At 47.5% G+C, this 534,176-nt stretch overlaps 3 protein-coding genes and 3 long non-coding RNA genes across 14 annotated transcripts; 4 read left to right on the top strand and 2 right to left on the bottom strand.

Moving 5' to 3' along the window:
- Positions 1–85,229: 85,229 nt before the first annotated feature.
- Positions 85,230–190,330, top strand: TXNRD1 (thioredoxin reductase 1). Of its 5 annotated transcripts, none has more exons than XM_025926656.2 (15): positions 85,230–85,436; positions 86,874–86,982; positions 108,105–108,227; positions 110,330–110,402; positions 112,865–112,984; positions 118,284–118,426; positions 118,841–118,956; positions 119,953–120,178; positions 124,927–125,019; positions 127,005–127,081; positions 128,632–128,788; positions 135,571–135,678; positions 138,550–138,645; positions 142,743–142,877; positions 155,447–157,402. In XM_025926656.2, exons 3-15 carry the CDS (start codon positions 108,141–108,143, stop codon positions 155,507–155,509), a joined length of 1,494 nt encoding a protein of 497 aa, XP_025782441.1. In that variant the 5' UTR covers positions 85,230–85,436; positions 86,874–86,982; positions 108,105–108,140; the 3' UTR covers positions 155,510–157,402. The 5 variants fall into 5 exon arrangements, 4 of the variants coding, with proteins under 4 accessions (XP_025782441.1, XP_086568619.1, XP_086568617.1 ...); XM_086712493.1 differs by lacking the exon at positions 85,230–85,436 and adding an exon at positions 85,536–85,554; XR_015253384.1 differs by lacking the exons at positions 85,230–85,436; positions 155,447–157,402 and adding exons at positions 188,116–188,285; positions 188,518–190,330 and having other exon boundaries at positions 86,960–86,982.
- Positions 98,272–99,683, top strand: EID3 (EP300 interacting inhibitor of differentiation 3). Its single transcript, XM_025926657.2, has one exon. It carries the CDS (start codon positions 98,296–98,298, stop codon positions 99,406–99,408), a length of 1,113 nt encoding a protein of 370 aa, XP_025782442.2. The 5' UTR covers positions 98,272–98,295; the 3' UTR covers positions 99,409–99,683.
- A 49,852-nt stretch (positions 190,331–240,182) lies between the features above and the next one.
- On the bottom strand, positions 240,183–253,403 carry LOC147578939 (uncharacterized). Its single transcript, XR_015253383.1, has 2 exons — positions 252,931–253,403; positions 240,183–240,901 (listed from the first exon to the last, which is right to left on the bottom strand). It is a non-coding gene; the product is annotated as an uncharacterized LOC147578939 (long non-coding RNA).
- Positions 247,596–512,498, top strand: CHST11 (carbohydrate sulfotransferase 11). Of its 4 annotated transcripts, none has more exons than XM_086712488.1 (3): positions 247,596–248,219; positions 373,694–373,779; positions 511,335–512,498. In XM_086712488.1, the coding sequence occupies exons 1-3, from the start codon at positions 248,117–248,119 to the stop codon at positions 512,187–512,189; spliced, it is 1,044 nt and encodes a 347-aa protein (XP_086568614.1). In that variant the 5' UTR covers positions 247,596–248,116; the 3' UTR covers positions 512,190–512,498. The 4 variants fall into 4 exon arrangements, with proteins under 4 accessions (XP_086568614.1, XP_086568613.1, XP_086568616.1 ...); XM_086712487.1 differs by having other exon boundaries at positions 247,596–248,234; XM_086712490.1 differs by lacking the exon at positions 247,596–248,219 and adding an exon at positions 306,141–307,804.
- Positions 339,064–340,206, bottom strand: LOC147578938 (uncharacterized). 2 transcript variants are annotated; one of them, XR_015253381.1, is made up of 2 exons: positions 340,081–340,206; positions 339,064–339,582 (listed from the first exon to the last, which is right to left on the bottom strand). It is a non-coding gene; the product is annotated as an uncharacterized LOC147578938 (long non-coding RNA). The 2 variants fall into 2 exon arrangements; XR_015253382.1 differs by lacking the exon at positions 340,081–340,206 and adding an exon at positions 339,917–339,941.
- Positions 463,006–466,800, top strand: LOC147578937 (uncharacterized). Its single transcript, XR_015253380.1, has 2 exons — positions 463,006–463,099; positions 463,131–466,800. It is a non-coding gene; the product is annotated as an uncharacterized LOC147578937 (long non-coding RNA).
- Positions 512,499–534,176: the final 21,678 nt, after the last annotated feature.

Raw genomic sequence — 534,176 nt, 5'->3', positions numbered from 1 at the left:
CTCCGCTTTTTGTTGTCCTTATTTCTAACGGGAATGCTCCTGCCTCAGGCCCTTTGCACTTGCTGTTCTACCTGCCTGGTACATTCTCTTCCCTCGGATATCCACATAGCTCGCTCTCTCAGCTCCTTCCATTTCTCAATGAGGCTGATCAACTTATGTAAAAGTTGTGATTCCAGCTCCTGATCCCCACTCTCCCTTCATTGCTTTATTTTTCAATGACAATTATCACCTTCTAACAAACTGTAGAGTTTCCTTATTTATTTTGTTTATGGCTTATTGTCTGTATCTTCCCATTAGAATGTAAGCTCTATGAGGACAAGGGTTTTTGCTTGTTTTGTTCACCAATGCATCCCGAGCATATAGTAGGTGCTCAATAAATATTTGCTGAATGAATAGATTGTTAACATTTCACCTTATTAGGATATGAACTCTTTGAGTGCAAAGACCCTGTGTTCACCACTGTATGCTCAGTGCCTGGAACAGTGCCCAGCACATAATGTTGCTCTATAGGTATGTGGTGGCATTGAATGCCTGAGCAGGCATTGGAGACAGCTATATTTTAACTGATAATATAAATGCCCCTGAAATTACTAGAGCCTTATAGGTTATCTCTCTCCAGAGAAACAGAGTTAATAAACACATTTAAAGTCCTTCAAGTTATTATGAAGTGTTAATCAAAATATTCAAAATGTATTCAGCACGATTTCCCCATGGATTAGTGAGTTATTAATTAATTAATTAGTTAGCTAATTAACTCACTAATCCATGGGGAAACAGAGCAAATACCTTTGATTTACCTGAAAAAGCCACCGGATCACTTCTTTCCAGGGCTGCTCAGGCTGTGGACGGGAGAAAAACCCGTCTGTAGTAGGAAAGGCCAGAAAACATACTTTTCTCCTTTCGTTTGCTTTTTGCTTAAACTACTGGGTCTTCTCTGAATTGATGCCCCTGTCTGCAGTCTCTCTTTAATCTATTTAATATAATAACATGGCCAGATTAATCTTCCTGAAACACAGCTCTTACCATGTAACCTTTTACAAATCATGAAAATAGCTTCCGTTGCTTGCATGGGTGCCGTGTAGCAGGTACTTTGCTAAATTCTACATGTGTATTTTCTCATTTCAGCCACACAATGACGTCATGTTATTCTTATCCCTATTTAAAAGACTTGAAAACAGGCTAAGAGTTTAAGAAACCCGGAAATCACACAGCTAGAGGTTGGGGGAACCACGTCTCAAACCTGCTCTGTTTTAGTCTTGCCCCACTGCAGGTTCATTCTGGCCCCAACCCGTCTGATAAAAATTCCTACCCATTCACAGGATCTGAACACACATGTCTCTAAGAAGACATACAGATGACCAATAAGCACATGAAAAGGTGCTCAGCACCAGTAACCCTAAGGGAAATCCAAATGAAAGCCACAAGAAGATACTTCTTCGTATTCACTAGTTTGGCTGTAATAAAAAAGATAAAAAATGACAAGTGTTATTGAGGATGTGGAGAAATCAGAACCCACGTTGAGTGCTGGCGGGAATGTAGTATGCTACAGCCATTGTGGAGAACGGTCTGGCAGTTTCTCAAACAGTTAACCCTAGAGCTGCTATTTCATCCAACAATTCCCCTTCCTAGGTCTACACCCAAGAAAATTTAAAAAATATATCCACCCAAAGACTCTTACATGAAGGCTCCGAGCAGTATTGTTCGTATAACCAAAAAGTGGCAATCACTCAAATGTCCATCCACTGACGGCATCCCCATACAACGAAACCTTATTCAGCCATAAAAAGGGAGGAAGTTCCGATACGTGCTACGACGTGGATAAACCTCGAAAACATTAAAAAGGCGAAGGAAGCCAGAGTATATGATTTCATTTATGTTAAATGCCTAAAATAGGCAAATCCTTTGAGACAGGAAGTTAAGCAGCGGTTCCTTAGGGCTGGAAGAAAGGATGAGAGAGTAAGGAGTGGTAGCTATAAGGCACAGGGTTTCATTCTGAGGTGATGAAAATGTCCTAAAATTGATTTGTTGCACAAATACGTCAATGCACTAAAAAACGTTGAATTGTACACGTTGAATGGGTGAATAGCATAGTATGTAAGTGATATCCCAATGAAATCGTTACCCGAAAAATACCCCACCCATTGTTAATATCTGTATCTGAAAAGCACATGCAAATTGATAAGAGAACCACTACATCTCCGATAGAAAAATAAGTATGGACACAAAATAGAAAACTCCTAAGAGGAAAAATATGAATGGCCAATAAACATGGTGGGAGGAAAGGTTTGCCCTCAAATGCAAGTCAGAAGAAAAGAGAGATCTTTCAAATAAGCGAAGAATTTTACAACAAAGATGATGATGAAGCGATGGTGAGATGGGTGTTCCCATACACTGATGACTAGAAGCTTTCTAGAAAGCAATTATTAGTCAGTGTGCATTGGCAGCCTTTACGATGTTGTCATCCTTCTAGTCAATAAATGTATCATAAGGAAATAATTTGCCATGCAGGTAATAAGATATTCAGAAGAACGTTGTTAGCAGTAGAAAAAATTGGGGGAAAACTATATGGTAGGCAGACTAAAATGGCCCCCAATTATCCCCACCTCCCGGTATTCACACTTTTGTGTAATCCTCTCCCCTAGTTCGTGGGCTGGACTTATCCACTCATTCCTAATGAATAGACTAGAACAGGCACAATTAGATTATAAAAAGACTCTGAATTCTGTCTTGAGTACCCTTTCTCGTTTTCTCTTTAGATAGATGATAGAGAGGTGCGTGGGTGGCTCAGTCAGTTAAGCATCTGACTTCGGCTCGGGTCATGATCTCACCATTCATGGGTTCGAGCCCCGCATTGAGCTCTGGGCTGACAGCTCAGAGCCTGGAGCCTGCTTCGGATTCTGTGTCTCCCCTGCTCTCTGCCCATTCCCTGCTCGCATTCTGTCTCTCTCTTTCTCAAAAATAAATAAAAGATTAAAAAAATTAGATGATAGATAAGTAGATATTTGTAGATATCTACCCATCTACCCACCTATCTATAGACCGTGGGAGAAAGGAACTGATTCCACCAACCAGCAGCCAGCAAGGAACTGAATTCTGCCAATAGCCAAGTAAGCTTGGAAGCGGGTCTTCCCCCATTTGAACTTTGAAATGACTGCAGCCCATGCAATATCTTGGTTGCATCCTTGAGAAGTCCTGAGCCACAGCCATTCCCAGACTTCTTGCCCCACAGAAACTGTGAGGTAATAAACATTGGTTGTTTTAAGTCATCGAGTTTTGGGGTAATTTGTTACACAGAAACAGATAACTAATACAATCTAATTGTTTAACAATTTGAAAATTATTAATGTCATGAAATAGAATAGTAGATTACTATTTAAAAATTGGGGGGGGGGCACTTGGGTGGTTCAGTCAGTTGAACATCCAGCTCTTGGTTTTGGCTCAGGTCATGATCTCACGGTTTGTGGGTTCGAGACCTGTGTCAGGCTCTGTGCTGACAGCACGAAGCCTGCTTGGGATTCTCTCTCCCTCTCTCTCTGCCCCTTTCCTTCTCTCTCTCTCTCTCTCTCTCTCTCTCAATAATAAACATTTATAAAAAAATTTCTAAAGAAATTTTAATAACATGGGGGGATGTTCAGAATACACTATTGAGAATAAAGCAAACTATAGGAAGATATACAATACAATCCCAGTTTTGTAAGTCTGTATATAAACCCAAGAGAAAACCTGCAAGTAAAAACTTTGAAAGCAAACAATTTTCTCTGAAAAACAGAATCGGTGCTCAATGCATACTTGTTGATTTCAGTTAGGAAATCTGCCCATCTTTACTGAGTGTCTGCAATGTGTCAGCCAGCCCTGGGGAGACAGTGGGGCACAAGACCAAGTCCCTGATCTGGTGAAACGTATTTCTTGATGAGATCTTCTCATCCTTATGGTGGCTGGAGATAGAGAGGTGGAGAGTAGTGGATAGACTGGCAATACATTTTAGAGGTAGAACATTTTTAAAAAATTTTTTAATGTTTATTTATTTTTGAGAGAGAGAGAGAGAGAGAGAGAGAGATGGACAGACAGACCATGAGTGGGGTAAGGGCAGAGAGAAAGGGAGACACAGAATCTGAAGCAGGCTCCAGGTTCCATGCTGTCGGCACAGAGCTTGATGTGGGGTTCGAACTCATGAACCACAAGATCGTGACCTGAGCCCAAGTCGGATGCTTAACCGACTGAGCCACCCAGGCGCCCCCAGGTAGAACATTTTTGTGCCAAAAAGGAATAGTGAAGAAATAGGGTTTACTCTTGAGGGATTGGCTTGGCTAACTTGAATGGAGGATTCTAGAGCTAGACTCCTTCATATGAAATCCTGATGCGGTCGACTACTGGTGAGTGACCTCGTGTAAATGGGCTACGTGACCTCTGCATGCCTCAGTCTCCTTATCTGCAAAGTGATGCCTCTCCTCATCCATTTTGGAGATAACAACCTAACTCGGAGTGGTGGGGAGGTGGTGAGTTAGGAGAAAGAGCCTGGAAGAGTTCCTGGCACATTGAAAAATGGCCAAAATTGTTAGTCACTGTTACCGTTGCTAGAATTATTGAGATGGGGACAACTGAAAAAAAAAAAATCAGAACTAAGAAAGACTGAGTACTGAAGAAGTGTAACAGCTATTAGTATGTCTTTATTACAGTGGCATCCTGCCATCTTTAAAGATTATCTAGTTTATCCAGTTATGGGAGTAATTTATATGCTATGTCATCATTAACACCATCATCACTGTGGATTAGAGGAGCCTGGGGAAGGAATAAAAGGGCAGTACATTTTAATAGGGACTCCAGGGAATGGTCCTAGCAGGGGAGGGGTGATGAGGCAGACTGAGCCCTGCAGAAGGAACTGAGGAAGGTACCTGGTGGGGAGGAAACAGAGACCACAGACCTCCCTCCCACCTCCAGATCCAGACGGCTCTTGTAGTAGCTCTAAACACCAAAAGGATTATGATGCCATGCCTCCCATATATAATTCAAAATAGAAAGGATGCTTCAGTGCAAAATACATGGATGAAAGTTCTGAAAAGTTCCAGCTTTCTCCAAAACGGGCACCTCGATATGTTTTGCAATATCAAATTCTTCCTCCCAAATATTTTCCCCTCATTTTTTTAATCTCTTTCTCTCTATTTTTTTAAAATTTTTTTAACGTTTTTTATTTATTTTTGAGACAGAGAGAGACAGAGCATGAACGGGGGAGGGGCAGAGAGAGAGGGAGACACAGAATCTGAAACAGGCTCCAGGCTCTGAGCTGTCAGCCCAGAGCCCGACGCGGGGCTCGAACTCACGGACCTCGAGATCGTGACCGGAGCTGAAGTCGGACGCTTAACCGACTGAGCCACCCAGGCGCCCCTCTCTCTCTGTCTTTAAATATTCCTGCTTTATCGGTACCTAAGCACATTCTTGGTTTGGATGGTAGGTAATTCCGAACCCTGGAAAGTTTTGGCCACTGACAAGCACCTGGACAAAGTTATCTGGCCAGCTCTGTGGAGCTTACGATCACCTGTCTCCAGGATCCTTACGCCTCCCCTATCTCAGGATCAGAGACCATTGCACCCCCACACTTTTGACTTGACACCGATTGAGTCCGATGAGAACCCAATCCAATCAAAGGATACAAAATTACGAGCACAGACGGAATTCACATGACTGAATTTTCTGAGCCTAGAGCGATAGTTTGTTTTTTTTTAAGGCATTTATGACCTCGCCCTAAGAAGTCTCGGAGAAAGATGCCTCTCCCAACTTGGCACATGCCCCGCCTTAACTATCCTTCTGAAACAGCATTTTCCTGCCTGGAAAGGCCCCTTCCACCTTTGCTTCCAGTCAATGTCACGGATTCATTTGCTGAATTGCTAAGAAGTTCTTGAGATCTTTGAGCTCCAAGGTTATAAACTCCTACCTAGCCAGTGTGGGCTTTGGAGGCAGCACACATTTTCATTTGACCCGTACAAGCTTTGGAGTGGGGAGGGAGGAATTTAAGTTGTTTGGGAGTGATGGCTTCTTTCACTTGCCCCAGGCCCCAATGCTGATGCTGGTTTTGACCTCCAACTCCCCCACGTAAAAAGCCCTTCCTTACCCAGGACCGTAAAGCTGACACCAAGGACAGCGGGTGTTGGTCTGTCTCTGGTGTCAAAGCCGGGAGGAGCTGGCCTGTGGGCTGTCGCCTGGCTGGCCACCAGCCCTGTGGAGAAAGCCAACACACAGGGAGAAGCGGAGAGGAGGAACAGAGGAGAGACTCCATTTCTGGTTCTCCACGCTGTCTAAGCTAGTCCTTGCTGGGTCTTCCTCCCTTGAAATTGAGCCCTGAGGAACGCGTCCCGTGTCTAGTGCGGTCCCAGGAATAATAATCGCAAAGGGGAAGTTAATTCTGCCCGTTGTGACCTGCTTGTCATCTCCTTTCGTCTGAATTAGTATATATACTCACCTCTCCACCACCATTGTGGGTGATGTGCCCTGCAAAAGAAATCATTACAGAGCGTATCATGAGGGAAACAAGGCTGGCTAGTATCCAAGGGACCGCCAAGATGCTCCTAGTACCCAGCAGCGCCCAGAGAGTGAGAGATGCACTAAAGAGGGTCAAGAAAGGGAGACACTGAGTTCTGCTTTCATTTTAAACATTTGCTGGTCATAGCTATGGTTACCCAGGAGGCAAGCGTTCTCGCCATCTTTTTTTATTTTATTTTTTTTTATTTATTTTTTTCAACGTTTATTTATTTTTGGGACAGAGAGAGACAGAGCATGAACGGGGGAGGGGCAGAGAGAGAGGGAGGCACAGAATCGGAAACAGGCTCCAGGCTCTGAGCCATCAGCCCAGAGCCCGACGCGGGGCTCGAACTCACGGACCGCGAGATCGTGACCTGGCTGAAGTCGGACGCTTAACCGACTGCGCCACCCAGGCGCCCCCACACGGATTCTTTCTAACACATCCATGGGAATGAGCCGAATCTACTGGCTCATTCGTTCCCGGTTCTCTGAAAGGTGTCCAGCTGCGTATCTGTCGGAAGCCAGACTGGGGAAAGGCCTGTTCAAATAGACACATCAAGGCTATCTGGAGGCAAAATAATGAAAAAATTCCTACGTGTCCTGGGCAGGGGTTGGCAGACTAGTGCCTGCAGGCCGGCTGCCTGGTTTTACGAATAAAGTTGTGTTTGGAACACAGCCACACGATTCGTTTATGTATTACGGACGGATGGCTGCTTCCCCACTACCATGGCCATTGAGTAGTTGTGTTGCAAAACTTTAAAATACTTACCAGCCGTCCCTTTAAGAAAAAGTTTGTGGACTCTGGCCCAAGGCGATGCTTAAACCCTACAGAAGTCCTCCGGAAACTGCACAACAGTTTTTAGGTCACTTCTGCCCCAAGCCGAACTGTCCCTTGGATCTGCCCATCAGGGAACATCCCGGTGCTCAGGACAGCAAATGTTATCACATCTAAATCAGCCTGACATCTCATTCCCCACCCCCACCTTCCCTGCCTCACGCCTTCAGATTTCTTTTGATTTTCCACATCCATAGTCCACCCATAAATCTCACCTCTTCCTCCTACTCCCTAAATCCCATATTCGCTTCTGCCCAGGCCTGTTTCTACCACATTCTTCCAACTGTGGAACTCAAGCTCACTCTTGAGTTTGGCCAACGGGGGAGGTACTTACAGGAGATCAAAGGCGGGAAGAGAGTGGAGCTGGGATATTTATTTCCCCAGTTACTTTCCTGCTAGAAGCTGTGGGTTTGCTGCCTTCCCATACCGAAGTACACAGTCCTGTCAGTACAGCCCCTTCCAGTCAGCTACCCTCCATAGATTCTGGAACTATTCCATCCCCTTGCACCCTCAGGCGTACGGGTGTTAATGGTTTCCTGATGTTGCAAACCCAGGGGAACTGCATTGTCTCCTATTGGTTTTCCTAAACCCTGCTCACATCACATCTTCGGTCATCTGTATTATCTTCTTTGGAGAAATGTCTTTGTCCATTTTTTAAGTTGGGTTACTTACCCTTTTTTTACTGAGTGGTAGGAATTTTTTTATAAATTCTGGATATAAGTCCACTATCAGATATGAGATTTGCAAATACCTTCGTCCACTCTATGGGTTGTTTTTTTCACTTTCTTTCTTCTTTGCTTTTTTTAAGTTTATTTATTTTTGAGGGAGAGAGAGTGGAGGAGGAGCAGAGAGAGGAGAGAGAGAATCCCAAGCAGGCTCTGCTCTGATAGGGTGGAGCCCAACACGGGGTTCGATCCCAGGACCCTGGTATCGTGACCTGAGCCAAAATCAAGAGTCGGCAGCTGAACTGACTGAGCCACCCAGGCACCCCTTTCTTTTGTCTCTCATGCTTCTGCTGTCGTATCTAAGAAGAACTTGCCTAATCCAAGGTTTCAAAATTTGCTTGCATAGTTCCTTCTAAGAATAGCTTTTACATTTAGGTCAGTTTCGAGTTTATTTTTGTGCACAGTATAAGGAGGGATTCAGCTTCATTCTTTTACATGTGAATATCCAGTTGTTCAGCACCGTTTGTTGAAAAGAGTACTATTTCCCCATTAAATTGTCTTGGCACCCTCGCTGAAAATCAATTAGCCATAAACATGAGGGTTTATTCCTGGACTCTCAATTCTGTTCCATTAATCTATATGACTTTCTTTATGCCAGTATCACACTGACTTAGTAATACATTTTTAATGTATTTTTGCAAAGGTATCAATTCACAATGGATTGAAAAAGAGAAACCCCACTGTGTGGGGGTTTTTTTCAACACCAACAAGCAATTCTCCGACATCGGCTGGGTGTCCTATAATTCAACTCAATTCTGACACTACCTGCCGGTAATGTCCGACCCTCAGGTTGAAGGCTCAGTGCCGCAAGACTGTCTTTCCTCCCTTCAAGTTGCCAGTCAGAAATTCCGTTGCCACTTGTGCTTCTGACCATGGGCTATAGACTGGAGATTTCCATGACCCCCTCTTTGGGTTCACTTAGTTTGCTAGGGCAGCTCACAGAACTCAGAGAAACATTTGCTTACGTTTACCAGTTTATTATAAAGGATATTATAAAGGAAACAGATGAATCGTCAGATCGAAGAGAAGCATAGGGCAAGCTACGAGGGAAGGGGCACAGAGCTTCCGGGCCCTCTCTAGGGGCGCCACTCTCCCAGCACCTCCAAATGTTCACCAAACCAGAAGCCCCCCAAGCCCAGTCCTTTTGGGATTTGATGAGGCTTCATTACATAGGCATGATTGATGAAGGCATGGGCTGTTGGTGATTGAACTCAATCTCCAGCCCCTCCTCTCTGGACGTGGGGAAGGGGATGCTGAGAGTTCCAAGTCTCTGATCACCTGGTTGGGTCCCCTGGCAACCAGCCCCCATCCTTAGGGGTTTTCCAAAAGTCACTCAATGCTATAAACTCAGATGTGTTGGAAAAGGGGTTTGTTCTCCTCTCATTACCTAAAAAATTCTAAGGGTTTTAGGAAGACCAAATGAATATCTCTTATGGTAAATCAAAATGTGGCAAAAAACCAACAGGCTCCTCACCACAAATAGCCTGAGACACCCCGGCCAGGTAAGTTCTCCCTGCCCCCTCCTAGCCGGATCTGGGCGTCAGCACGAGTGACGTGACGGCCCACAGCGCGCGAGGCAGTGCCTGCTTGCTCTCTCTCAGCGTCTTTCAGTTCAATTGCTTAGCCTTCTGTCTTCCTATCTTGACCATGGATTCTTGGAAGTCTAGGGCATCTTTCGTTATTCCCAGCATACGAACCATTGTAGACACTCCACAAATGTTGGTTGAGTGAATATACAAATGACTAAATAAGTAAATAAAACGCTTTTTTCCCTATGGGCAGACTGAGAAAACAGCCCTCCGATGTGGAGTTGAGGGGTGTGAATAGAGCTTGGTTTACGCACACGGAGATGCCCTGGTAGAGTCTCTTCAGTGTCTGTAGAAATGTTATGTTACCCAAAAAGGGAGGGGAGGGGGAAGCCTATGCTCAAATAGGATTGGAAATTTTGAGTTCAAAACTAAGTGTAAAAAAATTATTTTCATTGCAGGACTTGTTAGCGCCTGTACTTAGAGCGTCATGAATGGATATATGCTTGCAGCGGTTTGCTTTTCCGGAAAAACATTTCTCTAGGACAACTAGTCTGTTGGGCCACACTTTAGGAAATGCTTATCTTATCTCTAGATTTGAATTTGAAAGAAGATGAAACCCTCCTTTGAATTCATTCCAGGTCAACAAACATTTACTGAGGACCTACCCTGTGCCCTCGGGGACAGGTGGTGCACTGCACCACGGCCAGGGAGCAGCCAGGGAGCAGCATCCACATAGCCTCCAACAAATAGCATCCCCGGCAGTTGGGCAACACGGTGGCTCACCCCATTTCACACACCTGTCCTGCCTTGCGCTCCACCTTAACTCATCCCCTACCACTCCGGTACCACCACCACGCTCAGAAAACCCTTGCCTGGCACACTCTGGACTCTTTCACATCCCAAGAACCATAGGGAACTTAATTCGCGTACCAACCCTCTTTCGGCTGGAAGGATGCAAAGAGCAACATCGATATTTACAAAATGCAATACGGCTTTGGCGTTTTTCTTGTTTTTCTCCTCGGTGACATGAGGCTGTGTTTCTGACTCGGAGTCTTATTTGCTTGGGTCATCTTAAAGTTTCCTAACCTAGATAAGGATTGAACAGGCCAACGGTTGAATTCCACAGATGTCTTAAGGATATAAGGGCCTGTGGGATATTTGGGGCCCATGAACATATTTGGGACCTTGCAAAAAAACACATTGCCTTAAAATACAAAGAAAAAAAATCTCAAAAAGTTAATAAATGTTGGGGCGCCTGGGTGGCTCAGTCGGTTAAGTGTCTGACTTCGGCTCAGGTCATGATCTCCCGGCTCGTGGGTTCGAGCCCCACGTCAGGCTCTGTGCTGACGGCTCGGATCCTGGAGCCCACTTTGGATTCTGTGCCTCCCTCTCTCTCTCTCTCTCTTCCCCGCTCATGCTCTGTCTCTCTCTCACTCTCAAAAATAAATAAACACTAAAAAATTTTTTTAAGTTAATAAATGTTAAATGCGCGTGAAGTATCATATTTGTCAAGTTCACTAATTGTTCAAACTAGTGTTCATAAAAATGTCCCAGATACACTGGAAAATAATTTGTAGATTAACATAGTGGTTAAGAGCATGGACTGTGAAGCCAAATTGCATTCAAATCCTGACTCCTCCATTTACTGGGACTTCCAGCAAGTCGTTTAATCTCTCTGAGGTTCAGTTTCCTCATCTTCTGTAATCCTGTGTAAAAAATGGAATCATTATACCACCAACCTGAAAAACGGTTGACAAGACTTAAACGAGCAAAACACTTAGCTAGGCACACTCCAAGTACTGGCTGTGTACTAATTGTTATTACCATGATTTTCCCACTTGGAAAGGATTCTGAAATATGGCCTTTTTCTAACAAATCACAACCAAATTAAATGAGTTACTCATACTTAAGTAATTTTAAAAGCAAAATTAGAAGAGGTCCTTCCAAAGGATTTCTTAAAATGTCTTATCAGTGAAATTTTCAAGCAAACACAAATGTAAAGAAAATAGTATATAACGAACCCCAGTACCTTTCACTCAGCTTTAGTAATTATCAGCTCACAACTACTCTTGTTTCTTTTATACCCTCTACCTCTTCCCCTGGCCGTCAACCCAGGATTGTTTTGGGGGGTAGGAGGATAGCCAGATGCCCTGTCATTTCATTTGTAATTATTTCAACATTTCTAAAAGATAAGAACTCCTTTATTTTTTTTTTATTTTTTTTTTCAACGTTTATTTATTTTTGGGACAGAGAGAGACAGAACATGAACGGGGGAGGGGCAGAGAGAGAGGGAGACACAGAATCGGAAACAGGCTCCAGGCTCCGGGCCATCAGCCCAGAGCCTGACGCGGGGCTCGAGCTCACGGACCGCAAGATCGTGACCTGGCTGAAGTCGGACGCTTAACCGACTGCGCCACCCAGGCGCCCCAAGAACTCCTTTAAAAAAGATAATTACAAAGGGGCGCCTGGGTGGCTCGGTCGGTTAAGCGTCCGACTTAGGCTCAGGTCATGATCTCAGGTTTGTGAGTTCGAGCCCTGCATCGGGCTCTGTGCTGACAGCTCGGAGCCTGGAGTCTGCCTCAGATTCTGTGGCTCCCTCTCTCTCTGCCCCTCCCCTGCTTGCTCTCTGTCTCTCAAAAATAAATAAATGTAAAAAACAAATTAGAAAAAAATACACATAACCACAAAAACCCAAAGACAACATAAAATATTAATACCATCAAATACCTAGCCAGTGTTAATGTTTTTGTGCTTGTTAGAGAATAGATTTTTTTTTAATTTTTTTTTTTTTTAATTTTTTTTTTCAACGTTTTTTTATTTATTTTTGGGACAGAGAGAGACAGAGCATGAACGGGGGAGGGGCAGAGAGAGAGGGAGACACAGAATCGGAAGCAGGCTCCAGGCTCCGAGCCATCAGCCCAGAGCCTGACGCGGGGCTCGAACTCACGGACCGCGAGATCGTGACCTGGCTGAAGTCGGACGCTCAACCGACTGTGCCACCCAGGCGCCCCTTTTTAAATTTTTTTTAATGTTTATTTATTTTTGAGACAGAGACAGAGCATGAACGGGGGAGGGTCAGAGAGAGGGAGACACAGAATCCGAAACAGGCTCCAGGCTCTGAGCTGTCAGCACAGAGCCTGACGCGGGGCTCGAACTCACGGACCGCGAGATCATGACCTGAGCCAAAGTCGGCCGCTTAACCGACTGAGCCACCCAGGCGCCCCGAGAATAGATTTTTTTTTTAATAGTTTGTTTGAAGCAGGATCCAAATGAAGTCAATTCATTACAAATGAATGTTTCATATACTTTTTTTAAGATTTTACTTTTAAGTAATCTTTACACCCAATGTGGGTTCGACCCACAGCCCCAAGATCAAGAGTTTCAAGGTCCACCGACTGAACCAGCCAGGCGCTCCTCAAAAATACTAGTAAAACCTTGGTTTGCGAGCATAATTCATTCTGGAAACGTGCTTGTAATCCAAAGCACTTGTATGTCAAAGCGAATTTCAAGAACCGTTGGCTCAGTTGTGATTATGGGACATTCAGTGTCGCGTACTACACATATTGCAAGACTTCGCTCGTTTATCAAGTTAACATTTATTAGAAATGCTTGCTTGCCTTGTGGAACATTCACAGAACAAGTTACTCACAATCCAAGGTCTTACTGTACTTTCAGTCTATAGATTTTCCCCTTCATTTCTCTTCTTTTCACTTACAATTTTTATTGTTGAATAAACCAGGTTGCTTGTCTTGAGGACTTTACCACAGTGTGGATTCTGCTACTTTGCACCTCACAGTGCCATTTAACGTGTCCTTTCCTCCGTATTTCCTCTGAGGGGTAGTCAGTCTAGTTACTTGATTAGATTCAGATGCAGTTGCTTTTGGAAGCCTCCTCAGAGGTACCTCCATCCATCAGGGCCACACAGTGTCTGTGAGATATTTGCAACCATTGGTGATCTTTGCCTAGAGCCACTTTTAATGATAAAAGTTGTAAAATGCTGATATTCTAATTTCATCATTCCTTTAATAGTTGGGATGCTATAAGAGGAAATACCCCCTCATCGATTATTTCGTTCCCCTGAAGTAGAGTTTGTAGAGGAAAGAAAAGAGAAATGTTTGATTCTTTTATTTACTGGTTTTCAAAAGCATGAGTTGGTTCTCTGAAACCCTCGAATGGTGCCCCACGAGTGCTGACTGTGATCTTGGTCTTAGTTCTTCACAATGTGGCTAATGCTGGATCTTGAACACACAGTTACCTTCTTTTTGTTCCTTTTTAAAAATTTAACTTGCAGTATTAGATATCGCTTAAAATTTTTTTTTAATGTTTATTTTTGAAAGAGACAAAGGCAGAGAGCGAGGAGGGGAGGAGCAGAGAGAGAGGGAGACACAGAATCCCAAGCAGGCTCCAGGTTCTGAGCTGTCAGCACAGGGCCCCGTGTGGGGCTCAAACTCCCCAACTGTGAGATCACGACCTGAGCGGAAGTCGGACACTTAACCGACTGAGCCCCCCAGGCACCCCTCGATATTGCTTTGTTTTATCATTTGATTTTATTTTTTACAACCATATAAAATATTGCATGATTCCTTGAATCTACAAAACAAGGTATACTCGAAGAAGTCTAGATTTTATTTCTGTTCTAATTAGTTTCTTCCCTTCTTCTACAGATGACTGTTCTTTTTAATGGTGTGTTCTTCCATTATCCTTTTCTCTTCCAAATAAGTAAACATACATATAAATTTGTATTTCCCTCTTTTTATGTAAACACTGGCATAATATACTCACTGTTCTCCATTTTGATCGAGTAACATTTACAGCGAAACCCTAAAAGTGCATTTAACGTGTGATGTGGCTGGGTGCTATTTTAATTTTGCCATGATAGGTAGGCAGGCCTCCAACAGCTCGGAACAAGTCAAGCCAGCTGCTTTTATCTTCCCACCCAGACAAAATCCATCTCTAAGCCGGGCCAGTTTGAGGTCGATAGAGCGATTGAAATCAGCTGGCTGAACGTGGGACGCATCCCGGAACGGCGAGCAAGTGCAGTTCTTGCCAGAAGCAGCTCCTGTGAGGATCAGGGTGCAGAGCTGGGTCTTCAGCATCCGACTTTTGTGATGGGTTTAGGATCTCTCCAAGAAGATCTCTCAGAAGGTAAGGTGGAGGCTCACCTTAGGCAAACCACATTGGCTGTTTCGCTCTAACAATAAATAGCCGCAGGTGAGAATGAATACTTCCTGGCAGTTTTGTTCTGCTTTGTTTGGGGCGGGGGGTGTTGTTGGTTTTGGTTTGTTTGCTTGTTTACAGACTCAAAAGAACCCCATATACAGTGATGAGGGCCCGGACTATCTCTTCCAGAGGTCCGTGTTCCAGGAAGGGAGCAGGGGGCGGGGCCGGGGGGGTCTGAACGTGTTGGAGGCGGGGCCCCGCGGGTGGTGGGGGGCGGGAGACCGAGCTGGAGGCCGAGCAGGTCGCTGTGCCTCCTGACCTCTTCCTGCTGGACGCTTCTTCCCGCTAAGCCACCTCACGCCCCACCTCCCCCGGGGCCCCTAGAACCTGGCACACCAGAGGAGGCTAGGTCGACGGAGTGGAGCATCAATGAAGAAAAGAGGAGAGGGTAGGAGGAGGCTCCCGTGGCTGGAATAGTCTGGAATATCCCTGCTCCTCACATAGTCTCAGGTTGCCTCTTTGCGACCAGGCCTTGCTGGGAGATCTTGCTGGGAGATCTGCCTTCTTTTGTTCTTAAGGCTGGTTTATGTGCTCAGACTGCCTTTGGTGTTCATTTAAAAGTATATTTCCCTTGCCTTCAACGTGGCCCCACTTGCAATGGAAAGAGGAAGAACACAGTAATTTGACCTCTAGGGAAGGCTCTGCCAGTGGGTCTCTCCTCCTGTCTTTTGATGCAGAAAAAGGGTACAAGATAAGTGGTCAGGATAAAAGCACAGTGATTAGGGCACATCCCTATATAGAATTCTATGTGGCCATGAAAAACATGAAGGAAGATCTCTATGTACTGATGTGGAAGGATGTACATAGTATATATATTGATGACTACAAAATAAATCAAGTTGCAAAATGAGATGTATGTTGGTAAATGTATTGGAAACGTTCAGAGTAAACTGTTCTCAGAAGTTCTTTCTGGGAAGTGGGTTCGGAGGGTGATTTGTATCAGTAGCAATGCTTCCTGCCGCAAGTAAAGAAAACCCCAACTCAGTGGCTCACACAATAAGGAAACGTATTATCTTGTAAAACGAGAAGTCCATGGGGAGAGGGACTCTGGGGTTCATTAAGTCAGCAACTCAGGACATCACTGGGGACCCAGGTTCTTTCCATCTTTCTGCTTTGCCATCGTCAGTGAGTAGGCTTTGTTCTCAGGCAGCGCACCTCTTGGGAGACAGGTGCAGTCAGTAGTTTCAGGAGAAACATTCAAACTTCACATCGGCAGCTGAGGAGGTCAGAGTCTCCTGCCAGAGGAGTCCCAGGTCACCCGGCCACGCTCCAGCACAGCTGGACGCAGCAGCTGGGAAACTTGGTTCCAATGCCCAGGCGGTGCAGTGGCCATCATTCGGTTCGGGCTCCTGCGGCTGCTGATCTGAGAGGACATCCTCGGGACAGTCACAAGCTTTCTGTCTTTTGAAGAACAAATGGGCAGCTGACGCCCCCTATGTGTTACGTGTGTCACATGTCCTTGTCCCTACCAAGACCACTATAATTGACTTAAAAATAGACCAATCGGGGGCTCCCGGGTGGCCCAGTTGGCTTAGCATCCAACTTGGGCTCCGGTCTCGAGTTCACAGTCCGTGGGTTCGAGTCCGGTGCTGGGCTCTGTGCTGACAGCTTGGAGCCTGGAGCCTGCTTCGGATTCTGTCTGTCTTTGTCTCTCTCTCTCTCTCTCTCTCTCTCTGTCTCTCCCCTGCTCATGTTCTGTCTTTCTCAAAATAAATAAACATTAAAAAAAATTAAAAATAGACAAATCAGAACCACACCTCCAACTCAGCTAGCGCCCACCTCCGTGGAATCATTTGGTTCTTGGGGGGAGGATAAGAAACTGGGAAAAAAATCCAGGTGCTCTTAGGAAGAAGGAAGTGGGGAATGAAAGTCAGGTAAGTAACCAACAGGGCTTCCTACGGTGAGAGGGGGACCTTTTAGTCTGTATATTTCTCTTGTAGTTTGGGTTTTTATGAGCTTGTGTTACTTGTATAATAATAGTTATTTTACTTAGGGCAGTGAGAGAATGAGCCTTGGCATCAGAAAGAAAAATATTTGATTCCGTCTCTCTGATTTGTAATGTGTAATTTTGGGCAAGTAATTTAACATCTTCAAGTCTTTATTATTAAAAAGTTGAAAGTAGTTTTCAAGCTGGAAAAAAAAAAAGGACAGAAAACATTTAAGAGAAATGGGTTTCTTTTATGTCCTGGGAAACAAATGATTTCCTATCTGTAAAGACTTAGAAACATATGTGTTAGATTACACCACCTCAGGTTTGTTATTTTAATATTTCAAAGAACTAGAATAATGCAGTCCTTCTATAAGCACATTAAAGAAAGTCACAATGATTTATTTTTAACAAGTTGAGTAAAATGTTCTTCTGTTTCCTCTCAACTAGTCTGTTGTCTGGAATTGATAAAATAATATATTTCCCAAGAAGTTATGAGGTTTGGTTATGAGGTTGTGTGGCTATTTTCAAAATGATGAGTTCAGTTCTATTTATTCCTACACTTATATCTAATCTTGGTTCTTAATCATTTAAAATTGAATAGAAGTCCACGATCCCAATAACACTTTGAGTTGCCTGCTAAGAAAACTAGAAAGTTGGCGAGCCATCGTTAAGTAGTAGATTAAGGTTTGGGTATTTTCTAAGAGATATTGGAAGTTGCAGAGAAGAATTGGGCCTTAGAGTCTAAGACGTGATGTCAAGAATTTAGGTCTACCCCCAAATTGTTGTGAGACCTTAGGACAGTCGTTTCACTTTGCTGCTTTTAAGTTTCCTTGTTTATAAAACAAAAATAATTAAGCTGTTTGAAGATTACACCCTATCAGTTATCTATTGCTGCATAAAAAGAACTACCCTAAAATGCAGTGGCTGAAAACAGCAATCCCTTAATTTACTCAGTGTTGGTCCTTCGGACTGCACTCAGCTAGTTAGCTATTCTGAGCTAGGGAGCTTTTTTGCTGGTTTCATCTGGGGTCACTCGTGTGGTGATAGTTTCTAGGCTGGCTGAGAGTCGATGGATCTAGGACGCCATGCCGGAATCCTCATCTCTGCTCCTTCATTTCCAGTAAAACAGCTCAGGCGTCTTCACTTGTCGTTCTCCCGCAGCGAGAGAGGGCAAGCCCAATGCTGGAGCACCACGCCATGTCTCCTAATGTCCCATTGGTCAAAGCAAGTCACATGGCCACAACATCAGTGTGGGAGGGGTCTACACAAGAGGTTGGGAAGAGGAAAGCCTCACCCAGTGGGAGCCACTGTTGTTACCACAGGCACATCGGGTAACTCAATCACCCTATATGAAGAATTATATTGTAAATTTAAAAAAAATTTTTTTTTCAACGTTTATTTATTTTTGGGACAGAGAGATACAGAGCATGAACGGAGGAGGGGCAGAGAGAGAGGGAGACACAGAATCGGAAACAGGCTCCAGACTCTGAGCCATCAGCCCAGAGCCTGACGCGGGGCTCGAACTCACGGACCGCGAGATCGTGACCTGGCTGAAGTCGGACGCTTAACCGACTGCGCCACCCAGGCGCCCCTGTAAATTTTAAAATAACAAGTGAGGGGCTCCTGGCTGGCTCAGTTGGTAGAGTATGCGAGTCTTGATATCAGGGTCATGAGTTCAAGTCCCAGGTTGGGTGTGGTGCCTACTTAAAAATAAAAATAGGGGCGCCTGGGTGGCGCAGTCGGTTAAGCGTCCGAGCCCCGCGTCAGGCTCTGGGCTGATGGCTCAGAGCCTGGAGCCTGTTTCCGATTCTGTGTCTCCCTCTCTCTCTGCCCCTCCCCCGTTCATGCTCTGTCTCTCTCTGTCCCAAAAATAAATAAATGTTGAAAAAAAAAATTAAAAAAAAAAAAAAAATAAAATACAACAAAGTGAGTTATAGTCATAAACCCTTGAAGGCAAAACAAGTGTTGTTACTCAGAGTGTATTTGAAACCACAAGATACTTGGGGAGAGAGATATGTGAACTCAAAATGAGGTTTATCAATGTATCAATATTTTTGTTATTTCAGAAATGTCCACCCCAGATGAAGGAGATGTGAACGGTCCCACCCAGAACCCAACTTCATCTTGACCCCTATTCTGGGAGGTCTCCTGCTCCCTATCTCTTCATTTCTTCTCATTGGACCCGGAATCGATTGCCTCCATACACAGTTAGTAGATTTTAATTCTCCACGCATTTGTTTGTTGTCCTTCTCCCCCTGGAGGGTATATAGAAAGCGCCATGATGACGGGACCCATGTGTGTTTCATTCCCCAGCTTATACCCAGCATGCAGCACTGGAGCTGGCACAGAACAGGAGCCTGATAAATATTTGCAGAGAAGTGGGGCGCCTGGGTGGCGCAGTCGGTTAAGCGTCCGACTTCAGCCAGGTCACGATCTCGCGGTCCGTGAGTTCGAGCCCCGCGTCAGGCTCTGGGCTGATGGCTCGGAGCCTGGAGCCTGCTTCTGATTCTGTGTCTCCCTCTCTCTCTGCCCCTCCCCCGTTCATGCTCTGTCTCTCTCTGTCCCAAAAATAAATTAAAAACGTTGAAAAAAAATAAAAACAATTGCTGGCCAAATGGCTATCTTTAAAAAAAAAAAAAAATATTTGCAGAGAAGTGAATGAAATGAAAAGCTACACTTACACAACAAGTACCTCCTGATGTTGTTTCCTGGTGACAGGCAGCTTCTGTTCTGAGAATACAATGGACTTTGTCTCTTATGGATGATTTATTCTGTCAATAATTTGCCAGGGGAGGGCAGTAGCTCCTTGCTTCCAACTCTTGGTCTCCACATTCCTCTTCTGTAAATCAATCCTTCCCCGAACTGTAGCGGAACCAAATCCCATGGATTCTACCTGAGCTCTGCCTCTGGACCCCCAACCCTTCCTTCTGCCGCGGCCTTTCGGGGTCTTTGTCACTTCTTGCCCGGATTCCCACCCTAGATTCCTAATTGGGTTCCTTGGCAACAGTCTTGCCCAATCCTGCCTCACCTCCCCCTCAGCTGCCGAGACGTCATCATCAAAATATTTGAAAAACGAATTCTAGGGTTAAAGACCTCCCCTGCTCTCTCGAACCTAGAGATAAGATCAAGTGCAAACATTTCGGCATGAGGTTCAATAAGCCTTCCAATCTGCCCTGGGGTCCTTCTCCTAGCTCCTCTCCCATAGGCCCCCCTTTCCCACCATGCAGCCTCTGCCCAGTCACAGTATTGAATGAATGTGACTCCCCAGCTGCAAAGCCGTGACGTGATGCGGGCCATCTTCTTTGCCTGGCCTGCCTTGTCTCCCCTGCGGCAGCCAACAGTGTTCCTCCTGACTCGTTCTTGGGAAGCCTGCTCAGTCTCTGTTGTTCCTATCTCTATTAAAATCTTCATTTTAATGTGTCTTAAGTCTGCAGTCGCAGCTGCTGCTCCCGCTGTTTTTCAGCGAGGAAGGCGCATTGTTGGAAGACACGAAGGAAGGGAGGAGGAAAGGAAAAAATTGGAAGGGAAAGAAATTGTCCCATAGCTAGCACCCCATCCCCGACTTACTTCCTCCTGCCCGCTATTCCACTAAGTTACTCTGAAAGGCCTTTTGTGAGAATGATCTGTTGCGTTTTCCAGCCTGACGTCTCTTCCCTCCTCTTCCCTATGGGAAAAGCTGCCCTGTCTGGTTTGAGTGGCTTGGGTCATAGCCACGTCCTTGGACCTCATGCATGGGAGAATTGGGCTCATGACCCAAATGATACCATTCAAAATCTTCCTTAAGACTTTTTTTTGCCAAAGAAACATCCCCTCCTTCCTCTGAGGATGCTAAGCTGGTATGTACTTCCATTGATCATTATGATCTCCAGTAGAGAAAGCCTGTGTAAGAGATCAGGAATCCTGGGGAGCCTGGGTGGCTCAGTTGGTTAAGCGTCCGACTTCGGCTTAGATCATGATCTCGCGGTTTGTGGGTTCGAGGCCCGTGTCGGGCTCTGTGCTGACAGCTCAGAGCCCGGAGCCTGTTCTGGATTCTGTCTCCCTTTCTCTCCGCCCCTCCCCTGCTCACACTCTGTCTCTGTCTCTCTCAAAAATAAACATTAAAAAAAAATTTAAGAGATCAGGAGTCCTGATGACATCATTTGAGCTCCTGTATCAAGCTGTGCCTGAAGCTGACATTCCTTTCCTTAAACCAATAAATTGTCTCTTATTTAATCCAGCTGGTTTGGAGTTTCTGCCAGTTGCATCTGAAGGAGTCCCCAACTACTATACCTTTAAAACAAAAAAATGCTTCACTATTATTTCAGGTTTACTCAGAGGAGGTGTGGATGAGACGTGAAAAGGAAGGCCCTGGCCTCATGGCATGGGGTAGGAAACATGACTGAGGCAGAATCTTTGGGTGAGGAAACCATGTATCTCTCTAGCCCTTCTTTTTTTTTTTTTTTTTTTTTTTTCAACGTTTATTTATTTTTGGGACAGAGAGAGACAGAGCATGAACGGGGGAGGGGCAGAGAGAGAGGGAGACACAGAATCGGAAGCAGGCTCCAGGCTCTGAGCCATCAGCCCAGAGCCCGACGCGGGGCTCGAACTCACGGACCGCGAGATCGTGACCTGGCTGAAGTCGGACGCTTAACCGACTGCGCCACCCAGGCGCCCCTCTCTAGCCCTTCTTGAGTCAGTGTCTCACAGAGCCGCTTCCTTCTTGTCTGGATATGTAGCAAGGAAGTTGCCAGAATTTGGGCAAACCCGTTTCCAGATATAAATACCAAAGTGCATTCCTTTGCCCAAGATAAGCTCTTTGGTTTATTTCTCTTTTGTGTTACTAACACCTTAATTATTATTATGGTTACAAACGCTATCTGTATAGCTGTTTTAAAAGGGCTGGATTAAGAAACTGGGTGCTCATCTTCCAAGTACCAAAGCCAGGGGCAATTCCACTCTCCCCTCCCCCCAATAATTTCAGTGAAACATTGAGGTCATTTTGATTTATTCTCGGAAAAATCTAAAAATGAACACTTACTCCTAGATCTTTCCGCCGAAGCCCATCTCAAGCACAAAAGGAGTTTTGTGGCTACCGAATAGAAATAAAACGGAGCTTGAGAAAAACTTCACACATTGTGGGGAGCCAGTTGGTACTTAAGGAAGATAAAAGGAGAGAAGCCCAAGAAATGATGGCACTTTAAGATCTCTTTATATATATAGGACTTCAAAAGACATTTTTCTTAAAGTGGAGAAAGTCTCTATTTAGAGGTTTTTAGGGCAGAGAAAAATTATGGGCAATTTTGGGAAAAGGAAACTGGTAAAAAGGCAAGATTGACAAGAAAAAACTGGCAGGAAAAAAAAATCGGCTTTTAAACCATTATTGGCCGTTCAAAACAGGCCAGCGAACCCATACAGTGCTGTTGAGGCGCATGGGTGAAATGTGGGTAAAATGTCAGAATAAAGTCAGTTGGGACCTCTCGCTGAGAACCAACTTCAGGACAAGTTAATAAACTCAGGCCATCTTGTCTAAAAGGGTTGAGAGAAGCACTCATGAGAGAGACGTGTCCAGAAGGCCTGGAGAAAGACAAGCCCCATGCAGCTTCCTCACTGACCTTCCTTTCTTTTGCTCTGTAGCACCTTTGATGTCGTTGCCGAACCCAGGTAAACGGAACATTGATTTCGTCGTACGTTCACTTACTCATTTGAGAAATGTTTACTGAGCAGCTACTACAGGCGAGGCACTGCCGAGTGATCTGTGTGACCCGGTGGGGGGCAGAAGGCACTAGATTGTAGGACTCCTGTCCCCACTCTGCACTCCTTACCTCTCCTAACCTGGACTATTCAGCAAATATTTAGGATACAGGTGTATTTTGTGCCAGGCACTGGGAAACTATAGAACCAGTCATTCCCCTTTGTAGTCGGGGGAGCAGTTAGACAGGGGGTGAGCCCTAAGGAAGCCCTATTAGGATCCCCAAGACAATGTTGCAGGAAAAGGCTAAAATATGGTAATAGCGTTAAAGTGAGGTCATGCACAGGGAGTCGCCGAAGTCTGCATCACAACAAAGGGTCTGGGGAGTCCGGAAGTGGGCACCATTGTCCTTTGGTTACAGGGTGGAGTGGGTATACTTTCTCTTTCAGATCAGGAACCACCGACACGCGCCCTCAGCATCTTAGGATCAGTGTCCAAACTGACGTGCAGGCTGGGCTGCTTATACCCTGCTGGTCACATGGGAGATTCCTGCTCTGTAACCATCCCGAAGGCAGAGCCCAAGGGGGTTTCACTGAGACAAGGCACACATCACTAGTCTCACAGGTGACAATGAACAACACTGACAGGCTGGCAGTGACAAGCTTCCCTGAAACTTGCCTTGGCTCCGTGGTTACAAAGCAGCGCTATTAGAACATTATGATGTCTTGAACAGAGGTCAGTGCTGCGCAGGCACATCTCTCACTTTAGCAACTCATCCAGGCCCACAGGAGTTAACCCTGGAGCCCCTCGGATCCATTCTCTATGCTGCATCCAGTGAGTTTTAAGAAAATATAATAAAACCTAGTCTGAAGAAAACAGAAAATAACAATGCTGGCGAGGATGTGGAGAAATTACAACCCTGGTGCACTGTTGGTGGGAACGCAAAATAGTGTGACCACTTGGGGAGACAGTCTGGGGGCTCTCAAAAAATTCTGAATAGATCCAGCCATCCCGTTTCTGCTGTTACCAGAAGACAGGAGGCCTGGATGTCGGCAAAGTCCACAAGTCCACACATACTGCTAGGACAGTGGCTGGTCCAAACTAGGTTTTCTATCATTTTAATTTTTCTTCTTTTTCTTCTTTCCCTGCCCTGGTTTCCTTCCCTTCTCCTGACTCCAACCTTTCACGTACATCTTTGCGAAATAAACCTTCCTCTGCCACCTGGTCCACAAAGACTAGTTACCACAATGTCTCCCATAACCTGAAGCCCTGTAGGAAAGTTCCATGTCAACCACGGCACCTTGAATCCTGAGGGCCGACTGTTTCTCCCTGACTCCAGGCCACACCCACCTCCCCTTTCAAACACATCACTAATATGAGCCCGGCTTGGATGGTAATGGCCGGCCGGCGTGTCAGGTGAATTTGCACACTTCTTCAGCCCCACATACCTAGACCATCCTCTCCCTTCTTTGTAGGTCCAACTTTTCCCCTCGATATCAACAATAATGCCAAATTCGTGGTATTATTTTTTGTCTACCCTGTCTTCCCTTCCTCCTATCTCTGTCCCTACTCACCAGGACTTTACTCTCGCTGCAACTTTTTTTTTTTTTTTTAGGTTTCTTCCTCATTATTAATATTCTTTGCAATCATATGGTCCAAAATTCAAAAGGTACCAAAAGATACATGTAGCAAAAGTTACTCCCATCTGTCTCAAGTTTCCTAGTCCCTTAACAGAGGTGACTACTGTTACTAATTTGTAAATTCTTACAGAGATATTATCTGTATTCATGAGCATGTACATGTATAGATTCTTCTCCTCTTTCCTTTACTTTTTTTTTTTTTTTTTTAAACGAAATGGTAGTATGCCATGCACACGGCTATGTGCCGTGCTCTGGCTTTATTGTATTTAAAGACTATTTTGGAGAACGTGCATATCAGTACATTAGAGCTTGCTCATTCTTGTTATGGGGTCTTAGCATTGCATTTTTTTTTTTTTTATTTTATTTTTGGGACAGAGAGAAACAGAGCATGAACGGGGGAGGGGCAGAGAGAGAGGGAGATACAGCATCGGAAACAGGCTCCAAGCTCCGAGCCATCAGCCCAGAGCCCGACGCGGGGCTCGAGCTCATGGACCGTGAGATCGTGACCTGGCTGAAGTCGGACACTTAACCGACTGCGCCACCCAGGCGCCCCTAGCATTGCATTTTATGGATGTATCATAATTTACGTAACCAGTCCCCTCTTGCTGGATGCCATAACACTGAATGTCTGTGTACCTCCCCTAAACTCACATGTTAAATCCTCCTGCTCATGTGATGGTATCGGGAGGTGGTTAGGTCATGAGGGTGAAGCCCTTATGAATGGCTTCAGTGCCCTTATAAAAGAGGTCCCAGAGAGATGCCTCACCTCTCTCTCTATCCCTCTCCCCTGTTCTCTCTCTCTAAAAAATAAAATCAAATAAATACATAAAGAGAAAGAAACCTTAAAAAGGTGATAGCTGGAGTAAAGTCCTGGTGAGTGGGGACAGAGAGAGAAGAAAGGGACGACAGAAAAGCAACTGTTACATGAATTTGGTATTATTGTTGATATCCAGGAGGGAAAGTTGTTTATTTTATTTTTATTTTTTTTTAAAGAGAGTGCAAGCTGGGGAGGGGCAGAGAGAGGGGGACAGAGGATCTGAAGCAGGCTCTTCACTGACAGGCTGACAGCAGCGAGCCCGACCACGGGCTTGAACCCACAAACCGTGAGATCTTGACCTGAGTCAGACGCTCTACGGACTGAGCCACCCAGGCCCCCGGGGAAAGTTGTTTATCTAACCTAAGTGTCTGGCAAAACGGACCTGGCTGAGTGCACCTCGTGTACTTAATGTACATTTCAGGATACAGCCCTGAAATGGAAGATCATGTAGCCATCAAAAACTCAGTTTTCAGGGGTGCCTGGGTGGCTCAGTCGATTGAGCGCTGACTTCGGCTCAGGTCACGATCTCACAGTTTTTGGATCTGAGCCCCGTGTCGGGCTCCGTGCTGACAGCTCAGAGCCTGGAGCCTGCTTCAGATTCTGTGTCTCTCTCTCTCTCTGCCCCTCCCCTGCTCCCACTCTGTCTCTCTCAAAAATAAATAAAAACATTAAAAAAATGAAAATAAATAGGGGCGCCTGGGTGGCTCAGATGGTTAAACGCTCAACTTCGGCTCAGGTCACGATCTCACAGTTTGTGAGTTCGAGCCCCACATTGAGCTCTGTGCTGACAGCTTAGAGCCTGGAGCCTGTTTCAGATTCTGTGTCTCCCTCTCTCTCTGCCCTCCCCCACTCATGCTCTGTCTCTGTCTCTCTCTCTCTCAATAATAAATAAACACTAAAAAAAAATTTTTTTAAACTGCAGTTTTCAAAAAAATTGACAGCTTCGGTTTATCAGCTAGGATTGGTTGCTTGTAAGCAACAGAAACTGTCTTTGGCCTACTTAAGCAAAAGGGGACTTGTGGAAAGATATTGGGGGCTGAGGCCACCCAAAAGCAAAGTGAGGCTGGAGGCCCCGGTGGCAAGTGGGCAGGAAAAAGGTGGTTCCAGATTCATGGGCAGCAGGGACCTCTCCGCCCATTAATCTGGTAACAGGAACTGCTCCTGAGAGCACTGAAGTGGCAAAAGGAATGAGCCGTGAGAATTCCCTCCCCACTTGCCTCATGCGTCCGTGGGGTGCCTCCAGCCTGCACCCAAAGACACCATATTGCTATTAGTACTTGTCTTTGGAAGGTGGATTATGGGTGTTTTATCTTCTTTCTACTTTTCCGCATTTTCTACTTTTTTTCTAATATGCCAAATCCCTATTTATTTTAAAAATACCTGTGTGAAAAGTTTAAGTGCACTGCTTCTGGGGGAAAGCACAACTTAGAACTGGCACTAGGTTAACACCACCGGGAGGCTCTTTGGAAAGAACCCTCCCTTCTTCTTCCTCAGATTCCTCGTCCTCAGGCAACCAAAGACTTCACCTTTTTCTCCACTGACTTGCCCCTTTCTCCCTAGCAAAGCCTGCTCTCAAAAAAAGGAGATGATGTCGGTTACCCTCCGGAAATGCAATAGGACTAATACTTACGATAACAAGAAAACCAGCTAGTAGTTACTGCTAAGGACTGAATTGTGTGTCCTCCCCACTCCCTGCAATTCATATGTTGAAACCCCAACCCCTCAAGTGACTGGATGGGGTCTTAATCTGACAGCATTGGTGGCCTTGTAAGAAAAGGAAGTGAGATCTCTCCCTTTCTCTCTCCCCTCCTCTCCCCATCTCCTTTCTCCTCCCTCGCCCTCCCCCCATCTCCTCCCTCCCCCAACACGGTCTCCTGCCCCTCCCTTCCCCCTCCCCTGCCCTCCATCCCTCCTTTTCTCTCTCTCTCTCTCTTTCTCTCTTTCTCTCTCTCCTCACACACACCCAGAGAAATGGCCCTGGGTGGTCCTGTGCAAGCCAGGAGGACGGCTGTCACCAGAATCCAGCCCTATCTGCAGCCCGATCTCAGACTTCCAGCCTCCAGACCTGTGCGAAGGTAAATTTCTATTGTCTAAGTTCCCCATTGTATGCTTTTTATTTATGGCAGCCCAAGCAGACTGTATATGCTTCCTCTATTCTCAGTGTCTTACGTGTATTAACTTATGCAGTCTCATAAACACCCTAGGAAGTAAGCACTATTATTATCGTCCCGTTCTTCACAAACGAGGAAGATTGAAGCCCAGAGATACTACAGAACTCACCTCAAGTCAACACAGCCAATCCGTGCTGACACAGGCCTGGAGACCTGAAGCCAGAAGGGCTGGCGTATCTGTGCCTACGTGCACTGAGCATACGCTTTCTGCATTTATGTGTTTTACCTTAATTTTTCCAAGCTTCTGTTTGCTCAAGTGGTGGCGTATGTGACTGGTGAGGTCTGGGTTTCCTTGAGCTTTACGCTGTGGGTTCCTCCACCAAAAAGAAGGATTCCGTTTTCAGAAGGGAGGGGAAGGGGGTGCAGGGCAGTCAGATGTGTCCAGATGTCTGTTGCCCACACCAGTCTGGTTTCAGCAAGCGTCAAGGTGAACAGACTGCAACGGAGACGTGCCCTTTGTCTTGTCCGAATTTGTGTTAGAGGAGTCTCAGCCGTGTTTTTCATTTTCAAAACTTTTTAAACGTGTATTTACTTTTGAGGGAGAGAGAGAGAGTGGGGCAGGGGTGGAGAAGGTGGGGGAGAGAGAATCCGAAGCAGGCTCCGTGCCGACAGCAGCAGGCCCGATGGGCTTGAACCCACAAACTGTGAGATCACGACCTGAGCCAAAGTCAGCTGCTCAACCAATGGAGCCACCTAGGCGCCTCTCATTTTCAATTCTTAAAAATTGTGGTAAAATACACGTAACAGACTTTGCTACTTTTATCATTTTTAAAAAATATTTATTTACTTTAGAGAGAGAGAGTGCACAGATGGGGGAGGAACAGAAAGAGGCACAGAATCCGAAGCAGGCTGCAGGCTCTGAGCTGTCAGCGCTTAGCCGGACACGGGGCTTGAACCCAGGAACTGTGAGATCATGACCTGAACCAAAGTCCGCCCAGTGCCCCAAACCATTTTTTTTTAACGTTTATTTATTTTTGAGACAGAGAGAGACAAAGCATGAACGGGGGAGGGGCAGAGAGAGAGGGAGACACAGAATCGGAAGCAGGCTCCAGGCTCTGAGCCATCAGCCCAGAGCCGGACGCGGGGCTCGAACTCACGGACCGCGAGATCGTGACCTGAGCTGAAGTCAGCCGCTTAACCGACTGAGCCACCCAGGCGCCCCTCCCCAAACCATTTTTAAGTGTGCATTTCAGTGGCGTTAAGCACGTTCAGATTGTTCTACAACCATCACTGGCATCCGTCCACAGAACTTTTCCTCTTCCCAAACTGAAATTCTGTATCCACTGAACAGTACCTCCCCGTTTCTCCCTCCCTTCAGCCCTAGTCACCACCATTCTACTCTGTATCCCTATGAATCTGTCTACTTTAGATACTTCCTATGGGTGGAATCATACTGGATTTGTCCTTCTACGACTGGCTGATTTCACTTGTCATAATGTCCTCAAGGTTCATCCGTGTTGTACCATGTGTCAGAATTTTCTTTCTTTTTTTAAAACATTTTTAAACATGTTTATTTCGTTTTGAGAGAGTGAGAGAGAGTTGGGATGGGCAGAGAGAACGGATCCAAAGCAGGCTCTGCACTGACAGCAGAGAGCCGGATGTGGGCTGGACCTCACGAACCATGAGATCATGACCTGAGCCAAGGTCAGCCACGTAAACTGACTGAGCCGCCCAGACGCCCTGAATTTTCTTTCTTTTTAAGGCTGAGTAATATTCCGCTGTATGCGTGTACCCCGTGTTGTTTATCCAGCCCTCCAGGGATGGACACGGGCTGGCTCCGCCTCTGGGCTCCTGTGAATGGTGTTGCTGTGAATGTGGGTGCCGTCCCAGCATTTCGTGAGTAATTCACTTGATTCCGGCACTTAGATGCTGGGCTCCCAGACCTGTAGCCATGTCGGGGGAAAAGCACACAGGCAGGAGATAAGGGCTTAGGTCCTCTCTCTGCCACGTATGAGCCACATGCCATTGGGAAAAATCTCTTCACTTCTCTGCGCCTTGGGGTTTCTGGGGGGCTCGGATGAAATCATGCAAATGAAGTGGCTGGAAAGAGATAAAGAGGGAAGCACAAATAACAATTGTGTGGTTGCTTAACTCGTTTTCCCAGCTCCCGGCTTACTCTGTACAGGAAGATTCCTCAGGACAGCATTTTTCAGAGGGCACACAATAGCGTTTTTATGTAGAAGCTAGTCACAGGTGCATCCTTCCGTGGGACTTTCTAGAAGCTCCGAGGTGAAAGACCACTTTAATGAAATAAAAATCCAATCTGTTCCCCAAATGGTCGGCCTTTGGTTACCTTAATTCTCAGTATTCTTTCAGACTAATAGGATTTTGTTCCCCTCAGCACTTGATTGATTTGCAATACCATGGACACTAATTTGCCTGATACAGGAAAAGGCCTCGATTCCCCCCTTACAGCTGTGCCATGATTATAAATGCAAAGATTCTTTCTGGAAGGATCCACAAGAACCTAACAGTTGCCTCTAGGCAGGGAGGTTTGGGGCTTGAAGTAAGGTGGGAGAGAGCGTATTTTTTAGTGTAAATACTTCTGTATTTTTTCAGGGGGAAATGTTATGTTGAGTTTTACTGAAAAAAAAAAAAACATTATTCTTGAAGGAAGAAGAAATAGTAACCCTGTGTTCATTCGCCTCTGAGTCATTGGTTAAAAAAAAAAAGATTAAAATGGCAGAGGAAACAGTTCTTGAATCAGAAGACAAAGCCAGCCCAAAGAAAATTATAAACCAGATGAAGTTGCTTTAATTTTTTTTTTTAACGTTTATTTATCTTTGAGACAGAGAGACACAGAGCATGAACGGGGGAGGATCAGAGAGAGAGGGAGACACAGAATCTGAAACAGGCTCCAGCTCTGAGCAGTCAGCACAGAACCTGACACGGGGCTCGAACTCACAGACCGCGAGATCATGACCTGAGCCGAAGTCAGACACTTAACCGACTGAGCCACCCAGGCGCCCCTGAAGTTGCTTTAGAGGCAACAGTGTGTAAGATCTGTCGACAAACAGGGCACCGGCGTGACTCAATCGGTTGGGTGTCCGACTTCCACTCAGGTCACGATCTCACAGTTCGTGGGTTCGAGCCCCGCGTCGGGCTCTGTGCTGACAGCTCAGAGCCTGGAGCCTCCTTTGGATTCTGTGTCCCCCTCTCTCTCTGCCCCTCCCCGCTCATGCTCTGTCTCTGTCTCTCTCTCTCTCTTAAAAATAAATGAACGCCTGGGGCGCCTGGGTGGCTCAGTCGGTTGAGCGGCCGACTTCAGCTCAGGTCACGATCTCATGGTCCGTGCGTTCGAGCCCCACGTCGGGCTCTGGGCTGATGGCTCAGAGCCTGGAGCCTGCTTCTGATTCGGTGTCTCCCTCTCTCTCTGTCCCTCCCCCGTTCATGCTCTGTCTCTCTCTGTCTCAAAAATAAATAAAAACGTTAAAAAAAAATTAAAAAAAAAAATAAATGAACGCCAAAAAAAAAAAAAAAGAATCTGTCAACAAACAATGTGGGAGTCGCATAGAATTGGGAGCAAATTCTAGTTTTGCCACTTTTTTTTTTCTTTGGAGAGAAAGAGAGAGTGAGGTTGGAGCAGAGGTAGAGAAAGAGAGAGAGAGAGAGAGGGAGAGAGAATCCTAAGCAGGCACCGTGCCCAGCGAGGAGCCAGTGCGGGGCTCCATCCCACCACCGTGAGACCATGACCTGAGCCAAAATCAAGAGTTGGCTGCTCGACCCACTGAGCCACCCGGGCGCCCCTGCTTTTGCCACTTGGTAGGAACCTAACACCTTCACGTTTCAGTTTCCTCACTTGAAAAATGGGGATAATAATGCCCAGCCGTTACTCGGGGTGTTGTAAGGGCATTTGGTGTTTTTCTCAGGGGAACTTTGAAGCGCACAGCTCCCCAAGGAAGACGTGGGAAGAGCTAGGAGATTTCCCTTGCTCTGTGTCTGCTGTGTGCCACTTGTCACACTGAGTGTTTACCTGTCTTTTATTTCATCCTCCTAGTTATCATGCCATGTAGATACTCTATAGAGAGGGTGGAAGCTCGGAGAAGTTCAGGAACTTGCTCAAAATCACACAGCTGAGAGCGAGGGAAGCAGGGTTTGAATGGGGGTCTGGGGCCACACAGCCGGGTTCTCCACCCTCCTCGCCTGGACTTCAATCCCCAGGACGGGCACTGTGGGAAGTCTCCGAGGCCAGGAGCAGCCCTGTCTGGAATGCTTCAGGAAGAGCGGTTGGTCGCTCCATTTCCCCACGACCTGCCCCAGCTACTTCTGGAGCCCACGTTTCCATCCGTAGCAAAACCGGCGTTCATTTTTACCTTGCCTGGCATTTATCTGGCCTGGCATACTTGGTTAATTGTCTTGGGCCAACAGACAACAGACAGTCCTACAAGTGGGTGACGCAGTGTTACAATCACCTTTAAAATGGACCGTGGAGTTTGCGTGTGACTCAAGCAGAAAGTTCTAATAGTAGAGAACTTCAATTTAGGAAGATTGCTTTAAAATGTAAATTCCATGGCAAACCCAAATAACTGGAAAGCTCAAAAAAAAAAAAATGTTTTTCAATGTATGATTGATGGTGGGTGTTGTGTTATATTATTTTCACGTTAATTCTCTTTGGACACTGAGCCAGGTGCTGGGGACACAAAGGTGAATTAGACACAGACCTGCCCTTGAGAACTTCACTATGGTGGAGGGAAAATGGTGGGGGTGCGGCCGGGTGACCGAGGCACCAGAGGGAGGGCTGGAAGCAGCAGATGAATCCAGAGATTTAGCAGGTAGAGGGAGGAGCAGCTGGTGGGCTAGGGACCTGGCCATGGGACCAGGGACAGGTGGAAGCAGGACAACCCGGGCAAGCCACACAGAGTTAACTAGAAAAGGGAACTCCTCTTCTGGATGAGGAGAAACGTACCATACCTGGATTGCCAACACTTAGAGATTAAATTCATCAAATACTTGCAAAGCCTTAATCGTTAGGACTTTAAGACTTTGTTCATGAATTCCATTTATGGGGGCCCCTGGGTGGCTCAGTTGGTTGGGCATCCGACTCTTGATTTTGGCTCAGGTCACGATCTCACAGTTCGTGAGTTCGAGCCCCGCGTGGGGCCCTGGGCTGATGGAGGGCAGCCTGTTTGGGATCCTCTCTCTGCCCCTCCCCTGCTCACACTCCCTCTCTCAAAATAAATAAACTTAAACAAATAATAAGAAATAAAACAAATTCCATTTATGGAGTGGCCCTCTGAGGTGGACTGGATGATTTAATGTAAATGAGATGTTCTGACCACGGCTTTGACATCAATCATCCCATAGAAAATCACAAAGACGGTAGCGGTGGGGGGTGGGGTGGGCATCCATAAACTCTTGTCCCGTAGTGGTGCCCTGCACACAGCAAGGGCTCCATAAGTATTTTCTGTGGGGATGGATGAATGCCGCTCCAAGATCACCAACGAGTAATCTCGTTGATTCTCCTTCTTTCTTTCAGCAAATAGTTAGCGGTGGCCTTTCTGGTGTCAGATGCTGCTCTGGGTACCAAACAAAACAGACAGCAATTCCTGCCCAAATCCGAAGTGGGCTCCATGTTGACAGTGGAGCTCCATGTTGACAGTGAGCCAGATGCAGGGCTCAAACTCACGAACCCTGAGATCATGACCTAGGCCAAAGCCAGATGCTCAACCAACTGAGCCACCCAGCTCTATGGTGATCATCTCTAAGGAGAAAATTGAAGCCCAGAAGAGGGAAAGGAGGTGTTGGGGTCAGCAGCAGAGCAAGGGGTGCAAGAGAAAAGAAGAGCGGCCAGGGAAATCTTCCTCGAGAAGCTGCATTTTGAATGAAGATCTGAGGAAGGCAAGGGAGTGAGCCACATGGGTACATGAGGGGATCGTGGTTCCAGCAGGAGGGACAGCCAGGGGAGGGGCGCCTGGGTGGCTCAGTCGGTTAAGCATCTGGCTTTGGCTCGAGTCATGATCTCACGGTTCGGTTCGTGAGTTCCAGACCTGCCTCTGTGCTGACGGCTCAGAGCCTGGAGCCTGCTTGGGATTCTGTGTCTCCCTCTCTCTCTGCTTCTCTCCTGTTTGTGCTCTCTTTCTCTCTGTCTCTCAAAAATAAATAAACATTAAAAAAATTAAAAAAAAAGAAGGAACAGTCAGTGGAAAGACTTCAGATGGGATGTGCTTGGTGTGTTTCAGGGAAAGAAGAAAATCAGTGTGGCTGGACAGAGTGAACAAAGAGGAGAAAAGGAGAGAAGGTCAGAGAGAGTCGGGCTGGGGATGCCTCACATAGGACCTTTTAGGCTACTGGATTCACTCCTAGGAGATGGGGAGCCATGGCAGTTTCTAAGCAGAGGCGTGACATGATTTTAACAGGATGCTTCTGGTTGACCTGTTGTAATAGCAGAAGTGGGGGGGTGGTGGGCGCTGCAGAGCAGAGCAGCCATTAGGAGGCTGTTGTGATAATCCAGATGAGAGGTACTCCGTTTTTGGATGTTGAAAAATCTTAAGAACTTTTTTATTACGGAAAATGTCAAACATACAAATTAGAGAGAATGTGGAGGGAACCCCCCCGTTCCCATCAGCCAGCTTCAACAATTCACACCGGGCCAATGTTATTTTATCTGTATTTCTACCCAATACATGGGATTATTTTAAAGAAAATCCCAGACATATAATTTTAGTTGTAAATACTTCAAAGTGTATCTCTAAAAGATAAGAACTGTAACATTAAAACACTAGCAATATATAAATATGCAGTCCGCATTTTACACCCGTAAAATGTTTTTACAATTGATTTGTTCAAATCAGGATCCAAAGTCCACACGCTGCCTTGTACTAACATATGTACAACATGAGAATTTTACCACTTGGAGCATTTTATTTTGATCTCGATTATTTTTTTCATGTTTATTTTGAGAAACAGAGAGACAGAGAGACAGAGAGAGAAAGCATGAACAGAGGAGGGGCAGAGAGAGAGGGAGAGAAAGAAAGGGTCCCAAGCAGGCTCCGCACTGTCAGTGCAGAGCCCGATAAGGGGCTCAAACTCAGAAACTGTGACATCGTGACCTGAGCAGAAATCGAGAGCTGGACGCTTAAGCAACTGAGCCACTCAGGCACCGCCCCCCCTCCCCCCCCCCCCCCCCCCCAATCTGGAGCATTTTAAAGTCTACAGTTTGGTGGCATTAAGTACATTCACATTGTTATGCAACCACCACCACCACTATCCTTGTCTGGAACTTTATCATCTTCCCAAACCGAACTCTGTCTCCATTAAACACTAACTCCCTCTGACCCCTTCTCCCAGCCCCTGGCAACTGCTACTCTACTTTCTGTGTCTATGAATTTGACTCCCCTTAGATACCTCATATATCTTAAGTGTCTCTGAAATGAGAGGCTCCCACTTCTTTTTCTTTTCTCCTCTTGTCAGTATTCGTTGATGAAATCGGTACATTCTGGATATTGCTGATCACATACCTATGTGTTGTTTAACTTGTTCCTTTGTCCTCTGTTTCCTATACGCTGGTAGTTAGAGGGATTTTGCTTGTTTGTTTATTTTTATTCATTTAAAAATATCGTTTGAAGGTAGCATGGACAGGATTTTCTGGCAAACTGAATGCGGGGTATATGAGAGAGGGGTCGAGGAGAACTCCAAGGTGTTCTGTCTGAACACCTGGAAGAATGGAGTTGCCTTTTTTCTGGGCAGGGGAAGACCTAGGAAGGTACAGGTTTGGGGAGGGGACAATCTATTTGGACCCTCTAGGTTTGCACAGTTTATTGGACACTCAGGTGCAGATGATGGTTAAGGCAAGAGATGTGAGTTTGGCAGATGGCACAGAAAGCTTTGAGACCGGATGAAGTCACCGAGGGAGCGAATGCAGATTGAGATGGGGGTGGGAGGGAAGGGCAGGGAAAGTTTAAGGATTGAGCCCTGGGGCATCTAAATATTAAGTGCCAGGGAGATTGGGAAGGAACCAGCAAAGGAGACTGAGAGGGGCAGCCTGCAAGATGGAAGGAAATGGGAGAGTGTGGTATCCTGGAAGGCAACTGTTCCAAGGAGGAGAGAATGAAAAATGGAGGTGCCATGCTCTGGACAGGCCAAGTAAGCCGAGGACTGAACATTCACTCTTATCGGACCAAACAGAGCCCTCTTTTTTGATGTGCTTTACACAGATCATGTATAATTAAATCATCCCTCGAAAACATTTCCCAAAGAGTCCTTTCATGTTCTAGGGATTAGTGGATTGCGATACTGCATTCATTACATAAGTTAGTGCTTAAGAGCAGAAGCCCTGGAATAAGGAGACCTGGATTTGCATAGTAGGCCTGTGTATCTGGGCAATTAACCCAGAAGCCTCAGGCTTCTCACTGTAAAATAGGAACAATAACAGGCCCTACCACATAGGACTCTTGTGTAGACAACATGAGATGATGTGAGAAAAACAGTAAGCAGGGTGCTTGGCTCATCTTGAGTGTCCAACAAATCGCTAGTATATGGTAAGATGACTCAGGCAAGCACATGACTGTCAGCTACTTTTGCGTAGGTATTTAAAAAAAAAAAAAAGGAAAAGCCATCATTTGAGTGAAATGTGTGCTTTAAATAGAGAAAAAGAAAAGACAACCACAACTGGAATTTTGCTGACAAAATATGTAGTAATTTTAGCATACGTTGAGAAGCATGTTTTGGGCTGCCTGGGTGGCTCAGTAGGTAAGCGCCCCACTTTGGCTCAGGTCACGATCTTGCAGTCCTTGAGTTCGAGCCCCATGTCAGGCTCTGGGTTGACAGCTCAGAGCCTGGAGCCTGCTTCACATTCTGTGTCCCTGCCTCTCTCTCCCTGCCCCTCCCCTGCTCATGCTCTGTATCTCTCTCTCTCTTTCTCTTTCTCAAAAATAAAAAAATAAAAAAAAAACAAACATTAAAAAAAAAAGAAAACCATGTTAAAAAAGATCTCTGAAATAATAATTCCAACCGAACAAAGGAATTATAGACCTGGCTCACGGAGGGAGGGAACTTCTCTTTGCCTTTAAAAGTCCCCTGCTTAGTTATATTACTTACCATCATAACAGAGTGTAAGCACCTGGATGAGATTGTTCAGCCTCACTTTGGCTTTGTGCAGTGTCTGTTTTTAAAAGGTTTGGGTTCAGCTTTTGTTTTGTGTATTTAAGCAAATAAGCACCCAATGTTTTCCAAGAGCATTTTGACTCTGGGTTGCTCCCAAGAGGAGCAGGAAATAAGCTTGCCCACAAACCCAGATGAGAACAAAGGGCCTCACCATCGCCACACATCTGGTGACCAGACAAGCTCACTAAATCTCAGCTGGGATGGATGTTCCTTAAGAGCAGGCAACTTGGTTTTAGACATCCAGTAACCCTAGGACAAAGCCGGATATGGGTTGGATGCTTAACGTATGTTAATTCATTGAAAGAAGGAAAAAACAAGCACTGTGCTGATTGAGAACAGTGACCCCATCTGATGTGGCCCAATGTGGCTTCCATGTTAAAAATCACTCTCAGGTAGTATGGAACTGTTATTCCTTACTCCTAGGAGTATAAAGGGAGACCACCATTCTGGAAGGCCATGTGGCAATGTGCAAGGAGAGCCTGCAAGCTCTAAACACAAAGATGTTCACTGCAGTCTTAGGCATAGTATTTAACATAAGAAACAAATTAAATATCTATCAATAGAGGACTAGGTAAGCCTAGTACAGTAGCTCTATTGGGAGGGCTTTTATATTGGTAGTTATTAAAGATAATGTTTCCTCTCTTCTTCCTTTCAATATTGAATTCCTACCATGTCCCAGGCACAGTTCTAAGCTTTTGGGATACATGAAACGAAAGAAAAAAAATGCTAAGATGCTATTCTGGTAAGGGGAGGGAAGTGTGAGTAGGAGAGAGAACAGAGCGAAAGTTAGAAGACTGTCATTTGCTATAAAAAACGGAAGAGTAGGGTAAATTGTGCCCGTCGAGGTGAGGATGGGGTGAGCAGGCTTCTGTTTAAAATAGGGGCGCCTGGGTGGCACAGTCGGTTAAGCGTCCGACTTCAGCCAGGTCACGATCTCGCGGTCCGTGAGTTCGAGCCCCGCGTCAGGCTCTGGGCTGATGGCTCAGAGCCTGGAGCCTGTTTCCGATTCTGTGTCTCCCTCTCTCTCTGCCCCTCCCCCGTTCATGCTCTGTCTCTCTCTGTCCCAAAAATAAATAAACGTTGAAAAAAAAATTTTTTTTAAATAAAATGGTCAGTGTCCGTCTCATCCGTTGAAAAAGCCTGAGGCGAGGGTGGAAGTCAAGAAGTTATCTGGGTGGCTTACCATACTATGTGATCGTATGGAAAACGCTAGTAGTAAGTGAAAACCTGCGAGCAAAACTATGTATTGAGGGTAAAAAAAACTGGAAAGAAATAGTAAACGCGGCAACAGTCATCTGACAGATAAGATCTGTGATGATACCTTTCCCCTCCTTTCCACGTTGCATTTTCCTACTTTAGTCAGCGTATCTTCATGTGAAAAAAATCCACGAGTTTATTAGGAGAGGAGGCGTGGGCACCAGGGTGTCTCCGCCCGTCGCCCCGCTCCCGTCAGCCCCGCCCACCACCGGCAGCCCCGCCCATCGCCGGCAGGGGGCGCGCGGCCCCCGCTCTGTTGCCCTCAGCCCTGCGTTCCCACAGGGCCCCGCGCGCGATGGGCTGCGGGAAGAGCAAGGGGCGCAGGGCGGCTGCACGGCCCCAGTCGGGGGCGCACGGCCGGGGCGGCCGGGGCCGCCGGGGCCGCGATTCGTCAGGTATGAGTGTGGGCGAGGCGCGGGCTGGGGAAGCGCCCCCCCAGACTGCCCGCGCCGCCCCGCGCCCCGCCGGGAAGTGGAGAAGCGCCCGGGGCAACACCGCCGGCGCCGAACGGCCTTCCCCAGTTTGCGCCCAGAAGGGGCGGCCCGGCCGGTGGCCTTCCCGGAGGTAGGAGGCGGAAGGAGCACTGTGCCGGCCGCAGGACCTGCCCGAAGACGGCTCACGAGCGAGCAAAAAGGCGGTTACTAGCCCGCTTTTGGTCGCGTGCTGTTGCTGCGCCCCTGTTCCAAAGCACCGTGTTTCAAAGGGGAATCCCCTTCACCTCTCGAGATGCCAGGACCCTGGGGGCAGGGTGTCAGGGGCCCAGGTCTAAGGAGCTTAAGCGCCGAAGGGAAATTTAGGCCTTTGTCAGGGGTGTCTGAGCTGGGAGCAGCTGATAAAACCATTGTGGAGACAATGCGGGTACAGATCCTGCTGGAATTGAGAATGGGAGAATGAAAGGGAGAATGGGAGAAAAGGCTGGATGAACGTAGTTCCTGCTCAAGGTCGCCGCTAATTTGTGGCAATCACTGAGTTTCTTCTCATGTACACAATGGAATTGGAGTCTGTGTGTTCCAAATTTAGTTTTCCTTTTCCAGAGTTAGGATTTTTCCAGGATCCATGCGCTACCATTAATTTCACTAACTACATTCACCTTTTAAAAACACTTTTGGATTGAAATACATTGGACATACAGAAAAGAGCAGTCATCATAATACAGCTTACAAACTGACCATCCCCATGCAGCCAGCACCCAGCTAAAGAAACATTTTCTGTACCCCAGAAACCCCCATCAGGCCTCTGACTTCCATACCAAGGGCCACCACTATGATCTCTAATAACATACAAGTTTCACCTGTTCTATATTTACTTTCTCAAATAAATTTAGCATTGTTTTAAGCATTAATCTATGCAAGCACTCCTTTGTTCTAGATCTTTTCTACACACATACATACATGCATCCTATTGAAATTTAAAATGTCTTTGCATACGTCACCTATAAACATTCTAGAAGCTGTCTTCTGAATGATCTACACACCAATGATCTACACAACCAAATTTAGTGACATGCTGGACCACATGTTCTCCAAGTTCCCTCCAAATGTGAAATTATATGGCTAGTTTTCAAGGAACTGACTTCTTAAGAGAGCAACCAGACTCTAACGTGAAGTCTCTCACAATTGGGGCCAAGTTGTAATGATGAAGACCATCTTGATTGAATGACTCTTCAACCAAGCATTTATTATTTATCAGGCACTAAGAACTCAGGAGTGAACAAGGCATGATCTCAGCCCTGGAGCATACAGTCTAGTGGAGAGGAATGGCATGGAAAATGCTGTGTCATCATGCATAATCATAAAGATAGATGGGCGCAAGATGCTCTGGAGAATGTTAGAGGGACTTAACTTCTGAGTGCGTGGAGTTTAATTTGTATTCCTGCTATGACACATACTCCATTCTATTTTAACTAACTTGTAAACATTAATTTTTCCTGCTTGATATTTGAGGGTGAGGAATACGTTTTGTTCATTATTATATCGGCCATAGTCCTTTGGCACAGCTCCTTACGGATGGTTGAGACTCAGTAAATGTAGCCGTAGAGTCCACGTGGCAAAGGGTAACTTTTTGTGAGGAATTTTGGAAAAGCCGATGTTACTAACGTTGACCAGTGTCATGGGCAAGCAGTTTCAGGCTTCCAAACTCCATGACATTTCACCACATAATTGCCTTGGCTTCTTATCCGGCACACAAAGCAGAACATAAGACAAGTCATACAACAAATGGGATAACAGAGGGTGTGGGAAGTTAACAAACCAAACATGAAGTCGGTCTGTGGCAAACAGTTAGGATAAGGCCTCAGTCTGGTGCAGGTCAGCTCTCAGCACTTCCTGCTTATCACGTTCAAGCGGTGAAGGATCTCAGCTCTGTTCCGAGATGCGTCGGGCAGAGCCTGTAGCGACAGCTGCCTTTTTAATATTTTTAAAATATTTTTGAGGGGGGGAGAGAGAGACGGGGAGCGAGTAGGGGAGGGGCAGAGAGCGAGGAAGACACAGAGTCTGAAGCAGGCTCCAGGCTCTGAGCTGTCAGCACCAAGCTCGACCCGGCTTGAACTCACAAACTGGGAGATCATGACCTGAGCTGAAGTTGGACGTTTAACCGACTGAGTCACCCAGGCGCCCCGGCAGCTGCCTTTTTAAAGTGGTCAGATATAGAGGGGTCAGTGTCTGAGGAGTTTGACAGTTTGCTGCAAAAAATCCTCCCTTTTTAGGCCCCTGCAGACCTCTTCTGCTTCTGCCTGTTATCAGTTGTGGTGAGTCAGCTGATGCTGGTCTCGGCGATACCTTGTAGCTGCAGTACCTTTAACCGCTTGCGTCATTGCTAGTCACAGGCCCCTGCTTGACACGAGTGACTCCATCTTGTTCTCTACAACCAGCTCTCCAGTAAGGCAAGGAGACCGTGTTTGTCAAAGTGTGTCCTAAGACCACCTGCAAGAGAATTGATCACATAAAGGGTGGGGACGTGCAAGGTAAAAACTCCGTCTTCCTGGCCTCTATCCCAGACCTACTAAATCAAGTCTCAGGGTATTATTGGGCCAGGAATCGCCATGTTTGGAGCCTCAGGTGATTCTGTTTGACCCAAAGTCTGATAACATGGGAGTGAGGTGTTTGAGCCGGAGTGAACCCACCTTTTCCTGGGGAGAGGCTCTTGTCCTCAGCGGTGGGGTTGAGGCTCGGGTGGAAGATGTAACCACAGGGAATTGAAAGCCGTGGTGTAGAAATTAAGATCATCCTGACTGACATGCTAGGAATCTGCAGTCAGACGTTAATATTGCATAATTTACTAGGTAATTTGAGAGAAAACTTGATCTTAGCGCACGTTAGCTAGGTAATTTAAAATTAAAATCTCTGTCCATTGTTTGGAGCTTCACACTAGAATGTTCACCTCTTTCTACTCATGTTTTCTGAGTAGTTAAAGCTTTTAAATTTGTCTTTTTAAAAAAGTATATTTTGGATTTACAGTTGGATTAAACCCTTGAAAGAAGGGATTACTCTGTTAGTGTTTTTAACCTTCATACATCATTGAATATTTCATGAATGTTCCCTATCTCCTGTTTCTAAGCTCTGAGCTCTACTGTGCTGGCACAAACTAGTCTACATGTGTACAGCTGTAAATCACCATCACAAATCTATTTGGTTGAAGAACAATTTGTTGGGGCGCCTGGGTGGCGCAGTCGGTTAAGCGTCCGACTTCAGCCAGGTCACGATCTCGCGGTCCGTGAGTTCGAGCCCCGCGTCAGGTTCTGGGCTGATGGCTCGGAGCCTGGAGCCTGTTTCAGATTCTGTGTCTCCCTCTCTCTCTGCCCCTCGCCCGTTCATGCTCTGTCTCTCTCTGTCCCAAAAATAAATAAACGTTGGAAAAAAAAAAATTAAAAAAAAAAAAAAAAAAAAGAACAATTTGTTGGCCTATTGGCTTAAATTGGACAGTGCAATGGTTTTCAGCTTTCAACTGTCAGATGTGTTAAGAATGCCTTAAATATGTGCTACCAAGTTTTGATCAATATTTAAAAGTTATTTTATGTCACCATTGAATGTGTGTGTGTATAAGGTATGTATACACACACAGACACACATACATCAGATGTGGTGTCTGTTAGATGAAAAACTGAGCTGAGCAGGTGGTGGAAAGTGGGAGAGATTGAGAAACAGCTTGTTATGAGAAGAATTAAGAGGCCATAGTTGAGGGATTAAAAGTTAAATTAACTGCAAGGACAGGCGGGTGACAGTGGCGGTGGAGACTGGGATGAACGAGGGACGGAATGCTCTAAAAGGGACTCAGCTGTCCTTTCTTGGGTGGGAAGATGACTCTATTGTTGCCAGACCTTCTGATTTTTTTCAAGAGAAACTAGAAATCTGTATTTATTGTTGTTGTGACTGCTTCCAGTTTGGAAATGTCAGCAATAATTCAATTAAATAAACCACTTAAGGCCAAGCAAGGTACGATCAGGCCATTGACAGGCCATTTTGGCTTGTCAATGTGTTAGCGTCAAGCTGGTGCACATTAAGAAAGAAAAGATGGTGCCTTTTGAGAAGTGGCCGGGGCAGAAGACAGTTTTTTGTAGATAGCAGCACAATGCAGAGAAATGGCTGAATGAACAATACAATGACTAAAGTATGGCTTTCAAAAAGTTAAAAACATGATGCTTGTACAAAAATAAGATGAACATGTATAAAAGTTTATTAAATTCAACGTATAAAGGAATCACTAGGTGCTAAAGTTGCTGATTTGAAGGAGAATCCAAGGAGTAGAGCCTTAATCAGTCAAAGGATTGCAGAATTGAATTTGTTAGTAGTAACAAAACTGGTTAATGTCCTCCAGCGCAATAAACTGTAACCTTTGGTATTACTGGACAAACACGCACAAGTTAGCATAAAACTTCAACGTCTCGTGGGCGCCTCGCTGGCTTGGTGGAGCACGTGACTCTTGCTTTTGGGGTTGTGAGTTCAAGCCCCACTTTGGGTGTAGAGATTACTTAAAATCTTAAAAAAAATACAACAAAACTTCGTGTCTGGACGCTGATAAAATATTACATAACGGAGTCAAGAACAGGTACATTCCCGAGAGGACTGAATGATCCTTCAATGGGCTTGTTAAACACTGCCCCAGTATGGTGCTGAAATGGCATCGTTACCCTCTTACTTTATTTTCAAGTTTTGGATACTTTTTCTTAAGATCGTGGCCATTATACCACAGTTATGATTACCTTGGAGTTATTGCTCACTTATTTAGGGGTATTTTAAGCTGTCTATTCCTCTCTCCCCAATGTGCTGCCCCAATTCGACTACTTTTTTCAGTTATGTGCAGCAGCCTGCAAAAGGTTTAAAACCACTATGACCATTTTGAAGACTTGCTCCCCTCTACGTCCAGTTAATGATTGTTTCACTGAATGCTTTATCACGAAGATTTATTTTGAAGTGGATACAGTGCTCTTGGCCGTCATGTTTGTTTTAGGTTTCTGGAAGTAATTGTGCGTGTTTGAGCAACAGCTAGTTGTTTTTTCTTTATCGTATGCAGTGAGATCAAAGAAGAGGTGGGTGGAGTAGAAGGAACTGGAACTTGGTAAGCAGCTCTCCACCCCCATCAGTTTTTGTCAGAAATGTAATACTGAGGCAAACAATCTTTATGTTGGAGGAGCAGGAAGTAAGGTTTCCTTGTACCTGTTTGCAGTAGGATTCCGTGATATCTCTCTGGCTGTGATTGATCAGCTAGGCTGGTAATACAACCCTCAGGGTTTGGTTGGGCTGATCTGGCTGGGCAAGAGGGATTGTCCGGGCCACAGTAGAATGAAAAGAAAGCTGAACTGGGACTTGGTCCTCAGTCAAGCACAGGGAATAGTGGTAACAGCTCTCTGGTATCACTAACAAGCAGCTGGGGGTAGGGATTGGCAAGGAGGGAGGCGAAAACCACGAGCAAGCGCATATCTGGCAGCTTGTTTTAGGGCACAACAGCCAGAACAGACTTGCTAAGGAGTGCTAGTTGTATTTATTAAAACAACACAACAAAACAAAGTCAAATCAACATCTTTGGCTCCAGATGTGGGCAGAGTAGTATGGGAAAGGGAGGGGGTAGATTTTATAGAGAACTGTATGTCAGATCTTTTCTTTTTGCTTAGGCACCGATTAATAAACATTCATATGAGATTAGATCGATGCTGGAAGTCATAGTGAAGTTTCCTTTAAGAACAAAGAAATTTTGACAGGTTTAGGCCTCTCTTTGAGCTCTTCTCTCTCGTATTTGGCACACTTTTATTTATTTTTTCTCCTGTTCCCTAACCCTGCCAACCTCCCTCATTCATCTATTCTTGAATGTTTGTTTTTTTTTTCTGCCTGAAATACTCTTCCTTCTTCTCTTTGCTGTGCAGACTCTCCTTACTCATAAAGACCCATTCCAAATGACAGTTTTGTGATTCCCCAAATAGAGTTAGTATTGCCCTTTGGGGACAACGATGGCCCTTTCCATTTCTGCTATAGACATAGAGTGCATTGGGTAGTGTGCCCTACTAGGCTGACTTCCCAGGGCAAGGATGTCTTGCTCAGAGTTGAATTTCCTGTTTGGGATGCTGTACTGTAGCACATGGTAGATGCTCAATAAATGCTTGAATGAAGTGAGTCAAGTTACTCCCTTGTGTCTGATTTTTCTGTCCCAGTGACAGTCAACCCAGGAAACTTTGCCAAGGGGAACGTTTGGAAACTTCTTCTTTTATCTAATTCTCTTTCCCCAACTCTTTGGAATCCTACAAATGGGACACCACAGGCAGGTAAAGCTGCCCTTGTCCTGAGGGAGAGGGAATGGTATTTCCAACACCACATGTGGAATGTTGTAGTTCCCAGTAAAATAGTTTCTTAAAGACGGGGTAACTCCGAAGGCAGTCTTGTAAATTAGGCTACATTTACTCATTCAACACTTAAACTAACCACCTTATAGATGCTATTCATGGTTGTACATGCTGGGGTTATGGGTGAACATGTCTTTCTGGGGTTGTTCTCAAGAGTAATGTATAACTTTTGAGACTTAATGAAAAATTGTAATATTTATTGAATGCTCATTGTGATCCGGGTATTGTGCCTACATGTATTAACTCATTTAACCAATGGAACAACCAGATTCGGCAAATGAGGCACAGGGAAGTCAAGGGCATATAACCAGTCAGGAGTGGAGCCTGAATCCTGACCCAGGAACTAATGCTCTTAATTCCCGTGCCACACTGACTCACTTAATCCCTGACTCAATAGACCCATTAGCCATTTCTAATGTAATGAGAACCTGCAGCCTTCTGTCCCCTCAGAAGACTCGGAGATAAAATGTTGTGTCGTCACGAGAACCAGCAGTTGAATTAAAATACAACTTTTTGGAGGATTGCCGGTACCTGGAAATAGTGGGAAAAGAAGCATATTCCAGACAGTTTAACTTTATATTTAGGGACAAGTAGAATAAAAATTAGTCATAGAAATCCTGAATAGCCCAAAATATTCAGTTTAGGTGGTGAACGCTTAATGTTGTGGGCTCGCTGACCTGTCTGCAAAGCAGAGTAGAATCTCCTTTATCACTTCGTGTCCACAAGATCAGTTGTGTCCCTGGAAAATAGCCTTACACTGACTGGAAGAACTTGACATATAAGAACTCAGCTTCCAAGGTAGGTCCCCAATGTGGTCCCCAACGTTACAGACAGCTCCTTATTTAGAGCATGACTCCACAGGTCACTTGAGGGGCAAGGGCCAAAGAATTAGAGTTAAGAAAACAAGTTTCAGTTCTTGCTGTGCCATCCATTAGCTCTCTGATCTTGGACAAGTTCCATAGCACTTTTGGGCCTTGGTTTCCTTGGCAAAATAAAGTGAACAGATAAACATTAAATCCTTTCCGGCTCTAAAATTCTGTGGATCTGTCTCCTAGAAAAATTAAACCTCGAGTCCCCAGTGCGTAGGAAATGTAATAATTCCAAATAAAAATACCTAGCATTTTATAGGATTCCATCATACACAAGGTAATTTCACTTGTATTGTCTAAGACATGTCTTTTTTCCAGTCTTGGCTACTGAAATGCGTGCCTGAATAACTACTGAGGTTTTAACTCATTCATTTCATTTTATGTGGACAAGTCAGTAACTTCTGACATAGCAAGAAAGAACTTGCTTTAAAGTAATAAATATAAAGATCCAAACAATGTCTTACTTGCATTTGAAAAAGATTTGAGTAGAGGAGTGTGCATAAATTCAAGTGTATTTCTGGAACACATTCTCTGAAAGGAATGATCCTTAAATGCACGTCCCGCTTCTCCATATAAGATCTCTTTTGCAGTCTTGTTTTATATTTTATAACAACTGCATGGGAAATGAGTATATCTTTTTAAATTTCATGTTTTAATTTAACATATAAGTAAAATTGACATTTTTGGTGTTAGTTTTAACACATGTGTACAGAATCAGGATGCATAACAGCCCCATAGCCCTCAAAAACACTCCCTCATGCTGTCCTTTTGTGGACACAACCAACCCCCCACTTCTAACTTCTGGGAACCACTGTTCTCCATCAATATAGTTTTTAATTTTCAGGACTGTCATATAACCTTTTGAGACTGGTTTCTTTCACACAGTGCAATGCCTTAGAGGTTCATCCAATTTTCTGTGTGTAACTATAGTTTATTCTATTTTATGACATTATGTGGATGTACCATAATTTATCTACCTTTCATTCACTGAATGATATTTGGATTTATTATTATTATTATTATTATTATTATTATTATTATTATAAATAGAGCTGCTATAAACACTTGTTTAGGGGTTTTAAAAAATTGAGATATAACTAACATACCATAAAAATTACCATCTAAAAGTGCCTAGTTTAGTGTGCCACCATCACCACCATGGAATTTTAGAAACTTTTCATTACCCTTAAAAGAAACCTTGAACCCATTAGCAGTAAATACTACCTGCCCCACACTCTGTCAACCACCAGTCTACTTTCTGTCTCTATAGATTTACCTATTCTGGATATTTCATAGAAATGGGATGATAAATTATCTGTTCTTTTGTGACTGGCTTTTTTCACTTAGTATGTTTTCAAGGTTCATACATGTTGTTGATGAATCAATGCTTCATTTTCTTTTATTGCTGAATAATGTTCCATTGTATAGATGTACCACATTTTATTTATTCATCTATTGATGGACATTTGGGTTGTTCCTACTTTTTCGCTCTTATGTATAATGCTGCTGTGAACATTAGTGTGCAACTCTGGTGGGGGCACATTTTCCTTTTGCTTGGGTATATACTTAGAAGTTGAATTGCTGGATCATAGGATAATAGCGTTTGACGTTTTGAGGAATTGCTGAACTGTTTTCCAAAGGGTCCACACCATTTTACATTCCCACCAGCACTGTATGGAGTTCCAATTTCTACACATCCTTGCCAACACTTGTTATTGTCTATCTTTTTTATTTTAGCCACCTAGTGGTTGTCAAGTGGCATCTCATTGTGGTTGTGATCTGAATTTCCCTAATGACTAATGATGTTGAGCATCTTTTCATGTACTTATTATTTATATGTCTTTTTTTGTCTCTCTCTCTATATATATACATATAGATATATATTTATTTATTTAATTTTTAAATTTACATCCAAGTTAGCATATAGTGCAACAATGATTTCAGGAGTAGATTTCTTAAATTATTTACCTATCTTCTTTGGAAAAACATCTGTTTGTTCTCCATATTTAAGAGTCTCTTATGTTTTGATCCCCTCCCTGTTTTTATATTATTTTTGCTTCCCTTCCCTTATGCTCATCTGTTTTGTGTCTTAAACTCCTCATATGAGTGAAGTCCTATGATATTTGTCTTTCTCTGACTGAGTAATTTCACTTAGCATAATATCCTCCAGTTCTATCCATGTAGCTGCAAATGGCAAGATTTCATTCTTTTTGATTGCTGAGTAATACTCCATTGTATATATACCACATCTTCTTTATCCATTCATCCATTGATGGACATTTGGTCTCTTTCCATACTTTGCCTATTGTTGATAGTGCTGCTATAAACATTGGGGTGCATGTGCCCCTTCGAAACAGCATACCTGTATCCTTTGGATAAATACCTAGTAGTGCAATTGCTGGGTTTTCCAGAGTGGCTGCACCAGCTTCATTCCCACCAACAATGCAAAAGAGATCCTCTTTCTCTGCATCCTTGCCAACATCTGTTGTTGTCTGAGTTGTTAATGTTAGTCGTCTGACAGGTGTGAGGTGGTATCTCATTTACATCCAAGTTAGTTAGCATATAGTGCAACAATGATTTCAGGAGTAGATTCCTTTAATTATTTATATATCTTCTTTGGAAAAACATCCGTTCAAACCCTTTTCCCGTTTTGTGATTGGGCTATTTGTCTTTTTATTGCTGAATTAAAAGAGTTTTTAAAAATATGTTCTAGATACAAGTGTCTTATCAGATATATGATTTGTAAATATTTTCTATCATTCTATGCATTGTTTTTAAACTTCACTCATGGTGTCTTTTGAAGCATTAAACTTTAAAAATTTTTATGAATTCAATGTATTGTTTTCTTTGGTTGCTTGAGCTTTTGATATTGTATCTAAAACTATCCAAGGCCACAAAGATTTACTACTATTTTTTTCTAAGAATTTTATAGTTTTAATTCTTATATGTAGGTGTGTGATGTATCTTGAGTTAATTCTTATGTATGGTGTGAGGAAAGGGTCCAATTTCATTCTTTTGCATGTGGCTATCCAATTATGTCAGCACCATTTGTTAAAAGACATTTCTTTTCTCATTGAATTGTCTTGACACTTTGTCAAAGATCAACATAACAGTTTATTTCTGGAGTCTCAATTCTATTGCATCGATCTGTATGTCTGTCCATATGCTAGTACTACACTATCTTGATAACTATTAATTTGGAGTGAGTCTTAAAATTAGGAAGTGTGAGTACTCCTACTTTGTTCCTCTTGTTCAAGGTTGTTTTGGCATTTCTGGGTCCCTTGTCTTTTCACATGAATTTTATGATCAGCTTGTCAGTTTCTGCAAAAAAGACAACTGGGATTTTGGTAGAACTACATTGAATCTGTGGATTAATTTGGGAGAATATTGCCATCTTAACAATAATAAGTCTTACAGTCAGTGAACTTGAGTTGTGTTTCCGTTTATTTGATTCTTTAATTTCTTTCAGTGATGTTTTGTAGTTTTCAATGTGTAGGTCTGTACTCTTGTTAAACTTTTTCCCAAGTAGTTTATCCTTTTTGAGGTTATTGTAAGTGGAAATGCTTGCCTAATTTCATTTTCAGATTGTTCATATATAGGGATATAATTGATTTTTCTATTTTAATCTTGTATCTTACAACCTTGCTGAACTTGCTCACTCATTCTAAAAGGTGTGTGTGTGTGTGTGTGTGTGTGTGTGTGTGTGTGTGTGTGTGTTTTCCTGAGAACTTTCTACACAGAAGATCATGTTATCTGTGAATATAGTCTTATTCTTTCTTTTCAACTTGGATACCTTTTAATTCTTTGTCTAATTTCTCTGGCTATAACTTCCAGTACAGTGTTGAATAGAAGTGGCAAGAGCAGACATCTTTATCTTGTTCCTGATCTTAGGAGGGAAGTAGTCCATCTTTCACCATTAAGTATGATGTTAGCTGTAGTTTTTCATAGATGGCCTTTATCAGGTTGAAGAAGTTTCCCTCCATTCCTAGTTTGTTGAGTGTTTTTTGTTTTTTTTTTATCATGAAAGGGTATTAGATTTTGTCAAATGTTTTTTCTGTAGCTATTGAGATGATCACATGGTTTTTGTTTTTCATTCTATTATTAAAAGATTACATCGGGGGCGCCTGGGTGGCTCAGTTGGTTGAGCGTCCGACTTCAGCTCAGGTCACGATCTCGTGGCCCGTGAGTTCGAGCCCCGCGTCGGGCTCTGGGCTGATGGCTCAGAGCCTGGAGCCTGCTTCCGATTCTGTGTCTCCCTCTCTCTCTGCCTCTGCTCATGCTCTGTCTCCTCTCTCTCTCTCTCTCAAAAATAAATAAACATTAAAAATTTTTTAAAAAATAAATAAATATAATGTTCTCATCTGGGTTTCAGGGTAATAGTGGTCTCATAAATTGAGTTGGGAAATATTCCCTCCTTTTCTGTTTTTTGGAAGAGTTTGTGAAGAATTGGTGTTAACTCTGCATGAGATGATTGGTAGAATTCACTAATGAAGGCATCTGAGCCTGGGCTTTTTTTCTTTGTGGGAAGTTTTTTTGATTACTAATTCAACTCTTCATTTGTTATAGATCCATTTAGATTTTCATATCTTCTTGAGTCAGTTTGGGTAGCATACCTTTCTAGGAATTTGTCCATTTGGTGTAGGGTGTCTAATATGTTGGGATACTGTTGATTTTTTTTAGACTGTTAATATGGTAGATTATATTGATTGAGTTTTGAATATTGAACCAGCCTTATGCCCCCAGGATTAACACCATTAGCTCATGGTATATTACTTTTTTATATATTGCTAGACTTTTTTTTTTAAGTTTATTTATTTTGAGAGAGAGAGTGGAGGAGAGAAGGAGAGAGAGAATCCCAGGAAGGCTCCATGCTGTCAGCGTGGAGCCTGATGCAGGGATCGAACTTGCAAACCATGAGGTTATGACCTGAGCTGAAACCAAGAGTCAGATGCTTAACCGACTGAGCCCCCCAGGAGTCCCTATATATTGCTGGACTTAGTTTGCCATTACTCTGCTGAGTAATTTTATATCTTTGTTTATGAGAAACGCTGGTCAATATTTTTCTTACCTTGTAATATCTTTGTCTAGTTTGGGTGTCGCAGTAATGTTGGCCTCATAAAATGAGTTGGAAGATAATTCCTCCTCTTGTATTTTCTAGACAAGATTATGTAGATTGGTAGAGGGTTTGTTTGTTTGTTTGTTTGTGTTTTTGCTTTTTGAAGTAGGCTTCATGTTCAGTACGCAGGGCTTGAACTCAGGACCCTGAGATCAAGACCTGAGCTGAGATCAAGAGTCAGATGCCTAACTGACTGAGCCACCCAGGAACCCCAGTAGAGTATTTTTTATTAAGTTTTTTTTTTTTCTTCTGGTATTCTGTGTGTGTGTGTGTGTGTGTGTGTGTGTGTGTGTGTGTGTGAAAATTTTGCTGAATCAGAGGGACTTCTAAATGTACCTGGTTTCTCTAGTTTTGTCTTAAGCCCTGGGGTTAAGAAAAAATCTGTTCCAATAGAATGCAACGTTATATTTTGTTTCTTTTAAGAGGGAATGGAAAGATTGAAACAGTTTATTTAAAAATTTTTTAACTGTTTATTTACTTTTGAGAGAGAGAGAGAGAGAGAGAGAATAGGAGCCGGTGGGTGGAGGCGCAGAGAGAGGGCGAGAGAGAATCCCAAGCAGGCGCTGAGCTGTCAGCACAGAGCCTGAAGTGGGGCTCAGAATCACCAACTGTGAGATCGTGACCTGAACTGAAATCAACAGTCAGATGCTTAACCCACTGAGCCACCCAGGTGCCCTGAGACTGTTTAAAACCCTAACGTTGGTCACATTGTCTAGATGTTTAGCATACTATGATTACTCTACTCATTGGCTATTCTTGACACTCATTAGGTAACATAAAGAATATGAAAAATGCAAAATATTTTCTGTATATATGTTTGAAGCATGCTTATTGAAATTATGAGAATTAATGGTCTAGTATAGGCGAGAGTTTTTAGTTAGCTCTGTAATGGTATTTAGTGCATGTGTGTGTGTGTGCCCATGTGCATGTGTGTGAGGGATCGGTTCAGTCATTTTCCATAGATTCTTACTGTATTTTAATGACTGTATTCAGGTTTTATAGTGGCTATGTTATACAATCAAAGGTAGCATCTACATTTTCTTCTATGTATATACTTTATGTTCACAAAGGGCATATTTGCATAAGTTTTACATGTATCTGGACCAACTCATATCACAGATGAAGAATTGAAGTCCAGAAGGCATTTAAACAATTTTTTTAATGTTCATTTATTTTTGAGAGACTAGAAAGAGACAGAGCAAAAGCGGGGGAGGGGCAGAGAAAGAGGGAGACAGAATCCGAAGCAGGGTCCAAGTTCTGAGCTGTCAGCACAGAGCCTTATGTGGGGCTCGAACCCACAAACCATGAGATCATGGCCTGAGCTGTAGTCGGACACTTAACTGGCTGAGCCACCCAGGTGCCCTGAGAAGGCATTATTAAATCAAAGATACATCTCTCAAGTCATTGAAAGTCATTTTTATCTTATTTTTTTAAGTTTATTTTTTAAGTTGACTTTGAGAGAGAAAGAGGGTATAAGTGGGGAAGGGGCAGAGAGAGAGGGAGAGTGAATCCCAAGCAGGCTCCATGCTGACAGCATGGAGCCTGCTGCGGGGCTCAATCCCACAAACCATGAGGTCATGATCTGAGCTAAAATCAAGAGTCGGAGGCTTAATTGACTGAGCCACCCAGGTGCCCCGAAAGCCATTTTTAAAGATGACGTACTATGGAAAACTTTTCAATTTTATTCTTTCATGTAACATCTTTTATGTTTTTACACTTCTGATCTTAAGAAGTTCTATGGGACACCTGGGTGGCCCAGTCAGTTAAGTGTCAGACTTCAGCTCAGGTCATGATCTCGCAGTTCGTGGGTTCAAGCCCCACATTGGGATCTGTGCTGACAGCTCAGAGCCTGGAGCCTGCTTCAGATTCTGTGTCTCCCTCTCTCTCTGCCCTTCCCCTGCTGTGCTCTGTGTCTCTGTCTCTCTTTCAAGAATAAATAAACATTAAAAAAAAGTTCTATAGTATTTCTTTTAAAATGATTTTCATACTAACAGCATCAATACAAGAAGAGCTCTGCCCAGGACATTGTAGGCCTGTTGGTAGCAGCTTGCCTGGAACACAGTAAGCGCTTTATGTGACAGGTTCTTTGTAAGAACTAAAAATCCCTTTGAGGTTAAAAAAAAAAGTGTCCTAGAGTTTTCTTTTAATTTGTCAAATAAATGGCGCTAAAAACTAAGATACATTTATTATGTCTCGCGTCAGAGAAGTCATCATCACGTCCTATTAAGAAGTCTTTAGTCTTCCTTCTTATGTTCTTATGTTTTCTTTTTCTAGCATGTCTCATACCCTATAGACTTCAAAAAGCAGGCATAATTATCTGGTCTTCTTCACTTTATAGATCATGTCATGCTCCCCATTAAAGCTTCCCCACTCTTAGTTTTTTTATGGAATAACTCGTTATTTCACGGAGTCTTGTTAGACCCGTGTGTGATAATATTCTGTGTGTCTTTTTTTTTTATTTTTTTACATTTATTTATTTTTTGAGAGACAGAGACAGAGAACAAGCAAGAGATGGGCAGAGAAAAGGAGACACAGAATCTGAAGCAGGCTCCAGGGTCTGAGATGTCCGCACAGAGCCCGATGCGGGGCTTGAACTCACAAACCGTGAGATCGACCCAAGTGGAGGTCGGATGCTTAACCGACTGAGCCACCCAGGCGCCCCAATATTCTGTGTGTCATGTGGATTGAATAAAATACTATTCAAATTATTAATTTGCTAAAAGAAATCTGGGAGCAGTGGTATGTTTGCAAAACTCTTGAGCCGAATTAAAAAAAAAAATGTGTTTAAGAGCTATAGGATTTGCAGAAGTCCTTGATTTCTTCTGCCATTTTACAGTCCAGAGATGTTTTAACCGCAGGCAACAGGGTAAAAACATGCATGTGACAAGCCTCCAAACGAGAAAGTGATGGCAACAGGCAGAGTGGAGTGCTATAAAATTTTCATCATCACATTTGAAGTGATCCTGCTGCTTATTAATGGCAGAAATTCAAGTTCTAACAAGTGCCAGTTTTAGGCTGTTTAACTTTGTTATTTTGCTTTCTTTTGTTGGGTGCTTCTTTGCTTTCCCCCTTGTTTCCCTGCTCTGAAATTTACCAGTTACTTCTCTAATCTTTTGACCTGGTGCTCTCAGAAGTCTGATCAGTCGACTCTAATAATGATCTGCCATGGCTTTTTGTCCTCACGACCAACTGCAGCATAGAAACACAGGCCTTTGTAGGTTCATGTGATGTGTTAAGGATCAAGAAAAGAGGAAATGTTGGTGAATCGATTTTTTAGTTGGAATCAAGCTGTTTCTTCTCCCCCCTTCCCCTCCCCCTCCCCCTCCTCCTCCTCCTTCTGTTGCTACATTTTGTTTTAAATGGCACAGAATTAGAATTCACAACAACAGAAGCAATTTTTTTTTTTTTTTAATTTGTAAAGAGAGGTCTAGATTGAAGGACTGCCCCATTCTAATTAGTTTTGGGGACTTTGGAAGAGAAGCCAAGTTGTGTTCACTTTACTTAGGGTTTTGTTTTGTTTGTTTGTTTTCTTTTTAAGCAGGCCTTGCACCCAACACAGAGCCCAACGTGGGGCTTGAACTCATGACCCCAAGATCAAGACCTTAGCTGAGATCAAGAGTTGGATGCTTAATCAACTGAGCCACCCAGATGCCCCTCACTTTACTTAGTTTTAAGAGAAGAACTTTTTTCAATCCTAGTTAAAAAAAAATTTAGCTCCTATGGAAACTGTACTTTCCATGTTTTCTTATTTTCAAATTTTTAAAAATATCAAGGTTGTTGTTTTTCAAACTTTTGGTCTTAGTACCCCTTGACTCTGCAACATTGATAAGGACCCTGACAGTGAAAGAGGCAAATACATCTTATTATTATGAAAATAGTTTTGACCTCAGGGATCTCCAGAGTCATGCCTACCACATCTTGATGGTCACTGGCGTAGGAGATGTCTCCTGAAGAAAGGAAATCAAGTAATCAGTCCTAGAGATTCCTTACTAGTACAGATTGATTGACCCAAAGTGGGCTGACTTACAGCTTCCTGAGTTTTTCAAACTCCAACCAGCCATATGCAGAGACATGACTGAAGGTGATGGAGTCAAGATGAATGAGCCAGACTTTTACCACAAATGTCAACAGGGATATACTCTTATGGGCTCTATTGAAAAACTTTGAAGGCCATTATCCCAGCAATTCTAGCAATTCCCCCAGTCAACAGAAAGATTGAAAGGCTAATATAATGAGTACCCATATTCCCTTCTTAAGATTCCCATTTTGCTACAGTTGTTTCATTTTTCTTCCTTATATCCTCTTTTCTCTTCCAATATCTCTCCCCCTCCCCCCCCACGCACACTTTTATCCTGAACAACTTGAAGTAAGTTATAGATATTATGACTTTCAGCCCTGAGAACTTTAGCATGTGTCTCCTAAGAACAAGTACTCTTCCACATAAACCTGGTGGACTTAAGACAATAATATCATCTGATGTAAGTTCATATTATAATTTACTCAGTTGTGGGGCACCTGGCTGGCTCAGTCTGTGGAGCCTGCAATTCTTGATCTTGGGGTTGTGAGTTTGAGCCCCATGATGGATGGAGAGATTACTTAGAAATTCTCACAGTTTGTGAGTTCAAGCCCCACATCAGGCTCTGCGCTGACAACTCGGAGCCTAGAGCCTGCTTTGGATTCTGTGTCTCCCTCTCTCTCTCTGCCCCTTCCCAGCTCATGCTCTGTCGCTCTCTATCTCAAAAATAAACAAACATTAAAAAAATTAAAAAATAATAAAGTCTTAAAAAAATAGAATACAATAAAAAAATAAGATTTACTCAGTTGTATCCCCAGTTTATTTGGATCAAAGATCTAATTAAGGACCATATATTGCAATTTGTGGCCAATTATTATGTCTTGCGAAAAAAATTTTTTTAAGTTTGAGAAATACAAGAAAGGAAAAGCCATGTATAATTCTATTGTGCCAGTAAAACTTCTATGACCCTATTGCATATCCCTTTTCAGGATTCCTAGATGCAAGATTTCACATAATTGTAAAACTATGGCACATAGGATTTGGTATTCTGTTTCTTTGCAATTAACATTATGTCAAACTACTTCCATATTGTTTTGAATCTTGCATAGTATAGAACCATTAAAATTATTGAAAAACAAGTCAGCTGCCATATTTTAGCCATCCTCTTAATGTTGGACATGTGCTGTTTTCCAATTTTTTACTATAACCAATGATGCTGTAATTCAACTATTGGTAATATGTAGATAAAAAGAGTGGACTGAGGTTGGGAATAGAAAGGGGTGAAGGAGCCGAAAGAGCAGGTATAGAAGTTGTTTGTCTTTTAGCCTTTGGAGAGGGAAAGGCAGGTGACATAAATAGAACTTTGTTCCTGTCCTTACAAAGGAGGATACACATGTGCAGGAGGTAGGGATGGAGAGTATTGTCAGGTCAGTGGCTTATTTTGTTCTGTCGGAGTTTACAGGAGGTTAACATGATTACTCCTAAAGCTATAGCGCTCAGATCGAAAATTGAGAAATTTTCCCGTTAACTAGGTGGTGCTAATTGTATTAATAGAAATTACTAAAAGGTTTTCCTGTGAGAAGACTAGGAGGTGAGGGTCATTTTTATGAATGTTATGTCTTTGTTAGTTTAAATTTTTAAAAAGTTTTAAAGGTAAATTCCTGTAAGTAAAAATGCTCGGTTAAAAGGTATGGCTATTTCAGTGGTTTTTGGTCCATACTGTCAAATTGCTTTCCAAAAGAATAGTAACAGCTTATATTATATTATATACCCCCTGATGTCACTTCAGTATACATTTACCAGCACTGGGAGTTTCCATTTTTAACATAGAAGAAATGATACTCCATTCCTTTAATTTGCATTTCTGATTTTGAAAGAAAAGTAAAATAAATAGACTTTTTCTTCTAGGTTTGCTCTTTTCTTTCTAATAAATTGGTTGTTCCTGTTCTTCATTCACTTTATCATTTGTGGTCTTGCTGTTCCTTCACCAATTTGCTTGAGTTCTTTTTGTTCTTTTGTTTTTTCTTTATGTAAGTATTTTCCCTAGGCTGCTCTTTTGCCTAAAAAAATTAATATTATTTTGCAATATAGTCTGTTACTCTTTCCCTTTGTTCTCTCTTTTTTTTCTTTTTTTTACAATTTTTAATGTTTATTTGTTTTTGAGAGAGACAGAGACAGAATGTGAGTGGGGGAGGGGCAGAGAGAAAGGGAGACACAGAATCTGAAGCAGGCTCCAGACCCTGAGTTGTCAGCACAGAGCCCAACACGGGGTTCGAACTCACGAACTTCGGGATCACGACCTGAGCTGAAGTTGGATGCTTAACCGACTGAGCCACCTGGGCGCCCCTGTTCTCTCTCTCTTTTTTAATGTTTATTTATTTTTGAGGGGGGGCAAAAAGAGATGGGGACAGAGGGTTTGAAGAGGGCTCTCCACTGTCAATGGGACACAGGGCTTGAACCCATAAACGAGATCACAACCTGAGCTGAAGGTGGATGCTCAACCAACTGAGCCATCTAGGCGCCTCTCTTTGTGTTTACTTCTAAGTTTAGGAAGTTATCATTAGAGATCCGGTAAATATTCCATTTAAAATGCTTTGTTACATAATAAGTAAGTAGGGGCACCTGATTGGCTCAGTTGGCTAAGTGTCCCACTTTAGCTCAGGTCATGATCTCACGGTTCGTGAGTTTGAGCCCTGAATTGGGCTCTGTGCTGACAGCTCAGAGCCTGGAGCCTGCTTCAGATTCTGTGTCTACCTCTCTCTCTGCCCCTCCCCTGCTTGCACTCTCTCTCCCTCTCAAAAATAAATAAACATTAAAAAACATTTATAATAGATAAGTGAAAAAACTTTTTTCTAAATTATCAAGCCATCATTACCATACTATTTTTAAAAATACATTTTTCTTTATTGTCTTGTGATATCTTTTTAACATAAGTTGTTCTGTATTTGTCTATTATTGAGCTATCTGATCTTTTTTATTGACATACATAATTTTTGTAAATTATGTAAATGGAGCACTTTTATTATTATCTTTTGTTTGAGTTTTTACAAATAGGACAGTAAGTACTTCATGGATCCAGATATTAGGAACTGATCTTAGGCAGAAGAGTTGAGGTGAAATAAGAAACTCATAATTACAATTTTATCTGAGTTTTTCTGGTCACATGGTTCTGTGCTGTTCTTGCTGCATTTACTTAATATATTTCTTTGAGTGCTGCTTCAAGTTTTATTTCAAAACAAGGGAAAATATTTAAAAACAAAATTTGCCTTTTTGTTAGAGGCAGAATTGAAGGAAAAATTCCAATGATTTTGATGAGTTGGCAATCTCTATCTATTTATCTATTCATTTGTTTGTTTTATGTTTATTTTGGGTGAAGTCTTTACCCAGTAAGGTTGCAGCTTTTTTGGTTACAGAAGATATCCCTTTCCTTGTGCTGGCCCTGATTTCTGTGTTCTGCGTATTGGCAAGTATCTGAGCTTCATAGGTGGGTGGTGACCTTAGCATAGATGTTATGTAAGGAATTGTCACCTTCTTTTAGAGTCAGTCATCCCATAAAGTCAGAGGAGTCAGTAAGGCATAATGAAATCAAAAGGCTTGTGTGGCAGCCGTGACTCTGACACCAATTAATTACCTGTCTGGACCTCAGTTTCCTCATTAGTAGAACGAATAGGTTGGCCTATGACCTCCAGTGTCTTTCCCATGCTGACATTTTGTGATTTTCTTTCCATGAGATGTTACCACTAAGAATCCTTATTTCCATGTTGCCTTCCAAAAAAAGCAACGTGGGAAAGAGAATATGAAAACCAGAGTTTAATATAAAAATTTTGAAGTGTCATTGGTGAGGCTGGAGGGCATTGGTGGAGCTTATAGATGGTAGATACTAAAGGTATGGTCTGGTCTGGAATATTCTGCAACAAGTACAAAGCCCTATTGCTCTTTTGGGATCCTATAATTAATTGGCATAGATTCTATTTTTTCTTTAGGAAGCACACATTCCTCATATTAGATATGGGGATTTATATATCCTTTTTTATTTTTATATCTATATTTCAGGTATTAGTAATATTTGAATGTTTGGTATATAAAAAAGCTGTCGCTTAGTTTTTGACCCTGTCTTGACAGTGTATAGTAGGGGTTATTTTTAAAATTTATAACTAGCTTTCAAAAAACTTTTTATGAGAATAATACATATTTATGGTTTAAAAACACATACTACAAAAGATTATATGATGAAAAGTGAAATTCAAGCTTAGAGATAACCACTGTCAATTTTCTTGGGATTAGCACATTTTGTTAACACTTTGTTTAAATATCAGTTTGGGTGCTGTGACAGTATAGCATACTGGTTAAAAGCAAGGGCTCTACCCTTACATTCATGGTCAATTTATTTTTGACAGAGTTGCTAAGACATTTCAATGGGAAAAGAATAATATTTTCAACAAATGGTGCTGGGACAACTGGATATCTCTGTGCCAAAGAGTGAAGTTGGACTCCTTCCTCACACCATACACAAAGATTAACCTAAAATGGATCATAGAACTAAATGTAAGAGCTAAAAGTATAAAACTCTTAGAAGAAAATCATAGGAGTGAATCTTTATGATTTTGGATTAGACAACAATTTCTTAGATATGACATCAACAGCTTAAGAAAAAAGAAAAAAATCAAGAAATCAGACTTTATCAAAATTAAAAAATGTCTGTGCTTCAAAGGACACCAAAAAAAGTAAAAAAAAAAAAAAAAAACCAACCCATAGAATGGGAGAAAATACTCACAAATCATATATCTGATAAGGGATTTGTATCCAGAATATATAAAGAATTCTTACAACTTAGGAGTGCCTGGCTGGCTCAACCAGTAGAGCATGTGACTCTTGATCTCAGGGTTATGAGTTCAAGTCCCACTATGGGTGTGGAGCCTACTTAAAATTAAAAAAAAAAAAACAAAAACAATAAAAAACCTCTTACAACTCAGCAATAAAGAGATGAATAGGCTAATTAGAAAATGGGAAAAGGATTTGAACAGACATTTTTCCAAAGAAGATATATATGCAAATAATCAATAAGGACATGAAAAGTTGCTCAGCAGTATTAGCCATCAGAGAAATGCAAATCAAACTGCAATGAGACACCATTTAACACCCACTAGAATGGCTACAATCAGAAAGCAGATAATAAGCATTGGCAAGGATACGGAGAAATAGGGGCCTTCATATGTTGCTGGTGGGAATGTAAAATGGAATTGCTGCTCTGGAAAACAGTTTGGTGGTTCCTCGGAAGATTTAACATTACCCAATTCTACTACAAGGTATTTACTCAAAAGAGTTGAAAAATGGAATTCAAAACAAAAACCTGTGCGTGAATGTTCATAGCAGCTCTATTCACGATAGCCAGAACAATCCAGATGTCCACCAACTGATGAATAGATTAAAAATATGGTATATTCATACAATGAAATACTATTTGTCAGCATAGGTGAACCTTAAACAACATTATGCTAAGTGAAAGAAGTCAGTTACAAAAGACTACATATTGTATAACTCCACAGAGTAGGGTGGTGGTTGCCTAAAGGTGGGGAAAGGGGGAGGGCTGGCTGGGGGAAAGTGGGGAGCAACTTCTAATGGGTACAGGGCTTCTTTCTGGGGTGATGAAAATGTTTCAAAATTGGTTCTCGTGATGGTTACACAGCTCTGACCAAAAATCATCGAATTGTATACTTTCAGTTGGTGAATTCTACGGTATATGAATTATATGTCAATAAAGCTGTTTTTGAAAGATGCATGGGTTCTAGAGAATTATAACGTACATTGGAATCCCAACTCCATCACTTCTTGTAAGCTGTGCAAACTTGGGGAATTTGCTTAGCGTCTCTGGGTCTGTTTCCTTATTTGCAAAATAGGGATGATGGTAGAAATGCCTGTCTAATGATATCCCTGTAAAGATTAAATTAGGTGATGCATACAACTATTAACCCCCTGTCTAGTTCTGGGTAAACATTAATATCAACTATGAAGATGATGAGGAGAGTGAAGAAGAATGGATAGGTCTTAGATAAGCAGAAATGAGAGGAAATAACTTGCAGAGCAGGTCACAAGGGTAGGATTGAGCTTAGTTTGTTTGTGGGCCCTGGAGAAGATAGCTAGTTTAAAATATTTACAAGCCAGAGGTAGCAATCTCTCAGTGGTTTTGGCCGGTGGTGATGCCCAGGATGACAGTGGTGTCATGTGGGGTAACATACCACTAAGCTGGGTCATGTTTGTTATGGTGTCCGATTGGACTGCAGCAAAATCCTGGGCAGGAAAGCGAAGAATCTGAAGAAAGTACTTTTTTTTTTTTTTAATCTTGCTGTGCCTGTGGCCTGAAGATCCTGTGTCTGCTTGTCCAGGCGTTAGCTGGAGAAAAAGGAGTAAGCCTTGGTTTGAGTTGCCTAATCCTGTGCCTCTGAGCAGGGTTATGTGAGAAAGGGCCACAATCTCTGATCTTTGGCTTCCTTGCCTTTAAACCAGTGGGTAGGGTGGGGGTGGGGTAATAAGTGGCCCTCAGTGTCTAGAACCTGTTACTTACTCTCTTACCTCGGGGAGGTTCCAGACTCTTGCTGCCTTTTGTCAGGGTCCCCTGAGAACTAACCTCGAGTGTGGCAAACCAAATTGGAAATCTTGGGTGAGTTGCCAGAAGGCTCCAGTCAGGTGACAGGACTAGACGTGTAATCCATTTTAGAGTCCTTCCTCAGACTCCTTCTTTTGGTGGTTGGGGCTAAAATTGTAAGGCTTTGAGACTGAACCTAATATTAGGAAATGCATCATCATGTTTTCCTTTCTGATAATTACCATCTTTGCTTCCATTGCTTCTAGTTAAGGTTCATCCCCCCAGTCCACCTTTGCCAGAACACCCAGCCACTGGTGCGAGTGGCCCCTCAGGGTCCACCAGCAAGAGGGTCTTGGACCCCAGAGCCCGGCTTAGGGCCTGTATAAACAGCCACCCTGTCGTCACCCTTAGCAAGTCCACATGCGAGCGCTGTGCTGAGGTAAGGCTTCAACTTCTAGGAGGGGCCACAAACTGTTGCCTTCTAGAAATTTGACAGACTTTTGGGCTCAGCTGTAAACAATTGGATTTCACCTTAGGAAGTGGTTTGTGTGGATGTTTCTTCAGAGTCCCTGGAGAGTGAAGATTTGAGAACAAAAAGTTGCTTGAGTCATCTTTTCCTGAGCTTTTGCAAAATACTGGATGTCTTCAGGTACTCAAAGTCAGGGAAAGTTGGGGTGGGGGAGTTCCCAAACCAGGTGATTTGCTCCTCCTTAGGCTCGTCTACAGAAAATATTTCCTAAGATGCTGTTACTTAAGGTACTTCCAAATTTTAAGTATCTCTTCATGCTCATTATGGGGGAAAATGACTTCCCAAAGAATAAACTGTGCTTCCTACTTGGTTCTCAACCTTAGGTTATCTGAGAGAAAAGGTCAGCAATCGCAGCCATAGGGAGCATTGGTTTAATCCGGCCTGATTTAACCACAGAATGATGTCGAGAATTGAAAGACCCGACTGAGTGCTTTATAGGAAGGTTGAGGACATTCAAAGGTCACTGAAGCTTAGCTTTAAATTATACTCTGGATAGTTCCAGGACGAGACACAGTGGATTCTTAAGTGAACATAGCGGCCTTCTGTCCAGGTTCACTTGTAATTTATAAAGTTCAATTTTTCTCTCAGCTTGTCTATCTCTTGACTTATTTCCCATCTCTCAGGGAGGCTGAATTCAGAAGCCTTTTTATTCTGGAAGTCTTACACAGAGATGGGCTTCTTGGACTCTGTGTGTGTGTGTGTGTGTGTGTGTGTGTGTGTGTGTGTGTTCTCTTGTTCTAAATAAGGAAGAAGGGAAGGTGGGCAAGCAGTGGAAACACTGAAAGGCAGAACCTTCCATCTCAGTTTCTTACCCATACATAGTCTGCTTCATTGTCACCTGAAGCGTCATCCCTATTAACGCCATCGTGGAGCGTTTTGTGTAGGACATCATATTGGGAACAGGGTTGCAAAGACATAGGAGGCACAAGTTCCATCCCGAGGGGGTTTAGTCAAACTGAGAAGGCAGATCCTAGGCTTAAAGAGGAAAATGATCTAAGGTATCCCAGGATCTAAGGTAATTTTAAATGATTAGCATAGGCGGTAAACAGAGAATTTGGTAGAGGGCTGGGTATTAGAAATCTGCCACATAATTCTCGGCCTCTGGGAGCTTCCTCATATAGCACTGGTGGTCTTTTTAGGCTCATCTTCGTTGTTTGTGTAATCTGTGAAATGAAGGGCTTGGATTAGCTGACAACTGAGATTCCTTTTAGTTCTGAACTTATGTGGTTGTATAATCTTTTCTGTTTCCAAATAATGATGAAGAGCCTGAACTCTAAAGTCAGAATTTGGATCTTGGCTCTGTGACTTACTAGCCATGTGACCTTGGCTTTTTTTCCTCCCCTACCTGTTGTGCCTCAGATTCCTCATCTGTAAAATGTGGGTAATGATAGTACCCATCTCATAAGTTTGTCATGAGGATCAAATTAGCTAATATTTATAGAAGCCATAGAACATGCCTGGCAAATAATAAATGCCCAAATAATGGTTTTTGTTTTTATTTTTATTAAAAAAAACAGCCAACCTTAATGTTTATTTATTTTTTAGAGAGAAAGAGAGACAGAGTGTGAGCAGGGGAGGGGCAGAGAGAGAGGGAGACACAGAATCCTAGGCACGCTCCAGGCTCTGAGCCGTCGGTGCAGAGCCTGACACGGGGCTCGAACTCATAAACCGCGAGATCATGACCTGAGCTGAAGTTGGATGCTTCACTGACTGAGCCACCCAGTCAGTTTATATATATATAATATAATGTTTTTAAGAACTATTTTCCCTCCTGTTTTTCTATCAAGACTTCAAATCTTGGATGGTGATCTTCCTTCACCAATATTGAGGCTCAGTTAAGTGGAAATCAACAAATATCTAACTCTGTTCCAAGTACAGTTACTCCTATTATAAAGTGGTTGTTTTTTCTAAACTAACCTCTCCCTCCAAAACTCTATGCACATGGTGGTGTAGTTGAAGGAACACTGTAGTTGAAAGATATCAGTTCTCATTCTGTAAATCAGTTTCCTCAACAATAAGGTTGACAATGCCACCTTATCTACTATACTTGTTAAATACACAGCTTTATTCTGAGGACCAAATAATTTCAAATCTATGTGAAAGCACTTGAAAGCCTATAGCATACACTTAGTATTAGTAGTCACCATTGAATGCCTACAGTATTTTGTCATTGAATGCCAGGCAGTATTTTGTCATTCTACTTATATTTTAAAACACTAGTAAGGACTTGGAAAATTGCAGTCTTGACTCTGCTCTAGTTCTGCATTGAGGATACAGGATTGCTAGTAATGATGGGCAGTTTCTTTCCATGTTCCCTGACATCTCAGAGCTCTTTGATCTATAATTACACTTATTTCTACTATCTTTTCCCTGAATTCTACTAACTTCTTCATCTCCTAGCTCTCCTCCTTGACTTTGGAAAGGCAAAGTCTTCTCTTTTTTTCAGTTTTCCTCAATTAAATGTACTCTGGGAATGATGGACATTTCCCAAATAAAAGTTGGGAAATAAATAAAATAAAATTTGGGAATAAATTTCCCAAATAAAATTTGTGGCAGATATTTGCATATTTATTTATTTATTTGGGAAATAAATAAAATTTGGGAATAAATTTCCCAAATAAAATTTGTGGCAGATATTTGCATATTTATTGTATTGAAATATATAGTAATTCTTACAACTTTATTTAATGCCATTATCTGAATCATTCCTGGATATGCCAGATCTTTTGGACAAATAATCCTCTGGTTTTACCTTAACCAGTACTAGTTCCTTAGCTTTTCTGAATGCATCATAGATAAGCTATTTTCAGATTTGTGCCAACTAATATGGAAATTAATTTTCAATGTCTTTGGTTGTGAAGGATGGTTAGGTGTCTCTTCTAGTAAAAAATAGTGATTTTCTTCTGTGAGGATACAACTTATGTACTGACTGTTGGCATGCCTTTTTAATTTTTGTTTTATTTTAATTTTTTATTATATTACTTTTAAAAATTACCTTGACACAGAATTTGCCCAGGTTATTTTCTTTCAGTTTTGATTTTATCATCTAGCAGTTGTGATGTAAGTAAATCAGAATTGGAGAAACTGCATTTTTAAATTGGTACTTGACCTGATGAATTTATATTTCTCTCTGGGATGAGTAAGGCAATTTGCATTAATTCAAGTTGGGAAATGCCCACAGAGAAATGAAATTCTACATCAGTTAGTTTCCTGCTTGTTGCATAACACATTACTGCGTGTGCTTTGCATACATCCTACTGCGAAGACTGGGCTTTATAGTGCAGAGATAACTCTCTCCTTTTTCAGAAAATGTGGTATCTGTTTCTTATGGATATTTCAGTGGCAGATTAAAAGTGTGAAGTTGGAATTAGCAAATGAGGTCTCATTACAGCTCATCTACTGCTTGACACCCAGATCCACTGCCGTTTCTCCAGAGTGCGTCTATTTTACAGGCAAAGTTGACCATCCCCTACTTTTATCGAATAGAATATCCTGGAAACCGGTGCTAATGGTATTCAATACAGACCTTTAATCTTAGGCTGTGAATCAGTGCTAAAGTTTAGTCAGAGTTAAAGTAACCGACCTAATGGTTTCTTGAAGTAGGGTCATGTGTACCCCAGAACCGAGAGCATATATTTTCTACATTTCACGTACTGTCAAATTTTGATACTTTTAGGAGCCGCTTTCAGGATTACTCTGTAAATATGGAAAACTTGTTTCTTGTAGCAAACTGCAAATGGTTTATTTCTAAAATTAAGTCGCTAAGGAAGTCTGAAGAATCCATGATTTTATGTGTGTGTGAACTTTTTATTTTTAGTCTTAGAAAATGAGCACTGGAATATGAATTGACTTTTGTCCAGATGGTCTCCCAGCTGTAGCTTTCCTTGCTCTTTCCTTAAAGTTCTTCTTTTCTCACCCCATCACTCTTCTAGAGGATTCTTCTGTTTTTAACTGTACATTCAGCTCCCAGGGGGAGCTCAATCCATACTGGGGCACAGAGGCTGTCCAGAGGAGTTTAAGAGGAAGGCCACTGGGGCGCCTGGGTGGCGCAGTCGGTTAAGCGTCCGACTTCAGCCAGGTCACGATCTCGCGGTCCGTGAGTTCGAGCCCCGCGTCGGGCTCTGGGCTGATGGCTCAGAGCCTGGAGCCTGTTTCCGATTCTGTGTCTCCCTCTCTCTCTGCCCCTCCCCCGTTCATGCTTTGTCTCTCTCTGTTCCAAAAATAAATAAAAAACGTTGAAAAAAAATTTAAAAAAAAAAGAGGAAGGCCACTGAGGCTGTGTGAATGAACTTGTTTTCTCATTTTTATCAAAATGTTGTATTGGGTCCTACAAAAATGATAGAAATCTTTCAGCCTACTGTTTTTGTAGTTAAATTAGAATGAGACAAGAGTACCTTCTCTCTAGTGGTCATTTCTATAAACTCCAGGCCATAGTACTGGCCTTTGCCATTTGATTGTAGAAGCTGGAGGAAATGTAGTTCTTTCCTAAAGCATTAATGATAGGCTATTGTGTCTTAAATATAAATGTCATTTTAAAGTCTCTTTCCTCAGTGATTTAAATGTCATTTAGTGGAGCAGATTTGGCAAAACTAACTCTTATCCTTCCAATAAAATTTTTTTACCATTACAATTTGTGTAATCTTGAGCATGTGACTTTTGTAATTGATTTGTTGGTTGAGGTTTACTTGGCCAAAAAATAAATAATACTTTGACTATTGTAGGATGTGTTTTTTTTTCTTCAGGGTTGCATGTATGTTTTGGAAATATGTTTTTTTTAATGTTTATTTATTTTGAGAGAGAGGGATAAAGAGTTCGTGAGCATGCACAAGCCGGGTGACGGGCAGAGAGGAGAGAGAGAATCCCAAGCAGGGTTTAATCCCATGGAAATGTGAGGTCATGACCTGAGCTGAAATCAAGAGTTCATGCTTAACCCACTGAGCCCCTCAGACGCCCCTGTTTTGGAAATATTTAGTATTCCAGTGTATTTTTAAACATGGTTAGTATTAAACCCATTTTATAATGGGGTAGATGGAGTCACTCCACATGTAAAATGTATTTTATGAAGCCATACAGGTGAATCATTGAGCATAGAGTAGAGTCAACAGACTTCAAATACCCATTAAGTATCGTTACTGTCAACAGGGAGAATCTTGTGGGTTGCATAAAAATGGGCTGGTAAATTTGCAAAGGAGAGGGCTGATTAAGAGGAAAGTAAAAAGCTGGATAAAAGCCTTTTTTTTCCTTTACCTTATTCTCCCTCTTGTTTTTCCAGGTAAAGAAGTTATTTAAGTCCACGTGTGTTCCTTATTTTTTGCTCGAACTTGATCAAGCAGGTAAGATTCTGCTTAACATGTAAATTATATCTGCTGTCTATATATTTTATTTAATCTGTTTTGTCTGGCTTTTATTTTTCTCCTTTGAGGTTTGTATTGTTTAGTGAGCTCTCACCTGTTGATTCCTCTTTTTGACCATTTAGCTAAGCCACTCCCTGGGACTACTCGTATTTGCCTGTAGTCTACCTAGGTTGTAACCTTGGTATGAGTTTCCTGTTGTTGAAATCATTCTTCCTATTAACCTTGAGTTTACTTACAGGTACAGTATGTACTGGTTTCATGGTAACTTTATTATTTTTACAAATTTGCCACCTTTCAAATACCAAATAGTATTTGAAAATAAAAGAGACTCCGCTAGAGAGAGAGAGAGAGAGAGAGAGAGAGAGACATGGTAATTGAGATAGAAAGCTCATTTCTGGGTCGGGAGGAAGGAGGTAGTTGTGGGGCAGGTAACTATTCTTTGATCCTTCTAAAGACAGATTCCCCGACACAGAGAGCGTCCCACCCACTGAGTGCCTGTGCTTCATGGGGACTATTCTGGGCTTGTATTCAAATTCATTAATCCTCACAAGAACTCTGCAAGGAACATATCCACATTTTACAGATGAGGAAATTGAGTTCCAGGGAAGTCAAACAACTTCCCTAAAGTCATGTAAGTAGTGGAGCTATGATTTGGACACAGCCTTGTTTAATTTCAAAGTCTGTGTTCTTCCCATAATACCGTGTTGTCTGTCTCCCCTCATATGATAGCATTTCTGTTCCAGAAGAACAAGGAAAGTTCTTGCCCCTAATACTCCATAGTCTATAGAAGGAAATCCCAATAATTAAAATTTCATCTGGGTCAAAAAGTAGCCTTTTAAAAATGTAAGTTTTCCTGGGAGAGTTAAGTCAACTTGCAACTTGGTGTGAATCGGGAAACCTACAACAAACTAACCAAACTAACAAGATAAAACAAATGAACATGTCTGTTAAGGATGGGGAAAGTACGGGAGGTAACAGTGGAGGACGATGGGTATGACAGAGGTACCAGGTGCCCCAAAGGGGGCATGAGTCGGACGGCACAGAGTATGACAAAGGTGCCACGGGTGGATGGCAAGTCAGTAAAGGCATTTTAATTCTGGCAACACTAATCAGACAGGAAGCTCTTTCCCCTTACCGAGGAAGTGTCGGTGGATCTACGGATCACAGCTGGGCGCTCCCACTCACCCCTCGGTAAAGTCCCGCCTTAAGAAAACCTGAAGTATATGAGTCGGGACAGGTTTGGCCTGAACCAGCTTCTGTAGTCGAAGGACAGGAGCCTCGTGCTGGGTGAGGGAATTGGTGATCTCTGGGTTTTCGCTTACCGCTTCATCACACGTAAGAAGCTGTCTTCCTTTTCGTGCTGACTTACTGGCTGCACAGCTTGCGGGAACAGATCAGGATTTACGGAGCCAGGCAGCATTTCTCAAAATGTCTGCACACCCCTGGGGATGCCTGTGATCTTTTGGAGGTCCTCAAGGTCAAAACTGTTTTCTAATAACGTTTAAGATGTTATTTACTGTTTTACCGTTTTGACAGTTTCGTTGACGGTGCAAAAGCAGTTGTGGGTAAGACTGCTGAAGTTTAACATGAACCAAACTTCGCAAGTACCGCCAGATGGTACTAGTTTACATTATAGTCTTTGCCACCATACTCATAATAAAAGAAAATGGCCATTTTACCTAAGATTGTTCTCGATGAGGTAGGGAAAATCATTGCCTTTATTGAACCTCAACCGTTTGAGCAGACATCTTTTCATATTCTGTGTGATGAGGAAAGTACGCATAAAGTGATTTTGCTGCCATGAAGCATGATGGTTGTCTCCAGGAGAAGCACTTGTGCACCTCGTAGTTTGCACTGCAAACTGAACTGGCTGCTTTTCTCAGGGAACACCAGGTGTACCTTAAAGACTGACTGACAATCAAATTATTCAAATTATTTGGATCATTCATACCAGGGTATTTAGGAAACATCTCTCCCCAAATGAACAAGGCAAGCCAGTCACTTCAGGGAGAACTACTGATCATATTTGTTGCCCATGATAAAATTTGGGCTTTCAGATGAAAATCAGAATCTTAGAAGTTGTACCTGGTGTGTGAGCTCAAAAGCTTTTCGGGACTTAAAGATTTTTCTGATGAAGTTCGATGTAACATTCACGAATCTAATTATTTTGATATTGTGTATTGAAATATGTCAGCATTTAGAAAATCTGTATACATTAGTGAATGACTGTTTTCTGAATGATCAGTGTTTGATCTTACAAAGTTGTTCGTGGGTGAAAGAGCCATTCAGAGTTCAAGATACTCCAATGGTTTTTAATGTGACAGAGTAGGAAACCTCATGCATCTGCTTTCGGATTCCACGTTGCAACTTACCTTTAATCAACTATTACTTGTTGAGTTTTGGTGTAGTATCAAGGAATATCTGCAATTATCTGAAAAATCTATTAAATATTTCTCCTTTTTTTCCAACTCGTTGTCTTTGCGAGAGTGGTTTTTTTTTCGTATGCTTCTACTGAAACAATATATTGCAATATATTGAATGCAGAAGCAGATAGGAGACTATAGCTGTCTTCAATTAAACCAGATAGACAAAAGTTTGCAAAAATGTAAAATAATGCCAACCTTCTCAATATTTTTTTGTTTTGGAAAATATAGTTATTTTAAAAGTATGTTATTTAAGTTAACATGTAATGGGTTTATGAATATTTTAAGAGAATAAATAAATACTTTTAAAATATGTCAGTTTTCATTTCTAATGTGGTAAGTATTGATAGCTATAACCCATATAAACAGAAATTCTTTGGAGTCCTCGATAATTATTTAAGAGTATAAAGGGCAGGGCGCCCAGCCGGCTTAGTCTGTAGAGCATGGGACTCTTGGTCGTGCAGTTATGAGTGTGAGCCCCGCGTTGGGTGTGGAGCCTACTGTAAAAAAAAAAAAAAAAAGAACTTATATATATATAAAAAAAAAAAGAGTATAAAGGCATACTGACACCAAAAGTTTGACATCTTGAGTACTAAGGCAAGTAGGACATATGAGTGTTAATCTAAGAACTTTGGATTCTATGCGATTTACTTGTCCTCGGCATAGGAAGAACCCTGCTCAGCATGTGCTGGGCCTCAGAACCAGCCACACAGGAGAGATACGCGGTCAGGTCCGTGTCTTTAAGAAGCTGGGGATTGCAAAGCTGGACTGGGCTCGTGTGGTCTCTAAGTGCTGGTTTTGTGAAGCAATCGCTTCCATGAGGAACCCTCCACAGGCGTTATTTTCTCACCCGTGTTGGCTACCTAATCACAGTGCCTGGAGCACAACAGGTTCTCAAAGAGCCAGGGGGTCAATTGGTGGGCAGGGGTATTCAGTATAGAATCAGGCGGGTGCTTTTCTTCATCCAGCGTGTTTATTGAGGACTTGCTGTGTACTCAGCGCTGGAAGTGGAGTAGGGAACTGTGCTCTTGCAAAATTAGACTCGCTTTGTGCCCCCCCCCTCCCCCCCCCCAGCAAGCCTCCTCCGCTGCTTGTAGAGCTGATGTCTGTGGCAGTCGGCGCAGGGTCCCGCCTAACGGGACTGGCACTGGAGCGGCTCTGCGGAGGTCCTGATGGCAGTGGTATCATCTGTCAAGGAAAATCGGGAAGGAAAGCTGTGCTGCCAGGAACCTGCCCTGCCACCCTGACAGTTCCTTCTTCCCTCTTCTGGGGTGTCTTTCGGACCAGTCTATACAAATTAAGGTTATTATTTGAGAACAGCTGTCCAGATCCACTCAGATCTCCCAAGATCGGTGTTGGAGAGAGAAGAGCTCAGCACCCCGGAGGCACGTGTTAGTATTTGTGTGTGGGCAGTGGTAATGGTCAAAAATGCCATCCTCCCTGTGCCAGAGGCTTATGCGTGTCCTCCTACTTAATCTTCCAAATGCCATCCGTGAGGTCCGTGGTGATATCACCTTCTTATGATGAGGAAACGAGGCTTGGAAAAGTACTCACATAGAGGAGAGTTGGCTTGCTGGTGAACCCACTGGTAATTCCTGGTGCCTCCCTTCGGTTTCCTCTGACTGCCTCCTCAGAGCCCTTCATGACTCACCCTCCCTCCTTATGTATGATGTTCGTGGTATTGATACTATGATCCGTGTTCCTGGATGTGACGGTGGCTGGTTTAACCAGAGGTTGTGCAAGCTGCCCCCGTGACGGTTGCGCCTCAGCTGCCCCGTGGACGAGCTGCCACTCACCGGGCTTGGTGCTCTATGAAGCCTTGTATCGTGGCTTGGATATCTGCCCGGGGGCTTTGATCTGAGGAACAGACATCGGTGTCATCATCTTCACGTGGTCTGGTAGCTGCTGCCATGTTCTTCACCCGTCGGCGTGGGAAACAGATAGAAGGTTTGAGAGGACTTGTGTGACAGTCTGCCACAAGTGAGTATCTGGACGTCACATGTCACTCACTGGCTCAGAGGTTCCAATGTGTATCATCCTTGCCCCCGGCTGCCTATAGAGGGCACGGCTTTAATGCCTTCGCCGAGAGGGAAAGGAACAAACATTCGAGTTATATTGATGAACTTTTTAAAATTTTTTATCTTTTTTTTTTTTCTTTTTCTTGATGAACTTTTTTTTTTAATGCCCGTGTTTCACATCTCTCTTACTTAATCCTCACAGTGACCTTGTGAGGTGGCTGGATTTAACTCTGCTTTATGAGTGAGGAAGCAGATACTCAGCATTTTAGTAACTTGCTCAGTGTTGCTGCGTCAAGCCCAGGCCTGTCTGATTCCCCAGCTGCCTCTCCAGGGGTTGCTGTTTTTAAACAAATAAAAACCCCTTCAGAGGCACCATAAGGGACATGGTACCCTAGACTAGCTCAGACCATAGGGAACCCCTTCAGGGGTACCCTAGGCTAGCTCAGACCTTACCACTTTGGTATTGATGTTTATTCATTCAACAGATGTGTTTGGGCACCTATGTATGTACTAAGCACCGATGGAGAAAAAAGATGAGGAAGGCACAGTCTCATTTTTTCAGGTCATTCTATTTGTTCCCATCTGCCTCCCCTCTAATTTCAGTGTGATCCAGTGTCTGGAAAGGCTGCAGGATCACAGAGTGCTTGTGACAGCATGTTGGACAGGTGTTTTCCTGGTGGGAAAAAAGTGGCGAGTGAGGAATTCATAGCTGTAAACAAAACAAATGAGAAAACATCATGGCTTGTTTATTTAGACTGAATCTAGTAAGGAGTGCCTGGCAGAGAGAATGATGAGAGATAAAAGTGGGAAAGTAAAGAGGCTTTGTGCTGTAGGGAGTGGGGATCCATAGAAGGTTGTTCTGTTTATTTTATGGGTGCGGCTTAAAATGTTCTTTAAGCATTTTGATTTTGCCTGTAAAAATGTTCATTTTAGAGAATTTGCAGAATGCAGTAAAATGAAACGCAAAGGGCACATGTAGTTATATCCAGAGAGAACCACTGTTATTGTATATGTTTTATGTATCCTATGTTCTGTTTTATTACTTAACAATATTTTTGCATGTTATTGAAAGTTATTAATAATTTTCTCAGTTGCTATAAAATATTCCATACAATACTTTTATTTAGCCATTCCACTATGGTTGGATAAATAGTCTGTTGCCAGTTTTATTTGCTATTATGGAATAATAGGTTAGAAATATTTTTCTCTGTACCTAAAGTTTTTGTTGTATTTAGAATTCTTTTCATAAGACAGATTACCAGAATGGATATCTGAGTCAGAGTATTAACATTTCTAAATTTCTAGAGCCTTTTAAATGATGTGTGCTAATTGATAATTGCACGAATTCAATCAGTTTTCCCCATAGTTAGTTAAGAAATGTTAAGAAATGATAAGAACTTTTTTTTAAATATTCTTTTTAAAAAAAGTTATTTATTTATTTTGAGAGGGAGAGAAAGAGAGAATGCTGGAGAGGCAGAGAGAGAGGGAGAGAGAGAATTCCAAGCAGGCTCCACACCATCAGCATGGAGCCCCATGCAAGAGCTCGAACTCCTAGACCTGGGAGGAAATGGAGAGTTGGATGCTTAGCTGACTGAGCCACCCCAGTGCCACATGATAAGAGCTTTTTCAAACTTATTGTTTGCCAATTTGAGAAGTAAAAAAAAAATGTGGCTTTATTTTAATTTGTATTTCTTTGATATTAATGAGGCAGTTTTTAAAAGATCTGAGTTGTATTTCCTTTATTGTACTCAGTTATCTGAATTGTCTGTCCATGTTCCTTATGGAATAATAATAATAATAGCAAGAAACCCTTTTATGGCAATATCGATGAGCCACTGCCCTAAGCACTTCAAATGTTAACTATTTTAATCAGAGTTCTATGAAGCAGATATTGCTATCTCCATTTCACAGATGAGGAAACGAAGGCACAAAGAGACCAGGTAACTCGCTCATGGTCATACAAGCAGTAAGTGAGACAGCTGGAACTTGAATTCCAGGGAATCCAGGTCCAAAGGCTAGGCTCTTAATGCTGAACCGTGCTTTGATCTAAACTGTGCTTATGGTCTTGTAGGTCACGGTGTTCCTCACTAACTTCTGTACATACACCCCCCGCCTCCAACCAGACTGCTTTTTACACCTGTTTTAGTGCTATTTGTGGAAATAACCACTGTGCTGATTGAACCAATTGTGTATGATTTGCCCTTATGTGATGGATCAAGAGGATGGAGACCAGTGGTTATGTAGCAGTCACATAAGAATTTGTACACATACACCTCTATTCAAGTAAATTTCTGTTTTGGAATGAATGCAAGATAGGTGGGGGAAGCTGAGTATCTGTTTAAGAAAACAACTCACACATGTTATGAAAGGATTTCTCTTAAATTTTTTTTTTACATTTATTCATTTTTGAGAGACAGAGAGAGACAGAGCACAAGTGGGGAGACACAGAGAGAGGGAGACACAGAATCTGAAACAGGCTCCAGGCCCTGAGCTGTCAGCACAGAGCCCGACGTGAGGCTTGAACTCACAAAACCGCAAGATCATGACCTGAGCTGAAGTCGGACACTTAACCGACTGAGCTACCCAGGCGCCCGTGAAAGGATTCCTCTTAAATAAGAAGTAGAAAATATATTTTTGTGTCACACAGACCTGGGTTCAAATCTGCGCCAGGTCAGATGGGATAGTGTTGTTCCTCTGTTTGCGTTGTAAGGATTAAATAGGATAATGTTGGGATGCCCAGGTGGCTCAGTCAGTGAAGTGTCCGACTGTGGCTCAGGTCTTGATTTCATTGTTCTGCAAGATAAAACTCTCTTTAATTGCCAGATATACATTCTAGTCAAGTGTTGATTCTTTTCATTCTTTGAACAAATATTTGAGGGCCTGCTCTCACACATAAATGACATGAGTTCTGTCTTTCATGGGCCCATTATCTATTGTGCATCATTGGTCGTAGTCACCACAAGTAGAGGGCTTTTTGCTCCTCTGGGTCTTTGTTTCCTCATCTGTAAAGTGGGGATTCAATGAGAATGTATGTAAAATGCCTAGCACTGTTCTTGATATACAGTCAGTGCTTAGGGGAAGCTGCTAACTCATGTAATATTATGCAGCCATTAAAAAAATGACTCACATAGAGTTTTTAATAGCATGGGGGAATTTTCTGTACCATAATGTTTAATGAAAAAAGCCAAGAGTTTAAACTCGATTTTACAGAATAGTTCTGTCTTGCTTTTAACAGTATAGGAAAAGGACTAGAAAGAAATACACAAAATATGAATAATCCCTCAAATATTTTTGCGCATCTGTCTTGCCAGTGTAATAGACACTGAAGAAATACAGGCGAATAAAATCTGGTTCTTCGTCAGGGAAAAGTTTTGATAAGGGAGACATTCACAACCCAGTGTGGGATGAAGTGGAGGGAGAAGTCAAACCCGCCGCTTTGATTTCTGCAATGAAGATTGGAGGACGGTGGTAGCATTCGTTAAGAGAAGAGACAGGATTTAGGGGCGCCTGGGTGGCGCAGTCGGTTAAGCGTCCGACTACAGCCAGGTCACGATCTCGCGGTCCGTGAGTTCGAGCCCCGCGTCGGGCTCTGGGCTGATGGCTCGGAGCCTGGAGCCTGTTTCCGATTCTGTGTCTCCCTCTCTCTCTGCCCCTCCCCCGTTCATGCTCTGTCTCTCTCTGTCCCAAAAATAAATAAACGTTGAAAAAAAAAAATTAAAAAAAAAAAAAAGAGAAGAGACAGGATTTAGACCAGGGAAGATGGTGAATTTGGTGTTGGACATGTGATGATTGTCCAATATGGATAATAGGTATGTAGGTCCGGGCGAACGGAAGGTGTAGATTTGGGAGGGTTTGAACTATAGGTGAGGTGAAGAAGAACATTCAGGGAAAGTCTGTGGAGTGGAACGGGAGCCTTAGATCTTGACTGCATCTGGATGGTGAGATTTGGAATGGCTTTTCTTCTTCCTTTGCTTTCTTTCTTTCTTTCTTCTTAAAATTTCCTATAGGGACACCTGGGTGGCTCAGTCGGCTGAAATGTCCGACTTCGGCTCACGTCATGATATCACGGTTTGTGAGTTCGAGCCCCACATTGGGCTCTATGCTAATAGCTCGGAGCCTGGAGCCTGCTTTGGATTCTGTGTCTCCCTTTCTCTCTGCCCTCCCACTGCTCATGCTCTGTCTCCCTCTCTCTCAAAAATAAATAAACATTAAAAAAAGTTTTAAAAATCCTATAATGTGAATGTGTTTCCTACAATGTAACATAAGTGTCTTAATTAGGATTACGTTTGGCCACATGTGACAGGAGACCCAAAATGACAGTGGCTGATACTAGACATAAGCTCATTTCTCCCTCACTTAAAAGAAATCGAGATAGAGGTAGTCTGTCCAGGGCTTGCATGGTACTCCACAGTGCTGAATCCAATGTTGAGTCTACCTGTGTTCATGGTCCACAGTCCTCAGCAGTTGTCTTCCATTTTGTGTTCCAAGATGGGGGGTCCAAATTTTGGCCATCGCTTGAAAGAAGAGCTGAAGGAGGGCATGTCCTTTCCACTCAAGAACATATCCTGAAAGTTGCACTTGATATTTTGCTTGTGTTGTATTGGCCAGAATTTGGTCACTTAGTCATATATGTGTGCTGAAAGGAGACAGGGAAATGAAACCTTTATTTTGGGAGTCAAGTGCACAGTGAAAAACCAAGAGTCCAGTTAGTGATGCTAATAACATCTTGGGATTGCCTACAGAATAGCTGAGATTGGTTCATCTGAAGATAATGATAATCATTTCCATATAAACCATGCATTTGTCTCCTATTCATTTATTTTTTTATTTTGTAAGTGTTTTATTTATTTTTGAGAGAGAGAGAGAGAGAGAGTGTGGGGGGGAGGGGCAGAGAGCTAGGGGGACAGGATCTGAAGCGGGCTCTGCACTGATAGCAGTGAGCCTGATGCGGGGCTCAAACTCACAAGCTGTGAGATCATGCCCTGGGCTGAAATCAGGCGCTCAACCGACTCAGCCACCCGGGTGCCCCTTTCTCCTAGTTAAATCATAAGTATAGAGGCACCATACTATGGTTATTGTATAATGGTAGTGAGCTGGCAAATACTTTGCTGTCTTAGAAAGACCAGTGACTGAACAGTGACTGAACAATGACTGAACTAGAGGCCTAGTCAACTAACGTAATGGTTAACATTGAACCTTATCAAGGGGAGTAGGAGGTAGTCCAGCCTTACCCATTGCAATACAGCATCGAAAGAGTTTCTGAGATTATTGAAAGATTATTACAGATATTGTAGATCTGTAGATTAAGAAGTTCAGAAACATTTTGGTGGAGAACTACAATGTTCTCATTTATCTTTACAGTGGAAAAGTTGGTCTTAATACATCTACAGTGGTAAATGAGACATAGATCACTCTCAGTTCAAATCAGGGTCTGGAGTACGGGTTGCCAACCGGCAAGATCCGAGGCCACTTCATGAGGTGACTGTAGCCCTCCACCAATGACTTGTAGTCATCAACTGTCTTGGGATTCTGGAATTTTGGCACTTGGGGAAATTAGAGAGGGATCTTCTTCTTGGTATCAACTACCTAATAGGGTTTAACATTTAGAAACTAACAATGGTAATAAACTGTATGGCTGTTCTTTCATAGGATCCAAAAGCTATGGATCACTATTAATGAGTACTCACACAACCCCTTGGCTGGCGGTAAGGGTGGCTGATCTCCAGTTTTTTCAGACGAGACATCCGAGAGTTGATTGCAACTCTTCTTTAGAGCCTGTATCTCCTGAGGTTCTGCTGGCCAGTGGTTTTTGACATTAAAAACATTTTCTTTCCTCTAGAATTGAAATAAGATACCAAGAGACCTAAAACAAGTAGAGCACGGAAAGAGAATATTTCTGCATGTTCTAGTATATGTACATTATGTGTATACGTACATACAATACAAAATGCACGTGCTCATGTTTTTTAGAAGTTCTCATGTCCTTTCCATTTCTTTTAGCAAGTTGTTTAAGGAAATTACATTTTTCTTCCGGCAGATAAAGCACAAGTTTTGAGTAATGGGGATAGATAACTACGGAAAAAGGTGTGCTTAGCCACAGACTGCTAATTAAAAGAAAAATGAATAGGTTGCCCCCTTGAATTAAGCTTTTAATGGCATCTAGTGTAACACATTGTTGCCAGTGAATAAGTAATTTGTCAAAGGAGAAAATCCAAACTCTTAGCCGCTCTGTGGTCTTCCTAGATTTACACCATGCATAAGGACATAATGATGATAATAACTTGGATATTGAGTACATACCGCATTCTGAGCCCTTTATATCTACTTACTCATCTGATTTCCACTGCCACCACATGAGGTGTAGTCACTATATTTATCACCATTTATAGCTGAGTGAATTGAGGCAGAGAGATAACAGAGCTCGCCTAAAGGCATGCATCTTGTCTGCGGCCAAGCCACGCTATGTGACTTCAGAGGAGATTCTCATGACTATTGGGCCATACTGCTTGTCAGTAGAAAGCTGGATGAGGCTGTGGGGTCGGTCAGATGTTTACAAAAGAGTAGACCTGGGCGTGTTTGAAGGCAGAAGGGCTTGAATAGTCCTGGATATAAATAAGATAGGGAGAGGATGTTTAAGGGATGTGGGGTCTCCTAACACCACTTGGAATTGGAATAGGTTGTGGGACTCTGGTAAAGGTGTGCTGTAGCAGAGGTAGAACAATCCTTATCCTTCTGAAGTTGCAGTCAAGTCCAAGAATAGAGAAGTGCAGTGAAGAGGAAATGTAGGAGGGGAAGGAGCTTGTACCTGATGACCTTGAGCTTCAGGGGGTGTGTTGGAGCTGCTGCTACCGGCTCAAGACAGCCGTAGTTAAACATTGAGGAATTTTGCAAGCAGGTTGATAGCTTGAAATCAGCCAAAGCGGGAGTACTTGTATCACAGAAATTGACAAATTCAGACTCCCCCCACCTCTCCTGCCCAAGCTGGTTTACAAGAACACCTTTGACTCTCTTCTCCGCTTGCATTTGAAAGCCTGCTCCAGTGCCAGCCTACCATGGGAAAGGCACTGTGTGAAGAATATTGTAGTGGAGAGAGAAGACTATGAGACGGCAATCCTGTTCTAGCTGTCAGACCCGGCTTGGGTCACTCACTTAACCTTGGTTTACTCATCTGCAAATGGAAATGGTAATACATATCCCAGAGCATTACTGCATTGATTAACCAAAGAACATAAAGGTCCTGGCACAGAGGTGCTCAATAAATGAGTGTTCTACGCATGGCAGACACATAAACAGACAGTTGTGATGTAGCTTGATGTGAGAAATAAAGGAGTGACTAGTTCCATGTTTGGTTAAAGAAGGTGTCGCAGAGATCATGGTCCTCCACGCAGGATTTCGAAGTTTTCAGGGTGGATGTTTCATGGATGAAGTCTACCCTGGTCTTTGTCAGAAAGCCAGTGTGTCTTTTGGTGTGTGTCCCTATAGCATGATGCTTTCGCCTCTTTCTGGCTCCTACCTCACTATATATTATTACTGAATTGTGAGGCAAACAATGGATTTATATCCTTACTCCAACACAGCTCTTTTGTGACCTTTGGCAAGATTCGTAACTTCCTGAAATTTCAGTTTTTCATATGGTGTAACCTTAAGGTGATTTCGGAGGATTAACTGAGAATGTAGGGAAATGAACCAGACACTTAGCTTCATTGTGAACCTAAAGTGAATTCAACATATATTGATAGTTTCATCTCCGCTTATGCTTCTGCATCTCATGCAGAAACCATTTCTTTCCTACAGCTGTGCCTTTATACGTATTGCTCCCTCTGCCTAGAAAAAATTCTGTTCAAGACATAGAACAGCATTGTGGTAATTGCCAAGGACCGGGTGTCAGTCTCAGCTCTGCCGATTGTTAGTTAGGTGGCCATGGACAAGATAATTATCTTTCTATACCTGAGGGTTTTTTCAGCAAGCACAGAAACATTCTCAGGTATTTCTCCCACTCCCATTACTTTTACCTTCATTATTCCTCAGATCACTTGCTTTGTGAGGCCTTCCCCAATTGTCCCACATCATTATTTGCTTTCCCTATTTGAAGTTGATGGCCCACCACATTTGACCACCTACTATGTTTCAGGCATGCTCCTAGCCATATTACAGATATTATTTCATTCAGGCCACCCAAAGAGTTCTCATTCATTATCCCCGCTACTCTCTGGGATGGATCAAACTAAAAGGGCAAATTCATCTTTGTAGGAGGGCTGAGAACCCCTGAGAGTTGCCATGTAAAGTCTTTTTTCCTTTCCTCCGAAAAAGATGGAATCCACAAATTAACTAGTATTATCTCCATTTTACAGACTGAGTCTTCCAAGAAATATTTATTGAGCTATTACTATGTGTGGGCACTGTTGTTGTTGTTGTTGTGTGTGTGGACACTGTTTTAAGTACTGAGAACATTGTGGTGAGCATAAGTCATCCTGGACCCTGCCTACATGTGGCTACTTACATTTAAACAGATTAAACCTAGGGGCGCCTGGGTGGCGCAGTCGGTTAAGCGTCCGACTTCAGCCAGGTCACGATCTCGCGGTCCGTGAGTTCGAGCCCCGCGTCGGGCTCTGGGCTGATGGCTCGGAGCCTGGAGCCTGTTTCCGATTCTGTGTCTCCCTCTCTCTCTGCCCCTCCCCCGTTCATGCTCTGTCTCTCTCTGTCCCAAAAATAAGTAAACGTTGAAAAAAAATTTTTTTAAACAGATTAAACCTAAATAAAATAAAAACTTAAGATTTGCAGTTGCACCAGCCACATTTTAAGTGCTCAGTAATCACATGTGGGTTGGACAGTGCTGATATAGAACATTTCATCATCACAGAAAATTCTGTTGAGCTGTGCTGTTCTAGGGGGAGGCCGACATTGATCAAATAATCGTCTATAAAAATGTAACTGCAGTTGTGATAAATAGCAGGCAGAAAGAATGCATGGTAACACAGGAGCACCTCATTGGGGGATTTGACCTATGTGGTAGTTTCCTCGGGGAAGGCATGCTTGTTCTCAGACCTGATGAACGACTGGGAGTTAGCAAAGACCTGTGGTTAGGTAATTAAAGAGACTGAAAAAGGGCTAATGGCTGGGCTGTAGAGACGGAGGGCAGATTTGGGTGAGATAAAGAGGTAGAAGGACCAAAGAGGGTCTTGTAGAAAGAGGATAAGGAAGCCTAAGAGAGGCGGAGTAACTGGACAGTCTAGTCACTGATCGAGCCTGGGTTTGACTGAAGTCGACGCTGTGCAATGGATGCACATTCACAGGACTTTGCCTCTGTCATGACCTCCTCTTGCTCCTTTCCTCTTTGAAAATTGCCAAATTTCGCTCTACTAGATTGGTTTCTCAGCATAAAAACGTGCTATGATAATTTCCTTCTTAGATAAAACTAAACAAAACACCCTCCTTGATCCTATGTTGCTCTTCAGCTACTTTCCCTCTTTTGTGTTTTTATACCAAAACTCCTTCAAAGAGTTGGCAGTCCTCACTACCTTCGTGTCCTTTTTTCTGTTTCTGGTTGAGCGTCCTCTAATTAGGCTTTGTTTCCTCCATCGTTTTCATAAAAATCAACAACAACTGACTTCCATGACTCGGTTTGTATCTTGTCGTTATTTCTCATCTAGTTGGTCTTCCTCCTTCGGGGAGCATTTCTTCACTGGCCTCTGAGACACCACATTCTCTTGGTTTCTCTCCCACCTCCCTCCAGTTTCTTCTCAGGCTCCTTTGCTGGCCCCTTCTCCTCCTTTGCACTTTGCGTTCCTGGACCATCTTCATTTCCTTAAATATATTAACTCCCTGGGTAACTTCATCTTGTCCCACCTGTGAAGGTTAATTTTATGGTGCCCCGTCGTTTGACCAAACACCAGTGTAGACGGTTGCTGTGAACGTACTCTCTGATGTGATTAACTCTGAAAACAGTAGACTTTGAGTGAAGCAGATTATCCTTCATAACATGAGTGGGCTTCATCCAATCAGTTGAATGGAAAAGACCTTCAGAGAAGGTCAGAGAAAAGACCGAGGCCTCCTGCAGAGAAAGGAAGTGAGATTGCCTTTGGACTCAACACTGCAACATTAGGACCACTGGCCTTCCCAGCCTGTTGGCCTGTCCAGTAGGTTTAGGACTTGCTAGTCCCCACAATCCTGAGAGCCAGTTTGTTTCTCTCTGTCTCTCTATTTATATATTCTATTGGTCCCGTTTCTCTGGAGAACTAACATATACGGCATTAAATGTCTTTTATATTTGACTCCGAGATTCTTATTTCTTGCTCTGACTTCTCCCGTGAACTCCAGATTTGCATACTGAGCATCTCCATTCAGATGACAACAGGTCTCTCAAACCAGTGTGGGATCTGTCCCGAACTACTGCTTTCCACCTGCCCCACTCCTACCTTTCCTCCCCCTCCCTGGGTGTTCCCCCTTTCCATTCCACAGAGCCCCCATTCACCCAGTTGCGAAGGCTAAAACTCCTTAGTCATCATCGATTGTTCTCCTTCTTTTACCTTCCTTATTCCACCCACCTGCAACATTTATGAGCTTTACTTTCAAATATCTCTTCTCACCTCCTAATCCAAGCCTTCATTGTCTCTGGCTCGGACCACAACAGCAACCTCCCAGCTGGTCTGTGTTTCTCCTAAGTCCCTACCCACCCTAGTCGATACCACACACAGCAGAGCAATCCTTCTAAGATACAAACTAGCTGATTTCCATCTCCTTGCTTGTGACACTTTGGCTTCTTATTACATTTACAACGAGATCCAAAGTCCTAAGGCCTTTGGGTTCTGACCTCTGGCTACGCCTCTGGCTTCACTACCTACCACTTTCTTCCTTGTTCACTGAGCTTTAGACACACTGCTTGCTTCACAGTTCTTCGGACAAGTCAAGCAGGCGTCCAGCTTAGGGCTTTAGTACTTCTTGTTTGCTTCTTCTCCTCCTTCTCCTCCTTCTCCTCTTCTTCTCTTCCTTCTCTTCTTCTTCCTCCCCCTCCTCCTCCTTTTTAAAAGATTCTTATTTTTAAGAACTCTCTACGCCCAACATTGGGGCTTGAATTTACAACCTGAGATTGAGTCCCATGCTTCACCCACTGAGCAAGCCAGGGCCCCCTAGTACTTCCTGTTCCTCTGCTTAGAAAGATTTCCCCCTTCATAAATCTTGCTCCCTCCTTTCATTCTGGTCTCAGCTCAAGTGCCATATTCTTAGATCTTTCTTGACCTCCCTACCCTACTTTCTTCTTCTTCAGGGTACAAAGAATTCTTTCAAAGCTGTTTTTTTTCCCCCCTGTGAAGGGGAACAATGAAATGGGGTAGTAACTATGATGGTTGGGTCCAGGGGATCATGGGAGACTTTTTTTTTAAATGTGAAAACTACCATGTGTATGATGTGGGGAATTACCGGGTAGAGAAGAAGAAACTGATGATGCCAGAGAGGGAGGCTAATTTCAGGAATGAAGTTATTGAAGATTGAGAAGGCAAGAAGAGATGAGAATCTGTACACAAGTGGAGTACGCTTCATTAAATGAGGGTGAAGGCAGGGAGTATGGCAGCTTGGTGGTTGAGTTCTGACTGATTCTGTTTTCTTAAAGAAGAAAGCAAGCAAGTCATGAGTTAACGGCAAGGTGTAGGTATATTAGAGGTTTGACAAAAGGGGAAGAAGCATGAAATATTTACTTGGGAAACTAGGAAAACAAGTATACCAGAGATGTAAAGGACTGCTGGGAAGCTTTGGGGACACATTGAAGTTTGTGGTCTTGACCTTAAAGTGAAATCACTTTTAAGTTCTGTTTTCTCCAGTGGTGTTTTGCTATGTAAGTAGGGTACAGAATATGTGGACAGCTGGGTTTAACAAGGGTGGGCCTTGCCAAGTCAGTACAATCGAGGAGTCTGGACTTTATTTTGAGGGTCCTATAGAGTGACAAGGTTTGAGCGGAGAAGAGTTGAGTGTCAGAAAGATTGTTCTAGCTCAATGTGGTGGTGTGTGTGTGAGAAACTTATTGTAGGAGGAACAATAGTTTAGTGCAATAGGACCCTTGATCTAATACCCCTAATAGATCTGTTTATAGTGTGCTTAGATGACAGTTCAGGAATGGAGAGGGTCTTTTCCAGCATTTTCTGAGTACTTACTATATGTAGCAGGTTCTGGAGGTTCTGGGAAGACAAGATAAATCAAACAAGGGTTTGCCTTCCTAAAGCCCTCGTGGATATACATGATTTATAATGATTTTTTAGGTATTTGGGATCTCAGAATAGGGACAGAGCTATCAACACTGGGTGGGAATCAGGGAAGCCCTCCCAGAGGAGATGACATTTCAGATGAGCTTTGAAGGAATCGGCCTTAGGGAGGGTAGATTATTTTAGGCAGGGGAATAACATGAGCTCAGTCAAGAGATGTAAGACATATGTCTGAAACAAATGCTGCGCGATGAGAAATGGTGGGAGATGAGGCACTTCTTACACTGCCCGGAAACTAAATATAACTAAGGAGTTGGAGTTCTCTGTATTTTGTGACAAGGGTAAGGCATCTGGCCCCTTAATTGCAGCAAGAAAGGTTTGGAAGAAACATGAAGGTTTTTTTTTTTTTTTAAGTGGCAATTTGTTTAACTTAAAAAAAAAAAAAACAACTACATGGAGCTACTCTACGTATTTGTGCTATAATTTGCTCACTTAAGAACAGTGTGAAGTTAAAATGCCTTATCTAGCCTTCTCTGGTATGCTGTTAGAAGATACTAACTATGGCAACGCTGACCTGTCATATAAGGATCATAAAAATCAATCCTTATCGCTTGCGTTTAGTACATTATTTCAAGTGAAATGATTTTAAAGTCCATCTCTATCTTGACCTTTGAAAGAAGCTGTAGGTTCTACACATCACAGGAATGAGGAGTTTATGTGCCTGGTTCATGGGACATTATCGTGTCGATTAACTGAGCTAAGGCATATAAGACAGTTAACAGAGGTGGGCACAGCAGCCAGGAGGAAATGTTGTTTTCCACCTGGGAGTCCTGGCTTCTTTCCCTCTCCTTTGCCTCTTGTTTCCTGGACACCTGTGCTAGATCCATACTCTGTTCTAAGGACCCCAGAACAGGTGAGGCACACACTTAGGCAAACAACTACCATGCAAGGAGAGTACCTCCATTCATGTGCGTCGTGAGTGTGTGTATGTGTGTTTGCACAAGTGCGTGTGTGTTCACCAAGACTCCAACCGTGCCTTGGAATGAACTCAAAGGAGCAAACTGTGGTTGCCTGCCACCTCAGAGACGGTGTGGTTTCTCGCAGCCTTCAAAAACCAACAACCCTTTCACCCCTGTGTGCTTCAGTTGGCCAATATCCAAAGCGGTGGGAGAGACATTCATTCATTCATTTATTTATTCAGCAAATATTCCTACTTCCCTACTGATCCAAGGTGCTAAGAATAGGAGTAAGAGCAGGAAGTATGAGAGAGCATGGCTCACTTGGGCAGCTGCAGGTGGCTTGGCATGACTGGAGTTAAATATGCTGTTTTCCCTAAAACAAACGTGACAACCCAAAACCTGAGTGGGTTAAGGAGGAAGGACGACGTAAGGGGAAGTTATGTGTTGGTGAGAATTTGTCACTTTTCAGGATTAGTCAGAATGGACTAGATGTTTCTTTTAAAAGCCTGGTAATTTCCTTTAGAGTACTGCTAGACTGACAAGTCCATTACGCTAGGGCAAAGGGTCCCAAACTTTGCAGTTCACTAGAATCACCCAGGGAGTTAAAAACAAAAACAAAAACCCCTCGGATTTCCGCCCAGGTCACACCTAATACCCATTCACCCAGAATGTCTGGGGGTGGGAGTGAGGCGTCGGTGTTCTTCAAGATCCTCTCGTGGTCACAATGGGCAGCAAAGTTCCCGAGTCACTGCCTTAGGGCACGGTCCAGTTTTGCTTAACTAAAACACACTTGTCTCTGCGTTCTGGTTCCAAACATTCTTACGTTGTTTTTGCTCTTTCCTTGGGTTGGGGGCGCTCTGAGCAGGAAGAGGATGTGGTGTCACCCAATTAGGAGGTCTCGCTTCGCTAAGCCCGTTGGCGTAGTCGCCAGCGCTGTACCGGAGTGGATTTCTGCTTTGTCATTCTGACTCTGGCGGCCCGGCCGCCCGCTCCGAGCAGGGCGTGGCTTCTCGTGGCGGCGGGGAGCCCTCCACCCTTCCCCTCGGTTCGCAGCAGTCCCTCGCAGTGTCTCCGCAGTGCCTCCGAGCGGAAGGTGGGGGGCCGCCCTCCAGAAGAGCCCGGTGGCCCGGCGCTCCCCTTCACGTAAGCGGTGGGGACCCAGAAACCCGGGTAGGGCTGCGAGCCTCTGGGGCTGCGAGGCTGGGGACGTGGGCAGCCGTCTGTCGGGTGCGCTTCGAACCCCGGAAAGGGATGTTTTAAGGTGTGTCTGAGTAGGGGGTGAAGCTTGGTGTAAGGCGGTGTTCTTGCGGGCCGCGTTCATTGTGTCGCGTGGGTCGGTGGAAGCCGAGCCTGGGCTGGGGAGAGACCGGCAGGCCCTTGTCGGCTGGTGGCTTCCTTCCGCTCGCTCTCTGTAGAGACAGTGTGCAGAAACGTGAGAAAATGGGTGTTTGTATCGTTTCCTACTGTACGAGTGTCGGAATGTAGATGACAATGTGACGCATAGATCGACAGATCCTCCACAGCACTAAAGGAGTATAATAAAGATGTCTCTTAAGAAATTGTCGCACCATTTAATCCCCGGAAATCCCGAGTTGGCAAAATGTCCGTACCTCCCTATTTACAGTTGGGGAAACCGAGGCTCAGAATCACGTGACTTGCCCCAGGCTCTTCAACGCGACAGCTGCGAGTGGGACCCCGGGCTGGTCTCGCTGTATCGGGCGTACAGGGTTACAGGCGTGCACTGCACTGCCTGGGTTTGAACCCTGGCTCTGCTCTGACGACCTAGCTGCTTTGAACTCGGGCACGTTAGCTTTTCCGTGCCGGCTCTGCCTGTGGGTGAGACGGGCCGGACGGGACCTACTTGCAAAGAGTAGTTGTGAAGATTGAGTGTTGGTAATGTGCAAAGCATCGCAGAAGTGCTAGCTGCCATTGTTGTTGTCAAAGCAGCAGCGCTTCTGAGTTGGTGTGAGTTTTGTGTCATGAATGGGCCGGATGATGTTAGAGTAACTGGAGTCTATTTTTAATTCTATCATTGACTCACTGCCTACCTGAGTTCACCCGTTTGTAAAATTGGGCCATTAGCTCCCGGTCTGACAAGCAGGGTGTTGCTGTGTGGCTTCAAGGTTCTGAAATGAAAGAAAGCACCCTAAGAGGGCAGAGTGTTCCTAATTTTGCCTCGTGGTTTCAAATTTCAAAGAAACCTGGGAAGTTGGCTTTTGGCATTCTATATAAATGCAGAGTTCAAAGGCAGATTAAATTGGGAGGCGTTTTATAGAAGTGGAGATGACTGTCTTAAGCCTCCTTTGCGAGGCTTCTCTGCAGTGGGGATTTACCGGGATTCGGGGTGTCTGGTCCGGCGAGGCCGCCAGGATTTGAGCGCGGCGGGACCTCGGGTGCGGAAGCCGGCCGCGGACCCTGCGGCCGGCGCGCGCAGGTGTGCGGGGAGAGGGGCCCGGGCCCCGGGCGGAGGCAGGGGGCGGCGCGGTCGGGGACGCGGAAGCCCCGCCCCCGCCGTGCACTTCCCGCCGCGGCCCGGGGCGGCGAGACTGACCCGCGCCCCTCCCTGCTTTTGTGCCGCAGAGGACGCCAGGGGCCTGGAGAGAGCGCTCTCGGAGCTGACCTCGGAAACCGACGTGCCGGTGGTGTTTGTGAAGCGGCGAAAGATAGGAGGCATGGTCCAACCCTGAAGGTAGGGCGGGGGGGCGCGGGGGACATTAACGTTCTCTACCCGCCGGTCCCGGGAGGGAGCTCCTGGAGCCCACCGTGCTCGCGGCCCTCCTTTCGGGGCCAGGGTGGATGTGTGAACGAACCTCCAAACGGAGCGCGTCCTTAAAAACGACAAAGAAACAGTAGGGGCCAGCTCACGTGTTAATGGAAGTTGATGAGACGGCGGGTAAATTCAGAACTGGGGAGCTTGCAAGGGAATATGTAACTTTTCGTCTTCTAAAATACGCGTTCAGAAAAATTTTCCTTCCCGACTTTCCCTGCCTTTGCCCCTTCTAATCAATCTAAATAACTTAAATTTTAGCAGCAGTGTAAACTGCTGAAAGTGAGCTGTTTGGAGAAGTACTGAGCAAAGGGGATCAGGAAACGCATATCTTCGTCGGTCCCTATCCTCTTTCTCTTTAATTCACTGGGAGGGAAACCCAGAAGCCCCAGGCTCTGGGGAGAGTAACCTGCAAGCTCCTGGAGTGAGTTCATTTCCCTTCTGGTATCTCTTGTAGCCCAGAGTTAACTATTGGGTGGAGGGAAGAAAGGGAGAAAAATCTTTCCTTTGACCAGTGGCAGGCGCGGTGGCAGTCCTCCCTTAGGACCCCGCACCGTGGGGTGGGTGGGTCGGTCATGGCTGTGGTCCCCGTGCATGTTGTAGAGGAATACCCGTCGTGCGTGATGTTCTCCATTGAGTGTAGTTGGTTACCCGGTTAGAAAGTCTCATAATCTCATCACCTCGATACATCTGTCTGCTTTAAGTTTTGCTGATTATCTTTTTGTCCTTGTCTGTTTGTATCCGTATAGTTCTTAAGAAATGGAACTCGTGCTTGAACATTGCCTTCTTAGAAGTAAACCTGAGGCCTCAGGTTAAATGTAAAAAGTCTACTTAGATGCCTGCACATTTAGGAAGAATATTAACAATTAATTTGCATTTTTATTTACTACCTTTTCTTCTAAAAGAATCTTGTTTACCATTTTTGAAGAATGGGTGATGAAATAGGAAACACAGATAGACTTCAAAGACAAATGGAAAATTCATGGAAAATAATTAAAGGATAAAAAGGCTTTTAGCTTGATTGAAAGTATTAGTCAGATCTTTAGTTTGCAAGTAAAATGAGACAAAGGTCTATTAATATTACTTTCTGTCTGGATTGTTCTGTTTTCTCCACCTGTGTCATAAATTTGCACTTAAAAAGTTACATGGGTATTTGACCTTTATATAAATTCTACAAATGGTTCTGGTTTTAGCATCGTTGGGAGTAAAAAGAATCACTCTTCTTATAAGCTTTGAACCCACTTTATTGGTATGTTCTGATGTTTTCAATCCATTAATCATAGTTAATTTCAGACATTTAATGAGGTGCGGTGCCAAGGTTGAAAAGTATACCACCAAGTCATAATTAAAATTAAAAAAAGTTATTTAGCACAGTTTTTAAAGTAAGCTTACCACTGTACTTTGTATTATTTATTTTTAGTTTCTAATGAGTCTTAAGACACAACAAAGTAAGGACCACTGGTTTGAAATGTTTGTGAATTTCCAGCCAACTGCTGTCCCAACTTGGGGTTAAGTGGTAGGTTCTGAAAATCTTTACGGAACATTGGGTTTGAGTGGAGAAAAACATTTATTTAGTGGAGAATTGATTTTATAGGAGTAGTGTTATGATCCTAAAGTTCACACCTTAAAAAAAAAAAAAGGTTAAGATTTTATACTTTAATTGCAAGGTAAATAGGGGAGAGGGAGCTCTTTAAAATGCCTGCTTTTCTTTTCTCCTCTTTTCTTTCTTCCTTTGTCTCTCTTTCCCCTAAATAAACACAGCAGCAGCAGCAGCAAACTCTACCTAGCTGTCACAGTGTCCTATAGAAGACAGGGAGTGAGAATCCTGCTTGAAGGCACTTATAAGTCTAGATGACTACCTATAGGAAGCTGAAAGCTTTAAGGAAGTTTGTTTCAGAAATCTAGTCTATGGGCCACCTGCACGGAATGTCTGGAGTGCTTGTTGAATGTGCATGCCTAGGCTTTACCTGAGGTCTTCTTAAGTGAACTTTCTGGAAGGGGCTAGGATCTGCCTTTTAATTTATTTTAAGCAAGTCCCCTCAAGTAATTATTAGGATAAATCTCACATTTGAGACTTACTTTAATGTAGAAGGTAGTTTGGTCAGGGTTGGTTGCTAAATAATTACAATCGGGGAAAACCAAACAAAGTACTACATTTTTTTTTTTTTTATGTTTTATTTATTTTGAGGGAGAGCGGGTGCGTGCAAGAGCATGAGCAGGGGAGGGAGAGAAGGAGAGAGAGAGAAACCCAAGTAGGCTCCGCACCAGCAGTGCAGAGCCTGTTGTAGGGCTCAAACCCACAATCTGTGAGATCATAACTTGAGCCAAAATCAGAGTCTGACTCCACCTAACTAACAGTGCCACCCAGGTGCCCCCAAAGTACTGCTGTTTAATACCCAAAGGATATGCATTAGAAGATAGCAAATGGTGGTAACTCACCAGGCCACTAACCCTTTATACCTGAATAGAAAAATAGAGAAATATGCTGTCTGTGGCCAGGACTTGAATGTGCAGGTGTGAAATTGGAACTAAGGAGCCTACTGAATTCTAAGAACTATGAAAAAATTCCTATGCTCAAAGTCATCTGGCTTTCATAAACATTTTAGTTCCTTTTTTTCTTCCTTTTTTTTAATGTTTAAAAAAATTTTTTTTTAATGTTTATTTATTTTCGAGAGAGAGAGACAGAGCATGAACAAGGGAGGGACAGAGAGAGAAGGAGACACAGAATCTGAAGCAGGCCCCAGGCTCCTAACTGTCAGCACGGAGCTCAGTGCGGGACTCGAACCCACGAGCTATGAGATCATGACCTGAGTCGAAGTCGGACGCCTAACCAACTGAGCCACCAAGGTGCCCCTTAAAGGACTGTTTTGATGCTGGGTCTTGAATTGTCTTATTTTTGAAATCTTTGTTTTCATGGATAGTTTTCCCACAGGCAGGGGACACTTAACCCTAGTCTGAGCCACTTAACCGACTGAGCCACCCAGGCGCCCCAATGTTTGTTTATTTTTGAGAGAGAGAGAGAGGGAGAGAGAGGGAGACAGAAGAGCCGAAGCCGGCTCTGCGCTGACAGCAGAGAGCCTGATGTCGGCCATGCCAGCTAAACCCACTGAACCATGAGATCATGACTTGAGCTGAAGTCGGACGCTTAACCAAATGAGCCACCCAGGCGCCTCATAAACATTTTAGTTCCTAAGGGCAAGATTGCAAGTATTCTTGCAGGGAGCCTTTCTTGTACGTGAGTCAGTGTCTCCAGGATCGCAGAGTTTTGAAACCACTTGTATAAATGCTTGGTGGTGGTATAGAGAGGAAAAGCAAAGTGCATGAAAAAGTGTTTATGGGGATACTAAGTGCAGGACAGAATTAAGACAGGTAGTTTGAGACCATAGTCTTGGGAGAGAAGACTAACACTGGCAACACAGGACTTCATTTCTTCAAGGCCATAGTAGGAGAGATGCCAGACGTAAGGCAGTGCCCGGTTAACAGGGAGGTGAATTATGGAGGCAGTTGTAGGAGCAGCTCAGGCCCGTGCAGAGGTTCGGGCCCCGCGGTCCAGGCTCTACGGGTAGACACTAAGAGGCAGGTTTCCTCCTTTGAAGCCTAACTTCTAACGTTACCAGGAACCAGATTCTTAACTGAGTAGACATCAGGAAATGAGTGGTAATTTAATAACTCCCCAACCATCCCCTTTCTATCTTAATACTCTACCAGAATTGGCAGAGAACTTCATTTCCTTGGATTCTTTACTCTGACCTGATCCTTCTGGGGAGACTAGTGGTGTACCTGCTGTGGCCGAGTGGAGCTTGAGGCCCAAGGAGAGGGGAAGGGCACCGACTGGCTGACACGAAGAAGGTCGCGGGGGAAAGGACTAACAAGATTCAAAAGAGGCCTGGATTGTTAGGACCACAAATAAATTTATCTGGGGCTGAATTACGTAGTAAACTTTTTACCAGTGAATCCACGTTGAGACCCTGTCTCGCTTCCTTCCACTTGGACTGACAGCACGAACCTCTTTCTTGCTGTTCGTTTTCCTTCCACAGCAGTGCTGCTGCTCTGGCCTCTCCTGGCTCCTCATGTGCCAGGGCCTGACTGCTTCCCACATACGTGCCCACTGCCTGTAACAGAGGCTTCTGCCCCGGCCTCCCACTTTGGTCTCCCTCCCCTTCTTGTCCCTGGGCTGTTGGGAGTCCTCTTCCGATTGCTGCTTCGCTGCCCCTGGGTCTGCATCCAGGGTAGAGGGCACACTCCTTAGCTTGGCCTTCTGTGTGGCAGGGCCTGGCCCCCACCTGCTTCTCTGGTTATCTCTTGCTCTGCTCCCTTACCTATCTGCAGTGGGGCTACCGTTGCAGCCAGAGTCCCTAAAATTTCTCTCCTCTGTTCTTCATTTCAGTTTCTGGTTTATCTTCCTGTTCTAAGACACTTTTCCAACCGCCTCCCTGTGTTACAGTACAAGGCCAGATTTGCCCATTCTTTCCCTCCGTGCTCCCACAGCACCCCCGAGAATCTGCTCTCTGGAAGAGGAAGAATCCTGCCAATTATAATTTTTTGGCTTACATATCAGCAATGGAGAGTTAGTCTTCTTTGTGCCTAGACTCCCAGGTCTATATTAGAGTTCAAAAACTATTTAAATGAACATGCCTATTAATGATAATAGCTACCATTTATTGAATGCCTACTCTAAATGCTCTATTGCCTCATTGATTAAATTCTCACAGTAGTCCTCTGCAGAAGGAGGTGGTTTTATCTAGGTTTACAGAGGAGAAAATGGAGGCCCTGGGAATTTAAGGAACATGCCCACATTACACAGCTAGTTTAAGTGGCAGAACCAGGAATGGAATCCAGGCCTGTCTGTGAAATTCACTGTGTGGTACTCATACTTCCCGGCACTTGACTTTGTGTTACAGCTATTGGGATACATGCCTGAGCTCCCCAGTGTGGTTGTGTGCTCATGATTCAGAGCTGAGCCCATGCATATCTCAGTATTTCTAGCATAGCTCTGGCAAATTGGCATTCATTCATTAAATGCTTGCAGAGTGGAACTGCATTCCTCCGTGCCTACTAAATTTACATTCCTTTAGAACAAAAATGACTTATTTTTGTACCTTCTCTGTGTGTGTGTGTGTGTGTGTGTGTGTGTGTGTGTGTGTGTGTGTAACACTTGGTATGCATTCAATAAATAATTTGTTGAATGACTGGATGATGGCAGGGGCCAGAGGAGACTAACTTCAAGTGAGGTTATTTAGTTACAAGATGTCTGATTTTATGAAGGTGGACTGTCTCTATCTGAGACCAAGACTTAAGATATCCTGGAGAGATTCTAGGCAGCATATAAATGGTTCAGAATTTTAAAGAGCTGTATAACAGCAGCAGCGGCTACCTTCATTGTTTTATGCAGGTGTGTCAAGGTCAGTTGAGAAGGAAGTCCCATTACATTTATTTAGCTACAGGTACTTTTGAGTACCTGTGTTCTCCACCTTGGGCTAGGCACTGTTTTTGCTATCTGTAACAGAAATCTGTGGGGCAAATGTATATATTTAAAAATATGTTTGTCAACAAATATTTGTATGTGATTATAGAGTGACAGCCAATCTGGGTTGACATCCAATAGACTCACTTTACAAATGAGGAAACTCAGACTCTGAGGAGAATAAGTGGAAACTAATACAGCACTAGTTCTGACTGGAGCCCAGACCTCCAGCGTGAACTCCTTCAAGGCTGCCTTCTTAGAAACCACATACCCTGTGCTTTCCTGCCCGTCGTCTATCAAAATGATGCTCCCGGTCATTGCTGACTTCTGAGGTGTGTCCCGAGAGGGTTGGTAATTGCTCTCATAACCTGAAAGGTTCTATTCTCAACTCACACCCTTGTTTACGTTTGCTCTTGAGGCTTGGAAAGTCAGCCAGCACTGGGTTTGCTGGTGTCCGCGAAGCGTGTGCCTTCTGACTACAGAGCGAGGGCGGAGGTTTTGTGTACTCTTACTTCACCAACAATAAATCACATGTTATTTGAATAGAACAGTTATTCAGAGCTTCTTTTGGATACTTTTTTTTTTTTAAGAATCTGCTGAAATCCAAGGAACCACTCATGAGAAAAATATACCCGATAATTTTGCATATAAATCTCAGACTCTTTTTTTTTTAATTTTTTTTTAACGTTTATTTATTTTTGAGACAGAGAGAGACAGAGCATGAATGGGGGAGGGGCAGAGAGAGAGGGAGACACAGAATCCGAAGCAGGCTCCAGGCGCTGAGCCATCAGCCCAGAGCCCGACGCGGGGCTCGAACTCACGGACAGCGAGATCATGACCCGAGCCGAAGTCGGCCGCTTAACCGACTGAGCCACCCAGGCGCCCCAATCGCAGACTCTTAATAGACTGGCTTCAGAATATTTAGTACAGAGGTTTATCTCTTCAAAGTACTATATGCACTCCATTAGTTGAAGACTTCCTAGGTTTTTAAATTGCATTATGTGGCAAGTGCCTTTTCACTGGTATTAGTTACAGTGGGGATATATTCTTGTATGCCTCCTTGTGGATTTAACCTTTAAAATATTTTTCTTTTCCTAAAACAACATGCAGGAGTGAAGCTACTGGTTTGTATACTTCTTTTTTTCCATTTAGTTTATAATGTTTATTAAACATTTACTATTTTTGGGATGATTGAAGACTTACTAATTACCTACTAAGTATTTGAAAATATTATCCGATCTGTCACATAATTCTCGTTCAAAACTTATAGTAGCTTATGGTGTTTAAGTAGTACTATCTCTACCTTACAAATGAGGAAACCAGACACTGAGCAGTTAAGCAACCTACCTAAGAGAAACCTAATAACTAATAATAAGTTAAGATTGGAACCCAGGTTTGCCTCCTTCCACTGTCCATGGTTATTTAAAAAATATGTACCTACCTTGATCATGGCAAAGTTTACCTGAAATACTAAAACACCAACTAAAGCAAAAACGTATGCACACAAACATAACCTTGAAGGAAATTAAGATGAAAGAGAAAATATACCTCATGTCCTGCTATTCTGACAAATCAAACTAGTACTTTGATCAGTAAGACTCGTCTCATCTAGGGAGCCTGGGTGGCTCAGTCGGTTAAGCATCCGACTTCAGCTTAAGTCGTGATCTCACGGCTTGTGAGTTCGAGCCCCGCGTCAGGCTTTGTGCTGTCAGCTTGGAGCCTGGAGCCTATTTTAGATCCTGTGTCTTTCTCTCTCTCTGCCCTTCCCCTGCTTGTGCTCTGTCTCTCTCAAAAATAAAACAACAACAACAAATTAAAAAAAGAAAAGACTCTTCTTATCTAAGTATTGAATAGTCACCGTGGCAGGATCAGGGCAGAGAAAGGGCTGGGAAAGAAGGAACAGAAAAGTTCAGGGAGCTAGCTGGTAGCATTAGAAGCATACGTGCTGGATGGCGACCCAGACCTGATTGGCTCCTGGCTTCGGCTCAGAGGTTTCTCATACGCCCATTTGTTATAGATTAATCCTGCAGTAGAACCCCCACTGACCCTCTGGGAGTTCTTTTTTTATTTGGCCATAGAGAGACCTGTAATCTGTGCCATCCATCCCATCACGTTTGTGTTGACCACCAGGGGTTGCGGGAGACCGCTTAAGAGCTGGGACTCGAATGAGTCCGAACTCCTAGCAAGGGACTGGAAAATAGGAAAAAACTGGAGGAAAGAAGAAAGGAAATCTAAGGCCATGTTGAGCTCTTGCCAGCAACTCCTGAAAGAGGAAGAAAGGGGGAGGAGAAGAGCTGAATTAATTTGGAGGCCAGGCTGTATGTCATGGTTGCCTGAACTTGTCACCTTACTGAACGAAGAAGGCAAACTTGAGTGATTTCTTCGAAGCACTAGTGTGCTTGTGCTGTTACAATTCATAGAGAAGGTTCCCAGTATAACTGAACGTATGCATTGCGTTCTTCTTTTTAAGCTGCGTTTATATACTTATTACGAGTAATTGGACCTTAGGGTAGAAAATCGCTATTTAGTGATTTCAGGATTCGCAAGTGTAGAAATCCCATTCTTTAAAAGATTAAGGAAAATTGTTACACTTGAGATTTTTGCTCTGTAGCGACATTCAAAACTTGTACTCTAAAGGCAGAGTTGAAAAGGCAAAATATAATGCAAGTATGACTTTTTTTTTTTAAGTTTATTCATTTATTCATGTAAGTCATCTCTACACCCAATGTGGGGCTGGAACTCAAGACCCCGAGATGAAGAGTCACATGTTCTCCCGAGCGAGCCAGCCAGGTGCCCCACAAGTATGGCTTTCTGAGGATGATCTGAGTTACAGGTTCCCAAGGTTCTTAAGGACAGGGATCCAGCACAGAATTCAGCACTGGAAATCACTACTTAATAATACGATGCTTGTCTTGATGCGTTCTGTTGCTCTGGGCAAGTTGTGTGGGCTGTTATCTCCTGAGAAATCCCTGTAAATGGTATTAATAATGCTTTAGAAGTAGGTTGGGAGAATTATTTTTCTTTAATTTTTTTTTTTTCAACGTTTATTTATTTTTTGGGACAGAGAGAGACAGAGCATGAACGGGGGAGGGGCAGAGAGAGAGGGAGACACAGAATCGGAAACAGGCTCCAGGCTCTGAGCCATCAGCCCAGAGCCTGACGCGGGGCTCGAACTCACGGACCGCGAGATCGTGACCTGGCTGAAGTCGGACGCTCAACCGACTGCGCCACCCAGGCGCCCCGGGAGAATTATTTTTCTAAACCGTTTTGGAATTCTTAGATGAAAGGCTGTGTGTGGAGCACATTGGTGTCAGCCTGTTTTCCCTTCTCTGAGACGGGAGAAGAGGCACCTTGGGGTGGGAAGGTTGGCCTTTGTTTTGGAGTTCTTTTCATAAATTGCTTTCACTGGATTTCACAGAAGCTCCCAAGAATATGGTTAACTGTAAAAGGAAACATTTTTGTATTTGGAACTTGGGATTAATTATATGTTTTCATCTAAGATTTAGAACAGATTTAAATAGTTTGTAGTTGGCCAAACTTGGGGAAGAAAATATGGCCCTTTGATGAAACTGGGGTCCACCTTTGTTTTTCTCTTGCTTTTACTGTACTTCAGAGAAGACTTAAACCTGACTTTCTGAAAAGCAGTCAAGTTTTCTTTTCAGTGTGTTGGATCTGTGTTTTCCCACTGATCTGTGAAATTAATATTTTGCTGCCAAATAACTTGCAGTAGGGGCTGGAACAAAGTTTTCATCTACATTCATTTATACATTCAAACATGCATATTCCAATGTATCCATGTGAACACACAGCTTTGCTTGGAAGATTTAAAATCAGATTCTTGCTTTAGAGAAGTTCAGTCTAATAGAGCAGGATAATATATATGCATCAGTAACTATAACGCCTGGTGCTTTTGAAAAATGCACGTTTTCCCCCCTGAATTACCTCTACTTAAAATAATGGGGGATGAAGAGTAATGTAAATAGTTTAGAGAAACTTAATACTAGGGTTTACTGTTCACGCATTTGCAAGAAACTTTCTGGTAAAGACAGGAAAAATGACCCAGTCTAGACGCATGGGAAGGAAGGTAGGGCTAATTTACTACCTCTTGGTGCCTTGAAATCAGAATTGACAGGTGCAGTGGTATTTGTCTCCCCGCACCCCCAATTAAAATGGCACCTGTTGAAGTGAAAAGCTTTTGATCTGGGTTGAGAGTGTACTTTTTTGTTCTCTTTAAAAACAAAATGTATTCCTTCTTGGGGCGCCTGGGTGGCGCAGTCGGTTAAGCATCCGACTTCAGCCAGGTCACGATCTCGCGGTCTGTGAGTTCGAGCCCCGCGTCAGGCTCTGGGCTGATGGCTCAGAGCCTGGAGCCTGTTTCCGATTCTGTGTCTCCCTCTCTCTCTGCCCCTCCCCCGTTCATGCTCTGTCTCTCTCTGTCCCAAAAATAAATAAACGTTGAAAAAAAAAATTAAAAAAAAAAAAGAGAAAAAAAAAATGTATTCCTTCTTGTTACATCTGCTTTGCTGCTTGTGAGACTGATGAGCTAAATAAGCCCTTTCCCCCAACTGTGCGGGGATTCCCGGTGAATTTTCCAATGTAGTCACTCGATTTACATCATTCGCTTCCTTTTTCTTCCAACAGATTGTGTTTAAAATTTTCATAGCTTTGGGGCGCCTGGGTGGCTTGGTCGGTTGAGTGTCTGACTTCGGCTCAGGGCATGATCTCACAGTCCGTGAGTTCGAGCCCCGCGTTGGGCTCTGTGCTGACAGCTGAGAGCCTGGAGCCTGTTTCAGATTCTGTGTCTCCCTCTCTCTCTGCCCCTCCCCTGTTCATGCTGTCTCTCTCTGTCTCAAAAAAATAAATAAACGTTAAAAAAAAATTAAAAAAAAATTTTTTTTTTTTCATAGCTTTGCTTACCTTTTAGGGTTCAGATTTACTCTCCATTCAGTCTGTGGTCTTTAGCTTTTGGCAAACTTTCAAAGAAACCTCTCTTTTGCAGAGACTGCACCCACTTTATTCTTCCACCCTTGGGTGGTGGAGAACCAAAGGTCACTTGAGTAATGCCTGACCTGCCACCACTTTAGCTCATGCGCTAGCCGACACTCTCTTGCCTCTTGCCTCGCAACTGCCTCTGCCCTAGTTTGGAGGGGGTCTGGCTTTTGAGGGCCCGTGAAGGTAATTAATGCAAACAGCCACTTTGCAAGTGAACTCTGAGAGTTCGGCCTATTTGTAGTGGAGGTTCAGCAACTCACAATGCTTGGCTTTATGGGCAGTTTACAACGCAGCCAGATTCAGTTCTCAAAAAACCAAAACCCCAAGGACCCTGCCTTTTAATCAGAGAAGAACGAAAAACATAGGCTGACCTAACTGCAAGGTGACGGCAAATGTTTTAAAGTGCAGGAGCTTTGACCCTCCCCTCCCCCATTTTGCTATGATTGTCTAGGTATTTCTTTGAATGCCAGAGGACACTGTCAGTAATTGCTAAAATAATAGCTATCTGTTGAGCGGGTATTATCGTAGTGTGGACAGGGGGCCCCATTATTGCGCACGTTCTGTGCTGTGCGGCAGGGAGCCGGTTGCTAACGCGGGTGCGTCTGGGCTCCGCGGGCCTGGGCCGCCGGGAACCGGAGCCACCTGGGGGCGGGGCCTCGGGACCCCGCCAGTGCGCATGGGCGACGTCTTCTCCTACGGACCCCCTTCAATTTCCGCCATGGTCGGAAACGTAGCGAATGCAGTTAGCTGAGTGTCAGCTGAGCGCGCCGGTCGCCGGAATGTCTCATGAAAAAGGCTCCTTGAGGGGAGGCGTAGAGAAAGGAGAGGAGCCAGCGGGGACCATCGCTGGTAGTGCGTTCTCTGTGAAGCGGGTGGAGGACGAGGAAGAACCGATGAAGGTGGAAGTGGCGGTGGGGGCTGATGGCTGCCCTGACGACCTCAGCTGCCGGGAGGCCGACATAGACCCATACCTCCTAGGGCTTGCGGATGACGAGAAATGCCGGAAAATCCGCAGGCAGTACCGACAGCTCATCTATAGTGTCCAGCAGAACCGTGATGACATAGTGAACACGGCGAGCGACACGTTAACCGAGGCCCTTGAAGAAGCCAATGTCCTGTTTGATGGAGTGAGCCGAACCAGAGAAGCAGCACTCGATGCCCAGTTTCTTGTTTTGGCTTCTGATTTGGGTAAAGAGAAAGCAAAGCAACTGAACTGTGATATGAGCTTTTTTAATCAAGTAGCGTTTTGTGACTTTCTGTTTATATTTGTGGGCCTGAACTGGATGGAAGATGATGAACGTGATGAATTGAGTGGCTGTGATGATAATATAGCTCTTTCCTTCTGGGAGACAGTACAGAAGGAAGCAACATCCTGGATAGTGCAAGCTGAAACATTCCACTTTATTTTTGGTTCATTCAAGTCTAAGCCTTCTGCACCAAAGCCCCGACTTGAACACCAGAAGAAAGCTCACAAAATGGAAGAAAATGGGGCTATGCCTACAAAGCTGAGGAAGTTGGACCTGAGTAATAATCAAGAAGCAACAGAAAAAGAAGTGGAAAGAATCTTGGGATTGTTGCAAACTTACTTTCGAAAGTATCCTGATACTCCCGTGTCCTATTTTGAGTTTGTGATTGATCCAAACTCTTTTTCTCGTACTGTGGAGAATATATTTTATGTTTCTTTCATTATAAGGGATGGTTTTGCAAGAATAAGGCTTGACCAAGACAGGCTGCCAATATTAGAGCCGATTAATATTAACCAAGTGGGTGAGGGAAATGATCCCAGTTCTCATGGTAGAAGACAAGGAGTTATATCTTTAAGTTTACAGGACTGGAAAAATATTGTGGCAACTTTTGAGATTTCAGAGGCTATGATCACAAACTCATACTAGGGACTTTTGTTCTTAGTATAGGATGTATTTTGTGGCTTTTCCAAAGTATCTCAAAATTGAGAGTAAGATCCAAGCAGAAGCACATAGTGTATTTCATGTAAAGTGAAAAAGTATTTTCAAAACATCAGAAATTGTTTTACTGTGCAATGTATTTTTTTTTTTGGTAGTTTATGAAGTTGTCATGATCTGTTATTAAAAAATACTCATTGGCATGTTCACGGAAAGATTTTTTTTGAATGCCCATTAAGACTTTACCAATAAAAGTCAGTTCTGAATTTCCTAAAAGGCATTGATAATTTACCAAAAACTCAATTTTATGATGCACTGTGATACTACATTGCTTCTTTTGTTACAGGGAACCAAAGGAATCCCGTATGAGGCTCCGACAAGGTTGGGGGAAGAGTGGGTATTAAAAAAAAAAAAAGTCAAGAAAGACTTTATACATAGGTCAGTGAATAAGCGATGCAACAGTATTTTTAAAAAATGTAGATTCCTTGCTTCATTGCAAGGAAGACTCCATAAGATTAATGCGTGGGTATCCATATTCTAAATAGTTTCACCTGTGATTGGACAAAATAACCTCTACAGTAGATAGGTGAGGCATCATTTAAGTGTGTGCTGAAAGGTAAGTAGGGATTAATCAAAGACAGCAGAGGTATTCTCGGCAGGGGGAATATGGAGGCCAAATAGAGGCCAAGAGTTACAGTCTTTATCTACTTGGTTCATGTCTTTTCTGGCCTCTAATTTCCAAACCCTTTGTGGTTGCTGCTGGTACACAGATTGGCCTTCAGAATCAGTGGTGTTTCATTATGTAACAGCCTTGAATATTCCCAGTTCAATTTTGTGTTTCTTATGAGGGCTTTAAATGCCTGGAAACTATCTCTGTTTATGCTGAAATATATAACTAACTTGCCCATATGTTCTTTACTTCACCATAAAGACTTGTTTTTTCTTTTTGTTGCTTGCAATTATGAATTACAATCTTAGAAGTTATGCTAAAAATGTGGGTCTTTAAGAAAACAATCTTGAAGGTGCAGAGCATGTCTATTTGTAAGCTACTTTTCTTTCTTTCTTTCTCTTTCTTTCTTTCTCTCTCTTTCCTTCCTTCCTCCCTCCCTCCCTCCCTCCCTCCCTCCCTCCCTCCCTCCCTTCCTTCCTTCCTTCCTTCCTTCCTTCCTTCCTTCCTTCCTTCTCCATGCTGTATGTGGGGCTTGAATGCAGGACCTAGAGATCAAGAGTCACTTGCTCTATGGACTGAGTTGCCCATAAGTTTGTTTTTTTTTTTTTTAAGTTTATTTATTTGGAGCACCTGGATGGCTCGGTTGAGGGTCCGACTTCAGCTTAGGTCATGATCTCACCTTTCGTGAGTTGGAGGCCTGCATCTGACTTGCTGCTGTCAGCACCAAGTCCACTTCAGATCCTTTGTCCCCCCTCTTTCTCTGTCCCTCCCCCACTCAACGCCCTCTCTCTCAAAAAAATAAGTAAACATAAAAAAATGAAGTTCACTTATTTGAGAGACACTGTGAACGGGGGACTGGCAGACAAAATTGCAAAGTAGGCTTCATGACCTGAGCCGAAGCCAAGAGTCAAGTGCTTAGCTGACTGAGCCACCAGGAGCCCCCTAGGCTGCTTTTTTTCATCCCTATAGGAACTTAATCTGGGGTAGTAGTGGACTTTGCCATTAGGCATTATTTGGCAAGTGGATAAGTATCTGGCTTGGGAAGAAGTAACAATGAACTTTCCTACTAAGTCTTGTGTAGAATAGGGAAAGGAAGTCCAAAGACTAAATAAATGGCATCAAGGTTGACAGGAGTGATCCTAATGTGTGTTGGGGACAGATTCTTCAGCAGTAGTTGAGGTTTTTTGCCAAAATAGAAATTTCTCACGAAACTTGTTCAGTTGTTTTCTAAAGTAGCCATTCCTGGGGTGCCTGGGTGGCTCAGTTGTTTAAGGGTCTGACTTCCGCTCAGATCATGATCTTACGGTTTGTGAGTTTGAGCCCTGCATCAGGCTCTGTTACTAACAGTTCAGAGCCTGGAGCCTGCTTCGGATTCTTTCTCCCTCTCTCTGCCCTTTGCCCACTTGTGCTCTGTCTCTTTCTCTCTCTCTTAAAAATACATAAACGTTAAAAAAAAATAAAGTAGCCATTCCTTCCCCTTTTCCTTCCTTTCTTTCCTTTTTTTTTTTAAAGTTTTTTATTTTGAGAGAGAGGGAGCATGGGAGTGCAGGGGAGGGGCAGAGAGAGAGGAAGAGAGTGAGAATCTCAAGCAGCCTGCATACTGAGAGTCCCACTGCAGGGCTCGAACTCAATAGCGAGATCATGACCTGAGCTGAACTCAAGTTGGATGCTTAACTGACTGACCACCCAGGCGCCCCTCTTTCCCCCTTTTTCATAAAGGAATGCTTACCTTGCTGGGTGTGCCACCCTTTGATTTATTTAGCATCATGGAAGTATCATTTGGTTTCGCTGATTCTCATTTTAGCCTGTCTTTAGTACCCAAGTTCCTTGGGTTTTCCAGAGATTTGCCATTAGAGGAAAAGAATTTCTTAGTAGCAAGAGGATTCTGCCTCACTTTTTTTACTCATCACTGGATTGCTCAGTTAAGTGCCCAGTGTCTTTACAGAGTATTGGAGACTTGACTAAAAGCATCAGTAGAGAATGTACAGATTTGGGGGGAAGGTAATTTTAGGGGCCTTCTCTAAAGTTAACGGCTTTTAAAATCTAAATCATGTTGACCACTTGTTTCTGTTTTTACTGTGACACCTTAGTTGCCACATGATTTTGAAATTAAAGTGACAGCTTACCTTGAAGGAAAAAATAATTGACTGATAGATAATTACAGAGATTAGATATGAGGCAAACTGCAGATCTGCTGGTTTCCCAGGAATATAATTAGAGGGGCTTAAATTTCACAGGTTCAATAAAATCAACTGAAATTTAGGAGAATATTACAGAAAGAATTTTTAACTAGAACTTTATTGTGTAACAGAACCACTTTCTGATCAAAGCACCTGGAATCAAATCCTGACTTAATTAACGTTCTAGTTAGAGGCTTTGGGCAAATTATTGAACGTGTAAACCATAGGTTTTTGATTTGCTAAATAGGAATAACACCTGTCTCTTAAGTTTACAATAAGGATAAAATTGGAAAATGTATGTGACAAGGACAGTTGGCTCTTAAACAATGAGGGGTTTAGGGACACCATCCCCCCCTGCACAGTCAGAAATGCAACTGTAACTTTTGATTCCCCCAGAACTTAACTACTAATAGCCAACTGTTGACCAGAAGCCTTACTGTTAACATAAAGTCAATTAAAACATATTTTGTATGTTATATGTATTATATACTATATTCTATAATAAAGGAAGCTAGAGAAAATAGGAAAATCATAATACTGAGAGGAAGAGAAATATGCTTATAATACTCTATTTATTGAAAAATCCGCATATAAGTAGACTGCATTTCAAACCCATGTTGTTGGAGGGTCAGCTGTACTTAGAAACCTGAGTTCCGGGGTATGGTATAGTGAGAAGAGCAAGAGCTTAGTAATCATTTACTCCTGGGTTCAATTCTTAATTCATCGGGCGACTTTCTTCATCTCTAAGGGCTTCTATATTATCGTTTATGAGATGACCACATTGGAAGGCTATTGTGAGGACTAGATGGGATAATATATACAAATGGGATAATATATGCAAAGCACCTCGCACAGTGTCTGGCTCAGGAGTGAGCCCTCATATTAGGGCCTCCTCTCAGGGTCAGAAATTCTGTGCTGTAAGCTACTTTAGTGGTGACATCTCTGTCATGGTTCATTCACTTTATATCTACATAGGACTTCCTCATGCTTTTGCCTTTGTCTTGGGGAATCTATTATCAAGTGATTGGAATTGGCAATCGTTACTTACTCAGCAGTTGTTTGAGTGTTCACTGTACCAGATGCTGGTCTAGGCAGTGGGGGGGAAGTGGTGGACAGGAAATGGACCGTCTCTTAGGGAATTTATGTTTTAGTGCATGTAGTAGTGTCCTATTGCTGCTGTAACAAATTACCACACTTTTAGTGGCTTAAAATAACAGAAAATGTATATTATATCATATTACAGTTCTAGAGGTTGAAAGTCTCGTATCTGTTTCTCTGGGCTAAAATCAAGGTGTTAGCAGAACTGGTTCTGCTGAGGCTCTGAGGGGAGAATCTGTTTTCTTGTCAGTTTCAGAGGCCACCTGTAATCCTTGCTTTACAGGGTCTTCCTCCCATTTTCAGACTTGCCGGTGCAACTTCTTAAGTCTGTCTTCACATTTACTACTGTAGTGAAGTCTCCCTCTGCTTCCTTGTATAAGGTTATGGTATGTGTTAATGGAGTTGCAAGAAGCAAAAGGAAAAAGTTGTTTGGGAAATTTAGGAAGACCTTAATGGAAGAAACGGATATTGTATGGGAGACTTAGAATGTTGGTAAAAGAACCCACTGCCCCCCCCCCCCCCAACTCCTGAAGGAATGCCTTAGAAAGGGTGATGTGTTTGTGTGTATTGAATAAAAATAATATAACATCGGTGTTTACTTACTGTTTATATACTGTGTCAGGATTTGATGGGAAGAGGGCATTTCAAGTGAGGTGTGGCACAGGGAAGTGCAGGGGATATCTATTAAACACTCCAGGAACTTTTTGACCATGCAGGTTTCCTTCTCTGGGAAGGGGAGAATTAGTAACCTAAAGAGATTGTTCCTACCAGCGTCTGTGCCGATATGCATTACCCTGCCGTTTGGTGTAGTACAAGGGTATGTTAATTTCATTTTACAAAATAAAAAGACCGACTCCCTAAGGATTAGGTGATGAGCCCAAGTCACCTAGCTTAGAGAGTGGTAGAGCAAGTGTTTTAACCCAGGTCATTTCAACACCAGAGCTGATGTATAATGGTAAGAAAAACTAGTACATGTCTCTGCTCAGTGGATATGAATCATGTTTGGTGGGGAGGAACGTAAAAATCATTCTAATTTTGAAGAAATCTGGGACACTTGAATTGTTTTCTGTGTCGTGCCTTTTCAGAGGTGAGTCTGGAGCAGTGTTTCACTAGGGTTAGGGGTGGGAATAGGCATTTTTCCTAAGAAGCAGATGGAAAAAGTGAAAGAATATCCAGTATGTAAGTCTGGCAAACACCTGCTAGGGGTGAGGTGCTGTGTCCTATAGTACTGCTTCTCAAAGTGAGTTCTTCTGGGGACTTCCTGCGGCCGTAACAGGAAGACCTTGAAGTCAAAATTATCTCCATAATACTAAGATGCTTTTCTCATCTAATTCCTTCACGAGCCTACCATGGAGTTTTCCAGACAGGTGACTTTGTAACAGACTGAACGCATTAAAGATATGAGTGTCTTTTATTAAGACAGGCATTAAAAAGAATTGTACTGTCACTAATTAAAAAGTTATTTTTAGCAAGTATGTTTAACAGTAATGCTTAAGGCATTTAATATTTTAATTTACAATATTTTAATATTAACATTTCTTAGTTTTAATTTCTGTACACTAAAATTGATAAATAAACCTCACATTAACCAAAGCTCTTTGGGGTCCTACATAATTTAAGGTTGTAAAGGGATCCTAAGACTAAAAAGTTTGAGAATTCTTGTTCTTTATCAGGTAATATAGTCAGTGGCCACTATTTCTAACAAGCATAATTGGAGGAGAAGGGGGGGGGCATTTTTCTTTTCTGTCTTACCCATCTGTGTGTTCCTCCTTGACCTTGGGGGAGCTTTATTCTACTGCCTATCTTGTTTATATTTTGGTGGCAAACCACTTAACTTAGACCTTAAGGATAGCAATTTCAGTTTTAAGTTGGATTGGAATTTGAAAACACTATGTGTAGTTTTGGGGTCAGTGGACTGCTTTAGTTGCCTGTGTCTTACCGTTATACTTACAGAGTCAAAAGTGTTCAGGCTCACTTAGTTTTCTTCATAAAATCTGTATTCTGGTTGATACAATTTGACTTCAAGCTTGAATAAGAATCAGGTGTGATCCAGAATTTCAGGACAGAACAGATTATACATTGGTGGCTTTTCAGCATGACAGTGCGTTTTCTTTCTTTTGTTCTAGTAGATAATGGTGGGGGTGGTTATGAAATGGGTAGTTTTCATTTAGACAGCCAGTGACGGTCTTCCAGCACTGTGCCAAGTACCTGCAGATAAAACTGAGGCTGAGATTAAAATGGTAATACGTTATTTTTCCAAAAGGACATCTGGCTGCATTTATTAATTCTTTTTTTTTTTTTTTTTAATTTTTTTTTCAACGTTTATTTATTTTTGGGACAGAGAGAGACAGAGCATGAACGGGGGAGGGGCAGAGAGAGAGGGAGACACAGAATCGGAAACAGGCTCCAGGCTCTGAGCCATCAGCCCAGAGCCCGACGCGGGGCTCGAACTCACGGACCGCGAGATCGTGACCTGGCTGAAGTCGGACGCTTAACCGACCGTGCCACCCAGGCACCCCATTTATTAATTCTTTTAAGCCAGCAAGTCAGCCTGCGCTCCTGGAGACCAACTGGAGAGTAACGTTTGTTACCTGAAGCTTGTAATGGTCCTGTGATCTGAATGGCTATTATTACCAAATTGTTTTTCCCCCCACAGTGCCTCGTACTGAAGGAGGAGCCTCTGCCAAAATGCCAGTAGATGAATACTGGCTGTGTTTGCCAGCCTCTCACGTTAGACCTTTTGTACAGACGGTCAGGTTGATGCAGTCTTGTCCCCATTGTTGCTGGTACCCACGTGCTCTCCCTTCAGTCTCTGAGCCGTCAGGTGCACCTGCCACCCTGCCAAGGGGCAGCCACGGTGCCATGCCTCTTCCTGCACCTTCCTCCAGTGCGCCCCCTTCCGCGTCCCCAGCATCCTGCTCTACTGACCCTAAGCTCTGCCCTTCGCCCCCTACAGCTGATGGTAGGCAGGAGAAAAACGTGGCGTCGGGGCTGGTAAGTTTGGGGGACTTTTATCGATTATTGAGATTAAAACTTCATTTTTAAACACACTTTTTTGTTGCTGGTATAACATTTAGCACACATGTTTGTTTTAATAAAAGGTAATATTAAAAATACCACCAAAACAGGAGGCACCTGGTTGGCTCTGTTGATTAAGCATCCGACTCTTGAGCTCAGCTCAGGGCTTGATCTCAGGGTCATGAGTTCAAGCCCCGCTCTGGGAGCGAAGCCTGCTTTAAAAAATAATCACCAAAACAGTGTTCCAAGCTAATATGAAATATAACTCATGTATATAAAACCTAGTGAAATGAAATGGCTTTTGAAGTTAAAAGTCTATAATATTTATATTATAAAGTCTGTTATGTGCCAAGTACATGGAAACTAATACAGTATAGGAGGCCTCGTGCCTAGGTAGATTAAAGCAGTAAGCTTTAGGGGTGCCTGGCTGGCTCAGTGGGTAGAGCATACAACTCTCGATCTCAGGGTTGTGAGTTCGAGCCCCATGTTCGGTGGAGAGATTACTTAAAACAACTAAAAAAATACATTTAAAAAAATGTGTTCTTAAAAAAAAGTTGTACAGAGTTGTGCTTAATTTATTGTCTCCCGCACCCTCCCCCACTTTTTATTTCTTTCCTTATATAAAGTATCTTGGGAGGCTCCTGGGTGGCTCAGTCAGTTAAGCGTCCAGCTGACTCAGGTCATGATTTCACGGCTCATGAGTTCAAGCCCCACATCAGGCTCTGGGCTGACAGCTCAGAGCCTGGAGCCTGCTTCGGATTCTGTGTCTCCCTCTCTCCCTCTCTCTCTCTCTCTGCCCCTCCCACACTGTGCGCAGGCGCGATCTCTCTCTCTCTCTCTCTCTCTCCCTCCCTCCCTCCCTCAAAAATAAATAAACATAAAAAAATAAATAAAATGCCTTGGAAAAGCAGGGACTTTTACATTTAACTTTTCTTGTAGGTAAATGTCAATTAATGCTTTTGTTCTGAACTTTTACCTGAGCAATGTAGAAAAGTCTTAAGTATTTGGCTAATCTGTTTCAGTTGCTATTTACCAGGCCTCTATCTTTTTTTTTTTGTTTTAATATTTATTTTTTAGGAGAGCACAAGCGGGAGAGGGGCAGAGGGAGGGGGGCAGAGGATCGGAAACAGGCTCTGTGCTGACAGGATAACAGCAGTGAGCCCAGTGTGGGGCTCAAACTCAAGAACTGTGAGATCGTGACCTGAGCCGAAGTCGGACGCTCAGCCAGGTGCCCCTACCAGACCGCTATCCTAATCTGAGAACTTAGGCCACTTATTTTTGTACCTTTGGCCAGAAAATAAAGATGACTACTGAATGGTTATTGATGGTTTTATTAAAAACATACAGTACAAATATTTTAAAAACCAAATTTAAAACCTAGTGTAATAATTCTGGGGAAAAAGGACTGATGATCATACTTCATTTAGGACTAAATTGATTTTGTTGGAATGTCAGGGTCTAACATTAGAAGTACTATATGAACATTTCAGTTAGCAATCTGTGATGCAAAAAGGAATTAGGACAGTCCTAACAAAAAGCAAATTCTTGGTCACCACTTGAAAAGAGGGTTGAACATTTTCTTCTTGCGTGCTGTGATAGGAGTTAAACGATATTTTTCCTTTGAATATTCCTTTTGCTTTTTTCAGAGAAAGGTTTTCTCACAAAACTTTTCGGCATTGCTGCTTTTTTAAGTTAACTTATTTCCTCTTCCTTTTCTTTAGGCTTATCAGGAGGGCAGACTTCAAAAGCTACTGAAAATGAACGGCTCGGAGGGTCTTCCCGAGTCCTATGACTATGACCTCATCATCGTTGGAGGCGGCTCAGGAGGGCTGGCAGCTGCTAAGGCAAGGCTCCTGTGTGTCATCTGGGTGATGGGTAGGAGTCACGCTCCTGATAGACGTCCGCCGGTTCTCACTGGAATTAGGTTGAGCCACTCTTGTGACATTCTGCACCTTAACTCGGGCAGGACATGTTTACAAAGGGACTATTTTGTAAATCAGTTTTCCAGGTTGAACTGTACCTTCTTTGTGAAAGTACTTCTACATGACAGTACCGTGCCCCGTATTTTGGGACACATTTTCATTCATTTTAAGTTTGGCTGACTTTTCAAAGATAATAAAGGTGTGGTATAGAAACAGTTTGAAATTAAATAAATATATTTCTTACTCTTTATAAATATCAATATTAGGTTTTTTTCACTTTGATGATTTTCCTCTTCACAGGCCCTCCTCCCCAGTAGAAAAATGGAGAGCAATTGGATTCCTTAAACTTAATCATTAAAAACGTTTGCCTCCTGGGGCACCTGGGTGGCTCGGTCGGTTAAGCGTCTGATCTTGAGGTCTGTGAGTTCAAGCCCTGCATCAAGCTCTGTGTTGTCAGCTCAGAGCCTGGAACCTGCTTCAGTTTCTGTGTCTCCCTCTCTCTCTCTGCCCCTCCCCCACTCGCTCGCGCACGCTCTATCTCAAAAATACACATTAAAAAAAATTGAAAATGTTTGCCTCCTTTGTATAAGAAGTGAACTAAGAGAATACCCACTAACTCTGGTCTGGGGGTCATGGGGGAGAGGAAGTATAAATAAGGGAGTTTAAGGAATGAGATTCCTGGTCCTAAATTGAGATACATCTTCTATGTGTGAGGGGCCAAGGGCCCTTGGGACTGTCATCCTTCTCCAACAGGTACTTTTATTTTTTTTTTAAGTTTATTCATTTTGAGAGAGAGAGAGAGAGAGAGAGAGCATGTGCATGCATGCGTGTGCATGTGGGTGGGGGGTTGCAGAGAGAGAGGGAGAGAGAGAATCCCAAGTAGGCTCTGTGCTGACAGCTGTCTTTCTCTCTCTCAAAAATAAACCAACGTTAAAAAATTTTTTTAAAATAAAAGATGACATGGTTTAAAAGGTGTAGCTTGTGGGTCAGTAAGGGTAGATTAAAATGAAGCTGCCCAAATGAGGAGCAGGCCAGCATCTGGCATGAAGCCATACTTAGCTATAAATAATTCAGTAATAATACTGGATGTATTTTACTCTAGTTCTGGTGAGTTTTAGTTTCCTTCTATTAAAAAAATTTTTTTTTAATGTTTATTTTTGAGAGAGAGCATTATAGAACATGAGTGGAGGAGTGACAGAGAGAGAGAGGGAGACACAGAATCGGAAGCAGGCTCCAGGCTCTGAGCTGTCAGCACAGAGCCCGACGTGGGGCTCGAACTCACGAACTGCAATTGGACACTTAACCGACTGAGCCACCCAGGCGCCCCTCGTTCTGTTGGTTTTAAAGGAAACATAGACTCAATCCTTTCAAATAACCTTTGGAGGTTGTAGTTGCCAATACACAAAACTTATTCTCTGAAAAAGATAAAGGATACTCTGCAAAATGAACTGACTATTGTCATCACTTCCCTAAAATCTGTTTGGAAAGCTCATAGATACCATCACCTTTCTTACTGGCTTTTCATGTGAAATTTTAGGAAATCTGACGATTTTAGAAGAAAAACTTTTCCAATATTCTGCCTAGATACTGAATTAGATAAAACTTCAAATACTTTCAGAAATACTTACAGAATACAGATTGAATCAAGGGTTGTAGACTGTCCTAAATCTTTTTTACTGGCTATTCACCTGCCTGCTTAGAAAAGACCCCAGGTTCTTCAGATTATTGCTTAATATGTTACTGTTTGCATGGAATTATGTAAGAGGATACTAGTGTGTCCAGAAGACAGTTTTACAACTGTGCTCTGTATGTTCTTTACAACTACCCTGTGACTGTCTCAGTTGCCTAATTTTTATTTTGGAGTCTCACTAACCATCTTGGTGCAGTATCTGAAGTTCCAGGCAGTAATAACTGGTTATGCTGTGGGCACTGTAGCTTAATAAGAATAGCTTGGATTTTTAACAGTCCATTTCTAGTCTGTCATGGTCACCTTTCGAGTTCATTTTAATACGTTTATTTTCTAGGAGGCAGCCAAATATGACAAGAAGATATTGGTCCTGGATTTTGTCACTCCAACCCCCCACGGAACTAGATGGGGTAAGCTTTGAAGTATTTTAGAAGTGGATTGGTAGGAGCAGGCTTTTCCCTGGCATATGTTTAAATGGCTCCTAAAACCCAACTGAACATTTAAAAGTTAAATTAAAACAACAAAAAAGATATATGCCTCTTTCACTTGTGCTAAGTTAAAATGGAAATGTTAAATGTTGAAAATTTGGAGTTTCTGGCAGTGTCAGGATGATGCAACACCTTCTCCACAGCTGTCATGATGATTTAAAACCAAAGATTTGAGTAATTTGGTAAACTTAGGGATTTAAGGACTGAAAGTTGAAACACTTACCTGTGGGTTTCTATTTTGAAACCAGTTCCTACATTCGATAAGAACTGGAATCAGATATCTCAGTGGAGAGCCCGTGCTGCTTCCGAATCTTGTTGAATCAGTGTTCTGCATTCATTTATTCCACAGATGTTAATTGAACACTTACTGCAAACCAGGGCATTGGAGATGTAGCAGTAGGTGCGGTAGACGTGAAGTTCTTGTCCTTGTGGAGTTTATATGCTAGCGGGGAGACAAGAGATAAGCAAGAACTTTACAAATTATGATGAGTGGTACTAAAAAAAATTATATGGTGGGATAGAGAGGAACTGGGTAGAGGAAAGAGTTTAACTTTGGGAAGATTATCAAGGAAGGCCTCTGAAGAGGTGGCCTTTAAATGAGGCCAAAAGAGGGGCGCCTGGGTGGCGCAGTCGGTTAAGCGTCCGACTTCAGCCAGGTCACGATCTCGCGGTCCGTGAGTTCGAGCCCCGCGTCAGGCTCTGGGCTGATGGCTCGGAGCCTGGAGCCTGTTTCCGATTCTGTGTCTCCCTCTCTCTCTGCCCCTCCCCCGTTCATGCTCTGTCTCTCTCTGTCCCAAAAATAAATAAACGTTGAAAAAAAAAAAATTTAAATGAGGCCAAAAGAATAAGAATGAACCAGCTATGCCAAAAGCTGAGGAAGAACCTTCCAGGGGACTTTTCTCGGTCTCTGTCACAGAATAAAACATATAAAGGCCCTGAGGCAGGTGGGAGTCCTTCATGGTGGTAGCCTGGGTGATACGAGCTGGAGGTAAGATTAGAGACGAAGGCAGGTGTCAGGCTGTACAGGTCTCAATAGGCCGAGATGAGGAATTGGACCTAATCAAAGCCTAGTAGGAAGCCTTTGAGAAGAGGATTGATGGGATACATAAATTTTACCAAGATGACTTAGCTGCTCTCATTAGGAGGCAAGAAGCAGGAACTCTTGGATAAGAGAGTGTCTCACTTTCTAATTCATCCATTCAACAAATATTTATTAGGTGTCAGTGTTGTGTTGGACACTATTCTTTTTTTTTTTTAATTTTTTTTAACGTTTACTCATTTTTGAGAGACAGAAAGAGACAGAACGTGAGTGAGGGAGGGGCAGAGAGAGAGGGAGACACAGAATTTGAAGCAGGCTCCAAAAAGCAGCTGTGGGCTGTCAGCTCAGAGCCTGATGCAGGGCTCAAACCCACGAACTGTGAGATCATGACCTGAGCTGAGGTCAGATGCTTAACCAGCCGAGCCACTCAAGTGCCCCATTTTTTTTTTTTTTTAAGTTCATTTATTTTGAGAGAGAGAGAGAGAGAGGGGGGGGGAGAGAATCCCAAGCAAGCAGGCTTCTCATTGTCAGCACAGAGCCCGATATGGAGCTTGAACCATGAGATCGTGACCTGAGCCAAAGTCGAATGCTTAACCTCCTGTGCCACCCAGGTGCCCCAGGCACTATTCTTGTGCTGGGGGTAGCCCCTCTGGCCTGGGGAGGTTGCGCTCCATAGTGGCAGTCTGGAAGCATTCTCCTCAGAAGGCTTCTGTTTGCTGAGCTGTGACGTCTGCTGCCATCTTGCGATCTCACGCCATTTTGTCTGCCTCCCTGCCTGCCTGTATTTTGTTCTAATGGAGACAGTCTAGCGCCATGTTGTTTAGTCTCAGAGATGCTAAAGCTTGTGTTTGTTTTGGTCATGAATCCTTTTGTGAGCATCCATGAAAGCTGTAGACCACCATCTTAAAAAAAAATGCTCACATACACCACATTTTATATGTAGTTCCAGACCCACCGCAGTCCAACTGTGGCTAGCTTAATAACCCCTTTATCATACAGTTCTGTTCAAAGATTTGGTGGCAGGTATAGGATTGCATGCAAAGTAAAATTTCAATTTCTGGCATCTTTATCAGCAGTCAGTTAATTTTGAATTTTTGAGGGTATGGAAATTGTGGAAATCTCATTTTTCTTTTGTTTGAGGGTGAGGTCACTCACTGTGTTTGATACATAAGGCTCTCTGCGCTTAGAAATGCCTTGAAACTTAGGAATGAATTTGCATAAACAGTATTGGGCTACGTTGGGCAAATAAATTATGATCTTTTGTGGCACATTATAATGATTACTGACCTCTTTCTATCAAGGATCGTGAAACAGGGTATAAACTTATTTCTTGATGTTGTTGCAGGTCTCGGAGGAACATGCGTGAATGTGGGTTGCATACCTAAAAAACTGATGCACCAAGCGGCTTTGTTAGGACAAGCCGTGCAAGACTCTCGAAACTACGGTTGGAAGATCGAGGAGACAGGTGTGGTGGGAGAGGCTGCTTGTGTTTTTGAGGGGTGCGAGCTGTGGTCTGGGGACGCAGCATCCATTTTTACAAGACTGGAGGATAATCTGGAAGTTTTTATTGTTTATGTTTTTTATGTATAAAATGACTGCAATTACCTTGCGTCACTAGCTGCACAGAACGGATACTGTCCTTAGAGTGTCTTTCTGTAATAGAAAACCAGAAATTTTTCAGGGGCGCCTGGGTGGCTCAGTCGGTTAAGCGTCCGACTTCGGCTCAGGTCATGATCTCACAGTTTGTGAGTTCGAGCCCTGTGTCGGGCTCCGTGCTGACAGCTCAGAGCCTGGAGCCTGCTTTGGGTTCTGTGTCTCTCTCTCTCTCTGCCCTGCTCATGCTCTGACTCTGTCTCTCAAAAATGAATAAACTTAAAAAAAAAAAAAAAAAAAAAAAAAGAAAACCAGAATTTTTTCAGGTAAATTCGTTTTGTATTATTCCTATTTTGTTTTAAACTAATCTCCTACACCCAGCATGGGACTTGAACTCACGACCTTGAGATCAGTAGTCATTTGCTCTATCAACTGAGCCAGCCAGATGCCCCTCAAGTCAATTCTTATAATTACATAGAGTTTCATAAGGGAGTGCAAATTTATTTGCTTTCCTTTGAAGTTGTTTTGTTTTTCTCTGTCCAAAGAAATCAGTTTATGAGCGATATTTTTGGGGTGGAGGGACTCTGTTTGTTGAGAAACCGTTGGTTAGTCTTTGGATAAAATATTTAGAGTACCCTAGCAACCCTAGAGAACTTGAAGAGGAATTTGTTGCCTTTAGAAAGTAGGTTTATTTAGAAGAATAAAATGAGGTTGGCACAGCTTCATAGTTAATTAATGACATAGGTCACCGTGTCCTTGAAGAGGGAAACTCTAACCTTATCTAATATTAGTTTCGAGATCTACAGGGTATGGGACATTTGCTAGGGTAAATTATTCTATAAGTTTTTCTGAGTTTTAATTAATAGTTTATTAAATATTAAAAAAAACAAGGCATAAATACATGCTTTGAAAAATTTTGCTCCTACTCAAATTAGTCATGCTTCCTTTGTTTGATGTGTTTACTTCCTGTTTAAAATCAACAGCACTTTTTTTTTTCAAGTCTGGAATCTTAGAAAATCAGTTACTTTAAAAGTTTTCTTACGTTGGGGTCATATCTCTTTCCCAGATCCTTACAAGGCTGTTCTCTGTCCGTGACCTTTGGGGCCTCAGGCAGCCTCATGTCCATTTCTCTTTCCAACAAAAAGGGTAGTTGAGCTGATTCCTTTGACCTGTGGAATATGAATCTAACACATAATCTAGCCATAGTCCACCGCTATTCCCACCTCTACCCCCCCCTCCAAGTTACTATTTACTCCCATGTCTGAATGTCTCCCCACCGAGTCTGCCATTAATACACGCTTTCCTTTCGGGAAGCCTACTTTTGTTTTTCTTTTTAAATTAAAAAAATTTTTTTTACAAACCCTTGTGTCGAGGGCTGACGTTCGCTAGATCACGGTGAGGGAGCTGCTCTGCTACATATGAAGCCGGGACCCAGAAGCAGGTCGTTTACGAATGGTTTGGCACCAGGTTCCCCACAAACGCGTGTCACGTGATGGGCAAGGGGGACGAGCCTGCTTTTAATGTACCTGGTTCATAAGAGGGTCTCCCTTCAGTTAATTTATTAGACTTCTTAGTAGACATTTTAGAAATTTTAGAAATTCTGCTGATAAAGTCATATAATCTTATTGTCGAGCGTCCACTATTTGCAGGTGAGTCCGTGCTGGGGAAATTGAGATGAATAATACAAATTCTGTTAGCATGCAGATTCTGTTAATCACTCATGCACTAACGTCATCGCTGTACAGACCGAGTACCCTGGGAGCCCAGAGGGAGGATGGGTAATGTGATTGAAGTGGTGTCACGTAGTCTTTCCTTTACCCTAGCCTTCCTGACAGCGTTAAAGGTGGGTTATTGTCGTAGGTAGACCTGGGCACAACTTGTGACTTTGCCATTTACTGCCTGTGATGAGGATTGGATACAGTAGTGTGGTAAAATAGCTGCCACTCAGCAAACATTAGTTTCTGTCCTTTCCTCTGGACTTGCTGCTTTTAATTCTTCTGTTCAGGGTTTCAATAAATTAGAGTAGACCCTGGCAAGCACTTGGCAAGCACTTGGTTCTTTGGTTACTGATTTGTAGGAAAACCTTTACAGATACTAAAGGAAGTTGTATATTTGAACGAAGTTAGTTTCCTCTTAAAGAGGACACGTAACAGGAATATTAATCTGAAAAAGTCTAGAATTTGTTGGAAAAAGTAAGTTTGTTCCGAGCAAATTTTGATTGACGCAGCTTTATAATTTCCATGTACTGTTATCTACGTAGTGGATGCTATCTGTCCCTTAAATCTAGGTAAAAACAGTGCCGGGGAGCTATACGACTCAACCACACAAATTTTATTCATTCACACAGGGGTCTAGTACTCAAATTGGTATATTGTACTAATTGATGTTAGCTTTAAACTGTCAACTCTTAAGAAAAATGAAGTCATTGGAACAGAATTCTTAATTTAAAAATGTAGGAAGTATATATAGCGGGTGGGTCTTTAGAATCTTAAAAAGATAAGAGTTAAGTACAGGCCTCTGCTGAATGTGGATTTTTGTTAACAGGGCCAAGTGAGTTCATTCTAATAAATTCAGTAACCAGGTGGATGGTGGAATAGAACTTGGTGAATTGGCGGATCTTTCCAGCAAAAGAATATCTCTGTAGCTGTCATGTAACAATAAGGACTGGCTATGCTTATTTATGTTGAGTTTATTTCTAAGTTACATAATAAAGAACTAATAAATGTGTAGCCACTGAGGTAATAAAGAGTCACTAGTAGCATGGTCCAGATCCATACGTTAAAACCAGTAAAAGCTCCCTGAATTTCATGGGGTTTTAAAAGTTGGACCAGATCAAAGTTGTTTTATTTGTCTCTCTTTAAAGAAATTATTTATTCAGCTACGTTAACAGTGTTACTTTTGTGTTTCTTCCCCCTTTCCAGGTTTTAACGTTAGAAATACATACTTTTCTGTTTTTAATGCCTTACTCCTCTTGTATTTGTTAGCAGCAGCAATCCCAACGTGTTTGATGAGAGCTGTGCCCTGTATTTAAATCCCTTTACTCTTGGTAAATGGAAACCCAGCGGTTTGTTTATTCTGTTATCTTCAATTTTCTCATGAAGCCTTGGGACCTCTGAAGCTTGCTGTGGCCTAGCAGAAGGAACCAGAGCTGGGCTTGGTGGGAGAGGCCTTCTGTGCCTGCCAGAGTCTACCACTGAGGCAGCAGTAAATTACCTCCCTCCTTTGAAAATGGTTGTGATGAGGAATATAGTGGATTTAAACAAACGTTACTTTATGTCATTAGATCTTAGAGCGAGAAAGAAACTTGGAGGTGTATTTTTCAAATGGGAACCCCCTAGAGGCTGCTGATCCCTGTTCCCACAGATGAAGTGTGAAGGCTCATTTTACACTTTTTGACTAGAAACCTATCTAATCTCACGTCCTTGACCAAAGAACAGCGCTCTAGTTGTCTGGGAGGGTTGTCTTCTCTGAAGCTGCAGATGGCTCCAGGCATGGTGGAGGAGGAAAGGGACCTGGACCAGGCAGCATAGCTGAATCTGCCTGGGACAGGGGTAGGGGGAGTAACACATCCAGGACTCTGTGTGATCTGCCCTTTTCCTAAAGCTCTGAACTGAGAACGTACAGAGAAAGCCTCAGGCCTTTAAACAAACAAAAACAAACAAACAAACCTGGAGCCCAGTCATGTAAACTGGATGAATTGGTCCTTTCTGGAAGATTTCTTTGCTTTATATATTTTAGATTTATCAATTTGAGTTCCCTGTGCTCAAGAATTAAATCTGCCTTTCAAACATTAAGTATTTGAGGATCCCATTATCATTACAAAGAAAGCAAGATCATTGCAGAGTTACTATTCTGTTCCATTCCTAGTGGAGAAACCGGAAGTGAACTCTATCGTCTTTTTTCTGGTGTTGCTAGGTGGAGGCCAGATGGGCAGGTGGGCAGCGTCCCCCACTCCCGTCGCCCCGCACCTAGTCCTCTTAGAACTGCAGTCACAGTGGCTTCTGCAGTCACTGTCCTTTTAAGTTGAATTGATCTCCCAAAGTCTAACATTTTACGGTTCTGTGAAACGAACACCGATGATCTGTTCTCTAGGAGGCCACAAACCAATTTTTGTGCTGTCATTCCCGATTCCAGACGCTGGCCATTGTGTCTCGTAGACTTGGTTCACCACCTCCTATGTGGTCAAGCTACTTAACCCTGAATCTAAGATTGAGACTCCTCATTTCCATGACAGTCTCTCAGTATATGTTGGTTTTCTTTTCCTTCCTTCTAAACCGCAGCTTTCCTGGAATCTGTCTTCATCCTACCACCAGAGTATATTTTCTATGTATCCTATTTTTTTCCTTGTTATTCGTGAGGTATTAATTAGTAAATGATTGATTTTTATGCATTGAAGTTCAGTATATTTGTGCCTGACTCAAACGATTCATTTTATAATAGAATTTAAAAATCGTCCTCTCTTTGGTGAGGGAGAGATTTGGGGGGACAGTGAGACAGACTCTCAAAATTCTCTGTCGATATCAAGGGTCAGCAAACTTGTTTTATAGAGGGCCAGACAGTAAATATTTTAGGTTTCATGGGACCTACTGATCTGTCACAACTACTCAGCTCTGTCATCATAGCGCAAAAGAAGCCTTAGACAACGTGTAAATAAACGATCGTTGGTGTATTTTAGTAAAACTGCTTATAAAAAAGGTGATGGGCTGCATTTGACTGTGGGGCCTTAATTTGCCTTTGTGTACCAGCCTCTGGTTTAGACACTGTTACCAGTTTAGTGACTCCAGACTACATCAAGATCCCTTGGGGGTTGTTACAGGGTAGAGAATCCTCCAGGCTTCACCATTACCCCAGCAATCAGTATTTACAATCAAAGTAAAATTCCCGTTCATTTCTAAAGAAGTAAAAAGGATTATGCATGGTTATTTTAGTTATTATGCGTGGTTATTTTAAGAATTTCCAGGAAGCCTGACATTATGTAATTGTATGGTAGTTTTCTAAAAAAGGAAAGAATATTTGAGCTTGAAAAGGATGTTTATGTGTTTGAAATGAAGGACCCTGCTGTTTTAGACAAAAAGGTCTGCCCTTTGTAACCCATGCGAACAGTTCCTGAGAAGTGATCTTCGCCAGGCGATTGAAAAGCTAAAAACATTTTGTGTTATTTTCTTGTGCAGTTAAACATGACTGGGATAAGATGACAGAAGCTGTACAGAATTACATCGGCTCCCTGAACTGGGGCTACCGGGTCGCTCTGCGGGAGAGAAAAGTGACCTATGAGAATGCATACGGCCAGTTTGTAGGTCCTCATAGGATTAAGGTAATTGTGCGACACCCTGAGGAGCTAATGTTTGTTTGTTTGTCTTGAACTTCTGTGAGGGGTAGGGGAGGAAAAGAGAAAGTGATTGTCTCGATAAAAGTAAAAGCCACTGTGACCCAAACTGTCCAGTTGGATGATTTTGCAGACACATCTTCTTATGGGCCTTTTCCGTGTGGTTGTGGCAGTGTAAGAATACTGGATTTGGGGCCAGATTACCTGGATCTGAGTCTTGGCCCTGCCACTTATTAGCCTTATGATTTTGAATAAGTCCGTTAATTTCTTAGAGCCTTAGTACGTGTTACCAAATTTTTATGAGGATCAAATTGGATAATGTGGCGAATGGCCTCTGTTCACTATAACTACAATTTTAACGAACACTAGCTTATTAAAAGTTGGCACTTGGTTTCTTTGTAGGCAACAAATAACAAAGGCAAAGAAAAAATTTATACAGCAGAGAAATTTCTCATTGCTACTGGCGAGAGGCCACGGTATCTGGGCATCCCTGGTGACAAAGAGTTCTGCATCAGCAGGTGAGGGGGCACCGGAGGGAGACGAGGAGGCACCTGTTGTTGAGTTCTACTTTTCAGTTGTTTTCTTCAAACCCATTTAGTCCATTTCCTAGAACTTCCGGGGTTTTTTAAAAATTTTTTTTAATTTTTTTAATTTTTTTAATTTCTGTGTTTCTGCCCAAAGGGACAGGGGCCTGGGAAAAACAGAAGGGAAAAAATTCTTTTATGCAAGAGAACATTTAAAAAGTTCAAAACTATAAACATGGGTCTTTCTTACCACCCACTTAACATCACTGTTAACATATAAATACATACTTATATTGAAACTTCTGTTTGAAATTTATACATGTGTGAGCATGTTTTGTAAATGTGTTAACATACTATAGTTGCCAAATGTGTCCTCTTGGATGCTTTCTGCTGAGGAGTTTCTGCTCATGTTACACATTATTTCTTCTCAGTCCCTTTTTCGGGAAGGGTATGTGATTTTTTTTCCTTTGCACCTCATACAGGGGCAGCTCAGATGGCGACTGTTGTCTTCTCCATCTTGGATGGGTTTCCTTCTCATATTTAAAAAAAAACTCATTTCCTAAAAATGCTTTTGTGATCCCTCTCATGTCTCGTGTATTCTTTACTTGGCTCAAAGATTTTGTCAGCTTTTACTCTTTATAGTTGGTTTTTATATGACAAAACAGTTATGTTGGAAGTTTTCCCCTACTCCTCTCTTGCTGATTCGTGTTCTGGATAGATCTTCCACCTCGGAGACTGTGTTTGGCTATGGGCAGCTTGAGCTGCTCCCTGAGCAACTGAGTGGCAAGAAAGGAACTGGGTCTAAGCCCTTGTAAATAGTTTTCATAGATTATGTATGTAGCCAATTGAATGTTTTTAGTTTTTAAAAGTGTATTCTTAAAGCAAAAATATTTACTTTGATTCAGTCATTACTCACATAGGAACATTTTCAATTTCTTTCTTTTCTTCCCCACCCCCCCACTTTTTTTTTTTTTTTAAATTTCTTTTCAGTGATGATCTTTTCTCCTTACCTTATTGCCCGGGTAAGACCCTGGTGGTTGGAGCATCGTATGTCGCCTTGGAATGTGCTGGATTTCTTGCTGGCATCGGTTTAGATGTCACTGTTATGGTACGATCCATTCTCCTGAGAGGATTTGACCAGGACATGGCCAACAAAATTGGCGAACATATGGAAGAACATGGTGTCAAGTTTATAAAACAGTTCATACCAATAAAAGTAAGTGGGGTTGCTGGTAGGTTTGTTGGTTTCATACTCCTGTTTAGGCAGGAGAGAGAGGGTTGGGGTAGGTGATGGAAGCGTTCCTTCTGCGGTCTAAACCATCGGGAGTGCTGCAGTTTCTCAGCTGTGATGTTGCTATATGAACTTGTACCCACTGCCACCTGGAGAGCTTTGTTCTTCTCTGCAGCTCAGTAATTTCTTTATTCTCATCTCACCCTTCTTACTTTTAGTTCTCTTCTGTTTAATGTTTCCCTTCATACATTCCTTCACTTTATAATCTTTGGTCTGTTATCCTTTGTTTCTTTGTACACACCAGTGATTGAAATAAGAGTTCAAGACTCGGCTGATTTTTAAATGTTCTTCATGAGAAATTTGTCCTTGTGTACCATGTAGTCAACAGATACACTGCATTATTCTGGCTTCTCTGAAAATGATTATCTAAATTTGTTACATAGGCTCCCCCTTTTTTTTTCTGCTTATTTAGTCTCCTTTTGAAAAGGTGGAAAAATATGCCAAGTTACATTGGGAATTGTTAACACCATCACAAGTATTTTGATATATAAAAGTGAGAAAATCAATCACTTCTCATATCTCTAATAGATGAGTTTCCTTTAGTGCAGGTAAGGATGAGACTGCTGTGTTAAAGTTAAGGAATTTTGGCTGTCATTTGCTCAGTGGGTTAACTTAGGCCCTTTGGGTGACCATGTTAAGAATCGCTTCATGTTGGTAAGAGTTCGAGCATTGGGATGAGAATGACCTACTTTCAATACTGTCCTACCATTTTCTTGCTGTATGTCTTTGGGGAAATTATTGAACCTCTCTGAGCTTCAGTTTCTTCCATAAAATTAGGATAATAACAGCAGCTATCTCAGAGTTCTTGTGAAGATTGCGTTAGCTGACACTTAGGAAGTAATTAGAACAGTACCTGGCACAGAGTAAGTCTAATACTGTTGTGAGGGTGAAGCAGCACAGGTCCTGGAAGTTACTGCTACTTGATTCCTGGAGATGTCTTTTAGGGAGTAGAAGTACATGTGATACATTTGCCTTAGGGCTGTGGTTAGGAAACAGCTGTACATACAAGTTGTGCGATGGAAAAGTAACATCTGCTTCTATGATGTCTATTTTTAATGCCAACATGCAGGGCAACATGCAGTGTTACATTAGTTTCAGGTGTACAATACAGTGAGTCAACACTTCCACCCTTTACTCACTGCTCATGAGAAGTGTGTTCTGTGTTTTTGTTTTGTTTTGTTTTGTTTTGAGAGAGAGAGAGCATACAAGCAGGGGAGAGGGTCAGAGGGGGAAAGAGAGAATCTTAAGCAGGCCCCGCACTCAGCATGGAACCCAGCTTGGGGCTCGATCTCTTGACCCTGGCATCATGACCTGAGCTGAAGTCAAGAGTTGGACTATTAATCGACTGAGCCACTTAAGTACTCTGAGAAGTGTGATCTTAATCCCCATCACCTATCTCACCCATCCCCCACCCACCTCCCCTCTGGTAACCCTCTGTTGGTTTTCTGTAGTTATGAGTCTGTTTCTTGGTTCATCTGTTGTTTTTTGTTTTTTTTTTTTTAAATTTTTTTTTAATGTTTATTTTTGAGAGAGAGAGAGAGACAGAGTGTGAGCAGGGCAGGGGCAGAGAGAGAGAGAGAAACACAGAATCTGAAGCAGGCTCCAGGCTCCGAGCTGTCAGCACAGAGTCCGATGCGGGGCTCAAACTCACGAACTGTGAGATCATGACCTGCGCCAAAGTTGGATGCTTAACCGACTGAGCCACCCAGGTGCCCCATGGTTCATCTGTTTTTTTTCTTTTGTTCATTTGTTTTGTTTCTTAAATTACATATATGAGTGAAATCATGTGGTATTCGTCTTTCTCTGACTGGCTTATTTCGCTTAGCATCTGTGTTGTTGCAAGTAGCAAGATTTCATTCTTTTTTATGGCTGAGTAATCATTTTTTTATATAAACCACATCTTTATTCATCTACCGATAGACACTTGGGTTGCTTCTGTAATTTGGCTGTTGTAAATGATGCTGCGATAAGCATAGGGGTGCGTATATCCTTTTGCATTAGTGTTTTTGTATTCTTTGGGCAAATACCTCGTAGTGCAATTACTGCATCACATATGGTAGTTCTGTTTTTTTCTTTAGCTTTTTTTTTTGTTGTTGTTTTAAAGAGCGAGAGAAAGTGCAAACAGAGGAGGGGCAGAGAGAGAGAGAAAGGGAGAGAATCTTAAGCAGGGTTCACTGGCAGCACAGAGCCCAAGGCGAGGCTTGGTCCCACGACCCTGTGACCATGACCTGAACTGAAATCAAGAGTCGGACGCTTAACTGACTGAGCCACCCAGGTGCCCCAGTGGTTCTGTTTTTAATTTTTTAAGGCTCCTCCAGAATGGCTGCACCAGTTTCTATTCCCGCCAATAATGCATGAGGGTTCCTGTTTCCCTACATCCTTGCCAACGCGTGTTTATGTTTTTTGATTTTAGCCATTCTGACAGGTGTAAGATGATATCTGATTGTGGTTTTGATTTGCATTTCCCTGATGATGAGTGATGTTGACCATCTTTCCCTGTGTCTGTTGGCCACGTGGATGTCTTTGGAGAAATGTCTGTTCATGTTTTCTGTCCATTTTTTAATTGGATTTTTTTGTTGGTATTGAGTTGCATAAATTCTTTATTTTTTTAATAAGTTCAGTATATATTTTGGATACTAACCCTGTATTAGGTATGTCATTTGCAGATATCTTCCCCCATTCAGTAGGTTGTCTTTTAGTCTTGTTGATTGTTTTCCTTTGCTGTCTGTGCAAAAGGTTTTTATTTTTTATTTATTTAAGAAAAATTTTTTTTCAACATTTATTCATTTTTGAGAGACAGAGTGTGAGTGGGGAAGGGGCAGAGAGAGGGGGAGACACAGAATCCGAAGCAGGCTCCAGGCTCTGAGCTGTCAACACAGAGCCCGACGCGGGGCTCGAACTCATGGACTGTGAGATCATGACCTGAGCTGAAGTCGGACACTCAACCAACTGAGCCACCCAGGTGCCCCCAAAAGGTTTTTAACTTGATAAAGTCCCAATAGTTTATTTTCATTTTTGTTTCCCTTGCTTTAGGAGACATATCTTAGAAAGATATTGCTGTGGCTGATGTCATAGAAAGTACTGCCGGTATTGTCTTCTAGGATTTTTATGGTTTCAGTTCTCTCATTTAGATCCTTAATCCATCTTGAGTTTATTTTTGTGTATAGTATAAGAAAGTGGTTCAGTTTCGTTTCTTTTCTTTCCTTTTCTTTTTTTTTTTTGCACGTAGCTGTCCAGTTTTCCCAACATCATTTGTTGAAGAGACTTTTTCCCATTGCATATTCTTGCCTCCTTTGTTGAAGGTGAATTGACCATTCCTTTATAATGTCTTAACATTTGGAGAGTTGTGGGCCCTTTTGAGAATCTCATAGACTATCCCCTAGTGAAATAAACCTGTGTCTGTGCATATTAACATTTTACCTGGTTACCAAGGTGTCGCTGATCTCCTTGGGTCATGGTGAACACATGCTGTGTTATTCGGTGACCTGATAGAAGCGGCCTTTGGCAGGGAGGAAGGTGAGAGCGCATTGTGTGATGTGCACAGAGATAGTGGGGAATAAAGTCGTTCTAAATGCAGAAATTGTCGTAGACATAGAAAAAGCCTAACTGGAACACAAAAGTGAGTGAGGCAGGAAGGAATTAGAGGTGAGATGAGGCCCTTATCATTTTTAGGTAAATCTGAGCTAATGCAGGTAATCTGACTAATGCAGCTCTTCTCCAAAGATTAGATTATAGCTTAACTACGAAAGACATTTTCGGTATGTTCAGATGGGCTTAACTATGTAAGAAGGAAGGAATTTGAGAAGGAAATTTTTGCTACTTATTAATGGTGAAAGTAAAATGACCCTTGACCATTTTCCCATGCAGAGTGGTTGCATTTAAAAGGTAGAGTAGAAATTGCAGGTGACTTTATGAGTTTCTCCCAGTAAATATTTTACAGGAACCCATGATTTGCTGCCAGTGCAGAGACCAAGGTTAACTGCAGGCTTGCAGAAGCCTCTAGGTGATAAGGGTTTTCATTTGTTGCAACGCAGTCTGAAGGTTATTGTTGACATCCAGGAGTGGTGAGCTGGTATGTTTAATCTCATCTGGCATAGTGCACGTTCCGGGGCTTGCTTGTTCTTCCCTACATCTTGAACAACGAAGACCACCCCTCGTCCTTATAAACGTACCTCCTTGCTCACTATGCTTTTTAGGGCTTTCTGGTTGTTTACCTGTATCATTTTGATCTACTCCAGTGTCTGTTCTTTGTTGACAAAGCTGAACGTCTGTAGCCAGAAGACAATCTCTGAATTTGAGCAGTAGTGGCTCTCCAGGGGATTGAGGGCTCTGGGTGAGTTACCAGAGAGGAGCCTGGGAAAAGCGACGTCATTAGCTGTGTTTTAGGGATTGTAGTGTGCTTTCTCTGGCTTTTTCCTTTCCCACTTTTTTCTCTTTGAATTTTATTCTGTTTGGGAACTATTGGAAAGAAAGCCCCTCTAGCAAACATTAAGCGGCAAGAAAAAGGGGGATAAAATAGAAAAATCTCTTACTGTCCTAATGATGTTATGGTGAGGGGGGTGGGACATGAAAGACCTCTCATGCCAGATTTTGTGTTTTCACTTTGGGTCAACCTGATAGGAGGGAGTTGATACAGGTCTTTGTTGTGGAGTAAAACTTTGTCACTTTTATAGGTTGAACAAATTGAAGCAGGGACACCAGGCCGACTCAGGGTGGTAGCCCAGTCCACCAGTGGTGGTGAAACCATTGAAGGAGAGTATAATACGGTAAGGAATGGACCCAGGTTAGCCCTTTATTAGAAAGCAAATAATGTGCTTATTGGATATTTGGATATTTGCTGGGTACATGTAATGGCTGCTTTCTATTTTCAAAACCTGATTATGTTCCTATTCTAAGACATCTGTATTGCTTGTGATATTATAATTTGTTTTGGGATAGGGATGGCTTCAAATTTTCTTCCATGTAACTTAAAAATATCATTTGTCGGGGCGCCTGGGTGGCGCAGTCGGTTGAGCGTCCGGCTTCAGCCAGGTCACGATCTCACAGTCCGTGAGTTCGAGCCCCGCGTCGGGCTCTGGGCTGGTGGCTCAGAGCCTGAGCCTGTTTCTGATTCTGTGTCTCCCTCTCTCTCTCCCTCTCTCTCTGCCTCTCCCCCGTTCATGCTCTGTCTCTCTCTGTCCCAAAAATAAATAAACGTTGAAAAAAAAAAATTAAAAAAAAAAAATATCATTTGTCAAATAGCTATAAAAAGACATCCTTTTTATCGTTTATTTATTTTTGAGACAGAGAGAGACAGAGCATGAACGGGGGAGGGGCAGAGAGAGAGGGAGACACAGAATCTGAAACAGGCTCCAGGCTCTGAGCGGTCAGCACAGAGCCCGACGCAGGGCTCGAACTCACGGACCGCAAGATCGTGACCTGAGCCGAAGTTGGCCACTTAACTGACTGAGCCACCCAGGCGCCCCAAAAGACATCCTTTTTAAAATTTTTTTTTTTTTTTCAACGTTTATTTATTTTTGGGACAGAGAGAGACATAGCATGAACGGGGGAGGGGCAGAGAGAGAGGGAGACACAGAATCGGAAACAGGCTCCAGGCTCTGAGCTATCAGCCCAGAGCCCGACGCGGGGCTCGAACTCACGGACCGTGAGATCGTGACCTGGCTGAAGTCGGACGCTTAACCGACTGTGCCACCCAGGCGCCCCAAGACATCCTTTTTAAATGAAGTAGAACTTCTCTGTCCTTCAAAATTTTATCTTCATAGCTCACTACTTTAAAAAAGAAAAACAGGGGCGCCTGGGTGGCGCAGTCAGTTAAGCGTCCGACTTCAACCAGGTCATGATCTCGCGGTCCGTGAGTTCGAGCCCCGCGTCGGGCTCTGGGCTGATGGCTCAGAGCCTGGAGCCTGTTTCCGATTCTGTGTCTCCCTCTCTCTCTGCCCCTCGCCCGTTCATGCTCTGTCTCTCTCTGTCCCAAAAATAAATAAACGTTGAAAAAAAAAAAAAATTTAAAAAAGAAAAACAAAACTTAAGGGGTGCCTGGGTGGCTCAGTCAGTTAAGCTTCCAGCTTCGGCTCAGGTCATGATCTCACCGTTGGTGAGTTCTAGCCCCGCATTGGGCTCTGTGTTGACAACTTAGAGCCTGCAGCCTGCTTCGGATTCTGTGTCTTCCTCTCTCTCTGCCCCTCCCCTGCTTGCACTCTGTCCCTCTCTCTCAAAAATAAACATTTAGAAAAAAAAAAAAAAATCTTAAAAAAAAAACTTAATTCAGTCATAGGCTATGTTGTCTTTGTCTCTAAACTTCACTAGATTTATAAAGGAATTGCCAACTTTTTTCCTTAATCAATGGATGAGGATTTCTGCTATATCCTGTTCAAGGGATTTTTTGTTTGTTTGTTTGTTTTAATTTGCTTAAACTCTTGCATTTTTTTTTAAGTTTATTTATTTTGAGGGAGAAAGAGTGGGGGGGGCGGCAAAGAGAGAGAATCCCAAGCACGTTCTGCACTGTCCATTGATAGTGCAGAGCCCAGTTCAGGGCTCAGACCCACAAACTGAGATCGTGACCTGAGCTGGAACCAAGAGTCAGACACTTAACTGGCTGAGCCACCTGGGTGCCCCATAGACTCTTACGTTATTTTCTTAATGAAATATTTCTTTACAGGTCTGGAAAGTGAAATCAGAGTAGCTTAATGGTTAAGTAACTTACGTGAAGTCTTTTTAATCATACTCACCTGGTATATTAATACTTTTTCAGGTATTGCTGGCAATAGGAAGAGACGCTTGCACAAGAAAACTTGGCTTGGAAACCGTGGGGGTAAAGATAAATGACAAGTAAGAAAATTTTATTGTGTCTTACTGAATATTATTTCAGTTGTTGATAATACTGATTAATAGTGGAGTTTTAGATTGTTGGAGTTAGTTTTTATCATAGTTGGAGATTTCCCTTTTTAAGCCTAGAGATCTCTTCCTTCAGTGCCACTCACGTTGGTATTTTCTCTTTGTTTTATTTTGTTTTTTCCTTTTCAAAATCTAAGTGGAAGATAGGGCGGCTTGCAGTTTGTTTCTTTAATGTGCAGTGTATAGAATAAAAGAGTCTAACCCCCCAGTTAATTGCAGGCATGTGCTTTGAGCTTTACTAAATAATACGTAGATCTGAACCATGTTGAGAGCTACTAAGTTTTAGGATGATGAGTGGTCACTGCATTTCGAGTGACAGCTACAAGTATGAAAAACTTACTTGCAAGGGTTGAAGTTAAAATCCTTTGGCCTATAGCAGTAGAGGAGATAACTGAGACTCAGTGGTATCTGCTTATCTGCTGTCTGGGGTATTTCCCAATATCACCTTCCTTACAGCCAAACAGAAACAAGTGCTGTGAATGGGAACTGCCTTGGAAGCTAAAAAATAAAGGTGGTTTTGTTTTGTTTTGTTTTTGTCCCTTCTAGGAATAACATCTATTCTGGAGAAGAGACTTCCTAATCTTAGTGTGAGGATTTTTGTTTTACTTATTTTTTAACTAGGGTAGACAGAATTGTTGAGGTCACCAATAAGATTTAGCAGACCAAATATTGCACCAGCATAATAAACACGCTAGCCTATTTCCAGGGGGTCCAAAGCTTAGATTTTATATAATGGAAGCAGCTAACACTTATTCTGCACTTACCGTGAGCCGTGGACCGTTGTGCTGAATATTTTGTACCTATTTTCATTTAATCCTCACAGCCCCTTAAGGTAGTTGGTGGCATCCCTTTTCTTCTTACAGTGTTCTCATTATTATTGTTCGCACTAATAGGTGGGAAAATAAAGCTCAGAGATATTAAATAGCCCTCCCAACATCATAGAGGTGACAACTAACAGACCTATAGTTTAGAATACACATATTCTTAACCACTCTGTTGTAGTTTTCTCCCAGGTTTTCTTACAGTTTTCTTATTCCAGAATTGTCTCTAAGCTTTTAAAATACTCATTTATTTTTATTTTATTTTATGTATGTAGGTATGTATGTATTTTTAAAATTTTTTTTTTTTTTTTTTTTTCAACGTTTATTTATTTTTGGGACAGAGAGAGACAGAGCATGAACGGGGGAGGGGCAGAGAGAGAGGGAGACACAGAATCGGAAACAGGCTCCAGGCTCTGAGCCATCAGCCCAGAGCCTGATGCGGGGCTCGAACTCACAGACCGCGAGATCGTGACCTGGCTGAAGTCGGACGCTTAACCGACTGCGCCACCCAGGCGCCCCTATATGTATGTATTTTTAAATAATACGTTAGAATGCTGCCCTTTGCTAGAGTCACAATTTTGGCTTCTTTGGGAGAAAGGGGAATTTTTTTGTTCCACTTAATTAATAGGAGTAATTGATGATTTTAACTGAATGAATTTTCAGGACTGGAAAAATACCTGTCACAGATGAAGAGCAGACCAACGTGCCTTATATCTATGCCATCGGCGATATATTGGAGGGGAAGCTCGAGCTCACCCCAGTAGCAATCCAGGCAGGGAGACTGCTGGCTCAGAGGCTCTATGCTGGCTCCAATATCAAGGTGAGCTTGTGGCTGACACCTGTTGATACTGGTTTTAGTAACACCACTAGTTCTCTAGGGGTAGCTGTGAAGTTTTCCAGGTCTTGAATAATTTAGTTCTCTTGCTGGTGGCATCCTACATGTGCTCTATTAACTGTATTCCAAACAAGACATCGTTAAGACTGCTGTGTCTTTGTGACTTTGTTATGAAAATTGTCATTCCTGGAATCACACTGGGAAAAAATGAGCTTGACTAATCAAGTTTCAGCACTATTATTGTGTTCCATATTCTCATAATAGTTGGATTTTACCCTAATTTCATTGTTGCCAATTTCAGGATAATTTTCTAAATCTTTTTATGACACCTATCTAGGCTCTACAGGGATTTGGGGATCTAGGTGGTAATCATGTGCAGAGCTGCTTAAACCAGAATTCAGGCTTTATTACCTTGTCCTTTCTAAAAATATGTCTTCTGCTCTTGGAATGCTTAATGTGTTATATTAATGTTTTAAAGTGATTTTTTTAGTCATTGTAGGAAATTGAAACTCTTAAGTGTGTTTCATGGGACTAGATGTCATGGAAGGAATAAATATATTCTGATTATTTTTTAAGCTTATTTTTTGGAGCAGTTGCACGTTCACCGCGAAATTGAGATGAAGATCCGAGATTTCCTGTGTTAGTCCCTGCCTGCATACATGCATGGCCTTCCTCATTACCAACATTCCCTCCCTAATTAATTTTTTGAAAGGATTCCAGGAGCATAGATTGTAAATAATTTAGTCGCTACCCATTTTTCTTGCACATATCATCATGGGTTGATTTATGTTGGTTTCGGGAACAGAAACCTCAAAGAACACAGCTTGTCAAATTTGTGACAAGCATTCCCAGTGCACCTGGGGTTAGTTTGCATAGTCGTATAATACGACCTCATGTTTTGAAATGAACAGGATTGAGGCTAAAAAGAGTTTGAATCCCAGATTGTCTGATCATCCAGGACGTATAGCATCTGGTTCATATTACTGTTTGGGGTACATTTAACTGCTTCTTTGAGTGAGTCCTGTTTTGTGTTCATTGTTGCAGTTACTGACCAGTAAACTGAGAAAAGCGTATCTACAGATATAGCTTGAGATGCATTTGATTTGCTCTTGACCCTGTGTCTTTGTGTTTCCCTAAAGTGGAGATATTTTTATATACCAACAATAACCAAAGGGAGCACTTACAAAAATCTACTCCTAAATAAATTTGAAGTTAAAAGTAGCACAAAACTCTTCAAAACCTTTCCTGAATGTTTGCACCCGCTTTGGACATAGACAGCCTTCCATGTGTGGGTGTGGTGCTGTATTCTGTCCTCTGCTCGGTAGAGCAGGTGTTTTCTGAGAGGGCCAGAAGCTTTTATCAACGTCAGAATTTAATGTAAGTTAAAATTAAAAGACTCTTTTTTGTTTTTTTCCTTATCTGTAGTCTAATAATAAGACAGATGCTTGACCAAATAGGAAGATCAACAGGTGCTGCTCAGGTCTCTGAGTTTGAAATCTTACTGGTCTGTTCATCAGTGTAGTAAATAAAGTCGAAATGCCAGCAGGTATCAAGGTTAAATGTATTGGGGGAAATCACATATTTTTTTTTAAGCAACTGCATAATTCCTTTAATTTCGCCCAATGTGTGTGAGAACTTTAGCACATATCAGAGAGGTGAGGGAATCCATGCCTGCCTGTCTCCCGAAGAAGCAGCTGTCTATGGAAAAGTTTAGCTTAACATAAACACCTGGCTGAGTTTAATCCCTTGTGGGATTTTAAGAGAGCCCAGATTGAATTGTGGGTGTTCGTGCCTTCCTCCAAAATTGCTGTCATCTATTCCTCATCGCTTCCCAAGAGTGTTCAGAGGAAAGGAGACAGAGTGTGACGTTTGAGTACTTGGGACATGCCTGGTAATGTGCTAAGTGCTTTGTATGCATTGTCTCATTCAGCCTCAGGGCAGCTATGGAGATTGCTGACACAGTCCAGGGAGATTAGGTAACTGTGCAAAGTCACAAGGCTGGTAGGCAGCCATAGCATAAATGGAAGTCTCCAGTACTGCTGTCTTTTTTTTTTTTTTTTTTTTACATTTATTTATTTATTTTTTTTAAAAAAATTATTTTTAACCTTTATTTATTTTTGAGACAGAGAGAGACAAAGCATGAATGGGGGAGGGTCGGAGAGAGGGAGACACAGAATCTGAAACAGGCTTCAGGCTCTGAGCTGTCAGCACAGAACCCGATGCGGGGCTCGAACTCACGGACTGTGAGATCACGACCTGAGCCGAAGTCGGACGTTTAACCGACTGAGCCACCCAGGCGCCCCTACATTTATTTATTTTTTGATAGAGACAGAGCATGAGTCGGGGGGGAGCAGAGAGAGAGGGAGACACAGAATCCAAAGCAGGCTCCAGGCTCCAGGTTCCAGGCTCTGAGCTGTCAGCACAGAGCCCGACAAGGGGCTCGAACTCATCAGCTGTGAGATCATGACCTGAGCCGAAGTCGGACGCTTAACCAACTGAGTCACCCAGGTGCCCCTGTAGTACTGCTGTCTTACTCATGATGATTTATTGCCTAAGAAAGAAGATTTGGAAGGTATAGATCATAGAAGAATAGGGGATGGGATAGGAATGATGTTTCCTTACTTTTTTTTTTTTTAATTTATTTGTTTTGAGAGATACAGAGCACAAGTGGAGAAGGGGCAGAGAGAGAGGGAGAGAAGGAGAATCCCAAGTAGGCTTTGCGCTGTCAGCGCTGAGCCCGATGCAGGGCAACCCCACGAAGCTGGGAGACCGTGACCTGAGGCGAAACCAAAAGTTGGATGCTTGACCAACTGAGCCACCCAGGCACCCCAGTCTCCAGACTTTTAAAGAATCTACCAATTTGCAAACACCTCTGTAATGTGTAATTTTCCTAAATGAAGTGGAAAATACATCGGGAAAATTTAACTGAACCTTTTTAACACTTAATAATGATTAACATCATTTTCAAAACTTAAAAATATTTGCCACTAAATACTAAATATTCCATTCTTTAGGGAACATAAATGAGGGAATGAAAAAAAAGTTTTTATCATTTCAAAAACTGATAGAGAACAGACTATAAAGCTGAGTCAGCCTGTGGATGACAGATATTCCACTAAGCCCTTTTTTTTTTTTTTTTTTTTAAAAAAAAGCCCACTGGTAAGATACATGTACAAACTTTAAAGCACAGTGTGATGGGCACTTCAGCAGAGTGAACCGTTGTTTTCTCTTGGATCTTTTTAGAATTGCTCTCAAACACTTGAAATTTATAAAGAGTAAACATCAGCATCTTTATTATTAAGGTGCTACTTTATTAGTTAACTCAGTTTTATAGTAAATATAAAATATTTTATGATCACCTGGCTGACTCATTTGGTAGAGCATGCAACTCTTGATCTCAGAGTCATGAGTTCAAGCCCTGTGTTGGGTGTGGAGACTACTTAAAAGATGTGTGTGTGTGTGTGTGTGTGTGTGTGTGTGTGTGTGTGTGTATATGTATATATATATATATTTTTTTTATTTTTTTTTTTTCAACGTTTATTTATTTTTTGGGACAGAGAGAGACAGAGCATGAATGGCGGAGGGGCCGAGAGAGAGGGAGACACAGAATTGGAAACAGGCTCCAGGCTCTGAGCCATCAGCCCAGAGCCTGACGCGGGGCTCGAACTCACGGATCCGGACCGCGAGATCGTGACCTGGCTGAAGTCGGACGCTTAACCAACTGCGCCACCCAGGCGCCCCTGTATATATATATTTATATAAAATATTTTCTGTGGAAACTCTGGAGCAGCTACAGTACACATATCTTTAAAAGTTCATTAAGTTGGTTGTTGTGAAAACTACCGAGTACGCTTTCCAGATAAGAGTGTTAGAAACGAGGATTACATTTTCCAGGCTAGGCCACAACGGTCATTTAAGTCGATTGGAAACTGCATTTTGGAACCCGGAAGAAACTGGTCTTTTTATGTGAATGCAGATTTCCATCTGATACACCTTTTTCTGCCTGAAGAATTTCCTTTCACAGTTATTTAGTGTGTGTCTGCTCCTGGTGAATTCCTTTTCTCCTCTTTGTTGGTGGTGGTGGTGGTTTTTGTTGTTGTTGTTTATTTTACTTCCATTTGAGGGGGGGGAGATATTTTTGCTGAATATTGAGTTCTACACTTACTGTGTTTCTTTAAATATTTTACCAATTTGCCTACTATTTCTGGTTGCATAGATTCTGAACAGAAGTATGCTATCATTGTTATCTTTATTCTTCTTTAGATTTTTTTTGTTATCAGTGATTTTTTAGCAATTAACTGCTAAATTATTGTATGTCTTGGCATGCTTTTTCTTATATTTATTCTGCTTAAGATTTGTCAGGATTCTTGGATTTATCTGTTTGCCTTTGTCATCAAGTTATTTTTTCCCCTCAGCCTCCAGTTAATGAATGTTGGTTCACTCAGTATTATCCTGTGGGTCTCTGATGCTCTTTTCATGTTCTTTCCCCCCACCCCTTTCTGCGCATTATTTTCTTAGAGAGCCTGATCAAGTTCAAGTCTGCTGATTTCTCCACTTCTTAGGCTATTAATTCTGTATTGTGTAATTTGCGCTTCAACTGGGTTTTTTCATCTCTACTAGTTTTATTTAAAATGTCTTCCTTTTCTCTCCTCGGGAAGTTCATGTTTTTCTCAGTTCTCTACATATTTATAGTAGCTCATTTAATGTCCTCTATTAATTCTGTCATCTATTTTTCAGTGTCTCTTTCTGTTCATTGATGTTTCTTGGTATTGGCTCACATGTTCTTGCTCCTTTGCATGTCTTGTTCATTTGGAAGGATGTGGACGTTGTATGTTGAACATTTTACATTGTTGGGTGCCAGGTTTTATTGAATTCCTTTATATGGTGTTCAGTTTTGCTCTGACAGCCTGTTAAGGTACATGGAATTAGTTTTATCCTTTTGTAACTTGCTTTTAAAAGCTTTTTTAGGGCCTGCCAATAACCACCTTTTATCTAGGGCTGATTTGGTTCCACCACTAAACTGATGCCTTTTGGAGAACTCCACCCCATTCCTCTTACTTTATGAATTCTTTCTGCTTTGGCTCCAGGGAACCGAAACTATTTCCAGTCCCATAAGGCTCTGGGGGCCTGCTGCTTACTGCTCTCCCGTGGTTCTTTACTCACCCTTGAATCCCTCTTGTGACACATTTACAGATCAGTTCTCAGCCCAAATCTCTGCAGATGTCAAGAGTTCTTTTTGTGCAGCTCTGCCCTCGGGGTCTCCGCCGTGCAGCTTCCAGCCTCCGTAACTCAGAGATACGGCTGTGCTCTGTTTGGTTTCCCTCTTGTTGCACCCAGTCCTCAGGAAGTGCTCTGGGCAGCAAACTAGAGAAACCTCCAGGCTCGCCTCATTCGTTTCCCTTCTGTCGGGATCACAGGCCCGCACTGCCTGTCGTCCCTTGTCTGGAAGTGTTTGTCGCCTGCTGTTTGGTGGTCTAGTTGTCGACAGCAGGAAAGTAAATTGGTCCCTGGCATACCATTATGGCTGTACGTGGATGTCTGCCTTCACTTTTGTTTTATTTTTTTTAAGTTTATTTCTATTTGAGAAGGGTGGGGGGACAGAAGATCTGAAGCGGGCTCCTTGCTGATGGCAGAGAGCCTCATGCGGGGCTCGAACTCACGAACCCGAACCATGAGATTATGACCTGAGCCGAAATTGGACACTCAACTGACTGAGCCACCCAGGCGCCCCTACCTTTACTTTTGATTCAGAATTCCAAGGGTTTATGCTCTTTTTAGAGAAAAAGAATTATATTTATTGTTTCTAGAGGGAGACACATTTTAAAGATTTTTACACTAGGGTTTTAAAGAATGAGAATTGAGAATTGAATTTCCAATATTTTAAATGCAGAATGTTACTTATTAGGCTCACCTCTGTGTACTGATGTGACTGGTAGATTTTTACCCACTAGCATTTACAAACGTGTTTGGCACTTACATAATACCTTTTCCACAATTCACATCTGTATACTGAAGGCTCTGAGAAATCAGTAGTAGAGAAACCTGTTTATTTGCTTAATCCAGCGCTTCACAGACTTGTTTGACTTCAGAACCCTTTAGTCATCTGCATTGTTAACATCATAAAATATGCTTTGGAAATACTGTCACTAACCTTTTCTGTTTCTGTAGTCTTCATTCCCGCTTCAGTGGCTGCATAATGATACACTGAGAGTATGAACCACTTTCCTGTTTGCCCTTGGGATTTGCTAATCCCAAGAGACAGCCGCTGTTGAGTGCTGCAGAGTGCTCCATTAACGCATGTAGCTTTTTCTAGACGGTAAATTATTATTATAGAACGCTAAGAGTGGGGTTCTTGGCACAACGGTAAAGAATGTTTTTATGGCTCTTAATAGGCGTTACCTAATTGATTTCCCAAAAGAAGTCTATTAATTCCTGTCACCAAGATGAGACTCTTAGCGTCGGGTGCACTCGTATTGTTTTTGGCTGCTTGATAAAGGGAGAAGCAGTGCGTCCTTGTTGACATCGGTTGGTTGACGGACGGAGCAGGCGTGACTGGTCTTGCCAGGTTTCACACCTTTCCTGAAATGATCACATGAGTTGATGGTTCTCAGCACAGTAGGTCTGATATTTGGGTTTCTGACTTCCCATACTTTTGGTAGAAATTTATTAGTCTGCTTTCCCCTCCTAAGTTTGAGCCTTTTTTGCCATACACCCTTTTTTGGGTTACAATTTCTCCTGTTGTAACTCTTCTCTTCATTCTGAACCAGTGTGACTATGAAAATGTTCCGACAACTGTGTTTACTCCTTTGGAGTATGGTGCTTGTGGTCTTTCTGAGGAGAAGGCTGTGGAGAAATTTGGGGAAGAAAACATTGAGGTAAGTTACACCCTCCTCTGTTAAGCTACTACTACTTTTTATTCAAAATTAAAAGTAATTTCAGGCATACAGAAAGGGTGAAAAGTAGCACAAAGACCTATAATACAGACGTGTGCTGTCAACATTTTGCCCACTTATTTTATATAAACTTTTAGTATTCTTTCTTTATTTCTGTGTGTCTGTGTGTATTATTTTTTCCTCCACGTTTGGTAAGTAAGTTAAATGCCTTTTTACTCCTGAATTCTTCAGTGTGTGCTTCCCGTGAACAGGGTATTTTCTTAAGTAACCACTGTATAGTTACCCTTTTTAGGAAGGTTAAGATCTACCTTTCATTTTCCAATTCTGTCAGTTGACCCAGACTGACTACTTTTTTTTTTTTTATTTATTTTTGAGAGAGAGAGCAGAGGAAGGGGCAGAGAGAGGGAGAGAGAGAATCCCAAGCAGGCTCCACATTCAGTGCAGGGGCCGATGTGGGGCTTGAACCCATGAATTGTGAGGTCATGACCTGAGCCGAGACCAAGAGTTGGACGCTTAACCGATTGAGCCGCCCAGGTGCCCTTCCTTCTGCTTTTTAAAACCACTTTAACTAGTTCTTTTTATTATTAAAACAATATTGCTGGAAATAGGAAAAATACAGGAAAATACAAAGAAGAAAACTAAAAATTAACGACATTTTTACCACTCTAATAACAATAGTTGGGTATTTTTGTATCATTACCTTCTAGTAACTTTGCCACAGTCAAGGAACATGCGTAAGAAATACGCTATTTGTATGTATACAATGCTACCCAAAGGGATTGCTGCTTTAAATCATTTAGGAAAAAAGTTACCAGTAAAACCTTCTAAAAGACCAGATTTGTAAATCAGAGTAAATTTTATGACATAAAAGTCTGTTGTTTTTTTTTTTAATTTTTTTTTTTTTAACGTTTATTTATTTTTGAGACAGAGAGAGCCAGAGCATGAACAGGGGCGGGGCAGAGAGAGAGGGAGACAGAATCTGAAACAGGCTCCAGGCTCTGAGCTGTCAGCACAGAGCCCGACGCGGGGCTCGAACTCACAGACTGTGAGATCGTGACCTGAGCCGAAGTCGGACGCTCAACCGACCAAGCCACCCAGGCGCCCCTTAAAAGTCTGTTTTAGGGGCGCCTGGGTGGCGCAATCGGTTAAGCGTCCAACTTCAGCCAGGTCACGATCTCGCGCTCCGTGAGTTCGAGCCCCGCGTCAGGCTCTGGGCTGATGGCTCAGAGCCTGGAGCCTGTTTCCGATTCTGTGTCTCCCTCTCTCTCTGCCCCTCCCCCGTTCATGCTCTGTCTCTCTCTGCCCCTCCCCCGTTCATGCTCTGTCTCTCTCTGTCCCAAAAATAAATAAGAAAAAAAGTTGAAAAAAAAAAAAAAAAAAAAAAAAAAAGTCTGTTTTAAATCTCTTAAATCTTTTTCTTATTATATGCATCAGTAGTAATATCTTGATCTAATCAGTATCACGTTAGTAACATCTGATTGTAAAAATAGTATATCCTTATAGGAAGTTTGAAAAATTAGGAAAATGTAAAGAAATTTTAATTCAAGAAGAGATCATTGCTATTAATATTTTGGCATATTTTCTTCTAGTTTTTCAAAATATTTATGTGTTTATATAGTGTATATATATATGTGCATGTATAATTGTAGGTACATATGTCTTAATTTTTTTTTTGAAGTGTGATTAAGTTATATGAATTTAATATTAGGTCATGAGCATTTTCCCCTAAAAACAGCATTTTAAAAAATGACTTCTGCATTTTTGGATGCTATACAATAATTTAAGCCATACTTTTATTACATTATTTCTAGTCTTTCACTATTACAAATAGAATGATGAACATCTTCATAATTCATTGTCCATTTCTCTAGATTATTTTCTGAGGATAGATTTCTATTGAAAGGTACTTAAAATTTGAGGTTCTTAATGTATATTTCATATTTCTTGACAGGCTTTGGCTTTCATTTTATTAGAATTTGCATTTTTCGTTATAAAAGTAATACATTTCAGTTGAAATTTTGAAAATGGAAATAGCAAACAGTTACCCATAGATTAATGTCTGTAACACAGCAGTTGCTAGCAATTTGGGGTAATTTCTTTAATTATCTTTTCCCTGCAAAATTGGTGTGATACTATGACACTATATTCAGTTTTGTAACCCACATTAAAAAAAAAATTCACATTGCATTGCAACCTTGAAGAACACTGCAATAGCTACATAATCAGTTAAGTTTTTAAGAGGTAGCCAACCATATATATTTTGAATTGAGGGTAGCAGCTGGAGGAGGAAAACAAATCCCTGTAGTCACCCAGACTTAAGTTTATGGAACATCAATAAAAATATCTGCGTCCCTCCACCTTCTCATCTTCCTCCCTCTCTTCTTCTCTCCTTCCTTTGGTGAATAATGCCAAAGGAGGAAATGTCTTTGGAAGCATTAAGCAAGGAGCTAGATAATTGCTCTAATTGTTCCTGGCACCTTGCTTGTTTCTTGCCCAAAGTTGTCATTTCTATACAAGATAGTGTTGGGGTTTTCTTTCCTTTTTTTTTTTTGATGGAAGACAGCAAGTAATTACTTGGCTTCTTTCTCTCATTTGTCTGCTCTTTGTCGTTATCATTACTTAAGGTTTATTCTTCTCAGGTTGAGATGTAATTAAGGGATGAGCTTATAGCAAAGAGGCTTAACCACAAGTTTAAGGTCATTTACCTTCTACCAAATTCCTGTTTATTCCATGAATTTTATTCTTAAATGAAAGTAAGTATCAAAGAGCCTCCAGTGTTTTCAAACCACACAGGGTGTTTGACAAACATGTTTCTTAAGGTAATGGGTCTCAATTGTGTTTGTATCTTTTTAGGTTTACCATAGTTACTTTTGGCCATTGGAATGGACGATTCCATCAAGAGATAACAATAAGTGTTATGCAAAAATAATCTGTAATATCAAAGACAATGTAAGTGAAATCCTCATTTAATCCTTTCTCCAGTAATTTCATTTTGTTTTTACTATGTGGTTCTATTTTGATCCCATGATATACATTGCATTCCTTTTGTACTTTACCTGTTGGTCTCCCCAGCTGAGTGGACATTATCTGAGGGTAGGGGTCATGGTGATGCGCTTGATCTCCACTCAGTGTCACTGGCACAGGGCTCTGCCCTTGGTAGGCAGGCAGGAAGGCAGGCAGGCAGGCAGAACTTGCGGAGCGAAGACCGCAGAGACGATTTGGAACTGATGTTTGTGTTTATAAAAGGAAAGCAGTGAAGTCACTGTCTAAAAATGAGAAGATATAAACGGAGTTACACAAGTTTGTATCCTAAGCAGCTGGCACTAATGAGAAAAGTGTAATAGGAAGAGCTCTTAATTGGGTTCTGGTTTCAGATTTTGTTGCCTGCCGCTGCATGTCAACCAGTAGCTGAAGGCCTGTGGCAGACTCCTTGACCTCATAGGGTTTGTTTCCACACCTACACGATGATTGAGTAAATTGTTGGTTTTCAGTCTTTTTTTTTCCTTCTCTTTTTTTTTAAGTTTAATTCTTTTTGAGAGAGAGAGAGAGAGAGAGAGAGAGAGTGCGAGCAGGGGGAGGGGCAGAGGGAGAGAGAGCGAGAAAACCCAAGCGGGCCACATGCTGTCAGCGCAGGGCCTGATGGGGGACTCGAGCTCCACAAACCACGAGATCATGACCTGAGCTGAAACCAAGAGCCAGACACTCAACCGACTGAGCCACCCAGGCGTCCCATCAGTCTTTTTTTGACTGCTGTCCCCATTTTATTTTATTTATTTATTAAATATGTATTTACTTAAGTAATCTCTACACCTAACATGGGGCTTGAACTCATGACCCTGAGGTCAAGAGTTGCATGCCCTTCCTACTGAGCCACCCAGGCAACCCCCCCTTTAAAAAAAAAATTTTTTTTTAATGTTTATTTATTTTTGAAGGGGAGAGAGACACAGAGTGCGAGTGGGGGAGGGGCAGAGAGAGACGGAGACAAAGAATCCGAAGCAGGCTCCAGGCTCCAAGCTGTCATCACAGAGCCGATGCAAGGCTCGAACTCAGAAACCGCGAGATCATGACCTGAGCCGAAGTCGGCCACTTAACAGACTGAGCCACGCAGGCGCCCCGTCCGCATTTTATATTGTAACTCATAACACATGTATGTACACATCTTTCGAGAAGCGGTATTTCTAACTTCGTTGGGATCTTACCTTTCAAAAAAAAGTCCTGAGTAAAAATGTAAATGGTGCTAAAGAATCCAGAGTTAAAAGCCCAATAAACTCATACGTTTCTTATTTTGAGATTTGAATATAATTAAACCATGTGTCCTGTTTAGAAACTACTACTCCAGACAGTAGTACAGGAAAGCCTGGATCCTTTACAACAAAGCTCATCCTAGATGCATTTAATAAATGAATGTACTGGGACACAGTTGACGTAAAGAACACTTTTATGCAGTTTTTTTCTTTGCAGACAGAAGTTTTATTAAAAGTATTTGTATGAGCGTATACGTTAGCTATCGTGCTACTGTGGACACAAGGGGAAACTGATGTTCTTGCTGGCAGTCCGATCTCTGCCTCTAGCAAGAGCTGGTTCAGTTGCGTGTAGCAGTCAATTGAACCTCCACATTTTCCTTCAAACCAAGCAAATTTGTTTTAACTGTATGTAGTTCTTTGGTGTTTTTTCTTTTTTTTTAAAGTTTATTTTTGACAGAGACAGAGTGCGAGCATGAGCCAGGGAGGTAGAGAGAGAGACAGGGAGACACAGAATCCGAAGCAGGCTCCAGGCTCTGAGCTGTTAGCACAGAGCCTGATGCAGGGCTCGAACCCATGAGCCGTGAGATCGTGACCTGAGCCGAAGTCGGACACTTAACTGACTGAGCCACCCAGGCGCCCCTGTAGTTCTTTGGCCTTTTTTTTCACTGTTGTGTCATTTGTTCAAGTAACACTTTTTAAATATGATATAAAGAGTAGTTTTCACTATTAATGAGCCCAATTAATTAAAATAGTCGAGGCCATAAGTAGGGTGGTCTTACTCTCAGCTATTTTCATTGGCAAAGATAGCATTAGAAAAGATGAATACTTGTCATTGTTCTTTGGTCATGAGCAATCTTTTGTTTTTTTAAGTGTATTTATTTTGATAGAACATGTGAATGCGTGTGAATGGGGGAAGGGCAGCAAGAATGGGAGAGAATCCCAAGCAATGCTTCGTGCTGACGGTGTAGGCTCAAAATCATAAACCGTGACGTCATGACCTGAGCCGAAACCAAGAGTTGCTCAACCGACTGAGCCACCCAGGCGCCCTGTCATGAGCAGTCTTAAACAAAAGCATGCTTCTAGAACTTGACCATGCTTGGGACATATGCTTTATTCGCTTTGAGTCAGTCATTTCACAGTGTCTACATGTGCTTGGTTTTTCCAGTATTTAGTATCTGCTAGGCTTTGCTTCTTTTTGTATGCTATTCTCTTTTTTTTAATATGAAATCTTTAACATTTACAGAAAGATAGGGAAAGTACCTACCACCCAGATTCAGTAATGTTAACATTTTGATGTATTTGCTTCAGAGCTTTTCTCTTGAAAGAAGGAAACCATGACAGAGGAAATTTATAATAGCCTATGTTTATTGAGCACTTACTGTGTACCCTGTACTTCTTAGAAATCTACATGGTTTCACTTAATTAATTCTTACACAGTCCTGTGCAGTATGTGTTGTTGTTATTCCTGTTTTATTGACGAAGAAACTGAAGCCCATGCCAGTTAAGTAAGTGTGCTCAGGCTACTTTCCTAGTTAATGGCAGTGGAACTCAGTCCCAGGCAGTGTTGATCCCATGCTTAAGCATTATCCTATGCCTGTGTAATCTTTTGTATTCCTTCTCGATCCTGTACTCCTCACTCCTTGCCCCAGAGGCAACACTGTCCTGGAGTGTCTCCCCTGTCCACGGTTTTATGTTTGCTCCCCGTTAAATATTATGCATTGTGGTTTAATTAAGAATGGTATCCTCAGCTAAAAAGACAAGCCTGCAACTTTGATATATCTCTTTTTTTGAGATCTACTCATATTATCAGATGCAAATCTAGTTTATTTTCAGTGCAGTGTGTTTTGTGCTTTATCCATACTCTAAACCCCTGATTGGCAGGATGAATAATGTGAGAGTCCATCGTGGAATATATTACCATACTTTGGCAACTGTTTTCCAGGCAGCGATTGAACCTTAGATAAGGCTCTGCACCCTACAGCCTGAGTTGCCTCATCTGTGATGAGGAGATTGGACTAGATAATATAGCTCAGTCATGAAAATCTGAACATTAGGATGCATCAGATTTCTCTGCCCTTGGCAGAGGTAGCCAGAGTCTGGGATATAGAGTTTATTCAAAGTAATTTCCATATAGGTATTTCAGAATTGCCAAACATTTCTCTATTGGTTTCAGAAATGTTTTCAGATTGGAAGCATCTTAAGTCTAACTGTGCTGTCTACCCCCAAAGCCTTAGTTAAAATGATTTTTAAATTTAAATGACTGCTTTTCTTTATTTAATTTTTTTTTAGATTTTATTTATTTATTTATTTATTTTTTAATTTTAAGTAATCCCTACACCCAGCATGGGGCTTGAACTCCCAACCCTAAGATCAAGAGTCGCATGCTCCACTGACTGAGCCAGCCAGGAGCCCCTAAATGGCTGCTTTTAAACGTTCCAGCTATCATAGATAGTCTATCTGGAGCCTTGAGACAACCAAATAAAGGAGATGAGGACACATCTGCCCCTTTGAAAACATTTTCCAGAACATTTTGGTGCTTATGGAGTTGCATACGTGTTGGCTTTTAATGATTTTCCCCCTCATCGCTCGAGGCCGGCTCTTGTCTCTTCCTTCTTGCTTGATGTAACCACCACATTCTGTTGGCCCGTGTTGGAGTATCTTCAGCCCAAATCGCTTTTGGCAACTGTAAATATAAGTCTTTGATCATTTCTGAACAGGGTTTTAGAATCCACAGGGTTAACACGCTAGTCTGTTAAGGGGGAAAGAATCAGTGTGACCGTCTTCCTTTATTTTATATCTTAGGAACGTGTTGTCGGCTTCCACGTACTGGGTCCAAATGCTGGAGAGGTTACGCAAGGCTTTGCAGCTGCACTCAAGTGTGGACTGACCAAAATGCAGCTGGATAGTACCATCGGGATCCACCCCGTCTGTGCAGAGGTGGGTCACCTGTGCGTCGACAGCTCTGTTTAAAAGTGCCCGTCGCCTGGCTGGCAAGTGGAGGATGTAGCGCTCTGAACTGATGCTGGGGTCTTTCTGCTACAGTGCAGCTACTTCTGTGCATCCTTACAGTTCAGCTCGTGATTGGGTACCTCAAAAAAGCCTTGGGTCTAGAAACCATTTTTCCTTTTCCAAATATTTTTCGTTCCTGATGGGAACTAGATAGTGGTAGCATGCTATTAAATGGTAGGAATGATGGTGGGGATTTATTTACAGAGATTCAACCTTTTATCGCGTCTCCTCAGTTATTTTCATGGCTGGCAGCGACTGGTGCCATTCATACCCGGAAAGAGCTTCAGTCCTAGGTGTCCCAGAGCCATCTCGAGGCTAAAGGATGTTGTCTGCCTTTTTAGCTTTTGGTGTCAAAGGATGAGATTTGAAAGTGATGCTTTTATTTATTTTTTTTTTAATTTTTTTTTTCAACTTTTTTTTTATTTATTTTTGGGACAGAGAGAGACAGAGCATGAACGGGGGAGGGGCAGAGAGAGAGGGAGACACAGAATCGGAAACAGGCTCCAGGCTCCGAGCCATCAGCCCAGAGCCCGACGCGGGGCTCGAACTCACGGACCGCGAGATCGTGACCTGGCTGAAGTCGGACGCTTAACCGACTGCGCCACCCAGGCGCCCCTATTTTTTTAAAAATTTTTAATGTTTATTATTTTTGAGAGAGCGAGCACAAGCCGGGAGGGGCAGAGAGAAAGGGAGACACAGAGTCCAAAGCAGGCTCCAGGCTCCGAGCTGTCGGCACAGATCCTGACGCAGGGCTTGAACTCATGAACTGTGAGATCATGACCTGAGCCGAAGTCGGACGCTTAATCGACTGAGCCACCCAGGCACCCCGAAAGTGATGCTTTTGAAAGATGAAGCAAACAGTAGAACTGGAAGTCGACCGCTCTGGGCCTGTGGGTGTCCGTGTTTCTTCATGCTCGTCTGGGGTCATGCCAGGGTTGAATGGCGTGCTGCTTACTGCCACGTAGGGCTCGCGAACCACAAATGTGTCTCCTTTGGAGACTGGTGAAGGTTGGGGGGAGGTAGCTTATATGAGTCCAGCTTAGGATACGGACTTGAAAATTGTAGCCGTTACCTGGCCCCCACCGTCCGTGGTTTCCAGGGCGTACGTGTGCTCACACGCACACAGGTGTGCACGTTCCTGCCTGATTTCGTCCAGGAGCTCGTTAACTGGTTGGTCTCTGTTCTTTTTGCCCTTGAACAACTGAAGTCTTTGCTGAGCGTGTGAAATGTTGGCTTTACGACCTGGAAGAGGGTTTTGGTTTCCTTTGGCTTTGCCTTTCCTGTGGTCAGGGGCAGCGTCTTCCTCTGTGTTCATATGCACCTGGCTAGGGTGAAAGCACACAGTATGAACAGGTCTAGTGACCAGGACGTTATTCACAGAAAACTACTCTTTTTGTGAAATAAAACTAAACTTTTAAAAATGTGACCCCAAATTGAAAAGAGTCTAGATTGAAGCTCTTAAAGAATGTACGGTGAGTATGTCTTTCGTTCTGTGTAATGACTAAGGCTGTCTCTGCCTAGGGAGGGAACCAACTAGCCTCATTTTTTTCAAAAACTCTTTTAGTGAGAACATTAGTGTACGAACTCCACTCGTCTAGGGCTTATGTGACGAAGTGCCACACACCTGGTGGCCTACCACAACAGAACTTGATTCTCGCTTAGTTCTGGAGGCTGGAGGTCTGAAATCAAACGTCAGCAGGGCCATACTCCCTCCCACGGCCCTCGACAAGACTCTTGCCTGGCCTCTTCCAGCTCGTGGTGGTCGCTGGCAGTCCTGGGCCTTCCTTGGCTCGCTCCTGCATTCCGGCTTCCGTCTTCCTGTGCGTGGCCTCACCTGCTGCATGTCTGTGTCTGGATTCCCCTTATGAGAAGGACATCAGTCATTGGATTAGGGCCCACCCGAATCCAGCCTGACCTTATTCAAATAAGGTCCTGTTAACAGGCACCCGGGGTGAGGGCTCGAGTGTATCTTTCTGGGGGACTTAACCCACAGCAGTGAGTATACTTACAACTTCAGAAGTCAGGCCACCATACTTAAGAACGACAGCAGCCATCTCTGACATGGATGAAGAGACTTCTCAGCTTGCGTATGTGAGCGTCTAACTTTTTAAACCTGAACTTAGCTGTCGGTGGGCTGGTTAAAAGACCGACTCCCACCGTCCGCACAGGCAGCGGCCAGCGGGGTGGCGTCGGGCGGGTTGACCGCCGGCTAGGCGGGGAGACGCGCCGAAGAGGCAGGGCTTCCCGGAGCCAACCAAAGGCCTCTCCTCCTGGATACACCTGGCACATCCGGGGACCTTTGTGAGTCTCTGCTGCTGTGCATCTCCATCAGTCAGTTCCCGTATGACTGTGAAGCTTGCAGACTGAAAGTTTCACTGCTTTGATGGGGCTTAAAAAAATGTGTTTTTCCAAGCTGGTGGTTGACGAATGAGAGAAAAATTGGGAGCTGTCTCACTCTGTGAACATGTTTGTTGTGCGGTTCTGTGTGTAGCGCTGTGCTGGGCGCTTGGGGATACAGCAGGGATTTAGGATGAGATCAAGAAAGAGCAGGAGGCAGCTGAGTCCAGGGCCAGATGCAGTGGAGCGTGACAGGTCCCGATCAGGGAAATCCAAAGTGGTGTCTGGAGGAGGGAGTTCTCGTCTGAGACAAGTAAAACGTGCTGGTAGAGAGCCAGTCAGAGGGAATAGTAAATACAGGGCCTCTGTGGGAGGGATCGTATTTCTTCACGCAGCTGGAAGGCCCTCAGCACTGCTGGAGCTTGGAGAGCCCAGAGGGAGGTGAAAAAACTATGCTAGGAAAGGAGGTAGGAAGGTCGGTGGCCTTGTAAACCGAGGCGGGGTGTTTGGGCTTTATCCTGGGGCCTTGGTGTTCAGCCGAGAGAAGGTTGGATGGGGCAGGAGTGCCGCGATCAGACGTGCTGTGAGGAGAAATCCTTGGCCACGCTGTGGCACGGGACCTCGTGGGCCAGAGCAGGCACATGCGGAAGTAAGGATGTGGTGCCGGCCTGAACTGGGGCGGGGGGGGGGGGGGGGCCGGCAGTGGACATCGAGAAGCCCTGGTGGATTTGAGAACTTGAGAGAGAACTAGGAGGTGGGCTTCCCTGAAGTGGGAGGGGGAGGGTGTGGGAGTGAAGTGGGGAGCAGTAGTAGAGAAAGAGTCCGGGGGAGTCATGCTGACTGTGGCGCTGATGTCCTGTGTGTCAGGCACTGGGCTCTCTGCGGAAGTGCTTACGCGAATTCCCCGGGGAGGGGGGGCGGGGGGCAGTAGTATCTCCATTTGACAGATGAGGGAGGACCCTGGGGACAGAGGGGCTGAATAACTTGCCCACGGCTCTCCAGCTTGGAAGTGGCACAACCAGGATTCTAACCCAGGCAGTCTGGCTCCCCAGGCGCCCGCCGCTGTGTGAATGATACTCCACTCGTAGGCCCCTTCTACGGCATTTGACACGGAATTTAAAAAGTGGCAACATGAGCGTGGTGGAGACACACACAGCTGGATTGTAGTCTCAGCAAGATCTCCGTGAACCTGGCCACAGCACCCAGCTTTTCAGGCACCTTAGTCTCCATGTTAACTAAAACAGAGGTGACGTCTAAGTCCTAGGGCTGATGAGCAGTGCTGTGCAGAAAGTGTTTGGGAGAGTTCCTGCACCGGGTACTGGTATTGGTGGTATTTCATTATAGAAGATGTGGCTTCAGTCAAGGGGATCGTTACAGTGTTTTCTTTTTAAATGTTTGTTTATTTATTTTGAGAGAGCGAGCGTGAGAGATCTAATGCGCTGTGAGTTCATGACTTGAGCCGGCATCAGGAGTTGGACGCTTCACCGACTGAGCCACCCAAGTGCCCCTACAGTATTTTCTAAGGGGGTTGCAGGGTGTGCTGGGAAGGGATGCATAGTTTGAAAGCGCTCCTCTCTGGGGCGCTTGACTAGCTCAGTCAGAAGAGCATGTGCCTCTTGATCTCGGGGTCGTGAGTTCAAGCCCCACATTGGGGATAGAGATTTCGTAAATGAATAAATAAAAACTTAAAAAGAAAGAAAGAAAAAGCTTCTCTGGTGATTTGTTAAAAAATTTATTTAGGAGCACCTGCTGCCTCAGTCGGTAGAGCACACGACTCTTGATCTTGGGGATCGTGAGTTTGAGCCCTACATTAGATGCAGAGATTACTTAAAAATAAAATCTTAAAAAGAAACGTATGTAAACTAAAAACAACAAGAACAAAATAATTCATCCATTTCTCCCACCACCCCACACCCGCCTCTTGCAACCATCAATCTGTTTTCTCTGTGAGCTTGTGTTTTATGTTGTTTGTTTTTGTTTTTTGAGAGAGAGTGCACATGAGTGAGGGAGAGAGACAGAGAGAGAAAGAGAAACAGGATCTTAAGCAGGCTCCACGCTGAGTCTGGAGCCCAACACGGACTTGATCCCACGACCCTGGGATCATGAGCCGAAGTCAAGAGTCAGATGCTCGATCGATTGAGCCACCTAGGCGCCCCTGTTGTTTTGTTTGTTTTCTAGATTCCGCATATAAGAGAGCTGCTATAGTTTGTGTTTTTCTCTGTCTGACTCATCTCACTTAGCATAATGTTCTTGAGGCCATGCATATCGTTGTGTGTAAGTGGCAAGGTTTCATTCTTTTTTATGGCTGGCTAGTGTGTGTGTGTGTGTGTGTGTGTGTGTGTGTGTGTGTATGTAACACACACCACATTTTCTTTATCCATTGATGGACATTTAGGTTGTTTCCATATATCTTAGCTATTATGCTGCAGGGAATATGGGGGTGCAGATATCTTTTCAAATTAGTGTTTTGGGGGGGGGGATATATACCCAGTAGTGGCATTCCTGAATCACATTCGTAGTTTTGTTTTTAATTTTTGAGGAACCTCCGTGTTGTTTTCCACTGTCTGTGTTGTTTTCCATAGTGGCTGCAGCTAACTTGTATTCCCCCCGACAGTGCACAAGGGCTCCCTTTTCTCAGCATCCTCACCAACACTTACTCTTTACTTTTTGAGACTAGCCATTCTGACTGGTGTCAGGTGGTATCTCATTGTGGTTTTGGTTTGCATTTCCCTGATGATGAGTGATGTGGAATATCTTTTCGTGGCCATTTGGATGTCTTTGGGAAAATGTCTGTTCAGATCTACCTGTTACTTAATTGGGTTATTGGATTTTTTGCTGCTGAGTTGTACATTTTTTTTTTATACCCCTCAGTATGAAACCAGATTTTGAAAAACCAAAATGTTCTGACCCTTGACTATGGAAATACTTTTTTTTTTTTAACTTTTTTTTTTTTAACGTTTATTTATTTTTGAGACAGAGACAGAGCATGAACGAGGGAAGGTCAGAGAGAGGGAGACACAGAATCCGAAACAGGCTCCAGGCTCTGAGCTGTCAGCACAGAGCCCGACATGGGGCTTGAACTCACGGACCGCGAGATCATGACCTGAGCCAAAGTGGGCTGCTTAACTGACTGAGCCTCCCAGACGCCCCTGGAAATACTTTTTAAAGCTTCTTGATCGAGGGAAAGTGAAATTTGATTTGTAGGGAATTTTTAGGGACTCTTTTTCTCCGTGTTAAATGGTGGGTCTAGTTTGGGCAGTAATTGGATATGCTACTGGACCCATTGGTTTTTTTCACGTCCAGCCTCATGCTGTAGGGAGGTGGCACACAAAATGCCCCCGGAATGTTTGTTACTAGTCCACATGAGGTATGGATGGAAATGAAAAAGGAAGGGTTAGAAACTTTAAGACCTATTTGACAGTATCCGATCTTGGCTTTTAATTCTACATGCCTTTTAAATTTCATTTTCTAATAACATTTTTATTGAATTTCACAAATGTTAGTCCACCGGATGGATTGGAAGTAATTTAAAAACTGGTCTGAGCACTGTTTTCAAGTGTTCAGAACCAGCCACAGCTCCCCTGGCCGGCTGTGCGTTGTTTGCGGAGCGAATCGCTCGAGTGGTCTTCATACCGTTTTGATAAAATAACCTGGGCAACTGAGCGATCTTTGGTTCTGAGGAGTAATTACTTAGAAAAGCCGACAGATTCGTCAGTTGAGGAATTGCTATAAAAGGAGGAGAGAGTACTCTTGTTATGAGGACTGTGGTGTCAGTACAGGTGGCGGAGGTGGGGGGGTTGTAACGCTTGGAGCATCAGTAACGCATTAGTGCTATTCAGTGTGAAGGTAGGGTGGTGATAATTTATTCCGGACTTCTGAGCAGCAGTAATTGAATAGGAAACTGATTGCACATCATTTAGAGTAGTAATTTCAGCTAACCAAGTTTATCCGTAGGGGAAAAGTAATAGCTCGAGAGGAGAGAACATTAGAAAAGACCCCTGTGAAATGTTTTTAAGTGAATCTTAGTGCCGAACATCGGAAGTTTTAATTAGCAACATAATTGTGGCCTAGAGTGGAGGGTCTTGTGAGGCTGGGAGGTAGTGGCAGACCGGAATTGAGGTACAGCAGCCCTTGACCTTTGTAAGTGCTCTTTGTGTTGGGTTAGAAAAGTATGAAGAGGCAGCCTCCATGCTCATTTTTAAAGTATGTGTTTTATGAAAAATTTTTTTTCCTTTTATTTTATTTTATTTTTTTCTTCAACATATGAAATTTATTGTCAAATTGGTTTCCATACAACACCCAGTGCTCATCCCAAAAGGTGCCCTCCTCAATAGCCATCACCCTCCCACCCCCCCATCAACCCTCAGTTTGTTCTCAGTTTTTAACAGTCTCTTATGCTTTGGCTCTCTCCCACTCTAACCTCCTTTTTTTTTTTTCCTTCCCCTCCCACATGGGTTTCTGTTAAGTTTCTCAGGATCCACATAAGAGTGAAAGCATATGGTATCTGTCTTTCTCTGTATGACTTATTTCACTTAGCATCACACTCTCCAGTTCCATCCATGTTGCTACAAAGGGCCATATTTCATTCTTTCTCATTGCCATGTAGTACTCCATTGTGTATATAAACCACAATTTCTTTATCCATTCATCAGTTGATGGACATTTAGGCTCTTTCCACAATTTGGCTATTGTTGAGAGTGCTGCTATAAACATTGGGGTACAAGTGCCCCTATGCATCAGTACTCCTGTATCCCTTGGGTAAATTCCTAGCAGTGCTATTGCTGGGTCATAGGGTAGGTCTGTTTTTAATTTTTTGAGGAACTTCCACACGAAAATTCTTAAAACAGCTATGTACAAATAAAATCTTATAAGAAATTGACCTCATTAGTTTTCTCATCTAGACCAATCAACAGTGGCACATACTTTACCATAAGCATGTTATTGGTACAAGAAAAATAACTAGGAGCTCTTTTTAAAAAAATCTTGCATTTTTGATGGGTTTAGTTTTTTTTTTTTTTTAAGTTTATTTTACTTATTTATTTAGAGAGAGTGTGTGAGCAGGGGAGGGGCAGGAGAGAGAGGGAGAGGGAGATTCCCAAGCAGGCCCTGTGCTGTCAATGTGGAGCTCGAACCCATGAACCCCATGAGATCATGACCTGAACTGAAACCAAGACTTGGATTCTTTTTTTAAAAAATTTTTTTTTTTAACGTTTATTTATTTTTTTGGGACAGAGAGAGACAGAGCATGAACGGGGGAGGGGCAGAGAGAGAGGGAGACACAGAATCGGAAACAGGCTCCAGGCTCTGAGCCATCAGCCCAGAGCCCGACGCGGGGCTCGAACTCACGGACTGTGAGATCATGACCTGGCTGAAGTCGGATGCTTAACCGACTGCGCCACCCAGGCGCCCCAAGACTTGGATTCTTAACGGACTTGAGCCACCCAGGTGCTCCTGATGGGCTTAGTTTTCTATCCAAATCTACCAGTTCTATTTCTAAAATAATTCCTGAGAAGTAAAACTTAAGCTTGTAAAGTTTCAAAGACTTTTACATATCTTTGCTAACAGATGAGTGTCTTATTATTTTTTTTAAATGTGAATCATTCATATTTTCTCCTGGCTTCATTTTTGTAATGTTTTAAAATACTGTCCATCGGGTCTGCATTTTTTAAGGTGCTGATGATAAGGTGCTGATGCAGGAAGTAAAAAGGCGTTGTCACTGCTTTAAGATTGAAATGGACCAAGGACTTTTCTCAGTAATGTTCCTTCTGTCCATAAAAGTATTTTCTCCTTTTATTCAGAGGTAGTTTTGGTGCTGATTGTTATTGCTTTGACTTGCATAAGTGAAAGTGGCCTTGATTTCTTGTACTTTTTCCTCTTTGTATTAAAAACCAGGAAAGCGGTTATTTCTCAGGAATCAAAGGGGTGGCTGACCAAAAGGTTTGTCCAGGTGTGCCAACAAGGATACGGGCACTCTGTGAGTCCTGCATCCCCTGGGGACTCACCTAAGCCATGGCCCTCCAGTCTTACTAGACGCTTAGTGTGGCTGCAAAAGCTTGGCCTGTATGTAGGGGAGGCTAGAAACATACCAGTGTTTCCCTCTAGCTTGCTTGGTGTGGCCAAAAAGGTTTGGATCGCAATCTTAATTATACTCAGTAGCCAAATATGTTTCTAAGTTTGATTAACTGAACACAAAGCCTTTTTATGTTTTCGTGACTGGGCAATACGGATGGACAGTTTGGGTGACGATTTGGGTCTGTTCCTCACCGGTGCTCTGTGGGCATCGTGGATCAGCTGCGACCCTACTCCTATGCCGCTTTGCTCCAGGCCCCACTGATGAAAGCAGCCCCTTCCCGGGGCGTTTCTGGCTAAGTGGCAGAGGGGAAGGACATGTAAAAATGTGTGCCTTGGTGCTCAGGATTTTCAGAAATGACACATCCCACTTCCATACATGTGTCCCCAGTCAAAGCAAGCCCTGGGCCCCTAACATCTAATAGGGCAAGAGTATATAATGTGTGGTCTACACAAAAGGTCTTCACAGGGAGGTGAAGGCACTCTATGTTTTGGAAACTAGCAAAAGTCTCAGAGGAGTTCAGTCAGAATGATAAAGACAGGAACTAAGTGTCAGTGTTAACACAAAGATGAGATTTGACGGAGGAGTGGGATCAGACCTCATAATTGATTACTTAGCAGCAGCAACGGAGACAGAAGAATTAAGCATTAATTCCGGATGCATGGCCTGGTAATGGCATTCACCAAGGAGCCGGATTAAGGGCTCAGTCTTGGACGTGGTGAGGTTGACGTGCCATCCGGGAAGAGGTGTTCGTTAGGTCTTACTGGCGTGTAGCTGAGGAGGGACACCGTGGCTGGGGAGATAGTGGATTCATCTGCCTGAAAGGGAGAGGTGGGCTGAATGAGATGTGTGATGCGAGGGTGTCCGGGGGGAGCGCTGGGGGTGGACGCCCTGGGCAGCGCCTTCCGGCCTCAGTGGCAGCATTTGTGCGGCACACTGAGTAAGTAGAGCAGGTGGCTGGGCTGCACGGCCCGCCTTCCGGGGGCTCGGCCCATCAGCCCGGGCAGATGAGCGTCCCGGCAGGCCTGGTGCCGTGGTGGGGGGCGGCCACGAGACAGGGATGTGGGCACGGTCATTCTCACGGGACAAGAAGAGGAAAGAGGGAGTTGTCAAAAGGGAGGTGAGGTCGGCGACGAGGGCTACAGAAGGCTGTGCGCGGGGAAAACCGCAAGGTGCCCTCTGGGTTTGGCGGCCGGTGAGTCCCTGATGAACCACAGGAGAGGTGCTTCGTTGGCCTGGCGGGGATGGAAGCCAGATTTCAGTGAGATGAGGGATAAAAATAGACGATGAGTACTGACAGCTTAAGATTGTGTCTGTAAAGAGGATCAGAGACGGTGGTGGTAGAGGTGATCCTAAGGTTGAGGGAGGATTGTTTTAGGATAAATGCAGTGTGAGCCCTTTTAAATGCTAAGGAGCAAGAACCAATGGAAAAGGCAAGGTGAAGAATCAAAAGGTGATGTGTGAAATGAGAAGGTGAGGGGATGGGATCCAAAGCCCAGCCTGGCAGAAGGAGGAGTTACGGAGGAGGGAGGAGGGGCTCGCCCTGGGTGGCGAGCAGCAGGCAGGTGATGGGAAAATGTGTTATCCCTCTGTTACGTTTCCCTGAGCTGGAGGAACTTCCTTTAACATTTTTTGGTAGTAGAGGTCTGCTGGTGACAAAGTCTCTTAGCTTTTCTTTGTCTGAAATGTCTTTATTTTGCTTTCTTCTTCATGGAAGGAAGTTCCAGGTTGACAGGTTTTTTTGTTTATTTAGCACTTTGTGCTTTGTTGTCTTCCTCGAAAGAGTACTGAGTTTTGTTTTTGCTTTTGTTTTTGTGGTAGACCGTTAATGTCCTTGTGCATCATTTGATCCTTTGGAAACTTGCTTTTACGCTTTGTTAGGGTGGTTTAGAGTAGCTTTTATTCTGGCGCTAGTAATGCTTAGCCCTATTTTTATTTTATTTTATTTTATTTTATTTTATTTTATTTTATTTTATTTTATTTTATTTATTTTAATTTTTTTTAATGTTTATTTTCTTGAGACAGAGAGAGAGAGAGAGCAAGAGAGAGCATGAGTGGGAGAGGGGCAGAGAGCAAGGGAGACACAGAATCACAGAGCCCGACGCGGGGCTCAAACTCACGGACCGTGAGATCATGACCTGAGCCGAAGTCGGATGCCCAACCGACTGAGCCACCCAGGCGCCCCAACGCTGTTTTTAGATGTGGCTTTCTAGGGTCTCTACTGATTGCTCAGAGAAGCCTCTTGACTCTGGTTAGTGAGAACTGGAGCATCTCCCAGCCCTGAGTGGGTTCTGGTGGTGGTCAGCTTCCAGCTCTCTGTCTGGTGTTGTGTCTTCTCTAGCTTCATGGAGCCCTGCCCTCTAGGTGTGCACAGCTTGGTATTCAGCCAGAGATGAGGGGACAGCTCTTCCTCGGGGTGGCTGCCTCTTGGGAATTTGACCCCCCAAGTCCCAGCCGCCTCTGCCTCCCCAGCCTCCACTCTGTCTCTTCGAGTCGGCCCGGAGATGTCTGTGTTCTCTCTGGGCTCCTTCCTCCTACTGCACCAGGGTCTTGCAGATGCTTCCAGATGGAAAGCCAGGCCTATTGAAGGCTCACCTTGTTTGTTTCTCTTTGTTGGGGAATTACAGTCACTGCCTGTTGTCTGGTGTTTTGTCCAGAGAGCTGGTGTGGTACCAATTACTCCATTAGATCAGGAATAAAAATCTGTTTCTAAATGTATAGAAGTATTAGGTTTCTAAAAATCTTGACTGTAGGCTTCCTATTTGGTAAAACTACAAAGGTAAGCAACTGATGGTAGCTTACCATCGGTAGACTTCCAGACTTTGGATTGGGCCAAGAATTCGCAGTGCATTGCCTGCATTGGCACTCCACAAGAAATTCTACTGTGTGGTGCTTGGGCATACCCGCATTAGAACGGATCAGGCCATTTGGGACTCCTGCTAAAAATAAGATTCCTGGGCCCTACCCTAAATCTGCCATATTAAGATCAGTATAATTTCTGTGTGTTTTAATCAATGTGAATAGACTTTGTTCACCAAAGTATGAGAATCATTGTTTTTGTATAGACCCTCTTGCACAGTAGCCAATAAAACAGCTGCCTGACGATGTTAAGGCTCTAAGTCCGTAAGCACTGAGTGTTTGTAAGGATATGACACGAGGTGGTCTCATCAGTCACTGCAGATGAAAGTATCAGTTGGTCAGGCACCCTGGGGATCCAGTCGCCTAGAAGTGACGCATAGCCTCCAACCCATCAATTGTGTGTCTAGCTCTGGGTGCAGGGAGACGACTGGGACATCACGGAGCCTGTCGCAAACAGCGTATCGGCAGTAGCAGGGATAGCCAGCTCTAGGAGCCTGGGTGTGTAATGTGTAATATATTCACTGTTTGATAGTTGAGTTCTGTAGTCTACAGTATGTATCGTATACTAGAGGAACTGAATACTATTCAGTGACAAATGGAAGAATTAGAGCCATTTGTATCCATATGGGTGAATTACGGAAATACAGTATTTCCAAGGAATACTGGGGCCCAGGACGCAGACGACAGAACAGTGCATCTGTCATCTTGCTATTTAGATGCAAGGTTGTGAAAAACCTCCAAAAGGAATGCAGGGAATATGTAGGAATGGTGAGCACTGACTGGGGGAGGGGAGGAAGGAGGTGATGGGGGGGGACACACGTGGGGCTCTAACCACATTTGTAATCCCTGAGCTGAGTATATGAACACAGGGATTTTGTAATAGTACACTTTATACCTTTCTGCACATCCAAAATATTTCACCCTGCAGTTCTTTTAGAGAATTGACGACCAGCCGGGGCGTCTCATTTAATTGTTTTAATCACCCTCATGGTAATAAAGTTCTTCATTAGTTATAATCTAAATTTTTTTCTTTTACCTTGGTTTTAAAATGTCTTTCCCCTTTTATCCTCGGGAGAAGCTGTCACATTCCTGGTCATGTCACTCTCCTGTTTTTATTCATTTGAAGTGGTCCCCCAAGTCACTCTTGATAGGAATGGTGCTGTCTGTTCTAACTCCCTGTTAACTCATCTGTTCAGGTGTCTGAAAATCTCATGCTTTGTCCTCCCCGCAGGTATTCACAACCTTGTCGGTGACCAAGCGCTCTGGGGGAAGCATCCTCCAGGCTGGCTGCTGAGGTTAAGCCCCAGTGCGGATGCTGTTGCCGACACTCCAGGCCACTGCTGTGTTAACTTGCCCAAGTCCAAGGTGCAGATTTTAGGAAGGGTTTTGTGCTTTGGCACCCGCGTGTCCCGCGCTGGTGGCACCCAAGGCCCCCTTGGATCTCTCGGGTAGAAGGTGGTGGATGGAAGGCAGACAGCGTCGCACTGGGGTCACCGTGACGGACTGGAGCTGACACTCGGCAGCGCATCGGAGGGCGCGTCCATGAAGTCACCGGCCCCAAGCCCCCGCGGTGGGCGGTGATGGAACAAGTGCCGAGCAGTTTTAGCGCGACCGACCTCTCCGTTCTGGATTTGCTTACTCTCATTGTTCAGCTTTCTCATGTTGATCACTTTTTCCTTTTTTTTTTTCCTCCAAGGTGTACGTGATTGCTAGAGATGAGAAACGTTAGCAGTCGATTTTTGTCCAAAAGCAAGTCTTGTCTAGAGTGTGCAAGTAAGGTGCCTCACGCATGAGAGGCACTCGGAGGCTGCATAGGCTTGTCCCGTGAGAGAGAACGGTCCCGGGAGCCAAGTGTCCTGTTTTACGTGACTCACCTGTTGAGCAGGGTCTCCCCTAATGAGTTCCGTGTCCACCAACGAGTACATTTATGATTGAATCTGGCCAAATTTGCCCCATGTGCCACATCACCAGTTGTGAGGTGATGGCCCCTCGGCCAGCCCGTCTCAAGTGACGTTCCCCGGCGTGGAACTTGTAGCATGGTTCCTGCCAGTACTCATCATGGAGGCAGAGGTTCACCTTAGATGGGGAAAAACAATAAATGTTTTCCTTTACTTGGTTTATTGTGTGTTGGTCAAAGTGAGCTCTTTTGCAATAAGAAACATTTAATTTGTGTAAAACTGGTTTTTTTTGTTGTTGTTGTAACTTTAGCTTTAAGTTAAACACACAAATATCACGGCCTTACTTTTCACACATGCTATATGTATCTGTCCCTTCCTAAGAACCACATTCATAGGAAAATAGGTCTTCCCACACTTAGGATTTAACTCTTCTGTGGTGATCGTTTTTTTAAGGAAGCTATTAATATCATAAGTTATTATTTTTGAACACAGGTGGATGTGAAGGATTTTCATTGAAAAACCGAATGGTTTTGCCTTTTTCTGTTGAATGGATGACCGTTGCTGGCAGAATGGTGGCAGTTTTTGCGCTCCGTTAGCTTTCCAACTCGTCTTGTTACAAAGAGGGATTGACTCTGCAGCTGTAGATTTCTGCGTGAATGTGCTGACTGTTCCAGGATTACGTGGAGGCCACCTTGTCTTTCTCTGAGTTGGCTTTTAAACGTGTGCTGTGGCCACCGGGCCTCCCGTCCGCAGGCCCTCCGGCCCCTCTGTCAGCTCTCCCCTCTGCGTGTATTCCAGCGGCAACCCCGAATGCTTGGTTCAAAGTACATTTCTTGGTCACCTCAGGGACCTTCTGCGCCTGCCTGGCTCTTAGGCAGCAGAGCGCCTGCGCCTGCCCCCCAGGGCACTGCCTCCCGCCCTTACCCCTGCAGTGCTGTGAAGAAGGTGGGAAGGGACAAAGAGGGGAGTTGAGGCAGTTGACTGTGTTCGGTTTTATTTATTTTTTTAACCGTTTTTTTTTTTTTTTTTTCTCTCCAAGCCTGCCAGTCTCTGAAGTTAGAACAATAGGCAGTATGATTTTCGTGCCTCATCATGTTGTGATTCTCTCTTCTTAGTGGGATGGAATGTTCTGTCCCCCCAAGAAGGATTACACTTTATATATAGATTTGTCTTGTTTAGATTCTATAATTGCCCACTGTACTGAGATTCCTATTAAATTCCATGTATTTTTGTTATGTATCTTCTGGGAAAAACAGACAATGTGAAACATTAAAAGGTATTAATATCCACCCTGTGTGCCTTCTTATTGAATGGTGGTGTCGGGATTCTTTGCCGGATAGAGTTCAGGTTCTGCATCGATGATGACGAGAACTAGCTGCTGAGATTTACGTGGTAGTGCTGTTGGCTCTTCCGATTCCATCCTCCAGCTTACTTGAGGTCGTGATCTTTAGAGCGGCACCAGCCCCCCACCCCGCTGCCCCCAACCACACTCAGGTGCACTCTCTCTCGGTCCCAGCACTTCGTACGTCCACAGCTACGTACCCCTGTTACCTCCCCACACGGCCGCGTGCGGGTCTGTAATCCTTCCTCTCCGGACCGAGCAGTCCTTGGGTACGGATCCACTGGTTATGACCATTCCGGCTTCTGGCCGCGTCTGGCACACGGTAGGTGTTCAGGGCTCAGTTGATTCACTCACGTGCACCTGATTTTCTTATGCATCAGTTGTTAAGCAGAAATGTCTATTTTGTGTTAACCCGGACCGAAACCTTTCCAAAACGTCTTTTCCATCCCGGGCGATGGCCGAGGGCTGACAGCATCAGCCCGGTGCGTGTTTGCCGCAGCACGTGCCAGGCCCTGTGTCCTGACCCACTCTGGCTGTCCTCATCCTTCGTCCTCCCAACAGCTCTGCCAGGAAGTACTCCCGGACCCACCATTTACAGATGGAGAAACAGCCCCCGGTAGGAATCCTCGCTCAGGATTACACTGCTGCTTAGTGACGCAGCAAGTGTTCGGACCCAGAGCTAGGTCTGTGACGTCACAGGCCCAGCCTCTTCGCCGCCTTTCCATACTTCCTCCCCTCCATCTGTGACTCCTGCGAGCTCTCGGGGCTGCGGAGTCCGTTCCCGGGGCCCCTCTCTTCTCGCACGCCGTTGCACAGTGTTGTCGGCACAGTTAATACATACTCTGAGGTGTGTTAGCACTTCTCCTGACTGGTCTCTACGCTGCCAGTTTATTTCCACTCTTTGTAGAGCCAGGATTTCATTGCTCAGACTTCCCTTGCCCCAAGCCCTCAGGGTCTATCGGGGGCCTCTAAATAGGCACATAGTCCCCTGGCGGACACAGGGCCTGTCACCTGCACCTGTGACCTCTGCTTTCCCTTGCCCCTTCTGGTCACACCTGCTCTGTGCTCCACATACACTCGACTCCTGACCTCCCTGCTCTGGACTGCCTCCATCGAGGATTCCCTACATGCACTCTGCGGTACTCTGTGTTCTCTCAAGAGCACTTTGAATTACTCTGTGTGGAGACTGGCGTATGTGTCTTGTCTGTCTCTGGCTCTAGATAATCAGGGTTCTTCCCCTCTGTCGGCCCCCCACCCCGCCCCCCAGCTTCTAGCCCAAGGCCTGCAAGAGGCTTGGCTGATGGAGCCTCTTATGCCTGGCTCAGGACCTATCGGACAAGGCCACTTTAGGGAGCCTGTTAATCTCTCCTCTTACCTCAGGAACCTTTGATCCTCATGTTAATGAGAGCTGAAGAGGCGGAACGTGAAACCGTCCACCTCAGCAGGGAGGAGAAAATTAAACTGCTTTGAGAAACCATTGCATTCCACCTACACCGCACATTTTGAGTCTGACGGCATCGGACGTTGGCAAAGGTGTGGAGCGAATCGAGCGCTTACTTACTGCTGGCAGGAGTGTAAATGAACCGGTACAGCCACTTTGGAAGACAGTTTGACGTTAGTACGAGGTGAAGGCTGCACAGCCTGGTGCCCGGCTCCTCCACGCTCAGATACACAGCCAGCGCAGTAGGCACGTACGGGGATCCGTGGCGCCGTGAGGAACAGCAAAAAGCAAAACCTGGAAGCAGCCCCAGTAGCCATCAGATGAGGATGGACACACGAATCCACGCAAGAAGACTGGAGCAGCCGTGGCAAGATCTAGAACACGAGGGATCGGTCTAAAGCAGTGCTGAGTGAGAAAGTCACAGAGGAATACGTACAGTGATTCCATTGCGTAAACAAACAGGCAGAACTAGGCAGTGTGTGTGTGTGTGTGTGTGAGAGAGAGAGAGAGAGAGAGAGAGAGAGAGAGAGAGAGAGAGAGAAAATTGGCATAGAACCGTAAGGGAAAGCAAGAGAATGACAGTTGAAAATGAAGGATCCAGAGTGTAAGCTGCTCGTTACCAACTTAGAGTGGAGGATGGGGTCACTAAGCGGCCGCTAGGAACCAAAGGTCCCTTTCCTAACCCTGCCGAGCACTTCTGCGTCTGTTGTGTCATTATTTATGGTTTTTAGGGATGTTCCTTTGTGTCTACGCAGCACTTCTTTCAAGCGGCTTTAAAAGGGGAGGGGGGCAGCTCGCAAGGTTAGCCGACTGGGAGGGAGCCGGCACCGTCTCCGAGGAGGTTTCGCACGCAGAGCTAGGAGACCAGGGTCTGAGGAGAGAGAACCCAGACATACGTCCTTCTCTTGTGTTTCTCAGATGCCGTGTTGTTGGTTTTTTTTGTTTTTTTTTTTTTTGTTTTTTTTTTTTTACAAATTGAGGGTCTGTGGCGACCCTTCATAATATTGGTGCCGTTTTCCCAACAGCATCTGCTCACTTTGTGTCCCATTTTGGTAATTCCGGCAATATTTCCAACTTTCTCATTCTTCTGTTTGTGACAGTGATCTGTCATCTGATGTTACGACTGTAATTAGGGGCCACCACGAACTGCTCCCGACCAACTGGCCATTCCCCTGTCTCTCTCCCTCCTCTTCTGTGAGACACAGAAGTATTGAAATGAGGCCAGTTAATAACCCCACAGCGACCTCTGCATGTTCAAGTGGAAGGGAGAGTCTGTCTGTCACTGTAAATCAAAAACTGGAAATGAGTCAGCCTGGTGAGGAAGGCATGGCAAAAACCACGACGGGCCCAAAACAGAGCCTCGTGATCCAGTTAGCCAAGCTGTGAACACGACAAGTTCGTGGAGGCAAGAAAAGTGCCACTCCGGGGAACACGTGAGTGACGAAAAAGCAAAACAGCCTTCCTGCTGGTACGGGGAAAGTGTGAGCGGTCTGGATGGAAGAACAGAGCGGTCACAACATCCCCCTTAGGCCGAAACCTGACCCAGCGCAGGGCCCTGAGTCTCTCCCGTCCCGTGAAGGCTCAGAGAGGTGAGAAAGCTGCAGAAGGAAGGTTGGCTCATGAGGTCTGCAGGAAGAAGCCGTCCCTATCACATAGAAACAAGCAAAGTGGTTTCTTGAGCTGGAATCTACTCCTGGTGAAGATGCTGTGAAAGTGTTCAGGTGTCAAAGGACTTAGAATTTCACATACACTTAGTTAGTAATACAGTGGCCGAGTCTGAGAGAATGGGCTCCCCCAATTTTGGAAGAAGTTCTGCTGTGGGTAAAATGCTGTCAGAGAAGCATCGCAGGCTACAGAGAAGTCGTTTGTGAAGGCAAGAGTCGGTCAACGCAACAGACTTCACTGTTGTCTTATTTTAAGAAACTGCCACAGTCACCCCAGCCCCCCACAGCCGGCGCCCAGAGCAGTCAGCAGCCGTCAACGTCGAGGCAAGACCCCCACCAGCAAAAAGATGACGACTCACCGCTCAGATGATGGCCGTTCTATTTTATATTCTTTTAATTTTTAAAAATGTTTTTATTTATTTTTTAAAAATGTTTTTATTTTTGAGAGAGAGAGAGCACACAAGCAGGGGAGGGGCAGAGAGAGAGAGGGAGACACAGAATGCGAAGCAGGCTCCAGGCCCTGAGCTATCAGCACAGAGCCCGACGCGGGGCTCGAACTCACGAACCATGAGATCATGACCTGAGCCGAGGTTGGACATCCAACTGACTGAGCCACCCAGGAGCCCCAATGGCTATTTTATTTTATTAATAAAGTGTTTTTAAAGTTAGTTATATACTTTTTTCCCCTGACATAATGCTACTGCACACAAGAAGCTATAGTTTAGCATGAGCATAACTTAATGTACCAAGAAACCAAAATACGTATTGACTCCCTTTATTCTGACACTGTATCACTGGAACTGGACCGGCAGTGTCTCTGAGGTGTGCCCAAACGGCAGAAGGCCTTTCCTGACCTTCACTCACCATGATTGCATCCTTGATCTGAGATCCAGGAGTCGGCTGAACATAAACTTGAGTTTTGGGGTCACTTGTGGCACAGCAGTAGACGATGGGAGCCGAAGAGCGAGGTCAGAGAACAGGCAGGCCAGGTCTCTTCCCTAAACCCACTTTAAATCAGAGCACTCAACTCTGAACATTTCATAAGATTTTATGTAGAAAAAGAAAAGAGCTTTTGTTTTGTTTTTTTTCTTCAAGTTTGTGAATTTGAAATTCCACTGCAAGAAAGCAGGATTTTACTGCAGGATGTTTCCTGCTAATGCCCTATAGCTCTGACACCATCCACTGCCCTCTGGGCACTCCTGGGGGGGTCTCACAAGGAGCAGAGCAGAGCGGGGATGGGGCGCTTCTGGATCTTCTGGCCATCTGCGAGTGCCCGCCCCCCACCCCATGACCAGCCTTAGTTTGTCCGTCAGGTACTATTTCATAGTATAGAGATTGGAAAGGGAGGTCAGCTCCTCTGAGTCCAGTTACAGGTGCAGAAACAGAGCCAGACGTGAAGCTGCCTCCTCGACATCAAGGTCAGGGGTGAACAGGTGTAAACAAAACCGCGACCAGAAGCCATCCTGGCTTGCAGCTTTGTGCCTTTGCACAGCACAATACCGCTTGGTTCCTGCCACCATCTCCTTTGTAGATTGTCCCACATGCTTAAAAACACCAGCCACGCAAGCACACTCTCGACTGCCATGAAAATGAAGGGCAGGAAAGCACGTGCTGACTCTGAAAAAGCCGATAGATAAGCAGGGCCTTGGCCCTGCGGTCAGCACACAGTAGGTGTGCGGGAGTGCATGGCGACTGGCCGGCGGTGAGGCGTGGGGAGCCCGTGGGGTTGGCTGCCCTGCAAGGATGATGGGGATTCCTTCTTGTATGTCAGGGAAATGCAGTGGGGCCTGCCCAATAACTGCAAAAGCAAACACCCTGGGTGAGTGTTTGCTAAATGAATGAAGAGACAGGAGACCAGATTATGGTCGCTCCTTCCATCCGAGGCACAGTGGTTGCGAGGTGAATAAACACTATGATGGTTAGTTTATGTGTCATCTTGACTGGATCAGGGGATACCCAGATATCTGGCTAAACACTGCCTCTGGGCGTGTGTGCGTGAGGGTGTTTCTGAAGGAAATTAGCATCGAATCAGTGGGCCAAGTAAAGACGTTTGCTCTCCCCAGTGTGGGTGGGCACCATCCAATCCACTGAGGGCCTTAATAGAAGAAAGAATTTGGCTTGTCCTACCTGATTGCTTGAGCTGGGATATTTATCTACCCTTGGTGCTCCTGGATCTCAGACCCTTGGACTCAGACTGAGTCTGAGCTGGGAGCCACTAGCTTTCCCGGATCTCTCCAGCTTGCAGACGGCAGATCGCGAGACTTCTCAGCCTCTACAATTGCATGAATCAATTTCTTATAATAAATCTTTTCCTATACATATATCCTATTGGCCTAGTTTCTCTAGAGAACTCTAAAACTCTGAAGGTGTGTGTGGTCAGGTATGGCGGGTGAATGCACATAGTTACTCCTTCATTTCTTTTTTAAAAAATGCTATGAATGGGGCGCCTGGGTGGCTTAGTCAGTTAAGCATCCGACTCTTGGTTTCAGCTCAGGTCATGATCTCAGTTCTGTGGGTTCGAGCCCCGCATCAGGCATTGCCCTGGCAGCGTGGAGCCAGCTTGGGACTCTCTCTCCCCTCTTTCTCTGTCTCTCCCTAGCTCGTGCTGTCTCACTCTCTCTCAAAATAAATAAACTTTAAAAAATTCTTTAAAACAAAATGCTATGCAGCGCGCCTGAGTGGCTCAGTTGTTAAGCATCTGACTTTGGCTAAAGTCAGGATCTCATGGTTCGTGAGTTTGAGTACCATATTGGGGGAGCTTGAGCCCTGCTTCTCTCTCTCCCTTTCTCTCCTTCTCTCTGCCCCTTGCTCGCACACGCTCTCTCTTTTAAAAAAATGCTATGCAGGCAGGAGAATTCAGCAGTGAACAAAAACATCAATAATTCTTCACACCATAGTGGAGGGAAACAGGCAAAAATAACAAGTCAAATGTATGGAATGTGAGCTGGTGTTAAATGCCATGGAGAAAAATCTAAGCAGGGAAAGAGATAGGGGTGTGGATCCCAGGGAAACAGAAAACAGAAGATGGGAAGGCAGAGAGGGGAGTTGTAAGTAGCCTGTGGAAGATTCCAAGCGCTGGCCAGTGCTTTGGGACGCATTCTGGGGCCGGAGCCGGGATGGGGGTGAGGTGAGTGAGGCCTGCTCACTGAAGGCCTCCTAAGAGCGGGATCAGCCCTTGCACAGCTCTGGGAATTGAGTTCTGCCCTCTGGGCTCCACATGCTTCTCACCCTGGTCCCGAGCACCTGATGGCCAGTCGGCTTTGGGCCGGTTGACATCCTGCCCCAGCCCTGACCAAGGCAGCACGGTTAGAATCTCAGCTGTGCCAACCACTGGGCCAAGTTATCTGCGCTCAGCCTCGCTCAGTTCCCTCCTCGGTAAAATGGGGCTGTTAACTTGTACCTTCCGAGGACGTCTGCGAGCGTTTAAGAAGTTGAAAAACATAAAGCACTTAGAATATAACCTTACTGTGTGGAGAGCAGGCATATGGCAACATTGACTGTTGTTATTACATGATTCGGTGGGAGTGAAGAGTGGAAAAGAGGTCGGAGAAACAGATGCGTAGGCAGCTCCAAGTCAGAGCAAGAGACGGAGGGAGACTGGAAAGGGCAGTTGCCGCGGAGAAGGTGGGGTGGTAGGTATGGAGAGAAGAGCAGTAAACCCGATTGTGACACGGCCGTGTGTCATTCCACAGTTACATATAAATTCCCTACTGTGTGTTTGGAATTGTGCTCAGAACTGGCTTGATGGGAAAGCCAGGGTAAGTTCAGTCTCCCCAGACAGACTCCGGGGAACACAGGAGACGGGCACACGGCGGCCTCAGCTCAGTCCCCAGCTTCCAGCGGGCACTTCGACAAAACAAGCCTAAAGCAGCTCATCCGTTGGCCTGGAAGGACTCCCAGGTGACTTAGGGGCTGTAGGTCTAGTAATGGGATTTGGGCTGTGTCCCCAGCAGCGCTCAGGGCTTTAGACCTTTTAAAAAATGCTTCAAAACATGAAGGAAAAAAGTTAACACAGGAAAACTGCAATGGCGAAATCTTTTATTTATTTATATTTTTTAAAAATAAATTTTAGTGTTGGGGTGCCTGGGTGTCTCAATCGGTTGGGCGGCCGACTACAGCTCAGGTCATGATCTCTCAGTCTGTAAGTTCGAGCCCTGCATCGGGCTCTGTGCCGACAGTTCAGAGCCTGGAGCCTGCTTCCGAATCTGTGTCTCCCTCTCTCTCTGCCCCTTCCCTGCTTGCTCTCTGTCTCTGTCTCTCTCTCAAAAATGATAAAAACATTAAAAAAAAATTTTAGTGTTTATTTTTGAGAGAGAGCGAGAGAGAGAGAGTGCGAGCAGGGGAGGGGCAGAGAGAGGGAGGGAGACACAGAATCTGAAGCAGGCTCCAGGTTCTGAGCTGTCAGCACAGAGCCCAACACGGGGCTTGAACTCACGAGCCATGAGATCATGACCTGAGCTGAAGTAGGACGCTTAACCGACTGAGCCACCCAGGTGCCCCTCAATGGAGAAATCTTTAAATGTCTACCTAACATGATCTCAACTAATCAAATGCAATTGAATCTGGCTCCCATATACTTGTAAACGTTATAGTTCATATGTCTGGGATGATGTGGGGGGCAACGTGCTAATACGAGTGTGTAGGAGAACAAAGACCTCAAAACGGCCCCAGAGGAGATGCTCAAAAGAGACATTATTGATGGAAACTTCAGGCAAGGAGAACACAAACAGTGCACATGCAAGGCGCTTTATGTGCAGCGGTTCGATGAACCCTTGTAAGAACCCTCGGAACTGTTGTACCCATTTTTCGGGGCGGGGGTGGGGTGGGGGGAAGATGCGGCTCAGAGTCAAGCATCCACTCATCAGTCCAAACTCACCGGGATGTGAAGTAGCACAAAGAGAAGGTGTGCCCCCTGGTGTTCATCTGTGTGAACAGCAGGCTGCCGCTTCCACCTCCCACTTCTAATCCATTACTTTTTTTGGAACACAAACTATTCAGCTGAGTGAATAAGCCCGCTGAGCTAAAAAAGTTACAGGACTTGCACATCAAGAGGGCAGGACATACAGCTGGGCAGACAATGCTGGGAAAACTCCATCAGTACTTGTGTGACTGTCAAACAGGATCCGTGTCTACACCCTGTAACAAAGGTAGCTTCGAAACAGACCTAAATGCATGCGTGTGGCACAAACATCAAGTGTGTACGGTAATATAGGAAAATACGTCGGTGACCCGGAGGTGGGGATGGACTGCTAAACCGTGGTCTGAAAGCATGGACCGTGAGGCAAAAACATCGAATGGACCGACAGTGTCACGGGTTCTGACCCAACAGACCACCATGGACAAGAGGGAATAAAGACGCACCAAAACTGGGAAAAGACAATCTCAGCGTCTAACACTGACAAGGGACGTGGAGCCAGATGACTCCAAGGAATCCTGCCCAGTCCTCAAGAAGACAGGGCCCCCGAAAGAAAACGGGCAGAGGACGCTGAACTGGCTGTTCCTTGAAGAGGACAGATGTGCAGGCTCACGAGTGACTAAGAGGTGAATGGAAATGACGGGAGGTCACGTTATCCTCGTAAGATCTGCCGACACCAGAGGCTGATGAAGGCCAAGCGAGGGGGCTCTTGGGCTGTGCCGATGTGTGTACCCCACGACCCGGCTGTCCTGTCCCCCCGGGGCACCAGCCCCAGAGAGCTCGTATGTGTGCGTCAGGGAGCGAGCCTGCCGCTGTCTACTGGAGCGTCATTCGGGGCATCGGGAAGCTGGGCCCGGTCCCGATGTCTCTCACTGGGGGACGGCTGGATGGGCTGCGGTGGGCGCAGGACAGGGCAGCAGTGTTCCAGATGTGCCGCGACATGGGTCAGAGCAGGAGTGAGTCTGTTTTCAGCATGTGAGGTCCACAGAAGCAAAGGGGCAGTGCTGGGATTCAAGGCCGGGACGGCGACTCTCTGTCTCTTTCTACCCCAGCCCTGCTGCTTCCTGCACACACAGCAGCCTCCAAATGTCCAGGGGAGTCTGTCGGTTGGGTAGGGAGGGTGGGAGAGGGCTGTCACCTGAAAATAACCTCTGAGGGACTGTGAGCCCTGCCGCCGTGGAGTGGGGCTTCGAGCCCTTGGTGCTGCTCAAGGGTGTAGGGGTGACTCTAGGGTAAGGAGAGCGCTGGGCCAGCAGGAGGGAGACCCAGAAGGAGAGGCCTGTCTGTGCCAAGGGGTCAAGTGCAGAGGCAGGGAGGAAAAGCCCGTGCACTCTCTGGCCCCCAGCAGCCAGCCTGGAACCCGCACAGGCCTTTGAAGACGACCGTGTAATGTGCAGGAGCCAATATCACACCCTACCCCCAGCTCTAGTGTGGCAACAACCCATGGGAAGGGGATTTTGTGGATGAGTCCCCCACCCCTGCAGGGCGTAGGGTGGGGATTGGCTGCATCACGGGCACCACCCTTCCCTGGTGTGCTTCCTGCGATCGTGAATTTGAGCCTAATAGTTGGTGAAATGAATTTCTCACGGTGAAGTGAAGAGACAGGACAATGATTAGGAAGGTAACTGCCTTGCCTCCCATGTAGCTCTCACAGGTTAATGACTACCTTCTCATAAATTTCTTTTTTCTCAAATCTGGTGGTACGTTGCCTGGGTCCATACCCAGGACCCTTAACAAAGGAAGGGAGAAAAGGCCATCGGCAGCTGCTCAGGGCTGGGCCTGCTCGGTGTGAAGTCAGGCGGCTCTGGGCCACTGGCGTGGGGGCTCTCCCACGGCCATGTGCAGCATTTAGGAGCTGCTTCCTCAGGGCTTTGCTTGCGGTCACCATCATGCACTCTGCTCTGTGCTGAGCCTCTGAAACAAGGAGGCTCCAGTAAAAGCATTCACTGTGCTGCCCGCCGTCTGAGGCTCCGCCGTGCGGGGTCTCAGCCCACAGGTGGATCTGAGAGCTGGGCATTATTGTCCCATTTTTTAGAAGAACCTAAGGGTGGTCGCACACGTGTGGAATGGGGACAGTCTGCTGTCTTCAGTGAATAGAACACAAAGGGGAAACAACAAGGCAGAAGGAACCAGAGTCCTTGGGTGACCAGCCCTGGAGCGCCCTGCCCCCCTCCATCTTGTAGATGAGAGAGAAAGAAGTGTGTCTGGACCTCTCTTTGGAGATGCAGCACTCTGGGGCTCTCTGATACCCCAGCTTAGCCTCTACTCCCGCTAATACAGCCACTTAAATCATTTTTTGTCCCAGAGAATATTTAATAATGTGAGAAATAGCTTACAGTGAATAGCTTTTGTCAGTATATAAACACAGGATTTTTAGGGCAGTGGAACCACTCTGGATGACGATTTGTCCGGACCCACAGAATGTACGACAACGAGAATGAACCCTGATGTAAACTTGGGACTTTGGGTGATTATGATGTGTCAGGTTCATGGATCTTGGCAAATGTACCACTCTGGAGGGGAATGTTGAAACTGGGGGACGCCCTGTGTGTAAGGGCAGCGGTTATATATCTCTGTCCCTTCCACTCAATTTAGCCGTGAAGATTAAACTGCTCTAAGAAATAAAGGCTATTAAAAAAAAGAACCACACGACAACCCAATCCAGCTCCAGAGATGTGCGCCGGTGCGGAAGACCCACGCATTTTTCTGTGGCTTGGCCTCAACCTTCTCACGGCCTGCCGAGAGGTCCGCATGGTTGTTTGAAGGTGGCCCCTGGGACCCGGGCCTTTTTGCACCTAGGGAACAAACTCTCTGCATGAGATGCTCAGGTAAGTCCCCAAGGTCCAGCTGGGCCTCAAGGTCTCATGATGCCAGCCACCCACCAAATGAGCAAGAATCCAACATCACGCTAAACTCGGGGCTGCTGCCGTGTGGCTGTCACATGGCTCATGGCACCAGAGGGTGACTATGACCACACAGGCACTGCTGAGCGTGTTTTTATCCGACCCCGTGAAACTAATCTCTGCAGAAAATGGCAGGAGGTGGTTCTCCCTCACTTTTGTTTATTGGATTCCTAAAGTGTCGTGTCTGAGAAGAAGGAGAGCGTTAGTTGTATTTATAATGACATTCATTAGTGCCTAACTAAAATGCATTAATATTTTATTCGTGACTGTTAAGTGCTGGCAGGCCAGTGCTGTGCCGAATACGAGTCTGGAGCCATTGCTCCAGACCTGCGGCTTCTCTGGAGGAGCTGAGACACGCGTGGGGACCCGCGGGCACTCACACAGCGGGCAGAAGGACCATCTCCAGATGATGTGTTCTTTTTTTTTTTTTTTTTAATGTTTATTTATTTTTGAGAGAGAGAGTGTGAGCGGGGGAGGGGCAGAGAGAGAGGGAGACAGAATCCGAAGCAGGCTCCGGGCTCCGAGCCGTCGGCAAAGAGCCCGGTGCGGGACTTGAATTCACGAACCGTGAGATCGTGACCTGACCTGAAGTGGGAGGCTTAGCCGATTGAGCCACCCCAGGCGCCCCTCCAGATGATGCATTCTTTCGGGAAGCAAATACGTGTCAGGCATGATGTAACCAAACCTCCATCACGTGGATGCAACAATAGAGACAGAGAGACCCAAAGGCTTCTGCGGAACACAGGAGGCCGGGGTCCCGTCTCCCGATTCCTTTGATGGCCGGGAGGCTTCGCGTCAAGGGTCTGTGCCCTCCACCCGGGCTCCCCTTCCTTCCCAGGGGAGAGGGTCCTGGGGAGAGGCTGCTCCAACAGATCTGGATATGAACCAGGTTCCTGCCAGCCTCTGTCACTGGTCACCGTGGGTGGGCGTAAGAGGGAGTGAAGACTCCCCCTGATCCCTGCAGGGCAGAGCTGGGGACAGGTCCCCGCGGATTTCACAGCCTTTCCTGTGGGTGTCATCACATAGCTTACAGCACTTTTGTCATCTCTGTGTATTTACTTAACACTCTGGTTTAATAAAGTGATCCCCCTTCTTTTATTATTGTTTTAAGTGTTTATTTTTGAGAGAGAGACAAAGTGTGAGCAGGGGAGGGGCAGAGAGAGAGAGGGAGACACAGAATCTGAAATAGGCTCCAGGCTCTGAGCTGTCAGCACAGAGCCCGACGCTCGAACTCGTGAACGGCGAGATCATGACCTGAGCCGAAGTCAGACACTTAACCAACTGAGCCATCCGGGTGCCCCCCACCTTCTTTTAAATGTGAACACATTTGGGGCACCTGGGTGGCGCAGTCGGTTAAGCGTCCGACTTCAGCCAGGTCACGATCTCGCGGTCCATGAGTTCGAGCCCCGCGTCGGGCTCTGGGCTGATGGCTCAGAGCCTGGAGCCTGCTTCCGATTCTGTGTCTCCCTCTCTCTCTGCCCCTCCCCCGTTCATGCTCTGTCTCTCTGTGTCCCAAAAAAAAAATAAACGTTAAAAAAAAAAAATTTTAAATGTGAACACATTTATGTACATACGTCTGTCTGTCTGTCTGTCTACACCCATCATAGGGCTTGAATTCACAATCCTGAGATCAAGAGTTGCATGCTCCGTTGACTGAGCCAGCCAGGGACCCCTGAACACATTTATTTGAAAACAAAGCCATGTAACAAAATCGTAAATGGAAGCCAGCCTCACTTGCCGTAAACAGATATTAATTTTGTAAAAATGCATATTGCCTGTGCCTGAAATGCATGAGTTGTTTCTGGAAGGCCACATAAGAAGCACATGGTGATGACCTAGGAGAGAAGAGCTGGTGGCCGGGGATGGGGTGGGGGACAACTGTGAGTGCCTATTCCTTAATCCCATTTATTCTTTCTGCCTTTGGGATGAAACAAAACCAGTTTGAAAGAAATGCGATGAAAACAAAACGTTGGCATTAACTTCCGGCTACATAGCGTGGCCTCCCGAAGCCGCTGGGCCTCAGGCCTCTCTGCGATAGAGCATTAGATGGCAGAGGGAGGCAGTAAGGAAACCAGCGGAGGCTTTCTCTGATGTAATCAAAGAGCAAAACCCGCTCAGAACCACCTTCCCACTCTGTCACTCATGCCGCCCTCCACCCCGTGCTGAGCTCCCTCCCAGCCTTCAGCATCCTGGCCCCGACCTGTGGTCAGCATTGTTCCAGGGACAGGACAGGCTCCAGGAAGTCAGAACTGAGAGCAGGCTTAGAGCCCCCCAGGCGAATATTCCTGACCAGGTTCTCGGATCCAGGGAGATGGTAGCTGGTCTCGGTCACATTTGCAAAGAGTTCTGGGACTTCTTAAAGCCACCCACTTTGCAGAAGCAGAAACCGAGGTTTAAGAAGGAGTGACTTCTCCAAGGACACGCAGCTCGCGCGCCCGAGGCTCTTGGCGTCTCTCAGCCACAACCTTCCCTGGATTCAGAGGCAAGGTGTGCGTGTCGAAGATGCCAGCTCTCCAGGCTGGAGGGAAGAACCTGCAGGGGCCCGTTTTGTCCAGTGCTCTGCCTTGGAGCAGGGTGAGGGCTCCCAGCCTTGATTTCCAAAGGAAGCTTGAAGGATCAGAGAAGCTAAGTGGCTTTGAGGGTGCTGATGGCTCCAGCATTCACACAGTGAGCAAATGCCACGCCCACGCGGAGCCAAGCAACCTGAGCGTGGGAAGACCCGCTCTGACCCAGGGCAGTGGGAACTTGTGACACCACCGGCCGCCGGGGACAGACGTGGCACCAGTGACTTGATCTCTGAGGCGCCTCTGCCGTTCAGACCGTGTTCTTTTCCAGATGTTGAGATGATTCGACGATTAGGGTGCGCAGCAGACCTAGTCTTTCAGTAATTTTTCCGGCTGTGTCTCCACTAGGAAGTGGAGATGTGGAGCTGTGTTTTGGCCGGTGTGTTTCTTTAGAGACTCAGTTCCTGTAGGAGGTTGAAGGGCGTCCTTCCTTTGATTAATGGGCATGTTAACTGTGTTGGAATCTCACCCAATAACTCAGAAGAAGGGTTCCTCAACTAGGGGTGATTTTACCCCCAGGGGACATTCATGTTGGTTGTCACAACGGGGCACAGGGGCCCGAGAGGGTGGGAGTGATATCGGCGTCCGGCAGAAGAAGCCAGGGTGTTGCAAAACGTACCGCAAAGCACGGCTGCTGCAACAAAGAATTATCCAGCCAAATTGCCGACAGTGCGGAGGTCGAGAGACCCTGTTCTAGGATTGCTCTAGAATCTTCCAGAGCTGTTTCCAAGACTCCACACAAAACCCCCACAGAACTCTACAAGGACCCATGCATGTGGTGTTGGGTTGAGTAGTAGAAGACATATTGTGGACTAATGGCAGCCAGCCTCGTTGGGCAAATGGCCAGGTAGCCTTTGGTTGCTATCGGAGGCCGGTAGTTGCCGGGGGTGGTGAAGGAAGCTGCTCCCTGACTTTGCTCCCTGGTGAAAATGCTACCAGTTGGCTGACACTCATCAGCAGGGAGGTGCAGACCTGCTCACTAAACCCAGGGAGGCCCCGATTCTTGGTCCTTTTAGACACTCCACCTGCACCTTGGATAAAAAGCTCATTGACACAAAGTGTCACCAAATCCTCTGAGCTGGTGGCTGGACATAGGACCCTTTAGGAACTGGGAATGTGGTGCTAGAATGGGGGAGGGCACACTGGGTTCTGTTCCCTGCTCGTACATGGATGAGATGTCTCTAGAGTGTGTTAGCCAATGCACATATCTGAAAACCACAGATTTTACCAAGGAGAGCCCATTTAAAAAAAAAAATTAATGTTTATTTATTATTCAGAGACAGAGCATCAGTGGGGGAGGGGCAGAGAGAGAGGGAGACACAGAATCTGAAACAGGCTCCGGGCTCTGAGCCATCAGCACAGAGCCCGACGCAGGGCTCGAACTCACAAACTGTGAGATCATGACCTGAGCCAAAGTCGGACTCTTAGCTGACTGAGCCACCCAGGCGCCCCTAGGAGGGCCCATTTCTAGCTTCCACGATGTTCCTTAGCCACGAATTTCACCTCCTAAATCTACTTCTAACATCTATTTTTGCTAAATAGCAAACTCTTCAATATGGATCAGAGATCAGGAGAGCCAGACTTCGTGATGGCCCCTCCAGAGAGTGACCTTTTGACTGAATGCCACCATTGGGGTGGCTTAAGTCCCACACTCTCCCTTACATCACGCTCTGTGGAAAGGTTCTAAGGTAAGTTCCAGGGGCCTCCCGGAAGGGCCGAAGTCTTGTCTAGAGCCAGCATGGAGACCAGGAAGAAAGGCGAGTGGGGAGCAGGCTAGGTAAGAGAAGCCTCCAGAAGGAAAGGAGGCCAGGAGGAGTTATGCAGCAGCCTCTCGCTGGCTTTAGTTGGGGATCTTCCAGCTTGCCCATGGCCTTGTGTTCTGAAGACCGGGAACCTAGGCCGGGAACTTCTCCCTGCATGCCCCGTGGTTTCAACCCATGGCAGCTTTGAAAGGAGCAACTTGGTGCCCAACAGGCCCTTCCCAGATCTCAAAAGACTTGATTATCAAGCAAGCGTCTCTGGGAAGTTTCCTTCATAGCGCCGATCAGAGTGGGATCATTTTCAGGAATGTCTTTCTCCCCAACCAGGCTGGAGGGTCCAGAGAGCTGGGGGCAGCATAGGGAATTGTGGGAGCCTGCAGCCCTGACTCCAGACTGAATCTCCATCTGCCACTTACTAGCCGTGTGGCCTTTTGAGAAACACGACTGAGCCTCCCTGTGCCTCACTTTCCTTCCCCGTCAAGTGGACGTGTTGTAGCATCTACCTACCTTAGAGGCTGGATGTGGATTAGAGGAGATAATGGTTAGAAGGCATTTAGCACTGTGTTTGATCGTTACTAAGTGTTTAATAAATGTTAACTGTTACTATTATTATCAATAATATAAATGTTAACTATTATTATTATTAGCAATAATATTATTGACCTCTGTATTTTCTTTTTTTTTTTTAAATTTTTTTTTTCAACGTTTATTTATTTTTGGGACAGAGAGAAACAGAGCATGAACGGGCGAGGGGCAGAGAGAGAGGGAGACACAGAATCGGAAACAGGCTCCAGGCTCTGAGCCATCAGCCCAGAGCCTGACGCGGGGCTCGAACTCCCGGACCGCGAGATCGTGACCTGGCTGAAGTCGGACGCTTAACCGACTGCGCCACCCAGGCGCCCCTACCTCTGTATTTTCAAAGCCTCGAACAAAAGCCAGATCAGAAGAGGAGGGGGCATTGGGGCGCCTGGGTGACTCGGTTGGTTAGGCATCCAACTTCGGCTCAGGATATGATCTCTCAGCGGGGTTTGGGCCCCGTGTCAGGCTCTGTGCTGATAGTTCAGAGCCTGGAGCCTGCTTCAGGTTATGTGCCTCCCTCCCTCTCCTTCTGCCCCCTCCCCTGCTTGCGCTCTGTCTGTCTGTCTCTCTCAAAAATAAATATTAAAAAATTAAAAAAAAAAGAATAAGAGGAGGGGAGAGGCAAGACAAGGTTCATGCTTCAGTTCACATTCTGTTGATTGGCAACTGGACCTTGAACAAGACACTCAGTGTCTCTGGTCTCATTTTCCTGCCCTGAATAATGGAGATAATAGCACCCAAGTGTATTGTTTAGAAGTGTTTTTGGCTGCAAGTAACAACCAGGGGCCTAAACTAATAAACGTTTCTTCTTCTCCCATAAGAAGTCCCAAGCAAGTGGTTTCAGCTATTGGAGCAGCAGCTCGCTGATGTCAGGGTTCTGGGTCTGCTGCTTGGCAATTCTCTTGTCCTTTTCCTCATGGTCACAAGATGGCTGCTGCAGCTCCAGGCATCAAGTCCATAGTCAGGGCAAAAAGGGTGCTACTGCCTCTTTACCTTTTGTGCAGCCATGCCAGCAAACCCCAGCTGACTTTTACTTTTAACTTCCTGGCCCAAGCTGTGTCCCATGGCCACCTCCAGCTGCAAGGGAGACTGGGAAAGTGAGTTTTGTTTTGTTTTGTTTTGTTTTTCCGCTTTTCCAGTCTATTGAGTGGATTAGCCCATGCAGAGCAGAGATAACCCCAGGCAGTGGAGGAGCTAATCTTTGTTTTATGTCTGTCTTCTTCCCTCTGGGCTCTGTCACCGCCCCCCCACCCCCACCCCGGGGTTGCTATAGGGCTCCAAGAAGATTGCATACATGAAAGAGCTCTGTAACGCACTGCACAGGTTAGAGCCATGATTCCGAATATCAGAGCTGCGAAAAGGAAAAGCAAGACTAACCATCCTAGAACAGCCTGTGTTTCCCCTGTTTACTTGCTACAGAAGGTCTCGATGTGACTTACATCATCATTAAGCAGGCGGAGCATTTGCTTCAAAACCTCACCTCTCGTGATCCCTCCTTGTTCTGTTCACTCTCTGTTCTCAGTGCAACAGGGACCAGTCAGTTCTCTCTGCAAACAAAATCAGCGAAAAACCTTCTGGGGACATTTCGAGGTGTGCATGGGCACAGTGGATGCTGGCCGGGCGGTGGCGTGTGTTGATTCATCCACAGGGGGCAACAACACCTCTGTCAATATTTGCAAGGGAGAGAGGTCTTCACGAGAAAGAAAGGCCACATTATGGGAATGGAATGTTTTATGCAGGAGACGTTTTAGAATCAGGGAGGGTCAATAAAGAGGCTAAGAAGGGTTAAGAACTTGGGCGTAAGAATAAGGCACCGAGGAGTCTACCGCCTAAGAAGGGAAGCAAGACTTCTATCACCTGCCCTGCCCTGCGGCCCCACGTCCCCAGTTTTAGGAAATAACGGACTTTTCCCTGAGACTGTTTGGTGGGAGAATCTAGAGATGCATATGTCAAAAGGCCTGAGGGAGAACCTCCGTGAGCAATCCCCACAGCGTCCTACGGACTGACTGCTTCCTCCCTTTTCGGTCCAAGAGGAATTGGAGGGAGGTGTTGAAAGCTTTTGAAAGTCTTTTGAAGTCACACGGGCTGGGTTCAAATCCTAGCTGAGCCACGTGCTTGTGTGACTTGACTTTGCTGTCGAACCTCTTGGGGCCTGGGTTGCTCAGCCAGAGAAAGGGGGGTGATAACATCAGCCCCTCCCTCGTGTGGTTGTCACAAGGACTAAATAAGGAAAGCCCTCTGCCGGTGTGAGCGAAGACTATATGCGAACCTTCGGCAGACGGCAGATCTGGCCACTGGGGAGGTGGGAGGGAGGTTCTTCCAGCTAGACCCACGAATTCTCGTGTGTGCCTGAAGACACATTTTCTTTCCTTCCTCTTTGGTAACCTGAGCAGCGATTTTGACTTTCAACCCCTGCATTTTCGAGAAGGAAGGCACAAGGGACGAGGGGGATGGGGGGGTGGTGACCAGGTCTAAACAGCAGAGCACAGAGGCTGGGAATCCCAACTTCGCCATCAGACCCATCTTGGTTAGAACTGGTCACTGCTACTTACTAGCGTGATCCCAGAGAAGGTAACTAGCCCCCTGGCGAAGGAGAGACGGTCAGTGCTCCTGGTCGGGGGCCGTTCAGGTGACTCAACAGGACAGTGATGTCAAAAGGTTGGCACCCTGCCTGGCACATAATAGGGGTTCAGTGTGTTAATTTGCAACAGTAAGTCACAAGCAGCCTGGCGCTGAGAGCTCCCGACTGACTGTCGACTGTCGGCACCATAATCCATCGCCACTGCCTTTGCTGCCCCGTTGCTGTTTCCTTGCGGGGTGGGGGTGGGGGCAGGGAGCGGCTCTAGATGCTTCAGCATCCTGTCTTCTGTCGGGGCGTGGGGGCGGTGGGAGGGGGTGAGTCACCTGCATCAGGAGGTCAGGAGGGAAGGGAATCCTCTCCCCTTGGGAACAGCCCGTCTGCAGGAAGCATCCTTTCTACCCGCCTTGCACCCCAAATCCCAGCGCTTTACAGGGGAGGCCCCCGGGTGCATGAGTTGTGGGGAGGGGAGTGGGAGAGGCCCGCAGAGGCCCAGACCCGTGCCCTGTGGTGGGGCAGCAAGGTCCTGCTACAGTGGGGCCTCTGTCCTCAGCCTCGGTCCTGGGGCTGTGGGCTCCCATTTGCTGTCTGTCCTGAACTCCCCTGTGCTGTGTGTGTGTGTGTGTGTGTGTGTGTGTGTGTGTGTGTGTGTGTGTTGGGAGCTGAGGAGGGAGCGGGTGAGACAGGAATGTTGTTGATTAGCCCCCCGCTCTGCGTGTCCCAGGCCCCGGCGTGCTCTCTTGGCAGTGGGTGCTACCCTGTTTACATCAGAGGATTATTGTTGCATTTGAGAAAAATCTGCACATTATTAAGATGGAAAATGTTTGTTAGCCTTTGGGGCAGAGACCGTGTCTGTTTTTTCACTTATCCCCAGGGCCTAACATAATAGGCGTCCAATAAGTATGTGCTGAACACATAACTGAAAATTAATTTAAGTAGTTGGCATGAGATGTTCATTGCAGCATTATTTATAATAGTTAAAAACGATTTTTTACGGTCTGGTTAAGAAATCTATGGTATTTGGGCACCTGGGTGGCCCAGTCAGTGTCCGACTCTTACTTTTGGCTCGGGTCACGGTTTCGTGGTTTGTGGCTTCTGCACGGGGCTCTGCACTGACATTACAGAGTCTGCTTGGGGTTCTCTCTCCCTCTCTCTCTGCCCCTCCCTGGCTTGCTCTCTCCCTCTCTCTCTCAAAAAAATAAATAAACAGAAAAAGAAGAAATCTATGGTATTAAATACAATGGAATGGATACTATTGGTAGAATTAGCACAGAGAAGGGCACCTGGGTGGCTCAGTCGGTTAAGCATCTGACTTCGGTTCAGGTCATGACTTCACGGTTCCTGAGTTTGATCCCTGTCGGCCACTGTACTGACAGCTCAGAGCTTGGAGCCTGCTGCAAAATCTGTGTGTCCCCTCTCTCTGTCTGTGCCCTCCCCGTTCATGCTGTCTCTCTCTGTCTCTCAAAAATAAATAAACATTTAAAAAATTTTTAGAATTAACATGGAGAGCATAAAAACATGGGAAAGTGTTTATAGACTATAAAAGAAAAAGCTACAGATGGAAATTTAAAAACACTTGATTAAAACAACATAAACATGTAAATCAAGATATACATTAGAAGGTACATTGAGACATAAGGTTATTATCATATAAAATCAGTGGGCTTATGAGCAAGTAAGTAACACTTGTGATAACTTCTACAGTGGAGTCTAGAATATTTTTAAAGAAACAAACCCCTTCAGTACTTTCTAAAGAGATGAGATCCAGTTTGCTATTTTCCAGGGTCTATTTGGTGAGCTGTGAAAGGCCTCCTTGGATCGGGGGCTTTTGAAAATTTCCACCTCCCACCTCCTGGTGCAGAGCGGTTCAGACCTGGCAAAATTATTCTTGGCAAATGCACGCTGGTCTCAGAATTCTCAGTGCAAAGAGCCTCCAGCAACCAAGGTGCTATAATCTGGAGCGGGCAAGCTTCGCCAACAGAGGGGATTGGACAGAGGGCTTTTCAGGCTTTATTTCCAAATCTGTTCCTTCTGCCCCCCACCCCAACTTTAGTACACAAGCCAGGGGTGCAGTTTTCCAACCACCAGGTCTGTGTGGTTGTATCACGTGGAAAGAAGCCTTGCACCGGCCCCTTCCCTTCCCTCTGCTCTGTCCCTGCAGCCGAGCGCAGACCTCCGAGCCCGCAGCCTGTCCAGTGCCCCCTCGGCCCCCTCTCGCTGGGGCACCCACCTGTGGCCTGACAGAGCACCCCGGCACTTGCGGAAACATTCTCACACCTCTTCCCGCCGGGCAGCCCGTGGCCTTAACGAGACAGTTTGACTCTTTGTGAGACCTGCTGGTGTCCTGCCCAGGTATTTGGTTGACTTGCTCCTGGAACCGCAGCATCGAACCATCCAGGCCCTCATTTGCAACAACCACATTCCGGGACACCGAAATAGGTCTCTGTGGAGGTCCAGGTGGGGCCGGCCTGGGCTCTGCCCCACGCAGAGCACCCCAGCGCCACCAGGGTGGGCAGAAGCCATTTGGGGCCATTGAGAGAGGGTCTCCCGAGGCTCCTGTTGGGTCCTTCCTTCTAGCCCAATTTCTGGGCCTCCCAGTTACGTGAGTCGGAGCAGACGGACTAGCGGGGACGGAGTGTGTAGCTGGGTCAACGTGGCATTTGCAGGAAAAGCAAAGGCTTTCACTTCTCGGCTCTGCCATCCACGAAGGCAAGCTTACTGACTGCTCTCATCCCTTCAACACTAGCGAGGTCCCTGCTGAGCTAGTTTCATCTTCTGTAGTCTCCTCCGCAGCTCTTCAGGACGAGGCCCAGACAGGGCGAGTGGTTGGCCCAGGGTCACCCAGCTTGCAGTAGGAAAAGCCGGCATCCAAACACAGACGGGCTTTCCTCCCCGGGGGGAGGACTTCATCCTCACCCCGCACGACCTCCTTCTGCCTTATGAGGCCAGTTTCTCCCACAAAGCAGCAGAGTGACTGTACCCCACGTTCCCCTCTCCATGAATGCAAACTGCAGACGTTCTGGACGCTGAAAGTTTGGGTGTTTGTTTCTCTCTTAAACATACTCCTAGCTCCAAAATGTAGACAGTGTGGCAAATCCTGCCCCGGGCCGCCAGGAGGCTCTTGGCGGTTTTGATTTATTTCCCTTACTGCAAACGTTCGTATGTTCTACGGAGGAAATCCCCCAGAGTCACAAAATAGTACGTACTATATAAGGTCCCATTTTTGTTAAAGGGAGAAAAAATTCAAAGGACAAGAGAGGTACCTGTCAATACGTTTCCTCTCCTGGGAGGACAGTTCTCCAAGCTACACTCTCTCACACCGAGGGCAGCGCTGGGCTGTCGGGATGCTGAGCTGGCCGGCCTGGCTGTCGATCTGTGACAATAAAAGCCGCCTTCCGTCCTTAGGTGACTTGGACCCTTCCTGCCTTCATCGCTGCCCCTCCCCCAGGGCCAAGCCTAGATGGCCAGAGAACTCGGAATGGATTTCGGTGGTGGCGCTTTCTGCAACCTGATGTGGAGTCATGTAGGGACTTTCATCCATTCCTTCAACAAACATGTCTTTTATTTGCGAGGTGCTGTGCTAAACGCCAAGGATGCAGAAATGAGCAAGACACGAGGCTCCTGCATCGAACACTTGCCAGAGGCTGTGGCTGTGTCTTATTCGTCTCTGTCTTCCATGTTTAGCGTAGTCCCTGCTACCTCGTGGTGGGGCGGGGGGCTGGCTCACCTAACCATGAATGAACGGGATCCCTGTCCTTAACAACTCTGGGTCCAGGAAAGGGATAAAGAAATGAGCTTGCTGAGGTGTCTTTGGTAGCACGTCCCGGGCGGGGCGGGGAGGCACACAGTAGGGAGGATCCATTCTGGGATCTGGGAGGGGGAGACTGGTGCCAATTCAGCCTTTATTCGTTTCCCAAGCCCCTGTCTTCTCATCCTGCCCAACTGCATGGTTAACTCCATGGGAAAGACAAGCTCCGTGCGTCAGGGCCGAGACTGCGTTGTGAATGCCAGTGAGGAGGCGGGACAAAGGGGGCGCCTGAAAAGGGTGCCCCTTTTTAGGTCCCTAAAAAGGGTGGTGATGAAGACAGTGTGAAGTCTCGCCTAGTTAATCCAACATGTTTTCTTTCCCTTTGCTAGCTCTCAAGTCGAGGGGGGGGGGCGGACTGTGGGGAGCGGTGGAGGCCTGGAGAGTTTATAGATGGGGCTATTTAGTTTTCAAAATGAGTTTCACAGCCCTAAAAACCCTCTGTACCCCTCCTAGGCACCCGTCCCCCTAACCCCTGACAGCCACCGGTCTTTCCACTGTCTCCCTAGTTTTGCCTTTTCCAGAGTGCCAGAAAATCGGAGTCGTGCAGTACGTACGTAGCCTTTTCACATGAGCTGCTTTCACATAGCAGTATGCATTCGAGGTCCCTTCGTGTCTTTTTATGGCTTGCTAGCTCATTTCGTTTTTTTTTTTTTTTAAGTTTACTTATTTATTTTGAGAGACAGAGACAGAGACAGCGAGAGAATCCCGGGCAGGTACCACCTGTTGGCACAGAGCCCACAGTGGGGCTTGAGCTCCCGAACCGTGAAGCCATGACCTGAGCGGAAACCAAGAGTCAGACGCTTAACTGACTGAGCCACCCAGGCACCCCTAGCTCACTTCTTTCTTAGCACTGAATAATATTCCATTGTCTGGATGTGCCACAGTTTATTTATCCGTTCACCTGCTGAAGGGTGTCTGGGTCGTAGCTTCCAAGTTTCGATAGTCGTGAATAAAGCTGCTATGAACATTCACACGCGGGTTCTTGTGTGGACCTGGGTTCCGCCTCCTTCAGCTAAATGCCCGTGGAGTAACTTTGGCCATTCTGCTTCCTGATTCGTGACCCAACAGGAAAGATCCAGCTAGGAAGTGCACCGTCGAGGGCAGAACCAGAGGTAAGGTGGTTAACGAACGGGATTAAAAGAAGGATTTACACTCATTAAAATCAGTCAGTTTATACATAGTCCCCGAATGCATATGTTGTGCTAGAAACCAGGTCCTAGGGATTCAGTAATGAACCAAAGGGTCTGCTCCCCCAAATATGACTTTCCGGTCAGAGCCCCTTGTCCCTCTCCAGGGACCATGCCTGTGAAAGTGTAGTTGTAGGCTAGGCACTCTGAGGACCCCAGGGACACTGGGGTGTCTGGTGTTCATGGGGTAATGAGTAGGGGGCACAGAAGGAGGACATGGGCAAGAGGAGCCCCGTGGTAGCCTGCAGCCTCCTGCATCGTCTTCCCACCCCTACAAAGTTCCCTCCCGACCGTTTGGAGGTAGTCACACTGCTGTCTGTCCCCCATCTAGAAAATACAGCCACCTGCAGCTTCCTGATCACTACAAGGTAACTTCAGTCCTTCACATGGGGCTTGTGGATCCCTTTCCGTTACTAATGATAATAGCTAACTGCATTGAGCATTCTGTATTTCCCGGGCACCATTTTAACGTGCGTTAGTCAGTGTGAAATTCTCACAACAACCCCGCGAGGTAGGTCCTGTGCTATTCTCCTCATACCCATTTGTCAGATGATGCTGAAGTAGAGCAAGGTGAGTTAGCTTGTCCAAGAGCACACAGCTGATAATCCAGAGTCAGGATTTGAACCCAGGAAGCCTTGAGTTCAGCACTCAGTCTCCTAACCTGTAGGCGCTGACGTCTTTGATTATACCACGGTGGTAGGATATAGTCCATGCACAGGAGGAGCTCGTGGGTTCTTGAGGGAGAAAGACCTATAAATAAGTAGCTGTAATGTAGCACAGTCAGAATTAAAATCGTGGTGTGTGTCTGGGACTGTAAAAATACTGAAGGAGAAACTGACTGCCCCGGAATGCTTTATCGTCCTTCCTTCCCCCTTCCCTTCCTTTCTCTCTGTTTCTTCCTTTCTTTCTTCCATCTCCAAATATATATTATGTTCAAGGGTAGAGACCATGATAGAATATGAGAAACACAGGGTTCTGCCCCTGTGGATCACTGTCTAATGGGGAAAACAGAGTAAGCAATGATTATATTAATCTGATAAGTCTTGTATAAAGGGACCAAATTGTCCTGGCTTTAGCACAGAAAGGCCCCACTTCTGGGAACCCCCTCAGTCCTAGTCACACCGGATGGTTGGTTACCTCAGTTGTGTGAAAAGGCAAGCGTAAAGTATTGTCTTTCGTTGGATGTATTTCTGAATTTGCTCATTGGACGGGTGTCAGGTGGAATTTCCCTGCTGTTTTTATGTTGCTTCTCTTTTGATCACCAGGGAGGTTGAACAGTACTCTCAGTGCTTTTCAATGTCGTGTATTTTCTTGTTTGTGAACCAGCTGCTCCTGTCTGTGTCAGAATTGGTCTACGGAGGCAGAGGTTCTCAAACTTGAGTGGGCATCAGAATCCCCTGGAGGGAGGGCTTGTTGAAACATGGGTGGCTGTTTCTGATTCAGCAGGTCTGGGGTGGGGCCTGAGAATGGGCGCTTCTAACAAGCTCCCAGGTGATGCTGCAGCATGGTCAGGGGCCACCCTTGGGAAACCACTGTACTGAGGTGTTTTGTGGGAGCTCTGCATTTCACAAAGTGGCTCTCAACCTGGCTGCACATTAGAATCACCCGGGAGCTTGCCAAAGTGCAGATGTTCAGGCGCTACCCTAGACCAAGTGAATCGGATTGAAACTTGGACATTAGTATCTTTAAAAGTTTCCCATGTAATTTCTTCATTTCTGTAGGAAAGGGCCGCAGCTGGGAAGGTGAAGGAAAGAAAATGCTTCCTACTTTTTTTGAAATAGATTGTAGTATGTTTGCGTTTTGTATTTTCAAAACTAAATTAAAATAACCTAAACCTAGATCCCAGAGATTGTCTCCTCTGTCTTTTCCTCAACGTTTTATAGTTTTATGTTCAACATTTAAGTCCGCGACAAATTTAGAGTTAATTTTTGTACAAGAGTGTGTGGTTTAGATTAAGGGTTTTGTTTCTTTGTTTGCCTACAGATGTCCCATCACACGACCACCATGTGTTAAATGCAGAGGCTACCTTTCCTCCATTGAATTACTTTTGCACCTACCCAGAATCAGTTGGGTATGTTTGTATAGATCTATTTCTGGGTTCTCTGTTCTTTTTCATTGATCTATGTGTCTATTCCTCTACCAATACCACACACCCTTGATTACTCTGGCTTCATAATAAGTCTTGAAATTGAGTGGGCTGATTCCTCCTACTTTATTCTTCTCTTTCAAAATTGTTTTACCTATTCTAGTTCCTTTCCCTTCCCATATAAAGTTTAGAATAATCTTGTCTATGTCTACAAAAATCTTGCTGGGAGTTTGATAGAAATTGGGTTAAACCTGTATAGCAATTTGGAGAGAATTAACATCCTCACTATATTGAACCTGCCAATCTATGAACATGGTATGTCTCTTTAGATTTTTTATTTCTCTCTAAATATTTTGTAGTTTTCAGCATACAAGTCCCGTAAATGTTTTGTTGATTTACACCTAAATATCTCACCTTTTTGTGAACAACTGTAAATGATACTGTTTTTATAACTTTGATGTCCATCTGTTCATAGTATATAGAAATACAATAATTTTTATACATGGACAATCATGTCCTCTGCAAATGTATCCTCTTTTCTAGTCTGTATGCCTTTCATTTCCATTTGTTGTTGTTGTTGCTGTTGTCATTGTTTTTTGCCTTACTTCATTGTCTAGACCTTACAGCACTGTGTAGAATAAGAGTAGTGAGAGTAGACACTTTGCCTTCTTCCCAGGCTTAAGGAGAAACATTCATCAGTCTTTCACCATTAGGTATGTTAGCTGTAGGGTGTTTTTTGTAGATGTTCTTTATCAAGTTGAGAAAGTGATTCTTTATTCCTATTTTTCTGTGAGTTTTTAACATGAATGGGCATTGAATTTTGTCAATGCTATTTCCGCATCAATTTATATGATCATGTGAATTTTCTTCTTTAGCCTATTAATACGGTGGATTCCATTCATTGATTTTTCAAATATTGAATCAGCCTCGTATCCCTAGGTTATGGCGTACAATTCCTCCTGTATTTAGCTGAATTCTACTTGCTAATATTTCATTATTGATTTTTATGTCTATGTTCACAGGGACATTGATCTATAGTTTTCTTTTTTGTACTGTCTTTGTCTGGTTTTGATATCATGGTCATACTCGTGTCATACAGTGAATTGGGAAGTGTTTTCCTGCTTCTTGTATTTTCTGATGGAGAATGTACAGAGATAGTGTTAATTCTTCTTTAAACACTTGGTAGAATTCCAGTGAAACCATCTGGGTCTGGAGACTTCTTTTTTTGGGCGTTTTCAAATTACAAATTCAATTTCCTTAACAGTTGTAGGCATATTCAAATTTTCTAGCTCATATTAAGTGAGTCTTTGCGTTTTTCGAGGAATTGGTCCATTTTATCTAAGTTGTCAAAAAATGTGTTCTCAACAGCTTTTTAAAATTCACTCTCCTCCATTAGTTCCTCTCACATTGAAATAAGATGCTGATTCCCCCCACGCCTTCCCCACACTCATTCAGGTCACAGAGCTGATAAATGACAAAAAACCGTATTCTGTATCTCAACCCAGAGCCCGCATTCTGGACCCTCAGGCAGAGCCCAGGATGGGGCAGGCTCCATGTAAATTCAGTGTTTCAGGGAACCAGCTGGCCTTGGGCATCTCTAAAGTGTCCTGCAGCCCAGGGCTGGAGACCCTCTCAGTCACCTAAACCTCCCTGGAGGAAGGGAGGTGGCAGCCCCTTCCTCGAGATCAGATTTGGGAAGAAACTCAGGGGAGCCTGGGCACCACTAGGTGGCGCTCCGAACACACAGTTACCTGCAGCGGCCAGTGGTGGCTGTACGAGGCTCAGTTCGGCAAGCCCGGCCTGTGGGGCATTTTGTTCTTTCTGGGAGATGAACTCTAGAGCCTGGAGCCTGCAAGGGCCCCAGGAGCTCCGGGCTGGTGGAGTTTGCCAACCCTTTCTCAGACTTCCCTGTGGACAGAGGCGTGAAGGCTTGAGAGGGTGGTGCTGGGGGGCGGCTGTGAGGTACAGAAGCACCAAAGAGCAGCTGGAGAGACTACGTCCACACTGAGACAAGGCCGGCCACCCAGAGCCTCTGTCTGCTTAGGAAGCGGTGATAACCCAGAGCTGGGCCCGGCGCAGAGTGCTGAAGAATCCACCTCGTTCCCTTCTGGGCCTGCCTTTCAACACCCTCCACCAGCTCCAGCCCCCTGCAGAGTCCCACCGACCCCTCCCCCTCCCCCTCATCAAGCATACTCCAAGGCAAGAGTCCTCTGGAGTCAGCTGGAAGGTCCAAGGTAGGTCCCCCCCACCCCCCTCGCCACAAACCACGTGCCTTGGGAAACTCTTGCACAGCATCTTTGCTAGATTCTGGACTGGGTCTAAAATCCGACCCGCTCTGCTGTTGCCCTGGGCCAGTTCACCCCTCCTGAGGCAACCTGGTGTTCCCCCGCTGCCAGGAGGTCACCCCACGGATGCCGCACTGAGCGCCGACGTCCCATAGGCACAGCCCACGATGGCCCAGAACTCCGGGGTTCAAGCCGTCCTCCTGCCTCAGCTCAGCCCCCTAAGTAGCCGGGATGCCAGGCACCCACCACTGCTCCTGGCTGGATTAAGTCCAAGTCCTGAATCAACCCCTCCCAGGCTGTGCCACCTTGGCGAAGCTACTCAACCGTGGCGAGCCTCAGGTTCGGGTCTGTCGCACGCGGATAATAATGGCACTCACCTCACAGTGCTGTGCGGCTTGAATCTGGGTAGATATGCGTGCGGCACAGAGCAAGCACTCGATGGTTGGGTGTTAGCGGCTATTTATACGGTCTCTCCTGTCGTGAGGTTCTGTGTCCTCCCCAGCCCTGCCTGAAGAGCAGCTACATCCGTTTCCTAGTACTGCTGCAACAAAGGCCCGTAAACTTAGTGCCTTCAACAGCGCAGAGTTATTCGGTAACAGTTCCAGAGGCCAGAAGTCTATAATCTAGGGGTTGGTAGAGCTGCATTGTTTCTGGAGGCTTCAGGGGGGAATATCTACTTCCTTGTTTGACCCAGCTTCCAGTCCACATTTCTTTTTCTTTTCTTTTTAATATTTACTTATTTTTCAGAGAGAGAGAGAGAGGGAGGAAGGGACGGGGATTTCGAGTGGGGGAGGGGCAGAGAGAGAGGGGGACAGAGGATCCCAAAGCCGGCTCCGCGCTGACAGCACTGATGGGGGGCTCGAACTTACGAACCATGAGATCGTGACCCGAGCCCGAGTCACACCGAAGTCAGACGCTTAACCACTGAGCCACCCAGACGCCCCGCCCCAGCCACCCACATTTCCTGACTCCCCTTTCTTCCTACCCTTCCTCCTCCTCCTCCTCCCCACCCCTCTTCTTTTTTTTTTTTTTTTTTTTTCAACGTTTATTTATTTTTGGGACAGAGAGAGACAGAGCATGAACGGGCGAGGGGCAGAGAGAGAGGGAGACACAGAATCGGAAACAGGCTCCAGGCTCTGAGCCATCAGCCCAGAGCCCGACGCGGGGCTCGAACTCACGGAGCGCGAGATCGTGACCTGGCTGAAGTCGGACGCTTAACCGACTGCGCCACCCAGGCGCCCCCCACCCCTCTTCTTTAATATGTTTGTGATTAATAATAATTCTTCCTGGGGTAAGAAGGAGAAGATGGGAAGTGGGAAAGCTAGCCCACAGTGAGACTTCAGGAATAAATTTTCATCTAATAGAGTTCAGTAACTTCCCCAAGGGTCGGGCTTCTCTGCCACTCTGTCAGTCCTCAGTACGTATCGTCAGCCAGTGACGGCAACAATGAGGTGTCGGAAAACCGAGGAAGCGCACGGGACAGGAATGAAAACGGACATCATTTGAAGCTGTAGGTGTGTAAGAATGCCCTGTGCAAAAGATTTTCATCACAGCGTTGCCTGTAACATGGAACAGCTAGAAGAAACAGTGGAGTTTGGTTAAGTAAGCTGTGGTGTATCAGTGAAAAGAAATGCCGTGCTGTTATTTAAAATCATACGGCGACTGTGAAACATGAGGAAAGTTTACAGAATAATATTAGGAGAAAAATGTATGCGTAAAATCATATATATGTGTATACCTGCTGTGATTAAAATCATGTAAGGATTGTGTGGGTGTGTAAGAATTAAAATTAGAAAGCCGTCATTAATGAATGGAAATAATTATTTTGTAAGACTGCTGGGGTTTTGAGCAGTTAAAAATACCCTTAACCTCTTCTACGGTGGCCGCTGTGTTTTATTTCTTCAAAAGAACTGTGCAGTAATTTCTGGACAGGTGAACCAGTTGGTTGCCATTTCCGGGGACTGCGTGGCGAGCACATTACCCCACCTTCCCTGGTGGTCACCCTGTGATCTTGAGGGTCCCAGCCTTCAGCCCACGGGGTGCGACAGCGTATTTCCAATTTTCACACGGCTGGGATAGTGCTTCTGATGGTGGGTACAAAGCCTGAACCGGCCTTTTCCACAGCTTCCCCCACATCTTTCACTCCATTTTAACAGCACTATAAAGTCAATATATCACCTTTAAAAAGCAGCGGCAACAGAAGCACTTTTTGAAAATACGTCGTAAGGACGTTTTTTAATGTTCTCCTGCCGTGTCCTTGGACCCATCTTCTGCCCGTTTTTTTTCCTACCGTCTGTTTTTTTTTAGCGCTGTGACCTACAAACTTCGGTTATATCAGAATCATGGGGAGGATCCAGTTGTTTTTTTTTTTTTTTAATGTCTGTTTATTTAGAGAGAGAGACAGGGACAGAGAGAGCCAAGCAGGGGAGGAGCAGAGAGAGAAGGAGAGAATCCCAAGAGCCTCTGCACTGACAGTGAAGACACGGGGCTCGATCTCACGAACCTTGAGATCATGACCTGAGCCGAAATCAGGAGTCAGCCACTTAACAGACTGAGCCACCCAGGCGCCCCGGGTCCAGTTCTCTAAGATGCAGACTCTTGGGTCTCACTTCCAGAGTCTCTTTAGTCCGGTTCCCGAGTGGGGTCCTTTCTCTGCATTTTTACCACGCTCTCCAGGTGATTGATTGTACTGCATCCTGATTTGAGCAAGAATCACAGAATTCTACTACCCTGGGGCGGTGGGGGCGGGGGGCTCTTGAAAGATGAGCAAAACCCAGAGGGGATAAAGAGAAGAGGCCATCAGAAGGGAATCAACCCTGGGCTTGCCGCTCTCTCATTCAACTGCATGATCAAACACACGAATAAAAAATGACTTGACCTTTCCTTTCAGAACTCCTTGGATGGGAACCTGCACATCCCAGGAGAAACTTTGGCAAAGACTGTGTGCACCTGATCTGGGTCAAAATGAAACAGCCAAGCTGAACACCGTGCCCTTGGGGAATGACAAATGGAATGTTTTCAGAAGCTGCATTTGAACAACTGATTGGGATCGTGACCGAGGTTAACAGTCCTTTGCAATTTGATACAGGCATGGGTTTGCATGATGCCACCATTTTAGTAAGCTTCGTCTGCTCTGCTTAGAATGTATTATTATTAACACATTTCATTGATTCTAAGATGCAGTGCCCACCCCCTCCACACACGTTTTTAGCAGCTGCATAATCGGAATATGTCTTATTGTCTTTGACACAAGGTCGTGACATGGTTGTCATTGCCTGACACCTTCTTTCAGAAACCCAGTTCAGCAGCCTTGAGAGAAACGCTTCCTCCTCACGCCATCGATTGCCCGGAGCGCTGACTTTGTGTTGAAAACTATGAACATTGACAACATTGAGTTGAAAAATCACTGAGAAGATTTGGACTCTGGCAGCATTTTGCGAATAACTTAACCACTTGTTTCCGCTTTTTGCCTCTTTAGGCGCGCCCAAGGGTGACCTGTGATAAATCCACGCAAGTCACTAAATAAATACTTTTGAGGGGCGCCTGGGTGGCTCAGTCGGTTAAGCGTCCGGCTTCGGCTCGGGTCATGATCTCACAGTCTGTGAGTTCGAGCCCCGCGTCGGGCTCTGTGCTGACAGCTCAGAGCCTGGAGCCTGTTTCAGATTCTGTGTCTCCCTCTCTCTGACCCTCCCCTGTTCATGCTCTGTCTCTCTCGGTCTCAAAAATAAATAAACGTTAAAAAAAGGTTTTTTTTAAATAAATACTTTTGAGAAGTCTCAAACATTTTAAGAGATCCGAAAGCATTGCATCGTAGTTAATTGGCAGCATTTTTTCCCCCTTTCTTCACGGTACATACAATAATAGTGTACTTTTTATAAGTGACGGCATCTTGGACATGGTGGCTTGTAGAAAGAGCTCACACATGTAGCTCCTCTTACGTGTCAGGCGTTAAGACTCTCTGCCCATGAACTCATTCGAATCCTCATTCCTGTTAGGCCCGGTTTACAGATAAGGAAACTGAGGTGCTTAGGAGATGCAGAAACTGAGGTGCAGCCAGAGACTGGTAGAGCTGGGTAGGATCCAGGGCAAGAGGTCAGCTCCAGGGTCCAGGCTCAGACACTGTACTACAGGATCTCACGTAGAAGTGTGTAAGTTTGTAATGTGTCAAATACCTGCTGAAGGATTTTCAACCAGATTTGTATTCTAGCGAGCATAGTATTGATTAGGGGGGAGAGTGTGCCAACACAAGGTGCCAGCATGTTGCAAAGACAAGGTCAGTCCTGTGACAGGCAAAAGGGCAGCAAAAGTAGCCAGGATCAAGGTTATTTCTCACCTGAACTCCCCAGCAGGCATTGCCTCGTTGTACAGGGACACCTCACATCGGAAAGGTTCTCGTGGTTTCTCATTGTGTTCTATGGAGCATTGAAAAAAGCAGAAACAAAAGTTATTTGGCTACTCATCGTTTTCCGTAGCTTTGGATTAAAATGGGTGTGAGTCTTTTTTAATGTTTGTTTATTTGAGAGAGATATAGAGCAAGTGAGGGAGGGGCAGAAAGAGGGGGGAGAAAGAGAATCCCAGGCAGGCACCGAGCTGTCAGCACAGAGCCCGATGTGGGGCTCGAACTCACCAACTATGAGATCATGACCTGAGCCGAAACCAAGAGTTGGACACTTAACCCACTGAGCCACCCAGGCGCCCCGAAATGGGTGTGAATTTAATGATGAATTTTGTACAGGCATTGGCTGTCTTTGTCAGGGGAAGAGGCACTCCCAGTTCTGAAGGACTGAATTCAGGCTTAAACTATTATCCTTCAAGAAGGAGTAAATGGACCAATTAAGACAAAAGGTAAAAATGTGGGTTCAGTGTTGGCCTAATGGTAAAGCCTTGCTCCCAAGTTTACTTCATTTAGCAGAGTTCCTTAAAAGCCTGACTTAGCACACATTTTCTTTTCTTTTCTTTTTGCCACACATGACAGAATTGATGTGATGACAATGAAACATGAGATATGAATGGAGTTGATTGTGGAGACTGAATCTTTGGAGGCTCGGTTCGTTTAAAGATGCCAAAAGTTACCATCTTGGTAATAAAACAGGAACAAAAGAATCCGTCATCTTTGTTCATGGAAAATGTCTTTGGAAAACTGTTTTTTTATCCCAAGGTAAAAACAGCCCCCAAAAGAGAGCAGGATCAAAGACCCAGAAAGTCCACCATCTGACCCAAGCTTCTTACTTGCTCAGCAAGAAGATGGTTTATAGAATCTCCCTGGACAGGAACTTCCAGGAGGAGCACGCGACTTCATCCCTGCCAGCACTTTCTTCTCTGACTTCCCCGCCATCTGCCTTCTGCACCCACACGTTTGGGAGCATCTGAATTCTCAAAATATCATGAGAAGAAATTGCCCAGGTCCTGAATGTGCTCTGCAGCATGAACTCTTGTCAATTCAGCCCAAATTTTCTGGATTTTACAGCTTCCGTACTTCAACATTGCATTCATTGCCTGAAAAAAAGGGTAGAAAATTTTAGGAAACTTTTATAAGTAATTTTAAGCATTATTTTTGTATTAAATCAAATGCAGCTGTATGACGGAGAAAAATGTGAAATCTGGGTGAATTTGAAAGAGGAAATTAAAAAGAGCAGATACAGTTCTGGCTTTCTGGTCAGCTTCAGACTAGACCCCCAAGCCCCCGGGGTTGAGCATTCATTTTCTTCTACCCTGAGGGACACTGATGTGGAAAAGTTTGAGAAACTCTGCTTTACAAAGAGTCCCTTGAGCCTCATGGCCACTGGGCTTTAAGCAGAAAAATATACCCGGTTCCTTCTGTCCTGGGCTGCCTTCCCATTGCTGTCCACCCATGACCATGGTCTGCCCATTGGTGGGCACTGGGAGTTGAGGGCTCCCTTGGCAGAATGTTCCCTGCAGTTTCATCCCAGGAGCCCATGTTGTGTGGTTTTCAAAGCTAAATTAGAGATCACCCTTCAAGTTCCTTCTTCTGCTCCATCCCATCTGGTTTTGGTGTAGTAAGGGGTTAGAGCTGTGATGGGCGCCGTCTGGGAGGCCAGCAAGAGCACCTGGAAAAACCAACAGAGCCCACACCTATTTGAATAGACAGGATGGAATCTTTGCAAATCTTTGAATAACATTTTCCCCGTTGTATTGGGCTTAATGAAGGGAACACGTCTCCGTGTATTTTAATATTCATTCGTTCATTCCGTAAAATTTTTGAGCTGCCTTAGGCATGAGGAATACAGCCACAAAAAACCAGATAAAAATCCCTGCCTTTATGCAGCGTATGTGCCAAAGTGGGGAGAGAGATCATTTTAAAAATGATAAAAGTAGGGGCGCCTGGGTGGCGCAGTCGGTTAAGCGTCCGACGTCAGCCAGGTCACGATCTCGCGGTCCGTGAGTTCGAGCCCCGCGTCAGGCTCTGGGCTGATGGCTCAGAGCCTGGAGCCTGTTTCCGATTCTGTGTCTCCCTCTCTCTCTGCCCCTCCCCCCTTCATGCTCTGTCTCTCTCTGTCCCAAAAATAAATAAACGTTGAAAAAAAAAAAAAAAAAGATTATCTTTAAAAAAAAAATGATAAAAGTATCTAGAGTCATGGTGATCTATAAAGAAAAATGAGGGAAGAGGGATGGGAGCTTGTGTGTGTTAATGGGTACGTGGCAGTAGTCAAGAGGATGATCAAATACCACTGAGCAGGTGACATTTGAGGGGCAAAGCAACTGAAGCATTTGGATCTGTTGCTTTGAAGGGACAGCCTGTCGTGTTGCCTGATGGGTCGGATACAGGGTCTGAGAGAAGGAGGGTAATTGAGGATGGTTCCAAAGTGCGATAGGCGGCTTACGACACGACACGGCATCCGGTGACCCTCACCTCCTGATACTCGTGTCCGTGTCCGTGTAGTTCTCCTTCTCTTGATTCGAGATGGACCCTGTTACTTGTTTCTAATGAATAGAATACGGCAGAGTTGATGAGATGTCACTTCTGTGATTAGGTTACAGAAGGTTGACTTCCTGTATTAGCAGTTTCTGCCTGTTGTCTTCTGTGCGTGCACACATCAACGAAACAGAGTGCCTCGCTGGAGAGGTCCACACGGCAAGGACCTGGGGGTGGCCCCTGACCAACAGCCAGGAAGGAACTGGGGTCCTCAGCCCAACAACTCATGGAGAACCGAATTCTGGCAACAGCCATACGAGCCTGGAGGGGGTCCTTCCCTGGCTGAGCTTTGAGATGAGCTCACAGCACCTACTGACACCGATATCAGCCTATGAACCCACCCGACAGCAGAGGGCTCCTCCAAGCCCTGTCGAGATCCCTCAGCCACAGGGACTGGGTGATAATACAAGTGGGTTTCAAGCTGTTAACTCTGGGGATAATTGGTTATGCAGTTCTATACATAACTAATAAACACAAGGTTTTTGATTTGGGCAACTGGAAGAATAAAATTACCATTTAGCATATCATAAGATGAGCATAGATAGAAGGGCTTTTTGGTGGGAAAATAGAAAATTTGGTCATGCATATGTACAATACACACACATTTCTGTTTCTGTTGATAACATGGTGGTGAGTTTTTCAAATGGTAGTTAGCTACCAGTATATATGCTCTCAATGTTCTCTGACGAACCACTTTAAAAAATGTTAATTAATGCATCTTCAAAAATCAGATTCTATAACAATTTTAGTCGCAATTATTTCTAGAAACTGAGAACATCAAATACAGTACCAACCCATTAATTCTGGTGTCTCACTTTTAGAATTTACTGATTTTTTTTTTTACAGTTTGCACAAAAACCGGGATAAAATTTATCTTTATATATCTATGAGGAGAAGAGTTACTGGAGCAAATTGACATACCAGTGATTTAAAAGCAAGAATGTTTACTTTTTAAAATTTTTTTAACGTTTTTATTTATTTTTGAGACAGAGAGAGACAGAGCATGAACAGGGGAGGGTCAGAGAGAGGGAGACACAGAATCCGAAACAGGCTCCAGGCTCTGAGCTGTCAGCACAGAGCCCGACGCGGGGCTCGAACTCACGGACCGCGAGATCATGACCTGAGCCGAAGTCGGCCGCTAAACCGACTGAGCCACCCAGGCGCCCCAAGAATGTTTAGTTTTTAGCATTTAAGAAGGATTTATTTACACGCTCACAAAGTCACTCACTGTAAGAAGTTTGCTCAACCTACTGAGGCTTTGAGTTAAGATAGCCTCCATGGAGACCAAAATTAAAGTACGAAGCCAAGAGAAACCGAAATTGGCAGACAGTGGTGATTGGTTGGATGTAAAGTCAGGAAGAAGGGACCATGCAGACACTGTATGATGCTCATTCTCTCGCTCATCTTTCTCGCCGAAGAGCACCATTTTGGTTCTGACATCATGTGGTCAGAGAGGTCTGGTTTTCACACGATCCCAGAAGGTAAATCGCCATTGATCTCGACCATTCTTTTTTTTTTTTAATTTTTTTTTTTCAACGTTTATTCATTTTTGGGACAGAGAGAGACAGAGCATGAATGGGGGAGGGGCAGAGAGAGAGGGAGACACAGAATCGGAAACAGGCTCCAGGCTCCGAGCCATCCGCCCAGAGCCCGACGCGGGGCTCGAACTCCCGGACCGCGAGATCGTGACCTGGCCGAAGTCGGACGCTCAACCGACTGCGCCACCCAGGCGCCCCTAATCTCGACCATTCTAATGATCCCCTTCCCTTTGCCCATGACTGGTTTAGGATGGGCATGTGACACAATCATGGTCAGTGAGATGTGAAGGAACTCTCCACTGGGGTACCTCTGTAGGGAGTTTTTTTGCTCTCTAAAAGAGAATGTTGAGGGAAACTTTCCTTTCTGCCTCTGGACGTTGGTGTCTGCTTGTGTTACTTGGAACCAGGCTGAGAGATCCAGCCAACGGGCCGAGGGTGGCCAAACGGAAAGACAGAGGAACTTGGATTCTTGATGCTGACGGTGAACCACCCCATCAACCAATCCTGGAACTGCCACATGTGGTGGCCTGTTATTTTATGTGAGATGGGACACGTCATGATGGTGTAAGCCATTTTGAGTTGGGTTTTCGGTTCCTCGCTGCTAAAAACATTCTGAGACGAGAAAATTCTAGGAAAAGGCCTAGTTTTCTGGTTTGGTCAGTGGATTCATTTCCCGAAAGGGAATTCAGAAGGAGAAGGTGGCTGGGCTGGGATATGGGGAGAAATGGTTACCTGGGCTCGGGTCATGCGTAGTGAGAGGTGCCTGTGGGACACTCAGGTGAGGACATCTGCGGAAGGACTGATGTGCAGATCTGGAGGTGAGGAGTGAGTTCTGAGTGGAGGTAGGGCGTGGGAGTCCTCATGGAGAACAGAGGTGATGGTTACAACACAGTCTTTGGCTTGTTCTTCTGGCCAAGCTTTATCTCTTAATGCCTGTGTAACCTGGGGCGGGGCACTCGACTTTTGAAAACTTCCATTTCCTCATTTGTAAAATGGAAAATGCTTTGTCTCAGTGTTGCCAAAGTAGGAATTCTTACCTCGACGTGGCAGAGACAATGCCAGATCTTCACCGGACCTGTTTTCCCTTCCTTTTGGGCCCATGAGCAAACCGCATGTCCCAGCATCCCCTGCTTTTAGGTGCGGTCACATGGGCCATATGGGTCACACGTGATGCTGTTTCTTCCTTCACCTGCCCTCTGGATGCAGAGAACCCCGGAAAGGCCTTGAGGCTCCAGAGGAGAGTGGAAGGGGCCTGGGCCTCTGAGTGACTTTGTGGAGAATCCCCAATCCCCAGTCACTTACATTGGACTATAACATGAGCAAACAACGAAACAAAACAAACAAAAAATCACCCGTGACCATGTTGTTTCTGCAGCGGCTACCATTCTTTACCCTGACTCACATCCACAGCATTTCCCCACGTCTGATACACAAGATGTCTTAGGTGGTGTCCAGCTTTAAATTTTGATTTGTTGCTCATTTGTTTAAAGGTATTAGGAAAAAATACACATATGCGTAAAACGAGCTCATCAGCCTTATGATCACGGAGAGGTTATTGCCTGAGACGAGGGCCGGTTTAATTTGTTAAAGAAAAATGTCGAGTTGATAACAGAACAGGTGTTGGTGGCAATGGCAAAAATTGTCCCGGTGACACGCCCACTCATGCTGCCTGATCTCGCGAGGTTGTTGGGCCGAAATGACGTGATGTGTGGAAAGTATCTCTCCCTGGCACGGAGGAAGGATGTGATACGTGGGAGCTCTTATCTTGTTAGCGGTCAAACCCGCGTTACGGGATTTATGCCACTGCATTGTATGTTCGCTGTTTGGTCATCACCATCACTAACTCTGAGCTCTTCGAGGATGGAGATCTGTTTTATTCCACTTAGAGCCTCTCGCAGTAGTTCAGCGCCTGGCACCTCATGGAAAACCAATAAATGGAGGCTGAGTGTTGATAACCTGGGGGCATGACCCCTTTTCCATCGTCGCTAGGATTACAAGTTTGAATGTAGCCACCCCTTGCAGACGAGACCTGTGTCTGACCCAGGGTTGGGTCCCACCACCCAGCACAGTACCTGGCACATAGTTAGAGCTCAAGAACTATTTGTCCGGGTGCCTGGGCGGCTGAGTCGGTTAAGCATCCAACTTCAGCTCAGGTCATGATCTCACGGTTCGTGGGGTTCAAGCCCCATGTCGGGCTCTGTGACGACAGCTCAGAGCCTGGAGCCTGCTTGGGATTCTGTGTCTGCTCCGTCTCTCAAAAATAAATAAATGTTAAAAAATGATTAAGAAAGGAAATATTTGTTGGGGAGGAACATACTGATTTTTTAAATGTCTATTTATTTTTGAGAAGGTGGGGGAGAGGCAGAGAGAGAGAGGGAGACAGAGGATCCAAAGCAGGCTCTGTGCTGACAGTGGAGAGCTGGATGTGGGGGCCCGAACTCCACAAACCGAGAGATCATGACCTGAGCCAAAGTCGGACGCTTAACCGACTGAGCCACCCCGGTGCCCCAGGAACACGTTGATTTGAGTCACTCTCATAGACTCCTACAATGAGCCCAGAGAACAATACGTCTCAGCTAAAGATAAGGAAAGGAAAGTCTGGAGAAGCAGAGTGACCCAAAAAGACCACAGAGGTACAGGAATGTGCAGTGGGGCCTTTGAAAGTCACGTGGGATGTGGAACAATTCTTCATTGTGCGACACTGTCCCAAGCGTTGCAGGCCATCTAGTATCTCTGCTTAATGCCCATTCGTGTCCACGGTGGCCCTGGTCATTGCGATCATCAAATATGTTCTGACGGATCTCCAAGACCCCCCATGGGGAACAGTGCCCCTACTGGTCCAACCCCCGCTCCCAAATGGATTAGAAACTAAGACACAGGGAGGGAGAGAGAGGCTTGCCAAAATGCCAGAGCCAGGATTTGGGCACAAATCTCTGACATTGCAGTAATAATCTTCTTCCAGTCACTGGCACTATGACTGATTCAGATCAAAAAGTGAGCTCCAGGGGGGAGCAGGGCTTTGGGGTTGGTCAAAGTGGTGCTGAGGTTTCTCTCACTGGCCAATGAGGAGAGGGTCCCCTGGGACTCCCCGTATCCTGACCCCTGTCCCTTCTACCCTCCCCCAGCAGCTCAGTCTCGTCTGGGGAGGAGAACAGCGTGTGGAGCGGGGAGAGTGGCAGAGAGAAATCTGCCCCCCCCCCCCCCCGAGGAAAAAGCTGGCTCTCCCTCCTAATAAAACTGAGATGAGTGTGTGTATTTTAAAGCAAATAAATGTTTCAGAACCCGAGAAGGGAGATGTTAATGGCTCCATTCGAATTCCGTGGAATTTATTTGCCGTCGGGGCCGGACTTTCTGAGAAGCGTGGTTCAATCAAGGTTAGACATGAAAGGGAGCTCTTGTGGGCTGAGTGGACACAAAGTCAATCCGCGAGCCTTTCACCTCCCGCGCATTTCTTAATTAGATCTCCGAACCTACAGCTGCCCCTGGCTGGCACACACAGACACGTTAGCTTTTTCTTGAGCTTTCTGGCTTTTTCCATGTTGGAAAGATGATCTTTTCAAATTCGTTTTCACCATCAGCACCCGGACGACCAGCGAGACCCTAGGCACCCGGGCTGCCCTTGTGTGTTTGCAGCCTCCTCATTGAAGGAGTGCCCATCACCCAGCAGTGAGAAGTTTGGCTTGGCCTTTCCAAGTGATTATTTTATTTAAAAAAAATATTTTTTTTAACGTTTATTTATTTTTGAGACAGAGAGAGACAGAGCATGAACGGGGGAGGGGCAGAGAGAGAGGGAGACACAGAATCGGAAGCAGGCTCCAAGCTCCGAGCCATCAGCCCAGAGCCGGACGCAGGGCTCGAACTCACAGACCGCGAGATCGTGACCTGAGCCGAAGTCGGACGCTTAACCGACTGAGCCACCCAGGTGGCCCTCCAAGTGATTATTTTAAACAATGCGTGGTGTTTACAAAAGTGCGACTGGGAATAGAGATTCATAATGAACGGCTCCGGCAATAATTACTTATTTTCTATATTTATCGAAAATGACTACGTACAGTATTGTTGTTTTCCCTGATGAGAAAAATGCGGAAATTATCACCACTCTTTATCAGCTCTCCTAGTTTAGTGACTAGCATTTCCCGTTTTTTAATTACTAGAGCAAAGACAGGATGTTTCCCCTCACTAGCTGGCTCTAGTGTCGCTACGACTGCATTCACACATTAATATCAGTAACTTAGTGTGCAGAGAACAAACAGGAGGTAGGTTTTTGGCCTTCGTGCGGGACCGCCCAGCTGTTAGCCTATGACACAACACAACTTGGGGTCGAAACAGTGTGTCCCCAGATGCCTCAAATGCTGCGGAGTTGGATGGGAACCACGTCTCTTAACAAAGGAGATGAATATCAACAGCACATGTTCATTTATGTTCAGTGAGATACTGGTAAATGTCTAAAAACCAGCTTTCAAGGTGTAAAAATCCCCGGGGTATCGTACTGGCCGATTTCTGCAGAGTAAATACTTCCCATCCTGGCAGATTAAAAAAAAAAAATTTTTTTTTAAACATTTTTATTTCCGAGAGACAGAAGGAGACAGAGCATGAGCGGGGGAGGGGCAGAGAGAGAGGGAGACACAGAATCCGAAGCAGGCTCCGGGCTCCGAGCGGTCAGCACGGAGCCCGACGCGGGGCTCAGATCCACGAACTGTGAGATCGTGACCTGAGCCGAAGTCGGACGCTTAACCGAGTGAGCCATCCAGGTGCCCCCGATCCTGGCAGGTTTTAAGATTTCACGGCACATGCATTTGGGAAGAGATGTGTGCAGTCGCCCCTGGCGAGCTGCTTTGAGCTGGCTTCGGCACACCACTGCGTATAGATTATATCTGACATAGGTTTATTGAGAGCGTACTATGTGCCAGGCACTGTCCTAAGCCGAAGTGACAGCAGCGAACCAAACAGACAAAGCCCCTGCCCTGATAGAGTGTAGATTGAGTAGGAGAGACAGACAGTAGACAAACGAGCCAACCAGCCGAGCAGGTAACGTGCTGTCAGGAGGGAGGAGTGAAAATGAAGCAGAGTGAGAGGGGGGGTTGAGACAGGTGGGGCTTTTGCACACAGCAGACGGCATGGCCTCTCTAAGAGGTGCCGAGAACACAGACTTAGTCAAGTGAAGGAGTGAGTCCATGAGGATGCCTGGGAAAAGAACACTCTAGGGAAAGGGGAAAACGAGCGAAAAGTCAACGAGGTGGCAGGCGGGAGGTGGCTTGGGTGTCTGGGGGTTGCATTTAGTCTCTTTCTGAAGGTCTTGAGAGCTGGGAGGCCTGGGGTTGCCTTCTTTCTAGGACGCAGGTGTATTTCTGGCCGTGGTCGATGGAAGCAAAATCGCCCTAAAGTAAAGAAAGGATGGAGACTGGGAGTGACCCACGATTCTCTCTCCCTCCCATCTGAGTGCAAAGGCTTTGTGGTGGGACGTATGCTATCCTAGCTTTTACTCTCGTGTCTGCCACGCCTCCGGCTCCTCCGGTGTCCTCATACAGATCGAGTCCCGATCCCCTCATTCCTCTCTCATCCAAGCTTATGCCCCAGCCTAGAATGGCATTCCACAGGGGAAGGGTTGGTTCCCTGCTGGTTTCCTATCTCCCAGAACAGTGCTGCCCCCCCACTCCCGCCCCTTCCCCTGTTCTCCCCATCAACATTCAGTAAATATTGAATAAATTAACACAAGAAGGTGCCAGCATCTGATTAGTTCATTAGGCTTTCCAGTGAGGTCTTGCCTGAGCTGTTAACCCACACCCTCAACGTTTCCTGTCCCTCTGCCTGCCAATTTCATCCACCCCTCAGCACCTACACAATTACCGGAGAAGAGGCACTCATAAACATGCATTGGATGATTGCAAGCATGGATATTATTTTACTCTAAATGACTAATTTTTATTCTAAATTTCTTCTATTCCTCTTTCATATAATGGATAGGACATTCTATTGATTTAAAAAAAAAACAACTGTGTGTGCAGGGAGGTAAAATTGTCTATGAATTTCATTGCAGCACAGTGAAGGAAGCATTAACATCTTTTGTTCTATAAAGGGGCTGCTGGGCTGACGGGTGTGAGAAGTATTGGGGTAGACAGAATGACATCGGGCCCCGGGGGGGTCACCTTGAGCATCTCTGATGCTACGAGACAACTCTGGGCAGACCAAGGGCAGCCCTGGGGACCTTGGGATACTGCTGGTGTCTTCAATGACACACACATCTGGGGAAAAGGCAGGCCTTCCTTCCCGGGCACCTGCCGTGAACACGAGCTGGAATTAGGAGAGAGGGCTGTTTCATTTCCACTGCTCTCAGAACCTCTTCAGGAATGCAGAGAGTGGGGGTTTGAAGTGAGCGTCTCACTTCATGACGCGTTTGATGTTTAACGCACAGAGAAAGTACAAAGTCAGAGAGGTGACCCAAGAAGTGAGAGTCTTTTCCTTGTGGGAGCAAAGTCTTGCTGGGTTTAAACACGGATCAGTCTGCCTCCACGCTAATAATGAGATTGGGAAATATATTGACATTGTAGGTGTTTTAAGTGCAAAGATAAAACAGGCGTTTCTTTTTATCTGTTCATCAGTGACTCGACAAGGCTCCCAGCTCAAGAGATTTGGTTTTATTTATGTATTTATATATGTGTGTATGTATTTTTTGTTCCATGCAGACTTCTAAGGTGAAGAAATTCTTGGCAACACCTAATCTCTAAAAATAGGTACCTGGCAGCTCAGTGTTGGAAAGTGACATTAAGGACTGTGATAGTGGGGATTGTTGGCTCTGTCCCCCATACCCTACAGTTGAGGTTGGAATGGTCATCTCTGTGTTAGAGACAAGGAAACCAGGCTCTGGGAGGTGCATGGATTTACCTAGCCCAGCCTTCTGGTAAGAGGGTCCCTGGGCTCAAACACGGGCTTTCTCGCTCCGAGACTGCTAAAAATTTGATGAGGAGTTAACAATAGAAGGCAGGAACCACACTGTAGAAGTCAGGGTTCTCCGGAGAAACAGAACCAACAGGATGTGTATACATATATACCTAGAGGGAGAGATTTTATGCTAGGGAATTGGCTCATAGGATTATGGCGGCCTGGCAAGTCCGAACTCTGCAGTGTGGGCTGGCGAGCAGGAAGCGTGGGGAAGAGCTGCAGGTCAGCTCCAAAGGCAGTCTGCTGGCAGCATTCCATCTCGCCTGGGGGAGGTTAGTCTTCTAGTAAGGCCTTCAACTGATTAGGCGAGGCCCATCCTCATTATAAAAGGTAATCTGCTTTACTCAAAGTCCACTCTTCTAAAAAACACCTTCACAGAAACATCCAGAGTGTTTGACCATAACATCTGGGCACTGTGGCTCAGCCACAGTGACACAGTAAAGGAACCATTACACATATATTCATTTTTAAATACATTTTTTTTAAGTTTAGTTATTTATTTTGAGAGAGAGTGAGAGAGAAAGAGTGTGTGTGTGTGTGTGTGTGTGTGTGTGTGTGTGTGTAAGGAGGGAAGGGGCAGAGAGAGAGGAAGAGAGAATCCCAAGCAGGCTCTGCACTGACAGCATGGAGCCCGACATGGGGCTCGATCCCAGAAACCATGAAATCATGACCTGAGCTGAAATCAAGTCGGACATTTAACTGACTGAGCCACCCAGGTGCCCCAGATACATTTCTCAATGATAGCAAATACAGTACGTATTCAATATAGAAATTTCAAAATGGAAAAAAATATAAAAAAGGAAAAAATATTCAATCCACTAGGGCCCATTGGGATGGATATTGCCTAACACCTTAATTCTAGGCATATGGACATTATGAGAAATACGTTTTCATCCCCCCAGGTGATAGATGTCATTTCACAGTAGTGTTTTACATCCAATTCTTTTCATTTAGCAAGACTCCATGAATTTTTTCCCCAGCTTAATAAATATTCTTCCATACCCTGATTTTTTATATAAATTTTTTTAAGTTTATTTATTTTGAAAGAGAGATAGAGAGCACGAGTGAGTGGGAGGGGCAGAGAGAGAGGGAGAGAGAATCTTAAGCAGGCTCCACACTGCCAGTGCAGAGCCCCATGTGGGGCCCGAACCCATGAGATCATGACCTGAGCTGAAATCAAGAGTGAGACGCTCAACCGATTGAGCCACCCAGGTGCCCCCGTATCCTGATTTTTAATGATGCCACAGCATGTCTGCCTCATGATGGCTACAATGAATGGCTTCCCCTTCTGCTCAACGGCCTTTCTCCTTTGTTTCTGATAATAGTAGTTGGTTCAGGTGGTGCTAAGTCTTATCTCTTGTCCCAATGTAAAGGCATAAAACAAAGTTGCGAATATCAAAACTACTTTTCTCCAGGTTCCTTTATAGGTACTTTATAGGTCTAGGGCTATTGGAGGCCATTTTTATCAATTCTTAGACTTGATCCTAAGAATGAAGCCAGTATAGAGGAAAGCAAAGTAGAGAAATGAAGAAAAACAGACTTGTGATTACATTCTTTGAACACCCGGATCCAACCATGCCTGAAGCTACTCTCCTATACTTTTCAGCTATGGAAGATAATAAATCCCTCTTCTTTTGCCTAAGCCAGTGGAGTTTGATTCTGTCACTTTCCCCTAAAAGAGTTCCATCCGATATGGCATCATTCTAACTGACATGCACTCAGTACGTGAGTATATTTTTTTGTTTTTGTTTTTGTTTTGATAATTTACCCATGGTGGCCAAGATGTTGTGAGGGGATTTGGAGATTGCAAGCTGACTGAGGTGTACTTCCTGATCTCGGGAAACCTGTGACCCTCTGATCCAATAATTGCGGCCAAGTGCATTTTAGACATCTACAAGGACGTAAATTCCAACAGCTTATGGGGATCAGGACAGGCTTCCAGAGGAATAAGCACTTGACGCTGACCTTGAAGGAGAGGATGATAGGATTTCAAATTCCTAAATCTAAAAGGGTCTAAAAGAACCTAGGTGGCTTGGTCCTGAAGCACAGCTTTAATGAATGGTCTGGGGAGCTTATTAAAATGCTATTTTTGACTCAGTAAGCCTAGGGTGGAGCACTTCTGCATTTCTGATGAGTTCCCGCATATAGTGGCCCTCCTGGTCCACAGGCCACACCAGGAGTAGGGAAGGTCTGGTCCTTGGCCCTCCCCTCCAGCCTCACCCCACACCAGGCCTCCACCTGACCCAGGACCCACCTCGGAAAGCTTCCTTGTGTCCGGGGAACACACACAGCTCTGGCCTGGCTCCAGGCCTGCGGTCCACTGGACCCTCTGCCTGACTGCTCCTTTCCGCACTCGCACACACAGGGCTTCTCTCGACTCTCCGCCTAGCGGCCCACACCTCAAACAGGCCGTCGGCCACTGGGGCCCTTACTGTTTCACATGCCACGTTCCAGCCCTTGCTATTTCCAAGCTTTTTTTCATGTCCCAGTGGAGGCATAGAATGGTACTTACAGGGCAGGGCTCCCTCACTATATGGATAAGCAAAAAGCTGAGGGGCTCCACATCTCATCTATGTGTACTATGTTCCCGGCACAGGGCCAGGGAGTTCGGCCCACCTGCGCGAACCTGTTTTACCTCTTTTGTACCAATTACCAACATCTGCAATTATCGTGTGGCTTGATTCGCTCCCCACCTTCTTTTTCCAGCAGAAGGTTAAGCCGGAAAGTCAGAGCCCCATTCGTCTGGCTCACTGCTCCCTCCTCCATGGTTTCTGGCACCTGATGGGCGTTCAGCACATATTCCCCTGATGAAATGAATGAAGGCATGGCTGGGGAATGGAGGGAGACGGGTAGCAGGAAGGACATTTCTGGCAAAGGGAAGATCGTGAGTAATAGTGAGGAATAGAATGAGTCACCCAGTTGAGCTGGAACCAGAGTGGAGTATGTGTAGGAGGTGACAGATGGCAAGGAAGGGTGGGAACATTCTGTAGAGGGCACCTGTGAGTGCCGGTGCTTAATCTGCTGGGTGATGGGGTGCTGTGATCAGATATGGCCGGAGCTCAGCTTGAAGAGTGTGGACCTGGCTGTGGGGAGGGGGAAGGGGAGAGGGTGGGCTGGGACGGGGACACCGGTAGCTGCCAGAGTCCCGACTCTGTGAGGACAGTTCAGGTGACTGTGGGTGTGGAGGCGGGGAGGGGGGCAGGCAGGTGAGGGCTGGGGGGTGGGGAGGATGACGGGAATCACAAGACATGGGGCCTGAGTGGGGATCAGGGACCAGGGGTGTGGACCTGACGAGGGTGCTGCTCTGACCAGAAAAAGATTACAGGGAGGAGCAGGTTCTGAGGGGAAACCTGAGTGAAAATAGAAAGGTTCCTCTGTTCGCTGATTCTAGCTTGAGAACTGATAGTTATGTAACCCGAAGTCCCAAATTTAACGAGAGTGTCAGCCTGTGACACTGAGGGCTACAGCAGGGGACGCGTCCCCTACCCACCCCACCCCCCACCCCCCCCCACCGGCTCTGAGCATCAGTTCCTCCGCTCTGGAATGAGGGTGGTAAGCACACCTTGTTAGAACGGTTGTGAGGTTCCGAGACAGGTGAGGGGTTCATGGGGGGTTGCAGTGTGGTGTAGACACAGAAGAGGTCGTGCTGCGCCAGCCGGAATCCCTGCGGGACGGAAGCATTTTCGTCCCCAGTTGCTGGATGTGTTGGTAGCTGACAGATGACAGCTGAGTCCTGTCTCACCCAAGGACACACCTCCTTCCCCAGGGTCAGCTACACCCAGAGACCAGTAGATGTGGGGATCCAAAGGCTCAGCTCCCTACCAAGTTGGGACAGGGGTGAAGCACCAGGCTCCAGCTCCAGAGCCCCCCGTGGGATGGGCTGAGGCCCTTGTTGTGACTGCACTGCGGGCCACCCCTCGCTCCGTCCAGCCCTGCTTCTTTCGCTGTCTGGACAGAGCAGGCTTTGCTCCAAAGTGCGCTCCCCGATAGACTTCCCGCATGCAGGTGTCTCCCTCGGAGTGTGCTTCCCGGGGAACGCAACCTGTGACGCATCATCTTGACAGAATGGTTTTAAGCCACCAGAATATCAGGTGTGGCTCGTTGGCCACAAACTTAGACACTATACTGCAAATTTTCAGTCTAGAAGCTGAGAAGCAAAGCAGTGTTCCGGAGGCCCGGCCGCTGGGTCAAGAGGCTTCTCAGCCACGTCAGAAATTCTCTTTTTGTGCTGTGGACCCCTTCTTAGAGTAGTGTTTGTAGATGCATGATAAAATACATAGGATTGCAAAGGAAACCAATGCTACTGAAACCTAGTTATCAAACTATTATAAAAACAGACTTATGACGTATTAATACATGACATAGGAATTATTCTGATACAGTAAGACAGTTACTGAAAGACCTGTCAGTAGGTCTAATAATCTAGAAGAAGAATCTAGAGGAAGAATCTAATAATCCAGAAGAAGCGATCCGTGTTGCTATTTCAAGATACGTAAAGTGGGGCGCCTGGGTGGCGCAGTCGGTTAAGCGTCCGGCTTCAGCCAGGTCACGATCTCGCGGTCCGTGAGTTCGAGCCCCGCGTCGGGCTCTGGGCTGATGGCTCGGAGCCTGGAGCCTGTTTCCGATTCTGTGTCTCCCTCTCTCTCTGCCCCTCGCCCGTTCATGCTCTGTCTCTCTGTCCCAAAAATAAATAAACGTTGAAAAAAAATTTAAAAAAAAAAAAAAAAAAAAGATACGTAAAGCATCTATAATGTGATATGAAAATAACTGACTTCATTTAATGGCAAAGAGACAGGGTTTATAAATACCAAGGTCAATGAAAATAAAGATGTAAGCTTTCCCCACCCAAAGCCGTGGACCTCCCCCCAAATTCCATGCACGCACTCACTGAGGGTTTGTGACCCATAGGTTAAAAAAGAAAGTCTTGGTGTTATCATATCTGCTGTTACCTTAACATGCTTAGTTCTAGATGGTGTGATATAAAGTGTGTGTGTTAGGGACCCTCAAAGCCAGTAGGGAATCCACACGCCAGGGATGGTTATGATTAGAGATCACAAGGGTCACACTTCAAGGCACCTGCTGCAAGCTCGTCTGTTCGCCTTATCGCTGGTCAACACCAGGTGTCTCACTAATTAGCATAGAGAGTAGCAAAAGCGGGCTTTTATTGGTGAAATCGTGGCTAACGACCTCACGGATGTCAGAAATGGGCTCTCGTTAGTAAAATTAGTGGTATTCAAGTTTAGGGGAGTGGGTGAAATGTTTTTGAGACATTCTCCATGCCTGGATGGCTGGGCTTAAGAATTCAACCAGGCTTCCCCTGCGCCCTTAGGGATGGTGCCTGTGTCCGGCCATGGCGTTGGAGGCTATCCGGTTGCCCAATATGAACCATAGGGATAACAGGATCCTGCCTCTAAAATTTGTTTGTCTAATCCTCAAGAACGCGTTCCCTGTAATGTGTGAGCAGATCAGCTAAAAAGTTGGAGAGCTGGAACTTTACCAAGTTCATGCTGTATAAACTGTTTGTGAACTGCACGCTCATGCACTAAAGTAAAAATCTGTGAGGTGTGGTGAATTTAGTCGGAGGTTTGCTTTCAGTATAACCGGTAGCGAGGTTGCAGAGAAGTAGCTAACCCTTGCTCACTTCGGACGTTCTGGAAAATTCTCCTATCTGTCAAAAGTAACCCAAGAGATTGTGCGTGACCATACTGGCTTAGGTCAGTTGGTGAGAATGACAGTTCAACCTTCAAGAGTTCTGTCGGTGTAAAATCACCTCCACCACCACCATTACTCTGCAAGAGACGGGTTTGAGGGCCGGAAGAGGAAGACTTATTGTCAAGGGCCTCAGAGAGAGGAGGGTGGAGCTTTGGGTTAATTAGTTAATGAGTGTTTAGATAATTAGCCTGGAGGGAATGAGAGGTCAGAGCTTTACCCAAATGGCCCCAGAGAGAGGGTCTGTTTGGCTTGGCTGCTTCCCTAGCAGCTAATGTGGACAATCCTTGCTTTGTTGGGATGATTCCAGCCTTAACAAACAGCCAGCAGGGCTCCCCTAAATGCTCCTCCAGAGAGAAATGAATCTGGAGGAGGGAGGGGCAGGGGGAGCTAAATGTGAGGGGCGCTGTGTCTGCTGTCCATGATGTATTGGGCTTTATCAGAAACCAAGAAAAAGCTCTTTGAGTCTCTTACTCAGAAACAATGTAGCCTATTACCAGGAATGGATCATAGTCCAAAGTAATCCTTTCTTTTGACCAGTAATCCCTTTATATGAAATCAAGTACCCATCACAAGACTGGGGTGAAAGAGAATACTCTTTTAATAATATGCTGACATGTCTATCCTTCAGGTTATGGGAGAGGGGGAGGAGGAGAGAGAGGAGCAGGAACCCAGCCCACATCACCCCTGTAAGCACTTCACCCATTCAAAAACATAAATTGAAGGCCAGCTGTTCATCTGTTCACTCATTCACTCACTTATTCATTCAGCACACGAATTTGACCACCTACTAGACTCCAGTCACTGTGCTAGGCATTGGGACATAGTAGGAACAGAAGCAAAAAAATTTTTTTTTAAGTTTAGTTATTTATTTTGAGAGAGACAGAGACAGCACAAGTAGGGGACTGACAGGGAGAGGGAGAGAGAGAGAGAGAGAGAGAGAGAGAGAGAGAGAGAGAGAGAATCCCCAGCAGGCTTCATGATGGCAGCGAGGACCCCGACACGGGGCTTGAACCCATGAACTGTGAGCTCACGACCTGAGCTGAAACCAAGAGTGTGACACTCAACTAACTGAGCCACCCAGGTGCCCCTAGTATGTAGTTCTAACTGTAATATTTGTTGAGGAGGAAAATGGAGGATAGCATGAGAATATACTATGGGAGGAAGGGTGGCATCTAATCTAGCTTGGGAGATCTAGGAGGAACTCCAGGAGGAGGTGACATTTAAACTAAGGCCTAAAGATTCAATCAAACATTAGGAATGGTGCCTAGCAGGTAAAGTGTGTGTGTGTGTGTGTGTGTAGATCATTCTATGTAGGGCTCACACAATAAATTTACGATGGAAAGGAGCCTAGCTAAGTTCAAGAAATAGAGGGCACTGTCACTAGGGTGGGCATAAAGGTGGGGTGCTAGGAGAAGAGATAGGGATTATGCTGATATGAATCTGACACGATTGTCTGTGGGGCTTACCATCAAGTGGGAGAGATCACCATGTGACTGGGTAAATGACAGCAAAATAGAGATCTCTACAAGAGGGCTAGAAGACTTCAGAGAACAGAGTGGCTGGGAGTGCCTGGAGGAGTCAGGGAAGGTCAGCAAGAGGAGGTGATGTTTGATCTGGGTCTCAACGATGGCCTAGGAGTTTGTTAAGCCAAAAGAAAGGCCGTTGGAAAAGTATATGCAAAGGCCAGGTAAGTGGTCAGAGTGACCGGAGCATAGCATATGCTACGGGAAATGTCAGGAAATGACCCAAGACCAATACGAGCTGGGGGCCAAAGACGTTTATTTTGTCTTTTGATAGTTCAAATGTGAGTTTTCTCCGTATAATACACATATTCAGTTACAGTTTTCTGATTTTGAACACTGTAAAATTATCGCCATCGTCCTTGTTTTCTGGGCTCGTAAGAGGATTCAATTCTTTTTCTCGGTTAGGTAGAATATTTTCAACAGCCCCAAAATGAAGGCTTCTGCAAATATCTTTAAAGTAGTTATATTCTTGCAAATGTATTCTACGCTACCCAGCTCTCAAGTCTGTGATATTTACATAACTCAGATGTCTGAGCAGGGGGCCCTGACACTGATTAAGCTTTGAGGAATTTACATTTTTCTATCTGGAGACTAACTGAGTCACAGAGATGATTCTCATATCCTTAAAAATCCTGTTTTTGCATATATATGCCACCTTGCCTGGATCTGTCGGGGGCTTGTCATTACTTGGAATATTCACTATTCCCACTCATTTTTCAATCTGTCAGCAACATACCTGGTCTGTCACTTTCCATCAATAGAATCATGTATTTGTTCTGGTTAAATGTTAACCAGTATTTGTCTGGTTAAATACTTCAATTAGACCAGTTATCAGCTGTGCAGTAGTGTGCTCATTAATGGGGAGGGGGAGCCCCGATTGGTAGTATTTGCCAATTACTATGGTCTTAATATTCCCGCCACACTAATTTCAAGTCACTGATGTTTAACAACCGACTCACAAAATTCCTTAATATCTAACCATCAGCACCCCAGTGGAGCTGTATGACCTTTGTCAATTTACTGAACAGCTTCAGGCTTGTTTCCTCGTCTGGAAAATGCGGATAATAGCAGTAGCTACTTCCCGAATGCGTGTGAATATTAAGTAAGTTGATCCATTGACAGCACAAGCCGGAGCGCCTGCATACACGAGAGTATGCAGTCAGTAAATATTTGTTGCATTTGCTGTTACGGTTTACAAACACCTAATTGTTATTTAATGAATTAAGCCCCAGACAACCCTCTCCCCACCCCGGTTTCCTAAGACATTTTTGTGGATCTCCAGATAGGTGGGTCGTGTGTAATCATTTTGCTACGTGAGTCTCTTTTGAACAGTTAGGATTTTGTTCACTTCTATTTAGCAAAAGATAATTCTACAGTTGTTTCAAGAGTGTCCTGCTATTATATGTTGGACTTCCATGACTTTGTCATCTTTAAAAAAAAAAATCTTTTTGCTTTTCGTAATTCAAAAAAAAAAAAAAAAAAAAAAAAAACCCTGCTGAAAGCTTGACAAATGTCCCTGATGATTTTCTCTTTAATACCCAGAAAAAAAACTGAATTATACCCTGTTCCTTCATGTATTTCAGAGGGAATGGAATTAACTTGCCTACTTTATGCAGCTAATAATATAGTACACTATGCTGTGAAAACAGCTTTATAAATTAGCGATGCTAGCTGCAGATACCCTGCCTGCCTCCAGAAGTTATATTAATGGGCAGCTGCTGAAACTCTGGCAGAGGGAGCATCTGAGTTCGTGGTTTTGGTGAAAGCTTCTCCGTAGTCTCTTGTGATCCTTCAAGGAAAACAGACTAGGGGTGTAACAATCTTTCATTTTTATAATAAAGTGTCAGGGTGCGTGTGGCTGCACATTACAGAATACCTAACAATGGCTAGGGCAATGAAGACGTTTAATTATCTCTTACAACGAGATGAGTGCCGATAGGCAGTCCCAGGCTGGAGCAGTGGCTCAGTCACAGCTTTCTGTCTCTTCTGTCATGCTCAGCATGCCGCTTTTGGTCTGAGGCTTGTTGCCTCATGGTTGCAGGATGGCTGCTGCAGCTCCAAGCATCTTGTCCTGATGCGACCATGGTCAAGAAAAGAAGTGGGGAAGGGGTGGCCGGAGGGAGCTCTGCTGACTTTTACCAGGAAGCAAAAACTCTCCCAGGAGCCCCCAGGCAGACTTCTCCTTGTATCTCACCAGCTAGAACTTGGGGATGTGGCCGCCTCTAGCAGCAAGGAAGGATGGCAAAGACAGTATCGGGCAAGGTGCAGTGGGATCGCCATGTTGGTGTAGACCAATCATGATTTATCCCTTGGAGCTTGTGGAAGAGTCTTTGGTCCCTGAACTCAAGGGCTCCAGGCCTTCTACTGAAGTAAAATCCAGGTTCTGGGTTCTGGTAGCCAGAAATGGGGGTGCGGAGGGAGTGGAGCTGTATCTGCCACATGCAATGAATAAATGCCACATGCATGACCCTCATACGTTAAACTTGACTGTGAGGCAGGTAAGGTAGCGTGACGGACACCTGATTCTGCATGCTTGACATTCACTCCTCTTCCTTCTAACGACGGGACCTTGATTTTCCTTTGGAGAATCGCCTCTCCTCCACTCCGGGAACACATGAAGTGGGGCTAGACCCCAGGATTCAGGTGACCCTGGCCGCTCAAGCTACTACTGCCTTTTGTCCATAGCGATTATTTTGGGGATGGGCACATGACCCAATCTGGTTCAATGACCTTCAATCCCTGAAGATTTGGGGTAGCTGTTTGCAAAGAGTAGGTTTCTTCAGAGGGGGCTGGTAGGATGGGGCCTTTGCCATCTCAAGGGGAGGGTTGGCCTGCCTGAGAGGAAAGCTAGTCAAGAAATGAAGAAAGACAGGTGGCTGCCAACGTCGGATGCTCATCTCCGAGACTTTATATACACAAGCCATTATCGTCCTTTTGTGTATACAGCAAGAGCCCTAAGCTGTCCGGCCAAGCCCTGCCCAAATGACAGACTTGTGAACTAATGAAATGATTGTTGTTGTGTGAGCCACTGAGTTTGGGTTGATGAGTCATGCAGCAGTAGATAACAAAACAAGGCTCAAAAAATTATTCAGCGAATGACTAAAGAAACAAACCATCAGGATTTTTTTTGATAAATGTCTATTTATTTTTGAGAGAGAGAGAGACAGAGCGTGAGTGAGGAAGGGGCAGAGACAGAGGGAGACACAGAATCTGAAGCAGGCTCCAGGCTCTGAGCTGTCAGTGCAGAGCCCAAGATGGGGCTTGAACTCGTGAACTGTGAGATCATGACCTGAGCCCAAGTCAGACGCTTAACCAACCGAGCCACCCAGGCGCCCCACCGTCAGGCTTTAAAGACAGAAAACAATTTGCTGTAAAGGACCCGTGTGCCTTTCACCCACAGATCCTTTTAAAGCTTATGGAGCATCTTCCAAAAGGCCATGAGGGATGACAGCTTTACAAATGACTCCTGCCCTAGCTGCACTCGCACCTTAAAACAACCAATTGCAAAGTAACAAATTCAAGAATGACCACTATGCTTTGAATGGCTGACCCGGCCAAAGGTGTGGACAGCGCCTTTGTGAGATGAAGCTACTTGGAAAGGAAGATTCCATACAATACTTGGCTGCAGTATCTATTCCCACGCCCACCCCCACGCCCCCCAGGAATTGGGTTTCCAGGGTAGGAGGATTATTTCCCACCTCGGTCTGGAATCAGACAGGATGACATTCTCATTCAGGTGCAGCCCTCAGTTCAATTACATCCCGACCAAGTCTGCCGAGAGAGAAGCACAGAAGCCCTTTCAGAGGAAAAAAGGCATTAAGAATGCAACATCAAGATCTTGATTTATACCATTCACATTTACCTGTCAGTCTCCTTGGATACGCCTCTCAGTTGCAGGGTACGGATGGCGGTTAGGGATTCCAGTCACATGCTGGGGTTGGTTGCTGCATAATTAAACGTAAAAGAGCCACCCGAGGAAGCTGGAGAAAGGTGATTGTTCTCCACTGGATGGTCACAGAGGAGCCCAGAGGACCTCGGGGTCTTAAAGAGGCCTCAAGGTAAACTTCTGTTCTTTGCCACTTCTCCCTACCAGAGCATACGGTGCTTTGCTGTCTGCAGAACGCAGGGGTTTGTCAGAACTCGCTTCTGACCTTTATTATTGATGAGGTGGCCATCACCGTGAGGCTTAGGTCTGGCCAAATGGCACATAATCCATACGTGCCCTCCCTCCCTCTGCATAAGGTAAATCAGCCTAATGCACCTGCATTCACGGATCACCTGCCCAGGCCTGGGCGGGTGCAGGACTAGGCCACTATGGTGGGTTGAAGAGTGTCCCCTCCAAATTCATGTCCACCCAGGGCCTCAGAATGTGACCTTATTTGGAAATAAGGTCTTTGTGGATGTAATTGGTTTAATGTGAGATCTTACTGGATTGCTGCGGTCCCCAAATCTGATCACTGTTGTCCTCATAAAAACAGGAGAGGACACAGAGAGACAGACAGAGAAGATGTTCCTGTAAAGATGGAGACAAAGACCAGAGGGATGTATCTACAAGCCAAGGAACTCCAAGGGTTGCTGGGGACCACTAGAAGCTGAGAGAGCAGGAGGCCTGGGACAGATTCTCCCTCAGAGCCTCCAGAAGGAACCAGTCCTGCAGGGACCTCCATTTTAGACTTGGAGCCTCTTGAAGAGTGAGAGGTGACCCCCCAGTTTGTGTAATTCGTTAGAGGTGCCCTAAGGCGGGTCGCAGGGTTCAAGATGAAGGGAGGGGCAGAGCCGCTGCTGCCCTGGTTCTCCCCCAACTTTTGGGGTCTGAGGGGGAGCTCATCCACAAGGAGACTGGAAGAAAGCTGAGAAGTGTCTCCCCCAGCACCACCACCACCAAGGGGAACAAAGCCTTCATTGGCGCTTTCATTCCGACTAAGCTAGTGTCCTCACGTAATGAACTTTTCTCCTTTCCTCTCTATTTGTCAGAAAAATAAACAAGCTTATCTCAAGTACTTAATCAAATCATAAGCATGTCCAGGGGTGATTATAACCATGTGCAGATGTTTTCATCTGCAGATGAGCCTGTGTTCTGTTCGTCTTGAGAACTATGACTGCAGCTGTTCAACATGGCCCGCCGGAGACGTTAGTGAACCCCATTCAAATGAGTTCACGGGGCTAAAATTACCAAAGCAGGGGCGGCCACTAATAGATGGTATATTTTCCACGAGTCTGAGTACGGCCTAGTAAATAAAAACATTCAATCGAGCAGAACACACATTTGCCTTGAAAATCGCGCATCATCAAATTTGATTTTCCGAGCCAGTCCGAGGGCAGAGCCAACCCAAGAGAGATGATCCCGGTCACGTTGCCTGAGGCCTGGATGAGGCTGTGCCTGAAACCATTCTCATTACCACCTTAAAAAACAAAAACAAACACAAAAACAAAAATGGACATGCATCAAGAAAGCTGAGGTGATCATAAGCTTCAGATCATGGTGGCATTTGATTCAACATCTCCTATTTATTTCTTTATTTCCACTAACTCCTACAGCTTCCTCCCTTTCCCCATGTCCTCCTGTGGGCAGGGATCCTCATGCGTGTAACATGTAGCTTTATATCCTTTGTTGGAAGCATTTTTAATTTACACAAACGACTTTGTCATGTTTCAGTCTTTCTTTTACTTTTTTACTGAGTACCATGTTTTTAAGGTCTGTATGTGATGCTGCGGGCACCATATCATCCATTGGCTCTCATTACGGCGTACTTCCCCACGGTGTATGTTTACTATATTTTACACACCCATTCTGCCGCCACGAAAGAGTGAACCAGAGCAAACATGTTCCGCAGAGTGAACAGGCTGCATAGATCTCCTGATGGAGCTATGGAAGATTCCTAGAGTCAGAGCATTAGCAGCGGCATTGCTAGGTCCTAGGAGCGACACAGTTTGACTAACTAATGGCTGACTTCTCTGGGTAATGGGTGTCTCAGTCTACCCTCCCTACGACAGTACCTGAAGGTTCCGGTGTCTCTATTTCCCGACCAGCACTGAGCATTATCCAGCTTTCTAATATTTTCCAGGCAAACAAAAATAAAATGATACCTCATGTTTTTAAAATTGGCATTTCTCTGATTACTAACGATTGTGAGCATCTCTTTATATACCTGTAAGTATTTTGGGTTACCACTTCTATAAACTACCTGTTCGTACTCTCTGCCCATTTCTTCTTTCTGGTTTGCAAAGATTCCTTCTGTATTCTAAATATATTATATGTATTAACTCTTGTTGTTTTCTGAAATTGAAACTATTTCTCCCCTTCTTTCATCGGTTCGTTAACTTTGCCCACAGTGTCCTTTGTGAATCAGAAATCCTTAGTTTTAATGTCGCTGTAGTAGGTAGAAATCTGAAGATGTCCCTCCAAGATTCCCATCCCCTGATTATTCCATGAAACACTAATGGAGATACTGTAGTGGAGGGACTTTGCAGATGTAACTCAGGTTATGCCCTGTGTTAGTTCATTCTGGCTGCAATAACAAAATACCATAGATGGGGTGGCTTACACGTTTATTTTCTTATAAACAGAAATTTCTCACAGTACAGGCAGCTGCGAAATCCAAGATCAAGCTCCCCGCAGATTCAGTGTCTGGTGAGGCGCACTTTCTGGTTCAAACATGGCACCTTCTAGCTGTAACCTCACATGGAGGGAGGGCCAAGGGAGCTCCCTAGGGCCTCTTTCGTAAGGGCTCCCCACTCAGGACGCAATAACCTCCCAATTACCTGACCTCCTAGTATCATCATCACCTTGGGGGTTAGGTTTCAATGAAATTTGCAGGCATAGAAACATTCAGACCATAGCCCATAACTCGAAATAGGATTATCCTGGATTGTCTGGGCGTGCACAATCTGAACACTTGAGTCTTTCTTTCTTTCTTTTTTTTTTTTTTTTACTTTAGAGAGAGAGAGTACAAGTGGGGGAGAGGGGCAAAGGGAGAGAGAGAATCTTAAGCAGGCTCTAAGCTCAACGCAAAGCCCTACACGGGGCTTGATCCCATGACCCTGGGACCATGACCTGAGCCCAAATCAAGAGTCGGAGGCTCAACCAATTGAGCCCACCCAGTACCCCCTAAACACTTGAGTCTTTAAGAGCAGAGACATTTCTCTGGCTGATGTCAGAAGGAGGCATGAGGAGAAATGAAATAGGAGGCCGGAGAGACTTCAGTCATGAGACAGACTTGACTGTATGTTGCTGGTTTGAAAGACAGAGGAAGGAGGAAAGAGGACGAATGTGGCCTCTAAAAGCCGAGGAGGACCCCCGCGGCTGACAGCCAGCAAGAAAACGGGGAGCCCAGTCCCACAATTGCAGGGAACTGAGCTCTGCCAACAACTGGAATGAGCCTAGAAACAGATTCTCCTCCAGCCTCCAGACCAGAGAGCCCAGGCCAGCCTGGTGGGAACTTAAACCAAGTACCCTGCTGAGCTCACCAGACTTCCAACCTACAGAACTGTGAGACGATAGAGGAGCGCTGATTGAAGTCGGCAGACTTGTGGCAATTTGTTATGGCAGCAGCAGGAAACTAAACACAGTAGTGAAATTTATCAGTCTTTTGCCTTACAGTTTATGCTTGCTTTTGAATTTTTTCTTGCATTTTTATTGAGATAGAGTTGACAGGAGCACCGTATAAGTTTCAGATGTACAGCATAATGACCTGACTGAGGTATGTTGCAAAAATGATTGCCGCAATTAGTTAATATCCATCATCTCATAGAGTTACAAAAAAAAAAAGGACAACAAAACATATTTGTGATATGTTTGTGATGAGAACGTTTAGGATTTACTTTCTTAGCACACGGCGGCGTTAGCTCTCGTCCTGTTGTGCCCTCCATTCCCAGCACTTTATCTTATAAGTGAAAGTTTGAACCTTTCGACACCTGCATCCAATCTCCCCTCCCCCTCAGCCCCCATTTGTGATCACCACAGATCTGATCTTTTTTCCCATGAGTCTGGGTTTGGTTTTGTTTGTTTGTTTTTGTTTTGTTTTTGAGAGAGAGAGAGAGAGAGAGAGAGAGCGCATGCACGCGGACAGGGGAGAGGGGCAGAGGGAGAGAGAGAAAATCTTAAGCAGGCTTCACTCCCAGCGTGGAGCCCGACCCAGGGCTCAATCCCACAACCCCAGGATTGTGACCTGAGCTGAAATGAAGAGTTGGACACTTAGCCAATTGAGCCACCCAGATACCCCTGTTTTTTTTTTTAATCAAGATTTCACATATAAGTGGTATCATACAGTACTTGTCTTTCTCTGACTTATTTCACTTAGTATAATGCCCTTGAATTCTATCCATGTTGTCACAAATGACGGGATTCCCTTCTCTGTTATGACTGGGTATTATTCCAGTGTGCATGTGTGTGCGTGTGTGTGTGTATATTTTATATATATATATATATATATATATATATATATATATATATATTGCATTTTCTTGATCCATCTATCTATTGATGGACACTTAGATTGTTTCCATGTCTTGGCTGTTGTACTGTTGTAAATAATGCTGCAGTGAACCTGAGGATGCAGAGATCTCTGACATATTGATTTCATTTCCTTTAGGTATATATCCAGGAGTGGAATTGATAGATCTGAATTTTTTTTTTTTAAAAAAGGTCTTCCTCACCTTAAGCATGCATGCATTCTAAGTGGGTGAGTGGGGTGGTCACCCCCAAGAGGGTGAAAATTGGTTCTTGGGGGATGAAAAACCTTAACTCTTTTTATATATAAAGCACAGATATACATACAATATATAAACAGAAAATCAGTATAACTGTGATATTAAAATTTTCCTGGGGTGAGGGTGAAGTTACAATTAGGAAAAAAAATGTCTAAAAAATCTCCTTAGGAGGTGCTAATAGAAAAATGTTGAGAAACCTTGGCCAATGTCACAGTGATATTCTGTTTTTTAAAAAATTAATTCTGTAGTGTTTTTCACAGTGAGGTCTTCAATCTATGTAGAATTTTGCTAAGTTCCTCTGAAACATCCATATGGAATTTTCATTGGGACTGCATTGAATTTATCAGTTAATTTGCAGAGAATTGACAATTTTATACTATTAAGTCATCCCATCAAGAACACAAAAAGTCACTTCACTTCTTCAGATCATCTTCTGTATCCTTTGTTCGAGTTCTAGGGCTTTCTCCGTAGAGGTCTTGTGCGTTCTTTGTTATTTCCAAGACACTTAAAATATCTGTGACTATTGTGAATGACGTCTTATTTTTGCTTCTGTATGTATTCAAATGTATGATGCATCCCAATTTCACACACATTAAAATGTGGCAAAATATGTGTCTTAAAGTTATTTTCTTCTATTGATTTATTGCTGGTGTAGAAAAATGCTATTGATTTTTATGGGCTAATCTTGTATCAGGCAACATTGCTTATAAATTCTAATAATTTGTCTGTCGATCCTGTTGGTTTTTCTAAGTAAATGATGACAGTTTTATCTCTTCCCTTCCAATTTTTACACCATTTGCTTCTTTCTTTATAACATCGGCTATGACCTGGAGTACTATGTAATCATTAGCGGTGATAGTCCTCCGCAAACTTTCAGTTTATGGCCCAGTAAGTTGTTTTTCTTAAGTCAGTATGCTTGGGTTTTTCTGAAATTTACACTCCGAGAACCCTAACTGATATAAAGTAACTTTTTCAAGGATACTGAGCACAGAAGTATAGCCAATTCTTAAAGGAATCCAAATGTTTCCGTCTAAACCACCCAGGAGGATATGCAGTGGCTTAATAGGGCCTCACTCTGTGGATGGAGGCAAATGCTCTTAGAAAGGGGTGTGGGCAGGAAGAGAATAATTGGTGGGTCTAGTTAAGCGATAATAATAATTAAGATAATTACAAAGATAATGATGATCCTTCCTTCTTTATGACTTGAAGTTTTCAAAGTAATCCTTTATCGCATTTGATTCTCCCAACAGTTCTATGAAGTTGGGTAGGACAAATATCATTATCTTCATTTTGCCTACGAGGAAAGGAGATCTTTATTTTCTGCTTGGTCTGTAGATAGCTTCTTGGGAACTGGCTTCCAAGGGCGAGGGGAGCAGGCAATGGGGTGGGTGTGTGTGGGGGGGGGTCTCTGGATCAGCTAGGACTGGGAGTTGTTTATTCAAGACAGTGTGCAAAGCTCGGTTCAGATAACTCAAAATGAGAAAGTGTCACAGTGTCAGAAAGAGTGCTGTCTCCGAATGCTGAAGGAGGTCCAGGTGAATGGTCGGGAACTAAGACTTTGAACCAGAGTTTCTAAACTAAGATTCTGTAGACCTCAGTGTCTGTGAGAATTTGCGATCAATAAAAAAGCACGTGTTATATTTAAATGTTTATGTCTGTGCTTGTGTTTGCAACCAAAGACTCACAATTTTGTTAAAGGTCCTTGGGCCCCTGGGTCGGACAGAGTTCCACCGGAGAAACAGAACCAGCAGGAGTCACGTGTGCAGAGATTTACTGCAAGGAAGGGGCTTCAGCCGTTGTGGGGATTGCCGAGGCAGGTCTGAGCTCTGTAGGGCAGACCTCGAGGAGGGGCAGGCGTGAGCGGCAGCTGCTGTTCCAGGCAGAATTCCTCCTTCCTGGGGAAAGCCTCAATTCTGCTCTGAAAGCCTTTAAACTGATTGAATCGGGCCCATCCAGATTATCTAGGATAATCTTCCTTCCTTAAAGTAAACTGATTATACACTTTAATCACACCTACAAAATACTTTCAAGCAAGACTTAGATTAGTGCTTGATTCAATAACCCGGGACTATAGCCTGATAACAAAGTTGACACAGAAAACTCACCACCCCAGCCTCCGCGGGAGTATAGAGCAGCGCTGTGTTCATCTACTGAGCCCGTTCTCAGCGAGCCTGTTGATTCAAGGGCTGTTGAAAGCTAGTGAGTTCTCAGTTACCCTGGGGGGAGGTGGGGCGGGGGGGGGGGGGGGGGGGGACAGCAGGTTGATGACATCAGTTCCTCCCTCCCAAATGACCTCTCCCCGCCATCCTGACCCACTACTGACTGGCTTCCAGGAGCAAACAAGCTGTACAGGTGTAATAAAAAAGGAGAGAGGGGCCCCTGGGTGGCTCAGCCGTCTCTTGAGTTCAGCTCAGGTCACGGTCTCACGGTTTGTGGGATCAAGCCCCGCCTTGAGCCCTGTGCTGACAGTGTGGAGCCTGCTTGGGATTCTCCCTCTCTGCCCCTCCCCTGCTCACGTCCAGGCTCTCTCTCTCTCTCTCTCAAAATAAATAAATAAACTTAAAAAACAAAAAGAAAAGAAAGAAAGAAAGAACAGTCAAGAGGGAAAAAGGAATTTTCACCCACTGTGCCTCAGCTGCCCTACCCTGCATCTGTGCTGCCGTGGTAAACATTGCAAAACACCCACTGTGTTGCTTAGAAGAGAACGACATTGTGAATTTCCGCCTGTGTGCAGTTTTCTTGTTTATCTACCATGCCCTTCTACTTGATGTGCTATTAATGTTTGTGTTTTACAAACTCTTTTGAGAGTAGGGTGGTGAGCTTTGGAGATGAGGTAGGAAGTGACAAAGGAGAGCTCCATGGGGGGGGGGGGATGGGGGATGGGCATCGAGGAGGGCACTTGTTGGGATGAGCACTGGGTGTTGTATGTAAGCGATGAGCCACTGGAATCTACCCCCAAAACCAAGAGCACACTGTATACACTGCACGTTAGCCGATTTGACAATAAATTATATTAAAAAACAAACAAAACAAAGGAGAGCTCTAGGTCCAAGGTGGACAGTCCTGATGAGGTTAGGGATCAGGGGAAGGAGGGCTGCAGGTGGGACCTGAAACCGGAGGTCAGCAATGAGGAATTTCGGTCCTTGGAGACATTTCACAGCGCCGGGGCAGACGAGGGACACGAGAGACGCTGTTCTTTACGATGGAAGCCACTCATCCGCGGGCTTTTTCACCAGCCGGCGATCCACGAGGTCCTGTCCTGTTGTCCTCCAGTGTGTCACACAATTTGCAGGCGCAGCAGTGGCATGGCCCCTTGATATGGAAGGAGGCGAGCATCGAAATGGCTGTTGGAATCGCTAGCAGTGTAAAGCTTTTGAGGAAAAGTCACTCAGGCAGAAGCGAAATTATCTAGCAGCAGAACTAATGCCCCAAAAAGGAAAGGCCACACGGTTGGTGCAAACCTAATAACGCCAGTAAAATTTTAGTGAGTGAAATGCCAAGACGAGATGCAGTCCGAGGAATTGGAAAGGTCCCACTCTGAAAGAATACAATTCAGTCAAGATACTGATGACACGGCACACGGCCCTGAAGAGCTTTACGTGAGACACTAAAAATAGCTTCTTCATCTAGGTTGATATGTCAATGTATTTCGCTAAAGGTAGCATTTGTAAGATTTGTAAATGATGGAATCCAAGGGTAGTTTTCCTGCTCCAAAGAGCTGCCTAAAACAAGTAAAGGCCAATATACACTTTTTATTTTTTTTAAAACATTTTTTTTAACGTTTATTTATTTTTGAGAGAGACAGAGACAGAGCATGAGTGGGGGAGGGGCAGAGAGAGAGGGAGACACAGAATCCGAAGCAGGCTCCAGGCACTGAGCCATCAGCCCAGAGCCCGACGCGGGGCTCGAACTCACAGACCGCGAGATCCTGACCTGAGCCGAAGTCGGATGCTTCACCGACTGAGCCCCCCAGGCGCCCCTACTTTTTATTTTCTTATTATTTTATTTTTTACTACAGCTTTATTGAGGTACAGTTGACATGCAATAAACCGCATAATCTGACGAGTTTTGACATCTTTTCTTTGTACGCTTTGTGCCACCACCACAATCAAGATCACGAATACGCCCATCACCCCTAAAATCTTTGTGTGATGCATTTCTCTCTGCTCCCCATTCTCGTGCCCAGGTGAAAACACGGATCTGCTTTCTGTCCCTACAGATTAGTTGGCATTTTCCAGAACTTAATAGAATGTAATCATGATGTAGTCTTTTGTGTCTGCTCCTTTTTTTTTTTTTTTTTGAGACGCGATGGAACCAGGCTGACGTGTAGGCCTCACCTGCTCCTTTTCGTTGCCGAGTCATAGTCCGTTGTGTGAATCTGCCGCAGGTTATCTGTTCACCTGTGGACAGATGTGCGGTTTGTTTCTAGTTCTCAACTGGCCGACGAAGCCGTTACGAATGCTCATGTACGCGTCTTTGTGTGGACAGGTGCTTTCATTTCTCTTGGGGAAACATCTAGAAGTGGAATGGCCGGGTCATAGGCAGGTAGGTGTTTAACGTTACAAGAAACTGCCAAACCGCTTTACCAAGTGGTTGGTTGTACCTCATTAGCATCCACCGCGTGCAGACTGTGAGGGTTCCTGCTGCAAGGCTCGATCTTTGCCGATACTCGATACGATCAGTCTTTTTAATTTTAGCCGTTCCAGTAGTGTGTGGTGATATCCCATGGCGGTTTTAATTTGTATTTCCTGAGGGACCAGTAACGGTGAGCATCTTCTCAGGTGCATATTTTGCCACCTGTATCACTTCTTGGATGAAGTACCTGTTTAAATATTTTGCCCATTTTTTTTTATTAGATTGTGTACCTTCTTCTTTTTGAGTTGTAAGTACTCTTTCTATTCTTGATACAAGCCCTTTGTCAGCTCCGTGTTTTGGAAATATTTTCTGCCCAGCGGGGCTTGCATTTTGATTTCACGACTGTCTTTTGAAGAGCAACAATTTAAAAAAAAATTTTTTTTAAAGTTTATTCATTTTTGAGAGACAGAGCACAAGTGGGGGAAGGGCAGAAAGAGAGGGAGACACAGGATCTGAAGCAGGGTCCAGGCCCCGCGCTGTCAGCACAGAGCCCGATGTGGGGCTTGAACTCACGAATGTCAAGACCATGAACTGAGCCGAAGTTGGACACTTAACCGATGGAGCCACCCGGGCGCCCCGAAGAGCAACAATTTTAAATTCTGATGAAGCCCAATTTATCGATTTTTTTTTTCTTTTACAGTTCATATATTTTGTGTCCTATTTAAGAAATCTCTGCTAAACCCAAGGTCACTAGGATTTTTTTTCTCGTGTTTTTGTCTAGACATTTAATATACTTCATGCTGCATTTTCATATCTGAAAGCAAATGGTCTGTGTTGGAGGAATTCTTTGACATCTGTACGGAGGGTGCCCCAAGGTTTTGCTTCTCTTATGAAACAGGAAATATGGATCTTGTCACAGCATACTGTTTTCTTTGTTGAGATCTGATGGTGTCAAAAACTCTTGGTGATGAATCGAGAAAATGCTAGTTGATGATACAAAATTTGTTAACTTTATTAAACAAAGACAAATTTATTCAAGATTACTTAATAATTGTGTGAAAACCTGAGGTGAGGGAGAAGGACTTCTTTCCTCTTGGAACTCCCACCCTTGAGATCCAGCCGCCATGGAAGGAAGCCCTTAGCTAGCTATTTGGAGAGAGAGAGAGAGAGAGAGAGAGAGAGAGAGAACGGCACAGCCGTCCCTGCTGCGGTGCCAGATGTGTGAGCAAAGCCATTTTGAATGTTCCAGCCCCAACCTCCATCTTCCTGAAGCCACGTGAGAGCCATCAAGTGAGACCAGCAGAGATGACCCAGCCCGTCAGCCCTCAGAATTATGAGATTATAAAATGGTGGACCATTAAATCTGGGGATGGCTTATTACCCAGTAATTAGATAATCCAGGACTCCAGAATAAAAGTTCCCTCCGAAGCTGCCGGGGTTGGGAAAATAACCTTATTGTGGAGCGTGACATCTGCTCTCTTCCAGTCCTTGGTACTGTTGCTCTTAGCACTGAAGACGAAGAGAAGTCACTCAACCCCTGTGTCCCTCCCTGGTCCTGCCACCCGGCCCAGCCCCCTCCACGGCCAGCCAGAGCCACCTTCCTGGTGCTCAGAGCAGGGGGTCGGTGGGTCAGGGGTGTGGACTCCCACTCCCCCCTGCACTCCCGCCTTGGGATTATTTTTGCGGCCCCCGTCACGCTCCTCTGCCTTTTCTCTAGAAAGAGCAGTGGCTCCCAGGTTTTTTGTGCGTGAAAACCACCCGTGCTGACTTGGTACAGTGCAGATTCCTGGGCCATGGTTCCGTGGGTTCTGCCTCAGCAGACCTGGGGCTTGAGGAGGGTGAGACTTTTTACACGGCAGATGATTGCGACGCAAGCCATCAGGGGACCGTGCTACGTAAGCCACGGGGAGACTGTGCTTTGAGAAACCCTGGCCTGGGTTCACGAGCCTCTCCTGGTGAACAAAGGGCATTTCTTGGTCACAGGTTGTTCTCGATGAGCGGCAGTGTGAACGTGTGAGTGTGAACACAGCACTGTGCCCAAGTGAGGGGGAAGTTCCGGACCTACGGTGGGCCGCAGAGTCGGACGGCAGTGGAGCGGGGGAGCCAGCGGGGGAAACGGGGGCGTAGGCGTCTGGGAGGAGAAGGGCTTCGGTGTGGGGCGCAGCGAATTCGATGGCAGCGGCTATGGTGGCCCGCAGAGCCCCGCAGGTGCTCTGCTTTCCCCGCGGACGCATGTGCCTGCGCTTTGGCCGAGTCCAGAAGCCTCACGTTATAAAAAAGGTGTCCTGTGTGGGTAATGGAAAAAGGGCAGAGAAAACCATCTGGACCGGGGAAGGGATCTGGGCTGGATCTTGGCAGGCGGCTGGGCCCTCCCGAGGTGCCCGCCACCCTTGCTGCCAGCCCGCCCGGGGCCTGTGGCCATGTCCACAGCCTGCCTGGGCGGTGGGGGATTTCACCTTGTTTGCTGCCGTCTCTGCCCCTCTTTAAGCCAACTCCTGGCGCTCCAGCCGGGAATTAGTCGTGCTGTGCCTTTCGGAAATTCTCCACTGCCGTTTCGGAAAGTCACAGACATGATCACAGTGGTAATCGCACTTGCTAGCATTTATGGAACGTAGGTCTCTGTTCCAGACACCACGCTAAGTGTTCTCGGGGCATTAGCTCGTTGCATTTCAGCCTGCATGATCACAGACATCTTCTGGAATACTGATCCTGAAATTAACATTGAAAGCAAAGCGTAGATATCCCCGCTTAAAACAAACTTTTAAATAAAAATGTAGAGGGGCGCCTGGGTGGCTCAGTGGGCGGAGCATCTGACTTCGGCTCAGGTCATGGTCTCAGGCTCGTGAGTTCGAGCCCCGCGTGGGTCTCTGTGCTGACAGCTCGGAGCCTGGAGCCTGCTTCCGATTCTGTGTCTCCCTCTCTCTCTCTCTCTCTCTGCCCCTCCCCTCCCCCACTCACACGATGTCTCTCTCTCTCTCTCTCTCAAAAATAAATAAACATTAAAAAAATGTAGAGGAAAATGCACAACCTGTTAAGTGTGCACCTCGGTGAGTTAGCACAGGTGAGCACACCTGTGTAAGCAGCTTCCAGATGAAGAAACAGGGCTTTGCCAGTTCCCCCGAAACCCCAGGATCCCCTGCGATCCTGCTCACCCCCGACCCCTGACTATTTCCCAAGGGGAATTGCCATCCTGTCCTCTAACATGTGGGTTAGGGTGGCCTGTGTATAAACTCTCCATGAATTAAAGCACACAGTAGGTAGGTTTTTGTTGTTTTTTTGGTGTCTGTGTCTTTCCCTTGGCGTGTGCTTGTGGGATTCAGCCACGTGGTCGCTTGTGGCGACGTTCCCTTCATTTTCTTTGCTGTAGGGTATTCTGTGTGTGACCCCAGCACATTTTATTTATCCATTCTGCTGCTGATAGATTTTTATTTATTTATTTTTTTTCTTAGTTGGGCTATTACAAATAATGCTTAGGTAGCTCTAGTTTTTATTGTTCCTTGACTCCTCCTGGGACTGTTGTGAGATCAGAGGAGGTAGTTTCTGACAAGCTCAGAACTGAACCAACATTTCCCCGTCCCTGTGTTAATATTGGCAAAAAGAAAAGAAAAAAAAAACATGATTCCTAGACTATGAGACCGTAAACCAACTGAAAGAGTTTGCTTGTCAAGACCAACAGCTTGCTTGTGAAGACTCCCACACCACACCTTGGCTAGCGCCGAGCCAGAAGCTATTGTATCAAATTTACCCAACCCCAGGCAGTTCCCAGCTTTGCAAGACTCATCTCCAGCCCTAAGCCTCGTAACTGTCCTCCCGGACACTCGCCCTCTGAGATATATCGCTCGGACATCACCCTGGTGGTGCTGTCTCCCTTACTGCAGTCAGTCCGACAAACGGTGTTGCTTGACCTATAGGTGTTTCTGATCTTTTGAGGGGTCGGTACTTAACGTCCCCCTATCTTCCACCCCCCCCCCTTTCTCCTTCGGTGTCACCTCATTTGATCTTCTGAACAGTCCCAGGGAGTAGGTATTATTTATCTCCATTTTACGGATGAGGAAGCTGAGGTTCAAGGAGAGATCAACTAGGTTGCTCAAGGCTACACAGTTAGTAGAGGGTGCGAACTCAGATTGTGGCTAAGTTCTCTGCTTGACTTTGTGCTTAATGCTAAGCAGATGGGAGCTGTTATTACCTAGAACCAAGCTGAGCCACAGAGAGCATAGCTGTGGCCCATCAGAGCTCCTGATGGCTCAGAGGCCAGGGGGACCCCCCCCCCCAGGCCTTTGCCCCTGGCCTCCACCTCCAGCACTGTCACCTAGTGCCGTTCTAGACGCTCAGCTTCCATTCGTTCTAGACTGCTATAGGCTGCTCGTCAATACCGACAGGTTGGTGGTGAAGGTTCTCCCCGTTTGGCTCGCACCAAGCCAAAGCTCTTGTACGCTGTTACATCCGCCCGATCTCAAACATGTGTTTGTTTGAGGTTCACACTCAACTGACAGTTGAAAGGCCCTGGATTCAAGCTTCGGATACAGAACTTCCTGGCTCTGTGAACCTTGGGAAAATTGTTCAGCCTCTGTGAGCCTCATTTTTCTCTGAAAGTCGTAATACCTAACTTACCTTAGTTTCCTGGTCAGCCAACACGTGTTTACCGAGCACCTACCGTGTGCCGGGCATCATTCTAGATTTAGCAGTGAACGGCACGGAGATCCCTGTGTCGTTTGGTGCCTTTGTCCCTTTTGTGGGAGGTGGTCGTCCCCTGACCACGCCCTTCTTCCTCTCCCCCAGAGCCACCCCCCACCTTTGCGTGGTGACTGCCTCCTCATTCTTTCTACACTCACGTCTGATGTTCTCTCCTCTGGGAAGCCTTCGTGGCCCCTGGCAGAGCGCTAGCCCCTGTTTGCGGAAATGCTGGAGAGCTCGTGTCTCCCCATCACCCAGGAGCCTCCGGATTTCCTACTACACTTTGAGGTCCTTGGTGCCAATCGCAGGGCTTGGCCCTCAGTCAAGTCTCAGTACAACTTCAATAGAACTTTCGTCGTACAGGTGGCCGAATAAGCCAGAACGATGGCCACTCGAGGCACATCTGCTGAATTATCAGCACTCCAAGGACGTCAGTACTGCCTCAGAAACCAGAACTTATTCTAGGTAGTTTGCAGGGTTGGCTGTTTACCATATGTCCAGCTTGAAAAGTATTTTGTATATTTTAACTCATCTCATCATTTCAGCAGTCTTGAGCCTCAGTTTACAGATGAGGATACCAAGGCACCGGGGGCGTGGGGAATTTTCCTGAATCTACGCTGACACAACCCACAGGTGGCAGAACTGGGAAGGAAACTCTGCCCTTGACCTTGACCGCCACAGGCCCCTCTGCCCAGGATGCTGCTGCCCTGGAGACTCAGCTCAAAAATGTCCACCTGTTGGACACCTTGGTAGGTAGCACAACCTACGAAGACTGGCAGATTCTTTCTCTTCACCTGTTCGCTTAGGGCCAGGTCGTGGCTTCGGGCAGTAAAATTGGAGCCAAATACAGCTTCCTTTGGAGTCCAAACTCTGTTCTCTCTCTCTTTTAATTTATTTTTATTTAAAAAATTGTTTTTCAACGTTTATTTATTTTTTTTGAGACAGAGAGAGACAGAGCATGAATGGGGGAGGGGCAGAGAGAGAGGGAGACACAGAATTGGAAACAGGCTCCAGGCTCTGAGCCATCAGCCCAGAGCCTGACGCGGGGCTGGAACTCACGGACCGCGAGATCATGACCTGGCTGAAGTCGGATGCTTAACCGACTGTGCCACCCAGGCGCCCCTATTTTTATTTTTAAAAATTTTTCTAATGTTTATTTAAAAAAAAAATTTTTTTTTTAACGTTTATTTATTTTTGAGACAGAGAGAGACAGAGCATGAACGGGGGAGGGTCAGAGAGAGGGAGACAAAGAATCTGAAACAGGCTCCAGGCTCTGAGCTGTCAGCACAGAGCCCGATGGAGGGCTCGAACTCACAGACTGTGAGATCATGACCTGAGCCGAAGTCGGACGCTTAATCGACCAAGCCACCCAGGCGCCCCTCTAATGTTTATTTTTGAGACAGAGCGCGCGCGCACACACAAGTGGAGGATGGGCTGAGAGAGAGGGAGACACAGAACCCGAGGCAGGCTCCAGGCTCTGAGCTGTCAGCACTGACCCCGACGTGGGGCTTGAACTCACGAACCGCGAGATCATGACCGGAGCTGAAGTCGGACGCTTAACCGACTGAGCCCCCTAGGCACCTCTGTTCTCTTTCTCTTGATGAAGACTTCCTCAAGAAACATGAATGCATGCTTCTCCGACGTGGCAGCAAACAACTCCCCAAGCAGCAGCCTGTCTGTGCGGGAAGCTCGGGCGGTATTGATGGCAATTGGATCGTTAAATTCATTCATTTATGTAACAAATATTTACTGAGCGTCTACTCTGCGTCAGTGTGGATGACTAAGTCGAAACAAGGCAGTTGAAACCCTTGTCCTGATGGAGCGGATGCTCCTGTGTTGGGAGGAACAAGCCCGAACTAAAACAAAACGGAACAAGTGACAGGTATTTTCAGAGAGTGACGAGTGCTTTGTAGAAAATAACACAGTTATGTGATTGAGGCTGGCTGGTGGGGAAATGCTACTTTACAGAGGGCGGTCAGGAAAGGCCCTGGTGAGGAACTGACATTCGAGCTGAGACTGGCCATGTGCGTATCTGGGGGACCGCATCCCAGGGGGACGGAGCAGCAAGCCAAAGGCTCCAAGCCAGGAACGAGTTGGGTATGTCCAATGGCATCCAAAAGGCCAGGGTGGCCACGTTGTGTTAAAGCAAGGTCGGGGAGATGAGGTCAAGCAGCAGGCAGGGGCTCAGTCATGCAGGTTTCAGAAGCCATATATGGCAGGAACTGCTGACTACCCAGTACCCCCCGTATGCAGCCTATCCTTCTTCCACCGCAATGGAACCTCCCACATTTAGCGGGGCACATGGCTGTCTGAGAAAAGACTGCCTTTCCCAGCCTCTCTTGAAGTCAGGTACGGTCATGTGACTAAAAGTTCTGCCAATGAGATGTTAGCGAAATTACCTTCCTTAAAAGATAGCTAGTGTGTGCCCTTGGCTTCTTTTCCATGCCTCCTTCTATTTTGCTGTGCGGATCCCTGATGCAATGGCTGGCAGCCTAGCTGCCATAGTGTACCGTGAAGAGGTAGCCCACACCCAGGGATGGTGTGGCAATGACGTAAGGAGCTTGTGTTGTTGAGGACTTCATGAGTGGAGCCTTGGTAGCAAGTCTAAACCACCTTTATCCTCCTATGTTTTTGGCTTGAGTAATTGGGTAGATGTTGCCATTTAAGGAGATGGTCAAGTCTAGGGAAAACAAACCAACAAGATTGGGTGCAATTCAAGAGTTCTCTTTTGGGGGCGCCTGGGTGGCGCAGTTGGTTGAGCGTCCGACTTCAGCCAGGTCACGATCTCGCGGTCCGTGAGTTCGAGCCCCGCGTCAGGCTCTGGGCTGATGGCTCAGAGCCTGGAGCCTGTTTCCGATTCTGTGTCTCCCTCTCTCTCTGCCCCTCCCCCGTTCATGCTCTATCTCTCTCTGTCCCCAAAATAAATAAACGTTGAAAAAAAAAATTAAAAAAAAAAAAAAAAGAGTTCTCTTTTGTCTGTGCCCAAAGTGAGATGCATATTATACATCCATGAGGAGCTATAGACAAACAAGCAGCTGGATATCTCGGTTTAAAGCTCAGGGCTTGAGTGGGAGGCAGGGCTGAAGGCATAAATTCGGAAGGCATCAGAACGGGGGTGCGACTTCTCCAGAGGCACACAGAAAGTCACCAGCAGCATTGAGTTTTCTGGGGCCGGGGGGTGAAGGGGGGATGACTTTGCCTTTGCTGTTATTGGTAAGCTTCACTTTATACTGGAGATTCTCAGATAAGAATTGAATTTGGGCGGGGTGCCTGGGTGGCTCCGTCGGTTAAGCTTTGCCTTCGGCTCAGGTCGTGATCTCGAGGTTCATGAGTTCGAGCCCTGTGTTGGGCTCTGTGCTAACAGCTATGGATTCTGTGTCTCCTTCTCTCTCTGCCCCTCCCCCGCTCACACTCTGTGTGTGTGTGTGTGTGTGTGTGTGTGTGTGTGTGTGTATGTGTTTCAAAAATAAAAATAAACATAAACAAATTTTAAAAAAGAATTGAATTTTGGTAAATCAAATTCCATTATACACGTACTGGACAAACCTGCCGTTGCAAAAAGGTTTGTAAACTATTTCTGGAAGGCCAAGTTTCTGTCACTTTTTCTTCTTTTACCTGTTTTGTTTATCCAAATTCTGGTAGTTTGGGTTTTTTCCTCAGGCATTTCCTTCCTTCTTACATCTTCCCTAAAGTAAGAAAGAAGAACTTAAAACTTTATTTTAAAAAAAGAAAGTAACGGGGCACCTGGGTAGCTCCGTTGTTTGGGCCTCCAACTCTTGATTTCGGCTCAGGTCATGATCCCAGGGTCATGGGATCAAGCCCTGTGTTGGGCTCCACTAAGTGTGGAAGCTGCTTAAGATATTCTCTCTCTCTCTCTCTTTCTGTCTCTCTCTCTCTTTCTCTCTCTCTCCCTCAGCCCTGCTTCCCCACTCCCCTGCTTGCATGCTCTCTTTCTCTAAGATTAAAAAAAATAAAAATTAAATTAAAAAGGAAGGTAAAAGTGAGAGGGTTACAGAAGGATTCATACAATCTGAGAAACATGTAATTATAGCGGTGGAAAAGAACTTTCTGATCCAGACATCTGCCTGGAGTGAGTTCCATGTGAGAAATCATAGCACACTGGGGCTGGCAGGGACTCCTGGGGTCTTGTGGGCCAATGTTTCCCAGGCACTGACTTATGGAATGGCATTGGGTTTCAGGGAATTTTTTCCCACTTACAAAACTTTCAGTGCTGAAGGTATTCACTTTTGACTCACCTAGACACAAATGGACAAACACAAACTTTACTTTCCATGGTCGAGCCGAAACTGGGAATTTTTTTAATAATTACAAAATTTTTTAAATGTTTATTTATTTTTAAGAGAGAGAGAGAGATACAGTGAAAGCAGGGGAGGGGCAGAGAGAGAGGGAGACACAGAATCCGAAGCAGGCTCCAGGCTCCGAGCTATCAGCACAGAGCCCGATGCGGGGCTCGAACCCACAAACCGGGAGGTCATGACCTGAGCCAAAGCCAGATGCTTAGGCAACTGAGTCACCCCAGGCGCCCCCAAACCTGGGAATTTTTAATGAATCCGTATAGAAGTATAATTTCATTATGAGGATTTATGAGGTTTTGTTAAGGATAATGAATTTAAAAGGAAGCTTAATTCAAAAATTCCTAAATCTATTGAGGAATATAATATATGTGCTGTGAACTGAATGATTAGGTCCCCCAGACCTAACCCCCAATATGATGGCATTTGGAGGCGGGGCCTCCGGGTGGTAATCGGGTCATGAGGGTGGGCCCCCATGATGGGATCGTGCCCCTAGAAGAAGACACCAGAGGCAGCTCGCTTCCCATGTCTCTGCCATGTGGGGATACAGCAAGAGGGTGGCCGTCTGTAGCCAGGAGGTAGGCTCTCATTCCCTCACAGCCAGCCTCCAGAACTGAGAGAAACAAATGTCTGGTGTGTAAGCCGCCCAGGCGATGGTATTTTCGTAACAGCAACCTGAACTGCACAGACACATTCACAGGTGATTGTGCAAGTTTACTGAGCGGGGATCGAGAAACCAGATATTCTATCATTCCAACTCTCATTTGACGGGTAAGGAAACTGAGGCCACCAAGCACATACATATGTTAAACAAGTATATACGTTAACAAACGCGCGCGTGTGCGTGTGTATGTGTGTGTGTGTGTGTACACGTAGATATTTTTGGAAGCGATAAGGCTGGTGTTGAGAGGAGCTGGATGTGAGCACGGGGTCGGTGCCGGGGAGCTGCAGGAGCCAGGCAGATGTGGGGGGGGAGTGGGCGGATGTGGGGGGGGCACCAGGTTGTCAGGTGATGGCCGAGTCCCCCGCTGAGTGGATAGGAGGGATGACGCATGGGTCTGGTGAGGACGGGGGGGCGGTTTCCAATAATAATAACGTGGCCTTGTCCACCTAAGCGTACAGAGGAAATGGAATGAATGGTGAGAAGGGGAAAAAATCAAAATTTGGTTCCCTAAATAATTGATACAACCTCTTTGTAAAACAAATTTTTTTTTTACATATATTTATTTTTGAGAGACCGAGCATGAGTCGGGGAGGGGACAGAGAGAGAAGGAGACACAGAATCCAAAGCAGGCTCCAGGCTCTGAGCAAGCGTTCAGCACAGAGCCCAACGCGGGGCTTGAACCCACGAACCGTGAGATCGTGACCTGAGCTGAAGTCGGACACTTAACTGACCGAGCCACCCAGGCCCCCCCATTGATACAACCTCTTGAAGTGATGGGTTGCTCAACATTAAATGCTCGGTCTTTCAGATTCCACTGCACACCTGCTTCTCTGTAAGATGTCAGCGGGGCGCATGGAGGAGAGGTCATGTGACACGTGGAGGCAGGGAAAAGGGCCTGGTTCAGGAGTCCCCACCAACTTCGAAGACTCCCTAGGGGGACTCACAGGACTCATCATGTAACTCTATTCAAGGCCGTGACTTATGACACAGCAAAGGGCGAGGGCACACGGGGCAAGGTCTGGAGGAAACCAGGTGCAAGTTTCAAGACTCTTCTCCCAGTGCTCACACAGGGAGGCACTTAATTCATTTACCAACCAGTTTTGACAACACGTGTGAAATATTGTCTACCAGGAAAGATTGGCCGAGCCTGGGAGGCCAGGGACTCCGCTGGGGCTCAGTCCCGCAGGCACCCTGTGCCTCGCATGTGTCAAAATCCCAGACTTCCAGAGGAAGGCAGGTGTTCAGCATGAGCCATATTGCTTGTACCGAGATTTTGGGCACAGTGCGCCGCTCTTGTCCGTTCTGGGAATGGTGATGAACCCTGCCCAAATCCAAGTTCCCTGAGGCCAGCCAACCTTGGCACAGTCCCAAGCTGGCTACGTTAACTCTTTCCTGCAAGGGGCCTTGGATCCACTTGTGTCTTCTCCACAGCTGGATGGGTGATCACTGCATCACAATCGGTGCTAGGTTCTGCCGGAGGCCATTTGCTTTCTGAAGTCGTGCCTGTCGTGAGCTGGTCACAGGAAGCTAAAAGTGGCCTGGCAGGCCACCTACCCAGCCAGACACAGCCTTCCACCAATGCTATCATCCTGTGCTAGAGGGTGGCCTCACTGGGAAAAGTATGACATGACCCTTCTCCCGCTTAGTATCCCACACGCCCCTTGGGTCTGACCATCCGCCCGTGGCTTGCTCCGGAGGTGGGAGGTGGGTAGGACCCTGGCATTTGAGCTGCTTTCTCTGCCTTCTTTTCTATTCTCCTTCCCACAGGCCACTGAGCCGGGAACAGGTGGCTTCCCATGTCTTCAAAGCCACAACATCATGCTCAGAATAAACTTGGGCATCTGGGCAGCCAAGCCTGGCTGCTGTTAATGTGTTCATCAGAGCTAAAGAAATATAGAAAGTCCTTTTTTCTCTTGGCAAATCTTGGCTTCCAATGCTGCTTCAAGATTCAGAGCTGACAAATTACCTTTTTGATCTAGATGGGACCTTTCCTTCCATGGGGAGAGAAGTGTCATGGCCTATGCTTGGCATGGATGGCTCAAAGCAGGGTGAAATTTAATACCCCCACATTCTAGAGATGATCACTTACATTTATATGATGCTTTACAATGTAAATGTGCTCTTACGAGCATGTCACAGTAACTCAGTGATTGAGGTAAAAGCGTATTCATTGTACAGATAAAAAAGACAGAGACTGAAAGAGGGCTGGTTAATGGTAGAGTTTGGACTTAAACTTATGTCTTTCGACCTTGATGTCCAATAGATTCTTACTGTATGATATTCACTGTTAGCAATAAATCTTTATTAACTTTTGTATCCTCTGGACAGATGAAGATGTGCTTAAAAAATATTTTCTTTCTCATTCAGTGGGATGGGCTGAGTCATGGCTGATTAATAACCCAAAGATATCCACATCTTAATTTACGGAACCTGTAAATATGTTGCCTTATATGGCAAAAAGAACTTTGCAGACATGACTAAGTCATGAGATAGGGAGACGATTCTGATTATCTGGGTGCACCCTATGTAATCACAGAGGTCTTAAAAATTTTTTTTTAATGTTTATTTATTTTTGAGAGAGAGAGACAGAGTGTGAGCAGGGGAGGGGCAGAGAGAGAGGGAGACACAGGATCCGAAGCAGGCTCCAGGCTCTGAGCTGTCAGCACAGAGCCCCAGAGCCCGAAGTGGGGCTCGAACCCATGAACTGGGAGATCATGACCTGAGCTGAAGTCAGACGCTTAACCGACTGAGCCACCCAGGTGCCCCTATAATCACAGAGGTCTTGATAAGAGGGAGACAGGAGGGTTTCAGAGACAAGGAGAGACAGAGACTGGGAGATGCTATGCTGTGACCTTGAAAATGGAGGATGGGACCACCAGCTAAGGAATGCAGGTGGCCTCCAGAGGAAGCTAAACAGACAAGAAAATAGATTCTTCCGAGAGCCTCTGGAGGTGATGCAGACAAGAATCATTGTCCTTAAGGCATGGCTTGAAACCTCAAGTCCAGTCACACCTGAAGCCAGCTTTGCCCCTCAAAGATTCCAGTTACAGGCTCTACTAAAAGTCCTTTTTTGTTCGGGCCAGAGGGAGTCAGATTTCTGAGCCCAGATGTTCCTGACTAATACAGTTGCTTGGTCAGGAGTCACCTAAGTGGTATTATTTGATGACTGATTCGGTTGAAGTCTGATGCTAGTATTATCTAGTACTACTCAAGAGGAGGCATGTTCTTGTCCGAATGGCACTGACTGTGTAATTAAAACCCAGGAGAAAATAAGAGTCCTTTCACATAACGGATCCTAACGCTTGTCTGTTGGTACATGGCTTTTCTGAGGTTTGATTGCACGTGGCTTTTGAGACCCAGGAAAGGGGAATGACGAGCTTCGAGCCACATGGGCAGCTGGCGGCAGAGTGGGGATCAGAACTCCCGCCTCTGACTCCCCGTACCACGTGCTCTCTGAAGCGTGCTTTCTCAAAGGCTCTCCGGTGAGTGCCCTCCCCTCCCACTTTTGTGGCTCTGAAAATTCACACCCTGCTGTGTGTAATTAGTCCTTGCTGCTCTCCCTCGATGATTCGCATTCTCAATTTTGTTTTCGGAGCCCTGGGTTTATCGTGATCTTGACGAGATTATTTAACGTCTTGAGTATTAACAATTTGACTCCACAGAGTAAGGTTTGTGTTCCAAGGTTGTTGTTGTTTACCAGCACTCATCATTCCACCTGCTTTAAAAAAAAAATTTTTTTTTAATATTTATTTATTTTTGAGAGTGGGGGGAGGGACAGAGAGAGACAGGGAGACACAGAATCCAAAGCAGGCTCCAGGCTCTGAGCTGTCAGCACAGAGCCTGATGTGGGGCTTGGACTCACAGACTGCGAGATCATGACCTAAGCCGTACTCAGATGCTTAACTGACCGAGCCGCTCAGGCACCCCAAATGTCCAACTCCTGATATCTGCTCAGGTCCTCATCTTGCGATTGTGAGATCAAGCCCCGCATCGGGCTCTGCACTGCCCCGCATGGAGCCTGCTTGGGATTCTCTCTCTGTCTCTCTCTCTCTCGCTCCCTCCTTCTCCCCCACCCCACTCTTTCACTCTTAAAATTAATAAATAAGCATTAAAAAAAAAAAAACGGTCTCTGTTTGAGTTCCTAATATTGGTGGCACTCGTCTAACACATCTACGTGAACCCAGCTCATCTGATGATCCTAGAGTCACTCCAGAGTCAGGACAAGAAGGGATCTTAAAGTGTACTTGTCCAATCTTTGTATGTTTTTTTAATCATAATCTTTTTCTATAATTTAAAGATGTCCTTTTAAAATGAAGACTTGACTGGGGCACCTGGGTGGCTCAGTCGGTTAAGCATCCGACTTCGGCTCAGGTCATGATCTCACAGTTCGTGGGTTCAAGCCCATGCTGTCAGCGCAGAGCCTGGAGCCTGCTTTGGATTCTGTGCCTCCTTGTCTGTCTCTGCCTCTCCCCCTCCCCCTCAAAAATAAATAAACGTGAAAAAATACATAAAATGAGGACTTAATTTTCTTATAAAATTTTTTTAACGTTTATTTATTTTTGAGACAGAGAGAGGCAGAGCATGAACAGGGGAGGGGCAGAGAGAGAGGGAGACACAGATTCCGAAACAGGCTCCAGGCTCTGAGCTGTCAGCACAGAGCTCGATGCGTGGCTCGAACTCACAGACCGTGAGATCATGACCTGTGCCGAAGTCGGACGCTTAACCGACCGAGCCACCCAGGCGCCCCTAGACCTAATTTTTTTAGAGCAGTTTAAAGTTCGCGGCAAAATTGAGGGGGGGGGATACAGGGATCTCCCATATGCCCCTGCCCTCACACGCCTCACAGCCTCCCCATGACCCCCATTCCCCAGCCAAGTGGGACATTTACTACGGTTGATGAAGCTACAAGTGCCACATCATGATCACCCAAATCCATAGTTTACATTCAGGTCACTCATGGTGGTATACATCCTATGGGTTTGGACAAATGTATAATGACATATATACCCATCATTGTAGTACCACACAGAGCATTGTCACTGCCCTAAAAATCCTCTGGGCTCTGCCTGTTCATCCCTTCTTCCGTGCTAAGCCTTGGCAACCATTGATCATTTTACTGCCTCCATCGGTTTGCCTTTTCCAGAATGTCATGTAGTTGGAATCATACAGCGTGTAGCCTTTTCGGATTGGCTTCTCTCACATAGAAATATGCATTATTCTTTGCGTTTTCCAGTTGGAAAACGGAGGCTGGAAAGTCAAGTATGTGTCAATCAGAGTTCTCAGTTGAAGGCAACTGTTCTGGTATGTTCAGAAGCAGGTGGCCCTGCTGACACCCTGATGTTGAGCTATTGGACTCCAAAACCGCGAGAGAAGAAATCGTTGTTGTTTTAGGCCACCAAGTGTGTGGTCACGGGTTTTGGGTGCCGCGGAAGATGAATACCCTCTCACTTGGCTCGGGCTCCAAGGTTCACGTGGATGAATGTGGGACCGAATCCTGTGAACTCGCAGCTCCTCTAAAGGAGCCGGACCCCCGTGGCTCTGCCCTTGCCACACAGCGCCTGTGTCTGATGGGTTGAGCAAGGTCATTTGCTGTATTTTAGCTGCAAGGCATGCTGGGAGTGGAGCGTACGTTCCGTTCCGGCTCCTACCCGGAGTGGGAGGGATCTGCAATGTGGAGTGCTCAAAAATGCGGGGTGTCTAGAAATGTGACAAGCACCCTCTTGGAAGGGACTCACCCACAGCCACTGTATTATTAGTCCGCCTGGGCTGCTGTAACAAACAGACTCAGTGGCTTAAATAATATAATAGACATTGAGTTTCCCACAGTTCTGGAGACCAGAAGTCCAAGACTGAGGTTCTGGCAAGGTTGATTTCTAGGAGGTCTCTCTCCTTGGCTTGTATGCAGAGAGGCTGAGCCCTGGGGTCAGGCTACACCTTTACGATTTCTTTTTTTTTTTTTTTTTTTTTAAGTTTTTACTTATTTATTTATTTTTAGTAATCTCTCCACCCAGTGTGGGGCTCGAACTCACAACCCCAAGATCAAGAGTTTCATGCTCCTCTGACTGAGCCAGCCGAGTGCCCCCTTATTCTTTCATTTAACCTTGATAACTGCCCCCCCCCTTTTGTTTTTGAGACACAGAGAGAGAGAGAGTGTGTGTGGGCAGGAGCAGGGGAGGGGCAGAGACGGTGGGAGAGAGAATCTTAAGTAGGCTCCGTGCCCAGTGCAGAGCCCAACTTGGGACTCGATCCCATGACCCTGGCATCATGCCCTGAGCCAAAATCAAGAGTGAGCCTTCAAGGCTCACCGATTGACCAAGCCATCATCAAACGGACTGAGCCATCCAGGCGCCCCCTTTAATCACCTTTGAAAGGCCTTGTCTCCAAACACAGGCACATTGGGCATTGCGCTTCTGCATGAGAAATTGGGAGGACACGATCCGTCCACAGCAGTTACACGGTGGTTAGAGGCGAGCTGGGATTTGTGCACGCATGTGACTCCGCATCCACCTCCTACCTCAGCTCCCATCAGATTTGGCCGTGCCGGTCACGGTGTATCTAGAAAACCCAGGGTGACTGGCTTTGGGCACCATTTTGCCTGACTGCCTGGCAGGAAGGGGGCACAGGCCGGCTCCCCCATGATGTTGGTGGCACAGCCGTCTCCATCCATACTTCGTAATTGGTGTATTCAGAGTTCTTCGTGGCAGACAACGGAAACCAACCATGACTTGGGTGGGGAAGGACTTTATTGAAAGATTGATGGGTAACTCAGAGAGATGGTAAGAGGGCTGGGAAATAGCTAAAAAAAATCACAGGAAGAAAGGAGGCGGAACATGGCCCAAATCCCAGTACACAGTCGGTCCAGAGGGGCCCCCACTGCCACCGCCACAGGATTTTGCGTGCTCTCCCTGGAACAGATCTGCTGCTGCCCCTGCTTTTCTGCATCAGAGGCTCTTGGTTCGACATGCGGCAGTGGGTGCCCGTGATTGGTCAGACTTAGATCTGCGTAGGCCTCACCACGATTCAAAAAAATACGTATCACCGTCCCCATTTTACGGATGAGGAAACTAAGGCTCGAAGAAGTTACGTGACTTGTCGACGGCAGGTCTCGGTCTGCCTGACGCTGGAGCGCACTCTCCCAGTGACCACGCTTGGTGCCTCAGCCCCGTTGCTGGGCACGTGCACTTCCAAAGGGGTCATTCCCGTTGCTTCTACCAGAGATGTGAGTGTACCCCCTTCTCATGCCACCCTTCCCAGGATCAAGGGAGATGTGTCATTTATCACACGTCCTTGCTCATTTGATGGACTAAAATGGTGACCTCTTGTTTTGGTTTGCTTCTCTTCATAACTGTTGAGGCGGAACATTTCCCGATATTCTATTATCCATTTATATTTCCTCTCTGTATGCGTGAAAAATCCCACCCGTGTTTTTTGTTCACGTTGTCTACTGGGGTCTCGGTGGCATCATCTTAGTTGTCGTTCGCATGAGCTCTTTCCCTGTAGCAATGAGGTTTAACTCTTTCTTGTTTCTTTTTTTGTTTCCAAAGAACACTTTCACCATCTTTTAATTTCCTGTTGAACTTTGTTCATTTTCCTTTGACAGACAGGAGTTTTGCACTTCAGGGCTAAAAATTTAGCAGTCGTTTTTCAGGCTGGCCACATGACACGAGGGAGTGTTCCTGGGGGAAACACGTCTAACACCGAATACTTAGATAATTCCTCTTTTCCATGCCCCACCACCTCCCAATACTTTTGGGTCAACAGGCTTATAACGAGCCCTTTCATCTCCAGAGAGACGATCATCAACAACTCTTGAGAGGCATAGCTTTTCACTCCACCCTAGGGCAAAAAAAAAAAAAAAAAAAAAAAAAAAAAAGCCAAAGGTGACGCTTAATCCACGGAGCCACCCAGGTGCCCCATCCTTCCAAAGGCTCGGTTTTGTCATCTATCTGATGGGCTACTCGTGCTGGCCTTGTGTGACTGGTATGAGGATTAGGGGTGCTGCATGGAGTATGCTTAGCGGAGTCTGGCCTGCAGTAAATACACCGTGGAAGCCCGTTCTAATGCACCAGGAAATTAATTGGCAAGCACTTGCGGGTCGTCTGCTGTGTGCCCAGCATTGCATGAGGTCAATGGCAACTGGTCCCCCAAATCAACCTTCACGAGCTCACAAGGTGTGGCCGAAGAGCTAGGGCACCGCTCACCACGACTCTGCAGCTATACGACGGGGTCGAAGTACCGAATTACAGAGAAAGGGGTTTGCGTCTTCCAAGCAGGAAGCTACCGCTGTGGGCTGAAGATTTCGGGAAAGCTTCATACAGCAAGTAGGGGCTCGAATTGGGTTTTGACAATTTAAGAAATATATTTATTCTCTTTTTATTAGGACGTTTTCCCCCCTGAATGAAAATAGCTATGTTTTTCTTTTTTTTAAAAAAAAACTTTATTTTTATTTTAGAGAGAGAGCACAGGGGAGAGGGGCAGAGGGAGAAAGAGAGAGAGAGAGAGCAAGAGAATCTTAAGCAGACTCCATGGTCAGTGAGGAGTCTGACCCGGGGCTCTATCCCACAACCCTGGGATCATGGCCTGAACCTAAATAGAGTCAGATGCTCAACCGACTGAGCCACCCAGGCGTCTCTGTTCATACTTTTTAAAAATAATATGTAGTCTTGGGGCACCTGGGTGGCTTAGTCGGTTAAGCATCCGACTTCGGCTCAGGTCATGATCTCATGGTTCGTGGGTTCAAGCCCTGCATCGGGCTCTGTGCTGACAGCTCGGAGCCTGGAGCCTGCTTAGGATTCTGTGTCTCCCTCTCTCTCTCCCCTTCCCCCCCCACTCTCTCTCTCTCTCTCTCTCCCTCTCTCTCAAAAATAAATAAACATTAAAAAAATTTACAACAATAAAATAAAAAAATAAAAATAATATGTACTCTTTAAAAAATACTTAGACAATGCAGTAAATCAATTAAAAAAATCTCAGACCCAGAAATACTATTAATACTTGTATAAAATGCATATATTTATATATAAATATAATTATGTTTGTTTATGTATTTATAAAAAAAAACAAGAGCATATATATACATACTGTGTTGTAACAGTATTCCATTGTATGGAAGTTTTATAATATTTTTTAACCAAACCATAATTGCTAGACAGGTGATGTGGGCACAACTCTGTACGTGAACGTCCAAATTCTCTCAGTCAGTAACTTAGTGATTTTAGACAAGTTATTGTTGGGTCACTTTCTAGAAATGTTGTGGAAGTCATATTGATATATATTCACTTCCACCATCAGTGTATAAAGGTTTTCTTTTCCCTACACCATTCCCGGCAACGAGTCTTGCCGATATTTTATGATTTCCCCCAGGATGCAGGCAAAATAAATTTTTTAAAACTTTATTTATTTACTTTGAAAGACAGAACCAGCAGGGGAGGGCGAGAGAGAGAGGGCGAGAGAGAGAGGGGGACAGAGGATGGGGACAGAGGATCCGAAGCGGGCTTTGTGCTGACAGCAGAGAGCTGGATTTGGGGCTTGAACTCATGAACAGTGAAATCACCACCCGAGCTGAAGCCAGACACTTAACTGACTGAGCCACCCAGGCACCCCGTTAAAAGTTATATCTTTCACTTAATAGGTTTTTCTAGACCGCCCTATGTTCATGCCGTCACGTGAGACATGATGCAGCCATGGCCCCAGCCCTCCCCTCACAGAGCTCAAAGACCACAGGGTTGAGAGACATTGATTAAGTAGTTCTTGGGCTCCTCGCTGGCAGCACGGAGACCGCTTGGGATTCTCTCTCTCCCTTCTCTCTCTGCCCCTACCCTACTTGTGCTCTCTCGCTCTCAAATAAGTAAACTTAAAAAAAAAAAAAAGGGTTCCTGTGAACTGTGATGAGGGCAGTTATGGTTCGCATTTCTTTGATTATCCACTCAGGTCCTTAGTAAATGACATGAAAAGGGCCCGTCCGTTGAGGTTTTGTGCTGGTACAACCTCGTGTCTGTCGGTGGACCCAGGAGATGGCTGTTTTCTTTTGCCCCTGTTACCTCATGCAACGATACAGACGATGGGGCAACAAAACACAGCGTCCCAGAGGATTTTCTAGGAGAAAAAGATGAAATCAGTTATGCTTTTCTGGCCTCATTTCTCGAACATCCTTGGAAACTTATCTATTATTAACGTCTTGAGGACTAAACCAATCACATGGGGATGATACCCTGATGTGGCATACTTTAATTGCACAACATGGGATAAAATGATAATATAAAGTGATAGTGGGAACAACCGGATATCTGTATGAACAAAAAATGAGCCTCCATGCTTTCCTCACACCAGACGCCAAAATTCTCCCAGCATAGGTCACAGACCCCAACGTAAGTGCTGAGACTATGTTGCTTCTCCCGTTAAACACAGGAGAAAATCTTGATGGCGTTCAGTTCGGCCAAGATTTCTCTCACAGAACACAGTAACAGAAGCCATCAAAGAAACACTTGATGAAATGGACTTCAGTTTTGAAAATGCTTGCTTTTCAAAAGCACAGTTAAGAAAACAAAAAGGAGGGGCGCCTGGGTGGCGCAGTCGGTTAAGCGTCCGACTTCAGCCAGGTCACGATCTCGCGGTCTGTGAGTTCGAGCCCCGCGTCGGGCTCTGGGCTGATGGCTCAGAGCCTGGAGCCTGTTTCGGATTCTGTGTCTTCCTCTCTCTCTGTCCCTCCCCCGTTCATGCTGTGTCTCTCTGTGTCCCAAAAACAAATAAACGTTGAAAAAAAAAATTAAAAAAAAAAAAAAAAAAGAAAACAAAAAGTTAGGGGTGCGGCTCAGCTGGTTCAGGGTCTGACCCTTGGTCTCAGCTCAGGTCTTGATCTCAGGGTTGGCTGGTCAAGCTCCAGCCCCAGTGTGGAGCCCACTTAAAAAAAAAACAAAAAAAAAAACAGAAAGAAAACAAAAAGGAAAGCAGACTGAAAACAGATTTATGTAAAACATGTGTCTGAAAATGGGCTCATATCCAGAATATAGGAAGAATTTAATATCACAACTGATAATAAGAAAAGAAATAACCGTTAAAAATGGGCAAGAGATTTGAACAGGTATTGCAGAACAGGAGATTTATGGATGATTAAGAAATGTATGGAAGGGGCGCCTGGGTGTTTCAGTCGGTTGAGTGTCTGACTCTTGATTTCCGCTCAGGTCATGATCCCAGGGTTGTAGGATCAAGCCCCACATTGGGCTCCGTGCTGAGCGTGGAGCCTGCTTGGGATTCTCTCTCTCTCTCTCTCTCTCTCTCTCTGCCCTCCTCCCCCACTCTCTCTAAAAAAAAAAAAAAAAAGAAAGAAACACATGGAAAGATGTTCGGCATCACTAGTCATCACGGACAGGCAGTTAAGACTAACATGAGAGATCGTTACATAGTCCTGGTGGTTAAGGTTAAAAAGACCGACAGCACTATGTATTGAAGAGGATTTGAGGGATCTGGGGGCACAGCAGTCACTTTGGAGGAGAGGCAGGCCATGTCCTATAAAGGGTCCTAGTACGGGGCACCTGGGTGGCTCGGGCCATTGAGTGTCTGACTCTTGATCTCAATTCAGGTCTTCAGTCAGTGTTGTGAGTTCAAGCCCCATGCTGGGCTCCACGCTGGGCATGAAGCCTACTTAGAAAAAGCGTCCTAGGTATGTGCCCAGGACTAATGAAAACATTTGTTCGCATAAACACTTGCATGCAAATGTTCTTTGCAGTGCTATTCATGTTAGCTCAAAACTGGAAATAATGCAAATGTCTGTCAACCTCTGGACGGATGATTGTGGTATGAATCAACACTATGGAATACTACTCAGCAATGAAAAAGGAACTGCGTATTAAGGTGAATATTCAAAATAATTTTGTTAAGTGGAAGAAGCCAGCCATGGCAGGCTACATAGAGCCATAGAATTCTAGAAAAGGCAAAACCGTGGTGGAAGAAAGATGATCAGTGGTTGCCTGGAGCGAGCATCTGAGCAGGAGACGGACGGCCGCGGGACGAGGGGGAACTGCCCGGACCCCGGAAATGTTCTGCATCCTGATCGCAGTGATGGAGGTTATATACCGTTTGTAGTTACCTCAACTCGGCAAACCATACACCTAAGAATGAATAGGTTTTATTTGTGTGTTAAAGCCGCGAGAAAAAACATCAGAAAAAAAAAATTGATCTTTCTTGGCCCTCTTCAAATGCATTTTCTGCCTTGTATGATTTCTATTTTGAATTACATGTGGGAGTGAGAAATCGTAAAGTTTTCAGTGTCTTCATCTGGCCCCGGCACAAAAGCATCGGAGTCCCTTCTGGTCCTGCGTTGGTCACACTGGTCACCTGTCATCTGCTGCTCTTGTCCTCCAAGCTCCCTCAGGTCAGCGGCTCTGTGGCTTTCATGCCATGCGTGGGGCCCTGGAATCCTTGGTGACACAGGGGCCACCATGCCAGGTTCCTGCTTCCCCTGGTACAGATTCCCTCTGCCTCCCAGGGCATAGGATGGGAGGGCACTCTCACCTCCCTTCAGGAATCTCCCCCAAAGCTCTCCCTTTTCTCCCTGGCATTCTCTCTCTCCTACTGTTACATTTTTCTGCAAGAAAAGCCTTTATCAAATCCCTCAGGCTGGGGGGGTGGGTAGTAATGGCCCCCATCTGGAGGCAGGGGGTGAGGGGAGACATATCGAGTGCCTGGAACATGGCCCAGCCCGAGGGAGCCCTGCGAAGGGGGGCTTCCACTGCCACCACCCCTGAGTCGGGCATGGGGGCGGGCAGAGGGAGCAAAGCCATCATACTGGAGCTGGAGAGCTTCCTTCCAGGTCATCTGGATGGGAGTTTGGGAGTCGGGCAGGGCCCCCTGGAAAGAGGAGCAGCTCAGGAACTGGTTTCTGTGCCACGCGTGGGTGGGGAGGGTGGGTGAGGCCATGCAGGGGGCACCGGGAATGGGGAGTGTCCTAGGGTCCATCGGCCCTCTTTCCCCCCGGAAGGGCAGGAGACGAGCCTCTGGGGCCCTAAACTGGGCAGAGGGCAAAGGTAGCATCAGAGAGTGAGCAGAATAATGGTGCGTATTTCTTTCCCCCACCCCTGTCTCCCTCCTCTTCTTCCTTGCTCTCTCCTTTTCTCCTTCTCTGTCTCTTCCCCTTCTCCCATCCCCTCTCTTCCTGTCCCCACCTTGGTCTAAAAAGCCTGCGAAGAAGAGTCTGCGCTCAGAGGCATGTCATGAGTAACCCACTTGTGTACTTGCGGTTTACCTACCTGTAGAAAATCTGCACCTAAGATCGCCACATGCTGTGGGCAAGTGGTTTTGATTCCGCTCCACAAATATTTACTGTGCTCTGGTTAACTGAGCGCACTTTGTGCCCGTGGTGCCAGAGAGATGCAAACGGGCAAGGCCAGTCCTCGGAGGAGCCAGTCTGGGGCCCCTGGCTGATGTTGGCAGAAGACAAGCCCCCCTTTCCCCAGGATACTAAAGAGCTCTCTGTCTGCCCTTGCCCTGGGCCCACTCCCCTCTCCGACCAAGTGCAGAAAGGGTCACGCCGCCAGTTGTGCAAGGTCTTAAGACAGTCCATTGAAGGCGTAGTCCACAGGAGCGAGGCAGAGCCCTGCCTGCAGGTATTGGAGGGCTTGGTAAATACCTGGCGGTTCACTGCTGACGGCACACGCAAGCTGGAATCGTGATTTCCCGTCTATTTTTCCCTCGCCTGTGAGTTTTCCAAGAGCATCCGTCCAAATAGAACTTGTCTCCTCAACACGTTTTTCAGGACCACACCAGCCTTTGAAACGGACAGGCCCCGGTTTTGTTTGCCTGTTGTTTTCGTCCGGAGAGTAAGTCTCAAGCCTAACGTTGCACCAGGGTTTAGCCAGGTCCCAGGATGAGTACAGTGCTGGTGTGCAAGAGCCCTCGGGGTAAAAGGGAATCAGAAACATAAGGGAAAAGGAGATCTGAAGAGCAACTGGGGGTTGCAGCCAGAAAGAATGTTCCCGAGATGCTTTAGGCTCTGACCTCCTCTGATGTGGACCAGTCTGTGAGCAGTTCTGGCCGATAGACGATGAGCAGAAGTGACGTGTGCTTCTTCTGCGTGCTTTGCTGAGTTGCCCCGGCGAGACCTCCCAGAGACGTCCTCTCCTCAGGCATTGCAACCAGCATGGTTCCAGTGGGGGCTGCTTCAGCCCCGTCCTCGAAAAATGCCACACGGACGGCTGCTGGCCCACAGCAGGCGTGGTGGAGTGAGCTGGAGTGAGGCGGGAGCCTTAAGCTTCCGAAATTGGGACTCGGTTTTCACTGCAGCCTAACCTGGCCTGTCCTGACTTCTACGTTGGGAAAACAAAAACCCCGGTTTGACAGGCAGTTCTTCCGCATCCTTGCTTCAAAGTTCAAAATATCACATCTTCTCCCTTCTCCTCAGTCTTATCAGTCAACACCGTGCTTTATCTGCTCAGTATGCAGCATGTAGCATGAGTGAAAGAGGTGACAAAGTTTTGTGAGACTAGTAACCTACAGAAAACAATGACTCCGCTCCACGTAGGGAAGTTTACAGTGTGATGAGGGAGACAAATAGAACCTTTTCCCTCCCCCCTAATGTGCGTAATCACAGGCCATTAGCATTGACCTTCCCTGTGGACTTCAGAGGTGATCTACCCTAACTTTGTAGCCCAAGAAGGCATTACTTGTCCATCTCTGACTTATCTGTACCTACCCAGTGCCAGTCATTAAGCTGAGGACGACAGAGACAGAGGTGAGGAAAACCCAGCCTAGTGGGTACAGTGGCCCAAGAGTGGTTTGGACCTAGTGCTCAGAGCACCAAAGAGGAAAGAAGCTAGTTCAGGCAAGAAATCAGGGAAGGCTTCTTGGAAGAGGTGGTAGTTTACCTACATAGCCTTACCCCTCACTGTATGCTTGGGCCACTTCTTGACTGATTGTGGGAATGCAAAAATGGACGTTGGGCACGGCTCTCCACCTTCTCCACCATGTGGGCCAACTCAGCCCTCCGTGACCCACCAGAGATGCACCTCTGATCTCTCCCTTGGCTCTGTGACTTCCCAGACTGCCTTATGCACGTCCAGACTTTTGTCCAAGTACAGTGTGGGCTCTGCCCTGGAAGGCCAGAGGCCAGGTGGGTGACCCCTCCCTGCTCTGTAAAACCGGGAGTGAAATGAGAGCCTGGCATTCTAGGCGAAGTGCGGCAAGTGCTTATCTAACCATGCTCCCTGCAAAGAATCCCTGCCTTGGTTGGGGTGGGTGGCCATGTGTTCAACTCCCATTCCCAGGCTCCTGTGGGGAGAATCACTGAAGAGTGGCTTTGCTCCGGAGCTTGTTCAGCTCCATAGCCTTTAGCAAGCAGCTCATTCACAAGTGACTACAAATTAATACAGTACAGACCAGTTACATAAATATCGTGCTGTCATTGATTATCTTCTGTAATCAAAGGCAAGGCTGCTGACTTTGTTACTTTCCCTATCACACGGCTCTGCAGGAAAACTCTGGAGGTTGTCCACGCAGGTTTCGCTGCATGTGTCTATTTACAAGTTGTGTCTCTGATGTATTGAGAAGAGGGTAATGCCCCTTGCATTCAGACCCAGTAAGGATTTATCAAATGCCTATTATCTGAGCGGCATCGGAAGACATATTCTTATTTCATTATTGAGTTAATAGCAGTAATAATTTGATAATATGACACAAAAGTAGTCTTTACAATGACATCCCTCCCCCCCCCGCATAAATACAATTGTTGGAATTTAATCCTTTAACTTTAAAAAACCCAATGTAAACTTACAAGGAAAATAAAATATGACAGCCCCTATCTCTTTGCTTACAGAAACCATGAAGGGCAGAAGAACAAGGTCTTCAGTGTTGGGTAGTAGCTAAGTGGACCGTCGTAGTCGCCGATTTTCAAAAGTTAGAACGGGGTAGGTGAGCCACTGACGTCTGCACTATTAGCCTGTATCCACTTGATCGATTGTTAACCAACTTAAATGCATGGGGTTGGAAACTGTAAATTACTTCCCACAATGCAGGAAAACAACGCCATCTTTCCATTTACCTGCCAGTGCTAAGGCCGGCTGGATTTTTCCATCAGTTGTTTGAATTCGGCTGACGGTGACTTCGTGGGGGCCACCTCTCTCTTCCACCCTCTGGGACTCGTGTGCACTTGGGAGAATCTGGAGGGAGCTCTACCCTCGGGGAAGCCAGAGTTTTAAAATCCGCAAGCCAGTCCCTTTTGCCTTAGTTGAGGGAGAGACTCTGCACAAATCCCCGGGAAAGCTCGGCGGTCGCCAGACCCCCGCGGGTAGTGCAGTTTCCCTAACCTTGACGCCCAAGTCAGCCGTTTCTAACCGCTTTCCAAAGCGTCGCTCGAGCCCGGGAGTGGTTTGAAAGAAAAAAACGAAACCGCCCGTTTGAAGCTTCGGCTAAAGGGCACTCGCTCCCTGGGGGCTCAGGGGCAACTTCTCCATCACCTCGTCCAGGGATTTTAAACAATCGCGGACCACCAGCCCCCTTTACGCTCTCGGTGCCCATCTCGCTCCCTGCCACTTCCCTCCACGAACGCCGGCAGGAGTGGGTGGCAGCACCGAGGCGATTTGATTCGCATTTTCTTTTTTTCCTCCGGGTTTTGTCATGGAAACGCTGACACAACCTCCAGACGGCGGCCGAGCCCGGCCGGGGACTGAGGGCTTTTGGGACCCTGCGGGAGCGCGGCGCGCTCTCCGCACTCCCCGGGAAACAGCTGGACGCGACCAATTCCCGGGTAGGGGCGGGGGGAGCGCGACGCTCCGCCCCGGCGCTCCGGCCCCTCCCTCCTCCCGGCTCTCCGCGGGCGCCCTCCCCTCGCCGGGGGCTGCGAGTTGCATTTGGTAAAACCCAGCCCGGAATATATAGATCATTGGAGCGCAATGAAGTAGCCTTTGGAGCGGAGGGAGGGGGCCCGTCCGACAGCCACAGCGGCCAGCGCAGCGGCGGCGGCGGCGGCACCACCAGCGCTCGCACCCCAGCCGCCCGGCCCGCGAGGAGGCAGCGGCGGCCGCCGGCGGGAGCGGAGGCGGCGGCGGGGAGGCGAAGAGGAGCAGCGGGAGGAGCAGGAGCGCGCAGCCGGCGGGTCCACGCATCTCGGCACTTCCAGAGCAACTCCGGCGCCTTCCGTACCCCTGCCCGGGGCTGGGGGCTCCGAGAGCGGCCGCGAAGCCCTCCCGATCGTCCCCCTCCCGAGCCCTGCCCAGCCCTTGCCCTGCGCCTCCCGGGCTCCGCTCCGCGCGGCAGGGTCCCGGCTCCTGCGCCCCGGGCGCGCCTCCCGGACACCCCGGTCCCCGCAGCCAGGACAAAGCCATGAAGCCGGCGCTGCTGGAAGTGATGAGGATGAACAGAATTTGCCGGATGGTGCTGGCCACTTGCTTGGGATCCTTTATCCTGGTCATCTTCTATTTCCAAAGTATGTTGCACCCAGGTAGGGGGCGCGTTAGCGTGGTTTTGTTGGATATTTTCTTCTCTCTCGCTCGCTCGCTGGCGCCTGGTTTCTGCCTATTCCAACCTTACCTCTTCTCCCTCAGCCACCTCGGGACTCCTTGCTGCCCGGACAGGACGAGTCGGGATGGAGAGGAGGAGAGAAGACGTGCTCTCTCTCCTCTTCTTCCTCCCGGCTCCAGGCTGGAGGATGGGAGCAAGGGGGAGCGTTTTTTTTTTTTTTTTTTCCTCCCTTTTTTCTTTGTGTCTCTTGTCTGTCTGTCTGCGAGGTAGCAGAGCAAGGTAGAGAGGTTGTGGGCAGCTGCTGACGTGGGGGGCCGGTTTGAAGAGAATGCAACTCCCCGCGGATGCAGCGATCCGTGGATGAAAGAGGCGCCGGGAGGCGGCCGCCCTGCGCCTGGGCGCGCTGCCTTTTCCTAGGGTTGGGGGCTTGGGGGCTAAGGGTGTGCGCCCCGGCGAGGTCGCCAGCCCCTGCTGGGGAGCCTGAGGCTCAGGCTCCCACGTGTCCGGGACTCAGCGCCGCGCAGAGGTGTAGGGAGAGGCTTGGTGCCCCGCACTGCCTCTCCACTAGGTTGGGGAAGGGGCCAGGCGCCCCTTGTTTGCCCCCGGGGTCTGGCTCCTCATTGACCTTGCGGCTGGTGTCCTGGGGCTTCCTTCACCCCGCGCCCCCACCCCAACGGCTCTCCCGACCCTGCGCTGGTCATTGCTCCTGGGTCACGCCTTGGCCGCGGCAGTTTTGGAGGAAACTTTGGCCCGGTCCTGGACTGACCGTCAGGTTGCTTGCCCCTCTCCTGGGTTCCGAACATCTGAAGTCCCCCGGAGGGCCCCGGGGCGTGTGGCAGTGAGCCCCTCCCCCAGCCCTCCGTAGCTTAGGCAAGTTACACATCTGAAATCTGGACTGGGGGAGGATCGAGGCTCGCCCCTTCCAAAAGGCGCTAAGGAAAGTTTGGGACCTGGGGAGGGAGGGGCGCCCTCGAGCGCGGCGGCCGGGGGTTCACTGCTCGGCCCCGAAGCCCAACAGGTACAAAAACCTTCCGAGGAGGCTTCGGGGTGACGCGGCTCGGCCCGGGGAGCCGTGGTATCTACACCCCCGCCTCACCCCCGGCCGGCTCCCTCTGGGCCACATTGGCTCCGAAATCCTTTTTGCTTTCTTTCTTTTTCTTTTCTTTTCTTTTTTCTTTTTCTTTTCTTTTTTTTTTTTACGCCTCCGAGTTGCCTTTCTCAGTACAGCCACAGCAATAATTTGCTTTTATAATTGCAAGGGGGGAGTTGGAAACACATTTCCTTCCAGGGAAATGGGGTTGGTTTTTTTTCTCTTTTGCCTCCCGCGTTCTCCTTTCAGTGTGTATGTATCTAACACTTTCAGCAGACGCAGCCCCGAATTCTAGCTTGCGTTTGGGTGGGTGGCAGAGGAATAAAGCTGTTCTTTCCATCAATCAGGCAGGGCTGCGGGTGTGAGATTCCTTGACAGCGTCGGGGACTGAGCGGCCCCTCTGCCCGGCTCGCCCTGGAGCAGTTGTTCAGGCGGCCAAGGATATGGTCTGACGCTACCACTGGTAACCTCAGGACATCCGAGCCAGCCTTGTAAAAGATGGCTTTTGTTTGCAGTTGGGTATTTTTAGTTTCATGTCAGCAAACTGCAGCCGTGTTTGTCTCCTCACCCAAACCGGTGGTTGGGAAACTTCTAAGGGAATTTAAAAATGGACCTCGCTTATGTTCTGGGCAGCCGGTGCGGTGGTTCCAGTGGGCAAGGCCAGACAGACAGCAGCATCCTGGAGGCCAGGCCAGACTCCGCCCCACAGACTGGGGGACTGGGTGACGTGCAAGTGCACTGGGGCTCAACCAGTTTAAACAAAGGGCCCAGGGGTTTGGTCTAGACTTCAGATATGTGTTTAGGCCGCTTAGAATTTTGCCTGGACAGAACATGCCGGGTAATTGTCTGCAGAAATGCCAAGGACAGGACGGATATTAGTCTCCAATGCGGAATGCACTTGAACTTCTCCGTACCTGTTAGTCGTCCAGGTACTGATAATACCCCCACTCGCCATGGTTTTCATGCAGCCGGTGCTTTTTCTTGTCTGAGAATTCGGAAATAACTTTCTAACCAGAGACACCAGGAAGAAGCTTGTCCTCTGTTCTCAGCCTTCGCTTCCCTTCCTGGCCCCATTTCCTTTTAAGAAATGGCATTTGCTTATTATTCATATCTATAGGAGTGTTCTCTCCTGACATGTTTTCCCAGCCCATAGCAAGTTCCACTGTCAATACCTTCTATTGAGTGTGCAACTGAAGATGGTCCAATTGAGAGGTCTTCCTTATGTTGAATTACGTATGGTTCCACGAAAACTCCGTGCCATCAGTTTATTATGACATGGGCCATAAAAATATGCTTCGAAATCAATATTAAACATGTTCCTTTCTCCCCTCCCCCCCATCTTATTAAACTTCACGGTTGATGACAGCTGATGCTAAATCTTTTGTACTACTTTGAATTTCTTTAAAACTTAGCCGGATCTCTGCTTCTTTGAGGATTTGGGGTCATTGGTGGGATGATCCTTTGGCCTGGCTGTGCAGTTTCAGTCTTGAAAGATCACCCGGGGAGAGGCATAAGGGACCACGCCATGGCCCAGATTGTTGCTAAAAATTTGGAGCCCTCCGGTAGGAGTTCCGCATTCCTGTATCTGAAATAGAAAAATAGTATTCCGAAAGAAATGGATTCCGGGCTTCATCGGTACCTTGAGAACACCTGGAGTGTGAGAGGTGGGGGAGAAAAAAGAAAGGAGACAGCTGGCGATGGGAGGGCTGGCTGTCTCTCCCTCGGATTCTAATCTGGGGCCCATTGTCTTCTGTACTTTTCTAGTTCCCAAGCAATTCATAAACTTGAGTAGTTGATCTTTAATTTGGTTGGAGGGTTCAGGAGAAGTGGGCCTTGTCAGTAAGGCAGCTTTCTTTAGATCTCTGACATCTGAGTTATAGTCCTTGTTTATGTCAGGTTTTTTGGTTTTTTTTTTAATGTCTTTTTTTTTTTTTTTTTTAAGAGAGAGAGTGTGTGCACAGCTTGTGCATGAGTGGGGAGAGGGAGAGGGAGGGAGGGAGGGAGGGGGAGAGAGAGAGAGAGAGAGAATCTTAAGCATGCTCCATGCTTAGCTCAGAGGCTGTTGGGGGGGGGGGGCGGGCGGGCGGGCTGTGCGCTTGGTCCCATGACGGTGGGATCCTGACCTGAGCCAACATCAAGGGTATGGTGTTCAACCTACTGAACCACCCCGGTGCCCCATGATTTTATTTTTTAGTCATCTCTACACCCAGTGTGGGGCTTGAATTTACAACCCCAAGATCAAGAGTCCCGCACACTCTACCGACTGAGCCAGCCAGGCACCCCAGGATCAGGTTTTAGCCCCATCCTAATCCCAGTGTTTTACGCAGTGCCTGACACATAGTAGGTTCCCAATAAAATAATTGCTGGGGAAAAGCACGAATAGCTCAGCTCCAGAAGACCCGCTTCTCTGGTTTTCAGGAACGTTATCAAGCCTTGCCAACAATGCTGTGTCTGTGAGTCTGGGTCCGTGTGGTGGGCACCCTTCCCTGCCTTCCTGGTCTCTGAGAGCCCCCGCACACATGGATTTGGTTTAAGTCTTTGTACCCCAGGTGGAGCATTCCCCGCAGCCTAGATTTGCTGCCCCGAGGTATGAGGCAGTTGGGGCACTGCTCGGTGTCCTGGGTACCGGGGGAGCTTGGCCTCCATTAGCCACTGACTCAAAGAAACCCATCCACAGGACAAACCCCTTTTGTGGGTGTGAGCAGCCCCTGAAGTGGGTGAGGATGGAACCGCATGCTAGCGGTTTCTGCACACATTCGCGTCCATCAGCAAATGCGTCCTGTAAACGTGCGTCCTGTACAGTAAACTGTCTTGCCTACCTGCCCCGGACAGCTGGGCTTTGATGGAGCTGTGCTCTGCAAGGCAAAGCGGAGGAGGCCCCCGGGGCTGCATTTGTGCCCAGCGTGTGAAGAGAGTTCCTCCGAACCTTCCTTTTGTGTGCTCCCTAGGATTGTGGTTTTGTTCGAAATCGCCTGTTCAAAGAAGAGAAGCCTGCGGAGGAGAAAGCCTTTTCTCTCTCTTTCTCTTCCTCTCTTTTTTTTTCCTCCTGCCGTATGTTTACTTTCACTGTTGCCTGGGATTTCTTTGCCTTGGTCGAAGGTATTGAAAGATTATACCCTTTATTTGAAGACTTCTTGGGTTACCCCTTTGTACTTGTACTTGATTAGATTGAATGTGCAGTGCTTTTGTGTTATGATTTTAACCTAATTGTAAACATAATATGTGCTCATTTTAGGAAATTTAGGAAGTGTGGAAGAGAAACCATCATTTAGTATTCCACCACCCAGAGGCAACAGGTGCTTTATTCTATGTATTATAGAATATATATGTTAAAAAAAGTTGAGATTATATCATGCCTTTTGTACCTGTTTTGATGTATTTTAGACAAGTGCATCATTATGGTGACTAGTTATTATGTTTAAAGACAACATTTAACCTCAACCTTTTTAATCTATAGATTTGCATATGTCTCTGCCATCCTCCCCCGCCCCACTTTGCAGGATGTCAGTCCTGTATCATTTTTATTACTTTTTTTTAAACTGCACACGAATCTTTTTGCTTTTACATGAAATGAATTTGGACTCACCAGTTTGTAGGGCCGGTTCTTAGGTTATCTCTCTGGCGTTTCCTTTTGCAAAGGCAGCAGGAGGGTCTCAAATAGGAGACTGTTACGAATCCTGAAAACAGCATTAAATAACTGAAGGCTAAGACCTGCCCAGTATGGGGACTCCCTTTGGTGGTTGAAACGTTTGCACCTCAGTGAGGCATTGTCATGGCCGCATTAAGAGGAGCCAGATACACATAGGCAGTTTCCTCCAACAGTTACAGCCAATGCTCAGGAGCTCTCATTTCATTGCTTTCTGAAATGAAAGTGGTGGTCAGCGGAGGGGTGGCTGGAGATGTCCGTGGGGCAGGGGACGTGGGGATCCATCCTGCAGCAGCGGGGGCTGCGGTTTAGATTTATCTGGTTGGAAAGTCATTTTGCTTTTGACCAGCTCTATCAGCACAGCCGTTTAAAAACAGGAAGTCAAACACTTACAAGTTCAGGCCCCACCCTTTCCCCCCTCTTAAAATCCACCCACAAGACCCACCTCCTTAACCTGGGGAGGGTAGGTGAAAAAGGCCTTGTGAAAGTCATCGCCAGCAGGCATGTAAGTCCAAATTCTTGGAAAAAACCAGCATTGTTTGGCGTACTCATTTTTTTCTTTTTCGTTTCTTTTCTCTTGAATTTCGAGACCCTGTCTTTATCACAAGTGAAGAGGAAGGCACATCTTCCTCTGAGGTCATTGAATAGTCTGATCTATGAATTAAAAATTCCCGGAAACTTATTTGACGCATCTGAGATCAAATATGATTGATCAAAATTTACAAGCTGAGTTGTGCTTTTTTTTCCTCTGTCTCTTTGTCTGTCTCTCTTCTACTCGGTGCCAGGCCCTGGAGGTGGGTCTAGGCACTTGGGGGTTTCAGTATGGATTTTGGCCCCCAGGGAACTTACAGCCAGACTTGAAGCAAATGCAGAAGTAAAAAAAAAAAAAAAAAAAAAAAAAGTAAGCCTGTCAGGTGGTGTGGAGAAAAACAAAGCAGGGAGAGATAGATGGGGGGCGGGGCTTGCAATTGAATATAAAGGTAATTAGGGAATGCCACTGGTGGGATGACCTTGGAGAGCAGAGACCTCAGGGAAGGGAAGGAGCCATCCACGTGTCCATTCCAGGGAGAATGTCCCAGGCATAGAGCAGCAGAGGCCTGCCCCTGAGGTGGGAACTTGCCAGACAGGCAGCACTGAGTGTTCAAAGCAGAGGGAAGGGGCCGGAGCACAGTCTGCTGGGGGGCCTGGGGCAGGCTGGGCGGGAGGTGAGGAAGCTTCTTACTTGCACCTTCATCTTTGGGCAGCTGGTCCTGAGCTTTGGTAAAGGGGTCACCGCACTAATCCCGTTTCTCCTCACCCCGCCCCCGCCCCCCTGGACCACAAAGTGGTAAAAGAGATTTAAGAAACATTTTAACGGAACTGGTGTTGGGAAAGTCTTCAACAAAACGTTCGGGGTGCGATCCATGGCATTCACGACCACAAAGCGCGGTCGCACCCTGATTTCTGCGGACACTCAGTAAGGGCGTAGAGAGGGACTGGGTTGGGGGCTTGGTGATTTGGATGTGGAAGGCCTGGGTCCTGGGGCGGGGCTCCTCTGCTCCCTAACCCCATCAATTACCGTATTCCCTCCATTGTGAGAGACTCATTTTTTTTCGCAATTTCGTAGCGATGAACTTTGACGGTGTCGTCATCGATGGCTTCTTGGCACCGTGCCATGCTTCTGTGGCCAGGCTTGTTCTTTCTCATTGGGACACAGAGTGGCCATTGTCTTAGAGTTGATGCCCTCGGAGGCGGCCACCTCTGTAAATTGGGAAGGTACTTTTTGCAAACCACGGCACACCCCGTGACCTTAGTAAGGTGATGGGAAAGGGCATCCCCCTAAGACGCAGGCTCCAGGTGAGGGCCCAGAAGTGCCGGATCAGCCCTGACTGTGGGCTTCGTGAAGGCTTGGCCAGCACGTAGGCCCATAAGCCTTTTCTGCTCTGCCTGGGGGAGCTCGTCCCCATTTTCAGAGGCTTGGGGCTTGCAGTTCATCTATCTCTCTAACGTTAACTGATAGGGGTCGGGAAGAGCCCGAATGGGAAGGGTGGCGAAGTGACTTATTTAACCCGGGGCTCGACCCTGGAAGTTCCAACAGAAATAGGTGTAGACGTTTCTTGGGGAGACTATCACAGTGTGGATTTTAGTTTCTTTCATGGCCGCTGAGCTCACGTGGCCTTTATAATTTCTCTGGCCCTTTAGAAATGTAGTTGTTTGTTCGCGTGTGCGCCTTCTTCTTCAGATTTATCAGGGCACGGATTCTGTCTCTGAGGTTGGCCCAGAGGTCCTTCGGAAACATTTCAAGAGTAAACATTTCAAGAGTAAACAAGAGTAAACATTTCATCTCAAAGACACCTGTTCCCTCCCGTCCCCTCCTTACCTGAATGTCTAGAGCCCAGACGGAAGAGCTGGGCTGCTTTGCCAGGCCCAGACAGCTTCCGGGTGGTCTCTTCCATTTGTCCTCTAAATCTCTCTGCTCTCCTGTTCTACTAGGATTCGGAGTTCAGAGCTGGAACTAAAAAATGGTCTAAGTATTTTAAGCAGAGGGTATTTAATGGAGGGGATCTGGTGCTTATGAAATTGCTGGGGGCAGCTGGAGGCATAGGGCTCTCCACTGAGCCTGCAGGAAGGAGCCCCAGTTGATAGTACATGTAATTATTTGTGAACAAATCTATATTGGCTGCTCCAAACCGACCCCCCAGGAGTGCAGCTGTCTGTCTCCAAGACTGTCCCGGAACTCCTGAGTCTGAGAACAAACTGAGGCTACTGAGAACCAAGGGTCAGAAATCCTGGTTCCAGAGTTGGAATGATTCCCCACTGCAGCTGCCTCTTGACACCCAGAAGGACAGAGGGAGGACCTTGTAATGCTGTTGTAAAACCTCTCCTGTCCCCATCACCACATTAGCCTGCGAAAAACCGCCCAGAAGGCAGGAAGTTGGTCTCTGCCTCATGTCTTTTTTTTTTAAGTATATGTATGTATGTATGTATTTAGAGAGAATGCAAGTGGGGGAGGAGCAGAGAGAGAGAGAGAGAGAGAGAGAGAGAGAGAGAGAGAATCCCAAGCAGTCTCTACACCGTCATCGTCGAGCCCAGTGTAGGGCTCGAACTCACGAACTGTGAGATCATGACCTGAGCTGAAACCAAGAGTCAGATGCTCCTCCAACTGAGCCATTCAGGTGCCCCTCACGTCTGCTTTCTAAGTCTTGAGTGAGTGCTTCTGTTTGGGGAAACCAAATTCACAGCCAGAACCCTGGCTTCAAGAAAGCCTGGCCAAGTATGGCTTTTGCAGCGTAAGAAGGCCTTCTAGAAGAAGGGGTAGTGGAATGGATGATGAGCAAACATCCACAGTAGTCGACCACACATTGGTACACTGTTGGTGAAGCATCCTTGAGGAGTCATTCCCAATATGTTTTGTTTATAGATAATTTATATGCATTACCACCGTCATCTAAATATCCAGCATGAGGATATTTCTAAACTTTCTACGAGTAGTGATTGCAAAACCACAAGTTCATTATCCTCTGGTTAATTCTGTTGGCCGACACCTTTGCACTCCGATTCTGCCATCCTTTTTACCTTGTAACGTGGCAGATGGAGACTCGGAGGAGTGTGTGTGCATTGTGAGTATTCGTGCGCTGTGGTTTCTTGGCGGGGATCTTTCTAAGCCTCCATTCCATTTTGTGAGGCTCGGTTTAGGTGAAAGTAGATAATATAATCTGTACACCTACTTACGATTCGTTGTAAATGGCGAGCCATGAAATATGCCGGAGCAATGAGATCACGGAAACAGCCACAGAGTCCCTTCACTTTGTGGCTCTCCATCGTCCTCCTCATGACACCAGTGTTTCTTTTTTTCTTTAGAGAGAGAGAGAGAGAAAGAGAGAGAGAGAGAGAGAGATTGAGCGGGGGAGAGGGGCGGAGAGAGAGAGAGAGATTGAGCGGGGGAGAGGGGCAGAGGGAGAGGGAGAGAGAGAGTCTAAAGCAGACTCCACACTCAGCACAGAGCCCGACGTGGGGCTCTATCCCACAACCCCTGAGCCGAAATCAAAGGTCAGACACTGAATCACTTGAGCCACCCAGGCACCCTCACCTGTGTTTCACAAAAGGCATGTTAAGTTGTTATGATGGGTTATGTGGAAGTGTTTGTGTTGATTTCTATTTTCAACATTAAAGTTCTTTTTTTAGACTAAATATGAATGAAAGACGTAACGTTGCCTTCCCAGGGCCCTAGCGTCCCCTAGCCTTTGGAACTCCAGGTCTGGACTTGTCGCGAGCATAACCGGTGACTGCTAGGCCCGCCACAGCCAACTTTGGGTCAGGGTGCTACTAACCTCGTGCTTGGTCTGGTAGTGGGGAGTCCGAGTGTGACCGTAGGTAAGCAGGACAGGTAGCACTGAGATTTCCAGTATCACCTGAAGTTCGTTTCTGACTCCGGCAGGTTCGGGTAGGGATAAAGAAACCTGGTAATGTGGGTGTTGAAGTCCATTTCAGTCTTGTGAGTGGTTATCCTAAACGCCTCGGGAAGAAAACCCACAAAGGCAACTCAAGTTGAAACAGGCTGGTGACTGGGCTTCTGCCTGACGCTGTTAACTTCAAAGAATCGTAGAAGGGGGAAGACACAAAGGCCCCTCCAAGGGAGTATTGTCATATCACACTTTACATCTCTTAACGGTTGACGCACTTTCCCTTTATTGTCATCGTCCGTGGTCATTCGCTATAGAGAAAAGAGCACAGAATTCGCTATAGAGAAAAGAGCACAGAATTTGCGGTGTAGAGACCAGCTTTTGGACCTTGGCCACCTACTGTATCCGTTGGACATCACTCAAGATGTTTTTGTTGAATGCTTGTTAAGCGTTAGGCTTTGTTCGGGGGCTGGAGATATGACAGGGACACAGACAAAAATCCATGTCCTCGCGGTACATTCTCCTCGGGGAAGACACAATAACCAAATGCATGTTTAAAACGTAGAGTATGTTTGATGATGACAAGTGCTACAGAAGGACAGTAAGGCAAGGAAGGAGGATATGAAACCGAAGCAGCCTGGGGACTGCAGTTTGCAGTAGGGATGCCCAGATGAGGCCTCCCTGAGAAAGTGGCTTTCTTTAAAGATAGAAGGAGATGAGCCAGGGAAATAATACAGGTATTTATTGAGTGCTAGTTCTGAAGGTCGACCTGGGCCAGGTAGTTAATATGTTATTTCGCAGAACTTACAAGGTACACACGGTTATTATCATCACATGTTATAAGGGGGCAAACTGAGGCATAGAGCATATCACTCATCCAAGGTCACATTGAGAGGACTGAGGGGCCATGGCTGTCTAAGATCTGTTGCTCTGGATATCTAGTAGGGGCTCTCTGTTGGGGGTTGTCCCCTCCCCCACGTTTGGAAATGTGTCGGGATGCTCTTGATTGTCTCTAGGACTGATGACGTCAGTCTTGTTGGCAGGGCTAAGGATGCTAGGCATCCTGCAAAGGATGGAATCTTTCCGCCCATCAGAGTCATCTTGCCCAAATGCCAATCATGCTTCTCCTGGAGAAATTCCTCAAGACTCTCCAGGCTTGAACAGCGTCTGGCGTAGTACCTGGCCACACCCCGCAACTTGGGCAAGCGCCCGGCAAATTATGGCCACTTAATAATGGGTTGAAAGACCGAGCGAAAGTCATAGCCTCAGAGATTTGGTCCCCTCCTTTGCCAAGTGAAGGTAGTAATATGACCTCTCCAACCTCGTGGTGGGGGTGAGGGTTAAGTGAGAAACTAGATGGGAAAATGCCTTGAAAATGGATGCGGACACTGTGCACACAGATTGTTAGAGTAAATGCACTGCGGTTTCTCATTCTGAGATCTTAATCTTCGCGTTTACAAAAATGCTGTCGTATTTCATTCTGTTTGATACCCGAGCAGGTGTTTATCCGTTCCTTATGTCTGCCCTGCACTGTGAGGTTTACTAAGCGGGTCCTGCTCCCAGACTGCTGTATCTTCTTTCTTTCTTTCTTTCTTTTTTTTTTTTTAAAGTTTCTTTATTTATTTTGAGAGAGACAGAGTGAGTGGGTGAGGGGCAGAGAGAGAGGGAGAATCTCCAGCAGGCTCCGAGCTGAGAGCGTGGGGCTTATGAACCTTGCGATCATGACCTGAGCCAAAATCAAGAGTTGGACACTTAACCGACTGAGCCACCACCCAGGTGCCCCTAGAGGATCTCCTTTCCGTCTGCACCAACCCCCTGTCTGCTGTGCCGGCTCACCTCCCTGCCAAGGGCAAAACTGAGCTCTGCCTCGGTGGCGCATTTTACAAAAGCGGAGTTTATTTGGTGAAAACTCAGCTTTGCGGTTTCATGCCGCATGCAGAGGCCATAGCTTTCCCCCACCGACCAACCCCTCAGGTTCTCATTAACTTTAAAAGGTGGCGTTTGAAAAATAAAACACAGGGCACTGTCAGTGCCATTTCTGAAAGCTGAACTCAGGAGGATAAAAAGTTTTGGAAAAATAGCCGTTGTTCAGTGGCAGCCCTTGGGTGAGCCGAGGTTGGGTGGCTTAATGCACAGGACAGAATCGATTGGCCTTTGTCACCACACTTGAACCTGTTGTGTGCAGAGGAGGACCGTATGGCTTCTTCTCGCACAGGGACCGGTCACCCTCTGCTAGCCTGGTGGAGCTGCCCCTGGGGGATGGCATTCATAGTGGGGGCAGAGGCCCTCTCTGCCGTGGTCACCAGAGAAGGTGCTGAAATTTAGTTCAAAGGCTGTAATCCTGATTTGGGCGAGGCCAAGGTGTATTTGGTGCCCTTCCCTGCCCCACCCCTTACTTTCCTGGAGACAGTCCCGCGGGGCTTGATAGCCACGGGGTAGGGGTGGGGGTCCATCAATGCTCGGGGTTCTTTACAAGTTGAAGAGTCTATCTTTTTAGGCACTGGACCCTCCAAATGAACTTTCCACCTCACCCGACTATTGATTTAGATTAGTGGTTCTCAGCTGGGAACAATTTTGCTTCCTTCTCTCTCCCACTGCAAGGGACCTTTCGCAATGTCTGGAGAGAATTTGGTTGTCACACCTGGGGGCAGGGGGGGTCCTACTGGCATCTAGTGGGGAGAAGCCAGAAATGCTGTTAAACATCCTACATGTGCCAGATGCCTCCTCCCCCCCCCCCCCCCCACCCCCTGCTCCCCACCAACAAAGACTAATCCAACCCACAGTGGCAATAGCTGGGACACTCTTATTTAGATTCTGTAGTTTTTTGATGCCTTATTAAGAACAACACACACTCACACTCACACAGCATAAGTAAGTGCTCACTTGCTGAGTACCTACTATGTGTCAGCGTGCTAACTGCTTTACTTGGATTATCACCGTTAATCTTTGCGATCTTGTGAGCGTTTCCCAGTTCCGTTGTACAGATGAGCAATGCTCGCCGTTATGCTCCGTTTACCTGTTCTTGCTTTCAGCTGATTAGGTCAGGAGGTAATTTGTTTATAAGGACCTTCCGCTCAGCTGCAGACTCTAAGCGGAACATTCAGTGATAGCCTCTTCTCTTCTTACCCTACACTCTATCCCGGGGTGAGGTCATCCCCTCTTGGGACCCGTGCTGTCAGCTGTGTTCAGGTGACGCTTCTCACTTCAACTTGGATGTATCCTGAGGTCAAAGTGCAGTTCATACGTTACCTCCCGTGTAAAATCTTCATCTGCCCTCTCGGTCAGATGAAGGAGGTGGACGGCCTTCCTCTGCGCCCTGTGGTACTTTGTGCATGCGCACTTCTGTTATTACACACTCTGGCGTATTGGGTCATCGAGGGCAGGCTGTGTCTTGTTCAGCCCAGTACCTCAACATCTGACTAGAGCTTGGTCCGGAGAAGTTGTCCCAGGCCGTTCAGGCCGCTGCCACAAAGTGCCACAGACTGGGTGGCTTGTAAACAACTAGAATTAACTCCTCACTGCACTGGAGGCTGGAAGCTTAAGAGCAGGGTGGCAGGATGATTGGGTGATGGACCTCTTCTGGGGCATAGACTTCTCGTTGTAGTTCCACGTGGCGGAAGGGGTGAGGCAGCTCCCTGGGGCCTTCTAGAAAGGCACCAATCCCATTCACGAGGGCCCCATCCTCATGACCTAATCACCTTCAAGGGCTCCACCTCCTGATGTCATCACCTCGGGCATATGTTTCCAATGTATGGCTTTTGGGGGGAGGACACAAACATTGGGACCATAGCAATAGTCACTCAGTCAATATTTATTGAAAGAATGAAGACATTGATGCCGATTGGTAAACAAGAAGAAAATCCCGCTAATGAAGGTGGTGAGTATGGAGTTTTCAGCCATTGTCGTGGCCGATTAGGTTTTCAGTTTGTGCAGTGAGTGAGCAGTCATGGAAGAGAGCAAAGAACAATTCATTTAGCAACTCATTTAACGATTCGTTTGGCTAGGTGTAGACCCAGCCAAAAAATGAGCAACTTTTGAAGACGTGGTTGTTAGGTACCGTAGCCACGATGGTAAACCGGTATGTCCTGGGAAGGGATCTGCTGGTTCAGCGGGAATGGGAGAGCGCCTGGAACAGGACCTTTCTAGGACAGCATTGTCCAGCCAGAATATACTGTCAGCTATGTGTGTAACTTTAAATTTCCCCGTAACCACATTGAAACAAAGCAAAGAAACAGAAAAAAATAAACAGGTGAAATTAATATCTAAAGAATCCTTTTAACAAGCAATGAATATTACAAATTACTGAGATCTTACATTTTTGCACTAAGTCTCTGCGCTAAGTGTGTATTTTACGTTTACAACACATCTCGATTCGGGCTAGCCTCATTCCACGTGTTTGTGGCTTCCACATTGGCTAGGGCTACTCTGAAGGGTTAGAACGCCCCTTTCCCCTTTATTTAAGGCATGTGTTACTTCCTGGGTTTAAGCTGTACCCTCTGGGACTCTAGGTGTTAAATGTGAGATGTTAGCTGTGGAATCAGATACGCATCACTCAAGTCATTTCAGGCCTCTAAGATACCTGGAGTCTTCTGGTTAGTCAAATGCCGCCTGAACCTTGACCTTCCTAGTGAGATCCTAACAAACTCTGTAACGTAGAGAGAGAAGGTTATCAACTCCATTCCACAGATGAGGCAGTGGAAACTCAGAGGGGTTCAGGGAATTGCTTACGTTTGGTTTGAAAGGATTCTAACGCAAACGTCTGAGTGCAAAGGCGGGCCCAACATTCATTCTGTTGGGGTGGACAGAATGCACATGATTAACTGTCTACGGGGCCAGATGTGGTTAGGGTTACAAAGAGAGACAAACAGCTCAGGACAGGGTGGGGGGATTGTTGATTTAGAGTGGGGGTGTTGAGGAGAGCTTCATAGGAGAGGTGGTGTTTGTTGTGCCCAGAAGGATGAGTAGAGAATTGCTAGGGAATATGAGAGAAGGGGAGGAAAGACATTCCAGGTGAGGGCACTCACCAAATCAGAACAGGGGTGAGGTGGGAAGGAGAGTGATGTCTGGGAACACAGGAGGCTCCAGGGTGGAGAGGGGAGTCCACACTGGACTTGGAGGGCTCTGAAGGCTCTCAAGTTTGAACTTTGTTCTTGGGACCTGGGAGCCATAGAAGGTTGAAGGTCTCTTGTTTTTCAGATGATGAAATTCAAGCTCCATTTAATTAAACTCTTTGGTTTCATTTGAAGGGCAGAAGTTTTCAATGCACTTTCTCAAATGAACTCGGGCCATTTTGAAGTCGTTTCTATTATTATCATTAATGGGAGGTAGGAAGATTATTCATGAATGTCTAAAGTGCGAAGTGAAGAATAGCTTAAAAGCACTCTGTGATGGGATTTAAAACTCCGCTGTTTGCTTTGCTCGTGCCAAAATTATAGGCCATGAAGGTTAAGTTTCAGTCTCTCAGTTGCTGATGGTGCCCTGGGTTCACTCTGAGAGGCCCTGGAAGAAGCCGTAGGAGAAAGGGAAAGTGTGTAAATAGTCACAGGGAGAATTTCTCCCTCCAGTGTGAGCCCCTGGGTCTGTCTGGGGTCAGGATGCAGCTGTGGGCGGTCCTAGAGAGGCAGTGTAGACTGGAGAATCAAGTCGGCCGCTTCCCCCTGGGAGCCAAGGCGCAGGGGTCAGGCTTCCCCCCCCCCCCCCCCCCACCCAACCAGGAGACTTGCCCTGTGGGCTGTGTGTGGGGTCCGGTTTCATTGTCCCCCTGAGAGATGCTACCCTTAGTAATCTTCATTTCAAAAGGCCCCCTCTTTTTACCATTCCACTCCTGGGCTGTGGGAGAGAGGATGGGTTAATTACAGAGCTCACACACAGCATAAAAAAGGCATCTCTGGCTTTCAGAATCACTTCTGGGGGGCATTGTGCTTGCTACAAAGCTGAAGACTCCCTTCATTTTCTCTACTAGACTGTATCACTTGGCACCCATTGATAAATATCCTAGAGCTGGTCTCCACATAGGGATTTGATCCCCCTTTTATCCCCCTTTGATCCCTCTTTTCTCATTAAAACAACAACACACAGAACTTTCCAAAAGGCTTAATTTTTTAAAAAAGTGATATAATGGTGTAGACGTGCATCATTGTTTAAGGGGGGGCGTGCGGCCATGCAAATGGCCACCCAAATGGCTTCTGGGTTTACACTTGGCGAACTTGTGAGGATTTAGGGATTAAGGATTGGAAGGTCTCACGAAGGCAGTACTTATTATTGGAAGTCTGTGCGAAAGTACCGGAATGGAGATTATTTTGAAAATGGAAGAATTAGATAGTGAAGCCTTTTATGAGCCCAGGTTTTATGTACGGACGGCTTTCTGTATAATTTTATTATTCAAAAATGGAGGCCCAGCTGTGAAATCAGAAGCCGAACAGGCCATCCTTTGGCTACTTGCAATAAAGCAGCTTTTGTTGGGAAGGTGTGAGCCATGCATGAAAGACGATTATGTGCTTAAAAATATTAACTAGTAGTAGTGGCCTTGCTCATTTTAGGATAATGCATTTCATGCAGGAGGGGGTGGCTCAGGGCTCCCACAGGACTCAGGAGAGAGTTCTTCCTGGGGTTTATGCAGACTTCATTTCCCGTGTCTGTAAAATACAAATTGAGGTTTTTAAAAATAAATACAGGTCTGATCGTAAGTGCCTTCCTGCATGTGGGATCCAAGCTGTGTAGAGGATGTTGTCACTGGAAAGTCACAGCGATGTTCCTTTTTTATTTTGCATAGGAAATAAACGTGGAGTGGCCCCAGGACACCCAGGCGTGGCACGTAAGCCTTTGCCGTCATTGCAGAGTTTGAGCTGTTGTAAAACATGGATGACCTTGGCGGGAAGAGGCAGTGCAGTGAAATAGAAAGGGGGTTGGGTACAGGTTGGCTCTTGGTCAGGACACTTGAGTTCTGGTCCTGGGTCTTCTCCCCCACTTCTGGGGACCCTTGCACGTATCACTAATCAGTGGGTAAATGTGGACATTGGCAGTTTTCAAACTAACCTCTAAGCCCAGATAACTTAGCCCCACCCCCACCAGAGTGGCTCCTTGCATGTCCCTTTTATTTTTTGGGGTTCCGAGTAAATTTTGTTAGAAGAAAGTATCAAGGCTAAAACCAAAAAAACAAAACAAAACAACTTTGCAGTTTACTGCTTAGTCTATCTTTTCTTTATTTAATTTTTTTTTTTTTTTTTACATTTATTTATTTTTTGAGAGATAGAGACAGAGCACAAGAGGTGGAGGGGCAGAGAGAGAATGAGACACCAGAATCTGAGACAGGCTCTAGGCTCTGAGCTGTCAGCATAGAGCCAGATGCGGGGCTCGAACTCACAAACCGTGAGATGACCTGAGCCAACATCAGACGCTTAACTGACTGAGGCATCCAGATGTCCCTCTTTCTTTCTTTTTTAAATGTTTATTTATTTTTGAGAGAGAGAGACAGCGTGAGTAGGGGAAGGCTGAGAGAGAGGGAGACACAGAATCTGAAGCAGGCTCCAGGCTCTGAGCTGTCAGCACAGAGCCCAATCTGGGGCTTGAATCCACAAGCAGTGAGATCATGACCTGAGCCGAAGTCAGATGCTTAACCGACTGAGCTACCCAGGTGCCCCATACTTAGTCTGTTTTTATGACGATTTCTCCCAACTCAGATCTTGTGTTGTTAGCAGGTCTCAAAATTGATACCCATTTACAGTTAGGGTTGAATCGTAATTAAAGTTAACTGTTCGTACGGTATGAACAGACTTGTACCTATTCGCCCCTCCGTCCATCACTCAAACGTTTAGTGACCAAACATTTATCTGACTAAAGAGGCAAATCTCAGTATGACTTAGTTCCTGCACTGAAATAGCTTGTAATTTGGCAAGTGGTGACAGACCCATAATTGTTAGTTGCAGAGCTTTGTAATAATGGCTATAGGCGGCTAGAAAAAAAGGAGTAATTAGTTTAAGGGAGGTCAGAGAACTTCACAGAGAAGGAACCTTTGAATTGGACTCCAGCCATTCAGTTATACAACAAGCACTGGGTGCCTACTGTGTGTGCCAGGACCATTTCAAGTGCTAGGGAGACGGGGGACAAACACAGACTGTGATCCGTGTCTTAATGGAGCTGACATTGTTGGCATACAATGTATCAAGTGGCAAGGTTTGCAACATTACTGGCTCTTTTCTGCCATTGTCCCCCTCCCCTGCCGTGTAATGTCAGAGTAAAGCAGTGTTTTGTTTATCTGTGTGTGTGTGTGTATAATATGTATATGTATAACATGTATATGTATAATAATATATATATGTATACGTATATACATATATACGTATATATGTATATATACATATATGCATATAATAACATACATATACATATTGTTATATGTGTGTATATATGTTATTATGTATTGTTATATTACATATAACAATATGTATATGTATGTTATTATATGAGTATATGTATAAAATGTATATATGTAATTCCGATTATCCTTTTAATTCAAGTGTATTATAGAGAATTTCGAAAAAAAAAAAATGGCTCCATTTCTGAAAGAGTCATTCCTGATCCCTGCCACCCAGGAAGGATCTCTGTTAAAGCTTCCAGTCTGTTTTTCTATGCACATATATATATTTATAAAGATGAAAGCATTGCGCATATATTATAGCCTATCTGCTTTTGCCATTTAGTACTGAATCATGGGTATTTCCTAATGTCATCCAATTTTCTTTGAAAACACCATAATATTTCATCATGAATGTCATAATATTCCATCATATGGATATGTCATCATACGGACAGAATTTAGTCGTTCTCTCTTTTTTGGACATTTTCAAAGAAGATTTCCCCCTTTGTAAAAGCTGCCATGGTGTACCTCTTTGTACGTAAATCTTTTTACACATTTCGTAATTAAGGTGACGTAGCCCCGTGCTCTAAATGTTTGTGTGCCCCTTTCCCCGCCAAATTCATGTACTGAAATCCTAATCCCCAGAGGTGATGGTTTTAAGGGCTGGGAACTTGGGAGGTGCTTGGGTCATGAGAACACCGAATCCTAACCACTAGACCACCGGGGAGCGTCTGCTTGGGTCATGAGGATGGAGCCCTCAAGGAATGGGATTAGTGCCTTCCTAGAAGAGGCTCCGGAGAGAACTCTTGCCTCTTCCAGCATGTGAGGACCCAGAGAGAAGGTGCCAGCTGTGAACCAGGCAAGCAGACCCTCACCTGATCCTGCCGGCACCCTGATCTTGGGCTTCTAGGCACCAGAACTGCGAAAATTATTTATTTAGTTAAGTCATCTCTACACCCGATGTGGGGCTTGAACTCACCACCCCCAGATCAAGAGTCACATGCCCTTCTGACGGAGCCATGCAGGCGCCCCTACTGAGAACTTACTTCTGCTTGCAAACCACGGGGCTAGTGTCCGTGTGAACACTTCCTTTCTGTGATTGAGGAGGAAGAATGTGCAGCGGGACGAGCCCTGAGCTGGAAGGAAGATGGACAGTTGCTCTACAGTTGACATAATGATAGCTCTGAGAGGCGTGGTGCACCCAGTGGTCCTCTGCCGACGGAGGAGGGAATTCAGATGCGAGAGAGCTCGTCAGTGACCAGGACCAAGGTGCTGCGGCCCCACCGGGCAGTTGGTTTATGTGCCTCGAACCCCCCCTCAGAAGGGTCTCGGTTAGCTATGCCCTGAAGAGCGAAGCCTCTCTGGGCTTACTTGCTTTGTGCCCTTTGCCTGTGTTAAAAAACCATTTAGTCTTCTCAGTCTTCAAGCCTGACTCTTAAAGCTGCGTCTTGATGATGCTGTCAGATGGCGGGGGCGGTGGGAAATGGACGGCCTCCCCTGAACAGGAAGCAGGGGTGGGGGAAGAGAAAAACCAAACCCAATCCAACCGATGACTGTGTCTTTCCTTTTGCAAAAGTGAAAGACACTACTGATGGTTACGCACACACACACACACACACACACACACACACACACACACACGGCAGGCGGGGCTTCCCATGTGATAACTTTGTGGCCTGTGCCTCCAGAAGGGAGGCCTTGATAAACCTAATTTCATCATTCTCTTTTCTTGAACATTTTGAAACAAGATTGTCCCTTTTAAAAAAAAAAAATGCTGTAATTAACATTTTTGTACACACGTCTTTTAGATTTGTGTTATGTCTTTGAAACAAGAATGGCGAATCACTTATTCATGGTATTGGAGTGAGACCGGATGCAAAACACTCCAATGGCAGGGTCAAGAGATGGCTTAAGGGAGATGTTAATCCCCCCCAGTTGCCGTCTGCCCACACTGCATCACCCCGAAATGCACACTAAGAACATGTGCACTGTTTGCTCTGCAGATAGCAAACAGATACCTCCCTTCCACCAGGGAAGCTCCCCTTAGGCCTTTCCTGTCAGAATCCTGGAGTCCTCACTGTCCTTCTCCTCATTTTCTTTTTTTCCCTCACCCCGACTGCCCATCAACTTAGCGCCGTGGGAGGAGCGGGTGAGGGGAAGTGAGAATGGTCTAAAATAGCTGGCTGTTAGGTTTCCTGTTTAATCGGATGTGGTTAATTAAGCTTGGTTATCTGTGTCTACTTCAGACAGTCCTGCTAACTAAGCACACAGGAACACGGTGATGCCCGCCTAGGACTGAAAGCCGTTAGAAGGCACTGGGACCCAGTAACGACCTGGAGAAAAGCCACTGTGTCTTTGGCCCTTCGGGAAATAAAGGTAGCTGATGCTACCTGTGGCCATCAGCAGTGGCAGGTAATTTCGAGAGTGCCAGGAGGTGGCTGGAACCATCTAGTTTCTGGTCATTTGGGAGCTGTTGGTATGGTTTTGTTCTTAGCGCACAGTGGGAGAGGCCACGGACTGGTTCTTTCATTCTAGGGGGTTATTAGAGGGATCATCTTTAAAACTGGGAATGACAACTTGGAAGGAATCTTTAAAACACTGCCTGGGTGCTCGGGGCGCCTGGGTGGCTCCGTCTGCTTGACTCTTGATTTTGGCTCAGGTCATGATCTCAGGGTCATGAGATCGAGCCCTGTGTCGGGCTCTGTGCTGAGTGTGGAGCCTGCTTGGAATTCTCTCTCTCGAAATAAAAAACATTAAAAAAAAAAAAACACCCAAAAAACAAAAAACAGTGTCTGGGTGTGCAGACTATCCAAGGATCGGCCTTTCCAGAAAAGTTAACCTGTTTTTAATTGGCATTTCCAAATATGCCTCAAATACCTTTCTGAGGGAACTTAAGGTATTGATTGGTCGGGAGACTTTTATTTTTTTTTAAATTTTTTTTTTTCAACGTTTATTTATTTTTGGGACAGAGAGAGACAGAGCATGAACGGGGGAGGAGCAGAGAGAGAGGGAGACACAGAATCGGAAACAGGCTCCAGGCTCCGAGCCATCAGCCCAGAGCCTGACGTGGGGCTCGAACTCCCGGACCGCGAGATCGTGACCTGGCTGAAGTCGGACGCTTAACCGACTGCGCCACCCAGGCGCCCCAATTGGTCGGGAGACTTTTAGATGCAGGTCCTCTCCCTGACACTGTTCACACTGGTTTAAGCAAAACAAAACAAAACAAAACCCGAAACGACCTTTATTTTTCTGGGCACAGAGAACTGAAGGAGTCAGTGTGGCAGGGTGCAGGCACCTGGGTCAGGTCTCACGCCCTGTCTCTCTCCTCCCGGTGGCAAGATGGCTGTCACAGTTCCAGCCATCGTCCTGTCCTCTCAGCGATCCCACCGGAAAGGAAGAGTCCTTCTCGTTCCCAGCAGTTTTCATAAAAGTCCTGGAAGGTAAAACTCTGCGAGAACAGGGATTTTCCTGTTTTGTTCACTGTGCTTTCCCCAGGTCCCAGAACAGCACCTGGCTAATAGGAAGTGTTCAGTAAGTGTGTGTTGGCATGAATGAACGAATGAATCTCATTGGTGTGGCTGGGGTCCCCTGCCCAGTCCAAGAGTGGGGCTGATAGTCGGGGAGAATGGAGGATAGTGGTTTCCAAAGAAAGTTGGGTGTTGTCTAAGACGGGGCACTGAACGTTGGACCGAAACCACACAGAGTTTGCGTTGAGCCAGACCAGTGATACCAAACCCGTGTGGAGAGTTCTGGAGGAGCCACCTAGCGAAACCAAGGTGACATCTGCTACCGGCCTAGTCACTCCACCAGTAGGAATTGTAGCCAGCTTGTGGGATCCTTGAGGTGCGCAATGCCTTGACTGAAGAGTTGATAGGAGGGTCCAAGACTTATCTTGTGACCGAAATAAAGGCTTAGAATTGGCTGCTGAAACTACAGTATTTTGAAAAACAAGAGAGCATCTGGGCATCCCCTCCCTCCCAATATGTAACTTAGGGCCACGTGTATTGAGATACCTATGGTGTTGGAGATGTGGTCTCCAAGTGGCATCATGGTTGCTTTAGGCCCAGGGTCATCGTGGGCTGTCGAAGGCTACGCTCTTTTTTTTTTTTCCCCCTGTTGAATAACCGAGGGAAAGGCAAGAGGTGAAATTTCTATAATTGGATTGAAAAGACACCTTGCCTTCTTACAGTAGGTAGTATTCTTTGGCAGTGTTTTGCTCCTTGGAAAACCAATTTGGGTTAAAGTGGTGACAGGTACTTTTGATTCCATTTGCCTCCTGTTTTAAGAAGACGCACGCGTCACTGTGGCCCAGAGAAGCTCTGTGTTTCTCTGATAACTAGTTCTGGGTGGATTCAGTGACTCCATGGTGCTGGAGGCTCACATGCCTTCCGTCTTGTTGCACCGCTCTACCTGGGTTGTATCCTCATCCACTTGTTGAGGATGACTCACCTCCATGTCTGCATCCTGCCAGCGGGAATAGGCAGAGAGGTACAGTGGAGGGTGTATCCTGGCATCCATTATTTCTGCTTACGTCTCATTGAGTTACAGCCATTCCTATCTGCAGGGGAGGCTGGGCAAGGTAGTCTTTATTCTATGCGGTCCTGTGCCTCTCTAATGTTTTGGCCTTTTAGCTCTAAAGAGAGGGAGAGAACGGATATTGGGCGCTGACCACTAATTCCGCGACATTAAGGTTCTACGCCTGAGATGGTTATGTGCCCAGTAGACTGGGTTGGATAGTGTTGCTTCAAAATTCATGTCCTTCCCAGAACCTCAGAATATGACCTTAGTTGGAAATAGGGTTGGTGCAGGTGTAATTAGTTAAGATGAGGTCATCAGGAGTAGGGTGGGCCCTTAGTCCAGTATGGACTGAGTGGTGCCTGTGTAAGAGAATAGGCACGGAGACGTGCCCAGGAGGACGTCCACATGACGGCGGAGGCAGAGACTGGAGGGAGGCAGCCACAAGCCAAGAATGCCGGGAGCCATCAGAATGTGGAAGAATCAGGGACGGATCCTCCCCCAGAGGCCTTGGAGGGAGCACAGCCCTGCCGACCTTGATTTTACACTTCTGACCTCCAGTACTGTGAGGGAATACATTTCTGTTGTCTTAAGGCACTGAGTTTCTGGTACTTTGTTACAACATCCCCAGGAAGCTAATAGAGTCAGGAAGAACGCATCTCTTGCCTTGATCCGTGGGAACTATTCCCAGCTGGAATCAGTGGGTCTGGCTTCTGGGCTTTGCCCTGAGTGCAGGTGAAACTCAACAGAGGTCGTCGCTATCTGGGGACATTGAGGGGTGTCAGTGAAAAGTATTTGTGATTATCATCGGCCTAGTGGGTGATCAGACATTAAACAAATATTAAACATATAACGTCTCAAAAAAAATTTTTTTTAACATTTGTTCATTTTTGATAGAGACAGAGTGAGAGTGAGGGAGGCACAGAGAGAGAGGGAGACACAGAATCTGAAGCAGGCTCCAGGCTCTGAGCTGTCAGCACAGAGCCTGACGTGGGACTCAAACCCACAAGCCGTGAGATCGTGACCTGAGCCCAAGTCAGATGCTTAACCGACTGAGCCACCCCGGTGCCCCAAACAGATAACGTATTTAACCAACATTTGTGGCTGGGGCCAGTCAGTTAAGTGTCTGACTTTGACTCAGGTCATGATCTCGCGGTCTGTGGGTTCGAGTGCCATGTTGGGCTCTGTGCTGACAGCTCAGAGTCTGGAAGCTGCTTTGGATTCTCTACCTCCTCTGCCCCTCCCCTGCTCATGCTCTGTCTCTGTCTCTCTCTCAAAAATAAACGTTAAAAAAATTTTTTAATAACATTCGTGGTAAGTTATACGAAAGAGAAAGGCAAGCTGTCGAGAGGCGGTAGTAAGGAAACCTAATTTCGTGTTGATGGGGGCCACTTTTTGGGGGAAATGTCACCTGATGTCAGGAGCTCACAGACACGGGTGCTCTCTGGAGAATTAATTCCCGGGCCCCACCCCAGCTGGTCTCTGTCAGGAGTCAGGGCGGGAACTCTAGTAGGCTGTAGGGTCCGGAAATGTGTGTTCCTCTTAAACCTGCCTTAGGAAATTTGGGGGGGATTTGCTGCACTAGGGGCAGTGAGTCTCAAACATTCATGTGCTTATGGAATCACCTGGAAGGAACACTTGCTCAAAATGAAGATTTGGGGCTGGATTCGGGAGGTTTGAGGTCGGACTCTATTTGACAGGCGAATTCTGATTCAGGGGGTTCCCTGACCTCATTTTGGAAACACATCTTGCGAAGGTTGGATGGCTGTGCAAAATCTGAACTTGACCTCCACAATGGCAAATGGTTCTGGTGGAGAGCACAAGTGGTCCCCTAAAGGGACGTCTGTATCTGAACTTAGAAAGTCGTGTATGGGACGGGCCACACGGGTAGCGTGTGGCCCAGGCCTGGCATGTCGCCGTGGCGACGGCATCAGGATGCCTGGGCTGGCAGGTCACAGGAAGCGTCCACGGTCTCTGGGACCTCCGCCATTCCCGGCCTTCACCTCAGCCCGGAGAGCGAAGGCTGTGCGTCTAACACCCGGCCCCGACTTCAGGGTTCTGTGCACAGATTCGGGTGCCTCTTCGTGTTCCCATCCATTGTTAGAGCTGGGAGGTGGATGGTGGGGAGCCTTAAGTTCAGACCCAAAGCATCTTCAATGTTTGGAACCGCGGTGCTTTCCTGGTCAGTGGGGCTCATTGTGAGCGCTTGAGCTGAAAATGGTCACAGTGGAAAAATGAAATGGCCTCTGACCGCAGACTTCCTGCCAGCCTGCCTTCCCCCTCCGCTCAGCGTGCACCTCGGGGGGACTACTTGACACCCCATTTTTAGGCAGCAGGGTGATCTAAAGTGACGTGAGCCTTTGCACGGCCTGTCTTGGTCTAAAGCTGGAGCATAAACCATCACCCACCTCTGTGTGCGTGTGAGCGTGTGCATATGCGTGCGTGTGTGTATGTGCATATGCGTGTGTGCACGTGCAGTATGTGTGCATATGTGTGCATGTGCACATACGTGTGTGTGTGTGTGTTTCTCCCTTCTTCCATCCTTCTCTGCTGGACTGTGAGTTTCCTTTCATTGTGTTACTTCCGGTGCATCATCCCTGCTTGACCTTTAGAGTTTTGTCTTTAGGGAAAATAGGATCATTAGTCTGTATTCTCGAGCAGATGTAATGGAGTCACAGACTGTCTTCCTGCCTCCCTTTGCATCCATGGGAGAAACGTGTTTTAAAGCCAGCGTGAACTTTTCTCAATAATATGGAAATGAATATTAGCCGAGGGGACCACTCTGCGGCTAACGGCTGTTGAGACAGAAGCCTGAGAATGGCCCGTGGTGCGCCTAGCTTTTGAAAATGATGACTTCAGCCCTGTGGGGTCTGGAGCCTGTCGGCCGTTGCCTGTTGCACGGCTGGACTGTGGGGTTAATTAGCCAGAGCTTCATCTTGGGCCTCGTGGCCCCTGGGAGCGTGAGAATTTGACGGAGCCTCAGGTCATGAGCTGTATGTTCTGGTGCATTCCTCTGGGTGGCGAGACTGTCTGGAGGGCGTGTTCCCGGAACTTCTCCATCAGGCTCCACTGTGGTGCCTGTGTGATGAGCAGATTGCCGGGGCTGCTTCCTGGCACAAATCAAATCATGGGACCACGGAGTCTCAGAACTCCAAAGGGCCCCGAAGCAAACCGGGACGGGAGAGTCCTCCTCCCTGGGACCAGAGAGACCTCTGTCTGGGGCCCAGCCCCACTCCCGTTGCAGGCCAAACGGGATTTCTGATGGGGGTCGGTGTTAAAAGGCCCTGGGGGTCTTGCTAGCTTTCTATTTTTGTTATACAAATAGACACTAGTCCAATTTAGCAGTTCCATAGAGCTTGGCTTTTACAATGAGGCCTAGCTGGATAGCGTTGAAAAGAACCAACAGGAAGCCACATTTCTGGTGTGAGATAGTTTAGAGTCTCACCTTGCTTTTGTGGAATCCGTTGGTGGATGCAGCAGAGCCCGAATAAATGGAGAACACAGCCTTGGCTGAGCTTGGGTTCTGTCTGCTTAAAAATAGCCTTCTCCCCACCCCACGACTCTGTCAGAAATTCTTGCCTCTAATGACCCTGTCGTTAGCAATAATTACTAGACTAATAATAGTGGCACTTCTTCCTGAGTGCCTGCTCCCGCCCATGCAGGGTGCTTTAGGAACAGTATCTTGTTTGATAAACAGCTTTGGAGCGGTTCTCCTTGTCCCTATTTTACAGCAGAGGAAGCTGGACTTGGAGAGGCGGGCAGGTGTCTTCCAAGGTCACCAGAGTCCAACACAGATCGCTGGCTCCTCCAGGTTAAGAACCCTGTTGAAATGCACTTGCAACAGTGCGCACCATTTTTGTTAAAAGAAAAAAAGCAAAACGTGAATCTTCTTGGGTGCGAAGTAGGGTCGCAGAATCACTTTATTATTTGTATCCATTCTTTGCACGTTTCAGGTGCTGCTGAAAGTTGCAAAAAGACACATTATCTGGCAACTTAATTTTTTATATGGATGATTTTTACATGACTTATTTACTTATTTTAAAGGTAAAACAATTTTTTTTTAATGTTTATTTATTTTTGAGAGAGACAGAGACAGAATGCGAGTGGGTTAGGAGCAGAGAGAGAGAGAGAGGGAGACACAGAATTCGAAGCAGGCTCCAGGCTCCGAGGTGTCAGCACAGAGCCCGACACGGGGCTCAAACCCGCAAGCTGTGAGATCATGACCTGAGCTGAAGTCGGCTCAACCGACTGAGCCACCCAGGTGCCCCTATTTTAAAGTTTATTTATTTTTGAAAGGGGGAGAGGGGCAGAGAGAGAGAGAGAGAGAGAGAGAGGGAGGGAGTGAGAATCCCAAGTAGGCTGTGCGCGCTCAGCACAGAGCCTGATGCGGGGCTCGAACTCATGAACTGTGAGATCGTGCCCTGAGCTGAGATCAAGAGTCGGAATTTTAACCGACTGAGCCACCCAGGCGCCCCCATTACCTGCCTTATTTTGGCAGAGGTCTGTGTCTAGTATTTCAAGGGAGCCGAGGGCCATTGACTTCCCATATAATCTGTTGTGGGAATGTTAGGAAGAAAGCAAACCTTAGACCAAACCTGCCTCATGCGCATTTTCCAGCAAGGACTCACATAAGCATTCATTACATTCTGTGCGTGGAGCTCAGTGAAGTCCCAGGCAGGCGTCTGTCCCCTTGGGTTCTCTGACTGTACCTTGCACGCAGGTTTCCCTCAGGACAGATGAGAAAGTTCTGGGGAAGCGTTCTGCTGACTTTCTAGCCGGGTCAGGCAACGGAATCCTCTGGAAATGTCTCCTCGCAGACCACGGGGTACGCTGGGCCAGGGTGTCGTCTGAAAGATGTAGGTTTTGGCCTAGAGTTTGTTGAGGAAAAGCAGACGAGTCTAGCCAAACCACACATCTTGAACACGCCTCTCCTTGCCAGTGTGAAGTTATTTCCAATATTCATTATGCTGAGTTTCCCACCTTCTGGTGCGTGTGGGAGATATGGATGCTGGATCTGCTGTTGAACCTGCCAACGGACAGTAAGCTTCAGACTGTTAGCTTTCAAATACTAACCCCCCCCTGGCAGTGTGTTCTTCCTATTTAGGGGCCTTGGATATGACCCGACTGCACCTACATTAAGATGGGAATACGTGGGGCGCCTGGGTGGCTCGGTCGGTTGAGCGTCCGACTTCAGCTCAGGTCATGATCTCACAGTTTGTGGGTTCGAGCCCCGCGTCAGGTTGTGTGCTGACCGCTTGCTCAGAGCCTGGAGCCTGCTTCTGATTCTGTGTCTCCTGCTCTCTCTGCCCCTCCCCTGCCCACGCTTTGTCTCACTCTGTTTCTCAAAAATAAATAAATGTAAAAAAAAATTTTTTTTTTAAATGGGTATATGCTATGTCACACAGTTGATGCCAAAGTGTTTTCAGGTAAATTGCAGACAATATGAGATGCCGTCAGAAAACTTTACCATATAAGCATTTTGTCTTGAGCCTGTGCTATTCCCAGAGGAAGGTGTAAGCACAAAGTTCATGAAAATCAAGAGAGGTATTGGGTTTGATGCTGCATTTTTTTTTTTTTTTTTTTTTTTAAATGTGTAGGTCTTGAAGCTGTTTTTGCTAAACATTGGTCAGGGGAATTGGAGGAGTACAAATTGGGCTTCTTTCACTGTTGGAAGAGGGATGGTGGATTCATCACGATGAGAACCGACCTTTCCAGAAAAAAATGGCTTAGTATGTATGGTGGGCCTGAAGAGACCACGTTTAGATCTCAGGAGTGTATGTTTTTGAACCGTTTCCAGAAATCTAGAGTAGGGTTTGAGAAGTAATAAAATATTGACCGTCGTTCAAAGAGAAAAATACAGGGCAATCTTCGGTATAACCTGTCAGTTTGCTTGCATTTCCCTAACTTGTTGGGGGCTCCTACCGTGGACCAGGTGCTGTGCTGCATGTCAGGGTGTCTCTGATTGTTTTGATCTGTCTCAGCATCGAGCCCAGTGGAGACCGCGTGTTTAATCATTTGCTCATTTCTCTGACAAACGTTTCTGAGAGCCTGTTGCATTTAGGTATGGTTTTAAGCTCTCTGCAAGTTTTCTCTCACTGGGTACATATTAAACGAATAACCTGTTAGATTTCCCCCAGATGGGGTTCCTTCCTGACCATTAGAGAGAATCCACCATACCCACGTCACTTGATCTAGACTTTTCTGGGTCGCCTGAGATAGGATGGACAGGAGAATTTAGCCAAAGCTATATAAGTAAATCTATACGATGAAGACTCGCCCCCACCCCCATGATCTATTCTTTGCACCTTAGTTTACCTTTGTCCTCTCCTTAAAATCCTCCAGAGCTTTTCACTGCACTTGGGATGAAATTCTTACCACTTAACAGCCTTTGCCCATCTTTATGATCTTTTACTATCTGTGGCCTCACTTGTGGTGCTCTAGTCGTACAGATCACTTGGTCTCATAAACTGCCTCAGGGCCTTTGCACTGGCTGTTACCTGGAATGCCATTCTTCCTAAAAACTTGCTGATTTGCATCAATCAATCTCAGCTTCTTATGTTACTCCCTTAGAGACACTTGTCCTGACTAGTCAGTCTAAAGAATTCCCCCTTATTACATCACCCTATTTTATTTTCTCCAAAGCACATATCACTTTCTGAAATTAGCTTCTTTCTTTCTTTCTTTCTTTCTTTCTTTCTTTCTTTCTTTCTTTCTTTCTTTCTTTCTTTCTTAATTTTAATTTTATTATTTATTTTTGAGAGAGAGAGAGAGAGAGAGAGAGAGAGAGACAGAGTGTGAGCAGAGGAGGGTTAGAGAGAGGGAGACACAGAATCCGGAGCCAGCTCTAGGCTCCGAGCTGTCAGCACAGAGTCCGATGGGGCTCGAAGCCATGAACTGTGAGATCATGACCTGAGCTGAAGTTGGAAGCTTAACCGACTCTACCCAGGCGCCCCCAGATGCTTTCTCCTGTTTCCTTGTTATTACCCATTTCCCAATTAGAGTAGAGGCTGCCTGAGGGCAGAGCCCTTGTTATCTCTGCCTGTTATCTTCTCCCTTTGCACGGACTCCAGTGTTTCCACAGTAAGAACCCAATAAATATTATTGTTGACTCATTGCATGAGTAAATCCTTGTTAATACCGTTTGGAAGCTAAGAGTAAAGAATGGAATTCATTTTGAAATTACACTTTTGGCTTTTGAACTGGGCTTCTGGAACAAGATTCATCTTGGATATACCACCATGGGGCATGACTTCAGTTGAGCCGATGCAGGTTTTATTAGTAAGAATCTGAGCCATAACAGAGGAAAGTTTCAAGTTGAAATCATATACGTACACTTACCCATCACTTTGTTTCCTTCTGTCAGCCAAGTTAGATTTTCTTGACCAAAAAAAGATCAGAAAGCGAAACAAGACTGTAATCGCCACGGTGTGTCACAGCTTAGTGCTTTGCCAGCAGCCTGTGTAGCCTCGACTGTCCCCTTCACTGGGGGGAGCCTCTGCCGTGCCTGTGCCTTGGAATCGCTTTCTAGCCATGTGACCAGATCGTTGTTGGTTTTTCATCAGATGATGCGTGTGGAAGAGAACTTTTTGCCTGGAACCGGGTGGGCCTTGGGCTGTTTAGTTGGCTCTTTAGTAAACATGGGTATTCTTGGAAAGTGGTTGCACCTTCAACAGGTATTTACTTACTGAGCACCTATTAGGTGCAGCGGTATGCCGGTGAATAACGCTGGCTTGAAATGTAGTGGCTTTGGGGGCGCCTGGGTGGCGCAGTCGGTTAAGCGTCCGACTTCAGCCAGGTCACGATCTCGCGGTCCGTGAGTTCGAGCCCCGCGTCGGGCTCTGGGCTGATGGCTCAGAGCCTGGAGCCTGTTTCCGATTCTGTGTCTCCCTCTCTCTCTGCCCTTCCCCCGTTCATGCTCTGTCTCTCTCTGTCCCAAAAATAAATAAACGTTGAAAAAAAAAAATTTTTAGAAATGTAGTGGCTTTGGACGGTCTGTAGGAGAGAGGCGGGGCTGTATATGTGTGTCAGATGCTTCGTCGATGGGAAAGGCCTTAGTTCCCTGGGAGACAGGCGAGGCAAGCAGGCTTCGGGAACGCAGTGGAGGGGCGAGCCGAGTCCTGAGGGCTTGAGGAGTCAGCGAAGCTTCCTCCCTTCTGTCCTTTTCCCTCCCCCGGCCCCTGGCTCAGGCCAATGCTCACCCGGGCTCACGCCGGTGGTCCGGAAGAGGGGGGTAGGAAGATTTAAGGGCAGTCCCTTCTGAGGCATTTGATCAGTTGGCATGAGGCTCCCTGGGGCTGTATGTGTGCGGAAACGAGCTCTTTGTTATTTGTGACCCATCCACCATACTAGAAGCTGGGGCCACGGGGGGGGGGGGGGGGGGGGATAGAATTGGGCAGGTTTCCCCGAGTCTCCAACAGGGTCCCCTCTGAAGGGGTGGCATAGAGACGAAAGAGAGTCTGCCCCGTGGGCCGGCACCCGGAACTTGACAGCTTGCCGGCTGGCCCCTCTGGCCTAGGCCTCGTTGGTGTGAGCCCCGGAGCCATCCCATCGCGCCTCATCACACCTTAGGGACCTTAATGTCCCTTATCATTGCTCTTTAAAAAAAAAAAAACAACTTTTTCCAATGTCCATGTATTTTTCAGAGACAGAGACAGAGACAGAGTACGAGTGGGGGAGGGGCAGAGAGAGAGACAGAGGGGAGAACAGAATCTGAAGCAGGCTCCAGGCCTGTCTGAGCTGTCAACACAGAGCCTGACGCGAGGCTCGAACTCACAGACCACAATATCGTGACCTGAGCCGAAGTTTGATGCTTAACTGACTGAGCCACCCAGGTGCCCCTTAAACATATATATATTTTAATGTTTATTTATTTATTTATTTTTGAGAGTGAGAGAGACAGAAAGCAGGGGAGAGGCAGAGAGAGAGGGGGAGAGAGAATCCTAAGCAGGCTCGCACTGTCAACGCAGAGCCTGATGGGGGGCTCCAGCTCACGAACTATGGGATCGTGACCTGAGCTGAAATCCAGAGCCAGTCGCTTAACCGACTGAGCCACCCAGGCGCCCGCCGCCCCACATTATCATCGCTCTTATTGGAACGGCTCCGCGATAACATCTCAGACGTGAAAAGGTGGGGTCTCCACTTCTGAGGATGCAATCACTGACTTGGATGTAATTTCGCAGGGGAAGGATTTTGTCTCAAAGCATTAAAATAGAATCTGTTCTAAGTCAGAACACTTCTTTTCAAGTCAACTCCTCAAAACTCCTCCGATCCTGATCTTCTCGTTAGCAGCTGACTCCTGACGATGAGCTGCACCCCTTCTCCAAGCAATCTTGTGGGCGTCAGTTCTGTTTCAGCACGGATTCAGAATCCGAACTCTGCGGTAGGGGCGGGGGGCTAGCCGATGGACTCCGACGCGTCTAGAGTTCGTTTTCTAGAGCATTTGAACAATGAGCTGCTTTTCTGTGCGGAGAGATTTAAGACAATAATCAAAAACTTTAATCGTGCTCCAAAAGCACATCGCGTAGCATCCCCATTTTCACTTACATTTCTATCTTCCCTTTTTAGGTATGCAGTCGGCAGCGTTAGGTATATTCGCATCGTCGTGGAACAGAGCTCCAGAGCTCTTTTCAGCCTGCAAGCCTGTGAAATAATTCCCTCTGTGCCTCTCCCTCCCCCGTCTACTTTTCCATTTTGTGAGTCTGACTGCTTAAACACCACCTCATAAAGTGGGATCATGCCCTATTTGTCTTTCTGTGACTGGCTTAATTCGCTTAGGTTAATCCATGTTGTAGTGGGTTGTCAGAATTTCCTTCCTTCCTTTTTTTTTTAATCTTTTCAAAAAAAATTTTTTTAAGTTTATTTATTTGGAGAGAGACAGAGCACCTGTGTGTGCGAGTGGGGGAGGGGCCGAGGGGGGACAGAGAGAGAGAGAAAGAGAGAGAGAGAGAGAGAGAGAATCCCAAGCAGGCTATGCAGTCAGTGAAGAACCTGATGTGGGGCTTGAACTCACGAACTGTGAGATCGTGACCTGAGCCGAAACCAAGAGTCGGATGCTTAGCCGACTGAGCCCCCCAAGCGCCCCGCCTCTCCTTCCTAAGACTAGTATATCCCAGTGTATGGATGCACCACATTTTGTTTATGTAGTCACCAATGCCCCCACGGGTTGCTTCTGCTCTTGGTTATGGTGAATAGTGGTGTTCTGAACGTGGGCGTGCAAACATCTCTTTGAGATCCCGCTCTTGATTCTTTTGGATAAATAGCCAAAAGTGGGATTGTCGGGTCATATAGTAATTTTATTTTTAATTCTTTGAGGAACCTCTGTCCTGTTTTCTGTGGCAGCTGTACCATATTTCACGTTCCTACCAGCGAGTGCCCAAGGGTCCCAGTGCCTCCACGTCCTTGCCACCACTTGATTTCTGTGTTTCTGGTCACAGTCATCGTAATGGGTGGTATCTCATCGTGGTTGAACAATCTGGTTTTGTGACTTCGTGTTGTAATCAGCGCATCGTTTAGCATTGACTGTTAAGTCTTCTAAGCACCTCACGTGACTAAGTTCTCACCACCACCCTGTAGGCATGGTTCCATTTTTATCCCGTTTTACCGATGAGGACATTGAAGCTTGGAGAATTTTGGTAACTTGCTCAAAGTTACACAGCTAGTGAAGGCCTGCATCTAGAGTTGACCCTGGTTTTCGTGGAATTCTCTGCTCCTCTCTTTCTCCCTAAGCTATGTAAAATTCACATCCAGAGCCGACCCATATCGGGAAGGCTATAGTAGATAACAAGATCTTTCCTGGAGACTAGAGTTCCTTGGTGAGCTCTGGTGGTGAAGATTCCGGAATAAGACCCGTGTCTCAGTCATCACTGGAGCCTCATGTACCAGCCCAAAGCTGGGACGCCACAAACCGTGGCCAAGTCTCTTAAGGCCTTGGCTGGTGAAGGACTTTGTACTTTTTTTGGTTTCCATTCCCGTAACTCTTGAGTCAACAATAGAGGAAATGAGGAAAGAGCCACATTAAGTTTGAACATTTTTCATTGATGCCATTCAGCTCCTGATTTTGGGTTCTAACCTGTGTGTGGGGAGGGGTGGGGGTAGATGTTGAATTAATGAGTTACTATTGGAGGGTTCATTCTTGGAGCCCCCAGATTTTCTGGAAAGCCATGAAAGCAGTGGAATGCATGTCAAATATTTGGTTTAATTTTTGTTAGGCTTTATCCTATTTAATTTTGTTTTTTGATTAGGCCTCACATTAGCCCAGTTTCCTTTACACACTCTGGCGGAGATTGGCGGCCTCGATCCCCCGATCCCCCCTATCACTTCTAATGTTTGCGTTGGGTCATTGTTTTTGCTGACATTTCCAATTACATTAGGAAAAATACATTGTGTTATTTCAAGGAGCTAATCCCACTCACATCGGCTAATCCTATCGGTAAATAATGGCACAGGGTCCCTCCAGCCTCGGCACTTAAATCTGCAGGGCCACGCCTCACTCTTTGATGTGTTTTGTTTACATATTTCTTATTTTGGCACCATTAAGTGAAGTCTCCGTGAAGGAGTTGACTCACGGACTAATCCTCTGAGACTTTTTTTTTTTTTCTCTGCTAGACAAAGAAAACATGATGTGTCATTTCCTGTCACAAAATCCTAGACAGTTTGAAGGATGAGTTATAAGGCGTGTTCAGGGGATCGTTGAACTGGGGAGTCTGAAAGAACTTGCCATCCAGAAACAGCCTGTCCACTGGAGGAGGAGAGCCCTCTCCTGGGCTCACGCCTCCCTCTGCGGCCATGCCTGTGGGTAGTTGGGCCTCTTCTAACCGTGTGACCCCTGGAGCTCTTATCGGTGACTCGTGAGTGAGAACACCTGCCTCTCGGGACGCGTGCAGGGGTGTAAGGAGCTGGGGAACATCTAGTGGCTGGCGTAATATGGTTGTCACTTAACAGGTGGCATGCCTTGAAGCACAGCGACTGCCATTATCATCTGTTAGGGGCTGAATTGAGTCTCCCCACCGCCAGTTCACATGTTGAAGCCCTGCCCTTGGCCCCACTAGGGAATGTGACCGCACTTGTAAGTAGAGTCTTTAAATTAGCGCTCAAGTTAAAATAAAGTCGTATGGGTGGGTCCTAATCTGCCGACTGGTGTCTTTTTAGAAGAGGACATTTGGACGTACAAGGGGGTGCGCGCTCACAGACGGAAGACCAGTGGGGGCACGGGAGAAGGCGCAGGCCGCAGAGAGAGGCGTCAGAAGAAGTCAGCCTTACTAGCACCTTGATATCGGACCTCTGGCCTCCAGAACTAGGAGGCAATAGATTTTTTTAAAAAAATATTTGTTTATTTCTGAGAGAGAGAGAGAGAGAGAGAGAGAGCGAGCACGCGTGCGTGCACAAGTTGGGGAGGGGCAGAGAGAGAGGAGGACAGAGGATCCAAAGTGGGCTCCGTGCTGACAGCAGAGAGCCCAGTGTGGGGCTCGAACACATGAACCGTGAGGTCATGACGTGAGCAGAAGCGGACGCTTAACTGGCTGAACCCCGCAGGCGCCCCCGAATGTCTGTTGTTTAAGCCACCCGCTCCGTGGTACTGGGTCATGGCAGTCCCAGCAAAGTCAACGCTGTTTGATTCCTGGGATGCTCTCGCAGCTTCCTGAATACCTTGGCTGTCATCCCATTCGCTCTGTAAATCGTTTCCTTGGACGTTTCTGCTTCACGTGTTTCCCGGGTTCTTACGAGGGGCTGATGTCTCTTTGGTCTTCACTAAGCGCCCCCAACCCTTTCTAAGGAGCTGGGTCAGTGATGGTGGCTGAGACGGGTGGAGAAGGGGAGGGTCATGTGGTAGCAAGCATGATGAAGCCAGCTGCCCCTTCACGCGCTGTTTGCACACAGACATGTGGCACTTTGTCCCGGGCCCCACCCTGCCCTGCATGTGCTGCTGTTGGGAATTGTCCAGGTCCAGTCTTTTGTCCTACTTTGTTGGATCCTGTGGCTCCAGGGATGTTGGGCACCATGTTTAATTTTTTTTTTTTTCTCCCTAAGCGATGTCTACACCCAGCGTGGGGGCTCGAACTCACAACCCTGAGATCAAGAGTCACATGCTTCACCAACTGAGCCAGTCAGGCGCCCCGCATCGTGTTTCATCTTAAGAACGGTGTCTGTCTTTGAGAGGGGCTCTCCTCTCCCTCCTGGTCTGCGTGTCTGTGCATGGGTCACATGTATGCTTCCCCACTTCCCTAAGCATATGGGTCCATTTTATTTTTTTATTTTTTTTATTTTTTTTAATTCTTTTTTTCAACGTTTTTTATTTATTTTTGGGACAGAGATAGACAGAGCATGAACGGGGGAGGGGCAGAGAGAGAGGGAGACACAGAATCAGAAACAGGCTGCAGGCTCCGAGCCATCAGCCCAGAGCCTGACGCGGGGCTCGAACTCCCGGACCACGAGATCGTGACCTGGCTGAAGTCGGACGCTTAACCGACTCGCCACCCAGGCGCCCCAAAGGGTCCATTTTATTTTAAAGGCTTTGCTGCCAACCTTTACTGGGAGGCAGGCAGATAGAATGGGAAATGACTAGGTTTTAGGGGAATTTTAAGCTGCCAGGGCGGGCTTAACTTCAACCCAATAAAAAGCCAGAGGAACAAAGGGATGTGCACATGAAGGTTAGAGATAGTGTTAATGTCTTATGACCGGAATAATCTACTGTGGAGTTCAGTTCACAGGAGGGCCAAACCTTCAAAGATGCTTTTATTGGAAACTTCCCTAAGAGACCCTTTTCATGGGAGGTTTTAGCAAATTTCACTTCTGCGTTATCTGACTTGTCGGCAAGGGGTCTGGGTTATTTGTGCAGCTCTTAATGATTTCCAAGAAAGTCCATTCAAGCAGATGTGGGAAGGATTCAGTTCAAAGAGCTGGGATCCATGAGTTAGCCATTGATTTTAATAGTCTTTTGCAGCTGATAACATTGTTACGGGTTTCTTTTAGGAAACCTTTAATATAATGGCTTTCAGGTGGCTGGAGGGAGGAATTGGTTTTGTTTCTCTTTCAGCAGTAGGAAGAGAGAGAAGTGATTCACTTCTGAATTTCTTCTCGGCATTTCTTGATCTTTATAACTCCTTTTCAACATGGCCACCACTCTCCTGCTCTACAAACTTCAGTGGCTCACTATTAATAACCTTCCCTCTTTTTCTCCCGGGGCTAATTTAATTTAGGTCTCCCTGTGTGGTCCATGGTTCTTGATTTTTAATTCACACAGATCCGAAAGAATAGAGCAAGCACTCAGCAAATATATATTGGTTGGTCTTTTCTGGGAGGGAAGGAAGGGGTGTTAGGTTTTTTTCATCCTTTTCTTACAGGCTGTTAGAGAAGCAAGAAGTTAGTTTTGATTTCCTTGTCTGTGGAGGCCAAAGTGGGACAGGGGTGAGGGGTTGGGGTTTTGGGGTCGAGGCCTGTGACCAGCCACTGGATCCCCAACAGTTGAGGCGGACATTTTTGTGTCTTCCTTCTGGCCCCTTGCCTGGATGAAGGTGGGAAGGGATGAACTGCGGGACCTCATGGCCGGATGCTTGGGCTGTCCTGATTTTGCCCAACCCTTCCCCTGCAAGCCTAGAGCAGTAATTGATTGTTGGGCGATTAACTTGATGCAGTTCTGGGGCCAGACTGTGCATTTTTTAACCTTGGCCTCTGCAAGAAAACATCAAGGAGGAAGATATGGAGAAAATGTGCCCTGACAAATGGCTAGAGATCCATGAGTATGAAGAAGGCATTATTATGTAAATCAAATAGATAGAGTAGCTCTGGACAGCAGGTGGCTCAGTGCTGGAGAGTTCAGCCTTCCCTCCTCCCCTCCAAAAAAACACAGGGAAATCATCAAAAAGAGAGGCGGGTCCTCTGGGGCCTCTGTCACTGCCAAAGTCCTCTCATTCTGTTCCCCTTTCTCTCTTGCTGCCCTCCCTTGGCCCCCTCGCAGCCATGAGGCCACCCCCATAGGGTCTAGGGTGTCCTCTGAGCCCCTGTCCCTGGTGCAGCCAGCCCAGGCCCCAGCGGGGAAGTGCTCTATAAAATATGTTTTGGTGGCACTATAAATAAGATTCATACAGCTTTGCGGTATTTGATTGTGGATTTTTAATCTGGCACCCCAGGTGACCTGTAAGCTTTCTATTTTTCCCTGCAGCTGTCTTCTGATTTACATTTGCTGGGCCTTGTTAATGGTTTGGTTTTTTTCTGCTTTGATTTATTAGATTAGAAGCTCCGTTCCTGGCCTCCCCCCTCCTTGGGAGAAGTTCTTGCTTTGTCTCCATAAAGCGCTGCTGTTGGGGCTTTTCCTGGTTTATTACTTTGCATTGATACCTGGCAGCTTATCTGAGCGCTCGCCTTTTATTTCCTTAACGTACAATATCGCCTCCCCTTTGGAAGACCTGGCGCTTGCTAAGGGTTTGTTGGCCTCTCGTGTTTTCGATTGGGAGGTATCATCCGTCCCAGCCTGGTGATAAGCGGCACAGAGAATTTTCAATGGTTTATGTTAAGCCTCGTGGCTAATCAGGGGCAAAATGAACCAAGGATACTAGAAAGAGAAAGGAAGAAGGCAAGTGAACTTGTGACATCTTCTGCCCTTTGGTGTGCTACTGGTACGAGACTGATTTGTCTTTGGCATGGTGTTTCCATGTGGAGTGGGTAGAAAGGATTATAGGAGCTAAGAAAGGAGCCATCAGCAGGAGAGTGGGAGATACGCTTTTCCCACAGAGCCAATTTCGTAGAGAGATTACCAATCCCTTGTGTTGGGGGTGGGGGGGTTCAGTTGAATGACAAGACTGTCAGCTTTTGCCCTGGGGTTGGTGTGGGGTTCCTTTACAGGGTTTTGGCTTTCAATGCACCTGATTCTCTGAAAGACCTAGAGAGATACGCAACTGAATGGTTGCAGCAAGCCAGGGGATTAGTGTGGTAACTTTAGGGAATGAACTGGGAGGAGGTTCCTCAGGTCTGATCTGTGTAGGGGCTGGGGCGGGAAGGTAGGTTTGGTCAGGGGGTGGGATAGAGCCCTTTGATCGCATCCCTAGTGCCCAGGACCTGCTGTTGAGGGCACTGCATTTCCCTCAGAGTCCTCGAGGATTGGGGCGCTGAGTTTCTCAGCCTGAGAGAGACAGGTACAACAGTGAAGCAGCTTTCCAGAGCGTTCTGGGGTGAGAGGTAAAACCAGGGTCTGGGGGTGGAGTAGAAAGGTGCTCAGATTGGACCGCCCTCCTTGTGTTCACAGCGGGGCCACGAGCCCGGTTCTGCTGTTAGCAGATTTTGCGCCCTTAAGCATAAAGCCTGCTGCTTGGGGAGTTACTGGGGACGGACAGGTGTTAGTCAAGAGGACACTTCTGAAGGCAAACACCCTAACTTTCCTGGATAATCTTGCGGAGGCTAAGGGGAGGTGCCGGACCTGAAGGACTTTTCTGGCTCTTGGGGTTTGTGGTCTAGCGTTTGGTGGTCACACGTGTCCTACGTTCAGATCCTCACCCAACCACTTCACTAGATTTTTGACCTTGGGCAAGTCACTTAAGCTTGCAGATGCCCAGCTGACCTGCAGAGATGGGCTCCAGTTGGCACCGTGGGCACCCTCTGGGCACCCTCGTGGCCTTTGTGAAGACTGACTCGGCCGAGGCGGGTGAAGTGCTCAGCCCAGGGCTTGGCTGCGTGAAGTCAGCCTGGAGAGAGGGAACTCGTAGTTGCCATCTACATGCCTCCGCCCCTTCGGGGTCCCCATGCAGGAGGAAGGAAGCAGGCAGCCTTCTGGGAACACGGCAGGACCTAGCGCCTTTGCAGAAGGGAGTTGCAAACCTTAAGTGCCTGCCAGCAAACCCTGGTGTCAGGCACTGTGGAAACTGTTAATCATACACACAGCCGTGGCCAGCCGCTGCCAATTTTAGGGCAGAGCACAGCTCTGAGCAAACACTGTCACTTTCCCTTCCCCTGCCAGCGCACGGGCGGGCGGAGGCTCCTAGCTCCGCCCACCCCTGCCTCCTGTTCCTCTTCCCTTAGCCCATCCGTGTGCTTAGTTTGCATTTATTTTTAAATGTTTTCTTTATTTTTTTGAGAAAGCGCAAGTGGGGGAGAGGCAGAGAGAGGAGGACAGAGGACCTGAAGCCGGCTGTGTTCCAACCAACGGTAGAGAGCCCAATGTGGGGCTTGAACTCACGAACTGCAAGATCCTGTCCTGAGCTGAAGTCGGACACTCAACCGACTGAGCCACCCAGGTGCCCCCAGGCATGCTTAGCTTTTAGAACGGATCAGGTTGGCCTGATACTTCAGTTGATGAAGATGTCCACTTGTTGGAGTAAGTACCTGTCAGTTGCCGGGGGCCAAAAAATACCGCCCCCCCCCCCCCCCCCCCCAAACAACAGCCCGGGTCTTCTCTTTAGACTGCTAGTAATTTAACTGGATGGAGATAATTTGTGAGTGGTAATTTATTTCTATCCCTTCTGCAACCAGTCTTACCTTTCCACCCCGACTTCTCTGCATGTGAGAAACAACGGATATGTGAGCTAGCTGGGAGACCGCTCTGGGTGTTAAATTGGGTAGCCCACAGACTACCCAAGTTCAGACTATCAAGTGCAGAAAGTATCTTATCAGCGCTTCTCACACTGCATTCAGCAGGTCTGGGGCAGCGCCTAGGATTCTGCCTTTTTTTATTTTTTATTTTTTTAACGTTTATTTATTTTTGAGAGAGAGAGAGAGAGAGAGAGAGAGAGCACCCACCGGGGAGGGGCAGAAGAAGAGGGAGACACAGAATCTGAAGCAGGCTCCAGGCTCTGAGCTGTCAGCACAGAGCCCAGTGTGGGGCTGGAACTCGTGAACTGCAAGATCATGACCTGAGCCAAAGTCGTTTAACTGACTGAGCCACCCAGGCGCCCCTAGGATTCTGCCTTTCTAACGAGCTCCTGGGTGATACTGCTGGTCCGAGGTGCACCCTTGGGGTAGCGAGGTGTAAAGAGATCAGATACTAGTCTATAGATCCAGATAATGCGTTAAAACGGACAAATGACAAGGGAGAAGGAACTGTTGGCACGTGGGACTAATGGGCCTTTCCAAACATTCTCAGCGTGGTGAGTGGCACCGCGTGGTGTGCATTCAGACCCCACCTTTGTCACCTTCTAGGTGTGTGACTTTGGTGTCATAGCCTGTTCAGGCGGCTGTAGCAAAATACAGACGGAGTGGCTGATAAACAACAGAGGTTTGTTTCTCACGGTCTGGAGGCTAGAAAGGAGAGAGCTGAGATCACGTGATCTCAGATCACGGTGCCAGTATGGTCGGGTGAGGGCCCTCCTTCTGGTTCATAGCCGACTCCTTCTCGCTGTGTCCTTACCCCATGGAAGGGGCTGGACATCTCTCTGGACCCTCTTTTATAAGGGCACCAACCCCGTTCCTCAGGGCTCCCCCCCTGCACAGCTGAAGCACCTCCCAAAGTCCTCACCTCCTAATCCCATCCTCTTGGGAACTTAAGATTTCAACATAGGAATTTTGGAGGGTGGGGGGACACCCAAATCCAGACCATAAAACTCGGGCAAGTCATTAACCCTGTCAGAGCCTCGTTGCCCGCCTGCAAATTGGGGTAGGTGATTACCACCCACCTTCCAAAGTGGGTACTTTTAGGAATAAAGGAGTGAGTGCTGTAAATGGTTAGAACAGCCTCAGGCCCACACAGAGCGGCCAACTGCAAGGTCTTTCCATTCTCTCACCTGGGAGCACCTCTACCTGATTGGACATGACCAGTGAGACTGTGGGCCCTGTGTCCCTGGCAGGCACACCAGGACTGGGGACCTGGTTCACTACGGGGCTGCCTTGACCTTCCTGGGAATCCTGGCCGCCATTGGTGACCGCTCTTGGCATATGGGACCCGTTAGGACTTGTTCCCTTTCTCTGTGGCTGGAGATTGCTTTGGGAACTGACCTGAAAAGTCAAGAATAGGCCCTCAGTGAGTGAATAAAGATTTAAAAGGGAAAAAGAAGGGGCACCTGGGTGACTCAGTCGGTTAAACATCTGACTTCGGCTCAGGTCATGATCTCATGGCTCATGAGTTTGAGCCCCACCTTGGGCTCTGTGCTGACAGCTCAGAGCCTGGAGCCTGCTTCGGATTCTGTCTCCTTCTCTCTTTGCCCCTTCTCTGCTCACCCTGTCTCTCTCTCTCTCTCTCTCTCTCTCAAAAATAAATAGATTAAACAAATTTGAAAGAAAAAATAAGAAGCAATTCCAGGGCCCCATTCAGAGTTTCTTATTTAGTAGATCTGCATGGTTGGGTAGGGCCTACCTTAATCTGTATTTTTAAAACAATTCCCACGTGATCCTTGGATACGGCGAGGTTTGGCAAAGCCTGGCTCTAGTCCAGCCTTCTCGGTGTTGGGGCTGGACATCGAGGTGCAGATCTGTGATTCCGCCGCCCTGTGTTTCACAGGGCAATCGGTGTCGCATCTAGGGACAGGCCTCTGTGAGTTTTGCGTACAGACCTCCTCTCTGTGCCAGACAGCCCTGCGGAAGCGTGCTGTAGTCTAATCAGAGTTCTCTGCTGGGGGGGCTCTGTGACTCTGTCAGGGGACGTCGGGTACTGCTAGAGCTATTTCTGGTCCTCATGACCTGGGGAGGAAGGGGAGTTACTGCTGGCATCTGGTGGGGAGAAACCAGGGATGCTGTTAAATATCAGCATAGGACAGTCCTCAGAGCAAAGAATCATCCAGCCGCAGACGTCAGTAGCGCTGAGTCTGAGAAACCGTTGCGTAGGCAAATGAACGCTTTGCAGACTTAACGGGCCCTCCCGCCTGACTTCGTGCGTCTGGGGTGCGGCCTGGGATTCTGCATTTCTAACAGGCTCCTGGGTGATGTCGATGCTGCCCTTCTGGGGGGCCACACTTTGCATAGCAAGTGTTTTCAGGGCAGTGATTTCCGAGTGACTCGGGCGTGGGTTGGTGTCACAGCCTTCCTTCTGAACTGGCTGCGTGGCCCGGGGCAGATTACTTAACCTCTGTAAGTTTCTTCATCTGTGCAATGGGGATAATATTCCTTGGAGTCAAAGGAGATACGTGTAGCTGTTGCTGTCATTACCATTATTATTATTATCTGCTTAGCACTTCAGCTCTTTGTCCAGTGTGTCATTATTTACTGACTTGGTGCCTAATGCTTTGCTAAAATAGGATTAGCTGGGAGAAGATGCAAAGGATTTTCTCTGTGCTGGTGACATATGAAGATAACCAATGTCATCTTTACTCATGAGTCCCCCCACCCTCTGGCACTGGGTGGGAATTGAGGTTGGATAAGCTGTGACATTGGCTCTGTCCTTCCCATCCCTGAAATCCAGTGGTTACACTACACTCACTCACCACAAGTGAGCGTGCAGAGAATTTTCTGAAAGTAAGGTGCCTGTGTTTTGAGTTTGCATTCTAATAATGGCTTTCTGGACCACAGAGATGCACGGCAAGTGAACACAGACATCCAGGGTCACCGGCATTTGGAGATACTTACATCACCTTGTGTAGGAGTTGTTCAGAGCAGGTTTGGAACGTGGGGTGGATCTCTGTTCAAAGCCCAACACTGCTACGTATTAGCTCTGTGACCTGGCTATTATTTCATGTCACGGGGCCTCAGTTTCCTTGCCTGTAAAATGGTAGGAAAATCGTACCTACTTCTAGAGCTGAAGGGAGGCCATGTGGGATAAAGCATGTCAGCTACTTGCTGACTGTTGGTGGGTGTTGCTGTGGTCCTGCAACTTAAGATTGTCACTAGGAAGGCTATTTTTAAGTGCTGGGGAGACTTACTATGACCACAGCTTCTATGCCTCCCTCAGGTGGTCTAATTGAGCAGGGCCAGGGTGAGGCTCAGGAAGCTGCTTCGCAGGCGAGCATCCCGGGGCATTCTGGTACAGGTGTGCCGCTTTGAGGACGCCAGTGCTAGTGCTCAGGTTAGAGTGGTCACCTTTGGTCCCTGGATGATTGGCGAAGATGGAACATGCATGGGGGACCTGGCTGGGTAGAGGGGTAAGAGGACACAGTAACTCTGTGAGTCATCCTGACATTACTTTGGCAGAGGCTTATGCTTTCTTTGCCAAGCCGTTATTCGTTACTTAGAGGAGGGGGGAGGGGCAGTGGGGATGGGAGAGGGGACATATACAGCTGGCTGTCACAGCAGTTGACCTCCAGATGGGATAATTTGGAAGTCAGGCTTAAGCAGTCCGGAAACAGGAAGTGGAGGTGAAGGAGGTGAGAGCAGAGGCAGGTGCCAGAGGCATTTCTGCAGATTTCCTGGTGAATGGGAAAAGACACTGCGCAGCCAAGCAGGAAAGAAAGCCTCGGAGGGGTAGGCATGGGGAGGAGGCTGGTGGAGAGGAAGCCCCTGCTGGCTCCAGGCGCTGGCCCCGAGGAGGCCTCTCTGGAGGCCAAGGGTCTGGGTTATGACACTGCAGTGCAGGGAAGGGCAGGGAGAGCTCCGGGGCGCAGGCTCCTTCTGCTTAGTGCACAGCTCCCTGTGAAAAGACAGCCTCCATCACTGTCCGTGCTAACGCAGCGGCTGGAAGACGATGGGTGCCGCCAATTGGCAGGGTCCCCAGGATCCCTGTCCCAGCCTGAAGGCCCCCCACGGCGAACCTGGGCAGAGCACTTTGCCTCTTGCCGATTGAGTCCACTCTTGCTGCTTTGTTGAGAAAAGTTAAGGTGGATGAAATGGAGAGGAGCAAAGACCGTAAGAGCCCCCTGCCTGCTTTCACATTCCAGCTTTGCCAGGTACCAGTCGCGTAACCCTGATGAATGCACTTTTCCTCTCTGTGCCGTGGTGTTTCCATCTGTTAAAAGGGAATGATGACCGTGGTGCTCGGCGATAACATTCCGCCTAGCAGACAACCACTAAGCCTCGGTAGCACACAATAGTCGTTTATCGTTCGCACATCTGGGTGGTCTAAGCCGGCTTTGCTCTTGTGGCCGCGGGTCACTTACCGGAATGGCCTGGGCTGGGATGACTGAGGTGGTTCGACTGTGCTGTGCCTGTCTCTCGTCCGTGTTTGCTGGCATCCTGTTGACCAGAACAAGTCACACGGCCGAGCCCTGGATCAGAACACGGGGCAGAGTGCGCTGCCCAGAGTGGCGTGCAGAGTTCCGAGGCCGGAGGAGAGCATCGGGGAGGAGTGAAGAAGTGGGGCCACGTTGGTAATTTGCCACAATGACTAACCTCACCATTTCTTCCACAGAGGGACGCCGATACTGAGTCAGGCCTGGAATTGGGAGTCACCACCTCTACTCTCACGCCACTGGCCGGAGCTTGGTCTCAAGGGGGCAGAGAAATGTATTTAGCTACATATTCATTTTCTGTTTAGCAAGACCCCACACAACAGTGTTTATGCAAGAGATATATAACAATTCTTTTATTATTATTTTTTTTAAACACCTCTATCGGATTTTCCACCCTAAACCCAGTCTTAGTAACTGAGTCTCATGTCCATTTCATGCACTGTTGGGTTCTAGTCTGCAGCCCTGTGAGAAATGAGGATCTTGGAACCCAAGAGGTGGGGTTGGAGAATGTGAGTTGCAGTTTACGGTTTATGCATGGTGAAGATAAGAGTGTTGCTCTAGGCTGTTCTTAGAGCACGGTTAATTGTTGTTTTTTTTTTTTAAAGTAATCTCTATGCCCAATATGGGGCTTGAACTCACGACTGCCAGATCAAGAGTCGCATGCTCTACTGACCGAGCCAGGCAGGTGCCCCAGAACCTAGTTAATTTTTAGGCTAAAAGTTTGTATGGTCTTCTGGCTGGCAGCTGCAGGGAACATGGCGCCCATCTTGTTGGGTTTAGAGCCTATGAGATGAGGGATGGCCGAATATGTTTGCAGGAGCAGAATGGACTCTGCAGGGAGTTGGTGACTCCTGTTGAATTTAGTGACTGCAGCAAAACTTTGCTCCTTCCTCCTTGGTGTGGAAACTGTTGATACAGCATGTCGTCCATAATCAATACAAGGGAGACATTAATGAAGAGAATCTCTTGTTCGGCAGACAAAGCTTTCCCCTTGTTGGGGCTGAGCTGGCCAGCTCGTTTCCTGGGAGTGTATTTAGGAGAAGTCGGTTTGTGATTCTTGCAAGTGGATATGTGAGCTTCTTGAATTTTTTTTTTTTTTTTTTTTTTTTTTTTTTTTACAGAGGAGTCAACAACCCAGTGTGTTACTGTCAAGTATTTTGGTAGCTTGTAATTTGAGGAATGTACCCATGAGAGTGCCTTGTTTCATAGCTTTGGGGAATTTATACATACTTTTAAGTGGGTGGGGTGGAAGGGGGAGGGCTTTAAACCTCTTGTGTTAGAGGTGAAACTCCCATAAATCCAAGCATCATGGGAGATGAATTTTTTAGACTTGTGGAATTTCACTGAGAAAAAAAAAGTTGGACAAAAGGCCCGAGCAGTTTGGGGCAACCCTGGGTTGAATCAGCCTCCAGCCTATGGAGTTTACAGCCTAAATTCCCTCCCCTCCTCAAAAGCGATTTTCTTTGGTCTTGTTACTAATACAAGCTCTTCTCCCTTCACCTCCACGGGCTCACTTCCTTCCATCACTTAGGAAATTCTGTTTGCAGGTCCCATTTGGGGGGCTGTCCTGCAAAGCCTACTGGGAACTTAGAAATCAAGGTGCCCATCTCTGACTTCCTTCAAAGAAGGGTTGTGCTTTATGTTATCATAGTGTCTTTCTAATGTTCTTCCAGGTCTTCTCCTTTTCATTTAGTTTGGATCCGTGTAATGTTGTAGTTAGTGCAGTGGACGGACAGTCAGTGGTACGGCTGGACCACACATGGCCAATTTCATGGCTCTGGGATAGTTGGCTGAATGACATGCCACTTTGTCTTGATCATGAAGTGGTTTTGAAACCTACCACCTGGGGAACCAGGAAGTTCTGGTTGGCCAGTTTAGTCAGTGGAAGGGGATGAGCTTGGCCAGAATCTGTAACCTTGAATTCTTTAGCCTTGCTGGGCCTCATTTTCTTCACTTAGAGACTAGATACACTAATGCTTCCTTATTAGGGTGTTTGGGAGGGTGTATCCAAGGTTTCTTGACTGTAATGAATATACACAGGACTCAGTATGTGATAACTATTATTAATTATTATGATAGCAATACAGTGAGAGGTTTTAAAATATCCATGGTGGAAATAAAATGACATAGAATATCAGAAGCCATGATTTTCTAGTAGGATTTTATTTTGTAATCATCTGCAGCATTTATGGAAACAAATCCCAAGCAGCTGGTACCTATGTTACCATGTAGGGCTCTTACAATTTATAGAATCAGTTTCACAAATATTTATTATCAAGCACCTGTGATGTTTCAGGTGTTATGCTGGGAACTGTTTGTATTTTATTTTATTTTATTTTATTTTATTTTATTTTATTTTATTTTATTTATTTATTTTATTTTATTTTTTATTACAATTTTTTAAAGTTTATTTTTGAGAGAGACACACACACACACACACACACACACACACACACACACACACAAAGCACAACCAGGGGAGGGGCAGAGAGTGAAGGAGACACAGACTCTGAAGCAGGCTCCAGGCTCTGAGCAGTCAGCACAGAGCCCAACGTGGGGCTCGAACCCACGGACTGAAAGATCATGACCTGAGCCGAAGTCGGACACTTAAATGACTGAGCCACCTAGGCGCCCCTAGGAACTACTTGGTTAAAAAGGTGAGACAGGGTTAACGAGATAATACAGGGTGCTTCCTCCAACGTCTTATAGTTGCGGGACCCTGTGCCCTAGTATGTCCTGGACAGTTCCAGTTTATTGCTGTATGTATGTAGTCCTGGCATAATTATTAATAGTACCCCTTTAATTTCAGAAGTATCCTGGTTTGCGAAATCAATTTTATGGTCACCAATATAGTCAATTATTGAGACAGAAGAAGTTGCTTGAGAAAAGGTCTATTTCAGTTCTCTGAACAGGAAGGAGCACGATGAAAGTGATTCATCAGCAAGTCGAATCCAGGCTAGATGGTTAGCTTGTAGGACCAGAGTGAAGGAGGAAGAGGGGAAGGCAGTTTAGAGACAGAACAAGCCAAGCACCACCAATGTCATCAGTGGAAACCCAACTGGAGACGCCATCTTGAATTCCAGAGTGTGAAGAGCCGGCTCCAGGCATCCGGGCATTTTTGTTTAGGATTCACCCATCAGCCCATCCCAGATGTTTTCATTGAGATCCTATTAGGGTTAAACCTTTGCCTTAAGAATTCTGTAGCAAAAGGATTTGGGGAGGAAGGAGCAAGAGAGGGGTCCATTGCTTCAGTTGCTGAACTGAGTCATCATCCTGGTTTTTATGGCCATTTTCGTTCTGATTCTAGCTGTACAGCCCCTGAGGGGTGAGGCTCAGGGCTTTGGCATATCCATCGGTGCTTCAAAATGACCTGATTCCTGGGGGGGGGGGGGGGGGGGGGGAGGGGGGGCAGGGGAGGTAGCCCTTCCTTGAGGTCGTGCTGGAACTTGGAAGGCTTTGTTTGTTTTTGTCTTCCACACACCGAGAGAGCATTGGTGCAGTAGACTTGGGGGCCGTTTTAAGGTGATATGTATATGTAGTCAGGGTTTTTTTCTTGGATTTTGGATGTGAATATTTCCCCTGAGTCTCTGCCTTTCGTTTGAGTGTCTTAATTACCATTCAGGAACGTTTCTGAAATTAAGGTGGGAAAGGGTCACGCCTGGCTTAGGTATTAAAGTATAAGCCCTGTGTGTTTATTATGAAGCCTTCACCTTTCAAGTTCCTATTTGCCATCCCGGGCAGCACAGCCAATTTTCTGTGTCGTTAACTTTTTCCTGTAACACCGAAGGGCAAACGGCTGCCGGCACCCACGTCTTCTTTCTCCAGGGCAGGTGGCACAGCCTTCTGGGCTGGGGGATAGATGCGGGGCTGCCCTGTCATTGATTTGGCATTTGTATTTCAGCTCAGGAATCGTTGCTGATTCCGATGCTCACATCCCTGGGATCTTCCCTGCTAACTCTCAGAAATCAATAATGGATTAATTGAGGGCTTTGTATCCATTATGGACAAGGTTTTGTGACAATCTGTTAAGTGCAGACAGAATTCTAGCCCTGGAGTCAGCGGCCCGGGTGCTGTGACCTCGGATAAGTCATGTCAGGCCTCTGTCTCCACAGAGGTAAACTGAGGTAGACAAGGATGTGAAGGGCCAACCACTGGGGCGTGCCATGATGGTGAATGAGGATCCTGCAAGGACTCTGGGCCATCCCTGTTGAATAGATCACCAAAATTTGTGAAGATCTGGAACTAGTGAGTCAACTGTGGCCTTTGGGTCACATCTAGTTCATCTCCCGTTTTTGTGGGGCCTGTGAGCTAAGAATCGTTTTTACATTTTGAAGTGGTTGGAAAAAAAATCAAGAAGAATAATTTACTGACACATGAAAATTCCATGAAATTCAAATTATCAGGGGTTTTTTTTTTGTTTTTTTTTAATTTATTTGGGTGCCTGGGTGGCTCTGTCAGTTAAGCATCCAACTTCGGCTCAGGTCGTGATCTCATGGTTCGTGAGTTCGAGCCCTATGGCCCGGGCTCTGTGCTGACAGCTCAGAGCCTGGACCTGCCTCTGATTCTGTCTCCTTCTCTTTCTGCCCCTCTCCCACTTGCACTCTGTCTCTTTCTCAAAAAATAAATAAATAAACTTAAAAAAAAATAAGGTTTATTATTATTGTTTTTTTTTTTTTTTCTTAGAGAGAGAGTGCTTGAGGTGGGGAGGGGGCAGAGAGAGAGAGAGAGAGAGAGAGAGAGAATCTCAAGCAGGCTCCACGCTCAGTGTGGCGCCTGATGTGGAGCTCACTCCCATGACTGTGAGATTATGACCTGAGCTGAAACCAAGAGTCGGATGCTTAACTGACTGAGCTACCCAGGTGCCTCCAAATTTTCAGTGTTCTTAAAGTATCGCTGAAACTCAGCCAGGCGTAATGATTCGGTCCTGTATCTTCCAGGGTTGCTTTTGTACTACCAGTGGCAGGGTTGAGTAGTTTCTCCAGACGCTGGACAGCCTACCAAGCCAAAAATATTTATCTGGCTCTTTGCAGGAAAAGGTGTGCCAACCCGGATCTAGACTAACGGTTACTGTAGCAAGATGAGCCAGGTTCTGTAGAGATCTTTTCCCCCTGATGATGCTGAGGCTTTGGGAAAGCCAACGCTCTTGAATTCCTGAGGAAGGAACCTCAGCTAGTTCCTTCACTTATGACTCAGTCAGTCAGTCAGTCAGTCAGTCAGTCAGTCATTGTTTCACCAAATATCTATTGAGTTCCTGCTGTGTGCCAGACATTTTTCTGTGTGTTGAGGAAACAGCAGTAAGTAACACAGAAACAGATTCCTGCCCTCACGGAGCTTACAATCTAATGAGATGAACTAGATCACGTACAGATAAACATATCTGTCATGTCTGGGGTGAGGATTGCTATGGGGAAGGGTGGGATGGTCAGAAAAGGACTTATTAAGAAGGTGATGGTTGGGGGCCCCTGGGTGGCTCAGTCGGTTAAGTGTCCAGCTCTTGATGTTGGTGCAGGTCATGATCTCATGGTTTGTGAGATTGAGCCCCACATTGGGCTCTGCACTGGCTGTGTGGAACCTGCTTGGGATTCTCTCTCTTCTCTCTGCTCCTCCCCCTCCCGCTCTCTCTCTCTCTCTCTTAAAATAAATAAACTTAAAAAAAAAAAGGAGGTAATGGTTGGTGCATAGGAGGTGATGTGTGAGCCCTGAACACACATGAGGGATTTGGTGGGAAGGGGGAAAGAACTGCTCAGGCGGAGGGAAAAGCAAGTTCAAAGCCTTGGGGTGGAAGCATTGGAGGAAGTCAAGGAAAGCAAGGCATGATAAGTGTTTTCAATTTCAGCATTGACTCCAGGGCTATGGTACTCTGATTTATGGTCATGTTAAAAAAATATTTATTGCCCTTTTGTGGGCACGTTAGAAAACAAGAAGGGAGACAGAACAGCACAATGGATGAGAATAGAAGCTCGGGGTGAGGTTTCCCCACATCTGCTGAATGATACTTGGTTGTTTGGGGCAGTCCTGTGCCCTGGAGAATCTTTAGCGCTCCTGCCCACGAGCTCCCAGTAATAATCCCCCAGTTATGACAACCAAACATGTCTCCATGTCACATGCCTCTTGGGAGCAAAATTCCCCCCACTGAGAACTGCTGCTCTGGGGTTAGGCTGCTTCTTAGCCGCGTGACTTTAGGCAAGTTACTCAACCTCTCTCGACCCTAGTTTTGTCATCTACAGAGTGAAGTAATACCTCGACCTGCCATCCTGGGGCTGTTGAATGGATTAAGCGGGGAATAGCCAGCATTCAGCATGGGTCTTGGCCTGGCCCAAGCCCTTGACAGATGTTAGCTGGGGGAGCAGAGACCCCGGCTCTTGGTTTTCTTTCATTCACCTTGGTGTTCAGTCAAGAGCAGTGTCTGTTTCTGTCTCGGTGAGAGGTGTATTGATACAATTTTTACGAGGGGCTCCCATCCTTGTGTTAAAGCACAAGCTACCGAAATGGTCATCTTTTGCTTTTTTCCCATTTATCAGTCATCAGTCCCTTATGTGTGGCTGCTATTTGACGATTTCCGAATTGCCCCATGAAGCGGTGAGGTAGACACCATTCCGCCCACTTTTTGGGGTGCTTGGAAATGGAGGGCTCCCGGGACGCCAGTGGTCGTTGGGCTGTGGGCAGCCCGCATGATGAGGGGTGAGAGGGGAGGCTTGCAGGGTGGTTAGATAAGGGAGAGGAGCTTTTCCACTGTTCTCTGCAGCCGACCTGCTAATGCATCTGCTTAAAATGGCTTCTTTGTCCCAGGGGGGCCCCCAGAGCACCCTGACACCTAATGTCACCATGGGCCACACTGGATGAAAGGGGCACCTGCTGTAAAGAAGAAGGGCAACCGGGAGGAGTTGACAGACACTGGTCAGCCTGGCGTCTGTATCTCCCAGTGCACTCAGGGCACCCAAAAGGGGCCTGTTGGGAGCGCCTCTGTGCTACATGTTGGATTCATTTGGCCTTATCCCACCCCCCCCACCCCCCCCCACCCCCCCGTCTGTGCCTAAGCTGGTCACGGGACAAAATGTTGCTGTGGGCTCTTTTTTCTAGACTTATGGAGAAAAAGGGGCAATAACTGATATGTGCTGAGCACTTGTGATGGGCTGGAGGCACTTTCTATGCGCTGTTTTGTTTTGCTTCTCAATCCTCCCCAGCGAGGCTGTTAGCGGAAGTGAGTTTGCTCCCAAGCAGTTAAGTAACTTTCCTGGGCCTGGCAGTTCAGTAATTTGGGGAAGCTGGAATTTGGCCCCTATAATCTGTTTCTTTTATAAAATCTTAGATGTAATGTAAGAGGATGCTGAGGATTTTTCAAAGAAATTAAAGTTGTACTCCAAAGCTCAATGTCTGGGGGGGTCCCTGGGCTCCACCCACAGGCTTCCCCTGTCTCTGAGTCCACTTTTCACTCTTCGTGTTGGGTGAGTTTCTTGAAGCCAGGTTAATCCCCGCCTGTCTGCACCAATGATGGATTGACATCCTTCTCAGGAGTCGTTTTCAGTAGTCTTACCGTGTCTCGTTCTTCTGTCCGTCAGTGTCTTTTCTTTCTGAAGCTTGTCAGTTTTAAGGCTGCCGTCACCCTTCACACAGCGATCTTGGATGTGGGGAAATCCGTCTGGGGTCTGGCCAAAAAGCAGACTGATCCCCTGGTAGGCCCGGCCCGGGCCAGGATGCATTTCTGCCCCCGAGGATGCATTTCTGACAAGTTCCAAGGTGATGCCGAGGTCCACTGGTCACACTGGAGTTGGTGAGAGAGGACTTGCCCTCCTTCTGAGGCTTAACTGAATTCTTAGAAGGAGAATGTGGCCCCAGAAGAGACTCAGGAACCAGACCCCAGGAAGAATTGCATCCTTTGGGGGGGTCACAGAGTCCATGTGATGTGGTGTGAGTTAAGTTGACTGCTGCTAAGCTTGGTGAAATTGAGCCAGGTGTTTAAAAAATTTTTTTTTTAAAGTTTATTTGTTTTTGAGAGAGAGAGAGAGACAGAGCATGAACAGGGGAGGGGCAGAGAGAGAGGGAGACACAGAATCTGAAACAGGCTCCAGGCTCTGAGCTGTCAGCACAGAGCCCGACGCGGGGCTTGAACTCACAGACCGTGAGATCATGACCTGAGCTGAAGTTGGATGCTCAATCGACCAAGCCACCCAGGCCCCCCAAGCCAGGTGTTTTATAATTGGCCCCTCTTCTTAAGGGAGCGGCTGGCATTTTCTGAGCACCTACTATGTGCCCGCGCTTTCTTCTCCCCACTGAGTAGCATGCTGGGTCACTTTGGATGGAAGGTCACCTTGGAGGTGGGATGTACAACTCGTTTGAGTTCAAGGACGGTCTTTGAATCGGCATGCCTGCCATCGGCTTGCATGCCAGGAGCCTGTGGGCAAGAGGGAAGATTTGGATTTACACACATTTTCATGCTGGATTTCCTTCATTAGTTATGTGGTTCCGAGGGAGTCAGTTGCTGGGAGGCCCAGGAAGGGATAGTCAAGAGGTTGCTTAGTTGCCTCAGTGCCAGATTCACTTTGACTCTCTTGAAGCCCCTGGCAAGGCCGCCACTCAGCAGACTCCACGCCGTCTGTGCGTCGTGTTCCGGGAGGCACTTGGGAGGGCCCCGGACAGATGTGCTGTCACAGCCAATATACTCCGGCTCTGCGTCTGGCGGCTTATGGAAGGAAAATGGAGACTGGAAAGTCATCTGTGTGTCACTTGCAGGAGAAATACTTCAGGTGATGAGACAGGATTTGAGGATCCGAGTGGGAAGGTGGCCGTGACCCACCCTTCCTTCCTTCTCCCCACCTCAGTCAACCTACAGTCTCCCAAGCTGCCTTATGGACATAGCATCCCACAGGGGATGTTGGGCTTATTGTTTTCTTATCTGTGATGATATTAATTTGCGTTAATCAAAAGAAGCAATTTACCGTGAAATTCTGAGGTTTATGGTGTTTCTACTGAGTCCTTTCATCTATTCAAAGATAGTGTTATGCATTTTAATAGAAGCTGTTGTTTTCCTTAAAAAAAAATTTTTTTTTTTTAATGCTTTCTTCTCTCTTCAAATTAAAGAGTTGGAGAGCGTCTTATAAGGAGCTTTGAGGCCCAGGACTGCAAATGTTTCCTCTGTGAGTGTGTGTGTGTGTGTGTGTGTGTGTGTGTGTGTGTGTGTGTGTGTCTGTCTTTGTCACGCTACCAGCCCTCAATAGAGGTCTGGCACAATGCTTTTTGGGGACGCAGTGCTGTTTCTTTAGCCGGGGGGTTTTGAGACTTCACAGACTGTGCTTGATTCAGGTGCTTGTGCTGCGTGTGTGACGTTCACCCACTCATCGATTATAGACTTCCTTTCAGGAATTTCCAGGAAACCCTCTTACCACGAGGGTACAAATTAATGTTTTTCTAGTTTAATTACAGCAGTTTTGAAAGGAAGCACCTTGCAGACCATTATCTAAAGCCGGCTTCCTTTAAAATTAGAGGGCACAGCATGAGAGCCTGGAATCTCCTCTAGCACGATGGGCTCTGACCTCCGAGGACAGGGTTGTGTCTTCGGACACGGGGGGTGGGGAGATGTATCGAAAAGCGAGGGGAACACCTTTCTCTTGAGGCTGTCATCGCACTCGTCCGATCCCAGCTCTCTCTTCAGTAACCCCCTCCCTGCTTCCCGGGGAGGTGACCCCGAGGAGCCCGTCATTACGGCCCCGGCTTGATGGGTAATTGCTGGTTATGAGGTTTGATTTGACATCGGCACTTCGTGTGATAGCCTGTTGGGTTTGCTTGGCTTAAATTGATTCTTTCCATTCCTCTGAGCTGCGGCGCAGAAACGTGGCTGCAGTGGGGTTTGCCGAGATGCAAGGATGTCCGTCTCGGCTGCAGGACCCACGACAGCTGTCCCGAGAACCGTTTCGGCAAAGCCTTCACGATCCGGTGCAGTGAAGGTCCGACGCAGGTGCAGCCTGGGTTCCTAAAGGGTGATGATTATGTTTTCCTGGGAAACTACTTGGAGAGAGAGAGAGAGAGGGAGGGAGGGAGAGGGAGCCAGTGTGCGTGTGCAGTTGAGGAGGCCCAGCTGCAGAAGAGAAGGGACCCTGTCGGGGTCTAGGAGTTTCTTCTGCCTCAGCTGCCATTTCCTAGCCGGTGGCATCAGAACTGAACAAGGGTGCAGGGCTCAGGAGTCGCTCGTCTCTCTGCACAGCTGTGCCGCAGGCAGTGAGGCCTGAGGGAGCCAAAAAAATCTTACTGCTTATCAGCTGTGAGCCCTCGGGGGAGTCTCTGAACTGCTGAGCATCAGTATCTTTTTTTGTCAAATGGGTCTGATAATACCTGCTCCGCTTATCTCACAAGGTCTTACATCTTCCGTCAGATCATCCAGAAGTATATACTTCCTACTTTATAGAGGGATAGATACGGGTCCATTCAGTGAGAGGCAGTATAGCCTCATGGTGAGTGATAAGTTAGCAGTGTACATGTGGTGGTAGTTAGTTGTAAGAAGGTCTGGTCAGTCCGTGGGTAGTAGTTAGGAAAATGAATGTCACTCCTGCCGCTGCATAGCCAGTTGTGAGTTTTTGTTTTTTTTTTTTACTTTTTTTTATTAAAAAAAAAATTTTTTTTTTAACACTTATTTATTTTTGAGTGACCAAGAGAGACAGAGCATGAGCAGGGAAGGGGCAGAGAGAGAGGGAGACACAGAATCCGAAACAGGCTCCAGGCTCCGAGTCGTCAGCACAGAGCCCGACGCGGGGCTCGAACCCACAAACCGCAAGATCATGACCTGAGCCGAAGTCTGACGCCCAACCGACTGAGCCACCCAGGCACCCCTACTTCTTCTTTTTTTAACCCTCAGTTTACTCTAGGAGGGATGGGTCTGTCGTCTGGAATTGCAGAGCACTTGTTGAAGGAGATTCTTCGGATGTGTTAATTTTGTTCAGCGATAGGATCTTTCTCCTGGGCCGCGACCCTGGCAGAGCACAGGCCAAGCTCTATGCATCAAGGCCGTGGGGGGCGGTGTTCTGTGGGTGGAGCTAAATCTGTTCTGGGCTCTGAGCATCAGAGGGGGTGCTTCTGAATTCCCTTGAGAGCCCTTGACCTTTGCAGGTCTCTGCTCAGAGAGCCAGACAATCCGTGGCCCCTGGGGTGTGAGTCTGCCCTTCTGTTCGAGCCTTGGAGGCCGTGGCCTTTTGTTTCGAAGCCGACTGCCTGATATCCCTTTGGCATATGTAAGTTGCAGGGGAAGGAACTGGACACATTCTGAGTCTTGCTGGTGGACTTTTTTTGTCTATTAGGGGAATCCCAGCATCACTTAGATATATATGTCTTTATTTCCCAGCCACTTTAATTGTATAGTAATAATAATAATAATAATAATAATAATAATAATGGCCTCAGTGCCCCTGGCTCCCAGTGCAGTTTCTCGTATGTGTTTATTCAGTGAGTGGATGAATGACTGGGAGGCCCACAGGGGAAGATTTGGAAGTTACCATCAAATTCAAGTCTGGAGGGGACCTTTGGGACAGATATTTTTTTTCCCTGGGTCTCTATCCTTTGCTTTCTCCCATAACCACTTCCTTCTGATCCGCGTGCTCTCCTGCAGCGTGTATCCGCCACAGGCATGCTCGGGCAAATGCAATTCCAAGCAGGGTGGCCGCCCTCCCACCTGGTCCCCTGTGGTCAGCACCTTGGGAAATCTCCCTGCATGTTTGTCCTGCCAGCCTGGTGTGGGTCTGGGGTCAGAGCTGGCAGGAAATTCAAAGATCATCTCCTCCCACCTCTGTATTTTGGACGCTCAGTCACAAAGTGACTTGCCCAAGATCACGGCGAGTTAGCGGGCGAACCAGATAGAAGCCTTCATCTCCTGATTTTTCGTAGCTCTGGCCTGTTTCCAGGAAAGCAGGCTGTGACCTTTGTTCCTAGTGTCCTGGGCAGAGGCGCTATTTCTGGATGGGCATGTCCTACATTTGGGCGTCAGAGTACCTCACTCTGGCCCCTGGGGGATCCCGGGGTGATGCTTTGAGGCTTCAGACACTGAGGGAAAAACGGATTTGGGTCTGCTCCACCGTCTGATTAAAATGGGCCTCTTCTTCCCCTGGCCTGGAGAATTGTTTCCTGTTTCCCTGCCAGTGGGCACTTCCTGCCCGTATCCTCTCTGCGGGCCGGGGCACCCAGGCTGTGGCTGGCGGAGCTGCAGGCTCGTGAACTTGGTCTGCGTAGTTCCTGCTCGGTGGTGAAAGCCCAGACAGGCGCCCAGCACCCTCCCCGTGCCTGGCAAAGGCCACTCGGTTGGCGCTTGTAAAATTAGGGTATCTGTCTCCACTAGCATTTCTTTCCCAGTTATACTAATCAATACTGGGAAGTTAAATCAAGGCAGTCCTTGAACCAGTGCCAGCCTCTCAAATACTTGTACGGTGTCTCTGTTCTGGTGCTCGCCCTGGCTCCTTTCCTTAGCAGTGGATTTTCTATGCAGGGTAGGAGCATAGAGCAGGCTTTCTTGGGAAGCCAGGGAATACACACCTCCTGAGCAAATCATGGAGGCCCAGGTATGTTATCTGTAGATGGGTGTCATTGTGCCAACCTTAAAGATGTTGTAAGGATGACGTGTGTGGAATAAGCCTCCCCTCGTGCTTGGTACGCGGTGGGGTGGGTCCTGTCCAGACAGCCTTTGCTCTCGGATGATCTCTTTAGGTATGTTGCAAAGGTTCACAAGCAGGCTGACCATCAGAATTACGGGGGGGGTGGGGGGTGGGGGGGGTGCTTTAAAACACTGGGCCAACCCGGCCCCTCCAGAATACCCACTCATTCAAATCTCCAGAGGTGGGCTCAGCATTGTATCATTTAAAGAGATTCCCAAGGCTCCTGGGTGGCTCAGTCGGTTAAGCGTCTGACTCTCGATTTCGACTCAGGTCCTGATCTCACAGTTGTGGGATTGAGCCCCGCGTTGGGTGCCACACTGAGCGTGGAGCCTGCTTGAGATTCTCTCTCTCTCTCTCTCTCTCTCTCTCTCTCTCTCTCTTTCTCTCTCTCTCTCTCTCTCTCTCTCTCTCTCTTCTCTCTCTCTCTCTCTCTCTCTCTCTCTTCTCTCTCTCTTTCTCTCTTTCTCTCTTTCTCTCTTTCTCTCTCCCTCTCTCCCTCTCCTTCTTTCCCTCTCCCCCTCTCCCTCTCTCCCTCTCCTTCTCTCTCTCTCCCCCTCTCCCTCTCCCCCCACACATGTGCTCTCTCTCTCTCAGAAAAAGGAAAAAGTTTCTCTAGTGCTTCTTCTGATCCCTAGCTGTGTTTGGGAACCTCTGCAGGATGGGCTTTATTTATTGTCTCTATAATTGTCTTTGATCAAGGTAAAATGATGAGGTGGTATAATTGATTTGAGGATTTAAATGTTTTGGCCATTTTTTTTCATGCTTGATTTGGGCTCTGTTTTCACAGTAAGTTATTTCTGTGTGTCGGGATGGGTGGGGTGGAAAATAGGGCAATTACAAAAAAAAATGTCTACTTTTTGTAGATGCTTGACTAATTAGAAATAGGCAATTCGCACCTTAAAAAGGCATTCTTTGTGGTATGAAAGACAACTGGATTCTCTCTGTTCAGGTGCCACCGGGTTCATTTTTAAGACATAGAAATTGGTCTCTGAGATCACTTTAAGACGGATGGATGAGAGGGGCGCCTGGGTGGCTCAGTCAGTTAAGCATCCGACTACGGCGCAGGTGATGATCTCACCGTTCTCGTGAGTTCGAGCCCCACATCTGTGCTGAGAGCTCGGAGCCTTGAGGCTGCTTCGGATTCCGTGTCTCCCTCTCTCTCTGCCCGTCCCCTGCTCTCTCTCTCTCTCTCCTTCAAAAATAGTCAACATTAAAAAAAGTTCTTTTTTTAAATAATAAAAAAAAAAAAGATGGATGGGTGAGAGTCAGCTTGCAGTTAGTTCCCTGTCTGTTTCAGATATGTAGGTGTGGTTTCTTCTCTCTCTGCCTCTCCCTAACGCCCTCCCTCCCTCCTCCTCTGGTTAGCTTGCTTCATGGAGAACTCCCCGGTGCTTGTGGGGCCAGGGAGGGCAGCTTACATTTTTGGCTCCAACCCTCAATGGCCTGGTAATTTCATAAAGACAGGAGCCGTTTCCAGCTTGCAGCTTACCTGGGTACAACCTGGTACTCAGGGTGGGGCCAACAATGTTTCTGTGGAGCAACGAGAAATGCGTCAGAGCAGGATGCAAAACGTGCCCCGTCTCTAGTTCCCGCATCTGTGATCCGGAGCAAGTAACCGAATCCTCGTAGAGCGAGCCGTGGTTCCCTTATCGGTTATACGGGGTGTTCACACTCCTCTCCTGAGTCTTCCCAAATGAAACATTTTCTGTGTGAATGCTTTGTAAAGCCACAGAGCCGTGTCACCTTATTGTATAAGGAATATTTGGCTGCTTATTAGAACTCTGGCATCTCCTCCCGAGTTTTGCCTGCGGTTTACCTCTTATTTCTCCCCATGTTTACCACGGCAGATTATTTGTATGTCAGTTTCCTTTTTGTGCCCTGGGAACATGGCTGTCTTTAAAAGCCCATGTCAAGCGCTGTGTTTGCAGGACCGTGAAAACAGATGCCTGCGTGAACCTGCTCCGACCAGCAGCCTCATTGCTGCAGCGTGCACGAGAGCCAGTGAATGTGTTCTTTTTCCTCGCTCCTCAGTTGGAATTGAACGGCGCTACAGGACTTGTTTTCTGGAGTGGTTACTAACCCAAAGCGGCTTGCTTTGAACAAATGGTGCTTTCCCCTTTGGGCACTCAAGAATGGGAAGGACACACAGAGATCACAAATGGGTTTTGGTGCCAACAAACGGAGCTGCCTCCCAAAAAAAGTATTTGCATTCAGCAGGTGTGTGTTAAATGGACAGTTGCTGGTATCTGTCTGTCTGTCCTTGGGAAAGGTCATAGTTCAGTAACAGCCCACATTTGGTTCCCTCGTCTCTGCCCTACTGTGGGCTCCACAGCCAGCTCATTCATTTGTCCAAATCCAGGGTGGACAGTGGGAAATATACATCTGGCCAGAAAAACATTGTAGAGAGAGAGAGGGAGAGAGAGAGAGAGAGAGAGGGTTCCTTACAGACAATTTCAGGTGTAATCATTCGTGTAAACATCCACTCATCTATTTGTTTCCTCCTCCATTCAGCCATTCACCCATCCATCCATCCCTCCATCCTCCATTTCGGCAAATCCTTATTAAGCACCTACTGTGTGCCACTTTTGTGCTGGGCTCTGGGGATAAAAAGCCCAGTAAGACAGGATCCGTGTCCTCAAGGAATTGGCGGTCTAGGGTACAAGATGTTTTCCTAAATTTTAAGTCACATTCTCACCCGACACATACCTATTCCTGTTTTGTTTTGGATTTCATCTCTTTTGAACAAAGCACGGCGTGGAACCATTGTGACTTGTCCACTCATTGTGATGAACCCACATTCTAGAGTTGGATTTCATGTTTTGTGTAACTCTAAGCATGGTGTAAGTGCTTGTCTTATTAAACGGGAGAAGGTGGAAGAAATCATCATCCAGGAGAAAAGACCAAATCTTATGTATTAAGGTATCCATTGGAATTCTAAAAGCTTTTTTTAAAGCCTCCTGGTATATAGTATTCAAAACGGCTTCTTGAGCCTTGGGTAAATTTAAGTGCAAACACCTTCTAAATCTGTTATATTAGAAGGCTGGTTGGGAGGCAAGCTTTCCATCTTTCGAATTAGCCCGGGGACAGCCATTAAAATGAGCAGTTTAGAGCTTGGATTTGGATCTTGCAAGCCTCGACTGGGATCTATCTCTGTTTTGCCACTCTTTTCCTGTGTGACCTCGGTGAAGTTACTTAACCTCTCTGAGCCCGGTTCCCTCTTTCTGAACCCGGAATAGTCACGGTATTCACAGGAAGGTGAAGTGAGCCCGGCGTGGAGTAAGTGCCCTAGCTGTTTTGATTCTTATGAGGAGCAAAGGACCAGGATGCTTCAAAAAAAGAAAAAGAAATTCTGGCAACATGAAGTCTTAGTATGGAAATGAGGTGGATGAGGCCTTTCAGTGTTACACAACTGTTGCTCCCCAGGGAATATTAATGCTTCTCAGATGGCCCTTTTTTGCATCTCTGCCGTGAGGAGGATGAATGGTGAGTTTCAGCTGTTTTTTGCAGCGAAAGGTGGGGGAGTGTGTATGTACAGAGGTCGCAGGAGAAAGAGTTTAAGTCTATAAGCAATGCCGTAGATTTTCAGCTAACGCGCCCGAATGTGCGCATATCATTCAGGCAGGTCACCTACTCGGGAGAAAATCCAATTCCGAAATGAATTTCAACAAATCCAAAAGGCAATTGGTCATTGTGGCTGACATTATACATTTTTAAAGGGCCGCCTGGCCAGTTGGATTTTTAGAACACTTGAGGCAAAGAGTTCAGTGGTAGTGGGAATTATTTTCACAAAAGGATCATTTTCTGAACTAAAAAAGAGTTTCTCTCGATTTTTTTCCCCCTTTGACTATGAAGGTAGTGCTATATGCTGTTTATAGAGGCCTTGATCCTTTTTAAACTTAAGGAGCACAGTTGGCCTCCACGGTAATAAATCGAGAGCCATATGGGGGCTCAGGGACATTTAATTTATGGGCAAGACTCCTTCCCCAAATTCAGCTGGCTACTTCCTGGGATGGTGTGCTTGATTGATGATTTTCTGGCATTTTGTGCGACTGGGATGTCTTTTGAAGTTTCTCCTGCGAAGCCTGAGGTTTGCCCCTGTGAGGTGTTAATGGGCTTCCTGCCGGGGCTTTATTTGTGAGGGGGGGCGGGGGTTAGAGGCGCCTCAGGCCACCAGAGCCCTTGTTCTTCCACTGCTGAAGGCTTGATGCTCAGGCCTTGGGTCCTGGGTCCCCAACTTGAGTTTGGAATGCAAGGCAGTGTTTTTATTCCTGCTCCCCAGGCCACTGCTTGTTTAGCTTCTGGGGGTTCCCAGACCCTGGCAGGTACTGGCAGTGGGTGATCAGGCCCGGCCTGGGAACATGCTGGAACAGTAGTTGGGAGAATCCACACGGATAAGTAGGCTCCTCGCAGCAGGGAATGGCAGGGATTTGCACTGGGTGACAAGAGATTGTATCTTTTTTTTTTTTTTTAATTTTTTTTTTTTCAACGTTTATTTATTTTTGGGACAGAGAGAGACAGAGCATGAATGGGGGAGGGGCAGAGAGAGAGGGAGACACAGAATCGGAAACAGGCTCCAGGCTCTGAGCCATCAGCCCAGAGCCCGACGCGGGGCTCGAACTCACGGACCGCGAGATCGTGACCTGGCTGAAGTCGGACGCTTAACCGACTGCGCCACCCAGGCGCCCCAAGAGATTGTATCTTAAGCAAAAACAACCAGGCTCCAGGTGAACAGGCGCCCCAGGCGGGGACCACATCACCTCCTTGGTGGCCTGCTTGCCTCAAGGCTCTTCCGTTTCCGTATTCCCATTTCCTCACCGAGTACTCTTTCCCAAATGAAAACTGGCTCCTGTCACTCTCCTGCAAACCCTTTCGTGGTGTTATGGGCTGAATTGTGACCTCCCAAAATTCGTATGCTGACGTCCTAACTCTCCTAGCCTCAGAACAGGACTGCATTTGGAGAAGGAGTCTATATTTATTTATTTTTTTACTTTGTAAGTAGGCTCCAGGTCCAACGTGGGGCTTGAACTCACAACCCTGGGATCGAGAGCTGGGTGCTCGACCGACTGAGCCAGCCAGGCGCCTCTGCAGAGGGAGTCTTTAAAGAGGTCAGGAAGATAAAAGGAGGTCCTGTGGGTGGGCCCTGATCCGAGCTGCCTGGTGTCCTTAGGAGACAAGGAGAGGAGGGCGCAAACGTGCGCGTGCACAGAGGTCAGGCCATGGGAAGACGCTGTGAAGATAGCCGTCTGCAAGGCAAAGAGAGGCCTCGGAGGAAACCATCCCCGCTCACACCCAGAACTTGGACTTCCAGCGCTGTGAGACAATATGTGTGTTGTTTAAGCCACCTGGCGTGTGGCTTGTTAGGGCAGCCCCAGCAGACGCATGCCTACGGCTACTCAGCCCATGGGTTGAGTAACATCTTTCCTGGCATCTGTCTGCCCTTCTGGCCGTGAGCAGAAATCTCTGCCTGATGGGCTGCAACTCCTTCAAGGCCAAGGTCAAGGACCACCTGCTCTGTGAGGCCCTCCTGGACTACCCGGCTCTGTCCCCCTCCTTCTCCTCCCGGCAGACTTGGAGCGCCCTCTGGATACTCGCGCAGCGCTGGGTCTTAACCTCAGTCACAACTTTCTGAGCCAGTCTGTTATCATCTGTTCTTTGTCTTTCCCACATCGGACTCTGAGAACCTTGAGCGAAGGGATTTTTGTTTGTCTTTATTGCTCAGTGCCTCGCTCTGAGCCTGGGAGTTCGTCAACGATTATTGGCTCAGTTAAGGCTTACCTTTTACTCTTCCTTAGGAAGCCTCCCCGCTCTTGCCTTTGTGCTCTGTTCTGTTAGAGGAGGGTATTAATAGCGCCACACAGTATGGGTATGTCCCTGGGTGAGAACAATGAAATCAGTGATTCTAGCGAGTCTTTATTAAGCGCGTTCTGTATGCCAAATGAGTATGTACCTCGTCTGGTCATCACAGCACGCTTTCAGGTAGGCCTGTCTTCAAACCTGAGCCACCTCTCCCGGGCAGGTAGTGTGGCCTCGCTGTAGGACCTGCACGTTCAAGTCTTCTTTCTCTCTGTGTCCTTTCTGGCAGGCCTGGACCCCCAAAGCAAATCAATCAATCTTTTTTTCTTTCTTTCTTTCTTTCTTTCTTTCTTTCTTTCTTTCTTTCTTTCTTTCTTTCTCTTTCTTTCTCTTCTTCCTTTCTTTCTTTCTTTCTTTCTTTCTTTCATGGATACAAGCTGCTTGTCTTTAATGTTTATTTATTTTTGAGAGAGAGAAAGAGAGAGAGAGAGAGAGAGAAAGAGTGCGAGCCGGTGAGGAGCAGAGAGAGAGAGGGAGACACAGAATCTGAAGCAGGCTCCAGGCTCTGAGCTGGCAGCACAGAGCCCAGTGCAGGGCTCGGACTCAGGAACCGCGACTTGGTGACCTGAGCCAAGGTTGGACGCTAAACCGACTGAGTCATCCAGGTGCCCCAGAAAGCAGATTTTTCTTAAGATGCCCTAATGCATGGTGAAATTTCAGTGAAATTGGTGAGGAAATGACTCATACTTCATTTGCAAATGTAGGAAGAAATTGCTTCCAGCACCCCGCTGCCTGGGAGCTGGGTCGCCAGGGGCTGTTCTTCTCTGTGCCACTCTTTGGAAAGGGAGATGGAGTCCTGGGGACATTTCCGAGACTCTGTCAGGGCACGAGAAAGGCAAGGAGTGAACAGGACTCTTATGCTGCTTTCCTTTGGTGTCCACATAGAATTTTCGGCTCACTCCTCACTCCGGGCACTACAGGGGGCTTTTGAGTTATTCTTGACTTTGACGGCTTGTGAGAAACAGTGGTGTCCTGGCTGTTTTCGATGCAGTGCACTTGACAGCCTTTCCTTGCACAGCTGTGTCCGGCTTTGCAGTTCTCTCTAAATTGCGCAACTCCACGGGATCCACCGAGGGGGAACGGCATCTTCTGGAAGGGAAGCGTGAAGATAAAGAAGTGTCGAAATGTGAGCAGCATGTCACTGGGCTGACCGGACTTCGGTCTAGGGTTGGGGGAGCCGCGGATGTCAGGGCAGCTGTGACTGTGGACGCCCTTCACACTGCGATGCTCACACAGCCCCCGGGGAGGAGAGGAGACTGGAGTGAAGGAACAGTGGACAAGTCTCTCCCCGAGCCTCCCTGCCTCTGGGGCAGGAGATGAAGGGGAAACTGATGCCTGCAGACCGAGACCGTTAAGAGCCGCCAAGGAGTCGTGCCTCTTCACCCTTGGCGGCGGGGATTGTTAAGCCGGGTTTACGTTTTTGGAAGTTGGTCAGATTCCTTCCTTGGTTCAGGTCGACTGGTCGTGTGGCAAGGAGACATCATATTCCAAACCCCGGAACCTGGCCGCTTGGTTGCAACAAGGCCCTGCCATTTGCTTGACCGTGAAAGCTTAGACGAGTGACTTGCCCTTCGGGGTCCCCGTGTCCTCCAGGGCAAAATGAGGATAACTGTCGTATCTACTTTATTATAGAGGTGCATATGGATTAAATGAGATAACGCATGTGATGCGTACAGCACAGAGTTTGATCCGGTTACCTGTTTTGAGATGGCAAAAAATAATAGCGCCTTCGGAAAGTGGAAGTTCATTTCTCCCTGATGTCTGGTCAGAGCAGAGGGAGCCAATTTTCTTTCCCTTGTTGCACGGCCATCCTTAATATGTGCTTTCCGTCTCGCGGTCCAAGGTGGCTGCTTTAGTTCTTGCCGTCATCTCTGCATCCCGGCCAGGAAGGGGGAAAGGGAAGCGGAGGGTATGGCCTGAAAGTTGCCCATGTCTCTGTTCCATCCCCTTGACTAGCGCTTAGTCATATGACCGCATTATTCAAAAGCGAGTTAGGGAAATTTTAGGCCTTAGCTGGTACCTCACTGAGAACTCTATTACTATGTACGAAGGAGAGATTGGATTTGGGGGCGGATAACTGATAGTTTTTGTTCAAGAGGTAAGTGCTCAGTAAAGAGTTCACCATCATCATCCTGATCATCATCATTTCTGATCTTAGCCTATGACTTCCTCCATGTCCCCACTTCCTAATTTGCCCCCTCGTTTTCCATTTTGACCATTTTAGCTTCTGCATTATTCCATCGCACAGTTCCATGTCCGTGTACTTTTGGCACCTTTTTTTACCTAGAGGTTGGCAGAGTGACCAGAGCCCTCCCGTGTCCTGTGTGACAGAAATGGAGATGAAGGCTGCTGAAGACATTGACCAGGTAGGAGGAAGGGAGAGCAGAGCATAAAGTCGTAGTGATCCCTTCGGCAGCTTCATTAAAATGTTGCAGGAAAAGTTGATGAAGGGAAGGAAAAAGCCCACCTACCTTTGGACGTAGGCTAAACCTGCGTTAGGTTTTATTTTGCTGCTTCCATCGTCCTGTCTGTGAGCCTCAAACGAAGACGTCTGGAGTCTCCACGAGGGTCTTGCCGAAGTGTTCGCCCGGAACCAGCCTCCTGGCTCACCTCCGGGGCTCCCACGACACGGGCGGACCCCTGGGAGGATGCGGAAGCCGAGTGCCTTCTCCTTCAGAAGAATTTTGGATAAGGGAAGAGATTTGTTCTCCAGACCCTGATTCACGATTTAAATGCTCTGCAAGAGTGTTTCCTGGTGGAGGTGGTTCGTTGAGAAATCACATGGGCTCAGGACTCATTAAAGCATAGAGGAAGACAGGTGCCACTTTCCTGCTATAAATCCCAGTGAGGCTAATTTAATGGCACTCTAGCTAGCCTTCACGTTTTCCATTAGCCACACTTACTTCCGTCATCTGTCTCCCTCCTTCTCCTTTTTAAAATACTGTGTCAGAAAGTGAATTGTTCCAAGGTTATGGCCTTGCTTCTTTCCACTGAAGCACTTTTCTTTAAAGACTGGGGGCCATGGAGAGAAGAGATTGGGAAATCCCCAGAAAGAAACGTTGAAATCTTCTTTTTTTTTTTTTTTTTTTTTTGACTCTCCCTCATCCTTTCCGCCTCCCAGCCCCTGTTGATGCGCTGAGAAATGTCTTGGGAATTCCTCTCCTTTGTGTTGTTCCTTCTGTTACTGTTCTAGTTCAGGCCCTCTGTATCCATTGCCAGGACTATTGCAGTAGTCTCCTGGTTTCCCTGCCTCCTGCCTCTCCTCTGTCTCCTGCAGGTTCTCCCAGCACAGATGTGGAGTGGTCACTGTCTTGGTTATAGATAGTCACTTCTTTGCATTGCTATCTGTGGCATGGCATCAGCCTTTTTTAGGCATGGGGGTCCAAGGCCAGGTCATTACTATGGCTGTCTGCTGACATATTAATAACGGGGAATAGCCAGCATGGGAGTAGGTATTTATAACCCTCTTTGATAGCTGAAGACGTGGAATCGAGACAGATTAAGTAACCTACCTAGAGGATCTGAGAAAAAGTAATGAGATCAGAACTGGGCCCTAGGGGTACCTGGGTGGCTCAGTGAGTTAAGTGTCTGACTTCGGCTCAGGCCATGATCTCGCAGTTCGTGGGTTCCAGCCCCACATCGGGCTCTCTGCTGTCAGTGTAGAGCCCGCTTGGGAGTCTCTCTCTGTCCCTTTTCTTTCTGCCCACCCCCCACCTCTCTCTCTCAAAAATAAAAATAAAACATTTAAAAAAAAACAAAACCCAAAAAACTGGATTCTAGACCCGGCACTCCCAAGCACCACATCTTGTGTTGGGCTTGTTTCTTTCTGGCCTTTTCTCCGGCTGCCTCCTTCCCTCAGGCCTTGACTTCCAGCCCCACGAATCCCCCACGGCCGGTCCTGTTGCCTTGAACAGCAAGGCCTAGAAGTTGCCCGCGTCACCGCGCCTGTGCCTTTTTGCAGATCCTCTGCCAAGACTGCCTTCCCTTGCCATTTTTTTTTTTTAATTGAAGTGTAGCTGACGTGCGATATTAGTTTCAAGCGTACCGCATGGTGATACGACATTTGTATACACTACAAAATGATCACCATGAGAAGTCTAGTTATCTCTTGCCTTTCTGACTGGCAAAGTTTATTTCAAGGTCTAGCTCACAGCCGCCTCTATGACGACTCCCCCTCCCGCCTCCTGCTACATAGATGTGCAAAAGATGGCCACCGTATTGGCTCCTGGCTTTTTATTTCTTCGATGCAGGCTGAGACCCCGTACCTTCAAACCCTGGCGCCGAACTCCATTTTTTACACATCCACGATTTAAAAATAGCCCAAACGTGCAGATTTTTAGCCAACTATGGCCTGCCTGCTTTGCGTATCCCGGGAAACTACACCCAGCATCTGTTGGTCATTGATAAGGTAGAGGCCAGTGGTTATAAGACCCCAAGCTGTTCCTGTCCTTTGGAGCTCTGGGTCTCAAAGGCTCTCCACCTGCTGCACGGTGACATCACTTAGGCCTGTAAGCCTCCTGTCCTGTCCCCTCCCCCATGGTAGTTCCCTAGTCCTGTCCCCTCCTGAATGGTGGACGCTGAGCCATGCCCCTGGATTGTGTCCTGCAGTGAGGAACTTCCCTGTCTCCTGAAGCCTTGTCCAAGGGTCCCCCAGCCACCAGTAATGCTTGTTGTGTGTCCCTGCCTCTCCTGCTCACATCTTTTTCCTTGACCAGTCCACAAATCACCGGAACCCTTACACCCCCGATAGATCCGGTCACACTTTCACGAGTTCCCATCATCTTTGGAACCTGTCTCCATTACTGTGACTCATTTGGCCGTGGATTTCACATTCATCCCCCTTGGATTACAGACTAACGGTTGAGGAAGCTGAGCAGCCCCGAGATGGGAAGAATTGCAAAAAGTTTAATCGACTCACAGACGCGGTCGAGCTTTCCCAGCATCGTAGATTCATTCGGGGTTTGGTGCTCGGTCACACCTCACCTCGGCACCACGTACCAAAATGGTGGTATTTTGTGAAGTACGAGGGAGAAGCTGTCCTGTTGGTTGCACTGTCAGTTACTTTGATTTTCTCTGGTTCTGGGGGAAGAAAAAGACCCTTGGAAAGATATTAGGGAGGATTAGTAAAGTTGAGAGCGCTTTTCGTTAAGTCTCATCTTGATGGTGGTGCATGTCCCACAACCCTTTTAATCTGAACTTTCCCACACCAACAGAATAAATACATGGATGAGGGGAGGGTTATTGGCGTTGCAGAAGGGTGCTTCTCTCCGCACTCCCTTCCAACGTGTGCTCCCCTGAGATGCGTAAGTGGTGGTTTGTGGATCGTTAAGGCGCTGGCAGAATGGAAGCTCAGGAGCCAGCGGCAAATGCAGATCAATAAGTAATGAAAGGAAGGCGTCCTTCTGAAATGGCCTTGTAGCCAACGCATGTTCAGGGTGGGTCACGTGCAGCTTTCCCAGAATAAGTCTTTTTGGGTAACGCTCGTGTCCTGTTTGTTGATGTGTCTTCATTGGCCTGGAGCTGGCAATGTGAAAGCATTTCTTTCTTTCTCTCTCTCTCTCTTTCTTAAAAATTTTTAATGTTTATTTATTTTTGAGAGACAGAGTGAGAGTGGGAGAGCAGCAGAGAGCAAGAGGGAGACCCAGAATCCGAAGCAGGCTCCAGGCTCCGAGCTGTCAGCACAGAGCCCATCGCAGGGCTCGAACCCACGAACTGTGGGATCATGACCCAAACCGAAGCTGGATGCTTAACCAACTGAGCCACTCAGGCGCCCCATGAAAGCACTTCTTTATTTATTTTTTTAAATTTTTTAAAAAATTTTTATTTATTTTTTTTAACGTTTATTTATTTTTGAGACAGAGAGAGACAGCATGAACGGGGAGGGTCAGAGAGAGAGGGAGACACAGAATCTGAAACAGGATCCAGGCTCTGAGCAGTTAGCACAGAGCCCGACGCGGGGCTCGAACTCACGGACCGCGAGATCATGACCTGAGCCGAAGTCGGACGCTTAACCGACTGAGCCACCCAGGCGCCCCGAAAGCACTTCTTTAAAGAGAAACTAAAGTTAAACCCCTCCCCTTCTTTTCATTTTTTACTTTTTGGTTACTGAAAAATTTTTGTGAGAGACAGAGAGTGTGAGCAGGGGAGGGGCGGAGAGCGAGAGGGAGACACAGAATCCGAAGCAGGCTCCTGGCTCCGAGCTGTCAGCACAGAGCTGGACACGGGGCTCAAACACACGAACTGCGAGATCATGACCTGAGCCGAAGTCAGAAGCTTTACTGACTCAGCCACCCAGGTCCCCCCTCCTCCCCCTCTTTTTAAATAAGATCAAAGTTATCCCACAATGAAAGGAAGGTCTTGGGTTAGCAGAGATGCTAGCATTTTTTTTTTTTTTTAATAGAAGACGAAAATTAAAATGTGGTTTTCTTGGCACAGTTCATATGGCAGTGACGGAGCTCTTTTTTCCCTTCCAAGATTACTCATGTCATAGTGAAAGAAGTTTTAGGGGTAAACTTATTTAGCAAACCAGCTTATTAAATATCTCTGTGATGTGCTGGGTTTCTCAGTTCAGAATATTTTATTAAGGAAGATGGGCGACCACATGCTTAGCAAGGACTGTTGCTGTCTTCAGTTTTCTTTGATGGTGTAATAGACACCTTGCATGAAGACATGGGCCCTGAGGCCATCTGTGGTCCCTAGCAGCTCTCAAAATTTAGCTTGTCGACTCTTTTCTCAGAGCTAGGGGAATAGAGCAAGAACAAAATTCCAGTAATCATTCTTCCCGGTTGTAGTTAGCCACTTGCCCCTCATGGTTCCTAGGTAGTGATTTCTATTTTGTCGGGGCTTGAAGCTTAGCGTTAAGGAACTTTCACATTCATTTTTATAACCTCAGAAACACGTATTTGAAGGTGACCGGGTGGATGGATTTCTGCTGATCCCATGGAGGAAGTGAGAGAAACCGCTATCTGCTTAGTGTTTCCTTCCAGGAAGGAAGGACTCGGAGTCTAATCCCGTATTGGCCACGTGTGGTTCCTGCCGGGAGAGGGGTGGGGGGGCCTTGAAGCTCCGCTAATCTCCAGCCTGCCAGCTTGAAGAACGTTATGCATGTGTTGATTGATTTCCTGGGAGCTTGTTGTTTTGATTAGTTTCATTTGCATACTGGTTTATTAAGCGGCGGAACATCAGGGCTAACATTTTTTATTTTATTAAGGAGCCCCATTATTTTTAGTTCACAGAAGCCACGTTTCTGATGAGCCGTGCCACCCCGTCTTCATTAGGCAATTTAAGATGGGAATTATACATTTTTTAAAAAGTAGCTAATTATGGTACAACCTGACACATTTGCATTTCTGTAAATCTGCTGCGGCAAAGATTTGGGGCTGGAAGACTACATCATACTGGGTTGTAAAATCACTCCCAGTGGGAGCGATTTCTGCCTGTAAGAAAACTTGCTCATGTGAGAAGATCGCACATTATCCCGTCTGATCCTCTTTTCTGAGGCTCCCCCTGCCCTTTAGAGTCTATAGGCTGAGCTCTAGTTCGGGGGCTCTGTCCTTGACATCCCCGCGGAGACTCCCTCATCCCGCGTTTCCGTGCCGAATGACAGAGAAGTCCAAAGACATCAGAGTCTTAACACTGTCTCCTGGGGCAGCTGGTCTTTGGGAAGTGTCTGTCCTTGGTGCCCCGTGGGTCACCATGCCCTGGGTCTAAACTGCATAATAGGGCCTTAATGCCTGGGTGTTCTAATCTGCTCCTCGCGATGAGGTCTCCATGTCCTTAAACCTCAGGGCCAGATCTCACACTGACTCTTTGACGGTGCTGCATTCCAGAAGCACTGTGGAATGTTGCTTACCTCGAGGAACATAAACCGTACATTGTGGAACGGAGGCATTTGAAAACATCTTCTCCTCTGCTATTGCCAAGGTGGTTCAATGTCTACTAAAATTAAATCCATATGGGTACACTGAGCAGATGGGGAGGGCCGGGGGAGGGGGGTTGCCTTATGTGTCTGTGATGACATTCATGTAACCAGAGGTGACCTCAGAGTTATAAACCAGGACATTATTTCCTAAAACAGGATCAGGTATTCATTTGTGGTGCTAGAGGAAATTTAACTGAAACTGTATTTATACCTAGACATATAAAAGAGATCATAGCTCCAGATGCAACGTGGATGATGACCAGATTCATTCTAGAGCCCTGTATATAGTTAGATTGTGAAAGGCCATCCTTTTTATTATATTACGTTACCTTTCCTTTATGGTATCTGTTACTTCCGCTACTTTCGATGGTGGGTCAGCAACATATAGAGGGGATGTGCATTCGAAGTGAGGGAGAGACTGTAACTTGATAAAGCATATGTATTCAGTTGGGTATTTTTCTGTGTATAAAATGCAGAGGGTAAAGCTGGACGAGTCTCCTTGCCTAGCCAGGGATGTGATGGACCAGGAAAGCATCTTAGGGACATGGGTTCAGAAGGGCTGAGAAATGATGCCTTGGGGTTCATGAAAAATGATAGTGAGTATTTTCTCACACCCTTTCAGGGGAGAGTTAAGACCACTTAATTTACTGTAAGTCTGGTGTTGGTGTCCATAAACCCAGGATGTAAGTCTAATGAGGCCAGCCCCTCCTTCAGATAGAACTGACCCCGAGTTTATGGTCTCTGTTGCTCCTATTCAGTGTGTGGTCCAAGGGCCAGTGGCATCAGCATCACCGTTGTTAGATTTGATTTGATTTTAATTATTTTTTAATGTTTATTTGTTTTTGAGAGAGACAGAGAAAGAGAGAGAGGGGAGGGGAGGGGCAGAGAGAGAGGGAGGCACAGAATCTGAAGCAGGCTCCAGGCTCCGAGCTGTCAGCACGGAGCCTGACGCGGGGCTCGAACTCACGAACCGTGAGATCATGACCTGAGCCGAAGTCAGATGCTTAACCGACTGAGCCACTCAGGCTCCCCGCTGTCGTTAGATTTAGAAATGCAGACTCTCAGACCTCATCTGCTCATGAAATGCCCTCATATAACCTGCCCGCACCCTTGCTTTGCTGTTCTGGTTACCCATGAGAGCTCATGACACCATGTTATCTTCTTCCGTGTACCTTCTTCTTTGGGTAGTGGGGAGTCCGGGTTCGGGATCCCATCAAGTGCGTTTCTTTTGGCTCTGCTGCTTGAAGGTTAGTTCCTACCTCTCTGCCTTGCTTTCCTCATCTGTAAAGTAGAGATAACAGCAACCACCTCACAGGGATTTTTCAAGCACTAAGCAAGAGAATATTTCCAAAATACGTATCCAAGAGCCAGGCCAAAGGGATGCGGTGTGTAGTAATGTGATGGTGAGGTCGCTTATGTCATGCTTCCCCCGCGACAGAGGCCTCCAGTCTGGTTCATCTTTGCTCCCTCTCCTCTCCCCGCCCCCCTCCCCCGCCCGTTCTCTGTGCCTAGACCGTGTTTGACGACTGATGTAGCTGCTTCCCAGCACTCGTGTCTGGAGCTTAAAATCACCCTTGATCTTTGGAAAATTCAGTTTGAGTCAGAGGCAGAAGTCTTAAGAACCTTGGCTCCACGGGGGAGTGTTCTAGAAGCCTATTACAAGAGAGCTCCTTGGCGGTCAGGTCCGGGCAAGTCCAGATTGCTCTTTGGCTGCATATCACATTGCACACAGGTGTGCTGAGGCAGGAAGGCGCAGTTGCTGAGAAAACGCTGGCTCATATAGCTTCCCTCATCGTGTCACTTTGGAATGCGATGCAGAATGAAGAGCTCAAGTACATTTCCAATTGGCTTAAATTGTCCGCCAGCTTGGGAAGATCTCATCTTGGATTGGGGTGTGTTCTCAAGATCCAGGAGATCTAAAACAGCAAATCCTAGGGCGGTGGGCTGGGCTTGTCCATGGACGCAGCCGGTCCCATGGGACTCTAACCACGTGCCTCCTGGGTGCCACTGGTCTCCAGACACCCACGTGGGCTTTCTTTCGTGTTAGGCGGCAACGAGGCCAAGTAATTAACTGGGTGGGCTCTGAGGTCTGACGACCCGGGTTGAAATCTCAGCTGTATCTTCTAGTAGCCAGATCACAGGTGAGTCACTGAGCCTCACTGAGTCACGCACTCACGAGGAAACTGTAGATGCCTTGGTGCTCTGCCTGGTCCCTGAGGTTTTTGAGTTGGCAATTCAGTAGAAATTTTACAAAATCTTGTTCATGCTTTTTAAGTTTTAGAATAGCTGTAGATTTAGGGAAACGTTAGTATAGATAGTGGAGGTAAGACAGGGTCCCCGTGTACCCAGGATGTCCCTATTGTCAACATCTTACAGTAGTGTGGTACATTTGTCATAACCAATGAGCCGATACTGGTAAATTATTACTCACTAAAGTCCACATTTTATTTAGATTTCCTTAGTTTTTACCTCATGTTCTTTTCCTGGCCCAGGACACCATGTCGCTTATTTGTCATGCTTCCTGAGGCATGTGGCTGTGAGAGTTCCTAAGATACTTCTTGTTTTTGGTAATCGTGACCATGTTGAAGAGTACTGGTCAGGTTTTTTTTTAATAGAATGTCCCTCAACGGCATGGTAAAGTGCCATTGCTGTCACATCATGTCAAGGGGACATACTTTCAACATGACTTATCACTGTTGATGTGGCCTTGATCACCAGGCTGAGGTGGTGTTTGTCATTTCTCCATTGTAAAATGGTCCCCCCCCCCCCTCCGCACTTGTGCTGCGGGAGGAAGTCATTGGCTATAGCCTACATTTAGGTGTTCAAGAAAATGAAAAAAATTTCTTTTTGCCCATACTTTTATTCAGTACTTCCCACACCCTGCGTCTTATTAAAATCTACTCCATTTCCTTCCTTCTTTTTTTTTTTAAGTAAACTCTACGCCCAGCGTGGGGCTCGAACACATGACCCCGAGAACAAGAGTCGCACGCTCCACCGACTGAGCTAGCCAGGCGCCCCCAAATCCACTCTATGTCTTTTCCACCACTAGATTGTAGCTTTCTTCTTGGCTTATTTGTGTGAACATTGTAGGTCAGGTGGCCAAATTGTTTGACATTTGGGACCAGCTCCCCCATTTCCAATCCGTACTCTAATTCTGTATTCTGTCATTCGTCATCGGGAAGCATTCACTGTGCATATTTTGAGAAGTGCTGAGTTCTGAGTAATTAAGGCCTAGGAAGTTCAAGTACAGATAACAAAAGCTCACCCCTCCACACACACCCTTCTCATGTGCCGGACACGGTATTAGCCCTTAACGTATGCTGACTCGTTTCATCCACACAGGAGTTCTCTGGGGCAGCTGCTATTATTATGCTTATTTTACAGATGAAGAAACTGAGGCACAGAGAGCTGCAGTGCCCCGGGAACTGTTGCCCAAGGTTACACAGGTAGCAAATTGAGGGCCGGGCGGGAGCATTTAGAAAGCAAGAAGTTATCTGCGTGTTTGCTAAACCGTTCTTTCCTGCTGCCCACACTAGCTGACATTTCCATTCATCACCTTCTTCCTGTGCTAGCAAAGAGCCCAGGCTTTGGCTCCTGTGCTTATTCCTGGCTTCAGCACCTAGCTGCTGTGTGACCTTGGGCAACTTCTTTCCCTTCTCTGTCTCTGCACCCGTGAAGGTGTGGGCAATAACATTTGTGCCTCCCCGAGACGTTCTGATAAAATAATGCATCAAACTTAGTATTTATCATCTATTGCAGATGCCGCTGCCATACTTTCTGAATTAAAATAGGGAGACATGGATGCAAACTACGTGTCAGTGTGGGGACCGGAGGATGAACTATTTAAAATAGGGCTTGTCTCCTAAAAGTGGGATAGCTGCACAGTGGAATGATAAGATGCTCAGGAAGAAGGTGGAGGTGTGAGGGAGGGAGAAAGCCAGAACAAGTCAGGACGTTGTCACTCAGGCCCCCCAAACTGTCAGTTGTAATAGTAGAATATATAGCAAAGCATAGATTGAAGGACTTCGGTCATCTTTTCAGACTTTTAAATATCTAAATATGGGAATAAAAGACAATATTAATATATTTGAGTCGACCTATTTTTTTAAATGTTTTTTTTTTTAATTTTTGAAAGAGAGAGAGAGAGAGACCGAGTAAGAGCAGGGGAGGGGCAGGGAGAAAGGGAGACACAGAATCTGAAGCAGGCTTCAGGCTCTGAGAAGTCAGAAGAAAGCCCGACACGGGGCTCAAACCCACGAACCGTGAGATCACGACCTGAGCTGAAGTTGGACGCTCAACTGACTGAGCCACCCAGGTGCCACTGAGTTGACCTGTGTTTTAAAATTTCTTATAATTTAGGATCCATAAGAAGAACATAGGTAGCCTCTCGGATTTCGGGGAAGTCACCATTTTTAGTTAAGAACCATCAATTCCTAGACTTTTTTATTTTAGCTTTGCTTCTATCAAAAGCTCTGGCAGGCAGCTTTTTGGGGGAGAGCCATATTTTCACAAAGAATGAGAGAGAACGTGTGAGCGTGTAGAAGCTAGAAATCCGGAGCCATCGGGCTATAAGGGCAGATCTCTGGTGACCTGAGGCCACTCTCCTGTCCTCCCCTTTCCTCACCTGGATGCTCTTGACTCCGATTCATGCCTCAGCAAAATCAGAAGCAATTGACACACGTCAGGGGCCTGTGGGGAAAGTTGCAAATGGCTAAAACCACAGCGCTCCGTCTGGGAATGCGGAGGCTCCATCCTCTCTAATTAGAAGGCTAATGAGCATTGGAGACAAGGGCTCCAGGTGGCCTGTGGTGAGCCAGCAAGAATTTTGATGCCCTAAAAGGGCACGTGTTTTCATTCCGAAACATGGTCTTCTCGAATGATGTGTGTGTTGAGTTGAAGGAATGGAGCGAACACTAAACTTTTCCTCTAAGATTTTGCTCCCTATGTTAAGGCTGAGGTCAAGTCAGAAAAATACTTCATCTCTGGGGAATATTATCTCCAGCAGCCCATTTTGTTTGTTTTAAACACAGGCGCGCGCACACACACACACACACACACACACACACACACACACACAGAGTTTTCATCTGCCCTAGTCATGCTGTCCTTGTTTGGTGATTAATTGGCAGTCTTTGGCTTTGCCCCAGAGATGGAAATATCCTTGAAGGTCACCCGTGTGGAGTGGTGTCAGCCCACAGAGTGATTCATCACATGTCTGAGAAGTTCACGTCTTAAATGACAACCTACCTTAACATCTCTTCTGGAGGGTTCCTTCTTGGTGCTTACAAGACCCTTTTCTCTACAAGCGCTCTGTGTTCAGCTTGCATGTACGGTTCTTTCTTTTCACTCAAACAAAAATAACGAGTGTTCCCTTTTTGATTTCTTTAAGCCTCCTTGTCTGACATTTATGAAGTGGTTCCCTTTAACGTTCTAAAAATTTCCATGGTGGCCCAGTGGATGTTCTGAAATAGAATTTTGGCCATCGCCTCTTCCTTTCAAATCCCCCCGTTGAAGATGGGATATTTACTCAGAGTGCATTTGTCTGATGTTTTAGGGACACATTTGTTCTTTGCTCCGCTTCTTGGGTGACTTGGGAAAACAGTTGAGGAAAGGGCAGCGAAAGTTATTTCAGGGCAGCTGATCTGCAGGGGAAATAACTGTTTGGGGAGTAAAGATGATCGGACGCCCTGCTGATATACCGTAAGTAATAGTTGGATAATAATATCACGCGTTTTCCTTTCTAGCAACTTGCATGTGTCACTCTGTTTGCAACATCTTGGATGTGAAGGATCAAGCTGGGATTAACAAGTAACTTCATCTTTCCTTAACTGAGAAAAGTGCGAAGTGCTTTTGAAATGGTAGTGTAGAACGTTGCGGAGAATATGCTAACATTTGTTTTAAAAATAATCCACATGCAGCTGCCATGGAAAACATTATGGGGGATCCTCAAAACTCACACGTAGAATTACCATATGATCCAGGAATTCCACTTCTGGGTGTATCCCCCCCCCCCGAATATGGAAAGTAGGGACTTGAACAGGTATTTATATATTCATTTTCATAGCAGCACTATTCACAATAGCCAAAAAGTAGAAGCAGCTCAAATTGTCCATCAAGAAACGACTGGATAAACAAAAGGCGGTATATACACACAGTGGAATATTACGCAGCCTTGAAAAGGAAAAACCATTTTTTAAAAGATTTTATTGTTAAACGATCTCTACACTTGACGTGGGGCTGGAACCTACAACCCTGAGATCAAGAGTCATATGTTCTACTGACTGAGCCCGCCAGGAGTCCCCAGAGGAAGGAAATTCTGGCACAGTCTGTGACATGGATGAAACCTTGAAGACATTATGATAAATGAAGCCTCCTCACAGAAGAACAATACCGTATGCTTCCCTTTATGTGTGGTACCTATGGGGGTCAACTTCCTAGAGACAGAAGCTAGAGAAGGGTGGTTGCCAGGGGGCAGGGAAGAGGGAAGGGGGAAATGGTGTTTAATGGATACAGAGTTTTAGTTTGGGAAGGTGAGAACGTTCTGGTGATGGATGGTATTGATGGTGGCATGGCAAGGTGAATATTTAATGCTCTGAACTGTATGCTTAAAAATGGCCAAAAAGGGGGGCACCTGGATGGCTTAGTGGGTTGAGCATCCGACTTTGGTTTGGGTCATGATCTCACGGTTCGTGGGTTCAAGCCCCGTGTCGGGCTCTGTGTTGACAGCTCAGAGCCTGGAGCCTGCTTCAGATTCTGTGTCTCCCTCTCTCTCTGTCCCTCCCCCCTGCCCAAAGAAATAAAAATGAAAACATTAAAAGACAAAAAAGAAAATAATGGCCTAGTTCAACCAGAGGGACGGTGCCCCATGTCAGCGTAGAGAAATTAGCAGATTGGTAGGGAGAAGGGAGGGTAAAGGAGAAAGTTTCTTTTGCTGTTGTAGAAACCAAAAGTTTGAGCTACAGTCATGAGCTGTGGCGGTCAAAATCCTTCTCTGGAAATAACGGATTAGGTACTTTTCGTTTTGGTTTCTCAAAATCATAAGGAAGTCCTTTCCATCCCCATTCGAATCACTCCCAGTAAATTTCTATCGGGTGGTTATTGGTCTTTCCCCGGCCATGGTATGGCGTAGCGGTGTGCTGTCGTGTTGATTGTGGATGAAAATCGGGGAGGTGGTGTTATGAGATCCAGCAGGTGTGGTGTCCTTGTTCTGAGGACTGAGAGTCATCCGGGAGGGGTGCGCACTCCTTTTGGCGTGGATCATCTCTGTGGAAGGCAGGAATCCCCCAGAACTGGGTGCAAATCCGGCCTGAGCATCCTTGCTGTTATCCTGTAGAGTGAAGGAAAGAAAAGGACTCAAGGCAAGATTTCTTATAAAATTTTTAAAAAATTAATTCATTGCGTTCTTGAGTTTCTGTCATGTTGTCGTGAAGTTTAAGGACTCTGAGTGAATGAATGGCCTCTGGAGGGCAGGGGAGGCCCCCTGCCTTTGCCGAACTCAGGCGCCCTGACCCTTGGAGCTGATCTGTGTTCCAGCATTCCTTTGCGGGGCCTGTCCCGGAGTCCTTCGGAGAATGAATGCGGGCTGTGTGCCGGTGAAGGATGGCGGACAGGAAGCAGGTTTTTGAGAATAACTGCCCTTGTCTCTTGGTTGGGCACACGCTTGGCTGATTAGTTGAAGATCTAAAAATCTGTGTTCACATATAGAACAAAATGGATATGAAGATCCCTAATCTTTTAACTTTTTTCTTTTTTTGAGAAGGAAACTAATATTTACCGAAGGGAAACTCTGTGTTCTAACTGCGTTATTTCCCATAGTTCTTGCAAGATCTGGTGAGACGGATAATAGCAATAATGAGGAACACTCATTGCAAACAGAACCGTGTCAGGCTCTCTTCTAAGTTTTCTGCGTGTTAGGATTTACGGATTGACTCCCCTGAGCAGTGCTCTGAACAGGGAGAGAAGAGCTCGGGTGGCTGAGACACGAAAAAGTGAAGCAAGGCATCCAAGATTATACTTAGTCAGTGACAGAGGCAGGACTCCCAGCTGGCTCCTGGCTCCAGAGCCCAAGCGTGTCCTTACCCGTCGCGTCAGAGATGAGGAAGCGCGGTGTGAGTTGCCCCAGGTCGTGGAACCCTAAGTGGTCAAGTTTATTTCTCAGTATTTCCCATTCTTCAGGGATAGTAAGAAGTTTAGCTTTCCTTCCCAAGTTTTTTTTTGTTTGTTTGGTTGGGGTTTTTTTTTACATTTATTTTGAGAGAGAGACAGAGATAGAGGATGCACAGGGCAGGGGCAGAGAGAGAGAGAGGGAGAGAGAGAGAATCCCAAGCATGCTCTGTGCTGACAGTGCAGAGCCCCCGACGCGGGGCTCGCAATCATGAACCGTGAGATGGTGACCTGAGCCAAAATCAAGAATCAGACGCTTAACAGACCGAGCCACCCAGCTGCCCTTTCCTCCCCAAGTTCTTCTTAGCGAGCTGAGCCAGGGTTCTCTGAGCAGCCCAGAGTGCCCATTTGGAAAGCTCTGGGATTTGATTCAACGCGTGTTGAAAACAGAATTGAACCGGAGCCCCAGAACGGGGTGTGTGCAGCCCCCGATGATCTTTTGTTCCAGGGCAGGGAAGGTTCCATCGTGTCAGGCTCCTGCGGGCTCCTGCGGCTGCCTCAGGCGGACCATCTCTTTTCTCTTTAGGACAGAACAAAACAAAGGGGACCAAAAAGTCCAAGACTAAAGTCAAGAGACAAGTGGTGGTAGGACCAGCCGTGTTCCCTTTGGGTAGCTGGCTGTTGCTCAGGGTGTGAGCCTGAACTTGCCATGACACACGCAGCCCCGGGCTGTGCCTTTTGGAACAGTGGCCTCCAAAGCACTAGTTGAGAGGTACTTGGATTTCCAAACCAGATGACGTGCTTCGCAGAGCAGGATTTTGCTTCTGGCTTGTGTCATGGAGACACCCGAGAACCAGGTAGAGAACTTCACTTTTTCTGTTTTACGAAATTATGAATAATAGAGTAGTCAAGTCTTCTGGCCACTCCAGCGACTAGTAATGTTTTTCTTCCTGTCGCATCTTGGGAGGAATACCAGCAGTTTGCGGTGGGGATGCCAGTTGGGGTTGGAATTTCCTGTAATGGGGGAGTAATTGGGAGGCTACAGACGGGAAGATCTTCTCAAGCAGCAGGTACAGAACATAGCAAGGCAGTCCCAGAAAGGGTGTGTGTGTGTGTGTGTGTGTGTGCACAGTTCCAGGCAGATAGGCCAGGAAGATGGTCTGATTGCCAAATGGATCGGAGCCCGAGTCTCCAGGTTTTCAAGTGGGTAATTGGAACAGGAAGGTGCCAAACACAGGCCCGCTGGCACCGGGAGCGGCGAGGTTTTCCGTTCAGGTCGGATAGTCTCAGGGCTGGGATGGGTGCATGTCAGTTAACAAATCCAAGCACCTGATATTCTGCCTATGATCGGGGCTGGGGGTCAGAGAAGAATGCGCGCACAGAATTTCCATTCCTGAGCAACAGAAAGTCTCGGGCTAGAAGGTGAACGGGTGCCACGATGGAGGGTAGTACAAGCCAGGGTAACGAAGCAGTAAATTGTGTGGGTTTGCTTCTCTAGTGATGGTATCTCTGACATAGTGCTCGGGCTCTGCAGTCAGAATGCTTGGCTTTATGTTCTGGCTGTGTGGCCTTGAGCAAATTATTTCATCCTTTTGGGCTTCAATTTCCCTATCTATAAAATGAGAATAATTATAGGAGTGACCTCGTGAATTTGTTAGGAGGCTTAACTGGTTTTCCTTCTGGATAAAAAGAAAAAGGCCCTGCCCTTGCTTCTTGCTTTTGGATGTGGTCTCGATACCTGGAACTGTAGCAGCTCTCTTGTACACATGAGGCAATGAGCACGAGGGGAATGGTCAGTATGCAGAGGGTGGTTGGGATCCTTGATTCTGCCGGGTGGCCAGGCTGGTGCCTCCTTCCAGACTTTCTTAGGTGAACCGTTGCTGGTTGGGTTTTCGGTTACTTGCAGCCAAATGTATCTTCACTGATACAAATCTATTGCTAGACTATAAACTCATTGAAGGTAGGCAGTGACTTACTCATCTTGGAACTCTTAAGGAGAACCCAACAGAACACCCTGCATATAGTAGGTACTCACTGGTTGGAGATGGATGGTTGGAAAGAGGGAAGGAGAGAAGGAGACAGGTAGAGTGGCATGCTGGTAAATATTTAACTACTAGCTTTCTGCGGGAAAAGCCCTGATTTGTAGGGGCACCTGAGTGGCTCAGCTGGGCAAACACCTAGGTCTTGATTTCAGCTTGGGTCATGATCTCAGGGTCGTGAGATGGAGCCCTGTGTCGGGCTCTGTGCCGGGGGTGGAGCCTGCTGGCTATTCTCTCTCTCTCCTTCTACCCCTCTCCCTTATGCGCGCGCGCTCTCTCTAAAATAAAATAAAATAAAATAAAGTAAAGTAAAAATAAAAGTAAAAAGTACTGATTTGTAGCATTTGCCAGTTTCCACGGTGTAAATATCCCCACTATGGCTGATTGCCAGTTACCAATGTAGCATCACTGAACTCATGTTTGGGAAGAGATACATTCAATCAGCTCTTGATGAGCTCGCCCAAACCAGCCCTGGCTCACCACCGGAGGGATGCAGGGAAAAAAGGAGAGAGGAAAGGGAAGGGAAGGTTCTGTTAAAATTAATAGTAGTAATGATGATAATAGCAATAATAATATTTGAAGTTTATTGAGGGCTTACTCTGTGCCAGGTGCTGCCCCAAGACCTTCTCAGTGGTCTTCTCGCACCTCCCAGTGCAGAACTGGGTCACAGTGGCTCTTGCTAGCTGCAGGAGAGCCGAGGAAAAGTGAACAGAGGGGTGTGGTGGGGGTGAGTGTGCTGTCACTGAAATAGACCATTCGTGTGTCATTCTCTAGAGCTGGGCCCTTTGCCTCTCTGAACACAGGCGGGCATTTGTTGGCAATGAAGGACGGCTGCTCGATGGGCAACCAAGAGTGTCCAAAAGGGTGAGACTTTCCCAGTAGAATGAGTTATTTTTCAGACACCCAAACTGCCTTTTCAGCAAAGTTAACTAGCCCCGTTATCATGAAAATTACAAAATTCTTCCCTGCCTTCCTTCGTGTCTGTCCTCCACTCCGGACATCATACACTGACCTTGTCCTTCACAGTGGAATGAATAGTTGGTATTCTCAACCAGATACCAACCACAGTGATAAATGAGTTGGGGAGAAAGGAAATGAAAACAGGACTGCTCTAAAGCCTCCAGAAGAGAACACCAGCATCCCCAAGGTGCACGTTCAAGGCACTTGAGTTGGTCTGTGAAGTCTGGCATGGGGCCGGGGTGGAGACTGTCTGTGCAGAGCGAGGTGGGGAGGATGAGGTGATGGGGATGTCTACTGCAAAATTCCTTCCTTGTGAGGTCAGCTTCCTTCTTTACATCCATCCTCTCCGGGCAAATGGCTCACACCACAATCCAGACTTATCATGTGCCTCCGGCAGGTGGAAAATATATAATAAAGGAAAATGCCAAAATTATTGGGGCCATTGTTGGGGACAGAACGCAAGAACTATTTTGAGGGTGGAGTTTTCTGTATCATCTTAGGAATTTTTGCAGATTTTATATCCCGGTGTCAGTTTCTTTAAAAAAAAAAAAAAAGAAGATTATAAGTGATTTATCGGTTCTACTTCATCAGAAGCCCAGAGAGGAAAGCAAAGGCAGAGGAGGAGAAGATGTGAGGAGATTAATGATGCCGTTCAGAGGACTCCCTGTGATGGAGGAGCCTAAGCTCCGCTCCCCATCCAGTTGACGGGGACAACGATGAAACGCTGGAAGACCCGGACTGTGCCATGCAGTGACGGCTCACTTCAGTTGGAAGAAATCTCCGGAAGAGCCGAGATTGGAAGAGGTGGTTATCTCTCAGCGGGCTGCATAGTGCACACTGGGAGTCAGAGCTGATCCCTACTGACCCCTTTGGACTGTTTGTAAACCGATTTAGAAGCACCCACTCAGGGGGCGCCTGGGTGGCTCTGTCTGTGAAGCGTCAACTTCGGCTCAGGTCATGATCTTGCGGTCCCTGAGTTCGAGCCCCGCGTCGGGCTCTGTGCTGACCGCTCGGAGCCTGGAGCCTGCTTCGGATTCTGTGTCTCCCTCTCTCTCTGCCCCTTCCCCACTCGTGCTCCGTCTCTCAAAAATAAATAAACATCAAAAAAAAAAAAAAAAAAAAAGAGGCACCTGCTCAGCCATTTTTGAGCCGACACCCAGGGGAGCATGGGTTGAAGTCACAGTTCCTTTGGGCTTTTCCTGTATAGAACCTACAACCCGCGGCAGACGAGCAGCGCTGGTCCTTTGTTATTTGTCGTGTTTTCCCTTGGATCAGCTGGCATCGTCCCACCTGGTCGGTCCTGTTGGGTTGTAAAGTCTGCAGTGCTCTAAGTTAGACTCTAAGTCTCGCAAGATCTGGAGAGTCAGTCACCAGCCAAATGCTTTGGTCTTTCTTTACACGGCAGGGAAAATACCGTGTACTTTTACTCCGCCGTGAATATTGCTGGTTCTTCTAAGGCCGGGGTGGGCAGACCTTTTCTTGAGGGCCGGGGAGTAACCATTTTAGGGCTCTGGAAGGGGGTGGGGGCGGCGCACGCTGTCTGTCACAACTGCTCAGTCGTGCAGGCCGTTGTAGAACAAGTGCATCCACAGGTGAAAAGTGGGTGGATGGGCATGGCTGTCTTCCAGTACAACTATTTGCAACAGCGGACAGGGGGCCAGGGAGGGATTGGGCCCGCAGGCCACCGTTTGCCAGTCGCTGTTGTAAGGGGTCAGAGATGGAACGGAAACCTGTCGCTTGCCAGTGTGGGTGATGGTGCGTTGTAAAAGTCGATGCGTTATCGTGCTACGAGGCCCTTCCCCGCCGGAAATTAGAGTGAAGCCAAAAGGGGTCATCAGACCCCCTCTTATCCTATTGGTGGTGATGTGGGGGTGAATCAAAGGGGTGAAGGAGGCAGCGAATGTCTTCAGGTCACTTTAATGACATCACTAGTCTTGCCTGGATGACGCAGCCCCCGGAACTCCCAGCGACACGGCGTTGGCATGACCCGTGTTGGCTGGATGGCCAGCCACAGGTTAACTTCCCCTCCAGGACTTTGCTAAAGCTTTCCTTCTCTTATTTCCTTCATCCTTCTAATAGTCTCGGTAAAGAGGATAATACGGTGAGTGCCGACAATGCCCAGTTGAGACCGATTACAGCTTATTTCTCAGCAATTTTCAGGCTTTGGTCTTATTGCAAAAGCAGCCTATTCTACTACCTTGAAGTGTGGGTTGGGATTCACTGGCATTTCCTCCCAGACTGGGGAAAGCTCTGTGAAGAGAGGAAAACAGTTCTCAGTTTTACAAAGACGATTTTTGGACAGACTTTCAACGGGAAAGATGAACACTCAACTCCACGCCGCACAAATATTGTCACATTAGGACCCGGGAGAAGGGCGGGGTCAGACTGGCATCTCATAGGCCCACACGTAGGTGTTAGGAGCTCCAAGGGCTGACGGTGTGGTTCCCGTGATTCCCGGAGGAGGGGCCAGGAGCAGGGAGATGACCTGTCTAGTGTCGCCTTGCTTTGCAAGCATGTGTTGGTTGTTGATTGTTAGAAGTAGTTCAGCTCCACGTCACGAAAACCCTGCTCGTGTTCCTGGAATCACCCAGTTTCAGTCACTTTGAGGTCTCGCAGGAGGAAATGACATGACCCCCCCTTGTTTCCTGGCCTGTGCTGTGCCAGCGTGACTTAGCCGGGTACCCCGTGTAAGGAAAGGCTGGATTTACATATTTTGCTAATTCTAGCTGTCAGATTCCTCGAGGTGATTTAATGGTGGGGAGGCCCAACGAGTGTGAAGGGTATTTTTAGCTAAGCTGTGTGGGTTTGATAGCCTTTTGGGGACCAGTAATGGAATCCGGAGCTCCCTGGTGAGGCTGTGGGGAAGCAGGGAGGTGGAAGGGGGCTGGAATTTGGGTGACTTGACCCTGAGGTGGGCTGATGGTCTCCTTTCAGTCAGCCTGCTTTCCAGGGTGTGAAGCTAACACCCTCCCTGCCGCCTGGGTTGGGGAGGCCGTCTGGGTTGATGAGGGGTGCAGTTGAAGTTGGAAATTTGATCTGCAGGGTGTTCGTTCATTCATTCAACAAGCACTTTTTTGGGTGATGTAGACCAGTTTCTCAGACTTTTCATGTGTGTACAAATCATCAGGATTCCTCTCCCCACTATGACTATAGATATAAGGCACCAAGCGCAGTACCTGGCATGGCCGTCGGTCCTCGAGCAATGTTAGCTGTGACGACCAAGGTGACGAAAACAGTGATGGTGGTGGCCGTGGTGGTTTAGGAGGGAATGCCTAGCTTTTCAGGGAGGGCTTCACATAGGAAGTGCCCTTTGAGCTGAGTTTCAAAGGCAAGTAGTAACTCCTCTGGGCAGTGTATCAGTTATCAATGCTTTGTAACAAATTAGCACAAATTTAGCAGCTTAAGACGGCACACATTTATCATTACATAGCTTCTGTCGGTCAGGAGCGTGGGCACGGCTTAGATGGGTCTCGTGCTTCAGGATCTCCCACAGGCCGCCATGAAGATGGCGGTTAGGGTGGGGTCTCATCAGAAGGCCTGACTGGGGAAGGATCTGCTTCCAAGCTCATGTGGTTGCAGGCGGGGTTTGGTTCCTTGCAGGCTCTCGGACACAAGACCTCAGTTCCTTCTGTCTATGGGCTGGAGCTGCCCTCAGTACTTTGCCATCTGTGCGTCTATATTGGACAGACCACAACATGACAGTTTGCTTCATCAAAGGTGAGAGAGTGATGGCAAAATGGAAGTAATATCTTATGTAACATAGCCACAGAAGTGATGTCTCCTCACTGTCCCCGAAGCGAGATGCTAAGCCAGCCCATGTTCAGGAGGGAAGGGAGATCACACAGGGCTGTAAATAGCAGGATTTGGGGGTCGTCGAGGGGGGTCACCTTACAGTCTGTCCACCACAGAGGCAAGAGGGGCCCCGGGTGGGAGAGGAGGGAAAAGCTGAGCAGTGTGAACAGCATGTGCAGGTGCACAGAGGTGCAAGGGACCAGGTGCTGTTGAGGAGGTGCCCTTTTTGATGGGTGTGACTGACCAGAAGTCACAGTGCAGTGGTTGGAGATGAGAATGGACCAGGAGCAAGGTCGCACGGGCTCTGGCACTGGCACCACTCTTCCTGATGATGACTGACAGTAAGTCCCTTGCTCTCACCTTCCATCTCCTCTGCTGCCTGAGACAAGAGCAGGAGTTTTCACCTGGGTGCCAGGGAGCTGGGGTGCCACAGAGGAATCTCAGGGGCTCCTGGTCAGGATGGGGGATTGGGGAAGGAAGCATTGCGCCCTTTCCCACTAGAGCAGCTCTGTTTCAATCTCGGAGACGGGCTTTTCTGCCCAGGGCTCTCTTTTAATGGAAGCTTCCATGACTTAACCAGGTTGCCTTAATGCCTAGCTGCTCTTGGAGGGTCCTCCTGTGCTGGTCCCACGTGGCTCTGTTAAGGGTTCCTGTGGGCTTGCTTCAAAACCAGAGAACCTTCGATCCTGAGTCAGTCAATTACATTGAGTGGCATGGTTTTTTTTCCATACAGAATTAGCAGTAGGAGGGGCTCGAGTTGAGGCTGTACTGGGGTTGCTGGGAGGTGGGCCACTGAATTGTTAGGAAATCCAGGGTCTAAGCTTGTGATCACAACTGTCTATTTCATTCATTTGTCCACTCAGTCGCTGATGTGTTTGTTCGTTCAACGTGCCGTCAGGCACATAGTGTTCAGTGTCATCGTGGGGCCATCTCAGGTTCATCCTCAATGTGTTTCGTTAATGCTGAGCATCTGGGATAGGAAACTCCAATCCCGGCCACGTTACAGAGGCAGGTAATAATTCAGGTTCTACTTGCCTTGTGCCCCACTGTCTAGAGGAGGGCAGGGAAACTGTTCCTTTGCTATCACTACATCAGGGTCGTTGTCCCTTCCTTTTAAGGGACCCAATGGAAAGGAGTATCTGTGGGAGAATGGGGACTAAAGATTAGTAGAGTAAGGAGGCCTTGACCCCTAGGAGAGGGAAATATATTTTTGTAATAGGGTTTCCACTTGTTAGACTTATGGGTTAAATTCCACTAATCTGGAATGACCCAGAAAAAAATCGTTTGCTCACTTTCTGGACGGGTGGTACCCACCTCTCACTTGTCCTCTTTCCCTCTCACTCCCTGCCTTCCTCTTCGCATATATACTTCGTAATGTTCATTTATTTTGAGAGAGAGAGAGAGAGAGAGTGCACAGGTGGGCAGGGGAGGGGCAGAGAGAGAGGGAGAGAGAGAATCCCCAGCAGGGGCTGGATCCCACGACCCATGAGATCATGACTCGAGCCGAGATCGAGAGTCGGTCGCTTAACCGACTGAGCCCCCCAGGTGCCCCATTCCTCTCTGTATATTTTTAACTTTTATCAATGATGCTATTCTTTATAGGACTCAGAGTGACAGCTGGTCCTAGTTTGGGAACTAACTGCCACTAACCGGCTGTGGGACCTTGGACAGGTCGCCCAGCCACCTGGAGCTCAGGTGTGGAGGAGGGGGTTGGGACCCATGAACTCTAAGTCCCTCACTACCAGGCCTGGAAGGCTGGATTCTATGTGACTGCTGTGTCCGGAAGCATTAAAATTCATTGTCTTCCCTGGAGCCAACTCTCGCTCCATTAAACAGCTTGTCCCTGAGGCAGATGGTGTTGGCAAGGGGCCTGTCCTCAAGAACAACAGGTTGGGGGCCGGCAGGCTCACAGAGGAAGTCTCTGGGGAACCCCAGCCTCCCTGCTCCTCTCTGGGCAGGAGGTGCAGGGCCCTCTCAGCCTGCTGGGCGGGAAAGGAGCCCTGCCCCAGAGAGGAGGGGTTCCTGAGACAGGGAGGGGGGGAGCACTTCCAAAGGCTGACTTGGGATCCTTGGCAGGGCTGGCTCCACTCGCCGGGGTCCCAGAGGTGCAGGGTGTGGAGGACCTTCCTGGGATGAGCTTTGGAGGGACAAGGAAGATGTCCCAGAAAAGAGGAGTCCTGGCAATAGCATCGATGCTTACTTCTCTTCTGTGCAAATTAGCTAAGCATATATCACCGATAATACCCCGGAGAGCATGGCGCCCCATTTTACAGAGGGGAAACTGAGACTCACAGACCTCAAGGAACCTGTTCCACGAGGGTGCTGGAGCTAAGATTAGAAGCACATGTTCCTTTCCAAAGCCCCTCTCTTCCGTGGCCCCCAGCTGAGAGGTCGAAAGAGGGCCAGAGGGGAGGGCTCTCCATGGTTCTGGAGCTTAGGTGTTGGGGGGGGGGTTGCTTTCCTAGGGCTACCAGAACAGATTACCACAAACTGGGTGGCCTGTCACAACAGAAATGTATTCTTTTTTTTAAAACTTTTTTTTTTTTTTTTCAACATTTATTTATTTTTGCGACAGAGAGAGACAGAGCATGAACGGGGGAGGGGCAGAGAGAGAGGGAGACACAGAATCGGTAACAGGCTCCAGGCTCTGAGCCATCAGCCCAGAGCCTGACGCGGGGCTCGAACTCACGGACCGCGAGATCGTGACCTGGCTGAAGTCGGACGCTTAACCGACTGCGCCACCCAGGCGCCCCAGAAATGTATTCTTTAACACTTCTGGAGTCTAGAAGTCTGAAATCAAGATTCCTTCTGGAGGCTCCGGGGGAAAATCTTTTCCATGCCTCTTTCCTGGCTTCTGCCAACTGCTGGCAATCCTTATAGACACATCTCTCCAATCTCTGCCTCTGTCTTCACATGACATTCTCCCTGTGTGTTCTGTCTTCACATTGTGTCCCTCTCTGCATTCCTGTGTCCAAATTTTCCTCTTATAAGGATGCCAGTCATGGGATTAGGACCTACCCTACTCCCGTATGACCCGGTCTTAACTTCATTACGTTCGCAAAGACCTCTGTCCAAATAAGGTCACATTCAGAGGTACCCAGCAGTGAGGACTTGGACATATCTTTTTAGGGGAGCACAAGCTAGCCCACAGTAGGGGAGACAGCTGTGAGGCAGGACTAGGCAGAGAGGGGGTAGGGTACATGCACAACTCGGACCCCTGAGGTTGGAGTGGCCGGCTTGTGGAGGGCCCATGGCCCTGCCACGGACTTTGAACTCAGTCCTGGACTAGGAATGGAGGTGGGGGGGGGGGGGTTGGCTCTCGAAGCATCTGAAGCGGGGATGTGGGTGTCAGGCTGGCACTGCGAGCTCTGGGAGGAGGATGCGTAGGGCAGGGACAAGAGGGGCTCTGGGCGCCACAATGGGCCTTACCTAACAGCCCTGCGGCGAGCCGGGCCGAGCCCAGGCACTGGCAGAGGGGTGAGAGGCAGGGGAGGATGGAGAGGGATGTAGGTAGCTGAGTTGGCAGAGCTCGCCCTTGAAGGGAGGGCACAGGGGAGAGAACATTCGCTGAGTGAATCGGGGGAGTCCGTAGAGAGAAAGGGAGCACTTCCCCTAGGAGCACCAGTGAGCACGGGGAGAAAAGTCCATGAGGTCTCTCTGCCCCAGGCCCTTGGGGTTTGTCTCCCAGAGAATGTAGGAACTGGACTGCTTAATCTCGCAGCTTCCTCCTGGCTCTAACATTGCAGGTTTCCTGGGATTCCAGGAGCGCAGGCTGTGGCAGTCCCAGAGGGCTTCCCGGGGGAGGTGGCGTTGGCTCGGGGCATGACAGCAGGGAGGGTGGTTGAGCGGAGCGAGGGCCTGTGCACGGGCCCAGGGCTGCTCTGCATGAGGTTCCTTCTGCAGCCAGGAAAGGACCCGCTTTGACGAGCCCACGAGCCCTCCCCGGATGGCGGTGGCTCCTGCCCTCCTGTCACGGGGATGTGCAATTACTGTCCCTCATCAATATTTTAGTCTCTGCTTTCACAGAGCAGCTCCCTCCGCCTTTCTGTCTTTCTCGGCAGCTTCAGGGAATAAAAGGAAGACCTGACACGTCCCAGCTGGTGGGCCTGCCAGAGCTGGGGCCGCAGGGGCTCCCGGAGCCTTGGCGTCTGATGGCGTGACTTCTGGAAACAAAGCACCCAGTCCCTCCACCTGCAGATTGGGAGCTGTCATGCCTGTCCCCTGTCTGCCTCCCACCCCCCTCCCGAAGTATGTGAAATTAATTCCGTTGTGCTGTCAACCTTTCTTTACCCAGAAACTCTTCGTGCCAAGGCCTCAGGCGCCAGGAGCATCTCTAATAGAGACTTTTCAAAAATTTTTCCATGTCGTTGCCCGAGGTGGGGGTGGGGCGGTGGGTTCAATGAGGGAAGGCGGTGAAAAGGGACAGACTTGCGGTTAAAAACCAACTCAGTCCTGAGGATGTCGTGTCCAGCATGCTGACTGTAGTTAATAATACAGGGGCTAAGGTACCTTAGAAAGGTGCTAAGAGGGCAGATCGCACAGGTTCTCATCACAAAAAAAAGAACTCGTAGCTTTTGAGGCACGTTAACTAATCGCGGCCATCATTTCACTCTATCTACACATACTGAGTCGTTCTGTTGTGTAGCGGAAACTAATGTTATATTGTATGTCTATTATATCTCAATTTAAAAAATAAAGTAGTTTTTTATTTTAATTTTTTTTAATGTTTGTTTATTTTTGAGAGAGGGAGAGACAGAGTGCAAGCAGGGGAGGGGCAGAGAGACAGAGGGCGACCCAGAGTCCAAAGCAGGCCCCAGGCTCTGGGCTGTCAGCACAGAGTCCCATACGGGGCTCGAACCCACAGATGGTGAGATCACGACCTGAGCCAACGTCAGAAGTCAGATGCTTAACCGACTGAGCCGCCCAGGCACCCCCGGACAAACTATTTTTTTTTTTTAATGGTTTTAAGCTTCTGTGTGGGGTGACCGCTTCCTAAGCAGGAGAGTCACATACTCAGCATAAAGAAACCGTGCAATTAGATTCTCCATCCGGTGTCAGTGCAGAACCCTCGTCTCCTGCGAGTGGACAGTATGTGGCTGAGAGCAGGGCTTATATCACACAAGTTTGGGTTCCCCGCTGGGAGGGGTGGGATGGGGGTGGGTGGGTATGTGGTTCTGTGGTTCCTCAGGGTCAAGCAGGAGGGTGGGGGTGGGGAAGCACTCCCTGCTTCTGGAACATGGTGGCTACTCTCTCTTCTAGCACCCTCGGCCTTGGACACCTCTGTAGGCATCTTCCTCTCAGCTGTGAACTCACAGATAGGAACATTGTCTTGGCTTAGAGAGGTGGCTTTTTAGTAGACACTTAAGGGATGTGAGGGAGGGGGCCATGTGAAGTCCTAGAGGGACACCAAGGATAAAGGCCCAGAGGTGGGAATGAGCTTGCCATGTTAGAGGAATGGTATGGCTAGAGTGGGATGGGAGAGGCAGGCAAGGGGTAGATCAACCAGAGTCTTCAAGGTCAAGGTTTAATTGTTTACAAGCTAGGTTAGCGGTGATCTGGATGCTCATCAAAGGCCTTTAGAAAACTGAACTACTCTTGAAAAAAGAGGGCAGTTGTATTCATGTCATTCTACTCAACATTCTACATTTATCCACGGTTCATACACAGAAAGGTATAGCTGTTAGAATTAGCCTTAGGAATTCAATGTGGCAGAGAAACAGTTGCGCCATCGGTGGGACTTACTGTGCTCGTAAACAAGGATCAGCACCAAGAATGCATCTTGAAATCGGGGTAGGTTGGGGTGGCTCAGCAGGCAGTACCTGTTACATTTGGTGCTTTCCAGTTGGGTAGCAGGAAAGTCACCAGGACTCGCATTTAGAGGAAGGTAAGGTTTTCGTTCCAGTTTGGCCCCGTACCAACTGATCTTGGACGAGTCATTTGTCCTCTCCAAGCTTAGTATCTGCAGCTGGTGTCCTTGTTGTGCTACTCCGTAATGCAGAAGAAAACCTTTTATAAACGGTCACCACTATCTGAAAGGAAGGCATCGATCCTGCATTATAACCCTTCTGTTAGACCTTCTATTCAGGGGCTACAATTTATACATCCTGTGTCTTTTGGACTTGAAGAATGCCGGGGTATTAACAGGTGCTCTTTGAATTTGTTGCGAACTGAAATCTGCTGTGATCAGCGGTGTTCCTTGGGGGACAGAGCCTGGAATGGAAGTGTCCCGTAACTTGGAAAAAGACCCCTAGAATGGGAGCTCAGACACTCTGTGGGGCTGTGTGGCTTTGAACAGATCACTTAACTTCTCTGTGGGCCTTTCCCCCAACTATGAGACGGGTAAGATAACTTTACCAACCTCACCTGGTACTTGTGAGGTATAATTCTGACTGGTTCCCCAAATAGCAGTGGCTTATAGAAGACGGAAGTTCGTCTCTCACAACAGTCCTGCCATGGGCTGCTGTGGTAGTTCCATGGTGTCAGAGGCCTAGATTCCTTCCATGTTGGTGCTCTGTAGTCGACCTTACCTGTGTGGTCCAACATGGCTCTCCGCCATATCGCTTGTCCTCCAGGGCTGGCTTGTCCTGGAAGTTGACACGGTGCTCCTGCTCGTGTGCTATTGGCTGGAACTGGGTCACGTGACCTACTCTCCGCCAGGGAACGTAAGAACTGTAGTCTTCATTGTAGATTATTGTAGATGCCCGAGTGCCCGACTCCGTTTCTAATCCTGTGTAAGGAAGTGAGATCACATTTTGGGGGGGACAAGTCACGTCCCCGCCACAGCCCAATAAAAGATGTTTCTGGACCTTGAAATGGAAATGATTCATGGGTCACGGGCAGCTTGAATTGGACATGATTTTACTCTGCTGGAATCTTATAGAAACAGTTTCCCGAATTTTCTGTTTTCTTGTGATTGTCATTGAATGCTTGCTCAGCGACAGCCGTCGTGCTTCTTCACGCGCACAAGTTCCGGTGAATCCCCTCAGCAGCCTTATGAGGTATGCCCCATCTTAAGGCCCATTTTTGAGCTGGGGAGACTGAGGCTTAGGTCAGAGGAAGGATCTGAACTCCGATCTGTGGGACCGCAGAGCACGTACTCTCACTATTGCATGCTGCTCAGTCTTTGGTTCCTCTGTTCTCTCCCAGCTCTCGGCTCTCGGGGCCTCATTTCCAGGAAGTCTGTTGATGGGGGGGATGGCCCTGGGCTCTTCCTGACAGTCTGCTGTGGTGTCATCTGTACAGAATAGAATCCATGGGCAGCAGTGGGCTTTGAAAGTCGGCCCAGGGGGTGACTTGAGAAGGTCACCTGTCCGGGAAGGTAGAGTGGCAGGACCGGGGGCCCTGGCTTCAGGTGGATGAATGTCATTTGGAAATAACAAATCAGCATGGGATTCAGGCTCTGAGTGCCTTAGGGTCACATGAGTGCTGGGGGAAAATGAGGCCGTCTTCCCTTTGCTCCGTGGTCACTCTGACAAGAGGCAACACAGGGCCCACGCAGGGGCCAGAGTCTTCTCTGGTCTGTCTGGGTCTGCCCATCTCTGGCCCTTTCTGGATCAGAGCAGAACTTTAAAAGTCTCCTCTGGCTTCGGTGACTGTGCTTTCCTATTATTTTGGAAATTGGTCAGGTTTAGTGGGTTCAGAATTCAGATACATTTGCATATTTCTGAATGATATCAAATTAATTACCCAGTGAAAGGTTATTGTATATCCTGGTTTAGCTGCAGAATTTCAGAGCTCAAGGGCACTTTGGGCGTTACTGAGTCCAACCTTTATCTCACAGAGGAAGATGCCGGAAGACCAGAGAGGTTGCCTGGCCTACCCAGGGTCACACAGCTAAGTTGTATCAAGGCCCCATCTTTGGACATCCTACTTGAGCATGAGGAGGGACACTGCTTTGTGAATTCTCACACCTCCGACAGGCAAGAGAAGTGTTAGTGTACGGCAATTGAGCATTTGTCGGCTTTCTGGCGCCTTCTGGAAACACGGAATGGGCTAGAGAGGCATTTCCAGCTCTCTACTCTATATTTGCTTGACATTTTGGTGCCTTTGTTTCCCCGTCTGTAAAATGGCCACGGTAGTAATACAATACGCCTTGGAGAGGGTGCCTGTGAGGTTTAAATGGGTCGATAGCATCTAATTTGTTTAGACCATGTCTAGCATGAAGTAAACACTCAAAGTGTTAGCTACTGTTTCTTCCATTCTAACCCTTTTCACACTCCCTCGTGGGACTCTGTGCTCCTTAAAAAACCGTAGAGGTCCTTGTGTTTCTCCTGCGTTTGCCCTCCCTGAATCACATCACAAGCTTAAGACCTTTCTGTTTGCCTTGATTATCTCCACTGCTTTTTGACGCGTATTATTCAATGATAATATTCTCTTCTTCCACAAGTTGGATTCCAGCTTGTTCTAGCTACCCAGAACTTGACTTTTGCCATGATTAATCGGCACCGTAGAAACCCAGCTGTGTTAGGCTCGGTGTGGCCTGGTGAGAGTGGTGTTCTGGATCTGGTGGGACCTCTGTGGATGTTGGTTCTTGGTGGGTTTTAGCACATATAAGGGGCTCTCCGATGGCTGTTGGGTTGTGGGTCAGGAAGGACACAGTGTGGGCTCTTTAGGGTTTTGGGACGTACCGGGGGCTGGCGGACGTACCTCGTAGAGTGGTCTCTCATCAGGTCCTGGTTACCTGCTGCATGAGGGGTTCAGAGGGCCGCTACTGAGGTGAGAGGGTGGAGGAAGTTCTCAGAACAGTCATCTGAGACCCTATACATGGAGACACTGAGGCGGCATTGAGGACGAGGCTGGCTCAGACAGGAAGGAGATCCCGCCTTCCAGGGATGCTGTCCGGCGGGACCGGATCTCCCTGCAGCCTCCCCTCCTTTCTGCAGTTCCACTGAGCAGCAGACCCCAACGCAGGGTGGGCCTGGGCCTGGTTCCCCTGGGGACCTCCTCTGTGTGTCCTTCTGGTTCAGGGGACACAGTGTTTCCCTTTGCAGATGGGCCCATCTGGGGCATTATGTTCTAGCATCCAAATGCTTAGGTTTGGATCCTAGCCCAGCAGCTGTGTGGCTCCCCATCTGGTGCCTGGAGCCACGTGTGAAATAAACATACCTTGAAGGAATGAACGAACACCGTGTGTTGCCTTGGGCAAGTCACTGAATCTCTCAGTGCCTCAGTTTCTTATCTGTACCATAGAGATGATAGTACTCACTTCACAGTGTTGTGGAGAGGATTCAGCGAGGTGGTGTTTCTGAAGCCTGAATCATGGTGTCCCCGTAGATGGCGGGTGTGCAAAGGATTTAGCTGCTCTTTTTATGATGGTGTTCCTGTCACCCCTGACTGCTCAAGGCTTTTGGAGCCTAGTTCCCTCTCCACGTTAAGCGCCGTCGAATCCTACCCACTTTCTCCCCAAGTCTGCCTAAGGATGGGATTGTGCACGATGGGAACCCGTGATCCTTTTGCCAAGGTATTTCGACCCCTCCCCACAACAAAATGTTTGTCTTTCACCCCTGGGGGTGGGGGGCTCTGATGGTGGGGACTTGAGGCTTCCCGGTGGCAAATAACGTCAGTACTTAGAACCAGCTGCGGATATGCGCCTAACCCCCATCCTGCAAGGGACTCCAGAGACTGCCCTGTACGGCCCCTGTCTTTTTTTTTTTTTTAGGACTTTAGTAAATTGCCTACTGTGTGCTGTGTGGGGCTCAGAATGCCTCTGCCCCAGTAGCAGGACTCCCTGGCGCCAGCCCTGGAGGGGGTCTGCGGGCAGCAGGGACTGGGGTGGGGGGGGGAGGACAGAGGGAAAGGGTGAGGACGCCAGGGCCCAGGGGGACGGCTAATTAGGGCGCTCCGCAGTTGGTCATTTGGTGTTCTTCCTGGCAGTCCCTTGAGATTGGGCGGGTCCCCAGATCATCTCTGGGATACGAAGGAGCTCAGCATACCGTTCTCTCCTTGAGCAGCTATGGCTGCTGGGGAGAAATTGGGAATGGTCGCCCAGGAGTTGGGACAGAAACGTCCAGACCCGTGTGGACCGAGTTTCTCAGAAGAGCGGGATGGGCAGCGTGGGAACCACCTCCCCGTTCTGTGCATCTGTCTTCTTTTGGCTTCTCCGTCTAGGGCCTGTCAACATTCCAGATCCTCTGCCCTGCCCTGCCCCACCCCAGCCTGGTGGCACGTCCAGTCGGCATGACTGCAGCACGGAAGGAACAGGACTTGGAAGCCGGAAGGAACAGGACTTGGAAGCCGTTCGCTGGTTCTGTGACCTTCCTGTGGGCGTTAATGTCATGACTCTGAGCCTGAATGTCGCTGCTGTAATGGGAATCTAGAATGTTCTCACAGACAGGTCTTGAGGCTTCATGGTCCCCATCGATTACTTCTCCTAAGCACTGTTTTATGCTCCATAGAAGTCATTATTGTCGCTTGTGTGAAATTCTCCTCTTTTTTCCTTTTTAAGTTGCATTGAGGGGAGTCAGTCTACAGAGTGAAAGCTGCAATTAAAGGAAATTATTTTAGATTCTCAGAGAAGTTATTGTGCCCTTTACCGCTTTGCCAAATTGCTGGGGAAGCAGCAATTTCTCCTTCCCCCATCCCCACATCCCGCAGAGGAGAGACCCTCGTGACCCGGAGCCTGTGGTATGGGCTTGTGGGGGGCTTGCGGGACTGGACACAGGGGGGTTCTTCTCAACACAAATAGTATTTTTTCCCCTCTATTTGTAGCAAAAGGACTGCTTTGGAAGGCAGCTAACCTCACCACTGGGCTACCGATGCTGCGAAGGGGCAGCTTTGAACCCATGAGTGTGGCCTTTATATAATTCAGTGCTCAGAATGTTTGAACTAATAGGCCTTTAGAGATTCTAAAATAACCTCCCCCCCGTTTCAGACTCAGATGATTATTCAGGATCTTAGAACTGTCAAGAGGGGTCCCGTGGGCTGATCAGGGTACCAGCAAAACATACCTGCCATCTGTCTTTAGTGTGGCCACATCAGACATTGCCAGTGGACCCCAGCACCTTTCTCTGTGCTGAACCATAATGGAGCCTTGGAATCCTTGCCCCGCAGTGCCCAAGCCTGAGAAACCCTGTGCCTTTGCAATTACAGAAACTGAGACCCCGAGTCTTAAGAGTCCAGCTCAAGGAGGCTCTTCTTCTTAGGTGGGCTAACCCATGCATGCACATACACACGTACACACACACACACACCCATGCTCTCACACACAGACACACGTGTTCCTGTATGTATATGAACTTCTCTCTCCATACCTTTATTTTTTATTGTTTAAAGTTTATTTGTTTTTGAGGGAGCGCGAAAGACAGGGTGCGAGCCGGGGGGGGGGGGGGCGGGCAGAGAGAGAGAGAGGGAGACACAGAATCCAAAGCAGGCTCCAGGCTCCGAGCTGTCAGCCCAGAGCCCGACGCGGGGCTCGAACCCGTGAACCGTGAGATCGTGACCTGAGCCGAAGTCAGATGCTTAACTAACGGAGCCACCCAGGTGGCCCATCTCCCTATACCTTTAAATCTGAGGTTTTCCATCAGTACCTATTCACCAGAGGCAAATTTGCTGATGCATCTAAAGAATAAAGTGTGCTATCACACTGAGAAAATGCTGCAGCCATTCAAGCTAGCCACATTCAAGCTGCAGGAACCTTTGGGAAATTGAGCCACATGGGTCAGACTGGCTATGTCACATGGAACAGGGAAAACGTATCCATGATTGAGGGTGGTTGACAAGTCGGGACATTTTTAGGTAGGCAGGGAAATGCAATTCCAGAATACCTTTGATTCAATCAGATCTGGCAGAAAATCCAGTCCTTTCTTAGAAGGCAGAGAAAGGTTTGTTTTCAGCAATTAGCTTCTCTTTGGATAGAATGATGTTCCCTGGGTGTGCAGGGGACACCCGTGTCACTGCCACTCCTTCCCTGCCTCCTCTCCCCTTTCCTCATGTTCTTCAAGACCCAGGTCCCTCCTGCAGGAAACCCCCCCTCTGCTGAGTGCCCATGACGCTTCTATTCTAGTTCGACTCCTGTTGAAATATACTGTGTAATGTTGTGACTTTCTGTTCCCAGTGAGACATTCCCAAGCTCTCCTCGGGCACCAGCTCCCTTGCAAATCTCTTGGCTCGCTCCTGGAGGTGTTGAGTGGGGTTCCTGGTCCGTGGTGGGGCCTCACTGCGAGCCACGTGGAAGGTTTAGAGGCTTCCCAGGGCAGGTGGCCATGGGAAAGGCCCAGGACACAGAGGGTTGGGCTGGGTGCCCAGGCTGCTGTTCAGGACGGGGTTCTCCTTGCCTTCTGCCTTGTGGATGCTTTGGTGCTTTGACCAGGGGGAGCCAGGCTCTCTGTCGCTGCCGTGTGCTACTGCTCCACTAACTGTTGCCACGGGACAGCGAGCGGGACCGCGCTGCTGGGGTTCTCTCTCCCTCTATACGTGCATCAGCCCATCTGTCCATCCCCTTGGCTCTCAGCCCTGCTGCAGGATGGGGGCAGAGGGGACTGGAATAGCAAGCCGGGCCAATTTGAATTGAATTTTGCTGGCTACACCTTCACTGATGAGCTGAAAGTCAGCAACCATGCACGGAGCTAGGATGGGGCGACAGTGGCTCGTGGCTGACTACCTAGTTGCTTCCCAGGACTTCAAATGGCATCCTGACATTTTACAAATGTTGCCGTGGTGGGAATTGCTGATGGGACCTTCCCTAGAGATGCAAGGACAGCAGCGAACGGTCATACTTTGCTGTCACTTACCATGCGTTTCGCATTTATTAACTCACTTAAGGCTGAAGGCAGCATGAGCTCCGTTTTATAAAGGAACGAAATCTCAGAGAGGTTAAGTGACTTGCCCAAGGTCACACAGAAAGTAAGGAGCGGAGCTGGGAGTCCATCCTGGGCAATGTGGTTTTATCGTTTTTGCTCTTAACCGGTACTCTATACTGCCTTTCTACTTATAAAATAAAAGTGGAAACCTACCCTTGGAGATCTTTAAAATGGAAGTAGGTCATAATCTCTTTTAGGGCAGTGCTGTGTTAAATATGTAGCTACATTTATTATTTCCTTACTGAGTACTTACAAGTGTACCACTCGCTCTTTCAAGTGCTCTTAGAAAGCACTTAATCCCCACAACAGCCCCGAGAAGTAAGCGTTACTGTTATCCCCGTACAGATGAAGGAACTGTGGCAAGGAGAGGTTTAGTAACCAGTCCGTGGTCACAGAGCCAGGATGTGACAGAGCTGGGACTGGAACCCGCCAGCCCGATTCCGTATTCTTTTTAAAATTTTTTTTTTTTTCAACGTTTATTTATTTTTGGGACAGAGAGAGACAGAGCATGAACGGGGGAGGGGCAGAGAGAGAGGGAGACACAGAAACGGAAACAGGCTCCAGGCTCTGAGCCATCAGCCCAGAGCCTGACGCGGGGCTCGAACTCACGGACCGCGAGATCGTGACCTGGCTGAAGTCGGACGCTTAACCGACTGCGCCACCCAGGCGCCCCCCCCCCCCCCCCCGATTCCGTATTCTACACACAGCAGTAAAACTGCTAGTTCGTGAAACTGAACAAGACAGGCTTGTCTGCTTGGTTATTCTGGGGGAAGAAATAGCCAGGGGATAGAGACCCTCCTGGAGTTACCTTATTAGATAGCAGAGCTCAGTTCACGAGACTCCTCAGATTGTCAGAATGTTTTATATTCTGAATGGAGGAAAATGCGAATACCACCTGTTGAATTCACTGAAAGGAACAGTCATCAGGGTTGGTGGACAGGATACTCACAGGCTGATCTCCTTTACATTCTCAGTTACCTTGAAAACTTAGAGGAGAGCCCAGAGGGCGCCTGATTCGATTTTGTAATCTTCCTGACACGTAGCTCCGTAGCGGAGCCCAGCGCAGGGCGTTGGGGGCACAGCAAACTTGCTGGATTGATTGGAAATTGAAATCTTACGCCTAGGAGAAGAAGATAATGGAATGGGGACTTTATCCGTGTGCCTGCCCCAGCCCCGGGGCCACGGGGCGTGGAGGGTGATGGGGCGCAGGCATCACCGGGGTGGCATCATCAAACACGCTGTGCCAGGAGCCCCCACGGCCTGGCTTGCTTCTTCCGAGGTCCAGTGCTCGGTGCTGGACCCTTGACTCGGCTTCATGATCTCGTTGTACAGTTGGCGGAAAGGACAAGATTGCGAAAGAAGCCCTCTTTGCAGTCGGAGCCCTTGGCCGTCTGAGCAGCCCGGCTCCACGTTCTGCCAGATTGCTAAACTCAAACAGTTAACGGACTATCTGACAGCCCACAAAACCGACACACCCTGTGTTTGCTCTCCCCGGTGGCGTCAGAGGAGTTTGAAATGAGCATCTGTGAGCGGGGCTGTGATCCAGCCCTTTTGCGAGGCTGTGAATTCAATCAGTGGCTCCCTCCCCTCCCCGCACCTGGCTGCTTTCCACACCTCCCGCCCCCCCCTTGTCCCCCCCCAATAAAGGGTTAAGTTTCACAAGAGTCCGGCTGAGGTACCCCTTTGCTTCACCCACGCCCCGTGTATTCCTCTCCCCATCACCGGCTTTGTTGTTCTTGTAGTCTACGAGAAAGTTGACTCATTTTTAACATTTAACAAGCCTTCTCCCTCCCACCAGTAGGTGTGTGAGCAGCTGGGGATTTTTTTTTACCATCTGTGAACCCTCCACACTCCCAGCAAAGGCTCCTCCTGCTTTTGCAGCGCTGTGCGGCCACCCCAAAACCACGTGCCTTCTCTGTGTCCCTTCCGCCTTCTCTCACAGGAGGAATTGAGCTGGCTGGCGGTGGGCGTGGGATTACCTCACGGAGAAGCCCACTCCTTTCCTTCCTTCCAGAAAAACGGGCCAGGCAGTTCGTGTTAGGGATAGAGACGTGAGGGCGCAAGTCCTTGCCCTTAAGGAGGCCACGAATTTGGGCGGAAAGGCAACAATATGGAGGTTACTGATCGCTGCTGTGTGATGAGTGCCCAGGCGTTGCGCCTTGCCAGAACAATCTTTTTAGTTTTTTTTTTTAAAGTTTATTTATTTATTTGAGAGAGACAGGACGTGCAGGAGAGGGACAGAGAGAGAGAGAGAGAGAGAGAGAGAATCTTAAGCAGGCTCTGCACTGTCAGTGCCGAGCCCGACGTGGCTCACAGACCGTGAGATCGTGACCTGAGCTGAAATCAAGAATCAGACGCTTAACCGACTGAGCCACCCAGGTGCCCATTTGCCAGAATGATCTGATCTCATCCTGTGAACACCCTGTGAGCTTGAGACGTTTTCTTCTCTTTGTTCGAGAGATGAGAACACGGCAGGGAGGAAAGGTAGGTAGACCAAGGTCAGGCAGCTCATGGGGGGCAGACTTGGTAGCCAACTCTGTTCCACGTAGCAAGTGCATGCACACGTACTGCCTTTCAGTCTCCGGGAAATGCTCTCAGGATGGTTTTTTTCGGAGGTTATGGCTCGCTGAGGATCCACGTGGTAGGAAGTGACAGCTTGAGACTGATAGCAAAGTTTGTCTGATTCTAGAACTTGGGGCTTCTGACCCCCCCCCCCCAGGCTGTATCATCTCTCGTCACAGCAGTGCAAGATTTCCCATGAGACCCTGCCACTTGTTAGACTAAGCGGGGCAGCTGTGAAAATGACTCCGGGACCATGGGCATAAAGTGGAACGCACCCAGGGTGCCCGGCTTCCGTGTTCCCCCTAAATGGACTCCGTCAACAAGCATCTTCTGAGCACGTGCTATGTGCCAGGCACTGTCATCACAGTGAGCAGCAGAGGGGGACCCAAGGGCTTGATGCTCTGAGGGAAGGGGCCTATACTCTCGGGAAAACCACGCAGGATCGTGGGGTAAAGGGGTGCTGCAGAAAGCCTCCCTCAGGCGGGGACACTTGAACTGCAGCCTGACTGAAATGGGGGCGAAGTAGGTCATGGCTAAGGCGACTGAGAAGGCAAAGAAAGTTCCAGAAGCAGGAACAGCTTGACAGTTGGAAGGAACGGGAGTCCCTGGATGTGTCGTAAGATGTGTGTCGTTCTGTGTGGCCAGAAGGGGGCATTCCGTGGGCTGGGGTGGGGGTGGGGTGCCGTCCATATACCTTGCTGTCTGAGACACTGAGCCATGTGGTGGAATCCACCGTGTGAGCAGCAGGGCTGGGGCCCCTCCTTCGTCAGAAGGCCCCCTCGTCCTTCCCTCCTTTAGCGGTGCTCAATCATTATTTATTGAAGTATCCCTTGGCCTCTTGCCTAGAGAGTGGAGAAACTCAACATCTGAAATAAAAAGGTTGGCTTCTTCATCATTCATTCTGGTCACCTCTAAGCCAAAGAGCCGTGATTTGTAATCACAGGGTGGATGGCATGCACGGCTAGGTTGTGTGTGTGTGTGTGTGTGTGTGTGTGTGTGTGTGTGTGTGTGTGTGTTTCAATAACACAAGTGTGAAAACAGTCATCTCTTAGACTTGTTCCCTCCCAAGCACATCCACAAGCACCAGATTCACAAAGCCATGAACAGCTGACATTTCCTAAGTGCTCTGTGTGTGCGTCTTAGTGGTTGAGCGCTGCGTTTGCGTGGCCCAGTTAGCGCACCTGAGAACAATGTGAGCTGATACGGGTTTTGTTCCCGCTTGACAGCTGTGGAAGCCAAGGTCCGGAGAGGGGAAATGTAAAAAGCGCAAGGTCACGCGGTGGGGAGAAGAGGGGCCGGGGTCTCTGCCACAGCAGCCCTTGGCGGGCGGCCAGGGGCAGATATGGTGAGGCCTGTTTTACAGAGGGGAAGCCCGAGGCTCCGCGGTGAGACTGTGGGGACAGTTGGCTCTGGAATCTGGGCGTTCCGGTTCTGGCTGATGGTCTGTCCACGAGCAGTGGGAAAGGCGGTAGATCGGTGCACTGTGTCCCTTGCCCTGACTTGTTCGAGGACTCAAAGTCAAGGGCCTCCTGGAAGCCAAAAAGGAGCACCAGGCAGCCTTACCTGGGGAGCAGGAGCTGGCGGCGGTCCCCGTGGCCACACCCCTCCGGACGTTTCCAAAGCCCTTGCAAGGGCTGCGTCTGGTTTGTCCCCCGCTCCTCATTGCTCCCAGGCCCTTTAATGTACCCCAGATCCCCCCAAGTCACCCGGGATGCTTTTCAGAGGACAGCCTTTTGGGACTTGAGATAGGCATATTCAGGCAGGATCTTGACTGGGAGGTCCTGGAATCTGCCTCCATCTCACCCCAGGTGGTCGTGAGGGGTGGTGATGTTGGAGAGCCACCCATCTAGGCCTCAGTACGGAGACCCCGAGAAGGGTGGACACGGCCGCGGATTGACTCTGAGGTTCCAGGCATGATGCTTAAACAAAGGGCCGTGGTTACGTTGGCCAGGGCAGAGGTTATTACCATCAGGCCCAGACATTTTGGGAACATGCTAGAAATAGCTCACTGGCTGAGTGTTTCTGTTTTGCATCAGTGTGATTAGGTGTGTCTGGGGCTGCAGCCTAAACTTTTTTTTTTTTTTTCGGGGGAGTGGGTGGGTATCTTTTAAAAACACTGTGGTAAAATGCCCATAACCTAAAATTTACCATTTGAACCATTTTAGGTGTCGAGTTCGGTGGCGGTAAGTACATTGTTGTTGCATCTAGAGGACTCAGAGGGAGATGGCCCGGGGCCCATGTTAGGCACTTAATACCTGCTTTCAGGTGACAGAGGACTTGTGGGGATTATTGGGGTGATAGGTAAATTATTACACATTGGGTAGGCGTCCCCGCTCCTGACTTCCTTATGAACAAACCAACTTCAGTCTGAGCTGCTGGTCAAGGAGAGGCTGGTGAGCTATGTTTAACGCTCAGTTTCTATTTCTGAGCCAGGCAGGATGATGAGTTCATTGTCTGGTCAATGCCAAGGGCAACTTGCCCTGCCTCCCCTAGTTACCCCAGCAGAATAGAGGATACCTCTGTGAAACATCCAAGTTTCCCTCCTATGTGTGTGCTGGTAAGAGGCTACTCATGGCCATGACTGGGACGAAACTTTTCAAATGCTGCCGTCTCAAGGCCGATCTGGTTAAGCACCAAACAAATGGGCCTTTTTCTATTTAAGAGGAGGGTTTTTGGGTTTGTTTTTTTTTTTTTTCCTGTGTGTCAACAAAAGATCTGCAGACAATCCTGTTATACATTTCGCACTGCTGACTTCATAAGCGTAAGAGTGCTTACGACCCATTTACATTTTTTCGTGCGTTTGTGTTTACTTCTGTGGTTACCATGCTCTGAGGAGGCCACCAAATCTGGCCTGTTCAGTGTTGGAACACACTGCCAGTGGAATTTTGGTGAGCCTCGGGGCCGTGGAGAGGAGAGCACTGGATCAGCCGGCGGGCTGAGAGTTACAGAAGTATTGAATTTTGCAGCTGGAAGGGATCTTCTATAGAGTTAAACCCCCTAATTCAAGAGGGGGCATATTGAGACCCAGAAAGGGGGAGTGTCTGCAAGGTCACCCCCTCTCCCCCCGCCCCCGTGAGGAACTCAGCCCAACACTGGCTTTCTGGTCTCCAGCCCACAGACTTTCCACTGCATCAGACCTTCCTTGTCCTTGAACTCTGGCTTCTGTCGACTGGATGGAGTGTAGTATTAGAAGCCTAAAGATAAGTTTTCCTGAGTCAAGGGGTCTTTCCAAATGCATGTGTGTATTTTGTGCCTGCTCTGTGTTTCTGCTCCTGTATTTGGGTGGAATGAAACTTTGCTTCTGAGCAGACCTTTCTATTTGAGTTTCTTTCCTAAGATCTTTATCTTCCTGATTGCATTTCGGAACCCCCTGCCTCTGTTCTGATGAGAGCGCTGGGTCCATTGGCCCTCTCGCCGGGATGCCAGCACGGCTGGTTGAACGTGGACGATTGAGTCATCAGCTTTCTGGCGTGGCCTCTCCTCTCCTCTCCCAGAATCCTGAAGTCCCGTCGGATATACTCCCTGTCCTTTCGGTCTGGGAAGGGATTTGCATGTAAGCAGAGCTCTTGGTGATAGCCATTCTAGAAGAGGCAATGGGGAGCTGGCTATTATTGAGAGCTAGACCAGACCTCTCACATTCCCGAGCAAAACCTAGGATGGTTCTGGGTTCATAGGACTTGCAATTGTCCCAGCTACAAGGGCAGATCAATTAATTGACTGAGTACCATATGTTTATTGAGGACTTCTCAGAATAGGAGGTACAAGAAGGAGTTTAACTCGGCCTCTGAGTTGGTGCCTGTGTGCCCAGTAAGGGGCTTAATTACGTGCCTCTGTTTCCTCGTTGTCCTTAAAGAAGCCGAGAAAGATGCGAAAGAAGAATCGGGGTCACTGCTGGCCCGTGAAGCTCGGCGAGGGCGACATCTGTTGTGGTCACTGCAGTGCGGTGTGGACGCTCCATGAACAGTTTGCTTGAGTGCCCACCACCCCCGCACCCTTTGAACAAAAACGTCCATATGGGAGGCAGCTACTGTGCAGAGGGGGCAAGACTGAATGTGAGTCTCGGTTACCTGGGTCTGGAGTCTCTGCTCTGCCACTTGGCTCCGTGCCCCTGGGCAAGTCACTTATGTCCCTGGGCCGCCATTTGCTCATCAATGGAATGGAGATGCAGTGATTCATCTTGTGGCCATGCCTGCGCCACGTACTTTCTCTGACTTCGGATTTCTCACCTTTACAATGAGAGGCAAGTGGGGATGTGCGTGGAGGGCTGTCGGAACCGCCAGACAGCTAAACATTATTATCATGCCCGTGTCAGGAATAGGCTATTTTACTGCTTTATCTCGAGTGAATTAAAAGAATTTTTTTTTTTTTGGTGTTTATTTATTTTTGAGAGAGAGAAGAGTACAGGTGGGGGAGGGGCAGAGAGAGAAGGAGACACAGAATCCGAAGCAGGCTCCAGGCTCCAGCTGTCAGCGCAGAGCCTGATGCGGGACTTGAACTCACGGACTGCGAAATCATGACCTGAGCCCAAATCGGATGCTTAACCAACTGAGCCACCCAGGCACCCTTCAAATGAATTTTTAAGAGCCTAAATATGTTCTAGTGTGGGTAACTTCCAACGGCCTGTGGGTGGATGTGTCCCCTGGGCTGTGCCCTTCAGATCCCCAGCCCTGATCCGGTGCTTGAATAGCTCTGTAGGCCAAACATCCCTGGAGATAAAAGCTAAGTGTTTAAGGACCCATTGCTGTACCCAGCTGACCAGAAGTGAGGCTTTGGATCACCTGCTGATTCTGAATGGTCTCGCTTACCGCATTCTCACCAGCATTGATCATCGAGAGGGACCTAGGAGCCGTTATTTGCAATTCAAGCTCACACACAGTGGTCACATAAGATCAGCCCTGAGTCCCCAGTCCTTTATTTTTGATGGACATTTAAAGAATAAGGGCTGAACTTTGAATAAAACCATTTGCCTTTTGCTTTCGAGGCCCTGCAGTTACTTCATTAGGGGATCGGAGCCAGAAATCATTTGTGACTTCTCCCCCATGCATTAGAAGTTTGGCGGATAAAGTATCTTTTGTGGTTTCTGTTAACAAGCAGGAAGATTCCAGGCTTAAGCCAGAGTATAAAAGAAAATTGAAACTAAAGACTGGTTTTTGGGTTTGACTAACGTTTCTAGCATCGTTCAGCCACAGGAGAGCCAAAAGCTTTGACTGTATGCACAGGCTGGTATAGTAAAGTTCAGGATGTTAAAAAAGGGGGTTACTTAGGTCAATTAGGTGGGACCTTACTTAACACTGCCTGTTTCGGAACGCCATGACTCTCAATTTCTTACTTTCAGTTTTATTTATATATTTTTCAAGAATTATTTTAATTCCAGTGTAGTTAACACGCAGCGTTGGATTCCTTTCAGGTGTACGACATAGCGATTCATTAGTTCCGTATATTCCCCAGTGCTCATCAAGATAAGTGTACTTTTAATCCCCTTTGCCTGTTTCATCCATCCCCACACCCACCCACCCTTCAGTTGGAGTGTTAAACCTTCTTGCCCCATAGACGTGTAGGTTTGGGATAAATTAAGAGAAGCCCGCGTGGATATTCAGTGTGTCATGCAATCAGAGAATGGCAGACCCAATATGTAACCGAGCCTTCCACGTCTACAGTGGGGCTGCAAGTGTGCCCCACAGGGATCATCCTGGTAGCCTAGAGAACCTAATTCCTTTTCCCCTGTACTTGTCTCTTCTGCTTCTATGCTGTAGTTGGCCCCTGGAACGAGGAAGATTTTTTATCAAGAAATATGTGCACAGGGGCACCCGGGTGGCTCGGTCGGTTGAGCATCCGACTCTGGTTCAGGTCATGATCTCACCGCTCGTGAGTTCAAGCCCCGCATCGGGCTCGCTGCTGTCGGCACAGAGCCTGCTTCGGATCCTTTGTCCCCCTAACCCCCCCCCTTCTGCCCCTCCCGTGCACATGCTCTCTCTCTGAAAAATAAAGACACATCAAAAAAAGAAAGAAAGAAGAAATGGGTGCTCAGCCCTCTGACGCTCCCTACGTCACTTGGAAGGAAGTGAGATTTTTGCATCTCTTATGGTGACATGCTTGCGTGAACAACTCAGAATTTTAGGTTCCAACATACCGGCGAATAAGCAAGTGAGGCCTTGAGTGTTGACCTTGACTGAGATCAGAAGCGAGTGAAAGGCAAAAGTTGCCTCCCCTGCTGTTTCTGGCCATCCCAGTTCTGTTCCGACTCTTCTCTCCGGCAAACCCTCACCCTTGACTTTGGACACCCAGGAAGGATTTCTCTATCAGCCTTTTCTGGGTCCAACCTTTTACAAACTGACATCCTCACCCTTCTGGACCTGGGGCCCTGATCCCAGGGATGTTGACCTTCTTTACCTTCTGCTGGAGGAATAACCTCAAACTTGCTCAGTTGGCAGATCATCTGGAAGTCATAGTGATATATTAATATTTTTCGCATTAATACTGTTGATATCTATACACGCATATCAATCTATATATGATTCAAACATAACAGAGTTAACTGTTTAACAAGGTTTTATTGGAGAAGAAAATTAGGAAAATTCTACCCTGTTTTAGATGTTGCGGCTTTTCAAAATTTGAGGAAGCTGGTTATTATTTAAGTGGCAAAACATTGGAAAGTTACTAGGAACCATTGATCTAAAGGAACACTGGGTTTCCAGACTCAGCAAGATCTAGGGCAGTTATTTGGAGGAGGGTTGGGTCTTAGGACAGAGGGTCTTTCTATTTTTCTTTAAAAAAATTTTTTTTAACGTTTATTCATTTTTGAGAGACAGAGCACGAGCAGGGGAGGAGCAGAGAGAGAGGGAGACAACAGGATCCGAAGCAGGCTCTAGGCTCTGAGCTGTCAACACAGAGCCTGATATGGGGCTCCGACCTACGAACTATGAGATGGTGACCTGAGCCAAAGTTGGTCCCTTAACTGACTAAGCCACCCAGGCACGCCTCCCCCCACCTTAAAAAAATCGTTTTTAAATGTTTGACAGAGGGTCTTTCTTGAAACTGCTGAAGACCCATCATCCCCGGTCTGCCCTGACACCCACAGGGTGTGGTGGCTTCCACTGCCGTTCAGGGCACCGGGGCCAGTGTCCCTGGAGCTGTGATGCATGGCTTGTGCACGGAGCTGGCTCCGGGGTCTTGTTATCCCAGAGCTGTCTGCCTGCACCCCAGTGAGCCCTCGCTCCGGGTTCACCCTCAGAGGGAACAGGGCGTTTGATGCTGCCCCGCTTTGCCGTTTGGACTTGGAGATTATTTGTTTTGGCTTGGAAAACAAAGTATCAAACTTGCAGGAGACTGAGAGAGCAGAGAGAGGGAGGAAATAAAGAGGGAGAAAGAAGGAAAGAAAACGTGCTGGGGGGTGAGCTTGAAGTGGAGGTCTGGGGACGGGGGCCGGCGGACCCGTGAAGGGAGTCGGGGATGCTCCCCACCGTCACCCATCCTCGTCACCTCCTGTTCTATCAAGTGGAGGAGGCTGCGACTGTGAGATGCATTGGGATTTCCGGGAACTTACAAACCATGCGGGTACTTTCCCTTGTGATTCTCATCAGGGAAGTTACAAACTTACAAACCACGTGGTACCTTCTCTTGCTCTTCTCTTACGGGTGAGAAGCCTGAGACACAGGGGAGTGAAGACACTGTTGCAGAAGGTCACTGGCTGGTTACTGGAGAAGCCAGGGTTAGAAGCAGGAGCTCTACCGCCCTTGGGGTTTACCCTTAGCCACTTTGCTCTACGAAGTCCCTGTTGTTCTGCTGCTGCTGCTGCTGCTGTGTGTGTGTGTGTGTGTGTGTGTGTGTGTGTGTGTGTGTTTGAACAGTTTTAAGTTTACTTATTTTGAGACAGAGAGCGTGCATGCGTGCGTGCACACGTAAGTGGGGGAGGGGCAGAGAACGAGGAAGAGAGAAAACCCCAAGCAGGCTCTGCACTGTCAGCGCAGAGCCCAGTGCCGAACCATGAGATCGTGCCCCAAGCCGAAATCAAGAGTCTGATGCTGAACCGACTGAGCCACCTGGTCGCCCGTTTGAACACTTCCATGTCAGTGTTTTGACCTAGCTGAGTCAGACAGGTGTGTTTGACTCAGCTCCATTACTGTTTCCTAAGTAATTTCAACCCCCATTTCCATTTTTTCACATTATTAACTCTTACTAGGGGATGGGCCCAGCGTTGCGAAACGCTGCTGCTTTCTGTGTGTTTCACGTCTGCTCTGCTCCCCTCCTCTCCTATATCAGGTAGATCTCCACTGATAACACTCAGAGATAATAAACATTTACCTGCTCTATCAGTCTGCAGAATCTCTCAGGTGCTATCTGTGTGACTCTGGCAAATAACCTGTTTGAATTTGTTTCTGTAAAATGGAAATGATAACACTTAACGTTTCAGGATGGTCCCAAGGAAGGGGAGGTTAAATAACATTTCCCCGAGTGCCCCGCATTCAGCATGGCATATCGTAGGAACGCCACATACGCTCTGCTTAGTTTTGTCCCCCTCTCCTCTGGGTCACCCACGCGGTTGGTGGCAGCGAGCTCAGAACCAGAGCCCTTCCTGATACGCCTGGCCTCTTCTCGTCAGATCCTCCTGTAGCTCTAGACATTTGCAAACACCCTCTTACTGTTTTACGCGTTTTAATTTGCTTGCGTAAATAGGTCCTGCCTGGCTGACTTTGAGAAGAATTTTAATATCCACACTCACGCTGGGCGCGTGTGCTGCCCCCCAAGAGGCCAACCTTCCTGTTCATCGTAGCAACAAGGATATTGTGCACAGCTTTCTTACTTTTTGGAGAAAGGTGGGATTCTGTCTCTCCATGTTGTCACAAAGCTTTATCCACCTATCTGTCTATTAAAGGAAAAGAGAAGTCGCAAAATGCTAAATATTTCCCTAGGGAAAATCACCCCAGTAGCTTTGGGCCTCTCGCACCCTCCCCCGCCCCCCCCCCCCCCCCCCCCCCCCCCCGGCGGCTTCATTGCCTTCTCGCTGCAGGTCTTTAGAGAGACTGTGGAGTGGGGTTCAGTCTTGCATCTTGGACTCGCCACAAGGGAGGGAGGGAGGGAGGGAGGGAGGGAGGGAGGGAGATGGGGAGTGTGGGCACGTTTAATAGGCCACAGCTGCAGTGGTCTTTCCTTCTGACCACATTTCAAGAAGAATAACATTGAAGCAGAGCATGGCTGCCCCCAGAGCCTTTTCTACCCCCGCCCCCCCGCCTCCCTCCACCCACTTTCGGATCTTCTCCAGCGCCTGCTTTTCTCCGCCCCACCCCTACACCACTTCTTGATAACAGCAACTGAAGTTATACTTCAAGCAGCTCATAGTCCTGAGACCTGCAAGCATGAAGCACGCTCACTGTGTTCTTCGTCAAAGATCAGTCTCTCTTCATCGTTGGGAGAAATCCAACTCTTTGTTTAGAACTTTCCTGGCTTTCAGGAGCATCTGTAACATTTAGAGTTGATCTGGATCCGGCATTACGTTGATGTCATCACTGTTAAGTAAGAAAGATGATAAACAGCGTGGAAGAACGCGTTTTCGTGTTTATACGTTGTCGTTTATACGTATATATATTTATGTGGCTGAGATTCCGATCCTCATAATATTTTGAAATCGGCTGCTTTTACTTAAACCCCTTCTCCGTGTCTTCATGTTATTACTTTTAATAACAGTATCATTTCTGAGTAGTTAATACACTGTGATTTATTAATGATGTACCTTAAGTGAACTATGATTTATGAAACGATTGCTCTAGTCATGGGCATTTTTCAGTTGTTACAATTTCTGGCCATCGGAGGGGAAACATTATGGTAAGCATCTTGGTGCGTAATTTCTTTAGCTTCTGTCGGTGTCATTTCCCGAGAGGGAAATCGCTGGAGTCGAAGGCTATAAACATCTTCATGGCTCCAGTGACATAGTACGTGTGGGGATATTTTAAAAATTAGTACTAGCATCTTGTGCCAGAAAAATGTCAGGAGAACACAATACACATGAACAAGTTAAAAAGATAATTCCTATCCTTAACCCATGTAGACATACGAAAATGAAACTACGGGTTTGGGTAGCATGTGTTTTGTTGTGGGGGATAATCTCTTTCTAGCCATCTCTTGCTTCTGGAGGAGAGGTACACACGCCGTCTGTTCAACACCCCCCTTTCGGCAGCCCGCAGCTGCCTCACGCTCGTCTTGAGCAAATCCAGATTGGTTAGACCTCCACCGTAAGTCACCAACTCCCCTCGCCGATCTGTGAGATCATCTCGTGTCCACAGATGAATGTGTATGTATCATGTCTGTAACAGTGAGATTTCTGGGTGGAATAGAAGAGACTTTTGCAATGCTGTCTTGGGGAACGGTTAGAAAGAGAAGGTATTACCAGACATCAGGAGTGGTACCTAATTCTGGTTTACTAAGCCCTTACGAAGGCCTGACGTGGATTACTTTATTTTGTCCTCACAACATTCCTACTAAGTAGGTACATTGTTAGCCCCATTTTACAGAGAGGTGACCGAGGCCGAGAGGTTGGAATACATTGTCAGGGTCATACAGGACCTGAGCCCGTGTGTATTCGTTTCCTAGGGCAGCCTTAACGACGTACCACAAGCTCCGGTGGCTTCAACAGCAGCAATCTGGTCCCTCGCAGTTCTAGGAGCTGCAAGTCTGAAAGCGAGGTGTTGGCAGGGCCGGAGGCTCTGGGGTAGAATCCTTCCTTGCCTCTTCCTGGCTTCTGGTGGCTCCCGTCAGTCCTTGGCGCTCCTTGGCTTGCCTGTAGTCGTGCCCCTCCACCCTCTGTCTCCATCTGTGCAGGATCTTCTCCATGTGTGTCTGTCTCTGTGTCCTCTCCTCTCTCAGGAGAACAGCAGCCATTGGATTTAGGGCCCACCCCAGTCCAGGATGACCTCGTCTTTTTTTTTTTTTTTTAAACGTTTATTTATTATTGAAAGACAGAGACAGAGCATGAGCATGGGAAGGACAGAGAGAGAGGAGGAGACACATAATCCGAAGCAGGCTCCAGGCTCTGAGCTGTCAGCACAGAGCCCGACACGGGGCTCGAACTCACAAACCGTGAGATCATGACCTGGGCCGAAGTCCGACGCTTAACTGACTTAGCCACACAGGCACCCCAAGGATGACCTCATCTTAATTTAACTGATTATACGTGCTAAGACCGTATTTCCAAATAAGGTCCCATTCTGAGGTGTTCTAAGTGGGCATGAATTTCGGGGGGGCCACTATTCAATCCACAACACCATAGTCTAGCCAGGACCCCTTTCCACCTTCTAGGACACGGTGGAGAAAAGGGAAAGAAAACAGAAGCCTGGGAATGCTCAAGTTTTGCCCAGGTGGCCTTGAGACAGACAAAGGATGGGCGACCGTCCCTGTGTGGCCAAGAGGGAACAGAGATTCGTACAAGAAGTAGGGTGCCCGGCACAGGCCGACTGCATTTGAGCGAAATTACCCTGCACAGAGCTGAACAGCTTTCTGTACTTGAAGGGAGAGAGTGGATTTGGGGTTAATGCCCCGCCATGCTTGAGTGGCTTGCATAAAGGTTACCTGAAATATTTCCCTTCTCAAGCAGCCGCATTATTGCCTGTCTCTGAAGCTGCAGGGGAACCCCAGAGGCAGACATAAATGTCTCCAAGTCGTAAAATCAGACTTGGAGCACCAGCCACAGGGAAGAAAGGATTTTGGCATATTATCTGCATCGCTGCAAAATACATTTATAAGCATTCCAGGCAAACTGCAGGGGAGAGTATGGAAAGTCTCCAGCATGCAAGGAAGGGTAAATGAAAATTAGTAACTGAACAATGTCCGTAATTACTTCTTCAAGGTATAGAACATAATTAAGATGAGCTGTCCTGCCCCTGCTGTCTCTCTTGTTTTATTTAAGGGAACATAAAACATCATTTATAAGGGCTTTCCTAGGTGAACTGCCAATTTCAATTCCTTGAACTCTGTTTTTCCACAGGGTCTTATGTTTCTCAACAGTAAAATTTGTCCACTCCTGTCGGGTTTTCGGGAACGGAATGGGGCTGGAGGTTGGTTCTCCTTCACCCCAGACACTCAGATTCCCCACCTTCTGTTACTGGGAGGGTTTTCATGTCATTGAAAGTGACAGCTGTGTACAGAAAAAGCTTCTAGAAGAACAAGGCTGCAAGTCTAGGATGCTAGCCTTTAAGTTAAGAATCTGACTCTCCTCGGATGTAGAGAAAAAGGATCTCTTTTGCACGGCTGCTGGAAATGCAGACTGGTGCAGTCGCTCTGGAAAACAGTATGGAGGTTCCTCAAAAAATCAAAAAAAGAACTACCCTACGACCCAGCAATTGCACTACTAGGTATTTATCCAAGGGATACAGGTGTGCTGTTTTGAAGGGACACGTGTACCCCATGTTTATAGCAGCACTAATGACAATAGCCAAAGTATGGAAAGAGCCCAAATGTCCATCAATGGATGAATGGATAAAGATGTGGTATATATAGACAATGGAGTATTCCTCGGCAATCAAAAAGAATGAAATCTTGCCATTTGCAACCATGTGGTTGGAACTAGAGGGTATTATGCTAACCGAAATTAGTCAGAGAAAGACAAGTATCATAGGACTTCACTCATATGAGGAGTTTAAGACACAGAACAGATGACCATAAGGGAAGGGAAGCAAAAATAATATAAAAACAGGGAGGGCGACAAAACATAAGAGACTCTTAAATATGGAGAACAGAGGGCTGCTGGAGGGGTTGTGGGGGGGGGATGGGCTAAATGGGGAAGGGGCATTAAGGAATCTACTGAAATCATTGTTGCACTATAAGCTAACTAACTTGGATGTAAATTTAAAGACAAAAAAAAAAAAGAATCTGACTCTCCTTATAAGCCTGGAAAATTTTCACGGCTACATTCAGGGTAGCCTTTGATTAATATTTGATTCTTTAACAAGCTTAACCTGCTTTTCACATTTTAAATTGCATTTAAAATTTAATATATTTAATGTCTTCTTGGAGTACTTCAGTTGCCTGATTAACAAACAAGGACTTAGAGTACAGATCTAATACCTCAAATTTAGGAGTATGTTGACTAAATTAATGTTTTTTAAAATGCCCCAAGAGTATGTGTAAACCAGATTTCAACTTAAAATCTCAAGTCTGGGGCTCCTGGGTGGCTCAGTCGGTTAAGCATCTGACTCTTGGTTTTGGGTCAGGTCGTGATCTCACAGTTTTGTAAGTTCAAGCCCCACATCGGGCTCTGTGCTGGCGGTGCGGAGCCTGCTTGAGATACTCTGTCTCCCTCGCTCACTCTGTCTCTCTCTCTCTCTCTCTCTCTCAAAATAAATAAATAAATAAACTAAAAAAAAAACAAAAAACAAAAAACTACAGATTTCTTAAAAAAAAAAAAATCTCAAGTCAAATGAATTATTCAACTAAACCTTTCATGCTGGGATTCCAAGGTAGATCTCCTACTCAAATAGGTTAAAATCTTGAAACTATTAATCTTCTGGATTTTCCTCAGAAACATTTCTATACTTTTTTTTTTTTTTAAATAGCCTTATTGAGATAGCATTGACGTACAAAATTCACCTAGTCTGAGTGTAGAATTCAGTGACGTTTAGTATGTTTCCAGAGTTATACAGCCATCACCACAATTTAATTTGAGAATATTTCCGTCTCCCTAAAGTGGAACCTTTAGGTTCATTTACCGTCGTTCGCCATCCCGCCCAGGCCTTAGGTGACCGCTAGTCTACTTTCTGTATATTGTCCTGTTGTGGACATTTTCTGTATTTAATTTGAAATCATGCTGGGTTTTTAAGGAAACGGTCTTGCTCTCTCCATCTGGGGGGCATCTTCTCCAGCAGCTTTTTGGGGCACTGCCTCAGTGGCCTGGAATTTCTTCATGGCTCTCGGAACCGATCACCCACACTCATCACTGAGGCCTGCTTCAGATGCCTCTGTGCAGGAGCCAAATCCCAGCAGGTAGTTTCACGCCACTCGTCTTCCTTGCTGGGCTCCAAGACCTGGTTAAGGCGTGAGCTGACGGCAGACCTCCCTGCTGGGTTGGCGCTCATCAACCATGCTCCTGTGGCCACCTACGGGCCCCACAGCGCCCGCTCGGAGGCCCCCAGCCAGCACGCTCCCCCAGAAGCCTCAGGGGCCCCTTTAGGTTCACACTTCACGTCTGAGCAGGACGTCTCAGGCACGCCCGTGTTTGGAACAGGCATTCTTCCCAGCAGCCGAAAGGTGGGAACAACTCAAGTGTCCATTGACGGATGACTGGATATGTCAAAGGTGGTTTATGCACACGGTGAAATATTACCCAGCCTTAAAAAGGAGATTTTGACTTCTGCTACAATATGGGTGAACCTTGAAGACATTGTACTAAGTGAAATACTGTACGATTCCACTTGTGTGAAGTACTTAGAATCGTTAAATTCGGGGACAGGAAATAGAATAGTGGTTGCCAGGGGCTGGAAGGAGAGGGGGATGGGGAGTTGGTGTTTGATGGGTCCAGAGTTTCACTTTGGGATGAGAAAATAAAGTTCTGGAGACGGTTGGTGGTGACGGTTACACAGCCGTGTGAATGTACGTCATGCTACTTAACTGCACACCTAAAAACGGCTAAACTGGTAAATTTTCCGTTGTGTGTATTTTAGCACAACTTAAAAACATTGGCAAAACCCCGTTTGTGTTGTTCTGTGCCTCAAAGATGGTTTCCAGGGGCTCCCTCTTGACTACAGAGTCACATGAATGTTTTCCCAGTCTAGCCTCAAATCCTTTCTGGAAGGAGTTAGGTGTCAACAAGGAAATGAAGATGCCTCAGCCTCGCCAGCACGCCCTTTGCGGCCCGGCTCCACCCGGTCCTTGTAAGGACCTTCCCTGTGACACCCTGCACCCAGGCCCCTGAACTCACTGGCCCCGGTTTCCCCCTCCTCTTCTCCAGATCGCCCCGCATGTGCACCGTCTGTATGTGCTGTGTCTCCAAAGCCTTCTGAGATCTGAATCCCTTGGGGGTGCTCAATCTCCTCTTCTCTTTCTGGGGGAGCCTGATTCAGAGGGGCTGTGGAGATAGGCCTTTTTTACAAGTACCTCAGATGACTCTTAGCAGGCAGGTTTTGAAGACATAGGACTATGGTAACTGTGTTTCAAAAATGGTCTCGTTTCTCATCTTTTGGGAAAAGAGCTCAAATTCAGTCATTCCTGTGTTCATTCGTTCATTCATCCAGGCGCTGAAGTTAGGCACACTTTTAGGTAACTGAGGATATTGTGGTAGATAAGACAATCCGGGTCTCTCCTCTCAAGCTTTGAGTCTTATGGTGGCAATGGGCAGTGGCCAATAAAGCATTTAAAGTAAAAAGCCTTGGGGTGCCTGGGTGGCTCAGTCCATTAAGGGTCCGGCTCTTGATTTAGGCTCAGGTCACGATCTCATGGTAATGAGATCAAGCCTTGTGTCGGGATTCTCTCTCTCTCTCTCTCTCTCTCTCTCTCTCTCTCTGCCCCTCCCCGGTTCGTGCTCTCTCTGCCCCTCACAAAATAAATAAACTTAAAAAATAAAATAGGGGCACCTGGGTGGCTCAGTCAGTTAAGCGTCCAACTCTTGGTTTTGGCTCAGGTCACATGATCTCACGGTGTTGTGAGTTCCAGCCCCGCATCAAGCTCTGCCCTTGCAGCACCGAGTCTGCCTGGGATTGTCTCCTCGCTCTCTGCCCCTCCCCCACTCGCACTGTCTCTGTCTCTCTCAAAATAAATAAAAATAAATACTATTTTATTAAAAAAAAAAAAGTCAAAAGACAATAGGTACCTTGAAGAAGGATAAAAAACAAACCAGAGGGGAGACCGTGAGAAAGAAGAGACAGACTGTGTTAGGTAGTGTGGTGGCAGGTGGGGGGCTCTCTGGGGAGCCGATAATGTGAGCAAGACCAGGGGGAAGAATATTACAGGTGAGGGAACAGCGAGCGCACAGGGCCTAATGAGTTCGCACAAGTACTAAAAAAAATAGAAGAGAATAGAAAATACCAGTTCATCACATGTAAGCTGGGGCAAAAGGACAGGAGACAGAAGGTCTCTAGCTTTGTGACCTTGAACGAATCACTTATGCTCCTGGACGCCCATTTCTCCACCTGTGGAATGGGGCTGTGGGCGGGGTGGGTTCCGCTGGATTGGGGTTTCTTAACGTTTCAGTGCCTGGCACCTCCTCTCCTCACCTCTTCCATGCTGTCCTGGGGTGGGCTACGTAAACACTACTGTCCAGAAAGATCTTTTTAAAAAAATTTTTTTTTAAACGCTTATTCATTTTTGAGAGACAGAGCATGAGCAGGGAAGGGGCAGAGAGAGAGGGAGACGCAGGATCTGAAGCAGGCTCCAGGCTCTGAGCTGTCGGCACAGAGCCCGATGCAGGGCTCGAACCCACGAACCGTGAGATCGTGGCCTGAGCTGAAGTCGGGCGCTTAACCGACTGAGCCCCCCAGGCGCCCCAGAAAGATCGTTTTTGAGAGTTGCATCCTGCCATTTGTCTTGCTTACTCGGAATCAAATTTGAGGGTACTTTTCTCCAACCGTATTTACCCCTTCCCTTTGCTTGTGTGAAAGCCATTGAGCCAGATGGCCTCCAAAGGCTCTTCTTGTCCAAGATGCGCCTGATTCTGCATTAACCTGTCTGGTACAGCTGGTTTGCACTTGGGCAGGGACTCTGTGCTTTTTGGAAGTGGGCACAACGCTCTGCTCTGGGGAAAATTTTGCAGATGGGCCAGAATCACCCAAAAGAGGGTGAGTGTAGCGGCCCTCGGTTTTGGTCAGTATGTTTGATGGCTCAGTTCTTTCCCTGGCAGGTCAATGTTGTAGGGTATATGGTATGTTCTTCAGAGCTGAGTATCTCCGTGGAAGGTTTGTGTGACAGTAAATCTCCTGGCTCCCAGATGAAGCTGTGACTTTTCTCTTCCAGAGTTATATGGAATGCTTTCACCTAATTCTTGGATTTATACCCTTGACCTCCATCTGCCAAAAGTTTAATTCACTTTGGTTCTGCCAACACCTCCACAGGCTGGGCATCAGGAAGTCTGTGGAGCTTACGGTAGGGAAAGGAGACCGACATGGGAATTAGCTATCATAAGGGTTCTGATGATTTCCAAATCAAATAAAACCCAAATCCGTCAGTGTTCTTTAGTGGTTGCTAGTGGGGTCTCCAACGAGGAAAAACAGATCTGAAATGGTATTCCATGGCTCTGGGTTATTGCAGGGACTGTGAGAAGGTGGATAAAGGAAGTTGGAAAACTGAAGTTTGGTAATAGAGCATTAATGTTAGCTCAGGTCGAACCCCCGTGTCCTGGGGCTTCCGCCTGTGTTTGGGGACTCCTGAAAAGCTGCCTACAAATACAAGTGTGCTGAATGTTTTGTAAAACCCCCGAAGCCTGGTTGGTTGGAGGGCCCTGGGTCAATATTCAGGGTTGTCTTTTTCTTGGCCTCCTCCAGCTCCAGCCTCTACAAGCTCTAATAAGGCTCATTTCACAGGAGTGGGGGAGATGCTACAGATGTGCGTGCATAGAATGGATGGTTTGAATCCCAGTTCTGCTGCTCACAAAGCTGCGCCATCGGGTGAATTCTTCCACCCCTCCGAGCCTCAGTTTGTCTTTGACATGGGTGTGATACCACTGCCCTCCAGGGTAGTGGTGGTGAGTAGGGGTGAGACGGTAATAAAGGCTAGCTCTCCTGAGTGCTTGTAGAACTCGCTGACGGCACACCCCAGTTCCACTGGAACGGATCGTACTAATTTTGCCTTGTGTTTTTGTTTGTTTTAGTTCCTTTAACGAAGAAAGCCAAATAACTAAATACTTTTGAGGATGCATGTCAGCTAACACACTTTGAACTCTTTGTTCTTCTGCTGGTAGTAAGCGGCCTGGCCTGGTGCTCTTTAACAGAAACAGTGTCTTTGGTTAAACCCTCAGATCACCTGACCTGTTGTTTTAGCTCATTCATTTGACGCAAATGTGCTGAGTACCTGTTACGCGCTAAGCACCTAGTTGGGCAGAGGGCATGGGGAGGGGGGCCAACGAGAGGACCGTGGGGCTGGGCTGCCAGGGACTCAGAGGTGAGGGATGAGCTGGCCGAGGGTAGGGCAGGCCTGGCTCTTCTTTTCCAGCCCTGCAGTGGGAACGTTGGCTCTCCTGTCCCCTGACTGGGCCACGCTTTCTCCTCTGAAAATGAGGGGGAGTGGTCAGAACGCCTCCGACTCCAGACACGAGTTTTGATTCTTAATTCTTTGGCAGGAGCAAACGGGGAACGCAAAAACCTGAGCCCATCTGGACTTGCGAAATGTGTTGAATACACACTGGATCCAAAGAGCCTCAGATTCCTTGAGATAAAACGAAATCTCCCAGAGATAGAAATTCCTGAGTGTTTGAGACAAGTTTGATGTGTTAGCTACAGACGCCGTGTTTGTGAGGACTTACGTACCTCTGTTTCCTTCTCAGCTTTATGGGAACTACTTGGGATTGAGCCAGTTCTAAGCCAGTCTGTGATGTCCAAGAATCCTGGGAGCTTTAGTAGCTTATCCTGCTCCTCCCCACCCTTCCCCTTTGTTTTCTTTTCTCTTCCTCTTTCCTCTGGTCCTAAAATTCCTTCCAGAAATCTGGGCAGAACAACTCATTCGGGTTCTGATGTTAGTGCGTGAGTCAAAGCGGGGTTTTGTTTTTTATTTTTTCCTTCGTGCTTTAAAAGGAGAGTGGTGGTCCAAAGGAGATGCTGAACTCTAAAAGAATATGAGTGCTCCTGGAAGGCCAGGTTCACGGGTGCTTCTGGGAGAGGGTTGGGTTCCTTCCACTCTGATTCCCTCCCTGTGGCATTTCAGGCCCTGGGTCACTGTGACAAGAGGGCTTTGTTCCGGCAACTGGCGGTGTGGCCCGTGCCCCGCCCCCCCAGGGCTTCCATATCAGAGTTTGATTTTTTTTTTTTTTTTGGTGGGGGGTTCCGATTTTTGTATTATTAATTATTCTTTGTAGATGGTATTTCTTCATTTGAGAAACCTCTTCGTTTCAACTAGAAGGCCAGCCTTTGGTGGTGGGTTGTAAACTGGGCAGAAATTGATAAGAAATAGATCTCAAAGCCGAGTGTTGCTTTTTCTTTCCCAAACCCTTCTGGGCCTACACTTTCCTCTCCTCCTTTTCTGTTACTGCGTGGCTGCCCTCTGGGCCCTCTGTCTATACCTCCTGCCCCTTCCACCTGACCGCCCCACCCCCAGCACCTCTCTAGGGCTCATTTAACCCGAGCTTCTCCAGGGAGTCTTCCCATTGCCCTGTGCTTAGATGTCAGGAATTTAGAGACCACCTGGTTTTACCTCTGCATCTCACCAAGGAGAAATCTGAGTGTCCGGGGGGGACTTGGTTCCAAGTGAGGCTCTTGTTTGGTGGCAAAGAGAGCCAGCTGTAGGATCCAGGCCTGTGACTTTTCACATGGATACTACGGACCTGGCTACTTTACATTTTCCTTTAATTTCCAAAACCATCCCAGGATGTAGGCACTATTACTGCTGTCTAGTTGCGTTTCGGAGATTAAGAAGTTGACTGAAGGGGGTGTGATGAGCATCTACTCTTGACTTTGGCTCAGGCCATGATCCCAGAGTCGTGGGATCGAGCCCCGTATCCAGGTCAGCACCGAGCGTGGAGCCTGCTTAAGATTCTTTCTTTCTCTCTCTCCCTCTCTCCCTCCCTCTCTCTTCCTCTCTCTCTCTCTCCCCCTCTTCCTTTCCCTCTCCCTCTCCCCCTCCACCCCCCACTCATGCTGTACCTCTCTCTCTAAAATAACAATTATAAAAAGTTGACCGAAGGCCCGAAGGCTGGTTAATAGTGAAACCAGGATTTGAATCTAAAGGGTGCTACTCGGTGCCCGTGACTCTCTTGGTTTCAGCCTGGACAAAGTCCGGAGCTCCAGGAATCTCCTCAGTCCCAGGCAGGTCAGGATGGTCGCTCACTGTAGCTCCAGCCTGGTGACCTCCACAGAGATGGGGAGAGCCGTGACGTAGTGGCCTTTCGGGGCAGGCTGTGGGTCCTGCCGTTACAAAGCAGATGGCCTGTCTTTATATAAGAATGGCTTCCTCCGAGATTACTGGGGGTCACTCTCGCTTCTCCCAGCTTTATGCCCTTGACCTAGACACGCCCCCATTCCAGCTTCGCTTTGATGGATGGCCCAGACGGCACTCACTCAGGCACAGCATGATTTTGTGCATTTGGGGAAGACACGTCTGTAACCGCATTGCTGCACCCTCAGAGCATGGTGGTGTAGGTGAGGGATCGTGCTCAGGCTGTTAGCAAAACCAGATTTGGAGAGCGAAGTCAGTTGGGTGTTGGGGCTGATTTGTCCGCGGGAGGGGGAGCGGAGGCCCGTGTGGATCTGGGTGATTTAGTACGAAGCGCCTCACTTTGGACGTTGGCGGGAGGGAGAGCACAGATTCTGCGGTGGCGGCTCCAAGGGTGCGGGCGTGGTCTGCCGTCTTGAGGGACAGCATGGCACAGTGGTGAAGACCACCATTTCTGGAAGCAGGCCTGGGTTTGAATTTGCCATTTGTTGTGCCATTTGCTGGCTGTGTGATCTTGGGCAAGTTACTTAACCTCTCTGGGCTTCAGTTGCCTCAACTGTAAAATGGGAATGAATGATATTATTATCATTCGTTATTTCTAACTTCTGGGGTTTTTATGAGAAGTCCATGAAGCACTGTGAGAAAAAGCCTTAGCGTGGTGTCAGGCATCAGGCACGCGATAAATTCTCAATAAATAGTAGTTGTCATGATTATTATTATTAACTCTTGCTGTACTTTATGAGACCTGACTTCCGGCCCTGGGTCTGCTGCTAGCTACCCTGGGGAGGTGAGGCAAGTGTATCAAGTCCGACTGTTTTTCTGTAAACTGATGGAGTTTGACTCTAATCCCCGGGCATCCCACCTATCTCCAGTTTTCTGAAATGGATCAAAAATGAGTTCCCACCCAGGGCCCCACAGCCTTTCGGTTTGATGTCATCCGACTGGGATTAACAATCCAGCAGCTCCTTTCCACCCCCCCAGACACAGGCAAGGTCAGGGAATGGATGAGGCGGGCTCTGTTCCTTAGTTGTGAGCCAACTTTCTGTCACCTGCTGTCACTTTACTGTGAGCGGAGTGTCCACTTGAGAACAACGTGCTCTTCATCAGAGTAAAATAAACACGGGAGCTTGATTCTGATTTTAGCTTCATTTATGTATCTTGGACTACGTCCTGGGTCCAAGAAATTGTGCCGTAAATGAAACCAATTAGATTCTTACAAAACAGTTTTGCATTTCGTTCATTAGAGTGTAGGAAGGAAAAAAAGCAAGTGTTGTAGCTAAATAAAACTTGCGGTGGTGGGTGGGTGGCGGAAGGCCACTGTTAAATGTCCTCGGGGACTCCTTTCTTAGGGCTTTTGATCACTAGACCTTTTATTTAAAAAAAAAAAAAAATGCTGATGCCACTGGTGGTTTCTTCCTTGTGGAGCAGAAAAAGCCTGTCCGGTGCTTATAAAGGAAGCCTTACGGGGCACCTGGGTGGCTCAGGCGGTTACGCGTCTCGATTTCAGCTCCGGTCACGGTCTCACAGTCGTGGGATCTGGGATTGAGCCCCGCCTCGGGCTCTGCACTGACAGCACAGAGCCTGCTTGGGATTCTCTCTCTCTGCCCCTCCCCTGCTCTTTCTCTCTCTCTCTCTCAAAATAAATAAATATTTTTTAAAAGGAAGCCTTTAATCCTAGCTCATTTATAAGCTTTTTTGAGTACCTACTGTGTGCCAAGCACCGGGGAAAAATGTGAATGAGGTGGAGAGGGTCTCTACCCCCGTGCCCATGCCTGGCATATCATACGCAGGTGCTTGAGAAAAGTGTGTTGGATGAATGCAGTATACTAATAACTGTTAGTTAATAGTCTGGCCCTCATATCACATCACCGCAATGACTCCTGTAACACCAGATTACATTTTAGATCGCCTGTCCTAGAAGTGGCCAGCCAACCCAGTCTTGGGCCGGGTCAGGAGGAAACTTGGCACTTGACCATCAGCCCAGCATGGCAGCAGCTGAGAGCATGGGCTGCCTGTGTCAGAAGCCAGTCTTCACCTCTTCCTAGTCGCAAGACCTGGGCAAGTTACCTACCCCTGCCTCAGTTACTCCTATCCATAAAATGGGGATAGCGGTGGTACCCACCCTGTGAGACTTCTGTGCAGATTTATGTGTGAACTGCTCGGCACACCGTGAGGGTTCTCTAAACCGTGGCTGCCACCATCCGTGAGTGTCAGTTGCCCAGCCTTCTCTGATGCCACTTTTCCTAGGACACACGTGGGATAAACAGACTTACCACTTGTTTGCCTAATTGCCAACCCTTCCTTTGTGTCCCAGGCACGCAGTAGGTCCCCACTGCTACCATTTGGATGTGAAGAGCCTAGCGGTCAGGTTTGAGCCTTGGCAGGGCAACTTTCCGCCTCCATGGTCTTGACCTTGGTCAAGTTGCTGAAGTCAAGAGAGGCTCAGAGAGGTTAGTACTTCCTTCTCTGTGGGAAGGATTACCCTTAACCAAGTGCCTAGCACACAATGAGCACTCACTCCATAAATAGTGAGACTGTTGTCATTCGCGCAAAAGGCACACAAAGCCCCTTTGGCTTTTGTGGCCTGGCGTGCCAAAGCCAAAGCTGATTCACGGGGCGTCCAACGAAGCCCGCACGGCCAGGGCTGGAGGAGGCCCCGAGGACAGACGGCCTTGGGAAAGGGCCCGTGTTGCGGGCCCCACACGGTCAAAGCGTTTTAAAGGCCTTGTATTAGAAAAATAAACCAATTAAATAATACTGCCCCCCATAAAAGCTGACTTTTAATGGACTCCACGGTGGGGTTCTCACCGCGGCGGTCTGCAGCCCCAGTCTCGGTGAGCCTGTCTGCCGCCATGGGGAGAGTTAATCTCGCACGGCGTGAGCATAATTTTACAAGTTTTATGGCTGTTTTTTCTCTTCCAAAGTGTTGCTATGTCATTGTGCACCGAGGGCAACTTGCGTGCATTTAACAGTTTACCTCGTTTGGGGTGGAAATGAAAAATGAAGCAATAAATTAAAGAAAAACACAACGTGGATTTTTTTTTCCCCCTTCTTGTCGAGGCAGCCGTGGAGGAACAAAGAGGCAGTGTTTGCCCCGCACAGCCCAGTCAAATCCTAACAGCTTTTATGTATGGACACTGGCCCGCAGATCGCCTCCCCGGAGAGGGCCGTGGGGCTCGGGGAGCGTTGGGGGGCTGGTTCCGCCGATCCCAGCGATACCTGGGACCTTTCTCCAGGGCAGAGGTCAGCAAACTGCAGCCCGCGGGCCGGAGCCAGCCCAGCGCCTGTTTCTGTGACACGGTTGAAAAAAACCTCAAAAGAAGAATAATACTTCCTGACACGTGAAAATTACCTGGAATTCAGGCTTCGGCCTCCATAAATGGAGGGGCGTTGACACGCAGCCACGCCCGCCCGTTGTGTGTTGTCTGCGGCTGGCGCAACGCTGAGGCGCTGCCTGCCCTTTACGGGAAGAGTTTGCTGACCCCGCTGTAGGAAGGGGGTAAAGGAGAAGGGGACAGAAAATGCAGCTTCCGGTTTCCTGGAGTCGACGGTTTGCGCTGAGGGTGTCCACGTGGCTCAAAGTCCAAGAGGTGCCTGAGAAAGAGTGGATTCACCTGGAGAGCTCCCAGAAGTAATCGGCTACCCATCCAGGCCGTCTGCTCCGGGCAACAAAATGCAGCCCACTTCGCTGCTGCACAGAGCGGTGACTTCTCTAGGCTTGTGGATGGGTCCGCTTTCCTGGTCCTTCCCATGCCCCAGCCATGTCGTTCCACAAAGAAAATTGCCTCCTGCAGGAGAAGAAAACGGTCGTTCGCTCATTCATTCGTTCCTCCCTCCCCGCCGCCGCCCTCCCTTCAACAAATAATTATCAACAGGTGACTAGGTGTTAGACTCTGCGAGAGACTGCCCGGAACAGGAAGAATGAAAAAAGAAAGTTCTTTTCCCCTGAAAATTAGTTCTTGGGGCGGGCGCCTGGCTGGCTCAGTCGGCGGAGCGCGTGACTCTTGACCTCGGGGTTGGGAGTTTGAGCCCCACGTTCGTGTAGAGGTTACTTAAAAATGAAATCTTAAAAAGAAATAGGTCGTGGTGTCCTCAGTGCCATTGGTTTTTGAGGAGTTCTTTTAATTCTGCCTCTTTGATTAATTTTAAGTTCCACCTCTGTTTAGAACCATAAACCCGTGTCCTTTCTTCCTCGACCTGCTACTTTCATTAAAAATAACCGAATTTACAAGAGGCTTTGGGGTGACCGGGCGTCTGACTTAGCCCGTGGGAAGAGCCCTCCGGGGGAAGGCGCTGCAGCCTGCACAGGAGACCAGGGCCAGGTGCTCGGGGACCAGGAATAAGAGGCTGTAATGGATCATTGAGGGAGAAGGCTGTGGAATTTGAAATCTACCAAGCCTGGTGCTGCTGGCTGGAACTGTCTTGTAACAACTTTATGCTGCCTTTTGTAAGTTGCTTCATTACACTGAGTTTTAGAGGCCTGTCCTCTTTTCTTAAAAACTTGCCGGGAAGAAATGTTGAGCATTATTTATGTCCTCTGGGTGTGGAGAGATGCCTGAATACTGGGGCAGACATGCCTTTGGATAAAGGAACAACAGCTTTGCCAGAAATTGGTTCTCTGTCTTCCTTTCCTACCTGCTTCTTCTTCCCCCACCTCTGTGCCTTTTTCTTTGTCACACAAGCCTTTGTTGCTCATTTCTGATGAGCCTTCACTTTCTTTCCTCAGTCATGCGGAGGAACCCCTTTGGCGTGGACATCTGCTGCCGTAAGGGGTCTCGAAGCCCCCTGCAGGAGCTCTACAACCCAACCCAGGTAAGCCCTGGAAACTTTCTCGCTTGTTCGATTTGGTCTCCGTGCGTCGATCTCTGGAGGGGAGGTGGCGAGAGGGGGAGGGAGAACGATAAACTTCAAAATTTGGTTCTTGAGGGATTTGAAACTTCCTTCTACTGCCTGGCATTTTAGCTTCGGTGATTGCTTTCTTGGTCACCCTTTCTCTGTATAATGGCTCTGAAGTTCTAGCAAGAAGGATTAAGAATTCCAGAAATGCCCTGGTGTAGTGCTGGACTGAGCTTTCAGGCAGACCTGCTCAGGTTAGAGATTCTCCACAGTCACAGGTGCCAGCGACGGGACTCTGAAACTGTAGAGCCACAGGGGCTGGGCAGTCTCTCCCTTAGCACCCCCAAAGAAAGTTCACGTGTGGATGAACCTGCCACCCTGCTCCCACGCCGGTTTATTAAAGTCCAAGATGCCCCCAAGAATTCCACCTCACTGCACCAGTTTACCAAGATTCAATTTTGTGGGGGTGCTTTTTGTTAAGTCACCTCATGATAAATTGAGTTTGATCATGAAGAGTTTTTCTGTGAGCAAAATAAGCTCCACGCCAGGAAATGTGTCTCGTGGAAAGCTAGGAGCAAAGGGAGGAGGTCTGGTCGCCATGGCGATGGCCTCCGTGGTGTGTGGGTCTTGATGTGGAGACCATAAGGCTGGTTCTCTTTTGGGAACGTTAATTAGCAATTGATACCAGGAAACAGTAAACAACTTGTGGCCTATGATCTGACCTTTGATTGCTGTTAAAAAAGAAAAAAAATGCACTGCTTTAGCCATAGCCTCTGTGCTTTATTTTGCATCAAATTCTTAATTCAGTATTTCTGTGGACTAAGGTGCTTGGTAGAGGAAGATAATACCTGGGCCTCAAAGGTACTGAAGTCCCTGAAGTCTCGCAAAGGGCACTTTGTGATCCCACACATCTTCCTTGTCTCTCACTTGCACTCCCTTCTGGAAAAACGGACTCCCGAGTTTGTACATCACGGGTGGCCTAACCAGGTGAATTCACTCCCCCGTCAGCCCCGCTGCTTTGGGGTTCTAGTATGACGAGGCTGGATTAGCTAGGTCATTGCAAACTCAGATTGCCTGAGGATTCCTTAATGGGTTCTCTGGTGACTTAGCAGGGAATTTGATATTTGGGTTTTGTTTGGTGCCCAGATAATCTGATTATTATAGGCAAGTCTCCTGGCATGTTCACACACCTGTCCTTAGGAAGAGGCGGAATCGGCCTCGACAAAGGATAGGAATTCTGGAAATCCATGTTGAAAACAGCACATGCTGCCGAGATGCAGACCGTTCCTATCTTTTTGTCGACAGGCTCTGTTCTCAGATCCTTTTCCCTTTCAAAATACAACCGCTGAAGCACCGCTATGTTCCTGAGGAAATTTCTATGGGCAGCATATGGTGTCGTGGGAAGAGCTTATTTCTGAAGCAGACACCCCTCTGGACAGGAAGCACGTGGACTGGGTCTAGGCTGTGTCCTGTCGTATCCCCAGCTCCTAACACAGGGCCTGACCTATAGCATGTGCCCCCAAATATCTGCGATTGAGAAAATCAAAGTCTAGGTTCAAATCCCTACCTCACCTCCAACTGGTTGTGCAACTCGAGTACGTGATGAGTCCATTTCTCTGGAATGTTGGGAGGCCAAAATAACCCTGCTGTGTCAGGGGCTATGTAAACATCATTCATCATTATCCTGGTCGTGAGGGTGGTTTCCATACCGGAAGCCTTGACTTCAGACGTGGGTCCAAAGCCTGGTTTCTTCATTTCCTAGCTACGTGAGTGTGGGCAAGACAGTTGGCCCCTCTGAAGTTGCTTTCCCTCGTTTATAACATGATGCTAAGAGTATCTGCCTTGCAGGTTTGCATGAGAGGATATATTTTGCTCTGTGCCTCCTGTGGAGTTTGTTCCTTCCTGGATTCATTCACTCGTTCCCTCATTCATTTCTTCACCCACCATTGTAAGTGCCAGGTGCTGGGCACAAAAGGGTGAGCTGGGCATATGTGGTTAGCCTTCCATAGCTGGTTCCTCTAGTTACCCCAGGGTTGGCTCGAGTTGACTGGAACAGGAGACCCTGCTTAGTCCCTTGGTCAACCCACCAAAGGAGAGATAACCTTCCTGGGTGGAGGTCATCTCTTCCTTCTGGTGGTGTTTTGAGTATTGTCTGGGTGAGAAGCTCATTTAGTGGTAGCCTAGGGCCTGGGAGGGAAGATGGGGCTGGAGAGGCCGCCCTGGGAACCATGCTCGAGGCTGGAGGTGGGTGAGTCACCTCCAGCAGGAATGTCGTGGGCAAGCTGTCTGGCCCCCTTCTCTGACAACCAGGAAAATGTCCCTGCAGGAAGATCTCCCCGTTTCCTCGGGATGTTACCCGGGATGTTTTTTTCTTAGGCTGGTTTCCTTTACAAGCTGCAATTATGTTCCATTCCCACGCAAATACAGTCAGGGGCGCTTCTCGGAGACACTGTCTTGTTGATCCTTTGGGCTGCTGTGGGCGGGGCGTTGAGAGGAGGGAGCAGGCGCCCCCGATGAGGTTAGTTCCGTGTCCACAAGACATTTACAAACTTTGCACCCGATTGGGCACGGTCGTGGCTTCTTGCGTTTCCCTACCAGTCAAGCTGTTGAGGCCGCTAAGCCTGGACTGATATTATCACGGAGGCAGATGACAAACCCTGAAGTTGCTAGAAACCAAACTGCTCCTGGAGATGCCGTTTCCCCCGTTTTATGCCGCCTGGTTATTTGGGTTTGATATGTGATAGTGAAAACAGGAACCGTTCATTGTAGATGGGAAACCAGGGCTGTAGCAAGAAGGAAGCATCTTAGTTACATGTATCGGTGCTGTGGACCAGATGATATCTAGATGCTTATCAACATCTCATCGAACGTTCATAATAAACCCCAAACTAGGCATAACACCTCCATTTCACGTATGGGAGAGCTGAGGCCAAGAAGGTTCTACAACTTGCAGAGGGTCACAGCTAGCAAGAAGCCGAGTAAAGATTTAAACCCAGGATGAAGTACAAATCCATTTATCTCCACGCTCCAGTCACTGTCGCCAGCAAAGTTCCCTTGGCAGGAATTGCCCCATCTCCCCTCTAAAACCACAGCAGGATCACACTCAGATTTTTATGGGACAAAGACTTAAAGGCGCCCTTGGGAAAATTGGCCATCATCTGATTTGTCATGTCCAGGGTTTTCTTATTTTAGTGCCTCCCAAATCCCTAACCGTTAAAACAACAATTGGTTAAAAAAAAAAGTTGATATTCTTAGCAAAACTGCACTCTGATGTCTTATAATTTTCCTGGTCTGTGCTGTCTCCCTGGCCCCAAAATAAAATGTAATTGCTGATCAGATCAGCTGGTGTGAAGTCACTGAAAGTTCAGGAGTTGCCAACTGCATATTTGTGGGCCGAGCACATCTGTGGGCCGGCCCGGCTCAGCTCACATCGCAGGGCAGAGCTAAGTTGTCGGCCATTAATAGGGCATAATTGCCCCCAAATGCCAGCGGGAGCGAGACAGCCTGTCCCTTCTGCCTCGCCCACCTCCTGGTCCTCTCGCGGGCTCCCTGAGATGTTCACAGCAGCACTCATGTGGTTCGGCCCTGCCCCTGCCCGGTGCTTTCTTTAGCCTTTATCCTCGCTCTGTGATTACCACGTTCCGAGAAGACAGATGCGCAGCCCAGGGGCTGCCCAGGAATTGGTAAACACAGAGTCTAGAAGGCTTGCAGGAATGCACCGGATGCAACTGTCTGCGGGCATTCCTAAGGCTGTGTGAGGGCCAGTCCGTGTGTGAGGGATCCAGTTGGGTTCTGGGTGAACTGCTTGAGGAAAAAAGGATCTAACAGGAAGAGGGGAAAAAAGCTTCCGGGGATGCCAAGCGTTGGCAAGATCCCTGAGGCCACTCCTGAGTTCTATGTTGTTTGATGGCCTCTTGTGCGTCCAGTCTTCAGTGTGCTAAAGTGAATTTACCTCTCTATAAGGTGGGCTCCAGGACAAACGATGGAAAGAGGGAGAGAAGGCGGGAGGGGAGGCAGAAAGGAAGAAAAGTTACCATTCATTGGAAGTATCATCTACCTTCACTATACTGCACTACACTATTCGAGGCATTTCCATACATATCTCATTGTTTCTAGGTTGAACCCCATTTTTCAGATAAGTTAACTGAGGTTCAGTTGACTGAGCAATTTGCCAAGGTCACAAAGCTCCTAAATATGGTAGAGCCAGGCCCATCTGACCTAGCGAGATTGTGGGAGGATGAGAGCCTCTCACGTTCTCTTTCCCAGGTGGAAAAAAATGCCTCCTTGAGGTTCTCTTTCTTAGTGACCCAAGCTGAGATGCGTGTGCTCAGGACAGCTGTAAAAGTCCCAAAGTTGGGGGCCAAGGCTTGTGGGGTGCTATGGAAGGCATAGTAGATTTCCAATAAACAATTGAAGTTTTGTTTTTTGCTTCCTGAACCTGATATTTGGAGAGGCCTTTGTCTCTGGGCTGGAGCCAGGCTAAGCAGGAATCGCCCTCAGGAGCTCTGCCATGGGAGAGATTGGGAAGTTGGGGTCTTTAAGTTTAGATTGATAAAAGCTTGAATTATCCCAGGGGGTCGGGAGGGGGAGCTGTTCTAGCACCCACCTGAATAGCTTTCTCAGCAACGCTTGCCCAACTCTGTTTCTTCTGCACACATGTATGGGGTGAACAGAGCGAAAGCACATGGGGAGGAGAGGCACGTAGGTAATAGACATGATACGTGCTGTACGATAGAAGCTTTTCAGTTATGGGAGAATCAGAAGCGAGTCATCAGCCCTTCAAAGTACGGGGCAAGTGGGAGGCTTTGTAGAGGGGGTGGCGGTTGAACTAGGTCTTTGAAGACGCGTCAGACTTCACCTGACAGAGAAGAGGGAACGGCATCACAGAGAGGAGGAACAGCAGGAGTCGGGGCCCCAGGAGGGCCCATCTGTGGCACATTCAGAGAACGGTGAGGGGTTTGCAGCTGGAGTGAGGAGCTGCTGGGAGCCGGTTGAGAGAAGGCGGGAAGGGCAGGGTGGTGCCGGCTGGATGAGGCTTGCCCACCCGGGTGGTGGGTGTAGGCTTCACCCGCCAGTAGGATGGCTGGTCCCAAGGAGCCCACAGGAGATCGTGTACGACCGACCAGCCGGCTGCCACTTCCGAGTCAAGCCGCTTGTGAACCGCGGGCTCCTCTGAGGCAGAGCACGGCCTCGTCTACAAAATGGGCTGGTTCTGGGGTTCTCAGCCCTGGCTGCACATCAGGACCACTCAGGGAGTTTTGACGAAATGGCCGGTGCCCAGGCCTCACCCAGACATTCTGATTTTACCTGTGGGTCCGGGATAGGGCTGGGGCATCGGTGGTCTTCAGAGTTCCTGGTGATTCTGACGGGTTGCAGAGTTCAGAAGCACTGGATTGGCAGGCCCATAGCGGTCCCTCCAGTTCAAAACTCTTCGATTCTTTGATTCTCCTATAGCCCGTTCTGGGAAAAGCGCTTCAGAGCCTCCGCACCGAGGCGGCTCCCTGTCGTTTGTTACAAAGGCCCTGTGTCCGTGCTCAGCACTCAGCCTCACGGAGATCACATGCCCTCGTGCTCCATTGGTAGGTTGGTGAGTCGAGGCCCTGAGTGTTGGAGACCCCGCGCCGGGTGGACAAACCCAGGAGGCGGGGCCCCCAGGCAGGGACTTGGGAGGACCCTGTGTTAGGGACACTTGAGCCACTCGGCTCTGGACCCCATAAGGAGGAGAACGCAGACTTGTTCCGTGCCGGGCATCCGATGGGCCCTTCAGAAGGAGCAGCCCCAGTGTTGGCTTCCCAGTGAAGGAGCCAACGGGAGAGGCTCTCTGCCCTCCACACTGTTGGTTAAGACTGGTGCTAATAATGGTCAGACACACTGGAGAAGGCAAGAAAGAACAGACATCGTACAGCCGCCAACTCTGGGCAATTAATCCCTTCATTACCAACCACCTGGTAAATGACGAGTCCATCTAATTATCTTGTTTTGACCCAACAGCTGTCTACCAGCCAAAGAGGGATTAATTGATTTAGTTGTGGACTGGCTCCTTATGCAAAGATATTACTTACTGTCAGTCTAGCAGAACGGCAGCTGGCTGGCAAAGATGAACTATTACGTGAACTTGATCTTACACACAGGGCTTGGGAGAATGCTTCATTATTAATTGCAAATTACAATAGACGAGCGAGCCCGTTGCAAAAACCAGGGACAGCGAGCCGCCTCCTTCACCATGGCCGGTGGCTCCATTAGTTTTGAACCGGGGAAGGCGCCCTGGTCAGATTTCCAGTCAAGCCAGGACAGATGGGGACTCTAGAGTCAGACACGATTTGGGTCAGAGGAGAGAATGGGTTGTGTGAAGGAACTGGGGGATCCCAGCCCAGGTTGGCCTCCCAGCATTGGCCTCCCAGCATTGGTTTCTTTACCCGTAAAATAGGAGCACAATACAGTCTTGCAAGTTTATGAGATTCAAAATCATGTATACAAAGCACCTAAGACAGTACCGAGAAAGAGTTGGTGTTCATCAGTAGCCAACAGCGGGCCGAGTTGAATTAGGCGACCTGGGACTTTTCTTAGGGGGTCTGGGCCACGCTGGGCCCCTGTGCTGCAGGCTCAGAGACTTGGCAGATGTACACTTGGAATTTTGTTGAATAACATTAAGACAGATGATTTCCTCTTGCCCGGAAGCTACTAGCTGTTCATGGTGAGCACTTCCTAAAAAGTTTGATGACTGTTGCTTGTTGACTCTGTTATTAAGAAGCCGGGTGTAGTGACTGATGAGGCCGTGGGTGCTTCCGCGCGTGGACGTGACATGTGCGTGAGTGTGTGTGCCTGGACAGTCAGCCCACGGAACGCGGCGGATACAGCCGTTAAGTTTAGAGACCTCCTCCGCTAATGTTGATCATCCCCCAGTCCCTGGCGAGGTGCTTCAGTAATAATAGCTATGAAATAGGATCCCCCTCTCTGTGTGCTGTAAATGTGATGCTGTTGAGCGAATGGCTTCATCCGCATTTCACTCGGCCTGCCTTTAGAGGCAGTTGCTCTGTTTCAGAGAGCCTAATTTGACCCAATATATTCAAATCCAGAGCGTGAGCTCCGTGCCCTAATGGGGCTCTTCTGTGTCAGTCTGTGTGAGTACAGTCTGGCCCATTTCCACCAGAGAAGGGCATCCGAGTGGCAAAATGACCCCCGGCAATTTCCAAATGGTAACACAGCTGTAAAATCTGCCATTTTCGGAAAGTTATTTCCTAAATTACCCCCAATTATAGGAGGCCTCTACATAATGTGATTTTTCTGTAAATGACACAACTTAGGTAGCTTCTCAGCCAATTGGATTTGAACCGTGTCGGATGCGTAGGGCTGAAACTAAGCCCTGGCTTGTTCTCAGATTCTCTGTAGGAGAGCCCTGGGTGGGGGTGGGCGATATCACCTGCCCCCCCATCCCCATCCTCCTCTCTTCCCGAAAGTGAAGTTGGCCTGCAGATCTGGTGGGGAGCAAGGTCTCCGCCCCGGCTTCACCACTAATTACCGTGAAATCGCAGGCAAACAGTTGAAGCCTTTCCAGCCCTGGAGACTTTGTAAAGAAGGAACAAAATACCAACAGTTCAGTTATCAAAGATTAAATCAGAAAGTACAGAGAAAGTTCTGGACTCATGGCAAGCTGTTCAATCAATGGTGATTTCTTTTTCTTTTCTTTTCTTTTCTTTTCTTTTCTTTTCTTTTCTTTTCTTTTCTTTTCCTTTCTTTTCAAGCTTAGGTGAAACCTCTTTCAGGAAGCTAGCTCTCTCTGTTTTTTTTTTTTTTTTTCTCTCCAAGCTCAGGTTAAATGTCCTTCTAGAATGGTGCTGCCTACCAGGAATAATCGTGATTCACATATCCCATGCATCTGAAATGATGTTACGGGCCTTGAGCTCCTTGAGGGTAGGGGCTGTGTCTTGTTCACCCAGTGGCTGTCTCCTGCCAGCTGCCAAAGAGAGGGGCTCAGCAGGTGTTTCGGCAGTGAAGGGAGCTGCCCGCCCGTGCCTTGAGCAAGTCTGGTGTGGACATTCATGCTGAGAAGGTGATCAGGGCTTCAACCATCAGAGCAGGAGGTCTCATGAGGCCCAGTGATATCTGGTCCAGAAATACATCTCCAAGCTAAGCCGATGCCTAGGTCTCTCCTGAACACATTTTTCCTGACGGTGTAAAGTGTGAGGACTGTGGCAGGGCTGATGCTTAGAAAAGCAGCATGGAAGCCAGCATGTGTCAGCGTGGGAGGTGGGAGAGAATGGATGCAGGGCTCGGGTGCTTGAAGGAGACTGAAAGGAATACAGGGGTGGGGTGGGGGGATTGCTTAAGCCAGACCTCACCCTCCCTCCATACTTAGTCCACATCCAGCCCTGTTTCTTTCTTCCCTCCTTCTTCCACGGCCTGTGGTACAAATAGGAACTCAGCAAATGTGCACTGAATGAAGTAGAACTAAAATTCCCGTCCCCTTGTGTTCCCACTCAGGTAGCTTGCTCGGCTGCCCTAGACCGGGCGGCTTCCAGAACAGAAACTTCATGTCTCATGGTGCTGGAGGCCAGAGGTCCCAGGTTAAGGTGTTGGTAGGGCCGGCTCCTTCCGAGAGCCGTGAGGAAGAATCTGGTCCATGCCTCTTGCCCAACTTCTGGTTGTTTGTTGGCAGTCGTTAGCGTTCCGTGGCTTGTGGAAATGTTACCTCCGTCTCTGTCTTGCCCCCTCATGAGGTGTTCTCCGTGTGTGTGTGTGTGTGTGTGTGTGTGTGTGTGTGTGTAGCCTGAGCAAGGGCACAGGAGAGGTGGCACATGGCGACAGATGGCTCCACCCTCCCCGCATGGTTATGCACCAGCAGAGCAGAGAGGACGTGCCTTCAAGGGACTAAAGCATTGTCCCTCCTGGGTGGGCAGCCCCACCCACGCCCCTCTAGTTGGGACAGGCAGGCCAAGGATTTGCCAAAACACAGGTTCCTCTGTAGCTCCTTGTAGAAAGGACTTCTAGAAAGGTCTGCAGCTCCAGGGCCTCCAGCTGATCTTCCACTGTTTGATATCTGCATTACCACATTGGGAGGCACTGCCAGGTCGGCTGTGTCCCAGCCTTGGCAGGTGTTGGGCAGCCCTGGAAAGAAGCTGGCCATTCTGGAACTTACCACAGGGGTGTGACGCCCGGGCAGACTCTGGTGCTGCCTAAAATGGCTTTTTGCAGCATTTCTTTTTTCCTCATCTTAAATCAGGGGTTTTAAAGCCACAAAAGAGCCAATATGCAGTCTGGCAGTCATTTTGAATATTGGAGAAATGGCTCTGACCGTCTGTTCCGTCTCCAGCATGTTCCCTGCAGGAACATCCACAGATATATCCATGGGTGTAATGACATCCTGCCAATGCAGTGCTTTGTTCTCAAGAGGTGGGCAAGTTCAGTGCTTGCTTGGATCCAGGCCTCACGTCCTGTCCCAGTGTTTGGGGAAAAGTTCTGAGACAAAGGGGAGTGTCTGAGGCCACACAGCCTAGAAGTGGTCAAGAGCACGGGCCTTGGAACTAGCCCACATGGGCTAGAGTCCTGGGGCCACCACCTGCCAGCTACGTGACTTGGAAAAGCTTCTTAACCTTTTCTGTGTCTGTTTCCTCACCTGCAAAATGAGGATAATACTGGCGCCCACGTCATAGGGTTCTTGTGAAGATTAAATGAATCCAGACATGTGAAGTGCTTGGAAGCATGCCTGGCCCTGAGCGAGGCCAGTGTAACTGTTTGCTGTTTGTTGCTGTGATTGTTATTCAGGCACGAAAGCCAGAAAGGAGCAAATGATCCCTGGGGACAAATGAGCAAGTCCAAGTTCAGGTCACTTGGAAGACAGAGCTCCGTAGAGCTAGATCATCTTCTCCCCGTTACAAGGGAATTCTGTCTGTTAGAGCTGGGGTTCTCAGCTTGGGCTGCACTTTAGAATCAAAAGAGGAAATTTTAAAAAATCCCGATGCTCAGGCCACACCTTCAACTCACTGAATCCGCGTTTCTGGGGCGTCAGTGCTTTGTAAAAGCCTCCCTGTTGATTCCAGCGTGCAGCCACGTCTGAGAACCAGTGCTCTGGGCTTTTACTATCGAAGACCGGTCCTTGGACCAGCAGTGTTGGCATCACCCAGGAACTTGCTAGAAATGCAGAGCCTTGGTCTGCTGAATGCAACTGAGGAAGGCTCTTGAGCCAACGGCCCCATCCTGAGGCTCCCAGAAGAAGCATTGATAACAAGGTGGATTAGATAGCAAGGGACAGGTGCATGCGTTTTGGAGGCGGGGAAGCCAGAAGAGGTCCTTATCTCTCCCAGAGCCTGGCACGCTTTTGCTTTCGGAAAACTTAGGAAATAAAGCTGTGTTTATGTGGCATGGAGTGCTTGTCAGTGGCCGGGACCCAGAGTCCCGCGGTAGGCTAGCTTGATGGCCAGCCTTGCAGTTCCTCTGGATGCATTAAATATCCCTAATGGGCTCAACTCAGGGGGGAAAGAAATGTGGCTTCGAGCCAAGTGCCCTGGGAGTGAAGGCCACTGCAGTGCTTTTAGAAGGCAGCTCCGGCCTTCCTGGATGCCGTGACCCTGGGGCAACGGGGATTTGCAGGCTTCGGAGGTACGCCAGAGTTCAAGTTTGTTCTCCTCGTGGATTGGGCTGTTCCTGACCTCACTTTGTTAAGAAACAAGAAGGAGGAACCCAACGTGAGCCCTGCATACTCCCCCTACCCTCCCTGCTGCCTTTATTTCCAAATGACATTTTCAGATGTCATCCTCCCCCACCCCCTGAGCCCCGAATGCAGCAGATCTCAAATGGTTTAGTAGTAAGAGAATGGAATTTCGAGCCCTAGGTTCTAAGTTGAAATTCTGCCTTTTTTCACTTACTAGCAATAGGGTCTTGGGGAACTATCTCAGTCTCCTAGGGCTTTCAATCCCCTCACCAGGAAAGTAGGAAGAATTTATTTACCTTTAGCTAAAGAGGCCACATGGTACCGCAGTGAAAACCGTGTTCTCCCCATCAGGCCGGCTCGGTTTAAATCCATACTTCCTGGCAGAGGAGCCTTGGGTTGATTCCTAATCGCTGGGTGCCTCAGTATCTTTATCCGTGTAATGGGGATAACAGCAGTACCTGCCTCTTTGAACTGTTACGAGAATTTAAGGAGTTGCCTTGTGTCAAGTGCTGGGACGGATGCCAGCAGGACGCTCTCAAATGTGCCAGTGAGCATTTTTTTGCCTTTATATTTTCTTTGAAACTCCCCACTGTTCTCCCTTTTGAAACAAATGATCGTCACAATCTGGGTCCCAGTAACTGACTGAAAAAAAGCTTGTGTGGCCCTTGGCTTTTACAGTTCCTTCTATACAAACAACCTGTTACTGCCCTTCAAATGCATCATTCCTCAGTTTGCAGCTGCAGAAACTGAGGCACAGAGAGGCAGTGCCGTGGTTAAAGTAAACTGGGCGGGGCCATCTGGTCTAGGTGAGGTGTTGCGGAGCCAGGATTCAATCCAATGCCGAAGCCCACTGCTCCGGGGGGCAGGCCCCCTCCGTTGGCGCGGCTGGCGTAAAAGCTCTTGGCCTGGGTGGGTGACCTGAACTCCTTTGATTCCCAATTCACTGGTCCTGAGGTACAGGTGAAAAGCCCCTCTTCCAGGGGGAGTTCATAAATGAGCCAGCTCCGTGCCTGTTCTCGGTAGCTGGCCAGCTGGAACTCAGTATGGGGAAGACATTGGCTGCTCCAGGCACCCCTGGGGGAAGCTGGGTCCTGAGGTCCCGCCTGTCCCAGCTCCACGACAGGATGCAGTGACCGGAGGAAGGATGACGGGGGCTGTGTGTGCCCGCATCCCGAGCCCGCAGCTTCTCTCTGTTTCCTGGCTTCCAGACCTCTCCCAGAAACTCACTCAGCCCCTTCCTGAGTCAACAGAGCATCCTTGAACCAGGAACAAGGGTGCTCAGGCCAGAGATGATGCCTGAAACAGGGAAATTGCAGGGAGGTACTCCCATGGATTTAAGAGTTGGGAGGCTGCTTTTGGATGTTCCTTTTTGAGTACTTCCCGGCCTAGGCACAGGGACCATCTGTAATTTTCTCCCCAATTCATTCTTCTCTTCTAGAGGGGCCTGTTTACCAGCAGTAGCTGATGGAGGGAATTGTAGGAAAGGGTTAATTCAGCCCTGCAGCCCATTTATCACCGAGGGTAAGGAATTACATAAACTCACCCTAAGCTTTTGGAGTTTGCAGGTGGAACATTCTGGGTTCCACTTTTCTTTCTTTTTTTTTTTTTTTAATTTTTTTTTTAATGTTTATTTATTTTTGACACAGAGAGAGACAGAGCATGAACAGGGGAGGGGCAGAGAGACAGGGAGACACAGAATCTGAAACAGGCTCCAGGCTCTGAGCTGTCAGCACAGAGCCCGATGCAGGGCTCGAACTCACGGACTGCGAGATCGTGACCTGAGTTGAGGTCAGACGCTTAACCGACCAAGCCACCCAGGTGCCCCTGGGTTCCACTTTTCAAGAGCAAGCTGGAAGTCCATTAAGAAGGGACCGCTTATAATCTTTACAGAGGGACAAATGTGAATCCGAAAAAGCTGGTCCCTTAGCTCCTAAGGGAGCCCAGCCGTCCACCCTCATTGCAGCAGCCTTGTACTTCTGATGCAGCAGCTGAAAGCCTCATCTCATTTTGTAGGGAAATTGCTAGAGTGACATTTGGAAATAAGGAGGCTGTCTCGGGATATGTCCCTCAAAAGTGTTTTGTCACCACTTAGACGGGCTCACAAAGGGTACCTCCAACCTTCTGCTCTCTGCATTGGGTCTCTCTTATTCCTAGACTGGTTAATCTTAGTTTAGAATCTCAGCCTCAGTAGGTTTTTCTCCAGTTTACAGGATAAATGAGCTGGTGTCTGAAAAGAAATGTGACTTTTTTAAAGAAATTGGCAGATACGTGGGGAGTTCAGAAGCAGCTGACATCCAATTATTCACGGTCCTGGGGGAAAGGGATTGAATACGAAATAGAAATCCACAGATAATCTCCAAAGCTCATGTTAATCAATAGCCTTCTTTTCCAACATGCCTTTAACCAGTGCCAAAAAATTGGCTGATTCATCGCTCTCTTCGAAACTGAGATCTTAAGAGATCATACAGGAGAAATAATTTGCCAACCCCTTTCTTAATGAGAAGGATCCAAAGGAACTGATTTTTTCCCCCTTCTGAGTAAAGTGCCATTTTTCTCGAGTAAGTGGCAAAATGAGCTTATTGTGTTGGTTGGTATGTTCATTGTCTGATTAGAGAAGAGCATATAACATTGCAATTTTCTTTTTGCTGAAAAGAAAACATGATTGGGATTCAGGGGTAGGTAATCTTGAAATAAGAACCAGGAGCTGGGAAAAGGAAGCCCTTGCTATTGATAAGGAAGCTCCCCCCCGCCCCATCATGGTGTAACTCAGTCCCAGGGAAGAAGTGATAAACATCTTGTTAAGATAAGGCCTTGCCAAAAACAGCCCCTGGCAAATTGTTGCCATTCGTTATCGGATTAGTGCAGCACAGCACAGCGCAGGCTTTTCTTTCTTGAGCCTAAGAAAAGCCTGCTCATCTTTATCAGTTTGGATGTTCAAATTTAACTTGCTCAATAGCAAGGTCCAAACCTGGTGCAAACCTTGGAAGGCTGCAGTGCTTCTGGGCTTTTTCACAGTGAGCTCTTGGGAAGGCCACAGATTACAGCCACCAGTGTGGGGGGCACACCTTAATCGTGACCTAGGGAAAGGACCTCTTAGGGGAATAAAAGCCAAGCCAGTCTCCAAGGTGAATGTGTACCGCAGGAGTTAAGGGAACCAGAGCAGATACCTGTTCTTCCTCTCTGGTGCTGTCCTTGACTTTGCCCTTGACCCAGGGTCATTCACAGCCTTTTAGAGCCTGGAGTTACTTGCCTCCCAAACTGTGATAGGCAGAACCAGCCTCACAACAGAGGTCCATACCCTAATCCCCACAGTCTGTGAGTATGTTACTTCACATGGCAAAAAGGGACTTGACAGGTGTGGTTAAGTCCAGGATTTTAAGTAGGGAAGATTATCGTAGATGGGTTTAGGGTAGTCACAGCGGAGGTGATAGAGATGTGATGATGGGTAGAAGCAAGGGTCAGGGTGATGTGAGGACCAAGCCATGAGCCAAGGAGAGCAGGTGGCCTCTAGAAGGAACTGCCAGCACCTGGACCCTCCGGAGGGTAGGAGAATACATTTGTGTCGTCTTTAGCTGCCCAACTTTGTAGTGTTTTGTTACAGTGGCCGTTAGGAGACTGGTCCATGAGCTCCCCGGTCCAGGGTTTGCGAGAGACCTGGAAGGTGCTAGAAGGTGCTGGATTGGTCACCTCAGGAAAGCGGAATCTCGCAGCGGTCTGTTGGGTGTGGAACGTGAGGATACTGCTGATGGAGGTGGTGAGATTGCCTCCACGAAGAGATGGCTTTGAGCCTAAAGTGAAGTTCCGTGAAAATGTGCAATGAATCTAAGTTGTGAGCTGGCAACTTTGGTGGCCAAGCCACTGGCTCATTGTGGCGCCCACCCCTCCAGGGCATGGGCCGGGATGGAGCGAAATCCTTGTATTTGTAAGAGTCTCCTTGACAACCATATACACCACCTGAAATTTCCATCACGTTTTTTTTTTTTTTTTTGGTGATGGGTTCCTGTGGATGGGAGGTGCTCCCACTATATTTTGTCAGTACGTCAAAGGACTGGATGCATATTTGGAGGTCGTGGTGTTACATTTGGGAGGATTTTCCTTCATGGTTCTATAGTGCTACAAGTGTTCTCAAAGTATTGTGCTAAAGGTTGGCTCCATCGAAACTCCTGCTCTCTAGATGCAAAGAGAAGGAGGCCCAGGGTACTGAGTGAGTCCCCCAAAGCAAGTTCTCCATGAATAAGACGAGGCTGAACTTCAAGTCTAAGCTAGGGGAGGGTGTAGAGTGTGGTGCTGGTTTAGAGCCGATGCCCTGCCAGCCCTAGCTGGATGACCTTAGTCAAGTTACTTAACCTTCCTGTGCCTCAGTTTCCTCATCTGTCCATGTAAGGGTAATCATAGGACATACCTCAGAAGTTTGTTCCAAGGACTAAGGAAAGATGCGGCAATGAAATGCTTAGAACAGTGCTAGGCACGTCGTGGGGTGTGTAATTGTATACCAAGAGCAGTAGTGGCCACAACCATAACCAGGGTCAGCTGAGTCCTAGATCAGGGCTCATTCCAGGGTTCCCCACATACTAAGAGCCGGAGCACCCCAAAGCCGTCTCATTCTGCTGGAGCATTCTAAAGTGCTAAACAAAGTCGGTTCCTTAAGTTCTAGACCAGGTCCGCACATGTTTTCTAGATAGTGACTATCGTAGGTCTCTGGTAACAGTTCAGCGATGCCGTGGCAGTGTGAAAGCAGCTGTAGACAATGTGTAAATGAACGGATGGGGCTGGGTTTGGTCCACAGGTGGCCTTTAGACACGGCTGAGAGCCAGAAGCTCCCAGTTCAAGTCCCGGCCTCATCATGCCCGCAAGAGTGTTCTTGAGCACGTCACACGGGCTCTCAGGGCTCAGGTCTGTCACCTCTAAAATTGGGAACAACCATGCCTCTCTCTCTTAGGCAACGGCGAGGACAACGAGAGCGATGTATAAAACCACAGGACCAAGCCTAGTGTGGTCATTAACATCTTGTCACTGATGCACGATCGTGGTCCAGGCCACTGCTGGTAGATAAAGCATGCACGTGCACTTGGTGTAAAATGTTGCATGCTGGCCCCCAGCTCTCCTGTCTGCAGTTGCATGATGAGGTCAAGAAAGACTTATTTATTTTCAGTTACATTCTTATTTAATTTCAGTTGCATTCATCTTGTCTGGGGATACGAGAAGAGCAGCAGCCTCTCAAAGCTCCCCTTTAGCGCGATGAGATGTTTCTCAAGCAACAATGCCTTCCGTGTAGTGCGAATTGATCTCCATTCTGGAAATTGCAAATGAGCAAAATGACTGTGACGAATGGGGGCTCCAGAGAAGCACAATGCTCGTTCTCAAGGTCTCCGGCTGGAGAAGGGGACCCTGAAGCCTTGATGGGGGAAGATGGGAGGTAAATGAATTGCGGAGCTGAATCACACAGTGGTTAGTGAATAAAAAGCATTGTGCTAAGCAATTATGCATCTCATTAAGATGCACTCAGTCTCGGCCTCGATTGTAGGGGAATTGTCAGAGCCGTTATGTGCAGACGTCAATTTTGAGGTCTGAAAAGGGGTCAGTGCATAACTGGCAGGAGAAGAAAGAGGAGGGAGGTGGTTTGGCACAATAGGTATTAAATGGCCGTAGCAGCAAGGAAGATGGGACGCAAAGAGGCAGACACTCCAGTCACTCACGACTAAGCGTGTGGTCTCAGAGTCACATACGGGCCACATGGACAGCATATTCCGTGTCCTTCCTAGGCCTTCTTGGAATCAAAGAGGTTTACTCTAGAAGGTCGCAAGTGTGGTGCTTCGGACATGCTGGTCGAATGAATGAATGAATGAGTGAATGAATGAATGGTGCTTGTCACATGTTTGTCAAATACAGGAATGAAAGAAAGAAGGAATGAATGAACAGATTAACAAGCCAGTAATCATGTAAAATGAGGATACTAATAATAGCACCTCCTTCGTTTGGCTGGTGTGAGAATTAAACGGGATAACTCACCTGAAATCCTGAGCACGGTGCCTGGCACGAGCAGGTGCTCAATCTCAGCCAATGCTGGTCCTACTTTTTCCTTAGGTGCGTTTGTCAGCTAGGTTCGTCGTAACAAGATACCACACAGAGTGGCGGGCTTACACAGCAGGTGTTTATTTTCTAGGTTCTGGAAGCTGGAAGTCCAAGATTGAGATGCTAGCGGGCTAATGTCTGGTGAGGCCTGTTCCCGGCCAGCGGACAGCCATCAGCTTTCTGTGCCCTCACGTGGCCTTTTCTCTGTGCGAGTAGAGAGAATGGAGGGAGAAGGATCTGGTGTCCCTTTTACGGACACCAATCCTAATGGATTAGGGCCCCATCCTTATGACCTCATTTGAACTTGATGACCTCCTTAAAGGCCCTGTCTGTGGGGTTAGGGCTTCAGCATATGGATTTGGGGAGGACACAATTCTGTCTTTAATACCCGTAAAGAATCAGACTTTGCTTTTGTAGTTCTTGTGCCTCACGCTCTTCTAAGCAGCCACACAAAACCTTTGAAACGACCGAAATAACCTTTTCCTGGGTGAAAAAAGCGAAATACCTGAACTGCCTCTCCCAGGCTTCCATGAAACAGGTGCCCTGGGAGCAGAAATCGACCGGGTGAGGCTGCAATTCTGTGTCAGAGTAAGCGCTGGTGGGACTCATTTCTTTTTCTCTCTATGTTATTTTCATCTCCACATCTACCTGGAAGACAGGAAAAGCTCATTAACTTGAACCCTGCTAATTTAGAATATGTAACATTTCCTCCATCGTCGCCACGAAGAAGGAATTTGTGGAGCAAATTAATAGTGTGAACATAATTAGAAAAGACGAGTCTGGTAGAGCTAGGAGGTACCTGGAGATGATCCAGTCCTTTCCCTTGGTGGCTGATTTCTTTTCAAGTCAAGACGTCGAGGCCCAGTGAGGGTACGTGGCCCCTCCGAGCTTGCGCAAGTGGGGCTGTCTACCCTCCTTAAGGACACCGACCTAATTCACGGAGTCCTGTTTGTGAAAGACACAGGCGCTTTATTAGCTGTGGGTTCTTTTTACTATGCGGACTTCAAGTATTAAAAGTGCATTTAAAAAAAAATATTCTGCATTTTAGGTTTTCCCTAATTATGACTGGCGTTCTCCCAAGCTAGTTTGAGCTATTTGGGTGAGGTTTTATAGTTATTTAATAAGAAAAGCTTTTTTAAAAACCTCATAAAACCTTCTGTACAATTCATTCTAACCAATGCCCCCTCTTACAATTATGTCACTAACAACTTCTTTTGAAAAGACCAGAACTTTTGTCTATTCATGTTAACCTTAAAAGCAGCATTCACTGAACCCCCGAGAAACGAGAAGTGTAATGCTTTATAATTTATAAGATCGAGGCAGAGCAAATGAAAAAATGGGTGTGAAAGCATACACAAATGCTTTGTGTTTTTCTCAATTACCATCTCTGGCCTGGGTAGCCCCCAGAGAGTGGTCCAAACGTATTTGTGGATGCAAATACAACATTTCCTTGGAGACGCCCCAGGGAATGGGCTTCTCTCCCATGTGATTAAAAAAAAAAATAAACGAGAAGCCAATTTATTAATTTAACTCCAACTGTAACTGCCACACAGTTACAGGAATATTCTCATTAGCACATCAGCACGTCCTCTCTCTGGGGTAGACCAATTAGGGCACCAGACTGCAATCAACAGATTACTCAGTGATGCCAGGTTCACAGCACCCGTGAGGTGGACAAAATTACAGTGTGTTTCCTTGACCTTGGGATTGAATTCTCTGCCACAGCCATGGCCACCGAGAATGGAACACTCCCAGTATCTGGGGGGTGAGGGGGGCTTCTCTCTCCTTCCTGAGTATTTAATGCATCCTTAACTCCATTTTCAGACTGTGGGAGATTAAAGCTTAGAACCTTAGTCATGAAACCAGTTCTGTACTTGATAGGATGCTGGTGGTGGTGGAGGTGATAATGATGATAATGTGATACAGCAGTGGTGGTGATTGTAGCAGCACTGTTTGTAGCTGTTAACATTTCCTTGCACACTTGCTCTGTGCCGGGCACCATCCTGGCGCTTTCTATATAGACACTACTTAAATCATCACAACCCCGAAAGGTAGAAACTCCATTTGACAGATGATGCTGTCAAGGCTTCGAGAGGTCGATAGCCTGCCTTAGGTCACACAGCTGGCAAGTGACGGCAGCAAGTGACGACCCCTCCTCGCCCACCATCTCATGCCCTGACGCCCTTCACGGCCGCCTGGCGCAGGGCTCTAAGTCTCCATCTGCCGAGACTCTTAAGAGTCCCGGGATGTGTGCTGTTCCCATTACGGTGACTCAGGGCTGGGAGCAATGTATGTCAGGCCCCCGACATTTGCCAGGAAGCCTGAGGTCAGGAGACAGGAGACTGTGGTTCTTTGGCTTAATCCCAAAGGTCCCATTCTTCCCGTGTTTCCTTTAGGGGCCTCATCTCCAGCTTGACACATGCTGACAGGTGACTCCCCACCTCACAGAGCCCACTGACCACATATGTTCAGGCCATCTCTGTGTTTTCAGATGGAAGAAAAGACAGAGGGCAAAAGACTTCTATTTTCAGCTGCCAGGATCACGACATGAGCCTATCAAAGCTTGTTGAGTCTGAAAGCATTTCTAGTTTCCTTCTCAGAAAGCAGTAATTTTGACTTTGGGCCACCAGTGCTCAGTGAAATGTGCTTCCGTTGTCTGGGGTAATGTGATATTGAATCCCTCTTGTGGAAGAGGGTCAGTTTCTGCTGTAATGAGCAATATCATTTCACCTGAGCCGCCCCGGCCCTGCCTCTTCAGTCACATCTCAGGATCCTCTTTCCCTTCCAGCCACACAGGACCTGGTTTGGTGCCTCCACTGTACTTGCATTTTCCTACCGCTGGGCCTTTGCACATGCGGTTCCCTCTGCCTAGGCGCTCTTCCCTCCCTTCCTTACCTTTGCTTGATTGGCCCCTGCTCAGACACAGGCCAAGGTGTTCCCTAGGACCTGTTCCACATTCTCTTAGCACCTTGGCTTCTTTACAGCCCTGTACCTGTTGTAATTATTATCATTTTTTGTTACTTGGTTAGTGCCCTCTTCCTCATTGGATGCTACAGTCCGTGCTGGCTGCCTCTGTGCCTGCTTTATGCCTCACGTAGTTCCTGAAACATGACGGGCGCTGGGTAGATGGGGTGAGCATGAGAACCCTCCCCCCACCCCCGGCTTCATAAGACCGGAGTCTTCTGACCCGTCTGCTCAGTGACTCTTTTTCCACCCACCCCAGGTCCCATATCTAGAGCCGCAAATAGAGAAGAACTTACATGTGAGAACTCTAGAGCCAGGCCATGCGGGTTTGTTCCCAGCCTTGCCCCTTACTAGTTCTGTTTGTTCTGCATAGCAGATCACCACAATCTTAGCAGTTTATAACAACACACGTTTTTTTTTTTTATTTTTATTTTTTTTTATTTAAAAAAAAATTTTTTTTAACGTTTATTTATTTTTTTGGGACAGAGAGAGACCGAGCATGAACGGGGGAGGGGCAGAGAGAGAGAGGGAGACACAGAATCAGAAACAGGCTCCAGGCTCTGAGCCATCAGCCCAGAGCCCGACGCGGGGCTCGAACTCACAGACCGCGAGATCGTGACCTGGCTGAAGTCGGACGCTTAACCGACTGCGCCACCCAGGCGCCCCACAACGCACGTTTAATAGCGTATGGTTTTCGTGCTTCAGGAGTTGGGCAGGCCACGCTGGGTCCTCTGCTCTGGGACTCAGCAGGCAGCGACTCAGGTGTCCTCCAGAACCGCGGTCCCCTGTGGGGCTCAAGTCCCCTCTGGAGTTCTCGCAGTTATTGGTAGAATTCCTTTCCTTGTAGCTGTAGAAATCTCAGCAGCTGGCTTTTTCCAGGCCAGCACGAGAGTCTGAGTTTAGAGAAACGATAAGCCCTCTTTAAAAATGCATACCTGATTAGGCCAGGCCCCTCCAGGATAGCTTCCCTTTTGATGAGCACACAGTCTCGATTGATTAAGGATCTTAATTACATCTGCAAAATGATTTTGCCTTTGCCTTCTAATGTAATCACAGGAGTGATATTCCATCATATTCCCGGGTCCTGTGCACACTCAGAGGGAGAGGATTATACAGCATATGCATCCCAGGGTGGGCAGGGATCAACAGGGACCATTTCTGACTGCTACTCTAGCTGTGTGGCCTTGGGTGGGTTGCTCTACCTCTCTGTGCCAATGTTGCCTCCTCTGTAAAGCAGGAGTGATGGTAGTGTCCACTTGATAGGGTTTGTTGTGAAGATCAAATGAGTTAATTTATGTTAAATGCTTAAAACAATTCCTGGCAGGTGGTGAGTACTCAGTAAATGTTAGCTGTTTACAACCATAAAAATGATGATAATCCCCAACCGGGCCAGTGGCATCCAAGCTTAGAAATAGAATCCACCAACCGGCTGCAAATGAAATCTGAGAAGCCAGGCTAAAGGGGAAAGAAGAGACCAGAGAATATCAACGAGCTTGGTAAATTGCCTCTCTACAAGGGAAGCTGACAGCTTCTACTCCTCGGGGCAAAACAGAGGCGGAAGGGAAGCTGGATCAAGTTACCAAAGCAAATTGGATATAAGTGGGCGCATATGCCCCCCACTTGAGTTCATTTCATTAAAACGTCTCTTCTTGAGGCAGAAGAATGTTCTCGTCTCTCTGGAAAGCCTAGACATCCCTTATATCAGGAATTTTAATCAAGATTGACCTCCCCAAATAGGAGGGCGTGAACATAACTGGATATTCAGGCGACTTATGTAAGCAGGTTGTATTCCAAAGTCTGACCTAAAGAAAGGCGTCTCCTGAAACGGGATCTTAGTTGGTTCCGTTTAAAAATAAGGGGCCTGGGGCAACTGGGTGGCTCGGTCAGTTGAGTGTCTGACTCTTCATTTCGGCTCAGGTCATGATCTCAGGGTTGTGGGATCGAGCCCCGCATCAAGCTCCGTGCTGAGTGCGGAGCCCAGTTAAGATTCTGTCTCTGTCTCTGTCGCCCTCCCCCCACTCACGCACATGCATGCACTCACTCTCTTGTTCTCTTACTCTCTCTCTCAAAAATAAAAATTAAGGGTCCCTCGTTACCCCGGGGAGACCCACAATCGTGTGACCCAGTACTCGCACAACATGGCTAGCAGGAGGCGTTCATGGAAATTTGCTGCACGATGTGTTCAGCTTGCTGGAGAATGTTAAGAACCAATTTGTTGCTCAATCTGGGATGCTGTTAACCAAATGTGGGAAGGTGCAGCGAGGTGAGGCAGGGAGGCAAGTTCACGGTGGCGTATTTGGGAATACCGGCTGGCGGAAGAGAAAGCTTCTGTCTGGGCGGGAGCTGCTTCATTGAAATCCCCGTTGGTTGGGTCATCCACTCTGCTCAGACCTCGTGTTTTGCATGTGACATCTCAGCTCCAGTAACGTTAGTGACAGTGCTGGTGGACATTGTTGGTACTCTGTCCAGACACCCTTGGGTCCCCTTAGGGTATCTGGGTGCCCATCCTCCAGCTTCTATGTGCTTGGTTTCTAATGGCCACACCTGCATCTTGTTTCTGAGGCTGCATTTGGGCTTTAGAGTTGCCTCCTTGCCTGCACGGAGATGGAAAAGAATCGGGGAAATTATCCCTTCCTGTACAGCCCTTAACCTCAAGTCACACGAACTCAGAGGAGTAAAGTCATGCTCCTGAGCTCCCCCTGTAGAGTCAGGTTTAAGACGTGGCATTAAACCTGACATTATATCCTTTGTTGGGCTTCTTCATTTCCCCTCTCCACTTCCCAGGACCAGCTACGTTATATGCAGGGCCCCTTGTTAAAATACGATTAGAAATTAAGACTCTCGAGGTGATGACAGCAGAGTATTTCACCAAGGGTGAGAGCCTTCTGATTGGTGGCCCTGTGTGACTTCACGCGTCACATGCTTAAGAAGCTGGCCCTGCCTTCTATCCCCTGCCTTCCTGGGAGCATCGCTTAGTCGCTTGCACGGGAATTCTTGCCTCATCCGGATGGTTCTAGGATGGTGCTGCAGAAAAACAGATGAGGGCGCAGTTCCTTACGTCACCCATCAGTCAGACTGAATTCAAGCCCACGTCATTCAAGCCCTCCCGGTGAGGGGCCCCATCGAGAGGTGTGGGGACTGTAAGGGTTAAACTGTAGTGTGGGGCTAAGCGTAGCTTGAAAAATAACAGCTTTGTTCTGACACTGAAGGTAAAGAGATAACAGCCTACTGTGTGCTCAGTGCGGAAGGTTGGCATTTGAAAAAACCCGGTCCTTGCCCCCAAGGTGCTCTCCAGAGCGGCTTCTGCCCACCTCAGGCGGAACTCTGTAAGAGGGGCCTGAGCTGAAGGAGGTGAGAACACGCGCTAAATCTAAGAGAGTGTCAGTCTTCCGAGGATTTACTGTTGGGTGTGAGGGGTCCCAGAACCGCTCAGCAAAGAAAAGATTTCCTGAGTGTGGAATGTCAGAAATTGACAAGGGGTTGGAGCTCCCCTCTGGAAGCCACCCCCCCCCCCCAAGAGTCCGCTCAGTCTGGACCCCTGGACTAGCCCCCTAGCCCCCTAGCCCATCAGTTTGCTCAGACGAAATTGTTCAGTCCTCTTCCAAGTTGGTGGGGCTCTCCTCTGAAATGACCCCAGGTCCCACAGTCCGCCTCCAGCTGCATCCTGACTTGGGCTGGTGACAGTGCTCTGCAGACAGCACCCACTCTGGGGAGCCCACGGACACCCCGCCGGCTTCCCAGAACGCGGCAGCAATGGGTGGGAGAAAGCGGCCTCCCCACCCCAGGCCGGGAAGTGTAGGTGCCGGCCGTGCGCCTCCCGGTGAGGCCGATGGCAGGGAGCCAGTGGTTCTGTGGGGCCCTGGGAAACTTTTCTTTATCATTGGCTTGGTCGGACTGAGGCCATCCCTCATTTTTCACAGCGTGACCATCGGCAGGGAGGATGATAACTCTTCCATCCCAGAATAAGCGTGTAAATGCCACAAAAGCCTCTGGGCTTTGCCAGGAAGCAGGAGGAGTTCTGTGTTGTGCTCTTTTTCTAAAGCTTGAAATATCTGGCTGCTCCCGAGCTTGACGTGAGTACCAACTGGTCATGGCTCGTACTTCTTCTTGACAAATATCCCATTTGGGGCGGCAATTCGTGCTTTCTTCACTGCCTTCTATTAAGCAATTAAAAGAAGGCCTACATACATTCTATGGATATATATTGTAATCAAATGATTTTTAATGACCTAGTGGCATTGGAAGGGGAAGAAGGCAGTGGACGAGGAGTGTCACGTTTCCTCTCTCTTTCTCTCTCTCTGCTGTCCTAATTTGGATTTGTCTTCGGGGGCAGGGGGTGAGGTGGGGGTGAGGGTAGGGTGGTCCGGCTTCAAACGCGTCCCTGACTGTGGCTGTGCACAGTCAACCCCTGCCCGCCCCTGGCCACGCTGGGAGGCTTCTCCGTCCTTCTGACATCCCATCCCCTCCCCCAGCTCACTTTCCCTCTGCCTGTAGCATCTACACAGCCCCGTATCCGCTTAACGTGGCTTCCTTGGGAAGGCCTTCCCTGGCGCCCCAGCTAGCTTAGGTCCCCTCATCATATGCTCTCACCCCACCCCTTCGCTTTTCTAGCCCTCCATTCATTTGACAGATACTTGCTGAGCACCTGCTCCATGGCAGGTTCTGTTCTAGATACTTGGGACATATCCGTGGACCAAACAGACACAAATCCCTGTCTTCAGGGAAGGCGTATTACAAATTCATTGAGGCTGTGGCGATGAGTAATTATTTGGCGATTCGTTGATGGACACGTCTTCCCCACCAACTTTGAAGCTCTAGGAGGACAGGGCCATATCCATCTTATTGACAACAGTCTCTCTACTACCACGTACCGTGAATCCGTGGTGCGTAGCAGGCGCACAGTAGGTGCACATTAGGCGCACAGTAGGTACTCAGGGAATGAAAGGCAGCTTATTAAAAAAAAAAAAGAAGAAGAAAAAGGCAGCTTATGATCTGATGGCTGCTATTTGGTCACCTAGGATCTCTGAAGTAGTGGCATTTTCCTTGGGAATCCAGATATCATCGGGCAGAATTAGCTTCTCGGGATTGGATTCCGGCCCAAGAGAGGGAATGTAGGGAAGAGGCGTTGGCACAGCCACAGGTGCTCCCAGAACCTAGGAGTCTCCTCTGGGGACTGGAGGCACTCCTCGTCCATCCCCTGCGATGCGCCCTATGCACCTTGAACCATTTCCAAACGTCTCCTCAACCATCTCCCCTCCGTGCTGTGGCTCTGTTTTCACTCCTGCAACTTCTTGGGGTCATTTTATTTTATTTTTTTAAAAATATTCTTCTTGGGGCGCTTGGGTGGCTTGGTCGGTTAAGCGTCCGACTTCGGCTCAGGTCATGATCTCACGGTCCGTGAGTTCGAGCCCTGTGTCGGGCTCTGTGCTGACAGCTCAGAGCCTGGAGCCTGTTTCGGATTCTGTGTCTCCCCCTCTCTCTGCCCCTCCCCTGTTCATGCTCTCTCTCTGTCTCAAAAATAAATAAACGTTGAAAAAAAAAATTAAAAAAATAAAAAAATAAAAAAAAATAAATTCCATTGATCACAAAAGGCTTTCATTAGCTGATATCTGACCTCCAGCTGTGGATCCAGGGTAACATGCTGGCTTACCCCCCCCCCCCCCCCCCCCCCCGCCGCCCCCAAGTCTGTGCTTTGTACGTAGCAAATGCCTGAAAGACACAATGCGGGGAGAGGAGAGGGGCCAGAATCTCCACCTTTTCAGGAAGCAAAGTACATTTTTACATTTAAATGATCATTCCAAGGCCCTTTCCATCACAAATGCTACCTGGTCACTTGGTGGCACTTGTCTAAGGGCTCTTCCAAGTGTTTAAATATGCCTTAAAAGGGCCCAAACTGCCTGATGGCTTACAAGCACCGTCCCATCCCCGGGGATCTGGAGGAGCCTTCAGGAGGCAGATGGCCGCACAAACACCTGGCAGGTCCAATTCAGCGGGAGAATGTGTCAGAACAAAGTGAAACGCGGCTGTGCTGACGGCCCGGCAGGTGGCAGACATTCGGTGGACGGACGTGGCCGCAGGACATGGCTGTGGCCACCACACCTGCTGGGGCAGAGCCGTGCTGAGTTCTGTGCATCTCCACTCCTGGTTGCCGAGGGGGGAGGAGCTCACCAGTGCTGGTTTCATGGGAAGAAAGTGAGCTGGGGGCCCAGGGGATGCGAATGTGGCCATGTGGCTTGGAGATGACCCAGCGGAGAAGCAGCTGCGCTAACCAGGCCAATGTCGTGCTCAGCAGCCACCGGGCCAGCATGCATCGTGGCCTCAGTGAACATCGTCCTTCCTTGGCCCCGTGTGCCTTTCATTCTAGGCAGGGTGGGCTGGATCAAGTGCGGTTTTATAACCACATAACGAGTGAAGTACAATTTTAGACTGATGATGAGAGTGATGATAAAAATAGAGCTAGCACTTACCGTGTGTGTATTATGTGCCAAGAGCTGTACATCTTTAGATGTTGTTCTGTGGATCGCATCCTCCCCCTTTTACAGATGGAGTCACTGAGTCCTCAGGACTGATCCAGGTCCAAATCCAGGCGCTGGGCCGTCCCGTATCCTCACTTCTACGCTGTTCATGGTTTTGAGGGATTCCCGTCCTGCTTCTCCACCCAATCCCACCTCCCATCCACTGTGGTCAGACTGAGTTACTCCCTGACTTGAGGAAACAGCATGGGCCACCCCTTGCTTTACAGAGAAGGACAGCGGAGGCCTGGAGAGGGGAGGCCGAACCAGAGAAACATCCCGGGTCTCCGCCCTTTGTTCGGTTCTGTGGCTCTGTTCTCTGTGTTCTCTCTGCCCGCCCGAGACGCTCCTCGAAAAGTCCCTGGATTTTTAGGCTCCAGTGCCCCCCATCTCTGTGACACCATGTCGTGGCCACTCGGGCGAAGAAGCAGGAACACCCTCTTCGCTCTTCTAGCCACTTCTAGTGGTTTTGCACCATTCGTTTATTTAGTGATATTGCATGGCGTGGAAGAGTGTGGGCTTGAATCTGGGCCCTTCCACTTACCAGATGTGTGACCTTGGCAAGTCACTTAAGCTCTCTGTGCCTCAGTTTCTTTGAGTGTAAACTGAGGATGCTGTCGGCAATGGGTATGCAGTAAGGGCCAACTGTATGTCCTACCCTGAGCTCCTGCCCTCCCTAACCGAGACATGATGGGAGAGGGTGGGCAGGGCCTACCGCTCCCACGATAAAGGGAACACTTGGGGCTTGGGGGTGGGATGGAGTGCCGCACGGGGTGAAGTTAAGGTTGGGGTGGCACAGAAAACCCGCTTATGTGTCTGCCAGGAATCGCCTTCTTTTGTCCTGGTCACTTTGCAGGGAAGGCGCGGTGCGCTACCGTTTCCCTTCCTCGGTCTGGTGGAAATCTCCCTTGAATACGTGACGGAAGTTTCTTTATCTGAACAGGTCCGGGCCCTCCGATTCCTTTCATTGGCCGTAACTTTAGTTTTCTAGCTTTTTCCCCTCCTTCTTCCTAAAACCAGAAAGGTACCAGCAGTCTTTAAAGAGCAGTGGCTTTGAGTTTAACAAATCCCAAATACCAGTGGCAGGCACAGATCCAAAGAGCCGTGCACATCCCTTTCCTCCTGGCACTCGAGCCGAGAATGTCTTTTCTAGAAATGTCACTTGGGGAGTGCTAAGCTTGAAAATGTCAACGTAAAGTGCATTTCCTGGTCTTGGTACTCTACACACACCTTGGTTTGTTTGGTGACTCTCAGAGTTAACACCTAGCTTCCCATGAGCTTGGGTTAGAATTTTATGCCACCCCTCAGTCGAGGGGGCACGTGGCCATAACTTCTGGTCCGGAGTCATATACTCCATGTTGCCCTTTGTGGGGATTGGTTGACACTGTTGGGACTGTAAGAAGACCTGCTTGTATATTATGGGTTGAAGATTAATACGACGAAATCTTTTAAAACAACTGACCACGGCGCAAAGATTGTATGTGAGCGTTCGTAGTATTCTTCCCGAAGGACCTACGCTGGACACGATCCCAGTGCCCACAGACTTGCGAATGGACACATACAATGTGCTGTGTCCACATAATAGAGTGTACCCAGCAATGATGAAAGGAACAAGTGCCCATACATGCAGCAGTGAGGATGAACTCAGCCAAGTGAAGGAAGCCAGACTCCCCAAACTACAAAATTGCCGTATTCCATTTATATGAAATTCTAGAAAAGGCAAAGCTAAGCAGATCAGTTGTTGGCTGGGGCTGTGGTGGGGGTGGGTGGTTACACGGGGCAGGAGGGAATTTTTGGGGGGTGACGGAAGGATGTGGTAGTAACTGTGGTTGTGGATGTCCTTTACATCTGTTGAAACTCACCAAGTGATATGAAACCCACCAACTGATGCTTAAAACGGGTAAAATTTATTGTAGGTAAATCATACCTCCGTAAACTGGTAAAGCCAATAGTTAAATGACCAAAAAAAAAAAAAAAAAAAAATAGAGCTGGATGTGAACAGCGTGACCAAAAAGTTGGACAAAGAACACACCGAGGTGGTTCAGGAGAGAGGACACATGGCAATTAAAAGATGAAGATACCCAGCTTCAAATAATATTTTTAAAAAGGGAGAAGCTAAAGAATGAATTTAGACACAGACCTTACCTCTTTCATAAAAATTAAGCTCAAACTGGATCGTAGACCTAAATGTTAAATGCAAAACTGTAGAAGATAACTCCTAGGAGTTAACATTGGGGGAAGTCCAGGTGGCCTGGGGTTGAGTGGTGACTTTTGAGATATAACAGCAAACGCACAATCCATGAAAGGAAAAAAAAAATTGTAAGTTGGATCTCCTTAAAAATTCCTGCTCTTTAAAAGATACCATGAAGAGAATGCAAAGGACCGACCACAGACTGGGTGAAAATATTTGCAAAACATACATGATTAAAAATAAAAAACAGGGGCGCCTGGGTGGCGCAGTCGGTTAAGCGTCCGACTTCAGCCAGGTCACGATCTCGCGGTCCGTGAGTTCGAGCCCCGCGTCGGGCTCTGGGCTGATGGCTCAGAGCCTGGAGCCTGTTTCTGATTCTGTGTCTCCCTCTCTCTCTGCCCCCTCCCCCGTTCATGCTCTGTCTCTCTCTGTCCCAAAAATAAATAAATGTTGAAAAAAAAAATTAAAAAAAACAAAAAACAAAAAACGGGTATCCAACATACACAAAGAGCTTTTAGGCTTCAACAATAGGAATAGAACCAAATTAAAACTAGGCCAAAGACCTTAACCAAACAAATATACACAGATGGCAACGAAGCACATGAAAAGATACTCAGCATCACGTCACTAGGGAACTGCGAATTAAAACATTAAGGAGAGACAACGATGCTTATTAGAATGGCTAAGATCCACTGATGCCACCAAGCGTCGGTGACGTTGTAGAGCAACCGGAACTCTCCTTCTTTGCTGGTGGGAATGCAAAACGATCCAGCCACTTTTGAAGACGTTTGGCAGTTTCTTACGAAGCTACACTTAGTCTTTTTTTTTTTTTTTAATTTTTTTTTTTCAATGTTTATTTTTATTTTTGGGACAGAGAGAGACAGAGCATGAACGGGGGAGGGGCAGAGAGAGAGGGAGACACAGAATCGGAAACAGGCTCCAGGCTCTGAGCCGTCAGCCCAGAGCCTGACGTGGGGCTCGAACTCACGGACCGCGAGATCGTGACCTGGCTGAAGTCGGACGCTTAACCGACTGCGCCACCCAGGCGCCCCCACTTAGTCTTAACCATACCACCCAGCGATTGCTCTGCGCTGTTAACCCAAACGAGCTGAAAACTTCCATCCATACAAAAACTTGCGCGGCAATGTTTATAACAGCTTTACTAACAATTGCCAAAACTTAGAAGAAACCAAGATGTCGTTCAGGAGGTGCATGGATAAATAAACCGTGGTACGTCCAACAGAGTGTTGTTTAGCACGACAAAGAAATGAGCTCTTAAGCCATGAGAAGGTATGGAGGAACCTCCAATGCATATTACCAAGGCTACATACCGTTTGATCCCTGCTCTATGACGTTCTGGAAAAGACAGAATTCTGGGAGCAGTAAAATGAGCAGTGTTTTCCAGGGGTTAGGGATGAGGGAGGGAAGAATGGATGAGGGAGGGAAGAATGGATGAGGGAGGGAAGAATAGGAGGAGCACAGGGACATTTTAGGGTGCCAGAACTATTCTGTACGATACTGTAATGGTGCCTACCTGTCACTGCCCAAAGAGTGAACCCTAATATAAGCTACAGACATTAGTTAAAAGTCATGTATCGGGGCGCCTGGGTGGCGCAGTCGGTTGGGCGTCCGACTTCAGCCAGGTCACGATCTCGCGGTCCGTGAGTTCGAGCCCCGCGTCAGGCTCTGGGCTGATGGCTCGGAGCCTGGAGCCTGTTTCCGATTCTGTGTCTCCCTCTCTCTCTGCCCCTCCCCTGCTCATGCTCTGTCTCTCTCTGTCCCAAAAATAAATAAATACATTGAGAAAAAAAAAATTAAAAAAAAAAAAAAAAGTCATGTATCAACAAGGGCTCCTCAGCTGCAGCAAAGGCACCACACCAACAGAAGATGTGAATCATAGAAACCAGAGGTGAGGGGCTAAATGAAAACTCTCTGTATTTTCCACCCAAGTTTTCTGTAAACTTAAAATTGCTCCAAAAAAACAAAAAAAGTATTAATTAGAAACAAAACAGTGCGTTGGCCCTACTCACCTTTACACTGGCAAAAATGGAAAGGAGGATCGATCTCCCTGGTGCTGGCTGGGGCACTTAACCTTGGGGCGGGGCGGGGCGGGGTGGGGGCGCATTTTAGCAATGGGTCACCACCTGAAAGGCATGGAATCCCGATGTGGCCATTCCTCGTGTAGGAGTTTATCCTAAAGCAGCGGTTCTCAACCGGGGAGGATCTTGTGCCCTGCCACCCGCCCCAGGAAGGGGGATATTTGGCAACGTCTGGAAATTTTGGTTGTCACAGCTGGTGAGCTGCTTCCTGGTATCTCGTGGAGGGGGAGGCCGGGTGCTGCTAGGCACCCACCGACACACAGGGCAGCCCCCACCGCGGGGGTTACCTAGTCCTGCATTGTCAGCAGCACCGCGGCTGAGAAACTCAGCAGGGACAGTGTGCAGGGACATAGATGCTCATCTCAGTGTTGTTCAGAGCAGGGAAAAATTAGAAATCGCCAAAAATCATTCAGATTAGTTCAGTAAAGGCGGGTACGTCCGTACTGCGGCATCCTGAGCAGCCTATAGCATGAGGGCACGGAGCTAGGGTGTTTAACGTGAAAGAGTGTTCACGAGACATCGTAAATGAGGAAAGAGGACACTGCAACATGCATAGTATAATTCTATCACTGTGAAGATAGAGTGTCTGTGCATTTCTTAAAACGTCGGGGAAGATGCCTGACAAAGTCTTCAACCTCTGGCGGGAGGCGGGGGTTGCTTCACAAGAGCCAGTCGAGCGTGTTCAAGAGACTTTTAAAATTCTTTTTTACCTCGTAAAATTTACCCTTTAAAATTTTTTTGATATTTAGAATTTTTTTCTTACATTCAACATGTATCGCTTATACCATTAAAAAAAAAAAAACCAATAAAAACAAAAATACAGTGTTTGAGATTAAAAATTCATGCTGCTGGATGTGTAGTCCGGTAAAGGATGCTGAAGTTTTGGGGTTTATTTGCAACCATTGGGGTGCCTGGGTGGCTCAGTCGGTTAAGTGTCTGACTTCAGCTCAGGTCATGATCTCACGGTTCGTGGGTTCCAGCCCCACATCAGGCTCTGTGGTGAACGCTTGCTCCGAGCCTGCTTCGGATTCTGCGTCTCCTCCTCTCCCTGCCCCTGCTTCACTCTCACTATGTCTCACTCTGTCTCTCAAAAATAAATAAATGTAAAAAAAAAAAAAAATACTTGCAACCATTAGTTACATTCAAAAGCATTTTAAGGAGTAAACTACCATACTAATTAAGTGCCTACTGCATGCCAGGTTTTAGGACGTCTCATTCACTTCTCAAAAAAATTGTATTGAGGAGCACCTGGGTGGCTCAGTTGGTTAAGCGTCCGACTTTGGCTCAGGTCGCGATCTTGCAGTTTGTGGGTTCAAGCCCCGTGTCGGGCTCTGCACTGACAGCTCAGAGCCTGGAGCCTGCTTCAGATCCTCTGTTTCCCTCTCTCTCTGCCCCTCCCCTGCTCATGCTCTCTCTCTGTCTCTCTCAAACAGTATTTAACTGTTGTGCATCTGCACCCATCGTACAGATGTGGAACCCAAAGCTCAGAGGGTGCTTGAGTCAACAGCAGCCGTGGGATTATGTGCCAGGGTTTCCAAATCCGAGCCCCACACCTTCCCTGCTATACCACAGAAGGGCCAGTGTGCTGAGGGGCGTGGTAACGTGCTGATGTGGGATTATCAGTGAGAAGTCAGATTTTCTTCAGTATGTAGCTTAGACATCCCTAATGTGTTTAGGGGATTTCCCTTTTGAGAATTTAGAGAGCATCCTGACAACTTCTATTCATATACACAAAAAAAGTTTCATTATTGTTATTATTTTGAATGTTTATTTATTCTTGAGAGACAGAGACAGAGCGTGAGCAGGGGAGGGGCAAAGAGAGGGGGAGACACAGAATCCGAAGCAGGCTCCAGGCGCTGAGCTGTCAGCACCAGAGCCTGATGTGGAGCTCGAACCCACAAACCATGAGGTCATGACCTGAGCCAAAGTTGGACGCTTAACCAACTGAGCTACCCAGGCACCCCTCGTTATTATTTTTAAAAGTTCATTTATTAATTTTGAGAGAGAACAAGCGAGCAGGGGAGGGGCAGAGAGAGAGAGGGAAAGAGAGGATCCCAAGCAGGCTCCGTGCTGTCAGCACACAGCCTGATGTGGGGCTCAAACTCACGAACCATGAGATCATGACCTGAGCCAAAACCAAGAGTCAGACACTTAACCAACTGAGCCACCCAGGCGCCCTTCTATACACAAAAAAAAGTTTCATTATTAGTTTTGTTTGTTTGCATTTAGAGAGGTTTTTCTTACCTGGAAAATTCCTTTGTCTGGAAGAACTCATTCTAGATCATAGATAGAAATGTCACTTATGCCAAAGAGTCTGGTCACACTCCTGAATATCTATCTGGAGACGTTTCTGGACATCCCCAGAAAGGTTCGCTCCCCACCTTTCATGCGTGTGGGCGGGCTCCCACATCCTCCCGAGGCATCTCATCTCGAGTTGCCTTTTGCCTTTCCACCCCTTGAAATTACATGTGACAGCCTCCTCAGGTATCACTCTTCCGATACGACTCTCCTGCCTGTGTCTTTCCTCGGTCACCTTTCTTTTCTTTTAATACTTCTTTTTAAGTTTACTTATTTATGTTGAGAGAGAGAGAGAGCACGTGCACAGTGGGGAAGGGGCAGAGAGAGACAATCCCAAGGGGGCTCCATGCTGTCAGCACAGAGCCAGACACGGGGCTCGAACCCCAGCGGCTGTGAGATTATGTCCTAAGAGTCACATCTGAAACCAAAAGTCAGATGCTCAACCGACTGAGCCCCCCAGGCACCCCCCTCAGTCACCTTTTGAAATGGCTTCTGCTTGGTCCCACCCTTCATCAAGGCCAGATTCTACTTCCGGCCTCCAGCGTCCAACATGTGGCCAATCTTCTCCCCTCAAAGGCGGGGCAGCTTGGTGCACCCGCCGAAAAGCCACACCTGTGCTCGCTGGCACTGGCTGCTCTTGTCTGGGCATCTCGACAAGCCAGTCGGCCTTCCTTCCCGAGGAGTCTTCCTGCTCTGTGTTTTGAGGGCCTCGGGAACAGCATCGGGGGGCAGAGAAAAGGGCCCGGGATTTGGAGTCTGGGTTCGACTTGTGGCCCTCCCGTGTGCAGTAGACTTTGTGGCCTTGGCGGGCAAACTCCTGACTGGGTGCTTGTGTCTCAGAGCACGGCGGCGGGCTGGCCGATACAGGTACGAGCATATTGGCACCCCCAGCAGAGGTCTGTCCTTCGAAAGCAGGGCCGAATTTAGACCTCCCGTGTGCCTGAGTCTGGGAGAATCTGGGAGAGTCTGGTCAGAACTGGGAGGGGCTGTCGCAGAGACTGGCCCCAGGGGCTGGAGTGGGCCTGGGGCTTATCTGTGTGACTATCCGATCAGGGAAACAGAGCTCATCACACTTTCAAATGAACAGTAATAGTTACTGGGTTTAAGGGCACTCACTCTGTGCCAGGTACTTGCGGTAATCCTCTGCAGCAGAAACTCTATCCATCTGTCACACTGGCTAAGATCTGGCTAAGATCTCGGTGGAAACCGAGGCTCCGAGGGGTTTAAGACCTTGCCCAGCACAGAGTCAGGGGCCAGGCCAGGCCAGGCGCTCAGGCCTCCCTGCTCCGGCTTTGGAAGAGACGTCTGTGTTGGAAGCTTGGCATGAGCTCGAGGAGGAGTGGCCCATCCAGTGGGGTGGGCACTGGGGTTGTTTGGATTCCGGCCCCTCCTGAGTTTGCCGTCTGTCTGCCTGGGCTGTGGAGGCACATCCTCGACTCCGGCTTTCCCCTCACTGGGCCTGGCCTCCGAGGGCCCCCAGCTGTCCCCTCCACCCTCCTGGGTTAGCTGTAGACTAATCCCTTTTCCCATTAGGTGAGCCAAGACAAGATTAGGGCTTTATTAAAAGGAAATTAAACTAGGAAATGAAAGGGTAAACAAATCTGAAATGAGAAAAACAACAGCAGCAAAGCAGATGAGTTTGCAGAGCACGGTTCTCGATCCTACCCACAGCTTGGCATGGCCTCCGGTAGGCGGCCGTCAACCTGTCGTCCTCACCCTTCACCAGCCCCCCCGGCCCGCCATGGCCAAGCTCGTGGCAGTGGTGGTCGAGGCAGGCGTGGTTTCCTAGGGGTCCCGAGAGCCATACTTCCCATCACCTTCACTGTATCAGTCCCTCCTCAGCCCCTTCCTGAGTCTCGTGTGCAGAATGCGGCTGGATGGCCAGCTGCTCCCCGGGGGAAAGGACACCTGTAATGGTTTGCACACGTCTTGCCCCTCGATGGGGGGAAGCTTGCATTTCACACTCCTGTGTGTCCTGCTTCCCAAGGCCCTATCTCTTTTTCCTTGTGGCCCCTGCCCTCTCTCATTCTTCTGTTTCTCCAACGGCCCCCACTTGTGTGTGTGTGTGTGGTTTTAAGTTTTTTAAATGTTTGTTTATTTTTGAGAGAGAGACAAGAGACGGCGTGAGCGGGGGGAGAGGGGCACAGAGAGAGAGGGAGACACAGAATCCGAAGCAGGCTCCAGGCCCTGAGGCGTCAGCACAGAGCCCAACGCGGGGCTCGAACCCATGAACCACAAGATCATGACCTGAGCCAAAGTTGGAAGCTAAACCGACTGAGCCACCCAGGCGCCCCACCCCCACTTGTATTCTTTTCTGCTGGCAACTCTCTCCACCTCACCCCCTCTTTGCTTGGCCAACTCCTGCCTTTTCTTCAGGCCTTGTCCTTAATGTCGCTTTCTCAGGGAAGCTTTCCTGGGACCTCCCTAAACCAGGTTACTCAGAGCCCCTTAAAGTTCCCCTGCACTGCACTCATCATAACGGTAATTAGTGATTTCTGGGATGCCCATCTCCCCTGCCAGACTGTAGACTCAGAGAAGGCCAGGATGGCGTGTGTTCTGCTCAATACAGAGTCCCCAGAACGTGTCTGGAAAATACGTTCAACCGCTAACTCCGTCATTCATTCAGGAACTATTTCTCGAGTACCTACTGAGTATTGGGCACTGTGCTAGGTACAAAGGATACAACAATGAACAAAAAGCAAAGTGCCCACCATCGTGGTGCTTGCAGACCAGCCACTCTTTCCTGTTGGCTAAATAAGTGACCAACCTTCAGTGGAACAGTCATTCCTCTCAGTGAGCGGTGCTTGCCGCCGGACGGGCTGCCTCGTGGAAGTGAGCTCCCCATCACAGGAAGTATTCAAGAAGAGCCTGGGCCACCTATTGTCGTGATGCTGCAAGTAGGGGCTTCTGAAGGTCCCATTCGTGTCCTTCTCTGACTCTCTGAAGGACACTGGGCCGAATGCTGCCGCGTAGCCGCCAGACCTACGGGAAGGAAGCAAGATAAGATCAGGAAGGGGGCCCCGGGGCGGCCTGCGAGGTGGACATTGTCTCGTGTTTTCCTGGTGGAAGTCGGCAGGCTCCTCTTAAAGCTGGAGCCAAACGTTTTCACTTCATGTCAAGTAATTTCCATTTTTAAAAATATACGAGGAAAGCGCCTCTTCAAAGTACATGTTTTTCAGATGATTAAAAAAAAAAAAAACTGATCATTTTGGAAACCACGGGAAGACATAAAGAAAATGAGGAGGAACTTTAATTCTTCTACACGAAGGTGATCGCTGTAAACGTTAAATTTATTTTCTCCCAGTCTTTTTTTTTTTTAATTTTTTTTTAACATTTATTTATTTTTGAGACAGAGAGAGACAGAGCATGAATGGGGGAGGGGCAGAGAGAGACGGAGACACGGAATCGGAAGCAGGCTCCAGGCTCTGAGCCACCAGCCCAGAGCCCAGCGCGGGGCTCGAACTCACGGACCGCGAGATCGTGACCTGAGCCGAAGTCGGCCGCTAAACCGACTGAACCACCCAGGCGCCCCTCTCCCAGTCTTTTTTGATGAATATATAAAAAATACTTACATTTTTAAAAAAATGGGATCCCATCTTCTGTCTTGTTCTTTTCACTTAATAGATTGAGCGTGTTTTACTTCAGGAAATAATGACTCCACGTTAAGATTTTTACCTACGGTACAGTGTTCCCTCTTAGGTGTTATCTGTTGATAGAACCTCACGCCAGTATTCAGTGGCTACAACAGCAATGATCATTCTCTCTCACAGTTTCTGTGGGTCAGGATCTTGACAGTGGCTTGGTGAGGCAGTTCTGGTCTGGGGTCTCTGGTCTGGGATGCGGTCACATGTTGGCTGCAGCTGTAATCATCCGAAGGCTGGACTGGGGGAGGTGGCTTTACTCCCGTGGCTGGCAAGTGGCACTTTTCCACGTGGCCTTTCTGCTGGACTGCTTGAGTGGCTTTGCAACATGGCCGCTGGCTTCCCCCAAAGCGAATGATCCCAGAGAGAGACAGCCAGGCAGAAATTACGTCTTTTCTGTGACCCGGCCTCGGGGGCCACACACTGTCACTCGGGCGATATTCTGTTTGTCACCCAGTTCATCCCTGTTCAGCACTGGAAGACATGAATACCAGGAGGGAGGGTCATTTGGAGCCACCATGGGGGCTGACTGCCACATCCTCCTAATTCCATAGCGCCCCCTCCCCCCACATAACTAATCCATATTGTTGCCCACCTATATTGTCTCCATTCTTTTGCTGTTATACAGAGTGTATATTCCTGAAAGCCTTAAGTCTCTGATACGGTACAAGTGCCTGGTCTGCGTTCGGTTTCACTTAGTCCAGCCAGGGTCTCAAAGTTACAACCCAGGAGCAAAGTCACGAGGGGCCATACCCAACACTGGGCTCCCTCTGGACCACCCCCTCTACTCCTCCTCAGGTATCCCCTGAAGGGACAGCCACAGTACATCAGTGGGTTAGAGGGTCCGGCAGGAGACATTTCAACTCTGAGCCTCTAATGAAGGAACCACTCGCAGAGACGTGAGTAGGAATGAGGAAACCAAGGTTCCAGGCGCCCCCGAGACCGGCAGCAGAGATGAGCCGTTGCCACCTTGAGGCCTGAAGGGGACGGGGCAACAGAACGGCACGGAAGGAGGGAAGACATACCCTAGTCTCTCTTCTCTGCCCACTCTCCTGTTGATGTGGTCCATGAGGTCAGCCTCCTGGGGAAGAGAGGAAGGTAGAGAATGGAAGGGAGGATGGAAAGAAAAAGGAAAGGGGAATGGCCAACACACTGTCAGTCAGTAGTCTGGGGACACCAAGAGGGCACAGAACAGCGTTGTCAGAAGGGAGGTAACGGGGCCGCCTGGATAGCTCAGTCGGTTAAGCATCTGACTCTTGGTGTCGGCTCAGGTCGTGACCTCATCGTTTGTGGGTTTGAGGCCAACATCAGGCTCTCTGTGCTGACAGTGCAGAGCCTGCTTGGGATTCTCTCTCTCTCCCTCCCTCTCTCTGCCCCTCCCTGGCTTGCGCTCTGGCTCTCTCTCCCTAAAAATAAATAAATAAATGAACATTAAGAAAAGAAGAAGAAGAAGAACAGAAGTAACTAACTCTTGCCATATTATAGATGTGGGGTAATTTTATTATCCATAATCATAACAGTATTACCTATCTTGTGTTAAGTATTTTCCACGTACAGGGCAAGGTGTTACATTACAGGGCCTTTCTACACATACCGTGTCTAATGTTTATAGCCAATCTGTTGGGCACATGTTGTTGGGAGCCCCTCTCAGGCAAGGAGAAATGGGTTCGGAGAATCTCAAGATCCCACCTGAGGTTACAAAATTAGGATTGGACTCCAGTCTGTTTTACCCTCGTCTCCGAGTGCTTTCCTGTCAAAGCAGCCTTGGCCAGCCTCAGGGAGTGGACTGATGTAGTTTCTCTAAGAAGCCTTCCATGGCTGCTTCTATAAGGGAGGAATTTTTTAAAAGAAAGAATAAAATCTTGAACACACCAACCCTCTGGACATTTGCCCAGGAGTAAGAGTATTGTGTGTTTGACACATTTTGAGTTTTGTGCCAGTGCGTGCTAAGTAGGCATGAAGCGGGGGGAAAAGCTAACCCTTGGAATGACGGAAAGGGGCACGCGGAGCTTGGCACCCGCCATAGCGGAGGTCACCTTTGAGATCTTAGTAAATTACCGTGCAGAGCCCGCGGCTAATGGACGAGGCGTGCTGGCAGCCCTGGGCACTCGGGAGGCACTTTGTCAATCACTTGGTTACTTGGTTCTAGAAGAAAGTCTCCCCACCCCACCCCTACCCCAAGGCAGAGGGATGGGTGTGCGGTGGTTGGGGACGGAGGGGAGATGCCTTACTTTGCACTCGGCGTTTGGAATAATGAAAATTACCCACTCTGTCTTCAGTGCTGGTCACGTAGTTAAAAAAATGTAGGAACTTCCCTGGTTTGTTTTCATCTACATCCTCCGGATTCTTCCGGCAAAGGAAAGGGGTGGCCTCGCACTGCTGGGAAGGTCACCTGGGGGAGGAGGGGCCAAGCTCTTTAGAAGACTTTGGTCTGGCTCTTCGTCGGGGTCTCCTGTGGCTGCAGCCAGAACCTAGTGAGTTTGAGGGGATGTTTTGCATTCGTCCTCTAGGTAGAGAATCTTCTATTTATGCTTTAAACTCTTGACGCCATGATCAAAAACCCCATCAATCCTGGGGTACGTGCACATTTACCTAGCTAATCTCACTAGTTGGAAGCCAAGTCTGTGAGTGGGTCACCCAAACACCTGCTTATTCACTCTGGAGATGCAGGCCAAGGGTAGGAGGGTCCTGCCAGAGGAGATGATGGGGGGGGTGGCAGCCTGTGTGTTTGGAAAGTCCCCCCCGGGCACGAAAGCGGGGACCAGGTTCCCACCCAGGCCTTTGCCAGCCAATGGGACAATGCCGTATGGCATTGAATTTGAAATCCAATTGGATTTGAGCCGAAAACGTGGGAGGCACAGTAGTGCTCGGTGAACTCAGACCCAGGGTTTTGCACACAGTAGGTGCTCCCTCGGGCAGCGTTGCTAAGGGCCTGGCAAGTATGGGGGTGGTTAAGAACAGAGCCTCAAGGAGCCAGAAGGCCTGGGCTTACATCCACTCTCTGTGATCATGGACAAGTCACTGATAATAATGGCCCTACCTCATGGGGTTGTTATAAGGGTTAAATGATTTGATATTACAGGAAGAGCTTAACACATAGTATTTATTAGTCATTATTCCTAATTTTTAGCTCCATTTCGAGCTTGCCAAAATGGCCTCTTATACCCAGATTTTATCAGGACCCGGTCTCCAGTTCCTCTCATGGTTCAAAGCCATCCAGCATAACACCATTGGATTAATTTCTAAATTAATCTAAAGCTTATGCTTATTTCTTACTTGCATTAAAAAAATTAATGCTGGATGTAAGAGCCCTGATTTACAATTTGGCATCCGTTCACGTGAAAATGATCTGTGGGTTCACACCGAAAAAGTTCCACGCGAGCCAAGAATATGACACCGTGGATTGTTCATTTTGAAAGGAGGGGTGTTTGAGGGCATGTAATTTAATTAGCATTTATTGAATACCTGCTCTGTTCAGGGCACTGTGCTGTTTGTTCATCACTATGCATCTCAACAGTGACCCCCCCACCCACGCACTCCTGCTGATGCTTTTGAGAAGAAAAACACTGTACACAGAATATTAACTTGGAACCCCAGATGAAAGAGAATGGTTCCATTTGGGGGCTGAAAGAAGCCCCTGACCCCTCTGCTCAGCCTCCACCTGCAAGCCAGTCCTGTCTGGGGTTCCCTGCTTGGGCCCCTCCCTGATCACTGCTTCCCGCACAGGGTGGGGGTGAGAGGGCACTGAGCAGAGGTGAGCGACCCAAGGCCATTCTGGGAGGTTTTGATGAAACAAAACTAGACCCCATGAGCCTCCCCAGCCCTCTCCCCGACCTTTTCCGCCTAAGTCTTTATTACTCTTTATTCCTAATTTAAAACTTTAAAAACTCGTTCTTTCTACTGCCCTTGGCTTCTTCCAATCCCAGCTCTTGCTAACCTGACCTGTTTTCTTATCACAGATCTTGTTCCAGAAGCTCTCAATAGGTGTTTTCTGTGGGGGTCTCTACTGACCCTAGTCCTCACCTAATACAGGGTTAACATTTCACCTCTTTTCTCTGTCTCTGCGGGAGCAAGCGACACCCCTGGGTTAGGTGACACAGGACAAGGGAGTTGATAGGGTAGGGTAGGGTAGGGATTATAAGTAGACCCTCTTGGAAGGGCTGTGAGGCACGAAGGAGATGGGACTCTACCCAACGTGGTCCCCAACCCACATTCGGCCCCGTCCTTCCCACCCACCCCAGTTCTTAGAGATTCTTGCAAAATGCAGTGTTGAGGGGTTTTACGCAGTCATTTACATTTTCGGTGCCGTCCTACTTGCAGTGTGATTGAGAGGAGTCTAACCGCCAAATAATCTAAAAGTGGCCCCCAGGCAATGAGGGTAATTGTAGGCAGCGGGATAATTGATCTAATTACACAAAGGAAAGCCGCCCCCTGGGGAGCCACGCCTGTCAGCCTCTGATGGGGACCCGCGTCCTGGGTGGCTGCAAGGGGAGAGGAAGGTACTAGACTAGGTGGGGGCCAGCGAGGGGAGCGGTGGCCACAGTGCCAAATAACTCGGCCCAGCCTACAAGCGATCCCTGGTGTATACCTTTGCCGGGTTGCCTCTGGAGAACAGAGCATGCATTTGGGGTAGGAAGAGTCTACGACTGCCATGTGTAATGTTAACTTGCCAGGTCCTAAATTCCTAAGCCCCCAGACGGAAGAAGACCTCAGTGACAAACCCGGTCTGGAAGAGCCATCCACTCCGTCTTGGAAGCCCCGACGCGGCTCCCAGGTGGACATGAGGCTGCGCATTGATGAGTCTTCTTGGTTTTGATCCTCAGCTGTGTTCCCCGCCCTGGAAGCAGGTCCAAAGGGCCGGGGGCCGCAGCCCTGCTCTGGCGGTGCTCCCCACCCACGCTGTGCACCAACCTGCTCTTGCCTGGGCCCAATGACCGCCCGCTTCGTCTAGGGAGGCACTCATCCTTTTTTAAAATTGTGGCAGAAAACACATACCATCAAGTTGGCTGTCTTAACTGTTTCTACGTCTGTGGTTCAGTAGTCTTATGTTCACATTGTTGTGCAATAGTTCTCTAGAACTTCTTTCATCTTGCACAACAGAAACTCTGTACCCACTGAACAACTCCCCATTTCTCCCCCCCCCCCCAGCAACCACTGTTCTACTTCTCTTTCTCTGAGTTCCATTACTTTCAATGCCTCAGAGAAGTGGAATCCTACCATATTTCTCTTTTCATGTTATAGCCTGTTTTAAGTCAGTTTTAAGGAAGTTGGGACTTCCCTCTTTTTTTAAGACCAAATAATATTCCATTATATGCATATACTACATTTTCTTTATCCATTCACCCATCAGTTAATATTCGGGTGGCTTCCACCTGCATTTGCTCTTTTTTTTTTTTTAATGTTTATTTATTTTTGAGAGAGAGAGAGAGAGAGTAAGCAAGCGCATGGCCGCAGGGGAAGGGCAGAGAGAGAGAAGGGCAGAGGATCAAAGTGGGCTCTGTGCTGACAGCAGCCAGCCTGACGCGGGGCTCGAACTCACGAACCGTGAGATCATGACCTGAGCTGCGGTTGGAGGCTTAACTGACTGAGCCACCCAGGCGCCCCTGCATTTACCCTTTTTAAAAAGGTACTTCTGAGCAGCTCCTACGTGGTAGGTACCCTACAGTCGGCTGTATGTGTACGAGTGGGAAGGGCAGCGTGTGTGAATCCAGGTACCTGAGCAGAAAGAAAGCTGCATCTCCCCTTGGGTGAGAGGAAAGCAGAGACCACTGTCATAGCAACCCCACAATATCAAAGTCCCTACCACGAGCCAGGCGCTGGTCTCAGGTCTGTATTTGTGTCGCCATTTTACGTGATCTCCTTCAACCGTATCGGTAACCCCGTAGAGTAGGTGCTCCCCTTCTGTCCAGTGAGGACACAGAGAGAGAGATGAAGTGACAACGCCCGTGCATGTGGCAGAACCAGGATTAGAACCAGGCTGTCTGGCTCTGGGCCTCCAATTTCTAAGCAGTAGCTGCAGAGTCAGACTGCAGACAGAGTCAGGCTCAGGCCTGAAAATGCTTCCCTGGCACCTCCCCTGGACAGCCTTGATGAATGATACTCCAGACCCTCATCCCTACTCCTGTTCCCCAAAAGAGCTGTAGGGACCAGCTAGAAAACCTCAGGAGGGTGCTGTATTTACATTTCAGTGTCGTTTGCACCTGCTGGGGGCCAAGGTGCTGTTCCTGCCCCGTGGTCTGGAGCCAACCATGGATGTGTAGGTCGTTTGCCGGTTGGCAGAATGTAGTGGGGTGCTGTGTGAGGCCACGGGCAGCCTAGTGTGCTGGGCACCTAGTGGCTTCGTCCTCCTATGAGAAGGTAAGGGGTTGCCAGGCTTAAGACATTGATTTCCCAAGAGTTTATTGTGCATCTAACATGTGCCGGGTGCTGGGGATGCAAAGGTGATGTAGCAAGGCCCTGACCTCACAGACGGAGCTTCTTGAAGACCGCAGGCATGGAAGAAAGGGGGGAGATTCCTGACTGCCCGCAGTCAGGGGGTATTCAGAATTCAGGATCTCTGGGCTTATTGTAGCACTTGGTGGGACCCAAACGCTTTTCCATCAGCATAGTTTTCTAAAAAGGCTTAGGGATGTGGGAGAAGCTGCTGGTGAAGAGATGGACAGAGAGACACCCACAGACTCCGGGGGAAGTGGCCAAGGGCATGGGACGTGTGTGCAGAGGGCAAGACAACATAGGCTGCGCCTGGCGGTGGGCACAGTTTCCCCCATCCCTGGATTCCCCAAGGGAAGGGCACAGAGGACGGGTCCACTTTGTGGGGAAGCTTCTCCCTTCCCATGGCGGATGGTACGTCCTGTGCACCCCGCCCCCAGCCCAGTGCTCTGGATGCTTTGACCTGTCCACTCACCAGGAGCAAGGAATTGGTACCAAACACCCCATCCCTTTGCTGGGTTGATGGAAGGTCACCTCCAGACCGCTGCTGGCCTCTGGCCTTCCTGCACAGTGAGCCAGGATCGCCCTGGAGCCCCTCCTCCCCATCCACTGCCACCTTCCCCAGCGTGTGGGGCTCATCGCCGGACCACCAGCCCCTCCAGCTTCAGAGCTGAGACCGTCACAGCATCCGCACTGTAAGCACTGAATGAAATGCAGGTGAAGCGTCTGACACAGCATCTACGAATCAGGAGCATGCCGTTAACTAATTTCTCTCCTCCTTTGCCTGCTGGCATGTGTGGTTTGGGTCTCTGTCTGTCTTATCCCTTCGTGAAATTCTGGGAAATGCCGGGAAATTTGGGGAGCGGGGCGGGAACACTGTATCCGTGGCCAGGAACCGTTGATGGAAATGGCAGGGTGCTTTGTGGAGTTGAGGCAGAAGCCTTCTGCATGCCCTGCTTTGGGTGGTAGGCGGGGGTGAGTGGCTTTGCAGAGCTCAGAGAGGCTTCCGGCTGCTCAGTACAAATCCCCCTGACCTTGGAGCTGGTGCCGAGGGCAGGTATGTTCCACTTCACGGCGTTTCTTTTCATTCGTTCCTGACTGATTTAAGAGATGGCCAGCGTGGAGGCAGCTCTGCCCCTCCGGCCTCAGTAGGACGCCAGGAGATGGATTCCTTCTCCGTTCTCATTCCCTGAAGATCGGTCAGGTTTTTGCCCAGAAATGCCAGGCAGGCAGTGGGAGAAGAGGGAGAACTGCCTTCTGGTTGGGGGCTCCTCAGACCGTGTGCATCCGTGAAACGGGAGGCTGGGGAAGGTGTGGGGGAGGCGGGGTTCCCCTTCCTGGCTTTCGCAGCCGGAGACCCCTAGCAAACGCTAGGCTGCCTTGCCTCACTGCTTGTTGCTCAGACAGAATACTCTGAAGAGCCAACCTAACAGAGAAGCAGTGCTCCAGGAAGTAGGTAAGAGATCTTGGTGAAAAGGAAGAGTGGAAATGTCATCGTTTTGAACCCAAGAAGCATGTTTGGGTTAGAAAGTTCCAGAGTGGAATGGGAGCGTGCTGTAGACATGTTAAACCATCTCCGCCATCTTGTGTCCCTGCGGGGCCAACTGGTCTGCTGGTGGAAGTCAGGGTGTATGTGGTGACCCTTCAGTGGCGTCTGTGGCATCTGAGCCCCACGACATCCTCAGCCCCAGGCTAACTGTGATTGGTCTAACTGATGCCCAAGTGGCCCCTGCCAGCTTTGCTGATGGGATTTTGGAGTGTGGCCACCAGCCCATGAGATGCAGAGTGAAACACACACACAAACCATCTTCACGACCACAGGGGCTTCATTGGGCAGGAGGGGGAGACATTGGAGGAAAGAAGCAGGCCTCGTCTATGTTTCTGCTCAGGAAGCATTTATTAACCCCTTCTAGGCACTGAAGGCTACAGAGGTGACCCGGCCTGTGTCCCTGCCTCCGGCCACACGCGGGAAGTTTCAGGGTTCTGATATGTGGAACTCTTTTACGAAAGGACGGTAGGCCAGCAAAAGCTTTAGACATTGCCTAGTTGGAGCTTCATCTTTGCTGTTTTTGAAAATTGATCAAGAAAGAAAGTGTGGCCCAGGGAAGTGGAGTAACTTAAGGCCACAAAGCTCACAAACGGTGGCGCCCTTTCTCAGCTCTGGTTTCGCGGCTGCCAGTCGGCCCCGCACATCATAACAATCGAGCGGAGTCCTGGCGTGTTCCAGGAAGCATCTTGAGTTTCACCATTTGCAGGTCCGGTCTCTGGGCGAGGAAACAAAAAGAATGTACTTTAAAGGTTCCACGTCCTCGACCCTGAAGGGCCGTTTGTCCCCATTTTCAGTTCTTGGCCAGGGGTCCGCCTTCTGTACTACAAGACTTGCTGTGTTTCGCCGATTCTCCTGGCTGAGAGGCATGATTGATGAGAACCAAGGAAGCTGTTTGTAGACAGGGGAGCGAGGTCTTCCAGGAACCCGCCTCTCACGAGGCACGTTTTCAGGAGTGCAGAATTGATCAGGGCATCACAGAACCTTCTTTCTTCTGAGGCAGATGAGAAAAACCCCTCAGAAATCATTTGCAGGCTCCCCGCACCCCCCCCCCCCCCACTCCCATGTTCTGCCTGTGAGCAGCATGTGAGAAATCACGCACGTCGAATCTCACAGCTTGGAGAATTAGCAAGAACTGTCTCAAGTTGCTGGGCTTTTGGAAGGAAAAGAAGAAATAAAACTCTCGGCGCCCCCACGCGTTTGAATCAACAGGTAAGCGTGACAGCAGCTACCTGAGACGCTTCTGCCGCCTTCACCCTCGTTTGCCGCCCAGGACTCGGACGGACGTGTGCGCATTTTTGAGGGTCCGGGGGCTCCGGTGTAGTGTGTCTGGAACACACGGAGGGAGAACAGTGCTCAATGAGCCACTGTGTCTGTCCTGGCTCAGGCCGGAGCATCGTGTCCAAGGCAGCCCGGGCCCGAATAAAGACCCGCTTTATTTCCCTTGCAGTTGACAGAGGGGGATGTTGAAGGTAACAGGGGAGACAGAGTGAGCAGTGTTCAAGGACGCAGCCCACCTTCCCGGGTAGTTTTCCACTGCGGCAGATCCACCGAAGCCAGCTAGCCGAGGAGATGGAGATTTTTACGAGCACGCCGTGGGGACGGGGCTGGGTGCTGACCCAGAGGCCCTTCCGCGGCGTCTCCCGGTCAAGGTTCGGGGAAGGTGTGTGTCCCGGTGTGCATGGGCTTGGGAGGGCCGCAGGCTGGGGGCTTAAGCAACAGAAGTCTATGGGCTCACGGTGCTGGAGGCCAGAAGTCCAAAATCAACGTGTGTGCAAGGTTGGTTCCTGCGGGCTGTGGAAGGAGCTGTTCCGGGCTCTCTCCCTGGCTTGGACACGGGCTTCTTCACGTTCACACGGCGTTCTCTTGTACAGCTGCATCCAAATTTCCTCTGCCTGAACGGCACCAGACACACTGGATTAGAGCCCACCCTGGTGACCTCATTTTAATGGGATCACCTCTGTAAAGGCCCCATCTCCAGATAGAATCCCATTCTGAGATACTGGAGCTTAGGACTCCCAACATGTGAGTTTTGGAGGGACACAGTTCAACCCACAATAGTGTGTACCTTGTTGTGTACCACCTTGTGTATCTAGAAACGCAGGAAGCAGTCCAGGGGGTCCCTAACACCGGCACTTTATAGTCGGTGGACGACCGGCCCTCCTCTCTGCCTTCTTCTCTCATCCTTTGCATTCCATACATACTTTTCAGACCCCACAGCATCTAAACCCCGTTTATGTTGAAATATTTAGAGCTGCCCCTTATTGTTTGCCCCTTAGGTACCAAGCAAGGTGCTCAGTAGGCATTTAGCTTATATTAACTCATGTAACCCTCACGATGACCCTTATTTCCATGGTGCAGACAAGGAAACCGAGGCACAGGGAGGTTAAGTAACTTGTCCGAGGTCACGCAGCTCTTAAGTGCTGGAGCAAAGATTTGGACCCAGCCCCTCTGGCTACATTATAAACGACTTCCACATCACTTGATAGAGTCAGTATTTGCCGGGAAGCCCTTCCCGGCTTACGAAGGGCCCCAGGTATGTTCTCTTGCTTGAGCTTCATCACCAAGAGCAACACTGGAGAGGCTGAGGAGGTTCTAACTTAGACTCAAGAATTGGGATGATGCTCTGGGTTCCACATCTGTGCACCGTTGATGATCACCTTGGTGACTCTGGGCAAGTGGTGTAACCTCTCTGTGCCTCCCTTTCTTCATCTGTAAAGTGGGGATGACAGTCTTTCAGGGTGGTTTAGGGAAGATCTCACGAGTGACCGGCACACGGTAACTATGCTTAATAGATATTATCGGTGGTAATCTTATTTCGCCGCTTGCCTCAAAGAACCATCAGCCATCACCGTCCCCACTCTGTCCTCCCTCTTCATTCAGAGGCCCGAGCAGTGTTGCTCAGTGTGGTGCCCCGAGCCCACGTGGTTACTGAGCACTTGCAATACGGCTCGTGTGAGCTGAGATGTGCTGGCAGGTTTAAATACATACTGTATTTTGAAGGCTTTGTACCAGACAATGTGAATTGTCTCATTAACAATTTTTATGTTGATTACAGGTTGAAGTGATGTTTTAGATGTATTGTGTTCAACAAAGTATATTAAAATTAATTTCACTTGTTTCTTTTTCCCTTTTTTTAAGGCAGCACTAGAAAAGCTCAGCATGAGTGGCTCAGATTATACTTCCTATTGGATAGTACTGGTCGGGGCTGTAGACTGTAGATGTACAGACCACATCTGTTTTGTTTTGTACCTCAGCACCTCCCTCAGATCCCAGCCCCATAGGAGACACTAAAATCAATCAATCAATCAATCAATCAATCAATCAATCATTGTTGAGATTTTGATTGTTTTTAGCCCAGAAAGGTCTGTTGGGTACCCAGCCAGAATCAGGGGAAAGCCCTCGGTTCCCAAAGCTCAGGGAAGCCCCACAGACTGGAATTTCCAGCTCACTGGGTCTCTGGTGTTGTTACCCTTGGGCTTGGCCCAGGCCAGCCTCCCACCGATGGCTGGGTTTGATGGCCAGGCCTCCGCCTCTCTCGAGGCAGCCTCGCTCTTCAGCCAGAGGGAAAACACGGCTGTGGACATCTCTTCTATTTTCAGCATGTTAGGGAAACTAATTCTGCACAGAGGACATGAAAGCTCACTTTATAGGCCAAAGGAGACCCATGAAAGAGATCACTGTGCACGGTGTGCAGGAGAGAAAGGCCTGGAGGAAATTTCCACCAAGTTTGAGGTCCTTTTCTGGACTTGGCTTCTCAAATTGAGCGTTGTGAAGATAGAAAATTTAATCCTCCTACCTGCATCCCTCCTCCATATCCCCTTCGTCCCCAAAGCAGCCCCAAACCCAGCCCTTGTAAGGGGGTGAGGAGCTGACATCTTTCTCTGACCTTAGGTCTGTGGGCACAGACTAGCTCCACCCACAGTCCTGACAAATCCCAAGATTTGCGGCCACCGGGTAGAGCATCCGGGGAGGAATTTTGGTCAAGGAATGCTGAGGCTAGATGGGTCTTAGAGAGGTCTCTGGTCCAGTCTCTACTGTCTTGGATTTCTGTTGTTCTTACCCCTACTGTGACATCTCTGCTTCTGGTGAGGGCTCAGCATGCAGGAGCTGTGAACCCAGCTGACTGCATCCACAGCTTAACTAACCCGCCTCTCTTTCTTCTCACTGCTGATCTGCTGTCCATCACCACAGACCTGGCCTTGCTCACTCCCTCTGCTGAGGGTCAAGGTGATGTCCCTGAATTTATATGAACTTTGATTCACCTATTCCCAAAACCTGATGTAGCTTGACTCAAGTCATGTGTCTTTGAGCTTCTCGGGCATTCGGTTCTTCATCAATAAAAATGGAAATAGTGGGCACCTGCCTAGTTTGCCACTGGGGTTAAATGAGATAATATATAAACAGCCACAGACAGTGCCCAGAATGTGGCAGACATGTGGGAAGCATGAGTGATCCTTCTGCACTGGTCTCTGACGCACACAGGATTTTCCTCCCAATTTAATGCTGTCCAGCAAACAGCTCTCTTCCATGGCAGGTACAGAATGTGGATAAAGTATTCTGGAAGTCGGAGATTACCCGTCTTTCTCCCTCCTTGGTTTTCAGAAGCCACCTGTCCTTTCTGTTTATGTCAGGATTAGAACAAGGAGTCTTGGCAAAGAGGAGATATTACTTTTAATTAAACATCCTGAGCCTCATTTCCTATTTGGGGATGACTCAGTGAGCTCCAGGTGGGTAGAGGAGAAGGCAAGCAGGAAGTCATTTTTAATAGAAGCTCCAGTAGTCACAGGGATTACTAACTGAAGTCGGGGATCACATTGTGAACATGGCACCTGGCACATAGTAGGATCTCCATGTGTGTGGATCCCTTGTCCTTGGTGTGCCTGAAGCAGGCCATCGACGAAAGGAAAAGAACTTGGAGTCCTAAACCTGGGTTCAAGCATCAGCACTGTCTCTCCTTAGCCGTGTGCCCTCAAGCGAGCCACTTTCCGTCTCTGAGTCCCAGGTCTTCGTCCAAAAAATTAGGAATCGCAACCTTACCTACTTCGTGCAGTGATGAGAATAACTGAACGAGAGTGCTTTGTAAATGGCAAAACTCCATAGCATACTAGTTCCCCATCCTTAATTATTGTGGTTAATGATAATAATTGTGCCTCTTTTTTATTTGATTTGGATAAATATTAGTCAATTGCCAGTCGTGATTCAAACTGGATGTTTTTCAAATAATGCAGTTTCTAGGCCATTTCTCAACTCCTGCAACTGAATATTGATCACACTTGCTTTCTGGAGGCAAACACTTAGGTTTCTTCCGTCCTTTATTCCTTTTTGCCTGATCCATAAATGATCCCCAGCTCACCACGGCGCCAGATGGGAGACCAGGGGGCTCTTTCCAGAAGAAAGAAAAAGCTCTTTGAAAAACTGCTGATATAGAGTGTTTATTTAATTTCAGAGGAGGAGGGTGGGTCTGTTTTTGTTTTTTAGGTGTAATGCAAGGAGAGTTTATTGCTACTTGAGCTTTTAATTGGTTTACTAATATTTTTTATAGCTTCTTATTTTAATGTTTACAGGTCCCCAGATGCTGAGATTTACTGACATCCGTGAAGGGATTGATAAATGATTTAGTTGAAATAGCGAAACTGGAGGCATTGTATGAATTAGAAATTATGTGACGGAGCCCACTCTGGAGCCACTAATTTGTTTAATGTGATTTGCGTTGTGCAGCTGTTCCTCGCCATAGTCGGAGGAAAAACAAATATCAACTGTTCCCCTAGCAAAACAGGAGGTGCCCAGGGGATGGGGGCCGGGCCTCTAGAGAGCGTCAGGTAGGGTCTGGCAGGCTGGGCTGGGTTAGGTCTGCGAGGCAGATTTCCTTCTGGACGTTTGGGGAAGCCCTTAATCCACTCTGCCCTCACCTCTGTGTGACTCTTTTGAGATTCATCTGCATGAATGGAGGGGAAGACGGACCCGTCACCCCCACAGCATTTCAGGGCGGCTGTGGGACTTCGACAGATTTACCCTCACCCATCAGCTGGGCTTGAAACCCTCAACAGTTCTTTCGACCTCCTCATTGTCTAGTGAATCTGACTGAGATCTAGCGAAGGCTTATTCCAGTGGGTTTGTTTGCTAGGACTTTTTCTTCTCTGGTGCCATCAGCTTTCTTGCAATTTCTAAATTTTCTTCTGATACGAAAGAGAAATTTGTTTATTACAGAAGACACAGAAAACACATATGAATCAAAGGAATGAACTAGGAATCACCAAATCCATCATCCAGAAATAATCATTGTTAACAGGTTTGATAAGTATCCTTCCAGACTTGTTTCTCTGGGATACATCTTTGTATTAAAAAATAATAATAATAATAGAAAAAGGACACACAGAGCCCATATTTTTTTGGTAGTCTATTCGATTCACTTACCATTTTTTGAGCAGTTTTTCTCCATAATCGCCAATGGCCTTGCTTAGGCTGGTATTCAAAGGGGCTTGGGCAGACTGACTCTAAAAACAAAGTATCTCCCTGGGAAGGGTTTGCCTAAGTGCATCATGCCCTTGTAGAGAGGCGAGATTAGCTGCTGCCGTGCATTTCTGTTTGGGTTGCTTCGATGTCATTTCAAGGGCAGTGAGGTAACCCAGATGGCCCTCTCCCTTTCTTTAGCCCATTTGAGGTACCATTCTTAAGAACTTCCTAAGGAGGACTGTGTTATTCTCGCTCCCTTACCTTCTTCCTTCTGAACATTCATTCATCCATCCAGCGTATTGTCCGTCTTGTCCTTCCTTACATCCAGGTGTCCACCCATCAGCCATCCATCATCAGTATCAATATCCTATCATATGTCACAGCAACTAGGCTGTGCCAGGCATGGTGTTTGGTGGCAAAGAGGCGGAGCTACATGATGCGGGCCGCCTAAGCCTTTCCAGTCTCCGTCGGGAACTTCCATCTACCCTGGACCTGAGATGGTAGCCTCCGTCTTGTTTCCCCGCCATGAAATTGAGCACTTCTGGCCAGCTGCCTGGCAGATAATGGGGGGGGGGGGGGGCGTATAGCAGGGAATTCCTCCTGCACAGTAGAAGCATCTCTGTGTCGCTTCCCTTCTCTAAATCCCGAAACGCCAACTAACCCTGTGCAGCCCAGGGCTCAGCGAGACCACCAGATAAACTGAATATGAGACCAGAGGGTAAAGGGGCAGCAACATTTTTAAAAAGCTGTTTCTCAGCACAGCGGTTACATAACTCACCTACCAAAGAAGGACGAGGGGGGGGTGACCCAAAACTTTCCGATGAGTTTAGGTTTGTTTTGTTGTTTTTTTTTTACGTGTGGTCTTCTCAGGTCCGTGAGAGACAGCAAGGCTAGTCTGTTAAGCCTTAAGCAGCATTCCCTTCCCTCCCGGTTTGTTCTGGAGAAGCGGGGCTTTGTGTAAGAAAAGGGAAGATTTATTTTTGCCAGTAAAATAGAACGCAGCGCCCAGCCCGGCACCAGCCTACAGCCGGGCGGAAGTACCTCGCTGGATGCCGGCAGCGGTTACTGTAAAATGTTACAAGTGTGAACAGCCCCCCTCCCCCCTCCCCCCTGCCCCCCCCTCCCCCTCCCCCCTCCCCAGACGGAGTCAGTAGGCTGCGCTCCTTCCAGGGAAGCGGGGCTGTTTCTTTTTATGGTGCCATTTCGACTTCCTGAGACCGCCATAGGTTTATAAGGAAATAATTCTTCCAACGGGCCTTGGTGATCCCCTAAATTGTCGCATGTGCCACTTAACGAAATCGCCCGAACTGTTGCGCGCACACGTTTCCGTGTCACCAGCGCAGCCCCGTTCATTCCGTTCGTGGGACCGTGCCGTGTGCGTGTGCGGCTTTTTAAAGATAACCAACATACTGTTAACAACCCCAGCCCCGAGGCAAACCTCAGAGGTCTCATTTGAAAAGGAAGGTGGCCAACGCCCAGGCTACTCGGAGAGCGAAGACGGCGCGTCCTTGCGGGGCCCCAGCGCCACGGGCGTACCTCCCGCTTAGCGCCCGGCAGCCGCCGCTTCCACGCACCCGCGCCTCTTTCCCTCTCCTCCCTGTTGTCTTTTCTCCAGTGATCTGACCGCTTTGAGGTTGGTGGCAGGTGTACGGATGGCAGATGTGGAGTCGAAGGACCTGGGTCTGAGGTCCAGCTCGCTCTACCCCGTTTATTGTTAGCTGTGTGGCCTTGGTTACATGCCTGTGTTCCTTTGGGCTGATCGCTTCATCTGCAAAAGACAGGTGTGAGCCTAACACTCGTCTCAGGATGTGGGGGAAGATAGAGCTTTTGGGGGGGGGGGAGCAGGGGGCAGTGCAGGAAGAAAAGGACATCATACCGCTCAGGCAGCGCTTGAAAATGTATCCTGGAAAGTCTCTCTCCCAACCGTGCCATTTGAGTATGGGAGTCACAAGTGCAGGCCCTGGGGTCGCACTGCCTCCGGTCTCGGTGGTATTAATGTGTAGCCTCGGGCAAGTCTTGTGACTTGTCGTGACTCCATCTCCTCTCTGTAAACTCGGGATAATAATAACTCCTCAGTGGGATCATCTGGAGGATGACCCTACAGAATCAATCCTAAGTGCCTTGCAAAGTCTCTGACACATATATTCAATAGGTTGAAGTAGTTGTGTTCCTCATTTTGAGCTTTTTTATGCCTGCTGAAAACTCCGCGTGTACATTTGAAGCAAAACTTTGTAATTTTTTCTGGATACAGAGCAAACACCCATTTTATGTCTTCCTTCTTTCCCTCCTTGCTTCTTTCTTTCTTAGCGTATTTAGACCAACACATATAGAATTGGCATTGGGATACTTTATTTGAATAGCTGTCAGTTGCAACTTCTGTTTGGGTAGGGGTTAAAAATGTATTTAATGCTTTAAAATTGTGCCAAGTATAGGTTCTCTCTCCCTAAAAAACCCCTGAACTGTTTTTCTCAATCTTTCCAAAAACAGTTTACCTTTGGATGGAGGCAAGAACAGAGAAATGTAATAAAGGAAATTTTGGTTTTTTTTTTTTTTCCCTGCCCACCCCACCCTGCCGTGCCCCAAATGCAATACAGAAGATCAGGGGTTATTGTGAAACATGAGGACCTTTGCAGCTCCCTTGGCCTAGAATTCTGCCCTGCCAAAGCAAGATTTTATTAAGATAAGACTGTCCAATTTCCTTCTATTGTTCTTGGGACTCTGCATTTCTGTAAGTCATTTGCATCTGTCTGCATGTTGAATTCTAGAGGGTGTGATTATGGACAAATAAAATAGGACGAAATAATATGAGCATCCAGCTCCATTGGTATTCAAATTTGGTATTCAAGGCTCAACATGCCTGAAATACAGATTTTGCTCTGAAATACAATGGATGGCCAACAAATGTTTCTTGATTAAGCAAAGAAGGAAAGACTGGGAAGGGAGGAGGCAGGGGAGGGAGGGTAGACGGGGGGAGTCCAGTGTATGGTGGTAGGTGGGGAGACAGAGAGGCAGGGAGAGGTCTGAGAACCACCCACCCTGGCCAGGGTTCTACAATACTGTGTGTGCTGGGACCTGGAGAGCCAGAACGGGCAGTTGTTACCCCATCGTCTTCTCCTAAACTGTGCCAACGTTAGCGGGAGAGGACTCTCTCTCTCTCTCTGTCTCTCTCTCTGTCTCTCTCTCTCTCTCTCTCTCTCTGTCATGTTCCTTCTGCCGGTGTCTGGAATGGGACCTGGCAAATAAAAGGCGCCTTAAAAATGCTGTTGAATAAAATGCTCCATTGACCCGACAGCTTCTTAGTAAATATAGCCAGTTTCACTTACAGAACTCCTGTGTTAATTGATGTGACTATATTTTGAGAAGTAAGTGGGCCCTCACTCAGTTCAGTGAATTTGGTCCAGCAGAGTCTCTGGTCCTTCACAGTCCTTGTTCCTGAACTCTCGACTACAGGCAGCCTCTGTCATAAGAGGTTGGTAGCATCTCGGTGCCATGGAGGCCTACAGGTGTTCCTCCCTGACCACTATTTTTGGAAGAAGATGTGACAGTCAGGCAGCCTCAGCCCCCATGGCTCGGTGCTCTGTGTCATATGGGCCCCTCCGGCTCACAGACTGCCCGCCAAGGCCACATCTTCCATGGAGTTTGCCAGAACATGGCTTCGGCTCTAGATCGATGTCATGCACTAACGACCCACGTGCTCTTAAAGCCGCCAGCGCTTAGAGTTTTGTATCAACCCTTACCCTGCGTCTCAGTCAGAGGCAGGGTCTGTTGGGAAGGGGCCCTGTGGAGACAGAGGACAGTGCTGGATGGGTGGCCCTGACTTCTTCATGCCTGAATCCATAGCAGGGCGTTGCGCCTACAAGAGACGCCAACATTCACCCAGGCTCTGCTTCCTACTCACTTCTGACCTGGGGCATCCATGAGCTTCCTAGGGACTCAGTTTCCTCATCTGTCACATAGGGACAGTAATGGTTCTATGCTGGACGGTGGTGAGGGATGAATGAAGTGCGTCCACTTCTTAGCACTGCCCGAGGGCCCAGGCGATATTGGTCACTGTGGTCACACATCCAGATCATCGGGAGAGCTTTTCAAATTCCTGAGATGCCCAGACCTACTGAATCAGAATCTTTGTGGAGGTGGGTGACCAGGGGTTCATATCTTCGAAAAACCCCAGAGATGCTGTGTATGCTCAGCCAGGGTTGAAACTGCTGATTCTAAAGCAACTGGAGGCATGGGGTCTCTTCTTCAAGAGGCAATGGAGCCCCAACAGCCAAACCCATAGATGCTGGAGTCAGAATAGCTGAATTCCAACCCCAGTGCTCCTCACCTGCCCACAACCATTCGCCGGTGACCTCACTTCCCTGGAGGTCAGTTTACTCAGCAAGAAAATAAGGACAAGATTAGCACCCCCCCATAGGGCCATATAGGGAGTAAATGAGATAGTAACATGTCAAGTTTTATAAAGTGCCTGGCACAGAGTAAGCCTTCAAGCAAGTGGTAGACACTTAATACATATGAACTCATTTCATCTTTGTAATAACCCTAGATAGTAGGTACTATCGTTATCCACATTATATATATAGGGAGACAAAGACAGCACTTATGTAACTTCTCTAAGGTCACAAGTGTTTGAACCTGCTCCCCGGAGACACCATACTCCTCACCGTGACACAGCACAGAACATGCCAGGATGAGCTGTCCGCAGGCGGTGGAATCTGCCCAGCTGAGCGGGCTGTGATTGCCTGGTCCACAAGCTGCAGCTGACCACACAAGTGGACACGGAATACATTCTCCGGAAATGATGTTGATTTATCTGGGGCTCGAGATCAGCTGTGTGGTGCAGAAGGGAGGAGGCATTTCAGGCACCTCCCTGTTGCCAGTGACCATTGACTGCCCCCCCCCCGCCCCCCGCCACCAGTGTGGACAGCACTAATTTATACGAGTCTGATAGCAGCAGCCTTCAGAGATGCATGGGTCATGGAGCAAGAGGGAGAAAGCTCATCCCCAAACCACGCTTTTAGGAGGGAATTGGATTCTGGGAATTTACAGCCCTCTGCGAACTGTTCTCTTCTTTGGAATCAATATATTGTTTCCCTGTAGGAACACAGAGAAGCCCCAGGCAACACTGGGTTCTAGAAAGGAAGGCATCCGCAGACAGCCATCCCAGCCCTGACATTTCTGTCTCTCCATTTCTATGGGCAGGAAAACTGCCCCCAGGAACGAAGGAAGTTTCTAGCTCCAGCGATCCTCAGACATATGCACTCCTGTGCAGGCACAAGCCTGTACAATTGCCCGCTCTGTCTCCTGCCAGCCAGCTGGGCTGAATGCTCCTGGGCCCCCGGAGACTTTTCCTCCCCCCATTCTCCGCCCCCCCCCCCCCCCTTCTCCTGCCCCGCTGGCTCCACACCCTCCTGAATGTTCCATTCTAAACCAGCCACAATCAGGAGCCTGTTTCTGTGCTGGGAAAAAGAGCAGCATGAAGGCTTTTAAACTTGCTGGGTAATTTAAGGTATTTATCGCTATTTGGAGAGCTTTGCTTATTTTTCAGTCCATTCCCCCTCCAGCTTTCAGAAATGGTACAAGTGATTATTATTTTTTTTCCCCCTCTGAAAAGGATGCTTCTGGGTCCTTCCGCTGCCCCTGAGGCTGGATTCTGCAGTCAGTCTCCAGACCTGGGTGTGTGAGCCGAGGTTTTGTTCATTCTTCATTCAGGCTGTCCATAAACATGAATTGGGCGTCTCCCCATCCCGGGTCAGACTCGTGTCCTTCCTGCGCTGGACTGTGAATGTTTCCGACACAGAGAGCAGCCACCTGGAGGTTAGAGAGCATGAGCTTTGGGTCCAGGCTGACCCCGAGGCCAAGTCATGCTCTGCCAGTTGGCTGTGGGACCCTAGGCACGGTTCTCAGCTTCTCCAGAATTTTGGTTTTCATCTGTAAAATGGGTCGGATGACAGCTCTACCTTCTTGCTTTAGAAGTGAGGCAACCTGGGTTCGAATCCCAGCTCTGCCCCTTTCTCATTCTGTGATCTCAGCTTCTGTGTTTTCTCAGTTAACTCCTCCTTAAGTTGAGGGTAACAGTAAGTCCTCAAAAGGTACTGAGAAAACTGTGTTAATGTATATATAAAGTGCTAGCTAGTGCCTGGCCCACGGAAAGGGCTCAATGCAGCCAACAATTGGGGGGGGGAGAGAGGGCGAATACACATACGCAGTCCCATGGCAAGAGGCACTTGATAAATCTAAGTTCCTCTCCCCCTCCCTCTTTTCCTAAATGCTAAAGAAGCCAACAGCTGGACGGCAGCGGAAGCTTGCCAGAAAGTCGGAAGAATCTGTACTCTCCCCTCAGCTTGCTGAAGGTCTTACTGACCTAATCGGGAGAGGAAGGAGAAGGGTGTCCCCTAGCCAGCCGTACCCTGGCAGGAACAGCCCTCAGAAGGTCCCTGGTGTGCCGACTCCCCACTGTCCTTGCCGGGGACAGGGAGACCCTCCCTAAGGAGGTCAGCAGCAGAGACCGTCCTCAAGACCCGGGGGCTTGCCCATGCTCTGAATCTCCAGGTGATGTCTGCCTGATACCCCCTCGGGGGCAGAGGGGTGCTTCCTTCCTTTTCTGTTGAGGTCCCTCCATGAACTGCTTTCCACCCCGCTATGTCCCCGCTCAGCCTCCTCATGGACCTTCCCTTTCTGTCTGTCTGTCTCACACCCCCCCCCAGCTAATGCTTCCGCCTCGGCCTTCTCCGTTGCTTTGATATCCCACATGAAATGAAAACAAAGCTGGTTTTCCTGACCTGCCTCCTGAAAGTGATGGGCACAGGAGAAGGCCATAAGAGCATGTGTGGATGTGAAAGGATAACCTCCAGCTTGAAAGTCTTGAGTTAAAACAGTGGCCAATGGGCAGTTTTATCTTTACTCCTTTACGCGGGATGGGGACAGATGATCTTTCCCCCCTAGTTTACATCTTGTCTGCTGGCCTGCAACCCCTCCTCCGGGAAGCCTCTTGTGAGTCTCCAGGCTGATTGCATACAGCAGTTTTGTGCTCCCGTGAGTCTAACCAAGGGATACAGGGGGGTAGATGAGAGCCAGTCTGCTTGATCGAAGTCTTGACCCCTCAGTGATTTGCCTGTACAGTACCTTAGTCTCCTCGTTTGTAGACTCGGGGCAATAATAACCCGCTTCTCATAGGGTTGTTAGGAATATTCAGGGAGATGGTCCATATAAAGTGCTTAGAACGTCTGGCCACATACCATCACTATGACTAGTGTTATCGTTATTGGACTGGACTGTAATCCGTGATTTACTTGTCTACGTCCCTCAAGGGTCTGGCAGCAGATTAAGAACCAGGAGAGTATTTTATTCAACTCCAGAGAACAATTGGCGGGTAGAAAAAGCCACTGTTACAAATGAGGTGACACTGCGTTTAGAAAAGATTAGTTACAGAGGGGCTCTCTTTTGCTTACATTTTCGGACATCTTGCCCAAGCTTAATTTTTTTCTTTTCTCTCTCTCTTTTTTATTCCCTCATATTACCTAAAGTGAGGAGAGGCTTTCCACAGCCCCATGGAAGCCCCTGTGTTCCTTACAGGTGCGTGGCCCTGGGGACGCTGAAGTTCGCAAACGGGACAGGGACTCTGGGATTTCCTGTGTGTAACTAGGGTCACTGCCAGCATTCCTCCTGACCAGTCATAGCGGTTAGAAAATATTGTAATCATCAGCCCTGGAAGAAAAAAATGCTACGATTTCTGCTCTGATTTTACGTGTTTAATACAATTTAGGTACTAGCCCAGGCTTTTGATCCTTGACTGTGAAAATGCCTGAGAATGCCAGCCCGGCGCAAGGGTGGTTGTTTTTCTAGAAGCACAGTGGACGAGGGATGTGCGTGGTGCCTACAGGCCCCCCGAGGCCTGTCTGGTCCACACAGTGGGGTGCAGATTGCAGGGGGAAGGGGTCGTGGAACTCTGGCACGCAGAGTAACAGCGGGCATTGAGTGACAGGTACTCCAGCACTCGGGGCTCCAGCCGTCCGACCGTCTTATTGAAGGTGTGCGTGCGGAGACGGGCAGGAAGGAGCGGATCGCTCCAGAAACAGACAATGAAGACGTCGTCGCTTTCTGCTTCCCGGCAAATTCGGCCAAAATACTACAGAAACACCTTAAAGGAAAGCCACTCTCTGAGCTATCTCACGACTCGCGTCCATTGATTCCGTGTGCAAGTGTCTCTGAGAGCCGTCTGCTTGGCTGGCCCCGGGCGCCTTTAGTAGAACATGTGCCTGAGGCTGGCTTCAGATGCCAGTCCCACCTCCAAAGAGAGCTGGGGAGGAATAACCTCCCAGCGGGGCTAGATTACTCATCGTGATGGGCAACTCAGTATATAACAAGATGGGCGCACACTGCTGGACAGTAATCCTGGCTGGAAACTGGCTCGTTATATTGACTTCAACTCTTCCTCCTACAACTTCCAGGCAGTGAACCTCCCCCGGGTTTCACATGCCACCAGCAAGGCTCCTCTTCTCCCTGCTGCTGCCACCCACTACATCCGGGCCTCCAGATTGGCCTGAACCCCTGACGCTGAGCCATACCTTCCCCATGACTGTCCCGGGGCTGCCCTGACAAGTGACCATAAACCGGGTGGCTTAAAACAACAGAAGTTCATTCCTTCACAGTTCTAGAAGCCAGAAGGATGAAATCAAGGTGTCGACGGGACTGCTCTCCCTCTGGGAGCTTTAGGGGAGAACTTGTTCTCTGCCTCTTCCAGATTCTGGTGGCTGCGTCTCCCTGCTCTGTCTTCACGTGGACTCTGTTTCTTATAAAGACACTTGTCGTGGGATTTAGGGTCCACCCTGGGGATCCAGGATGGTGTCCGCATCTTGAGATCCTTAATCACATCTGCGAAGACCCTTTTTTTCCAAATAAGGTTATCATTCACGGGTTCCAGGAATTTCGATTGGATATATCTTTGGAGGGCTACCTATAACCTGTTGTACTTTCTTTTCTTCTTCTTTTTTAATGTTTTTATTTATTTTTGAAAGAGAGAGAGAGAGAGAGACAGAGCACGAGTGAGGGAAGAGCCGAGAGGGAGACCCAGAATCCGAAGCAGGCTCCAGGCTCTGAGCTGTCAGCACAGAGCCCGATGCGAGGCTCGAACTCACGAACCGTGAGATCGTGACCCGAGCCGAAGTCGGACGCTTAACCGACTGAGCCACCCAGGTGCCCCAACCTGTTGTACTTTCTAACGGGAAGGTTGGTTATATGGGTCAACACTGACTGGAGGAGGTTTTCTATAGTGAGCCCAAAGCATTTTCTCAAAAATAAACATCTTGGGATACCTAGTTCCAGATGTTTGACTTGGACAAGCTGCTTAACCCCTTTGGGGCCTCAGTTTCTTCACCTATAAAGTGGGAATAATAATAGTAGGGGTTGCCCACCGACGTACGTGTAATGTGTAGAGTGCTATCTGTCACACAGCAAGCACTCTCTGAGTATTAGCCGTTGCCATAGTGATACCATCACGGCCGCATCATCACCACCGGGACTTCCCTCCAGACCACTCGTTTAACATTCAGTATCGTCTCTTAGTGTGCCGGCCTTTTATGCCTCTGTTTCTTGGCTTAGTGAAAATAGCGTGGAATTTGTTGCTGTGTGACTCTGGGCAAGTTCCTTACCCTCTCTGAGTCTGGTAGAGCACGTCCCGGAAGGGCTGCTGGAAGATCAAAAGCGGTCAGTTGTGTGACCCCCCCCCCCCCCCCCCCCCCCGCCGTTTGCATCAATCCATGCTGGCTGAGCAGTGAGGGAGCGGCTGCTTCTCCACGAGCACTGGTGGCTTCTTTCTTCCTTCTTCCCTGCCTGTGTCTTCACGGCTGCTTGGTCTGCACCTGCTGTCTGCTCTCCCCAGAACGCAGAGATTGGCTGGCAGTTAATTTTAGTCAATTCTCTCCCCTGAGCCCACTTTCTCTTCGGTTCCCAGCACACATAAGGCTGTGCTTTCCAGATTGCTGTTTCCAGACCAGGTTTTCGCTGGCATGTTTGGGGAGGAAGTTTGGTAGTATCCAATCAAGGCTTAGCTGTTCTACTAGTGAAGAGGTTTCCAGGGACATCCTAAGTTGGTGTGCTTAAAACTCCCAACCTTTCGGGAAAACGCTGCGTCGGTTCCCTCGGTGGCCTGTCCTGGTGAGCAGTAACCAGATCATAACTCCCGTAGTAGCTACTAACACGCCTGGCATGCCGGCCGCCCGTGCTCCGTGCCAGGCACGTTCTGAACGCTTCACGTTCATCCCCTCGGCCTCGTGAGGAAGGTCCTGTTACAATCCCCATTTTACGAACGAGGCATGAGTGAGGCCCACAGGGTGTCAGTAACTTCTTGCCGGGTGTCACCCAGTCGATAAGTGGGGGAGCTGGGATTTGAGCCCAGGCACGCAGAGTTCCGCATCCATGCTCTGAGCCACCCCACGGGACTGCGCCTCATTGGATGTCTGCGGTGACTTCCAAGGACACGCAGTTCCGAAAATGTATTGCCGATTTAACTGAATGTCGAATGGCTTTTCCTGTTAACTTAGAAATCTTCGTCTCTGTCAGCAGATTAGAACATTTTCTTTGCCCCTGTGGCTTGAAACTAGAGTAAATTTTTCCCTTATTGGTTTTTTCAGTCAAGGATGTAACGGTCTGGTTTTCTTAACCTGGGTGTGGTGTCAAAAGGTGATCTTTCAGGTGCCCGAATGGCTCAGTCGGTTAAGCGTCTGACTTCAGCTTAGGTCATGATCTCAGGTTTGTGAGTCCGAGCCCTGCATCGGGCTCTACACTGACAGCTTAGAGCCTGTAACCTGCCTCAGATTCTGTGTCTCCCTCTCTCTCTCTCTGCCCCTCCCCTGCTCACACTCTGTGTGTGTGTGTGTGTGTGTGTGTGTGTGTGTGTGTGTGTGTGTGTCAAAAATAAATAAACATTAAAAAAAAACAAAGGATGACCTTCAGACCCCAGATGCTGTGTGACTTGGGCAGGCCACATCACCTCTCTGAGCCCTACTTTTCTCGTGTTAGTAACATTGAACACCTTAAATACTGCTGTATATACAAAGCGCCAGGCACAAAGCAGGTCTCAAGACATGGAGACGTGAAAGGTAAAATATACAATACGTGATGTTTCCCTGAAGCATGTTGTTGCATAACTCTGAAGGTACGTTTTTCTTAGTACATGTTGTTGGTTCAGAGAAATTTAGTGTTAGGTGTCTCTGTTATGCCACATGTTTTTAGTAGAGATCATCTGAATCAGTTTTTATATTAAAATATTCTGGGCCAATGAACGATTATAAAAATACACTTTTTAAAGTTGAACCGCTAATGAGTGATGACGAACATCATTACTTATGAAACAGAATAGTTTACCATTGAACGGGATCTGAGTAAGAAGCTGTCATAGACATCAATGACTCTGGCTTCTCTTGTGCGTAGTTGGTTGGAGCTGTGAACACTCGTGTGCCCCCTGCACAGCAATGAACAATGGTAGCAAATTGCCTCATACGTAGCTTTGCCCTTTTCCACCTAAGGGATAGAGTCCCGTCCTTCCAATCTTTGTTTTTCTTCTCTGTTCTTCACTTAGCTATGTAACGTCAGGAGGATGTATTACTCTCCTCAGGATCCAAGAAAGTAACTGCGACCAAGAATAATAGTAGAAATAATAATGTGAAAACTAACAATAACAATTGCTGTTAGTAGCTGAGTGTTTAACTCAGTGATACTGTGTAACACTCTGTTTAACACAGAGATACTGTGTTAGGACTTTACTCACAGTGGTTATTGAAGAAACACCAGCTCTGAAGTCAGACTCTTGGTCCTGAGCCATGTACTTCTCTGTGCCTCGGTTTCCTTTCCTACAGTTTGGAATTAATCACATTCCCCTCTTATAGTGTTGTTTTGAGGCTCAAACAACAGAATATATGTTAAGTACATAGCAGATATCTGGCAGGCTGAAGACACTCGGTCATGTTAGTTATTGTTTTTTTTTCTTAAAGACAGATTTTTTTAATGTATTTATGTTGAGAGAGAGAGAGAGAGAGGGAGGGAGCATGAGTGGTGGAGGGGCAGAGAGAGGAGAGAGAGAATCCCAAGCAGGCTCCACGCTGTCAGCACAGAGCCTGGCTCAGGGCTCAGTCTCGTGAACCAGGCGATCATGACCTGAGCTGAAATCAGGAGTCAGATGCTTAACTGACTGAGCCACACAGGTGCCCCGTGTGTTAATTATTGTTAATCCCCTTAAGAACTTTTTAGGGACCCCCCAGTTTTGTGTATGAGGAACTCGGGCTCAGAGAGGCTAGGGGCTTGCTCGAGGCCACACATGCCTTGGTTGGGAGGCGTGAGCTCAAGCCCAGCTCTGACCCCAGAGGCGGGGCTCCCACTGTGCACCCTGGCAGACCTCAGCCAGTCATCTTGCACAAGGTAATGTTGGATGCACGGGAGGCAAACAGCTGAATGATTACCTTTTTATAGAAGTTTGATTTTTCAGCCATTATCTCAATGGGGCAAGAGACCAGCCTGTCAGTTGGTAATGGGATATTAGTTTCCTATTGCTGCCGGAACAAATTACCACAAATCAGGGGATTGAAACAAGGTAAATGTATCATTTTATACTCTGAAGATCAGAAGTCTGATATGGGTCTCATGGGGCTAAAGTCAAGATGTCAGCAGGTCTGAGCTCCTCCTGGAGGTTCTGGGGGAGGATCCATTTCTTACCCTTTCCAGCTTCTAGAGGCCACCTGCATTCCTTGGCTTGTGGCTACACTGCCTCAGTCTCTGTTTCCACAGCCCCATCTCCTCTGACTCTGGTCTTCCTGCCTCCCTCTTATAAGCACCCTTGCAATTATCACTCAAATGTAGGTAAAGATCATCTTTCCATCTCAAGACCCTTAACTTGATCACATCACGAAGTCTCCTGTTTCGTGCCAGGTCACATAGTCAGGTATTCTGGGGCTTAGGACCTGGCCCTCTTTGGGGGCCATCATCCTGTATCCCCCAGGTGGGCCTTCTCATCTTGGCCCGATGCTGACCATATTCTCATTTCTTCCGGTGCTGGGTGGTGTTGACTTCAAGCAGATGTAGTCCCAGCCCCACCCCCTCCCCCGCTGACCTGTGAGCCACTGCTGTTTCATTTCTCGTTTTCCGCTTTCTTCATCCAAAGATGAGAGGCTTCACTACCACAGTTTTGCAGCGCTACCGAGTGCCCAAAATGAGGGAATGTGGGGAAAGCACCTGGTCCTAACTGGCCCTCAAAACTGGGAACCATTATTCTCACAATGAGGACCTTTAAATTATTTTTAATGCTCCTGTAACAACAAACAGAGCCCAGTGTCTTGGTAAAAACGAACAAAGGTCTTAGCATACAGGTCAAGGGGGTCTCTAAAAAGGGCCTATGAAAAGCAGCAAAGAGCCAAGATCGGTTCCAACGTACCAGAACTGGACTCAGTTGGAAACAAAAGCGTTATTCAGCTGACCAGATGATAGGTGTGAACAAGAAGAGAAATGGGGCCGAGATTGGCTTGTCAAACAGTGTATTACTGTGAAAGCTGCACATCAAGGCAGCCTTTTGTAACGGCGTTTATATTAAAGGAGGCACGAGATATTTTATGGCCCCGATTGAGGCCCCAGAGCCTAAATAGCAACCCTGTTTGATCAGCCTTTCACAGGTTATGTGATGTTTGTAGGAGGAATCGGGTATAAATCTCTCCAGGTATCTATCTGGAAGGAGGGGAAACCAGGAGAAATTGAAAGGGCGTGGAGCAGAGAGAAGGGAGCGGAGTCCAGTCCCTGTGAACTTCAGATACGGCGGTTGGCCTCCTTAGGTGCCATGTTGCTGAGACGGGAAGTTGGAGATTCACTGGCAAGCGGAACAGTGATTGTTAACGGGGGGGGGGGGGGGGGGGGGGGGGGCTGCTTCCCCTTCTGATCTCATCTGTCGCCCTGCCCCGCCCCCCGCCCCCCCACCTGCGTTCCTCAGACATGACCAACTTGTCTCCACTTTGGCATTGGGAACATACGTCCCCATAGATCTCTATGTGTCTGGCTCCGAATCTCAGATGCAATCTCAACTCCTCCGAGAAGTCTTCCCCAGCCTCCCAATCTCGGGTGACCATCGCCTTGCTTTATTGTCCTCACGGCACCTATCTCCATCAGCGATGACTTTGCTCTTCTGTTTCTCTGGTATCCCTGTCACCCCCTCCGGACTGTAATCTCTAAGGGAACAGGGACCTTGCCTCCTATTTAGGGCCATCACCCCAGAGCGAGGACGCCGCCTGAGCACATAGAAGATATTTATGATAAGAATGGCTAATACCTAGCCCTTGTTTTGTGCCACATCTCGTTTTAAATGTCTTACGTGCAGTAATTCACTTAATTTCTCTCAGCTCATCTATTCTACGCGGAGACATAGTGTGATAAATGGAAAAAAATCAAATGAATGGATTATTCTGCCATATTTGAAGTATCACTGAATTTAGCAATGTATCAATTATCGCCACAATAATTCTGTGTGACAGAACATCCCAATTCTTTTTTTAATGTTTATTTTTTGAGAGAGAGCGCAAGCACGTGCGTGCGAGTAGGGAGGGGAGGGGCAGAGAGAGAGAGGGGGAACCAAGGATCTGAAATGGGGCCGTGATGACAGCAGAGAGCCCGACGTGGGGCTCGAACTCGCAAACTGTAAGATCGCGACCTGAGCCAAAGTCAGATGGTTAACCGACTGAGCCACCCAGGCGCCCCTCAAAACATCCCATTTCCTCACGGTAGCCGTCTATGGCGCCGAGGAACAAAAAGAATAAGGTTTTTTTTTTTTTATTTTTCCTCTGGGGGAGGGATAGAGACGGTACTTTACGTTTGCAGGGAGTGGTGGCGAACATTAATTGGGCACTGGCCCTGTGTTGTCAGGCTCTCTGTGACATTTTATTTTATTATTTTTTATTATTTTTTATTTATTTATTTTTTTTCTGGGATCTAACCTCCGCTGTTGGGCATGTTTTATCTGCAAATACGCCAAGCGGCCCTGACAGGTGTGTGGCATTGGCCCCACTTCACTCTGTTCAGGGGGCAGAGACGGGGAGCGAAAGGACCGAGTCCCGCCTCCACGGCCTGAGTCCTGTTTTTACTTTTCTGCGATCCTCCAGATGGAGGGGTGCTTGGACACAGTAGCCGCTACATAAACGTCGGCTGAAAGAATGAGGGGGGAAGGGACGCCGCTCGGCCTCTCAGGGTGGACACCGCCGTCTCCCCCTTACCGGTGAGGAAAATAGGAATTGGGAGAGATTCCGTTCAAGGTCATCCGGCTGGGAGAGCAGTCAGGATTCCAACCCAGATGGTTGCAACTCCTGAAGCCAGTGCTGTCTGCGAGGGGTGGGATGCAGGGTCCCGCAGTGAGGATCCCCCCAGCAGGAGACAGGGGAGGGGAAAGCAAGGATATATACTGTGGAGGATCCCCCCACCCACCACCACCCCCCCCCCAGCAGGAGACAGGGGAGGGGAGAGCGAGGATATATACTCTGGTTTGTAAACCCCCCAGGACGTGGGCCCCGAACACCATCTCCCACAGGGCTGCGGTCTCTCCTGGGCAGAGCTCTGGAGTGGGTATTCTGCATTAGCCTTGGCCCCACACGTGGCTCGGAGGTGGAGAGAGGGCCCCAGCCCAAGCCATTTGCCGCTGAGCCGCGTGGGGCTGGTGAGGCCAGGCCTGTGTGGACGCTGCGTGGGGTGTGGGGCCTGACCCGTGGGGCAGCGAAGTCAGGGCCGCAAGAACAGGGCGCACTGACATCTGCCCCTGGGGGGAGAGCACATGCGCCTTTCTTTCTCTTCACCCTCACAACAGAGCGTGAAAACAGACGAAACGGGCCCCTGATCTGGGAAACTCTTCATTAGCAGCGTCCCTGGAATCGCCGTCGGCTTGTCGCACCATTCCTGCCGCAAGGCACTCTGAGTGTGCAGGGGTGAGGCCTTGCCCGCGCCCCCCCCCCCCCCCCCCCCCGCCCACCGCCACCCCCAGCCCGGGAGTCAGTGTTACCTGCTGGGCTGCCCTTCAGTTGGGAAAGCCCATGGCGTAGCTGCTTCTGTTTGAGGGACCTGAATCTCGTTCAGCTTTCACTCACTCACCAGCCACTAATCAAATACAAGGACGCCAGCAAGTAAGGAGGCAGGACAGTGGGGCGGCCGGTGGAGGAAGGCCTCACTAAGGCAGGGACATCTTTTTTTTTATTTAAATATAATTTATTGTCAAATTGGCTAACGTACACTGTATACAGTGTGTTCTTGGTTTTGGGGGAAGATTCCCATGATTCATTGCTTCCATACAACACCCAGTGCTCATCCCAAGTGCCCTCCTCAATGCCCATCACCCCTTCTCCCCTCTCCCCCGCCCCCCCCTCAAGCCATAAGAGTCTCTTATGGTTTGCCTTCCTCCCTCTCTGTTTGTAACTGTCTTTTCCCCTTCCCTTCCCCCAGGGTCTTCTGTTGAGTTTCTCAAGATTCACATATGAGTGAAAACATATGGTACCTGTCTTTCTCTGCCTGACTTATTTCACTCAGCATAATACCCTCCAGTTCCATCCACATTGCTGCAAATGGCAGGGTTCCATTCTTTCTCATTGCCGAGTAATACTCCCATTGTGTATATAAACCACATCTTCTTTATCCATTCATCAGATGACAGACATTTAGGCTCTTCCCATAATCTGGCTGTTGTTGAAAGCACTGCTAAAAACATTGGGGTACTTGTGCCCCTGTGCATCAGTCCTCTTGTATCCCTTGGGTAAATTCCTACCAGTGCTATTGCTGGGTCGTAGGGTAGATCTAGTTTTAATTTTTTGAGGAACCTCCACACTGTTTTCCAGAGCGGCTGCACCAGTTTGCATTCCCACCAACAGTGCAAGAGGGTTCCCGTTTCTCCACCTCCTCTCCAGCATCTATAGTCTCCTGATTCGTTCGTTTTAGCCACTCTGACCGGCATGAGGTGCTATCTCAGTGTGGTTTTGATTTGTATTTCCCTGATAAGGAGTGACGCTGAGCATTTTTCATGTGTCTGTTGGCCATCTGGATGTCTTCTTTGGAAAAGTGTCTCTTCATGTCTTAAGGCAGAGACATTTAGGTTGAATGAGATGTGAAGGAGAGGAAAGGGCCAGCCATGGGAACATGTGGAGGAAATCATCAGGCAGAAGGGAAAAGCGGGTGCAAAGGCCCCACAGCAGAAGCTAGTGCAGTGGTTTGAAGAACCCAAAACAAAGGGTGTGGCTGGACTCTAATGAGAAAAGGGAGGGAAGTGTGGTCAGGCAGGGAGCAGGAGCCAATCCATGGAACCCGGTTAGACCACAGAACTAGGGATGCTTTACTAGGAAACATGACTTTTTTCTTTTTTTTTTTTTTTTTTAAGTTTACATATTTATTTTGAGAGAGAAAAAGAAAGCACGAATGGGGGAGGGGCAGAGACAGAGAAAGAGAGAGAACCCCAAACAGAATCTGCACTGTCAGGGCAGAGCCCGACGTGGGGCTCGAACTCACAAACCACGAGATCATGACCTGAGCCGAAGTCGGATGCTTAGCGAACTGAGCCACCCAGGCGCCCTGGAAACACATGACTTCTGACTGTGGGGCAGAAGTTCAAGGCCTCTCCTGGTGTCCTCTCAGTGGACGGCTTACCTCTGCTCATTGAGTTCAGCTCCCACGTCTGCCCCAGGCAGCATGGAATTGAAGGCTCTCCCTTCTCCTCTGGCTTATGCTCGCCCTAAAGGTCAGTGCTGAGTGCCAAGCTCCACGTTCCTGCTGAAAACGAGGATTCGGGGGAAGGAGAATAGATATTAGGATCACACAGGTCCATGCCTGAAGCTCAATCTTGTCACGTAATGGCGGTGTGACCTTGGACAAGTCCCTCACGGTTTCTGAACCTCAGTAACAATGGCAATAGATAATACTACCTACTTGACTAGGTTGTGAGGATTAATTGAGATAATATGTGAACTCATGTCACGCAGAGGTAAATGCTTAATCAGTGTAAAGCTTTCCTCTCCCCGAGTCCTCTCTAGTCTGTTGTGTAGCACTTGGAAGAGGGACAGGTTGTATGGGGCTTGGGGGTCAGTGTGGAGGATGAAGCTGTTAGTACAGAGTTTCTTTTTGGAGCAACAAATATCCTCTAGAATTCAATTTTGGTGATAGTTGCAAGACTCTCTAAATAAACTAAAGACTGTTGAACCGTACACATTACGTGGGTGAATTTTATGGTATAGAAACTGTATCTCAATAAAGCTGTCTTTAAAAAGATGTGGTTTGGGGCACCTGGGTGGGTCAGTCTGTTAAGCGTCTGACTTGGGCTCAGGTCATGGTCTCGGAGCCCGTGGGTTCAAGCCCTGCGTTGGGCTCTGTGCCGACAGTGCAGAGCCCGGAGCCTGCTTCGGATTCTGTGTCTCCCTCTCTCTCTGCCCCTCCCCTGCTCACATTCTGTCTCTCTCTCTCTCTCAGGAAATGAATAAACATTAAAAATTTTTTTTAAAAGATGTGATTTCATTACTCTCAGGAATAATGCAGTTTCAAAGTAAGACATACAAAAATAGGACCTAGGTGTTAATACAAAATTGTACCCGTTATCTGAGAGGATTACCATGTAAGGTTTGACTCTGTTCCCTGCTCTTAGGGCATTAGAATAAAAGATGGAAAATTGAAGTCAGTGACGGAATCCTTGATTTTGTGAAGGTGGGATTTCTGGTCCTTTTCAGAGTAAAGCCCTAAACGTCCACAGAAAATAGAAACGATTCCTAATTCCACGCAGACTTTCATTGGCATCAGTTCCGATGTACGTGGTGGGAACCCACCATGTGTCAGCCACTGTCCTAAGTGCTGAAGCAGAAGTAGGCACAGTGGCTGTCATAAAGGATTTCCAAGGTGGCCCCATAAATACAGGCACCCTCACCGAAGGGTGTTGCTCAGGATACCAGCTGTATCAGGGTTCTCCAGAGAAACTGAACCACTAGGAGGTGTGCGTATATTTATTTAGAAAGAGATCTAGTATGGAGAATTGGCTCACATGATTATGGGAGTTGACAAGTCCCAAGATCTGCATCCGACAGGCTGGAGACCCAGGAGGGCCGACGTTTCAGTCTGAGCCCAAAGGGCAGGAAAATATTGATGTCTCAGCTTGAAGGCAGTCAGGCAGGAGGAGTTAGTTCCCTCCTACTCATGGGGAGAGTCGGCCTTTTTGTTCTATTCAGGCTTTCAACTAGCTAGATGAGAGCCACCCACGTTGGGGAGGGCAGTCTGCTTTATTCAGTCTACTGATTCCAATGTGAATCTCATCCAGAAACACCCTTCACAGACACACCCAGAATGACCTTTGACTGAGCCTCCTGGGCACCCTGTGGCCCAATCAAGTTGACAGGAAAAATCAGTCATCATACTAGCCCAGTGACTCATCCTGCTACCCTCCAAACACGGTTCCTAGAAGATTTGGGAAGTAACCGCTTTCTGTACTTGTTGGGAATTCAAAGAGCATGCTTGCACCCCAAAGGCCCTGATAAGTCCTGCGATGAAGGGAAACCTGTTTACTTTCACAAGCCTGCTATCTCTCAGTCTGAGCAGTCTAGAAACACTCATCCACCCTTTTTTCTTTTTAAATTCTTTTGTTTTTAAAGAGAAACGTATGTATCACCGACTATCTTGACATATGTTGAACTTATATATAGTGTGGGATTGGGCCATACTGGAAGTGTGTGTGTGTGTGCGTATACACATATATACACACACACATACACACAGTACAGTATTGGGAATGGCAGGTTCCATCTGGGTGGGACCAGGTGAGTTAGCGAGAGCTTCAGGCAGGCTTCCTGAGGGACATTTCACCTGAGCGAGGTGTTGAGGCATAAACAGGAGTTCCTCTGGCTGATTGAGATGGGTAGAAGTCGCAGCGTGCAAAAGATCGGTGCTTTTCCCTGCCTGCGGGAAGAGCAGTATTATTTCTTATGGTCGTATTTTAGTTCTGCCCTTGGTGACAAGAAGCTCTTACTGACCACCAGACACAAGTGGGTCCCCGATTTCGGTTGACTCCTGCTTCCCCCAGCTCCGCTAGTACCTGCAATAGCGCGGCCCGGACCTTGGTACTGAAGGTTTCCATGTCTCTGGCGTCCGGGGTCTTGCGTTTCATGAGCTGACAGAGAGCGAGCCCCGAAGGTGGCAGTGGTGCCCTCTCCAGGCCCTGAAGGTTTCGTCTTCGTGCTGATTCTTCCGGGAAGCCACCTCATGAGGGGTTGAGGGCTGCCCCTGTGGCAGGAGAGGCTCCATCCCTGCAGCACGATGTAGCAGGAAGCTCAGGGAAGCAGAACTGCATCTGAGGGCCGGACGCTGTGGCCACAGCAGGCGCTCACGGAGCACCGACCCTGTGCCCGCGCCCCCGGGCAAGTACCTGGCGCCCCCCGCCCCGTGCCCTCCTCCCTCTCCGAATTGTCGAACGGAGAGAAGCTGTCCCTGCCTTCACGAGACAGGTGTGGACCCACTTCAGAAGAGGGGCCGCGTATCTCCAAAGGGCAGCCGGCCCTTGGCAGGAAAGAGGAGAGCGGGAGAGGGCGAGGGGGTCACCCGCCGAAGCGGGCATGGAGGTTCCCTGGGGAATAGGAGAATGGCAGCAGGAGCAGGGCTTGATGCCTTCTGGCTCAAGACCAGAGCCTGCCCCTCGAGGGATGACTCAGCAGACAGGCGCGACCAGTGCTGAGGTTTCCGCAAAGCTGGGAACGTGGCTCCCCCATCGCCCAAGGAAGGACAAAGAGAAATCTCTGATACGAAAATCACCGGTGGAGTCGTCATGGGAAAAACCAGGCACGGGTTGTGCTTACAGCTCCTTCGTGCTTTGACCTCGCTTTCACTTGGGCTCCCAGTCTGGAGGCGCCCTGGGGTTACGGCGGGGCCGAGGGCCTCGAAGGACCGGCATCCGGCTGTGGTACACTGAGACTTCGCATTTGACTGCTGGTAGCTACTCAGTGCCGTCAGAAAAAGCCATTCGGAGCAGGTGGCGCGGCCTGATTTTCCTCAGGAAAAGGGTAAGAGATAGTGAGATTGCCCTGCCACCCACCCCCAGGCTTGAACGGTCCGTCCTTGATTTTCCAACACCAGGCCATCACCCCCCCCCAAGGGAAAATGGCTTAAAACTACTTGAATAGCTTTATTTGGTATTTGAATCTTATTTGCAGCCAACTCCCTCCGGCTCGCTGCTGATTAGTTAGTAGATGCTTCAAAGGCCGTTTGCTGAGGGAAGGAAGGCATAGCGAGCGAGCGAACGAAGGAGTGAACGCGTGGGTGACGACGGGCATACGTTTACATCGGTGGGAAAATTCACTACTATTGGGTACTCGTCCCTGGATCCAGTTCCATCATGCTCGGATTTGTCCGCCAGGGCGAGGCCGGCATGGTGAGGCGGGAGGCACACGAGTCCGGCAGATTAGCAGAAGGGCAGAGAGGTGAAGGAATGAATGTTCCTATAATGGTTAGCGCTTAACCGCAGGCACACGCTGCTCGCAGAAGAATCGCAGTGGAAATGCAGGAGGGACAAGGAGATACAGCAGATCCAGGAAGGAGGGCCGGACGCTCCAAATCCCCAAGCTGATGGTATTACTGACAGAGAAGGATTACTCTCCCTGCAAGACTGTGCCCAGACGCACGGGGGTGGCTTCTCCCCAAAGGAGCCCTTTTTTCTTTCTTTCTTAAAGGATTAGAGAATAAATAGGACTTGGTAGGAAATACAGATGAACAGATGGTCGGGTGGATGAGTGGGTGGATGGATGGATGGAGGGTTGGGTGAATGGGCATCAGCACCTGGTAGTGAAAAGGACACTGGTCTTGAAAGGCAGAGCCAACCACCTGTTCCCTCTCTGAGCCCAGTCCTAGCGTCTGCAAACCCCGCTCCTCCCTGGCTGCAGGGGCCTTCGGGAACCTCAAAATAAAACCCGGACACCTTTGTTCAGTCAAGGTGCTCGGCAACTGTAAGGAATTCTTACCTGCATAACCCCGTCCCTCCCAAGACTGCCCGTAGTACCCCACGCTGCAAATGTATTATGATTGAAGTACAAGAGTAAGTCAAAATCGTAGTAAATTCTGTGATCACTTTGGAATTACTCCAGCAAACTCTGCATGGACTTTTTTTTTTCCTCCTCTCTTTCCCCAAGCAATTTTTCTTACACCGGAGGTTGCCAAGATTTTATGGCTATTTGGTTATCTTATCCATCCAGATGGTTAGCATTAATTTATGCTGAAATAAATCTGTAAAACCTCATCTGTCTCATTTCTCTAGAAGCATTAGGTAGAAGGCCTTAAAAAACCCTTAATACAGAGCCTCCTGAAAGGGCGGGGGGGGGGGCGATGTTACAGCACACTTCTTATTCAGTTTGGCTTGAAATTCTGCTTTTCTATTCCTTGATGTTTCTAGATAAGCAAGTGAGGTTGCTTGGTATAAAAAACCCAAACTTAATTTTATGACTCTTAATACATATGCTTGTCACAGGTTAAAGTTGCTTTGTACTGAGAAAAATTAAGCTGTGATTTATCACCCAGTGATAAATTTTGAATGTCTTTTTTCCATTTGTAAACATTCATCATTCAAGCAAGATACGTGAGTCAGTGAGCAGGGACTGAAATACTAATAAGCTGTGTGACCTCAGGCAAGTGCATCGGCCGAGGTGGGTTCCATTTCTCCACATTGGCAAGCCACCTGTTTGCAGGACCGCTGTAGGGATTAAATGTGATAATGTGCTTGGAGTGCTTAGTGCTTGGTGCCGTTAAGTAGTGCTGTTGCGATTGAGCTCACGAAGGTGGTTTGTGGGAGAGATTGGGCCTCCGCTTTCATTTCGGACAAGTTAGATCAAAATATCAGCTCCCGGCCAGCACTCCTGGTGCTGAGCGCCTCCTCTCCGCCAGTGCACCCCTGAGACGTGAACTGATTTGCACCATTACTCTTGTGCTATTTGGGGATTTCTCGGGCTGACACTCCACTGTTCAAAACATTTCTACACAATGATTCACACGGTTGACCTGACTTTTCCTGAAAGTCAAAAGCAGCCCAGGCTCTCTTACCGTGCTCTGGGGCTTGGCTGACTGTCCCTGGTTGCCAGACCGTGGGACAGTCAATGCTCTTAAGAGACAGTCCTCTGTGGTTCCCCACTCACCCAGGTGCAGGAGATGCTAAAGACCAGGCAGTTGGTTGACAATTGCTGTCGGAGTAGAGGAAACTTGATTCTGGTTTGAGGCCCACACAGATTCAGCTCCCGTGTGTCCCTCTCTAGAACGTCTGGTCTCCTGGATAAGCCTTGCAACTATGGACACTATTCCATCAAAAGAAGGATCTGCTACTAGGGTAGAACGTTTTGGGTTTTCTGTGACTGTTGACCTTGGTTTTGTTTTAAGGCTTTACCTTGTGAATCAGTTTCCCTTTGGGCCTCTGTAGGACGTGGTCAGAGACTGGCATTGGCCCAACTTGCAGGGCACGTGGTCCTTCTCCCGTATAGATGCCACAAAGCTGTAGTTAACACAGCAAGCCCTCTGCATGTTGCCGGATACAAAGAGGGGGGTGTAGGGCTCTACGGTTGCTTTCTGGGAAGTCGGCAAGGCCCCCTGCCAGGGACCAGCACTTCTGGGGCCATCGGATTAGCATCTGGGTGCTCTCTGCCTTGTCTTCCTCCCATTTGGGTGTTCAAGCCCATGGTTGTCAAGTGACTTCTCAAAAGCACCTTGCACATGAGAGATACTAAGTAAATGTATACAAATCTTAGGTAGCACGGCAGTAATAGTGATTAATGATAATGGCCTGCATTTATTGAGCACTTACTGTGGACCATACGCCATGCCAAGTGCTTTACTCAGTTTATCTCACTTCACCTTCCAACCACCCCATTAAGTAGATGCCATGACAAGCCCCATTTTACAGATGAAGAAACTGAGGCCGAAGAACTCAAGACCTTGCTTGCCATCACAGCTAAGAAGCAGGGCAGGGACTCTGTCCCAGAGTGGTCCTTAGACCACTTCTGGGAGGTGAGCAGGTGCTACCAGTCAAGATGGGAAGATAGATGCCAAGGCCAGGTTAGCTCACTATTCCTTTTAAGGAAAGGGCCTTTTCATACAGATTACCCAAATTCCAGAGTGCTCCAGAGGAAAAAAAATTTTTTACAACTTCAGATTTTAGTAACTATTTCTAGTGAGAAATTGTACCGATCCTGTGGCACACAAGACACCCTTCTCATACCATTCCTGTGTTTCATCTGTTTCATGCCGTTGGGTTGGGAGTGGGTTGGGGTGATTCGGTATTTCCTGCTCTCGATGTGTGGAGGGGGGAAGAGTTCACACTTGAATTTAGCAATACTGTGATCATGTTTTCTGTGTGTCACTTCCCAGCGTGACATCAGATGGTCCTGTAAGTCTCAGAAAACACGAGATGCGGTTATTTCTGTGTCTGTAAACTGGACCCTGAGGGTACACTTTAAGGCCATTACGGCAGAGGAGAACCTTAGAGACTCACGCGTCCCTTCCTTCCATTTTGCAGATGAGTTGCAAGCATTCAGGTGACTGTGATTCTGCTGGGTCTTAATGTGGGTGGGAGGGTTGCTGTTAGGAAAGCAGATTCGGAAAAATTCCTGGAGCTCTTGTCCTGGTCCCCGATGTGGCCCCGGCCCAAACCCCTTCCTACCCAACCTGCAGCCTCAGGGCCCTAAATCGCCGGCCACCTCCTACAAGGAATATGCTTCCTTGTCACGAAACTGCATTGAAAGCACTTTCCATTGCTGAGGGTGGGATCCGACGACTGTCCCGTCCAACCCCACGCTGACACGGGAGACCCTCGTATGTGTGCTACGTCCTGGTTGAGGCAGTGGCAAGACTTCCCTCCAGCATGTGAAGCCGAGGAAGGGCGGGTCTAGTCTTTTTCCATGTAGTCATTCAGCAGCTGTTTATTGAGCACTTACTATAATGACATGATTAATAAAGTAGCTACGTTTGTTTGATGCTTTCTGTGGCAGGCACTGTGTTAGTCGGGTACCTGCCCAGGGCTGGAGCCTGGGTGGGGGAGGCATCTGGCCTTGAACACAGCGGGGAGGTTGGGGCTGCGCTGGGAGAGGCAAAGCCCCAGGAAGACCATCTTCTGGAAAATCGAGGCATGCAAAGGCGCGATCAGCTTAACGTGGGAGAAAAATCCGTCTTTCTCCACTCCGCGCTCTCTCAGCTCTGCCCCTGCGCGCCATTTCCCCAACCCTCTGTCCTGAGGACGTTTCTCCCCTTCTCTTTACTGTCCCCCCACCCCCAACCCGCACACACCTTTTTCACATAATGCAAGTACACATTTTTTTACTGCTAACATTTTGTGCAGAAATCACGATTTAGGTCAAAGCCGGGTTGGTTCAATGTGGAGAGCTGGATGAGTTTGCATGAAGTTCTCCAGAGTATTTTTTAATTTGTCTAATGGCAATTGCCTCTCCATTCAGGTGAGCTAAAACTCTTGTGACTTAGGTGAAGATTTAAATATAAATTATTCCCATGTAGCCACAGGAAAGCAATTGAGCGGAGAAAGGATTGAAAAGACAGAGCAAGCAAGATTTAGTTTTCATTAAAATGACACCGTACCTATAAATAAGGTGAGAATCCGGTTAATAGCTTTCTATTCAAGGGGAATTGACGGGAAGAATTGCATTCCAGAGAGTGCACGGGGTTCCTTGAGAACGTAGACATTCCTTCCTATCCCAGCATCATCAGCATTCAGAGGGTTGAGTCACTTCATCTGTATTTCTCTTTTTCTATTAGCTAAAACGCTTGTTAATTTTTTTTTTTAAATGTACTTAGTTGTTTCCTTCATGGACAGGAATAAACGTTGATTTGTGACTCTAGCTCATGTGAGAAATAGAAGTATTGGGGCGTTTGGGTGGCTGAGTCTGTTGAACATCCGACTCTTGATTTCAGCTCGGGTCATGATCTCGTGGTCATGGATTGAGCCCTGAGAATCGGGCTCCATGCTCAGCAAAGAGACTGTTTAGGATTCCCTCTCTCTCTCCCTCTGCCCCTCTCCTGCTCTCTCTCTCTCTCTCTCAAGTGAAAAAATTTGAAAAAGAAATGGAAGCATTAAGACCAGCATCTGAGGCCTTCCTCTGGTCAGTCCTGAGAAAACAGTGAGAAACAGCTTGCCTTGAAAAGAGGTGGGAACATCTCGGAAGACTTCTCCGGAGCTTAAAGAGGCCCGGCAAAGATACTCACTGTGGCACTGATATTTATAATAGGGAATTATTTGGATAGGCAGATGAGCTATATTATATCCGAACTGTGAAATGCTCTGCAACAATTAGGAAGAATCAGCTAGGTCTCAGTCTAATAAATTCATACTCTACTGTTGAAGAAAAAAGCAAGTAGCTAAGAGATACCTGCAGCGCAATACCATATATCTTCAGAAATTACGGCATATTTTCTAGAGGTGCACTTAGGCTGGAGGCTTATGAACGTATAGAGAATAGTCTGGGAGGACTTGTGTCAAACTGGGAGGATCAGTGCTCCATCTAGGAAGGTAGAGAGGAGACCAGGAATAGAGCTACGAGCACTTACACCCATGGAGTGAGCCTCGGTCCTCGGGTCCTGGAGCAGAAGCCCATGAACTCGGCTGCTCTGACCGAACGCTCTCTGACCAGCTGTGACCGGCAGGGCCTTGAGGCCCGCGTTGTCTCGCCTCTGATGTCAGGCAGCGTGCGTGACCGTCTGCTGTGTATTAGACGTTGCACTGGCGTCGTGGATTCCGTGTTAGCAGTAACGGCGAACCCTTCCGTAGCACTTGCAATTTGCTAGGTACCGTTCTGGCTGTTTGAGGTATGTTATTAACTCATTGAATCCTCACGACGAACCTGTGACATAAACACTGTTATCAGTTCCATTTGGTAGAGGAGGAGATTGAGTCACGGAGAAGGTAAGTGACTTACCCACTGTCACACCACTAGAAAAGGGACTGGAGGAAGGGACAGCTAAGCTGAGACCGATGCATTGGTAGCCATTAGCCTGACAGAGAAGGGCTATGGTGGTGAGAGCCGGCATTGGAGGGGCACCAAGGGCTGAGTCTAGAGAGGAGGTCCCAAGCTTCTGGCTTCAGGCACACCCCTACTCTCTGGGACCTCAAATAAAACAGGATGCCGCTTATTTATATGAGGGGTGTGCAGACTGTTTCTTAACAGGCCAGGTAGTAAATATGTTAGGCTCTGTGGGCCAAGAGGCAAAATTGAGGATGTTAGGTGGGAATATCTATGACTATTTAAAACGTAACCTTGGGGGCGCCTGGGTGGCGCAGTCGGTTAGGCGTCCGACTTCAGCCAGGTCACGATCTCGCGGTCCGTGAGTTCGAGCCCCGCGTCAGGCTCTGGGCTGATGGCTCGGAGCCTGGAGCCTGTTTCCGATTCTGTGTCTCCCTCTCTCTCTGCCCCTCCCCCATTCATGCTCTGTCTCTGTCTGTCCCATAAATAAATAAAAACGTCGAAAAAAAAAAAATTTTTTTAAAACGTAACCTTGTAGGGGCGCCTGGGTGGCGCAGTCGGTTAAGCGTCCGACTTCAGCCAGGTCACGATCTCGAGGTCCGGGAGTTAGAGCCCCGCGTCAGGCTCTGGGCTGATGGCTCAGAGCCTGGAGCCTGTTTCTGATTCTGTGTCTCCCTCTCTCTCTGCCCCTCCCCCGTTCATGCTCTGTCTCTCTCTGTCTCAAAAATAAATAAATGTTGAAAAAAAAAAAAAACGTAACCTTGTAGAACTATGAAAGTCATTCGTAGCTCAAGGACCATAAAAGAAAAAAAAACACAAAACAAAAAAACAACCAGGCGTCTGATTAGGTCTGGCTGTTGGGTTTCTGCTGGAGGTTACGGTCTTGCCTCGGCCTCACTGGCATTATCTGTCCAACAGAAAGCTTTGCCAGGTATTAGACACACAGTGCGGAAGTGGGGAGGCAGCTGAGTATCGGGACGTCCACAGTTCAGAAGTCCAAAAGCCCAGCAGATTTGTGTTCGAGCCCCCCTCCGCCCCTCAGCGGCAGTGAGGCCCCGGACACGCTGCTTAACCTCCTTGAATCTCAGTTTCCTTGATCTGTAAAATACACGTGATGCCACTTACTTCTCAGGGCTGCCGGGAACACCCAGTGAGAGTCCACTCGTCAGCACGGCACCAGGCCCTAGGAGTTCAAAGGTATCGCTGGTGGCCGGGACGCCATTCACAGATAGTTTTTGAACGTGTTTTTGGTGGTCATTTCCATGAAAAATGTGAGCCCTCTCGGTCAGGAGCACAAGCCCCTGTTCCGACACTACCTTTTGTGGAGGGAATGTGTTTGATGTAGAGCGTGCCTTCACCTGAGCCACCTGCGAGGCATTCTCCCAGGATCATGTTTACTTCAGGGAAATGAAGCAGGAACGTGGCAGAAGGGGGGGGGCGTGAGCTTTTCTGAGCACATAGGCTCGAGGTTCGTTGAACTCTCGGAACAGAAAGGCCAGGCTGTGGCTGGAACTGTTCATCTCTGGGCATCAGCCCTGGGGTGAGTGCAGAGTGATGAAAACCTATCAGGAGTCTCCACTGCCTTCTTGCACTAGAACTTTCTGCCTTCTCTGCACTTAGCCAGAGTGACTTTGAGGTCTCAGCTTTGATGTGGGAATTAAGAGTCTCCTGGGCCTGAGTCAGATTCCTGGCCAGGCTCTGAAGAAATCAGGAGCTTCCAGTTGGCTGAGGGAGTTCCCACGAGACCCTTTGCTGGATGGAACACAAAACAGCCAGAGAAGATTCTGGAAGTTGGTCCTTGAGTCAGCTAGTGGGAAATTGCAACAGAACTCCTTGGGAAAGCTCTTTGGAGTTAGATGAGCTGCTTTCCAATCCCGGCCTATTGTCACTTATTGGTAAATTACCTAACCTCCAAAAAGTCGCAGGACTTCTTTGAACCTCAGCTTTCCCGCCTGCAAAATGGACATGATATGGCCTGTCTACCTGGCTTGCCATGAGGACTAACCAGTGAAAATTACCGAAGTGTAGTGAGTGCATTTTTTTGTACCAACTATTGTGCTAAGGGCCTCTTCTTGCTCTCTTCAAGATGCTGCGAGGTACTGGGCAAGGAGAGGTTCCATGTCTGTTCCCAGAACTTAAGCAATTTGATTCTAGAATCTACATTCTTTTTTTTTAATGTTTATTTATTTTTGAGAGAGAGAAACAGAATGTGAGTGGGGGAGGGGCAGAGAGAGAGAGGGAGACACAGAATCAGAAGCAGGCTCCAGGCTCTGAGCTGTCAGCCCAGAGCCCGACGTGGGGCTCAAACTCGCAAACCATGAGATCATGACCTGAGCCAAAGTGGGACGCTAAATTGACTGAGCCACCCAGGTGCCCCTAGAATCCACATTCTTAACCATTAGGTGATACTGCCCCAGGAAGAGAAGTGAAACTCACAGAAACAAAAACATAGTTCTCAAAACGTGTGTGTGTGCGTGTGTGTGTGTGTCCGTGGTTTTGTTTATTGAGCGAGCATTTCCTGAACACCTACTCTGTGCAAAGCCCTGGAGAAAGAGCTGACTAAGGCACAGTTCCTGGCTGCAAAGAAGGAACTCCAGACAGATATTTTTATCTGGCTTCAAAAATAGTGATAAGAATGCTTCCTTGCTCCCAATTCCACACGGTATGTGCTTTAACGAACTATTAATTGTTTTTTTGAATTCTGTGACCACAGAGCTCTTTGACAGAAATAGGGGAGGAACCCCACGATGCAGGAGCAGCCCTAGCTTGCCCAATCACTGTTCTTTCTCGTGCATGTTTGGTGTTCCAAACATACTTGTAACTTGGATGTGGTGCTGCACAGTGAGGTCACGTTCCTGGTCTGCCGGGAACGGTGGGATGGTCCCCAGGGGAGCCAACCAGATGAATAAGGTTCCTGGAGACATGCAGATAAAGAGGTCCTTGTGTAAATAAATGATGTGACAGCCGCACCCTTACTTTGGCCTGGATGCAGGGCTGAGGAAGGGAAGCACAGAAAGTGTGTTTATTTTTCCTTTGCCCGCGCAGTCATCTGAGTGTATTAAATGGACTGTTAGACCCCAAGGAATACCTTCCAGGTACGTTTTGTAACCATCTGCCTGCTCCTTTGCTGTGTGGTGAGGCCAGTTGGTCGGGCTGGGTAATTTCCAAGCCTTCTGTTTGGCTCCTTCCCCCTCCGCCATTTTTTCTCCCCCCACCCCCCCCCCCCACCCCAGTCTGGGAAATTTTTGAAAGAAAAGTGTAGCAAATAGTATAATAAACACTTTTTTCTCCACATGGGCGTGTTTGTTTCAGATCTTGTGTAGGTCTGCATATATGGTAGAAATAATTCATAATCTCTTTCCTGTCTCCTCTTTATCCCCGTTCTGTCCGTCTCCTATTGTGGATTTACCATAAATTCCAGCCTGTGTTTTTCAACGTTTATTTATTTTTGGGATAGAGAGAGACAGAGCATGAACGGGGGAGGGGCAGAGAGAGAGGGAGACACAGAATCGGAAACAGGCTCCAGGCTCCGAGCCATCAGCCCAGAGCCCGACGCGGGGCTCGAACTCACGGACCGCGAGATCGTGACCTGGCTGAAGTCGGACGCTTAACCGACTGCGCCACCCAGGAACCCCCAGCCTGTGTTTTTACACGTTTACATCCACGCTATGTATACAGTATGCCTATGGTGTGTGTTGTCCTAGCCCGGGCAGGCGCTGTCGTCCTGAGTATGTTATCCTTCAATTGCCCTGTCGCACTCAACCTTGTGTTTTGAGGTCCAGCCCTCTGTTGGTTTTAATTGTACTACTGTTTCCCATCGTATAACTATTCCTCATGTATCCACCCCCTATAAGCAGGCACATAGGTTGCTTCCGAGTTTTTGCTAGTGCAGACGACGTTGACTTGAACGTTCTGGTGCATGCCTGTCACTGCATGCCCAAGCACGAGAGTTTCTCTACAGGATATACTGTGTGTCAGGACACCCACCAGCAGTGGCCGAAGGCTCCTGCTTTCCTATATCCTCCCAGACACTTGATTTTGTCAGCTATTTTGCATTTCTGACCAAATCGATGATCTCCCTATAGAAAAAGAGAAGATTTTTTTTAAATGAGGATCTTGCACTGAAGTGCCTAAGCATGCCCATGAAAAAGAATGCTTTGGAAATCTCAGGGTTCAGCATCTCCCTTCCTCGGGGCTTTTGGAGATTCTGGCTTCACGAGCCTCTTCCTTGCTTTCCTGGGACTTTCAGCCTCCCGCACAATAGCATTGCATTTCGGCACTTCGCCATGTGGAAGGCGACTCCCTACAGCAATCTCCCCAAGTCGTACCTTTCTTACTCTGGGTCATTTGAAAACATCTCACGGGGCACCTGGATGGCTCAGTCGGATGAGCGTCTGACTTCAGCTCAGGTCATGATCTCACAGTCCGTGAGTTCGAGCCCCGTGTCGGGCTCTGTGCTGACAGCTCGGAGCCTGGAGCCTGTTTCAGATTCTGTGTCTCCCTCTCTCTGCCCCTTCCCCGCTCATGCCCCGTCTCGCTCTGTCTCTCAAAAATGAATAAACATTAAAAAAAGAAAATTAAAAAAAGAAAAAAGAAAACATCTCGCATCTGCTGTTAGCACTTGGGCCAGGTCTCGTTACCACCTCTCGCCTGAACAGCTGCCCTTCAGCCTCGCTGGCCTCCTGGCTTGCGGGTCCCCCATTCATTCAGTCAGTCGTTTATCAATCCATTCATCCATCATTGACAGAAGCCTTCCTGTGTGTATCCCTATAACCACGGTTATGGCCCCTCATTACCTCCCGGACTTAGCCTGGCTGTCAAGGCATTTCACCATCCCTGCTCCAGCTCATTTCCCTGCATCACCTCGGTCTCCTCTGCCCTGGCATCTAATCTCCTTGTCCACAGTTCTCCAGACACTCAGTGACAAGTTACTCGCTCCCTCTGCCACCACCACGGTGTCTACCTGTTAAACACTTTGTGGTCGCCCAAGGCTCAGCTCCATTCTTCTCTGAGGAGCCCTCTGTGCTCCGGGTAGAACTGACCTTTTCCCTTCTGTGCTCCCATAGAGCTGTGCACATCCTCACCTGTCCCACTAGCTACTGTGTGAACTCTTCCCAAGCATGACCCGTCCTCATCCACCCCTGTAGCTTCAGGGCTGAGGACCGATTCTGGCATACAGCACGTGCATAATTAAAGTTCGTGATGAAGATCTCCTCACTCCCCCGCTCCCAGTTCCGTGTAGGCACCATGACCATCCAGCTGCCCATTGTCCGCCAAGAAGTTCTCTGTTCTGCAAATTAGTGCTGGAGACTTGTTGGAAGGTGTGTTTCATCTTAAGAGAATTAATTAGCTTTTAAGGAGTTTAACAAAGTGTGTGGATGAATATTCTTTATTTTTAATCAGGAAGCCTTACCTAAACAAACACCCTCTACTTGAAAACTCTTTGGAGTTTACTCTTTATTCTTAAAAGTAATTCAACTGACTGTAACCTGATGCCTTTAATTCAGATTTTGCTAATGAAGATCAAGCTTTCCCTAATCAATGGGAATGAAGGAAGAGTGTTCACTAGCTAAATGGCCATTCTCTATTAGGTACAACAAATTACTGGGCTGTGCTTCATTTTATCAGCTCACTGGTTCCAAAATAACGTTCAGAATCGCCTAGAATGCTAGTTAAAATACAGATTCCCAGGGGAGCCTGGGTGGCTCAGTTGGTTAAGTGTCCAACTTCAGCTCAGGTCATGATCTCACGGTTCATGAGTTCGAGCTCTGCATCAGGCTCTGTGCCAGCAGCTCGGACCCTGCTTTGGATTCTGTTTCTCCCTCTCTCTCTGCCCCTCCCCCACTTGTGCTCTGTCTCTCTCTCAAAAATAAACATTTAAAAAAAAAATTGTGTCTTAAATACAGATTCCCAGGCCTTGCCTTCACTCTCAGGAATCTCTGGGTGGGACCTGGAAATCTGCACTTTTTGACAAGCTCTCCATGTGATTCTAATACGGAGATTGAGATCCATGGATCTATATCTGTGCCGTCCACTATGGTGGCCACTAGTCATATGCAGCCATGGAATGCTTGAAATGTATTCAGTCCAAATTGAGATGTGCTTTCAGTGTAAAATACACATTGGATTTCAAAGCCTTGTACCCCCCCCAAAAATGAAATATCTTAGTAATATTGTTAAATATTGATGACATGTTAAAACATTAAAATTTTGGCTATATAGATTGAAGATTAATTTCACCTGTTTCTTTTCACTTTTTAAATGTGGCCATGGGAACATTTTAAATTACAACCGTGGCTTACCCTGTCTCTGTGGGACAGTGCTGGTCTGGATTGTTGAGTCACTGAGAACGTGGCATTTGTCTCCTGGTGAATTTCAGACAGTCGGTGTTCATTGTGTGTCTGTTGGATGAATGAGTGAGGTTGATGGGTGACACGACTTCCACTTACCTGTCGTGGGACCTTGAACAAGCTGTTTCGCTTTCCCGGACCTCAGTTTTCTCATCCATGAAATAAGCAGAGTAACAGGAGCCCCGTTGTCCAGTTGGGGTTGGATCTCTTCAGTGATTCAGAGAAAGGCTCTTATCTGCCCCTTGTAGTGCCGGCAGAACGCTGCTCAGCAGGGGCAGGAAATGATGCCGTCCTCAGCTTGCCGGGTGGTGAGGTCAGAAGCCTCACTGGGAATCCTGGATAATTTCATCTTCTGTGTAATCCTTCCCCTGATCGCCTCTTGGTTTCACTTAGAACCGGGAATAGTCCTGGCCAACCTAATTTTTTGCCTATCCGACTATTTTTTGCCTATCTGATGCGTGTCTTTCTTCCAGCTGTCCACACACAACTTCTGGAATTCATTTTATCCCATCACCCATGATTCATGACTCAACTCTAGAAATCCCAGATTAAATAAACATCAGTGGGGTTTTTTTCCCTTCTATATTTGCTCTGAAAATTACGTATTCGTGAGGCAGTATGGTGGTCACAAGGGCAGATCCCAAAGTTAAATCATCTGGGTTCTAATCTCATCCCTACGTCTTACTAGTTATGTAACGTTGGGCACATTCACTCAGTACCTCAGTTTCCTGAGCTTCCTCATCTGCAAAATATACCTATTTTGCATAATAAACTCCTATGTAAGATCAAGAGGGTTATTACATGAGAATAATGTGCAGAAAGCAATTAGCACAGTGTCTGACACCTGGTAATATATTAGTATTATTATTAGTTATGTTAGATAACTAACAGCTATCGAACCTCATTGTGTACCTGTACAATGACAGGCATTATTGGGATATCTTCCAATATCCCAGCGAAGGGAAGTTTTCCGCCATTGCGGCCGCTTTAGGGAAAATGGCGCAGTGAGAAGTTTAAGGGTATAAGCAGCCGTAAGATTCGGAAAGGAAAGCTCACAGGAGCTGGATAGGCAAAAATAAATAAATAAATAAAATAACAGCAGCAGTAACGACAATAATAATGCTAAGTCCCTGCCACCGTCCAGTCCCTTTACACATTCATTACATACATGGTCTCATTTCATCTTTATAACCATCCCATCTGACACAGGTGGGGAAGCTGAGTCTCAGAGGGGCTGAGTCCAAGGGGAACCAGCTCCTGAGACACCTCGCTGAATCCAAACTCGAGTCTTTGTACCCATAAGACCTCCACTCTCTCCACCAGCTTGTAATTCTCTCTATTAAAGTGATGGGGTCAATCCTTTTGATGTCTCTGAAAATCTTATAATAAGACATTTTCATCCCCAACATTACGGAAGACCAGGCAAAACAAATCACTGAGGTTAAAACCAGAAGTTCCCTGCTTTCTGTGAAGTGTACCCCTCAGGCACACTGTGGGTGGGCTATTCTCAAAGTCTAAGAGGGGCCTGGAGATGATTATAGGTGGGGCCCTGGGCTGGGCTGCCTGGAAGTCAAGCAGACGCTAAAGACAGCATTCAGGGCAGACCCGCGTGGTCCTCCAGGTAAGACTTAAGGATGGGAAGTCAGGAATGGAGTCAGGGAATTAAATGGGAAGCAGGGACCTGGGCCACCCCAAGGCTGGTCAGTGGACAGCTAGCTGGGACTGGACAAGGAGGACGGAGCCTGATGCCCACTTGGGTGCTGGAACACAGCAGAGGCACAGTGTGACCCCGGCCGTAGACTGTCCCCCATCCCCATCATGAGTTCCCGATATTTTTCCAATCCAAGCTCATCTGGGTTGAGGTCAGGGGGGACTTCTGGGAGGCCTGCACTTCCGGCAGCCAGGCTGGGCTGGGGTGGTCAGAACTCACAAGTTCACACGCTGCCCCGAGCATGTGGTCACGTGGCCACAGAATCACCTTGGATCCTGAAAGGCCATCTTTCATTCACTCAACAAGCAGGCTGAGAAATTCTGCTCCCTTCCATCTTCACAGCTCCTTGGAGAGAGTCTCCCCACCTGGCATAGCTCATCTAGAATGTGCTGGCATGAAGGATTTCTTTGAAATGGGCAATGGACAAGTTGTAAGATGGCAAGGCGTCCGTCGGGCCAGCACATTCTAGGTGCTCAGGAAACCATCATGACCGTTAACCGTGAATGACACCGTACTGGTTCATGCTCTGCTACTTCAAGAATCCTGCGAGACGGATAGATGTGGAAACTGAGGCAGAGGGAGGGTGAGTCCTTTGCCCAGTCACACTGCCGGCGGGGCTGGCAACCCGGGGCAGCCCCGAACCCACGCCCTGGACGTAGGTGTGAAGATGCGGGCCTGCGGGGCGTGGGACACCTGGGCCCAGGGGATCCCTCGGGGTCCCTTAGGAAGCTCCAGGAAGGGCACAGACAGGCACTCATCTCAGCCCTTCATCCCAGCCCACTGTGGCAGGTCGCCCCTCCTTCCCAGATCCCACCCTGCCCCCAGCGGCATCTTAAAGCACATTGGAAACATTAACACATCCCCGGCCATTTGTCTTGGCTGGTGTTGGCTCCGACCGTACAGTTTAGACATCTCTCCAAGGGCAGACAGCAGGTCAGCGAGAGTCGATAATGGATTCCAGCACATTGGACACCGTTCAGATCTAATGCAAGCCTGGCGTCTGAGTCCCCCGTGTGCATTGGCAGCTTCTGGGCGCTGCCTCCCGGGAAGGGCCTTGGAGGCCCAGCAGGCGGGTGGTCACGGCTGACCTCCTGGCCCTGCGGCCCCACACCCACACCCCTCTGGGACTCACAACCAGAAACGCTGGCCTCTCAGACTCTCCCAGCCCCTTCCCTTGTCCTCCCGTGCCTGCTGGTTCATGTGAACATACCAGGCGAGTGGTCCCCTGCTGCACCGGCCGCGGCAATGCCAGCCCACCGGAGGCACGTGAGAGCATCTACCGAACGAAGCGGTTGCCGTTCCCGTTCATGGTGTTGCTCGGCTAGCGCCCCGGCCCCCTGCGCCCCAGACCCGTCTCCCCACCCGCTTCCTGGACATCTTCATTGGACGTTGCGATTTAACATGCCTGGAATTGACGAAAGCTGCTCATCTCACATCTCCCGCCTCAGCCAATGGCATCCGCTCTTTCCGGCTGCTCAGGGCGACATCCTCGCAGCGTTCCTGGACACCCTGTCTTCCGTGCACGTGCTCAGCCCGCACGCACATCCTCTCAGTTCTACCTTCAAAATAGATCCGGGGTGCGGCGGCTTCTCCCCACCCCCACTGCTGCTCTTTCTTCCCGCCTCTCCTGGATTATCCCAGCCTCCACCCCTCTTCCCACCAAGGAACATTCTAGTGCTGCAGCAGACCTGTTGGAGAACACAGGTGGGAGCTTGGCAGTCCCGCACCACCCTCCACCGCCCGGTGAAGGCCCGGGTCCTCCCCACCGCATCCCCGGCTCGCGGGGGGCCCCTGCACCTGCCAGGCACACGCCCGGCAGGCGCCCGACTGGGCCTTTGTCTCACTTCCCCAGACACGCTCCTGGTTAACTTCCTCGCTTCCTTCAGGCCTCCGCTTAGAAATCACTTTTGATGTTTTGAGGATGAATGAGTTAACATGTGAAAAGCATTTAGAACAGTGCCTGGCCCCGTAGCTGTTAGTTATTACTGTATTCTTACAATGGATCCTTGGGGCCTGATTCAGAGCAGACACTAAGGTTACTTGAACGGGTTATGTGTCCAGGGCCTGGCCCGATGCCTGCCACCGAGCAGGAACTCAAACGTTTGTCGAACTGCCGATGTCGGGGAGAGGGAGAGGGTGGCATGGGACGGGGCGGCTTCCCCTCCCCTTTGGCGTTCAGGCTCCACACAGGCATCCTGTGAGTTGCTGCTGGTCAGGGAAGGGGGTCGGGACCTTCTACCCCTGCCCTCTCTCTCCTGCCCGGGCCTCTCAGCTGGAAGCCTTCCCCCAGAAGAGTCTGAAGATGAAGGCTGTGGCCCGAGTCCCTTGGTCTCCTTCCAGGGCTGAAAAACGTGTTAATGTGCACTCTGTTTGGAGCAGTTCATAATTTGAAGCAGCTGATGTCCCCAAGCGAAACCACTCTGTTGGTGTTCCCAGAACCCCAGCCTTCAGAGGTCTCCCCTGGTTAATTCAGCCTCAGCCGCCTGTCCCCGAGGTACAGAGGGAATGGAAGGTTGTCGTCCCGCCTTGCCGGGCCACCTTGGCCCCCTAGGAAGGCCTCCCGCGGTGCCCCGAGGAACACACCCAGCTTCAACCTCAGGGCACTTGGAAGAGGGTATTTAGTGGCCTGAGTTTCTGCCGATTTATATGTTCCACGTGCCTCAGTGTGTTTGAAAAACAAAAGGCATGGAAATTTCTTGTGAAGAACAATACGACATGAAACTTTCCTTCCACTCGGAGGGGATGACCCGGCCGTTTGGCAGAGAGGCACCTCTCCTGATTAAGAACATACCCTCTGCCTGTCTTTAGGCAAATCGAAGAGGAATGCTCTGTGCCTACAGAGCTTGCTTCTGGAAGGATCCTGGTGTGGGTCATCTGGTTTATACAGCATTACTGTTATGGGAGTGGATGTGTCATGGCCTGGTGGGTTTGGAGTCAGGGAGGCCCGAGTTCAATACCCACGTCTGTCGGTTACTCAGTGCCTTCGCTTCACCTCTCTGAGCCTTCATGTTATCATCTGTAAGATGGGAATGACAGCCGCCATCTCGCAGGATTTCAGGGCCTGGAGACCGTGGATGTAAAGAGCCCGGCACATAGTAGGTGCTCCATAAATGGATGCTGTTACTCACTGAGCCACGCAATAGCTATTTACTGGGCATCAGCCGGGTACAAGATGGGGACTCGCACAGGCAAAGATCCCCACCCTGGGGATTCTAGGTGAGGAGCCAGACAATAACGAGATAACAAGGCAGGAGGGAGGCTGTGGTCTAAATAGTGTGGGCGCGGGGTGGGGGGGGGGGGGGGGACTTTCGGAAAAGATGCATTTGAGCGAGAACCTGAAGGTGGCAACATTGCTGGCCACACAGACACCTCTAGAGAAGCCGTGCCCGGCTGTGGAACAGCCTGGAGAGGCCGTGCCTGACCTGGAACAGCCTGGAGGGTGAGGCCCCGTCGCCGTCTTTGCCTCTTTCGTGTGGGCTGTGCCACGCGTGGCTCTGAGCCCCATGGCCTGTCCTCTGCCTCCTCAGTCCTGAGCTTTGTTGCCCAGCGGAACCACTCTCCACAAGATCGGCCGCGTCTTCAGGGAGTTTTCCTTAACACCGGAATTAATTGGACCAGATGTCATTTTATATGTTCCAGGGAAAGAAGGAGTATCTGCCCCTGCAGAACTGCCAAATTCTAACGTGGAGTGTTGGGACAAAATGTAGCTGATGGGAGAGGACAGGAGGGCTGGGGACGGAGGGACAGAATCCCCGCCGCTGTCCCAGTCAAGGTCTGTCTCTAACCTTTGATGGTAGAGGCAGGACACGAAATACAGATGAGCCTTTCTCCCACACTTCTTGCCTTAGCCAACTCGTGATCATTGGGTCTCAGCAGAAATGTCACCTCCTCAGAGAAGTCCTCCCTGACCAGCCCACTGAATTACCTTCATAGACCTTGTCACTACCTGAAATGATCTTATGTGTTTCCAGATTCATGGTTCATTTTCTACTTTAGAATGAAAGTGCCAGGAGGGCAGGAAACTTGTTTCCAAAGAACCTAGAAAAGTAGCTGTCACGCAGCAACTGCCTAGTGTTTATTTGTTAAATGGATGGATGAAATCTCTTTCCATAGAGCCAGGGAAGGGTCACCCTAGACCAGTGCTCTCCAACTGTAGCCTCCGTCCCATCAGTGAGCTGTGATATCAGTGTAGTGGCTCACAGCTAGCGTTTTTAAAAAAAGAAATAGAAAAGAATTTAAAATATCAGAGCACATTACACACGGTAAGGGCAAGAATTGTTTTAAGAAATACATGTACATACACGTATTCACTGTATGTGGAATGAAATACTGTATTTCTCACTGTAGTCAGAAAGGTTTGAAATGCAGCAGTGAATTCTAAGTCTTCTCAGGCTTGATCTTCAAAGAACATTCTTCCCTTAGAGACTGTAAACTTAGTTGCATAAAGTTTACATTCTAGGGCACCAAAGCAGAACTTTAAGAAAAGATTCCTTTGTTTCCTATTAACTGAAAAAAAAAGGAATAACTTTCCACCGTAGAGGGGGCCCTGTCTCCTGAGTCTCCACCAGCATGTATGGGGTCATTTACACGCTCACATACAAATACACACAGACACAGATGTACTCAGACACCTACTAACACACACAAGCATATACATAGACACATACTTACATGCACACGGACACATGCACATTCTCTGTACACACACACACACAGTAATACGCACAAATACACATCTGTACATACAAACTCACGTGGACACATGCACTCATAGATACAGATACCGAGTCACATAGGCACACCACATTTATGTATACACAGACATAGGTATAGACTCACACACGCGTGCACACACACACAGGTCCACACAAGAACATCCTTATTTCTTCCCTCTCGTGCTCTGTGGCCCTCTCTCACACAGCGACCCCAGGCCATTCTCACCACCTGCACCAATGGGGAGGTTGGGCTCCAGAAGTCCGCAGCCTTTGCAGTTATCCAGACTTGGGTTCAAATTTCCACTGACTGGCTGAGTGACCTCAGTTAGTTAGGCTACTCCGTCTCGTGGAGCCTGATTCCTCACCTGGAATTGGAGTTGGTGAAGGTCACGCCTGCTTCACAGGGGGCGGCAGAGGAGCCGGGGTGGCGGGGACAAGCTGGGCACGTGCGTGGGTCAGACTTGCCAGATGCCCCGTCGGGAACACTGGGACCCACTGTGCCTCTCCCGCCTCTCCCCCTAGCTGTGTGATCGTGGACCAGCTCCCCGGGCCCCTTTTGTGAGAGGGGGACGTCGAACCTGCAGCGGCCAGGGTCACTGGGAGGAAACAGTAGGTCTGTAGGAGGGCCGGCTGGTGGCTGGTGAAGCTTGGGAGGCGCTCGGTGCCCGTCACGTGCTCTAGGCCTGCGGTCTCATCTTCCCCCGTGGGCCCCCTCCCAGCCCCCACCAACCCACGCGGTCCTCACCATCTCTGAGGCTACAGGAAGCCAGGCCGGGCTCCTCCTGGGAAACCACTCTTGGCCATTTGGAAGCAACATCTGGGATTTCTTGGATGGACACACTCTTGCTCCTGCCATCCAAGGCTGGGCTTCCCCGTCTCCAGAAGGCTCTGGTGGAATGACCCCGTGTTACCTGCGTTGGGCCAGAGGCCCCTGGGGAGCGCTAATGTACGTCAAGCGTGATCTTCACCTTCTTAGTTGCACAGCATCTGGCTTTGAGGGAGGAGATGAGGAGGGGTGAAGGCAGGAAAGAGAAGGGTCACCAAGGTGGGGGGTGGGGGCCGTCCTGGGGCCAAGGGCAAACAAAGCACGTCCAAACAGGGCACCCGGGATGGGGGGGAGCAAAGCGTCCCAGACACATTTCCGACTTTCCAGTCGGCCTCTGGAGCCGTTCAGAGCAGCAGATGTCAGTGCCAGAGAAGCTGAGACACAAGGAAACACCTAAAACTTAACCAGAGAGCGATAGAGTCGGTCTGCGGCCTGCTGCTGCCTCCTGGCCCTCCCGAGCGCCATGTGGAAGCCCCCTGAGTGTCCCCCCAGGGACTCACCCCCTCCCCGGCCGCCCCGGGGCCTCCGCCCTGTCTGCACAGCCGCCTGCATCCTCAGCCAGCCAATAAATGTACCAGGCACCTTTGGGAACAGGAACACGGAGGAGGCAGACGTTTGCCTCTGGAAGGACAGACCTCACCCGCGTAATGGCACCCACCGCCGCCGGGCGTGCCGCGAGGTGGGTGTGCGGGCGGACTCGTTTCCCTGCCGGCTCAGGCCTAGCTGGGGAGGTTGGGTGAATTCACTCGAAGGGAGCCGTGAACGGGGAGGGGTAGGGGGGGCGGGCGGGCATCTCAGTCTGAGGAAGGAAGGCGCTGCCGTGGCCTGCCGGGGAGCCCGCCCCCAGCAGGCTGCAGGGCCGGGGTGTCTGGTCAACACTTAGGGTTCTTTCACTTCGGAGCCAGTCGCAGAGAACCACGTGGTGTGTGACCGCCCTTCTGTCGAAGGTCCGGGATAGGCAAATGCATAGAGACAGGGAGTAGGTTAATGATTTCCTGGGGAGGGGGTGATAGCCAAGGAGGGCGGTGTAAGGAGAGGGTTTCTTTGCGAGGTACTGAAAGCGTTCTACAATTCATTGTGACGAGGGGCGCCCGGGTGGCTCAGTCGTCAAGCATCTGACTTTGTCTCGGGTCATGATCTCACGGTTCGTGGGTTCCAGTCCTGTGAGCTCGAGCCCCACTCTGGGTGAACACAAGCCCACTTGAGCCAAACACACGGCCCATTTCTCTCCCTCCTCTCTCTCTCTCTCTCTCTCAAAAATAAACAAATAAGTAGAGAAATAAATAAAATTAATTGAGGTGAGGGATGTCCAAATCTGTGAGTATACTAGAAACCATGAATGAGTACCCTTTAAACAGGTGAATTGCAGGGGCACCTGGGTGACTTAGTGGGGTAAGCCTCCAGCTTCCCCTCAGGTCATGATCTCTCTCGGTTCATGAGTTCGAGCCCCACGTCGGGCTCTGTGCTGACAGCTCAGAGCCTGGAGCCTGCTTCCGATTCTGTGTCTCCCTCTCTCTCTGCCTTTATCCTGCTCACGCTCTGTCTCTCTCTCTCTCAAGAATAAACATTAAAATATTTATTTATTTATTTATTTATTTATTTATTTATTTATTTATTTATTTTTGCCTTTGCAATGTTTATTTTATTTATTATTTTAGTTTACATCCAAGTTAGTTAGCATTTAGTACATCAGTGATTTCAGGAGTAGATTCCTTAATGCCCCTTCCCCATTTAGCCCATCCCCCCTCCCACAACCCCTCCAGCAACCCTCAGTTTGTTCTCCATATTTATGAGTCTCTTCTGTTTTGTCCCCCTCCCTGTTTTTATATTATTTTTGTTTCCCTTCCCTTATGGTCATCTGTTTTGTCTCTTAAAGTCCTCATATGAGTGAAGTCCTATGATACTTGTCTTTCTCTGACTAATTTCACTTAGCATAATACCCTCCGGTTCCATCCACGTAGTTGCAAATGGCAAGATTTCATTCTTTTTGATTGCCGAGTAATACTCCATTGTATATATATACCACATCTTCTTTATCCATTCATCCATCGATGGACATTTGGGCTCTTTCCATACTTTGGTTATTGTAGATAGTGCTGCCATAAACATTGGGGTGCTTGTGTCCCTTCAAAACAGCACCCCTGTATCCCTTGGATAAATGCCTAGTAGTGCAATTGCTGGATCATAGGGTAGTTCTATTTTTAATTTAAAAAAAAAATTTTTTTTTAATGGGTGAATTGCATGGCATGTAACTTATATCTGAAGAAAGCTTCATTTAAAGTCACTCCCCCTTCCCCCTCTGTCAGCTGGCCTGTCCCTGCAGGTAGGGAGCAGCTGGGTCAGTATCTGTGTGTGCTCGCTCTCTCTCTCTCTCTCTCTCTCTCTCTCTGCCTTGAGCTCTCCTGTGGGGAGGGCAGGAGGTAGTGGAAAGGAAGACGATTCAGGCATGACTAACACAGTCTTAAGTTGGTATCAGCTCCCCCTCAACCAGGGAGATGCTTCTGGCAGGCTCTTTCTTTCGTGGCACTTCTGTGAGTTCTTTGGAGACTTCTCCATCTCTGGGGATCCTCGCCCTCGCTTCCCTTCAGGAGGTTCTGGCTCGCACCTGCCCCTCTGTTCCTCTGCAGCCCGGAGACTGGAAATCCCAGTTACCCCTGCAGGAGGCCCCTTGCGGGCAGGCCCAGGGATGACCTGTGGCTGCCTTTCCCCAAGTGAGACCCTGCCTGGTCATCAAGAACCACATCCAGCCCTTCTGTGATAAGGTCTGAGAGGGTGGGCTGCTCTCCAGCCCAGCGAGGGTCCTGATTTGTTATCGAAATGGCTGGTAGGTCGCAGGTTCGAACCTCTTTGGGTAAATGTGTCGCCTCAGACGGTAGGGGTCACGTATATTAAACTTGTCGGTGATTTCAAAGCCCCTCTCTCAATTTAGAAGGAAAGGGGAAACCGCCCGGCCCTCCCCCTTGGGCATATGGGCAGGTACAGGTGGGATTTGGGGGGTCCTTCAACAGCTCCTTCCAGGAAACCTCTCTCAAACCTCTCTTCCGTCTCCTCCAACCCCACCCTTTGGTGTTGCTGTGGGCAAGGTTAACTGGGACTCTGCTTCAGGGTTCAGAGTTGGGTGACTCCGTTGTTAGTACCTCCTTTGCTAAGTCTGCTTAGAGTCTAGCACTCGCTTTGAATGGAGCCAGCGAATGTATGGTGTAGCCGGGCGCCTCAGTGAAAACTGCCATTTTAACATCCTGATGAAATTATCAAGTATTGTGGGGGGTTCATCTTCTCACATCTTCCCCGGAATGGCTGTGTCACACTCAGTAAAACTGTATTCGTGCCAAGATGGGCTTGTCCACTGAATATATCTCCTGACATCCTGAGAATGCTTTTTAAAGACATCCTTCTGAAAGCAGTGCCTGAAGTACCCACATGGATTTGATTTTTCCACCAGTTTATAGACGAGCTTCCTTTTGCAGGGGGTCCGTGTTTTCTTGTGGCACCAAGACATCATTTGAATAGGCTATGAATCCAAATAAATAAGTGCTTTCTTTAAAAAAAAAAAAAAAAAAAAAGAGGGAAAGGGTCACCTGGGTGGCTCAGTCGATGAAGCATCTGACTTCGGCTCAGGTCACGATGTCATAGTTCATGAGTTTAGGACCTGTGTCAGGCTCTGTGCTGACAGCTCAGAGCCTGGAGCCTGCTTGCAATTCTCTGCCGCTCCCCCTGCTCACGCTCTGTCTCTCAAAAATAAATAAAAACTTTTTTTTTAATTTAAAAATAAATAAATAATAAAAAATAAAAAAAGGGGGGGAAAAAGTTGAGTCTGCAGACTTGACTGGAGTTTTGATCTGTTTGCTCGTACGTGTATCCCAGGGCCTCTGGTGGGGCTGTCATGAGAAGACAGAAGAAAACAGCCCTAGAAATTATCCCCCCCTTTCCTTCCTCTGGGAATAAATAGCGTGGCTTACTTTTTACAAATGCCCTTCATGTTGGTTTTCTAATTGATCTTGGGAAGGACCCAAGGACAACGTCGGCCAGTTTACAATGGCGTCCAAACTGGGAGGTGTGGGGGTGGAGGAGGGGGGAGCGAGGGGCTCGTCTCCGCCATGTGGCATTTCTGGAGCAGTGCCTGCGAGGGTGAATGAAAAAGAACTTCAGAGGGCAAAGTCGAGTTGGCAGCCAGACTCTTTGAAGATGAAGGATGCTTTGGGAAACTTAAAAAAAAAAAAAAAAAAAGACTTTGAAAGGAAATGATTACAACACAGGATTTTGATGAGTCTTAACATGGCTTGGTTCTGAGTTCACTTTAGGCTCAGTGTCTTTGCCACTTGCCCTGTGTGGCTCCCACAAGGAAAAATGAGAAGGCACTACAGACAGAAGTCTCCCTTGGAGCGCCTAGGACTTCCTCCGACCCCAAAGAGTTCACTTGGGGGGGGGGGGGCGGGGGGGGGTGCCACCAGATATAGGTAGGGAAGGAACATCTTCTGGAGAAGCTGATACTGGGTGTTGATTGGGTCCGGGTGGACCAAGGTTATGCCCGACAAGGTCGGGATGGAATTGTTAAGGTGGAAAAGTCACGCTGGGAGCTACCGTGTGTCAAGCATTCACTATGGTTAAGAGGTTATGTGAGCATTTCATACAGATTGTATCAGTTGGTTTCTATGAGGTGGGAACTGTATTTTATTCTCGTTGTATGCCGGAGGAAACCGAGGCACAGAGCAGCACAGCCTTCCCCCAAAGTCCACAACTGGCTGAGGGGTAAACCACATGCTGGATTCCGCCTTCGGAACCTCTCTTTTCCTCCTCACCTTCGTGCTAAGAGGCAAAGGGAGCAGGTGATTCGCTTTAGTTGTGCATTTACTGTGTGCCCGATACAAAGCTGCTCACCACAACTTCGCCTCTAAGCCTTTCTCCCTCTTTACAGGTGTGGAAATTACGACCCAGAGAGGTTAGATAATATGTCCAAGGTCACACAGCTAGAAGGTAGCAGAGCTGAGATAAAAATCCAGGTCCATCTGGCTCCAGAGCCCAAGCAGCCGCCTCCCTCTTGGCCACTGAATTCCGGAGGCCCTTGGGGAAGCATTTGTTGTGACGGTAGCTGGGCAGCCTACCCGGATCCACTGTTAACCCTCGGGACTACCGGCCAGGAGGAATCCTGGTTAGCCAGAGCCTCTCTTGCTTCTCAGTCTCTCTGGTGCTCCCTGGGAGGCCCCTACCCCAACATGTGCTCTCAGGGGCAGCAGAATGACCCCTGCCCTCCCAACCCACGAATGGCTCGGGACACTGAGCCTTGCTCATTTCAAGTCTGATATTGCGGGGTCGCGCACACACGGATGCGTGTGTGTATTCCGAAAGGCCGAAGCACATGAAGAAGGAGCTCCGGGGAGAGACCGACCGAGGGGAGTCCCAGTCAGTGAGCAAACTGACCCAAGTCCCCGTCGCTGAGGCAGCCCGCGGTTCTGGGGGCCCTGCCACCTCCCCCGCAAATGCCAGAGGAAGAGCAGATCGTGGTTCAGGGGGAAAGGCCCCGCCCGGGAGGGTGCAGAGAGCCTGTGCAAACCCTGGAGTATGAGACGTAGAGGCGGAGCTGTGGGAAGAGCCCAGTCTCGAGCCCCGGGTGTGAATCCTGCCCAGGCTCTTGACTTGCCAGGAATCCACGGGCAAGTTCCGGCCCCTCTGGGGACGTTGGAATCCTCATCTGTAAAATGGAGACAGGAACGGTTGCACTCAGTCACCGGCAGGGATTATGTAAGACTGCGTGACATAATCCCAGCTCACACTAAATTTGCCGCCATTAGGTGCCAGACATCAAGCGAAACACTTCGTATAGTCTCAGTCCTCCCTGTCCCCATCAGGCAGATGTTATTATTGTTCCTTACTTTACAGCTGTGGCAACCCAGGCCCCTCAGCTGCCTGCATCCACGCCGGCCCCTCCCCCCTCTCTCGGCCTCCTGTGCCCCCCTCCCCCCACAGGAAGCCTTGCCAGCTCACTGCCCCCAGCCCTGGGGAATATTGCTCAGGGCTCAATGGGTCCGGATCGCGGCTGCTGCTGGAATAAATGAGCTCATGTGTGGCGTGCCTGTCTCTTGCTGAGTGAGCATCACCCTATGAATTCTCGATGAGCTTACCCAACGTACAGCAATATTGGATCAGCGTTTAAATGGACAGCCTTGTGCTCACTGAGAATGAACAGTCAATAAAGGCCTGTTGACTGTCGGCTGGCTCAGCCCCGCTCAGGCTCAGACCTGGGGTCCCTGCCAAGCCCGGAGAAAGGGGCAGCCCCAAGCCCCCAGCTCCCGCGGATCTGATGGTGCTTGGGGTTCTCTGCACCCGCGGATCTGATGGTGCTTGGGGTTCTCTGCACCCCCAGAAAGTCAGAGAACTTTCTTTCGCTTACCTCCTGTGGCTCGTTCTTCAAGCCTTCAGTCACTTGTGCCTTTTTCCTCAAGAGCCTCCCTTGTCTTGTTTAATTTAGACGTGGGTAGTAACGAGGGCTTGTGTCTGGTCCACAGGACTGAGATTTTTCATTAAGGGGGCCCTGGGGGACCAGCTTCATTTACTCTTCCGGCATCTCGTCTGCCTGTTTGTTGCAATCTTCAGGCAGCCGGCTCAACGGAAGGCCTGGGCTGCAGACGGGAGACACTGTCCACACCTCCTCCTAAACAGCAGCGATTGCTTACCTTTGGCGGGTGGGGGAGCATTAAAAACAGCCAATGCTCCTCAAAGGGACTAGGGGGCGGGGTGTGTTGTGAAACGATTCATTTTCTAAAATTAATTCTTCATCGCTAACACCTAGGGAGGCAGCCTGATGCAGAGAAAGCGCCTGAGCAGGGCGGTGGGTGGCTGGGTCACGCAGGGCTGGCCGAGCGATCCTTCTTGGTCTCACTTTCCTAATCTAAGCAGTGGGGACTAAAGAGAAGTCCTGCCCTCACAAGGCAGTTAGTTGTGCAACTGAAATGAGAGAATGTGCATGAACGGTAGAGAGGCAGGAGAGCAAACCAGAAGCGAGCACGATTCTAGAGTCCAACCCCCTGGGTTCAAATCCCAGTTCTGCCACTGATGGGCCGTGTGACCCTGGGTAGGTCACAAAGCCTATCTGTGCCAAGGTTTCCTCCTCTGTCAAATGGGAGTAACAACTGAACCTATTTCAGGGGCTTGTCGTGAGGATTCAGGGAGGGAATGGGCATTTCGTGCCTGGTAGAGTGCCTTTCACGGAGTACTTAAGGAAAATGGCCGTGAGTGATAGGAATGCTGCTGAATGCAGCTGTCCCCGGCGGACAGGAGGGGCTCCATGAACATTTCCCGATTCTGATTCCGGGCTCTTATGCATTATTAAGTCTGGCTGTGCTGGCACCTGTTGCCTGCTCTAGAGAATCTGGCTGGCTCAGTCAGCAGAGCATGTGAGACTCTTGATCTTGGGACTGTGAGTTTGAGCCCCACCTGGGGTATAGAGATTCCTTGGAAATAAAATCTTAAAACAAAACAAAACACTTTGCTCTCCAAAAACAGTCCGGAAGGGGTGCGGCTCCGACCCTGGAGTTTGGATCAGTTAAACACAGGGAGTTTCTGCATTAGCTTTCCCGACCGCCTGAAAGTCCCTGTGACAGGCAGAATGGTGGTCCCCAGAGATGTTCATGTCCTAATCCCTGGAACCTGGGAATAGGCTCTGTTAACTGGCAAAGGACGAAGGAATTAAGGCAGCAGATAGAATTAAAGTTGCTAATCGTCTAATTAAGATAGATTTTCCTGGGTTATCTGGGTGGGCCCAGTGTAATCACAGAGGTAGTTGAAGTGGGGAAGAGGGAAGAGTGGTTAAGAGACAAGGAGACAAGGAAAGCAGGTAGCCCCTGGAAGCTAAAATCCCCTCGATTGCAGCCAAGTGGGCCCGTGTCAGACTTCTGACCCCCAGAACTGTAAGATGTAAATTCATGTGGCTTTAAGCCACTAAACGTGTGGTGACTTGGTACAGCAGCCATAGGAAAGTAGAGCAGTCCCAGCACCCCAGTTTCCTGCTGGGGTGACTTCTGGGCCTTGAACCCCTAAAGGGCTCCGAGTTATCCGGAGACCCCCGTCCGCCACCCCCATCATGGCTGGGGCAGTAATGTTTACCTCTGTCCCCCCTTCCTGCAAGCACTTTCTGAGACCTTGTCGTATGTCAGAGCCGGCACTCAGTACTGGGGACGCAGCCGTGCGCAGGACAGGCGGGCCCCCTGCCCCCATGGGGCTCAGAGACCAGCACGGATGCTGATCTTTACCCGATCCTTACGGAGGATGGTAATACCAAGGTTTTCTGGAGCTAACCGAGCGCGGGGCACTGTGCCGGCCCTTCACACACATCAGTTTGTTGATACTCATGAGAGAGGTGGTGGGGCACCAGTTATCACCCCCATTTTACAGATGAGGGCACCGAGGCACGGTGTTTGGGGGACGTGCGCAAAGTCACAGAGCTGTGCGGCGGCGGGCCAGATTCAGAATGCAGGCAGTCCTTTAGAGACCGGTCTGTGCTGCGTGCAAAATGACAGGGAATGGGGAAAGTCCCAGAGAAGATGTCGGTGTGACCGTGGGCCCCGAGATGTCCCTCTGGCCTCGAGGACGGCAAGTCCCCGTTTTAAGCAGGTGTCCAACACTGGCTCTGGGGGCTGATTTCCAGAGGCAGTGTGTGAAAGCAAATGCTAAACACAGTCACAGAGTCCTTATCCACTGAGCTCGAGGGTCCAGAAGGGGTGCGGCTCCGACCCTGGCCTCCTCGGCCGTCCTCTCTCACTTGGGGCGGCTCCCAAATGAGGGAACCCTGGTGCCAGACCACCCCCCTGGTGCCCTGCCTTCTAGGCCATCCATGGCATCTCTCAGTGGCGACTTGAAAGTCAAAGTGGCCCACCGCATTTGTTCTGGAAGACAGCAGGCTGGACGTTATTCTTAGTGTACGTTCAAGTACATCCATCCACTGTCCCCTTGTTCACCATTATTCATTCATTCGTTCCCTCTCTGTCTCTCTGTATCTCTCTGTCTCTTTCTTTCTCTCTCTCTCTCTCTCTCTCTCTCTCTCTCTCTCACACACACACACACACACACACACACACACACACACACACAGCCAGCCCTGTGCGCACACGCGCGTGATGCCGGCTCCAGTCCGACAAGAACACAGGCTTCCTGCCATTAATTGGAGGCCCCTAGCTGCAGACCTAGCATAACAGTCTATTCATAGTCCTTTTGTAATTCCAAGAACTGCTGCTCTAGCTAATGCCTACTTCAGGGCCAATGACTAGTTGGCATGTCAGCACTTTTCGCGTTATAAACACCCCCTTTTCAGCTAGGACTTCTCATTTCAAGTCTTCTTCAGACAGAAGAGCTGCTGAGTGGCCAGCGGGCCCACGGGAGGCGGCTGGTACCTGGAGGTGCTCAGGGAGGGTGTGGCTGGAGGGGACTTACAGGCTCCGCTTCCTCTAGGAGCCCCACGAGCCCTGGGGCCCGGCCACTTCCTGCACGGCTGTCCGGCTGTCCGGCCGTCCGGCTGTCCGGCCGTCCGGCTCACAGCTTCCCTTGCCTTGCGCCCATTTCCTGGAGTCAAATGAAAATGGCTTAGGAGTTGGTCCCTGCTCTATAACTTCTGGAATAAACCTTTCTCTCTGGATCTTTGCTGCCTTCCAGGCTTTTCCACACTTCTGGGTCTGCCTTACAAGGCTCCGGTGGCTTTTTGTAAACACATTGCTTTTTGTAAATTGGATGAGTAGACTTTTCTGGTTTGGTAAACACTGCTGGAGGCAGCCGGGGCCCCAGGAAACCCGCTTCCTCCTGAAATGTGCCCACAGGGCAGGCGGGACGGTGCTCAGAGACTGAGTCCCAGCTCCCATTTCTTGAGGGCCTACTGTGTGCCGAGCATTTTACCCACACCGTCTGATTTTCTTCCCACAGTCCCGTGTGGTGGGTACCATGACACTCCCCTTTTCACAGATGAGGGAGACGGCAGCGAAGAAGGTTCGGTAAGCTTGTCCATACCCTCGTGACAGTGAGGGGCAGAGCCAGGATGCGTGATGCCAAAGTAGGACAGACACTTCACCCAAGTTTCTGGGGACTTGGGCAGTCGTCACTGCCCTTCGTTTGGGAGGTATGTTTGCCTCTGGTTCTGTGTCCCTTGTCCCTTCTGGGCGGCCGTGCAGCCTGCCCTTCCAGACCATCGTCCTGCAAGGCCCCTTGCCAGGCAGGCCTGCAGCCACACTCAGCCCAGGGTCTCCCCAGGACCATGGCCACCTCACACCCATTCCCCGCGAAGAGGCATCGTCGCAGGTATTAATCTCCAACAGCCTGAAATGCCGTGGTCGGCAGCCAAGACTGAACAAAGCCAGCAGATGCTTGGCCTTTGAGGGAGGAGAACACCGCGAGCTTTTCCTGTGCTCTCCTTTTGATTTGCTATTCAATTAAAAAAGAAAAAAAAAATTGGAGCGCACCAGTGAGTAGCACTCTAATTGGAAAAAAACAGAACAAGTTCACACAAACAGGAAGCGTGGGGTGCAGTTAGCTGGTCAGATGCCGCGTCGCTTTGGGGCTTTTGAAAACGACCGTCCGTATTCTAGACCGGGCGTCTGTCTCCTCTTGCCTCCCTTAATGAGCCTGGGTTCTTGGGCGCAGCATTCTGGGGGTCGAGGAGCATAAGGGACGGGGAGAAGTGCCATCTGGTGCGCCATCACTCTGCCTGCCCCCAGGGGCTCCTCGGCCACTCTCGTTGCCTGGGTTTTGCCATCCATCCATTCCTGGGACATGCTTGCTTGTAAAGGACCGGAACCCATCCTGTCCTGCTAAAACAGAAAGGGAATGTGTTGGAAGGGCAAACTGGGGCAGAAAGGGTGTTTGGGTTTGTGCCTGCCCCTGCTCTGCCCCCACCCCTTCAGGACTAGGCTGTGACTCCACAGTGCTCCCTCTGGACCCTTGAGCCTCAACTGCTTGTTTCTGTGTCTCTGCATCTGTCTCCCTCCATCTCTCTCTCTCTCTCTCTCTCTCTCTCTCTCTCTCACTCACAGCCACCTCAAAATGGCGCCTTCAGTCCAGAGCCTTCCTTTCCATATGGGTCCAGTGCCCGCTGCTGGCTCACCCCATCTCTCTGATCCTCAGTGCCGGGTCATTGGGGGAGAGAATATGATTGGTCCATGTCTCCGTGTCCCCATTTCTAGAAAAATAGGAATACTACTAGTGCCCATATCTGGAATGTCTGTGAAGGCAAAATGAGGTTAAGTGGTTCTGCTTATTAACTCATTCAAACTCAGATGGGTGTTAAGTGCCTGGCACCTAATTAATGCTCAAAAATGGTGGTTATTGCAGCTGTCCCTTCTGTTATCCAGTGGCCCTTGTAGAAGGAGTCATGTGATGGAATGTTTTCCAAACTATGCCTCAAAAACAGCTGGCACTGAAAAACAGCTCATTTCTCCTGAAGAACTACTATAAATACTTCACAATCAGTAGTAGTAAGATTTGCGTGAGATATTTAATAATTTTCCAAGCACTCCCACGTCTTATTTGACCTAAGTGGCAAAGGTGTTATTAAGAGGAAGCTTACAATGAGGAAACAGGAATTGGAGGTTTGAGTATTGCCTGAGGTCACAAGGTCTGCAAATTGCAGAGCCTACAACCAGTCCGGTATCAACTCTCATTCCTGTGCGTTTTCAACTTCGTCGGAGGTGGAAGGTTTCATGCCCCATCACATTTCCCTTTATACCTTGGCTGCTGGGAAGCTCAAGAGAAGCGCTCTCCCAACCGTGGCTGTTTGTGTATTTCTCATACTGTAGTGTGCTGCAGTACTCGGGTGGGCTAGATTTGCTTTATGAAACCCAGCATATGTGCATCTGTTTCAAGTAGATGAATCATGACTTCCCAATGCCTTTAAAAGTGGTGGCGATGAATTTTACCTCTGGAGCGCCGCCGTCTCTGCTCGTGGGAGATGATGGGCTTTGGTGGCCGCATGCTGGTGCCTCTGGCTTCCTGCCGTCCGAGTCTCTTCTCCAGCCTCGCTTCAGGGCTCTTTGCCCACATCTTTCAAAAGGAAAGACGGTCCCTCCCTCCTCTGCAGTCCCTCTCCCTCTGCTTCCTCCTGATATCCGGGGCTTTTCTCAAAAACCCTGGCAGTGAAACATTGTGAAAAGTTAGCCGAGACCTTTCAGAGTATGAGATGGAGAGAGCATCTTTCCAGAACTCTTAAGAGTTGTACACCTGCCACTGACAAACCGAAGTGATTACTGGAAGGGTTCGTGTGTGCCTGGGGCTAATGACTTTCTTGGCCTTTGTCCCTCAGTTCTCAGGGGTGCGGTGCCGGGGGGCCTGGTCAGACTCTTGCTGGGGCAGACATCTCACCACGAGATTCTTCCAAGAGAACCAGACATACCTGGCCTGAATCCCCACTCCAGCCCTGTGCAACCTCGCTGAGCCTCAGTTTCCTTATCTGTGACATGAGGGTTGTATCATCTCCCACAGGAGTTGTGCTGACAGTCAGCAGTATCAGTCACAACGATAACGAGGCAGTGGATGTGTATCAGGACTTTATTTGCGGTGGGATAAGAGCTGATGCTTCTTGAATGCTTACGGTATCCCAGATGCTGTGGTAAGCACTTTGTGTGTTTACTCATGAAGGTCTCCCTCTCACCAGCCAGTGAGAAAAACAGAGAGGTTCACAACTGGCCCAGGGTCACACAGCAAGAGGTCGCAGCAGAGGCAGGACTCAGAGGTGAATGGAAGGCACGAGACCAGGCACGCAGTGGGTGCTCAAGCAGTGTCCTTTCTCTTCCCTTCTCCCGGGGCTGGGAGGCCAGCAGCCCGTCTTCAAGGTGGGGTGATGCCCATAGGCAGGGAGGTCGGTGCCTCCCCTGTTCCTCTCCCTCCGACTCCCCTCTACTCCCCACTTATTCTCCTGTAAAAACCCAGACTTAGCACATCGCGGCCTGCGCAGGCTTTGAGTCGGGAGGTGAGCGGGTCATCGCTCCACTTCTGCTGAGTCCCAGGGTCTCCTTTCTGAGGCAGCCAGTGCACAGGTGTTGGAGATACATGTGCTTTCGTCAAAAAACCCCAAAGTTTTGGTAAATGAAACGCCCAGCCAAACATTGGGGGCCCTTTGAACCCGGGGAGCTGTTTCCCCCTTGGTGCACCAAGGAACGCGGACACCCCACTGGCTCAGAGGGCAGCCCGTGGGCCTCTCACCAGACGAAACCTCCTGAGGCAGGGGGCTTGTCTGACTCTCCCGTTTTATTTAATTGATTTTTTACGGAAGAAGTCCCCTTTTTAATCTACGTGAATCCTGTCCCCTGAAGCCCATTAACAGACTTCCCGACACTCCCCTCCGATTTGGGGTTTTGTCTTCTGAGCACCACCGGCTCACCCCCACCTTCCGGAAAACAGCTGCCTTCCGTGAGGGCCTGCTGTCTGCCGGGGACCGCGGTATGCGGCTGACAAAGCCTCAGCCACCCTCTGGGTGCTCCCTGTTGGCACCGTTACTGGTGGTACAACTGAGGCACGGACAGGCTGTACCGCGTGCCTGCACTGCCCTTGACTCTGCAGACTGCCTCGGCCTGTGGCCTGCTTCCAAGTGCGAACTGGGTCTGTTCCCTCCCCAGTGCTCGCCCTCAATAAATCACTCCCTGTTCCAGTCGTATTGTTAGAGCAGCAATAAAGCCTCCTTGGAGTACCTCGTATATCTGCCTCTGGCTTATTGCCAGGTCTTTGGCGCGGAGAGGAGTGCCCCCTGGGAGGCGGGGAGTCCTATAAGCCCATGGGGGTCCAGGGTAGATTCTGGGCAGGGGGCTATCTCCGTCGCCCTGCCCCCAAGAGCCCCTGATGGCTGTGACCTCAGCAGCCCTCCCTGGAAAGGAGCTCCGTCCTCAGAGCCCAGAAGACTGAGTGGGTGCATTGGGGCGTTTTCTGCATTTCTTCCCCGGAGAGAGAACATTACATAAAGTAACCTCTGTTCAGCCTTAAAAAGGAAGGAGGGTCTGTGACACGTTACCACGTGGCTGCACGTTGGTGACATTCTACTAAGTGCAGTAGGGCAGATGCAGACGGACAAGCACTGTGTGTGTTTCCAGCACACTAAGGACCTACAACAGTCAAGTTCAGAAAGAGAGCAGAAGGTGGGGGGGGGGGGGTGCCAGGGGCTGAGGAAGTTAGTATTCACTGGAGAAGAGTTCTGGTTTGGGGAGGGGACACATTTCCAGAGACAGTGTTTGTCTGCACAACAGAGGGACTATATTTCATGGTGCTCAACTATGCACTTAAAAATGGTTAAGGTGGCAAATTTCGTGTCACGTATACCGTGCCACAATTTAAACGCGCGTGCGCACGAGAACTCCGAGAACTCCGGGTGGTTTTCTGCTCCCGGCACTGCCCAGGGAGCTTATGCCCTTACGAAAGCGTTTGTCCCCAAGGGTCAGAGAGAAGCTGCCAGGAGCAGGGACCTTGCCCTCAGGCCTTGTCCTGCACCTTTGAGGCCTCGGTGTAGATTTCCTGGGCTGGTCTCTGCTTAGAACAGTCACCGGCGGGCTCCCTCCGTCCTTCCCTCCACCTGAGCCCTCCGTTACGGAGCCTTGGAGGCCAGCTGTGGTCAGTCCTGTCCTTTTACAGGAGAGAAATGGAGACCAGAAGAGGCAACAAGGCTTGCCTCGAGGAACACATCATGTTACCGTAGGGTTGACAGATAAATACGGGACACCCAAAGTGGAATTTCAGATAAACAATGAATAATGTTTTAGTATAAGTATGTCCCGTGCAATATTTGGGACGTACCCATACCAAAGCTATCCGAAATTCCGATTTCAGTGGTGTTTTGAATTTTCTTTGCTAAATCTGGTGAGCTTCCGTGAGAGGCGACCAGGGTCTCGTTCCCTGGTATCTTTGCACTTGACAACTACAGGTGGTGGCACGGTGTCAACATTAGGGATGCGGGTTCTGGTGTCGGACTCATCAGATACCTGTGTGACCTTGGGCGAGCTACTCAGCTCTCTGATCCCCAATTCTGCCTCTTTTTTGTTTTAACGTTTATTTATTTTTGAAAGAGTGTGAGTCGGGGAGGGGCAGAGAGCGAGCGAGGCAGAGAATCCAAAGCAGGCTCCGGGCTCTGCGCTGACAGCAGCGAGCCCAACACGGGGCTCAAACTCACGAACCACGAGATCACGACCCGAGCGGAAGTCCGGTGCTCAATTTGAGCCACCCAGGCGCCCCTCAATTCTGCATCTTAAAATATGGATGATGACAGCACCTTCCTCATGAAATGGTGAAAGGTTAAACAGCAGTACCTGTAGAGCCCAAGCACAGTACGGGTTGAATTAGTGGTAACTCTTCTTTAGTTATTCTCGTGAGTTTCTTTCCTTTATGAATTAAAGATAACCACGTGCTTAACGAGCGTTAGGCTGTGATGCCAAGACAGGAAGACAACAGTCCGGCTGCTGACCCCAGCCTCGCTGAAATGCTGTGTGACCTCGGGCAAATCACCGTACCCCTCTGGGTCTCCATTTCCTCAACCCTAAATTGGATCTAAGTGGATCTAACCAGTTCTAAGGTGGCTTTCGAAATCAGAAGTGTAAATTATACCTCAATAAAGCTATTAATATATATTTTTTTAATTCTGAAGTGTACCTCCCTTGTGTCTCCCAGCACAAGACACCCATGTAAGTCTTCTCACCTAATGCTCACAGCTATGAGAAGCAGGTGTTCTTTGCCCTACCCGGCTAATGACTCTCAGGACTCAGAAAAGCTAAGTAGCCTGTGCAGGGTCACACGGCCATTCTGTGGCAGAGCCTGACTTCCTATCTTGGTCTCCCCGTACCCCTGTTCTTACCATCCTCTACAAACCAGGGGTTTCTTTGGAGGCGGTTGGGGGCAAGCAGGGTTCCACAGGCCAGCCCCAGGTCAAGTCTCCCCGGACGGATTATCCCTGGGCAGGTGAAGCTAGGTGGGGCTGTCTGTATGGTTCCCAGAGGCCGATGGAAACGGTACACAGAATATTTCCTCACCACATTACGACTGCCATCTTGAACAATTCAGATGTGACCGGGCAGCAGAAGAAGCCTCTTGGTTCTTCAAGCCATCACTCCCTTGTTGCCCATCCCTGAAGCCAGTGAAGTAGGTTTGGCAAGAACAGTGCCTGCGATGAAGTCCTTCTCAGCGAGGCCTCCGTCACCCAGAGGACGGGGTAGAAAACAAATATGTCCCCTCCCCTCACGGCAGAGAGAAATAATTACATGTTTCAGGCGGGGTTCTTAGTGTCTCATCTAAAATCCTTAGCAAACTACGTACCCAGAGACTGTTTCATCCTTTGTTTTAAGTCCAGCTTCAAAGTTCAAAGGAGTTTTTGTCCTTTTCATTATCTGACAGACCGTTTAGCAGTTGGGTTCTGGGTGGTCTCTGTGACCAGCGGGGTGTCCCCCGGGGTGTTGAGTCCAAGCTCGAGTAGACGCTGGATCTGCCCCTCCGTGGTTCTAAGAGAAAAGCAAGGCAGCTGGGTTAAAATGGAAACCTGAGGGCCTTGTAATTAAAAGGCTGTGGCATAAACCAGAGGGCTGGGATTAGTACCTGCTACGGTGAACTAAAAATGGGCCGTTTCCACAAAGCAAACCGGAGAATCCCAGTGATGTGGGGCCAGTGGGAGTGGAAAACGAGCAGGGTGGCTTGTATCTGCCTTCCCGTCTCTACACACCCCGGGCCACCCCCCAGACAGAGGAGCTCAGCAGCCCTCCTCCAGAATGGAATTGTCTAGGGAGGGCAAGCCTGGTGTATTGGTGCAGTGGGCTAGGATTTGGGCGGGGGGGGGGGGGGGGGGGGTGGGCATCAAAGGCTGCTGCAAACCTGCTGAGACATTAGAGTACATTTTCTCAAGAATGTTCTAGTCGTGTATGTTTTAACTGGGCTCGGCTGTGGGTGAGCAGAATACAGTGCCGAATGGAGTGTGTGCCATTCGCACGGTGTGCTGTGTCTCAACAATCTCCTGATCTGTCTAGCAGAACTCAGGGCTCTGAAAGAGGAGGATATGGGGCGGGTAAATTTGGGTGGCTGGAATAGGGAAGAGATTAGGAACAAACCTAGGACACGTCAGACAGTTAGTACGATGAAGAAGGACACTTTTGCCCACTCGCAGTTTTGCTGAGCCACCGAGTTACCTCAGGTGACCAGCATAGCTATGGACAGGTCTCTAGGGATTTAGAAGGAACCAGATCAGCACTTATTTGGCCCCACCTCCCCTCCTCACCCACCAAGTGGTGACGTAGACATGGCAGTGACAAATGACATTTTTAGAAATTTCTGGAATGAATGGTGCCTACTCCCCACCCCCTGCCAGTTGTTGGGGTTCCTAAGATCTTGATTGTTCACACTTTGTGTTATACCCCCAGGGTCTTTTGTTGAAGACCCTTGAAGGTCACACCTTGCCCCCAGCTCCCCCCATTCAATACTCTGAAGAGCCACAAATGTGTTGACCTAGCCACGAGCTGACATCAGAGCCAGGGAAGTGGTGTAACTGCTCAGGTGACTGGAGTTCTACCAATGCAAACAGAAATTCCCTTCTCCAAGCCTGACCTTGCTGGGCTATGGAGCCGACAAAATGGCCAATGGGAGTGGGTGGGCTCCGGGGAGCAGGTTCGCCACAAACCCTGGAGCGGTACCTTGGATGGTGATGGACTGGAGATGATGAGATTGGACCATCCAGACTGCCACCTGACACGCTACAGATGCCTAAATGTTGAACGAATGAATGAGTCAATGTGCTTTTATTATCAAGTTTCGATAGAAATCTATACTCGGAACCCAAGGAGGAAAGATTACATTCTCTAATCCCTTCTTTTAAACTTTTTTTCTCTTTTTTGAGAGAGCACAAGCAGGGGAGAGAGGCAGAGACAGAGAGAGAATCCTAAGCAGGCCCATACTCAGTGAAGAGCCCAACGTAGGGCTTGATCTCACAACCTTGGGATCATAACCTGAGCCGAAGTCAGGAGTCAGACGCTCAACCGACTGAGCCACCCACGTGCCCCCCCAGACCCTTTTATTCAGTCTTATTCAATAGATGTTTGTTGAGTGCCTCCTATGTGCCAGGCAGTATCCTAGGTGCTGAGGACACAGCGGCGAACATGACATACACAGAGGACAAGCAGATGGTCACAGAAACACAGAAGTGCTGTGAAGGAGGAGGATAGAGGCTCAGGAAAGTCCCCCCAGGAAGCATCATATTATAAAAGCCTGACATTGCAGGAGTCAGCGAGTAAAAGAGGAGGAGAAGTGGATTCAGGCATAGAGCACATGCCTTCTGGAATGTGTTGGGGTAAAAGCCAGTATTGAACGAGTCGATGGCCTCTAGACATCACATGATTCTGGAAAACAATAATAATAATAAAAATAATAATAGCTATGATTTCTCACTGCTCTCCATCAAAAGGATTTTCACATCCCATTCATGGGCTGTCACTCTAATTGAGTAAGTAGTTCCTTTAAAAATAATTAGAGATTGTAATCAGTCGCTATTCAGAAGTCTGGCAGGAACTAATTTGCAAGTCTCTTCAGAGTTGGCCTTACAATTTCCCCAAAGCTGTGACTACAAGTTAATCAAGGCCCTGGGGGATCCACGCTGGATTTCAGAGTAAAAGTAAAAAGGAAGTCAGACGTACCTACGGTTAGCAGACGCCCCAACACACACAGTTTCTGGTCAATTCAGAAGCATCTGTGGAACAATTAGACTGTCTTCAACTCTAAGTTCCTTTTTAAAAAAGGAAGAAAGAAAAGTAGTGAGGTCAGTTTGCATCGCCAATGAGTTCTCGCTCCTTTCAGAAGCAAGGAGTCGGGAGATAGACCTGGAACAGGAACCCCGGACGCCAGCCACGCCTCCGTCTGAGGTTATGCTGGATTTTGAGTCCCAGTTCCCAGTTCTTCAGAGCGCTCTGCATTTTGCTGTGTCCTTGGGAAAGTGCAAGTTTCAGTGTGCTGTTGTCCCCCTGGGTTGTTCAAGAAACCAGTGGAGACCCTTGTAGTTTCCTGAAGTCCTTTCCTCGACAGCTTGAACATCCAGAGGCCCCACCCCTGCCCAGGAAGGTGGCCTCCCGGGTGCTACTTTCTCCTACAGTTTCTAGAAGGACACCTGGGTGGCTCAGTCTGTTAAGCATCTGACTTCAGCTCAGGTCGTATTCTCACGGCTTGTGGGTTCGAGCCCCACATCGGGCTCTGTGCTGACAGCTCGGAGCCCGGAGCCCGCTTTGGATTCTGTGTCTCCCTCTCTCTCTGCCCCTCCCCACTTCATGCTCTGTCTCTCTCTCTCTCAAAAATAAATAGACATTAAACATTTTAAAAAAAAAAAATCTTTAAAAATATAATTGCTGGAGGGGAGGGGGAGAGCATGAAGGGGCAGCATCCACCGAGGAAGGCAGGGGACAGGAAGGGACAAAGTAGACAGCCAGTGTCTTTCTGTCCTTTCAAGTACCAACTAAAGCGATACTATCCTTGTTTCTGGTTGTTGGAAAATGTGGTTTACAAAACAGTATAATAGCAATCAAGACATTAGAACAAAGCTGGGAAAATATACCAAAACATTAATAATTATCTCTGGGTAACAGCAGTTTGGACAATTTTTATTTTCCTCTTATTATTTATCCCTGATTGTTACCTTCAGTTTCTAGAATTAATGTAGAGAATTAATAGCAAGAAAGAAAAAAGGCGGGGAGGGGGGGCTTAGATATGCTGACAGACAGACTCATGGCTGGAGTGACAGGGCCGGGCAGTCTGATCTTGCCTCCTGTCTGACTTGCTTTATCACCTTGAACCAGCGGATCTTTGAACTTCTCCTTTGTCATCTGGGCAGTGGTACCCACGCCTCCTGTCCAGATCCTTTTATCAGTTGTTGAGATAGTTCGGCGAAAAGAAGTAAGGGGCCTACCTATATGAGAAACTATATACTCGTGAAGGGTTATTGTCATCCAGTAATTAACCACTGAGGTTTTAAGCAGTGTTTCTTCCCAGGTGAGTCGCCTGGGTGAGTTGTTAAGAATGCAGACTTGCTGGCCTGTGGCACAGATTGGATTTCTGGGAGCTGGGCCCCAGAATCTGCATTTTAACACGCAGGTCCAAGCCCTCTACCTGCCCCGTGGATTCCTGTGTTTTTGAAAGTTTGAGATCCGGGGATTTAGAGCAAACAGCATTGTGGCAGGAACGTGAGAAATGGATGCAGAGTGAGTGGTTCGATGGTCGAGTGACACGTGTGCTCGTGAACTCAGGGGGAGCTGGTCGCAGCCAGCGAAGGGGATCTGTGAAGGGCAGGCTGGACTTAGAATGAGGAAGGGGAGGGGGAGCCCAGGGGTGTCTGGCGGGGGCGTGCCTGGGGGACAGGGGCTTAGCCTGGGACAGAAAGCAGCCCTTCTTCTGGCCTCCCTCCGGAGCTGTCAGGCAGCCTGGGTCGGTGATTTTGCACTCTCTGTTCCCTGATCGCCACGTGTCCCCATGACCAGACCGGGGGCTCTAAGTAGCACTAGACGGTTGAACACACCGGGAGCCTGGTCCCCTAACCTGTTGGGCCGGGTGGTGTCAGATGAGAGCAAAGCCACCCCAAAAACATGGGCGATAGCAGGGCCTGCCTCTTGGGCCTTTCACTTTGCTTCCAACCAGTTCCGGGTACAGTGACCTCCTCCCACCCCCCACCCCCCCTCCCTGCACTTGCTCTGCTCATTATTGGAGAGGCAGCATCGCACCGTGGCCGGCACACTCAGGAGCCACCCGCACCTGCTTGGGCTGGAGTCCTGTCTCTGCCACTCGCTCACTGTGTGACCTGAGACCAAGTTACTTAACCTCTCTGGCCATATGGCCTCTTGTGTCAAATGGGAGGAAGAATGGTACCTGCCATGGAGGGTTGTCCTAGGGCTTTTCACCGAGGTCATCCGCACAGAAGCCTTGCTGCAGGGCTTGCCCACAGCAGGGGCAAATAATTGTTATTAGTAGGTTACAGTTTTTCACCCAGCAACCATTTATTAAACACCTACCATGCTAAGTGCACAGAAGGCGCCAGAAGCACAAGTTGCTCAGGGTCTGGGGCCCAGACGGGTGTGAAACAGCTTCCTGTGACACAGTGTGATTATAGCGGTGCGTCCAGAACACAGGTGCACGGAATGGCTGCCTCATTGACTGGCTTGGAGAAGACATTTGGTTAGGGCTTGAAATAAGAGGGAGCATGAGAGGTGGAGTTGGGGGCGGGGGGGGGGGCACGTGCTTCCAGATGGAGGGTAGAGTGGTGAAAAGTCCATCATATGCTCTGCTTGGTAAAGAAGTGGGGACAGGCTTCTCACCCTGCCTCTGTGCGAGGCCAGCAGTTGAATCCAGGGCTGCCCTGGAGGGAACCGAAGGTACGCTGATTCCCCCAAAGGGCTCTCCTGGCTCCTGGGGATTGCAGCTGCCCACAGAGTCTCAGCTCTGGAACCCCCCCACCCCCCCACTCCTCCGGGGCACCTTTGCGACTCCCCGGTGTCTGTGCCGGTGCGGGGATGAGCATCTTATCTCCACTGCCTTCCAGCACCTCTGCTGTGTCCTTCCCAGTGTGGCCCCCTGATCTCTGCTGGCTGGCTGCCCTCCTGAGGCCAGCCTTTGCTGCCCGACCCTTTTCATCCCATCGATACGTGTGCCTTGATGTGAGCGGTCTCTGGCATTCCAAGCCAAAGAACACAGAGCGGATGGAACCTTCCTTGGAGGGCTGGTTTGCTGTTAACACGGGCTTTAAATTTTTTTTTTTTTTCAACATTTATTTTTTTTTTTGGGACAGAGAGAGACAGAGCATGAACAGGGGAGGGTCAGAGAGAGAGGGAGACACAGAATCGGAAACAGGCTCCAGGCTCCGAGCCATCAGCCCAGAGCCCGACGCGGGGCTCGAACTCACGGACCGCGAGATCGTGACCTGGCTGAAGTCGGCCGCTTAACCGACTGCGCCACCCAGGCGCCCCAACACGGGCTTTAGAGGAGTAGAGCGTGGGCATATCCATCACCCAGACCCGGCTGACCCCCCCACTCAGGAAAGTAAGTGCAGTCCAGGAAACAAAACAGGAAAGTCAATCCATCAGCAAACTGGAGCCCGAACGAGCACAGCAGAGATGTGATTATTTTCCGGCCTGTGCCGGTAGGTAGCTCTCAACTATACTCAGACCCTGGGAGTAAGACCCACTTGGGTTAGGAATATAAAGAAAACACACCTGAAAGGAGGCTTCTCCTGGTTTTATTTGGGGGGGCATATGGAAGGGGAGGATCTGGTACCTTCTGTCCTGTTAATGAGCTTTCAGGCTGTGGCTCAGAGACCATTTTATTTATTTTTTAATGTTTCTTTTTTTAAGAGAGAGAGCATGAGTCGGGGAGGGGCAGAGAGAGAGAGAGAGAATCCCAAGCAGGCTCTGTACTGTCAGCACAGAGTCCAACGCGGGGCTCAATCCCACACACTGTGAGATCCCGACCTGAGCCAAAATCGAGAGTCAGACACTTCACCGCTTGACCGACTGAGCCGCCCAGGCGCCCCGAGACCATTTTGTAACAGAAGCGCAGGCAAGCGGCACTTGAGCCCCTGCCCGCCTCCCTGGCAGCACTCAGACTCAGGACCAAGGATCGGGCCTCTCTGAGTCTCTGCGTCCCATCTGTAATCAGAGATGAGCTTATCCATCTCTCAGAGTTAAAGGGATTCAGGAAATAACATGTCAGGCTTCCGTGCACCACGTAAGGGTTTCCAAAATGTTCGTTCTCTTACCCACCCCTTCCCGGGATGATGAACCCGTGTGGAATGACTCCAAAATGTGGTTTTGAATGAAACCGTAGCCTTCCCCGAGGAGTGTTCATTCACCAAGTAGCTTTGAGCGCCTGGCGCTGTGCTGAGACATGAAGGGCGCAGCTGTGGAGACAGATGTGGAGCCTCTCCCGTGGTCTTACAGCCCGACGGTTACTCTGGCTTCTGTTGGAGTTTTGGGGCTGGCGGGTCTGCCTCACCATTGCCCCCAAGCCCCAGCCTAGAGCAGAAGCTGGTCCTGCGTCTATGCTCTGCTTCTCCAGGGGAGAGAAGGGAACTGCTGGTGGCCAGAAGTTGTGGGTGACATCCGCACCCCATATGGCCTCCCAGGGATCGGCGAGTTCCAGTGGTGTGGACCAGGCTGTGCCAGTAGCGTGGCCTGTGTTGATCCACGTGCTAGAAGCCATGGATTTCCACCCACATGACCACGATGGAAAGACAGAAAGCAATGGTAACTCGAAGAACCTCCCCGGCGCGTGATTCGATCATGGCAGGAAATCCAGACTGTGGCATATTTTAATGGCTATTTTAACCACCAGGGGTACTTGTATGTGGCCCGAAAACCAAATCATTGGACTGTCACTTAACTTTTCAAAAATCCAGCTTTCACGTTGGAAATCAAACTTCTTGCCCAATCTCTGAGTCTCCCCTGGTCTCTGTCCATTCTCCAGCCCCGCCTCCAAGGGGTCAGCGATGGGAGAGACTCCAGGGTGGGTGAGGGCAAGAGGGCCCTCACCCACGTGACTAAAGATAAAAACACCTTTTGGTACTTAGCGGCAGACATTACCCATGCCCGGTGTCCTTCAAGTTCCAGTGGCCGGATCAAAACCTGAGCTCAGCCAGGTAAATGCCACTCACACTGGCGTCACTGGGGCCTGTGCTGAATCCGGGCAGTTGACATCATCCATCAATACCCTCAGCCTCCAGGGTCTCTTTGGGACCCTCCTTCCCAGCTTGCCGATCTCTTATGAGACCAGACGGCAAAACACATGGTGATTTATTTTGCAGTGACAAAAGGAATTAGAATCTTTCTGTCGCTTAATGGTAACAATGGCTAATGCTCTAACATGTGCTGTTTCAGGCATTCTTCTGAGTGCTTGACATATTCTGTGAGTCCCGCGCTGCCCCTGTCGCCACCTTATAGATGAGGAAACCAAGGCCCAGAGAGGGAGGGTAACTTGCCCAACGTCACACAGCTAAGTGGCAGAGCTGGGATTCAAACCGAGCGAGATCATCTACACTGAGGTTCTGAGGAGGGGGAGCTCCGCATTTGAGACTTGGAGACAGGAGGGGGTGGGTTTGGGGCTGGAGCGGGGAAGGGCTTCTTTGAAAAGCCAGCGTGGGTGATGTGAGCTTTCTGATGAGATGCTCCTGGTGAGGGCACGGGTGCTGAGTACGTATCGGTGGGGCTGTCCGGGAATGTGGGCGCGTGCCCCTCTCTGCACCACCAGCTCTCTGCGGCTGGGCCAGCCCCTCTGAAGAATGCGACAGGGCTCTCCCTGTGCCAGCAGCAACCTGGACAAACATCGGGAGGGCTGGGAGGGACCGGCTCCTGCCAGCAGCGCTGTTTGCCGAGAAGCACCTGGCGCGTGCTATCGCCAAGAGCACAAGGGGCCGCCGGTTGACTTCGCGCTCCTTTACAGAAGTGGGCCTGCCTTTCTGGTACTTTTGTTGTTTTCAAAATTATATTTCAAGGCGGTTAGAGACGTATAACTGAGGAAAAGCCAGCCCCAACATCCACAAGAAGGAGGACGTTGGTCTCAGGATCTGGGGTTGGTTCCGCTCAACCAGGAGCAAGGTCCCTCTTGCAGGGCCAGCAATCCCAGGCCCTACAGGATGGATGGTGTGCGTTTCCTTCTCATCGCAGACCTTTTCACGGATGCAGAAATTGAGGCTGAGAGGGCGACCTGTCCGAGGTCCTACAGCAAACTAGGGGCAGTAATGGAATCCAAGCACCGATGTGGGTGGAAAACAGGATCGATGGCAAGCCTCTAATTCCTTCTTTCTCACTTGGCCAGGGTCAGGGGTGAGGGCCTCGTTCCTTCCATCCTTTGCCCCACAGGACTCCAGAACTTAGAACAGTGCTTGGCACACAGCACTCAAAAAGTACCAGTTCTCCTGGTGGTGGTGGTTCTCCTGGCTGTGCTGTTAACAATCATACCAGGTGTATGTAATACTTTGTGCTATGAGAGAGGGAAGCCCAGGACCGGGGAGCAGCAGGGGAAGGGGGTACTTAACTGATTTGAGCCTGAAGGAGGGTCATCAGAGACATCGCTTTGGAAGAAGGGAGGTGTAAAGGCAGGTCTGAAGGCCCACAGAAGGGACGCCTGGCTGGCTCGGTCAGAAGAGCATCACACAACTCTTGATCTCAGGGGCGTGAGTTCGAGCCCCACGTTGGGTACAGAGATTACCGAAAGCCCACAGGAGTCCGTGGGTAGAGCGGCTGTGAGGAGTGAGGCTTTGGGGCAGAAGACTCAGGCCTGCACGGGTCCCTCAGGTGCAGGAAAACACAGCACTTCTGAGGAAACCCCGGTGGCCCAGCATAGCTACTGGGCCACCCTGCGGGGCTGGGCACACAGGTCCTGAGTTCAGGTTCAGGAGTCCCGAAATCCCCTCGGAAGGCAGTGGAGACTCATTGGGGGCTTACAGCGTAGGAACAGTGGAGTCCACGTTTACAGAGACTGTGCCCTGCAGGAGACCGGGCCTGGAGCCCCCAGCAGCAGTCGAGGCCAGAGGCCAGGCTGGGGAGTGCTGTTCCCAGAGGTGGGGGCATGGGACAGGATGGGTGACAACTTATTTTCAGATATTTTGAGCTTGAGATTCCTATGGGACATGACAGGGTGATGACCAAGGAAAGGACAGGAGGTTCAACGACCTCGAGAATGAAACGAGTGTGCCATGTTCAGTGGAAGGAAGAGAAGGAGGAGGGGAGGGAAGGAGGGAGGGCCATTTCACAGAGGAGGCCGCTGGGAAAGAGGCCAGTGACTCCAGCTCATACAGCGAACGAATACCCAGCCTGGCAGAGCTGGAGCTTTGCCCTGAGGCATCCAACTTGGTCCCCTGTATTTCCAGATGTTTCTGGTTAGAAGTTCCTATAAAACTCTGAGCAAATGCCCCGCCCTTTTGGATTCTGGCCTGTCGAAGAGCACTCGGGCTGACTGAGCTGTAGCAGAGCCTAGAGAGAGGCAGGGTGGGCAGGAGCTGGGCCTCCCATCCAGGGCCTCTTGGGAAGCCCGTGTGGGCAACTGTGAGCCTGCGTGAGGTGTTCCTGCTGGCGAAGGCCTCACTTTGCCGAGCTGACCCCGTGGGGGCTTCACAGAGCAGCCCTTGCAAATGCTGGTTTAATTCTGAGCTCCCCCCAGGTGCCCAGGGGAGACTTGGATCCTTTGGGCCCCCCCTCAAGGCCCCTAAACAGAGCTGTAGATGTGCTAGAAGGCAGTGGAAACCACCGCGAAAATCCAATTTATGAAAGCCAAGGAGAAATGCGTCCCTCTGCTGTGAGGTGCCCTCATCACAGATCTTGATAGAAACGAAACCAGGCTTCAGGGACCAGAAGACAAAACCACACCCTGTGGCTTAGAGTATCAAAACTCGTGGCATCGTTGAGAGGAAATCTTCATTTCCCTTAACACCGTCTACAGATGATCTTTATGGGATACACTGCCTGCCCAGGTAGTTACGGGATTTTTAAAAACTCCTTAACAACTTCAGGAAGGGAATTTATTATTCTTTTAGTTGAGATATAATTGACGTAACATTAGTTTCAGGTACATGACTTGACCCGACACTGGTATATGCTGGGAAATGACCCCACAATTGGTCTAGTGTGACATTGTCAGCACACATAGTTACACGTTTTGTTTTCTGCCTTGTGGAGAGAACTTTGAAGATCTACTTTTTTAGCGACTGGGGAAGAGAATTTAATTGGAGCTTCCTTCCTAAGAGTTCAGCTCAGTACTCATCGCCGGGGCGTCTTCCGTGCACCTGGAAGCCATGCCTGCCCCTTCGAGGGAGATGTGGGCCATGGGATCAGCCTGTGTGCTCCAGGCTGTTCCCAGTGGGAATGGCTGAGGTCACGAAGGCAGTCAGCGTGGGGGTCACTGGCTTGGGCTGAAGATCCATGCTCCAGAACTGCACCTCCAGGGTCAAATCCGTGCCCCACAAGGTGTAGGCCTGGAGAGATGTGTTTAAGTCGCGTGAACCTCAGTTTACTCATCTGGAAAGTGGGGAGCATTTCTCAGGTTACCGAGAGGGTGGCTGCCAGGTGCTTAGCAGGATGCCTGGCACATGGCAGGCAACCCTGTCCCATTGCTGAGGCCCGGCCAGCACTCCCCGTGTGGCGCCCGGGCGACGTCCATATTCTCACCCAGCCCGCTATGCCCCAGTCACAAAACGTCTGGCTCACCGTGGAGAGTGCTTTGAGGAAGCCCACGCGGGATACACTCTGAGGAATTCCCAGACCGGAAAGCTGGGCTTCCACTTCCACGTCTCAGTGGCTCTCGATGCAGTGAATGATGGGACAGCTCTGCTGGGTCAAAGGGCAAAAGTGGACTGATGACCATTGGAAAGTTGCTTAACTTTCTAAGCCTCAGTTTCCTTATCTGTAAAACAAAGGCATGAGGGTGCACCTCGCCATTAGGGGAACGAGCGACGATTAGGTGAAGTAGGTCTGGGTCCACGGTGAGCGGCCATCATCATCACTGTGACTCCATATTTGACCAGCAGGCCTCCTGCTGTCAGTCTGGCTCTGATTTTCCGTGACCTCATTTAAGGATGGGGAGTTCCTAGTAGCAGTAAAGAGGCAGGAGGCCACCGCCACACGGAGCCCTCTTCTCCCAGCCCGGGCCTCTCGGGTCCTGTCCCCGTCCTGCCGCCATGTCTGATCCGCCCTCTGGACCCGGCATCTCCCCCTGCGGCATGATGGGTACTCACTCAGTGCTGCCCTCCATGAATGCAACATCTGGTTTTCTTTCTTCTCCCCCCTGAGCCTGCAGGTGAATTTGTAGCTTTCCGGATCCTTCTGTTTCACTCCAGACCTCACACTGACTCTAGGCCCAGCGCTTTCCTCAGGGCAGTCCCGAAAAGACAAGAGTGGGGGTATCCGTGCCTCTCCTGAGTGACTCCGGTTTCTGTGTTTTTCACAAGAAAAGAGAAATAGAGGAGGGAGCTCCCCCGCCAAGTGCTTGTGTGCTCAGGGCCCCCGGCCTGGCAAACGGGCTGAGCAGGGGAAGTGAAAGGGGAGCCGTGGGAGGGGAAGGCCGCGCCTCCCTCCTGCGAGAGAGCTGTGTCCCCAGCTGTCACCAGGCACCTCTGTGCCCTGGAGCTGCAGGGGCGTCAGCGCCACGGGAAGTAGATGCATTCCTGAAAATCAGGCCCCCTCAGACCCTGACCCCACTTGCTCTTCCGAATCGGGTCATTGCTTTGGCTCAGAGAATGCCACTTAGCGTTTAAAAAAAGATTCCCAGTGGCTCCCCCTTGCTCCAGCGGTGCGATTATGTCTGTGGAGCTTCCTTTCTGGAAGGCCAGCAGTGGGGGTGTGCTACAGCCCCCCGCGGGGGCCCTAGGCTCCTCCGGCTTCAGTGGGTCGGCCTGTCCCTGTCACTTGGGGCCCGCAGTCCTACAGGGACAGCGGTCAGGCCGGACTGAGCGTCTGCCTTGCAGGGCCCAGACGTGGCCTGGCCTCTCTCTCCCTGAGTCTCTGTGCTTCCTCTTTGCCCGCCCCATCCGCTGCCTGCTAGACCTTCTTCTCGCCCAGCTCACAACTTCTTCTCTCTCCAGCTTCCCAGGGACGTTCTTTTCTCCGGGAGGTCATCTAACAGGGAAGGGGCACTGCCTGTGCTACTTATCCCACTTGATTATCACCACCCCGCCTCGTGCCACGTTCCCGAGCGTTTATGTGCCGAGGCCAGACATAGCTCCTCCTCTGATCTTTTCTCCCACCGCTGAGGCAGGGGCTGTTGCTCTGCCCATTTTACAGCTGGGGAAAGAGAGGCCTGGGAGGGCTGAGTGAGCCCCAGGCCTCCAGGCTAGGAGGTGCTACATCTGAGAGTCTGACACCAGCATCCTCCTGATCCCTGGGGTAACATTTGTCACCTGCCACGCGGCATTTTATTTTATTCCTTTCCTCGTCTGTATCCCCTGTTAGAATGTGAGGTTCTCCCCTGGAGACAAAGCTAAGCTTGCTTCGCAGTCGGTGCCCTCCAGCGCCTTAGCCCGGAGCCTGGTGGTTTAACCAGTGCCAGCTGGTGGATTGAGGCGTTCCTCCTGGGGGGGGTCCCACCATGTGCCTGCCTGCTAGAGGTCTGGGCATCAGGGCCCTTTCCCACACTGCTCAGAAGCCCGGGCCGGCAGTGTGGGCCCACGCGGGCCTGAGCTTTAGAGATCAGGGAAGGTGAATGGGAGGGATTTCCTCGTCTTTTCTTACGTCAGAAGACAAGTAAGGTCTCTGGGACAGTCACCTGTGCATCTCCAGGGCATTCTGTATTCAGGAAGCTGGTATCACCATCACCTATAACCTTAGAAGGTCAGTGCTGTCATAAGCCCCACTTTACAGATGAGGAAACTGAGGCCGGGAAGATGGAAATGACTGCCCCTAGGGCATGTGGGTAGACGGGGGCATGGCCAGGATTCGTATCCAGATGTGTCTGCCTATGTCCAGAGTCTGACCTCCAAACCTTGTGTGGGGTTGGCTCAGCAGAATCCCAGACTTTCTACGCAGGGTACGAAACCAAATGCTGTCGATCTTTGTTCCGTATTCATGCAGTGGGATCGGGGAGGCACTGATTGTTCTGTAGGAGCCCTGGCCTGAAATTGATTCATTCATTTCCTTCCACTGACCCAAACAGGGTCACTGAGGGTTTTTTGTGTGTGTGCGTTGTAACGGTCAAGACTTCACCCATTTCTTGCGTTCACTTTTCCTTAACGGTTTCCCAAATCGAGCCAGCCCGGTGGGGAGCCTCTGGCGTGTTTCCTGTTTGGGATAATACGAGGTCACTGGCTCCTGTTTGGCTTCAGAACTTCCACCCATCATGACTCCAGATGGAGTGATTTACCCCTCAGGTTGGTGGAAGGTAGCAGGGATGTTTTCGACACCTCACGGATGGGCCCTGGGGCTGGCCCGCCCCTCGTGCCGTCCCAAAAACAGGGGACTCGCGTTCCAGTCTGAGCTGTGCCACTTCCTGGGAGAGGGTGAGGGGTTCCCATCTCTGGGCCTCAGGGTTGCCGTCGGGAGGTCGCAACGTGGTGTCAGTTGTCCACAAAGGTGTTTTCCAGCTCTGCACCTCTGGGTTGCAAGGACCCCAGGGGCGTGAAATCAGTCCCCAGCCCTCCAGACAGAAGTGCATTTACACCGCCGACGTCGTTCACTTGGCGCCTTATTCACCTGTGGGCCCGGGTCGAGGTCCCTGCTGGCGTGTATGGCTAAGCCCCACAGCCCAGGTGCTTCGGCTGGCGAGTTCAGCTACCCAGTATCCGTCCGGAGTGGCCTTCCTGCTACACGCCCATCATCCCAGATGGGCCATCCCTAAATGAGGGAGAGGCGGTGGAGCGACAGAGACGACAAAAAGAATCTTAGTGCCGGAACGGCCTTAAGGTGCTGGCACGAGACTAACCGTCTCTAAGTCCTGCAAGCGTTGGGCATCGAGTGCCTGGCACTTGGGAAGCAGAGTTAGCCGAGGCCTGTAGGAGCTGCCTCAGAGGAGGGAAATTAGTTAAACTCGCATCGTGCAGGGCCCTATACCTGTGATCAGAATGGCGCACTTGAGACACAGGGGGGCTGGGTGAAGGGCGGTGGAAACCGCTCCTCCGGGACCCCAGGTTTGTTGGTCACCGTGGAAGGGAGGAGGTGTCGCGGCAGAGCTGAGAGGAGGGCTTTGGGGGCCCCTCTGCAGAGCCGGCTCGACCTCGCCACCTTGTGAAAAACCAGAGCCCCCTCCCCAGGAAAGATACCACATGCAGAAAAGAAGGCCCGACAGAGTGGCTTTTGCAAACCTTTTGAACAAGGAGGAAATGGGATGTTGTTGAAACATATGCTACTTGATGATGAACTAAATTGACCTTTTGGGGCGTCTCTCCATCCACAGGTCACTTACTCTGAAATTCCACGGATAGGCTAGAGTCTGTTAATACGTATTAGTAGGCCCTCTCTCCATAGCTAGGAAATGACTCTTAAGACCTCCAGTTTGCTTCATGGCTGACAGTCCGAGCTGCCTCCGTTGGCCCCTGTCGGTCCCCTACATCAGCGAGACTGAACGGTGGTGAGCCGGGTGCTTGGCACGGGTGACAAATGTGTGTGATGTCAGCTCTAGAACCCGCTCGTATAAAAGCAGTGCTCAGCCGACAGTTCTCAGAATGGAACACAGGACCGCCGTCCCTGGAATTGGCTCGTCCAGTTGCCACAGGACAGCAGCCAAGAGCAGGTACCCAGGACGGCCATACCTTCTGAGTCAGCATGTCCCAGGCATCCACGCTTCGCCCAACACCCACCGTGACCCTTCCACACACCAAAGATTGAGAGCTGCTTTTAGACAGAGTGCTAGGCTTGCTGTCCTGCCGGCTGCGTACGAAGCAGCCCTGTGTTATATTTTTAACGGGAAAGCGAATTACTGTTTACCGAATGCCTCCTAATGTGCATGGCGCCATGCCAAGTGCTTTCCTCGTGGGCTCTCACTGAATCCTTAGGACACCTCTGAGAAGTAGACGTGATGGTCCCCATTTTACAGGTGGGGAAGCCAAGACCCTTGAGGGGGTCAAGTGACTTGGGCAAAATGTGAGTAGTTGAACATTCTGGTGAGTCTAGGAGCATCAGGAAGCAAACCACTGAAGCCACGTGGTCCAAGGAGGGAGAGACCAGAAAGAGACATTGAGGGGTCACAGCCCCCTGCCTTGGGAGATCATTGCCCTCTGGAGAGGTGCCGTCAGCAACTTGGCTAAGAGACAGTCGGAGCCATTTGAATCTGTGCGGTGGAAACTTCCTCCCTGTGCCCTCCTGCCAGCTGTGACTTCCGAGGGCCCCAAAACCTCAGTCAGCAGGTGCACGTTACACCTGCCCTCTGACTTCTGATTTCCCAGGAAATCCAGCCCCCCCCCCCCGCCCCGAGCAGCGTGGGGGCCACATCCCTTCACCATTGTCCCTGTTCCTGGCTACCATCCACGGGAAGCCGGTCCAGCTTGGCACCAGCCCCATCCATATTCCTGCGCCCCTCCCGCACCCTGCCCAGGCCTCCGGAAGCCCAAACAGCTGATCTAAAATGGAAATGCAGCCCCTCCAGCCGCACCTGGCCGGGCTGAAAGGGAGCCCTGGCAGCACGCACCCCACACCAGGCCTCCCCAGGGCAGCCCTTGGCTCGGCACCCTCTCGCGTGATTCCCCTCCTCCTGTTTCCTGGCCTCACCAGATGGGTGGAAAGTGCCAGTCTCCCTCTCTCCCCATCAAAGGCTGTTGCAGCCACCCCGAGCCTGTTTCCACCCGGCTCTGCAGCTGCAGAGTCTGTGCCAGAAACCTCTGTGGGAGGACCGGGTGGTGCTTCAGGCTCAGGCGCCAGGAAGCCCATGCAGCCGCATCAGCCATTCTGTGGCCTTTAAAGTCCCTGCCATCCCCAAGTCATTCATTCGTGCCTGCACTCACTGTTCACTCATTCATTCGACAAAGCTTTGAGGGGCCGCTACGTAGCCCCGGGTGGTTGGGGAGACAGGAGTCAGCAAAGCAGTGAGAGTGCCCGGCCCTCCCGCGAGCTTACATTCCGGGAGGGAGAGCCACACGGCAGAAGCTGTGACAAGAGCATCAGAAGGAGGTGAGCCCTAACCAGGAAAGGGGGTGTGAGAGCTGGCGTTCCAGCGGCTTCTCTTAATAACTGCTGCTGATTGAGAACTTTCCCAATTGCTCCCTGGGACTCCTGCGGTCTGGCCAGTCCCACCTGGGGGTTCCCCACCCCTAGTTGCTTCTGTTAACTGAGCGGGGGCAAGGGGGTGCTGCTTAGAACAGCCTGCTCTAAGGAGGGCACCTCCTTACTTGCCTTAGTATCCTCAAACGCCTTGGTGAGGACGCCAGCTGGTGGCCCTTGGGCAAACCCAGCCCAAACAAGTATGGTTTGGCCCACGTATTAAAAAAATTTTTTTTAATTGTAGCTAACATTTAAGAATGCCAAGATTTCACATAAAATCTGGCTTTCTGGCTTCTCTTGAGAAACTGAAACATCTTGAAAGACCAGGTTCCCATTCCCTCATGGCGACAGGAGCAGGATTCAAGGGGCATCTCTTACTGTCAGCAGCCCAGGACTTCTGCCTGGCCCCGGAAGGGCCTTTTTGAATTTGCAACCTGAATCCAGGTCACAAATTTAAACCCCGCATACGAGAGAAGTGATCTGTTAGCCCGAAACCTCTGCTGGCTTGTTTCGGCCCACAAAGCTCCTGAGATTAAAATGCCCATCGGAACTCTTAGCCCCTGTGGCCCCGTCAGCTGCACCTGGCTTGGGGCTGCATCCAGAGCCCAGCACCCGGCCCTCAGGCACCCAGCATCTCCTGCACCCCTACCTCATCTGCCAGAGCTCAAAATGCTCCCCATCTGTGCACCTTTTGCTTTGGAAAGGTAGGAGAAGCTCCTGCAGACATTCAGTCCTTTTAATCAGTCCTTGCTTCCTTAGCGACAAGTTCCAATCCTAAGCAACCCATTTCCTGGCAATGCTAAACCCTTCAAGTTTTGCAACAGATTCAGACCAGACTGTTTCTTCAGAGGTTCAGTGTTTTTCTCCTTTCTTTCCTAAACATAAAAGTGTTTAAGCATTATATAATTCCTGGTAGTCCCCTAAGGATGCATCCAAACACATCTGAGAACTGTGGCCTTCTAGACCTTTGACCTCTGGCCCTGCTGAATGATCAGAAAGCCCCTTCATCTTAAATCTGAGCACCGGGAAAAGGAATTTTGCCTAGCACCATACTCAGGCATTGCTTGGGTTCTGTATGTGCTTTAATTTATAGCTGGTGGCGTTGGAGCCTCCAGGGCAATGACTCCCCACGTGGAAAGCCTTAGAATGGAATCCCCCGGGAGCCGGGCCACACTCAGAGCAATCACATCAGATCACTGGGGTGGGCCCCAGGATTGAGTGGTATTTAGACCCTCTCTCTGATCGCAGTGATCTGCCAGGGTTGAGACCCTCGGCTCCAGTGACTGCCCTGGCTGGAGATGGTAACTCCCAGGCGGGTGTGCAGCCCTTGAGAGGCCACTCGGTGCAGGGTCTCAGAGCACCATGATCACGAGCAAGCTACTTATTCTCCCTGTGCCTCAGTTGCCTCATCCGTAAGTTGGGAGTATGAGCATACCTGTCTCCTAGAGCGTGAGGACTAAGTGGCTGGTACATAGGTCCAGCAGTTGGCAGCAAGGATAATGAACGCGTGCCTCTTGCTTTGCTGTGGATGTGGTTCCTTCAGTGATGCCTCAAGACTAGCCCTTCTCGTGAGCACTTGGGAATTTCTATGCCAGAAAGAAATGTGATAGACTCCGGGTTTCTCTCTCCTCCCCAATTCTCAAATCAGCGGGATGATAGCAGGTGCAGCTGAGGCACTGGAAGGGGAGTCGTATTGGAATTTTCAAGTGGAGAGACCGATCCCGGGTGCACGCCAACAGTCGTTAATGGCAGACTGCGCCAGGCTCCACCCACTCGTGCCTCCAAGTTTACCTTTTTCTCCGGGTTTCCATTTCTCTGCATCTTCCCCACTGGACAGCTGCTCCTTCCGGTTGGGTTCTTATGTCTGAAAGAAATTGTAAACACCACGGAAGATGTTTTAACTTACAGGAAACCAGCTTTTCTTCCTTTTAAGATGAAACGTAGTGAAGTTTTAAAGACTTTTTCAAACAGTCCCTAAATTTGGTACTTAAACTAATTATAGATGCCTTGTTTAAATGTCCAAATTAAAAATAGACGTCTAAATGAGGACGCAGGACACAGCCCAGAGCCTGTAGCCATGTTCATGGTTTCCTAGAACCAGCCCTCCTCTGACCTAATTTATACTTTTGGGAGATCAAAGGGAGCTGAAGGGAGTCCAGGCTGAGAGCAGAGGTGGGTCTAGGAGCCTCTTGGCAACAGACGATGAACCTGGGTTCTGTGTTCTGTAATTGAGAATAGCTGCAAATCGGTGATTTCCTCAGCATACAACCCTGTGGTTCTCAAAGTATGGTCCCTGGACCAACAGCATCAGCATCGCCAGTGTTGTGGGCTGAATTGTGCCCGTCCCCCCGCCTCCACCCCCAAATTCGTATGTTGAAGTCCTAATCCCCAATAATCCAGCATGTCACTGTGTTTGGAGTTAGGGTCTTTAAAGAGGTGATCAAATTAAAATGAGGCCGTTAGGGTCCTAACTCAACACAACTGGTGTCCCTACAAGAAAAGGAAGAGGCAGGCGTGCACAGGGGGCACCCATGTGAAGAGGGGACGAGAAGCAAGAAGGCCGACATCTGCAAGCCAAAGAGAGGAGCCTCAGAGCGAACGAACCCTGTTTGCCCGAGAACATTAATTTCTGCTGCGTAAGCCACCCAGTCTCAGGTATTTTGTTACAGCAACCCCTAACGAACTAACACGCCTGGGACCTTGCTAGAAATGCAAACTCTCAGGCCCTATCCCCGATCTACTGAACAGTAACTTGGGGTGCGGTCCGGCAAACTGTGTTTTAACAAGCCCCCCATGTGATTGCCACGGTGCTCAAGGTTGAGGACCACTAACGTGAGGTATTGTTAATACCCGGTGGTAACCGACCCAGAGAAAGAGGACACGTGGTGGGAAGTACAGCTGCTAAAATACAAATGTCTTCTACCGGGTTCTAGAGAAGTCCCTGTTCTTTAAATGGGATGATGTGTGTGAAAGTGCCCTGTAAATTCTGAAGCGACATGAGGCCATCGTGAGTGGCAACGTTAATTTTTTGTCAATGGAAGAAGACAGCCATCTGAATACAAGAGCAAACTGAATCCAAGAATCTCCCTCCTCGACCAAAATCTGAGTCCTTCAAAATCTTGTACGTTTTCCACCCCAACCAATTGGACTACCTCCGAGAACTAAGGCAAGGAGATTTAATCCCATTTCCCTTTTGTCCCTGCTACTAGGAAGCCCACAACTAAGTCAGATTCTTAATCACAGCTTTCATGGTTAGCATATTTTTTTTTTCCTTTTTAGTGTTGTCCTTTGTTATGTTCTTTTCAAATACCTTTGAGAAAGAAAGAAAAAAAAGAAGTAGGGAGAGAAAGAGTATGAGAGAGGAAAGAGATTGATCTCACAGTTACCGGATCAACTGAGAAACATGGTTGGAAAAGACAGATGTTCTCTTACAGTGACAAAGGACCAAACTGTTTTTCATCAGTGAGTTCCTCTTCAGTCCCTTGTCTTCCTGATGTCCCATAGCCGTAGGCCCCTTGGAGACTTCTCTGATACCCAGGGAACCTATTAATTGCTAAAGAGTTATCACCCTAGGGGTGCCTGGGTGGCGCAGTCGGTTAAGCGTCCGACGTCAGCCAGGTCACGATCTCGCGGTCCGTGAGTTTGAGCCCCGCATCAGGCTCTGGGCTGATGGCTCAGAGCCTGGAGCCTGTTTCCGATTCTGTGTCTCCCTCTCTCTCTGCCCCTCCCCCGTTCATGCTCTGTCTCTCTCTGTCCCAAAAATAAATAAACGTTGAAGGAAAAAAAAATAAAAAATAAAAAAAATAAAGAGTTATCACCCTTACAACAGGTCCTGTGAGCCCTACTTGGGAACAGGTGTAGAAGATTTACATTTTTTGAGGTTAGAAGTCGCCATTTGCCCGATTGCGATCTCTACGTACTCTTGGTCCTTTTAACAAACATAGAGATATCTGGAACTGGCCAGGCTGCCATCAGACATCTCTCCTGCCTCATCTTGGCCATAATGGTGAAGAATTCCTCTCTTCCTTGTGACCTGGCCAGGGCTCCCCTCCTTAATCCAGGCTTCTTAAACCAAGGCTCAAGGGGTCCACAATACAACCCCCAGGGATCTGGAGTTCGGCCTGACAATTGCCTTAGTTGCGTTTTGTCATTTTGGTGATGCCCTTTTGAAAGAGTTGAAGCATTTCTGGATTATTAGGGCCACCCCTGATAACCCAGTCCTGCCCTGTAGACTCAGGTGCATGTGTTCCTTGACGGCCTTGATGGCATCGTGTAGCTCTATTTTTGTCGTCTTGGGCTAATTAGAAATGAGCAAAGACAAAAAATACGTAAATGATGAGTTTGTACCAAGTGATGGTCAAGTGATGTCACAGGGTGGCGGGTTTCACAGTACCTGGAAAGGAGGAAACGGCGGGCAAACCTCCTGCAGGACACAGAGGACGAATGCTGTGTTGCAAAGAACCTGCCTTGGAGCAGTGAGCGAGCAGTTTCCAGGTTCAAACAGGGCTTTAGTTCCAGCAAAACAACATCATCTGTCACATTCATGTTCACTTGAATGTTTACATTTATTTTGGTTTCAGTCGTATACCTAGCTTTTTATCTGTGCACATTTTAGTAACATTGTATTTTTAATAAGTTAAATCGACACCAGTCTAAAGTTATTTTAAAATAAAAAGACCAATTAAAATATTTTGTTAAAAAAAAAATGGAACAGTAGAGACCCAGTTGAATTTCTTCCTCTGACGGGGACTAGATATGTGTCACGTTTGAGAACCTGCCCTTTCTCTTGACCTTCACCCTCCTGAGGGGGACTGGGCATACCTCATTCCAGCAGGTGTATCATTTGCCACCTCAACTGCCGTGGAGAAGAAGGAAATGGAAAGAGAAAGAAACCTCAAATACCACATTTCAGAGTCCCATTGAGTTAATTTTGTCTCTGCAACTGGACATAAAAGGAAACCATGGTATCGTTTCCATTTCATGGCTTTGTGGTCCCGAATGCAATACTAACTGATGTGTTACCTCCCCAGAGATTCAGATGGCCAGAAAATTGTCCCCAATGGAAAAGAGCTAGAAAACAAAATTGGGGGAGATCCCCCTGTTTCTCTGCTCACTTAGTAACGTATTGCCTTCAAAACAGCCTATAGCGATTTGAATGGGCTAAATTGATGGGTCGTTTCACCTTCCTAATCCTTCTGTTTCCTTTTGGACAGTTTGTTGTCGCTGTTGATATGTGAATGGCATAGATGCTCCTCTATGATGGATGCCTCTGCTAAGAAGTCAGGAAATGCAAGTCAGAACCTTTCATGTTAATAAAATACTAATTGATTTCCACAGCTTAGAGCTACCTACAACAAAATATAGAGCTGGTGAAATTTGTCTTTGGGAGTCCTGGCCCTCTCTTTGGGGTTCCTTTTTTCTTCTTTCATGAAAGAACGCCTGCATATGAACTGCCTGCTGTGTACCGTACCTTGTCCAAATTCAGTACTAGACTTGCTCGTATTTTCTAAATGCTGAACCCACGCCTGCAAAATGGTACTATCCCCATTTTGCAGCTGAGAGAACTGGGGCTCAGAAGGTTAATGGTCTTGGCCAACCAAGATCAAGCCCAGAGCTTCCGATTTCAGATCTCCTCCTCTCTCTACTTACTACTGCTCTCAAACCCTTTTCTTATTTTTCCATGTAAAAATATCCTCTTATATAATGTTATCTTCTCTTATACATTTATGCTTTATATCAGTGTGCTCAAAGTTATTGACTTGGCTTGGCCCCTGTATTTGTTTCCTCAGGCTCCTGAGTAGACCCTTCCTTGGATGTTGCTGGCAATCTTCGGCACCGCTTAAGCCTGTAGATGCATCACTCCAGCCTCTGCTTCTGTTATCACATGGCCGCCTCTCTGTGTGTCTCTGAGTCTCTGTTTTCTCTCCTAATTAGACACCAATCATTGGATTAGAGCCCACACTAATTCATTATGACCTCAACTAATTACATCTGCAAAAATCCTATTTCCAAAGTTCCAGGTGGACATGAATTTGGGGGAGACACCATTCATCCTAGTACAGCCTTTATTAAAGAATGTTCTGGCATCTATGAACATTTGGGAAGTTTCATTTGCTACAGAGGGGCCTTCCTGCTTTCATATCAGGTTTCCCTAAAGAGAGTGTTAACTGATTCATTTACTCACAACAAATATTTATTGAGCATCTTCTATGTGACTGGCAGTGGTTTTTTTTTTTTTTTAAGTTTGTTTGAGAGAGCACACACGAGCGAGTGGAGGAGGGGCAGAGAGAGAGGGAAGAGAGAATCCCAAGCAGGCTCTGTGCTATCAGCACAGAGCCCAACGCAGGGCTCGATCTTAACGAGCCGTGAGATCGGGACCTGAGCCAAAATCAACAGTCAGATGCTTAATCGACTGAGCCACCCAGATGCCCCAATTTGAGAATTTTTAAAAAGAAAACCTTACATTTTCCTTCTAAGTCTTAGTTCACAAATTCCTATTGACCAGACTAATACTAACAACATAGGGACCAAAACGTGACCACGACAGACAAAGAGAGCCATTGCAGGTGAATAGACTGGAGGCAAAAGTGGCTCAGACACAACAGTAGGGCACATGCAACACACATAGGAGACACCCCAGAAGTGCCAGGTTCTGGTGAACAGGGAGCGTGGCACTGCAGGGCATCATGGGACCTCTTCTTCATGCAGCCACTACTTTCAAGACAGGAGACCTAGCTGACTCTTCTAACACATAGAAACAGCCACAGAGAGACTAAATGAGGAGACAGAGGAATATGTCCCAAATGAAAGAACAGGACAAAAATCACAGCAACAAGAGCAAAACAAAATGGAGATAAGCCATATGGCTGATAGAGAATTTAAAGGAATGGTCATAAAGATACTCACTGGACTTGAGAAAAGATCTCAGTGAGACCCTCAATGAAGAGAAAACATAAAAAAGAACCAATCAGAGATGAAGAACACAATAAATGAAATTAAAATGCACTAGAGGGAATAAATAGACTACAGGAAGCAGAAGAATGGGTCGGCAAGCTGGAGGTCAGAGTTACGGAAAGCAAAACAGGAGAAAGAAAAAAGAATAATAAAAAATGAGAATAGGTTGAAGGAACTCAGCGACACAATCCAACATAATAATATTCTCACTATAGGGACCCCAGAAGGAGAAGATAGAAAAAGGGTCAGAAAAGTTCTCTGAAGAAATAATAGCTGAAAACTTCCCTAATCTGCGGAAGGAAACAGACATCCAGATCCAGGAGGCACAGAGAATCCCCAACAAAATTAACCCAAGGAGGTCCACACCAAGACACATAGTAATTAAGATAGCAAAAAGTAGCACTGCAGAGAGAATGTCAAAAGCAGCAAGAGAAAAGAAAACAAGTACTTAGAAGAAAAACTCCATAGGGCTGATTTTCTTCAGCAGAAACTTTGCAGGCCAGAAGGGAGTGGCATGATATATTCAAAATGCTGGAAGAAAAAAACTACAGCCAAGAATACCCTCTCCAGCAAGGCTATCATTCAGAATAGAGGGAGAGATAAAGAGTTTCCCAAAAGTTACAGGAATTCATCACCACTAAACCAGCCTGGCAAGAAATGTTGAAGGGGATTCTTTGAACCAAAGCCAGATAAAGACACCACAAAAAAGGAGAACTACAGGCCAATCTCTCTGATGAACATAGATGCAAAAATCCTTGACAAAATACTAGCAAAACAAATCCAACAGTACATTTTTAAAAATTCGTCACCACAATCAAGTGTGATTGATTCGCAGGATGGTAGCATGGCTCGGTATTCACAATTCAATCAACATGATACATCACATCAATAAGAGAAAGGATAGGAACGATATGATCATTTCAATAGATACAGAAGAAGCATTTGACAAAGTACTACAACATCCATTCATGATAAAAACCCTCAACAAAGTAGGCTTAGAGGGAACATATCTCAATATAAGAAAGGCCAAATTTGACAAGCCCACAGCTAACATCATAGTCAATGGTGAAAAACTAAGAGCTTTTCCCCTAAGAGCAGGAACAAGACAGGATGTCCACTCTCACCACTTTTATTCAACATAGTACTAGAAGTACTAGGCACAGCAATCAGACAAGAGAAAGAAATAAAAGGCATCCATACGTAAAAGTAAACCTTTCCCTATTTGCAGATGACATGATACTACACATAGAAAACCCTTAAGACTCCACCAAAAACTACTGGAACTGATAAATAAATTCAGTAAAATTGTAGGATGCAAAATGAATATATACAGAAATCTGTTGCATTTCTATGCACTAATAATGAAGGGGAAGAAAGAGAAATTGGAGAAAATAATTTCATTTACAACGGCACCAAAAAGAGTAAACCTAACCAAAGAAGCGAAAGACCTGTATTCTGAAAACTATAAAGCATTGATGAAGGAAATTGAAAATGACACAATTGGAAAGATAGTCCATGCTTTGGAATATTAATAAATATTAGGAGATACAAAGATATCAGGAGAACAAATATTGTTAGAATGTCCATACTACCCCAAGCAATCTACAGATTCGATACGATCCCTATCAGAATACCACCAGCGTTCCTCACAGAATTAGAACAAATAATCCTGAAGTTCATATGGAACCACAGACGACCCTGAGGAGCCAAAGCAGTCTTGAAAAAGAACAAAACTGGAGGTATCAGAATCCCAGACTTCAAGATATACTACAAAACTGTAGTAGTCAAAGCTAGCACAAAAATAGAGCCGTGGGAGAGCCCAGAAATAAACCCATGATTATATGCTCAGTTAATCTATGACAAAGGAGGCAAGAATATGCAATGGGAAAAAGACTCTTCACAAACGGTGTTGGGAAAACTGGACAGCTACATGTGAAAGAATGAAACTGGACCACTTTCCCACACGTACACACATAAACTCAAAAGGGATAAAAGATCTAAGTATGAGACCTGAAACCATAAAAAAATCCTCGAAGAGAGCACGGGCAGGAATTTCTCTGACATCGGCCAGAGCAACTTTTTTCTAGCTGTGTCTCCTGAGGCAAGAGAAACAAAAGCAAAAATAAACTTTTGGGACTATAGCAAAATAGGAAGGTTCTGCACAGCAAAGGAAACAATCAACAAAACTAAAAGACAACCCACTAAAAGGGAGAGGATAACTGCAAATGACATATTCAAGAAGGGGTTAATATCCAAAACATATGAAGGATTTCGGGGGCACCTGGATGGCTCAGTAGGTTAAGCATACGACTCTTGATCTCGTCTCATGTCTTGATCTCAGGGTTGTGAGTCCAAGCCCCGTGTTGGGATTCACACTGGGCATGAAGCCTACTTTAAATGTACTAATTTAAATATACTTCACACATACATATAATTTCTACAATGTGACACCAAAAAAATAATCCACTTGAAAATGGACAGGAGACACAACACGTCGCCAGAGGCAAGGGAAACAAAAGCAAAAATGAACTATTGGGACCTCGTCAAAATAAAAAGCTTCCACACAGTGAAGGAAACAATCAGCAAAACTAAAAGGCAACCGACAGAATGGGAGAAGATATTTGCCAACTACATATCAGATAAAGGGTTAGTATCCAAAATCTATAGAGAACTTATCAAACTCTACACCCAAAAAACAAATAATCCAGGGAAGAAATGGGCAAAAGACATGAATAGACACTTCTGCAAAGAAGACATCCAGATGGCCAGCCGACACATGAAAAAATGCTCAACACCACTCATCATCAGGGAAATACAAATCAAAACCACAATGAGATACCACCTCACACCTGTCAGAATGGCTAACATTAACAACTCAGGCAACAACAGATGTTGGCGAGGATGCGGAGAAAGAGATTTCTTTTGCATCGTTGGTGGGAATGCAAGCTGGTGCAGCCACTCTGGAAAACAGTATGGAGGTTCCTCAAAAAACTAAGAATAAAACTACCCTACGACTGAGCAATTGCACTACTAGGTATTTATCCAAGGGATACAGGTGTGCTGTTTCGAAGGGACATGTGCACCCCAATGTTTATAGCAGCAACTATCAACAATGGCCAAAGTATGGAAGGAGCCCAAATATCCATCGATGGATGAATGGATAAAGATGTGGTGTATGTATACACACAATGGAGTATTAGTCGGCAACCAAAAAGAATGAAATCTTACCATTTGCAACTATGTGGATGGAACTAGAGGGTATTATGCTAAGCGAAATTAGTCAATCAGAGAAAGACAAGTATCATATGACTTCAGCCATATGAGGATTTTAAGAGACAAAACAGATGAACATAGGGGAAGGGAAGCAAAAATAATATAAAAACAGGGAGGGGGACAAAACAGAAGAGACTCAAATATGGAGAACAAACAGAGGGTTACGGGAAGGGTTGTGGGGGGGGAGTGGGCTAAATGGGGAAGGGGCATTAAGGAATCTACTCCTGAAATCACTGTTGCACTATATGCTAACTTGGACATAAATTAAAAAGTAAACAAATTTTAAAAAATGGACAGGAGACATAAACAGACGTTTCTCCAAAGAAGACAAACAGGCAGCTAACAGACACTTGAAAAGATGCTCCACATCACTCATCATCAGGGAAACACAAATCAAAACCACAAGGAAATACCACCTCACGCCTGTCAATGGCTAAAATTACAAGAAACAACACGTGTTGGCGAGGATGTGGAGCAAGGGACCCTCGAGCGCTGTGGGCAGGAACACAAACCGGTGCAGCCGCTGAGGAAAACAGTATGGAAGTTACTCAAAAAGTTAAAACAGAATTACCATGGGACCGAGTAATTGCACCACTGGGTGGTTATCCAAAGAATGTGTAAACACTAACTCAAAAAGATAGGTGCCACCCCTCTGTTTACCGCAGCATTATTTACAACAGCCAAGATACAGAAGCAGCTCAAGTGTCCATAGATGGATGAATGGAATATTTCAAGGATGAAATCTTACCATCTGCAACAACATGGATGGATCTAGAGGGTATTATGCTAAGCGAAAACAGAGTAAGACAAATACCATAGGATTTCACTCATATGTAGAATTTAAGAAATGAAACAAAACAAAAAAAGAGGCAAACACACTCTTAAATATAGAAAACGAGTGGTTGCCAGAGGGGTGACAGGTGGGGGGATGGGTAAAATAGGTGAAGGCAATTAAGGGTACCCTTACTGGGGCTCCTGGGGGGCTCAGTCGGTTAAGCGTCCGACTCTTGATTTTAGCTCAGGTCATGGTATCACAATTCGTGAGATCGAGCCCTGCGTCAGGCTCCATGCTGACAGGAGCCTGACTGGGATTGTCGCTCTCCCTCGCTCCCTGCCCCTCCCCCACCCACACAAGCACATGTGCACTCTCTCTCTTAAATAATAAAATAAAATAAAATTTAAAAAAAGAGTACACGTAGCATGCTGAGCACTGAGTAATGTACAGAATTGCTGAATCACTATAACACTGTATGTTAATTATACTGGGATTTTAAAAAATTTTATTAAAAAATAAAGAGGAAAGAGTGAATCATTGATTTCTTTGGAGTTCCCTTTAGTTCTGAAGGGGAGAGGAATAGGAACACGGCTGGAAAAGTAGGTTGATGCAGGACTGTGGAGGTCCTCAAAGACAAGTACATGTGTGGGGACTGCGTTCTCAGGCCAGGAAGGCAACCAGGACATCCCGTTATCTGCAGCCCCACGCTGGCTATTCCATAATTCTGGTGCCCCAATTTCTCTATAGCTGTAACCATAATTAATTGCCAGGGCCACGTTGCACATTCAGGATGGTAGATGGAGGCACGGCGTTCAGCCAACAACAATAAGGTGTCGGCACTCCATCAAAGTCCCCCTGTCTCTGGGTGTTGGAGACCAAGATGGCAGCATACGAGGGCAGTGAGGTCTTCTGTTTCCTATTCTTGGTGGATTCCTATTCTTGGTTCACACTGGGAGCGAGTGGCCTTGAAGGAGAAACTTCTGTTCCTAGAATTTAGAGGGGTGCACACACCTTCCCTTTAGACCCTACTGAGGCCACTAGCTCTTGGCCTGACCCCTCCTTGGCTGTGAGCACTTCAGGAGAAGGTTCTGTCTCCCAATGCTGAGTAGAGTACCCTGTCCACTGCGAGTTCTGGACAGATGTTTGAATGGATACATCAATGGATGAATACGGCAGAGAGAAAAGCTCTAAGGTAGTAAATGCAAATACCCATATATTTGGGCTCCAAATGATATAATCCAGAGTCACACAACTTTATGCACAAAAGCAAACATACTAATGTAACAAAAGCCCAGGAGTTAGGGCATCTGGATTCAGGAGTGTGTGGACCTAGGTATTCAGGTGACGTCCCTGGGAATACATCCTTCTGTCTTCCTGCTCATCTTTCCTTTGAGCCCTTCGTTCCCAGTCTAGCTGTTGCTGCACAGTGGCCCTCCTCCCTGTCCCCAAGCCCCAGGCTGCCGTTCTCACAGCTCAGCTGCTTGAGAGGAAAAAGAACAGGGAATGGAGAAAAGCGGGTTCCCGGGGCAAAATCAAGACCCTGTTACCAGAAGCAGCACAAAGCAACAGATGTTCACAACGATAGGCTTGGAGAGAAATTGGATCCCATTTAAAGCAGATCAGACAAGAGGCGCTTGGGTGGCTCAGTCAGTTAAGCGTCCAACTCTTGATTCCAGCTCAGGTCATGATCTCACAGTTCATGAGCTCCAGCCCTGCGGCAGGCTCTGTGCTGACACCGCAGGGACTGCTTGGGATTCTCTCTTCCTCTCTCTCTCTGCCCCTGCCCCCCCCCCCACACACACACATGTGCGTGCGGTCTCACAAGGTAAATAACCTTAAAAATAAAGTAGATCTGTCAGATGCCAGACCCTTCATGCTTCAATCAAGAAGATGGGAGTACTAGACCTCCGAGTAGAGTGGAAAGTGGGTGGCCTTGGTTGCCAGGAAGACCTGGGTCTGAATCTGGGGTCTGTCGCTTCCCCACTGTGTGATCTCACTCTAGTAACTTCACCTCTCCGAGTCTCGGTTCCCTCGTTCTTTCCAGCTGGATTATCAGCTCCAAAGGGCAGTTTCCCCACTGTAGCTTTTGACTGTGTCCCCGTTGCTGGCAGCATTCTACCTGGCACAGTGGTGGGTACTTGACACTATTAAATCGATGTCATTTCAAGATGGTTGCACAGAGGGGGGGAAATGGCCAACGTGAGGCTCTGGTAAAATGCCAGGCACGTGGAGGGTGATGGGTAAGTCACAGAGGTGACCATTACTATCGGTCTAGGAAGGAAATATCGCGGACCAAAAAACAAAAAGAGTGGAGGCAGCTGGTGGAGCATTAGGAAGGAAGACGGGCCGGTCAGGTGGTCAGCCGGCCATCTTGGTGGCCGGCGCCGGCCATCGGGGTGGTGGCTGTGGCCAAGTGGTAACATCCCGCACCAGCACTGATTTCTCCTCTCCCCCCCCACCCTTGTGTCCCCTCTGCAGCTGGAGCTCTCGAACACCGCCGTCCTGCACCAGATGAGGCGGGACCAGGTCACAGACACCTGCCGGGCCAACAGCGCCGTGAGCCGCAAGCGGCGGGTGCTGACCCCCAACGACCTGAAGCACCTGGTGGTGGACGAGGACCACGAGCTCATCTACTGCTACGTGCCCAAGGTGGCGTGCACCAACTGGAAGCGGCTCATGATGGTGCTGAGCGGCCGGGGCAAGTACAGCGACCCCATGGAGATCCCGGCCAACGAGGCTCACGTGGCGGCCAACCTCAAGACCCTGAACCAGTACAGCATCCCCGAGATCAACCACCGCTTGAAAAGCTACATGAAGTTCCTGTTCGTGCGGGAGCCCTTCGAGCGGCTGGTGTCGGCCTACCGGAACAAGTTCACGCAGAAGTACAACACGTCCTTCCACAAGCGCTACGGCACCAAGATCATCCGGCGCCAGCGGAAGAACGCCACCCAGGAGGCGCTGCGCAGGGGCGACGACGTCAGGTTCGAGGAGTTCGTGGCCTATCTCATCGACCCGCACACGCAGCGCGAGGAGCCCTTCAACGAGCACTGGCAGACCGTGCACTCGCTGTGCCACCCGTGCCACATCCGCTACGACCTCGTGGGCAAGTACGAGACGCTGGAGGAGGATTCCAACTACGTGCTGCGGCTGGCGGGGGTGGGCAGCTACCTCAAGTTCCCCACCTACGCCAAGTCTACGAGAACTACTGACGAAATGACCACGGAGTTCTTCCAGAACATCAGCTCCGAGCACCAAACGCAGCTGTACGAAGTCTACAAACTCGATTTTTTAATGTTCAATTACTCAGTGCCAAGCTACCTGAAATTGGAATAAAGGGGGTGGGAGAGGGAGAGAGTCGTGCTTTTTAATTTAAGATTTTTATTTGTCAAAAGAATTATATGGATATTGGGTTATTTTGTAAATTAATATTTCTTTGGGAATGATGCTGCGAGCAGCATGGTGAGAATTATTTAAAATCCTTAGTAGGGAAGGACGGCTGTCTTTGCAGGGGGATGGGATGGGTGTCCTTGGTTTTAGACGGGAATACTGCAACGCTGTCTCAAAGGTTTCCTTGTGCTCTGGTGAATTCCATGAATTGTGCATCCCGTAAATTCTAAGTAATATTATTTATCGTTATTTAAACGTGGTCTCTGTAGAGATTTCTTTTTGTGGCAGCAAGATTCTGATGTCTTTGCGGAAGAAATGCGTGTGTTGTTCTGTGCTTGCTGCAGCTCACGTGGGGGCACGAATGCCCCCCCTTGCTAAGCGCTCGCGGAGCCAGCTGTGTGATAACACCCACCGCGAGGTCCATCGTGCCGCCATCTTGAAATTCTGTGAGAGATAAATAGAAATAGGCACCTTTGCAAGGGACTAATTCTGGATAGATTCCGAACAACCCAGGAGCCCCTGGCACTAAGAGGAAAAAAAAAAAAAATGTGATTTTGTTTTTGTTTTTAACCCAAGGAGAAGAACTGATAGTTTTGTTTTTTTCCTTTCCTTTTCACCAGAAATAGCAGTTTGTTAGGATAGGCTTTTCTACAGAAACTTTTAACTGGCGGTGCCAGTTGTGACGGTGAAGTGGCTGTTGCTTTATAGTCAACAAGTATTTATTGAGCAACTACTATGTGCTCTGCCTAAGTTTAGGCCCCGCGGATGGAGCATTGAACAAAACCGATAGTCTTGGCCCTCAAAAAGCTTTATGTGAATGCAGTACCCAGCTCAGCAATTAGCAATCCCCTGATATTCGTGGACTTACCGTGAGGTTTGGGCTGTTTTGAACAACCCCAGAATGTCCGTGACCCCTACACATTGGCCTTTCTCTCTGGCCCAGATTTGAAACACACTTAGAACAGGCCACTTCAACTGATGAGTAATCCAAGTTCACTGCCCAACACAAGAGATGACAAAGATCCTGTGTCCACTCCGACGTATCCGTAGCATCTGGCTTTAAGCCCCGGAACAGATTTGCCAGGCGTAGCACGAGAGGGTGCCGTGGCTGGTTAGTGATGTCCTGCCTTGGGCGAGGGAAGGGGAATGTTTGCCAAGTGCCTGTCGCGTCAGTCCCGCGTCCACATCTCCGGGTGGAAGCGTTCTCTCTTCTTGGCCACGGGCGAGAGTGCGGTGACGTGGCAGGCCTTGGCCGTGTGGGATCCGCAGAGGCCCGGCGTGTCTCCCTCGTAGAGATCCGAGGCGGGCCATTCGTACACAGAGGCCCAAGTCCTCCAGAGGCTGAGACCGTCCACACCTTTGCGGCCACCGTGCGTGAGCAGCAAGGACAGCCTTCCGTGACGGCAACCCACGTCCCCATTCCTCCGGAAGTCCGGATACGGTCCGCTTCCTGTTCCTTGCTAATGCGCATCTGCGCACGCCTCTCATTTCCAGCCATTTCGATGCCTTGGTTGAAGTTTGAGCCACATCCCTCGTAGAGCTAGGGTGTGAGTTGGTAGCAGCTCCTGTATATAATAATAATAATTATAGTTCTAATAATAGGGGGTCGGGTGGGATGGGTGTGGGGTTTGCTTTTTGTTTTTGATGCAGTCTATAGCGAAGGGGTGAGACTATTCTAAACAAGCAAAAAATGAATAATTTATTCACAGAAACGATTCAAATTGTAAAGCTCACAGCCGACTCAGCCACAGCTGCCACGTCTCACCGAGAATATTATTTTGTTGAATGTGAGTGAGGTGTGCACTGGAGAGGGTGGCCAAGGCTTTTTATAAAATGTTCTGTACCTTCTTCCAAGCTCTCTCCCCTTGGGGAAGGGCACAGCAACTGTGTCCTCCACGGATAGAGATGTTAGGCAGTATGTTTTACTGAACAGAGTGACAGACCTCAACTGTCCCTGGAGTTGGGAGTCTGGGTCCTGTTTCCGATCAGGGGACCCTGTCCTCAGAAACAGCGCTTCTGCTAATGACACGTTGTCCAGCGTTTCCTGATATGTGCCCCACAGAACAAAGCTTCTAGGGGGTGTAAAGTTAGTGTGATGCCACAAAGGGGAAAAAATGCGTTTTGGGGGTCACACACCCTTGGGAAACAAAGTTAAGTCAATTTCCTTTCTACAGGACTTTTCAGAGCCTGGATGTGTGCTGTGCGTTGTGAATCCCCCAAAGCATCATTGAGTTGGTAGCATTTTCTGAACTTTTGTGACCAGGTTACTCTGTTTCGCACATCTCACAGAGATACTGCACAGAAGACACTCTGGTTAGGTTGATTTAGCAGATCTGAGGTCTTCAAGGATAAAACTACTTCCCTGACCCTTCTCAAAAACAAAACAATAGAACACCAGTCTCTATCTGGTTTATAACAACAGAGGTACTTTATCAAATGAATGAAACTTTTACGTCAGTGCAATGGTTTTAATCCTGGATTCTACCCTGGGCGATGATTCCATCCCTGCCAAAAGGGAGCAGGGGATTGTCTTGGGTGGTGTGGACAGAGAAAGGGAGGGAGGGGTGGCATCAGGCCACAGAGTGGTCCCCTTACTCCTCAAGCCTTAGGTTGCTCAATGCAAGCAGAGTGGGCTCAACCCTTGACAAGTACTTCTTCGATTCCAGAGTTTAGAATTGCTCACCATGTGCTTTTTCGGTTTTTCCAATGGAAATTCACGTAGATCTCCCAAGTTTTGTGTGCCTGCCGCCATGTTTGTTGGGTTGCGTGAGCTTGCTCGTGCCGTGTGCAGAGTACCGCCTTTCACCATCTTCTCTCAAGTGAGAAGGACTGTCCTCCAAGGGACACGACCTCAGTGTCGTTCTGCAACGAGGGACTTTTCCCCTTGTGTTTTATGTTCACACTTTATTTTCTAATGGCATAAAAACTTTTTAAGAAATTGAATCAACTGTTCTGCGGAATGTAGAAAGTATTCTGTGTCCTTGGTGTAAAAGAATCCATGGGTAAAAATGTGCCTGGGAAGCAAAAGCTTGTGTTTTGGGGGTTTTTTTGGGGTTTTTTTTTTTTGTTTTGTTTTTTTGTTTTTTTTAAGGAAAACTGTTTGAAAACGCTTTTTCATTGCATGCTTAGCTGGAGAAAAGTACAGGCAGGTGTCCTATCTCCAGGCCACCTTTCAAAGGTGCTGCTGTGTTTTCAAAACCAGGTACAGTGAGGGTAGTATTTACAAGGACATTCCTGCTTAACCTATCCCTTTGGTTGGAAAATGCTAGAATGTTAGCCACAGGGTTTGAATTCCTGCAGCTTCTCCAGACAATGCCACCCTCCCCCCATCTGCCTCCCCAGCTGGTCTGGGAAGAAAGGCTTCTGCTGACCTGTGGTTGTCTCAGAGGGGACCTTCCCGTCTCCTTCCTACCCAGGTGAGTCTCACCCTCCTGAGAGCAAGGGTGTGGAAGCACAAGGAGCTATTTCCTGCTGGTAGAAAGTTCTCAGAAAAGAAAGCAAGTTGCTCGCACACTTAGATGGTGGGGTCTGGACCACTGCTGAGTTAGTGATTACAGAAGTTCCTGTTCTAACCTGGCAAAAAGCCAAGGGACTCTGTCCCTGGTGGGTGAGAGAGCAACTCTCTCGCAGACTAGCCCTGCCCTACACACACACAATCTCAGCTGCCCTGTTCTGTGCAGTCCTTGTGACCAGAATCCCTTCCTCGCCCACTCCTATGTCAGCCGGACTGACCGTATGGCTCCCCCAAGTTCCTACGACCAGCACTTCTTCCAGCCTTTTCTCATCACGACTGACTGGACCCTATGAACAGGCAACAGGACCACCGTAACCAGCTTGCCCCTTGGCTGTTCACAGGCGAATTTCAGTTTGCTACTCTTTATCAGGTACAGAAGGAGCCGCCCGTACTATTTTCTTATGAGCATGCTCAGTATGGTATATGCACATATAATTTAACATCTTTGTGGAGTGTGTTTTTTTTTTTTTTTACATATTTGTATGCAGTAGAGGGCTTGTTTTAGAAAACTCTCCCTGTATCTTACTGTACTGTTCAAGAAAGCTGAATTCCACATTGCCAACAAAAGCGTGAAATGTTCATGAACCTTCCTCCAGGAAAAGCCATTCAAGCCTGATTATTTTTCTAAGTAACTTCAATTAAATTGAAGAAGAAAACAAAAAAAAGCTTCTCTCTGTGTATGGTTTCTTCATGGCTCATTGACAAAAGACTGTAGGGATTGGGTGGGCTGTGTTCCTTAGCGTGTGGGGAGCCCTGTTCGTGTGCACCAAAGGATGGGGAGAGAGAAACAGAGACGTGGACCCCGTTGGCAGTCTTGGCCATGGTAAAGGCCGCCACCGATCTGAACCCTTCCTGTTTAGTGGATGAAGAGAAGCTTTCTTCCTTCCTGTTTTGCCTACAAATTCTGCAGAGTGATGCGTGCCCCATGATCACGCGGTCCCACCATCCATGGGAAAAACAAGGAAACAGAGTCTCTGAGAGGTTAAACGACTTTGGTGACAAAGCCAGTGTTCCAGTGTGGGTTAATGTGCCTTCAGAGGCCCATGCTCTGGCCACCAGATGGCTGCCACTAAGCGGCTGTCTACTGTCCAGAAGTTGCACACCTGCCCTGTGGACTCCAGTTTTCCAGGTCCAAATCCATTCCTTTCCAGATGCCCCAGATAGCTTTTTTCTGCTCCCTTGATGGGCATATTTTGGCTTTGTTGATAGAAATGACTTACCTACTTATTTCTATTTTGCCAAAGCTGTTTCTCTATTCTAATTTCTTTAAAGGTATTACCTAAACATTTAACATGAGAATATTGGATTTAAAAATGTATCCCATTTTCATCCATGCCAGATACGGTTTGTAATATGTCCACCACCAGTGGAGTGTCCATCCGCCCCCAGAGGCCAGCTCCCCCCATTCCTGGTGTCCCGGTCGTCCTTGCTCTGGTCCCATCTGCTTGGGAGATGTCCAGACCACAGAGCTTAGTTGTCTCAAGTTAATGGAGAATGCATTTCTTTTTAATGTAATAAGTGGACATAACTTGGTCATGTCCTGTCCCTGACTCATCTGGGACAGTGGGAAATGTCAGTGGGAAGCAAGGCTGAACGAGAACATCTCCAGTCTTCGATAATTCTCAGAATAAGACTGAAATGCCCTCTTGTCAGTGGCTAATCGGTCAGTATTTCTGATGGTGCCGGTGGTGCCCTCTGACATTGTAGAAGCTACAAAAACTGAGGAGCCTGTGGCCTGGAACGTTGTCAGGGCTGGGCCAGGGTGAGGTCATTATTGACCCACCTCCAAGTGAACAGTAGCACCAGGCAGAATCATTAGCACCCAGTGCCCAAGTGTCCTTTCTTGGGAAGAGTTCCTCTTTCTCAAGTTGTATCTTTCCTACATTTCTGGTGTTCGAATAACTTTTATGATAACAGACATTGGCTGTTTTAAGAAAATAAGGCCTCGGCAGCTCCAGATCAGCCCCCAAAGTGTTTTCAAACATTTTCTCAAAGAGTCACAAGATCCAAAAAGACTAGGAACCATTGGCCCGGAAGACATTTGAGGCAGCAGACCCCTGAGGGCTTGGTGGAGAACAGATCTCTGGGGAGGGAAATCCCTCTCGCAGTGCAGTTCTGAGCTTTGCACAGCCGGTCCCCACATTCCTGCCAGCACATTGTGGTCAATGGCTATGGCCCCTCGGGGTCCTAGAGGACTTACAGGAAGTGGGAAGACTAGTCCAGTCTACGTTCACCAAAGGGAGTTTATCAGACATCTTGGGTCTAGTGTTTCCAATATGAAACGGTAAGGGGGATTCTAGCAAGACTGACATGGGAAACAAACAATCTTTCCCCCATTTTACAATCCTCCCCCAGCACCACCGTCTTCCCCACTTCACAACAACCCCTGGATAGAACAGTCGGACTAGAAGCAGCCTGCTGATTTCAGACACACAGCTGGCGAAGGACTATGTACAAATATACTGCCTCTTTGAAAGAGGGAAATAGTAATAGCTGAATTATTTATCTCAGTTGCGATAAATAAGAACCCTTGACGTTACTAGCCCTAGTTCATCCACCAAGGGGCTGTGTGTCCCCTAGAGGTAATCACTTCCTGTTTGGGCCTCACTTCCCTCACCTGTGAAATGTAAGAATTGAGCTAGATCTGTGATTTTCAATTAAAAGGAAAAACGAGCCTCTTAATTTTTTTTTGTATGTTAAACGCTCATCTGTAAAATAGATGAAGCAGAGGTGCTGTGGTTGACTAGTTTGAGGACCACCTGAGCTTCTTTTCCCCATAAAGTTCCTGTGGACCTCCATGGCCCCCTTGGGTTGTAGGGAACACAGTTTGGGAACCAGAAGTTAGGTGACCTCTGAGCCCTTCCAACTGTGACATTCTCTAAATGATTGGCCCAAATCCTCCTCTGTGGCTCTTTATGCCAAAGAGGTTGATTAGCAATTAGATGACACCATAGAGGCGTCAACTGCTTCAAGAAGGGATGTAAAGGGAACAGCATGAGAACAAGATTAAGATGGAAAAAAAGAAATAAGGAGAAAGGAAAATAAAAAGGTAAGGGCAGACGCAGGAAAGAAAGAGCTCACACCCAGATTCAAGGTGGGAACCAAGGTTTAGACTCCTCTTTCCAAATGATCTACCAAGGAAATGCAGGCTCCCAATTCCTATTTGAAATGCAAGAGACTGGAATAAAAACCATTCTCTGTATTAATCTTTTTAATTTTCAGTGTTTGTTTTTTAAAATAATAGAGTGCATCCAAAAAAAATAAAATAAAAATAATAGAGTGTGCCATTATGGAAGAATGGCAAAGCCTTGGATTTCACATTGGTTTAGACAAACCATCAGCTGGAGAAGGTATTTATGGCTGAGGCCAGCCCTGGATCTTTACCTGACAGATCAAGCCAGAAACAACTTTGTGCCTGGAACCAAACTAGCAACAAGATGAAGGGGAAATGCCTGAAGCAGAAATGAAGGAAGAAAGGACCTCTGTCTAAAGGAATCATACCTGGGGCGCCCGGGTGGCTCAGTCGGTTAAGCCTCTGACTCTTGATCTTGACTCAGGTCACCATCTCAGGGTTCGTGAGATCAAGCCCCGCATCAGGCTCTGTGCCATCTGTGCTTGGGACTTCGTCTCTCCTCTCTGCCCCTCACCTGCTTATGCTCTCTCGCTCTCTCAAGATAAATAAATAAAGGAATGATACCTATACACTGAGCTCGTTTGCTCAAAAAGCACAGATTCAACTGTAGGTGGCTTGGGAATGTTTCCTTTTAATATCGTTTCTTCCAAAGGTACATAGTTTCATAAAGAAAGCTGACCATAAAAGTGGCTAACTTATTAACTCATAACATTTACCGCACGGTGTTAAATGCTTTCCATCTCCTCCTCACACCGACCAGCAAGGTAGATGCCTGGACCCTTTTTGCAGGTAAAGAAGCAGAAGACTAGAATAAGTAACTTCCGCTAAATCACTCGTCTAATAAGTGGCAGAGCCAGAATTAAACCCAGGTCGGGTCGACTCCTGGCCCACCGAAATTGGCATCACTGGTGGGCCAAGAGGGGAAGCAGACAGAAGTCCAGACTTGGGGGATGACGGTCCTGCAGACAGACATGGGAAGAGATGATAGCCAAAGTGGGCAAAAGCTGAAAGTTGAAAAGTTGAAAGACACTAAAGAGAAAACAAAAGAGCTGTGAAGACAAAAAGGGGAAAGTTCAGACTAACAGTCACAGGCAACTAGACGGTCTATTAAGTTTCTGCCTGTGTTGTTGAGATAGGACAAACTAGCTCCCCTCCCGTGTGTCCCCTTTACCCCTCACACCGCAGTCACACCCCACCCTCCGCACACCAGATGCGAGGCGTTTTCTCTGTGACACCGGCTGGGTGTCCTTCAGTTCAATTCAATTCTGACATTATCTACCTGGAAATAGTGTCAGACGCCACAGGTTAAGGGCTCAGTCTTGCAAGACACTAACCCCCCACTTCAGATGCCAGTCACAAGTCCTAATTGTCACCTGGACTTTTGACCCATTGACTATAAAGCGGAGGTTCCCATGACCCCTTCTTCAAGTTAGATGAATTTGCTACGGTGTCTTGCGAAACTCAGAAAAACAGTCTCCTAACTGCTTATCGGTTTATTATAAAAGAATATGGCGGGGAGCCTGGGTGGCTCAGTCGGTTAAGCATCTGACTTTGGCTCAGGTCCTGATCTCACGGTTCATGAGTTCAAGATCTGTGTCAGGCTCTGTGCTGACGGCCCAGAGCCTGGAACCTGCTTCAAGTTCTGTGTCTCCCTCTCTCTCTGGCCTTCCCCTGCTCTCACTCTGTCTCTCTCAAAAATAAAGAAGCCTTTAAAAAATTAAAAAAAAAAAGAATATGCAGATGGAAGAGATACACAGGGCAAGGTTTGGGGAGGGGCACGGAGCCCTCCACGCCCTCTCTAGGCGTGCCACTCTCCCAGGATCTCCTAGTGTTCACCAACCTGGAAGCTCGCCAAACTTCACACTTTGGGGATTTTTACGGAGGCCTCATCATGTAGGCACGATCGATCATTAACTCCATTTCTAGCGCTTCTCCCCTCTCTGGAGGATGGGGAGTGGGGCTGAAAATTCCAAGCTCCTAATCATGGCGTGGTCTTTCTGGTGAGCAGCCCCCATCCAGGAGCCCACCAAGCGTCACCTCAGTAGAGCAAAAAATACTGCTATCACCTAGAAAATTCCAAGGGATTTAGGAGCTCTGTGTCAAGAACCAGGTCAAAGACCAAACATTGCAACCACAGAAGCTCCCTCTGTGTGCTCTGGTCACTCAGGAAATTACAAGGGTTTTAGGAGCTTTAGGAACCAGGGCAGAGACCAATGTATATTTTTTCTATTGTCTCACAGTTGTCTATTACAAGTATCTTGTCAAAATAGCTGGACCGATTATCAGCAAATTCAGACAAACTATTCCTAAAGGTCGGACTTTAACTAAAAGCCAGTGGCAAGAATGAAATTCCAGCTGGGGGATCTCGGAGGAGGTCATGAGTCTACCGAACGGAACTCATATACTATATGTATTCTCATAGTCCGAACCAAACAAGCCAATCTGTGTTTCAAGCATAAGCCCTAGGGGTGCCTGGGTGGCTCAGTCGGTTGAGTGTCCGACTTCAGCTCAGGTCATGATCTCGTGGTCTGTGAGTTCGAGCCCCGCCTCGGGCTCTGTGCTGACAGCTCGGAGCCTGGAGCCTGCTTCGGATTCTGTGTCTCCCTGTCTCTCTGCCCCTCCCCGGCTCGTACTCTCGCTCTCGCTCTCTCTCTGTCAAAAATAAATAAACATTAAAAAAATTTAAAAAAAGAAAAAAAAAAAAAACCATAAGCCCTAAACCAGGTTTCAAGCGCAGCTGGTCAGGATGAAGAGATTGTGCTCAAGCAGCTCTTACCTACACTGCACCGTGCACCCTCGATCGAGCAGCAGTGGGACAAGCGAGCTTTCTAAGCAGGGTCGAGAGGCCAGACAAAAACAGCTTACTTAAGAGAGAGGCTGACGGGCAGGTGGGAGTATCTGGGGGACAGAAGCCGCTTTGGACGTCCCTCTGTCTTCACAGCCCGCTCTGCACAGTCAGGCTCTCTCCAGACATGCACAGGATTACTCCAGCCCTGGGGCAGATCTCCCGTGAGCTGACTTCCTAAGCCTCCCCACGCCTTCTAGAAACCTGCAGCTGTGAGGGGATTGGATCATTCATTTATTCGTCCTCTCACTCATTCACTCAAACTTGTGTTAGGCATTGTCTATGTCAGACCCTGTGCAGGATGCCAAGAATGTGGGAATTCTTAGGACTCGCGCTCAAGTGGAGAACACAGAAATGTTAACAGATTGTTATAGGATAATTAAAATATACACAAAGATGAAACAGCAGACTATCCTTGGGCAAGACGTGATAACAAGTCAGTAGCGGGAGAAATGGAGAGAAGGCGAGAGATTGGAGCAGCGGCTCTGAATCAGGGGTGACTCTGTCCCCAGTGGACAGATCTCCACAAAAGAGAATTGTCCAGCTCAAAAATGCCTGAATGGGAGAAATGCCAAGGAGGTAGAATCTGTGGCTTTTAGCGACTGATCGATGTGGGGGTGAGGTAGAGGAAATGAGGAGGCAAGCAGGCTTGGCACGTTCCCAGCTTGGGAGATGGTAGCTGGAGACGGTCCGTTAATGGAGGTCAGGGAATCAGGAACAGAAACAGGTTTCTGGAGGGGTCATGACTCCAGTATGGGACGTGCTTAATTAAGTTCACGCGGGACATCCAGAGGAAGATGGATAAGTGGGTCTAGAACCTTACTACTCACTCAAACTGTGATGCGTGGACAGCAGCATGATACTACTTGGGAGCTTGCTAGGAACGCCGTGTTTCACTCAGCCCTCCTGCATTTTGAGAAGCCAGGTGATTCATGTGCACATTCACATTGGAGAAGCATTCTTCCAGAGCACAAGAGACAGTCTGAAGTAGAACCGTAGCTTCGGGGAAGGGGGATTTCTCATAGTATTGCTTATTCCTCCAGCGACCCTGAGATATGGGTATGATCAGGGCCACGGGTTGTATAGCGTCTGGTTGTACAGGTTGTGCACTGCACAGAGGTGCCTAGCTGAGGATGGGGCTGACGCCTGATATTTACCCTGAAGGAAAGGATGCATTTCTCTTACTCTACTTGCCAAGTCACGGGCACGGGCTGTGATCACCCAGAAGGTTTCCGTCCTAATTTGCGCAAAAGCTGGTGGTTTCCGTGATATGATGGTTGTCCTATTCTCTTCACAGAAAAGCCCTGTGGCCTAGCAGTGACCCTGGATATAATTCGGTTCCACACCCCCTTATCTGCAATTTTGAAACCTATAACCCTTGAAAACCAAAAGTCTTTTTATAGATTTACAGCAGGCTCACTCGGCAGCAAAACCTGACCTAAACTAACATGAGGCTAATTATAGCCTTTATTTATCCCACTTACTGTAAATAGCGATACATTTCCCTGCAGAAGTATTAATGTGTCTTGTGAGGGGAGACAGCCCTGCGCCCTCCGGGAGTATTAGGTAACACGCGTGGTGTGTGCAGCATTATTTTTCTGAAATTTGACAATTTCTGAATCCTAAAACACACCGGGTCCAAGCGTTGTGGAAAGGAACTGTCAACTTGTACTACCCTAATTTTACAGATGGGGACACTAAGGCCCAGAGAGGTTAAGTACGTGAGGGAGCCAAGGTCCAAACCTCCTGCTCTTTCTGCACCAGGCTAATTCCAAGAAGCTTATGGAGTACGACGCTGGTCGGTACACAGTCCTGGCCCAACCCTCACAGGTAGATGTGAATTTTCAGACAGAAACATAGGCGAGAGACGCCAGGATCTATGTTTGTTCCGGTCTCTCGTGACACAATGCCAGTCCCCGCACTTGAACCGTACGTTGCCAAACAAGCCTCCAGGTGTTCTGACAGCACTGAGCCCAAAGCCAGGACCCCCATCTGGAAGCGTCCATCAGCTTCCACCTCCCTGGCAGACAACAGAGAATCCCAGCGATTTTGCAAAAAAAAAACGAAAGCAAGCAAATTCTCGTTGGATCCGTGATTGATACAATATGAACGAGAGCAAAACAGCAGGGACCGCATTCTGCTGCGCTATTCTTATGCTGCAGATGGAGGTCTCCAGCAGCAGCAGCAAGATCCAAACGCCAATTCCTTCTTGAAAAGACAGCCGCGTGCTTTGGAGAACAGAGTGCCTGTCATCTCTTCCGAGCCAGGGGCCGCTCCTGATTCCTCGGCTCCCTCAACAAAGAGCAGGCTTCATTCTCCTCCCAGAAAGGAACCTGGAGCTAGAAAGGATTAGCCTGATAAGAATCAGCCTATCATCCTCTCTGAAATTTTGCAAACTCTAAAATGACACGTATGTGATATCTTCGTGGCTGTATTCTTCGCTCTCGAGCTCACACGTTGGGATGTGTTGCCACGAGGTAAATGTTGGAAATTTGGCATCTTGTCACTCAAATCCATGATCACCGGTTCTCTAGTTCAATGAACTTAGGCTCTTTAATAATAATAATAATAATAATAATAATAATAAAAAGTTTGTTCAAGAAAACCTTATTTAAAAATAGTTCAGTGAATACTGAATCAAAATAATTTTCAGATTCATTTCTGAGTCTTACCATTGTGGACACATGGATTAGACACTTTTGTGTGTTTATTGACATTATATTATTTTATAAACACTTTTACATATCTTCTCCGGAGAAGTGCTCATTCAAATCTTCTGCCTATTTTGAGAATTGGCTTGTTCTTCTTGGTATCAGTTTGTGGCATTTCTTTATAAATGTCGCACAAAAGTCCTTTTCAGAAACGTGTTTTGCAAATCTTTTCTTCCAGTCTGTCGCTTGCCTCTTTGTCCTTCCTAATACCATCTTTCGAAGATGAAAAAATTTTAATTTTGATGAAGTCCAATGCGTGGATGTTTATTTTGTGGCAGATTGTGTCCTATGTGACCTTTGCCCCTCCCTGAAGCCTTCAAGGTTTTCTCCAGGGCTTTCTTACAGAGGAGTTAAAGCTTCCGCTCTCACATTTAAGTCTACGTTCATTTAGTTAATTTTGCAAACGGTATGAAGGGCCCTAGTTAAGACTATCTGGATATTCAGCTTTTTGAGTGCCATTTATCAGAAAAAAACTGTATTTTTCTCCTGTTGGTGCTTTGTCAAAAACCAAGTGACCACATATATGTGGGTATCTCTCTGGATTCTATTCTGTTCCATTGACATCGCAGCGTCGTAATTAGTATAGTTTCATAGCTAGCCTTGATATCATGTCGTATCGTTTCCCCCAGCAGGTTTGTTTTTTTGTTTGTTTATTGCACTGGCTCTAAACTCCGACACAAGGTTTAATAGAGGTGGTTAGGAGGAAAGCACTCCATTGTTGACTACAACGTATGATGCCAGCTAGAGGTCTTTGGCAGGTGCCCTGTATCAGCAAACTGAGGTGGCCAATTTTCTATTTTGTTAAGGATTTTGCATCTGTGTTCGTGGGAAATATTGTCCTGTAGTTTCCTTTTCTTATAATGTCTTCACCTGGTTTTGATGTCAGGAGAATGCTGACCTCATAACATGACTTAGGAAGGGCTCCTTCTTGTATTTTCTGGAAGAACCTGTGTAGACATTATAATATTTCTTCCTCAGATGTTAAGTAAAATTCACCTGTGAAGCCATCCGGACCGGGAATTTTCATTGCGTCGTTGCTGGAAGACCTTTCATTACACATCCATTTTACTTAATAGATACATGATTAATTAAGCTATCTAACTTTTCTGGACTGAGTTTTGGTAGTAAAAAGTCATTTAAGGTGGTTTTAGACTGCTTTTTATCCTAGAACTAATTAAACCCCATTTGGAAGATGTCACCTTTCCAAGGACCCTACTTAGTGCCCTGAATATTCAGTGGGATCTTTCACTCCGGTAGAGGAGAAGCAAATAAACCCCGGCACCGTGTAACTTTTGGAATTATTTCCTTGGGAGTTGTTTTTTGTCCAGCCTTGTGGGATTTTACTCGACACAGGCACTCACGGGCATTTAGTCAAAGACTTAAGAAGGCCCCTGTCTAAATTCCGGAAGCTCTTTCTCAGCATGGCTCTCCTCACTTGGGTACCCTACTCTGCCAATCCTAGCCCCCTTGGCCTCCCAGGACATCAGTCCATCTCCTCAATTCACAGGGACTGGTAGGCTGGGTCTGGGATTCTCCTTGGTGAGCCACACCCTGCAAATTACCTCCTGACAGAGGGACTTGAAAATGGCGGACCTCATCTCAACTGTTCTCCTTCCTCAGGGATCCCAGTCACTTTCGGCCTGCTGTCTGGTGTCTGAAAACAGTTGATTCCTAGCCTTTGTCCATTTTTCTGGTTTGTGTGTGTTGGAAGGTAATTCTGGACTGCGTTCATCCCTCATGGTCCAACGCAGACGTCTGCTTATTGCTTCAATAGCTGTAGCTTATTTAATTAACCCCTTCACACTGAGAATCTGGAGTAGTTCTCTAATTGTTAAAACAAAATTATAAAGAATGTTTTTCTTTTTTTACAATGTTCATATTGGCAAGCTTTTTTTTTTTTTTTTTTTAAGGATATTTCCTGGAGATTCAGCAGCAATACCAGAACAAAGGATTTGAACAGTTTCATAGTTTGTGTTACTGGCCCCAGTTTTGTAACTGGCCCCAGACAGAAGAATACCATTTACGGTGTCACTAGACAATTGAATACATATTTCTTCTTGATTGCCAGCACTGGGCTTTATCACTTTATTTTTGTTAGTTAAAACCATGATTAATGGTGCCTAGAAGGTACCTCAGTTTAGTATTTTTTTTCTTATACTGCTAGGAAAATTATGCGTTTTCCCATTAGATAATCCAATATCTGGATTTTCTCCTGGAGATGCTTCATGTTCGTCAGCCTCGACGACGCATCGAGAGGAATCACGTATGTTTTCCCGTCGTGGGACCTCATTACATAGTATACGATAGCAGGCTCTCCTCAGCTGTGCTCTTCACAGAGCATTTAGTTTACATGGGACTTTCTCTTGTAAGTGTGACGCCTTCAGCAGCAGATAATTAGATTTTGTTTGTAATTTTGTCAGTGGCTCTTGACCAGATTTCAGCTTCTCAACTTAAACGTAAGTGATACATCTAGATTTTTGTCACCACTTTCTAAATACATTTTTCATCACTACAGTGGCTTGCTCTCTCTTTATTTGCAGGGTGAATTGTAACGTCTCGATTTCACTTCATTCTGCTCTCAAACTACAGGACTTGTAAATTCGTGTGTTATGACCCCCACATTCCTAGTGCCTGCCACAGCGTCTGGCACGCTGATTTAGTCATTTTAAATATAATTATGGTGTTTTTTTTTAATTTATTTATTTTTGAGAGCGAGAGAGTACGAGCAGAGGAGGGGCAGAGGGGGTGGGGGACAGAGGATCCGCAGCGGGCTCTGTGCTGATAGCAGAGAGCTCAACGTGGGGCTCGAACTCCTGAACTGTGAGATCATACCGTGAGCCATGGTCAGAGGCTTAACGGAGTCACCCCGGCCCCCCGTTTAAAATATAGTCATTGGGATCCTACCAGGAATGCAGTGGAGACCAGCTGTGTGGATTAACCCAGAAATCTGAAATCTCTTTAAGAGTCGGGTTTGTATCTGTGCTTCTCTTGCTTCCGGGGACCGATGTGCAGAAGTTGGTATGCTGACACTAACTGCATGATGGGAGTGTCCAGACAACCTCTCTTTCAGAAAAGCCCCCGTGTCAAACGGGCAGTGCTCCCCACGAGGGTCCTTGCAGCTGTGGGATCTGGGGTTGATAACGTGTTGCCTTACCTCTTACCAACCCCCTTTTGACTTCCAAAAGAAAGGTCAACGTGGCCTATGGTAAAGGTCAGGTGAAAGGTCAACCCAGCCAACCTGCAGGAACACGGACAACCCCCAGCTCTTAGCTTCAGATACGTGTTCTCCAGAGCCTTCCTTTGCTGTTCTCTATACTTACAGGGGTGAATTCCAAGTTTGTTTTCTTCTTCTACCCCTCAATGTTTTCTTTCTTTCTTAAGTCCCTGAAAAAGCCTCTCTTTAATTCTGAGGTTTAAACTCTTCCCCCAGCAGCTCTCTTTGAGCACCATTCCTACATGGATGTCAAGGTCGTTCCTTCCCAATGACTTGAGATTGCCGTTCAGGTCACGATATCGATCTGGAATGACTTCTGATTGACCCTGCCTTTTTGTCTGGAGCCCTCAGCACTGTTGGGAACTTCGTGTTCTATTTATTTTATCAAGTACCTGCCAGGACTCCCGAGGTCTGTCTGTCTTGCTTGCTTTTGTGATTTGGACCTGATTTAGGGCCGCCGTCCAGGTACACCTTCCGCCCCATGACGTGGTCCTACATGCTGATGCAATAGCCCTCTTTTACACTTTTACAGAACTGCCAAACTCTGTGTCCACACGAAATCCCATGCAGATGTCCAGTCTAAAAAGGGGACACATTGGGGCACCTGGGTGGCTCAGCCATTTAAACGTCCGACTTCGGCTCAGGTCTCGCGGTTCGTGAGTTCCAGCCCCGTGTCGGGCTCTGTGCTGACAGCTCGGAGCCTGGAGCCCGCTTCGGATTCTGTGTCTCCCTCTCTCTCTGCCCCTCCCCTGCTCACACCATCTCTCTCACTCTCGAAAATAAACATTAAAAAATTTTTTTAAAGGAGACACAGAGGAGCCTCTTTGGTGGCTGGCGGTGGTGGAAGGGGACTGAGGAGGTCTGGAGCCTTCCCCACCACTTCACCCTGCAGAGGAGCTCAGAGAATCCAAAGGCTCCACTAAGGATTTTAATCAGGCTGCTCTGGTGTCAGTCCCCCCTCCCCACATCTTTCACTGTCCAGCACTTCTGTTCGTTCGTGAGCCTCAGCTCTGGGTTTCGCACCTGCTCCACTTTCCTTTTCAACAACCACCATTTCTAACTTAATCTTTTACATTGACTCATAGCTTATCCTTTATGCTTCCTTGAGGGTCTTTGGAAATCTGGGCAGATTTGGTTAATTAAAAAAAAAAAAAAAAAGCTATTTATACTTAGGGATTGTGAAGAAGCCAGGAAAGAAGTGTTTGGGATTTTAAAAATACACATATGGGCTTCTTTTTATTTATTAACAGCTTTTATACATTTTCAATATTATTCCCTAAAGCAGCTGTTTCTGGGAGTTCTCTTTCACACCTGCCTGTCACTTCGAATTTCCATTTGTTAATTTACAAATCTGCAGTCGAAGTGATAAAAGCAAAGCACAAGGTAATTCTACTGACTTAAAATTTTACTCCTATATTTGAGAGTCATTCAGAGGCTCTGTGAATACCCAACTGGGGTCACAGAGAGACCACGAGCTTATTCTCCATTCCCTAAATACTGTCTGTGAGCCGTTAAGAATAATACAACATTCGCCAAACTCAGATTAGTTATGTTTGTATGTTTTTCCTCCACTAGATTGTGAAACTCTGAAGGGAGCATTTTTCTCGTTATCCATTATCATACTTAGTAGGAAGTGAATAAGATGTGCTTAAATAGGAAAGGCATCATCTATTTATACGTTTTAAAAGTCTTAAGAAAGCCTATTTAAAATCAATTATCTTGGCATTGGGGCAAATCTGACACGGACTGACTTAAAGAGGGGAAAGGGAGGGGCGCCTGGGTGGCTCAGTCGGTTGAGCCTCTGACTTTGGCTCAGGTCATGGTCTCACGGTTCTGTGCTGACAGCTGGGAGCCTGGAGCCTGTTCTGGATTCTGTGTCTCCCTCTCTGTCTACCCCTTTCCTGCTTGCGCTCTGTCTCTCTCTTACTCTCTCTCTCTCTCAAAAAAAAATAAAATAAATAAAAAGGAAACAAAAAAAGAGGGACGAGGGAATAAGGATTGTGCTCCTTTTTCTAGATGGAAAAGAACATCATGTTCACCACTGGTTTCGAAGAGGGTATATTTTCAGATGAAAAGTGGCTTTCCAAGTTAGGCAAACGGCAAGATGGGGCAGGGCTGATACAACACTGATGACCCTTAATGTGGAAAATACAAAAGGGAAAAATATCCAGACCGTATAGCCACAAGGGTATACGTGGGTAGCTTGCAATCATTATATAGTTGGAAGCCATTGGCTCTACGTTGAGTTTTGGCAAAAAGGATCAAACAGTAAACTCAAGCTCACTGTTAAGAATGTGCAGCAACATGGGGGTGCCTGGGTGGCTCAGTTGGTTGAGCGTCCAACTTGGGCTCAGGTCATGATCTCGGGCTCATAGGTTCGAGCCCTGCGTTGGGCTCAGAGCCTGGAGCCTGCTTCGGATTCTGTCTCTCCCTCTCTCTCTGCCCCTCCCCTGCTTGTGCTCTGTTTCTCTCTCAAAAATAAACAAACATTAAAAAAATTAAAAAAAAAATGTGCAGCAACACAGCACAACAGAGATGACTGTCCTCTTTCCGGGCCTTGGACACACGCTCACCCTTGTCTTGGTCCCATGAGGTCTGAGCTGCCTCACCTCAAATGGATCACGCAGGGCCTGGGAAGGAACCTGTGACACAATCAGCAGCTAGTTGGCCTGTATTGTTAGGCTGGTGTTATTCAAGGCTCTGGGCAGGGTCATGAGTAAATTCCTACCAGGCTGAGTTTATCCATTTATTCATTCTACATGAATTTATTGAGACATCAAGAAATATCAAGAGGGGCGCCTGGGTGGTGCAGTCGGTTAAGAGTCCGACTTCAGCCAGGTCACGATCTCGCGGTCCGGGAGTTCGAGCCCCGCGTCAGGCTCTGGGCTGATGGCTCAGAGCCTGGAGCCTGTTTCTGATTCTGTGTCTCCCTCTCTCTCTGCCCCTCCCCCGTTCATGCTCTGTCTCTCTCTGTCGCAAAAATAAAAAAAAATTAAAAAAAAAAAAAAGAAATATCAAGATAAATGGATAACAGTACTTATCCTCAAGCTGGTCACAGATTTTAGAATAATAACAGTAAAATACGGTAGTGACGTAGCTGAGTATCTTGGGGGGATATCATGTTTGGACATGACATTTTATTACTGATGTTTGCCAGTCTCTATTATTCCTGCCACTCATTGTGGAATGAGCGTCCTGCAATATACACACACCACGCAGGATCCCAGAAAAATGACCTCCATACAAATGCCCAATGATCCAAATGATCCTAACGTGAAACCCACCAGTCAGCGAATGAAAGGCACGCCTCGTCTTACTCTCGAATGTGGCCGTTTAATCAAACAAGGAGGCCATTAGACTAGGGTATTTCTGATGCCATGGTGGCCTACAGAGGCAAACCAAAATCTAAGCCTATAAATGCCTCAGGTTATAAAATCAAAATGCTAAACACAACCAATCATTAACAGCCAACTAAACTACAGCCGGTAGAATAATTTCCTTTCTTTGTTTCCACACTTGGCTCTCTGGAAGCCCTTTCCCGTCTCCCATCAGCCAAGCGAATCTTAACCATTGTCAGTTTGGCCCGACCCAATTCAAAGCAATTTTTGCTCAAACTCTTAACGTTTTTTATATGTCTCAGTTTATCTTTTAAACAAAGTATACAGCTGGGAATCTCCAAATATTTGGGAAAGCCATCCAAAGGAAAGAGAAAAAAATAAATCCAGAGGAAATAGGGATTAAGATAAACAAAGCACCAAGTAGAGCTGTTATCCTCCAGGAGGTAAAAGAGGATATTGTATTCATAAAACAAGAAATGCCAAAAAACAAGGAGCAAATAGAGAATAAAGAGGACTGTTGGAAATTAAGAGCAGGGATAGCCGAAATAAATTCAATTAAAGGATAAGGAGATAAGGAAATCTCACAGGAAGAAGACAAGAAGAAAGATGAGACAGGTAGCTAATCTATGCAGGAGGTAAAATGTCCAACTAATAGGAATTCCAGGAAGATAAAACAGTGAGTAGAAAACTATCAAAAATAGTAGAAATTTTTCTGGAAGCAAGGAAAGGATTCCGTTCAACACAATGAATAAAAAACACCTCCACCAGGAGGCATACCGCTATAAAGTTTCATAACACCAGGAACAAAAGCTTCAGGTAAAAGAAAATGAAGGCAAGCAGAAAAATCAAGGTACCACATAATGAGAATGGCAGAAGGAAAAGTTACAATATAACGGGTGTTTTCTGATTGAAGAAGACACAGCACACAACTGAGTTTACCACCTCGTTTTGCAGGAAACTCACTCACGTGAAAGCAAAAAAGAATTGAAGAGAATAAAATCACAAAATTGCTGCGAATTGAAAAGGACGCGGGCATCTGCATTCTTCAACTGTGAGCACCAGGAGTATGGAAAGCAAATGGGGGAATGTGTGTGTGCACACACACACACACACACACACACACACACACACACACACACACACACAGGGAAGGAGCCCCTCCCAAGATACACAGCATAGTTCTTGCTTCTGGGCATCTTCAGAGTCAGATGGTACAGAGGACAGACATGGGATGAAGAGCAGACATTGATGGAAATTTTAGAAAAACATCAAGTTTTTCTGGTTTTCAACACCCTCACCCCTACCAGTGATGGTGGGATTTGCCACCCCCCCCTCCCCCGGACTGAAATCTGAGGAAAATGCTCCAAAAATTGGACCGGGACAACCTAGGGCTCCTCCAGTGGTGGCTGAGTCCTCAAAGTAGAGAAAGCCATCCTCATTTGGACATTTTGGGGGAAGAAACTCAGTGTATCTGCCTGCTTTTAACCTGAATATGCTTTAGTGAAAGCTTCTAGTGAAGCCTACCATTGGATATGCCCAGCAGCCCCCACCCAAGACACATGCACATGCACACACACGTGCACACACACACACACACGCATGGTATAAGTCTCTCATTCAGGAAAGAGGCCACTGAAGACAGAGGAAAACATGCTAACTACCTAAATGGATGAACCAGTGTTTCGCTATTAAATACAAGCAGGTAACTAACAGTCACAGGACATGCAGGGAAAAGCTCCCGCACAAAGGAGAAACAAATAACGGATGCTTTATATTCATCAGGGCTTTTAGCTGCAGAGCACAGCATCCACTCTACCTGCGTGTATACAGGTATTCAATGGATATTTGACTTACCATGAACTGGGCACTGTCTAGGTTTGGGAGTATGGCAATGGACAAAGTAGAGAGAATCCCTTCCTTAAAGTCAGGTATGTCCAGCCCTTCTAGCTGGAGAACAGCACATGCAAAGGCCCTGAGATGCAGTCAGACTTTGCCTTTGCCCAGGATGGCTTGGGAAGAGAGCAAAGGGAAGAGTGTTAGGAGAGAAGGTCACCACACATGCCTTTCAAGTCATTATAAAGACTGTCTTGGGACACCTGAAAGCCTCAGTCAGTTGAACATCCGACTCTTGATTTTGTCTTGGGTCATGATCCCAGGGTCGTGGGATCAGACCCCACATCAGTGCGGAGCCTGTTTAAGATTCTCTCTCTCTGGGTGCCTGGGTGGCTCAGTCGGTTGAGCGTCCGACTTTGGCTCAGGTCATAATCTCGCGGTTCATGAGTTCAAGCCCCACATGGGGCTCTGCGCTAACATCTCAGAGCCTGGAGCCTGCTTCGGATTCTGTGTCTCCTTCTCTCTCTGTCCCTCCCCTGCTCGCATTCTGTCTCTCTCTCTCTCTCTCTCACTCTCAAAAATAAACATTTAAAAAAAGATTCTCTCTTCTTCTGCCCCTCCCCCCTTTCTAAAATTAAAAAAAAAAAAAAGACTGTCTTTACTAGGGAGATGAGGAACCATTAGAGAGCTTTAAGCAAAAGAGAAAAATGATCTCTTTAAATGGGTCACTCTGGCTTTGCGTTGGATGTAGACCGTAGAGGGATAAAAATGGAGGAAGGGAGACCCGTGGGGGTGCTAATGCGATCATCCATATCAGAGAGGACAGTGGTTTTGTCCAGGGTGACTGTAGCGGAGAGGATGAGAAATGGGCCAATTTTAGAAATATCGTGAAGGCAGAGCTGACAGGGATTGTTGATGGTTTGGTTATCAGTCATGAGAGAGGAGGCGAAGCCAAGAAGGATTCCCCAAGATTTTGGCCTCAGGACCTGGAAGGATGAGGTAGTCATTTGCTGAGAGGAAGAACACATTGGGGGCACGACTGAAGGTCAGGAGTCTAGTTTTGGACAAGGTAACTTTGCGATACCTGTACTGTTCAGCTATTGCTGCACAACAAATTACTCCAAACTTAGTGGCCGAAAAACACGCCACATTTAAAAAAAATTTTTTTTAAATTAACAGAAGGTATAATATACACTTCAGGTGTACCACATAGTGATTCAACAATTCCATTCATTGCTCAGCTCACCTGAGTACACCTAACCCCCATCTCCCATTTCCCCCATCCCCCCAACTACCACCCCTCTGGTAACCGTCGGTCTATTCTCTGTCGTTAAGAGTCTCTTTC

The sequence above is a fragment of the Puma concolor genome, chromosome B4 (genome assembly GCF_028749965.1).
Source record: "Puma concolor isolate L17-30 chromosome B4, mPumCon1.1.hap2, whole genome shotgun sequence".
Classification (NCBI taxonomy): Eukaryota; Metazoa; Chordata; class Mammalia; order Carnivora; family Felidae; genus Puma; species Puma concolor.
The sequence above is the reverse complement of the archived record's forward strand: the minus strand, read 5'-3'. Positions and strand labels throughout refer to the sequence as shown.

What these genes read in the sequence shown, in the direction of transcription:
- CHST11 (XM_086712487.1), top strand. Translation starts at nt 248,117, where the DNA reads ATGAAGCCGGCGCTGCTGGAAGTGATGAGGATGAACAGAATTTGCCGG. An exon ending in CCAAAGTATGTTGCACCCAG is followed by an intron (nt 248,235 to 373,693) that starts GTAGGGGGCGCG and finishes TTCTTTCCTCAG; the next exon opens with TCATGCGGAGGAACCCCTTT. An exon ending in AGCTCTACAACCCAACCCAG is followed by an intron (nt 373,780 to 511,334) that starts GTAAGCCCTGGA and finishes TCCCCTCTGCAG; the next exon opens with CTGGAGCTCTCGAACACCGC.
- EID3 (XM_025926657.2), top strand. Translation starts at nt 98,296, where the DNA reads ATGTCTCATGAAAAAGGCTCCTTGAGGGGAGGCGTAGAGAAAGGAGAG.
- TXNRD1 (XM_086712492.1), top strand. Translation starts at nt 106,054, where the DNA reads ATGCCAGTAGATGAATACTGGCTGTGTTTGCCAGCCTCTCACGTTAGA. An exon ending in AACAGTTCATACCAATAAAA is followed by an intron (nt 120,179 to 124,926) that starts GTAAGTGGGGTT and finishes TCACTTTTATAG; the next exon opens with GTTGAACAAATTGAAGCAGG. An exon ending in TCCACCCCGTCTGTGCAGAG is followed by an intron (nt 142,878 to 155,446) that starts GTGGGTCACCTG and finishes TCCTCCCCGCAG; the next exon opens with GTATTCACAACCTTGTCGGT.